Source organism: Hemicordylus capensis, chromosome 1 (assembly GCF_027244095.1).
Source record: "Hemicordylus capensis ecotype Gifberg chromosome 1, rHemCap1.1.pri, whole genome shotgun sequence".
NCBI lineage: Eukaryota > Metazoa > Chordata > Lepidosauria > Squamata > Cordylidae > Hemicordylus > Hemicordylus capensis.
The window spans coordinates 135,005,563-135,582,278 of NC_069657.1; the positions used below are offsets into that span (position 1 = coordinate 135,005,563).

The 576,716-nt window shown below is 43.7% G+C and overlaps 6 protein-coding genes, 1 long non-coding RNA gene and 1 other non-coding gene across 26 annotated transcripts; 5 read left to right on the forward strand and 3 right to left on the reverse strand.

Moving 5' to 3' along the window:
• The first annotated feature begins 407 nt into the window (after nt 1-407).
• HRAS (HRas proto-oncogene, GTPase) lies at nt 408-86,632 on the forward strand. Of its 5 annotated transcripts, none has more exons than XM_053285563.1 (6): nt 412-1,235; nt 57,380-57,534; nt 70,739-70,917; nt 75,466-75,625; nt 79,982-80,106; nt 84,914-86,632. In XM_053285563.1, the coding sequence occupies exons 2-5, from the start codon at nt 57,424-57,426 to the stop codon at nt 80,099-80,101; spliced, it is 570 nt and encodes a 189-aa protein (XP_053141538.1). In that variant the 5' UTR covers nt 412-1,235; nt 57,380-57,423; the 3' UTR covers nt 80,102-80,106; nt 84,914-86,632. The 5 variants fall into 5 exon arrangements, with proteins under 5 accessions (XP_053141543.1, XP_053141538.1, XP_053141542.1 ...); XM_053285567.1 differs by lacking the exon at nt 412-1,235 and adding an exon at nt 1,839-1,961; XM_053285564.1 differs by lacking the exon at nt 412-1,235 and adding an exon at nt 2,071-2,237.
• LOC128340459 (ubiquitin carboxyl-terminal hydrolase 6-like) lies at nt 52,095-258,292 on the reverse strand. 3 transcript variants are annotated; one of them, XR_008313730.1, is made up of 16 exons: nt 258,049-258,292; nt 153,853-154,162; nt 146,017-146,090; nt 144,189-144,274; nt 140,992-141,031; nt 140,557-140,637; nt 132,542-132,649; nt 127,044-127,153; nt 122,764-122,812; nt 121,090-121,210; nt 120,017-120,111; nt 119,361-119,426; nt 110,666-110,765; nt 107,877-108,029; nt 103,848-105,951; nt 52,095-54,175 (listed from the first exon to the last, which is right to left on the reverse strand). XR_008313730.1 is itself a non-coding variant. In XM_053285562.1 (15 exons), the coding sequence occupies exons 3-15, from the start codon at nt 146,080-146,082 to the stop codon at nt 104,255-104,257; spliced, it is 2,772 nt and encodes a 923-aa protein (XP_053141537.1). In that variant the 5' UTR covers nt 146,083-146,090; nt 153,853-154,162; nt 258,049-258,292; the 3' UTR covers nt 97,387-104,254. The 3 variants fall into 3 exon arrangements, 1 of the variants encoding a protein (XP_053141537.1); XR_008313731.1 differs by lacking the exon at nt 52,095-54,175 and adding an exon at nt 94,184-97,309; XM_053285562.1 differs by lacking the exon at nt 52,095-54,175 and having other exon boundaries at nt 97,387-105,951.
• Nucleotides 258,293-258,556: 264 nt separating this feature from the next.
• TRNAA-AGC (transfer RNA alanine (anticodon AGC)) lies at nt 258,557-258,629 on the forward strand. Its single transcript has one exon. It is a non-coding gene; the product is annotated as a tRNA-Ala (tRNA).
• Nucleotides 258,630-267,833: 9,204 nt separating this feature from the next.
• LOC128339684 (ribonuclease inhibitor-like) lies at nt 267,834-297,195 on the forward strand. Of its 4 annotated transcripts, none has more exons than XM_053283990.1 (10): nt 267,834-267,873; nt 285,983-286,082; nt 286,918-287,088; nt 288,458-288,628; nt 289,069-289,239; nt 290,446-290,616; nt 291,632-291,802; nt 292,428-292,598; nt 292,954-293,124; nt 293,803-297,195. In XM_053283990.1, the coding sequence occupies exons 2-10, from the start codon at nt 285,997-285,999 to the stop codon at nt 293,888-293,890; spliced, it is 1,371 nt and encodes a 456-aa protein (XP_053139965.1). In that variant the 5' UTR covers nt 267,834-267,873; nt 285,983-285,996; the 3' UTR covers nt 293,891-297,195. The 4 variants fall into 4 exon arrangements, with proteins under 4 accessions (XP_053139965.1, XP_053139964.1, XP_053139962.1 ...); XM_053283989.1 differs by lacking the exon at nt 267,834-267,873 and adding an exon at nt 270,047-270,090; XM_053283987.1 differs by lacking the exon at nt 267,834-267,873 and adding an exon at nt 277,568-277,733.
• A 10,188-nt stretch (nt 297,196-307,383) lies between these two features.
• LOC128324660 (synaptotagmin-1-like) lies at nt 307,384-321,140 on the forward strand. Its single transcript, XM_053249489.1, has 7 exons — nt 307,384-307,555; nt 309,349-309,371; nt 310,365-310,436; nt 312,380-312,772; nt 315,787-315,906; nt 318,745-318,856; nt 320,839-321,140. The coding sequence occupies exons 1-7, from the start codon at nt 307,384-307,386 to the stop codon at nt 321,138-321,140; spliced, it is 1,194 nt and encodes a 397-aa protein (XP_053105464.1).
• A 36,552-nt stretch (nt 321,141-357,692) lies between these two features.
• CHKA (choline kinase alpha) lies at nt 357,693-397,514 on the reverse strand. Of its 2 annotated transcripts, XM_053309028.1 has the most exons (12): nt 396,883-397,503; nt 389,603-389,714; nt 380,533-380,586; nt 374,263-374,376; nt 372,701-372,834; nt 372,337-372,441; nt 371,394-371,452; nt 367,684-367,771; nt 361,811-361,919; nt 361,151-361,257; nt 360,233-360,314; nt 357,693-358,838 (listed from the first exon to the last, which is right to left on the reverse strand). In XM_053309028.1, exons 1-12 carry the CDS (start codon nt 397,236-397,238, stop codon nt 358,779-358,781), a joined length of 1,380 nt encoding a protein of 459 aa, XP_053165003.1. In that variant the 5' UTR covers nt 397,239-397,503; the 3' UTR covers nt 357,693-358,778. The 2 variants fall into 2 exon arrangements, 1 of the variants encoding a protein (XP_053165003.1); XR_008319361.1 differs by lacking the exon at nt 357,693-358,838 and having other exon boundaries at nt 361,151-361,240; nt 396,883-397,514.
• An 83,967-nt stretch (nt 397,515-481,481) lies between these two features.
• On the reverse strand, nt 481,482-549,885 carry KMT5B (lysine methyltransferase 5B). Of its 9 annotated transcripts, none has more exons than XM_053275815.1 (11): nt 549,741-549,808; nt 526,327-526,497; nt 520,890-521,125; nt 517,531-517,678; nt 510,756-510,921; nt 507,987-508,096; nt 493,227-493,393; nt 492,899-492,918; nt 492,650-492,786; nt 488,366-488,562; nt 481,482-486,319 (listed from the first exon to the last, which is right to left on the reverse strand). In XM_053275815.1, exons 3-11 carry the CDS (start codon nt 521,047-521,049, stop codon nt 484,836-484,838), a joined length of 2,589 nt encoding a protein of 862 aa, XP_053131790.1. In that variant the 5' UTR covers nt 521,050-521,125; nt 526,327-526,497; nt 549,741-549,808; the 3' UTR covers nt 481,482-484,835. The 9 variants fall into 9 exon arrangements, with proteins under 9 accessions (XP_053131790.1, XP_053131798.1, XP_053131763.1 ...); XM_053275823.1 differs by lacking the exons at nt 526,327-526,497; nt 549,741-549,808 and adding exons at nt 547,741-548,126; nt 548,725-548,829; XM_053275788.1 differs by lacking the exon at nt 526,327-526,497 and having other exon boundaries at nt 549,741-549,885.
• Nucleotides 549,653-552,606, forward strand: LOC128336376 (uncharacterized). Its single transcript, XR_008311939.1, has 2 exons — nt 549,653-550,229; nt 550,320-552,606. It is a non-coding gene; the product is annotated as an uncharacterized LOC128336376 (long non-coding RNA).
• Nucleotides 552,607-576,716: the final 24,110 nt, after the last annotated feature.

A 576,716-nucleotide genomic window follows, 5' to 3' on the forward strand; every position in this document is an offset into this window, starting at 1 on the left:
TAATCTGTATTTGTGAAGGAGAAACCTTGGTTTTAAATTTATTAATAGACGGAGGGAAGGCAAGATAATGCAAATTAGCGAACGATTCTCTAGTTTAATTCCTTTGTGTGATTTCTCTGTCCTTTCCAATGGGGCGGGTGTGGTCTTCTCACACCCTGTTCATCTCACAGCCCAGCACTTCACATCATGCCTCTCTCTGCACAGGAAGCAGCAGGAGCACAGACGACAGTGCACAGAGAGAACAGGCCCAATGGAAGCAGCAGCAGCAGCAGCAGGATTGAGAAACAGAGAAAAGGCGGGGAGAGTCGAGAACAGACACGACAACAGAGCAGCCAGGCCACGTACATAAAAGGGTGGTTTAAAAAAAACACACGCGCACACGCAGAGGAAGGAAACGGGGAGGCTTGAGTGAAGACTTGCAATGCTTAGACGGAAAAAGAAGCAGGGGAAAAGGGAAACGTTTGCCTAAAAGGAGAGGCGGGGAGAGGGAGGATCTTCGCGCAGCAGAAAGGGAGGAGAGGCTTTATTTGACTGCAGGAACCAGCGAGCTCTAAAAATAAGCGTTGAGAGAGGCAATTCCCCTTCTCGCTACGCCCTTTCCTCCCTCCTTCTCTCGCCCCCATAGACCTCCCAGACCAGTGCCCAGGCCAACGCAAAGACAGCAGGCGGGGCCAGGGCAAAGGGAGCTCTGGGCGTGATTGACAGGTCCCGCAGCCCACCACGAGGTTGGAGTGGCGGGGGAGCTGCGGTCGGGCGCCCGAGGGTTGAGCTGAAGCGCCTATCAGCTGCTCTGGGAGGTTGTGAGTGACTAGTGGGCGGTGAGCGGAGTTTGGGCGTGTGCTGCTCGTTCGCTGGCTGGGGCTTGCCTTGCACTGCACACACATACATTGTCCAAGCCGCCGCTACCACAGCAAGAGCCGCCGCGCGAGTGAGCGTCCTGGTGTTTGGTGCCAATGCGGGGAGGGCGCTACAAGCAGGGGGCTCCGCCGCCGCCTAGGTGGAAAGTTCACCATTGCATCGAGCCAACAGATAATTGACTAAGAGCAACCAGCTTCCCCCAAGCAAAGAGACTTAGGCTCTGTGGATCTATCCAGGGGGATCTCCCCCCTACAAACTTTGCATTCTCTTCCACGCTTCTTTTAACCCGCCCGCCCCTCTCCCTACTCCCCTGAGAAGGTGCAGCGTTGTTCTACTGCCCTGCAAAGGAAAGCAATCTGCTAGGGGACAGACAGTTGGTAAGTAACACCTCCCCCCCCCTTTGCTAATGTTCTAGGTGGGAGTGCGTTCTCAGACAGTTGATCCCCCCACCCCCGCTGCAAAGTAATCTGTAGCAGCAGCAGCAAGAGAGCGGAGAAGGGAGGGATGAAGTGGATGTAGATCTGTGGGCGTCCCTCCCCTGTCCCTTCGCACACTCTGCTGGGAATATTCAGGGCGGCGGGTGTAGCAGCAGGAGGCACTGCAGTGGCTCAGGCAGCGTGTCCCAGGGAGCATGTGTGGACGGTGGGAACGGCCGGCTGGCTGGCTGCAGCCGGGCATTGCAGAGCTTGGCTTTCCTGAGTAGAGAAAAAGGCGGGCTGCTTTGATGGTCTCTCTCTCCCTGGAGCTCAACTGAGGCTGCCGCAGCTGTAATCTGAGTCTCCAAAGTGAGCTGTGAAGGCCAAACGTACCTCCAGCTGTAACCAGAAGCCCTTTTATTTCCACGTACTAGAGTGTCAGGCAGGGTCAGGATGAGTAGAGAGTACGGGTAGACCTGCCTACGGGTAGACAGTGCAAGCAGGCGGCACGTCCTTTGCAAAGAAGAATCTTCAAGGAAGTGCGGGGGGAGCTCCCACAATATGCTCTGGGGACATGGTGGTGGTGGTAGCAGCACAGTGAGAGAGATGGAGAATAAGGGAATTGGTGTATAGCGGATCGAGGTGACAGCCTTGGATGGTGCGGGAGTAGCCACTCCTATTCTCCAGGCATGTGGGTTTGTTTCATTCGGAGGTTTGTGGCTCCTCCCCTTTGTTGTTAGCCTTCTTCCTTCATTTGTAAAATCTGAATTTATTTTTACCAAGTGTGATTTGCCGGGGGGTGGAGACGCTTATGCCAACTCCGCAGAGGTACAGCTGCGTTTGTGCAGATTATGTGGCAGCAAGCAAGTGTGTGTGTGTATTTTCCTTGTGTGTCCCAGTCCATTAGCCACTTTGTCGCAGGCTCTAATGACTGTGGACCTCGACATCTTGTTTAATGAGGAGGTAAGCTCACAGGAGTAGCAATTTTTCTGCACGGTGTGCAGAAAATGTACTCAGATTTTATCCATAATTTGACAGTTTGGGGGAAAGGGAGGGGCAGGGGGTGAATGAAGGGTTAAGAATCACCTGCTGGCCTGTCTCTCTGCTTGGGTTTACAATGACTCTGCTTTCTGTAAACACTTCCTGTCTGCCTCGAGAATAGGAGGAGTGGGAATGGGAGGGGCTCGGCATCCTCCAGAAGAAACCTACAGCCAGCTGTGACACTTCCTTTGCCTGTTTGTTTCCTCCTTCCACAGTCTTCTCCCCCACCCTCGTTTTTGCCAGGTGTCTGGGTGTCTCTGCCTTTATTTGCATTGCAATAGCCATCTGCAGTTCAGGGAGTGGTCTGAGATGATAGTGAAGTAAGTTTGTTCACAGCTGCAGATCAGGGTGGTTGCTGCTGTTTGGGCCTGTGCTAGTAAGGACACTGTCCCTGACCTCCCTTTTAATAGAGGTTCTAGGGAGAAAGGCCAAAACGGCAATGTTGTTTTAATGAATTGTGTTGAGGCCAGCATCACATGCCCCTTAGGGATTCTTTTTTGTTTGTTTAAATTTTGAGGTGTGTTTGGGCCCTTCAGGATTCATCATAATCCTTTGATCCTGTGTTTCTTTCCAGCCTGTAGTAGCCTTTTAATATCACTGTGCTCGGACTGAAGAGGCATTAACATGGCTTCCTTCCTTGCAAGTTGGTGCCACTCCCAATGCTGCAAGTTCTTGCTTGAGAATAATTTATGGGTGGCTCTTCTTATCTATGTCTGGACTAATGGTGGGGAAAATCCCAGGTGTCTGGTTGCCCAGGATCTTAGAAATTTGATGCTAGGTGCCCAGGAATGTGATTTCTCCTCGCTCTGCTTTATGTATGCTTGAGAGCTAAACATTTGTTATTGGACCTTTAAACAGGTTTCCATCTGTACTTGAACTATGCCTGTAGTAAGCCAAGGATAGGAATATTCCCTCTAGAAGCAGTGTGGGAGAGGCTCACATCCTGTTGCTAAAGACAAAAGTCATTCCAGGCAGTAGGATCTGGACAGTGACTAAGTGTGTAGTAGCTCCCAGTGGAACTCTATCCATTTAGAATCCACCTGTGAGCCCCGCCCAGCTATGCGGAAGTCACTGCTTTAGGGTCCCTTATGCCACATTATTCATTTGAATAACTTGGCTACTGGCAGCAGGGGCGTAACTACTATTAGGCAAGGGGAGGCAGCTGCCTGGGGCCCCCCCACACCTCGAGGCCCCCCCCCCCAGAGGCAAGTCTATATATTGTAAGACTATATATATTGCAAGACTATATATTGTGAAGTGTGTGTGTATCAGTGAGGGGTCAATTTTAAAATTTTGTCTCTTGGCCCACTCCAGCCTTGTTATGCCCCTGACTGGCAGCCCATCAACCCGGTGAGCCTCTTGTTGGGGCTTAACATAATATTTGGGAATTGGTGGTTTAGAAAATAAACATTGAATTGATAGACTAAATATATCTGATTAATAAGGATCAGAAAATGCTTAACTTCACATTAATTGCTCAAATGCAAGTGCATATTGGTGCAGTTTTTAACTGGAGCTAGCAAAAGATGGATCAGGGCTCAATCCTGTGTGCTTACTTGGGAACATGTCCCATTGAACTGAGTGGGATTTGCTTCTGAGCTAACGCACATAGAATTATGCTGTAAATCTGATATAGAGACTCTATTTACTTGCAAAATTGTTTTGCCCATTCATGCCAGTCAGCATGGAGGTCACTTTCTCTTGAAAATAACTGACAGGTTAATTGCCAGAATCAACAGTCTAAATTTCCATAAATGATTTCTGCTTGCTGACTGAAATAAGTTAAACCGTTTGCTTAAATCAATAATTCTTGATACTATCTGTAACTGTTGTCAAACTTCTCAGCATCATGAAGAAAGAGCCTAGCCTAGGCACAGTAGTTTTATTTTTAAAGGTAAGTGCCAAGTCTTGCCCAGAGTTGGAATCTACATCCCCTGTCCTGGAGTCCTTCCTGTTAATCCCAGAGTTGTGAAGAATGGCTGCAGTTTCTGAATAGAAAAAGTTGTTCTGTGCGTGCTGAGGTATACTCTTTACTGGTTTTTAGGGATGTGCATGCACAGTATCGGCACTCCCTTTCTGGAGTGCTGAACCTGTTCAAGCCAGTTCAATGGCCGGTGGAGGGTGCCTTTAAAAATAAAACAGGTAAGGTGCCAGCGAGCACATGGCCGGGGCACACGCACACTGCCCATTTCTGTGGTCAGCATACCATGCAAATGGCCGGCATGCATGCGCCCTGGCCATGTGTGTGCCGATGTCGATGAGGGCTGCAGGAAGCAGCGCTGCAGCCCCATGCATCTTCTTCAAAATCAGGCACCAGCTGAGGGGGAGTGAAGCATTACCTGCTTGCTTAAAGTCACGCCCTTGCACCGCCCCAGGGAGTGCAGAAATTGTTCGTGCACATCCCTACAAGTTGTTCACATATTGTGGGACTAATTATTGCAGGCGGTATAGAAATAGAATAAATAAATAAAAATAAATAAAATAAGAAATCCTGGCATTGAAAAAAAGCAGGTTTTAGGCTGTTAAGCCTGGCCTAGGCAGTAAAGTTCTCCCTTTCTCTAGTTAGGGCTGTGACATACTGGTACTTTTATGAAAAAAAATTAAAAATTTGACTGGGGAAACACTTTTTTCTCTTCTAACTGTATGGATGGATGTTAGTATGGGGGCTTTCTTTCCTCTTCCTAACATAAATATGGAGAGGTCATCCGGGGATTTGGACTGAGTTGTCAGCAATATGCGGATGACACTCAGCTCTATCTCTCCTTGTCATCTGATCCTAGGGAGGTGGTGGATATCCTGAATTGGGGGCTGGAGGCCGTGATGGGGTGGATGTGGGCTAACAAACTGAAATTGAATCCGGATAAGATGGAGGTACTGTTGGTCAGTAGGAGAGCCAATCGGGATGAGGAGATTTTACCGGTTCTGGATGGGGTTGCACTCCCCTTGAAGGAGCAAGTATGCAGCTTGGGGGTACTACTGGACCCGGCTCTGCTTTTGGAAGCTCAGGTGGAGGCGGTGGCCGGGGTGCCTTTGCACGGCTTCGGCTGGTGCGCCAGCTGCGTCCCTTTCTCGAGAAGGCAGATCTGGCCACGGTTACCCACGCCTTAGTCACGTCACGGTTGGATTACTGTAACGCGCTCTACGTGGGGCTGCCCTTGAAGAATATCCGGAAACTGCAGCTAGTGCAAAACGCGACAGCGAGGGTGTTATCTGGAGCTGCCCGTTGGGAACATATCACCCCCATTTTGAAAGAGCTGCACTGGCTGCCAGTTTGTTTCCGGGTCCAATTCAAGGTGCTGGTTTTGACCTTTAAAGCCCTAAACGGTTTGGGCCCGGGGTATTTGAGGGACCGCCTGCTCCCAAGGGTTGCTGCCCGCTTGACAAGGACATCTGAGGGGGCCCTGCTCCGGGTGCCGACAATGAGGGAGGCCCGGCTTTCGTGCACTCGGGACAGGGCCTTCTTTGTTGCTGCCCCTAGACTCTGGAATGCTCTCCTGGTGGCCATTCGTTCCTCAGACTCCATCACGGCTTTTAGAAAGCTTTTAAAGACTTGGCTTTTTACCCAGGCTTTTACATGATCGTTTTTACTGTGGCTTCTCTGTGTTTTTATCTGTTATCTGTTGTCATGTTTTTATGCTTGTTTATATGTTTTTAGCTTGATGTTTTTATTGCTTGATGTTTTTACTGCTTTTATTGTATGTTTTAATTTCTATAAACTGCCTTGGGGTTTTCTTTTAATGAAAGGCGGTATAGAAATGTAAAAATAAAATAAAATAAAATAAATAAATAAATAAATAAATAAATAAATATGGCATTAAAAATACAGGTATGTGCACTTGTGTTTCAAGATGGAAGGAGCATGGATTTGCTATGCTTCTGTTGGCAGCGAAGAGGTTTGTGTTTAGGACTTACAGAAGTTTCTTCATGTCAGTTTGCTTAACCATCTATGAATAGTGTGACTTTAGTTGAATATATGAGTAGTTTGTAACAAGATCCAAAGTTTTTAATAGGGAAATACTATTTTGGAAGGTTGTCCTTTTTAATTTCAGTGATGAAGGGAAGGAGAGAGGGAAGGCTAGATAATTAAATGGGGATGAAGAAAACCTGCATGATTGTTTCAAACTTTTAATAAATCATTTATTGACATGTGAGATTAGAATATTTAAGAAGAGTTGGGCGTTTTTTTAAAACAACAGCATTGTTTTGGCAGCCTCCTTGCAATGCCTTAGGGTTTCCTGAAATATATGAGATGTCAGTGTCTGACTGGATACATAATGCATTTTCCCTCATTCTTTTGCTCATTTATGCTCTTTTTGTTCATTGGAATTATGGAGCTGCATTTATGAAATTGGGCAGGGACTGGGGGGAATAGGAGTATTCTCCTTTATATTATTTATTGAATAAATGTATTAGTTGACTTGCACTAAAATTATTAAAGCATTTTAATAACAAAGCCATTTATTCATACTCTGTGTCCTGCACTCAAGAATACTGCTGTGACTGCATACATACAATTAGGGCTATGAATATGTATGTGGTGGTACCTTTTGTACAAGTTTAATAGAAATAAACATTAGTGGGGAGGAGCCAAGATGAGTTAATAGGTTCAATACACATCTCTTCCACTAGCATTTCTAGAATTTCTGCCTGGCTTAAATTTATTGATCTTTAAAAAACTTTTATCTAAATTTCTAGAAACTTTTAACTGTTGGGCTTTTATTGGGATGCCTTTTTGCTCTTATCTGGAGTGTTGATTCTGGTATTTGGTAAACAAGCTGACAAAGTTACCCGTGTGGGAGGAGGCATTTTGATGATAATTCTATTTATTTATCAAATTTATACCCCGCCCAAACTTATGTCTCTGGGCGGCCACCAACAATTAAAATACACATAAAAGTTAAAACAGTTCAACATATAACACGTATAAAGTTAAAACAATACAAAAATTTAAAAACCATAAAATTAAACAGTATTTTTTATTTAAAAACCTGAGAAAGCTTGGGTTAAAAAAAAGGGAGTTTCAAATGTTTTTTAAAAATAGCTAGAGATGGGGAGGATCGTAACTCATCAGGGAGCACATTCCACAATCTCGGGTCAGCAACCAAGAAGGCCCATCTCTGTGTGACCACCCAACAATTTGGCAGTAGCTGGAGACAGACCTCCTCAGACGACCTCAATGGGCGGTGGGGTTCATAGCGAAGAAGACACTCTCAAATACCTGGAACCTAAGCTGTTTAGGGCATTATAAGTTATAACTAGCACTTTGTATTTTGCCCAGAAACCTATCGGCAGCCAGTGTAATTCCATCAACAAAGGAGTAATGTGGTGTCTCCGAGATGAGAGAGCAGAGAATTATCTGCTGGAGCCTGCTGAAATCTGGATTAACCTTAATTGGAGAGGATGAGAATTTTTTTTTAAAAATGGCAATGATCTCCAGAATCACTGAATTCCCTCAAAGCTGTGAAGCAGTTACAAGATAGATCAGTTTTTACAACGCAAAGAGTCTGAGTTTATTCTTGTCCCACTGTGAACAGATATGGAGCTAAAGAGACTTTCTGTTATAGAGGCTTCACCTGTTATCACTGGGTGGGGGCTTAGGAGTGAGGAGTTGCCATCAAGTTGAACATTCTTGGCTAAAAGTTGGATCAGTTAAAAGAGTTGTTTGAGGCATATGTGCAAAGATTTGTAAATAATATGTTAGCTTCAGCAGAGCACCAGAGATCTGTACTGTGTAATAAGAGGAAATGTGGGCCAAGTATAAAGACATATGACATAAACCTGGTGCTGTAGTGATCACACACTAAGAGGGCTGATAACACTTGTGCTACACAGACCTTACAAATGACGCAGATTATGCTACAAATAGCTATGAACCATGTACACAGAGAGCTTTGGAATAGCATGCGGACAGTGAGCTGACTGCTATGATGTCATATTGACCTGTCCGCTCTGGAATGGCTTCTGGGTTGGGCATCACAAAAAAGAGTTTTGCTCACATTGAAGCAACCAGTGACCCCACTTATGCTATTTAGAACAAAAGCTCTCTTGGCCAGCTCTCAAATAGTTCCAGTCTGTGTGTTTCATTATGTTCAATTATGACTGCTGCTACCTCAAAGGGTTAACTCAACAGTGTCTAGTATTGCCTTGAGCAACTTTCCCCCACCAGATAAGCAAAAGACAACATTGGCTCCAAAAGCTGCAGTTGCCAACCAAAGGCCAATTAACCAAGCTTGCCTGAAAGAGGCCAATACTCCCCGATACTCAGTTGGCAGATGAGCAAGTTATTTTGGCAACACCAATGGAGAGACTCGAGCACTCCCTAGCATCTCTTCCTGAGGCTGCTGAGCCTCTGGTGGAATATTTCTGCCAAAAAGCTCTAAAGAGTGCATGCGGAATTCTTAAGTCAGGACAGCTAAGAAAGGCTGATGGTGTTTCTGAACCATTTTCTGACCCTATTCTGCTTAGTAATGACCAAGATTTTGAGACAAAGAATGGGAGAGAGGAAATGATACTGAAGAAGTACAACTGGCATCCCCTGAAAAGGCCTATGTTTGGTACAACTTGGTGAGCTAGAGGAAGCAGAAGCACACACATCACAAGTCCTGATTGATCTAAGCAAACACCTTTCATTGCATTTTGATAAGATATTGGAACTCCAAATTTTCCCATGGCTGATTCTAACGGGTTGACCCAGGAGGAGTCTGATTACCATTTAAACAATCCCCAATATCAGTGCAAGATTTGCAACAGGCAGCAGACTATCAAATTAATCATTGGTTCAAGAATTTTCATCTGAGCACCCCATGAGATTAGAGCTGCTGGAGACTCACTCTAGCATCAAGATCAGTGGTATCACTACACTAATTGATGATGATTTGCAGTTCATGCCTAGGGAAATTCTACCCACTGATTGACATAATATGAACCACCCCAAATGTTACTGTTTGTTATAAAAACAGCCCTGCTGGATCAGGCCCAAGGCCTATCTAGTCCAGCATCCTGTTTCACACAGTGGCCCACCAGATGCCTCTGAGAAGCCCACAGGCAATTGGTGAGGGCATACCCTCTCTCCTGCTGCTGCTCCCTTGCAGCCTGCATTTAGAGGCATCTTGCCTCTGAGGCTGGAGGTGGCACTAGCCTATAGTTACCAGACTGTTATTAATATTAATATTAATATTAATATTAATATTATTTTATTATTTCAATTTCTATACCACCCTTCCAAAAATGGCTCAGGGCGGTTTACACAGAGAAATAACAAATAAATAAGATGGCTCCCTGTCCCCAAAGGGCTCACATTCTAAAATGAAACATAAGATAGACACCAGCAACAGTCACTGGAAGTACTGTGCTGGGGGTGGATAGGGCCAGTTACTCTCTCCCTGCTAAATAAAGAGAATCACCACAGTAAAAGCTGCCTCTTTGCCCAGTTAGGGGGGCTACTAATAGCCATTGATAGACCTGTCCTCCATGAATTTATCCAAGCCCCTTTTAAAGCCATTCAAGCTAGTGACCATCACCCTATCCTGTGGCAGAGAATTATGTGCAGTGTGAAAAAATACTTACTTTCATTTATTTTTTATTATCTATTTATTACATTTATAAACCACCCCATCCAGAGGCTCTGGGAGGTATACAACTAGTTTAAAGACATAAAAACAAACATTTTAAACTCACTACTTAAAACAATATAGAAACAATTTTAACAAAATTTAAAACCAATTAAAATTGGCCTTCCAAAGTTTTTAAGAACTTTGGAAGGCCAGGCCAAACAAGCAAGTCTTTATGGCTCTTTTAAAGGCCAACACTGAGCCTAAACTGAGGATATCTGCTGGGAGTGCATTCCATTTGCCCAGAGCCGGACTAGGGGCACTGAGAGGGCGGTGGAATGTATGTGGGGAGGGCACCGGGTTTTGAGTAGAATGGGTACTTAAGGGTGGGAGTATTTACTGCTGCCGAGTGCGACGGGGCGCAGAGGTGCCCTGCAGGTGGGACACACTGGGAATATGCCCTGTTGCCCTGTGGGCCATTCCGAGCATGCATATGCCAGGAGCAGTTACAGAGAAGGCCTGCCTCTGAGTTGCCACCAGATGTACTGGTGGTAACTGGAGACGGACCTCTCCAAATGACCTCAATGTGCGATGGGGATTGTGCAGAAGAAGGCACTCTCTAAGGTAGCCTGGACCCAAGTCATTCAGGGCTTTAAAGGTAATAACCAGCACTTTGTATTTTGCTTGGAAACATTGGCAGCCATTGGACCTGTTTTAAAACAGGCATAATATGGCCTCTCCGGGTTGCCCCAGAGACCAATCTAACTGCTGCATTTTGAACTAACTGAAGTTTACGAAGGCAGACCCATGTAGAGTGCGTTGCAATAGTCAAGCTTGGAAGTTACCAGCTTCCACTGTTTTGAGATTGTTCTCTTCAAAGAATGGACGCAGTTGTCAAATCAGTCGAAGTTGATGGAAAGCACTCCTGGCCATAGCCTCCACCTGAGATACCAGAGTGAGGCCTGGATCTAAGAGCACTCCCAAACTGTGTACCTGTTCCTTCTGGGGGAGTGTAACCCCATCAAGCACAGGAAGATCTAACTCATCCCTCAGATTCCGATCCCCCACGATGAGCATCTCAGTCCCTCATCCAGCCCATTACTGCCCATGGGCAGGCATTTAGGACTCTTGTTGGTCCTAAATTCCCTGTTCTTCAGTTTCATGGGATGACCCCTGGTTCTAGTGTTGTGAGAGAGGGAGAAAAATTTCTCTGTACTCCATACATAACTCTATATACCTCCACCCTGTCTCCTCATAGTTGCCTCTTTTCCAAACTAAAAAGCCCCAGATACTGTCGCCATGTCTGGATGGAACATTGCCAACTGGAATTCAAAGAAAAGTAATGCTACCATTATTGATTAAATTTCAAAATGTGACATTCTTCTGTTACAAGAGATTTAGTAAACAGCAGATATAGAACTAGATAGTTTTGTCTCTTATGTGCTAAATGCTGTTGGACTAAAGAAATGGAGAGCAAAGGGGGGTCTTGGATTGTTTGTTTCTACCAGATTGTGAGCTGAGGCTGCTGACTTGGCAAAGAGGCACCTTTTAACGTGGCGATTCTCTTTATATTTCAGGGGGAGAGTAACTGGCCCTTTCTACCCCCAGCACAGTACCTCCAGTGACTGTTGCTGGTGTCAAGTTTCTTTTTAGATTGTGAGCCCTTTGGGGACAGGGTTCTATCTTATCTTATCTTATTTATTTATTATTTATCTGTGTAAACTGCCCTGAGCCATTTTTGGAAGGGTGGTATAGAAATCGAATGAATGAATGTTAAGCACAATTCTTATTTGCATCTTGTAGCAGCCTTGGCTGTTAAGTTTGATTGCTACAGCCTGTTAATTACTAATGTTTATCCCATTCCAAAGATGGTCTTGTATTAAAGAGCTTTTGGACAGGGTTTGAGGCTTATATTATCAAACTCCTAGCTGCCTTCCCTGAATCCCCTGTTACCATTGGTGGAAATTTTAATGCCAGGTTGGGCCCCAATGATGCCTTCCTGTATGCAGCCTACCAGAGCTGTCCTCCAGAGATGGGCTGTCCTGCTCCCTTGCAGACACGCTAGTCCAAAGATCATGTAGGTAGCTTTGCTATACAACAATGTATAGATTGGACCTCTTTATATTAAATGGAGCTGCTGAAGATGCTGCCAGTGGGTTGTTTACTCACTGGTTGGGGTGTGTGGGCAGGTGAGCATTATTGTCTATGTTATTGTGTCATGGAATTCATTTAATCTGGTTCACTAATTAAGGGTAGATTGTCGTTTGGATAGTAACCGCTTATCTGTGTGCTCTATTTGAAGCCATTTGTAAAAAAAACCTATATATGGAGGAGAGGTTTCAGTCAAAAACTTTGGCTGATTCTAGGTCTAGCAGACTTAAATGGTACCCATGGGTGGAGGAGATGATTAGAGAACTTCTCAACTCAGAGAAATTTCTCCAGCTCCGCGCCTCTATGTTGACAGTTGATTCACCCAATAGGATTCTTGAGTTGCTTCAAAGTACCACACAAATGATACAGTAGACCCTCACCCACAATGACCTGGGCAGAACCCATGTCCGCGCACACAGATCTAAATGCTGGTTGGACAGAGACTGTATTGCTACTAAAAACACTCTAGTAGATAACTATAACAAGTCACCTAATGGTGCAGTGGGGGCAATGGTAGACCCCTCCTGTATTCTTCCGAAGTCAACCACAGGGCTCTGTGGTTGCCAGGAGTCGACATCGACTCAACGGCACACTTTACTTTAGATAACTATAAACTCTTCAGGGCCAATAACATACTAATAACATCACCATCTATATTAATACAGAAAAGGCAATATAAGGTATTAAAGGGTGGTTTCAAGAGAAGCTTGGCTTTAAATGCTTTAAATTAAATGCAGCATTTAATTCTTCTAGGACCAATGATCTGTCTGCTTTTTGGAGAATTGTGTTGAATAATCTTCATGGCAATGTGCCTTGATTGGGTTGCTATATTTTTTGTGGAGGCTTGGGAGGTACATTTCTGAGCTTTGTATTCTGCAGACCAAGATTGTGTGTCCTCACCAATACCTAGTTTGGCCTCCCTTCCAGAATGGCCCCCTGTCACTACTATGGAGGTAATTAAGTTGGTAGCCCAACCTAAACCTGGAAAGGCCCCTGGAGGCAATTTCATACCTCCTGAATTGATAAAATCTAATATTGATTGATGAGTTCCTGTACTTGCAAAACCTTTCTCTTAGATCAAACTGCCCACATCCTGAAATAATGGGGTACAGGCATTGTTCTGATCTTTTTAAAAGGCAATCGCTCTATCAGCCAGCTGTGTATTATCAGCAAGCTATATGCTAGGCACCTTCATGGGAAACTAGTAGATTGGTTGGAGCAAGACAATATACTGAGGGAGAAATAAGCCGGATTTAGAGCAGGCCAACCCATTGGATCAGGGGCTGGTATTGCAGCACCTGGCTGAGAAATATTCAAGTAGTGCCAAGTCATCCCTTTATGCAGCTTTCATTGACTTTAAATCTGCATTTGATTTGATCTCTAAGGATCAGCTCTAGAGGAAGCTTGAGGCTTCCTCCATTGATTGGTGGCGACCACTGCTTATTCATTTGCTTCACGAGGACACCACATTAAGGGTAAGACATAACCCGCAAGGCCAGGTGTCTGATGCTGTAATAACATGGGGGTGTAGCAGGAGTGCATCATTGTTCCCCTTTTGTTTGATTTCTATATGAATTATCTGTTAAATTGCCTTGATAATCTGGATCTCCATCTCCCTAAACTAGCGAATAAACCCATATCAATTTTTCTGTACGCTGATGATGCAGTTATTATCTCATAAATGCACATTTGGATGAGGAGAGTCCTACAGGCCTTGGCCCACTGTGGCAAAGAAGATCTCTTGAACATAAATTTCCAGAAGACCAAGGTATTGATATCTGTGAAAAGGTATCTAATGTAATGTGTACTGCAATTAGAAGCAGGCCTGATTAAGGTAGAGGCCAGGGTCTGGCTGCTTCTTTTTAATTTCTGGTTAAAATTAATATCCTTCCCAGCTGGCCTGGTACCACTCAGATGGACAGTTTTCAATCTACTTGGAGCAGGGTTTTGCAGGATACATTTGGTACATATGGGTTTTCTCCTAATTTCTTAATTTCTGTGGGATAAGACAATGCTAAACAAATTCTTAAGCAATGTATCCGAGATAGTGAATAAGAAGGATTTAAGCTTGGCCACTAGTAGTAACAGACTTGGTGGGTTCTTGAACTATCTTAAGCCAGCCAGTTATCTCACTAGTCTGACAATCTTGAATGAGCGGAGAACATTTTTGATGGCATGCTTTAATGCGCTCCCATCTGCGGTTCTTGAGGGCAGATATCGGGAAAATGCCCATGTGGCACAGAGGAGATTGCAACTGTGATGTATGTGCTTTTATATTGTCCATCCTGTTGGGATATTGTCATCACTTTTCTTGCCCCCCTTTTACTGAATATGCCAGGCAGATCAGCTGAGTTTTATACCCCCTTTCTTCTTGCAGATTGGATTCCATCAATAACATTTAGTGTGGCCAAATTCTGTGCCACAGTCTGCAAGGTCAGGCAAGAGTTGATTCAAGATATTAATTATAACTAAAATTTTAAGAAGTACAGCATTTCTACTTAGATTAAATATTTTGATGATTAGTATGTAGTATATAGATTTTTAAGATGAGTAATGTGTGTGTATGTATATATGTATGTGTATATATTATATATGCACACTCACGCACACTCTACAGGTGTGTGTGTGTATGTATGTATGTACTGTCTTGTTAAAATGTTAATTTTGATGTTGATGGCTGTCTGCTTGTTGGTTCTGGTCAATAACCACAATAAAGTAATCTACATTCTAATGCATCCCCACCCCCACAACTGATTCTTTTACTCATTTATGGGTTTTTTTGTTTTTGTTCATTGGAGTTATGGAGCTGCATTTATGAAATTGGGCAGGGATTGAGGGGAATAGGAGTGTTCCTCTTTATTACATTATTTATTGAATACATTTATTAGTGGATTTGTGCTAAAATTATCGAAACATTTTTATAATAAAGTCATCTATTTATACTCAGTGGCCTGTACCACCGTGACTGCATACATACTATTAGGGCTATGAATATGTATGTGGTGGTGTTTTTTACAATTTTAATGGAGATAAACAATTATGAACAGATTTTTAAAATGGAAGAAAGGTTATACAAACAACTAATTTCTTAAAGAAGGATGGATGGACATCTTTCTGCTATGCATATTTGAGAAAAAGATGTATGCTACCTTCCCTGCACAACATTTTTACACATCTTAAAACCTGGGTGTGCATTACATGCCTGAGAATAAATAGCTTGAAGTGAAAAAAAATTATGAGGCCTTAGACATAGCTTTTTGCAATGCTATACAGTAAACTCTCTGAATATCAGTTGCTAGAGGACAAACAATGAGGGAGTGCTGCTGTTTTCATGCCGTGTTTCTGGAGTTTTGGAAAGAAAGATGCTGGATCCTTGGCGAGATCCAGTAGACTGGTCCTTATATTTAGTCACTTGTTGGTGTTATCAGCATAGTTTGGCAGCTTTGCATGTTGGCTAATAGCAATGTTCAAGACTGGCATTGTAAAAGTCTGGAAAAATCTCAACTACTTGTGTGCCGCCGAGGCATCTAGAAACGTGATGCAAACATTCCTCCCTTTTATTATACCCTTATTTCTGTTATCCTTGCCTCTGCTGCCTTTTCTGTCTAAACCAGTGTTCTTCACTGTAAGGTCCAGGAGCCAGTAGTGGCTCCCAGACTCCCTGACTAATTGTTTGTTGGACCTGTGAGAAGCTTTGGTCAAAGCTGACTATTCTGCACAGTCTGTCCCCCAGCACAATGCAGAGGTGATCATTCTCATCATGCAGTGCTGCACTTTGCTCAGAACCGGTGGTGCTCCTTTAAGGGAAACGGAGCCCTCTGGAGCACTTGCACCATCTTGGAAGGTGTGCACAGAATGCTGGGACATGTAGCCCTTCCCAGCATTTCCCCCATAGAGCTCTTAAAAGAGGGCTCTTTCTCTCTTAAGGGGCCCTCCCACACTGAGAAAAGTGCAGAGGTCAGCCTAGTGGAAATAGCTCTCAGGTTAAAGTTTTTTTTGCCAACTGGTCGTCACTTGAAAAATAGTGAAGATCATTGGTCTATACTGAAATTGTAAATTCTTTCAGGTAGAGATTGGTCCTTCGCTTATTTTGCTTTGTGAAGCACCATTAAAGTATTTTTCTGTTTCTGGTGTGATAGTGTGGTTCTCTGCTGAGCATTACCATTGTTGGATTTTATGATTTACGTCATACCACCCAAACCCGCATCTCTGTGCACTTTACAACAAATATAACACAAAATTAAAACAACAAATAAAATAGTTTAAAAACAAGTCCACAGTTCTACAAATCAAATGGTTGAATGAACAAATGTGTCTCAGGAGTCTTTTTTAAAGCTGTCAGATATGTGGAGGCTCTTCTTTTGGCAGGGAGTGCCTTTGAAGTCTCAGGCCAGCAACAGAAAAGGCCTATCCCTGAGTAGTCATCAGATGAGCCAGTGGCAGCTGCAGACGGACTTTCCCTGATGATTTCAATGGGCAGTGGAGCTCATAACGTAGAAGGTGTTCTCTGAAATACAGGAATGTATGAAGAATGAAACATGACTTTAATTTTGTTTTCCTGTATAATTCCCTAAATCAGTTGTTTATAATCATATGTAACCGTATTCCATAACCTAAAGGCAGGTTATATATTTAAGTGTCTTCTGTTTCAAGCAGATCCATCCTTTCATGCCAATCAATACCAATGCTGCCGCCACCAATCCCTTGTCCCAGCTCTCCCAGTCTTCCTTAAGCCTTAGTTACATATTTTGTAACAGAGATGCATTTTAAATATATCCCACACAAAGGGATATATTTCATTCTTTTCCATTCTGCTTTTTTTAGATCATCTCCCCAATGTACATATTCCCCTCCATGTTCCTAAACTCACTTTCATTGAGTTGTTGCCATTCCACATTTAATATCAGCCCTCCATAAGAGTTGATTCCTATGATGACTACCAAATGCTAGTTTTTTGCTGACAGATGCTTTAGCCTTAATGAACTTCTGTTGTAAGAATGTGGCACTGAGAAGGGGTGTCAAGTCTCTGCTGTGTGGAACTGTGATCCCTGTCCTGCTGTATTTACAATAGCTTGATGACAAGAGTTTTTCTCTGTCATCTCATCCCAACAGATGAAGGTGGTGGTGGTGTTCCTGAGGAAGAGATCAGGGAACATGGCAAGCATAACTCCTTGGAAATCCCAAACGCTTGGCTTCTAGGTTTCTAATGCATTTAGAAAATGCACATAATTTTCTAGAAACAATATTTCCTAATTACTGCAGGTGTAATGTCTGCAAATGTCTGTGGATGCAGTTGCATGAGGCTATCTTCATTTCAGTATCTGCTGTTGTATATTGAGAGAGATGACATCACACAGTAGAACTTTTTATTTGCAAGTTTAAGAAAGCATATTGTCATAGCAACATAGGTCTTTCCTGTGTCATCTTGAGAGTGATTTTGGGTGAGAGTACAGTGTTTGCCTTTTGCATATACTACAAATTATAGCCTTTCAGTGATAAAATAGTTTTGCTGTTGTGGCAATTAGCATGTAATGTGTGCCATGGGTTACCAGACACTGCACTAAGAATTCCAGGGAATGAAAGGCATAAAGTTCACTAATAAACAATTTATGTTTAGAGTGGCAGGAACATTGTTAATGTGAGAAGGGCAAACTTCTAGAACAAAGTGTTTTTATTATAAGCAAGGAGTTCTAACTTCTTTGAAGAGGACTGCTTCATACTTGGTGTGGTGAAAGAGAATCAGGCATAATATGGGATTTAGCCACCTTCATAATATGGGGTCTCAGTGGTTGGAAATTGATGTGTGTGCACTTGGAGATATCACATATCTTTTGTCCACTGGTCTCAATACAACTTGAAGAGTTGCATACTGATGATGGATACTGCTGTGGTATATATCCTGTATCTAATACTTCTCTGTATGTAAGTTTAATTAGATGGAAAGTGGAAGAAATTTGAATGCATTTAAATTTTGCTTGCTTTCATTAATACTGCAAATCCTTGTATCATGGAATGCTGATACACTTTTAGAGATTACTGAAAGTCAGCAAACAAACCTTTTGTAATCAAGTGAACTGACCTCTATACAATCAAGTAACACTGAATATGGTTTTACATTTTTGTCTTGCTTTGCTTCTGCACAACAAACTGGTGGATAATTGTGTTTCTCAGTGAGAACTTAATTGCCATGCTGAACATCATTGTCACTTAATATGTAATCTCTTTTTCTCCTTGTTCTTGTCATAACCCCTCTCTTCACCATTTTGTCCTTGCTCCTCTAATGTGCGTGCTCGCTCTCTCTGTTGTGGAAGCATCTTTCCTTTTTGTCTCTTGATTCCTTTCTCCTTATATATAGCTAGATCTTTTGGGGGGTAATATTATGCAACCAGAGAAATTGCCTATGTTATTTTTAGATTGATTTAAATTTTGGGCTAGACTCTAGCCGTGGTACAAGGATGTTGTTTAGTAGTGCCTCACCATCTCCTCCAGTCTTGCATACTGTACTGTATTATTGTGAGCAGAGGAGAGCTGGTCTTGTGGAAGCAAGCATGACTTGTCCTCTTAGCTAAGCAGGGTCCACCATGGTTGCATATGAATGAGAGACTAGAAGTGTGAGTACTGTAGGGTATTCCCCTCAGGGGATGGAGCTGCTCTGAGAAGAGCAGAAGGTTTCAAGTTCCCTCCCTGGCATTTCCAAGATAGGGCTGAGAGTGATTCCTGCCTGCAACCTTGGAGAAGCTGCTGCCAGTCTGTGAAGACAATACTAAGCTAGATAGACCAACAGTCTGACTCAGTATATGGTAGCTTCCTATGTTCCTATGCTTAGAGATTTCTTAGTAAGCTGAATGGAATCCATCAAATGGTTAATATTTCCCCAGATATTGCTGAAGCATGGCAGTTGATGCTGATAAAAAATCTTGTCTAGTGCATTTTATTCATTCATTCATTCATTCATTACATTTATATACCACCCAAACTTTCTTCTCTGGGCGTTTAACATAAAACGATTAAAACACATATAAAAAGTTAAAACAATTCAACAATTTAAAATCAATCACAAAATTAAAACCAACAAATTTTAAAAGGCTGAGAAAGCTTGATTAAAAAGATGGGTTTTTAGATGTTTTTTAAACATTGCCAGAAATGGGGAGGATCGTATCTTAGTGGGGAGTGCATTCCACAATCTCGGGGCAGCAACCTAGAAGGCCCGTCTCTGTGTAGCCACCAGACGAGTTGGCGGTAACTGGAGACAGACCTCCTCAGATGACCTCAATGGGCCGTGGGGCTCATAGTGAAGAAGACGCTCTCTTAAATACCCACGGCCTAAGTCGTTTAGGGCTTTATAAGTTATAACTAGCACTTTCTATTTTGCCCGGAAACCTATTGGCAGCCAGTGTAACTCCATCAGCAAAGGAGTAATATGGTCTCTCCAAGATGACCCAGAGACCAACCTGGCTGCCGCATTCTGAACCAACTGAAGTTTCTGGACTACGTACAAAGGCAGCCCCACGTAGAGCACATTACAAAAGTCAAGTCTGGAGGTTACCAACAGATGTACCACTGTTTTGAGGCCATTGATCTCAAGAAATGGATTTAGCTGGTGTATCAGCCAGAGCTGATAGAAAGCACCCCTAGCCACCACCTCAACCTGAGAAACCAGGGAGAGGTGTGGGTCCAGAAGTACTCCCAGACTGCGAACCTGTTCCTTTTGGGGAAGTGTGACCCCATCTAGAACAGGCAGATCAAAATCGTCTCTAGAGTTCTGACCCCGCACAATAAGTACCTCCATCTTATCTGAATTCAGCTTCAGTCTATTCTCCCTCATCCAGCCCATTACTGCTTCCAGGCAGGCATTTAGGGAGGATAGGCCAGCTCCTGAAGAAGTTGACATGGAGAAGTAGATCTGGGTGTCATCAGCATACTGGTAACACCTAGCTCCCAGGGATGATCTCTCCCAGCGGTTTCATGTAGATGTTAAAGAGCATTGGAGAGAGTATGGAGCCTTGAGGGACACCATACTTAAGCTCAGATTTCAAAGAGCAACAATCTCCAATCGACACCATCTGAAATCTGTCCGAGAGGTAGGAGTGGAACCACTGTAAAACAGTGCCTCCCACCCCCCAACGCCATCAGATGTTCCAGAAGGATACTGTGGTCAATAGTATCAAAAGCCACCAAGAGATCCAAAAGGACCAACAGAGTCACACTTCCTCTGTCAATTCCCAATTGGAGATCATCCATCAGGCCGACCAAGGCAGTCTCCACCCCATAGCCTGCCCGAAAGCCAGTTTGAAATGGGTCTAGATAATCAGTTTCCTCCAAGACCGCCTGGAGCTGAGAGGCCACCACCCTCTCAATTACCTTGCCCAGCCATGGGGGGTTGGAAACAGGCCTATAATTGCTCAACTCTAAGGGATCTAATGCAGGATTCTTTAGAAGAGGTCTAATAATTTCCTCCTTAAGACAAGGAGGCATCCTGCCCTCCCTCAGAAAAGCATTTATGATTTATACCAGGCCGCCTAAAATAGCCTTCCTGCTAGATAGAGCAAGCCATGTTGGACAAGGGTCAAGAGAACAAGTGGTAGGCCTCATCACTCCAAGCAGCTTGTCCGCATCCTCAGGTGTCACAAACTGAAATTGATCCAGTCGAATCGCATAAGAGGAGTTGTTGGACACCTCCAGTTCAGACATCAAATTAATTGTGAAGTCTCCATCTAAGTTGGCCTGAATCCAAGAGATTTTATCTGCAAAAAACTCGTTAAACACATCACAGCGGGTAACTGATGACTCCAAATTCTGGTTCAAGGGAGGAGGGGCAGATACTAGTCCCCTCACAACCCTGAATTCCGCTGGATGTGAACTCGCGGAGGCAATACGAGCAGAAAAGAACTGTTTCTTTGCCACACATATCGCCTGAGCATAAATGTGCTTTATGTTGTAATCTGTTGGATTTGAGTAGAGTCTTTCTCCACTTGTGCTCCAGTTGTCTACCTTGCCGCTTCAGCCCCCATAGATCTTCCATATACTAAGGGGCCAATTTTGAAGCGGGTCGGAGGGGATGCTTGAGAGCAATCGTGTCTACTGCCCTGGTGAGCAAGTTGTCTCAATTCTCAACCAGGGCATAACAGGATTACTTTCAAAGCCAACACTGAATCTCTCCAAGGCTTCTTGGAACTCTACTGGATCTAATAACCTCTTTGGGCGGACCATTCTAATAGGCCCCTCACCCCTGCAGAGGTGGGAAGTGGTTGTAAGTCCAACCTTAACCAGATGGTGGTCCGTCCATGACAATGGGGAAATCACAGGCGTCCGCACCCATGGAACACCACCCTGATCAGAGTAAAAGACCAAATCAAGCATGTGACCTGCAATATGCGTCAGTCCAGAGACCACTTGGGATAGGCCCATAGTTGTCATGGCTGCTATGAACTCCTGAGCTGCCCCGGACAAACCCGAAATGAACATTGAAGTTCTCCAGTACTAAAAGTCTGGGAGACTCCAACGCGAGTTCCGCGACCAAGTCCGTGAGCTCAATAAGGGATTCTGTTGGGCAGCGGGGCAATTGGTACACCAACAGAAGTCCCAATCTATCCCTGGTCCCCTAACTCAAGTACACACATTCAATATGGTCTGATACCCTGACAGGGACCCTGTTAAGGGAGATGTTATCCTTATAGACCACAGCCACTCCACCTCCCCGTCCACATCCCCTCACCCTCTCCTCTACAGGGTATTTCATGGGAGCAGTGACATCTTTCTACTTTATGCTTGGGGGTTGCTTAACAAATTCCATTAATCTCTGCTAACCGGACAAAGAGGCACCTTTTTACATTTGGTGGCTTTCTTATATTTAGCAGGGACATTGTAACAGCCCCTCTTTCATCCAGCTTAGCATTCCTTCCAATATCTGTTGCTGGTGAGTCCCTTGTATTTTTTTGTTAGATTATGAACCCATTTAGGACAAGAAACTGAAATGTAATTGGTGAAGTGTCCCTCAGTATCTAAATCGGATTAAGGTACAACTACTTTGGAAAATAAAAAAAATCTCTTGGGCAGAGGTTTGCTTTAAATGATTTTAAAAGGGAAATAAATTCAAGTATCGCTGTAGACTTCCTTTATCAGTACAACAGTTTGGCTCTTTCAGAATATTTTTTTGCTAAATTAGGCTGTCTAAATGCTTATCTTTAGAATACATAGATATTGTAGGTAGCCATGTTGGTCCATTAGAAAAAATCCCAAAGCCACAAAATATTCTAGTAACACCTTTGTCCCAGAGCTAGCTCACATGAGGGAAGGAGTGCTGACTCATCCCTGCAGAGCTTTCTTGTAAAGGCTACTCCTAAAACTCTTATTTACTGTTGGTAGTTTCAAAAATGGCTGTTGCCGCCGCCACCACCACCTACTTATTGATAAATCTTGACCGCCCGCCCCCCCCAGCTTGGGTGGGAATCCCAGGGAAAGCTCTCTTTATTTTGCTATTGGGAAAGTATACAAAAATCCTCCACATGCAAGCCAACATGTGGTGGGAAAACTAATAAAGGCTGAGCTCCTGAGGCGTGTTTTACACCAGAGAAAAAGCCCACTTTCAGCTCCCCCTTCTCCTGAGTTAAAAATCTGCTCAGAGAGGTTTGTAAAAAATAACAAAAAGAAAAACAAGTTTATTCAAATGCTACAGACTGCTTCCATTTGAGGCTTTCTCAGCTTTTAGTTGCAGGTAAAAATACTAAATGAGGTGATTCTCACAATTGCCCAAAAGTGGCCTAAGAGAGCCTAGCCCACTTTTGAGTGATCATGTTCTGCAATGGGAGCCATGCGGCTCCCGGCAGCTAGCTGCCCTAAATACCCCTCCCCTTAGCTGAGGTTAATGGAGTGAGTGCTCTGTTAACCTCGCTTTTTGCTCATGTGTTGCCGTGGTGTGCAGTGACACGTGAGTAGACCCCTGGGCTTGGGGGTCTCTCCAAGATACCCCATGTGCTCGTGTGGAACTTCCTGAAACTTCCAGGGGCCATGCAGCCCCTGATCCCCCCAGCCCCTGCCGGCTCCATGACGGAGCCGACAGTCGTGTGAGCGGCCAGTCCAGCCACCCAGGGCTGCCTTCTGATCATCTGCGGGGAGAGCGGGTTTAGCCCTCTCTCCCCGCAAACCCCCTTACTCCTCACAAAGCCTTTCCTCATGTGCTTCTCCCACCTCCAGCCTAGCTGGATCTAACAAAGGAACCTTCTCTTCCTCCCAGTGGCTCTCTAGGTCCCACCCACCTGGTGTTCTGATTGATTGAGCTCTGGAGTTCACTAGCCTGTCAGTCTGGACAGGATTCACTTCCAGTTAACTCTTTAGGAGAGGGGTGGCTGATCGCTACATACCTTTATTAAACCAACCAAAATGAGACACAGTCATGGAAAAACTCAAAACTTGCTAAAGGTTTTGTGTCGTTTTGGTTGGTCCCAATAAAAGTATTGTAGCTTTTGAATTTTTTTTAAATCTTTGAATGAGATTCATAGGCTGATCACATCATATGCAAAGATATTTCTTTTAAGCTGCAATCCCAAGTCCACCTAATAAGGGAAAAAGTCCTATTAGACTTATTCTAGATGTTGAAGATCAGCCTTTCTTGCAGTTCTTCATGGTTTTTGTAAAGCTCCTCATTGGTGGTGCTATTGGTGTTGCATGTGCCTATAAATGAAGAAGATTAAAGATATACATCTTAGTTGATATAGGTTTCTCATTCTCAGACTAACTTAAATAAAATTGCTAAAGCCTTGTGTGTAAATATCAATCCTCCTCTCTTTGTTCAGTTTACAGATTTTAAAAAAACACCAACTTTTTGGCTACTACTGTGAACTAGTAGTAGCCAAATAAATATGAAAATTTATATACCGTTTTTCAACAAAAGTTCTCAAAGTAGCTTACACAGAAAAATAAATAAGATGGTTTCCTGTCCCAAAAGGACTCACAATCTAAAAAGAAACATAAGGTAGACACCAGCAACAGCTGCTTTTTCATGGAAGTGACTCTTTGATGCTGTCTGTGTTCCCATAGGTGAGCAGTGGATGATTGATTCTTTCCACAAGTCCCTCCTGTTGTTCAGTTTTGTATTAATCAAAGCTCTCGGACTTTGCTTCTTGGGAGTGGCAAAGGGAATTTATGCTGCTTGATCTGTTGTGTTGCTGAGATTCTGAACATCTGAATGTGAGCCTCGAGTACTTTGCCAATATAGGTGTACATCAAGTACTATATTTCTTTTTCATTCCCTCCCCACTGCATGCAGAGATCTAAAATGACAGGGAATTCTTGATTCTTCCAGAATGAAGACCTACATGTGATTCTGCTCTATTCCTACTACTTGGAGCATGCCAACTACTAGAAGCATAGGAAGCTGCCTTGGTATAAGTCAGACCATTAGTCTATCTAGCTCAGTATTGTCTACACCAGGGTTTCTTAACTTTGGGTCCCCAGATGTTAGGCTACAACTCCCATCATCCCCAGCCATGGCCTTTGTGGCTGGGGATGATGGCAGTTGTTGTCCAACAACATCTGGGGACCCTGGTTAAGAAACCATGGTCTACACAGAGTGGTAGCAACGTCTCCAGAGCTGCAGGCAGAAATGGTTCTCAGCCTTTTCTTAGAGATGCCAGGGAAAGAACTTGGAACCGAGATCCTGCTTAGCAAAGGGTACAATTCATGCTTGTTTGCACAAGACCAGTTCTCCTCTTCCTCCTTTTGTAATGAAAAGAGATGGGTTTTTCTCTGAATGCTAACACTGGCTTGCAGGTGGCACTGTAAAAATCACACAAGGTCTCTGCTTGGCATGCGACCCAATAATATGATTGTGCTAGGAAGGAGCATGGAGGCCTGTGCAAGAATGTGGACTGCAACACAGCATTAGAAACTTGTGTGGAAGCTTACAAGTTTCCACACTTTACTGTTTTTTACTGAAAAGCTCTGAGTCTGTCACGCAAGCTAAGATTTACTTCTTAATGTTGCAAACTTGGAATTTTCTACAGGTAGTAGGCATACTACATTGAAAAGTGGTAAATACATAATCTTAATATTGATTAGTAATAATAACATGATGCAAGTGATACACACATACGCTTGATTCACATGATAGTTGCTTGCATCACATGCTACGCTGTATATGCAGTGGGTGGTAGGGAGTGTATCTCCCTACCCAGTATATGCAGAAAATTCCCTGTTCAGCAAGTGTGTTTATAAATCAGCCCTTGAGCTCCATGATTGTTGTCCAAACTGATTTGAAGTGTAAACGGTCCCAATATTTTTAGCCCAGTATTGTTCAGCAGGTACTGATGAGTACTGTCAACTCATACAACAGCTTATGCTGCCCAGGCCTTCTGAGTCAGCGGCCTGCCCATTGTCTTCTCTTTGGCCTTGTCAGCTGGAAGGCATGTGTGGCCTGTTTGCAGCCGCTTGGTACGTCTTGAGCTCCTTTGTCTGGGCTTGATTATGGCCAGCCGTAGAAGTAACTTATTCAGTACTGGAATTATTCTATAAACTAAATAGAACCTAGTCACCAGAAGTATTCAGTTTTGGGATAATAGCATTGAACCATGTAGAATGCATCCCCTTTATTGGCTGGGAATTTGCCTGGATTGTCAGTTTCCTAAGAGGACCCTGTAGCTCTGCCTTCTGCATTAATGGTTTGATCTGTCAATGATAACATTCTCTTCATGCTGTGTAAAGCTTCGCCTGCTGCTTTTTGCACATTGGACTGCTGTTCAAGGCATTAGAGCAAGCAAGCTGGGCTATGTTGCTTTGTCCACACACACCCTTGCCCCCAGCTTCTGGTCACTTGAAAACTAGTAGAAGCAGAAGCAGAGAGACCTGTTTTATTTACTTCAGTGCAATGACAAACTTTGGGAATGGCTCCATTATATCTGGTGATTCTGTTCTTTAAATCCATGTGATTCATCTGCACTCAAATAGACTATCCCTTTAGACACATTGATGGGGTTGTAAAGGCATGGAGGGATACTTTTGGAAAGAACTGTGTTGGTACCAGAGCTGTCCCTAGGGGGGTGTGGGGCTGGGGGCAAATCAGCATCTGCAGGGGGCCCCTTAACATTTCAGATAAATAATATACATTTTATGTAAAACCAAGACACAAATATACAGAGCTTAACACATTTGCATTCCAGAATTCAAGCTGGAAAGCACCATACCATCATCCATCCAAATTATTCACAGAATGCCCATTGCTCCTCCATTTCAAAGGAAGAAAATAATCAATCAAGTTAAACATTATCCTACACACAAGAATGTAATTGTATAAAACAAGTATATTTATGCAAATATCCATTAGCAGAATCGTTTCAACACTCAACAGATTCCCATCCCACATATTTCTTTACCCACTCCCCTTTCTGTCTCTAAAGGATTCAATATTTAAGAGACTGAATTTGCAAGAATGTAAAGGTGTTAAAAAACAACAACAAAACCGAGGCAGTCTGTGTGTGGGGAGATATTGCAATTTTTTGTTGCTTTTTAATGCAACTTGGGGGCTGGGTGGGAAAGAGGACCCACCATTCAGAAAAGCAGGCAAAAAGTTGGAGCTGCTTTACTTTTCTCTTGCAGTGTTGCAATAAGTGGGAATGAACAAAAGTTTACTCCCCTGCACAGCTAAGTGCTTGGATGGAAGGCATCCTCCCCCCCCCCCCCCCGCTGCCAAGCTTCCCTCATGCTTTTGCTTTTTTGCAGAGTTCAGGAGTTTTGCAAGCGCGGAGCAGTCACTCTGATATAAAACATAGAGAGACCTGGGTTCCACGAGGGTGCTCCCACCCACACACACACACAACTCTTCCCCCCTTCCCCTTTGCCTATGGGGAAAGAGAGATGGTTTGCAAGCAGTGTGTCCAGCGCCATGCTTTTGAAAGTGCGCCCCCCCACCTGACTCCTCAATTACTCTCAGTAGCGACCCAGGTAGGCACATCACCCGCTACCTACACACACCTCGACACAGTATTTAACATGTGGGTTCTTGGGGGCAACTGAACCTGCAAGAAAGCAAATATTCAACCTTCTGTTCAACCCCCCACCCCATCCTTTCGTACTACTAAAATATTGTTAGCTTCGGTTTTTTTATTTATTTTAAAGACAACAATTGTCTGACTTTCACGATTACTGACAGTATCTAAGAAGACCAGTCTCGGTGTCTGCAGCCGCAATCCAGTGGGCCACATACCGTGTTTCCCCGAAAATAAGACAGTGTCTTATATTAATTTTAGCCCCAAAAAATGCACTAGGGCAATTAGTGGTACATCAGAAATTACTGCTAGGTCTTACTTTCGGGGTAGGTCTTACTTTCAGGGAAACAGGGTACATAGGCGAAAACCCCATAGAGCTCAGCATTCCCTCTGCTCTCATTCTCTCAGACTAACATCGCGAACGATGTCCTGAATGTAGGACACACAAAGTAAACTACATACTACAGGTTAAGTATAGAACTGAACCGCTGACTCATGGTTTTCTAAGTCTGCATTTTAAGCTTACTTGGTCCAGTGAAAATCTGGGGTTTTGTGCGCGACCAGTGGGTTTCCTAGTTATGTTTCATGTTGCTGCATACTTATACCAAATACAACACATCTGTTGGGTTACGTGTGTGTGTGTGTGTGTGTGTGTGGTCTCGGTTTGCCATCACTATGAGAGGAGGGGCAGCGGCTCACAACCCTCCCCCACTCCTGTCCTGAATCACCCTTTAGAAGAGGCGGAGAGTGCGGAAGTGGGGGCAGAATTTTGAGGGTGGCAGCAGCCAGATGAGGAGGACTCTGCATACCTGCCTCAGGGTTTCCTCCTTCCCCCCTCCCTTCTGTCGCAGATGCCTGCTGTGGGTTCTGGCTGGACATAGCAACACAATACTCACCTGTCAGATGCAGGAGGCAGCAGTAACTTCCTTCATCGCAGACAGTTCACTAGTCGTAAGACCCTCGCGCCTTCTGGCCCAACTCTCTTTTCATCTCCCAAGTGGTCTCCAGAATCTCTGCCCCAACACCTCTCCAAAGTGTTGCCTTGCTTCCTCTTATCTCCTCTCCCCCCCCCCCCAGGCAATTTTCAGAGCGGGTTAGGGGCGGCAGGACGGGGCTGGTGGGGCTTCCTTCCCCGACTCTGCTCGGCGAATCCTTGAGGCTCATGCTTGTCATAGACAGGGCAGAGGGAGCCGAGCCAGCTTTGGGAGTTGCAGCGGGGAACGCCAGGACGCACGGGCCTCCACTGGCAACAGCTTTGAATGGCATGCTGATTCATCTCAGCCAATCGGCGTCGGGACACGAGAAGGCCTGCAAGGCAGCATGGGACTTCTTCTTCTTCTTTTTTTGCGTGCACACGCCGCAGAGGCCCCCACCCCCCAAGCAGACATGGCTGCCATGCTGGCCCTGGGAGCTGAGGCGGGCACAAGGCTGGCAAGCAGCGAGGCAGGCTGCTTGCTGCTCACTCCATGTGTGCTGCTGCCGCCGCTGCCACCATGGAGCCCGTCCAGGCCCGGGGCCCGGTGTGATTGCTCCGCCCTAAGGACAGGCCTGGTTGGTACTTCGCTCTTGGACAAAAGCATTTTCATAATACTTTAAAGACTTATCTAATCTAAGAAATATCAATACCCTTGTGTATGGCCAGTTGGGGTATTTCAGTGTTGCTGTGATGAGAATGCAGGCAACCTACATCCAGGGAAATTTTGTTTGTCCCCATCCATGTTTTAAAACACTTTCATACAACATGAGCTGACTTTGGATTAATACAGTTGGATTTGTGTGTCTTTAGGCTGGCTTCTTAAATTATTTTGGTAATCACAGTGGCAAAGTGTGGGTGATCACTTATCTATGGCCTGGTTCATGCAATCATTTGACCTAGGTTTACTGCAGGTTACTGACGTTAGCATGATAGTGTGAACCCAGGCCATGGTGGGTATACCAGATCAATCTCTGGTTATAAACTTCTCTGGCCTAGGTTCACACAGTCATGCAAATGTCAGTAACTGGCATTAAACCTAGAGTTAAATGATGGTGTAAACCATAGTTAAACTCTCAAGTTACCAAATCTGCCCTCAAGCTGATCTCTGTGTATAAAATTGTCCATAGATTTCTTGGCTAGTATCTTAGGGCTAAATTGGACATTGCCAATCATGTCGTTTAGCGCTGTGAGAGTGTGAGTGAGTGTAAATAGCAGCCATGGGAAGCGGGGCTTGATTCAAATTGTGACCATGATATGGGAAGAGGGGACTTTAACCTTTTGCCATTGCTGTTCCCAGTCTGGATCAGAGGTCCCTACAGCTGTGATTTGCATTAAACAAAAATACATGTGCGCACACATGGCCTAGTGACATGATTAGTGTCACATCTGTTTTGTCTCTTAATTCAGGTTGTTGTGAAAGAGAAACTCAAGTATGTAGTACACCGCTCTGGGCTCTTTGGAGGAAGAGCGGGATATAAATGTAAAAAAAATCAAAAAATCTATAGGATATAGTCTTATGTACACTTATTAGCAGGTTAGTGTGACCCAAGAGTAAAGAGGTATAGAACTGCGTTGTAAAGATAGAGTCCCCACCCCCCTAAGAAGTATGTGTTGGCTTGTATGAGTTCATATGGAAGTGATGAGTGTATAGCATTTCACTGTAAAGAGAGAACACCAGCTTGGGATTAATTTGAATGGCCTGGGTAAGTAAATGGAATACATTGCTAGAAGGTAGTTACTGACTCTGGATAATCCTGCCATTCCTCTTCCTCAACTCCCACTGTTGGCTAATGGGTTGTAGAAGAAGAACAGCAGTATCTGAAGCCTTTGTGAAGCATGATGAATTGGAGACTTCAGCATACACCCGGGCTGACAGCCAGCATCTTTCCCCAGCACAATCTTGCCCCCATAGCTTTGCACTTCACTTCTTCTCTTCACTATAGTTGGACACAGAGACAATTTCTACTTGCTGTGCTAGGTAGAGGAGGGGTGGAGTGAATTCGTGAGAAAGCAGTTTTGAAGTGGAAAGTAGGACAAGCTGCTTTCCAGAAAGGGCTGCTAATATTTGTATGTAGGCTTATTAACCAAATGCAGAGAGTGAAAGGAGGAAAAAAGAATGAGAAGAAAATTGGTGTCGATGTTTCCACTCCATGCCTATTTAAAACCCTCAAAGGGAGGATGCACATTTAATTCTCCCCAATACTTAACCACAGTTACATTCCCTCCCTTCTGGGTTGTGAATTCTGCCTGCCTTATCCATGGTGAAGTGTTACGTCAGAACTGACATTAACATTAAAGCTAATCAGTGCTCCCTCTCCCCATCTGTAAAATGGTGCAAGCTGTTCTTGGTGGGATGGAACAGGGAGTCCCAGTTAGAACTCTGCCCAGGGGCCTGCATGTATAATTTGTGGTTGGGTGAGATGGGTGGCCATGCCAACTTTTGGTAGTAGTTTCTACCCTCAGTGATTCTTTGGCTGTAGGTTTTCCCCTGGGTTCTTTTTAGTGATGTCCTCCACTCCAATTTCCAAACAGATGTCTTCCTTTCTTTTTCACTTTGTTCCTGTTCTCTGGAAGCCTAAACAAGAAATACATATTTTCAGTCATCATGTCTCAGTGTCGCATCCTGAGGTTCTACTGTGAGGCTGTATTTCTCCCCAAAGCTTGCAACATTGTCAACTGTTGTTCCATCATCTTCATTTGGGTCTCAGCCATTATGATGCATCTTGGAAGGATGCAACAGCCAGAAGAAGCTGTGCCTTGCTTTTGGGACAAGTGCTGTTGGGCAGGTCTCCATTATGTGAGGAATTAGCTCCAGTACCAGAGTTCCAAAGTCATAAAATGGGTCACTGTGTGAAACAGGTTACTGCACTAGATGGGCCTTGAGCCTGATCCAGCAGGCCAGTTCTTATGTAAAAAGTGACTTCATTCATTCATTCGATTTCTATACCGCCTTTCCAAAAATGGCTCAGGGCAGTTTACACAGCGAAATAACAAATAAATAAGATGGATCCTTGCCCCCAAAGGGCTCACAATCTAAAAAGAAACACAAGATATACACCAGCAACAATCACTGGAGGTACTGTGCTGGGGGTGGATAGGGCCAGTTACTCTCCCCCTGCTAAATAAAGAGAATCACGATATTAAAAGGTGCCTCTTTGCCAAGTTAGCAGGGGTTGTTAACTTTGCCAAGTTAGCAGGAAATATATATTTTTCTGAGGCGTACTTGTTGCTAATGCCATGTGTGGCAGCTCTTGAGAGAGTTCGCGAGCAAGCTGCTGGCAGGGGAAGAGGAAAGCAGCAGTGCTGGAGGCGAGGTGGGAAACAAATCGTTAGGAGGCGGTGGCGGCAGCTGACAGAATGGTGGCTGGGTTTGGCAGGGGGGGGGAAACAGCAGTGGTAATGGCGGAAGGAAACGGTGGCAGCGGGTGGTAAGAAAATAGTGGCGAGAGGGCAGGTGGGGAAGAAAGTGTTGGAGGCAGGCTGGGAAAGACAAAATGGTAGCTGCGATGGGCAGGGGGAGAAAATGGCAGCAACTGCGGGTGGGGGAAGAAAACGGTGGTAGTGGGCAGGCAGACAAGAAAGAGGCAGGCAGTTGGGGGAAACTTGAGGCGCAGATGCTCTGTGCCTGGCCCAGCTTGTGTGTGTGTATAATTCCATAGTGTATTCCATAATGTCCCAACCAGAACCTAGGTGTGAGCTAGGCAAACCCTTGGTTCTCGTTGGTCCATTTGATACCTCAAGAATCATGAATAGTTCAGGCTGGTCTCTCCCCCTCCTTTGCTTGAAAAGACAAAGATGACCCCTAGAAAACTGCATCAGCTGCTTTGAATCGTTCTTTGTGAATGATTCTCAAATAAAATAGATTGATTAGTCTAATAGTATGTAACTGTGATGGTGTGGGTTTTTATAAGCCACTCTCCTTTGGATCCCTTAGTAAGTTCTCTGATAACACAACATAAATGGTATGATGGATTCTGTGCTGGGCTTGGACTGTGGAGACCCTGCTTGTCTTGTCGAGAGAGCGAGCAGTTTGCTCATATCAGACAGCTGTTTGTGAGGAACGGGATAATTCTAAATATGTGAGTAAGAGAAGTAATGAAGTTATGTCTTGAGGGAAGCATAGTTACCACTCCTTGACTGTTAGAAGCCCCTCCCAGCTGCCTCTTGGGTATGTATGTGTTAAACGTATTTATTTGAATATTTACTCAATGTGGTTTCAGGACATAGATGAGAGTTTGCAAGCTCCCCTTTAAAAAACATTCCAGAAGCTGGATGCCCTTAGCCATGGCTATATGGATTTACTCTCTGGATCTGCCTGTAAATCATTAATACATAAGTGGAAGTTTAGGTTTACAATACAAAGTGTGACAGTTTAATTTATTATAGGAATGCACCATCTCATACTTTATGATATCTGGCCTATTTAGTTATAAGCTCTTTTGTAGCACACTTGACATATTTGCAAGTATGCCTCTATTAATTTGAGTTGCTTTTCTGGTTAATATGAATACAGTAAATAGTTTTTAAAATCCGAATGTTCCACACACAAACATGACAAAAGACCTACTTCTGGGTTGGTAATGTCTATGTTGAATATACTGAATAATGGAAGACTACACTTTGGTTTTTGTAGTTAGCTGATGTAGCCAAATTTTATTAATAGCAATGTATATAAATCTTAAAGTATTTTAACTGAAATAAGCTTAAAAAAACCCTTAAATGTACACCTGTGCAGTCCCAAACACAGAGAGAGCCAGAAGGAGAAGCAGAGCCTTGGTGAAAACAAAGCTGAGAAATACTAAAATGGCGAGAAGGGAAACTTCTTCCTCCCTAATGTATAATTACAAAAAGTGTCTGAAAACCCTTAGAGAACGCAAGCTGATGGAAGCTTAACATCACTAAAGATTTGTGTTTTTATTTTTATTTTTCAAAGGATCTCTTAACTACTTGTTAAATTCTTTTAAAATATAGAAGAGCAATACTGCTTGCAAGAAGGGAAAAATGCAACATGTTGCATCAGCTGGTCATGGGGAAGGTGGTCCTGATTGGAGTTTGATGGAGTAGCTTTTGAAGGCCCTAGAAGAGCATATGGAAAAGATCTCTTTGCATTCAAAGCAGCAAATCCTGGTGGTGCCTCTTCAGTTGGCACCTAGTATGTGAATAAACCTCAAAGAGGTACAAGTTCATATGTGCTCTTGTCTCCCTTCCCCTTCTTCTCTGAGTTTGTGTTGAAAACAGCAGGATTGTGTTGAAAATAACCCCCAGCAGTGTTCCCTCTGAGGCATGTGCGTGTGCTCATACGTTTTTTGATGTCCACTCAGTTAATTTTAGATCCCGTTCAGGTTGAATCGGGAAGGTCCCACTCTGAATGCATGTGCACACATGCTGCCTTGATACTGATGCCCAGAACAAAACTCATTCCACACACAGATGAAAAGAATGAGAGAGAACACTGACCCCCAGAATCTCAAACTCCTACAACAGAAAAATACAGCTATTTTTTCTGCAACAGACTTGCAACGTTGTAGCACTATAACACAAAGATAAAATCTGAAATAAGACATCAGAAATGTGGTTGGTTGTTTATTTACGATCTTAGATCAAACATCAATATACACAGAATATACACAGTAAACAGAGAAAACAATAATGGGAACAAAGTCTAAAATGTCATCAAATATATAAAATCAGGAATCTTTGACAGTAACCGATTGCTGTGCTCTAGCTTCTCTTAGTTTGGTCAATGTATAACAAAATTTAGCAACCGCCAGGGATATTGTTGGGTCCCTATCTTCTAATAAGCATATAAGAATTGTCTCCACTGAGTGGCTTTGGAGATCTTTCAGATACTGAGATAAAAATAAATCTCTTTCATCAGTATAAAGTGGACAATGTAACAGTGAATGCGACAATGTTTCGGGAGCAGCTCCGCAGAGGCATAGTCTCTCCTCATAGGGTTTTCTCTCAAATTTCCCTACTAGCATCGCTGAGGGTAAAACATTCAAGCGAGCTCTTGAAAACGCCCAGCGAAGCTTTGGTGAATAGATTGTGTGGAAATAAGAGGCTGTGACCCAATCTTTCTTGGTGCTTAGGAATTGTAGAGGTCTATTTATAGAGGCCCTTTCCTCCTGGAAATTTATGTCCCTAAGCCTTTGTTTAACTAGGGATCTTGCCGTTGACTTGCCCTGTTCTAACAATTGTGCTGGGCAGAAGCCCATCTTCCGGAGTCTTTCCTCAACCGTCATACACCAACGGGGTTGTGGGGTAGCGGCAAGGAGATGAGGTATAAGTCCTGCCGGGTAAAGATAAATCTTAATCCAATACAGGATAATAAGAAGCATAATGCCCTGGTCTCCAATTTCCATAGCCCAGTCTCCAGCTGTATTAAGGAGTTCGGGATGCATTTTGGTACCCCCAATAGTGATCTCAGAAAGCCCGATTGTACTTTTTCTAAAGCTTGTAAGTCTTTTGGCGGTCTAACCTGAATCCCATATAGCAGCTGAGGTATCACTTTAGCCTGAAAGGCTTTATTAGCTGCCAGAATATAGCCACCACCTTGTGCCCAGAAAAATTTCCTGATTGCCATGGAAGATCGTGTGGCATTCAATTTAGCGGCACTGATGTGCATAGAGGTACCAACATTAAACTGAAACACCGGTCCCCAGGTATCTGTAAGACTTCACCTGCTCTACTCTAGCACCACCTATGGACCATCTAAAAACCCGTTGTTTCTTTGCAAATCTCACGATTTTAGTTTTGGAGTAGTTGATTTCCAAAAATTCCTCATTGCAGAACAGACTCAAGCATTCTAAGGCTCTTTTTAGACCAACTCTGGTCTGTGACAATAATGCTGTGTCATCTGCATACATTAGGATAGGTAAACACCTGTCCCCTGTCTTTGGCGCGTGAGTTTCAGCTTGCTGTAGATGGGTGATTAGACCGTTTACATAGAAATTGAAAAGAGCTGGGGCTAGTATGCATCCCTGCCGGACCCCCCTTTCTACAGGGATCTCTCTGGATAATTGGCCATTGTGGTCGCATTTTACTCTCAGACTCGTGTTCTCGTAGAGTTTATATATTAGAGATAGCAATCTCTTGTCAATAGAAGAGTTTGCAAATTTCTCCCACAGAGCATCCCTGGATATTGAATCAAAGGCACTCTTAAAGTCTATAAAGGCGACATATAATGGCGCCTTTCTGCCCTCAACGTATTTCTCTATTAAACTCTGGAGGACCAAACAGTGATCCATCACAGATCTACCTTTTCTGAACCCCGCTTGTTCTTGTTCTAAAATGTTTTCTTTCTCCATCCAGTCCAACAATTTAGAGTTTAGGTGTTTAGCGTATAGCTTACCAATTACGCTTGATAGACTTATGGGTCTATAGTTCGACGGGTCATCAGACGGGCCTTTTTTGTGAATTGGAATAACAATTGCCTGTCCCCAGCCATTGGGCATATTTGTTGTTCGGTCTATATGAGTGAATATGGAAGCTAAGAGCGGTGCCCACCAGCTAGCATTGGCCCTTAAGAAATCGGGGGGAATGTAATCTTTACCTGGGGATTTGCCTCTCTTTAGCTGACCAATCAGATTCTCCACTTCTTCAGTGGTAACTGGAGGCCATACATACTGGAGGCCAATGTGAACGGCACCTTGCTGTCAGCGCAGGGACTGCAGTGTCGAAGTACAGAAGCACATGTAGCAGATCCGTAGTGACGCTGTTGTACGGTTTAATCTGGAAAGTGCCCTGAAGTACTTGGGGAATTGCAGTTTAATTAACTAGAGTTTGACTAAGCCAGGATCAAACCCATCTTAGTTTTTTACTCTAGTTAGGTAACAAGCTATAGTTTTCTGAGTTTGTGCATAATGCAGAGCCGTCCTTTATTTTTAAAGTGAAAGTTTGGATGATACTCCAGCTGGCCCACCCTAATTGTGTGGAGAAGAACATGAGCACACATGTCTTCCCCGGCCCCCAAGGATTTAAAATCTGTGCATTCAGATGACTTGCTCCCCCCCCCCCGCATTAGGCAGCTGGAGGGTGACACGCTGGGAGACAGGCTGACTCTTCTGCCATGCGATTTAGGATGGACCAGCAGGCATATCATCCCAGTACCAAGGGGAGGGGGAGCTGTGGCTTCTTCTTGTAGTAGGAAACCATATATATTTTTTGGTTAACACCTCAATCGGCCACAAGCTGCTCTAAGTCAAGAGGAATTGGTAGTGATGGCAGAGGACTAAAAAGAAAATGGTGCACAGATGTTGAGGCTCAGCATCTCTTTGCTAATGGTATGTTCTCTCTCTGAATCTATAGAGCAACAGATGTCTATATTAAGGCTGATTTTAATTCATTTGGTCAATATTCAGCAGGATCGTAAAAGAGTTAATGCTGAGTTTGTAACAAAGGTGATGTTTTAGGGGACAAAATTTTCTGTGGGATCAGACATGTCCACAGTGGCATAAAGGAGGTCTTGTTAGACCTGCATGTAAAATAAACAATTGACCCACAAACTACCTGTATTGCCTGGCCTTAGCTACAGTAAAAATAGTTGGGTTGAATAGGATCTATTGTCTGTCTGCCTTGTTCTTTGTCACAGAGCTGGTTTATACATTACAATTTCCAAACAAGCATCTCCTGAAGACTCCTGTGGCATAACTCCACACAGATACAGTAATGTACAAATGTTCCTGAGCCCTGTTTCATCCCAGACATATGCAGTGGATAGACTCCAGTGCCAGCATGTTCTAGGTAGAAGTGGTGCTGATGTGAATAGGCTCCTTATGACTGGATGATGCATAGGGTAAAAAAAAAAAAGCAACACTTTTAAATATTTATGACATGAAGTGCTCCTACAGGGAAGAGCTTCTTGGTGGTGGTAACATGTACAGTGAGGGAAATAAGTATTTGATCCCCTGCTGATTTTGTCCGTTTGCCCTCTGACACAGAAATGACCAGGCTATAATTGGAATGGTAGGTTTATTGGAGCTGTGAGAGACGGAATAACAACAAACAAACCCTCAAAAGCCCAGTGCCCAAAAGTCAGCGATGGATTTGCATTGTAGTGAGGGAAATAAGTATTCGATCCCCTATCAACCAGCAAGATTTCAGGCTCCCAGGTGTCTTTTCACTATATGCAGGTAACGAGCTGAGATGAGGAACACCCTCTGTAAGGGAGTGCTCCTAATCCCAGCTTGTTATGGTACCTGTATAAAAGACACCTGTCCATAGAAGCAAGCAATCACTCAGCTTCCAAACTCACCACCATGCCCAGGACCAAAGAGCTGTTGAAGGATGTCAGGGACAAGGTTGTAGACCTGCACAAGGCTGGACTGGGCTACAAGACTAGTGCCAAGCAGCTTGGTGAGAAGGTGACTACAGTTGGCATGATAACTCACAAATGGAAGAAACACAAAATAACTGTCAATCTCCCTCGGTCTGGGGCTCCATGCAAGATCTCACCTCGTGGAGTTGCAATGATCATGAGAACGGTGACAAAGCAGCCCAGAACTACACGGGGGGAACTTGTCAATGATCTCAGGGCAGCTGGAACCATAGTCACCAAGAAAACAATTGGTAATACACTACGCCGTGAAGGACTGAAATCTTGCAGTGCCCGCAAGGTCCCCCTGCTCAAGGCAGCACATGTACAGGCCCGTCTGCAGTTTGCCAATGTACATCTGAATGATCCAGAGGAGAATTGGGTGAAAGTGTTGTGGTCAGATGAGACCAAAATCGAGCTCTTTGGCATCAACTCAACTCGCCGTGTGTGGAGGAGGAGGAATGCTGCCTATGAGCCCAAGAACACCATCCCCACCGTCAAACATGGAGGTGGACACATTATGCTTTGGGGGTGTTTTTCTGCTAAGGGGACAGGACACCTTCACCGCATCGAAGGGACGATGGACGGGACCATGTACCGTCAGATCTTGGGTGAGCACCTCCTTGCCTCAGCCAGGGCATTGAGAATGGGTTGTGGATGGGTATTCCAGCATGACAATGACCCAAAACACACAGCCAAGGCAACAAAGGAGTGGCTCAAGAAGAAGCACATGAAGGTCCTGGATTGGCCCAGCCAGTCTCCAGACCTTAATCCCATAGAAAATCTGTGGAGGGAGCTGAAGGTTCGGGTTGCCAAACATCAGCCTCAAAACCTTTCTGACTTGGAGAGGATCTGCAAAGAGGAGTGGGACAACATCCCTCCTGGGTTGTGTGCAAACCTGGTGGCCAACTACAAGAAACGTCTGACCTCTGTGATTGCCAACAAGGGTTTTGCCACCAAGTACTAAGACATCTTTTGTGAAGGGGTCGAATACTTATTTCCCTCACTACAATGCAAATCCATCGCTGACTTTTGGGCACTGGGCTTTTGAGGGTTTGTTTGTTGTTATTCCGTCTCTCACAGCTACAATAAACCTACCATTCCAATTATAGCCTGGTCATTTCTGTGTCAGGGGGAAACGGACAAAATCAGCAGGGGATCAAATACTTATTTCCCTCACTGTAAAGCAGCCTTTAGAACCTTCTGTGGGTGTCACTGCATGAGGCTGTAGAACATTTCATTTCAAAGACCCATTTTGAATTATGTCTTTTTTTGCTGGGAATCCAGCGTTTGCTATAAAACCAAGCTCTTGGTTCCACTCTGCCACTGTCAGAAAATGTTGCCATGGTCGATGTAGGAAATTAAAAGAAAATGGAGAACATCTTTTTAAAAGGAAAGAAAAAAAATACTCTGGCTTTCAGGTTGCAAGTTGAGACATTGCTTAGCATATGTGGTATTTATAATAAAATACTTCATGCAGAGAGATACTGTACTGAAGGGAGTTACACTGCTCTGCTGGAGGACTTTGATATCAAGGTTGGCTGTTAACGATTCTGATACCCTGATCACTTCTTCCAGTGCTTGAAATTGTAGAAGCTTGCCACTGGAAAAATGCTCGAAGCATGATCTTCCCACCACGCAATAAAGGCAGTACTAAGCAAATATCTGTGACCTAACCTCTAATATATTTTGGCTGGTGAAGAGGAAGAATAGGAGAAAACTGCTGCTATCATCCTTTCCCTGCAGAGCACTAGCTCTTTTCTAATCAGGCTAAACAGAATTGGTGTTTTGGGCAGTTTGGTGCAAAATTCTGACACTAAAAACATCTGACCCCCAAATTTACAGACTTCGTCCAGATGTAATGCTCCTGATCCCTTAGCTAGCATTAAGACAGAGATTGGCAATGTAATGTCTCTGCTGGGCCATACAGCTGAAATTCCAACAACCAAGCTCCTTGTGAGCACCTGGATTTTTGTAATCAGGATGCCCGATTGTAAAAGTGTTAAATATCGCCAAATTTTGTGAACTTCAGGATTTCTTGCGTTAGAATGTAGTATAGCTTCCCAACAAATATAGGGGTGGAAGTAGAGAATGTGGATTAAAGAATGGAAGTAACAATGTTGTGTTCTAGAGTTTTGAGGAATGCAGTGACAGTATAATAATCCCAGGGCATGATGGTGTTACCCTCTGTGGAAGTAACCTTTTGGACAACAGAGAAATAAGCAACCAAAGAGGAGGAAAATGTCTTTGCTCATGACAGCATGTGCATTAAACTTGCCCTGAGGCACACATTGTCCTTTTGTCTGCGGGAATGACGTTGCATGTTAGTGCATGCATGCATGCACTGCTTTTTCATAAGGCAGAGATCAGTTTCAATCTGTTTTTGGAATGTATGTGGCACAGGTTTTAATTATGTGGTAATGTAACAGTATATCGTGTGAAGCATTTAAGGATTATCTGTGGTTTATCTGCCGGCATGTTGCCCTTCTTGGAAGCACAGATCTTTGTTTGTTTTAAGGTTTGAACTAGCTGTTGAAATATTACTCTCCAGTTCTACCATTACTTCCTTTTTTATGAGTGTGTGTGTGTGTGTGTGTGTGTGCGCACAGGCAGGAGTAGCAGGGCTTCATTTGGCAAACTAACATGGCTCATGACACACTAGAAACGTCAGACTGTTACATTAAAAATTCTCTGAGTCTTAATTTGAAGCAGAGGAGAAGATGATTTTCTTCACAAAACAGCAGTAGTTATCAAAAATTTCTGAATTTTCTTTGGAAACGGAGGCTTGCAATGTTAGTAGATTTATTTGAACTGTAGACTCCAGCTGGAAGCAGAAAGTATTTTACTTCAGTAATTTCCAAACTCTGTGTACAAGAGAACTACTAGTTTCTCTTATGCCAGGAGAAGCAAATGAAATAAAGGCTCCTGGGAAACCAGAACATCCAACTATAGAAGACATTGCCTGCTGCATCCAGAGGTGCACTTAGGTAACTTTGGAGCCTGGACCTAAAGGCTTTTGGAGGGCCCCTGTCCCACACAAATAGTATTTTAAAAACATTTTTAATGTGACCACATCGCCCGGGACAGGGGAAAAAGGATTTGGGGGCCTCCAGGGGGTGTGGAGGCCCTGGACTTTGGCCCCAAAGTCCAGGGGTAAGAGCACCTCTGGCTGCATCTCTGCTTGATTTACTGTTCTGCCCATGCTTCCTTCCAGTTAGCCTCTGCTAAGGCACATACTGCTCTGCATAAAGTGTGATTAGAATTTTAAATTGTTCTTGGTGCAAATTCAGTTCCTGCTGTGTGTGTGTGTACGCGCACAAATTACTGTTCTGTGTGCTGCGTGTATCTTTTGTTTTTTGGTATTTGACTTAAAAATGTAATATGTGAACAAAGTGTGAGAGAACAAGCATAAGAACAGCCCTACTGGGTCAGGCCCAAGGCCCATCTAGTTCAGCATCCTGTTCCACACAGTGGTCCACCAGATGCCTCTGGGGAGCCCACAGGCAAGAGGTATGTGCATTCCCTCTCTCCTGCTGTTGCTCCCCTGCAGCTGGTATTGAGAGGCATCATGCCTCTGAGGCTGGAACTGGCTCACAGCCATCAGACTAGTAGCCATTGATAGACCTGTCCACCATGAATCTGTCTAAGCCCCCTTTAAAGCCTTCCAAGCTGGTGGCCATCACCACATGCTATGGCAAGGAATTCCATAGATTATGCACTGCGTGAAAAAGTGCTTCCTCTTGTCAGTCCTAAATTTCCCAACCTTCAGTTTCATGGGGTTACCCTGGTTCTAGTGGTGTGAGAGAGGGAGAAAAATTTCTCTCTGTCTACCTTCCATGCATAATTTTATATACCTCAATCATGTCTCCCCCTAGTTGCCTCTTTTCCAAAGTAAAGAGCCCCAGATGCTGTAGCCTTGCCTCATAAGGAAGGTGTTCCAGGCCCCTGATCATCTTGGTTGCCCTCTTCTACACCTTTCCAGTTCTACGATATCCTTCTTAAGATACGGTGACCAAAGCACTAGGCAGCACTCTGGTTGTGGCCGCATCACAGATTTGCATAAGGGCATTATAATATTAGCATTTTTATTTTATTTTTTATTTTTAAGTTTTTATTTATTTAAAGAATAAGAAAAGGAAAGATAAGAGAATTACATCATCGTCACTTGAACTTCCAGAATCCAGGAGTTATATATGGCATATTACAAATAACAGTCCACTTCCACCTTCCCCCAACCTTTACCCCATAACAAGAATTGCAGACAAATATAGATAATATACAAGCCGACCTTCAATTTTAAGAAAAGCCAAACCTTGGATGTGGGAGCAGACCTTGTGCTATGTTAAAACTTATAAAAGGTTCCCAAGTTAACACAAATGTTTCTTCTGAGTTATTCCGCAAATAGGCTGTCACTTTAGCCATCGAAGCATATTCCCATAATTTTAATAGCCATTCGTTCAAGGTCGGGGTTACCTGTGACCACCAAATGGTGGTGTAAAGAATCTTAGCAGCATTAATCATGTATGAAAATAACTCTATGTATTTAGTGGGTATACTAGGTTTAGTCATATTTAACAGAAAAAGTTCAGGTGAATAAGGAAGGTTTATTTAAGATTTGCTGCATCTTAAGGTAGATTCCCCCCCCCCCGAATTGTTGTGCGTTACTGCAAGTCCACCACATGTGATAAAATGTCCCCGAATGGTGCTTGCATTTCCAACAATTTCCAGGTAACTGCTGTCCATCTTACTAATAGCTATAGGGGTAATATACCAACGAAAATACATTTTATACCAGTTTTCTCTTAGGAGACTATTTGCTGTAAACTTAATGTTCACCTTCCACTGATGCTCCCAGTTTTGAATATCAATTGTTCTATTTAGGTTTCGCATCCACTTGATCATACAATCTTTAATCTGTTCTGTTTCCATATCATATTTCAACAGCAACTTGTATATTAGTCCCAATAAATGATCAACATTTTTGGATATTAATGCTTCAAATTCTGTTAAATCTCTGAGCTTTCCACCTTGTTTTTGTATTTCTTTCTGCACTGTTGAGCTAATTTGTAAATATTGGAACCATGGAGGTTCCTCAGACCATTCTTGCGTAAGAATTTGAATTGATTTAGGTTTTACTTTCCCGATGGTCAGGTTTTGCAAACTATATGCTTTCTCTCTCCAGAGATCATACTTGTTAGGTTTTTCTTCTTCGTAAATAAAATAAAATAAAATTCAGAATAGATGCCAAAGGCGATATGTCCGGGACTGATCTTTTTCTTGTACTCATCCCAAACATTTAACAGGCTGTTTCTAATTGTATGGGATTTTATTTCTGGATTATTCCTTTTTATATTGGTCCATAAAAATTTATGTAACCGTTCGGCAGGTCTGATCCCTCCATGTCCATAAACGAGCCATATGGTACTCTAATCCAATCCAAAATCCATGTCAGGCAGCTAGCATAGTAATATAGTTTCAAGTTGGGAACAGCCAATCTTCCCCGTTCTCTTGCATCTTGCATAATCCTGAACTTAACTCTTGGTTTCTTATAGGCCCAGATAAAAGAATTTATGTCTCTGCCATATATTCAGCGTTTTATCTTTAATCTTAACTGGAATCATTTGAAATAGAAAATTCATTCTTGGTAAAGTGTTCATTTTAATTGATGCTATCTTTCCCAGCCAAGAAAGATTTAGTTTTTTCCACCTATCTAGGTCTGCTAGAATAAGTTTCCACACTGATAAATAATTGTTCTTGAACAAGTCTTTATTATTCCCTATTAAGTTAACTCCCAAATATTTAATAGGTTTTGTTGTCTGAAATCCAGTTTTATCTTGCAGGTAACGTAATTCCGTAGTTGACAAATTCCATTTAATAATCTGTGTTTTATTTATTATTTATCAAATTTGCTTTTATTAATCTTGTAACCTTATTGTATTTGTCAATATGCTCCATTAATGCCTCTAAGGAGTCATTTGGTTGAGTAATAGTAAAGACCACATCATCGGCGTACACTTTTATTTTGTGTTCTTGAGTTGCCATCTTAATTCCGTGAATTCTTTGCTCCTGCCAGATCTTCTTTGCCAAAGGCTCTACAGCCAGAATGAACAGCAATGGGCAAAGAGGGCATCCTTATCTAGTGCCCTTATTAAGAAGACATTTTTTTTGGAAAGGGTCCCATTTACCATTATCTTAGCCGATTGCTCCTGATAAATACTTTGAATCCAAGAGAGGAAATTTGATCCACAATTCATTCTTTCCAAAACATTAACAACAACAAAAGTTCCCAAAGCGGCTAACAAAGAGAAATAAAAATCAATAAAGATGCATCCCTGTCCCCAAAGGGCTCACAATCTAAAAAGAATCAAGAATGACCAATCCATTAAACAAGAAAGACCAATCCAAGTTGTTTTATTTTCAATTCCCTTCCTAATGATTCCTAGCATAGAATTAGCAATCTTCTCATGTTTACCACAAGTGTGTTTGGGCATGAATGCAGTGCTAGATGTGCAAACATCTAACTTTTTTTTTTTTTGCAACCTTGGATCTGTATGTTCACTTAAAAATGAAGCTCGTACCCTTGCTACTGAGAAAATTCTGAAAAGATAGCTGCATAGTTTATCTAAGCATGTACTTGCAGGCCTGAATTTCTCAGCTGAGCAGCTTGGATACTCCTTTTGAGGCTATATCGCATGGCTATGAGATATGTATGAATGAGGAAATCACAATGGGCAAGGAGGAGGGATCTGGATTGTATGGGTGGCAGGCTCTCTTCCGTCCCTCCGCTCCTGTCTTACCAAAACCCAGTGGCATCTGTTCTCACAGATCTGCTTCTCCTATACAACTTCCTCCTTTCAAGCATGACTGGAGCAGCAAGGATTGCAACCACAAGAAATGGAACCAATACTTATTGGGCAATGAGCATTGTGTTTCAAGGCCAGAAGTTGTGTTGCTAAGAGGGATGGTTAAGTTTTCCAAACTGCTGGTGGGATAAGGGACAAAGCAGAGATTGAAAGGACTAATGGGCACGTGTAGGGAGCAAGATGAACATAAGAACAGCCCTGCTGGATCAGGCCCAAGGCCCATCTAGTCCAGCATCCTGTTTCACACAGTGGCCCACCAGATGCCTCCGGAAGCCTACAGGCAGGAGTTGAGGGCATGCCCTTTCTCCTGCTGTTACTCCCCTGCAACTGGTACTCAGAAGCATCCTGCCTTTTGAGGCTGGAGGTGGCCCACAGCCCTCCGACTAGTAGCCGTTGATAGACCTCTCCTCCATGAAGTTATCCAAACTCTTCTTAAAGCCATCCAGGTTGTTGGCTGTCACCACATCTTGTGGCAGTGAATTCCACAAGTGGATTATGTGTTGTGTGAAAAAGTACTTCCGTTTGTGGATCCTAGATTTCCCGCCAATCAATTTCATGGGATGACCCTTGGTTCTAGTGTTATGGGAGAGGGAGAAGAATTTCTCTCTATCCGCTTTCTCCACACCATGCATGATTTTATAGACCTCTATCATGTCTTCCCGCAGTTGTCTTTTCTAAACTAAAAAGCCCCAAGTGTTGTAGCCTTGCCTCATAAGAAAGGTGCTCTAGGCCCCTGATCATCTTGGTTGCCCTCTTCTGCACCTTTTCCAGTTCTACAATGTCCTTTTTTAGATGTGGTGACCAGAACTGTATGCAGATGGAAAGGAGTGTTGTCATCTGGGGTAATACAGGGCAGGCTCAGAGGCTGAAGGGCCAGGATTTGGAGAGAGAGGTTCTAGAATTGGGATGATTTTATAGCGAGAATTATCATAAGGCATGTTGGCACTCAAAAAATGGCTTTCTTGCAATCTGTTTGATGCAATGATCTAGCTGTAACACATTCCATTCCTGCCTCTGCTGTATACAAGTATTGCTTGTCTCTGCAGTGTTTCACAAATCGCTTGCTTAGTTTTTGACACAATCTGAATGTTGTAACAAAACAAAGCAAGGAAAATAGGCAAGCATATAGTACGTCTTTTGTCTGGAAGTAGGAGGAATTTGATACAGTTTTGCAGGAAACATTAAATTGAGACTATTGCTCTGGGTGGAAACAACATACAGGGATTATTTTTCTAAATAACTTTGGAAAACTCAAGTTGCAACTGTGTTAAATCCTCCCGTGAGCCGATCTCTGCTCTCCAGCCTTGAATTTATCCCATGGTGCCCAGGTTGCAAAGAGCAAGAGTGAGAGTGCACTTGTACATGGCTCATAAGGATTCAGATGAGTAAGCTCCTCAGATCAGTTTCCACTCAAATAAATTGTGTCGACTCATAGTCTTGCTGTAGCTGCAGTGAGATCCTGGATGCCCTGCTGTGCTCAGGGAGGACAGCTCAGGATGTAAACAAATGCAGTCAAGGAGTTGGGAGGCTGAATCCGAGATGGAACTACAGTGGCTCCAGTCCTGCTGCACAGACAAGCTACTGATGAATTTGAAGATCTAAGTACAGTTCTAAATACAGCATATCAAATTCTGCTTAATGTCTTGCCTGGTTGCCAGGCTGATAAGACTCTGGGTATGTCCATGCGGCAGAAAGGCAGGCATATACCTCCTTGGTATATTTGTGGAGTATTGTCATCTATATGCAGGTTTGTGTATTGATAGACACTCTGCTCTCTGAGCTACTGAGGCTGGACCTATAGAGTGACTGGGTGAGCCACTTCAGTCCCAGTACTGTCAAGGGTACCCAGGTTAAGCCTGTAGTTGCTGCCTCTTCTTGTTTGTTGATTTGGAGCTGCTGGCTCTAGCCAGGAAGAAGACAACGGTGGTGGCAGCTGAGATGTGGATCCCAGAGTCCTCTTGCCCTGGGCTCTTAAAAACAAAACAAAACAAAAACCCGTACCAATGCACGACAAATGTGTTCATGTGAGAGTAGGACTACATTAAATGATAAATTAAAAGCATGTTGGAAAGAATTGGGATTTCCATTGTCTTTTTGTTTTTCAGAAACGGATGTGCCCCCCACCCAAATCTGGATTGGGACTTGGAGGGGTATTAGTTCTCCACCATGCCCCCAGTACTAAACACTGTGGTATAGCTATTTGCTGCAAATAGCTTTGAGGCGGGATATTTAGCAAGAAAATGTTGAGGGTAAAGGTCAACCCCCTCCCCACTCCTATGATCCTGATCTGGCTTGGGAGAACTCCACAGCTGCTTTTCAAAAGAAAAAAAATGCAGGAAATCCCAAGCATGGGATACCTTCCAACACTCTTAATGTACTTTTTCATTTGACCTTAAGGGGGAGCTTATGAAATCCACTTTTATAGAGAGATGTCATGATGAGGTAACGAAACCATTTAATTCTTCTGCAGTTGCTCTCCCTCACCGCCCATTCATCCTGTGCAATAAAGTACACAGCCTTACACTGAAAACATTGCCTTTCCCATGCAACTAGATATAGGGTTTAATCAGAAGGGGGTGGTTTGGGGCTGGGAAGGGTTCTTACCCTATTAAAGACAGATGAGTACTTGGTGGGCCACTGTGTGAAACTGGTGGACTAGATAGGCCTTGGGCCTGACCCAGCAGAGCTACTCTTAGGTTCTTATGAGCAGAGCCTCCAGTCGGCTCTGCAAGCTCCACTCCCAGACAAGTACTGCAGCTGTGTTCTCCATTGCTATAGCCAGGAGCTAGAGAGAGAGAGAGAGAGCGCCTCCAAGCCCTGAGGGAGCCTCCCCAGTGTGTTCCACACTGACAAGAGAAGAGCAACATGATGTCATTGGCTTCCCTTTGGCCACAAAGGGAGATTTTTAGCAAGTGAACATAGAACATAAGAACAGGCCCATGGCCCATCTAGTCCACCATCCTGTTTTACACAGTGGCCTACCAGATACCGCTGGGAAGCCAACAAGCAGGAGCTGAGGGCATGCCCTCTCTCCTGCTCTTACTCCCCTGCAGCTGGTATTCAGAGGCATCCTGCCTCTGAGGCTGGAGGTGGCCTGTAGTCCTCTTACTAGAAGCTGTTGACAACCCTCTCCTCCATGAAGATAGTTCTGCTGTGCAGAGCGGCACATTCACAGATCACAGCCTCTGTAGCTATAGTGCTTTTTGATAAACATGGCAGCCCACTGCCGAAACCTGCAAAACCCATATCACATGAGCAGGGGTCACAAAACCCAGTCACATTGGTCACATGAGCAATTACCCAAGGTACCAGGGCTCCTACTCTGCACTAACCTGGTTTAAGAATGAGAGTTGGAAGTGGGATTACTCAGATTCAGACTACCAGGACCTGGGCGATTTGCTCTGCTTCACATGAACATAAGAACATAAGAACAGCCCTGCTGGATCAGGCCTCAGGCCCATCTAGTCCAGCATCCTGTATCGCACAGTGGCCCACCAGATGCCGCTGGAAGCTGCTTGGTTCACATAATCCTGCATTATCTGCCTCTAACCCAGGTTTCGATGCTTATGTGAAGAGGCTTATATCGTTTGTCATATGGGTGGTAGTGGTTCACTCAGGGCCGGCTGATGACATGCTAAGGCCCTAAGCTATGTCAGGCTTAATAGTCCCCATAGCATTAAAACTTTATTCTAACAAAAAGGACAAATAGAAATAAACCTTATTTTTATATATATACATTGCAAAGATGCAACTAAAAACTAATAATCTAACAAACAGTTATCTTGCAATAAACCTGTTTACATTAGAAATACCTTTAAATAAAAATATATGATTTCTTAGCATTTATGATGAAGACTTTTCATTTACAGAAACATTAGCAGTTACGCAGTTCACTATTACTAAATTGAAGAAGCAATACAATCTGCACTGTGTCTGCATATCACATAACATTTAAAACATTTTATTTCATGATTTTTGGAGAACAAAGTCGATATCAAATGACAGGTTACAGAGTTTATCGCTTTCTACACATACAGTGCTTAGTGCAGACAGCCCTTCTTGTAGCATTATTTCCTGGAGATGATGATCTTCTTGAACCATGCCCATGAACATTACCTTTCTTATGAGCAGTTTGTTACTATTAGACTTGAGAAAAGCTGATCTCGGGATCATGGGATCCCAGAATCAACTGCTCCTGGATCAGAAATCTCATCCTGGATCAGGCTTTCAAAAAACCAGGCCCTGGTCTAATGACATTCCTGTATAACTTAGTTATTTCTGCACAGATTTATAAACTCCATATGATAAATAATTGTGTAGCCATATGAATATTTTTTGCTTGATCAGAACAATAATGTCTGTCTGTCTTTTTTTTAATCCTCTATTTTTCAATGTATTGTGTAAAGTTTAGTCATCTTTTTAAATTTGGAAGTCCTTTGTAATGTGAGGCCCTAAGCTGTAGCAGCTCACTTACTGTAGCCTAAATCTGGCACTGGGTTAATGTATCAGAACAGTTGCAAAGGAATTATAAGGATTTTTCATTTTAATTGTGCAGCCAGGTATATTTCCATAAAAGAAGGTTCTGATAGGGGCAGAACAGATTCTTGGTTTGATGCTCTCTCCATTCCATCTGTTTATGGTCACGTGCTTCTTGTAAGCACAGTTGAGCTTTAGCTGCTGCTTGATGGGCACTTTCTCCTGCTGCAGTTGGGAGATGACACATCCCCAGTTGATGAGGCTACTAGGCTGTTTCGAGAGTTTCTTAGGTAGCTAGATGGTGATAGGCAAGTGTGCTGTGGGCACAGAAAGCATTGCAGAAAAGTCGTCTACTTACTGGCTGAGCCTGATCTGATCTGAATTCAGCTACCTGGGTCCAAGAAGCAGCAGTGCTGAAGAAGCTGTGCGAATAGAAGTATTTGTGCTGGTCTGTGATCGTAATGAATTGAATTGAATAGAAGTACTTGACATGAAAGAACACCAAATGTTCTCCTTCCATAGCTGCTTATATCTGTCAGTTGTTTTTCATTTTAGGGTAATAAGTAATTGTCAAAGGAATTTAAGAGACCAGCGTGGCTTGTTGACAGGGCTAGTCGCTCAAACTGCCACCTAGAATCAAATCTCCCATGTCTGGAGTTGGGGGCGGGGGGGAGGAGGAGGAGTATACAGACTCCTCTACTGCTATCCCAAACCCACTTCTGTAGTTGGCGAGGGAACAATAGACATTGGGGCTGTGTGAAACTTTGGGGGCCTACTCAGCTTTGGCCATGCAGCAATGTGAATGATTTTCAAATCAAGTCTAATCTCTCTCAGAATGGTTTTTCTTCTATAGCAGGGAAGTATTGCTCCATTGACTCTTGCAAACTGAAAAGTAATTCTATGCAACAAATTTTGTGTTTTTCAGAATATATGTTTAAAACCAGCTGCTTCTGGCCATGAACATTTAGGACCTGAAGAAGTTGCAGTTTGTCAGCAGGCTGGATATAGAATGGAACTGAAACAGCTTAAACAGAACATGTGCTTTTTGTATTGGGTACCGGACAGTTTCCATTGAGTGGTGTTAGGAACATAGGAAGCTGCCATATTCTGTGTCAGACCATTGGTCTATCTAGCTCAGTATTGTCTTCACAGACTGGCAGTGGCTTCTTCAAGGTTGCAGGCAGGAATCTCTCTCAGCCCTATCTTGGAGAAGCCCGAGAGGGAAATTGAAATCTTCTCCTCATCCCAGAGCAGCTCCATCCCCTGAGGGGAATATCTTGCAGTGCTCACATGTGGTCTCCCATTCAAATGCAACCAAGGCAGACCCTGCTTAGCTAAGGGGACAAGTCATTCTTGCTAACAGAAGATCAGCTTTACTGTCAGGCTGTGTTCTGTACCCTTTTTCAGTCTTAGAAGACAGTAGAGATGTGCACGGACTGCAAAGTTGCGGTCCAACGCTGGGTGTGTGTGTCGCTTTAAGGGCGGGGGGGTTGTATTTACTCCTCCCGCCGCTTTCCTCCCTGCCGCCCCAGCCCCCTTGTTGACTGCCAAACGCAGAAGTAACGTCTGCATGTGCGCGCCCCACTGATGTGCGCACGCCACACAGTGTGTGTGTGCGTGTGAGTGTTCGCGTCAGCGGCACGTGCATGCGTGGACGTTACTTCTGCGTTTGGCAGTCAACAAGGGGGCAGGGGCGGCAGGGAGGAATGCTGCCGCCCCGAAGATTTTACTTAAAAATGGAGTGCTGGAGGGGGAAAAGCGGTGGGAGGAGTAAATACACCCCCCCGCCCTTAAAGCGACCCCCCCCCCCGCATCGGACAGTCGGACTGGGCAGCATGCGAACCGGTTCGCAGGCCTCTAACATGGTCTGCGGTCCAGTTTGTGCACATCCCTAGAAAACAGTGGACCTGAGCATTCTTTGTGTCTGAAGTTTGATCTGATATAGTGGGATGATGGAGAATGGAAGCTGACCATCTGAAATGGATTTCTACCCTGCTATGTCCTAATATTTTCAGATACTAAAGAGTAGAAGCCTGTTTGATCTCTACTGGTGTGATGACCTTGTGCATTAAAGGCACAAGGGTCCTATTCAACCAGCACAGCACCCCTGCCATGACTGTTGCTAGAGTCTACCATGTTTCTTTTAGACTGTGAGCCTTTTGGGGGACAGGGAACCATCTTATTATTCTTTTTCTATGTAAACCACTTTGAGAACTGTTTTGTTGAAAAGCAGTATATAAATAATAGTAGTTGAGGGTCCACAAATATCAGGCTCGGCTTACTGGTCAAGCATTGATCAGAACCCCACTCTAAAACATGTGGACCAGTTAGCCACCCAGTGCCCCACGTAGACACTTTCTCTCTCAAGGAGCTTCCAAAGCATATTCCTCTTGGGCTCCACATCCCAGGAATTCAGTAGGCATCTTCAAGCTCTGGTTATACCTCTGTTGATTTTTCTCTTAATTTTCTCTAGCCAGACCCTTGGCTATAGTTTTTGATTTTTTAATTCTTTTTCATTGAATCTCCTATTTTGGATTTTATCTTTTGTATTGCTGAGACTGCTTTGCAGACTGATTCAGCAGGAGGCTGAGATGCCTACTGAATTACTTAACATGTTTAAACCTCTTAAGATTTGCTCCTTTAACCTATTTCTAATGTAACTCAAATAAAATGTTAATCTGATTGCTGGTGCGTGTGTGTTTCACTTTCTGGGCAGTGGGCAACAGCTGGTCAGGTCCCAGTAAACCCATAGCTAAATCTGGGTACTGGGGAAAATTAGGAATAAAAAATTCCAACAACAGGGTATGCCTTTTTTTTTTTTTAGCCTGAAATCCCTGCTAGCTCTAATTAGCAAAGATACGATAATTGGTTCCACCCTCAAAGCTCCTACAGAGTGGTCTGGTCAGTTTTCTGACTCTTTAGCAGTTATGCGAAAGATCTAAGCAAATAGTAAAATAAAGCCTGCCTGCTGCTTCATGTACTGTTTCTTCTACTCTGAGTGGAGAGGGGCAGTTGCCGGAACCAGACATCACATGGCGAGTAATTTTGAGACATGGCAAGTGATTTTGTGGAGTCCTTATTAAAGGCTTCAGCAGCTGGCTTCTGAATGTCTTATCTTAAGTTTTGGAATTCCCTTCTTACTGGTTTAAGGAATGCTAGGAAGAATTGTGTTACAGTAGGCAATGACCTTCTCCTCACCCAACCTGCTTCAGGGCTCATCCCCTCCTCTGTGAACTTTGTTCTCCTCTCCAGTGTGACAGCATGACCTTATCAAAATTATTTTGTTTAAAAGAGGGATGAACAGCAATCTGTATCTTTCTCTGTCCTCGCAGGAATGCTGACATACTTCCTTATCTGTTAAATGCACACCAGACAAGGACCCACAAATGTGGCCACTGGCTCATTAGCAGGAACCATACATCTTTCTGGTGATCATCTTTGCCCCCACCCCCCGCCCCACTATGCCAGGTTGGAGAAACAGATCCTCCTCTTCTGCCATGTTCTTGGGCCAAATAACTCAACAGAGGGAAAGGCTCAGTCTTCAAAGCCTGGGGCTATTAGAAACAACAAGAATCCTTTAACTGCTTTTGTTTGTTTCCAAAATATAATACAAAATGAGGGCCAAACCCCTCATCTCCCACAATATCTCTTTGTACAGGTGTGGGTGATCTCTGTGATGGGCGCAAATAAAGGCTGGCCATGGCCAGTCAAAATCCTCACACTGGAAATTGCACTTTTGTAACAAAACAATATTTTTAATTACATATTTCTGGAATATTGTTGAAGTACGAAATGTAGTGATGTCTTGTATCTTTGTCTATGTAGTGATGTCTTGTATTGTAATCCAACTTGCAGAGGTGTAGGTTTTCTGGAAAATTTTGAATCGGGGAAAATCCTATGTAAACTTCTCCTTGTTTGCATAACATTTGCGTTGATATTTGTCATGTTTGACCTAATCATAAAATAAAAATACCACCTTCACCAAATTAATTTATCCTCACTGTATCTCAAACGTGTTTCAAAAAGCCAAACAGAAATTTTAGAAATGGAAAATTTTCCATGGAAAAATAAAGTAAGGAAATTTTTTCTGGGAAATGTTTCATTTTGGAAACATTTCCACTCCACCTCTGCTAACGTATTGCTGTTTGAGTGCTAATTCCTGAGAAGGACAGACACTACACAATGTTTAGGTTAGTGGTGGTGTTTTCCAGCCATGTTGACATTGCGCATTGTTTGAATGTATCGAGTCTGTTTTAGTCTTTGATTACCTTAACTTGCAAATTAGTTTCTTCTGATTCACGTCTTTCCTCTTTATCTTTTCGCTGCTGCTTAGATATGCTGATCTTGCCTGCTTACTTGCAGTGTTCACCTCTGTTCCTTTTTGTGACAAGGTGGTGATTTGATTGGAATAATTGGAGAGCAAGGGCTTATTCTCGGAATGAGCATTGTGTCCCCACTCCTTCATTTCTTTCCTTCACTGCCAAGGGAAGCTTTGGCACTACAGGGAAGTTGTCAGTTTCAATGAGACTAAAACAAACTGTTTTCTGTGTGTGGGACCTTTTCATGGAGAGACGGCTGTGTGTACAGCATAGGCAAATGTTTAAAATGCCACTCAAAGAATTGAGGGTCCTGAAGTCTCTCTCTGGAACTGATATCCTTGAGGCCATCCATGCAACTCTTTCTTCAGCATCAAGGAGATGATTATGGGATTGTAGGCCCTGCTGTGCTACAAAGCTCTGACATTGACCAGTATGTACTCTGGTTGAGCTGAAATTAGAGTTGTTCTAAGTAAAATGAACAGATTGTGGCATGTGAGGTTCACAGCCACGGATTTTGATGAATTTTTTTTGGAGACACATATTGTGAAATGCGTCTGTAATCAAACATCTTTAAAAATTCTATTTCTGGGGGCTGGGGCTGGGCTACACTGCCCTTCCCATGTGACCAAGGATCCTTTTTCTGTAAAATGTGTGCTCAACCTTTTTGCCATAACATGGGATACTGTATACACAGCCTACAACAGTATTTAAGATCTTCTTATAAAGCTCAGGATCAGTGTTCTCTTTAACAGGGACTCCCAGATGTTGTTGACTACAACTCCCAGAATCCCCAGCTACAGTGGCTTTTGCTTGGGGATTATGGGAGTTGTAGTCAACAACATCTGTAAATCCCTGTTAGAGGGAACACTGCTCAGGATCTTTTCAAACAAGTTCCAACAGTCTTCAGAGAAACAGCAGTAATTGACAGTTGATCATTTTGCGGAGGGAGAGGAGATAAACTATTTAGATATTTCCCCATCTCATTTTATGGCAGAAAGAATAAGTGTTTTGCAGGGGGGAAATGACGCTGATCTCATTTTGGCAGGGAGTGTGTATTGTTCAGCCCCCAAAGAGTGTCTAGGAACATAGCAAGCTGCCTCCTACTGAGTCAGACAATTGGTCCATCTAGTTCAGTATTATCTACACAGACTGTCTGTGGCTTCTCCAAGGTTGTAGGCAGGAGTCTCTCTCACCCCTATCTGGAGATGCCAGGGAGGGAACTTTGAAACGCCTGTTTAAAAAACAAACAAAAAACTGGTGTTAGATACATTTCGACATATATAATGTCTGTTGTGTCCTTGTGACAAAATGGTTTTGCACTTTTATGCTAATGAGCTTAAAACCCTGGAGAGCTGTCAATCATAAGGGGCAGTTAGTGAGAGTTAGAAGTTTAGCTAGAGAGTGGGGATTTGGGTCTGGGTAGGAACAGTCTCGGAGGAGGAGTTCTGAGACTCAAAGGATAAGACAGTCTAAAAATAAAGGACTGGGTTATTAGGACAGTCTGTAATAAAGATGAGGTTGTGAAGTATAATTCTGGGAAGGAACTGGGTTCAAAGGTGAAAAGCCTTATATATTGTGTGTAAGGTAACAAAGTGTTGAGAGAAGTTCAAATTGTCAACTTCGTAACCAAGCAAGATTTCAGCGCAATTAATCAGTAGTGAAACAAACCTCAAATAACATCTTTAAATAAATATTCTCCTTGTTTTGTTTTAAAGTACATCTGACTGAATGTTTTCTGTAACAAACCCTCCTCACATCTGCAAAGCTATGTTATAGGGGTAAACAAACCAACAGTGTTATAATTGGTGGCAGTGGGAATATAAGTACACTTATATAAGCCAAAGTAACATCAAAGGTGAAACACAATTGAAAATAAACTTTACACATATCCCTGGCTCAGATCAAACACCACAGTCCCTTTTGGGGGGGGGGAACGTCTGAAGATGGCTGAATACTCTTTTAACAGTGTATGTGCAGAGGTCACTTCCTCGAGATCCAGGCCCTGAATGCATAGCAAGCTTGTGATTTCTAGATAGCAACTCTGCGTTGGAAGCATCCCAATGAACCTTGAACTTCCTGATTTCAAAAAGGCAAGCTAGCCTCTTCTGTTACGTCCCAAACATGGTGAAAAATTAAACTGAGAGAGAATCCAGGCCTAAGATTAATATGAGGTAATCCAGGATCAAAGTGCATGCAAGTCTGAATTACCTTGATGCCTATGTTGCCTGGCCAAGTTCCACGAGTTCCTTCCTTCCTTCCGCTGAGCCTTATTAAGGAAGGAAGCATGACTGACTCCTCCAGTGTCCGCATCAGCAGTTCCAACCAGAGAGAGGGAAATGAGGGATCTGGGGAACAGGCTTGGCAGCTGGTTGCTGCACGGTTGCACATGATCAGGATTTGACCCTTTGACATCTGGCAGTCAGAAGCCAGAGACAATGGCAGGGTGAATTTCTGTTTTAAATGCTCAGAGTTCTGTTCATTCATTTTGGTAGCCTACTCTTTGTCATATCTGCCAGTACTGCTGAGCCGAGTGCTACTTTTCCAGAGAAAATTGGGGGAAAGTGGGGATGCAGAGGGTGTTTGCATGATGAAATCTGATGGAAAATAGCAGAGCGGCCATGGGCAGCAGCATCTGATTCTCCCCATCCCACAACAATAAGGATTGTAAATGACCTGGGCCAGCATATTTTGTGTGGCTGTCACAGTCAGCTCCTTCTAGCTGGGCTCATAATCTTCCCCCTAAACATTGACTCTGGACTCTCTGGAGAATTGGGAGTAATCCCAAGAGGATTCATTAGTTCAGTGTGTGTGTGTCTGTGTAAAAGACTTAACCTGAGTCTGTGGAAGGAGGAATTGTTGCTCCCCTTTTGAAGCCTTCAGCTAGCCAGTGAAGCACTACAGAATCTTGCTCCCCCCTCCTCCTCTCTAGAGCAAGTTTTTGTCTGTTTTGTAATGCAGCCTAGAGAGTAGTGGCACTTAGGCACACAGCTGTGTTCTGGAGGGGAGATTCTTCCTAAGGCTAGGAAGACTCTTACTTTAAATGGACTTCTTGTTTCTGTGCTTGCTGTTCTGTTGTGCCTGTACTTTCAGTAAGTTGTGGTGTTAAATTATTAAGTTTTAATTGCTATTTTGTGAGATGTGACCACTTTAATTCTTGAAATTGTATAAGGCCCTAGTCAGCCAACCTACTTGGGGCCATATGGTGGGATATCAATATAATTAAAGAAAACTAGAGGAAAAAGCACTTGGCTGCTGGGTCCCCGTGGCTGATCTTAATGTCGCTAATTTTATTTTTCTTTAGTTACCCTGTATTGTGAATAATGTACAAGGCTCCATGTAGTTTTAACTTGGAATAAGAGAGTAACTCTTAAAAGTACCAAAGAGGACAGGAGAGGGTGAAGTGGCTATGAGGTAAGAACTAGTTAACATCAGCATGATTTGCTTTCTGGGAGCAGTCAGGATCAGCCTCCTGTACATGTTCCCATGGATGAATGTGACGTGAAATGGGTGGCCGGAGATGCCACCAGCACCAATTCCTGTGATTATGGCAGCACATCTTCTAGCCATTGTGGTTTGGGGAATTGCTACTGGCTATGTCCATTGTTTACTTGCCTCTCCTATCTAGGGGTTTACACAAATGCATGCTAGAAATGACTAGGAAGACTAACCTGTCTTACTAATGTACTTAGCAGTTGCAGGGGAGAAATAGCAGGAGAGGAGGCATGCCTTCATCTCCTGCTTGTGGGCTTCCCGGAAGTGTCTGGTGGGCCACTGTGGAAAAGAGGATGTTGGACAACAAGATAGGCCTTGGACCTCACTCAGCAAAGATCTTTTTATATCTGACAAAATGGGTGCTTCAGCATTACTAGTACTATGTTTTTTCCATATGTAAAGTGTTTATCTCATTTAACTTCACAACAGACAGATACAGTTCAATTTAGCTGAGAGAGCGAGAGCGCGCGCTTAACGACTGACCCGGAGTTTCAGTTCTGTCCTAACTAGGCACTCTATCCACTGTACTGTGTTGACAATATATTTTAAACTACCAAACACGGATTAACAGTGCCTGAATAATAAATAGTATTCACTCCTGGCTTTATGGCCATGTTTAACTTTGCCTGCTTGGTATTGTTTACACAATGCCTGAAGAGGGTTCTTCTCCCCTTTTAGGGCTTCTAGGTGTTGAGGGCTGTCCATGTAATGAAAACAGTGCACAACTGGCTAGGTCCTGTATCAGCAGGAGAACCTGAATATCAAAGCCCTGAACTCTGCCTTCCAGGTACCTTTGCTGCAGTTGGTCTTATTCCTGCTTTATCTCATTGGCTGTTGTGGTGCTGTTACTGTGTCATGATGGTGCCAAGTAGCATTACTGTCCAGTAGCAGAGACAAAGTTCTCTTAAACTGATGTTATTGATACACTTCTTTCTTCTTTCAGGTGGCTGTGTCGTGAGGGGACTCTGAGCTGGGCTTGGCTGGAAGATGACGGAGTACAAGCTGGTGGTGGTTGGAGCAGGTGGTGTAGGGAAAAGTGCTCTGACCATTCAACTTATCCAGAACCATTTTGTTGATGAGTATGATCCGACAATAGAGGTGAACAGCCTGCTTGTTTATATATACTTTGAAATATAAGGACACTCTTAATATTTGGCCCCTCTCTTTCCTGTTTGTTCTTAACTTTCATGGCCTCTGCGTCTAAGTCTGTCGAAACAGTTTTGGACTTTTCTGCTAAATGCAAAAACTTCAGATATGAATCTTAATAACTCTCCAACCCAACTTCAGAAGCTATTTATGAATGAGAGGCAAGGCAAAATTATTTGTTCCTTGCATAGTGACAGCAGGTACTCAAAAGAAATAACAAGCAGAACAGCTGCTGTGCTACAGAGTAGACACACAATCCATTTGAAAGCAGTCCTACATGAAAGTGGCTGCTATGAAGTGATATTGCTTATGACCCATAATCATAAGCAATACCATTTTGGGGACTAGCAGTGTCTGTCATCCCCATGGCTTCTGTTAGTAGACAAGATATCAGTCAAAGACTTTGGACATTTGAGTTCAGCTTTCCATGTGCTTTGTGTGTGAGGCTAAGTTTGGGCAAATCTTTAGATTGCTGTTAACACACCTTCAGTTGAATTTTATCGTAGGTCCTTCTGAAACTTTTACCTCTTCAGGCTGTAGGTGGGCACTTTGCATCTGGACACAGAACACACTCTCCAAGCATGCACATTCATGAGATGGCTGGGATTTTTCTCTCTGATGTGTCAGTTTGAGTTTGTTTTTTTTAATGTGGTGGACATTCAGAATGCACTTTTGCCCACCTGTAATCCAAAGTGGAACAGGTCAGGTGGATTCTCCCATGGGATTTTGCTAAATGTGCAGCTCAGCTCTTTGTTAGACTCAGCTTGTATTCATAAAAGTGGGACTATAATATTTGTCCATTGTTGAGGCTAAAATACACTCTGGTACAGTATTGGAACATGTAAGCTGAGCAGTCCTGAATGGCAGTGGCAGTTGGGTAAATTTTTAGTTTATGGAAATAAATGGTAGATAAATTTGGCTATCATTTTTAAAATGATGTCCTCTGTAGAGAGTCCTTAAAGCCCTTGGATGTTGATGCTAAAGACTCTAAGAAAAGAGGTTTTTTGCTGCCAGTTGGATAGGATGGTTTGCAGCCTGATCCTATGCATATTTATTTACAAATCCTTTGCAAATCCTATTGAGTTCAGCTGGGCCTGCTGCCAATTAAGTGTGCATAGGATTGTAGCCTTAGACTAAAAATGTGCCAAAAATGTGAAATGTATATTCACAGTGAGTCTTTGTTTCTAAAAATGTGGTGTGTGTGTGCGTGTACACAATTGCCTTAAACATGTGTGGCAGCGGAAGAGGGGAGTGTTGTCTATGTGCATAATGTTACTAATGATTTCAGCTTTTTTTGACTATTAAGAATGGATTGCCTGCTTTTGTAAAACATGTATAGTTTCAGCTTTAAGATATGGTAATGGTAGCAATCACTACAACATCTCCCACTAGTGTGAGAAAACATGCTGTATTTTGGAAGAAGAAAGAGTTGGCATAGCAATATATTGTTTTGGCACAGTTATAAGAGAGTTCTTGCCTGGGGGAAAATAGATATTAAGAAGGTATTAGAGGAATTAGTACATTATCCAGGGATTGCAGGTTCGGGGTGTTTCAGGCTTGATAAGAAGTACAGTTAAAGATGAGAGCAGGTACATAATTCTCAAATAAACCTCATCTGACTATCATTATCCTTCGCTGCTTTTTAAAGCAAAGCTATCCTGTCATGCTTTATCCTTGTACCATCTCTCATTCTTACCCTTCCTAATTGAGCAAAGAGGCACCTTTTAAAGTGGTGATTCTCTTAGATTTAGCAGGGAGAGAGCAACTGGCCCTATCCACCCCCAGCACAGCATCCCTCCCGTAGCTGTTGCTGGTGTTTGCCTTATTATTATTTTTTTAGATTGTGGGCCCTTTGGGGACAGGGGGCCATCTTATTGGTGTATTTTTCTATGTAAACTGCTTTGAGAATTTTAGATGAGGTACTCAAGCTGTTCCTGGACTGTGTACTTCAGGTGTGGGATTGTGTGGCTGAATGCTTTCCCATCTTCTTCTTCCAAAAATAACAAGTATGTAGCGTGGAAGGACTCATGGATCCAGTAACCCCAAGCGATGTACTTGTTCCTTTTGGGAGAAGAAAATATGCCTGGATTCAAAACTCACAGTGGTTTTTCAGGTTGAGGCAGTGGCCAGGAATGCTTTTTATCCGCTCTAGCTACTCCCATTTCTGGGAGGACTACATCTGGCTACATCAGTTACTGCCATTTCTAGAGGCAAATGACCTTAAAACAGTGGTACATGTGCTGGTAATCTCCAAGCTTGACTACTGTAATGCATTCTATGTGGGGCTGCCTTTATACATAGTCCAGACACTACAATTGGTACAGAATGCAGCAGCCAGTATGGTCTTTGAGACAACCTGAAGGGACCATATAACACCGATTTTAAAAGAACTGCACTGGCTGCTGCTATGTTTGAGAGAAATACAAACTTCTGGTTATTGCCTATAAAGCCCTAAACAGTACGTAAGAGAGTGCCTTCTTAGTCATGAACCCTGCTGCCTATTAAGATCATCTGGAGAGTTCCGGTTACAATTGCCACCAGCTCATGTGGTGACGACTTGGGACTAGGCCTTCTCTGTGGCTGCCCCAGGGCTTTGGAATACACTCCCTGTCAAAATAAGAGCTTCTTCATCTCTGATTGGTTTAAAAAAAAAAAAACAACCCTCAAGACATACTTGTTTTCTCAGGCTTTTAATTAAAACTAATTTTAAACGGTTTGACTGTTTTATTGTAAAATTGTTTTAATGTTTTTATTCTGTAAAAGATTCAGTTGTGTTTTGTTCTGTTTTTAGTCTACTTTCCAGTAGGCTTATGAGATCACCCGGCATTCTCTGTTTGTATTTGTGTCCGTGTGTACCCCGCTATCAACTTCGCAACGCCTGGACCAGTATGAACCAAATCGGGTACAGTTGTAGGAACACAAAGGGACACCTCAATGGTGTAGTTTGGGATGATGTCATCCACCCCAGTCCAAGATGGCAGATGCGTAAATGTTTGAGGCGCAAGTGGGCTAACTTGTGAACCACTTAACCGATTTGAACCAAATTTGCTACAGCTGTAGGGACACATTGGGACACCTCAACAGCGTAGATTGTGACAGTGTCATCCAACTCAATTCAAGATGGTGGACACATAAACTTTTGAGGTGCAAGTGCACTAATCTGTGGACAGTCTAACTGATTTGAACCACATTTGCTACAGCTGTATGGACACCTAGAGATGTCCCAATGGTGTAGATTGTGGTGATGTCATCCAGCTTGATCCAAGATGGTGGATTGTGAACATTTGAGGCACAAGTGCACTAATTTGAGGACTGTTTCACCCATTTGAACCAAATTTGATACAGTTGTAGTGAGTGACACACAGGGATGCCTCAATGGTATAGTTTGTAATAATGTCCTCCACCCTCATCCAAGATGGTGGATGCATGAACATTTGAAGTGCAAGAGATCTAACTTGTGAACCTTGATTTGAGCCAAATTTAGTCCAGTTGTAGAGACAATGAAAGGAAAGTAAGGTGATTAGTCCTTACTAAACAACTTGTTTATATTGTGTATTGGATTATGTAAGCTGCCTAGAGATACATATATCAGGTGGTATATAAATATGATAAATAAAATAAGATTAAGGGGAGATATGATAGCCAACTTCAAATATCTTAAGGCCTGCCACATAGAAAAAGGTATAGATTTGTTCTCTGTTGCTCCGGAGGACTACTAGAAACAATGGGTTGAAATTACAAGGAAGCAGATTTATTTATTTTCATCTCATTTTATTTGTAGACCACCCCAAGCTTCCATCTCTGGGCTGTTTACAGCAACATAAAACAAATTAAAATAGAAATCAAAACCTTAAAACAGTTTAAAACCGTGTGTGTGTGTGTGTGTGTGTGTTTATTTATACCCACCCTTCTAGTACACTACTGCTCAGGGCAGCTCGCAACATTAATAAAATAGATACAATATAAAATAAAAGATTAATAAAGTCAAACAAGTTAAAAGACCAGGCTAAAACCACATTTAAAATTACAGTTTTAAAAAAGATTTCAAATTAAAAGTTGTTAATAAATAGCCAAAAACTGAAAACTATAAAAACTGAACAGCCTACCAGATAAAACATTATAAAGCTCTAAAAATATGTGTTTAATTAAAAAAAAAAAAATACTGAGGAAGGGAATGTGATGAAGCTCTTTGGGGAGGGTGTTCCAAAGCTGAGGGCCCACACCGGAAAAGGCCCTCTCTGTAGTCCCTGCCAACCAGACTCTAGTCTCTGTTAGTGGCGGGCCATGAGCAAGACCTGAGATGCAGAGTGGAGACTCTGTGCAGATGCAGAGTGCCCATATGAACCTGGCAGGTTCATATGGGCAAATGTGGTCTGAGAGGTAGCCCAGCTCCAAGCTGTGTAGAGCTTTAAAGGTGAACGAGCACCTTGAATCTAGCCTGGAAGTGGACCAGTAACCAATGAAGCTGCCGCAGGATGGGCGTGACTCTCATGAAGTGACTTGCGCCCACGAGCATCCTTGTAGCAGCATTCTGGACCAGCGGAAGCTTTCAAAACATCTTCAAGGGCAGCCCTAGGTGGAGTGCATTGCAGTAGTCCAATCTGGATTTTATCAAAGCATGAATGACTGAGGGTAAGGTCTGACTTCTCCAAGTAGGGTTGCAGCTGGTGTACCAGCTGTAGCTGGTAAAAAGCACCTCTGCACACTGCTGCCACCTGTGCCTCCAAGGACAGCCTCCACGGTCCAGAAATGCCCACAAGCTGCAGACTTTGGTTTTCAGAGGGAGTGTGACCTCCATCCAAGACCAGATTTACTTCACTACTCAGATGATAAGTTTTACCAACCCAGAGCACTTCCATCTTATCTGGATTAAGTTTCATTTTGTCCCGTCCCCCCCATCCAGTCCAGAACAGCCTCTAAACCCTGGTTCAGGGCATCGACTGCCTTCCTGGTGTCTGCTGACTTAAAAGATAGGTATTGCTGGGTGTCATAAGCATATTGATGGCACCATAGCCCACACCCATGGATGATCTCTCCTAGAGGTTTCATGTAGATGTTTAAACAGCATTGGGGACAGAATAGATCCCTGTGGTACCCCTTAGGCCAAAGGCTAAGGGGTGGAGCAGGCATCCCCCAGCACCACGTTCTGAGTACGATCCTCCAAGTAGGATTAGAGCCACCATATAACTGCCTCCGTCACAACCCGGAAAGACGATGCAGAAGGATACCATGGTTGATGGTACCGAAAGGCGCTGAGAGGACCAAGAGAATCAACAGAGTCACACTCCCACTGTCTGTCTCCCAGCGTAGGTCATCCACCAGGGAGACAAAGCCAGTTTCCAACCTGTATCCAGCCCAGAAGCCAGACTGGAAAGGATCTAAGTAATCAGATTCATCCAGGGCTGACTGGTCCCTAGATTAATCTGAGAGAGAATGCACAGTTTCCGGACTACATACAAAAACAGCCCCATCTAGAGCGCATTGCAGTAGTCAAGTCTGGAGGTTACCAGGATATGTACCACTGTTGGGAGATCGTTTATCTCAAGAAATGTTTATCTCTATGAAGCAGCTGGCATATCAGCCAAAGTTGACAGAAAGCACCTCAGGCCTCCGCCTCAACCCGAGACACCAGGGAGATTGGCTAGACATTAGGAAGAACTTCTTAACTATAAGAGATGTTCAACAGAGGAACATCTGCCTAGTGCAGTGGTAGACTGTCCTTCAGAGGAGGTTTTCATCCAGAGGCTGGCTGGCCACCTGTCAGGGATGGTAGGACAATTCCCTGCACTGAGCAGGGGGTTACAATAGAAGGCCTCCAACTGCCTGTGCTTCTGTATCTCAGTGTAAAACCAGGTGTATTGGAATGTTAATGCCACAGTAGTTAGGCATAGCAAGTATCCTGATCTCTCATGGGGTGGAGGGTGGGGGTAACACACTCATTCTTTGCCAGTTAATTCCAAGCTTGGGATAAGATGTACACTTGGTTTAGTGGAAGATCTTAAATAATGGAAAACTTCATTTTAAAAAGATGGAGAGAATATGAACGTTGTCTATAGGAGGACGGTTGTTGGAATAGAGGTAAGGACAAGAAAAGGGCACAAAGATAAGACACAAAGGACTGCCAAACTTTGCTGGTACTTGAAAACTGGTGTATGTTATGTCATCTCACCCCGAACTTGGTAATGAGCCTTTCATCAGAGGGCAATTTCCCAAACACATGGCTCCTTTCTGAGGGGGTAAAATTGCCATGGAGGAGCTTTGTTGCTTTAAAACGTAGGATGTGAACAGGGCCTTTGACTGTTTTTATAAGGTAAAGGTTAACTCTTACTGTGATGGTGGCCACCCGCCTTGGCAAGCATGCCATCAGCCAAGTCCAAAATCTGAGACAGTGTCGTTCTAGTGCATGGTCCAGCCTGTGGTGCCTCTTCTCTGCTAAACTGGAAAGCAGGCAGCAGCATAGCATGAGAGAGGCAGACAGGAGTGTTGGAATGACTCTACTGTAATGAGGCCCACGTATTGGCCTGCTTCTGCTCAGGTTTGCCACAGATATCTGTTGTTTATGCCACAGGCTCTCCCCCATGTCCTGCTGCCTGAGGGAGGTTTCCTTGCTGTGTGCTTTTTCTTCATGCCTGTTTGTTGCCTTTGGGGCCTCTTTCAGCAGTCTTTTCCCCTATGGTGGCTCCTTCTAATTTTCCTCATGGAGGGAAAGTCTGAAAGATTGTTTTTGCATTATGCTGCAGCATTTCTCCCTCCTTAGCATTGTGGAGACAAAGGGTTAAAGAAACCAGTCTGAAAAGGGGCTGGCGAAGGACATGGCCGGGGAAGAACCACTTGGGTGTGTGCCGGGGCCTCTCCGCTTTCTAGCTGTAGCGTCTGGTTTTGTCATCTAAAGCCTAAAACAGGAGCTTGTATTGTGTTCCGTAAGCCCATTTGGGAGGGGTGGCAATAAAGTGAGGAGGAGATCTGGGAGTTAGGGCTCTTAGCAAAGAATTCTGTTCATGCAAAGATAAGTGAGAAAATGCAGCAAGGGCTGTAGCTGCTTTCTGTGCGGCAGGCCTCAAGCTATTCAGACCCCCACAGTAGCCCAGGCCAGCCCTCCAGCATCAAGGGAGAGCCCTGTAGGTCAGTGTTTCAGATTTGCTTAGTTCCCCATAGTTTAGTAGTTTGTGCAAGAGACTACATTTTCCTGTTACTTCAGGTTGAAGGGAGTAGTACGCATCCCGGCAGTTCCCTTCCTAGCCTGTGATGATTTACCTTGCTTATTGGGTACTTCGGTTTTTATGTGGGTCCCGTATTTGCCACTCCTTTAGTCAAGTGAGAAAATACGGTTCTGTAGGTAGGAAACCCTAATGAGGCCTTTAAAAAAGTTCTAATTATCCACTTAGTATTGATATCAATTTAAAGCAGCACTTCTATCACCCCCAATTATATTATGAAATATTTTGACCATTTGTATTTATAGAGCTGAGGAATGCAGATCTCTCTGTGAACATGTCATTAATAGTTTTCACTGTAAGCTCATCTGTCCTCACATATCTTGGCTCTTTTAGAGGTCACTCTGTTAGGAAGGGACTATATTTTTCTGCAAATCTCTGAACTTGAGGCCTACCACAGAGCTTGTACTCCAGGGCATAAATATTACATTGGTCTGTTTGGCTAAGAGAATTATTAATGATAGTTTCTTCAGTGAGGAGTTGGTTTTGTTTTCTGCTGTATCATCGTCATCTGCTTCTGCTGCTACTACTAAAGGTAAAGTGTGCCGTCAAGTTGATTTCGACTCCTGGCGACCACAGAGCCATGTCGTTTTCTTTGGTAGAATAAAGGCGGGGTTTACCATTGCCTCCTCCTGCACAGTATGAGATGATGCCTTTCAGCATCTTCCTATATTGCTGCTGCCCGATATAATACCAGCAGGGATTTGAACCGGCAACCTTCTGCTTGTTAGTCAAGCATTTCCCCGCTGCGCCACTTAAGCTAGTGCTACTACTCCTGATATTTATATGCCACACTTCAACCAAAGTTCTCAAAGCAGTTTACATAGAAAAATAAATAATCCATCAAATAAGATGGTCCCTTCTCCAAAGGGCTCACAATCTAAAAAAAAGAAACATCTATCTCAATTTAGCTTTCTGTGCTTATTTTGCTTTGCTTCTCCATTTGCAAAGTTTTCAGGATGATGAAAATTTGCCAATGCAAGCTAGCACTATCAGCTAGAAGAGAGGGGAGAACCAAAGGGGTCAAGGAGTAGGCATTGTGAATGAGCCATGCAGTTGTTGGAAGACATAGGGATCTTTCCTTCCTTGGGAATATCTTAAGTGGCCTGAGTGGAAGCTTATTCGTTGTTTTTTGTTTTAGAAGGGTTGCAGCATTGTTGTCCTACTTTCGAGTAATTTAATAATTGGTCATAGATCTAAGCCAGATTTGCCTATTATGTTGAATCCTAGATGTGTTTCAAAAGTATGATCAAGCAGTTTCTAGGTTATGAGCAGCTCTTTGGTGCTCTGTGCTGTAGGAAAAACTTAAAAAGCATAGTTAAGCATTAGTGATCATGATTAGTCTGTTAACAAAAAAACATAGTTATTGCTTACAACCGAAGGGAGACAGTTGCACGACTATATAAATGGCCGAAATGGGTATAATTTAATAATTACTTTGAAAATGTGTTAGTGCTCCCTGCCTAAAGACTAAGGCATGCATGTTGTGTCATTCAGTGAGTTAACCAATAGCTAAATGTGTGACATGCTTTAATTGAAAAATATTGTGTTTGGGGTGATATGGAAACTCTGTGTGGGGTAATCTAATCTATGATAGAAGTTCCATTTGCTCATCAACACGCAGATGTGAACTTGTCCATAGAAAGGCCTTAGGAAGGGTCTGTAAAGGTTTCCATTTTGTCGTCTAATTTTGAGATGATTTGTTCTGATTATAGGATTTTTGGTGTTATAGTTGAGAAGTTTCCTTTCTTTAATAGATGTGCAATGCTGAGGGGGAGAGTGTTTCCAAAGGCAGTTATTGCCTCTGCAGGAGGCAAATATAATTATATTACTTTAGAATAATTATCATTGATACTATGTGTCTTTCATATGGATGTTTTCAGAAGAGACCTATTACTAGTAGAGTATTCCAGACCTTTTCTGCACAAATATTAGCAGTTCTTACATGAAAGTTCATCACGCTTATCTCTCTTAAGAGAGTCCTTCCAAAAACACCTGCGTGTTGCAGGTGTGTCAGATGAAATCCCTCCGAACTATATGCCATCGAAAGGAAAGTCTCTCTCTCCATTAAACATATTTATTGTGTATTTAGCTGGTTTGTTGACATGGATTGTGATGAAGAGACTGAGAGTTTTGCCTTAATAGAATGAATGGTGCTCCGTGCTCAGCAGTGCAGAAGTTGCTGATCTATGAGAATCCTTGTTGTACATAGCGCAGTAGCAATGATCAGTTAGCCAAGCAGCTTGCCAGTAAAGGGGTACAAAAGTAGCATCATATTTAGATTGGGGGAGGAGGCAGAAAAGTAAAGCAGCTGATTTAAAAGGTCACTTTGAGGCAAGGAAGACTAGTGAAAGAATGAATTAATTTGTCCTTTGAAATTTTCTCTGTGGATGACAGCTTGATATCCCGGTGGGGTCACATGTGTTCCTGACAAACTGCAGAAAATCCTACTCAATTTTTGTTGTTGCATACTAACCTCCAAATTTGGATCTCTTTGCAGCTTTTAATCCATGCTATAAGGTGCTTTTGGCATTTGTTAGTGTTAAATTCAGGCTTTTATCCTGGCTAGAGATCCAAGAAGTATTTCTTGCTAGGAATTTTCTACTAGTTTTGTGAGTAAATTGGAGCTGAACTGGTTTGCCATTTTACTTTTCTGCTCCAGCAAGCTGCATTTGTATATAAAGAAAGGATGAAGTCCTGGAGGAACCAAAGAGGCCTTTTCCATCATGCTAGTGAAAAGCCATCTGGGAGGCTGCTGATACATTATTGATGGAAGTATATAAATGTATCTCTTTCGTGAAAGAGTGAGATGCCAGTCATCTTGAAAGCAGTTGGCATCTTGCCAAGCAATCACTCAGTGTCGTTGGGCTCTTCAGTTATTGTTCTGTCTCTTGGCTCCCCCTTTGGGAATTAATTACTAGGACAATCACCGTGAAGCATATCCGGACTAGTGCTGTCTTTAGCCCTGATAGTTTCTGGCATTTAGACTTTTTCACTTTGAAAAATGCACACTTCTTTGTACAACCAGTATACACTTGGCTGTACACACTTCTTTGTACAACTTGGGTACCCAGGCTTTTCAGGAGCCCTACCTTGCTGAAATTGACAAGTATCCACCCTCTGAAATCCATACTCTTTTAAGGTGTGTCAGGGTTTTGTTTTGTTTTTTGAAACACTTGCGGGTGGGGGGTGGCGGCAAAACTTTGCATTGTAAAAGCTTTCTTGGAACAATGGTGGAAGTGAGTTAATGTTGTTAAACTGAGACTGTAGGAAATCTGAGGATGAACTCTCAGAATCTGAGATGCATTGGGCCTTAAAAGAGACCCTTGGCCTGTGGGAACAGCAGGACGTTCTTCCAATTAGTATATTTATAGCCAGGCTGAATAAAATACTAGAATAGACCTCTTGGGCGTTTTCATAGGTTTACCCTGCTTTAATGTGCAGTGTTATGGATGAGCATATATAGGAGGTGCTTGTGCTGTGCATGAACTCCAGCCAGTTCCTGCCCACGTTATATTTGCTCATTGGCTTGTATGTGGTGTGGCCACAGGAGATGACTGAACCACTGTGGGCCTTCCCCTAAGCAAACTTTATTCTTAAATAAAGTTAAGAAAATAGCAGCCTTAGGGCTGGGTGGCTCTGGTGTCAAAGGCATGGCTTGTCTGTTGGGAGACAGCACAGCAAATTCTAAGAACAGGACCTGAACTGTCTTATTTGCTACCCTGGCACCTGAGGTGTCATTCTGTTTAGCCCTTCCTTCTGCTCCTCCCCTCCCTTTTTAAGAGACTGGCTTTAGCCAGCACGGAGTGGATTCAGAAGCCACTTGGACTAAGATGTCAATAAGTTTTCTGGCCTGTTGCACCTGCTGCTTTTTAAATTCAGAGAGAAATATTAGGCCTGTGCAGTGGGGTGGGGGTGGGTGGGTTTATGGATGCTCCAATATTCTTCATCCCACACAGCGCCAGACGCTCTTGGTGCAATCAGCACCAGGTAGCACTTGCTAGGTCCAGTGTAGGAGGTTACTTTTTATTTCAACCAGTACTTGTGCTGTGGAGGCCAGGAGGGTGCGTGAGGATGCTTGGGGACTGTGGTGCCTCCTAGAGCTGCCCCCCATGGGCCTCCCCTGCACAACATCCCTACACACTCCCAGCCTCCACAGTGCAGGTACTGGTACTGTGCTGGACCCAGCAAATACAACCTGGTGCTGATTGTACCAGAAGCATCTGCCTCCATGTGGTGCGGTGGTGGTGTGCAGTGTGTATTGGAGCATCCAATAACTCACCCTTGCCCCCGACCGCACAAGCCTAGTGAAAATTGTTTACTGCTAGATGGAACACAAACACATCTCTACCTCTCTCACTGCAATCGGATGTTTTGTTTTGTTTTGTTTTAAAAAACATTTCTATACCGCCCAAAACTTACGTCTCTGGGCAGTTTACAACAAATCGTTTAACAATCTTGGACTTAAAACAAGTCTTGACAATTTTTCTTTGAATTTAAGAGCCAGACAATGGGCACTTGACAGAATTACCAGGCTTAGGACAGGTTCACATAACCACTGGCTGATCTGGTAGTGGGGAAAATCTTGGGGATATGTTGGGATGCAAGAGTGGGTGCTCCCAGGGGATATGCTGCCTGAACCCACCTAAACTAGGTTCCTGCACTCTCCGCCTGACATTATCCTGAGATTCTCTGCCCGTCTTCCAGACCTTGGGAGAATGTCAGGTCCTGGGAACTAGGCTTGGGTGGATTCAGATGCCATGCCTGCCAGGAGCACATGCTCTTCTATTACCACATTTCCCCCACTTCCAGACCAGCCAGTGGTCATGTGAACCTGCTCTTAAGTGACAGATGTAATGGAGGAAGGGTAAATGGGCTTCTCTTCATCCCCATTTACAGGTAACTTACTTAGAACAGAAACAGGGAAGCCTGGGACAAATAAAGATTTTATTAAAGAACTCTGCCTCTGAATATCCTAGTCCAGACATCACAATTAAATGTCTAGGCATCATGGTTCCTGGAATTTGTCAAGCCCTCATTTAAAAGAAAAGCCCATTAGAGGAGGACAACCTGATGGCTTATACAATATGCTTATTTTGTTCTGAATTCCTCTCTTTCTGCTAATTTTTCTATTGTTTACCATATTATTCTCTGTGTGGCTGAAGCTACTGGATATGGCAGGCTAGTGGAATATGCCTCACTTTCCTTTGGTTCATTTGAGCATTTTTTCCACAGCCACTCAGAATTGCTACTTTGCATTTATGTAGCACACCTAACAGTGTGCTATGTGTATATAGAACTTGGAAATGACATTGTCCATGCCCAGAGGGCATTTTCATCTTCTTCTGAAATAGTAATTAGGCACAGTATGTGGTTGGCAGTAGGTAGCTTGCAGGGGAAGTCGTGGATGACATAGGAGGGTGCAGATGACAATGGGATAGCATGTGGAGGAGTGTAGGGAGGGAATGTGAGACTAGGGCAATTCAGAAGAGGACTGGGTAAAGAAATAGTTCTTGCAGAGGGTCCTGGAGGAGGAGACAGGAGTGACTCCTTGTCAGAGAAGGAGAGACTCTTGCAGGCGCGGAAAGCAACAAGGCAGAAGAAATGGAAGTGGGACTAGGAGGGGATAAAAAGCAGTGATGGTAATATAAGGGCTACAGGTTGGGAACATTGAAAAATAAGGACTAGCAATCTGCGTTGCAAAGTCTGTGACAGGGAGCAAGTGCAAAGATGTAAGGGGAGAGGAGCAATGCACTTTCAACAAGAGAAAATGACTTCAGGTATTATGAAATGGCTGGAAAGGAACAGGTATAGACAGAGGGAAGGCCAGCAGGGTGGGGTTTGTGGTAGTCAAGGTAAATAGCATGTGGACAAATGAGCAATGCCAGTGCCTATTTAGTCCTCTTCTAACACCTCTTTTTCCCCCTTGCCTGACCCTGCAGGACTCCTACAGAAAGCAAGTAGTCATTGATGGAGAGACCTGTTTGTTAGACATCTTGGACACAGCAGGCCAAGAGGAATACAGTGCCATGAGAGACCAGTACATGAGAACAGGAGAAGGTTTCCTTTGCGTCTTCGCCATTAACAACACCAAGTCCTTCGAAGACATTCATCAGTACAGGTCAGCAGTAAGCCTGGCAATTGGGATCATCCTAAAACTTTAAAGGGACCATGCAACGCCCATTTAAAATTAACCCATCCTCCAACCTTTTTCTTTCTTCTCAGCAAAAGCAATTGTCCCAGGAGCTTTTCCCCAAGGACTAAATTAAGCAGACAGCCAATATCAATGATTGTGATAAAACTCCATCTAGGGGGATTGCTGGCAGACCTGGGTGGGGGCTCGGTAATATAGCATTTTAGGGTTTATGATGACTAGAAGAAGAGGCAGCATATTCCATTTCCTCCCCTAATTAATGGAGCTGTACTCTTAGTGAAATGGATCTTGTGGTGCCTGCTGCGTGAGAAGGGCAGAGAGGGGGAGGGAGGGATAATGTGCTGTTCCAGTGAGAAGTGGCTAGGCTGCTTGAAGCTTTGCTATTTGTTCTGCTGAGGCAGCTCTAAGGACCACATTGACTTGAAAGCAGGGTTTTAGTGCATCTGATCTGCTCAGTGCTAGGCATTTGAGCCTGTGCCTGTCATCACGGTCAATGGGGTGACCATGTGGCCAGCACTGGCAGTGGCCTTCAGAAGTGTTGGCATTGGGGGATTTTCCCAGCAGCTGACAGCTGCTAAAGTGCTGTATTAGGCCTTGCTACACCCTTCTTCATCAGATGCACTATGGAAGTCCCCAACTTACAAACAGATTATGTTCCAAATGTTTGTCTGTAAGTCAGATGTTCATAACTTGGAATGCATACAGTTCCCAAGAGCAATGACTTGTTTGTATGTGCAGGTTGGCATTTGTAAATTGGGGACTTCCTTAATGTAGTATGTTTTATGGAATTGTTTGTATGGATGGATAGATGTTGGTAACTCGGGGAGTGCCTGTATACTATTATGACTGCAGTAACTTCCTGCTCTGCTTGCTGTTGTCATCTGGCCCACTTGCCACCGCCTTTGCTGCAGTTGGTTACAGTCCTGGTTCAGCAAAATGTTTAGATTCTTTGCATAAGTACCATTGAATGGATGGGTATTAAGAAAAGGAACAACTCACTGGAAACCGCTAGACAAGCCATACAAATAAATGGGAACTGTGCGAGTGTACTAAGTTAGGTTCTGGAGAGACAGACTTCATATATTTACAGAGTGATTTTGTGTGTGTGTGTGTGGTGCAGGAACCTCTCCCATTCAGCCCACCTACAGTGACATCTGTTGTGGGCCTGTATGCATGGCCCTCATTTGTGTGATTTCCCACCCCCTTTCAAGAATCCTGTAAATCGGGAGCCAGGTATACAGGCCGTTACGTGGAGTGCTTACATCATATGTCACTTTGGGGGTTTGGTAGAGGGGAGGGACTCCCATTCTGCTTCTGCCCCACATAAAACACATTCCTGTTGGGTAAACATCCGAACTAAAGCACAGAAGAAGTTAAGCACTTGTAGCTATGTGAATTTGCTGGGTTTGGCTTGGTCCAGGATTCGGGGTATGAACAGCTGGGCTGCACCACTCACAAAACAGAAATGAGGAGGGGCGGGGTCCCGAAGGTGCTGTGTGTAAAAATATTGATTGACAAATGAATCAAAATGAATACTTAGGAATACACTTCTGCATCTTTCTAATGGTAGGCAGGAACATAGGAAGCTGCCTTAGACTGAGCCAGACCACTGGTCCATCAGTATTGTCTACACTGTCTGGCAGCAGCTCTCTGAGGTTTCAAGCAGGAATCCTTTCCCAGACGTACTTGGAGAAGCCAGGAATTGAACCTTGGACCTTGTGCATGTAGAGCAGATGCTCTCCCAGTGAGTGATGGCCCCATCCAAAGATTCTTTAAACAACCAACCAAAACGTCAAATATTACTTGCATTTTTCTAATCTTAAATATTTAGAATTGTGCAAAGAGTTATGTATTTGTGTGCATGTGTTTATACACATTTGTGCTGGCTTTGCTAGGAAAGAGAGGCTCTGCAGAGTACTCACTGGGAATCCTTGAAGGCGGATGAAGAGAAATTTGATTTGGGAAAGGCATCCTGCCTCTCTTGGGTTAATGTCCTCCGTGTTTACATCTTCTTTCAAGCAGGGAGCTGAGCAGTCTTAAGTAAAGGAGGCCAGGCTCTTTCCCTGGGGACAGAAGGAAACATTTTGCACCTGGACAGCAGCCTGGTGGCTGGAGGATATGGCACCGAGCCTGGCTGTAGTTTGTTGTTGACAAAGGCTTGTGCTTACACCCTGCCCTGAGCTGTTCTTCCTGCCCAGCACAGTGGGGCCCTGTTCATCACTACAGGAGGAGTTCTTCTAGCGGGGGAGTTTCTTTAGATCAAGAAAGAAGGAACCCTTCTGAGCCTCCACAAATAGAAGTCAAGGGTACAAACAAGTATTGAGCTGGTTATGGGCAGGGCTGTTGGGATGCTGTGGAAGAGTAGGGTACCCCTCCTCCCAGCTGGGATTCAAAAACCATCTTTCTGGAAATTTTAACTATAATTAAAAAAAAAAAAGAAGTTTATAGTTCTTATGGTTCCACTGATATGCTTGCAAGTGTGTGGGCAATGCCTGCTGAAATCTTGGAAACTGAGAATATAGTTGAATAAAATTTCCAGTGGTTGGGAGAAGGGCTGCAGGGCCCTAATTCCCTGCTCCTCTCTGTGCCTGGTCAAAATCGTAGACTAAACGATGCATATTAAGGTCTTCATAATTTGAAAAAGAATGAATGCAGAATTTGAATTGTCTAGGCAGAATAGTTTAACTTTTTTTCATTAGCAGACCCTTGGGAATAGGTCAGATAACTGGAGAACCAATTATTGGCTGATATTCAGCACAGCCGAATGCCAGCCTTAGGGACCTGGTGGGGCAGCTGCGGAATGACTTAAAACTGATTTGGGGCAGTCACACAGCATGTATGTACTGGAAGTAGCACTGCATGACTGCCTGGAAGCAGTTTTAAGTCATTCCGCAGCTACCTTGTTGCACAACATCATTGGGGCTGCCTTTCAAGTTGCACAGCAGCCCCAGTGGGTCCTTAACACTGATGTTCTGCTGCTTGGCATGTTGGCCACAACCTCCAAGAAAGGGCCCCTTAGAGAAGCAAATGAAGTTTTTCAGAAAAGAGGTAAATCCTTTGCCCCCATCCCAGCATTATCAGTCAGGGAGACAGAAAACATGGATCAGTGCATGTACAATGGTGTGTGCAGTGGGAAACTCTCATTGCACAGGGTTCTTGACCACACTGAAAAGTCTATGCAGTGTGTATAGTGTGTACAAGTAGAGCTTTGTTCACACCTTCCATTGGATGTGCAGAGATTTGGCGGGGAGAGCAAAGGGCATACCCCTGTTCACTTTCCCATGCATTCAGTGAATGCATTCATATTGGCTTTGTATTCATTGTGTTAGGATATAAAGAGCTAGCCAGCCCATGTGGCTCAAATGGTCTATTCTGATTGTCAGCAGCTCTCCAGTGTTTCAGGCCTGGGCCTCAGGCCTGAAATCAGTTTGACTGGAGGTGCCAAGACTTGAACCTGAGAGCTTATAAGTCCAACACATTTGCTTTACCAGCAAGCTCTGTGTCGCCTCCCGCTCAGCCAAGCTTTTCAGCTATTTAGTGGTTTTTAGTAGTACATTCAGCTAATTGAAGTGGCAGGATTGTCCATGCAAAATCCATGCAGGGATTTTGGGAAGTATCCTATTCAGAATTTCTTCTAAAAATAAATTTTAAAAAGTTTCCAGCTTTCCCTGAGCATGTTCTGGTGTAAAATATGGTGCATTGCAGCTTACTTTGCAATGGCAGCAGTGGCGGGGGGCCAAAGGGCCTTTAGAGCCAGGCTCTACAATTACCCAGGTGCATCTCTTTGTGGAGGTACTATGATGGAATGACAAATGCAGTGTGGAATCTTGGTTCCCTGGAAGAGTTTCTGTTTCTTAAGTTTGCAAAGTAAAGTTTGAAATTGGGTTGGCTGTGTCATCTGAAAGCTCAGAAACCAAAGCTGGGGGTCTTGGGCAGTAGTTACAGGTGACTTCTGGCACATCTTCCTATTTGTGCCATGGCTGTTTCCTCATCACTGGACTGCCCTTCTTATTTGTTCTGTATCTCTTTCCTCCTTGTGTCAACCCTATGGTTGACTTGGGGTGAGCAGGTGAAGAATAGTCCTGCTAGATGGGGTTAGACTTGAGCATGCTTTTGGTCTCTCTGAGCTCTATAACTCTGCGAGTTGTCATCTTCTGCTAGTGTTTTTCAAAACTCCCTATGTTCTGCATAAACAAATATTATGCTAGACTACATTATGCAAGGTGTGTTTCCCTTGAGATGCCAAGCTCTAACAGTTGTAGCAAAATCAGCTTTTAACACTGATGACCTGCATGATGTATTCTAAGTAGGGAAACTGGGTTTCTTTGGCCTGTGACCTTTTGGGAGAGGAAGAGCATAGAGTGCAACTAATCCTCCTCACTAAATTAAGATATGCAGGGAACTTTCATAGCATTGTTCTATCATTCTTCAATCAGGCTTTTAAAAATACTAGCACTTGTATAGAAAATGACAGCCTTTCCTTAATTTCACTCACTTTTGTGTTTTCCTCTGCAGGGAGCAGATCAAGAGAGTAAAGGACTCTGATGACGTCCCCATGGTGTTGGTGGGGAACAAATGTGACCTTCCAGCCCGGACGGTGGAAACCCGGCAAGCCCAAGAACTGGCACGGAGCTACGGGATTCCCTACATAGAGACATCAGCCAAAACAAGACAAGTATGTGGGGGGAGGGGTGAATGGAAGTTGCCCCACAAGCACTTTTCCCCACCTTCAAAACTGAGAGAAGAATCCAGTTAGTACTCTGAAGAAGAATTCAGTTTTGGTAATCAGTGTTGTGGGTTTACTGGAAAATTGTCCAGTGCCCTAAATGGAAAGGGACTAGTGCTCTCTCTAATTTTGATACTTGATACTGGGTAGCAGTATCAAGGCAGTGTGTGTGCACATGCATGCAGAGTGGGGCCTGCCTGATTCAGCCTGAGCAGGATCTAAAATTAACTGAGCGGACATCAAAAAATGTGTGTGCACATGCACATGCCTTAGAGGGAACACTGATAGGGACCTCATTTAACATGTATGTTTAACGTATTTAGTAAGTAAAACATTATATCATGTTAACGTCACATACTGTGTATATGTCTCAACCGTTTTTCTGTCACCCAAAACATTTGAACTGAAATATTTGATTAGGAATAAATTCAGAAAAGCACCACACTTAATGTGGTTTACATGTAATATTCAAACATATTCAAAGCTTTACTTGGAATTGGACTTGACTACTGCAGTGCGCTCTATGTTGGGCTGCCTTTGTACGTAGTCCGGAAACGGCAGTTACTCCAGAATGCAGCAGCCAGGTTGGTCTCTGCGTCACCTTGGAGAGACCCTATAACTCCTGTCTTAAAAGATCTACACTGGCTGCCGATGGGTTTTCGGGCAAAGTACAAGGTTTTGGTTATAACCTATAAAGCCCTAAACAGCTTGGGCCCTGGGTATTTAAGAGAATGTCTTCTTGCTATGAACCACACTGCCCATTGAGATCATCTGGAGAGGTTCATCTGCAGTTGCCACCGGCTTGTCTGGCAGCTACTTGGGGACAGGCCTCCTCCGTTGTTGCCCCAAGGCTTTGGAATACACTTTCTGCTGAAATAAGAGCATCCTCATCTCGATTGATTAAGTGCTGTCAAGTCGATGTTGACTCTTAGCAACCACATCGATAGATTCTCAGGATGATCTGTCTTCAATTTGGCCTTTAAGGTCTCTCAGTGGCACATTCAATACTGTTATAATCGAGTCCATCCCACCTTGCTTCTGGTCGTCCTCTTCTTCTCTTCCTTAAACTTTCCCCAACATTATGGACTTCTCAAGGGAGCTGGACCTTCGCATAATAGCACTTACACTTACATTTATATACCGCTTTATAGCCGGAGCTCTCTAAGCAGTTTACAATGATTTAGCATATTGCCCCCAACATTCTGGGTACTCATTTTACCGACCTCGGAAGGATGGAAGGCTGAGTCAACCTTGAGCCCCTGGTCAGGATCGAACTTGTAACCTTCTGGTTACAGGGCGGCTGTTTTACCACTGCGCCACCAGGGGCTCATTATGTGTTGGAAGTATAATGTGTTGGAAGTATGATGTGTATATAATGTGTTGGAAGTATGATAATTTGAGCCTGGTCATTTGTGCCTCAATTGAAAATTCTGGATTGATTTGTTCTATGATCCATTTGTTTGTTTTCCTGGCTGTCCATGATATCCTCAAAAGTCTTCTCCAGCACCAAAGTTCAAAAGCATCAATGCTTTCTCTATCTTGCTTCTTCAAAGTCCAGCTTTCGCATCCATAGAGTGTCACAGAGAAAACCATTGTCTGAACGAGTCTAATCTTTGTAGGTGTAGACACATCATGGCATCTAAATATCCTTTCCAAGGCCTTCATTGCAACCCTAGCAAGTGCTAGTCTGTGGCATATTTCTTGACTGCTGGATCCTTTACTGTTGATGGTCAATCCTAAAAGGCAGAAGCTGTCCACCATTTCAGTGTCTTCATTGTCAGTTCTGAGATTGGTTGCTGTACCCGTTATCATTAGTTTAGTCTTTTTGACATTTAGTCATCCCATTTTTTCACTGTGCTCCTTGACTTTCATTACTAGAGCTTGCAGATCATCCACATTCTCAGCTATCAGAGTGGTGTCATCAGCGTAGCGCAGATTATTGATGTTTCTTCCTCCAACTTTAAAACCACACTCATCTTCTTCCAATCCAGCTTCTCTCAGTATATGTTCAGCATATAAATTGAATAAAGAGGGAGAAAGTACACAGCCTTGACTTACTCCTTTGCCCATCTGGAACCAGTCTGTTTTACCATGTTCCGTCTGGACTGTGGCTTCCTGTCCCCATCTCTTACAACTTTTAAAAAGGCAGTCAAGATGCATTTGTTCACCCAGGCTTATAATGATAGTGATAATTAATTAATTAATTAATTAATAATTAATTCAATTTCTGTACCGCCCTTCCAAAATGGCTCAGGGTGGTTTACACAAAGAAATAATAAATACATAGATAGATAGATAAGATAAATCCCTGTCCCCAAAGGGCTCACAATCTAAAAAGAAACATAAGATAGACACCAGCAACAGTCACTGGAGGTACTGTGCTGGGGGTGGATAGGGCCAGAACAATTAGATATTGTTTTAATAGTTTCAACATTTTAAATTTTAATTGTTGAAATGTTTTAATCTTTTGATTGTTTTGTTGTAAAGCACCCAGAGAACTTGCATTTTGGGCAGTATAAAAATGTGTTAAATAAACACATTCTTTTTAGAATACTGGTAAACATGTTGACATGACTGTTAATCCCTCACATTGTTTAAATCTAAAGGGGAAAAAGACACTGAAAACTGCCAACATACTAATTTCAGCACATCCAAAGACCTGTGCATTAGAGAAAGAGATATTTCATATGTATAGTCATCTGACAACACTTTGAAACTGCCACATTTGACTACTGTTGTATCCATTCATTATGTTAATTTTATGAACAAAGAATGTTTAGAAATGGGGCAATATAGTGGTGGAATTTTTTCTGCCCCACATTGATGTGTTGGGGTGTATGTCATACTCAAGTTCTCATGTGTGAGAATCGAGATGATTTGTAGATAAAACCTGAAGTTCCATGCTTATGAATCAGACAGGGATTCTTCCTGCCCCCTGCCACTTCACTGTTAGGGTGCAGAACAATGTTTTAGGACTAGATTAGTGCTAAACCCCAATCCACACAAGAAATGCGACTTCCAGAACTTAGACAGCAGTTTTTCAAGCCGTCTTTGGGGATGCTGTCTGTCCTTGCTGTGCCAGAGAAACTGTCTGAGGAGCTGTGTGATGGAGGAACATCTGTCTGACTCTCTTCATAGGAAGATTGGAGCTGCCTTATGCAGAGTCAGACTCTTGGTCCATCTAGCTCAGTACTCTCTATACTGACTAGCAGCAGCTCTCCAGGGTTTCAGGCAGGAGTCTTCCCCAGCCCTACCTGGAGATGCCGCCAGGGATTGCACCTGGGAACTTCTGCATGCCAAGCAGATGCTCTACACTGAACGACATCCTCATTCCTTCCTGGGTAGTCTCTTTATCCCTGTTTTGTATAAAAGGATGGCTGACCTTCCTCCTTTTGCATAGGTCTGACAGTTGTGAGGTGGCCACACATCCCTGTTGAGCAAGCAACATTGTCCATTTGCTGTCAGGCTATCAGTGCTTTAGCTGCCAGTTATGCAGCTGGTCGTATAGTCTTTGTTGATGATCTCTGAGTGCTGGGGAACGTGTGAATTTCATCAGGCTGCAGTTGAGAATTTTCTCCACCCCCACCCTTCTACAATAAAGTCATGTTGGAATAAAGCTGTCAGGAAGCCTGGCTTAGCAACTGGATGCAATCTTATAGAAGTAGTGGAGTCCAGGATTCAACCAGAGGTGCTTCTCCAGGGACTCGTGCTATTCTGTTTGAACAAGACAGTAATCCCCAGACCTACTGCAGGAGCTAGGACCAGTTTACGCTGTCAACAGCTTCATGGTGTGAGTAGCCATGGTCCAACTGCTTGTGCTCCTGTGGAGAGTTAATTGGAGGAATGAAGTGGGCTGTACACAGCTGTCATGGGCAGCGATTCCTGTGACTGCAGAAGATAAAACAAGTGCTCCTGTGATCACAGACATTGCTGCTGGCTGTATCCATGTACAGTCTAGCTTCCACTTTGCTTCCTCTGCATGATCACAGGCCTGCAGGTGGGGCTGTGGCTCCTCATGCAGAGAAGGGTATAACTTTGTGAACCGGCCCTTGGTTGTGCTTTGCCTTTTGGTAGCAGTTCACAGCAACAGGAGAGTGCGTGTCTGCCCGGTCTCTTAAATTCAGCACCCATCTTCCCAAGGGCTTATAATTGACAGCAAAAAGTTGTGTTACTGGGGTTGTAACACCAGTATCCCCAAGACGGCCCCCTGTCGATAGGTGAAAAGGCATTCTTAGTGACTGCTCTGAAAGAGCCTTTAGTACGCGAGGGAGAGATGTTCAAGACACTTTTGTTGCTCTCTTGTAGGGAGTTGAAGATGCCTTCTATACTTTAGTGCGGGAGATCCGGCAACACAAGCTACGCAAGTTGAATCCCCCAGATGAAAGTGGTCCAGGCTGCATGAATTGTAAATGTGTGATATCATGACCAAGGTGAGTCTGTGGGAAAGCAAGCAGTGCTTGTAGAGGAAATGCCCTTGGCATTCCAGGTTGCAAGCCAAATGCCTCTTATCTCCTGAATGGAACAAGACAAGAGGCAGTGAGAATTAAAAGCTCATTTCACCTGTCATTTTCTCAGTGGGTAGATGGATAATTTCCTTAGCCATTCATCTTGATGAATCTGATGTCCCACAAGCATTTTGGAAGGCAGGATGGGTCTTGCAATACACTGAATGCAAACTGCACAGTTATAAAACAATTACAGTGAATATGTTTTGACCATGATTCTCAGAGGAGATGCTTCAATCTAGACTTGAGTTACTGTCAATAATGAGTACGAATTGGCCATTCATCTTTATAAATGATGCTGATGAGAACCAGAGTTGCTGCGTGTATCTTTTGAGCTTATTTATAGGTGCTTATTTTTCTTTTGATTCCCACCCCCCCTCTGATTGGCAACCACTGAAGGATACTTCCTTTTTGTCTGTCTTGTTTTGCCTGCACTGCTGTCTTTCCATGCCTTAGACTCACTTAAATGTGCCTCTCCTGTGATGGTCTACATCAGGGATTCTCAAACTTGGGTCCTCAGGTGTTATTGGACTTCAACTCCCATAATCCCCAGCCTCAGTGGCCTTTGGTTGGGGATTATGGGAGTTGAAGTCCAATAACACCTGAGGACCCAAGTTTGAGAATCACTGGTCTACATGAAGTACAGCTGTGAATCAGTGAAGAGCCCAAGTTTGTCCAGTACTGAGGAGCAATTCAGTTCCATCCAAAAGTAGAGTAGAACAAATTTGGGTGGGGACAATGTAGTCAGTGGGATTTGGCTGTTTCGGAGATTGCATGGGGTAGAGTTAAAACTGGGCAGCAGTGAAAATCCATGCATTTGAAATTCATATTGTAATGCAGTGTACAACTTGTGTATCTCAAATACACATCGAAAATGTGTTGTAAATGTATGTTGTGTTTGGTATTTTTGTACTTTGTACAAAATATAAGAAATACCTTGGAGTACATAGGAAGCTGCCTTATACCGAGTTAGAACGTTGGTCCATCTAGCACAATATTGTTGTCTACACTGACAGGCAGTGGCTCTCCAAGATTTCAGGCAGGATTATTTCCCAGCCCTCACCTTAAGTGGTGCAGCAGGGAAATGCTTGACTAACAAGCAGAAGTTTGCTGTTCAAATCCCCGCTGGTATGTTTCCCAGGCTATGGGAAACACCTATATCAGGCAGCAATGATATAGGAAGATGCTGAAAGGCGTCATCTCATACTGCGTGGGAGGCAGCAATGGTAAACCCTTCCTGTATTCTACCAAAAGAAAACTACAGGGCTCTGTGGACACCAGGAGTTGAAATCGACTTGACGGCACACTTTACCTTTACTTGGAGATGCCAGGGATTGAACCTAGGACTTTCTACATGAACTCCAAGTTATTTCCCTTTAAGTGACCTAAAATCCTCATATCTAGATTTGTTTTATGGAACCTAATGTAAACAGCCAACCTGTTTATCTGCAAATGGGATTCTCTTCCTTCTCCACCTCACCCTGCTGCCATCTGGGTGACTAGAAATACAGCTAAGCAAGAAAAAATTTCATTGTGGGTGGCAACTTGAGTTCACTCAGTCTGATTATTTTAAACAGATGACCGTAAAGTGACTTTTAGTTTCTGCAGTGGAGAGAAACAGAGAAAATAATACACAGAGAAAATAATAGGAGCTACAGTATGGAATAGGAGTGAAGAAGGAAATTAGACCCTTGGTTGAACAGGTGTGTGGAGCAAGAGAGGCTTGGGTATTGGATTTGCCTCATTGTAAAGGCTGATGCTGCTGGGATCATGGGAGGCAAGCTCTCTATTGGTGTCCTGGGTGAATCTCTTCTTTAGTCAGAGGGTAAGCCTCCCAGTTCTGTGCATAAGACCCATAGGTAGCACAAATATCTTTCAGCTGTAGCTTATTTTGCCAGAGAAGGGCTAGCAGCTGAGCAGGAAGCAAAGCTCTTTCCTCTTAAGGAAACAGCATTCTGTGTGTTCCTTTTTATACAAATGGGAACTGCACTCAACTCAACTCCACCCAAAAAAATTACAACTGAGGAGTGAATGGATGTCAAATAAGTTCTCTCAGTGGGCCCAATTCTTGTGCTACACCTAGGACAGTTAATGTTGTTAAGGGAGGTTTCCAGATGTGCAGATAATCCAGATGTCTGAGAGTATTTCCTCTGGCCCGGAATCTAAGTTGTGTGTGTGGTTGTTTCCTGTTCTTTCTCTGCTGAAAGTACACAGATGAATCCCAAACACTCCTTAAACTGCCTGCCCTGAGAGAAATGCTACTGCCAAAGGCAAGGAGGAGAAGGCCTGGTGTTTGCCAAGTGTGTGTTCATTCCTGCATTGCCTGTGCTGCCCACTGTGTGTGTGTGTGTAACTTTGAGCTCTAGCCCTCCTGAACTCTGTTACTAGAACGCTGCCCAGCAGGGAGAGCATAACTTGGCGTGGTGCTTATAGGTGTGGCCTAGCTCCCTTTTTCTGGAGGAGTAAATGGGAGCCAGTTTTCCCTTAATTCAGCACAAGTGGGATTCAGCTTTCTTTTGGACAGCATTTTCTTACAAGTGAGCTGTCCCCATAGGGCTTTGGGGAACTGCATAACTGGAGGTAGCTAGCAGGAAGTGTAGCATGTTGTAGAGATAAATTGGGAGCAAGTGGAGTCATTCACAGAAACAGTTTTCCTTGCTGCTGCCTCTTTTATATAAGGCATTGCGAGATTTATCTGTGCGTTGAAGGTTCAGTCCACTTCTGTCAGTTCATGTTGCAAGCAGTCCATTTATGTCTGGTAATCTGCTGCCTTGTAGTGCTCCCACAATGGAATTGCACATGGTGCTTGGTTATGCTGGAACAATCTAGGGAGGCATGGCTACAGTTTTCGCCTCTCCATCCTATTGATGGCCAAGGCATCTGAGCTTGATGAATTTCTGCCAGTACACTTCTGAGAATGGAAATGCCTTGTGTCTACCGGTATCCTTGTCCTACACACATTCAAGGCACTACAGATTTAACACTCTAATAAACGTGCTACATCAAACCCATAAAGGTTCCCGTATGCTGTCAGTTTAGACAGGGCAGGTTAGATGCATGTTACAGTAGCCAGGCTTCTGTATTACTGTTCAACCTGGATTATTGTCACCAGCTGAGCATCTGGCTACGTGTGTGCTCATCTCACCATTATCCTAACCTAATCCAGGTATGTACAAAGGCAGGAGCCTTTGAGGCTCTAGGGAGAAAGCAGCCATATGTGGTCTCATCTCAGCATTGCCCACCATATAGCAGGCTCCCCTTTGCCTCGTGGTCTTCACAGGGCAGCAGCCATTCTCAAGTCCATGGTAGCAGTGAACAGCAGCAGGGTAGATGTGGCTGGTGTGGTGCATAATCAACAGGGAGAGGTGCAGGCGAGGTCCTGCACCTGCAGTTCCAGCCTCTGAAGTACATGAGGGATAGCACCACAGATTTTCTTGCCAGATGGTGGCGCAATAACAGCTCTGTTCAAATTGCCTACGTTGGGATCCTATGGCTAGTCCAATAAGTACATAAAAATTCTCTGGCTCTGTAGGCTGGGTAAATCCAAACACTGAGGCAGCGGGCGTGTGAATTGTAAGCACCATGATGTTAGTAAATAGTACTGCAGCATGTTTTCCTCCAAGGCATGAAATTCAGTGAGAAGTAATTTGCCCTGTATTAGAGGCTCTAGAATTGAAGACCACCCACATCTTCTCCCTTTGCCTTCTCCTCAAAAAGAAAACACTATGAGTTAATGGGTGTGGTTAGGTTTTTTTTAAGGCAAGGATTATATTTGTTTAAAGTTATAACGCAATGCTTTTCCTTAAAAGTGCAAATTAGTGATGCTCACTGTAGCTAGAGATTGTATAGCCATCACTACGTGACTAGAAATTGAGACAGGCCTAATTTTGTCTGTGGCCAGCTACTGCTAGGAGGATGGTTGAGAAAGGGTTCTTGCAACCGCATTAATTACTTGCTGACCCCAACCACAACCCATGACTTGAGGATGTGCAACAGCCCCCCCAAACCACAGGCAGAGTTTTCGAGCCATTTCCACAAATGTAGTCCTTTTCTCAGTGGAGACAGTCCACATGTTAATTTGCAAATCAATGAGTGGCAAAGCATTGAGTAGTGAATTGGGCCTTGAATTTGGATTAGAGAGACATTGGCAGACCTGCATAACATGGACCTCTTCTCACAGGAGGAGAAATGGAGCCAGCAGTGTGTTTAAAAAACAACAACAAAAAGCTTGGAATTTTAGTAGGTAATAAGTTCATTACCTCCAAACCAGTCCCTAAGTACATGGTGCTTGGCCGTTTACCCTTGCTGCATTAGCAGGTGGCTTTTGAATGGCTACATGACTCACTGCTCTGTGTAATGAAGATCTAGCAGTAACTGAGCATCCTCTCCTGTTCCAAGCAATAGTCTTGCTTGCTGCTGAATTGCTGCTGATGTGTACAGACTGCCTTTGTGTGGCTGCATGGTCCCCGAGGCACATTGCCACTCATGACAAATTCTTAAGCAAGAACAGATTGAAGAAAATCCTGATGCAGAGCTGCTTTCTGCTGAAGCAAACTGCCCCTCTGTAGATCACTGCCCTTCATATTGAGCAGAGTTGGGGTTAGTGCAGTATGGTAGGATCTCTTTCTTGAAGAATAGGTCTTCATTTAAAGCTTCTGAATTGACTATTTGTTAGAAAACTTTTTTCTAAAGGGAATGGTGGGCTGTGCTAATTGCTTCTTCTTGTTCCCAGCTGACCAGACTGTGACTCCGAGGGGTTTCCACTGTGTGTAGCACGAAGACAGAAGTGATGTGAAAGAAGAATCAAATGGATTCAAGGAAAGGGGACAGATGACAATGGTGTCTTCAGGCCCCAAGAGCTCCGCACAGACTGTCTCAAAACTTCACCAAGGCCTGCAATGAACCATTTCAAACAACAAAAAACCACCACTGCCCCTCCCCTCCTGGCAACTTGTACAACGCCACAGATTGAAATGCAGTAAATTATTCTATTAATGGTCTTGACACTGGTCTCTGCATCTCTGTCCCTATTCCAGAGGATTTGGTTGCCATTGCCTGTTCTTCTGGAACTGGTGCTGGTGGAGGGGAGGGCCATGCAGGGCAGGGATGTGGGTTGCTTCTTCAGTCTGTCTGAGCTCATCTTGGCAGATGACAGACTGGCTAGATCCACAGGTGAGCGTGGCCACTATGGCGTCAAGAGGCAATGGGGGGGGGAGCAGCTGTGTAACTGGTGGCCTGAATAGCTCCGCTATTCCACCTACATCTCAGAAGGAGGACTAGTTACTTGTAAAAGAGCAAGCCTCTTTAGAAGACTTTCTGAAGTTCCACCTGCCATTGTCTGTCAGCTGATAGTGATGGGGAAAGCTGGATGTGCATAAGTGGCCTGAACCATTTTCTGTGGCGGGGGCGGGTGGGGGGAGATCACAAAAAGATACCTCTTTAGATACTGGTTTCATGCTAATCTCAAATTACTCTCTCCAGAGCTTTGTCCCACTCACCCTGCCCCTGTTAGTTTACCCTGCTGTAAACATGGATTATTATTACACCTCTTTGTTCATGGCCAGTTACTCTCCTGTATGCTAGAATTACCCCTTGGGTTTTCTCTGCAGAGAGAAGTTCTCTCTGGCAAAAATTTCCCTGCAGGCCTGAATTGTCTCCTTGGAAGGGAGGGGTTGGGGGAAATGGTGTTCCTTCAATGTGTGATTTTTCTTCTTTTGTGGTGCTGGGAGGACTTGAGTAGGGATGTATGTGTGTGTAAATAGACAAACGACTCAAATTGTCAATGAAGAGTGAAGGATGTTTGATTCTAAAACATTAGTCTGTGTTTCGCTGAGCCCCATTTATATTTTAATTCCCAGGGTATGTGAGAGGAGGAATTAATCCCTTATTGTACCTTTTCGGGGGCACTGAGAGCTGTGCTATTTTTTGTTTTTCCAAGCCATTGTGTCTTATTGGGTGGGTGGGTGGTAGGGGCACCTAGTGGGCAAGAGACTGTCACCTGTTGGCTCTCATGTTTGTTGTACGCTTGGCCTTTTCTGAGCAAAGTTTTATGCTTGCCTGTGCTGGGGCTGATTTCATTGACGTGCTTGTTGCAAAACTTGTGTACTTCCTGGAGGTGGAACCGGTCTCAAGAGACAGAGGAGTTCATCTCCTTGTTCAGCTCCGACTGCCTCCCTGTGCCTACGCTACTGCATGCACAGCTCAACTCCTGCTCTTCAGGTGGCAGCTCCTCTTTATTACTGTGACTGTATCAATTATACTTGCTGTAATTACAAGTTTGTTCCAGTAAGATAGCAAAATCTGGAGCTCAGCAGTGGCTGAGTTAAGGAAAAGCAGCCCCTTCCAATAATTAGGTAAGAGATAGAAATTTGAAAGGGGATTGAGCCAATGTTGGGGGTGTAAGAGAACCCAAGCCTAGCCTTAAATGTCATTAAAGTGTTTTGTTCTCAAAGGTGTGTTTATTGTGGAGTTCCCTGTTCATGAGTTGCATCTTCCAGGCTTGATTGAACTGTACTGTATTTGAGACTGAAGTCAGATGTAATACTTAAAAGTGTGATGGAAGTGCTTTGGAAACACACATCCTGCCTCTGAATGCAGCTACTGCATGTCCAAACACTGAAATCACCACACAAGAGGCTTGGTCTTGACCCTCAGCTGGGCAACTCCTTGTGGTTGATCAACTTTTATGCTCTCCTTTTTGTGAGGGGGTTGAGTTACATTAATAATTGTTGCATGGTAGCAAATTGAGGTGGTTTCTAATCCCTTGCATGCACTATTGAAAAGTGATTATGCCTCCTTGTGAATCACTCCTATGCACTAGGAGGAAACTTCAATTAAACAGTTTCTGAGGCCATGAGACAGGTAAGACTAAGAAATGGAGAATAGGATCTGCTATGGGACTCGCTGAAGCTACTTGCGAAGTGGTCAATTCAGTACTCAAATGTTATGTTGGAAGCATTCTTAAATGAAGCTCATTCTAACACCATGATTCCAAGCATACACTCTCTTTCATGGGAACACTCATCTCTGTAGATGGAAGCATACATGTACACTCACTAGATTAACCAATGTGAATGGCAGGTGATTGAGATGTGCTTCTGAGGTGGCATTTTGAAGCCTATTATTATTATTGCTGCTGCTGCTGCTACTACAACAAATAAAGCAGCCCGTCTCCCAGCAGAGGTGGCTTCTGCCAGCTGTCAGGTTTGAGGCTGAAGGTTCACCAATAAACTATTCCTACTCCCAAAATGCTGTCAGCTTTCATAGGTCATGTGGTGGATGGGTGGGGCAAGGCCCAGAATTACAAAACAGATTACCAGTGGTGTCATAAGTTACCTTTTTCTCCCTAAGACAATGACTCTGAACTCCATGTTTTCCTCAAACACATGAAACTTTTGAGAAGTAACTTGTTCAAAGTATTAAAGGGCTGAGAATTAGAGAGCACCTACACCTTCCTTTTTATACAAAAAGTGTGTGTCTGTCTTCAAGACGAGGGTTTGCTTCTCTTAAAAGCTCAAAGCAGTGATGTTTTTTAAGTGATTAGGTAAGGTAAAGTGTGCCATCAAGTCGAATTCGACTTCTGGCGCCCACAGAGCCCTGTGGTTTTCTTTGATAGTTTACAGGAGGGGTATGAGATGATGCCTTTCAGCATCTTCCTATATCGCTGCTGCCCAGTATAGTGGCAGAGGGGATTCGAACCGGCAACCTTCTGCTTGTTAGACAAGAGATTAGATAGATGTGACTAAATGACTAGCAACCGAGACAGGCCTAATACGTTCTGTAGGTATTGGTTAGGTGCTGTTGCAGGATGGTTGATAGAAGGGTTCTTGCATTTGCTTTGAACACTTGCAACAGCAACCCATGACTTAAGGATGCTAATTGGGCAGAGAGAACACTTTTAAACATGGTGATTCTTTTTATTTAGCAAGAGAGCAACTGGCCTTATCCACCCCCCAGCAAAGTACCCTTCCAGTGACTGTTGCTGGTATCTATCTTATTTTTCTTTTTAGATTGTGAGCCCTTTGGGGATAGGGATCCATTTTATTTATCTATATATGTAAACTGCTTTGGAAACTTGTTGAAAAGCAGTATATAAATATTTGGTGGTGAAGGATGTGCAACAACCCCCAAAACCACAGGTAGAATTTTTGCACAACTTCTGCACTGGGAACATTTGAAACTAACTCCTAGAGCTGTCTGTTTTCCCACTGCATTCTAACTGGAAGCTAGCAAGGAAAGTGGCTGTAAGAGCAGAGGAGGCTGCTACAAAATTTTCACTCCTTTGTGAGGTGTAAGGAAGAGCCCATCAGCACTTGTTGCATTGATTAAACTAACCAGGAACTTGCATCAAGATAAACTACTTAGCCAAAAGGATTGCAGCTGAGATCGGGTAGGCTTAGATAACACCATCTTTATACTCAGAAGTTCTAGAAATTTGCTTTCAGACTTCTGCCAACATTCTCAGCATGCTCAATTCCCCATCCAACACTAAATTCTAGGCTTGTGTGGAACAGACACAGCATTTTCTCCTTGCTATAACCTTACTCATACTAGAGAAAGCCACTGATGTGGTGAGGTTTTCAAAACGAAACTACTCATTCTACACCATCTATGGAGGGAGAAAACAGAACCCACTGTTTTCCCTTTGTGTCCTGCTATTACATCTGAGGCACACAGAAATAGCGATAAGTGCAGCTTTTTGTCCCAAGTCCACTCCAAGATTCACTTAGCATCAATTATTTAGCATTAGCTCATTGATCTATTAGCCACACAAGCAACAAGATCACTGAGCTCCTGGGTAAAGGCAGGGTAGGAATAAGGAAAGTTGATTTTGCTGTAGCCAGGGACTAGAACAGAATCGTTTTGAACTGAAGCTGTCAGCACGAGAGAGGAAAAGGCTTAACAATGCATACATTCTCACCTCTAGGAGCGATCCTTACCATTGTTCCTTTTGTCTTCACTGGAACTAGTCTTCCTACTGCACCAGTAAGAATCTGAACTAGTCTAAGGGATAGCTGCTATGAAGTCTCTTCTTTTTAATACAACACAATTGGGAAAACCTTTGAAAAGGGGAATTTTCTGGTTTGAACCTTGTTTCCAAGAAGCATCTTCCATAATCTTTTATAAGTGATTACTCTTACTCCTTCCAATGGCCCTGTTTTGTTTTGAATCTTATGTGCAAATTTGAAGATAATAGTAAAATTGATAAAATTCATGGAGGGTAAGTCTATCAATGGTTACTAATCCTGATGGTTATAGGCTGTCTCTATGTTCAGAGGCAAGATGGCAGCAGCATGCCTTCATCTACTGCTAGTGTGGTTTCCCAAGGCATCTGGAGGCCACTGTGGGAAACAGGGTGCTGGACGGCAAAGGCCTTGGCCTGATTCCGCAGGGCTCTTCTTATGACACTAAACCCGGGGGTGGGGTGGGGTGATCTGGAGAAATCGCTTTGTAAGAAGTGGATTTGTTAAGCATGTCTGATTAGGCATGTTAACTGATGCAATTCAAAACAAACTAGATAGAAACGAGTGGAATGTTGTCCTGTTCAAACCTGCTTCTTCACCTCTGTAGTTTAGGAGTCTGCAGTCCAAGGTGGGCTAAAGGAGGGAGTATTTGGTTACATTTTCAGAAGGGCAGCATCTAGCAGATGCAGCTCAAAAAAAGCAAGAGTCCTGTAGCACGCTGAGGAAGAGAGAAAACACTTTCCCTCTATGGAACCTCAGTAAAATTTAACTAAGCTTTCTAAGTGAACAGTCTTGGCTTGTTTCTCATGCCCTTGGTAAGTGGCCTACCCCTCTGTTTTCACCTCCCATAAGGAGTCCTGTATGCAGTCCCAGGCTGCTTTGCCTGCTCCTGTCACCCACTTCCCAGCAAATGGTCTTGGTTACAAAGAGCACGGGCTGGCCTGGAACATGCATTGTGGCCTCTTTCCACCTGCTTTTGGAGCTCTCGGCTCCCTACAGAAGCCAAAGGAGCTGTTGAACTAATTATCTCATTCTTCAGTTGCAATCTCATACCAAAGACCAATAACCATTTCCTACTCCCTCCCACACTAGCAGTAAGCAATGCTATTGCCTGTTGGGGGAAGTGGAGAGAAATAATGGAAGAACAGAATTAACATTGAATCAGTGGCCTGGGCTCAGATGGCAGGAAAGGATAGGCCAAAGTGAGCAGGGCTAGTCTGCAGAAGAAAGGCAACCTGACAGTAAAGGTGGAAACAGACTGACAGGACCTCCAGAGCAGGGAGGTGGGGTGGGTGACGGGAGCAGGCAAAGCAGCCTGGGACTGCAGACTGGCCTCCTTATGGAAGATGGAAACAGAGGGGCAGGCCACTTACCAAGGGTACGAGAAATCACATGAACTGAACCGAGATTCTGTATGGTGTCTGAACTAGCCCTGAATGTACTGACAAAAAGAGGCTCCAATTCCGGAAAGCATTTTTAAAGGTGCCACAAGATGTTTCAGTTGCCACGTAAATTGCTGCATAACTGTTTGGAGCACGTTTAGCCAGGTGGGAGGAAGCTGAAGCTCTGACTTCAGTGAGAGAAACACCTTTATGGTTTACTATTTTCCACACAATGTTTGTGAGAGGAAGACTCAACTATGAGGGTAAAAACTGGCATTCTCGCTCTAGTAAACCAGGGGGATATTTCTTGCTCAAAACCAATGAACCGATTACAGGACTAGTACCTCTTAAACAGCTTTCATTAGTTTCAGGGGAGCTTGTGCAAGAGATGAATCTGGGCTAATGTACTTACTGAGAAGCAAGCTTTGTTGTTAACTGCCCAGAGATGTGAGTTGGGGCAGTGTACAGATATACTAAATAATAAATACATAGTTAATAGCGCTTTAAATCTATCACCACTAGGAGATGCTAATAGATTTGCTTAACACAAACACCTTCCTCTTAGTTCAGATGCTTGGTAATAATGAACCAAGAGAAATTGTTGCTAGCAATAGAATAATACTAATTATTTTCTAAAATACTTTTGCAAAACAAAATGCTGCAAGAAAACTAGACTGTAGATATTGTGTGTCATTTTCCTAGCAGCGTGTACACATATACTTTACAATAGGGGGCATTTTATGTAAGCTCCCTTCCCTGCACTCTGAAGTGGTACAGAAAGAATTACTTTCCCTCTCCCTGCCTGGCTTAGCCCTGATGAGTTGCTCCCCCCCGTGGCTGCTTTTGGCAGAAACAAATGGGTTAAAAGGTACACTTCTGCAGCATGCATTTGTACACAGGTCTAGCTTCTGTCTAAAGGAGAAATGTCATGCCTAAGCCATCCCTCTAACGGAGGCTTCCCTTTATGCATCTCCAAAGAAGAAAATCCCATATTGCTCCTTTGCCATGTAGATGTATTCTACATCAACATACAAGAAAAGGTCTGCGTACACATGTATGGTAAAGGCCCGCCTTTCATTTGTGAACCAGTGACAGAAATGAGATGTTTCCTCTTACCATTTCAGCCTAAGTTTAGCCTCCTGTGGTGCTTTAAAACCTTTGCAGCTTATCTGCTTAATGGGCAGGGAGAACAATAGTTCATTCTCTTCCAATTCTTTGATCAACACATCTCCTTAAACCGCTTTTCTTTAAGCTAAACATAGAAGACCAACCAAAAAGGCACCTTTGCCCAGCTAGATCCTTTATCATCCTCACTTCCTCCATGGGGCTTCTCTCCCACAGAGCAAGCCAGGTGGTGGTGGTGGAGAAACACCAATGTCGCTGCACTGCAGGGTTTTTCTCCATGTCCATAAAAGCTACTAACAAAAACATCTGAAAACCAACCACACTGGAAGGACAATCTACATTGGGAGCTGGTACACCAACAGTTCACTGCATGGGGCAGGTACCATGTGGGAGCAGTTTCATGGGACAACTATATTATATGAAATGGCACTATAAAAAGACAAGCTTATTCCAGAGTTCACCAAATGGTCCATCAGGCTCAAAGGAAAGGAATCAATCTCAGCACAATAACTGGCAGAGCTCTTTGAGCAACATTTTAGTTACTATTCACTATATTTCCATTCAGTTGAAGAGTTCTATGAAATTCAGAAAGCTAACATGCTAATGCAACTCAATTAACCAAATAAGATATCATTCAAGCCAATCTGCTTTTCTATCCTGCCTAGCAACTATTGTTTATGGAGTGTGGATAATATTAAGGGAATTCAGGTATCACGTCTATGATTTGTAGCAGGAAGCTGACAGGTTGTCGGGTTCCTATATAATAGGAGCCCGAATATCGGATAGAAGCTGGAGTTAGCTGCCTCTGCAGGGAACACAAAATCCAGTGAGACACAGATGGAGATTAACACTGTCCACTTGAGGATGATAGTATACGACCGTGAATACTTTGCAAATTATGGTCATTTTTGCCCAGTTCCACAAACTGCAGCACACTTGACTATTTCATGCTATTAGCATGAAGCACTGGGGTAGCAGAAAGCTAGCATTTGCCTTCCATCAGTGGAGGACAGGCATTAGTCACCCCAGGCTAGGAACTCATAGTGCTGACCACATGAATGAAAACCTTGTGGGGAGGGGGCACTCATTTGCTCTGCTCAGCCCTAGCTTACCTGAAACCATAGGAACTCGGCTACCAGACTGCCAGCAGGTTGTCTCTTCAAGGGAATAATGCAGAGTAGAATTAGATGCCTCTCTTAGCGTCAAGGAAGAAACTTAGTAGAGCACAGCTATAACTGTAAGCAGGGACAGTGAGCCAGCTAAGGACTTGCCTTTGGCATCTGGCTAATTCTCTCGCTGCCCCCAACTGGCTTTTCCTGTGGCTACATCCTGGAGAGATCCATGTTCTCCTGCTGCGAGATCCACAGGACCAACAGAGTCTGATCATTTCTGGGTCCACAACCATGAGGTGGCCATGGGAATTTGTGCTAAAGTTTAACTGTTGTTATTACAACCATATAAAACAGTATTTGAACACTATATACAACCCCTTTTGGAAAAGAATAAAAAAAGTTGATTTTTTTTTTTTGCTCTTTAGTCCTGTCCTCCCACAAGCATATACATTAAAAAATGGATGAAAGCATAATACAATACACAGAGTTACAAATGAAGCTCTCCAAGGTGAAAACAAAAATAGCAATTAAAATGGAAATGAACACAAATACAATGGGGGCAGAGCTATCAAAGTGCACCAAAGAGACTGACCTGGAGAGGCCACATTATACGTTTCAACAATGAGAGAGTTTCCAGACCCTCCCTGCTGTAATTCCTGCCACACAGCTGCCACGTTTCTGCTCACAGGGTTGGATCTGGCAGCACTCAGTTAATCAATGATTAATCAACGATTTAAAAATGAAATACATCTCAACTAAGCACACAGCATTTTGAGAGTGAGCAACAGAAATAATATTCTTGAGTTCCCAAAGAAATATTCCCATGTTCTTCGCAGAGCCACACATACAATTTGCTGCAGTGCCGTTGAAATTGCTGCCTTCACCTACAGGGGCTTTGTTTTCTTACACAGAAGATTCATTTAGAAGCACATTATTTCAAGGCAGATATTGTACTTTCCCTCTCTTGACTTAAATTAGCAACAATCATTTATCAAAAGACTGATAACTGAATGGGAAAACTAACCCCTACTCTAAGTTCATTATTGCTCATGTGCAAGTGGGTAAATGCATTGGTTGTCAAAATTAAGAAATATCTGCTGTGACAAAATGAACAATGGTTAATAGAAAAAGTGTATTTAAAAATAGTTTCTAAATTGTTAAAGAGGGTTTGGAAATCAAATCATATAGTTGATGGACAGGGAAGGGGCCCTGCACATAAGTAGGGAGAGCCTTACTGGAATGGGGTTGGCAGGGGGAGGAGGGAGGCAGTTGGACATTAGAGAAGTTTAGTTGGGTTGTGAAATGAAAATGATAAGTTGGGCAGGAAAGGAACAGGTATCCTACGGTTTGTGAAGATGGAAATTATAAAAAGAAAAGTTACAAACAGAACAACAACATGAAGGAAGAATTATAGGTGGACTAAGTATCACTTACTCTGTTTATTGTTGAATAGGAAGAATTAGCTATAACATTCTCAGATAAAGGCTGCAAAAAGTCAGTAGTAAGGTACTGGGCTGCTTCAACCTTCTGTCATCTTACCATAAGAGTGGTCTTAGAGTCGAGATGGCAAGGCTGCTTTGTGATACATGGTGGCACTAATAGACACTCTGGGGGGTGTAATGGCAGGTGTAAATATAGAGCTTTCAAAATTTTGGAGTAGGCGGGTTTTTGGGGGGAGGGCTTAAATGGCAACTAAGATTTTATTCACACAGATAAGCTTGCCTTAATTCAGTAGAGTCAGCAGAGGGTCAGCTCTCCACAGAAGGGAACGCTGGAATGGATATACTAGCATTATTATGAGGACGCCAAGATGGCAAAGTTCAAGCTAGTATTTCAGATTCCTTGTCAAATAAGTCCTGAGCAGAATGAGATGGATGGGGTCAAGTTAGAACAGGTGAAGCATCAAGAGCAGCAGATGAGCGGGGAGGAGATAAAACAGCAGGAGGCACAGTCAGTTTGGGAGGAAGAGAAGATGCAGGTGAGAGGAAAGAAAAGATGCAGTTGGAGCAGGAATCAATGCATCTAGAGCGACAGAAGAAAACCAGTGCAATATCAGTATGAGAAGGAACAGCTGAAGAACAGCCAAGCTGACTGTAACAGAATGGGCCTTTGTTCAGCTCAAAAATTCATTCAAGTTTCATATCAGAACTTCCCTCAATTCTAAAAGTCATTTTTGCCTGGCCTTGCTGTTCTTTTGTGGATTTCTTGTCTCGCACTGGCCTATTGTGAAAGAGGGGGTCTCAGTGTGTTTTTTGCTGTGCCAGGAAAGCCTCAAGCATCCAAACATAATGCAAATGGTTGCCCCTATTATTTGAAAACTTGCTACTACGAAGGGGGGAGATTATGTTTGCCTATCTCCCAGAACAATTTAATGGACACCTGACTGTACCTCTTTCCAAGCTAGAAGCTAATGGATGGGCCCAGCATCACTCCTGGTCCCCACCAGAAGGGAGGAGGACTGCTCCACTCCCCCTCCTCCAAGCCACCCTTTGGCCGCAATAAGCATTTTTTTAAAAAAAGTGGAGCTTTGGCGGGGTGGCTGCTGGAGGCCCCTGGCCCCAGACTTTGGAGGCCTCCATGGATCCTGGAGAACCAGACCAGGTCCCCAAGGTATGGGGGTTAGTGTGCCTCTGGGTGGTGGTCGATCACTGGAGGAGCTCTTGAGGTTGCCATTTTCAGAATGTCACTTTTCGGTTAGCTTAGCTTTGTTCACTGAGACCACGCTGCATGGCTCCCAGGAGCATGCAGGCCTCCTCATGATTTTTGTTTTCTGAACTGCAACTTACTGTAAGACCTAAGATCTACTGAGCCTCCTGCCTAACACCAGACAGGAAGAAAGGTACCTCCTGTGTGCATTTTTACCATTCTGCCTTGATTGCCTGTAAACTGTCCTGCTTTTTATATCTACTTAAAAGAGCATGTAGCCAGAGCAGGCATGTAGGGAGACAGAACAGAGCAGGTTATCAAAATCTAGTTTAAGAGGTTATAAGGCATTTGGGCTATATCTTGAGTTCACCCTGGTTCTAGATAGAACAGGGAAGGTTCTAAAGTTAGTTTTGTCTCTTAGGAGACTGGTGGCAGCTCTAGAAGATTTTTAACAAACTTGGAGGTGGTCCAGGTCGGGAAATCCACTCCCGGTTTGCCAAACTGACACCTAAAGGAAACACTTTAGGTGTCAGCTTGGCTGTTCTGTGACTCTTCTTTTTACTCCTTAGTCACCTGGCAAGGGCTCACAAGTCTTTCTGTCTACTTCTGAGAAGGCTGCACAGAAGCAGAATATACTAGACTTACTACATTAAATTCTCTCTCAGTCTGCTAAAGGGAGTTCTAGCAGAGGTCTATGACTAATGTCTACTGCAGTCTGACAATGTATAGAAAATGTTTAATGCAGCTGTATAGAAAACGTTTAAATAAAGGTCAGACTTCTTCAGCAAAAAGTTCCAGGTCTTAACACCCACATCAATTTTGGAGGGTGAATACAACTGAAGGAAGCCCAGGCGGGTGCAGTTGGAGGAGTCAGTCATGTGACTTGCCTCTGGGGCCCCCCCAAGGCAGTGGGCCCCCAGACAACTGTCTCCCCTTGCCCTATTATAGTTACGCCCCTGATTGTGTTGTTGAATGCCTGTGCCCCCAAGGATATGCTTGATGCTGCCAATCTCTTTATGTTCAATAGAGGGTTTAGACATAAGAGAGTCTAGATTTGGGGAAGTGGTCTCCTCAAGCAAGAAGAAAGCCTGCAGTTCCTCAGATTGTCTCTTTCTCAAATGACACTGAAAACCATAAAGTTGGTGGCAGAGTTCCAAGATGATTGGTTTGGAGTGCTATAATAGTGTGCAAATCGACCATTAAAAAACAAATAAAAAATCGTTACCCTGAATGGTCACAGTCACCCAAGTCTAAATATGTGCAGAAGCTGCTTTGGTGGAAAAGGTATGAGAAGTTAACATATGCTTTGTAGAACTTATCAAAGCACATAATGCCAACAAAGCATTTAGAGAGATTATATTAGTAAACGAGAATATTTAGTCAGGAAAGTTGGACACAGGAGCAAATGTATCCATTATCAGGTCAGATTTGGTATCTTCGATATACTCCCTGATAGGTCAATGTGGATCAAAGGAACTAAGTGTGGTCTTTATGAAGTAACTGTGGCTTGTACAGAGATTGAATGGCAGTAGGGAAAAAGGATTATATGATATTGCAATCAATGAGGGCCAATCCAAACCCATTTTCCTTGGTCTTGATGTAAAGGGAAAGGATGCCGAAATCTGTGTGGTCAGTAGGTGCCAGGGAGCCAAGTCAGAAGTGCCATCAGATGGCAATGCTCCAAGTGAAGAACCACAGGTCAGCACCAGTTCTATAGTTGTACCTGCAGAGATCAATGTTGGTTACTCTTGCTCCTGTGTTCTTTAAGATCATGCAACTCAGAATAGCAACTTGGAAGTAGAAGGGGAAAACATGCACCACATCAGACACACATTTCCAGATATACCTGACGTGGAAAATTGCACTGAAGAAAATGATCGATATTGTCCACCATAATGTGCTAAAAGCCCAGGATAAACAAAAGTAATGATATGATAAGTGGAAGATGTCATTTACAAAAGATCTTCCCAAACAGAAAACTTTCCCATTCTTTATTTTTTCTGTGAAAAGCTTTACATTTCTAAAAATGCATTGTTTCATAACAACAATGAATGGATGCCAATGCAATATTAGGCAAGCCTGGTAATATCAAAGTTGTGTTGTTCAGATGATCCCTAGGTGTGAGAGAGGACACATATGCTTTATTGATCTGTAAACAGAATACACTCTGCGTGATTTTGCAGGCGGAGACAGTGAAAATGGAGGTGCTGCAATGACCTCTGTGGAAGAAAATTAAACTCTAATGAAGTAGATGAGTGGACACTGATGGCATTCCATGCACAGTTCTTTGGGTGCAGCAAAATGGGTGTCAACAGCTTTCAGTCTCTTATTTTTCCCTTAGACAGAGAAGTACATGCTATTGTGTACTGCATTTGCATTTTACAAGTATGCCAATAAAGCTATGAATTTGTTTCAGTATATTTAAACCACAGTTGGTCTCTTTATTGATCCCTCCTGCCCACAGTCAAATATTTCAGTTCAGCTACTTGGCTACCTGAAATACTTTGTGATAGTGTGAGAAATTAGCATTATGATTTCTTGTTGTTGTTTTAACTAAATATATAAGTTATATAACATGCCAAATCAAATCACACTTTGTTTAGGACACTAGGAAAACTTGTATCATAAAAATTTGAGGGTGAAATATGGCAATTTCACGCAAATGAGGAAAAGCAACATGGGATTTTTTTCTGGAAGTTTTTTCAATTAAAAATTGGAGCCCACATCTCTGGGGTTTCAGAGTTTCTCAGGGCCAATAAATGAAAGGCTGCTTGGGAAGGTCCATACATTCTAAGAGACTGAGTGGATAAAATAAAACATGTTGTATCAAGGAACGAAGGCAAAGCTAAAGCAGTACACCTGAACACAAAGCCTCATTATGTACTGGTGCTACAGGTGCACTAAATGAACAGAACACTGTCCTGGATATACACTCTCCTGGGCTATTACTGAGAAGACAACTACTTTACCTATTGTGAATATTTGATACTATATTGATGGGAGACAATGAGAAAACTTCACAAGTATTCCATGAATAAGGGCATTTTTAGCAGCAAGCTGGAAAGAACCAATCTGATTGTCCATTATATTGATACAAATAACCAACCACCTTTAAGAACAGCCCCTTAGAAAGTGAATGGCAAGATTTTGAGGGATGTACAGGATTAGGTTAAAGATATGCTTGGAGATAGAGGTAATCACACTTTCCTTGGCATCGCCTAAATTACCCCTGTGAACTTGGCAAAGAGGCACCTTTTAACGTGGTGGTTCTTTTTATTTAGCAGGGGGAGAGTAACTGGCCCTATCCACCCCCAGCACAGTACCTCCAGTGACTGTTGCTGGTGTCTGTCTTATGTTTCTTTTTAGATTGTGAGCCCTTCAGGGACAGGGAGGGATCCATCTTATTTATTTATTTATTTCTCTATGTAAACCACTTTGAAAACTTTTGGTTAAAAGCGGTATATAAATATTTGTTGTTGTAAATCAGGTGGTACAATTCTATTCTGTGTAGACTACCAAAAATTCAACAAGCATCCTGATGCTTATCCTATGTTGAGAATGGACTAGGATCAAGGTTATCATGACAGCAGGTCTGTGCAAAGTATAAATATTTACTTTTAGTAAACATTTTAGCTGAAAATATGTTTTGCTAAAAATATGAAGTCAAAAACAACTTCATTTTAAGACTGGTAAATGGAATGGGTTCTTATGCAGTGGCATCCATAGAAGATATAGCAATTTTCATGGGAAATATGCAAGACCATGTGGGACATTTGCAAAACATTTTGAAAGCTGTAAGAGTGGAGGTTTGGTCATAAAACCTTCCAAGTGTCAGACTGGTATGAAGGAAGTTACTCATTTGCATCACTGTGTGGGCATTAGCAAAGTGATAATTCTGCTGGATAAAAGTGGAGGCCCTAAAGAACCAGGAACCTCCTACTAGCAAGAAGCAAATGAGAGCCTCTTTAGGGTTTATGGGACATTTAAACATATCTGCCTGACTTTGCCTCAATTGCTGTTCCAGTAACGGACCTTACTAAAAAGAGAGGTCTAGAGAGACTGAAAGATGGACTGAGATGAATAAAAAGGCTTCTGAAAGAACAGGCTCTGATGGGGACACCTGTTTTGATCCTTCAGACATTGGTTTAGGGGTAGTGCGTATGCAAAGGCACCAGCAAATGGAGGTAACTTCTTAAGAAGACTGCCATATCAAATAATACTTTTTGACTACATGAAGAAAAGAGACTTGTCTTTGAATCAAAGTGCCATAGCAAATCAAAGTACTGTAGCAATTAGAGCTTCCTTCGTCTTCGCTTAAAACTATATTTGGCCAACATTTCATCCAAGAAGAAATGGAAAGACTTAGATCTTTCCTGCATGATCAATGTATTGAGCAAAAAAAAAAAAGGGGGGGGGAGAGAGAAAGAAAACCAAGGATTGGGAATACGTCTTCTGAGAGCTGAACACCTGAAATTTGTCGGAAAAATGCAATTCTTCCACTAGCGACTGTAATTAGTGGCGACTGCATGGTATGTGGTAATTGTGAACATCACAGATACATGTTGTATATTAGCCCTAATCACACATTTAGACCTTTCACACAATCAGTGAGAAGGGCTGGGCAGTGGGGAAGTCAGCAGAAGCTCACCTTCCCTGCAGACGATCCAGCTGCCAGTTGGGATCCCATGAACCCAGACGCAGGTCCCCCATTTTGCAAGTCAGCATGGATCTGTGGGGGTTGGGATGCGTCATCCCACCCTGCGTGGTGCATTGTGGATATCCCAGCAGTGACCCGTCACTGCTACAGTGCCGGCTAAAAGCATCTTGCGCTGCAGACGATTGGGGAAACGGGGCTAAAGGATTGCTACAGAGGCAGACTCCGCAGGCAGGTTTGCCGCCGTGGTAACGTCAGCAGCTCCTCACTCCCCGCTGCTTCTCACATGCAATCAAGACCAGGCTTGCCTGCCTTAGCCTGATCTGGGCTGTATGTAAGAACAGCAACACACATACATTAGTACTCTTCCTATCTGTACCATTCTTACTATTCAATGATGTGAGACATACTTAATGATAGAACTGAGTCTCCAAATGGCAAACAGGTGGCAAGCAAGTGGCTAGTTTTGAACTATATTTGGTTCAGCACCTGCTCTATTATAATTCTCCATTTTTGATGTCTCCCTTGTTGTGCTGTTCTTTGGGAGTCTGCACTACTTATACCCAGAGAGCAGAGCAGGAAAAATAATGAACTAACAAAATTGATTTTGTTGCATAAGAGAAGGCATTTGCAAACCTACACAAAGGTAGTCACTGAAGTTTGCCGCTCAAAACAGCACACTGATAAAACATTTTGTTCACAAATAGGTATGGCAGGACATCTTGAAGGCTAGGGAAGAAGATGCTTCTGATATTTGTAGAGTAGGGCTGTTACCCAATTAAAGAAATCCTAGCTGATAGGATGTGTTTTAGTCAATAGGTTAGTTAAACCTGCACACAAGTTTGCATATGAGAAAAATACTTTGTAGAGGAAAAACATACTTTTTTGTTTTTGATGATGCACACTTGCAAGAGACAATCTTGAGAGAGATTTCCCTTCTTTTTCATAAAGAAGGGAATGTTTTTAATACCACACTTGCTGTGCCATTTTTAAAATAAGAACTTGCTTTAAAAATAATTTAAAATCTGCTTCCCAAGCAATCAGAGACATCTCTTAGTTGATGAAAATATTTGATTATCTTGCCAATTAAATGACTAAATTTTGTAGCCCAGCTGCAAAATCTGGCATACCTGAGGAATGCTACATGTGCAAGGGACACTGGAAAATGTTAGGTATTCACCTGCCAAACCCAAACCCCAAAGTCCAAGTCTTATTAGGGGGAAAGCCTGGGAACAAATGGTTCTGCAATACTGAGGCAAAATACTGCCTCACTACTGTAGCTCCTTGATTAGAGTCTTTAACAAAGAATATCAGCTTTAGAGAGATAGGGAAGGGAAGGGCTCCATTTTTTAAAGGCTAATTTGTGGGGGTTGGGGAAGAGGATGATAATCAGCATTTTCTAGAAAGTACTCTCTTTTTAAAGGGATATCCCCTAGGATTTTATATCCTACTTTTTTCACCACAATATGAGATCAGGACATCAGTAGATGTAGAGACTTCATCACCATGTGACAGAAATGCAGTCAAGTCATCATTCAAATGTCAACAAAATACATACTTCTACCCAATATGGAGATTAATGTCTACAGTCAGCTTTGCAAATACTGGGAACTAAATTCACCATGGCCATCCACTTCTGAAAGCCTTAGTTATAGTTCGGGAAGTAACATAATTCTATTTCTGAACCTGCCCTAGAAATCCAACAGCTGAATTCTGAGACCATCTGTACGATACGGTCGTAAACACATATTTGGGTGCATCTAGAACACTTTCTCCAGTATGCAATATTATGTGCTCCAAATAATGCACAATATTTTAAGCCAGAGATAGACTGGGTTTGTACAAGGGCAAGTGTGGCACTAGAACTAACACATAAAATAATCTAAGCATAAATCAGAGTCACAGTCCAGCTTGTCCAGTAACCCAAATCTGGTCAGAGCATAGCCTGTGTCCAGTAGAGGCAATTCTTCACTAACAGCAGAAATTTTAAAGCTATGCTGTGCTGTAAAGGCTCATCAGGTGCTTGGGATCTCTCTCCTCCTGTCTTAAGGTAATTTCATGGTTTACCTGCTATAATGACTGAGAGCAAACTCTCTCAAACAGCTGATCTTCTAGTGGGAAATGTGTATGATAGGTTCAAGGCATGTAGGTGTTTATTTGGATGTGCACTTGACAACTGTGAAATGTTTCTGGACAAATACCTTTAACAAGAATGTATTACATATGTTATAACCTAAATACCTCTGAACCTCTGATCTCACACGGTTAGATACAGGAGATACAAATATACAGAAATGAAAAGGTTAAAAAAAAATTAATAGGACTTGATGCCCTTGCCACTGTTAAAGCTTAGCTCCAACTAAAGCGAAACAGAAGTTGTGTGCGCTTTGAGGAAAACCAGCAGAGTTTTAATACTTCTCCTTGTGCTATAGAAGTCAATTAAGCAGACGGCTAGAAAGGAAGGCCACTGATCTTCACTCCTGAAATACTACCCTAGAAGAATTTATATACACAGGTGTATTACATCCCTGACTGCCGCACAACTGTTGAAAAATTCACACACAAGATCTCCACTCAGGCACAAGCTTGGTCTTTGTGGGAGTTTTGGACCACAGTTAAGCAGTGATTTTACCCTCCTCCTGCTCCTCGAAGGGCACTGAAAGAATCAAACTGCTCACACCACTGAGAGTTAGGATTAAGCAGGATTATCCCTACTTCATCAAGAGGAATGGTCAGGAAAGAAGTTGTGCAACTTCCCCAAGACCACAGATGACGCTAGAATGAGAAGTAGAACAGCAGTTTCTGGCTCCCAGCACTGAGCTCATGTAACTTCTCCCCGTGGATGATGAAAGGAGGCTCAAATTGCCTGCTGTAGGCAGCACTGAACTCTCTCACTTCTGACTGAAATAGTAAGTGGAAATCTTGCCATTTGACTCCAAATGAATCTTAACTGCATCCTGGATCTCAAATCATTCAGGTGTTAGGGAAGCATCACCTTTCTTGACAATAGAAGGAACTCACCAATCCATACAAAAATGGGAGCATGGCATGGCAGAATTACAGCTCTGTACGGCTTACTATAGCACCTGCACTCTGAGGCCTGGAAAGAAGCCTGAGCATTTTTTTTCCACACTAGACTGCAGTTGGGAAACTCCAACCACCATAAACTTACATTTGAAGAGATAGGCTTTGAATAATTTTCTTTATAAAGCAGGTTTTTAGGAATATCTGCATTTGTAAAGCATGTCTCAACTTTTTCAGAAAGGCTATCTTCTATACCTTCTAAACCTACCTTAGCCACTTGTGTGGACAGCATACACAAATTTATGAACAGCAGCATCAAGGCGCTAGGGAAGTGAAGACTTGGAAATAAACCCCACTGAACTCAGTGGGGCTTACACGAAATAAACATGTAAAAGATTGAGCTGCAGACATCTCTTTGATTCTCTCTACCATGCTTTCCATAAGGCATTGTAACTTTTAGGACTGTTGATGTCATGCCTTACTAACTACCACATGTTACCAGCCAGGGCAGTACTAGTGCCTGGGAACTAGGCATACTGTATTGCCTGATTTCATGGTAATCGGAGAGAGACCTGGGCTTTTCTTAACACACACACACCAACAATGTATGCTGGATATTGCATAGATGCCAAGTGAAATCTTGCTTTCCTGACATGAATAATCCATAGCCTCAACTTGCAGGACTGTATTGGCAGCTAGGCTTAAACAGGGAAAACACTCATCCACAAAACTATTGCTAGTGAAAAAATATGCTACTGACCCAAACCTGCAACTGAATGGTCATCTGCTCTCTCCAATCATTTTGTATGTCATTTCTGTTAATGTTCACCTTGACTTTTTTCACTATAGGGACTGGAAGGAAACAGCTCAAATATTTTGGCAAGTTAAATCCATTAGATGTCAACATGTGATACAAAAAAGCAGCTTCAAAAATATTTTGGGAGCTGTCTGAAGAGGATAACTCAAGTTTTTGTTTGTTTGTTTTGTTTTAAAAATGGAGGACCAGCCTGTATTTAAGTCCTACCCCAAATTCTTGGACGTAGCATGACTGGCAATGCAATTGCCTTCCTAGTCTTACACTGGGCTGTGCCTTTTCAGTTAAAACTATCCGTGCATACATCCTGTCGAACAGTAACTTCACAATTCCTTTCCACTTTCTCAGCTCATCTAGAATGTGATTGATTTTGATAGTTGCACCACCATGGGTGGGCAGCTTGGATAGAAATTGCTATCTGAATGAGTTTTGAAAACCTTGGGCAACACTTGTGGCTTTGGCCTTTGAGGGGCAGGCAAACCACTCAAAGCATTTGGTGACTTCTGAACACAGTCACTGGCAGCCCCAGCCACAGGCTCTAAAGCCAAAGGAATAAGTTTTTCACCATCAGCTGCATCATGTTGATCGGCCTCTGGCAAAGGTAGAGCCAACTGCTTTTTGCTCACAAAGTCTTGCTCTGTAGCATGAGCCACGTGAAGAGGAGTGGTGGTCTTTACTATTTGGAAAGGGCTGTGCTGCTCCTGTATCACTGGGGATGAGGTGGGCCGGGCACAGAATCCTTCTGACAGCAACAGCGCACCAGAGTCCAGCTCAGATAAGATTGGCACACTGCCCCCACCAGAGATCCTCTTCTCATGAGGCAGCAGGTTGAATGAGGTGGGCTGGCCAAGTCCTTTTGGCTGTTGCACCAAGTCTACTGTTCCCCAAGTCTGCAAATTTTCTATGTCCCCAACTGATGCAGACTTGGGCATTATACCCTTTACCACTGGAGTGTAAAGCTCCATCTGTGGAGTTGAAAGATCCAGTTCCTCAGAACTGGGTACCGGTATGGAAGATTTTGCTCCCTCACCTTCAGACAGGTTATCATACTGAGATGCATTAGAAGGCCGACGCTGGCCATCCAGGAATGGGAGAGGGGGAGCAGCAAGTGTTTTGACTATACATGATGGAGCTACTGTGCTTTCTGGCAAATGGCAAATTGTAGACAAATTATGTTCTGGTGCAAAGTAGGAGTTTGTCCTTGGAGGCTGGTACAGATGCTCTGGAAGCAGTGCAGCATCTTCAGATAATAAATCCTCAGAGGAGCAGGTGGTACTCCCATCTCGAAGAGCTGTTGCATTTTGCACAGGTGATTGTGAGTCTAAGGTCTTTTGCTCTTCAAGGGATGGAAGCAATGGCACTTGATTGGATGATTCTTGCCCCAATAAGGATGATGTACTAGTGTGGCCAATAGGCAGATCTACTTCTAGGGTCTGACTCTGTGACTTAGTCTCCCACTGAGAGTCATCCATTGACAAGCTACCTGTCTGAGCTTGTTCTAGCACCTGTGGGGCAACATGGTCCCTCACATCCATGGAAAGAGTCAAGCTATTTTCATGTAAATGACATCCCTCTGTGTGGCTGCTTTGGAATGACTCTGTATCCTCACTTGCAGGCACATCTGGACTTTCTCCGATAACCTGAATCTCATCCATCACTGTTGGAGAATCTTCTGATGGGATTTTATAGGCATTCTCTTTTGGCAATTCCACCCAGTTTTCTTCCACTTCTGGTTTCTCCTCTGTTTCAAACTTTTGGCCTAGCTGATGATTCTGGAATGAACTGTGTTGCATGTCAGCTGGTTCAGCCAGTGAGGGTGGTCCACTGGGCTGTGGAACGGAGGCTCTTCCATGTATTGCCATATTTGAATTACCAATAGTTTCGTGAGATAGACTTTTATCTGGAGAAGGTTGTGTTAGAGCATCTTTGTCAGGACTGAGGTCACCTATGACCTTTTTCTGGCCATTGGCTGCAATATTGGGCTTCAGTGGTACCAGATTTAGAGACAGCTCCACTCCCAGTGGTTTCTTGGGGAATTCTTCAGATTTTGCTAAAATAAAAGCCACACAAACAAATTAGCCTCACAATCACAAATGAATAATTTTCATTATTCATGATAGGCAACTGAAAGTAACCCAAATACTGCTTAGCTCAGTTTAAGAAGTGTCCAGGCAAGATGAGCATCTTAAAAAGGTTTCACAAGGATAAGAGAGAATTCTGTCTCCCTTTCAATATGGAAAAATGTCACTCAAACTAAAGCCTACACTAATCTCTAATAATTTGTTTCCAGCCCCTTTGCATCCATGCAGATACCCATTTTCCTTCAAATGCACACAACACTAAGTATTTTATGCAGTTCTCACTTATGTAATTCAAGAGTAAACACTACAGTGATGAAGACAGACAAACTAGCATGGCCTTCCCATGCTAGTTAGTCTGGGAATTATATTACTGTGATGGCACTATGAACTCTGTTAGAGATTCCTAGGCTCTTCGCAGAAACAGAGTCCCTAGGGTACCTTATGAGGAACCAGGTTTACCTACATAATTGTGTCTCATCCAAACACGGTGCAACACAAACCAAACTTCTGATATAGCAGATGATGTTTGCTGGCCTGTCACCAATGGATAAGGCCAAATACTGGGCTACCCCATCTAAATCATATCTCATATTTAAAATCAAAAGCTTGCTTCCTCTTTTACAAAGAGTAAGAGCTGCAGAGAACTGCAGTATAAATAAAAGATATACAGGAGGCAGCAAGGAGAGGCTGGCACTCCTGCAAATATGCTTTACAGAATGTGTCAACAGGCATCAATGGCGCTCTTACTCTTGGACTCTGGGACCAAAATCCAGGGCCTCCACACCCTGGGGGCCCCCAAATCCTCTTTAGTCTGTCCCGGGTGGTGTGGTGGTTGCTGGCTCACACTGTGCTGGGTGGCCAAGTGTGATTGTGATCTGTGCCAGGTGCTTTAGCGACAGAGGGGGGAGTGGGGAATGAAACCTGTAGGATGGGAATATGTTAAGTTGCATGTTGAAATGTTTCTGCTCATGCATAATTGCATAAATATACCTGTTTTATATTTTTACATTCTTGTAAGTTCAGTTGCTCTTTGTGCCCTCAAAAACCCAAATACTAAAAATACTGCATGTGTCATAGTGTGTGTGTGTGTGTGTGTGTGTGTGTGTGTGTGTGTGTGTGTGTAGGGGGATGATGCTTAACTTGCAGTGGGGAGGCCCTCCAAAGGCCTTTAGGTGACGATGCTTAACTTGCAGCAGGGGCGGCGGGGGGTGGGGGCTCCAGCTGGAGGGCCTCCAAAGGCTTTTAGGTCCAGACTCCAAAATTACCTAGGTGCACCTCTAACAGGCATGTGCAGAAATTCGAGTCTGCTGTTCACTGATGGGACAAGGCTTCAGGGCAACCTCCTAATGATTTTAGTCTGAAAGCTACATTCTACAGGCCTGAAGAACTATTGCATATGGACCTTTTGCTTCAATTCCCAAGCTTGTAAAGGCAGGATGCAGGTGAGGAGCCAACCGAACGGCAGCCTGGGTCTGGCCCTGCCTGGCGTCCCCTCTAGCGATGTCCCAAGCATGTGCCGACATGCACACGGGGCGTGGCTCGGGCTCCGGAAGAGCCCCAAGAGAACTGCCCCCACCCACGCCTGGGCTATGGAGAGCCCTGAGCAAGCACTCCCCTGTCCTTTTCAGGCAGCGCTTTCAAGCGCTTGCTGCCTGAACTGACAGGGGAGCACTCGCTCAAGGCTCTCCGGAGCTTGAGGCCACACCTCCATTGCGCGTGATATCACAAGGGGCACGCTAGGTAGTGCTCCTAGCTGGATCAAAGCAGAACATTAGTGTGAGAGAAACTAAACTGCATTCTGCGGAGCCAGAAAAGGGTTAAGGTTTTGCAGATAGCTTACAAAACACAAGAACAAGGGGGAAAAACCGCACACAGCTGATCTACTTCTGCTTACCTGGGGGTGGAAGGTCAAATTTCATTTTGCGCAATTCTGCCATGGATGCTTGTAATTGCTCAATTACAATATCATCTTCAAACTGCAACGAAGCAGCAATTTTTTCCTGCAGGAATTCCCTTAGATCTTCTAGGGTCATTTTCAACAAATGCTCTATCAAGCAGCAGAAAATTCAGCATAGTGAGATACCATGTGGATCCAAACAGAGTTTCTAGTGAATGCTGCCAAGAGCAATGAACTATCTGCTATCAGTGAGGAGAGTAGTATATAAAAAAGTAACATCTGAAATAAGTGAAGTCATAATTTTGTCCCCCTGTTTACATGCTTTCCTCCTGGTTCTTACAGCCCCTTTTCAAATTACCTCTTCAAATCCAGACTGATAAGAATGTACAGTGAATCATAACTTCATCACTGTGATATTTAATGTTAAGCAGAATCTTTTGCATGAATAAAGCACTGATGTTTGCAGTTATATGCAGAGCCGCTCTGGATGTGTGTTATACCTCTAGGGGGAGTCAAGCTGCACTCTCATCAGTTAACAGCAGAACCTGATGATGCAGCCACAGATCAATCTCTCACAATTTTGTTTGGTCAGGGAAATCCAAAGTCCTTCGGAATTAAATTCCATGGCTATGTATGCACAAAGACTCTTTATATAAAAGCATCCATTTTATTTACATTTTTAATCTCAGATACTTCATATGGGCAAATCTGTTACTTTTCATCCTGTCTTTGGAGGAAAACTTAAATGAAATTTGGAGTATATGCAGAGTTATATTTTGCTATACTTTACTATACTTTACTTTACTATACTTTACTGTAATAAAACTCAGAAATTCTAGATATAAGTACTGTCCACAATAAGGTACATAGCAAATTTATTCTGTTGATTCCCCTCACATTGTGCCCACATATCCTTGCCTTAAGAACTTGCTCTCTTTCCTGAAAAAAAATCTCATTCCTTATATGACCAAGTGAATGCCACTGATCAGAGCCTCAGAAAAGTATTGCAATAAATTTGTTAGTATTTAAGGTTTCAGAATACAATTTTTGTATTCTCTGTAATAGGCTAACATAGCTACTCATCCCGGGAGTTTGACAGAGAAGTATTTCTCTATTAACCTCCCCCTTTTCTCCTCCATTCCCTCTCTTGTGCTCATTCCCAGAATAGATAATACTTGCCGACCCCGCACAGAGCATCTGTGCACTCTTTGGGGCCGGTGGTTACCTCTCCCCCACCTTCTGCCCCAGTCTCTGCTTCCGGGCGCGGCCACCTCTCCTTCCCACTGCCACTTCTGCCCACCACTCCCACTTTCTTTCCCTCCTCCTGGGCCTCGCCTCCTCGGCCGGGCCCGCCACCTCTGTCCTCCATGGCCGGGCCGCAGCAGCCAATCCTCCTGGGTGCGCCTCAGCCAATCAGGCACGTCTGCCACCCAGTCAATCAGCTGGGCTCTGGGACGCACATTCCAAGGCACACCCAGGAGAATCAATATACCGTATTTTACGGACTATAAAACGCTACGGACTATAAGACGCACCTTAATTTAAATCCAGTTTTTCAGAGTTTTAACATATTAAACCAGGGATTCTCAAACTTGGGTCCTCAGGTGTTATTGGACTTCAACTCCCATAATCCCCAGCCTCAGTGGCCTTTGGTTGGGGATTATGGGAGTTGAAGTCCAATAACACCTGAGGACCCAAGTTTGAGAATCACTGTATTAAACTGTTAAAACATATAAGACGCACCTGAATTTTGGCGGATAATTTTCGATGAAAAAAGTGAGTCTTATAGTCCATAAAATACGGTAATAGAATCAGTCCTATCAAAGGGATAGTTTGAAACCAAATTATTACATTATGTGTAAGATTTCAGGAGGGACAGTTACTTTTTTAAGGCAACTTGCTGATAAGGTTTGGAAGGATTAAGTGGCAAGACTGCTAAACTTAGGCTGCATTTTGTGGGGTTCCTTTTTCTTCCACAAACTAGCTGCTGGTGGAGATCAACTGATAACCTTTGACTGTGTAGACCAGTCTTCCCTCTAACAGGGATTCCCAGATGTTGTTGACTACAACTCCCAGAATCCCCAGGTGCAAAGGCTTTTACTTGAGGATTATGGGAGTTGTAGTCAACAACATCCGGGAATCGCTGTTAGAGGGAACACTGGTGTAGATCCAAGTAAATTCTAACCCACATTCAGTCTGGGGAGTGGGGAGACAATGTCTTATGTTCCTGTGCAGCAGACAGAATGTCTTTGCTAGCAAATAATAATAATAATAATTATTATTATTATTACATTTATATCCCGCTCTTCCTCCAAGGAGCCCAGAGCAGTGTACTACATACTTGAGTTTCTCTTTCACAACAACCCTGTGAAGTAGGTTAGGTTGAGAGAGAAATGACTGGCCCAGAGTCACCCAGCTAGTTTCATGGCTGAATGGGGATTTGAACTCAGGTCTCCCTGGTCCTAGTCCAGCACTCTAACCACTACACCACGCTGGCTCTTGCATGAGTGGTGCCCACATACTGAAAATCCACAACCAAATAAAAGAATCATAGTACCCACTGGCTGTACACAAACTGCCCTACATGCATTTAAAGCATTCAAGTGAAAATAAAATGCAATATAAAATTTAAGAGTAGCTGTCCTATATTTGGGCTAATAAAAAAGAGATCAAAGTTTTTAGAGCAATGCTAGAAACATGTATTTTAAAATCACCTCTTTTCAATAATAAGTCTCAGTTCTCAGAATCTTATCATTCATGTTGGATGGTCAAGTCAAGTATCTTACTTTTATGTAACTTGAGGATAGTATAGGCCATGGCTGTCAGCACCCTCTCCCCTTCCAGGATGTAGATATCCCATAGCCGCAAGGTTAGAGTAAATGGAGTCTGTTCATAATATTTTTTAAAAATTAGACTTTGCACTAGCATAGTTGTATAGAAATCACAATGCATAATAAAGCAGTAAAATGTCCTATATCAAATCAATAAATATTTTCAAGACAGGTTGGAGATTACAGGAGACCCTCATTATCTGTAGTTTAGTGGACTGTCATTTCATGTATCTGCGGATGGGCCTTAGAGACCCAGTTTATTTATCCACGGCATGAAATGTCGTCATGTTCCGCTGGCTGCCTTCCAAGATTGCCTGGCACTCACCACCGGTCGCTTGGCTCGGGAGCTTCTCATGAGAGGAGGGGCCACTGAGCTTTTGGAGGCATAAATACCAAGAAGGCATGCCAGAGGCACAGCCGCCAAAGGACTCCGGCCTTTGGTGCCTGGCCTTCGGGCTGGGACTAAGGTCTGGGGAGAGGTTATATTAGGGTGGGCTGTGGGCCACCTCCAGCCTCAAAGGCAGGATGCTTCTGAGTTCCAGTTGCAGGGGAGTAACGGCAGGAGAGAGGGCACGCCCTCAACTCCTACCTGTGGCTTCCAGTGGCATCTGGTGGGCCACTGTGCGAAACAGGATGCTGGACTAGATGGGCTTTGGGCCTGATCCAGCAGGGCTGTTCTTCTGTTCTTCTGTTCTAGGGTGGGGCTGGAAGTTTGGGTTAGAGTTTGCTGATCGTTCATTTTTATTGGGCTGTGTCAGGCCTCTCTGTTTGGGCTCTCTTGAAAGAGATGGTGCCGGGGGTGCTTCTGGCCATTACAGGGGAAGGAGAATCAGTAATTTAGTAACTGTTTCCACTTTCAGCTGCCCTGTCAACTCTCAGGCCTCAGGGAGCAGTTCCAACTACCCACAGAGTCTAGCCTTGCTCCTCTGCAATGTCAGGTCAGTTCAGAATAAGACCGAAAATGTCTATGATTTGATCACGGATGAGGGAGCTGACCTGGCATGTATAACAGACCTGGTTGGGGAGGCAAGTGTTCCAGTGTGGGTCCAGCTTCTCCCACCAGGCTACTCTGCTGTGGAGCAGGCTAGGGGAAGTGAGCTGGGGTGTGGAGTGGCTATGGGCCATAAGAATACCATCACCCTTACCAGGGCCCCTGCGAGACAGCTGACTTATACTGAGTGTGTATTTTCAAGGCTGGGAACTAGGGATAGATTGGGGTTTCTGTTGGTGTACTGTCCATCCCGCTGCCCAACTGACTCCCTAACTGAGCTGATGAAGAGGGTTGCAGAGTTGGTCTTGGAGTCTCCCAGACTTTTGATGTTGAGGGGCTTCAATATCCATTTTGAGGTTGACTTGTCTCGTGAAGCTCAGGAGTTCATAGCGGCCATGACAACTATGGTCCTATCCCAATTAATCCAACCAACTCATATTGCCAGCCACACATCCAATTTGGTCTTTTGTTTGGATCAGGGGGATGTTCCATGGGTGTGGCATCCAGTGGTTTTCCCAACTGTCATGGACAGACCACTACCTGGTTAAAGTTGGTTTCACAGCCACAATCCACCTCTGCAGTGGTGGTGGACCTATTAGGATAGTCTGCCCAAGAAAGTCTGCTGGATCCTGTAGGATTCCAAAAGGCCTTGGAGGGTTTTAATGTTGGTGCTGCCAGTGATTCTGTTGATGCCCTGGTGGAAGCCTGAAATAGGGAACTCAACAGGGCAGCAGACACAATTGCTCCTAAGTGTCCCTTCTGACCTGCTTCAAAAATGGCCCCTTGGTATACAGAGGAGTTGCGGGGGCTGAAGCAGCAGGGTAGGCGACTGCAACACACGTGGAGCAGAACCCGGCTTGAACTAGACAGGATACAGTTTATGCGGTGGTGGGGGGGATGGTGTGGCAAAAAACCCGATTTTCGTCTGCACGCACTGCGACTGCAGGTTTGCATTAAGCAGAGCTATCCCAGGTTGTGAGGAGTTTAAATTCTGCTCCTTCTGTTTGAAATCAGTCTCCGCAAACTTTCATCTTCTGTGACATTTTTAATGGGTTCTTGGACTCCACTATTTCTGCAAAGTCTATGAAGTATTAGATTGGATCAGTTTCAATCTGTGATTCCCTAAGGATGTGGGCAAGCTGCTTGGGGCAGTGTGCCCTACCACTTGTTATCTGGATCCTTGCCTGACTTGGCTACTTCTGTCTAGCAGGGAGATTGATGGAGGTAGCCTAATTAATATAAATGCATCACTGAGGGAGGGTAGGGTTCCTCCTTGTTTGAAGGAGGCAATGGTTAGACCTCTTCTTAAGAAGCCTTCCCTGGACTCTTTAGCGCTGAATAGTTATAGGCTCCAATCTCCCATGGTTGGGCAAGGTGATTGAGAGGGTGGTGGCCGACCAGCTCCAGGCGGTTTTAGAGGAAACTGATTATCTAGACCCATTTCAAACTGGCTCGAGATCTGGCTATGGAGTTGAGACAGCCTTGGTCGGCCTAATGGATGACCTTTACCAGGGAATCGACAGAGGAAGTCTGACCCTGCTGGTTCTTTTGGATGTCTCGGCGGCGTTCAATACCATTGACCATGGTATCCTTCTGGATCACCTGGGGGAGTTAGGGATAGGTGGCACTGCTTTGCAGTGGTTCCACTCCTATCTCTCGGGTAGATTCTAGATAGTGGAATAAATGCCATTTCCTGATGATGAGGATGACAAGGAGAAGTAATTTGGGTGTCATCAGCACTTCTCCTTGTCATCCTCATCATCAGGAAATGGCATTCATTCCCTAAATGCCTGCTTATGGGCAGTAATGGGCTGGATGAGGGATAACAAACTGAATCCAAGCAAGATGGATGTGTTTGGATGGAGTGGCACATTAATTAATGACAGAAAGAAAGGCTATTTTCACCTATCCATGGTTCCAGAGTGGCTGGAAATGACTTCTGATGTCATTTCCGGCTGCCATTTTGAAGGACAGAGCCATCTTGTGGCTTTGCGGGGGGGCATTCCTGGAGACCAAGTTACTATGCTTTTCTACTCTTATTTCTGCTTCCGCCCTGCTTTTTAAGGGATTTTTTAAGCTCAAGGAACCTAATCCCCCATTCCCCAGAGGGCTAAGGTCTCTGTATTCATGGTTTTGTTATCCGTGGAAATTGGCAAGAACGGAACTCCCATGAATATCAAGGGCCACCTGTATATGCACTTTGGTATACATGTCTCATGTATCCAAACAAATTCACAGAGTTTCTTTTTTTGGTACTTTTTGACACTTCAATGCTAAAACACAAAAATCCATTCAATCAGTCCAAAGTATAATACAAATATTTGGTTATAAACCTTAGTTTACACTACTTAGAGCAGGGATGTCAAACTGTGGCCCTCCAGCTAATTGTTGGCCTACAACTCCCATCATCCCGTCACCATGGCCAGTAGCCAGGGATGATGGGAGTTGTAGGCCAGCAACATCTGGAGGGCCTCAGTTTGACACCCCTGACTTAAGAGGGTTCTTCGGCTTACTGGACCACACACATGCACAACACTGTGTCTGTGAAAAGCAGACACAGATGAGGAGGGAGCAAGCTTTTCTAAACATCTAGCCTTTCCCCCTTCAAACTAACTAACAGAAGGAGGGGAGATTTTCAGGGGCTAGTTTCTCTTTAAGGGGTAAGAGTGAGTGAGTGTGTGTGTGTGTGTGTGTGTGTGTGTTATTTGCCAGGGCTAGCAAACGCCAGTGTTTTACTTTGTCCCCGCCTGGAGGGAGTGGAGTCAACTAGGGCTGGGGGAGGCCCCACATTCCTTTGACATTCCTTTGACTCACATCCTGTGTCTCAGTTGGAAGACTACTCTCTACATAAGAGGTGAACACCCGAGAGCATAGCGAACAGAGCATAGCGGACAAGAATAGCAAATAGGACGAAGGAGTTTTGCAGGAAGTGTGTGGGGGAGCCTAGAACAAGCCCCTGTGATCACAAGGAGCCTGGTGGAGAAGAGAACGTAAGGACAAATCCCTCCCTCATATCACTAATATTCTTGGGAAAGGCTGTTTGGACAGTTAGATAGCTGACCATTACAGCTGAGACCTATCGTTCTAATAAACATTCTAATAAACATTCTAATAAACAGATAATAAACAGATAATAAACAGATAATAAACTATCCCTAAATACTGTAAACAGCCAACAAAAACAGTATGAAAATAGAAAGTCAGCAGGGGAAGGGGCACTTCCCAGTGTACTGCACAGAGTGCAACATGTATGACTATTTGCCCCATGGGCAGAAGTCATGGTTGTGTGCTCGGTGCAAAGAGCTCCTGGCTCTCAGGGAACAAATTCGTTCCCTTGAGACCAAGGTGCAGGATCTGGAGAAGCTCAGAGAGACAGAGAGGCAAGTGGACAAGACCTTCAGGGACGTGATAGAGGCATCCCACTCCATGGCTGGTAGCTCCTCTGCTGTCAGGGAGAATGAAGGTCTTGGGCAAGGAGGACATCAGTCTGAGGAAGAGGGAAATGCTCCTTTAGAAGGGATCCCTTCCATGGATGATGAGCCCATATCCTCTCGCACAGGGGATACTCCTCCGAGGGGTGGGGGCCTCCTTGTAGTGGGTGATTCAAACATTAGAGGTATAGAGAGATGGGTTTGTGACCCGCGTGTTGACCACACAGTGACTCGCCTGCCTGGTGCAAAGGTTGCAGACATCACGCAGCGTCTAGATAGGCTCTTAGGCTGTGCTGGGGAGGAGACAGCTGTTGTGTCGTCGGCACCAACGATGTGCAGAAATGTAGTCGGGAGGTCCTGGAAGCCAAATTTAGGCTGATAGGTAGTGTATTGAAGTCTAGGACCTCCAAGGTAGCAGTCTCAGAAATGCTACATGTTCCACGCGCAGGTACACTGAGACAGGCAGAGCTGAGGGGTTTCAATGCATGGATGAGACGCTGGGTGCTGGGAGGAGGGGTTTAGATTTGTTAGGCACTGGGATACACTTTGGGGAAAGCAAGGCCTGTACAAAAGGGGCGGGTTGCACTTGAACCAAGCTGGCTCTTAAAATCAAAAAGGCTGCAGAGCAGCTTTTAAAATGATGCCTGGGGAACAGCTGAAAGGTGCTGGGCAGTATCCAGTTCGGCAAAAGCCATCCTTTAAAGTGTGAGGCTGCAAAGAATTCAGATAAAACAGAAGGGGACAGAGCAGAACCGCATAAAGAGCAGACGGGAGCCTGTGCCAGCTGGTCAAAGAGTCAAAAGAAAGATAGAACACATCAGGTGAGAGATTCGGCGTATAGGTGCTTATATGCCAACACCAGAAGCCTCCGAGCCAAGATGGGTGAGCTGGAGTGCTTGGTTGCTAATGCAGAAATAGATATAGTGGGCATAAAAGAAACATGGTGCAACTACAAGAACCAGTGGAACACTGTTATCCCTGGATATAAACTCTATAGAAAGGACAGGGAAGGGCACCTTGGAGGTGGAGTAGCACTGTATGTTAAAGAAGGCATAGAATCTAACAAGCTAGAAAACCTGGGTGGACTGGAGTCCTCCACAGAAACCTTGTGGGTGACAATACAAGGCCTGAAAGGGAACGTGCTATCGCCCTCCGGATCAAAACGCTGACAGTGACTGGGAGTTGCAGCAGGAAATCAGGGAGGCGTCAAGGAGAGGCAGGGCTGTAATAATGGGTGACTTCAATTACCCACACACAGACTGGGTTAATTCACAGTCAGGTCATGACAAAGAGGTCAGATTTCTAGATACGCTAAATGACTCTGCCCTAGAACAGTTGGTCTTGGAACCAACCAGAGGCAACCTTGGACTTAATTCTGAGTGGCACCCAGGACCTGGTGCACAATGTCAGTGTCATCGACCCTTTAGGGAACAGTGTCCATAGTGCCATCACATTCAGCATAAATGCACGGAGAGAATCAACAAGGAAGTCTAACACAAACATTTTGAATTTTGAAAGAGGAAACTTCTCCAAAATGAGGAGTATGGTGAAAAGCAAGCTGAAAGGGAAAATCAGGAGAGTCACTTCGCTCCAGAGTGCATGGAGTTTACTCAAAGCCACAATACTAGAAGCCCAGTTAGATTGTATACCCAAAAGGAAGAAAGGTACCACTAAGTCTAGGAGGATGCCAGCATGGCTAACGGATACCATCAAGGAAGCCATAAAAGGGAAGAAGACTTCCTTCCGAAATTGGAAGGCCTGTCCAAATGAAGAGAACAGAAAGGAACACAAACTCTGGCTAAAGAAATGCAAGGTGACAATAAGGGAGGCAAAAAGAGAGTTTGAGGAACATTTAGTTAAAATTATCAAGGGGAATAACAAAAAATTATTTAAATACATCAGAAGCAGGAAACCTGCCAGGGAGGTGGTTGGACCATTAGACAATGAGGGAGTGAAAGGGATTATTAAGGAGGATATGGAGGTTGCAGAGAAGCTAAATGAGTTCTTTGCGTCCGTCTTCACGGCAGAGGATACTGAGCATATACCTGTTCCTGAACCAGGCTTTTTAGGGATGGAGGCTAAAGAACTGAGTCAGATAGAAGTGACAAGAGATGATGTTCTAAACTGTCTGGAAAAACTGAAACTAACAAATCACCAGGGCCTGATGGCATCCATCCAAGAGTCCTCAAAGAACCCAAATGTGAAATTGCCAACCTCCTTGCTAAAATATTTAACTTATCCCTGAAATCGGGCTCTGTACCAGAGGACTAGAGAGTAGCAAATGTAACACCAATTTTCAAAAAGGATCCAGGGGCGATCCAGGAAATTACAGGACGGTTAGCTTAACGTCCGTTCCAGGCAAATTGATGTAAAGCATCCTCATGGATAAAACAGTAAAGCACATAGAAGAACAGGCCCTGCTGGGAGAGAACCAGCATGGCTTCCGCAAAGGTAAATCTTGCCTCATCAACCTTTTGGAATTCTTTGAGAGTGTCAACAAGTGTGTGGATCAAGGTGATCCAGTTGACATAGTATACCTGGACTTCCAGAAAGTTTTTGACAAAGTTCCTCATCAAAGACTCCTGAGGAAACTTAGCAGTCATAGGATAAGGGGACAAGAACATATGTGGATTGCTAACTGGTTGAAAGACAAGAAACAGAGGGTAGGTATAAATGGAGAGTTTTCACAATGGAGAGAAGTAAGATGTGCGGTCCCCCAGGGATCTGTACTGGGACCAGTGCTTTTTAATTTATTCATAAATGATCTAGAAGCAGGGGTAAGCAGTGAGGTGGCAAAATTTGCAGATGATACCAAACTCTTTCAGGTAGTGAAATCCAAAAAGGACTGTGAGGAACTCCAAAAGGATCTCTCCAAACTGGGGGAGTGGGCGACAAAGTGGCAAATGCGGTTCAGTGTTGGCAAATGTAAAGTGATGCACATTGGGATGAAAAACCCCAACTTCAAGTATATACTGATGGGATCTGAGCTTTCGGTAACTGACCAGGAGAGGGATCTTGGCTTCGTGATGGACAGCTCGTTGAAAGTTTCGACTCAATGTGCGGCAGCTGTGAAAAAGGCCAATTCCATGCTAGGGATCATTAGGAAGGGGACTGAAAATAAAACAGCTAATATTATAATGCCCTTATACAAAACTATGGTGCAACCACACTTGGAGTACTGTGTACAATTCTGGTCACCACATCTAAAAAAAGGACATTGTTGAACTGGAAAAGGTGCAGAAGAGGGCAACCAAGATGTTCAGGGGCCTAGAGCACCTTTCTTATGAGGCAAGGCTACAACACCTGGGGCTTCTTAGTTTAGAAAAAAGACGACTTTAGGGAGACATGATAGAGATCTATAAAATCATGCATGGTGTGGAGAAAGTGGAGAGAGAGAAATTCTAGAACCAGGGGTCATCTAGAAAAACTAGAACCAGGGGTCATCTCATGAAATTGATTGCCGGGGAATCTAGGACCAACAAACGGAAGTAATTTTTCACACAACACATAATCCACTTGTGGAATTCTCTGCCACGAGATGTGGTGACAGCCAACAACCTGGATGGTTTTAAGAAGGGTTTGGATAACTTCATGGAGGAGAGGTCTATCAACGGCTACTAGTTGGAGGGCTGTGGGCCACCTCAAGCCTCAAGGCAGGATGCCTCTGAGTACCAGTAGCAGGGGAGAGGGCATGCCCTCAACTCCTGCCTATGCCTTCCAGTGGCATCTGATGGGCCACTGTGCGAAACAGGATGCTGGATTAGATGGGCCTTGGGCCTGATCCAACAGGGCTGTTCTTAAGACACACACAGAGCAAGGGTACAACACACTGAGCAGAATCCAGAGTAAATTAATCATGTCTAATTACCATTGAAACAATTGAGGTAAGTTAATCATGACTAACTTCCAATGGGAATAAGTTATGACTAAGTCTGGATCCTGCCCATTGCTTGTTTTGTGTGCTGTGCATATCTATGGTCCAGCAAACTGAAGAACCCTCTAGGGCAGTAAAAGTGTGTCATCCTTTCCTTTGCCTACACACATCACTTCATGCAAATGCTCACATGCAGAAGCAACACTATTTATTTTCAACAGCTACAAAATTATCTTTTGTTATTATTTTATCTGTTTTTTGTTATTGAATCAAAGAAACAACACTGATGCTGATATTAAGTAATGCAACTGAAGATACAATTTAGTGGAAGTTCTTGCTCCCCAAGATCCATACCCGATCAATGAAACACTGCAGGAACCACTTAGTTGTATAAATTCCTGTAGACATTTGTTCCTTGTCCTAAGAGAGAGAGAGCACAAAAAGAAAACAACATTCATTTCACTGGACAAACAAGTTGAAGGCTTCCATGGAAAAATCTTAGTACTAATGTATTTTAGGAACAATGAGACAGATAAGCCCTTTTAGGTCTATGCCTTTAGGCCTACTGCAGATATTATGGAAAAGTTAAAATTAAACAAACTGCATAGCATGTAAGAAAGCAAATCTTCAACTTAAATTTCCAGTTCCACTATTACTATCTATTCTGATGCTACAATTTGCATTTGCCCCATCAGTATCTAAACAAGATTCTCATGCTGCCTGGAAATATTTGCCAGGTTTTGGCTCAACAGAATTCACCAGGCTTTTAAAATGCTTCCCACGCTACTTTAGCCATCTCGTCACCCATAATTTGAGCAATAAATTGTTTAAGCAACACCACCTTCATTGACTAGACACAATGTTAATTTTAAGAAGTACACTGTGAAAGGTCATAATTGTACATCTGTTTATTAAACAAGGAACAAAACAAGATAAACTCTGAAGTTAATTGTACCACTTTAAAGTTAAGCAAATATTTACCATATCCATGTAACAATTGAAAAGATTACCATGTGCTTCTTCAGCTTTGGAAAAAGCTTGTTTAATATTGCTTCATGATGTGCTTGGAATCTCTGCAGCTTTGGGAATCCAGGAATGAAAAATCCTTGAAAAGGAAACAGACACAGAAGGAATTAGGGGGTGGGGGGAGACCAACAAGCACAGCATCTAATGTGTGCTGAAAAGGGGCTTGATTTTCCAAGACACACCAATCCCAGCAGCTCAGAACATGTACATATTACAATTTGGAATCTGCCTTTCCTTACTATTAGTTTTAGAGCTTTGTACTTGGACAGGATGGCAATATCTTGTGCTTAGCCAAGGCTGCTCATAGGACTAAATGATTTTTTTACATTATTTGGAAATGGCCTATGTCATCCCAATAAGGCTCTGCAAAGTACAACATTGCACACCCATGTCTTCAATCTAAGCAGCAGAGTGCTCACCACAATAGGGCAGCATGCACATCTACTACGGAAATACAGTCAATTCCTTTTAAGCCACAAGGATTTGTGGCTTTTGAAACCAGAGTCCAAGACAGTTCTTCCCCCTCACCCCACTTATAAGCCAGTACCGTACATATACAAAAGGATAAACAAGCAGCTCAAATTGGTTCATAATTTGAGCTTTCCTTCAAATATTCATCTCCTGTTAATCATAGGCTTACAGACTCCTGGAAAGAAAGAAAAGGGTGGTCTGTACAGAGAAGATCCTTTTCTATTCCTTCCAAAGCTCCAGTAGGATGAATGAAGCTTTTCATGTGGCCATGTTTTTAACAGACCACATTTTCTGGATGTGTCTGGACAGATGTATTAAGAATTGCATTCTGCTATATATTTAAGCAAAGCCCCAAGTGCAACATTTCAGAGTTACAAAATATACGTAAAAAAGTGCAAGGGACAAGCTGGGTTCCACCAAGAGATTTCTCTGCAGAGGATAAGCCTGACCTGGAGTTAAAACATGTACCAGGAATGAGAAAAATATAAGAGAAGGAAGAGAGGAGAACCCAATTCCCATGTTCAGCAACCCAGAATCATGCAAAGGTGGCACGAAAGGCTGAGAGTGTCTCTTCGCGAACCCTTACCATGCATTGCATGCCTCTGATTGGTAAGTAGCTGTGCCAGTGCCCAAAAGGCATCCTCTTCATTTAAATACATCAGCAGGATAGCTGCAATCTGACTCATTCCCTGGCAGTAGCTCACTTCCTGAAAGATCCAGACAGCAGATCAGCCCTACAACAGACTACATATCACACACAGAGCAACTTTTGCAAAAATCCACTGAATGGGACACAGTTTATTCTAACATTTTCAGGCAGGGAAGTGATTGTTGGCCCTCCAACTTCCGAACAGCCAGGGGTAGCGCAATGGTAGAAGTACTTCCTTCTGTAGGCAGAAGGGTCCACATTCAATGCCTGGCCTCTCCACTTGAAAGAATTCTAAGCACTGTTCAATCCCTGCCTTTCAAATGGACTCTTCAGCCTAGTTGTGCCTCTTGCCCATCAACATGGCCCTGAGGCTCATCAAACCTCAAGAGGCTCCCTTCTCCCTCTCCTCTTCAATCTCAACCACCACCACCTCCTCAGTAGTGTCCCTGGCCACTGTGTGAACCCCAAGGGAGGAATGGTCTCAAGGGGTCCCTGTTCAGCATCTACATGAGAAAAATGATGCTATGTTTAGAGACTGAGGAGTTTTGATCAATCAGATACAATTACTGTGAGCCAGAAGTTAAGCCAAGCCACCTCTTACTTTTGCATAGAGTGCATTCAATAATTCCACAGCAGTTTTATACATTTATTTCATTAAGTTGCAAAATGTCTAAGAGAAAAACTGCACAGATCCCACTAAGTTTTTGCTGTACAGCTAATTTAAGGAAGTCTAGCCGTCTCCTGTAATATATTGGTGAAATGTGTCTATGCCTGGAACATCTGGGTTAATCCTTCCCCTGCTGGCACATGGAAACAGCAAGTTCTGTAGCTAATTTAAGCATATTCTCTCCTCTATGCCCTTTGGCTGGAAATGAGTTAACTGACTGTAACAAATTGGAGTCTTCAGCCGTGAAGTTACCACTGAATACAGCAAAAGAGGTCATAAGGAAAATAGACCGAAATTCTCATTCAATGGTAGGCCAGAGTCACAGAGAAGACACTGAGAAGCAGGACTATTACTAGGCCCATTTATGTAGCTGTACTTCTCCTCATGTACTACTACTACAACAATATTTATATACCGCTTGTCAACCAAAATTCTCAAAGTGGTTTACATAGAAAAATAAATAATACATCAAGAAGATGGCCCCCTGTCCCCAAAGGGCTCACAATCTAAAAAGAAACATAAGGCAGTTACCAGCAACAGCCACTGGAGGGATGCTGTGCTAGGATTGGATAGGGTCAGTTGCTCTTCCGCTGCTAAATATAAAGAGAATCACCATTTTGAAAGATGCCTCTTTGCTTAGTTAGCACAGAACTTGCACAATATGGTTGCAATATGCTGAACTGTCATTTTTATGAGCACCTGGATATTGAATTCCGGATGGTCTTTTGCTCCAGCAGTATGGATTTTGCTCTCAGCAGTTGTGAGTGTAAGTGAATTTCTTAACAATAAAATGAAAACCAAAACATACTGCTTTTTCTGCATTTAATGACTGCAGCGGTACTGCACAGCTCTTTTGAAGGTATTTCCATGGCATTCTTCATTTTGCCAAATAAGAACTATATTTATGGTCTTTCAATTTCCAGCTGGATCCCTCAATTTCTTACCGTGTTGTAAACTGAGTAGGCAGACAGGACATGGAACAAAGCTTGTTGCCTGTACAAGGTGGAGGAAAAGGTTGAAAGAAAAAAGGTCAAAGAAAAGGGCCTCAAGGTCACATTTTCAGTAGGAATTTTCTAAGCCAGAAAGGTATTCTTTCTTTATAGTGTTTCAGTATAAGCACATCATGGCCTTATGAGCAAATGAGAAACAGCAGAAACCAGTTCTACCAGAGTAGTGCTCTGCAGAATGGGTTGCTAGATTCCAGTGATGGCACCACTCTGAGACCCTTAAGGGTCCTAGCAAGATGGGACCCACGTGTTCAGTCACAGATTGCCTCCCAAGCCTCACCCATCAAGCTGGAACTTGACTATCACTGTAAACTGAGGAAGAGGAGGAGCGGGTAAACTGCAGAAAGACTGTGATGGAACTGAAATGCAAAAAGCTGTTCATGGAACAGTGCCCTCCTGTCACTGAGGTCTAAAGAATAATAATAATCCATACCAGGTAAAGTATTTTTCCCATTTAGCTACAGAAGCAGGCGATCAGTTATGCACTTAGAATTAGGGGTGTAATGATGCTTCTTTGCTCACCTCATATTTACTAATAAAACAAATTCTTCCTGGGGGAAAAAAGTCAGCTAGGAATAGTTTCATCTTCCAAGCCAAAATGAGGCTCTCTGCATCACATATCCTCCAAATTCCTCCAAACTACACATTTTACTCACTGGTAGAGGCAGCACGGGTGGTGAGTGGCAAGTGGTGAGCTCTTCCTTCCTCCCAAGAAGATTTTTCTCTTTCCTCACTCCCACCCCTTTGTTGTTGAGAGTGACCCAAAAGACTGGGTTTCTCAGTGTAGTGGTTGCTGGGACTTGCAGTTTTTGCAGGGGCTACTGCAAGTGCAGCCATGTTGCTAACCTTCATTAGTAGATAAAAAGCTTTTGACAAAGTTCCTCAGCAAAGGCTCTTGAATAAACTTACCAGTCATGGGATAAAGGGACAGGTTCATGTGTGGATTGCTAACTGGTTGAAGGACAGGAAACGGAGTAGGAATAAATGGTCAGTTTTCACAATGGAGTCAAGTAAGTAGAGTGCCCCGGGGATCTGTGCTCTTTAACATGCTCATAAATGATCTAGAAGTTGGGATAATCAGTGAAGTGGCCAAATTTTCAGATGACACCCAACTATTTATGGTAGTGAAATCAAAAACAGATTGTGAGGAGCTCCAAAAGGATCTCTCCAAACTGGGGGAGTGGGTGGCAAAATGGCAAATGCAGCTCATTGTAAGCAAGTGTAAAGTGATGCATATTGGGGCAAAAAACTCCAGCTTCATACACACACTGATGTGGTCTGAGCTGTCAGTAACTGACCAGGAGACAGATCTTGGGGTCATAGCGGACAGCTCATTGAAAGTGTCAACTCAGTGTGTAGCAGCCATGAAAAAGGCAAATTCTATCCTAGAAACCATTAAGAAGGGGACTGAAAATAAAAATACTAATATTATAATGGCCTGCTACAAATCTATGGTGCGGCCGCATTTGGAGTACTGTGTACAGTTCTGTTCACCGTATCTTAAGGAGGACATTGTAGAACTGGGAAAAGGTGCAGAAGAGGGCAACCAAAATGAACAGGGGCCTGGAGCACCTTGAGGAAAGGCTACAGCATCTGGGACTTTTTAGTTTGGAGAAAGCTATGGGGAGACATGATAAATTATGCATATGGAGTAGAGAGAGTGGACACAGATAAATATTTCTCCCTCTCTCACAACAGTAGAACCAGGGGTCATCCCATGAAACTGATAGCCAGGAAATTTAGGACTGACAAAAGGAAGTACTTTTTCACACAGCACATATATAATCTATGGAATTATCTGCCACAGGATGTGGTGATGAAAAGGGGCTTGGGCAAATTCATGGAGGAGAGGTCTATCAATGGCTTCTAGTTTGGTGGCTATAGACCCCCTCTATCCTCTTAGGCAAGATGCTACCAAATACCAGTTGTAGCAGACCAACAGCAAGAGAGGGACATGCCCTCACCTCTTGCCTGCGGACTTCTCAGAGGAATCTGGTGGGTCACTGTGTGAAAGGTTGCTGAACTAGATATGCCTTAGGCCTGATCCAACAGGGCTGTTATCATCCTTCCCATCAGGTCACTCTCTACAGAGGGAAAGAGTGAGTAGGGGGAAATGGGGGGTCACTACTCACTGATTGCTGCTTGTTGTCCACTGCCACCAAAAGGGTGAGGAAAATGTGTATTTGGAGGGGTCTGAAGGGCTGGTGGGAAGGGTAGCAATTTCTCTGAGCCCTAATTTGAGCCTTGAATGCTATGAAGGTTTGCCATTCTTTGGGGAGGGGGGAGTTTCCAAGTCTCCAAAGTTCATATCTAAACAAGAGCTGGGAGAACTTTGCCAATATGTCTACTTACATTTCCTGAGATTCTTATTCCCAGGTATTGTATTACATTGCACTGCATATTTCTACTCAAACTCCCTTAAATAAATGTGAGCGTCTCACCTTAAGTGCAAAATATCGGGGATATGCGAATCGATTTGGGTACAAATAGATTTGTACCCAAATCTAACTGATTTGGGTGGTTTGAAGACAGAACAAATCACCCCTTTGGTCCATTGGCTAGATTTGGGTCCAAATCAAATTGCGCCAGATTCAATTCGAATTGATTCGAGATTCGGATCCCTCCTATTAATTCCCCCAGATTCCCAGCTTTCATTTTTTTAAAAAAAAAAGCTAAGCTCTAGCATTTGTAGAAGTGGAGTTACGGAGCAAAATGTGTGGTCACTATTTTTCATGTGTTTGGATTCTTTGGTGTATAATTTCCCCTCAATGAATCCGTATGAGGATTCATTACACACCTTCATTTCTTCTATTCATTGACTGTCTTTTCAACAGTGCCAACTGCCATGTGACAACTACACCCCTCTCCCACCTGCAAGGCAATGGGGTACTACTGAGTTTATGTTCTAGAAATTTTTTCAAGTGTTTAAACTCTTTGGTGACTAATAACCTTTCCTCACAATGAATCCTTATGAATATTCATTATACACCAAGGAGTCTAAACACCTCAAAAATTCCTAAAATACAAACTGAGTACCCAGTGGTACTACTCTAGAGCTTAGCTTTTTTTCAAAAAAAATTAAGCTGGGGATCCATGTTGGGGTTAGGATAGGGTGACTTCGAATCCCCATTGTTTCCTATGGCAGAAATGTTCAAAATCAGTAAACAAAAAAAAAAAATCATTAAAGTAAACCAAGTGTCCCACTGCCTTGAAATTTGGGTGGTAGGTGGCACCCATAGGGACCTACCCATCACCCAAATTTGGTGCCCCTAGGGCCTTGTCACGTGGTCCAATCCGGTCCTAATCTGAATAGAATAAAAAACAAATCAAATCTGGGGTGATTTGTGTGTGTGTGTGGGGGTAGATTTGGACACAAAACAGATCAGGGGTGATTTGGACACAAAAAAATCAGGCACAAATCAAATTTAAAAAAATCAATTTGTGCACATCTCTACAAAATATCCCCTCTGTTAATAGCTTTCCATTCCCAAGTCCAGTATTCTCAACAGACAGTGTGTGATGCATTACTTTAAGCCAACACCTGCTTAAGGATAAACCACCTGTTTACTTTGCAAGTTATCTGTGATCTAGTTCTCAATGCCAAACTACATATGACATGAAGTTTCATGTAACACACTCTATGTACACATGCATGCATTTTAAATGAAAAGTCAAAACCTAAAAGCAGCAACCAGGAGCAGGTGGAGAAAGAGGTGCTTAACCCGTCCCCTTCCAGTCATTTTTCCTCTCAAAATTCTCCCACACAAATTGTTTTTCCATGCACGGTGGCCATGAGCGCGCTGGCATCGTGCACAGGGGCAGCCGGGAGACGCCCCACTGGTGCGTGAAGGTACTCCGGAGAAGCGCCAAGATTACGTAAGTGGCAGCTAGTGGGAGGAGGAGCAGGTACGGAACTGCTCTTCTCAAAGGGGCTGTGGAAGCCCTCATTTTTAAAAGGGATTGTGTCAGCGATTCGGACGCCAAATGGATTTTAGCACATCCCTAACCTAGATCTAATCTGTTTACTTAAATAGTCATCTCTCTGCTAGTCCTACAGGCTTGCAGTAAGCTGCTCACTCTGTTTCATGCTCTTCCGGTATACTTTTCAGGCTTTTAAATTCAAAATGAAGAATTTGCAGCAGCTGGATGAAAGATCTGAGATAGAACATATTAAATATGAAGCACAGATATGCAAAATCCATGCACCAGAAATGTACCTCACTCCATAGCGATCCCGGAACATGATGTGATTTCGAAAGGTGCGGTTCACATCCAGGTCTATCTGCTTTATTTCAGATGAGAAACTCTTGGCTTGTTCTTTCATTTTCTTGAAGAAGCAAGAGGGGTCAAACCATTAAACATCTTTTACAATAACTTTAAAACAGTCAACTTTAGAAAAAGTGAAAGAGTCTCCCATTTGTTAAAGAATCAGAGCTCTTTATTTCATTCATTTCTCAGATATGTGCTCAGACAGAGCTCCCTCTCTCTGTTCTTGGTTCAAGTGAAGTTGCAATGAGGCCTGTTCCTTTCCTTTGCCAGTCCCTTTACTATTAAACCAGCCATGAAGTGGAAACAACAGCCAGGTAACTTCAGAGAGCAGTAAGTCAAATTATTATCTTGCACTAAGAAACAAATTTTTTTGGTATCAATGCCTTGCATACAAAAAGGCAATCCCTTGGGTCTGGGTGTTTTGGCAATATATACACAAATGGGCTAATTCATGTTGATGCTCTTAGAACACAATCTGATACATATATTTACTTAAATCCAAATCTGAGCAAGTGTGTTCAATGGATTTTACTCTCAAGTAATGTGTGTAGGATTGCAGCCTTAATTAGGTATAATCTAGTAATCTATGTGGTCGCTAAGAGTTGACACCGACTTGATGGCACTTAATCAAATCAATCAAGTAATCTAATTAGATGAAAATCAAATAAATAAAATCCACCACTATGACACACTCCCCTTGTACAAAGATTGTTTTCTGTTAGTCAGTCATTGCTAGGATATCAAGCTGTGGCAGACAAACACACTCTGAAGTATTTTATGGTCATCAATTAAGTTAATTGGCATATAGCCTACACAGATGCTTCCCACCTTTTGAATCACTTGATGTTTCAAGAATCTTTGAACCATCAGCTGTATGTTCATTATATGGGAACAAAATCATTCTTCAGACTCATTTTGCATGCTAAGTATTTTCACTCAAGGAAAAATGCCCCTAAATTCATACTTGGGGAAAGTGAGGCTATGTATACTTCCATCTGATTATCAAAAAAGTGCATGTAGACATTATAATTTTACTGACAGAAGAGACATGCAAGTGCTCTGTGCATGAAAATTCTAATGAAGAAAGAAGCTCCCAGTTTGCACATCAGATGGTTCATTCAGAATGAAGAGGACAGAAGAGGAAAGGGAGGAGCACTTTGGCCAAAGACATGAGCCCCAATTCGAAAGGCATGTGGGAAGACTTAGGAATGCAGAACGGCTTGCTGGATCAGAGCATGATGTTCTAGAAAAGAACCTATGGTGGCTGTTTAGCAACGTAACAGCGAATGCATGTTTATTATGATGAACATATCTCTGATTGCATTAGGAGACACTTATCTCCATTCTTTTTTCAGTACCTAGAAGCAATGCTCTCTGTACTCTTCCTTGGATTTGCTTCATGCATGCACTCTGTGGGCTAGTTCAGACAGTTCAAACTCAGCTCCATGTGATGTCTCCAAATCTCAGGAGCACATGCTCCCTGCCTCCCATGCCCTCACGAGTGTTACAATGAACCAAGATCGGTCATGATGTCCAAACCTATTGATCCTGGTTTATTATAACCTACTTACTTTAAATAAAAACGATCTGCAACAAACCAAGCCTTGGCCATGACTGAGCTTGGTTTATTTTAACTTAAATCAAAAGTAGACACTCATGTGGGCATGGGAGAGAGCGTGCACTCCCAAGGTTTGGGAATATCGCACAGAGCAGGCTTTAACAGAGGTTGTGCGTGAAGTCTGAACCAGCCCTATATCTTGGGAATAAAAACTGTACTATCAGAAAGCATCTCAAGATCAACACTAGTAGTTTTAGGAAAGTAAAGCAAAAGATGGGTCACTAAAAATCGATGATGCACTTAACTCTGTCTTCATGGAAGTTAGTGGGTAATCTGGCCAATATAAAGCCAACCAGCAAAGATGTTCTCTCCATCTCGTTTTGGATTCATGACCATATTTGAGGGGATATTATTCTGGGCTCACAGAGAAGGAAAAAGCTAACAAAACTCATTAATTTCCTTTTAAGTCTGGTGTTCAAAAAGACGTGTGTTCAAAAAGACGTGTGTTCAAAAAGACATGAAGCTGTGCAATAGTGAAATAATTTCAGTGTAATGATGATGTCTAACCCTGAAATTACTACGATATAATATGCAACCAATATAAACTGTATTTAACTATTTTACAATTTGTAATTTTATCTCTGCAAATTATTTTTTAAAAATAGAGAAATGAAACTGTTTGGTGGTAAGATGTTAAAACAATACTTAAAGCGACAAAATGTATAAAGGCCCTCTGACTTTCAATTAAACTTCTGCTCCTGTATCCAAGTTGCACATGAAAAACTTTGCTCTGGCTCCAAGCTTCTTCTAGATCTTGAGGAGTTAATTGCTGGCCTCAAGTGGCACAAAGATGAAGAAGATTACGAACAGCCGATTTCCGGGATTTATGTCCAAGTGAATCCTATTATATTGCAAGTCTCTTGTTTATTGCAGACCCCTCAGGAGCTTAGTTAAACTGTTTGTGACTTTTGTTTATTTTAATGGCTTGCTGTGTGGGCATGGCCAGGTGGGAACATCCTCTGATGAGTGTGGAAAAGATGGAGGACTGGGGTATTAAGAGAATTATGCCAAGAGGCAGCCTCTCAATTTATGCTACTGGTTAGCATTATCTATCCCATTTCCTTTAACTTCTCATCCTATTCTGAACTGACTTGACTTCACAACTAGTCAAACATGAATATTATTAATAATGAGTATTAACATCCTTCTTAATAGGAAAAGTGGTTTTTATAAGTTGGTGGGATATTGGGTGCCATTATTAACCTTGTTATGCACAGCTTTTAGAGTATCACCTATAGGCCCAAGGCTGGTCTTAATAGTTCTTTTGCTGAAAGTGGCACAAGGAAGCTTTAAACTCATGAGACTGGTAAAAGACAGATTAGCATTCAGGCACATCACAACAGGAAACTGACAAATTTGCACTGACCAATCCTTCTGCTCTCTATGTTCAGAGAAAAGAAAGTACCTGGATTTCCAAACAGTGTCCACCAAACAAAACTTTTATAGAAGGGATGTTGAAGGACGACAGCAGGTTTTTTGTTTGACACAGATTTCATTGTGAAACCTGTATCTGCTGATTGGCCATCTGGGCAAAGGCTAATTGTGTGTGGCTTCGAAGAGCACATGGTAACCACATACTCTTTAAAAGTATGGGACCGGTTCGCTTCTATATATGTTTAAATGAAAATGGCTCTGGTTATTACTGACTTCCATTTACCTTAATAAGCACTCCTCTCATTTAAGACACACAATTAGCTGTGGGAAGTGGTACCTCTGCATTGGAGAGAAGCATCTTTGTTGCTCATTATTAATACATTATGAGAGGCATGGGAGCTGAGAGGCTTTCAGAAGCCCAGAGTATCTTGTGCCACCTTGAAGACTAACACGTTTATTGAAGCATACACTTCAGTGGACTAAAGCCCACTTCATCAGATGCATTAAATTGCCAAAACAGATTAACATGGCTGCCCCTCTGAAGACAGGAAATTGAGTGATCTACCTGCCTCTGTGATATGCCTGGTTATCACAGAAAGTCTTGGAAGATGGCTTCCAGTCTAGACGGCCTAAGTGCCTTTATGACATGTTGGTCAAGCATGAGTTCTCCTACCAATTTTTAATGCCATTGGGACTTGATACTGCTAAAGAAGTTATAAAACACATAGCGGACATTGAAAAGAAGAGTGATTTGGGACAGACCTCTGCAAGAAATTTCCTTGGCAGTCTCGCAAATTACCCCAGACCAGACCATTATCTGATGAGACTAACTATTCTGTCTCATAGACGGGCCTTCTCTGTTGTATGATTTAATGCACTCCCATCTGCTGTTCTGGAGGGCAGGTACCAAAAAAAAACCCTTAACAGCCAGATATGCCCCTGTGGGCACGCCACTGAGTTTGTGACCCATATTCTTTTATATTGTTCATTTTATAGAGATACAGTATTCGTATTTCTCTTATTTCCCCCCTCTTATTAAACATGCCTTATAGAACGGATGACAAATACAGATCTTTCCTTTTAGCTGATTGCTATGCACTCAACAGTGTGTGTAAGCCAGATTCTGGGCATCTGCATGTAAGATCAGGTCTGAGCTGGTTTGAGTTATAGTTAGTGGTACTATGGAGACATATTTGTATTATTTGTACTACTTATCCTATGTTTTGTGCTGTACTTGTGGTGTTGGGTCAAAGGCCATAATAACATATTCATTCATTCACTCACAGAAAGTCTTCCAATTGTGGCAACTGTCAGGGTTCCATGCTGACAGCTCCACAGGATCTGCAGAATGCTGCTGATCAAGTATGTGATGCCCAAGTAAAACCTAGCCAAGTAAGACAGCTAATTAGAAAGCACAGGCAAAGCCACTCAAGGATGGCAGGTAGCCAAGGATATGTGATGGGGGAAGCAACATCTTCAGCAGGGAAGCACAGGAAGAACAGTTATTGCTCTAATGCCTCTATAAGTTCCACACTAAAAATGATGCTTTAAAAAAAAAAAGTCATATATGTGGAACAAACTAGTGTTTTGAGTTCAGCTTTGTTTTCATCAAGTTCCATGGATCCATGTGCTGCAAATTCAAGAAAGCAAACGCTTGATTTCAGCTCAGCTAATATGATTTCCTGTTTGTGCTCGGTTTTGAACTTATATTTCAGGCAAAAAATCCCCCGCAGAGAGGCAGGGATTTAACTGAGGAGGGGAGATAGAACCAAACAACTTCTGCTTGAAAGAAAATCCTGTACAGTACACTTTTGTTTAAAAGAGACTCTTTTTATGAAAGGAAGAAAGGCAAAGCAATCAGAGAAAACTAACTAAATAGCTCTTCAGCAGACAAATGGGTAGGTTTAGCGATGCTCTTTGTGAGAACCTCCTTATTATACTTAATAATCTTAGGGTTTTTCCTCACAGTAAGTACACATTTATTTTGCATTGCCTATGTGCAGTCAGTAAGTTTCCCCCTTAACTTGTACTTCTGTTGCACAGATAAGCATTCAATGCACATACAATACAATTCCTCCTCCAGATAAAAAATTCATTGCTATTTCAATTGTGGTTTGAAACGTGGTTGCAAAAGTGTCATGGTTACCTACCTCATATTTTTCGTCACATAACTAATGATGAATGCTTGTGATTTTTTAAAATTAATGTTTTGCTCATTCCTTTCTTTGGAGGCTATATGCTTCCCCACTGTACAGCTCAAGGATACAAAAGGCCACCTATCCCAGTGAACAACAAACAAATCATCCTGCTGACAGTGCAATGCCTTCCTTGACTTTTGAATTAATGTATGTGCTAACATCTGAAATAAAGCACCCACAAGGTGGGTTTAAAAAACAACAACAAAACTTACTATGCTTTGCACTTCCATGCTGTACACAACCAGAGATGCCTTACCTCATACTTTCCTTCATTCTCCATCTTGATTTTTTCAATGTCCAGCAGGAGTGACCAGACCTGGCCTCGCACTTGGAGGGGAATACCTTTATAAACTCTACGGAACATCTACAAAGTTTTAAACAAAAATGTATTAACACAATAATTCTTAGAGGTATGTGCATTTCTGAAGTGTAACAAATCCTTTAATAGTTTGACAGTCCATAAGTAAGAGATCAGTCATTCCAAAACTGATTTAACCATCTTAATCCCCCCCCATGTAAACTGCTTTGAGAACTTGTTTGTTGCAAAGTGCTATACAATAGTAGCTGCAGCCGCCATCCCATGTTAACATTCTTACTCTTAATACAGATTCCTTGAGTAGATGCAACTTAACATGGATAGTGGCAATAATACAGGTAGGAAAGAGAGTGTATTCTGCTTAGTTGAAGCACAGCATCAATAGTCTTTTTTACTGTCAACATTCTGATTAACAGCTTTGATGAAAAACTTGTACAGCAGTACCCTGCTACAGCGTCTGTGGTTTTGCGTATCCGTAGCCGGGGAACTGACACCCAACCTCGGCATATGTGGGGCAGGGGGATGAAAAAAGGGTTAAATCCGCATATCCCCAAGTCAGGGGATGGCTGGAAATGACCTCAGATGTCATTTCCAGCCACCATTTTGATGTTGTGGCTCTTTCAGTTTAAAAAAACCCATTTTTTCCCATGACAAATCGTATACAACTTGGCACTTAGGCAACACACAGACAGTATATTTAAGGGTGCTGTGGACATTGGGTAGTAGCTGGGTACTATGAAAGCATCTAGAGATGCAACAGTAAAGTCATTTTCCTCCCAAGGTTGAACTAACAATTCAAGCTGTTATTTGCTTCTAGAAATAGAAAATCATAACTGAAGTCATTATGTTCTCTTTTAAACTTTATTACTATTATATTTTTAAGTTGTGCTTCTAAGTTAGCCCTTCCCCTGGCAAATCAATATGAATTGTGACCCAATTAACACAGTCTGCATAGAGGCTACATGAGTACAACTAGGTAACCAGCCCAATATCCAAATAAGCAAAGACCCATTTTATTCTCACCCAAGATCCCTGCATAATTGTCTGCAATAGCAACACAACAATTTTTCCTTATTCCATATCACTTCACTGCCCTGCCCTCCCTCAGGTTCTCTGTGGAGCACCAAGAAGACGAAGGTTTTCAGTGCATCTTGATAAATGGGCTTATTTAGACAGTCTTGGTTACAGTATTACAGCCCATCAGTGGAGACGGTTTTGGGTTCTCTTAACAGAAGCAGCTAGATGCTACTATAGTTGGCAGCAGAGCGTAAAGATTAATTCATACTCTGTATAATCAAAGCTGTACATCCTTAGAAAGAAATGCTGTACCAACATAAGTCATGTTCTGCACCAGGAGAAGTTGGATTCACCTATTCAAGTTGGATTGACCTATTCAAATTAATAATGGATGCATGGTTTTCCTGGTTTTACTTTTTTTTTTTAAACTTCTGATTATCATGAGTAGATGCAAGGAACTATGTATATGGATAAATGGACTAATTAAATACTTAGGACGCCCTACAAACTGGCCACTGGAACTTGTCTTCCCCATCCGGGAAGCTTCTAAGGATTAATCAGCCCCTACCTACACACTTTTAAGCCTATCTATATAGTCATAAAAGTTAGAATGTTTTACCCAAAAAAGCTGAGATTTGTGAGATACTGAATTCTGTGCCCAAGTACAAAATTATGTGCTTGATCAGTGTGAACTCTGAATAATTCCTGGTGGGACTGAAAGGTTACCGATTCAATGAGGGGGAAAATACAGGTGGACCTCGTTATCCACAGATTATCTGTGGTCAAGAAAAAGGCACCTGACCTCGACATACACCGAAAGAAAGAAAGAAAGAAAGAAAGGAAGGAAGGAAGGAAGGCGACCTCGTGGAAGTCATTTCCAGCCATTTTCTTTGATGGAGTCACAAAATGGCTCCTATCTGTGGGAAAATTGGAGGGGGGGGAGATACGGATTTTAAGCCGATTTGGTGCCACAGCATGACTCAGGGGGAGCAGCAGAGCAAGGTAAGATGCTCTCCCCCCATCCGCTGTGAAATTCAGCCGATTTTTGTCCAACTGGGATCCTAACCCCTGCAATCCTATAGGTTCCCTTAACTCAATATTTGTGATTTCCATATCCGTGGGTGCAATCCGGAATGGAACCCCCACGAATATCGAGGTCCATCTATAAGGTGAAAACTATTCCATGAGAAAATGAGGAAAAATTAAGCTACAAAGTTTTCAGTCACCAAAGCAGACTTGCTCCAGTAGGACTCCATGATCTTAGAACAGGGCTGCACAACTTTGGCCCTCTAGCTGTTATTGGATGACAACTCCCATCATCCCCAGTGGCCACAATCAGGGATGATCAGAGTTGCAGTTCAACATCTGCAGGAGGATCAGACTTATGCAGCCCTGCTTTAGAACAAAGGAGATCACCCCAAGCTTTAGAGATCAATAGGGATGAAAACACTTTGAGGTTCAAGAAGTGTCTGCAGAGAAAGGAGCAGATTTTAGGTTTTTTTCTCTCTAATGAGAACATATTGAGCAGCATGTCAATAGCTTTCAGCGCTTCTCTGCCAAAATCTCATTTCAGAGTACTGAAGGGTGTTAAGTGTCCAATAAGACAAAATTATAATGAACAAACTGCCTCTAGTTTATTTATCTATCTGAAACTCTCCCTTATCCTTCCTCTCCTCAAAATGAAAGTAATAAAATGCCTCCGTGCCTGAGGAATAACTAATTATAGATGAACATCTACTTCCCTTCACAATAAACATTTTAAGAGAGAAAACAATAGCCCACACTAGGAGATAACAAGGTTTGTGTCAAGGGTGCAATCCACTCCTCCTCCTAGTGTTTTTACTCCTACTCTTGGCATGCTTTAGACATGGAAGCATTTTGAAAGGAAATTCAGCTGCTTTGCTGTAGATATTTGGGAGCTTAAGTAATAGAATTTGGCACTATAGAGACAGCTGCTCTCTTGACTTCTTACAAGAGTGAACTAAATTGTTTTTCTAATTTTAAGAGCATTTTTTTTTTTGAATGGGAATCCTATCTACACACAAACTATTAAAATTCTAGCGCAAGTAATGCTATGGCTGCATTCAGACAATTCTCCAAATCACGAAGGATAGCGAGTGATGAGGTTCAAGCGTTCCCTCCGCAACATCTTGGCATAATGCAAAACTTACTGATCTAATTAAACCATAGTTTGCCATTAGCTGGCAAACTTAACGAGCTCTCCAGATCACGTTGGCAATACATGGCTTGATCCTGGTTTGCAATCCTGGTTTGGAATGCTCACTTAGAACACACTTTGCCAACTTGGATAAAAAGGCAAAGAATCGTCAAAGCAGATTATGGAGTTATCCAATATGCTGAAAAATGGGGTATGTTTGAGCCAGTTGCTTGTCCATGATCCTCCAAATCATAGCTTGGAGGATAATCTGAATGCAGCTTGTAAACACAGTTTCCTGGCTGGACACTGCCATGCCAGTAATAATTGATCTTTCTTCAGAATTTATAATTCAATCAAAATCTTGTGCCAAGTGCAAATTACTATTTTTTAATGTTCAAGAGAGCACTGCACTAATATAGAAGAATTGCATGATACTGAAGCAAGAGCACTGCACAACCTTGACTAGGAGCACCATTTGGGCTGTCTTTTTTCAGTATCACGCAATTCTTCTATATCACCCAAACAACAGATTAAGTAAGTAAGTAAGTAAGTATGTATGTATGTATGTACGTATATCTCGCCCCTCCAGTACGCTACTGCTTGAGGCGGCTAACAATAAAATACAGTACACAATAAAATAGAATTAAAGAAATAGAGTAAACAAATTAAAAGATAGGTTAAAAACCACCATCAGTATTAAGTTCAAATTAGAAGTTATTTTAAAAGCTAAAAACTGAGAATTATAAAAACTAAAAACTAAAGAACCTACCAGATATAAGAAAAGATGGACGGAGCATTAAAATGCCTCCTTAAAAAGGTGTAAGTTGTTTTTTAAACACACTAAGGGAGGGCGTTCCAGAGCTGAGGGGCCACAACCCCAAAGGCCCTGTCTCTAGTCCCCGCCAACTGTATCTCTGTTATTGACGGGGCCATGAGCAGGGCCTGAGATGATGAACAGAGGGCCCTGGCAGTTTCATATGGGTGAATGCGGTCCGAAAGGTACTCTGGCCCCAAGTCGTGTAGAGCTTTAAAGGTCAAGACCAGCATCTTGAATCTAGCCCGGAAGTGGAATGGTAACCAATGAAGCTGCCGCAGGATGGGTGTAATACTCATGGAATGATTTGCACCCATGAGCATCCTTGCAGCAGCATTCTGAGCCAGCTGAAGCTTCCGAACATTCTTCAAGGGCAGCCCCACGTAGAGCGCATCGCAGTAGTCCAATCTGGATGTTACCAGCTCATGAGTGACGGAGATCAGATCCAACTTCTCCAAGTAGGGTCGCAGCTGGTATACCAGCCATAGTTGGTAACAGGCACTTCTGCATACCACCGCCACCTGCGCCTCCAAGGACAATGTCGGGTCCAGAAGCACCCCAAGCTGCGGACTTTATCTTTCAGAGGGAGTGTGACCCCATCCAAGACCAGATTTACCTCATGACTCGGATGATCAGTTCTACCAACCCAGGGCACTTCCATCTTATCTGGATTAAGTTTCAACTTGTTTGCCCCCATCCAGTCCAGAACAGCCTCCAAGCCCCAGTTCAGAGCATCCACTGCCTCCCTGGTGTCTGCTGACTTAAAAGATAGGTAGAGCTGGGTGTCATCAATATATTGATGGCAGAGCAACCCACACCCACGGATGACCTCTCCCAGGAGTTTCATGCAAATGTTAAACAGCATGGGGGACAACAGATCCCTGTGGCACCCCAAAGGCCAAAGGCCCAGGGGTGGAACAGGCATCCCCCAGCACCACCTTCTGAGTACAACCCTCCAGGTAGGAGCAGAGCCACCATATAATCATGCCTCCAAGTCCCAGCCTGGCGAGACATCCCAGAAGGATACCATTCTATTGAAAGCCGCTGAGAGGTCCAGGAGGCGCGTGAACATCTTTAGACCTCAGAAATAGCTGACTGAATGATTGGTTGGTTGGTTTGTTTTTACAGTGGAAAAGTTCTGGAACTAAGAGTTTGCAACTGCATTCCCTGGAAAGAGTGATGAATGAGCAGAGGTATGTATCCCCATTCTCTATTTGCTCTGCAGGGACTATTGTGCAGTGCACCTGTCTTGATTGCAGAACAAAATAGTCTAGTTTATGGAATCTAATCTAAAAGAATTAGACCACCCCATATCAGGTGAGATTAGATATCCCCCTTTGGTCATTTTCAGTTCTATGAATTAGATTTCCAGATGACATCAGCAGGTATCAAATTCAACCCGGCCATGAGGTAGACTAGGGAGCCATCTCAGATAATAGATTTTGAGTGCATTTAAGGGCAGCAGGGTGGGCAAGGCATAAGCCATGGGGAATAGTCCTTCAGAAACTTTCTCCCGAGCACTGTCTATTCAGATGAGTGGGAGCAGCACAGGAGTAGGCTGTTTGCCCCATGTTAGTAAATTATTTTTACTGTTTTTAATTGAAGTACAGTTCGATAAAACTGAATTTTCTACCTCAAGCACCAAAATCTTGTGGCTGAGGCCAGTTGGGGTTTTATACCAAGTACAGAAGATACAGATACAACTACAGATACAATTTATCTGGGTAGTTCCACCCTAAACAGAACCTGGAGATGACCCAAATTGCGGGTAGCGATTTAGGTGCAATGTACATGTAAATTACACTTCATTTGGATCCCTCACCAGCTCTTGAAATGCTCAGTGAAGCAGCAATGTTCTGCAGAGCAAACTGAATGTGGTGTGGAATTTAAGGACCACAAAAATCCACAAGTTATTTCTCAGCTTGTAGGCAATGAAGAATCCAATTTCTCATGTCAGCAAACCACAACCAAGCCAACGTCATGGTATACTGAGGGCTGGGTGCAGAACGAAGGCTGGATCAAGCAGGAAAAAGATCAGGCAAGTCAAAGAAAAATGAAGTTAGAGCTGTAGAATAGTCCATCAGCTCATTGATCAAGCTATCAACTGTCACTTTTGTTTCATAACCTGGGACATATGCAAAAAGAATTAATCTAATTACTACCCTCAACTGGTAGTGGCTGGTAGTCCCTGGCAGGGTGGCCAGAACCTAAGGGCTAGTGGGGCAGTGTGCACGACAGCTAGCTAATGGTATTGTGTGACTGGTTAAAGTTTGGCAACATCCAAATCAGAGCTTGGTTATTATCAACCATGGTATACTAATAATGTTATCATATTGCCGTGTGTCAACTGGAGCTATAACTCAACTGATTTACTCTTATGGAAGCAGTTTTTTGTTTTGTTTTTTAAGATTAAAAAGATTAAAAATTGTAAGTATTAAACACAAGGCCACAGTCAAAGTTCTGCACTCGCAAAGGGAGAAAAATGTTGACTTGCTTCACAGAAATACTATGGTAAAAGTGATAAAACATTACTTAAATAGGAAAAGATAGAGTATGCATAAACACACAAGCAAAGTTTCTGGACCTCGTGTATGCAGAGTAGAGTTTGGAAAATGATCACACTGGATGGCTACTCTAACGTGGTTGGGGTGGGGGATGGAAAACAAAAAATAAGTTTTGGTCTGATCCTATGCATGCTTACTCTAAAGCAAATCCTACTAAGTTCAGTGAGACTTACTTAAAAATAAGTATGCATAGGATTGCAGCCCTTCTATTCACATTGGTTTTTGACCCCCTGGTTGACGCCCTTGTTTCTAACTGAGCAAAGAGGCACCTTTCTAAAAGTGGTGATCCTCTTTATTGATTAGGGGGAGAGCAACTGGCCCTATCCATCCCCAGCACAGTGTCCCTCCAGTGGCCACTGCTGGTGTTATCTCATTTTTCTTTTTTAGACTGTGAGCCCTTTGGGAGCAGGGAGCCATTTACTTACTTACTATGTAAAATGCTTTAGGAACTCTTGTTGTAGACTGGGGCTGGTCCTGACCCAGCGGCCGCTATTTTTACAATTCAAGGAACATTACCAATAGCAAACTGCTTGTGAAAATATATTTTCAAGACCTCAACCAAACAGATGACCAAGACATGGGCTGCCCTTGATCTTTAGCATACACAAATCATCTTGGTTTAGCGTTTTCATACTTGTCCCAATATGTGCATGTACACATGCATTCAAAACAAAGGACATGGCAAGAGTGCAGCTTTCTCAGAAAACATCTGGGGCATTTTTAAAGACAGCCACAGATAAGACAATCTGTTTGCAAAATAGGTTTGAAAGGAGGAAAAGCAAGTAAATTCAGAAGTTAAGCAACCTACAATTGGGCATGTGAAAGCTGAAGGTACTAATCCAACTGTATAAGGCAAACAGATGGCATCTAAGGAGCTGATTGGTTGCAGCTCTTTGGGACTGCATGCGAGAAAGTTGATTTTCAATTTATTTTTTCATTCAATTCAATTTTTTCATTCAACTACAACATTTATATCCCGCTCTTCCCCACCTTTCTGGGAGATCATCAGTGAAGTGTAGTTTCCTTAGGAAGTCTGTGGAGTTCTACAGATAACTTGAGAAGTGCTAGTTGTACAGGGCCTGAGGCCATGTTATTCAGCAATTCCGAAATAATGTTACAGATTTTGGAAACTGTAGAGGGAAAGCTTGTGTCTATAAAGCACTGACAACAAGAAGACCAATCAACTGGGATCAAGAATCAGTGTAAATAGATGTCCACCTTCAAGGCTATGTTCTGGAAAGTCATTCAAATGTGTGTAGCTGAACTGGGCTAGAAGACAAACTTTAACTTGTGAAATTATAAACCAAAAAGCCTTCAACAGTACTTTTTGGTCTCCACTTTACAACAAATAAACCAAAAAGCATTGCAATGCCACTAAATGGGTCATGGTTCTTTTCCTCACCTTTTCACTGTTTCTGTATTTCCCCCATTTTCTCAACATTTTGAGCCATTTGTCCACTCGTTCAATCTCCTGAAGTTTTTGCTGGAAAAGTATATTGAAAGTGGATATTAGAGGGTTTCTTCTCAATGTATGTGAATATTAGGCAAGCTACTCATGAGATTCAATGGGTCATATAGGATGCAAATATAGTGGGGGCAAGACTATAGTTATTTATGAGTAAGCACCACTGAAATCAATGAGGAGTTAGTCATGATGTTTTATGTATCTAGAGATGAATGAAGAGGATTTTTAATGTACAGTTCAATCAGTCGCTGACGTTAGTAACTACAAAACCGTTCATTACTTGCTATTAAAAAGTAAGACCACCACCACCAGCCACCACCAGCCACCACCTCCCCCAGCTACTCCACAGAAAGCAAAGCTTCCAGCTCCTACCTTCTCCTCCAGAGCATTGCGGGTCGGTAGCTCATGCTCACTGAAAGAGGAAAAAATTCCAACTGAATCAATATGTAATAAAAGTGCACTAATAAAATGTACAGAAAAGAGATATGAACATAGGAAGTTGCCTTATACTGAGTCAGACCATTGGTCCATCTAGCTCAGTATTGTATACACAGACTGGCAGTGGCTTCACCAAACTTACAGGCAGGAGTCTCTCTCAGCCCTATCGTGGAGATGCCAGGAAGGGAACTTGGAACCTTCTGCATGCAACCATGCAGGTGCTCTTCCAAGAGTGGCCCCTTCTCCTGAAGGCAATATCTTATAGTGCTCACATGTAGTCTCCCATTCAAATGCAAACCAGGGCAGACCCTGCTTAGCAAAAGGGACAGTTTGCTCCCAATGGATGGGCAAAAATCAAACAGCCTCATTAGCCTTCTGTGTCAAAAAGTTTCCTATTTAACTGGGTCATTTGCTTCTTCCATATTTAATCAAATTTCAGCATGGTATCTTTACCCCCAGAATGTGTGGAAAGTTTCAGGAGGGAGATCTCTTTCTGGTCCCTGTACACAGATGGATGCATTCGCCTGCAGACTTAGTCTGAGTCTTAGCCAGACTAAGAGCTGAGCATGGGGAACACTGCCCTGCATGCACAAAGGGAGGTCTTTTATCCTCAAAGACAAAATTGTAAAGCACATAGAAGAACAGGCCCTCCTGGGAGTCAACAGCATGGCCTTCACAAAGTTAAATCTTGCCTCACAAACCTTTAGGAGTTCTTTGAGAGTGTCAACAAGTGTGTGGATCAAGGTGATCCAGTTGACATAGTAGACATGGACTTCCAAAAAGTTTTGACAAAGTTCCTCATCAAAGACTCCTGAGGAAACTTAGCAGTCATGGGATAAGGGGACAAGTACATGTGTGGATTGCTAACTGGTTGAAAGACAAGAAACAGAGGGTAGGTATAGATGGAGAGTTTTCACAATGGAGGGAAGTAAGATGTGCGGTCCCCCAGGGATCTGTACTGGGACCAGTGCTTTTTAATTTATTCATAAATGATCTAGAAGCAGGGGTAAGCAGTGAGGTGGCAAAATTTGCAGATGATACCAAACTCTTTCGGGTAGTGAAATCCAAAAAGGACTGTGAGGAACTCCAAAAGGATCTCTCCAAACTGGGGGAGTGGGCGACAAAGTGGCAAATGCGGTTCAGTGTTGGCAAATGTAAAGTGATGCACATTGGGATGAAAAACCCCAACTTCAAGTATACACTGATGGGATCTGAGCTTTCGGTAACTGACCAGGAGAGGGATCTTGGCTTCGTGATGGACAGCTCGTTGAAAATGTCGACTCAATGTGCAGCAGCTGTGAAAAAGGCCAATTCCATGCTAGGGATCATTAGGAAGGGGACTGAAAATAAAACGGCTAATATTATAATGCCCTTATACAAAACTATGGTGCGAACACTCTTGGAGTACTGCGTACAATTCTGGTCATCACATCTAAAAAAGGACATTGTAGAAATGGAAAAAGTGCAGAAGAGGGCAACCAAGATGATCAGGAGCCTAGAGCACCTTTCTTATGAGGCAAGGCTACAACACCTGGGGCTTCTCAGTTTAGAAAAAAGACGACTGCAGGGAGACATGATAGAGGTCTATAAAATCATGCATGGTGTGGAGAAAGTGGAGAGAGAGAAATTCTTCTCCCTGTCACACAACACTAGAACCAGGGGTCATCCCATGAAATTGATTGCCAGGAAATCTAGGACCAACAAACGGAAGTAATTTTTCACACAACACATAATCCACTTGTGGAATTCTCTGCCACGAGATGTGGTGACAGCCAACAACCTGGATGGCTTTAAGAGGAGTTTGAACAACTTCATGGAGGAGAGGTCTATCAATGGCTACTAGTCAGAGGGCTGTGGGCCACCTTGAGCCTCAAAGGCAGGATGCCTCTGAGTATCAGTTGCAGGGGAGTAACAGCAGGAGAGGGGGCATGCCCTCAACTCCTGCCTGTGGCTTCCAGCAGCATCTGATGGGCCACTGTGCGAAACAGGATGCTGGACTAGATGGGCCTTGGGCCTGATCCAGCAGGGCTGTTCTTATGAAGAGTGGTTCTCAGTGACCACCATACCCATCTCCTCAGACACCTGTGTCTCCCCAGAATTTGTTCCTGTGGGATCCAGGACCCTCATGAATGTAATTTCAGGAGGCTCAGGTGGCTGCAGAGGGAAAGGAGAGCAATGGAAAGGATGCCCCCTTCTGTGCATGCATGGATGCACAGCATCTCTTAGTATGGATGTAGGCCACTCCTTTTTTAAAAAAAATGAACCTATAAATTACCTCCAAATGAGACAGCAAAGCATTGGGCCCATGAATTTCCTCAGCATGGACTACCTGAATCCCTGTAAAGAGCAGCTGTAACAGCAGTTGAAGTTCTTTAAAAGGACTTTCATGTTCACAGGAATTCTGACTACATCAAAAGTTATCTGACACACTTGCACGAAGAGCTAATTTTTGAAGGCAAAGTGGTGACATACCTCACCTGGCATATCATGACAGTCACCTCTAATTCTTCAATTGCGTAAATAGACTGAGAGGATGGTAGGTATTAGGGTTGTGCACGAACCCGTCCGGAGGCCATGTAAGAGGCTTCCGGACCAGTCCGGCGGTCCGGCACCAAGGGGGGGTCTCCCTTTAAGGGCGGGGGGGTAGAACTTATCCCTCCCGCCGCTCTTCCCCCTCCGGCGCTGTAGCGTTAAGTGAAGTTTTTTTAGGCGGCAGCGTTCCTCGCTGCCGCCCCTACCCCCGTCGTCGTCAGTAAAGCCTTCGTAAGAGCACTCTTAGAGCAGCACGCATGCGGCAGCGCACGTCGCCGTCACGTAGGGGCGTGCGCACAGCGGTGACAGGCGCACGCGCGCTGCCGCACGCACATGCATGCTGCTCTAAGAGTGCTCTTACAAAGGCTTTACTGACGACGATGGGGGTAGGGGCGGCAGCGAGGAACGCTGCCGCCCCAAAAACTTCACTTAACGCTACAGCGCCGGAGGGGGAAGAGCGGCGGGAGGGGTAAGTTCTACCCCCCGCCCTTAAAGGGAGCCCCCCCCCTCGGTGCCGGTCCGGACCGTGCACATCACTAGTAGGTATTGGTGTAACCCTCAATACTACTTTCATCAAAAGAAAGAAAAGGGGGACTTACTGCAAAAACCCAAATCTGTCTGTGACTTTATAGAGAGTGAAGTCAGCATCTTCCCATGGATCAATCTGAGCCCCTTCATGTCTTCCCTGTAAATAAAGGGGCAAGGACATGATAAGCACAACACAGTGAAATGTAACATTTTTAATAACTTAAGAGACATGCATTAGTAATTTAAAAGTTTAAGATGACAGTGTTTATTCTTATGATATTTTTACTCTTGCACATTTAGCCTTGGGCTGATTTTTTTTGCTACACATCTGCTCAAAAGGCAAAATAAGCAAAGTGATGACTGAATATGAGCTATTAATCTCTATTGTTGTAGTGTGGCAGCCATTTAGCCATGATATAAATTATCCTTTCAGTTGTGTGCAAGTATCCCAGATCTACAGAAATTACATCAAACATGTCACCATTACAGGCTCTCAGTCTTCTTTTCCTCCTCTCTCTCCCCCACACCCCGCCCCGCAACACTATGCCTTGGCACCAAACTGGAAGAAACGCCTTCAGGAACTTTAGAGGCTACACAGTCCATGTAGGGAGGAACAAATACCAAAGACAGACATCTGTAATAAAAGACTCAGTATTTGTAAATTTACTATCATGTCTTAAGCCTGGAATTCTTTACTAAAGTTTCAGCCTAAGGAGTATGGAGATAATGGCTGTTTGCTAGCACAGCACAGAAAGTGCACACAGTCAAAGCAAGCACAGTTTGGGCAATTAACTCACTCTCCTGTTAAGATGCCACACAAGAAATCTATTCAAAAGGCAAATAATGAGAATGTCTGAGTGAAACAATGACATCTACCTAGGAAAAAGAGGAGGGTGAGCATGAATTCTCTCCACTACTTAACTATTTTCTTGAGATTGCTAATAGTTTTCACTAAGTAGACAATGGTATCTCAGACTGAAAGTTACCCTGATATCTTAAATCTGATCACACAAAGTCATTTCCCCCTAGATGGAGAGTATTGTAGAGCATCTTGACTTTGGTGACTCTCTAGGGGAAGCAAACTGCATAGGAACCATAGGTCCATCTAGCTTAGTATTGTCTACACAGACTGGCAGCGGCTCCTCCAAGGTCACAGAGAGGAGTCTCTCTCAGCCCTATCTTGGAGATGCCAGGGAAGGAACTTGGAACCTTCTGAATGCAAGCATGCAGAAGGAGCAGTCACGGTGAGCTGTTTAGCCCATCACATGGTCTTGATGCACCAATTGATCATTAAGGGGATGATCTGAACATATCTGGCTGTCTGGAGTTTACAATCCAAAAATCTTGCGCAACCAGGAAGGTACTGATCACATTAGCTCTGTCTGGAAAGTAACATCCAAACCCATAACTGATAGCAACATGTGATCTCAGAAAGTTACAGGAATCTTTTAAAAGCAATAGAAATAAAATCCATCTTTGACCAGGCTAGCAGCCACGAATTTGCACTTAGGGCCACTTCTCACAATATGGCTGCCATGTTAAAATGCCTGTATGTGGCAGCTGCTTCAAAATACAAGTCATTTGGAAAAACTGGCTTACTCTATAGTGCATCACCAAATTGCCACTAAACATTTCTGGCAGTAGTTTCTGATAACAGACAAGTCACACAGTGAAAGTGTGACAATTATGCACATCTGACTTACTACACAAAAGCAGCTGCCACAAGAAAAGAACTCCAAGCAACACCCACAGAGCAACTGTATGGTGAAATGCAGACCTCAGCTACTGGGGCAATATCTGAAAAGCCAGCTTAGTTGGCTGCTGGAGACAGAGGTTCCAGGCCAGCATAATATACATTGGGCTGGACAGCTTATTAATAGGCAAAAGCAAGGTCCTTACCTTCTCATATTTAGCAATGATTTCTGCTCTTTCCTCTGCGATTAAGGCATCTATATCTTTCTTCATGTCAAAAGCTGCAAGTAAGGGGGAAAAGGAACAATATGATCAGCAGATAGCTCACATAGCACAGGGAATATTTTCGGAAAGTGGTAAGAAAAAAGGCTTTATTGACAACTAAAAAAACCCAAATCTTATTCTAAAGCTAAAATTAGGCTGAAGCTGTGAAATCTGAAGAACATCTATATTCAGTTAATACCACAGAGTTTAAAACATTTCCCATAAGAACACAAGAAGAGTCCTGCTGGTTCAGACCCAAGGCCCATCTAGTCCAGCATCCTTTCACACAGTGGACCACCAGATGCCTCTGAGAAGTCCACATCAGTGGTGTAGGAAGGGTGGTGCACTCCCTACCTCTCTTAATGGCGGCAGCAGCCTTCCCCCCCAGCTGAATAAATCCAGCATGCTCCTACCAGCTGTGTGCCGTGCCACTGGAGGTGGGTAGGAAGCAGCAAGGGGCTACAGGGGTAGCCCCTGGCATTGGGGTACATGAGTGTCACTCGGGGATGCTGAGGGTGAGAAACTGTACTTTTAAAAAAGCTGCTCATCTTGCCGCTGTGGGCATCCAGAAGTCTCCGGGAAGCAAAGCAGCTGACCCAGCAGTCTGCAGGGAGGCCGCCTGACCATCATAGGAGCACAGAGGCCAGCTGAGTGGCAGGGGGAGGGCAGCTTCCCCATAGGCTGCTGGGTCAGCCACTGTGCTTCCCAGAGACTGCCGGGTGCCTGCAGTGGTGAGGTGAGCAGCTTTTCCAAAGGTACCGATTCCCACCCTCACTGTACCCCTCGAGCAGCGCTAGTGGGCTCCTAGCACAGCACACCATGCCATGGGAAGGAGAACGGGCAAGCAAGATGGCCCTGGAAGAAAGGCTGCATGGGTTCTTGGAACCCGAATACCCTATTACAGCTCCATTCCTAACCTGCATGCAAGAGATGAAGGTATGCCCTCTCTCCTGCTGTTACTGCCCTGCAACTAGTATTCAGAGCAATCCTGCCTCTGAACCTAGAGATAGCTTATTGATAGGCCTGATAGTAGCTGTTGACTAACCTGTTCTCCATGAATTTATCCAAGCCCCAAACTCTTAAGGATTGATGCATTTGCATGGAGCCCTTTGAAGTCTGGCTGAAGTCTGGTGTTTATATTATAATGTGAAAGAAACAATCAAGAAAGCCCACAAAAGAAGCCCATTGCTCTTGCTAGTTCACAGAGACTGTCTGGGTCAATTTACGTCCTAGGTGCTGATAATCCTTTACATGTGGACCTCTGCACACTCAGTCCCAACAATCACATTTTCACATATGTCAGGGGAATTGAGACCTGACAATAGCATACTGCATTCCTAGATGGCCGGAAATTATCTCAGAAGTCATTTCCAGCCAATGTTTTGAAGAAAGGAGTCATTTTGTGGTTCATTTGTGCTATGGAAGAATGGGCACAGTTTGGTGTTGGGGGGGCACTTTTGGACAGCTGGGCTCCCACAGAACGAAGTGTGGCACTTTCTTCCCCCAATTTCTGCCAGTTTTAGCCCTTTTAAAAGCACTTTTTGCCCTGCAGGAACCTGCATGCCAAGTTATCAGTGCTTTTGTTGCCCACAGAAATCAGTGGGAATGAACCACCCACCCCACCCCCCCACCCCCACATCAGATTAACCTGTAATTGTCAAAGGTAAGTAAAAAAACAAAAGACCATTGATTCTTCTGAATACCTAGCTGGCTCTCATCATGAATAGCTGTTGCTGGGGTCAGGTACTATCTAAGTTTCTTGTAAGAAGTCCTTTCCCCCCCATAACCTTCTTCTGCCAATGCCATATCAGATGTAAAAGCATTCAACATATTACTGTTAGACAAGTGAAATATGACCCCAGCAGCCCCTAGTCTGACAAAGGAGCAGTTCACAGCTGTTGTGGAGGGAGGAGGGAGCATAGAATGAAGCCCCAAGCATCATAATAAGTGAGGAGGTTTATTAATTTACTCACTCTTTATTTCCTCGATTTTTTCACATGGTGTAGTGGTTAAAGCAGGACTGCACAACTTTGGCCTTTTAGCTCTTTTTGGACTACATCTTCTATAATCCCCAGGCACAGTGGCCAATAGTATGGGATGATGTGAGTTGTAGCTCTCCTGCAGATGCTGGATTACATGCTGTAGTCCAACAACTGTAGGAAAGCTGAAGTTGTACTGCCTTGGGTTGAACTTGCCTGCCCTAGGACAGGGCAAATCCAAGTTCAAATCCCTATTCAGGCATAAAATTCATTGGGTGACTGTGGCAGTCACTTATCTCTAGCAGTGTGCCCGAACCGGTCCGGCGGCCATTCCAAAGAATGGCCGAACTGCCGGACCGGTCCGGCCCTGCCTGGTCCGGGTCCGGGTGGGGGGTATGCCTTTAAGGGCGGGAGGGCTTGCTTAGCCCTCCCGCCTCCTTGCCCCCGCCAGCGCCCGTATTGAACAGTATAGGGGCGCTGGAAACCAGCCGCCCCCCCCCGCCGCCGCCGCCGCCGCGGCGAAATAACCCCCAAAGCCAGCCAGCCCTCCCTCCCTCCCTCCCAGCTAGCTGCCCGCCCACCCACCCACCCACCCGCTCGCTCACCCGCTCGCTCACTGCATAAGAAATGAGAGGAGCTCCGGCACAGAGCTCCTCTCGTTCGGAAGGCCTCCTGCAGAATGGTGGCATGCGCGCGCCACAAAGCATGCCGTTCTCCGGGAAAGGGCCGGGTAGACCGGGCCTCCGATCGCTGGGTAGACCGGGCCTCCGGCGATCGGAGGCCCGGTCTACTCAGCGATCGGAGGCCCGGTCTACCCGGCCCTTTCCCGGCGGGTAGACCGGGCCTCCGGAGAACGGCGTGCTTTGCGGTGCGCGCATGCGCGCGCGCGCGCGCAAGCCGCCATTCTGCAGGAGGCCTTCCGAACGAGAGGAGCTCTGTGCCGGAGCTCCTCTCGTTTCTTATGCAGTGAGCGAGCGGGTGAGCGAGCGGGTGGGTGGGTGGGTGGGCGGGCAGCTAGCTGGGAGGGAGGGAGGGAGGGCTGGCTGGCTTTGGGGGTTATTTCGCCGCGGCCGCGGCAGCGGGGGGGGCGGCTGGTTTCCAGCACCCCTATACTGTTCAATACGGGTGCTGGCGGGGGCAAGGAGGCGGGAGGGCTAAGCAAGCCCTCCCCGCCCTAAAAACAAGGGCCCCCTTCGGTGCCGGTCCGGACTTCTCCGGACCGTGCACATCACTACTTATCTCTCAGGCCGGCTGAGACACAGCCCAACAGGGTGGTTGTTAGAATGAGCATAGCCATGTACAGCACTCTGGGCTCCTTGAAGGAAAAGCCTTGAGGTGTGTTTTTTAACAACCACCACCACCACGAATTTTGTTAGGAACTCCATAACAAACTGTTATTTGTGAAGCTCATAACACATTAAAACATTCAATAAACACACATACGTTTATTTTATTTATTTATTCAATTTCTATACCGCCCTTCCAAAATGCATCAAATCACCACACACACCACAATACAAAATAACTAAAGAACAATTTTAAAAGTAGTTTTAAAAAAATCAAATTTTAAAAGCCTGGTGAACAGAAAGGTCTTCACCTGGCATCTAAAAGAACAAAGTTATGGTGTCAGGTGAACCTCACTGGGGAAGCTATTCCATAAAAGGGGTGCAACCACCGAAAAGGCCCTCTCCCTAGTAGCCACACACCTCACCTCATTTGTCAGGGGAACTCAGAGCAGGGCCTCCGAAGAAGATCTTAAAGTCTGAACTGGGACATATGGGGCAAGTCACTGTCTCAGGTAACATTTAGGGCTTTAACAGTTAAAACCAGCACTTTGAATTGGGCCAAGAAATGGCCTGGGAGCCAGTGCAGCTGACAAAATACTGGCAAAAGACTATCAAAAAGTCCAGTCCCAGTTAATAATCTCGCAGCTCTATTTTGTACCAGCGGCAGTTTCCGGACCGTTTTCAAATACAGCCCCACGTACAATGCATTACAGTAATCTAAGCGAGAGGTTACAAAAACTTTGTGTGTTTTTTGAAAGAATTCACCTGTGACTCCTGTTTTTATTAGGCAGCATTGTCCAATCATGAAGGTTTGGGCTTTTGTTGGTATAATTTGAGATCCAATATCAATCAGTGGTTGAGTTCTAATCTACAGTTTAACATACATGACAAGAGAATTCCTAAAAGATTTCCAGTTTTTGCAAGTTGAAGTCTTTTATCATGTGCTGTGCAAGGTACTTTTATTTATTAATTTAACAATGATTTGTGTTGACATGAATTTGCCATTTCTGTTGACTTGGGTTAAAAGAAACTCAAGGTGTAAGGGTGGGAAAAGCCTAGTCTGGGCCTGAGACCTTAAGGGTATGGCTCCATCTCCCACTTGTGGTCTTCCCAGAGGTGGGAGTGGAGTGGAAGGAAGATATGAAGTGGGGGACCAGATTTTAGAGTGTGGACCATACTGTGTGAAGAGGGCATACGTTTTTCTGAGCAGGGGGGGGGAGTTGATACTTTTATATGCTTGCAATGGAATAAAACACCCACCTAATTTCACTCTTTGCAAAGAGTTGCAGACTACAAAACAAAAAATTAAACTTCTCCTCCGTATCATTGAAAATACATGGTTTTGTGATCTGATCTTCTACTTGTATCAAGGTAAGACGCAAAATGGATCATAGGGAATTGTTTTAAAACTGGATTCCCCCCCCCCCCATTGAAAAGCATCTGCATGCTTGCATGCAGAAGGTCTCAGGTTCACTCCCTGGCAGCATCTGCAGGATAGCATAGAGAATGTTTGTTTGAAAAACCCTAGAGAGTTGCTGCCAGTCAGAGTAGACACCTCCGAGCTAGATGCAGCTTCCTGTGTGGCTATGGGCTAAGGCTGTCAGGGTGAGTGTGGCTATGGGGGGCTGCCTGCTGTCCCTAATCATTGACACAATCCCACCCCAAGGGGGGGGTGCTGTAGAAAAGGACAACACCCCCTCCCCCCAAAAAAAACCTCAGCAGCACCTGTGGCTTTGCATAAATTTGAGGATGTCCCAAACTTCACTTTGCAGTAGGCCCCAAAATTCCTTTGTCCAACCCTGCCAATTCCCTTTTAAAGTTATCCAAGCTGGTGGCCATCACCATATCTAATGGTAGGAGAATTCTATAGATTAATTATGCACTGTGTGAAAACGTACTTCCTTTCCTCTGTCCTAAATTTCCTGGCAATCAGTGTCATGGGATGACACCTGGTTCTAGTGCTGTGAGAGGGAGAAAATTTTCTCTGTATCCACTCTCTCCACACCCTGCATCATTTGGTAGATCTCTACTATGTCTCCCCTTAGTTGTCTTAAACTAAAAAGCCCCAGATGTTGTGTAGCCTTGCCTCATAAGGAAGATGCTCTAGGCCCCTGATCATCTTTGCTGCCCTGTTCTGCACCTTCTTCAGTTCTACAACGTCCCTTTTGAGATATTGTGACCAGAACTATCCAGTACCATAGATTTGTATAAGAGCATTATAATATTAGCAGTTTTATTTTCAATCCTCTTTCTAATGATCTCTAGCATGGAATTGGTCTTTTTCACATCTGCCGAAGCTTTCAACAAGCTGTCCACCATATCCCCAAGATCATCTCCTGGTCAGTCACTGACAGCTCAGACCTCATTTGTATATATGTGAAGTTGGGGGTTTATACATCACTTTACACTTACTAACATTTAACCACATTTGCCATTTTGTTGCCCACTCCTGTAGTTTGGAGAAATCCTTTTCAGGCTCCTCACAATCCATTTTGAATTTCACCAGTTTAGTGTCATCTGCAAATCTGGCCACCTTGAAGCTTACCCCAACTTCTAGATCATTTATGAACAAATTAAAAAGCACTGGTCCCAGTACCGATCCCTGGGGGACCCCACTTCTTACTTCCCTCCATTGGAAAAACTGTCCATTTATTCCTGCCCTCTGTTTCCTGTCCTTCAACCAGTTGGTAATCCACCTAAAGATTACCAACCGCCCTGAGCCATTTTGGAAGGGCGGTATATAAATCAAATCAAATCAAATCAAATCAAGGGGAATTATCCCCTCACTATTTTCTGTTTCACCTTTCCTACAAGCAATGCACTTTGCAATAGCTTTAAGTTACTTTAACTAGGTAATTTAGATTATTTATTCTGATCCCGGAGGGATTAGGTGGGAGATAGTTCTATCTCCAAGTCTTTTCCTGTCAACAGTAGAATTTTAAAAATTCTTCTCAGCTCTACACATAAAATAAAGTTGGGGGGCCATATCTCAGTGGTAGAGCACAAGTTTTGCATACCCAAGGTCTCAAGTCCAGTACTTGGCACCTCCAGGTAGGGCATGGAAAGACCCTATCTGAAACTCTGGAGAGCATCCTTACAGTCAGTGTCAACAATACTGAGCTAGACATACCAATAGTTTTACTCAGAGTATAAGGCAGTAACAAGTTTAAAGGTTGACCTCCAGAATATTCAAATCTATTGAAAACACTTCTTTATTACTAAAGTTGCATTGTTTTGAAAAGCTCTTCTACATCCCAGTTAATATCCTGGGCCTTGGGCACATTTCTAGAAGGACTGACATGAACAGCTTCTTTAACCCTGGCTCACAATTAACGCATTGGCAAAATGCCTGTTCCTTGATGGGGAAAGCAAAACATCACCTCCACTGTTGTGACAGATGTACATGCTCTACAAGTCTCCATCTGCACATGTAGCTATTTAATAGCAGTGTCATGCACAGATTAATGAAAATATGCCATTTAAACTATTTCATGAAATACGTATATTGACTTAATACAGAACATTACAGATTGAAGCTGTGCTATGCATACCACATTTTTAAAAGAGCATATGAGAAGCATATAAGAGAGGCTTTTTAATGCTCTATCTTTGGTTATATCTGGTAGATTCTTTGTTTTTTATAATTCTCAATTTTTAACTTTTAAAATAGCTTTTAATTTGAAACTTAATTCTGATTGTGGTTTTAGACTGATTTAACTGGTTTAAGTTAAGAAATATGCCACAGATTAGCACTTGGTAGGGTTGCAATGAAGGCTTCAGAAAGGATATTTAGATGCCATGACATGTCTATACCTACAAATATTAGAATTGTTTGGACAATGGTTTTTCCCGTGACACTCTATGGATGCAAAAAAGTTTGATTCAAACTACATATTTTTTAAAAAATGAGGGGAAAGCGGCTGTGCCTTCAATTTGTTTATAGAAAAAATGTCAAAATTGAATTATTATTCAAGGGACTGTACTCGGATTATGAACAGAATGGTTCATATAAAAATACATTTTATTTGTATCATTTTGGTACAGAAAGTTCCAAAATTTTGTGCATCTTATTTCCCACTCCCAATGCTTTAGTTTCCTTTCATCTTTTATAAAGATGGTTGATAGTGATTAATTAGATTTTAATTAGAAATTATTTTAAAGGTGCAGATCCCCACAACATAAAAGCCCCCTCCCCACCAGGTTTGCATCAGTCAAGAGAAAAGCTGCAAAGCAGAATAGAACTGAAACGTCTTTGTGCTGAGGTTGTCCATACACTGAGGAAGTCCCAGGAGCAGCAAAGATTTCCATCTTTGGCTCAGGGAATGGTCATATGACTGGCAGAGTCCATTGAGTAAGTAGAGGAAAGCCACCTTTCTTCTTTAAACTGTACCAAATAGGTACATAAACTGGAAGCTCACAAGCAAAGTAATGGAATTCTCCTCAACATTAATTTTGTACTGTCAGAAGCATTCAGTTTACATAAGCACACCATAGAAAATGAAGGTGGGTCTTACCTGAGATCGTTATTACGTCTCACACTGCACCAGTTGAGGCTGTGATGGCCTCTCCCGACTTGATGCTACCCAACAGAAAACATTCCAAATGCACAAGGTGTGCCTTCGCAATGAGCTCTTCTGTTTACAGGTGATTCTTTCAGGCAATCCTTAGCCTGGCCATTCTCAGCTGCATCCATGCAATCCACACTGCAAACTTGTCCTTTTCTGATGTTTTCCTAGACAAGTAAATGTCATTTGCTTGTGCCGAAATAAACTCTGCGTCAGCAACTCTTTCTATGCAGATGATCTGCTTCTTCCATTGGTTTGACTGAAAAAATCCAAAACAGAAATTACTGTTTTTTAGCTGCAGACATTTTTTCAATGTTGTCACTTTCTTCACAAACTGCTTGTTATTACTTTGTCTTACATGGCATGCCAATGTAGAATCTAGAAGAGAAAAGGGATGTCTGCATGGCAGCTTCCATTTTAACCAGCCTGCCTGCCCACATGATGCCACAGTGGTAATCTGTAGCACAACAGGCTGAAAAAGAAGAGCCAACTTTCCTCTAGTTTACAAGTGCTGACCTGCACTATCTGGTCATCTAAAGAGGATTCTTATTGCCACAGGCAGCCAAGCAAGTGGCTATAAGTGATAAACTGGAAGCACATGAACAAGATGTATGGTAATAAGTTGCACAGTAAGGTGCAGAGAGAGACATGTGCACCTAGGTATAGTTGAAGGGTTATGTGCAGGGTTATGAAGACGGTCATTTAGAAAGCTCTTAGGTTCTATTTTTAGGTTACACCCATTCAGTAAGAGTGTCCCAAGGATCTGCTCAAGGTATGGCAGGTTACATGCTTCCCTGTCACTATATGAAAATATGGGTGGATGTATGGCAAACAATGAGGAGTCACCCATTAAAGAATTTCCAGCAGGGGCCAAACTCTCATTTACATTTGTCCAAGGCCACTATGTTCAAAGGCCATAAGTACAACACAAGAAAAGAGACTGTATACAAATTACTCCTCATAATATACCATGCTCTAATTTTAGGAAGGCTTCATTTATTCCATACTATCCATTGTGTCATTTGTGGCACCAGATATACTTCTGTCTGAAATCAAAAGGAAACTTTTTCTGCCCTGGTTTATACTAGTAAACAATTGTCACTTAAACTGGATTTTGTTTAGGGGTGGAATTTTACAGTCCCTTTATTAGACCCAGCTTCAGTTTTAAAAGAAAGAGAAAGAGAGAGAGACATGGGAGTTAGCGTTTCTATAGCACCATGATGTCATTTGTCTACAATTTGCTTATGTAAGGGAGTTCAACCCAAATGCAACATCTGATTTTCAACACAGTCTCACTTTCTGACATGGTTGATTGGTTCCAAAAGTCATGTGTACCCACAAAGAAATGCTATATATTCCCGTTAGTTTTCACATACTCCATTAAAAAAAACCCCTTCCCTCTCCCATGCCCTCAGCTTTGTCCGTATGAACAGTCACTAGGACATTAGCATTCTTTACAGAACCAAGTTTGTTTTCTAGCTTGTCGAGAATATACTTGAATTTCAGCAAATAATACACAGTGGTAACTACAACCCCATTCATTCTTTTTAACCAGTACTTTGATTAGGGTCACAAACACAGGGAGTAGAGGGAAGATGAAGTTGTGTTAGTACAACCTAAGTACACTAGATGGTGGCAGACCTATGACTTTCAAATAAAGTCTACCCTTTTATTTGTAAAGTTGGGAGGTGGGATGCAATTTAAAGCACAAAGGAACACACAGAAGGTGCTGAATGTGTCATTTTCTCCCTAGCAGGCCATGCTCCAATATCCTTCCCATCCCACCCCACCCCCACAGTCAAGCTGATACCAAATGTAAAGCACAGCTGGTGTAATGAGGCTTCAACACTCCCTCTTTCATTAAAAGGGACTGCGTTCCACTTTAAATCATACCTCCACTAGCAAGATGGAGCCATGTCCTAGCCTCTACCCCAGCCTGCTGTAACACACATGATCACCAAGTTCTCACAGCAACTGGAGATTGTTCAGAGTAGCTCCCCCACTATTTGTTTGTTTGTTGGTAAGCAGGAGTCTGCTGACAGTTTGCCACCAAATGATTTCTAACTCCAACTGAGAAGAGGTCTATCAAAAGCCAACGTTCTACTCTTAGCATAAAAAATGTTTAGGAACAGTTCTGTTCCACTGATAACCCCATTCAAATCAAATGTGCTTTTGAACATACTATGTTAAGTAGTCATTGCAAGCATTCACTGGGTCTTAGTGACCTGACTGAGCATCATTCATTCACCCCTTGTAAAAATGCAGGATACGCAGCCAAACTCATTTGTGATTTGAAGCAAGCATGCACACACACCCACACACACGAAATTATGAGGTTCCCTGTGCCAAAGAAAAGAATACACAAGTTTCACATTGCTATTATTTCTTCTTATGCATTTTATGGAATTGAATTTGTTATGTAAGCCACCTAGAGAACAAAGAAGTTCAAAACAGTTTACATAATAAATAGAATGAAATAAAAGGAAAAGATTATTCAAAGGGCTCACAATTTAAAGGAAGACACCAGCAAACAAGTCACTGTGGAGATGCTGGGCTGAGTTGAAAAAGAGATTGTTGCTCTCCCCCTGCTAAAAAGCCACTTTGATAGGAACACAGGGCACTTATTTTGAGGGTTAGTCAGGTATCCTACCAGACTGATGATACCTATTAGTCACCAACATGAATCTTAGTCAATGTTGGTCAACAGGACAATATGCCTACTGTGTGATTAAGGTCTGCACACTTGATTTTTCAAATGTAGTTAGCAGCAGTGTGGGGTCCTATTCCGGAACAAGAGCACACTTTGTGGAGAGAGAAGAACTTTTTGCTTCCCCATAGTCTCAGTCTGAATCCCGCCACCTCCTCAGCTGCTAGGCTCCACACTGATGCCAGCGAGAGCTTCCCTACACCAAGGCAAAGAGCAGCTTCAGGGCCTGCTCCAGATCAGGGCTGTGAGGGAAGGCGAAGGGTTAAGAAACCCCTCTCTCACAGTGTGGTTGTGATCGAAATCAGTACCCCACACAGCTACTATTTACATTTGAAAAATCAAGCACAAAGTCCTCAATCATGTGATTGACATATCATCTAGTTTGGTCAAGCTTTTTAACTAGAATTGTGGTTTTAAACTGTAGTGAATGGCTCCAAGTCTACAGGAAAAGGTATGTGCCCTCTCCTACAGATTACAGGGGTAGATGGATTTAGTTTAAAATGAGGAAATAAGAAGTGCAGCTGTGATGCTGGGGAAGACAAACTACTGTCAACAGAAAGAAAGCTCTTCAGTGTTAACATTTCCTTCCAAGACTCCTACAGCAATTCTTCAGCAACTGCTATTTTTAGACCTTGCAGGGTATAATTAAGACAAACATTTGTTTTGTTTTAGCCTGAAATTCATCTGTTAGATGAACATTCAAGACATCTGTATTTCTTTCTCAGCCTCTGTCTGAATAGAACAAAAATGGTGGAAATCCTTTTAAGTGACCATATTAAGTTGTCCAAACCTACTTGGGGGGTGGGGTGGGGGGATTCAAGAAACATCTTTGAAGCACACAATAATTTCTTAAGTCCTTTCTTCATAAATTGTCCAAGTCAGTTCATCACTTATGTGATGAAAGTTCAGAACAGTGAAAAACGTGCCTTGGAAAGTTCACATACAAAACCAGACTGCTTCAAAGTTGTTAGTCACTTTCCCCTCCAATTTCAGGAGTGTGCCACTATACTTTATTAAATTAACTGCTATGGCAGGGGCGTAACTACTACTAGGCAAGGGGAGGCGGCTGCCTGGGGCCCCCCATGCCTCAAGGGGTCCCCCAGAGGCAAGTCACATGACTATATATTGTGAAGTGTGTGTGTGTATCAGCAAAGGGCCCATTTTAAAATTTTGTCTCTGGGCCCACTCCAGCCTTGTTACGCCCCTGTGCTATGGGCACCCTGAAATGAGATAAAGAAAAAAGCACTTGCCCTTTTCAAATAGCACTTCCCTCAAAAAAGTCTTCATAAGATCTTAATTATAGTTTGCTTAAAGTACAAAATGTAAAACACACTTAGATTTTTTTTAACCTTTAAAGAGGGGGGGTTGGATGCCCTTGATGAAGTGCAAGCCCATTTTCTTCTTGCTAATATCTTAGCATTTTGTTGCTTCTAAATTGTTCTCATGAAACTTGGCTAAAGATTATCTCTGGACACCATTTAAATACTAAGTAGCTACATTATATAACAGACTTGCTTTCAGGGCAAGAAAAATGGAACTGAATGCAGGCAATGTGCCATCTGGTCCTTTTAGCTTGGATACCTTTCAGACTGTTCAGCATGAGGATGCTGACAAACTGTTTGCAAGTGTGAGGTTGTCCAGCTGTACTCTTAACCCCTGTCTGTTCTGGCAATAAAAGCAGGCAGAGGGAATCTGGGTAAGTGGGTCTCAGAAGTGGTGAATGCTTGTTTGAGACAAGGAGCCAACTCCAAATAGTTCTGGATGAGACTGATCATTTAGATCCATTCCAGTCTGGCTTCAGGCCTGATTATGGGACAGAAACTTCCTTGGTTATTCTAGTGGATGACTTACGCTGGAAAACAGGGAGAGTACAACTCAGTGGCTTTCAATTAAAACCTCTGAAACTTTCTGAATCACATGGCTGGGTTAGGCCTAGGGAGCACATTTTTATGCTGGCTCTAACTGTTCCTGGAGGGTGACTCCCAGAAAGTGTTGCTGGAGAACTTTTGTGCTTTTTTGGGGCCTACAAATGCCCAACATTTAGCTCTATATTTGTTCACCATGTTATTTAACATCCACATGAAACCACTTTGTTGGCCATTTGGAGGTTTGGGCTGTAGTGTCACCAACATGCACATGATACCCAGGTCCACATCTCATTTCCATCATTCAGTCCCAAGGGGCAATGGAAACCATGAACTGATTCTCAGAGGCTGCTCTAATCTGGATGGGGACTAACAAATAGAAACATAATCCAGATAAGATGGAGGTGCCATTGGTTTGGCTTTTGCCAATCTGGCTTACTGGTGGTCAAACTATGCTAGACAGGGTTGCACTCCATCCCCAAAGAAAAATGTGCATAGTTTGGGGATACTGCTGGCTCAGATGTTCTCTGGATCTCCAGTGCATTTTCCAGACTACGAGATTTGCAATGGGTAAAGCATTGCAAAGTGTGACGGAACAGTGCAATGGTTTAAAACCGAGAGTAAAGCGTTATTCAATGCTTCGTTGTAGGCTGGTGGCCATTCATATTTTCCGTTCACTGCAATGTGTTTTCAAGGCAGGATTGTCCATATTCTCCTTGAAATGTGTTTATCTGCCTCTCCTCCTGTTCCATTTGGGCCAATGGAGTTGCAGGTGGGGGGCATTTGATGTAATTTTTTTAACTTCTTGCCTGCCTTGTGCAAATCCACCAGCAGGGGGAAGCACCATTCCAAAACAAAAATCTTACTTTGTCTTGCATCATTCCAGTTTTGTGCAAGAAATTGGGGGGGGGGGGAATTAAAAAAAAGAAAAGGAGGGAATGAGGTGCATGAGGAGATCCTTTGGAGTGACAAAACAAGGGAACTTCTTATGGGGGTGGCGAGAGGGAATCCTGTGGTGAGCCAGGAAGGGGCAAAGACAGGAATTGGCACACCTCCAGAGAATGAATTTAATTAATTAATTAATTAAATTGGAGATAAGACGCGGAGGGGAGATGAGCACTCCTCCAAGTGAGGGCTGTGGGATTGCACAGAAGTAAATGAATTGTGAGTCAGTTCGATGGGCTTCCTTTTAAGTAGGGACTGTTCTCCTTGCCTGCCCTTTGCCTTGTAGTAAGCAAGTGAGATTGCACAGAAGTAAATGATTTAGTTCAATGGGCTTCCTCTTCAGTAAAAAGTGCACAAGAAAGGGTTGGATTCAAAAATCTGCTCAGCTTTTATCTCCTCCCCTTCTGTGTTGACAAGCTCAAATTATATTGGAAGCAAGCAGAGGAGGATGTAGGAGTGGGATCTGGGATCTGTGGGGAGGAAAGAAGGGGAAAGCCAAGATTTCTCCCTGCCTGTTTCCCTGCAGTGAGGGGGTGGAAGAAGCAAGCACGGGCGGGGGAGAACTGTCCATACTGCAACATGCTACAATGCATCACACTACAAGGCTCCCTACAATGGAAAAATAAAGCTACTTTCCTGCAGCACATTTATATTGTAGGGCAAAAACGCAAAATTAAAATCTGAATCAAGGCGTGAGAAATATGAATGGCATCCTGTTGACAACGCAGCGACACCAATGTGGAAACACGGGCAATACGGAGGGGCACTTAGCAGACACGTTGTGAGTACGTTTTAGTGTGTAATCTGGAAAATGCCCTGGTGACAGCAATGGCCAGAAGAGGCTTTTATTAATTTCATCTGATTTGCCAACTTTAGCCTTTTTGCTTAAGCAACAACTAAGGAGCAGAGGAGCTCTACAGGGGGAAAAATCTGTCATTTTGTTTTAACTAGTCAACCAGGTTTAGAGGTAATATATTTATGGATACCAGATGCTAGAGTCGCAGGCTGTTTTCCCAGGGACATCTGGCAGGCTACAGCTGGAGACAGAGTACTGGATGGATTGGACCCATTGCCTGAGTCAGCAAGGCAGTTCTTAAGTTCCTTGCAACATAGGTTATATTGCGAAGTCCTAACCTTTTGTTCACAGCCATATGTAATACATTTGAACCAGAAAGAGAAGCATCAAACGAGTATCCAAAATTCCTCTCTCATGATAGGAATAGAGCTGATCACTCGTGTCCCAATCCCTTCAGCTGCACTTCCATGAACTTTAGGGCTACAAATATCTGCAATGAACTGTGTAACTGAAGCTCCTGCACAGATCATGGCTTACATTCACTCTACATATTGCTCCAGAAAGGTATCAATAAGTATTTTCCAGTTGGAAAGAGTTCTGATGCTTCACAACACAGACAACTCAGAGTGAACACCAGCAACTAAATTGGTAGATGGAAGTGATTGCTTCATTCTCTCTCTCTCTCTCTTTTTTTAAAGGCAACATGCAATGGGGAAAAGGTAATCTCCACTTGCAGGATATCAATTATTCAATAATAGTATTTAAATAAAGGACTGTGGAGTAATGAGGTTTTGGGACTGTCTGAAGTGAAACCCAGGGGAATAGCAGCCCAGACGAGTCCTTGAGCTGTCCTTCACAAGCAGGAGGCACTGAGAAAATTAGCTTTTATTTTGCACAGCTGTGTAACAAACGTGCTCCGACTGAACATCCGTATTGCATGAGGTTTGTTGGTCTGCTGCTCTTCTAATGACACCCTTTCTGCTTGGTCTGTCTTTATCCAAGAAGCACATGACTTGATTGTTCTTTCTTACCATAACTCAAGGACTGGGGACAGGTTACAATATTTCATCCCCCCAACCACCCTATAAAGTAGATTATACAGAGACTGCTGACGAAGACAGAAACAGGATAGAGTTTTTCAAAACTTCCACAGTGAGCTTTACCACTAAACAGGACTTTGGCCCTTCACTTATCCAAACCTGGCTCTATTCACTTCATCATATATACATGAAATTGGCCAGTAAGTGATCTGGTCTACAATTCTGGCCTTTCTACCAAACATCCTCTTGTACCCCTTGCAGAGTGTGGGAGGGATGTGAGAATGAGACAGCATTTCACCTCTCTCTGTAAGGTCAAGTAGTCAACAAGCAGTTGAAACAAGGAAGAAATCTCTTAACTATGGACATCTTACTTCAGAATGAAAAGGCAACTTGTTAATGCCACCCATTTCCTCCTAAAGTAACAGTTTTTCCAAGCACTTTTAAAGCAATGCTTTGCACCTGGGAAGATGCCCACACAGACACCCACTGCTACTCCAGTTGTTGTACAGAATGTGACCAGCATCAGCTCAAAGAGAAACCAGCATGCAAAGCTGCCAGTACTTGGATACATGCTTCCAAGCAGTGGATGTGTTGCAGTTTGGAAACAGTGCTAGCACACCACACAGCAAGGGGAATAGGGCAGTGCCTTGGTCAGCAAGGGACACAAGGGGCAGTGCTGGGGTGGGGGAAAGCACAGAGGAGAAGTGGCGGCAGCAGGGGCAGCACAAGGTGCCTGCAATCGTCATCTAAGGCCGTCTCATGTGGCCTCGTAGCAGAGCTGTCCCTGGTGATTGAGTGTGTCATGGACAACTGAACAGTGATTACAAAATAGGCTCAGATTATAACAGTTTAGTACTGGGTTTGTAAGTCACCTTAATTGGGAAAATGCTTGACTAACAAGCAGAAGGTTGCCAGTTTGAATCCCTGCTGATACTATATCGGGCAGCAATGATATAGGAAGATGCTGAATGGCATCATCTCATACTGTGAGGAAAGAGGCAATGGCAAACCCCTCCTGTATTCTACCAAAGAAAACCACAGGGCTCTGTGGGCACCAGCAGTCGAAATCAACTTGACAGAACACTTCACCTTACTGGGTTTGTACAACAGAATTTCTTTGTTAGCTGCAGATCATCTAACAATCACAAAATGGCATGAGTTAAAAAAGAGTGCTGTGCCATTCGTTAGTGATAATGGCACAACTTTCTCTCACCACATCCACACATATTCTCCTAGACAAACCCAGCTTTAAACATTTAATCAGAGCCTGTTTTCTCCCTGAAAAATGTTGGCGAATAAAACTAGTGGGCAAAAAAAGAAAAGAAGAGAAAAGAAAAGAAAAGAAAAGAAGAGAAAAGAAAAAGAAAAAGAGTAGTAAAACCTGCCTCTGTTTCATGGAAGTGGGATTTTGTCCATTGGCTTACAGGACTATCACATTAAGGATAAAATATGGTTGTGGCCTCCTTTATTGGTCGGAAGGAACCAAACAGCTTAAACAATGCAGATATAATATGGTTGAGGGCTCCAAATAAGTAACAAGGAGGAGCCAATATGATTGGGAGGAACTGGAAGTCTAATTTCAATATTTTTTGTTCTAATCTCTTCTGGCATCACTAGACACATATTCATAAGAACAGGGTAAGACTCAAATCTGCTGGGACCAGAAGCAAATTCAGCTACATACAACAAGCAGCACTTATTCAAACAAACAGCACTATTCATAGAGGTACTGTGAAAGATTCTATGGAACGGGTGGGAGAAGACAAGAAATCTTTTATGGATAACGAACACATTTCCTCTCAGCTTTTGATCGAATGAGTCACATACACAAAGAGAAAAAGTCAGGCACTAGAGATGAGAGATAGAAAAGTGTGCTTCTAAACCAGGCTAATGATGAGTATGGAACCAAGAGCAGTCATTACTGCAAACTAAATCTGGAGCAAAAAGGATTGCTTTTATGTTCCTAAGGAGGTTGTAACATACTCCGTATAGTTCATACAGAGTCCAGTATTCTATAGTTTCCAAGTTACAGAAAATCTAGATTTTGCAGTGTATTATATAAACAGTATTCACCTTTTTTTTTAGTAGCTAGGCCATCTATAATTGATTAGTAATGTCAAAACTTATGGAGCACATAAACCCTTCATCCCTTTATTCATTATAAATAGAATATAATGAACTCAGCTCTGTAATTAGCAAGACATAACCTTAGAGACCAATGCCCCGAGTGAGCAATGGCACTCACTTGAGGGGGAGGGGTATGCAACCCCACACAAATATTTAAATGTAGGTATCACTGTAGATTATATGCAGCATGCTAAAAAAGGGGCTCTCAACAGCACACACTATGCAATCCAAAGCATGACCATATCTTTATTTATTTATTAATTAAACATTTACTATGGCATAATCTTATTAAAACCAGTAGCACTCCTCTGAAGCTAAGCAGCTTGAGAATTTCAGCCTTATGAACCACTCAAGACTCTGCTAACTTCACAACTTTCAAGTGTATTTATCTTCCTTGATGTACCAATTCCACCCACCCACACCCCTTTATATAAAGCAAAGAACAGAAAAACTTGCTGGAGAACACAGGAAAGTCCCCGGCAGAGTAACAAATTTGAATAAGAGGTCTCCTAAAACTCAATTTATTATTTTTTTTAAAGGAGAGATCTCAAAAGGTGTGAAGAAAGCATATGACTTTGGTCAGCGACTCCAACGGGATAGACTCGGCTGTCCTTGAAGAAGTGTTCGACTCAAAAGGTCTCAAAAGCTGCATTGTTTCTTGTACACTTTGGAGGCTGCCCCTTCTCCTGTTTGGTATCTCACTCCCTTTTTTGTTTCTCTAAGCCATCATAATCACTAGAACACTAGTCAAGTTCTATTGCTACAGATGCTTCCAAATCTACCTTGAAACAAACATTGGGCAGGTTCAGACTTCATGCAGAACCAAAGTTAAATCTTGGTTCTGTGCAACATTTTTGAACCTCAAGAGCATGCACACCTTCCACTTCAGCCTGTGTGCAAGTTGAAAAAATTCCACTTCCAATTGTGTTTAGAAACAAATCAAGATTGGTCATGACATCTCAATAAACCCATTGTTGGGTTTATTCTAACCAAATTGTTTCAAATACTGTTAAGCAGAAATTAAAGGAGAGATGGCTGCCTACAGCAACAAAATTCCCTGCAGCAGCAGGGAGGATGGGATTTTATTTTATTTTTTAAAGATGCCACTGCGCAGCGGCAGCAGTAACTGCAGGGAGGGGTGAGGAAGGGAGAGCTGAGTTCCATTTTACCTAAGTTTTCCCCTTGGCCTGGGGAGGGTGGGGAGGGCACGGCAGTGGTGGCGGCTACAGGGAAGGTGGGGGAGGCGAGAGTGCCCCTTTTTACCGGGATTGGGGGGGCAGTGAGCTCTCCTCTCCCCTCTCCCCCCTCCTACCAAGTGACTGCACAGGGATCTGTGCTGTGCAGCCTGTTTCTGGCTTTCCTCCATGTGGAGGCTGGAATCCTTATACTGGTGCTGTATTTTTCAATTTTGGTTAAAACTGAGTTTTGGACAGGCGGGTTTAGCCTCTTTGGCTATGAATGATAGTTATAATTCGAGCTGGAAACGAGCTGTGTTGAGTAAATTTTCTCTTTTTTTGCCTCTCTGTAGAGGATTTGCAAACTGTAGGAATTGAGCAAGCCAAGAAGTTAGTTAAGCAACGTGTCCTGGATATAGAAGTTCAACAAGAAGGTGCAAGGATTAAGCAGGGTTTATACTTAGGGAGTCAAGCTATTAATCTTAAACCAGCTAAGTACTTTGATGTGGTGCTTGTCCCTAAATTTAGACGAGCCCTCACTTTAGCGCGTTTAAATGTTCTTACTACAGCAGTATTGGATGGCAGGTTTAAGGGAGTTCCGCTATTTTAATGACTTTGCCCATGTGGCAAAGGGGTTATATAATCCACCTCGCATGTTATTCTTTATTGTGATTTTTATAGTGAACTCCATTTAAGACTTATATCTCCTATGTTAGATAATTTGCCTGGCCGGTCTGATGAATTTTATTTAAATTATCTTTTAACTAATGTGGACACTGATATTATCTCTGTTATGGCCAGGTTTTGTTACATTATTTGTAAAATACATACTGGTTTATGGTAAATGTTTGCTGGTCAATGACCGAATAAACTTATATCTATCTCTGCCAAGAATAGGGATACCACTAGAAACAATATAAAATTCTGCTGTAGAGCTACATGAGCCAAAAGTTACATTTACAAGTAAGCATCCCTTCACTGGAATGTGTTTTTTCAAGTAACATACCAACTGTAATTTAGGTTTAATAAGTGGTACATTCCCAAAATACTGAAAACATACTGATTCTGGTAATATACACACTGCTGATCCAGTATCCAACATCAATTCCATAACTTTTTATATCCCCACAGCTGCAACCAAAACATTAATACTGCAGATACTTTTCTCTGCTGGGGGAGCAAAACTAATATTGTCCACATTCAAAATAGTCACATCCAGAACTGTAACTACATGTAAGTTTCTTGGCGATCTGGTATGCCAGGGAGATGGTGTGGACCACCCATCTGGATATACTCTGTGCAAAGGCCTGTTTGCCTTTGTCAGGGCCAGAGGGGAGCACAAAGAGAGAATTGGAAGTCCGAAAGGTAGAGGTGCAGTCGACGTAGAAGGCGAGTGCCCTTCAGACATCGAAAGTGTGGAGGCAGCGTTCAGCTGCCGTAGTCGGCTCAGCAAAGAATGCAGGTAAGGAAATAGGTTGGGAATGGTGGAACAAAGTGACTACTTTCGGAAGAAAGGCAATTTCCAGCCACAGAATGGCCTTTTCCTTGTGGAAGGTGAGATAAGGAGGATCAACTCTAAGAGCTCTGAGTTCACTGACCCGTCTGGCCGAGGTGATAGCCGTGAGGAAGGCCACCTTACAGGAAAGGAGGTCGAGAGAAATTGTAGCCATGGGTTCGAAGGGAGCGTACATCAGCGAAGAGAGGACCAAGGTCAGGTCCCAGGCCGGGGCCATGACCGGAGGATCTGGATAAAGGTGAGTAAGACCTTTGAGGAATCACTTAGCAATGAGATGCTGGAACCAAGAGGGTATGGAGGTGGGAGAGTTAGCCACTATGGCTGCCAGGTGGACCCGCAAGGACGGCATCTTCATTCCGGCCTGCTTGAGGGATAGCTAGTAGGCACAAATATGTTCTACAGAAACAGAGTGTAGGAGAATTTCTCTGTTGTTTAGACAGGTTTGAAAACGGGTCCACTTGTGGGAGTAAGAGGAGACCGTGGAGGGTTTGCACGAGGCCTGGACTATTCGTAGCAGGTCCGCCGGGACTATGTGCCAGGCTGTGAGGTGAAGACATTGTAGGTACAGACGGAGAAGGCGACCGTTCTGCATGGAGAGGTAGTGAGGGACGTTCGGGAAGCAGTGGTATTGATGGTTGGATAAACAAAGGAGTTGGGGAAACCAGGGCCGCCTGGGCCACCACGGGGCGATGAGGATGCAGTGCAGGAGGTCCTGGGAGAGCTTCTAAAGGACTTGAGGAGACAGAGGGATTGGAGGGAAGGCATAGACAAAGCGGTTCGTCCAAGGCAGAGTAAACGCGTCTCCCAGGGAGTTGGGCCTGATCCCAGACCGGGAACAAAACTGGTGGCATTGTGCATTTGCTTCTGATGTGAAGAGGTCTATTTCTGGGAGGAACCAATGGAGGAAGAGGGAGCGGAGTGTGGGGGGATGTAACTGTTACACGTGAGATGCTGTTGGGGTCCTGCTCAGCCTGTCCGCCATGACACTGTCCTGTCCTTGTATGTGAATCGCCAGAGGTGCGATATTGTGGTGAATGCACCAAAGCCATAGGTCCATGGACAGGAACAGGGGGGTGGAAGAGGTGCCACCATGCCTGTTCAGGTAAGCTTCGGCAGTAGTATTGTCCGTCTGGACGAGGACATGGGAGCCCAGAATGAGGGGAAGGAAGGCCTTCAAGGCTTTGAATATCGCAAAGAGTTCGAGATAATTGATATGATGGGAGGCTTCTGCCGGGGTCCAGATGCCGTGGATGTTATGATTGCTGGCATGGGCACCCCAACCGACCAGGGATGCATCCGTGGTGAGTAGGAGGGCTGGACAGGGAGGATGAAAGGGGGAGCCAATGATGAGGTTGGCCGTGTCCATCCACCATAGGAGGGAGCGCAGAACCAGAGGTGGAAGCGTCGGTTTGACGGCGAGGGAGTCCTCGTGGGGAGAGAATACAGAGAGAAACCAGTGCTGGAGAAGTCTGGCTGTAGCCTGGCGTGAGGAAGGACATGGGTGGTGGAGGCCATATGTCCTAGCAGGCACTGCACCGTGCGAGCTAATTGGGTAGGGTGGCAGAGTAGGTGGGCCAATAAGTCCAGGATGGCCTGGGTTCTGCGTTGGGGAAGGAAGATCTTGGATTGCACGGAGTCGAAGAGGATCCCCAGGAATTCTATGGTTTTGGAGGATGTGAGCTTCAACTTGTCGTAGTTCACCTGCAGGCCCAAATTGGAGAGAAGGGTGATGACCGTGTGAAGGTCTCTGAGGAGGGACTGTGGGTCATGAGCCACCACGAGCCAATCGTCGAGGAACAGAAAAATTTGAATATTTTGTCGTTGCAGGGCTGCCACCATCAGAGGTGTATCTAGAGAAAATAGCGCCTAGGGCAAGCACTGAAATTGCGCCCCCTGTCCAAGCATCTGACACCCATCTTTCAGATAACTTTACCATAATATCAGCTCAAAAATACAAGTCAGGCTCGTTAATCTTTTAATATTTCAAAAACTATTTAGCAGTGGTCTTAGCCAGACCAAAAAATGCTGGAAAACTACAAATTTCAGTATGCTGCGGCTCATGGAATATCCAAATACTATGTGGAGGTGTACTTGGAAAACTAAACAGAAGTCCCTGTCTAATTCTCTACTATGCATTGTAGCATCACCATTACATACGTTTTAAAAATAAATGGAGAATTTGACTTTCCCCAGATACTCTGAAAATAATTAAAGGATATGCAGAGTAAACTGTGTCACTGCTTGGAATATATTCTAGTCTTTCAGAAAGACAGTTAAAATGAGAGAAAGAGAGCAAGAAACTCCCAGTGGGCCTTAATATTAAGGATTTCACACTGATTCAAAGACAAACTCACCATTAATAGCCATATTATTAACACATCCCATTTAACTCACTTATCACAAGAAGCAAAGTAAGAGCAAATGAATACAATCCTAGCTCATAAGCATCAGCTCAGTATTCACAAGCCCTGATTCTCTGTACATAGTGCCAATCTGAATATGTGTACAGTGTCTTATATTATAATTTTTTATTTATTTTTTATCCTGGAGCCCCTTTGGGGGGCTTCCTAAAGGCTGGGTGTTGGTTTTTTTGCAAAGTTTCCCCCTCACCCCGCTGGCCTCTAGGGACTCGCAGGGACCATTTGAGCATGTGCGGTGGCCATTTTTAAAAATAATCTTTTTTTTTTTTAAAGGCCACTGAAAACAAAATGGCCACCGTGCATGCTCAAATGGCCTCTAGAAGGCCTGGCATGACCTAGGGCCTCACAGAGGCCATTTGAGCATGCACGGTGGCCATTTTGTTTTTGGCAGCCATTTATTTATTATTTTATTTTACAAAATGGCGCCCCCTTCAAGTGGCGCCCGGGGCACATGCCCTGCCTGCCCTACCCTAGATACGCCCCTGGCCACCACCGGGGCCATGCATTTGGTGAACACCTGGGGCGCAGATGCCAGTCCGAAAGGAAGTGCATGAAATTGGTACGTGTTGTGTGCTATTTGAAATTGGAGGAAACGACGATGCTGAGGTCTGATAGTGATGTGATAATATGCATCCTTGAGATTGATGGAAACGAACCACTGGTTCTCTTGCAGAAGGGAGATGATTGTAGGGATCATGACCATACGGAACCTGCGGTAGGTGATGTAAGAGTTGAGTTCCTGGAAATCCAGAATGGGGCGAAAGGAGCCGTCCGGCTTGGGAACAGTGAAGTACCAGGAATGGAATCCCAGGGTTTGTGGATTGTGAACCAGTTCTATTGAAAATTTGGAAAGTACAGAGTTGACCTGCTGCAGGAGAGCTGGGGTGGGTGGAGTGGACAATGGAGGGTTGTATGGAGGGGTTGATGCAAACTCTATAGCATAACCCATCCTTACTATGGTCAAGGCCCAGGAGTCCGCGGTGATGTTCTCCCAAGCGGCAATGAAGGGGGAGAGCCTGGTTCCCCAGTGGGGTAGAGGGTGTAAGTCATTGTCCCTTGGCTGGGGGTTGAGAACTAATGGACTGGAGCTGCATTTTGGATCCGGTGAAGTTGGAGCGCTTTCTGTAAGGTTGATATCTGTTGGAGCGAAAGGACTTGTCCTGGGTTGATAGTACTGTTTAGAGCAGTATGATTGGTGTTGCCATCTTTGAGATTTATCGTGGTGGGTTGAGGAATGTTGAAGGCCCATGGAACGGGCTGTATTACGCAGTTTCTGTACTTTCTGAAGAGTATCATCCATTTTCTCTCCAAATAGGGAGGAACCACCGAAGGGCAGATCCTCTACTCTGGACCTGGCATCGGGTGTGAGACCCAAAGATCTAAGCCAAACACGGCGGCGGAGGGCAGCGGAAGTTGCCATTACTTTGGCGGCCCCCTCCATGGAGTGGCGAATTGCATGCAGTTCTTGTTTAGAGACCTGCGTGGCCTCCCGAAGGAAGACCTTAGCCAGGGCCCGTTGTTCTTCCAGAAGGTGGTCTAAGAAAGGAGCAACATGAAAGAATGGACTGATACATGTCATAGTATGCCTGGTAGTTTGTGATTCTAGTCAATAAAGAAGCAATTCAGTATAATCGTCTTCCAAACCCGTCTAATTTCTTTCCCTCCTTGTCGGGTGGGGTGGAAGAGGTATAGCCCCTAAATTTGGAAAGGGAGGATTCAACCACAATCGAATTCATAGAAGGATGCTGTTTTAAGAAGGAATCATCCTGTTCCGTGGAGGCATGAACCTTGTAAAAAGAGTCTAGCCGTTTAGAAGTCTGTGGGAGAGAGGACGGTTGATCCAACAGGTTTTGGCCACTTTGAGAATGGATGGGTTCAATGGTAACGATACCAACGGGCGGGCGTCCTCCTCGATTAATTGAAAAAGAGGGTCTGGCTCAGATTTGTCTCCCTGAGCCAGTTGGACTCCAAGAGAAGCTGGCATACGTGAGACAAAGTCTGTATAAACACGGAAGTCCTCCAACGGGGAGCTGGGTCTCGGGTCCAGCAATAAAGAAGGGGCGAAGATCCCAGAGATATCCGATCAGATAAGGAGGATTCCGGGCCCTCTTCGTCCGAAGAAGAGTCCGACAAGTCGGTCGATACCAGAGGCTGAAGGGGTCGAATCCAGAGCAGTTGTGTTGGCCTGGAGTCGGGGGCAATAGTAGCCATGGCTGTCTGCACCGGCGAGTTTCTGGGTGGAACCCGTGGAGGCAGAAGAGATGTGGTCCGGGGAGGGGGAGGAGGAGGAGGCAAAGTTGTCAATCCCGAAGGTGGGTTTGGGAGCGGAGCCAAGGCCGAGTAGGCCGGTATAGAAGAGCGAGGGGAGGCAGAAAGTCGATGGGGCGGCTCCGCAGCCGTGGAGGCCCGATGGCGTTGGCGAACCTCTTGATGAGCGTAGAAGTAGTCAGCCTCTTCCTCAGCTTGTCTGGCATAGCGCTTGTCGAGAGCAGCTTCCAACTCCTGGCTGGTCCAGCGGCATGGTTGTTTGGGAGGGAGCTCCTCAGGCTGAGAGTCGTGGTTGGACTCATACACTGGATTCTGTGGGCTGGAGTCATAAGTGACCTCGGTATCTAGGACAGTTTCAGTGTGTAGAGTTCGGGATCAATGTTCAGTATCGTGCATCGACCTGTGCTTTTTTGCTGGAGGTTCAGAAGGGGTGCAACGGTCCTTCTTCCTCTTCTTGGATGGCTGAGCGGAACATGGTTCAATCAAGGCCGCCGTCGAGATCAACACTGCCACCAAACTCTGCGGTATCGATGTCGAAGCCTGAACCACAGGATCGATGGGCACATTCACCTCAGGGGTAGTCGCCGAGATTCCTGGAGGAACTGAAATGGGCTGTAAGCCCCGGGCTGCAGGAGAGGTACTGGACGAAACCTGCATGGTGCACAGTTTGTCCGAGCCCGTAGACTGGAACGACTCTTCTCAAAGCCAAGAACGAAGTTGAGAGGCCCGATTCTTGCACGCCTGTTTGGTAAAGGCCAAGCAGTGTATGCAAGAGCCAACTTTATGGGACTCGCCAAGGCAAAAAAGGCAGAGTTTGTGGCCATCAGTCGAAGGGATCTTGGATTTGCAGCGACCACACTGCTTAAATTTTGAGTCTTTGCCATAGGACAAAGAAAGGAAATGAAGAGAAGCGGAGGCGAAGAATCCGCAAGACACCAGGCCCAAAGGCCACGACGAGGTGGAAAAATGAAACTAAGAGTTATCCGATGGGGGGGGGAACCGGGGGTGAAATAAAAACGCTAAAGAAGGGAAGTACTGAACTAAAATGAGGAGAAAAGAGGGAAGGAGAATACAGTACTTGCGAAGCGTCTAGCAGGGAAGAGCTCAACAATGTGTCTTCGATCGCGGACAAAGAAAGACTGGAGAGGAAAGACTGGAGAGGGAAGCCCATGCAGCCGCCTACATACTGAGGGGGCGGGGTTACCGCCAAAAAGCAGAACTCTAGCTTGGAAGCTCCAATGTGGTCTCTGCACAGACGCAAAGCCCATTCGTGTAAAGCACAGAGACCACGTCGAAGAACATCTTACAGCAATGCAACCTCCTCCCATTTCAGGGGACTTGCTACACGTGCTTTGTTCCCCAAGAGGAGGAGGCAGGAGCAACAGAGCAGCCCATACCTGTGGACAGGAATCTGCAAATCCACTTGCCAGCTCGCCAGTGGCAAGTGCTCCCAGACCTCTGGCAAGCAGGACACGCAGCACCACACAGATCTCCATACCAGAGGTCTTATATCCACTGCCATTTTTGAGAAGTTAAGAAACAGCAGGAATCCTTTCTTAGCAGGAGGAGGAAACTTTCACAATTTTACCATCTCCATACTTGCAGTGCAAATGACAGAAGATCTCTGTCTGTGTGCCAAAAAAGGATGTGAGGGAAGAGGGGATTGGTAGCGTCAGACCACAAACAGTGACTGGCTAGTGAACTAAGTCCAGATTTGTGGATCTCTGTCTGCGGCATACCAGTGCTAGACTGACTGGTATATTATAGACACATGTATATTAAAAAGAGCTAGAAGTGCAGAAGCCCTTTTGAATGGGCATTGGTCTTGGCTGACATATTGTTACTGATGTGCTGTAAACATTGTTAATTCAGAATCGAAAGCAGCATTTTAAGACACAATCTAGATTCTAGCCAATGCAGTTTATGTTTCAGTTACAAAAAAAAAAAAAAATGTAATGTATTATTTATGGATACAACTATCCATCCAAAACCAAAACAAGAAGTTTTAATCAAAGAAGTCAAGTTTTAGTCAAAGTACTTTTTAATAAGATAGAGCACACACTGGCCTATTTCTCTCCAATTCTGCAACTTTGGGCAGAGGCATTTATTTCTTGTTAGGACTTTTGGATCATAGCCCAGAGGTTTGTGCACAACCTTAAAATTCTCTGTTGTATTTGGGAGACCAAACAACTGCAGTTTCTCTTGCCTTTTTGTTCCCTGGTCCTGTCAACTGCCCCCACCCGGCCTTGTGTGTGGTGTACTTAGAATCTGGCATTTTAAAAGGGGGGGAGAGAGAGCACCTTACCTAAGTTAGTAAGCTTGCAGTTTTCTGTTTGATGTACAATTATTTCCCGTCAAAACAAACAACATAAGATTAGGGCTCACAACGTTTAAAAACATAATAGTACCTTTTTTGAGTAAAAGCACACAGCATCAAGTTCATAATACAGGCAATGGCTAGGATCCAAAGAACAATTTAGGATCACACAAGAGACTTCTGCTATCCCAGTGGATTCTTCTGAATTTCTCTCTGCTTTGAATAGCTGGCCTCTCCTCCAAGCCTTATTGCCAACTTACTTAGACTCCTCTAAACTGGAAGCACAGTTTGTCATGTGGCATGCACATTGAGGCTGGCAAGGTTCAACACCCAACAAGTAACAGGTTGTTCAGACAGAGGAGCAAGACCACAGAGGAGCAATATGACCACTAGATCCCACTGGCTCCTTGGGTCTTCTCATCTCTTTGTATTTGGAAGGTGCAGTAGCTCTCCAGCAACTTTTATGCACAGCAGGTTTTACTGCGAGTTTACAGGGAGGCTTTACTGCGAACTCGAAGTTGGCCCCCAAACCTGCCGCAAATAGTGGATTTTTTTTACCCCAGATATAAGTCAGGCTACACTCCAACACACAATGAATAACCTGAATTGTGTATAAACTGCTCCCCAATAACTGGTCTGGCAGGGACTTTGGGATAAATCTAGCCAATATGTGAACGCACCCCCTCCACTCTAGAGGAGATGCGAGTTAAAGGGCTTCAAAAGCCCCGTGTGAAAAGCTTCCAGGTATATCAACAGCAATAATGCTGCAGCACAGCAGATACATTGCTTTCCCTTTGCTGCCCTGAGAATGCAAGGGGTAAGGTGCCACTCAAGTCCCAAATTTGAGACCCTCCAGTATTTTACAAGTGGGTGCTGGTTTCAAGAACATAAAAAATCTGAGGATTCCTTTGGCTTACGCACCTAGTTTCACAGTTGTTTGAATTCCAGCCATGGACTTGCAGTTCTTGTGAAGTTTTACCACAAACACTGCTCCCCCACAAGAGGGGTCAACAAACCCACTATATACACACACAACACCTCACAACAAATACACCTCTAATATTTAAAATTCTGCTGCCTTGGCTAAAAGAAGTCACCTTCTCTTAATGGATTCTGTCTATTTTACACACATAATGCATTCTTCTTACTAATCTGGCTGTATGTCATATTGGATTAAGTCACTATTTGACTGGAGACACTCTGACCAATTTCCACTTAGCTTCAACTAGAATGTTTGCAGTTAACATATTCCCAAGTAATTGATAGTCACACAGGCTTCATCTTTAAAATGATCAAGTAGAAAAATGTCTGGATTCACTAGAATAATACTGTCTGGTAAGTTGTTGATATATCAAACATCTCATCCAATTTTAGGGCAGTTCCACCAAATCTGCATCAAGTCAGCTTTTCTAGGAAAATTAATCTGACGCTGAAGATACAACTGAAGGAAGCATAGAAGCCCTTTACCAGAAACTTAACAGCACACCAATAGTATAATGCATAAGTATTTATGTTTATCCTTACAACAACCTGTTTGGTAGCTTAGGCTGAGAGACAAGTGACTGGCCAAGAGTCACCCAGTGAGTATGTTTAAAAATAGAAATGCTTATACCTTAAGAACTAAGTTTATGGTGTACTTTTCTGTTTGAAGTACAACTATTTCCTGTTCAACAACCACAAACGGATGAGCATGTCAGTTCACGCACTGATAGCAAAAGGCTTAAGAATAAAAGTAGAAACAATTGTAGTGGGGGTGGAGGGGCAGGTCCCTATCATATGAATGCAGTCGGAGATCACAACTTGGTTCATTCACTATACTGACTTCGATTTTTCAATTGCTTAAGATATTTTGGCACCCAAATCAGCTCTTACCATTTATAGAGTATTCCTAAAAATGAAACAGGCAGGCACAGTAACTTAAGAAAGATAAAGTAATTAGAGTTAAGCTACACATGCATCTAATGCATTGTTATGAGGCATATGACCAACCAGAAACACCTATTTTTCCACCAATATGCGGTACCTGCTCCTGACTGGGATTGTACAGTGTAGGGCAGGGAAGCACAACTCTCTCTCTCCTCACACTGTTTTCCCACCACAGATTAGCCCTCATCCTGAAGCTGCTATTTGCTGCAAACAGCATATTTGAGCGGTAACAACTGGGGGTGGGGGCAATATCTTTAGTGGGGGGAAACTCTGGGGAAAGAGTTAAACTTCCCCCTTCCCATGGTTCTGAACAGCCTCTCCTTTCATCCCAGGCACAAAGCCAGCCCAAGGGGCTGTGGTCTGGGCTGCTGAGAGCCCGAACGAGCTCTCCCTTCATCATTTCAGGCAGCGTCAGCTGCCTGATAGGACGTTTTCCCCTTTCTCTCCCTCCAGAGAGGGAGAGGAAGGGGAAAATGTTCTATTGGGCAGTCGGAGCTGCCTGAAATAATTGGCGAAGAGTTTGCCCAGGCTCTCGGCGGCCCGGGCATGGGAGGAGGGAGTTAGCTCTGGGCTCCTATAGAGCCCGAGCCACAGGGCTCGGCGGCCTTTTCCCATTGGCGGCCTGGGTTCTTTGAACACGTTCGCCCAATGGTGGCTCCACCCCTGTTCCATCCTCCACCCTGCTGTTTGTTGAAGATTTTAAGAAAGGATACTTCCAGATGGAAGGAAGTGTGTTAACAATACATTTAGGTTCACATCTTGTAGGATTCTAAGATGCCGTATACAGGAACCTCTTTTCTATTCATCTCAGCAAACCATCCATTTAGAAACCAAGGTTTCCATCTACAATGGTTTGCAGAGCAGAAATTACTGAAAAGTCTGCTACACGCCACTCCACAACAACAATCAAGAGGCATATTCTGAAGCTTCCATACCATTCAAAGAGGGGAATACAAGGAAGTGGAAAAGATGCTGGGTGGGAAAATTAAGAAAACAAGTGAACACACTGTGTGTACATTCATTTATGTATCATATTTCTATACCACCAGATATGTAAATTAATACATTTGGAACAGCTGATGCCTCAAGCAGATCAAATCTGTTAATAAATTAACCTGTGGGCCTTGGAGCTCCAGAACACACAACCTGATATTTGGAAAGGTGCGCTCTTGTACACTTTCATCAGCAGAAACTCACTGTATCAACTGCTTGGCTGCTGCAGAACCGTCTCATTCCCTACGACCAGTAAGATAACACTGTTGTATATAATCTAGTTCAGTGCCTCCTGCAACACATAAGCAATAAATGTCAGGAGATAAATTTTCTCTTTGGGGCATGCAAGTTTGTCTAGCTCCTCTCTCATTTTAAAACTTGGACATTTTATTTTAATTGTATTCTTATAATAGTTGCATGGTTTTTGTTACTTCAAGCTACTTCAAGAGCCTTTGAGCCAAGGAACGGCCTATATATGTAAATGATAGAGAAATCAAATGAATTCTCAATTAAAGTCAATGGCCAGATATCCCACTAGAGACAAGAAACTCTTAGACATACCAGTGCTAATCCAAGTACATTTGTTTGCATGCTAATATGAAAGCAAAGTTTCATCATTTGTCCACACTTTTTTGCTGCCCGCTTATAAAACCAAGCATGCAAGATCTGTGCAGTAGTTCTGGTGTACTCCTAGAAGCCAAGTCTGCTCACCCGCTTCCTTTTAGATGCCTAGCCCACATCAGGAGCTATTATTTGATATGAATGTGAATGCTGGCAAGAATAAAATTATGAACTAGTTCTATATCTTAAGCGAAGATATCTTGGAGCTGCACCCAGGTGGAAACAGTCTCATGACAGACGTGCCTATAATTTCAATTACATCTTGGATAATATAAAAGGAATTTGGGGCAGTGCTATAAATAAAGCCAACAACTTTTGTGAAATATTCCTTTTTGAGAAAGAACACTGCTGTGCTTTTGCTGATTAGAGTAATCCTTTCCCCAAAGAAAATGCTCTGTACGACCGCCTGTTCCTGTTCCATCTCTATGCCTACCTGCTTACATCTGCCAGTCTGCATCTGCCTGCACCCCTGGGCCATCCCTTTCCACCTGTTTGTGTTCCTATCCCATCCCTGTCTGTCATTTTAGTCTCTGTCACTGTATCTTCTGTATCTGTCACATCCTTGCCTGCCTGCCTATGTCTGCTTGTGTCTGGACAGATGACCCCATCCATCATTCTGTGCCACTGGATTAGGATTCACTTGAACCAATACTAATTACAAGTTGTTCTAGTAAGAACTAATCTGCCTACTTTCCTTTCACCATCCCTACAACTGGATTAAATTTGGTTCAGATCAGTTAGGTGGTCCATAAATTAGACCTCTTGCGCCTCAAACGTTCATTGAGTGGATGACATCACAACACCACTGAGATATCCCTGTGTGTCACTCATCACAACTGTAGCAAATTTGGTTCAAATCAGTTAGGCGGTTCACAAGTTAGCCCACTTGTGCCTCAAAAGTTTATGCATCTGCCATCTTGAATTGGGGTGCATGACATCATCACAAACTACACCATTAAGGTGTCCCTACAACTGTACCCTGGTTTTTACTAAAGCTAGGAAACTTTACAAGTGGGTAGTAAACAAGGAAAATATTGAGCAGGTTTATAAATTTAAATATCTTGGTATACATTTTTAATATAACCTGAACTGGAAATCGCAAAGATTGTATTCTATCTCCATTGCATGTAAAACCCTCAATGCTCACTTTCCATTTTACTATTCCAAAGGTGGCCAGTATATACCTATGGCTCTCCAGGTTTTTCGAGCAAAGACTGTAGCTTAATTATTTTATGGAGTTCCACTCTGGATTCAGGGAGTAACATCTGAGATGGAAAGGATTCAATCAATTTTCCTTAGGGCTATTTTTGGGGTACCCAGATGTGTACTTTATTCAGCGATATGTTTAGAGTCTGGATCCCTTACTATTTCCTCTAAAGCATGGGAGCTTACCTTTATTAAATGGATCAAACTTTGCTTGGAATATTGCGAGCCCTCCTACTTTTGGTTCTTATGGAGGGACTCTTTCCCTAGCCCTTGGCTGTCATACGTCAACAATAAAATACTGCAAATGGGTCTAGCTCCTTCTGATATTCTACTTATGGGAATTGAGAAGGCAAAGGATATACTCTTACAACGTCTCCATGACACTGAGCACCAGAATCTTGTGGACCTGTTCTCCTTTATTTTTTGGGATCATTGACCCCTTTGGGGAACAGAGCTGCCAGTTATCTAGCTCCCCTACACTTTTTAAAGTTTAGGATAGCATTTACTAGGGCCTGTATGAATGTGCTGCCCTCAGCCCTTTTGGAAAAAAGATTTGATAAGGGATTGCCAGACTCTGGCTTATGCCCTTGTGGTGCAGGCCTCCCTGAAACGGTTTTACATGTGTTGTTATATTGCTCTCTTTACTGTGATACCAGGAAAGAACTTCTATCCCCTTTGCTAGAGCAATTTCCAGGAAGAGCCAACCCCTTTTACTTGAACTTCTGCCTTGAGGACCAAAATAATGAGGTTACTAAAGTGGTGGCGAAATTCTTCTATGTTGCTATTAGATTAAGATCTTGTTTAAAGTCAAATTTATACGAGCCTACTGTTTTATTCTGTTTACTATGTATAATGTTTTGTTTTAATGCTTTTTAATGTCTTTTGTATGGCCTATGGCTGTAATAAAGTTGGAAAGTATATACAGCTGTACCCGATTTGGTTCATATTGGTCCAGGTGTTATGAAGTCTATAGGAGGACACACATACACATGGAATGCCGGGTGATCTCACAAGCCTACTGGAAAGTAGGCTAAAAATGGTTGCAGGGAGATTTTTCAAGCATAATATCCAAAAAGAAGTGGTCATATGGGAAGATCTTTTTAATGTTTTCATTCAGTAGATATTTCAGTTGCTCCCTTCCAGTTATTTACATGAACTGTGGCCAAGAAAGTTGTTCCTCCTCCTCCTCCTCCTTCTGAGAATGGGTGTAGAAATAAAATAGAACACACACCATCATTTGAAGCCAGGGCTTATCAAAGTCTTTTAAGCACCCTATGACCACTGACTGAATGGTTCCTCTTTTTCACTTTCCTCCCACATTAGCCAATTCTTACAGACATGGTTAACGGGACATCCACTTCCAGCAGCCAAGTGAATCATGCCGCAGTAATGTGGGTGGGAAAAATCCCATGCCCAATTTCTAAGGACACAGCCTTTTATGGTATTTTTAGAGTAGAAGCTGATCAAGTCACTTGTAGTACTTTGCTGCTTAGCATATCAGTATTCAAGAAATCCGAACAGTTGTCTCAGAATATAAAGCATTACTGAACAACTTGGGTGAGCAACACAATGCATTTCACAGTTTATCCTAGGAAGGAGCATAATGGACTGTAAATACTAGGATATGCTCAATAGAGTAATACTTTTTCTAATGTCTCTGGAAAATAAGCCCCCTGGAATTCTAATCCTGAATACACTGCACAGAATTAAATGCCACTGAAATTAAACAGGATTTATACCCTAATCGTAATCACCTTTGGGAGTCGGAGCCAAACTACACACAAGGTGTCCTCCACAAATCAGGACCATGGCAGGGAAGGGTTCCAGCACCTCTGACCCCACCACAGTCCCAGACTGGCTATTGATTAAAGAAAAATGTCACGTGTTGTTTGGTCACCCTTTTAGCAAAAGACAGCATCAGATTAACTGGGTTAAACTATTAGTATATTTAGAGCTTTAAACAGCAATACAGATGCTTCTCCACTGATTACTCCCTGATTTTCTATATGCAGCAGACAGGACTCTGGGATAAAGAAATCCCACAGAAACACAATGAGGTTTATATAGAATTTTCAAAGAGACAGAGTTGCAGAGTAAATATAGTCCTGACTGTATTTGCTGAGGTAATGCAAGACTGTGGGGTCACACAGAAGCTCTAGTGTGCTAATGAAATCCAGGCCTCACTGCCATCTTTCTACTTCTGTCTTAGTAGTAATGATTTAGGGCAGAGCTACAAAGATTTGGCCCTCTAGGTGGTGTTGGACTACAACTCCCATCATTCCTGACTATTGGCCACTATGGCTGGGGATGCTGGGAGTTGTAGTCCAACACCACCTAAAGGGCCAAAGTTGTGCAGCCGATTTAGGGAGCAGCCCACCCTCCTCAAAGCTTTTATCCTGTGCTACTAAGCATGGCACTGAACATGGCCAGATTCTCTCTCCACCCACTGGGCCCCAGCCCTCTGTAGGAAGCACAGAATAGTTCACACAGGGTTTGGATTCTCTCTCACAAACATACATTCACACACTGACTTGGAGCAGCAAAGAAGCAGACAGAAAAAAGTACATCTGCATGCACACACAATGCATCACCACTGTTTTACATCACTCCTTCCCAAAGCTGCTTGGGGTGGGGGGCGGGATCAAGGGTAAGCTGAATGCATTTATATTTAATGTTTCATTCAGCTCTGGGGGAAAAAGATCAGAGCTATATGTATTCCACACTCTATTCAAATGAAGAGAAGTGTGACATTTGATACTGGGAGCATCATTCAGCACCTTGAGCTTGAGAGATTCTTTTTTTGAAAAAGCAAGTTTCTAATCCTTTAGAAGTAAGGACAGGCTTGAAAGTACAAGGGCAATGTCTTGTGAAATCGCCAAAGCCAGGAGGAGGATTTCCAGTGATCAGGGGTAGGGCTTCAGGACTTTACAAAGGTCCCTGCCTCTCCCCATGACTGGCAAAAACATAAAAACATGTGGAAATAAGCAAATATGTACATTTTATAAAGGCTACAACATTTGGTTTACAACCTGACTTCTTAACAGAGTACACCCAGCTCTTATCGTGATGAGCCAAGTCATACCATGTATGGCAGACAAATACTTGGCATGACGTATGATGCACCATTCCAAAATCAGAACAAACAATTGAGTGGACAAGTGAGTGTGCTTTTTTGTGTGCGTTCACCCTTATCTAGCATTGGATTAATCCAAATATGAATTTTAAGTTGCAAGCATATCAAAAGACCAAACAAACAACAGATTGCATGTACTTATTGCCAGACATGGGAACACTATATTTTGTGCAAAGTTGCTTCTTGATCCAGTAAAAGGGCAAAATGAAGCTTAATTAACCAATGGAGTATATTACAGGGAAGTGGGAAGAGAATCAGGCTTAGGAATCTGTATGTATAGAACTCCTCGCATTGTTGTGATTTTTCAGTAGCCACAATGTTGCTAGTTTTCATAGTCACCATTTGATTTCCCACACGACATAGTCATCACATGATTATGAAAGTAATCCTAGGTTTTGGTCTCTAGGCTGCACGTTTCAAGCATCTTTCTCAGGGGCAATTCCTCTTCAGAAAATAAGCCTATTCCTCTTTGAAAGACAACCCAGTGCCCTGGGATGCACGTTTTCTTTCTTTTTTTACCTTAATACATTACCAAGCAATTTCTAATTAAAAAAAACTGTGAATGCCAACATAATCATATTGAATTTAAGCCAATGCTCATTATTTGCATTATTTCAAAGCTCAAGGTGACATGTACATATACAGCCAACCCCAGAACACTTCCTGATCTAATGGAAACAAACACTTGTCATGTACATTAAGGGGACTATGAAGATCAATGTTAATTTTCAATGTGCTAGACAATTAAGGAAATATACAACGTAACAGTCAGTTCAACAGTCCCCTACTGTCTATCTGACAGTTAACTAATGGGCAACATTTGGAGTTCACATTACCAATACCTTTAAATCACAAATGACAAGGAAAACTTCAGAATACCTGCTAAATGGTGGAATTTCCTTTGGTCCTAGATTTCCACAGCTTCACTTTCGATTTAACTATATTATCTTGAACCATTGTATAGTATAGTATCTAAATATAGTACATTTCTCAGGCACACCAAATAGCTATACAAGCGAGTACAAACTTCAGGTAACAGGAAAAAAACACGATCACACTATTTTTTAAAGGTATGTAGAGCCAATTTAGTAGCTACATATTATTGTCACTATGTTCTAAAAGCTACAAGAAGAAGATGCCTGTCTGGGCAAGGGTGACAGATGACTTGACATGAGTAATTAGACTTGATGACCTTTCAGTCCTTTCTGTAATCTGCAACATAGGAAGTAGCTGAACAAACTTCCTGTTGCCTTACAAGGAAAACAATAAGAATGGGAAAGCCACAGTGGAAGCTAATGAACTATTATTACCTTTAGCATTTCTGTACAAGGCTGCTGCTCTAGGCTATCAGAGCGTGTCACTTTTGGCATAATAGCTGGATTGGCGCCTTGGCATCTGGAGGGAGACTGTGTTGATCCCCAGAAGCAATGTATTTCTATAATTAATTATGGAGCAGCGGGGAGGGGGAGAGGCACTGACAATCTGCATAGCGACAGTAGAAGGCATTCAATGCAGATAGCTCATTTGAGACATGAATGCACTGTTGGCATTTCAGAGGAAGAAATGGTTTTACTTGTCACCAAACGTGCCTGACACAGACTAATCTAATTTAAATGCCCCTGTAGTCAGAGTTGCACAGTCAAATAACCCTTTGCTTTGCACTGTTAGAGATCCTTCCAATTAGCAACTGCAGTGTAGATTTTCATATAGCTAGATAAGTACAAGTGGAATGAAGCATGAATCAGCCAGCTCTGGCTGTAAGTACTTGCACAGCTGAAGAGCACATCTGTCATGGCAAAGAGAGACTAAAAGTGTACCCCTAAACAAGTAGTCTTGACTATAAGCAGCCAGTACAGAACAGAGAAATCTTTAAAAGACATTAAACTGATTGTTTTAACATATTGATGGTTAGCTGCCTTGGACTTTCTTGCAAAATAAAATCAGGAAATATTTTTTTTTAATTAAAAGACCAACAAGAGCCAAAATACCTAAGAATTCTGATTATTAGTGGTGGTGGAGGATTCCACACTCATCAACTTTATACAGCTGCCTTTGTCACCTGTTAACATTGTGCCATCCTTACTGAGCAGCAGACCTACCGTTTCTTAACTTAGGACATAGCCCTCTTTGTTGTGCCTATAATACCTCTATAGCCTCAGCTCATTTTGAACTTTTCCTAGCACTTTCTCTACAGGTCTTGGCTATTTATCTGCATTCATTCTTGGTTACCTGTCCATCCTTCATTTATTACACATGTTAAATTTTTTAATTTGTAAACCACCCCAAGGGCGGTCAGTTGTGTGTTATACAAATTTAATAAATAAATGCAAATAAAATGAATACAATAACTGTAGGAAATGCTTTTTGTATAATGTCACATTATAATTCTGGAAGGCATCCATACCGAGTGTTGCACATGGCATCTGAGTTTCATGCAGCAAAATATTCAGTTCCAATCCAAGGATGTCCTCCTTAAAATACACAACTGTCCTACTGATTCAATGTCCATTCTGTCCCGCATCCTACAGTATGTTCACTAATGGATATATCTGGACACTTAAACGAGGTCATCTGAGGGCTCTGCTCCATGTGCCAACAATGAGAGAGGCTCAGCTGTCATGCACACGGGACATGACAGTTATTGTTCTCAGTTATTGCCCCCAGACTTTGGAATGCTCTCCTGGGGGGCATCCACTCCTCAGTCTCAATCACAGTTTTTAGAAAGCAAGTGAAAACTTGGCTTTTTACCCAGGCTTTCGGAGGAGTGTTTTTTGTTGCTGTTTTGTATTTTAAGGTTATATTGTGTGTTTTTATTATTATTATTATTATTATCATTATTACTACATTTATATCCCGCTCTTCCTCCAAGGAGCCCAGAGCGGTGTACTACATACTTAAGTTTCTCTTTCACAACAACCCTGTGAAGTAGGCTAGGCTGAGAGAGAAGTGACTGGCCCAGAGTCACCCAGCTAGTAGTTTTAGGGCTAAATGGGGATTTGAACTCGGGTCTCCCCGGTCCTAGTCCAGCACTCTAACCACTACACCATGCTGGCTCTCCATTTTAATATTTTTGTGTGATTTTTATAGTCTTTTATTGTGTTAAATGTTTGCAAACTGCTCTGGGATTTTTTTAAACGAAAGGCAGTATATAAATTAAATAGATAAGTACATTCCAGCATTTTCCTTTCATCTTCCACATTAATCTATTGGATAAACCCTTTTAAAAAGTCAGTACACTGCATTCTACCTCCTGTATTATTCTCTCTCTCTTTCCTAATCATTCTCCAACATATATTTGCTGTTTGGTGTGATGCATCACATTAAGTGGTTGTTTTCAGGGAGTCATCCACAATGTCTGCAAGATCTCTCTGAAGTGGTAATACCCAATTCTGAATGATAGATATCAGCAAGAACAAAGCACAGTCATATGCTTGAGTCATTAGCTGTACAGTCTGAATAATACATGTCATTTTCAGGAGTTGTGAAAACTTGCTTTAGTGTACATTCAAATAAACAAACACTCAGGCCCAGCAGCAGCTGAATTCAAACACAATAAAGTTTAGTCAGAATGGAGTTTGGTACATATTGTATGTACAGTATATAGAGAAAAGTGGCAAGGAAAAAATGAATACTATCAAAGCTGGGAAGCAGGTGCAGTTGAACTTTGCTTTAAGTCAACAAACCAAAACAAGGAACATTGTCTCACTGACCTTATCATAGATGTAACACGACAAGAGGGAAATGGTAGTGTAGCTTTGAATTATGAATGACTATTCAATATGACAGGTTCCGATATAAAATAGCACAGCAAAATAATTTTATATTTTAAAAACCTGGTTACCATTGTACCACTGGAGACAATATCAGCACAAGGCTAACTCATTTTGAAAGGGACTCACCTCCTTCGCAGAGGAATTATTATATTTCAGAAGCACAGACTTTACCTGTCTCTGCAGTGCTTCACAACAGTCCTGCTAACACTTGGCCGGGGTGGGGGCAAAGACGTTATACAACAAGATTGTAATATATATGGTGAAGAAAGTTTTGGGCTAAGTATTTATGCTTACTGTTAGTCAAGCCTTCTCTAGTTTCCTGTGGGAACTTCAGTTCTGAGTAACAGTGGCTGGATTTTCCACTATGTCATCATTTTGTCTAATATTCCAAACCATAAAAAGCTAATCACAGCCTTCATAAGGCAGATAACCATACTTAGCAGCTAAGTCCCTCGGACTACTGATCTGGTAGTTAAGGATTGTGTAGATGATGTTCACAAGAATAGTTATAATTTTTATGAAACAGTTAACAAAATTCAAAATGTCTTTCTAGAAAATGCAAGGGAGCCTTGAACAGCATGAATGAAGGACATCATGTCCATCTCAAAATCTTAAATAAATTCTATCAGTTAAGAATAAGGGGAAAACAGGATTTTACATCCAAGCACTAGTTTGACAAGCTGACTAACACAGTGATTCTTTTTATTTATTTTTTTAAGTTTAGCTAATTAAATGGAGCAGCTCTATTATATGGGAAAGTTTGCACAATCTTAAAAACTATAGCAGGGTTAATCACAACAAAAAGGTGTACTGATAAGAAACACTTGAGGAGAAAACTGTATTTTAAAAAATACATGCAATATTTTGCAATATTATGCAATATTTTGTTTTTCAGAATGATGAGCAAAACATGAAGTAATATTTTACAATAATTGTTACAGCACTGCAGAATTCCTAGATCCAACATTTAAAGGTTGCAGTGTAAGTGATAACTTTGCATCTTTCTTCACGGCAGAATATACCGTGTGGGATGTGTGAATCAATTTGTGGCCGTATTGATTCAAATCTGGTCAGTTTGAGTGATTTAACCTTGAATCAAATCACCCTTGAGGTCAGATTTGAGGTCAAATTGACTCACCCTAGATTTGAGTTCAAATTGATTTGGCAATTTGAGCCTTCATTTTGTTCTGTCTGTAATTTTTATAATTATTTCTGTAATATCTGCCACAGATAATAATGGGGATTCAAAAGGAAAAAGGAAACATTGTGCCGTCAAGTTGGTGTTGACTCTTGGTGACCACAGAGCCATGTGACTTTCTTGGTAGAATACAGGAGTGGTTTACCATTGCCTTTTCCCCGGTACAATATGAGATGATGCCTTTGCTGTTGTCACTGGAGTGAGCATCCGCCTCCAGCACCTCCCTTTATCGCTGCTGCCTGATATAGGTGACTACAAATATATATTTGCTAGGCACAGTCTGGGAAGTACACTGGCGGGGATTCAAACTAACAGCCTCTTGCTCCCTAGGAAAGTTACTTCCCCGCTGCACCACCACAGCTGATTCAAAGCAGTCCATAATTCCCCATGGGTACTGCCTAGCAACACTAAAATGGGTTGAGTGGTAGGGCCCATGGGCGCCAACTACCACCCAACACCCAAAGGAATCAGGCATAGGGATGAATTTTTAGGAATTTTTATGTGTTGTGATATAGCAGCAATATAGGAAAGTGCTGGAGGCGGATGATCACTTCCGTGACAACGACATCAGCATCATTTCATACTGCGTGGGAGAAGGCAATGGTAAACCACTCCTGAATTTTACCAAGAAAACCACATGGATAAACAAAATGGAATGATTGTTGATGTAGTGCCGGATGATGGGCCCCTCAGGTCGGATGGTACTCAACATGCTACTGAGGAAGTGCTAAGGATCTCTCAGAGTACCGATGGTGTTTACGATGCAGTTAGACTAAAGCCTTTAGGACCTCTAGCAACTGATGTTGCCGTGCAGGAAAAGAAAATCCAAAGCTGCAAAGACAGAATTACAATGGGAACATGGAACCATTGAAGCATGAATATGGGAAAGCTCAACACAGTGAGCTTTCAGGAAGGATATGGCAATGACAGTACTTGGGTACAATGCGGTCAGTGACCGCCTAATCTCAATTCGATTTTGTGGACAACCCTTTAACACAACAGTTCTTCAAGTCTATACCCCAACGACTAATGCAGAAGAAGAGAAAGCTGATAAGTTTTATGCTCCAGTTCAGCCTGAAATTGACAGAACATGCAAGCAAGATGTGATGCTGGTGGTTGGAAACTGGAATACCAAAGTTGATAGCTTCTGCCTTTTAGGATCAACCATCAACAGTAAAGGATCCAGCAGTCAAGAAATATGCCACAGACTAGCACTTGGTAGGGTTGCAATGAAGCCCTTGGAAAGGATATTTAGATGCCGTGACACGTCTATACCTACAAAGATTAGAATCGTTCGGACCACGTTTTTTCCTGTGACACTCTATGGATGTGAAAGCTGGACTTTGAAGAAGCAAGACAGAAAAAGCATAGACACTTTTGAACTTTGGTGCTGGAGAAGACTTTTGAGGATACCATGGACAGCCAGTGGGCGGGGGGAAACAAATGGATCATAGAACAAATCAATCCAGAGTTTTCACTCGATGCACAAATGACCAAGCTCAAACTATGATACTTCGGACACATTACGAGAAGATCCAGATCCCTTGAGAAGTCCATAATGCTGGGAAAAGTTGAAGGAAAGAGAAGTAAAGAACGACCAGCAGCAAGGTGGAGGGACTCAATTACAACAGCAATGAATGCACCACTGAGAGACTTTAAAGGCCAAGTTGAAGACAGATCATCCTGGAGAGAATCTATCTATCTAGAAGTTAGCATGCAAAGAATGTAGGATAGATGACGGAGGTCCTAAGATATTAATCAAAATAGAAACAGAGGTTGTTCCAAAGGTTAGTGTCAGACTAATTAGTCCCAACGGTTGGCTTAGAGAGGCACAGCCTGACACAAAGCTAGTCCCTGATCCACGGGTGGGCTGCGTGGCCTCCTACTTCAGAGGAGAAAGAACCCTTCACGTTAAGTCCAATGTTTTTTTCTCCCTTGAAGTAGGAAGTCACGGCTCACAAAGGGACCTACCAGAGTATTTACAGATTTCCAGGGGTGAGGAGAAGTGGATCAGTTCTGTACCACCTGGAGTACCGTCCACCAGAAGGCCACCTGCGCTGAGACAAGTGAGTCAATTCTGTAATACTTGAGAAAGGGAGAAATGGAGGACCATGTGGCTGTGCGGCAGATCTCCCCCAATGGCGCCTGTGCTGCGAAAGCTGCCGAGGTCGCTGCACTGTGGTTAGTGTGTGCTGTGATGCCCTGTGGAACTTGGAGTAAGAGGGCTAGGTAGGCTGTGGCGATACATAGGAACATAGGAAGCTGCCATATACTGAGTCAGACCATTGGTCTATCTAGCTCAGTATTGTCTTCACAGACTGGCAGCAGCTTCTCCAAGGCTGCAGGCAGGAATCTCTCTCAGCCCTATCTTGGAGAAGCCAGGGAGGGAACTTGGAACTTTCTGCTCTTCCCAGAGCGGCTCCATACTGAGGGGAAGATCTTCCAGTGCTCACACTTCTAGTCTCCCATCCATATGCAACCAGGGCGGGCCCTGCTTAGCTAAGGGGACCAGTCTTGCTTGCTACCACAAGATCAGCTCTCCTCTCCTGAGCCAACAAACTAGGGTCACCTTAAAGGCCCTAACACCCAGGGAAGTAGTGTAGAAGGACACAAAGAGGGCCTTTGACCGCCCTTGGTCCTTAGTCCTTCGAATGTAGGTGCGTAGGGCTCTGCGTACATGCAGGGGATGCCAACTAAGTTCTAGTGGATGTTTGGGCTTGCGACAAATGGAAGGCAAGACTAATGTCTGCAAGTTTATTTTTGGAACAAGGTAGGATTAGCTTTAAGAACCACCGCATCGGGCTGGAAGATGCAGAGCTCCTTTTGAACTGAGAGTGCCCCCAGAATCCGACAGCCTGTGTGCCAAAGAGATCGCCTCTAGAATAGGACCTTGTAAGATTGATGCTTTAGTGGGATGGATGAGATTGGTTCAAAGGGAGCCTGTGAGAGGGCATTCAGGACTTTATTGAGGTTCCATGGAGGAAAACGATGAATTGGCGGAGGAGCGATATCGGGAGCTCCTCGCCAGAACGAGAGAGATGGGGGTGGAGTGAGGTCCTCTCGGCCCTTCTTAGCTTCAGGACCAAAGCTAGGGCAGAGGCCTTTCATTTCAGAGTATTGGGCCTCAGACCCTGGTCCAGGCCTGCCTGTAGGAAGGCCGGTACCTGGGGAACGTAGGTCAAACATGGCTCCCCCCCCCCGCCTTTCTTTTTCTGCTTTTTTCTTTTTCTTTTTTCTGCCTTGCCCATCTGAGGAAGGCGGCCCAAGTAGTCCGGTAAATCTTATTGGTGCTTTGGCACCTAGCAGCCAGGATTGTGTCTTGCACCGTCCTGGAGTAGCCCTTTTTAGCTAACTGCATGCACTCAAAGTCCAGGCATGAAGTTGGAGCCACACTGGTGAAGCAACAGCCTTTGGGGCCCCTAGGATGATCTGTGCCCTTCTCTGTCCAAATCGTGTTACCAGCCATGGAATAAAGCCTACCAGGAGGAAGGCATACAGGAGACCCTGCAGCTAAGGAGAGTTGAGTGCGTGAAGAGGCGGGGAAGCTTGTTGTTTGTAGGGGACGAAAACCGATGCACCTGGGGATCCCCAGGCAGTGCTGTATGTGATTGAACACCTTGGGGTGGAGGGCCCACTCCGACTGGTCCACTATCTAGCAAGTGAGCAAGTCTACCTGGACATTGGATGCACCGCTCATGTGTTCTGCTCTGATCAAAGCTAGATACCCTTCTGCCTACTGGCAAAGGGGCATTGGTCTCCATCAGGAATCTGGATTCTCACCAACACATGCCTCCCCTGTAAGCGGACTGAGAAGTGGGCTAGAGCCAACCTGATGGCTCTTAGTTCTAGCCAATTGATGCTGTGTAGCCACCCCACCCCACCCCCAGGGACCAGAGGTCCTGCGCCGGCTGCTCCTCACAATGTGCCCCCCAGCCGGTCAGGCTGGGGTCTTTTGTGACAGTGACCCTGTCGGGTTCCCTCAGGTTTCCTCTTGTCCCCACTGGGGAAAGTCACCAGAGGTGGGCTTGCCACACTAGCAGCAGCAGCAGGACCTTCCAACTGATGCAGCTGGTGATTTTGTTCTGGAATGGCAGCAGTGCCCACTGCAGTGGGCGCGCATGCCACCTTGCCCATGGCAGGCATTCTAGGCATGCAATCATGGACCCCAGAAGCTGAGCCAGTGTCCTGACCTCAAAGCGACCGACGCAGGAGCAGCTGGCTGCAGATCTTTTCCCTCCTGTTCGGGGGGAGGGATATGGTTGCTGCTCTGGTGTCAAACCAGGCCCCCAGGTGCAGTAATACATTGGATGGTCAGAGCTGGCTCTTAGTCTCGTTCACCAGACAACTGTGTGACTGGAGGATGAAGCATGGGAAGCATGGACCTGGAGTTCCATGCTGTAGCCAAAGCAAACGTAGCGATGCCACCCCCACATGACATAGTCCGGGCTGGATAAGCCTGCCGTTCAGAGTAGAATCAGGCACAAGGCCATAGATTTGGCCAACTGATTTGATGGAGTTTGAGGATGGAGCTAGTGCTAACAGTCTAATCATAGTGGCCCAGGCTGCAGGTTTTAAGGTAAGAGGAGGTCACACTGACAATCCTCTGCGGACCTGGGTGGAGCTTGGGGCCCTGTGGTTGTCTATGGTAGAATACAGGAGGGGTTTACCATTGCCTTCTCCTGCACAGTATGAGATGATGCCTTCAGCATCGTCCTGTATCGCTGCTGCCCAATACAGAAGCAGCGAGGATTCAAACTGGCAACCTTCTGCTTGTTATTCAAGCGCTTCCCCGCTGTGCTACTTAAGGCATCTTAAGGTGTACATCCTTCTTAGTGACCACTCTTAGGTAGACCGAGACTGGACTACAGGGGGGTCCACAGGAGTAACAACCAGAGGGAGGGAACAAGCCCCACTGGCTGGAGGAAGCAGGGACGGGCCATTCAACCATCATGACCTCCCAGAAGAGAGCAGGGAGAGGAGCAGTTACCCTGTGTGAGGCCCTGGAAGGGGAAATCACTATGAATAAAAAAACATATGTAAGGGAGCCACATAGTAGATTGTGGCTTTAGCCTTAGAGAACATAATCTTGAGTGCCAACAGTGACCTTATACTGAGTCAAGCAATGGGTCTGTCTCGCTCAGTATTGTCTACGCTGACTGACAGCAGCTCTCTGGAGTTTCAGGCAGGAGCCTTTCTCCATCCTGCCAGGAGATGCTGTCAGGGACTGAACCTGGGACATTCTGCATGGAAGCAGATGTTCTTTCAGTCAGCTACAGTCCTTCCACTGTATGCAAGGCAGAGGCTCTGGCAGTAATCTACTGCTCCTTTAGAGGAGAAAAAGGAGTTGGCCAAGGCAAACCAGGGCAAATTCTGCTCGGCAAAAGGAAAGATTCACCTTTGCTACCAGAAGACAAGCTCCACTCCCCAGCATACTTAGCTGAGAACACGTCCTCTCCTGCTTAGAACTGCATCCTGGTCAGAGGCAGTACCTGAGACCTAAAGGATTAGCAAAGCCACAGGGGAGGGGGTTGCGGCAGGAAGCTCAAGATAAGAGGCCCTTTGAAGAGGATGGGGAAAACTAGTCTCCCCCCCCCCCCACCCAGTGTAAACTTGGAGATGTAGGAAAAAACACAACCCCTTCATTGAGCGGCTGCTGCTGTGGAATAGTGGCTGGAGAGAATGATTAGGCTTTAGAGGAAGGGCGAGACTGGAACAGAAACCGTTTCACTAGCTGCGGTATCAGGCGGGAGGAAACCTCGCTGGGAGGAAGGCATTTTAGAGGGAGCAATCAGGACCATCAGATTTGAGGGCTGAACAGACTTCAAAGGCACTAGTTGCCGGTCATGGAGCATAAGGGCGCTCTGTGGAGGACTGCTGAATAAACGCATCGCTCACCTCTGAAGGAGGTTCCAGCGCGGGAACAGGCAGCTCAGCATTACTGGGCTCCCTATGGGAGCTGAAATCACAATCACCTCCACAAAGTGGCTGGTGGAGGGAGGCTGCTGGAGTAGACTGTCCTACTCTACTCCTGCCGTTGGAAGAGCTCAGCATCAATGGGCTCCATTGTGGGAGCTGAATCACGATCACCTCCACAAGATGGCTGGTGGAGAGATCGGAGGCTGTTGGACTAGATGGATCTCCGCACGCACCACTCACTGGTGACAATCCGGGATTACCGCCTCGTGCTATTGCCCCTGTCCTGTAGCCTCTGTGGTCCATATGGCACATGGGTCCACATCTACGGTCTCCAGGGGTTCCTGTAGTTGGCGCAGTCTGGCCACCTGCTCATCGGTAGCTGGGCATGGTAGCGCATGTGGACACTCACTGAGCAGACGCCAGGATAACGCTGCCATTTGCTGGGCCTCCTCATGGATATTTTATGTGCCAGGTCACCTGTGGTGTGGATGAGGGGCCCAGAGGCTTCTCTCAAATGCCAGTTCCCTCTGTTTGGGGAGGGGGTCACCAACCCCAGATCGAGGCCACTAGGGTCCTCCAACGATGGGGTCGCCAACCCCAGTTCGAGGCCACTTGGATCCTCCAATAATGGTGCCGTGCCCAGTGTCTGCTTTGTTGGCAGAGAATCGAGGGCTGGCTGTAAGGCGAGCCCATCCCCCGAGCTGGGCTACCTGCCCATATTTCAGGGGTTGGGTCCACAATGATGGTGGGGCGAAGCAGCAGCGGTGGCGTGAGAGGCGGAGGCGTGAGAGGCGGCGGTGCATAGCCCCGCTGGCTGCCATGGCCGGCGCCGCCAAAAGGAGAGGTGCAGGGCTTACTCCCTGCGCTGGCACAGTGGCGTTGGGTTGCGAAGGAGCCTGGCTCCAGTCGCTGTTGCCGTTGCTGCCATGCCCGGGAGAGGCAAGGCAGCTAGCCCCACTGAGCTAACTTTAGTGCTTTCACAGGACAGGATCCCGTGGTCAGGGGTAGTGGTGGTCTAGGGGAGGAACCTGCAAAGTCCCTTTCCTCCTTGTGGCCCAGCATCGTAGAGTTGGGAGGAATCGTGGGGGCAAGGGGTAGTGGCGCCCTGCCCCTCCCTGCTGGCCAGCCAGCCACATGTATCTCCTGACCCCCAGGCTGCTGAAGTGATTCACTGCAAGCAGCCTGTATTAAAATTATCTCGCTTTGTCGCTGAGCAGGGGCCAGGGACCCATGTTTCTGCTTCCCACCCTTTTCTTTGGGGGACTTCTTATTCTTCCCTGTGCCATATGGGTCAGAGGGCTCATGGCGCCGCCGCTTAGCGGGCTCTTTTGTCCACCCTACTTTGTCGCCCCTCTTTTGTCCACCCTAGCATGAGCTTCCCTCTCCAGCCTTATACCGTGAGGGCAGAGTTACCGCCAAAAGTCTGGTATCTAGCTTGGGAAGCTCCGCCAAGGTCTCTGCACAGGCGCAAAGCCCAAGACCACGCCGAAGAACTGGCTGAAGCTCTAGGGAAGCAACAGAGTGACTGTTCTTCATAGCAAGCTGCTCTACCAAGAGCCACGACCGGTATTCCTAGTGGAATACCACTAGGGTGCTTTCCAAACTAGCTGCGGGATCAGCAGCAAAATGCCTCTGTTTGAGCAAGTTGCATTCGAAATGTAAACAGAAGGGGAGCAGTCTCGCAACAACTAACAACCTGAAAAAACAGCAACTTTTCCACGCCAGATGTACGATGCCCTTGCTCTATATCTCAGCGACTAAATTCGCAACAAGGCATTGGAACTGTGAACGGCACTGTGCTGTCCCTGTATGGACTGCAGTGTCACGACGCAGGAAGTGTGGAAGCACACTTCCAAGATATGTCCTGACCCCGTTGTAGGGTCCAGTCTGGAAAGCGCCTAGGTGAGAGCTGCATGAGCTAAAAGCATGACACACAACAACAGTTTGTGCAGCCTCAGTTTAGGCACTAGGAGTTGCTTCTCACTTTAAAAAAAAAAGCTGCATCCAACTGACATCCCTGATATAACTGAAAGTAACTTCTGCTGTAGGCCCCAGACCAGGAAAACACACTCATTATTTCCACTTGATACCTATGTCTACAAAGGCAGTCCAGTATAATAGGAAAGTCAAAACCCCTTGATTCATTTCCACTGGCCTGGTTTCTGTGACTCAACCAAGCAGCAAAGGGCTAGAGGAAAATACAGGCTTGAGCCTGGGAAATGGTCCTAGCCTCCAATACCCAAGGCAAGCAAAGAAATGGCAAACATTCACATAAATGCCTAACCAGAACACAAATGTCTTTCAAAAGTTTAGAAGAAATGGGGAGTCAATAAACTGAGTTCCCTCCAACATTAGGAGTTTTCTCCAACTACTGTAAAGGTCCAATATGAAATGGAGCTTACGCTTTAGGACAAATCTCACATCTGAAATTGTTAAAGCCAGGAAACCCTGTCAAAGGGGTCTGTTTTTTCACGGTCTTTGAACTGTGTGAAAATCAGAGCTGACAAAGCCAATACAATAGTCTGTGCTGTACATTAGGACTCCATATGCTGACACTACATAATGTTGGCAGACGAAACAAACTTCTGTGTATAAGTAGCACTCAATATTTTGGCACAGATTTAACCACTTGTGTTTTTCTCCATTTCCCATATTCTACAGCCAATGAAGAGAAACCAATAGAAAATATTTTTTTTGTTGTTAGTCTAATTTAGTATGTCATACTGAATCTGCTGTTCATGAATAGTATGTCATCTGGTGTTGTTCTTTGCTTTTACCATTGAAAACTCAAGTCTCTCACAAAGTCAATCCCCTAGATTCTTGAATATTTAATCCAGAATATAAAACACCTATGTTTTGCAATCACCACCTTTCCCATTCCAGATTGATCCCAAGGTTAGCCTGGGTGGGTGAAGCCAAATGTTTCAAGCTGCAGTTCCAACAGCACGCCACAAGAGGCAGCCTCTCCTAGCATCCAAGGCTCTCAGCTTCAGCTCAGGTGGTTCCTGCCACTAATTTTGCACACCTCAATTCTCATCTGAACATCTTATAAGGCCCCCATGGGTGTACAACTGACCAAGGTAAATTGAAAACATTTCTTCTTCAAAACCAACTTGTCCTCTCGAGGTCTCCGTTGAGAAAAGCATCTGTACAAGTTACTGATAGAAGGTTAATGCCAACATCAGTCTTACTTGGTCTCCACTGAAAGACACATCCACCCTACATGTTGTGCAGAATTGTCCATGCACAAGCATAAAGAATGTGTTGTCCAACAATAGCAATTGCTTCAGGTCTCCCTTTCTCTATCAGCCCAAGCTGACAAAAATATAGTACATTTGCAATTATATATACAGATGGTTCAACTGATTGCACACTTATCTGAGATACGCAGAATAAAATTAGAGGTAAGCCATGTAGGACCACAGTGTGCTTTTAACTAATTGCAAGTGGGACCCCAGGGAAGGAAAAGATCAATAAGAAATAAAAGATCGTCCTGCAGGTCTTTAGTATAGTCAGTTAATTTTATGTCAGCGATCACACTGTCTAAACACACGTTCTAATTATGCAGAGGTGGGAGTATCTGTGCATTTGCTCTTGGCCCCATCACATTAGGGAAGGATCAAGAAGGTACTTGCACCACTGCTAGCAATCACCTGTGCCTCATGCTTTGGAAAAGTTCAGTTGCCTACATAAGGTATCACAGGGTGCAGCTGAAAGATTTGCCAAGATCACAGCAGTCCCATGCAGTAACTTTCTCCAGCTTTCATGTCCCACTCAGTGGTGCTTTAAATATGAGGAGAAATGGAGGAAGCCTTTAATCAAATCCACAAGCCACACGATATTACTCCCTTCCCAATTTTAGCCAAACCATGCCCACCAGTTGCTTTCTAAACACAGTAACTAAGGGGTGGACACCCTCTGCCCCTTGCAATTTAAGTCCCATCCTCATCCCTACTGCCTTCTAAAAAAAGATGCGGCAAGCATTGTGGCCCTCCATCACCCACCTTTCAGTACATTTTCTCTGAAAACTCATAAGTAAATTCCTCATGACGACGGCACCTCCACCACTCTTCCCCTTGTACTTTACACAAGCAACATTATAAAACTGGCTAGTGTCTGTAAGACTCTGGCATAGCAGCAGGTAATTGGACATTTACAACCCTTGGCAAACTTTGGTTATTTTCTGCCCCAGTAAACAGGATCTGCATAGCAAAGGTTTCCATTTTTGTTTTTATAGTAGGCCTCAACAAATTTTCTTGAGTCTAGGAGTCAGTGCAAACATTAGGAGGCAGGCTACCCTCTGTTCCATGGGGTGTGGCAGACCTGCCGCTTTGCTTGCTCACTCCTCCTGGTCACATCTGTCTGGCTCAGGCCCCCACATGCTTGCTCACTCCTCCTGCTCATATCAGTACATCACGCAACTCAGGTACCATGCTTCAATTTCCAAGTGCTATGGTGAGCTGGTGCTTGGGAAAGGCCAAGTCCTGCTTTTTGGATTTTCAGTACTGTGAGCAAGCCACTAGACACTTTGTTCCTAATTTACAATAATGTCTGGCAGATGGTTCTGTTAACAGTGGGATACTTCTATAACAGTCACCGGAGATGCAGCAAAATATAACCTCTCTTTGGATTCAAACTGATGCTTCAAATGAAGGTTCTTTGTGGAGTGAATCCTGCAATTATTTCAGGATTCATTGTACCATTCTTTAGAAGGCATACTGCAACCACATCAGAGCAGAACTAGAAGCTCTGTCTTCAGTAAGTTACTTGGCCTCAGGAAAGATCTTTATTCCAATTATTCGTACATATCAGAACATCCCAAGTACTTCCCACAACAGACACCAGGAAGGAAGAACCTTAGTCTGGTGGCCAAATGTAATTCCTTCTTTTTCTCATCTCGTCCCCCCCACTCCCTTGACCAATTTCCTATTGATTTGGTCACAACATGCTTCTGCGCCTGGCCTATATCTGCCAGCCAGAAAGGGAAATGTATTGTGATAGAACTTAGAAGCTGCTTTAGTGAACAGTGAATGCATTTTTGGCAAGCAGACATTGCAACTCTCTTAAGCATCTTCTGCTTGATCAAATCTCAGATAGGTTGGCTAAATCAAATGCTAAAAATGAGGGTCTTTGGTGAGTGGTATCACTGATATTTAGGGGCATCAGTGTGGAATGCCATAAACTATTAAACTGAGCAGTGCTTCTCCAAAATAAGGGTAATCTTGCAATTGTGCCTCAGCAGAAGAGAGAGATGACTACAGGTTGGCGGAAGTAATGTAGGAAAAGGTACATCTCACCCCTACCTAATAGGGTCTCCAACCTCCCAATATATGCAAACAAACAGTATAATCTTGCACATGAGCAAGTTATTGTCCAGCTGCAACGTAAACGTGAATTGACTGCTATTTACTTCCTCTGAAGTAATTACAAGCAATGATTTGTGTTAGAAATCTAACTGAACTATAGGTCTAATTATGGCTTAACAATACATGGTGGATCTCTGTTAGTTACACTATTCTGCTACATGTGCCTGCAACATAATGAATGGGACAATCAAATTCTTTATAAAAATTAGAGTGTCATTGACAGTACTGGGGAACACTGTTTTGATAAATGCCTATTCTGTAAACCAGGACCAACAAAACTCCAGATTCGGCCACAGAAAGAAGTCTAAAGTGTGTAAAGAGCAGATTTAACAGCAACATGCCATTTAATGGTGAGTGAGTATTTCAAACTCTCTTTAGTGGTATGTAGTCGTGCTCTTCTGCAATCATCTGGCTGTGGAATTAGAGCTGTGGCTTCACACCACACTGAACATTACACTATTTTCCCCATTAACATCTCACAAAGTCTTTCCTCACTACACATGCAGAAGCGGGCAGCACAGTACTTGTGTGCAAATACAGAGCATTGCAAGAGGGCAGTAAGGGGCAGCATCCCTCATCTCTGTGTTTTTCCCCCTTACCTTTGAAGACTTGTGCAAAAATGCCACTGTGAAACTGCACCTAAATATATTAATAACGTTTGTTTTGTCAAGCTGTTGCACATCTTTTTTTTTCTTTTTTCTTTTTTCTGTTTAAAGGCAAACAAGTCACTGAAGGGGTAAAAGTAGGAGGGACCATATTTCAGAAGAGGTAATCGCAGAGGTGCAGAGGGGTAATACAAACTGCCCAGAGATGGAAGTTTGGGGCAGTATACAAGTTTGAATGAATGAATGAATGAATGCATGCAAGCAAAAAAAATGCACAAGCCTTGGAAAGGTACCCCCAAGTACCCCTGTGGCATCCACGCAGGCGCATGTGTATGCAGGCACTGAGCATTGCTCCAACAGGAAGCTTCATGGGGTGGCGGGGAGCAGGTAAGAACCTGCTCTCCTCTTTCTTAAAGCTCCCACTCCCTGGTTCAGTGCCGATTCCAAACCAGAGCTCAAACCACAGTCCATGCATACCCCTAAACCAAACTGCGTATCAGGAAATCTCATTCCATCTAGAAAATTGCAATATTTTTTGTAATGCTGTTTGAGATTTTGATTTCTTAAAGTGTGTGCCTATCATAATTCTAACATTAGGTATTCTCATAGATACTTAAACCATGTAACTTTTAAAGAGCACAAAGATAAGGCCGTTTCTACTAAAACAGACCTAAAAGTGGAGCGCCCTATACAGGAAGGACTTTGAACTTGCAAACCAGTTCCAGAAAATTGTAAGCTCAAGTCACAGTGCACCTCTCACACAACAAGCATACCTCACCCTTTTACTCTCTGTACCACTACCACAAATGCTCTTGTAGTACTCCTGTTACAATCAAGGGCACCAATAAAGTGTGTGAGGGCGGTTGGGGGGGGGGGGGAGAATCAAAGTGAAATAGCTGTTTGGGGGAAACAAAGAAAATCCACCCATCTTGCTTCAGCTAAACAACCAGCTGGTTCAACAGATGGGCTAAGACTAGATAACCAGCAATGTCCATCTAAATCCTTCAAAAGTCTGCTTTCAATTATTCCTGTAGCTGCGACCAAATGTCACTTAAGGCAAACCAAACACTGCTTTTTGGTAAATGTGAATCAGTTCAGATGTTATCCCAGGGGTCTAGTTGCTGCCAGGAACCCAAACTGTATGGGCACCTAACAACTGGGTAACCAGTTGTGTGAAGTGGTACTTATGTGGCTTTGGTGATTTTTCAACCATGTCTGGAATATCCTTTGTGTGCCATCCCTCCCACCTATGATCAAAAGCCACTTGTGCCATGTGGGTAGCACTTCACACAAATTCACACAGGATATTCCACACAGTTAGCCACATACACAGTTGAAACTGAGCATCCAGCAGCAGCTGCTAGGGTAACATCTCAACAGACTCTTAAGTTCTAGACCTCAAAGCCTACACAGGCCCTGTATGTTATAACACAGCTTGTATGCAGAGTACTTAAAATAATGTGTGCCTTCTTAAGTGCTTGTCTACCTTATCGTGGAGCATCACACCAAAACCATCACCATTTATCTGACTTCAGATTCCTATACAAAAGGGTAAACTGAAGATTGATATTCATTCATTCATTCAATTTATATACTGCCCTTCCCAAAGTGGCTCAGGGCAGTTTATCTATTATATTAATTCTCTTAGCCAGTGCGTGTCCTCCTGGATTTGGCGGCGGAACTCTCACGAGAGTGCCTAGCATTGGGCGAGAGTTGGGGCAAAGAAAAAATGGCGGCCGCCGAGAGGCGGCAGCGGGACAACCTGGCCAGGCCACCCAGGGTAAGGGGGGAAGGTGGAGGCGGCGGCAGCAGCAGCAAAAAAGCCCGGCCTGTCCGCGGGAGGCAGTGGCGGGATGACCGTCCCGGCTGTCTCAGGTAAGGGGAAGGCAGCGGGGACGGCGGCAAAGCCCAGTTTGCCGGCGGGAGGCAGCGGCAGGACAGCCGTCCCAGGTAAGGGGGAGGCAGCAGCGGAAGCGGCAAAGCCTGGCCTGCCCACGAGAGGCGGGACAGTCATCCCAGCAGTATAAGGCAAAGGGGAGGTGGCAGCAGTGGCGGTGAAGCCCGGCCTGGCCGCTGGGGGGGGGGAGGTGGCATGCCAGGCCGGTGAGACAAGAAAGCGGCAGGGAAGCAGCAGAGAGACTACAAAGGGGGTGAGAGGGAGAGTGCAGCGTGCGGCAGGAGGGAGGGGGGCAAGAGAGAGTGGAGAAGGAGGGAGGGGGAGGGGGCAGGAGGGAGGAAGCAAGAGAGTGGAGCAGGAGGGGGGGGAACAGCCAGCCCCAAATAGCACACAGATACTCTGTGCGGGTAGGCTAGTATTAAAATAAAACACAAGTAATAAAACAGTTTAAAAACATTTAAAAGGACAAAAACTGCCCAATAATGAATGACTTTTCCCTTGATTTAAGCTATCTCAGCATTTACAGACCTTCTTGTAAGCAACAGTTGTACATTTCCACAACAGACAGACTGAGGATTGCCTTTGAGGGGCACACATATGCTCTGTCAAAACTCAGAGGGTAGCATCCAGACTAGCAGTCGCACAAGCAGAACTCTTCTGCTCATGCGAGGAGAGGAGCAATTTTTGCTGATCCTCCTCTTCCCTCTGTAGCCCCTTGTACTCCCCCCACCCAATAAATGCTCCTGAGAGTTGAGGGGCATCACCTTGAGTTCCAACTCCTGGAAAAAAGGTAGTATATAAATCCAATAAATAAATAAAATATATGATGCCTTAAAATATGATGCAACAGACTCTGTAAAAACATACTCAGTGTGGTAAATTGCAACCCCAAATTAAACAAAATCTTCTATAACTCCCTCCAATGGTTGTTAATTTAAAACCAGCACTTTTGCTAAACAGACTGTGTTTACTTGTGTTCCTGTTCCATGGTTCTCAGGCTCCTGTTCCCAGAAACAACGTACAAGAGCAAATTAGTGCCATTACCTACCAGTTAAGTTTGCTTTCTCTTTGTTCCCTATAAATATTCTTAACAGCTAGATCACGTTAGAAGGCTCACATGGATATACACACATATCTGTATCTGTTTAGTCTACTTCTCTGTGTTGCTTCTTCACTGTTGACTCAGCCTCCCTAATTTTTCTGTCCATTTTTGCTGCTGCACACTTATTAGGGTGCCATATATGAACTAGTTCCTTTCAATTTCAAAGGCTTAACAGAACAGGTGCTGTTAGTGCAACAAAACTACCAGTATTATCTTATAACGGCTAGTGTGCAGTGCTTTTATTTACAGATGAACATGGTAGTTACACAAACAGTTGCAAAAGCCATAGGGCATAGGTAGAGGGATAATGAGGATTTCAAGGCTAAGCGTTGTACATGGCAATTGTGAAAACAGGTTTTTCAATATCAGCCCTTTCCATATTATCACTACCTCAAGAAGCCAGGGGTAATATTATTCCCACTTAGCATTTATATAGCACTTTTGAGTGTTCAAAGCACCTCATATACATTCTCAGGAATCCTTATAACCACCATGCGGGCTTATTACCCCAACACTGCAAATAGAGGCTGAAGTTGAGGGCGGGGGGTGTTGGAGAGTGGGGACTAAGATCACTTAGCAAATTCAGAGGCAAACTTTGAACCAGATACACTGCAATCTCAGTCCATCTCAAATGGTTTATATGAGCTGTTTTGGTCAGAAAAGAAGGTAGGGCACCAACACATAAACAACAAGGGAAGCAGCCTCAAACATGCTCTGAAACTGTTGTTTAAACGAACACATGTCAAGTTACTTCTTCAGAGGCACTCTTCCGTACTATCCCCAGGGCTCAGGAAATCTACTAGTCTACTTGTCTGTGACAAGGAAAAAGGATCATGATGAGTAATGTATCAACATAGTTTGATTAGTAAAAATATTTTGTCTGGCTGGTGAACAAAGGAAACATTTCTTGACCCCTAACTATCACCAAGTTCCACCCAAAATTATTAAGTATAAATACATGAAGACTGAACATCTGACCACTAGTTGTTTTGTGCAAAACAGAGATACTAAGACACTACTAACAGACTTTAGGAACTGAAGTGGCTTCACTGTTTGAGTATTAAAAATAAATAAATCACAAAGCCTCCTTCTGAAAGCCCTCATTATGCCATCAATTGCGACTGACTTTTGGAAAAGTCTGATGGTGATAAAGTTTCAGAAAAGAGGTTTTAATTCTGATGAAAAGCACTTGCAGCTAAAATGAAAGAGGTGGTTTGTAAAAAGCCTTGCTTTCATGTGGTTTCATTTTAAGAAGCAGCCTTCTTTGCCCCATGAAAACAAAAACGAAAATATAATTTGTTCAATGTGTGGTTTTGCTCTTAAACAGTATCATAAAAATGTTTCTTCCTGTAAGCATTTAAGAACTTTTAAAACTTGTTTTGACTGAGAAAGCCAACACTAATATTTCACATGGATTCTTGAAATGTTGAAGTAATCTGTAGAGGGCTTTGAAAAGGAAGAAAAGATAGAATTCATTTTATGGGAGCAGACACTTTCAAACATTGTCGATTTCTTGGCACTGTGTCTATAGAAATCCCCTGTATAAAAGTCTACAGGGATATCAAAACACCACATATACAACAGATTTCCTTTTTCTCAAACACAGCATTTTGGAAAACATGCACAGTAGGAACACTTTTTGCTTTTTCTATTTAAAGCGCCACTATTATGAATTTTGGCCTGTTCAGCATACACAAAAAAGAAGTTAGCCATTAAAGTTCCAGCTGCCATGCCAGTAACTATGGAGAACATGCCTCAGTTTACGACCTCATCTTCTTGGCTACAGTAAAGGGAAATCTTTCGCCTTTATTAGAAGGGCCCGCTTCAGGAGGACATCAATACTGATGCACTCTAGCTTTCATCAGAAGTTACGAGTTTTTCTTTTCAAGAAACATATTTTAATTTATTCATTCATTCACTGAATTTATATACCGCCTAATACTGAGATCTCTAGGCAATGTACAGAATTGACATAATATAAAATAACACATTTAAAATTAATAAAAATAGAAAAATCATAATAGATAAAAACACATTAAAATTTAAAAATTTGTTCTCAGTTTAAGGGAAAATAGGTCCTCCTAAAAACAAAAAAAGAAGGAGATGCTCTTATTCCAACTTCTTATTTCATTATACGTGCATACACGACCACAGAGTCTGCATGCAACACAATATAAATATCTTACATGGAAGCTATCTTATGGTTGACGTTCAGATTAACATTGCATTAGTGAAGAGCCTTTTCTGCTGCACACAGGGGCAACAGGGATTTTTGCCAGCAAAAAGCAAATACACCATCCTTCTGCAGCCACATCTACTTTCCAAAAATATGTCCCCAGAGCTTGGGGGGACCTCAGACATATTTTCGAAAGACAGAGGTGGTTGCAAATGATGACAAAAGTCACATACCCCATGCATGACAGAAAATGCTTTTCTACCACTGAAACTGGATGTTCAGCCACTGTGTTTCTCTGGACATACAAGTGGCACATGGAAGTAAATAGCATATCGTCCCATGCCTCACCCAACCCACTCCACTCTAACCCTGCTCCAATCCCAGATGAGATTATGCAAAACTACATTTCAGGCACCTAGCTCCACTGCTTGAAGATTATCCTAGTACATACAGTGAACAGTTACAAAGACAAGATGTTCAGGAACAGTAATAATTGCTCACTTCCAGCCAGTAACTAACTACCCAGTTCTTTCTAGTCATCTGCTCCCAAGAGTGTGTGGCTTTGACAATCTCATTTGCCATACAAGAACATAATTCTCCTTCTCATCAGTTCCAAGTATCGCAATGACTTCCCTGCATGTATGCTGAAATTGATGTCGGAAAGGGTACTCGGTGAACCAGCTAGGTGGGCAAATGCCTGTCCTAGATGGAGTCATCCTTCCTTAAAGGGCTGTTTTACAGCTTTTGGCAGGGGGTATTTTTTCAGCTTTGGTCCTGGATTATGAAGTAGCTTCTGTGGCCCAGGTTGCCTTTTACCAACTCTGGTAGATGTCTACCCCACACTAATGAGGTGGGGAAACAAACCACTGTCATCCATGCCTTGGTAATCTCTCATTAGGATTACTACAATGCACTCTGCATGGGGCTATTCTTGAAAATGGAAATTTTAGCAGGTGCAGAACACAGCAGCCCAATTATTAATATTCTTAAGAATAAATGAGAATGCAACATTAAGCCTGCACTGATTATTAGTTTCTGTGTACAATTCAAGATTTGGGAATTGACAGAGGGAATGAGACTCTGTTGGTCCTTTTCGATCTCTCGGTGGCTTTCGATACTATTGACCATAGCATCCTTCTGGAACATCTGAGGGGATTGGCGGGGGGGGGGGGCACTGCTTTGCAGTGGTTCTGCTCCTACCTCACGGGCAGATTCCAGATGGTGTCTCTTGGAGATTGTTCTTTAAAATCTGAACTTTTGTATGGTGTCCCTCAGGGGTCCATATTGTCTCTGATGTTTAACATCTACATAAAACTGCTTGTAGAGATCATCAGGGGATTTGGTGCAGGGTTTTATCAGTATGCTGATGACACCCAAATCTATTTCTCCATGTCAACATCATCGGGAGAAGGCATAACCTCCCTAAACGCCTGCCTGGAGGCAGTAATGGGCTGGATGAGGAATAACAAACTGAGGCTGAATCCAGATAAGACATAGGTAGATACTGTGCAGGGTCGAAACTCAGGAGACAATTTTGATCTACCGGTTCTGGGTGAGGTCACGCTCCCCGAGAAGGAACAGGTTTTATCAGTCTGGGGGTGCTTCTGGATCTGAACCTCTCCCTGGTGTCCCAGATTCAGGCAGTGGCCAGAGGTGCTTTTTATCAGCTTTAGCTGATATGCAGCCGCGTCAGTTTCTTGAGATAAACGGCCTCAAAACAGTGGTACATCTGCTGGTAACCTCTAAGCTGGATTACTGCAATGCACTCTACGTGGGGCTGCCTTTGTACATAGTCTGGAAACTGCAGTTGGTTCAGAATGCAGCAGCCAGATTGGTCTCTGGGTCATCTAGGAGAGATCATATTACTCCCATGTTGAAGGAATTGCATTGGCTGCCAATACATTTCCGGGCAAAATACAAGGTGTTGGTCATTGCCTATAAAGCCCTATACAGCTTAGGCCCTGGATATTTAAAAGAATGTCTTCTTCGCCATGAGCCCCACCGCCTGCTAAGATTATCTGGAGAGGTTCACCTGCGGCTGCCGCCAACTCGTCTGGCAGCTACTTGGGAATGGGCCTTCTCCATTGTGGCCCCTGGACTTTGGAATGCATTCCCCATTAAATAAGAGTCTCCCCATCTCTGGCAACTTTTAAAAAGGCACTGAAGACACATTTATTCACCCAGGCTTTTAATTAGATTCATAGTTTTAAATAATTTTAATACTGGGTTTTAAATGTTTTAAATCTTTTAAATTATTTTAATTGTTAATTGATTTAATGTTTTAAATTATTTTAATTGTAAACTGCTCAGAGACGCAAGTTTTGGGTGGTATAGAAATATTTTAAATAAAAAATAAATTAAGTAAAATAAGGTGATGGCTTCAATAGTCAGACCATCAGTAACAACCTTTTTTATGACTAACAGAAGCAGAACTGGAAGGGGGTAGGGAGAGATGCATGCAGATTTGCTTAATTTTCATATTTCATGCATCACAGAATCCAGGTTACCTTGGCACAAAATACTGAATGACATCCAAATTTCATTTCTGCCCCCAAAATCAGTGTTCTCACTGCTAAAAATCAAGATTCTATCAAGATTATTCTAAGCAAAGTGGCAAGAATATACACTGTGGGACAAGATACCAAAACATAATAGTTTAGCTAAATCATTCCATCCAGGTTTGTTTAGCTACCTTTTCTGCAAGCTGACTCCATCCAATTTTGGCCAAATCAACCCCCCACTGAAGCTTTCTGAGAACAGTAGCTAAGAGGGCCAGTACAAAAGTGAAGAGGCCAGCTCCCCTCTGGCAGAAACAGTTTCAAAATGCTGGACCTAAAACCACTCAATTCTGGGATTGCAAATGATCCTTTCACATCAACAACCGTGACAAATCAGGATTTCTAATATCTTGCAGAAATCACATTACTCGCTAGTGACATAATAACTTTGTTCCTTGTTTCATTTCCTAGAAAGCCGGTCTCCCCACTTCACTCACATCAACATTACACTACAATGTACACATTCTCACACTGTCATGGGGAGCATGATTTTATTGTTTTTTTCATATTGACAACTGAAAATAAAACTATCAGATTACAAAGATGTAGACAGACTCCAGATGTGGGTGCTTGTCATTTAACAGTGATGCCAGAAGCACCACAGCAAGAGCCACACAGGAAAGTTATTATACCTCTTTGCTAGATTAACACGCGTGTGTGTGCACGCACACGGCTTTATTGGAGAAATTTAATAACTGAGAAAATGCAGTTCATTCCTTCATGTATAATGCAACATTTCCCACACATTGCAAAGATATCACTCCACTGGGGGGCAGGTAGGAAGAGGTGCATCTGTACCTAAACTCTTGTGGTGGCTTGAAGATAAGTCACTGCAGAAAATCTACAGAAAACACACATTCATTTTGGTTGCCTATAACAAATATGGATTATTGCTTCACCAAAAGACCTGTCAAGTGCAATTTCTCTAGAATTTAGGCAATAGGTAGAATCTTATTTTAGGAGGCTTTTAGTGTATGAGTAATTAGTATAATTGATATTTAAGTGTTTATTTTTATTATTTGAATGTCACCTGCAGCACGACTTTGTACTAGGAAGGCTAATATGAGGTTTTTTATAAACAGACACAGCTTCTCTAGCTTCATGATTTCTCATCTGTAGTTCCTTGAGAATGTTTCCCCCTCTCCATCCTTTCCCAAAAATATTCTACTTGAAAATATCACTTTATTATTACACTTTGATGGATTGATATAGCAGAAGTTGGTGCTTAGAAACTGCTGTTCTGCTCCGTAGCCTTTGGCTTGTGGAATTCCAGATGGTCTTCTATGCTCTAACATGTACATGAAACCACTGCAGAAGGTCATCTGCAGATTTGGTGTGGGGTCTCAGTAACATGTGATGATACTCAACTATCTCTGCTTTCCATTAGATCTGGAGGAGGTAGTAGAAGTCCTGAATCAGTGCCAGGTGGTCAGTGAAGGACTGGATGGCAGCAGCAAAAACAAGATTCAATTCAGACATACTGGAAGTTAGTTGGCAAAGAAGCCATTTAAGTTTAAGAGTTCAATATGTTTTGAATGGGGTTTCACTTCCCTTTAGGCACCAGGTTTGAAGTTCAAGAGTGCCTTTGGATCTGGCACTTCTCCTGGATGTTCAGATAGCAGTGGTGGCCAGAAATGCCTTTCCCCAGCTTCAGCTGGTATGTTAGTTGCACTCTTTCCTGGAGAGATCCAATTCAGCCACACTTACACATACTTTGGTGATATCCAGACTGGATTACTGTTAACATGATCTTCCTAGGGTGTCTTTGAAGACTCATGAACTTCTGAAGTGCAACAGAGTAGGTCCTTACTGGGACGTTATAGCTCCAGTACTTTAGTTTTGATTTACAATTAGTTTCCAGGCCTGTTTCAAAGTGCTATATACCATCACCCTCTGATGTGGGGTGGGTGGCCCCAGGCTATTTTTGGACTTTAGAAGTCAGCAGTAGCACCTTGAAACATATTATATTATATTATATTATATTATATTATATTATATTATATTTATATCCCACTCTTCCTCCAAGGAGCCCAGAGCAGTGTACTTAGGTTTCTCCTCACAACAACCCTGTGAAGTAGGTTAGGCTGAGAGAGAAGTGACTGGCCCAGAATCACCCAGCAAGTACATGGCTGAATGGGGATTTGAACTCGGGTCTCCCCGGTCCTAGTCCAGTACCCTAACCACCACACCACGCTGGCTTGACAGAAAGGTGGGCTAGACATACTTTTAACTAGGGGTGTGCAGAACTGGCTTGAATTTGAACTGCACTGGCCTAAAAAAAGGCAGCTGGTCTGAGTTCAAACCAGACCGGGTCCGGTCCTATATGGACCAGTTGTGTTGAGGCCATTTGCATGACGTCTGCGGATGTGCAGAGGCCATTTGCAGACCGGGCCACTGGTTCAGTTTTGAACCAAACCACCTGAAGCGGTTCCATGCACACCCCTACTTTTAACAACAAACTTCCTATTTTAGAGAAAAGATACATATAGCTGGAGATGGAAGCTGCCCTGGCCAGCAGGTATCTAGATGCATGCAGTATAGTCCCAATGTTCTGTTTTAACGAGATCTTTGTACACATGGAAGACACTACTGAGGGTGAGCCTATATTTCTTCTAATGTAACATGAGAAGCTAATAAAAGCCACATACGTAAGCAAAAAATAATATCCAAGCAATGCACCCCACCCCCCGCCCCCAGAAGCAGATGTTCAGCTAGAAATCCGTAATGAAATAAGTATTTTGATTTTTAATTCAGGAAATGGCCTCAGCTTTTAGTCTAAGCAGAACATTAAGTTTGTCTGGATGCTTTATTGCTCCTTTGAACAATGTTTTGCTCATGAAATTAATATCGCATAGCAAGGTAAGAAAGGAACATTAGGTCCTACCTTGTGAAGGGTCCCTTTTCCCTCATCTGGAGATCATCAGTATGGGATCAGGCACTGGGCATGCTCAAGACAAGACCGGATATTGAACTTGTAGATCCTCCCACCGTCTGGAGGCTTCCCCAGTTCCGGGATTGTAGCGAAAGGTGAAGAGGACCTGAAATGCTCTGCAACGGAGTAAGTGAAATATATACAAAGAACAGAAAAGCAACTATGCCAGTAGAAAACAAAAACAAAAAAGGCCAGAGAATAAACCAAAGGAAACAGAAGTGGAGAGAGAAACAGTCCAACTAAATCCCTGGAGAGCTGCCTCCACCCCAAAATGGAGAAACCCCTCGATAACAGACATCCGGGAGGGCCTGATGATCTCCAGACGAGGGGAAAAGGACCCTTCACAAGGCAGGACCCAATGTTCCTTTTTCCCCTGTCTGGAGATCATCAGTATGGAACATGCCCAAGCCGGAAAAGACAATGTCCCTGGGAGGGAAGGATGTCATACCACCTGCTGTAAGACCCTGCGGCCGAAGGCCGCTTGAGACTCCAAAAAAGAAGGAATCTTGTAGTGACGAATAAAGGGGGAAACCGAACTCCAGGTTGCTGCCCTACAGATATCCACCAGAGGGGTACTGGCAGAGAAGGCTGCAGACACTGCCGCACTGCGGGTAAAGTGAGCTGTAATGCCTGAAGGGGGAGAGAGTCCAAGGCTCTCATATGCTAGTTTGATACAAGCCCTAATCCAGGCTGCTAAGGATGCCTTAGAAGACTGCTGCCCTAGGTTGTGGGGGGGAAAGGACACGAACAGCACGTCTGACTTCCTAATGTCCCTGGTATGTCTCACGTAGAAGCACAGGGCACGTCTCACAGCCAATTTGTGCCAACGCTGTTCAGAAGGGTGCGAAGGATTGGGGCAAAAGGAAGGTAGGATGATCTCCTGAGCTCGGTAAAAAATCGAATTGACTTTGGGCAGGAAGGTAGGATCGAGAGTGAGGCGAACTTCATCTTGAAGAAACATAGAACTCCTTTCTAGCAGAAAGAGCTCCCAACTCTGAAACTCTTCTAGCTGAAGTAATTGCTACGAAGAACAGAGTCTTATATGATAGCAGTTTCAACGGAATGGAACTCAGAGGCTCGAAGGGAGGAGCAGTCAGAGCGTTCAGTACCTTGTTGAGATTCCACGATGGAAAACGTGGAACCGGAGGAGGAGCCAGGTTAGAAGCTCCCTTGAGGAAGCGAGAAATGTGAGGGTGGAGGGACTGAGTATCAGGGTCAGAAATTTTTAAAACTGAAGCCAAGGCGGAAACTTGCCTCCGTAAGGTGGAAGGTTTGAGCTGCAGCGACAATCCGGCTTGTAAGAAATCCAAGACTTCTGGAACGCCTGCCGAGAGGGGGTCAAGGTGCTCCTTGCGGGCCCAACCAGAGAAGGCTGTCCACGTAGTCTGTAGATGCACTGAGTGGATGGGCGTCTGGATACCAAGATAGTATTCAGAACTTGAGAAGAGTAGCCCTGAGACTCTAGGAAGCTGCGTTCAATCTCCACGCGCATAGCTGAAGCCAGTCGGGGTCCGGATGAAGGATATGCCCCTGGCGCAGTAGGTCTCGGCAGTGAGGAAGATGCCACGGAGGTGCCGTGCTGATGCTGACTAGCTCGTCGAACCATGTTCGACGAGGCCAGTACAGTGCGATCAGAATCACTTCCACCTGTTCTGATCAGACTTTTCTGACCACCTGATTGAGAATCGGGATAGGAGGGAAGGCATACAGAAGGGCTTTTGGCCATGGAAGGGCGAGGGCATTTGTGCCCATGGCGGAGGGAGAGAGGAACCTCGAGAAGAAGTTGGGCAGTTGAGTGTTGAGGTGTGATGCAAACAGGTCAATGAAAGGAGTGCCGAAGCGTTGTGTGATCTGAAGAAAGACACGAGGATGGAGACTCCATTCGGATGGATCAACCGACCGTCTGCTTAGCCAGTCTGCTACTGTGTTGTTTACCCCGCTTAGGTGTTCTGCTCTGATAGAGAGGATGCTATTCTCTGCCCATTCGAATAGGAGGTTCTCCTCTGACATTAGATTCCTGGAGCGAGTGCCCCCCTGCCAGTTTGTGTGTGCCTTGGTGGTGGTGTTGTTGGTCCTGAGTAAGACATGGCCTCCCCGAATGAGGTCCTGAAAGGCTAGGAGGGCCAGTCTCGCGGCGCGAAGTTCCAGACGATTGATGCTCCAGGCTTTCTCTTCTGAGCCCCAGAGGCCTTGTGCCGGACGACCCAGGCAAACTGCCCCCCAGCCGGACCGGCTGGCATCCGAGGTGATCAGAATCCTGTCTGGTTCCGTGAAGTGAAGGCCTGTCTGTAGAGCCGGAGAGATCCACCATAGGAAGGACCGACGCACCTCGGTGGAGAGAGGCACCTCTACATGAGAGCCTGAGGAAATTAGGTCCTGGTGGGGCAGAAGGAGCCACTGAAGCGGTGGGGAGTGCCACCTGGCCCAAGGTACACATTCCATGGCCGCCATCATCATACCGAGGATTTGGGCCAACAGAATGACATCCGCCTTGCCGGAGTGTAGGAGGGGATGGAGGATATCTACCAGTTTGGTCCGTCTGTCTTCTAGAAGAGTCACCAGGGCTGGGATGGTATGAAACACAACCCCCAGGTGCTGGAGGGATTGTGAGGGAATGAGGTGGCTCTTGTCCCGATTCACTACAAAGCAATGGTCCCTGAGGCAGAGTAGAGTGGACTGCAGGTGCTGAGAGGCCATCTCGAACGATGGTGCTCTCATGAGCAAGTCGTCGAGGTACGGATGGATCCGAATGCCCTGGAGGCGCAGGTGAGCAGACATTGCTGCCATGAGCTTCGTGAACACCCGAGGAGCCGTCGAGAGTCTGAACGGGAGAGCACGATATTGGAAGTGATGGTTGTCGAAGAAGAACCTGAGCTACTTCCTGTGAGACGGATGAATGCGCACATGCAGGTATGCTTCCGAAAGATCTATGGATGCAAGGAATTCGTTGGGTAGGATGGACTGTTTGATGGAGCGCACTGATTCCATGCGGAACTTCTGTTTCTGTACATAGCGATTGAGATGTCGGAGGTTCAGGACCGCCCGACTGGACCCATCCTTCTTTGGCACCAAGAAGAGAAGCGAGTAGACGCCTAAACATTCTTCGGTGGAGGGAACCATCTCTATCGCCCGAATGTCGAGAAGATGCTGAATCGCCGCCCGCATCAGATGACGCTTCTCGGGTTTCCGGGATAGAGGAGTGACTAGAAAGAAGTCTGGTGGAGCATGAGTAAACTTTATGGTATAGCCCTGAGTCACGGTGTCCAGGACCCACAAATCTTGAGTGGTGGACTGCCAAGTAAGGGCGAACAGTTGAAGTCTGCCCCCGATGGGCGGATAGTCATTGATGCTTGCCGAATTGGGTAGTCGGATTAGCGGGCTTAACACCTTGGTGTCTGAAGGAGCCTCTGCCCCTAGATCTCCACTGTGGTCTGAAGAAGCCTCTGAAAGGGGGCTGATGGGTGTCTGATCTGGAAGAGGAATGAAGCTGAGATTGTCTGTAACCACGAAAGGAATAGTTCTGACCAGCGAGCCCTTGCGAAAGTCCCGCCTGCCCGAGGGCATAACCCTCTTTTTGTCTTTGGAATCCACCAGCACTGACTCGAGAGGGGGCCCGAATAGGTTATTGCCCGAGTAAGGAGTGGCCTGGAGAGCCATTTTAGACTTTGAATCTACTTGCCACCCCTTAAGCCACAAGGACCTACAGAGGGCAACCCCAGAGGCTAATGCCCGTGACGCATACTGCACACAATCAAGGCTAGAATCCGCCATAAGGGTGGAAGCTTTTGCCAACTTATTTAAACCTTGACGAAGTTGTGTATGGCCCGGGGGAACCAGGTTCATAAGCTGTTTGATCCATAAAATGGAAGCCCGGGCAAAAATAGAATTAGTGGTAGCCATCTCAATAACCGTGGCTGTAGCCTCATGGGACTTCTTTAATATAGAGTCATTCTTTTTGTCCTCTGTGGATTTGAGTTGTTCTTGGCCCTCCATATTCAAAAGGGATCCCGAAACCATTTGAACGACCGGAGGATCCACCTTGGGAGTGGCCAAGAGAGCTGAAACCTCATTAGAAAGATTATAGTGTTTCTTAGGAAGAGTACCTATAGGCCTGCAGGATGCAGGGTTTTGCCATTCTGCCAACATAACTTGTTTAAAAAGAGTAGGAAATGGCACAGAGGCCAAAGCCCCTGAGGTGGAAGGGAAGACCTCCTGGTCAAATTCTGAAGGGGGGACCACATCAGCTGAGGAGACATCTTTAATAGCCCTCTTAGCCTTAGACAAAATAACCTCAAAATCTTGTGAGGAGAACAGGCGTGGAGATACTGAAGGAATAGGGGCTGCCTCTTCCTCAGACAATTCCCCCTCCTCCCTATCAGGGTTCCCATCTGGATTATAAGGAAGTTCCCCTTCAGAGGGAGGTAGAGCTGGTAACACGGGGAGGGAGGGAAGGACGGGGTTAGATTCAGAGGGGGGGTCACCAGGAATGAAGGGGGGTCCAGAAGGGGCTATAGGTTGGCGGTTCCTGCCCTTTCTAGGGAGTTTGGGTAGAGGGCGGTCAGATACCGAGGTAGAAGAGGTGGAAGAAAGCCTGCGCCTTTTACGTTTAGTTAAGCATGCAGCAGCGAAACAGCCCCGTTCGAAGAGGGTAATAGCGTTCCTGCGGGGGCTGGATACAGCCGAGGAGGACGAGAGGCGTCTGCGGGGTCTGGGAGAACGCAAAATAGGCGCCGGAACAGCCGATGGCGGTGCGGCGGGGGCAGGCAGTGAACCGCCTTGAAGCGAAGCCGGCTGGCCAGGCAGTAGCGGGAGACACTCCCTAAGGAAATAGCCGGCTAGCTACATCGGGGGGTAGCTGAGGGATGTGAGTACCCGTGCTGGAAGCTGCAGAGCCCGGGGCCGGAGCAGGGAAGGCAGGCAGCGAATCCGTGACACCCTTAGCGGGGACGGGCGGAAGGATATCGGGAGAGTTTTGAGCTGGCACGGCCGAGAGAAGCGGCAGAACAGGCACGCCGCTGGTGGAAGGAAGCACCGGAGAGGTGCTGGGGGAGATAGACTCACCAGAAGGAGTGGCGTCTCCCTTGCCCTTTTTGTTCTTTTGGTCCCACTGGCGGCGGGAGCGTTTGCATACCGCCTGAAGAAGCAGGCGTTCACTGAGTCTGACAGCCCCCGAGAGCTTTTTTGCCATTTTTGCTTTCTCCCTGCTCTCTTTGTTAGTCTTCTTCTTGGCTTTCCGTGGAGAGAGCGGTTGGGGTGGGGGAGGGGCCGCCGCCAAAGCAGGGTAGGCCGTCCCCGAGGCAGAGGGATTGCCCAGATCGGGCTGAGGGTTAGAAACTGGCCCATCCGGTGCCATAGTGCCCTCGGATAAAGAGCCCTGAAGGAGCTCTTCTGCATGTGCTGGCTCCATGTTGCCCAGAGGAAATACCACCAAACAAACAAACAGCAAAACCGAAAGTGAAAATCCAATTGGCCAGATTATAAAGAAAAAAGAAATTTAGTAATTTGGTAAAACAAACAGAAAACTAAGCAGTCTCCTTCCCACCTTGCACAGAGAGGGAAATAAAGAAAAGTAAGAAATGCTTGCAGAGCAGTTTCTATGCGACCAAGCCTTGAGCAGACAAGACCGGAACTGGGGAAGCCTCCAGACGGTGGGAGGATCTACAACTTCAATATCCGGTCTTGTCTTGAGCATGCTCAGTGCCTGATCCCATACTGATGATCTCCAGACAGGGGGAAAAGGCAGTTACTGCACAGGTGATGTAATACAAGTCATTTATACACACACACCCCCATGGTACTAACACATGCTACAGTCCATTCTTACCTGTCAATACCTCGAACAGATAAACCCAGCAGCCCTCACATCAGATTCAGACTGTCAAGTTTAAGAATTCAATGCTAGTTCAATCTCTTTGTGCACATACACTTATTTCTTCTCTGACAGCTACCTGAGCCAGCTGTGTAGTTAAATTCTATTTCCAAGTCCGTCAAAATCAATATAGTTAAGAAAAATGGTTTGAATGCCAAACAAAGAAATATTCTAGCCCACTATTTCAGATGTAACTAGTAAGCGATCAAATACAGGCATGCAGATACTACTGTTTTGCAAGGGCTGTAAACTTTTCATCATTCCAATTTGTCAACTAAATCTTTAGTGTCAGAAGAAAACCTCTCTGCCCCTACTCCTCCACCAATCAGTGGAGGTGACAACAAGTAATGATTCTGGGACTCTTAAAAGCTCCTGCCACCATGCAGGCCATATCCATGCACTAGATTCAAAATGCATGCACAGTATTTTATGAGAACACAAAGATGATTCTCTTTTCCTGTTCGTATCCCAATTAGGCACAAAGATCTTCTTTCAGGATGACGCTACTATGGTTTTCCTTTGAACAGTAAGAACACCAATATCAGAGGCAGCATGCTCAGTTAAAATTAACATTAGTGTGATTTTATGCATGGACCTTCCCTAACTGACTTTGCGCTCGCTTACACTTTTAATATGTAGAGTTTAATTTGTTTTACAAATTATGACCATGGTCTGCCCAAACAATGAAACTAGTTCCATATGCCATGGTGATTATATGCTTGTGTTTCTCTAACAGCAGCCCCATATAGCAAACTGCCTTTGAAACCTTTTTCCAATCTTTAAAAAAAAAAATTAAAATTTAAATCTGGATTTTAAAAATTTAAGTCACATTTTTTAAAAATTTAAATTGATTTAAAAAACTATTTGTGAAGAACCTAGGTCAAAGATATCATCATGAATATTAATCATAACTTCTAATTATATCCTATGAACATGTTCACAGCAGTATATTCAGAGATAATATTTTGAGATAACAGACCTGATCAGTCCTATTCTGCAGCATGCACACAGGCGTGCGCACGCATGCACACACACACACACACACACACACAGTCAAGCCCATGGCTCCTCCCCTCAAAAGTACAAAGACAAAGAAGGTCAATGTATGAATAAAGGATTTGCAGGGATGGAGTCAATTTGACCAAGGAGGAGTCTTTATGTAAATACACAGGATGTGGAGGGGTGGGTACAGAAAGTGAAACCAAAAGTGAAAAGAACATATTTATGCAGTCCTGAGGAAACCTTTTCCAAGTGTATCCTCCATTGTTCAAGGGAAACACCTATCATGGCAGCAGGCCGTAAAAGAGATCCCACTTGGGAATATTTTAATGAAATTCCTGTACCTGTAGGTAAGAAAGGCATGTGCACACAGCAAACAGTGTAACGATGAAATGCAAGGAATGGTTGCCCAATTGAAACAGCATTATGCATAACTGTTATGGTGTATACCTACCTTCTAAAAATGAAACCTACATCTATTTCTAAATATGTATTAAGGTTATGTTAGATAAGAATGTACTTTTATAGAAAATGATGATTAAATAGAATCTTCTTGAGTAATAATTTAAATCATGATTTAAATAATTAAAATTGAGTACTTACGTGAAACGATTTAAATAGATTTGATTTAAATCAAATCAACCCTGAAAAAACCCCCAAAATCTTATATCTACAAGGAAAACAAAGAATAACCAAGCTCGTTTACAAATTATTCTAAGGTTAAAACCAGCACTGTGGAGGGTCTTGCTCATGAACTTGGGAACTGTAGAAACTACACAACTGTGTGATACAACAACTAAATCCAACAACTAAAGGTTTGCTGACTACTCAAGATCTCAAGTTTGTCAAGTACTAAGTATTGCTCTGCTTTGGATTTTTTGAAAATAGGCACCTTTCAGAGCTTAGAAGAACTGCAAATTTAAATTCTAAGCAGAAACACACCACACCAGGAAAACTAACAAGTAAAGGGATAGTCTAAGCAAATGAATGAGTCTTTAAATACATCTTTAAGATGATTTGGATGGAGTTAATTGAACGGGCTAGGGTGAGGGTGTGGCAATTCAATTAAAAGGGCTGGTTAAGGAATATATACAGTTAGAAGATGAAGGTGAAATTTGACAGAAGCAGACAAAATGGTAGAATGAAGGAAACAGAAGAACCTGATAGGTGGGGAAATGTGATAACAGAAAACATTTTTAAAAGGTAAATATAAGTTTGAACTCATCAATAAGCTAGAGCAAGCCAGTAAAGAAGGAGATAACAACAGAGTGATCATGGGACTCAACCCTTAAAGAAAGTACACAAGATGTCTATGTGGAATAAAAGGTTTTGGTAGATACTTTTGGACCATCAGCCCAATGTCCTACTCAAACAACAATGGAGCATCTTATTTTACCACCTTGCTGTCCAGTGTGAAATGTACAGGCTAACACTCTAGATGTTCACTAAATACAATGTGTTTTATGTTTTTGCTAAGAAGTAGGTTCCATACTGAAGCTTTTCAACAGCTGTAATAACCAACAGACACTCTGTGGAATGTGTATATATTGACAGTATTCATGGTTTTTTTGCTGGCCCAGCCTCCTCCTAGACAGAGACACACAAGAGCAAAGTAGCTTGATTGGCACCACATTTTAATGCTGTCTCTGCTTAGTACCAAATGAGACTGAAAAAACAGGGACATGAATGAATGTCTGCTTGCCAAGAGTGGAGGAGAGTCCTCTTTTCTTGGCTGTGCTGACGGTATTTCACAATACTTCCCTCAGCAATATGACACTACACTTGTGCCAATAAAAATGGTAAGCAAGTTGGTATCTTAAAGCACAAAGTGAAAGACTGTGTGTAAATTACAAAAGTATGGGAAACTTCTTCCAAGAAATAAGGAAGAGTGGAGCTTTTACTACCGATTACTTCAGAGACTGGGGTTTCAGTTCTTCAGCCAGTTATACGTCATGCTGCTGTATGCACTTAAGAGTCACTCATCCAGAATTTCTAATTAACTTAAGTAGTTCAATGTGTCCCAGAACCTGCATTACTTTTCATTCTTTAATAAATGCCCAAGAATTCCATAGGGATTGGAGGATTATGAGATGGTGAAGGGGAAAATTTAGCAACTGATGCTTCCAATGTTCAGCTCTACTAGTCTCTGTATCTGAGATATCAATGCCTTTAAATGCAAAGTAGTATCTTTCCTCTTTTCTTAAACAGATATTGGGGATTAGTTAACCCAGTTTGGAGAGTGTAGGAAGAGCCAATCAATTTTTATTATTTGCATTAGTGCAATGGCCAAGTCATGATAAAAGTTAGAATGGTGCATTTTGTGCTAAAAGCATTAAACTTGGTATATAAAGCAGGGGCGTCAAACTCAAATGGTGATGGGCCAGATTAGATTCCACTGCACCTCTGCGGGCCCCGCACATAGCCTCTGGCCACCTACTGTCACCTCGCATCTACTTTCTGTCTTCCTCCTCCCCATACCTCTCTCTCTCTCTCTCTCCTTCCCCTTCTCTTGCCCTGCCACTTAAATTAGCTGATTGCACTACTTTTACACTGGAATATGCTCAGGGAAAATTTAAACCATGTTTTGGGAAGAAATTCTGAATATCATACTTTCCAATGATGAGGGGTGGGGGTGCTTGACAAGAGGAAAAGAGAGCAAGAGAAAGCGAAAGGGGGTGGGATAGGATTGACAAGAGAGGGAGTGCGGGGAAAGGGGATGGAAGAGGGGGAGAGAAAGGAACATTGGGTCCTACCTTGTGAAGGGTCCTTTTTCCCTCGTCTGGAGATCATCAGTAAGGGCTCAGGCACTGAGCATGCTCAAGACAAGACCGGATATTGAACTTGTGTATCCTCCCACCGACTGGAGGCTTCCCCAGTTCCGGGATTGTAACGAGAGGTGAAGAGGACCTGAAATGCTCTGCAAACAAATCTAGTGAAACATACACAAACAACAGGAAGATAACTTCAACAGGAGAACTGACCAAGACACATCACAGCGAGGAGAATAGGAAAGGTACAGTTCAACTAAATCCCTGGAGAGCTGCCTCCACCCAAAAGCGAGCGAAACCCCCCAGACAAAACCAGGAAGACATCCGGGCAGGCCTGATGATCTCCAGACGAGGGAAAAAGGACCCTTCACAAGGTAGGACCCAATGTTCCTTTTTCCCCTGTCTGGAGATCATCAGTAAGGGACATGCCCAAGCCGAAAATAGACGATGTTCCTGGGGGGGGGGGGGAAAGGATGTCAGACTACCTGCTGCAAGATTCTGCGGCCAGAGGCCGCTTGAGACTCTAAGAACAACGGAATCTTGTAGTGGCGAATAAAGGGAGAGACCGAACTCCAGGTTGCTGCCCTACATATTTCAACCAGGGGTGCGTTGGAAGAGAAGGCTGTAGAGACTGCGGCACTGCGGGAGGAGTGAGCTGTAATGCCTAATGGCGGGATGTGACCGTAGGCCATTTTAATGCAAGCTCTAATCCAAGCTACTAATGATGACTTAGAAGGCCGTTGACCTAAGTTATGGGAAGAAAATGAAACAAACAATGTGTCTGACTTCCTAATGTCCTTGGTGCGTCTTACGTAGAACCGCAAGGCACGCCTCACATCCAATTTATGCCAACGCTGTTCAGAAGGATGCGAAGGATTGGGACAGAAGGAAGGGAGGATGACTTCCTGAGCTCTATGAAAAATTGAGTTGACCTTGGGAAGAAAAGTGGGGTCCAAGGTTAGGCGGACTTCGTCCTGAAGGAAAACGCAAAATTCCTTTCTAGCAGAAAGAGCTCCCAACTCAGAGACTCTCCTAGCTGACGTGATTGCCACGAGGAACAGAGTCTTGTATGATAGCAGCTTTAACAGAATGGAGCTCAGAGGTTCAAAGGGGGGAGCTGTCAGGGCGTTCAGCACCTTGTTAAGATTCCAAGATGGAAAACGGGGAACCAGGGGAGGAGCCAGGTTAGAAGCCCCCTTGAGAAAGCGGGAAATGTGAGGATGGAGCGAATGAGTGCCAGGGTCTGAAATCTTCAGAACTGATGCCAAGGCGGAGACTTGTCTCCGCAAGGTGGATGGCTTGAGGTGAGGCGTCAATCTGGCTTAAAGGAAGTCCAAAACTTCAGGAACGCCTTCCGAAAGGGGTTCAAGATGCTTCTTGCGAGCCCAACCGGAAAATGCTGCCCATGTAGTCTGGTAAATGTGTTGAGTTGATGGGCGTCTGGATGCCAAGATGATACTAAGAACTTGAGGTGAGTAACCCTGAGACTCTAGGTGGCTGCGTTCAATTTCCACGCGCAGAGCTGAAGCCAGTCTGGATCCGGGTGGAGGATAGGACCCTGATGCAGGAGGTCCCGACAGCGGGGCAGATGCCACGGAGGGGCTGTGCTGATGCTGACTAGGTCTGCAAACCATGCCCGCCGAGGCCAATGAGGGGCAATCAGAATTATTTCCGCCTGTTCCGACCGGATTTTCCTGACCACCTGATTGAGAATCGGAATAGGAGGGAAGGCGTAAAGAAGGGTCTTTGGCCATGGAAGTGCGAGGGCATCTGTGCCCATGGCGGCGGGTGTGAGGAACCTCGAGAAGAAGTTGGGCAGTTGGGAGTTGCGGGGAGATGCAAACAGGTCGATGAAGGGAGTGCCGAACCGTTGAGTGATATGGGCGAAAACTCGAGGATGGAGGCTCCATTCGGAGGGATCGACCGACCGTCTGCTTAGCCAGTCCGCTACTGTGTTGTCTACCCCGCTTAGGTGCTCCGCCCTGATGGAGAGAATATGATTCTCCGCCCATTCGAATAGGAGGTTCGATTCCGATATCAGGCTCTTGGAGCGGGTGCCCCCTTGCTGATTTATGTGTGCCTTGGTGGTGGTGTTGTCGGTCCTGAGTAGGACATGGGCACCCTGAATGAGGTCCTGGAAAACTAGTAGGGCCAACCTCGCGGCTCGAAGCTCTAGACGATTGATGCTCCAGGTTTTTTCCTCTGAGCACCAGAGTCCCTGCGCCGGTTGCCCCTGGCAGATTGGCCCCCAGCCAGAACGGATGGCATCCGAGGTGATCAGAATCCTGTCTGGTTCCGTAAAGGGGAGACCGGTCTGGAGAGCCGGGGAGATCCACCACAGGAAGGACCGGCGAACTTTGGTTGGAAGGGGCACGGCCGTGTGAGAGCCCGAGGATATTAGATCCTGGTGGGGCAGTAGGAGCCACTGAAGCGGTCGGGAGTACCACCTGGCCCAAGGTACACATTCCATGGCAGCCGTCATCATCCCCAGGATCTGTGTCAGCAGCATAACGTCCGCTTTGTCGGCGTGTAGGAGGGGGTCGAAGGATGTCCACCAGTTTGGTCCGTCTGTCCTCTGGAAGTGTGACCAGGGCTGGGACTGTGTGAAACACCACCCCCAGATGTTGGAGGGACTGAGAGGGGCGAAGGTGACTTTTGTCCCGATTCACCACGAAGCCATGATCCCTGAGGCAGTCCAGGGTTGACTGCAGGTCGTGTGAAGCCGTCTCGAACGATGGCGCTCTCAGAAGCAGGTCATCGAGATACGGATGGATCCGAATGCCCTGGAGGCGCAAATGTGCGGCCATCGCTGCCATGAGCTTCGTGAAAACCCGTGGCGCCATGGAGAGGCCGAATGGGAGGGCACGATATTGAAGGTGGAGGCCGTCGTAGAAGAACCTGAGATACTTCCTGTGAGTCGGGTGAATAGGCACATGAAGATAAGCCTCGGAGAGATCGATGGAAGCTAGGAATTCGTTGGGTAGAATGGACTGCTTGATGGAGCGTACCGATTCCATGCGGAACTTCTGTTTCTTCACATAACGATTGAGATGCCTGAGGTTCAGGACCGCCCGACTGGACCCATCTTTCTTTGGTACCAGAAAGAGAAGCAAGTAGACGCCTAAACATTCTTCTGTGGAGGGGACCATCTCGATCGCACGTATGTCGAGAAGATGCTGAATCGCTGTTCGCATCCGATGACGCTTCTCGGGTTTCCGGGACAGAGGGGTGACGAGGAAGAAGTCCGGAGGGGCGTGAGAGAACTGTATAATGTAGCCCTGTGTCACGGTGTCTAGAACCCACGAATCGTGCGTGGTAGACTGCCAAGTGAGGGCGAACAGCTGTAGCCTGCCCCCTATGGGTGGGTAATCATTGACGTTTGCCGAAATGTGAGGTGGGGTTGGCGGGCTTAGCGCCTTGGTGTCTGAAGGAGCCTCTACCCCTGGATCTCCACTGCGATCTGTAAAAAGCCCTGAATGGAGCCTGCCTGGTATCACCTGGTCTGGTGGAGGAGTGAAACTGAGATCGTCTATAGCCACAAAATGAATAGTTCTGGCCGCGCGTGTCCCTGCGGAAGTCCCGTCTCCCCGTGGGCATGACCCTCTTTTTTTCTTTTGAGTCCACCAGTACGGACTCCAAGGGAGGCCCAAAGAGATTATTGCCTGAATAAGGGGAGGCCTGAAGGGCCATCTTTGACTTGGAATCCACTTGCCACCCTCTGAGCCACAGAGACCTACACAGAGCAACCCCTGAGGCTAGTGCATGTGAGGCATATTGAACACAATCAAGGCTGGAATCCGCCATGAGGGCGGAGGCCTTAGCTAACGGTGAAGTTGTGTATGGCCCGGGGGAACCAGGGTCATAAGCTGTTTGATCCACAAAATGGAAGCCCTAGCAAAAATAGAATTAGTGGTAGCCATCTTAATAACCATGGCTGAAGCCTCATGTGACTTCTTTAAAATAGAGTCATTCTTTTCGTCCTCTGTCGATTTGAGTTGTTCCTGACCCTTCATATTCAAGAGAGATCCTGAGACCATCTGAACGACAGGGGGGTCCACCGTAGGGGTGGCTAGGAGGGCTGACACCTCGTTAGAGAGATTATAGTGTTTCTTGGGAAGGGTGCCTAGTGGCCTACAGGAGGCAGGGCTTTGCCATTGTGCCAGCATAACTTGCTTGAATAAAGTGGGGAATGGAACAGACATCGAGGCCCCCGAAGCAGATGGAAAGACCTCCTGGTCAAATTCTGAAGGGGGAACCACATCAGCCGATGAGACATCTTTGATAGCCCGCTTAGCCTTAGATAGAATCACCTCAAAGTCTTAAGAGGAAAACAGACGGGGAGATACAGAAGGGGCAGGAGTAGCCTCTTCCTCAGATAATTCCCCTTCTTCCCTGTCAGGATTCCCCTCTGGAATGTTAGGAAGCTCCCCCTCAGAGGGTGGATGGGAAGGTAAAACGGGAAGGGTGGGTAGGATAGGATTAGGCTGAGGGGGGTGGGTGGGGAGAACGTGTAATGGACCGCCAGGGGCTGGAGGGAGCCGATCTCCTTCTCTCCAGGGCAGCTTAGGTAGGGGGAGTTCAGGTTCTGAGAGAGAGGAGGAGGACAGCCTGCGCCTATGGCACTTAGTCAAGCAAATCGGCGCGAAACGGCCCCTCTCAAAGGGGGCAATGGCGTCTCTGCGGGGGCTAGAAGCAGGAGACGACGAGGAGAAGCGCCTACGTGTCCTGGGAGCGCGCGCAATAGGCGCTGGGGCAGAAGCTGGTGGCGCGGCGGGAACAGGAAGCGGACCACCCAACGGCAAGGTTGGCTGACCAGGCAGCAGCGGGAGGCATTCTTTGAGAAAAAAGTCTTTTAGCCAACCCGCAACGTCGGGGGGTATCTGGGAAGTGGAGGCCCCCACGTTGGAAAGAGCCGCGAGCGATGCCGGAGCAAGCGAGGAAGGCTGGGGAGCCGAATCGCCCGAGAGAAGGGCGGGCGGCTGCAAATCGGGCGGTAATGGGGCTGGAGCGGGCGGGAGGAGCGGAGGAGCATTCACACCGCTGCCCGAGGGAAGTGCCGGCGAAGTGCCGGGGGAGACTGACTCACCGGAAGGAATAGCCTCTCCTTTACTCTTTTTGCCCTTGTTGTCCCGCTGGCACCAGGAACACCTGCATACCGCCTGCAGCAAGAGGCGTTCACTAAGCCTAACGGCTCCAGTAATCTTTTTTGCCTTCTTCGACTTCTCTCTGTTGTCCCTTAAGGTTTTCTTTTTGGCTTTCCTTGGGAAAAGCGTCTGGGGTGGGGGATGGGCCGCCGCCGGAGCAGGGTAGGCCGTCCCTGAGGTAGATGGATCGCCCAGGGTGGGCAGAGGGTTAGTAACTGGCCCATCCGGAGCCATTGTGCCCTCAGATAAAGAGCCCTGAAGGAGCTCTTCGGCATGTGCTACCTCCATAATGCCCTTACAAATAACCGCCAAACAAACCAACAGTCAAAAACGAAAGTGAAAATACCAATCAGCCGAATTTATGAAAGAAAAAAGGATTTTGTAATCTGGAAAAGAAAAATAATAACTAAGGCAGTCTCCTTCCCACCTTGTACACGGAAAGGAGAAAGAACAAGAAAAATCCTGCAGAGCAATTTCCTAAACGACCAAGCCTTGAGCAGACAAGACCGGAACTGGGGAAGCCTCCAGTCGGTGGCAGGATCTACAAGTTCAATATCCGGTCTTGTCTTGAGCATGCTCAGTGCCTGATCCCTTACTGATGATCTCCAGACAGGGGGAAAATACCAGTGGCAGCATAGGGGAAGAAGGAAGCTGCCTGGCACTTTGGCATGGCCTGGGGTGAGGGGAAACGGAGGAGTGGCTCAAGGGGAAGAAGGAAGCCAGTCGACACTTTGGATGCCACTACTTCGATGAAGGCAGGGGAAGAAAGGAGCAACACAATGTGTGGAGGCAGGAGGAAACCGCTGATGCTTTAGCACTTGGCAGGGGGAGGGGAAAGGAAAGAACGTGGGGGGGGGAGGTGAGGTCAGAGGGCAGGAGGAAGGAGCTGTGTGGGCCTAAACTAGCCTGTGGGCCGAGGATTTAACAGCCCAGGTATGCTTACCTGGGCATTCTGAACTCAGTGAGACTTATTTCAAAACATTGTATAAATGCTTTCCTACCTGAATTTGACCTTCACATTGGTGTAACTTGAGTATAACAACAACTTATATCAAGCACGTAAGCACTTTTTATCACAAAGTGCATCGTTTTTGTGCGACTCACACTTACAATTTTAGCAGTAAATCTTTCTAGGATTACTTCAAAGCAAAAGAATACTTCTAAAAATACTACACAAGATTTTCTGCAACCATATGTGTTCACCATTATTTCACCAAATTATTATTCTGTATTTGTACTTTGTACGCTTCCACTGTACATTAGAAATACGCCTGCATGCACACCACTTCTGTTTTTACGCTGACCGGGGCAGCATGAGGGTATACAGTCACCCCGCACCAGCATTTTTTGAAGCAGCGCTAAAGGGGGAAGTGCAGTATGGGAGATAAGGACATCCTCCCCACGCACTGAAGCTACTCCCGCATTCAAATCAGTTCAAATAAGGGGTTTCCAAAATGGTCCAGTGTTCTAGGAATAACATGCCAAACTGGTTCATGCACATCCCAACTTCACATATACGCTGATGGGATCTGACTGACTAGGAGAGAGATCTTGGGGTAGTGATGGACAGCACATTGCAAGTGTCTGCTCAGTTCACGGCAGCTGTGAAAAAGGCAAGTGCAAACCCAGGCCCAAATAATGACAGGACATGCGTAGTTGGGAAAAACTAGGGCCACTTTACTGAATATTTACAAAACCTACAACAAGGAATCTTAACTAAAGTGCGGGTATCCCCTATGTGGGTCAACCTCATAGGAGGTATGCCAACAAGAGGGCAAAGGACCGGGCTTTGATTTGGCTCAGTACCCAGTCTGAACTTCTTTTCTACCATGAGGTTACCCCTACCATGAGGGATATGGGATAAGTGGGTGGCAGGGTTGTGGGCCTGGCCCTGGAGAGAGGCATGCGGGCTGCCATTTTAGTTGGGGGTTTTTGCACCAATATGCATCACTATACACTTGCTTACACTGAAACACATTTTCTTGCCCACTCCCCTAGTTTGGCAAGATCTTCTTGGTAGGGATTTGCACGAACCGGTTTGGCGTGTAAATAAAAATGCTAGTGTTATAATGCCCTTACATAAATCTATAGTACGGCCACATTTGGAGTACTGTGTTCATTTATGGTTACCATATCTTAAGGAGGATATTGTAGAACTGCTAAAGGTGCAGAAGAGAGCAACAAAGATGATCAGGGGCCTGGAGCACCTTCCTTATGAGGCAAGGCTATAGCTTCTGGGGCTCTTTAATTTGGAAAAGTGGCAACTATTGGGAGACATGATAGAGGTGTATAAAATTAAGCATGGAGTAGAGAGAGAGTGGAAAGAGAATTTTTTCTCCCTCTCTCACGACACTAGAACCAGTGGAAATCCCATGAAACTGAAGGTTGGGAAATTTAGGACCAACAAACGGAATTACTTCTTGATACAGTGGGTGATCGAGAGGGTGGTGGCCGACCAGCTCCAGGCAGTTTTGGAGGAAACTGATTATCTAGACCCATTTCAAAATGGCTTTAGAGCGGGATATGGAGTTGAGACAGCCTTAGTCGGCCTGATAGATGACCTATACCAGGGAATCGACAGAGGGAGTGTGACTCTGTTGGTTCTCTTGGATCTCTCGGTGGTGTTCGATATCATCGAGCATGGTATCCTTCTGGGTCGCCTGGCGGAGTTGGGGAAAGGAGGCACTGCTCTGCAGCGGTTCTGCTCCTATCTCTCGGGCAGATCCCAGATGATAGAGCTTGGTGACAGTTGCTCTTCTCAACGAGAGCTGTTATAAGGAGGCCCTCAGGGCTCCATTCTGTCACCAATGCTTTTCAATATTTACATGAAACTGCTGGGTGAGGTCATCAGGAGATTTGGTGCTGGGTGTTATCAGTATGCTGATGACACCCAAATCTACTTCTCTCTTTCATCTGCTTCATCAAGAAATTGCATCCATTCCCTAAATACCTGCCTACAGGCAGTAATGGGCTGGATGAGGGGTAACAAATTGAAGCTGAATCCAAGCAAGACAGAGGTGCTCATTGTAGGGGCTCAGAATCTGAGGGATGAGTTAGATCTCCCTGTGCTGGATGGGGTTACACTCCTCCAGAAGGAGCAGGTATGCAGCTTGGGGGTACTCCTGGATCCAGGCCTCACTCTGGTACCTCAGGTGGAGGCTGTGGCCAGGAGTGCTTTTTATCAGCTTCGGCTGATTCGACAGCTGCGTCCATTTCTAGAGGAGGATGACCTCAGAACAGTGGTGCACCAGCTGGTAACCGCCAGGCCTGAATACTGTAATGCGCTCTACGTGGGACTGCCTTTGTACGTAGTTCGGAAATTTCAGTTAGTTCAAAATGCGGCAGCAAGGCTGGTCTCCGGGGCAACCCGGAGAGACCATATTATGCCTGTTTTGAAACAGCTGCACTGGTTGCCTATATGTTTCCAAGCAAAATACAAAGTGCTGGTTATTACCTTTAAAGCCCTGAACGGCTTAGGTCCAGGTTACCTTAGAGAGCGCTTTCTTCGGTCTGATCCCCACCGCATGCTAAGATCATCTGAGGAGGTCCGGCTCCAGTTGCCACCAGCTCGTCTGGTGGCGACCCAGAGGCGGGCCTTCTCTGTAGCCACTCCTGGACTGTGGAATGTGCTCCCTGCAGACATCCGTAATTTGAATTCTTTATTGGAATTTAGGAGAGTCCTAAAGACCTACCAGTTCGGCCTGGCCTTCCAGTGCTCTTAAATTGTTTTAAAGGGTCTTTGATGTTTGTGAACCACCCTGAGCTATTTTGTAAGGGCGGTCTAAAAATCGAACAAATAAATAAATAATAAATAAATAACCTATGGAATTATCTGCCACTGGAAGTGGTGATGGGCACCAGCTTGGGTGGCTGGTGTTTAGTCCAAAGTCATGTAGGAGAGGTCTATCAACGGCTACTAGTCTGCTGGCTATAGGCCACCTCCAGCCTCAGAGGCAAGATGCCACTAAATACCAGTTGTACGGCTTCTTGGAGCTATCTAGTTGGCTACTGTGGGAAACAGAATGCTCAACTAGCTAGGCTTTGAGCCTGATCCAGCAGGGCTGTTCTTACAGCATCCAGCACAGCAGGCAGGGTGAAGGAGCAGCAGAGGACGAGTCTGGCTGAGGGGGACTGCCACTGACCCCCATCCCCACACCTTCCTAGTTCAAGGGATAAGGGAAGAGGCTTCTGAATAAATTTGCCCAGAGGAAGAACATTGTCACAGTCGTGCTTTCCCCATGATGCCTCTCACTACCAGAGGGATGGCTGCCTCCTCTCAGTTGTTCTTCTCCCCGTGTCTCTTTCTCTCCCCTGCAGTCCCCAGGAGAAAAGCAGGTTGCGGTGAAAGAGGAAAAATTGCCATAGGGAAAGGATTAATCACCACCACCTCTTCATCCATCCACTCCTGACTGCAGCTTCCAACAGCTGCTTTTCATTAGCAAGACAAGCGAAAGTTAGGGCGAACTCTGCATAATGTCTAATTCAGCCTGAGGCAGGGAGGAGGAGAGGGAGCGCATGCGCGCGCGCACACACACACACACACACACCCCAGAAGCAAGGCACTCAATGCTAAACTCCTAGTGAAGTATTTCATGTTCTTCTCATCAAGGGAATGCAAAACGATAAGAATTCCTGCTTTAAGGACCTCTCAGCCCTTTCTCTAGGTGCCTATGTCAAAATAAGTTGATTACTATAAACCAGAATGGAATTGGGGGGTGGGGGGAATCAGGGGACTATTATTATTATTATTATTATTATTACATTTATATCCCGCTCTTCCTCCAAGGAGCCCAGAGCGGTGTACTACATACTTGAGTTTCTCCTCACAACAACCCTGTGAAGTAGGTTAGGCTGAGAGAGAAGTGACTGGCCCAGAGTCACCCAGCTAGTACCATGGTTGAATGGGGATTTGAACTCGGGTCTCTCCGGTCCTAGTCCAGCACTCTAACCACTACACCACGCTGACTACACTGAATATGATTTTTTTGGAGGGTTAGAGGAACAGTTTGCAGTCTTATACCAAATGTGTCAGAAAGTATAGTAATAAGGCATTTACTATTCACTTTTTCCAACTGGTTGCCTTTGTTACAGTGCATGCAGCTTCAACCCAAGCTATTTCTTAAGATATAATGATAAAGACCTTTTTAGGCTAATTGGGTAATTCCATGGAGTTAGCATTTAAGCTAACTGGATCCTAACCATACTGATACCTCCACAAGCAAACATGACACATTTTACAAAGCATATGTAGAACAAAGCATGCTTGATTCACTTAGCACTTCAGCTGTGCAAGGCTGAGATGTTAAATCCTGGTGACTTAAACACAGCAGTAACCAAACTTCAGCCAGTCACTTTGTATTTGTTCACATGTGGTTTTGAAGCCGTATCCATTACTTGACTGGTTAACAGCCATCTTAATTACCTGCTCCATCCTGAATCATGATGTGCATCATTATTTTCAACATGCTCTGTCATTGAAAGGCATCATTATTTTTCAAGTGTCGTGAACGGAACTATAGGAAAGAACTGGAATCCCTCCCTCCACTCAGTCTTGGCAGCAACTAACGTTGGTGGTTGTTTGCTGATCTGTCTGACTGGTATACTTTGAAGAATGTATCATAAACATGTAGCCATCCTAACAGATCTGCACAGCTTGAATTACAAGTGTATTACAAAAGAAAATCTGTAAGCACTATTACCATCTATCCTAAAACGAGAAAGAAAGTAACCAGAATTCAGACACACCTACTTGGAAGGAAATATCACTGAATTCTGTAGACTTGTCCCCATGTTTTTTTCTTCTCCCTTACTATTCCTGACAGATTTTGCTGCCCTCAAAACTTTCTTTAGAAATGGCAGAACAGGGATAGAAAAACTACTGCAACTTACTGATTGGAATAAGGCGGCGATATTCTGGGCACATCCTTAAAATGGCAAGTTTGGGGCTCAAAACTTGCATCACATCTGCCTGCAATGGCATTAGAGAACGTGAACAATGGGGGTGGAGCCAGCTACTGACTAAGGGGGTGCAGCAGTATGGATCTTTCTCCAATCTTCATGAATCCCCTTCCTTCCCTAAGAAGTGATGGTGAATATTTTATGTATTTAGTACATTTATATACCGCCCCATCAAAAAAGGTCCCTGGGCGGTTCACAATATAAATATGCCTTGTTTGTATGTGTAAACAAGGCAGTGAGTGAGTGGGTCTCTCTTGTTTTTCTGTGAAAGGGAGCTAAGGCTGCAATCCTATGCACACCTGCTTGAGAGTACTGGAAGACTCAGTGAACTCAATGGGACCTGCTTTTGAGTAAACATGTATAGACTTGTGCTCCAACAGTGGAGGGGAGTTTGTGTTTTTGAGTTCTTAGCCATGGATCCATATGGACTCACCTGCTGTTATCCCTGGCTCCACCCTCCATTAGCTGCCCTGCCATCTCTGTCCCACCAGCCCCAAAGGGCACCAGCTACCATTAGATAAGTGATGCTCAGCGAAAGCCTCTGATGCCAAAGAACCGAATTGCTTCTTCCCTCAAGCCTACCACCTTGTTTGCTCTGTCAAAGTGAAATATGCCTGCTTTTCAAGAGCTATTGTACATATTACATGTTTCCAGCATCTGCTTCAGGCTAGTTACCATCTGTCCCATAGGATGCAGTGATTCGCTGGTACACTCTAGTGAATTTCCTCTAAGCACTTTAGAGGTCAGCTTGCAGAAACTACTAAAGGATAACAATGAACATGGGACAAACTGAATAACCAAGAAATAAGATACAAAATGTGCAGTTTTAATACTTTGCAGGACCCATTGTGGATATAGCTACTGTATATTTAAGTTGCGAGCGGCTATATTTTAAAACCTTGGTTTGTTATTCCTACTGGTACTGGAGCTGGCACTATAGTTAAATAAACTGTGCTTTATAGTTTAAGAAAGATATTAAAGGAATGAACATAATTCAGACAAATTTAAGTTGAGGCTATTAACACTTGCACAAAATATGCAATATCTGCATTAAATATTTACTTCCGTCTTGACCTTCCTTCATTACTGCTGTTCCCTTAAATTCAGTTTCAAGAACTTCTCACAAATTCAGAGTTCCCCCACTCATCCAGCCTCATGCATCTAGAAGTGCTGGGTTAATATTCATGCTGTTTTTAGATCTCAACACAAGCCCAGGTTGGATGCATCCAGACTAACAGAGAATAAAGAACCGCATTCTGAATTGTGAGAACAGCCACACCCTGCTCACACTCATATGAAATTGCAACAAAACAAACCTCAATACCCTACACCATTTCTAGCCAAACCAGGCTGACAAGAATTATTGCTTCATTTAATCATCTTCTAGCTTTAGGGAACACTAATACAGCATTAGAATAATCCCACGCTGCATGGGATTCTTTTCCACACAACATTAAAACAGAGAAGCTGAATATGTTGGAACTGATGAGAACCTCTCTTCCCCTTTCCCAGCTGCATGAATCAATTCGTTTTAAATACTGAAAATGTGAACGATGGAATGGGTGCTCTGAATTGCACAAGATCACTGTGACAAGCACCCCTGCTCATTAGGAAATCAAAAGTTATTTGAATACTGAAAATGAAGTAGTCCTATAGCAAACATAACTACAAATGGCAATTAGTTGTATTTCCTTTTGGAAGTAAATCCACAAGTTGAGTTTATTGTGTAGATCTCTCCATTGTTTCCAGACACCCCACCACTAGGACACCCATCTGTCAAGCTTTCCAGTCTGTCACCTAGGAGGAGAGGGCATCTACCATCAAGCCCTAAAGCCTTAAAACTAATATGATACAAACAGCTATGCCTATATGTTCATTTTTTTGAACCAAATGCATATCAAGCATCTTCTACTTTGATAATAAGATATTTATTAATAAATAAATAAATAAATAAATAAATAAAAAAGTCAAAATGTTAAACCTTGAAGGCAAGTACACAGAGCTTGTTTGAGCAGACCAAGACACAGCAGAATGTCAGCCCTCGTAGCTATATACAGGCCATGACTTTACAAACTGAAGAGCAATATGGCTAGTGCTCCAGTCATTACGCAGGAAGCAGATCATGCATTTCTGATCCTGAATTGTGGCCAAAGTATTGCTAAGGCTAGAATATGCTTGGGGCTCACTTTTTTTTTTTTTTAATCAAACAGAGACTAAGTAAAGTAACATTTGTTCAAGATGACCCAAGACAATTTCATATCTGTTCTTATTAAGCTGTTCCTCCAGTATGTTCTATTTATGGGCACTTCTATGCTTTATCTGATGCTGCATCAGTTCTGTGGCTACATCCTGTTCAAAAATTGTGAAACCACAGAAGCATGACCAGAAGGTTAAGAACCAAACAAAAGCCTCTTTCTGTGCATGTTAGAAGAGACTTCACAAATGTGACATAAAGAGACACTCCAAAGTGCTACACTGTGTCGAGCAACTGATGTTGCAAGCTGGTCCAAGCAGGAGATTGTGAATCAGTTTCAGAGGGAAAGTCAGAACTATTTCAGACATTTCATGCAGCAATCCAGTGCTCAAGCTTCAATGCACATTTACTACTGCATGTACAACATAACATAGGGACTTGATGTATGTATCTTGATGCCCATGCATACACTTTTTCCTGTTCATCCATCCATTTCTGAGATGCCTCATGTTACACTGTACATGCAGCTGAGGGGATGCATGTGTGGCCTCACCACACATACATGACTGGCTGATTTCAAGTGTCCAAATCAGCCTGGGTATCCTGGTTTAAAGTGTTCGAATTTTCCACATTTGCTTTATCTCATGTTAAGCTACCTAAGGATCCATTCAAAAATAAACCAATTTCAGGGGAGTTTTGCAGCTCTCACAAGTAATCAAAAGCAACAACAACAAAATAAAGCAGGTGTGCAAGTGTACTCACATGCACTCATTGCATGCCATAGCACACATACCCAGTTGAGGCAGCAGGGATCAAGAATGAGCTACCTTCAACAAATTTGCCTCCAAATGCAACTGTGCTCATGCTGTGAAAGCCCCAGTTACAACAGCCACTTTATTCAACAGTGTGGTCACAATGCTTGCAACTATCATGTGATACACACATCTGTGCAAGCTTTCTGAGCAATGTTACTTTAGAATGATATGGGGCTTCCATGCAGAAAAGGCTAGATGCATACACTCCCAACTCCAGCAACCTCTCGTCAAACTGCTTTGATTTTTATTTGCAATTCTTCCCCACCAACTGAACAAAGAAAGTTTAGGTTCTTGTACTGTTAAGAAAAAAATGACCTCCCCATTTAAGTGCCTAACACACATTGTTCTCTCAGGTTAGAACAAGGCTGCAAAACTTCAGCCCTCCTGTAGATGTTGGACTACAACTCCCATAATCCCTGACTATTGGTCATTCTGGCTGGGGATGATGGAAATTGTAGTCCAACAACAGTGGGAAAGTTGAAGTTGTGCCGCTGCTCTGAATTAGAAAGCATGCAGCAAGCCACAAGCAACTGCATGAAAGACTCATGTGCAAACTTTTCACTATAATTTGCAGTCTTTCCTCTTTCTGCTTTAAATTGCTACCCTCACTAAAAAGGGAAAGAATTAGATTTGCAGAAGCAGTTTTAAAATGATCATCTCATTTTTTCCCTATTAAAGTCATGACTACAAATTCTGAAGTGAGGATTATAACTCTACAGAGAGTCTCTCTCAGAGCAAGAGAGAGCATGAAAATAGGACAAAACTAGTGTGGTCACTCATCTACTTCAGTGGCAAATTATTTATTGCTTTACAGAAAACCAATTTTCCTCTGCTTCAGTGAAATGTATATCTCTATTTTCTATGGCTCAGGTTTGAAGGCAGAAACATTTGTTTCTAATTTTGGAAATGTGAGATTCAAAGCAATACATTGTCTAAAATTAAGATCTTCTAACCATACAGTACAGTGTATTTTTCTCCTTTACTCTGAACATGAGACCAGATGCCTAAATACATATACAGTGAGAATTACCAACAGAAGAGGTTTCTTCTGCCTCCCATGTACTTCAGCCAATGGCTTTAATTATATTACCTTCAACAGTTGACTATTCTACAGTTGATTATTGCCAAAGCTGAAACTCCCTCTGAACAACAAGTTTAGCTGAGTTCAGCTGCTTGGAGTTTCCTTTTCCACTGCTAGCAAACTTGAAAACAAGACACCCCATACATGGAATGGTCTGGATGGTATCATACACCCTTCTCTAATAGTAGTTCACCTTTAACAGAAAGCTTAAAGGCAGTTTAGTTAAAATTCCAAATAGCAGTATGTTCACTGAATTCTCAGGGCTCTGTCAAAGCTATAGGTTAGCACCCCTCTAGGACTTGATGTCAAGAGCAGTGCCCCAGCAAGTCTTTAACAGGCATCCCTAATGTTCTGGGAAATGTCTTCTTTGGCAGCATCTGCACTAAGAGCCAGAAATCCATCCTGCTGATACAGCACTAAGAAAAGTTAAGGACGAGTTGTGGAGTTGATAGTTACTACAAGTCACAGTGCCTCTCCAATGTTCTGCCCACTTGAACTGAAAGCTGGAAGTACAGATATGACCTTTGCCCCCTACCACTGCATGAGAGGAGTAAGAGGCCTAGGGCTGTGGTGTTGTCCTCCACCTCTCAAACTATGCAACTGGAAGGGATTGAAATGAAACGCCTCTTCGTAAGGAACAGCATACATCCTCCAATTCTCAACAGATTAGCCAATGCAATCCAGATATGTGCCACAAATCAGTAAGCAGTAGGGATGTGCATGGAACCGGTTCAATCAGCGGGCGGTTCCGCCAGTTCAACGGTGGTGGGGTGCATCTTTAAGGGTGGGGGAGGGTGCACTTACCCCACCGCTGCATTTTCCCCTCCGGCGCTCCGTTTTGTACCTCCCTGCCGCCCCATTGCCATGTCTCCCAGAAGTAACCAGAAGTATCAGACGTACCTGCGCATGCCAAAGCTGTTAATATTGTAGATTAACAATAAATTTTAAATTAGCAATATCCTAGTATCCTGCATTAGAGTACTTAATATCTGTTGTACAATGTTTAAACTTTAAAGCCACCTAGATTTGGAACAATCCTCCATCAATTCTGTTTTCTTAAACAAAGACTTTCCCCTTCATATTAACATTCCAGTTACCTTACTGTACCTTTTGTACTCCTTTTAGATGTATTTTGTTGAAACTATGGCAAGACTCAGTAGAAGCTATTTATAATTTGATTTTAGATGGCTTTATATTTTAAACATTGTACAACACATGTTTAATACTGGAAGGGTGGAAAACTATTCATTCACTTAATTTCATACAGGACACCACTATTTTACATTTTACATTTATAGTTCATCTAATATTGTTTTGTTCACCTCCTTGGACTAATTTTAAGGAGGAATAGAAAATATATATCTAAATTGTAAAAGTGTGAAACACAAATGCCCTAGAACCTCCCTTAAGAATGTTTTAGGAAGTGATTGGTATATTGGAAACAGAGTAAACATTTTTGTCCTATCATTAGATGAACCAGTACAACTGCTGCAAAGGAAAAGGCTCCCATTACAAGGATTCAGAAAGGAATACATGTAAATAAAAAGTTATATCATAGAAAATAGGCTGAAGGAACAGTAGCTACTTGCCATGACAATCAGAAGCCCAACATCAAAGAACCAGTTGTGAAATATTACAGGTGAAATCTTGTTGAGATGGTTCGCCTTGAAGGAGCATTAGTCTATTCTAATCAAAGGGTTGTTTTTTGTTGTGAGCACACATGTGCTTTTTCAACATTATGTTAACTATTTACCTTCCAACAAGCCTTCTAATGTCAGTCATTGAACACTCTGGACCCTGCTTAAACCATTAGCTAACTTTCTACCTTTTAAGAAACTGTATACAAACAATCCCTCAGATATGAATGTGAACTCTTTTAATCCTCCATTTACAGAAGTACTTATGACTTCAAATACACATATTACTTTTTAAACCTTCACAACAGGTTGTAGCCTAACCCTAGCACATGTGGAAGCAATCCCAAACTGAAATTTCCCTGTCTCCTCTTCTACACAGAAGCTTTCCATGGTCCCCAAAAATTCACTCCTGAGGGTCAGGGGACCTTACAGAATGCAGCACAGGGGATGGCAGAGGGAGGGAGGATTGGCAAAACATCCCCTCCTTTTGTGTGAACAGAAGTGTCTTCTGTTTGCACAAAATGCCCTTAGGATACAACCCAATGACTGGAAACAGAAAGCGTTCCATATTCCATATTAACAGCATAACATATCAACACCGAGCAATTATCAGATTATTGTAGCCCTGGGAGAGACCTGAACACACACACACACACACACACGTTAAAATTGCTGGCAAAAAATTGTTGTCAGCGGGTGGGGGAAATGACAGGATAGTTGTGTTATGTTCCTTACTATTGCGACATCAACCCATTTCAGCCTCTGTCTTCAAACCATTTGAGCACTGGAATATATGAAACAGAATTTTCCTAAGGGCTCTTTTGAAACAAGTCAAATGATGTCCATATTGAAATGTTTTAAAATGTGTTTTGCAAGGGTGTAACTATTACAATCAAGTATCTTTTCAAAAATAAAATCCTTCAACAACAAAAAAGATGCACAAAGAGTTTATTTTAAATGGCTAACACTGCACACCTCCAGTCATAAAGAAAACTGAGACAGTATATGTATACTTTTAGATCACCATGAAGGACAATGATGCTGCAGTACATTTTTGTTACTTCTTCCAATTCTTAAAGAGGAAAACTTGGAATTTCACTCGTGAGAAGCTGATGTCATGACTTGAGTGTCTCTTACTCTGGAAAAATGTCACCATTATTTTAGTATATATCCATTTCCAGACTACTTGCAACCCTCATCTGCAGTCAATCCAAACAGGTTTTCTCTATCCTCCCCTGCTCAGAGATAGTTTACTTTTGGAAGTATTCACATAGGGAAACTGAAGGCTTCAACCTAACTCACTTTTTCCTCCACTGCTATTAATGATAAGACACTGGTGCATACCCATCCCCGATGTCTTCATTTGTATGCATTCCTCTGTGTGTGAACAGTATAAGAATGAACCACTTAAGCTTGGATCATTTCTGTAAGAGCACTTAATGTGCTTTGCCAACATTTTCTGCAAAAGCAGCCTAGGAATTACTTTGCCACATGATTAAGCACTTCAGGTATTTGTACATTTATATTAGCTAGACCTAAGTACTGTACTTTGTAATCCATAATCGTGGTAGCAGTTTTGACTGTTCTTTGGCATCATGTACAGAAAATTCCACAACCCTTCCCTCCACCTCCACAGATGTGGAATCACTTAGAAACAAGGGGCCATGGCAACAGTTTATGCTGCCAAATATATAGTACTTTCCTAATTTCTACACAAAGCGCTTCAAAAGTAACCCAGCAACATATTACCATACCAGTCATCTTCTCAGACAAGGATTGCCTCTGCACACTTAGACCTACTCCATGTGGCTAGCAGAGCCAGTATGGTCAAGTGGCTAGAATACTGGGCAACGGACGACACACACACAGTTTAGGGAAACAAAAGTTCAAAACCCTGCTCAGTCACAAAACTAACTGGATTATCTTAGGCCAATGACATGCCATTAGCCTAATTTATCTCACAGCATTACTGTGAGAATAAAAACGAAGAGGCGGGAGAAGACATATCTCTACCCTGATCTCAAAGTGTAGAAAGATCAGCTACTTTCGAAGTACGCTGGTTCTATTGACTTTTTGGACATGAATATTTTCTGTTTTGCATACCTCTATGTGAGTTCCTTGGACTTTTTTCCCTTCTTTGGTTTACTGTTCTGCATTATATGCAAAAGAAAAACATTCAATAAAAATTATAATTTAACTGTAGTAACAGATAAGGGAAAATGGGGGCCTTTATTTGCCTGCACTAATAGACTATTGCAATGCATCAAGTCAATTTCAGAAATCAAAACAGGCTTATATTTTTAAAAATTTGCAAAGGCGCCTCTCTTTTAAGGCAGGCCATGACAAAATTTATTTGGACTGCCGAATCAACTCAAAAGTTCAGGCAATGGACACTTGACAAAATTACCAGACTTAGAGTTGCACATTGCAGAGGGGGAGGATAAATGGGCTTCTCTTTATCCCCTTCACAAGTAACATACTTAGAACAGGAAAAGGGCAAATAAAGATTTTATTAAATAACTCTCCCTCTGAATATCTAGGCGTCACAGTTCCCCTGTGCCTGGGATTTGTCAAGCCTGGTTTTAAGGAATTTAAAGCTCTGCTGCAAGAAACCAAAACAAAAAAACCAATTCTTTCTGTACAAGCAGCCATGCCCAGGAGAACCAGTATGATCTTCGTAAAAGCTAGGTCTTCACACAAATAGCATGCAAGATGATGTTTGACTCCAGCTATCCTTCAAATACCACTAAAGCAATCTTGCAATGTGCCACTAGCTTACAGATAATCAAAGACTGAGATTTGTGGGCAATTCAACAGGCAGTATTGACTTCAATCCTGAATTTCTGAGTTTTGAACAGATTCAGAGTGTTCCATATCACATTACTTGAACATGAGATTCTGTACTTTAACCCTATTGCTCTGTCAAACAGTCTCCTTTCATTTTAAAGTTTCAGAAGAGACACTCTTGTATGGAAATAGTTAAATGCCTCAAGACAAGACACTAAAACAAGAAGAAATGGGGAACTATCTACAGAGAAGTTAAATAAATAATCCAAAACTGCAGCTTATACAGCTGCAACACGACTAGCAACTATTTTTATCAGTTATGTTCACTTCCTAGATCAACTTGCAATATGAGTAAGGTAGACCTCCTGCTCATTTTAATGTGACTATATATTCATACATGTTAACCAAGACCCTTCAAGTCCTCCAATCATCTATCCAATATTTCAAGCCTTTTCAAGAGAAAAACAGAATTCATGTCAACAACCATTTTCCCCTTCCCTGAGTGATCCCAGCCAATTAGGGACCCACATAATGAACAGGATGTTGTTATAACCACAGCTCAGCTATATGGCATGACAGAGCCAGTTCAGAGTAAGGGCAATGCTTCCTTCCCTCACTCTAAATAGATGAACTTTCTCCCCTTTATATAGTCACCCAAATTGCTTAGGAAGGTACATTTTGTGACAATTGCAAGCTTTTGGCCCCATCTTAAGAGAGTATATCTTCACTGTAAATGTGACAGACCCCAGCTTGGGTTTGACTTGGAATGACATACATATATTTGAAAGAATTGCAATTAAACAAGTTGCAGTTGCAGTCATTCACCCTCACTTTGCTAAAGCATTACAATAAAAATGCAGGTCTCTCTGGCTCATGGTCTACTAATCCGAGAGCACTGGAGCACTACAGGCATGTGGGAGCAAATGAGCAGCAGGCTAAATGTTCTGCATTACTATCTGTACTCTACACATACCATCATAGTTTAGCGATCCATAGTTCATGACCTCCAGAGTCTGAACCAAGGATTTACAATGTAGACAGTCAAAAGGACAATGTTATTAGCCTCTAATCACTCAACATTCAACAACAAATAGGAATTGTGGGGCAAGCAAACAGACCATATCTATTTCTTAAATATTTCCCCGATTCCCAGTGACAGCAGTTATCTTACACAAGTAGCAAGGCTTCTTGTTTAAGAAATTAGCATCATCCTCAGATTCAAGAAAGAATGTGTATCTGTTCTTTGCTATTTTGTCCTTGCAACATGCACTACCAAATCAATTTAGGTCCTACAAGGGGATATATAGTACTTCAAATCCTTTTCATCTGAAAAAGACTGACAAAGTCTATGGATCAAACAACCAGGTAATTGAAAAATTTAGTTTTTCCTTGGGGATGGATGGGTAGATGAATATCCCAAAGTATTCTTATCCAATATCTTTTGAGACTATGAATATCGTTGTACTTGCCTACATAAAAACATGAATTAAAAAATTGTGGTTGGACACTGAAGCTTTACCTTTTGTTAAATTTTCTTGTAAAGGAACCCCACTGGAGTTTGAACAGTTTCATTCACTCACCTCTGCTCCAGTGCAATGTCCCATAGTCACTGCCACCAAGATAGAACTCTTCTAGGTCTGAACCAACATTTGGAGGATCCCCTGTTTCCACAGAGTGGGGGCCTGGCTTAGTTCACCCCTTCAGGTAAGTTGCCCTTTAAGTAGCTCAACCAAACAGTCAGCTTGTGGGGAACTACAACACCAGAGTCTCTGAGCAACGCACACGAGCAGAAAGACCATTCTCTCTCTAAAATATTACTTTATTAATCTACAGGAACAAAGGTGAGTAGGAGAGCAAGTAGGCATTAGGGAAATAAAGCAAAAATCATTTCTAACTCCTAACACATTATAAAGTCTAAAGCAAAGCACTTACATATCTTGGTGAAAAATGGTCCAGCAAGAAGATGGAAAATAACTGACATTTAACAAAAGCAACACACAACTTTTAAAAGGTTTCTTAGGCAAAGCACCCAGAAGGGCGGTGAGCCCCTTGCACCAATCAGAGGTAGGCTGCAAGGACTCTGGTTGACAGCTCCTCAGCCAATGAAGAAGTGAGATGCCCCAGTGGGTAGAGGCAACTGTGGGACTGGCACCTGTCTGCAGTTCAAAGAGTTTTCAGTTACCATCCTCACCAGGTAGGTGGGGTGCAAAGTGTCCATTTCTCCTATGTTACAGGATTAGGGGATTGGTGAATGGCAGGTCCAGTAGATGCTGTGGACGTGATACTCTCACTCCAAAATTGAGTTTAACTCCAATCATGTATGTGGTTCCTTGACACCAGCCTTCCTGCCTTGAAGCAGGGGGGTTGGTTTTCCCAAAAAGAAACAAAACACCTTGCCACCCCAGAATCAGCAATGTCCTCTAAAGACTGTCTCTTGGCATGGACCAACTAAGCCTACTTACAGGGTCTAAAAATTCTAGTTCATACAGTGAAGACTTGCGGTTAACTAGGAAGAATCAGTTACATTGGTTAAGGATTCTAATGCATATAGTAAGCCTCAGGGAAAGCACAGAGAAACAGTAAGAATTCCCAAGCTGGTGGCTCAGCTTCCCCCCTTCCTGTTTCCAGTGAGAGGCTCATGTCCCAGTCACTCTCGGAAGAGGGCATCTGCTACCACATTCTCCTTCCCTTTAATGTTCCCCTACAATATCATAGTCCTTCCTGGTGGGCTAAGCTCCAGTGCATAAATTTGTGATTCTTCATTTTGGCACTTTGTAGCCAGCAGAGGGGTCAGTGATCCATTCTCCAGGTGAATTTCCCTCCCCATAGATATAAGGTAAAGTGTGCCATTGAGTCAATTTAGACTCCTGGTGCCCACAGAGACCTGTGGTTTTCTTTGGGGCGGGGGTACCATTGCCTCCTCCCGGGCAGTATGAGATGATGCCTTTCAGCATCTTCCTATATCACTGCTGCCTGATATAGGTGTTCCCCATAGTCTGGGAAACATACCAGTGGGGATTCGAACCGGCAACCTTCTGCTTGTTAGTCATTCGAACCGGCAACCTTCGAACCAGCAACCTTCTGCTTGTTTCCCCACTGCACCAGTTAAGGTGACTCCAAAGCCCAGGCAATAGCAAGGCATTCTTTTTCCACAGTAGCCAGGTGTTCCTCACTGGAGAGCAACATTTTGCTGAAAAAGGCCACAGTAGACTTCTTTAATAGTAGCCCCTCTTAGGTCAAGACAGCTCCCAAGCCTCTGTCTGAATATTTATTTACATTTATATTCTGCTCTTCCTCCAAGCAACCAGAGCAGTGTACATAGTTAAGTTTCTCCTCACAACCCTGTGAAGTAGGTTAAGCTGAGAGAGAAGTGACTGGCCCAGACTCACCCAGCCAGTATCATGGCTGAATGGAGATTTGAACTCGGGTCTCCCTGGTTCTAATCCAGCACTCTAACCACTACACCACATTGGCTCCATGTACAATGCAAAAGCCTTGTTGAAATAGGTGCTTGTAAGACAGGGTAAGAAACAAGTTGGGTCTTAAGGGCATCAAAGGCTTTCTGGCATTCATTGGTCCAGACTACCTTGTATAGTAGGCATTTTCTACACAGATCCATGAGGGGTGCAGCCAGCTGGCTGAACTGGGCAATAAAGCACTGGTAATCTATCGATCTATATCTATCTATCTATCTATCTAATTTATTTATTTATTTATTATCAAATTTGTACACCGCCCCAAACTTTTATCTCTGGGCAGTTAACAATTCTCTCAGACATATCTGTGGCTAATCCTGTGTGTGGCAGTTCTCGCAAGAGTTCACAAGCAGAAGCACCATGGTGATTGGGCAGTGGAGATTCCATATGCAGATAGGAAGGAGTAGCCTGTGGCACCATGGTGATTGGGCAGTGGGGATTCCATATGCAGATAGGGAGGAGCCTGTGGCACCATGGTGATTGGGCAGTGGGGATTCCATATGCAGATAGGGAGGAGATGCCTTGGAGAGCAGAAGCATCATGGTGATTGGGCAGTGGGGATTCCATATGCAGATAGGGAGGAGGAGCCTGTGATGGTTAAGGTCAGTTGGAATGCAACTGTTTCTGGTCGGAATTTATTCTTGATTGTAGAGGAGAGGAATCTATATGTATTAAAGGATAGTGGGCAGGGGTCTGCAAAGAGGGGTCATGAGGGAGGAAAAAGTCCCTTCAGGAGAAGGAGGCTGCCGTTGTGTGAATTAGATGAGGAAACAAGATGATCAAAGTCTGTTAATTCAGGAAGGGAGAGAGAAAAAGAAAGAAGAAAGGAGAGGAAGAAAAACGGGAAGAGCAAGTAGAGAAAAGAGAAAGAGAAAAAGAAGGGAGGGAAGAGAGAAGAAGGAATGGTGAGGGACAGGCCCAAGCCTGTCAGCGGTCTGAGGGGAATGAGCGGCCATGGCGGTGCCTACTGGCAGCAAGGAAGGGCCCAGTCAACCACTGCTGCTGTTTGGGGCTACTGAGGCCATTGGCGGAGGTAGGGAAGTAGGCAAGGGTGGGCTTGGGGAATGAGTGGCCATGGCAGTGGTGGCAGCAAAGAAGGGCCCGGTCAACCGCTGCTGCTGCTCCTGTGGGGAGGACTGGGACTCGGGTGAGGGTGGGGAGATCTCTGGGGATGGGGGCTGCAGCTTGGCCAATAGGCACCAGCAATGTTGCAGCCGCAACCAAGATGGGAGAGGGGGGTGGAGTAAAGGGATGGAGGACTGACTAAGAGGGGAAAGGGGGATGGAAGCAACCAAATGGAGGAGGAGGAACAGGAGTGTGGCCCAGGTGATGGTGGAGAGGTCTCTGAGGTGAGGGGGGCTGTGGCAGGGAATGAGGGGAGCAATCCAGTACTAGCGCGCAGATACTCTGCATGGGTTAAGCTAGTAGTTAATAAGTCACATACACTCCGGGACTCATTTCTTGGTTTTGGGCAGGTCCCAGTTTACAAAGGCTTCAATCTTGGAGGCTACAGGCTTGATGTTCCCTTGTACCACCCAATGGGCCAAGTAAACACTTGGTTGCCTTGATACACCACTTTGATAAACCAGTAAACCACTTTGGAAACTTTGGTTGAAAAGCAGTATATAAATATTTGTTGTTGTTGATAGTTAAGCCTGCAATACCTTTTGTACATGCTCCAAGTGATCCAGCCAGGAATAGCTGAAAACTGCCACATCATCTAACTAAGTAAACGCAAAGTAACTTAATCCATTTAATAGGTTATTAATCAAAGGTTGGAAAGTCGTGGGCTATTCCATAGACCAAATGGGAGGACCCTAAATTGAAATAATCCAAGGCTGATTTAACTTGTGCATCTGGGTCCAATTCTACCTGCCAGTATCCTTTTGTAAGATCCATCACTGTCAGATACAGGTGAAACTCGGAAAATTAGAATATCATGCAAAAGTCCATTAATTTCAGTAATGCAAATTAAAAGGTGAAACTGATATATGAGACAGACGCATTACATGCAAAGCGAGATAAGTCAAGCCTTAATTTGTTATAATTGTGATTATCATGGCGTACAGCTCATGAAAACCCCAAATCCACAATCCCAGAAAATTAGAATATTACATGGAACCAGGAAGACAAGGATTGTAGAATAGAACAATATCGGACCTCTGAAAAGTATAAGCATGCATATGTATTCAGTACTTGGTTTGGGCCCCTTTTGCAGCAATTACTGCCTCAATGCGGCGTGGCATGGATGCTATCAGCCTGTGGCACTGCTGAGGTGTTATGGAAGACCAGGATGCTTCATTAGCGGCCTTCAGCTCTTCTGCATTGTTTGGTCTCAGGTCTCTCATCCTTCTCTTGGCAATGCCCCATAGATTCTCTATGGGGTCAGGTCGGGCGAGTTTGCTGGCCAGTCAAGCACAGTACACTGTATACTTTTCAGAGGTCCGATATTGTTCTATTCTACAATCCTTGTCTTCTTGGTTCCATGTAATATTCTAATTTTCTGAGATTGTGGATTTGGGGTTTTCATGAGCTGTACGCCATGATCATCACAATTATAACAAATTAAGGCTTGACTTATCTCGCTTTGCATGTAATGCGTCTGTCTCATATATCAGTTTCACCTTTTAATTTGCATTACTGAAATTAATGGACTTTTGCACGATATTCTAATTTTCCGAGTTTCACCTGTATTTGGCTGAGGCCAATTTGTCCACTCGTTCGTCTGTTCTGGGCATAGGGTACACAGCTGATTTTGTTAAGAAGTCTAATCTACACAGAAGCAGAGACTTTTGTCTGGTTTGGGGACCAGCAGCCCAGGGACTTGTAGAAGGTTCTATAACTCCCATGTCCAGCATGTATTCAGTTTCTCGAGTTATATCCTCTGCTTGCTTCCCCGTAGCCCTTGCATAGGGGACAGCAGAGAAAAGTTTGTGGTCCCCAGGGTCTATGGAGTGAATAGCCAGGTTGGTTCTTCCTCGTCTGTTACTAAAACAGTCTTCATAGTTCATGAGTAATTTCTGTATCTTGGTTGCCTGCTCTTCTGGAAGGGAAAGGTTAATATTCTCTTGGTGGACTCCTCCTATTTGGATTTCCAGATAGAGGTCTGGTGCCTCTTGGGTGAGGAGATTCCCCTCTCCTGTCAATTGTAAGACAACCCCTACCTTGTCAAAATATGGTTTCAACATGTTTATGTGATGGAGTTCAGGTTTTAGCTCCAAATCAGGGAAATCTATCAGATAATTTACATTCCCAACCCGCTTCCTTACCAGATACAGTTCCTCCCAGGTATTGCCCGGTTTGTGACTCTTAAAGGGTTTGAGCACGACTTTGTCCTCTTCTTGGAAAACATGCTCTTTAATGTGCTGATCATACCACACCTTCTGCTGATTCTGTGCATCCTTAACATTGTCCATTAACTCCCTCAGAGCGTTCTGGAGGTTTGGGACATATTCCACAATGGACGGGGGTTCAGTATGCACAAGCACCTCCCTTGCCAGGCAGACAACACTCAGGGGATTATAGGGGTCCCTGCCATACATCAAATAGAAGGGACTAAATCTAGTGGACTGTTGGGGAACTTCTCAGTATGCAAACAGTAGGTATGGTAACTTTTTATCCCAGTCGCGTGGATTTTTGTGCACATAAGTGTGCAAAAGAGGTTTCAGAGTATCTTGAAAATGTTCAGTGACACCATCAGTTGGGAGTGGTGGGCAACACTCCTGAGGTGACTGGTCCCCCATATTTCCCATAGCTTCTGTGTAAGTCCAGATAGGAACACAATCCCTAGGCCGGACAAAGTTTCCTCTGAAAAGCCATATATTGAGAAGAGAGAGGCCAGAGCTTCAACAACTGTTTATGCATCTACCTACTTCAGCAGAACAGCATCCACCCACCTGGATACAAAGCAAATTAAAGTTAAAACATAACAATTTCCTTTGGAGGAGGGGTAGATCTGGCCCACCTGATCTACACCGACTCTTTGAAAAGCTGTGCCAATAGCAAGGAGGGACTGCAGGGGCATCGTGATATCCTGTGCCTTCCCCACTCGTCACATGATTTACAAAAGTCCTTCACATTCTGGAGCAAGTTCAGCCAATAAAAGCTCCAAGATAAGTCTCTCCTTACTGTGGATGATCCCAAGATGGCCACTAAAAGTGGTCTCAAGAAGCAGCCACAAAAGGTCCTTTCCGAGTTTGTTTGTTTGTTTGTTTGTGAACAACCAGATGGCTCCTCACTTCCAAGCAAACCCCTTCCAGTTCTTTGGAAAGCTATTCTCTATGTAACAACCCCTCCTTCCATAAAAAACAGGTTTTCTGAGTTTTTGATAGTTCTGGAGGTGGGGTGCCAGCCTCATCTCTGATAGCAGCTAGGGAGGAGCCATCCCATTGGCTTTGGCTTTACTTGAATTCTGCTGTGGCTGGGCTCCCCAGCATTACAAGTGAAAGCTCCTCTTCCTCCCCCTCCCTTCCTGAAGATTCTTCACATTTGGGAGAAGGCATGAGGGACAGTGTATTTTGAGTAGCAGGGGAGGGCTGAGGGCCCGTTGGTTTACCTCTGCTTGGGCTACTCCTTTCCCCACATCTCCTGGTTGGGGCATCATGTCTTTGTCATTGAAGGGGCGGGGTGTCATGGGAGAAGTCCCCACCACCACTCTGATGAGTCTGCCTGACTCCGAGTCAGAGTCCACAATTTGTCCAGGAAGTCTGACCCTAACAGGATTGGCGTTTTGGTGTGGAAATGGATACCAACCTCCCAGTTCCCTTTCCACCCATTGTATTCAAGGGAGACCCTCGCTTTTGGGATCACAAACGTGGGCATTCAAAGGGAGTGATGGACATATTTTGTCGCTTTAATATATTTCCCTCTTCTATATAGTTCTAGTGCACAGAGATGACATCTGTGCCAGGATCAAGGAGCCCCTGTACTTCCTTGCCATTTATGTTTCTCTGGATCTGGCGGTGTCGGGAAAGGGATGCTGGAGTCTCACCTCCTGTCTGGGTTGGTTCTGCCTCCACTGCTCTCTCCACCACACTATTTGTGCCGTCTCTGCTGCAGCTCCCTCATTGGTCAGGGTGTGGGCTTCCATGCTGGGGTTACAGTTCTCATTTGAATATTCCCAGGCAACATTTAAATGCTTTACAAATTGATTTAATTTGCAACATCAAACATATTTACAATTTATTTATTTATCTCTGGGTGGAAATAAATTCATAGCATTAAAATATTTGCATACCACACCACAGGGCTCTGTGGGCACCAGGAGTCAAAATCAACTTGACAGCACACTTTACCTTTACCACTTTAAAAAGGTGCCTCTTTGCCTAAGTTAGCTGCGGTTAGTTGAGCCGCAGCTTTAATGTTTTATACTTTATATTTAAGAATTAATCAAAGCACACAACATATTCTTCAGTCCAAATATTATTAACAACAATCATTATATACTGCTTTTGAACAACAACAAAATCTCTAAGCTGTTTACAAGAAAAAAAGGAATTAGATGGTTCCTTGACCAAAAAGGTGCACCATCTAGAAGGAAACATGAAGTAGACACCAGAACAGCCACTGCAAAAATGCTGAGTTACATAGGAACATAGGAAGCTGCCTTACACCAAGTCAGACCATTGGTCCATTTAGCTCAGTATTGTCTACAGTGTACACAGACTGGCAGAAGCTTCTCCAAGGTCTCTCTCCAGGGGCGTAACTATAATAGGGCAAGGGGAGACAGTTGTCTGGGGGCCCACTGCCTTGGGGGCCCCCCAGAGGCAAGTCACATGACTGACTCCCCCAGCTGCACACCCTCCCGGGCTTGCTTCAGTTGTATTCATCCTCCGAAATTGATGTGAGTGTTAAGACCTGGAGCTACCAGAACTGCATGTCTTTCTCTAGTACCATTAAATTACTTGCATCGTCCACAATTTACAAAACCTTTAAAAAAATAATTTAGGGTGATGTTCTATTGTAGCACATAGGATATATATATTACTATGCTTTTTGTTGCCACTGTTCAGCCTCATTTAAGATTTCTTTACTTCATGAGCTGAGCTTCAGTGAGTGGGGGCCAATTTTAAAATCTTGTCTCTGGGCCCACTCCAACCTTGCTACGCCCCTGTCTCTCTCAGCCCTGTCTTGGAGATGCCAGGGAGGGAACTTGGAACCTTCCGCATGCAAATATGTAGATGATCTTCCCAAAGTGGCCCCATCCCCAAGGGGAATATCTTAAAGTGCTCACACATGTCCCCATTCAAATGTGAACCAGGGCAGATCCTGCTTTACAAAGGGGACAATTCATGCACAAGACCAGCTCAGGGACCGAATAGGGGCAATCAAATATTTAGCACCCCCTGTTAAATACAAGGGAGTCACCACATTAAAAGGCATCTTTCAGTGTGTATTTATCAAAAAGCAGGGATAAAGTCTTGAAAACTATTAAAATAGTTTATTTACAAATACTATGGTTTCAAGGAAATATGACATTGCATGCCTTCAAAAAGTTAAACTGTGCACATTATTATTCAACTGAAAAGCACAAAACGAAGTCAGATTAAACCAAGCTTTACACCCAGCCATGGCCACCAGTTGCCAGCTTAAACACAGATCTTCCAAAGATTCTTAGGCTCTAGCTTGGGATGCCAATAGGAAGGGAGTTTGTTAATTGTGAGCCACTGAGAATGCCTCTCTTGGTGACCCACACAGACAGAACAATAAAGGGATAGTTTTGGTTGATCAGAGAGGGATTTATTTATTTATTTATTTTTATACCACCCAAAACTTACGTCTCTTGAATTATTAGAATAATAATTCTATTTCCATTGAACAAATGGGGGTCTGAAGTTCTATGAATGATATTTGTATAACAAGCTCTAATGCTATGATGGTAATAGTCTGCTTTTAAGCTGCACTTTAGAACTGCAAGAGTCCAAGAACTCCCATATGTCAATTTCTAATTAAAACGCCCTACTACATCAGACTATGGCTGCAGAATTTCAGCCATTCTGCAGATGTGGGACTACAACTTCCATCATCGCTGATTATTGGCCACTGTGGCTGGGGATGATGGGAATGTCCAAAAACAGCGGAGGGGCCAAAGTTGTACAGCTCTGATTTAAACCCAATGGGAGAGCTTCAGCATCTGGAAAGTAGTGCAGATGCTCCCAGTAGTCAGCAGAAATGCATGTCAAGATAGTCACTTTTGTCTCTCCTATCCCTTGATTGTCTAATTAATCACTTCTCAATGTTAAAGAGAAAAGGCAAGGGGAAACCAGGAGTATTCCTTCCTGAAGGACTGGAGGGTACAAACAGTACAAGAGTGAGCCAGTTGGTGCAAAAGATTCTATAGCAGTCGATTCAGCAGCAGCTAGAATAAGGAGGTGATGTGAAGATGAAGAACTGGCCCCAGAAGAATGGGGTTAAGTTCTGTCTATCCAGAACCACAAAAAACAACTGTATCCACAAAATTTCTGCAAAGTACTTGATAATGCAAAGAGAGAGAATAATTCCATCTGGGATTTTATATATGTCCTCTGGGCCTCTTGTGATGGATACCACATTTCTCAAGGACATTTTCCCTGACTTGAAGCCAAACAACTTCCAAAACAGGGAAAGTCTGTACAGCACTAACGGGATAAGAGGAGTGCTTCATCTGCTCAACAATGAAGGATTCTGTTGCTGCATGTTTGCTCATACTTGTCAAGACCCATGTACTTGCTTTGAATGAAGGATTTATAGCAATGTTTCTGAAGGGCTAGAATTCACATTCCCAAAAATTTATCCATGAAGAGAAGGATGCTTCCACCAAGTTGTACACTGAGTCAGAGCTTTTTGATTCAGTATTTCCTTACTCCTGCAATAAGTAAAACTGTCTTAAAATATTAGAAGTTAGTACAAAAGCAGGGAGGAAGGATGTGTAATTGTCATATGTGTCACTCTCTTTCTCTCGTTTCTTATGAATACAATCCAGCCCAAATTAGGTACATACAAGTCCCATTGATTTAATGTGCTTAATCCCATCCCACTGTAATAGGTATGATGAAATGCTGACCTTCATCTTAGCTCAGGATTGCCTAATATTTCCTGAGTGCTCTGCATGGGAGACATTCCTCCCTTTTGTTACTAAATGGGGATAGTTTCTTACTTTTGTTATTCAAGGGACGGGGCCATCTAACTAACTACAGGTCTAAGCCCTTTTTCACAACAGGTAACCAGTTCAAACTGGACTCACCTGTAGACATGTAAGTTCAGATCCATTAACAAGGAGGAGCCCCCAATTTGGAAGGAAAACCTCAACCCTGGATTATCCCAAGACCAGTGTTACATCAGGGATGTGTTGACACTTTCCATTGGATCCCAGAGCTGTCCATCACTGGAAGAGTGGGAAAGCCTTCCCCCTCTTTAATCACTATAAGATACGGGACAAGAACTCTACCATTTCATCACCAGAACAGTCATGAGTTGCCAGCAACTAGGCACCATGTTACCAGCTGTTACTAGTGTCCAGAAAAGAAGAAGCTGTAGACATTAATGCTCCCTCAGCCAAGGACCTGTCTACTGCTAGACTAAGGTAGAACTCAGAGCTAGTCAGTCAGTCAGTCAATGTTTTTGTATTTTCTTTTGAATTCCATTGTGCCTTTATTTACTTTCAGTTTCCCCTATTTTCCCTAATTCCTTATTCTGTGTGCAACCCTTATTTTATAATAAGTTTCATATAAGAAGTGGCTTCAGTCTGATTTACAAGGTTCTGGAGGGTTACTTGCAAATCATTTCCCCAAGTGCCTTGTAAGATCATTCACTACTGTTGAGTTGTTTTCAGAATATATAACTAGTTGGCCCTGGTGCAGAGCATCTGCGCCCCTAGTTTGGGCCAGCGGTCAGCCACCTCCGGCCAGCTGGCCTCCTCCTCCTCCAGGGCCAGTGTGGCTCCGTCAGCCAGCCTCCTCCTCCCGCCGGCTTGTTTTGTCCCACTCACCCACATCTTTGTCCAGTCGGCTGGCGCAGCTCTGCCGACCAGCTGCCTCCTCCCGCCTGCACGGCTCCGCCACCGGCCTCCTCCTCCCACCAGCCGCCTCCACCAGCTGGCCTCCTCCTCTGCCTGCTGGTGTGACTCCAACCATCTGTGCCCATCAGCCGCCTCCATCTGCCAGTGTGGCTCCACTGGCCGCCATTATTATTTATTTTCTGTCCTACTCGTGAATTCTCACGAGATTTCCGCCACGCATTTTTTCTGGCACATCTATGAGAATTAAATATATAGATTTGTCTAGAGCTGGGTTGTGTGGACTCCGGCTGTACAGTGCCTGTAAGTTCCAAGCCAGACAGTTCTAGGTTGCTGGAGCCCTGTCTAAGCCTGATCAGTGGTTTTAGATCAGTCTTCAACTGGTGGCAGCCTACCTTGAAGGAGTGGTGTCGCTCCTAGATAGGGATCAGAGCTATCTCTCTACTGAGAGTAGATCTCAGGAAAGCATAGAATAACCCCCATTTCATCACATAGGGCTTAAAGCATTTTACATTTGCTGGATCATATCCTATGTATTTTATGTGCGCGCTCTCTCTCTCTCTCACGCACACACACACACACACACACACACACACAGTAATATGTCCAACACAGTTACTCTCTCTGTGGCTATTTTATTTAAGCAATTTATCTTAAGCATGTGCTAGACATTAGTGCAAAATCTTATGTTTGTTATTTTCTAGAATCCAAAACATGCATGTTTACCTTACTAAGTACTGTTAGTGAAAGAACTGCAAATTCTAAAAAAGTATTCTACTTAATATTAAATCCATTGCAAATATCTCATACTAACATTTATTCCAAAACTCAGGTTTAGGCAAATTCTGTTTGCAGAAAAGAATTATCCTCTCTTAACATCAGAGCATAAACAGGTAATCATCTCTGTTTGAGTCCTAGTGTTAATTTCACTCTGAGAAGCATGTTATATTATCAGACTAGGCTCCCATTAATAGAATTAGCAAGCACTTTTAAAATTATTTTTAAGATTTAGCACTTCATACTGATGACTCGAGGAACAGTGTCACCATGCCACTGCACTCATCACCCCCGATTCTTCTGGGTAGTTTCTAATCCAAGCTCTAAAATCAGAGCAGCAGCAGCAGCAAAGGAAACAAATAAACAAGCTGTCCAAATCAGTCAGTACAGTTTTACAAACACATACCATTTCTTGCCAATTACCTGCTAGTCCAATTTAGTGCCTGTGCAGAGAAAAAAATCATTGTAAGCCACAGAAAAGTCACAAAAATGAGCATGCAACCTTTACTGACAGATTTAAAACCCTTTAAAACAGTTCTAAACTTGTACTGGAGACTGAACTTGTTTGTCACCAGTAATACCAGAGCCATTACATGACAGTAGCACAACATTCATTGATATACACTTCAGTTCAGTAGCGTTGGTTGCATTTCCAAGATGCTACAAAACTCCTAAAAGAAGTTGCCAGTGGTGATGAGCAAGAAGCAGCTACCTAGATGATACAATTAATGGTTCTATATAAGATAGTGTGTAGTGTGTGTGTGTGGAGTGTGGGGAGATACAGCTAGTTTATGTGCACCAAAAGGTGAAGAAGCTAAGCAAGGCAACCCCCAGAAGGCGGAAGGAATTTGCTGGAACACAATTCTGCAAAGGGTCACCACTTCAAGAACACCAGCACTCTCACTATGCACAGAGCGCCCAATAAGGTCAAAGGCAGCACGAGAGAGTTCTTGGTTCCATGTTCTGCCTTTCCCAGGCTAAAAAGTCCCACAGCAGGTACCTTGCTCAAGGATCACAATAATCTTGGAGATGGCACTGAAACCAAGCAGTAAACATAACTCTGACCAAAACACTCACCAAGCTTCAAAAAGAACAAAAGCCAATGCCTTTTTATTAGAATAATGTTTGGTAGTAAGAAGTGACATGCTTTCACCAAAAGATGAAGAGTATCCAATAAGGTACTCCACCATCATGACAACTTTGCATGTCTCATTCTCTGGGACCAGAAACATTACACCAACTATTTTAACAATCTTTTTAAAAACAAAACTAATGATTTTCAGAGGCCTCATTCATTTATTTTTAACATCTGAGGTTAGCAAGAGCAGAACATTTTGTCGTCACAGCTGGGACCACATCCAGGACAATCCATGCTCTTGCTGGTGTGTGTTATAAAAACCTTTTTCTTTTCTTTTTTACACAAACAACCAGCTTGCTTTGCAGAGTAAAACCCACTAGGTCATTGGTACACCTGGAATTTATTGCCAATATACCTTTGCTGAATTAGGAGTTTCATAAGCTGAAGAAGGCAGTGTTAAACTCACTAGTCTGAATTACCATCCAAGCCATTTGTACTTGCTGTGAAGCAATAGTAGCCATTCTGATAATTCCAATCAGTTCATATATGTGATCTGGCAACTTTTTTCCTCCTTGCCATTACTGATGGGTATGGAATCAAATCGAAAAACCTCAACTTGAAATGGGTTCTACTGTACACTGAAACAGGCCACAACTTTTTACACTGTTTGGGGCATTTTTGCAGTGCTACAAGTTTTATAACAAATGACAAAAATAAATTTAATTAGGGAATGGAGCCATAGCTTTGTAGACCATGTGCTTTGTACACAGAAGGTCCTAGGTTCAAGCCCTGGTGTCTCAAGATATAGATGGAAAAGACCTCTGCCTCAAACTCTGGAGAATCAGCAGAGACCACACTAAACTAAATGGACCAACTGAGTCAGTTTTAGGCAGCTTCATAAGTTCCATTACAAAAAACAGCTTCAACTAGTTGTTTCTGCATTTTCACTGGAAGTTTTTCTATGCAATCTCATGCACTCAGCTGATTTCCATGTGTGAACTTCCCTTCAGTTGTACTCTCCTAAGTTTAACTAGGATTAGTCAGGGCTCCACTGAGGAATAGTTGTTGCCAATGACATTATTTAACAGGACTGATTCTTATCTGTGAAGGTATTTGCAATACTCTGAGCTTAGGAACAGTGATGAGAAGTACAGGACAAGGACAGGAGAGCTGTTCTTGTGGTAGCAAACATGACTTGACCCCTTAGCTAAGCAGGGTGCACCCTGGTTGCATATGAATGGGAGATCAGAAGTGTGAACACTGTAAGGTATTCCCCTCAGGGGATGGAGCCGCTCTGGGAAGAGCATCTAAGTTCCAAGTTCCCTCCCTGGCATCTCCAAGATAGGGCTGAGAGAGCTTCCTGACTGCAACCTTGTAAAAGCCGCTGCCAGTCTGTGTAGACAATACTGAGCTAGATGGACCTATGGTCTGACTCAGTATATGGCAGCTTCCTATGTTCCTACAGTGTATGTTTTTCTCAAATTGCCCATGTCACACTGGTACTTTAAGGACAACAAGTGAAGCATTTTGTGAACTCCCATGATTTGCTAGTTCTCTGTTCTTGCCTATTTTCACCACTGAATATAAAGCCAATGTGTTCACAAATCAAACTTGCAACAGAGAGGGAGAACCATTCACTCTAAAACAGCTACAGTGAGAAGATGGTTGTCATATTGGTTCCAGAAAATATAGAATGGCTGAGGACCCCCCTCCCCTGCTTTATTATTTGACCAAATGTGTGTTGGCTGGGCGGGGGGGATACAATCTTGCATGATTACTTTGCCCCTTTGAAGAGTTCCAGCCTATACTCCAATGTATTTATTTTTTAGCATTTATTCTATTGACAGACCACACACACAAAAAACACATTACTACACTGGAGGAGACAAACTAACATCATCACTAGGTATATGCTAAAATCATACCGACATTTACATATGTGAAACCTCTTACAGAAAGCAGCATTTCCCTATAAACCAAGTATGCATCAAGATGCATAAGGTTGCATCAAGAGGTACTGCAAGTCTAAAGACAATGGGTTGACATCTATGCTCTTCAAAGGCAACAGCAGGAGTTGATGAGAGTAAGATAATCCCCTTAAAGTCCCCTGCCATATTTACACTTCATCACTTACCATTATTCATATAACTGGTTTGGACTTCAGCCAAGCTCCCAGTGAAACATGCAGTGGATGCACTAATTAGTTTAAAGCACCTTAATCTAATGTTGTCCAAGCAAAATGCATCCAAAGTATCCATGATTGCTTAGAGCTCCAAGATTTGTGCATAATGCCTAGCCCATCAAAAGAAAAAGGGCTGTGGATAAGGAAAATGTTTTTTAAAGGGATGAAAAGATTGCATGGAAGCTGAAACATTATGCAAGCTTTAATTCCTCAAAGAAAAATTGGGCAAGAATATTTCAAGAGGTTAGACTCTGTAGTTAGTGGAGAAGATAGATTAAGTACAGGATGCCCCAGGGATCAGTAATGGGCAAAAGAGCAAAGGGCAAGGCAACGAAACCAACAAAACAAAAAGAATGAGCAAGATGTAGACTTGTGGCTTGTCCGCTTCATGAGATAATAAACTTTTTAAAATATTTTCCCCAAAAAATATTTGTGATTTAAATTTCAAAAGAAAATATTGTAGAGTGTGAAACATGTCTGGCCTGAAATGCATCCACACATTTTTGATAATGTTCATCTTGGAAGACAACAGCCTTGAGGGAAGCCATTCACATTGGATAACTAACAATCAATCTCTTCTAGGTGGGTAGCCTGCCAGAACCACTGCAGAAAACAACACCCAGTTATGTACTGGGCAGGCAACCTGTTTTTTGTTTGTTTAACTGCAAGGCTAGAATGCAGTGAACAACACTGAATACACTAACCCAGAAATTATTGGAAAGGCTGAAAAATCCTTATGAGAAATGCATGAATAAGGCTAGCAACACATACTAAAGCAGCTTTCAGGCTTTATGGTATTTGGTATATAATGAATACCAGCTAGGGTATTTCTGTAGATTCTGTGGTCCACCAAGCCAACTGCAATCCATCACATATGTATATGGCCTTTCCAGGTGCCTGACAACCTCGTGGAATATTTTTGCAGTCCCAGGTAGGCATCAAAAGCAAGTTTATGTTGAGAACCTGGTGCATGGAGGCTGCTTGGTGATTGGTGGCTGCTTGCAGATTTATGGATTACCTATTATTATTAACAATAACAACAACAAAAAGCAGCTTTACTGGGAACAGCCTATATTCTGCGACGATATCTATAACAACTGACAATAAAATTCAGCCATCCCAGGTCCTTGGGAAGGACTCAATGTCTGGATAAAACAAACCAGTCAATAACACCTGTCTGACTGGGTAAACAAGAAATAATAAATTCAATTTCTATACTGCCCTTCCAAAAATGGCTCAGGGTGCTTTATACAGAGAAATAACAAATAAATAAGATGGATCCCTGTCCCCAAAGGGCTCACAATCTAAAAAGGAACATGAGATACACACCAGCAACAGTCACTGGAGGTACTGTGCTGGGGGTGGATAGGGCCAGTTACTCTCCCCCTGCTAAATAAAGAGAATCACCATGTTAAAAGGTGCCTCTTTGCCAAGTTAGCAGGGGTCACAGGGCTTAGCAGGAGTCAGGATTGTTTCTTGTCATTAAAAAAAAAGCCTGCTGTACAATCATTATAGAAATGTTGGGGTTATCACTTTACTACTTTGGTGTATTATCATTTTATATCACATAAGTGGAACACGTTCAATTAGCTAATAGAAATGTGAAGTAAATGTACTTCTTCAAAGAAACTACTGCAATAAGTGCAGTCTCACCAATGGTGGAAATATTTACATGGGGGTAAATGTATGATCATCCCCAAAACAATGTAGTTAAATCTAACAACCTCACAAAAAAGGTGTGTAGAAGCACACACAGCTAAGTGTGTCTATTTCATGTATTGGAAAATATAAAGGTCCCAATCCAAAGGAAGTTACTCACAAGTAGGGATGTGCACAAACCGGCACTCAGCTCGTTCGGCAGTGGGGGGGGGGTATCTTTAAGGAGCAGGGATAGTGCTCACACACCCCCACTGTGTTTCTCCCACCACCACTGTCTTCAAAACTGCTGGCGTGGGGCAACAGTGTACCTCCTTGCCGCCCCAGTCAGCGTCAGACTAGAAGTGGCTGGGGGTGTGTACGTGATGTGTGCACGTGCACCAGCCACTTCTGGTCCGACACTGACCAGGGCAGCAAGGAGATACACTTGCCCCATGCCAGAGGTTTTGTAGATGGGGGGAGAAACAAGAGGGGGAGATGAAGGAAATTCCTAGAAGTTGTCCCTCCTCCTCCTGTAACAGGAAACTCTGATGTATTGCTTGATGGTAAGTCTGGATGTGAGCCAGTATTTATTAGTCTTCATGCTGGAAGCACTACCATGTAAAACAGACTTAAGTCACAATGAACTTAAAGTGAGCTCACTGTTTTCTGACTTATAAGTTTTGCCCATCTTGCTTTATACAATTCTAACTGTTTAACATGCAATGCAGCAGTTAATGTAAAAAAGAATAGTGGGATGAATCACAATAGATGTCCTACTATTTCAGTTTAGTTTTTCTATATAACTATTCTGACCATTTAAAAAATGCTATTATGCAAATGCATCTACTCCCATTCTAAATTATGTTTGCTTCAACTGCAGTAAATCCCACTAGTATGTGAACAGATGATGACACGTTTTAAAGTTTCCACTGTGGCAGTGTATGTATTCATACTGGTACTGAATTTTCTGGCACTGAGACAAGCACCTGGGCCAAACCCTTTGACACAGCAGGGGGCTTTGATTACCTAGCACTGTTTGCAGGGCTCTGTGAAAAGTGTAGAGCAAGTAGCAGATTTAATTCATCCACAGCTATCACAGCATGCTTTACTTAGAACCACAAACTTTTTGCATGTTGATGGAAGTTACCATTATATTACATCCTGGGTATTAGAAATAAGATGTAGCTTTCTCTTTGCTGAAGTTGTCGTATTCTTAAGAAGAGTCATAACCTCTCTCAAGGATAAAATTAACACTTTATGATGGTCTGAGTTGGGGGTGGGAGGGGCTTTATTCCCAAATGATTGCAGTGGTAGAAATTTAACAACATTGATACAACCCCCATATGTTATCTTATTATTCTTTCTTCTCAGTGTGTCAATTACAGCATCGAAAACGGAAACAGAACTGGTGTGTTCATCAAGGTCCTTCTAGCTTCATCCTCTCTCATACTGTATATCGTGACTTACATACATAAGTAAAAAGCTAACATACCCCTGTACATCATCCGCCTCCATTACACTGACCCAGACTCAGATGTGCAATGCACTTATACTCCTGTTAGTAGCGTTACCACTATCCCCATTTATTCTCCCTTATGCCTTCCGCTCTTCTCGGCCCAAGCCAGATGAGACACAAACACGCACGGAGGGTCTCATAACCAGCGCTTCCCATGCACAATAGCACCACACACACCCCTCTTCCCCAAGTGCGCCAACATCCAGCGAACACAGACTCCGTAGTTCCACCACTACTACTCCTAGGCGCCCACCCTCGCAGACACACGATCCCGTCCAGACGCGCTCCCCTTCGCCTGCTGCCAACAAGACACAGCGAGAGTCTTGCACGGCTCCTTCAGCTCCGCCGCCGCCGCGATCCCCACAGACTTCTCTCCGCAGTTTGTGAACCGCGCAAGCGAGAGCGCCTTGCCCGCGTGGTCTTTCCCCGCATCGACACGCACGTTACACCGCAGACACGACACGCGCGCGCCGCCCAGCAGCTACACACACACACACACACACAGCCAAGCCCGCCCTTTCTAACAGTCACCTCCTAACCCCACACACCCTTCGCCCCCACCCCCAGCCCGCCTGCTGCGCCCCTTTGTGGGAGAAGAGGAACCAAGAGCCACACTGCTCCGCCGCCCCCCGCGTAGCCGGCTCTCCGCGTCCTACCTCAGAGCAGCGCGATGGAGGCGCGTCGGACCGGCTGGAAGCTCCGCTCGGCTTCCTCCTCGTCCACGCTCTTCATTCTCTTCTGGATGCTGCAGGGAGGGGAGGGGAGGGGAGGGGGGAGGAGGAGCAACGGCACAAATAGTCCCCGCCTCCCACAGGGCGGACGAAGCAGCCCCCACGCTAAAAGAGCCCGCCGTCGACAGTGCCTCGAGACTTCCTCCCTCCGCTATCCCAAACGCGCGCGGAGAAGAAGGCGACCCCTGGTACGCAGGCGCGCTCCAGAGCATCATGGGAAATGTAGTCCCCGCAGCCCCCCCTCCCCCGCTTTCTTGGTGGCGTGACTGACACAAGGAGGAGGGTGACTCTTCGTAACCCACAGCTTCCCAGTTCTGTTCTTGCTGGGTTTTGCCTCGCCCGAGGTTGGAGAAGGAATGACGTCGATGTTAGACAATCAACGGGTCAAAGTTGATTCAGAAATAGCGGCGGAGACAAAAGGCAAAAGTAGGAAGGGGAATTAGCTCAAATGGTAGAGCGCTCGCTTAGCATGCGAGAGGTAGCGGGATCGATGCCCGCATTCTCCAAAATAGCTTTTTTTCGTCTCAAACGTAAAAGTGTTTGCATTCGTCTTTTAAGCGACCCCAAGTTAATAGACAAATGCACTACAGGAGGCAGAAACCTATTTTTTAGTAGCTGGGGTATTGTTTGTTATTGTTAGTTCTTTATAATTTACTTCCCCGGTTTGGGGTGGGGGGAGGCGGGAGGAGGACCAGACTTTTCCGAAGTCTGATGAAAGTCAATGGAAAAAACAGCAATGGTCCATAACGAAAAAGCCTGCTTGCTTCCTTTAAAATCACACAGTATATAAATAAATACATTCTAAGACTTCCCCTGTAACTACCCATACATAAACTGCTGCTGTATTCTTTGTAGTTTTGTTTTCTTTTAATGTGTGTGTGTGTTTTGAACTACTGCTATTAACCACTACTGTTAGGAAGCTTTACACTTAATATTCCACTGGATTAAGCAGAAATGTTTAAATTAATATTAATACCATTATTTTAAAAGAAAGTTAAAACATATTCCAAAATGGGCATACATTCTTTTAAGTTTGAGATTTTATACCTCTTCCATTACATATAATGTTTCAACTTTCTACTGCTAGTATGAAATTTCTTATTCCTCAAACAAATTCAAATTTAACCAATCGCATGGTTTTGGTCGGTCTACCAAGCAGATTCAGTTCAGTCTTTATATTGATCAGATGTGCCCTGGCGCCCTCTACTGGCTAACAAAGCAACATTTATCTAGACAAGCAGCACGGATCTTGGCCTGTAGGACATACTTGCACCATCTGCAGTTGTGGAACCATGCAGCCAACAATAGGTGCATGAGAAGCCCTCTTAAACGCGAATTATGTGGTGTAGGAAACCAATGTTGTTCTTTTAAAAATTCAGAGAGCTCCCGCTATGCTTGCTAATTTCTGAACTCCAAGCGAATGCTGTATCTGCATCGACAGTGCAAATTGTGTTTGTGTGTATATTCCAACTGGATGAATATCTAGTGGACATTCAGTCTCTGAGTTTATATTTGCGTAGACATTCTCTGAGGAGAAAGCATCATTCATTACCCTGGCCTGAAAATACCCAAGTGTCCTTGACAATTTCTCAGAAACCCCAGGAACCTATCCTCTTTTTTGTTCTTTCTCACCAGAGTTCCACAGTCAGAATTTCTCCACCTAGTTTGTAATGAAAACACACAAGACTCAGGTCAGAGTCACACCTTAACAGAGACTCACTTAAAAATAATTTGCACACATTTGTCATAAACTGTTCTCCTGAGGAGACAGCCAATCACTGTATGGACACTCCAGGACACCGGAAATTGCAACAACCTCCATGGCCGTATTCTCTTCTAGTGTTTCCAGAAGTAATTCATAGTCCAAACAAGGGCCTTTCCATGCTTCCAAAACTGCAGTACAAAGCCAAGCTGCTCCAGAGTTTCCAGTAATACAGAATTTTTCTGCATCCTACCGCCTTAATGGTCCCTCATAGATCGAGTGCACTGTAAGATATTCCCCTCAGGGGATGGAGCTACTCTGGGAAGAGCAGAAGGTTTCAAGTTCCCTCCCTGGCTTCTCCAAGATAGGGCTGAGAGAGATTCCTGCCTGCAACCTTGGAGAAGCCACTGTCAATCTGTGAAGACAATACTGAGCTACATAGACCAATGGTCTGACTCAGTATATGGCAGCTTCCTATGTTCCTATGTATGTGTCATGTAATCTACAGATGAAAGATTATCCTTAGGCCACACATAGTACCTAATTTCTAAAATGAGGGGTAGATAATTCCAACCTGCCTAGAAGTTTAGAAGCCACATAGTCTGCTCCCAGATATATGGGGATAACTCTGGTTACTCTGTGCTGACAAAAATGCATTCTGCATATGCCCAGAGATTCTCTTCCCCTTACTCCACATATTTCTTACAATTAAAATAGCTTATTGAACTGGCAAACCTTAGCTCATATGAAATCCTGGACAATAGGAGTTTGTCCACAGCTGACTGTGCTTTGTCTTTCCTCTTCTTTCACTACCATAGGTGGTGAGAATCATTGCACACAAGGTAAGTGGATCCAAGGGCCTCTGGGTTAATTTTGTCGTGGGCTGCTGGATACTTCTTGGACACCTCCTGCACAGTCCAGGTACTGTTTGGAATATTGTGGTTTTTCCTGGGCTTCATGTTCAACTGGCAACCTGGCCTAGTTGGCCACATATGCTGTCACATAGCAGAACTGTCCAGAGAAATGTGGGGTAACAGCTGGGATGGAGAAAGACCCATAGTTAGGAAATGCACACAGAATAACACCAGGAACTTTCCCAGACAGCAGGCTTTACCATGAGTTTTCTGCAAGGCTTTACTGCAAGTTCAAAGTTGCCCCAAAAAACTGACACACAAAGGGGATTTTTTTCCTCGGATATAAATCAGGCCACACTCTAACACACAATGAAAAACCCAAATTGTGTGTGAAGTGCTCCCTGATAGCTTGCAGGGACTTCAGGATAAATTTGGCCGATATGTGAACACATCCTTCCATTCCAGAGGAGATGTGAACGCGGAGCCAGCCAAATGGCAGCCTGGGTCTGGCCCCACTCAGAGGCGCCCCCCCTCCAGATACACCTGTGTGTGTGATGTCACATGCAGGGGTGTGTGGCTTGGGCTCAAGAGGAACCCAGAGCGAACTCCCTCCTCCCACCCGGGCTGCCAAGAGCCCAAGTGAGCCCTCAGCTTGTTATTTCAGGCAGCGCCGGCTGCCCACTAGGACGTTTTCCCCTTTATCTCCCTCTCGATAGGACATTTCCCCCCTTCCCTCCTTCTCTGGAGGGAGGGAAAGGGGGAAATGTCCTATCAGGCAGCCAGTGCTGCCTGAAATAACCAACAGAGAGTTTGCCCAGGCTCTTGGTAGCCCAGGTGTGCGTGGGGGGGGGAGTTCACTCTGGGCTCCTCTGGGGCTCGAGCCACGGGGCTTCGGCGGCCCTTTTCATTGGCAGCCCAGGTTCTTTTAATCCACTGGCACAACGGTGGCTACACCCCTGAATGTGAACTAAAAGCCAGGTGTGAAAAACTTCCAGGGGATATAACTGGTTTCCTAGCAATGGTGCCCCTAACCTGTCCCAATCTCTCTGTCCAGCCCTATGCCAGGAACAACTTTCTATGTGGTTTTCTCTCCCTTCCCCCGCCCCCAACAGACAGCCCTGACATCCAGGCTGGTTTCCAGAGTACTCCTATAGTTTTTGTTAAGTTCTGTGCGGTCTGGGGTTCAAGGTAGTGAAATAACCTGTGAAACTCTTGCTCACAACCAGTCATTTGTCCTCAGTCATGCTTCAAACTCAATCCATACATGTTGACATTTTGAGAAGGAAGCAGTGCAGCTGTTGTGTGCACTGCAGTGCGATATTCTGTTAGTGAATGCCTTGTAGTCTTTAGCCACTTTTTGAAAGACAGTAAGAAGCCTTTGAACAATCATAAAGAGTTGTAAATTGTTTAGGGGTTTGGCTTTTGTTTTGTTTTCCATACCTGAAGCAAACATGCTTTCTGGTGAGATTTTCCCAAAGGTTTCTGCTTTGCACTCAACTACACATGCTCTTTGTGCATCCACAGCCATTCAAAGCACTCTGTTTCTGCAGGAGCATTTCACAACACAGATAATACAGGACCCTTGAGGAATCTTTAGAAATGCTAGCACAGGAAAATATCATCCACTTAATTAAGATGATCCTAATTATGTTCAAAACCAATGTAGATCAATAATAGGTAGAACACAGTTTGCTGAAACAGTGGAGCAGAATTTCAAAAGTGATATACTGTTGGCAATATTAAAGCCATGCTCACCAAGCAATAGCCATGAAAATGTATGAACAAATAGATGTGCACTAATACTTTTCAATAATGGTGAGAACCAATATGGAGAACCAGGGTTTAAAAACAAAGTATGCATTTATTTATTTATTTATTTGTCATATTTTATACCATCTGATATGCACATCCATTTAATTTTTATTTTTCATCAAGCGTCTCCAAAATGATGTTTAGGCTTTTTGATACTCACAGCCTGAACTCATGTATGTATATCCATGTATGTATATCCAGAAGTAAGTACAACAGGACATAAGAACATAAGAACAGCCCTGCTGGATCAGGCCCAAGGCTCATCTAGTCCAGCAGCCTGTTATGCACAGTGGCCCACCAGATGCCACTGGAAGCCACAGGCAGGAGTTGAGGGCGTGCCCTCTCTCCTGCTGTTACTCCCCTGCAACTGGTACTCAGAGGCATCCTGCCTTTGAGGCTGGAGGTGGCCTTTAGCCCTCCAACTAGTAGCCAATGATAGACCTCTCCTCCATATAGTTATCTAAACCCCTCTAAAAGCCATCCAGGTTGTTGGCTGTCACCACATCTCGTAGCAGAGAATTCCACAAGTTGATTATGTGTTGTGTGAAAAAATACTTCCGTTTGTTGGTCGTAGATTTCCCGGCAATCAATTTCATGAGATGACCCCTGGTTCTAGTGTTATGGGAGAGGGAGAAGAATTTCTCTCTGTCCACTTTCTCCATACCATGCATAATTGTATAGACCTCTATCGTGTCTCCTCGCAGTTGTCTTTTTTTCTAAACTAAATATCCCCAGGTGTTGTAGTCTTGCCTCATAAGAAAGGTGCTCTAGGCCCCTGATCATCTTGGTTGCCCTCTTCTGCACCTTTTCCAATTCTACAATGTCCTTTTTTAGATGTGGTGACCAGAACTGTATGCAGTACTCCAGGTGTGGCCGCACCATAGTTTTGTATAAGGACATTATAAGATTAGCATTTTTATTTTCAATCCCCTTCCTAATGATCCCCAGCATGGAATTGGCCTTTGTCACAGCTGCTGCACATTGAGTTGACACTTTCAACTAACTGTCCACCACAACCCCAAGATCCCTCTCCTGGTCAGTCACTGACAGCTCAGATCCCATCAACATATACTTGAAGTTGGGGTTCTTCGTCCCAATTTGCATCACTTTACATTTGCCAACACTGAACTGCATTTGCCATTTTGTCGCCCACTCACCCAGTTTGGAGAGATCCTTTTGGAGCTCCTCTCCATCCGTTTTTGGTTTCACTACCCAAAAGAGTTTGGTATCATCTGAAAATTTGGCCACCATGCTGCTTACCCTAACTTCTAGATCATTTATGAATCAATTAAAAAGCACCGGTCCCAGCACAGATCCTTGGGGGACCCCACTTCTTACTTTCCTCCATTGTGAAAACTCTCCATTTTTACCTACCCTCTGTTTCCTGTCTTTTAACCAGTTAGCAATCTACACATGTACTTGTCCCCTTATCTCACTTAGTCCCACATACATGTACTTAGTCCCACATACATGTTCACAGGATTGCAGCCTTAGAGTGACACAGAAGTCATTGTAAAGAGGTGCAGACCAGAATGGTATCACTTAATGATTTAATCCTCCCCTTCCTGCATGCAGAAAAAGTCTCCTATGGTGTATTAATGTTTCTGACCCCTCTTCATGTTATCAGTTCAGCAATGCATCTTTCAGTTAATCAACAGAACAACTTAGAAAACACAGCAGGCCCAATCCTTGGGGGCTGGGCAGGATAGGTCAGCAAAAACACAAAGCAGGGACCAAAAAGTGACACCCCACCCCCACGCCTATCCTTGGCAATCCTATTAAAAGCAGTATAAATCCGCTGGATGCCAGTGCTTATTTGGGTGCACTTCTGGAAAGGTGACATTCCTTGTTTTGTGTAATGTTTCATAGTGTGAGTAAAACTCACACAAGAGACAGGGGTTTGGTGGTGCATATTATGTACACTCAGTCCAAGGAGACAACGGCTCACTATCCACTCCTGAATCCTGCATAAGTTGCCTATCATGACCTTAAAAACTCGCCCTAGGGGTCTGGTCCCTGCTTGTCTCTCTGTGCTCATATTCCTTCCAACACATCCCTGCCTGTGACGTTTGCTCATCCAGCTCCACTGCCCTCAGCCACCCAAAGGTGCTCTGCTTCCTCAGATGACTCTGCCCTTCCTCCTTGCTGTCCCTTATGCAGTAGCTGAGCCAGGCCAGCGGAGGCCCATGTCTGGTTGCCGCAGCCTCGCTCACGCTGCACCCTACATCTGATGTCAGATGCGGGTTAGCCACGCCCCTGCATCTGACATCAGACGTTTGGGGCGTGGTCTGGCTCCCAAACGGGGCCCCATGGCCCCATTCGGGAGCTACATCTAGGCCAGCACTGCGTTGGCAGCGCGGCCAGGAGAGGCTCTCCCTAGCAGGGAGAGCTGCTCCTGGCCATGCTGCAAATGCAGCACTGGCCATTTTTAACTCCCGAATGGGGCCGTGGGGCCAAGATGTCAGACATGGGGGGGGCGGGTGTCAGGGCCGCAGCACAAGTTTTTTGAACCTGGTTGCCTAGTGGTGGTTACGCCCTTGCCCTCATGCCTGAAACCACTTCCTGGAATGCCTCTCTGATGCCACTCCTCTTATTTCCTTGAAATCCCTCCCAAAAACCCACCTTTTCTACAAAGCCCTTGGCCTAACCTTCTAGTTTCCTGATTGATTGATTGATTGATTGATTGATTGATTAAGTGCCATGAAGTCGGTGTCGACTCTTAGCGATCACATAGATAAGATTCTCTCCAGGATGATCTGTCTTCAATGGGGCCTTTAAGGTCTCTCAGTGGTGCATTCATTGCTGTCGTAATCAAGTCCATCCACCTTGCTGCTGGGTGTCCTCTTCTTCTCCTCTTTCCTTCAACTTTTCCAGCATTATGGATTTCTCAAGGGAGCTGGATCCTCACACAATGTGTCTGAAGTATGATAGTTTGAGCTTGGTCATTTGAGCCTCAAGTGAAAATTCTGGGTTGATTTGTTCTATGATCCATTTGTTTGTTTTCCTGGCTGTCCATGGTATCCTCAAAAGTCTTCTCCAGCACCAAAGTTCAAAAGCATCAATACTTTTTCTGTCTTGCTTCTTCAAAGTCCAGCTTTCACATCCATAGAGTGTCAAGAACGATGGTCCGAACGATTCTAATCTTTGTGGGTGTAGACACGTCACAGCATCTAAATATCGTTTCCAAGGCTTTCATTGCAACTCTACCAAGTGCTAGTCTGCAGCGTATTTCTTGACTGCTGGATCCTTTACTGTTGACGGTCAATCCTAAAAGGCAGAAGCTGTCCACCATTTCAATATCTTCATTACCAATTCTGAGGCTGATTGCTATATCCATTGTCATTAGTTTAATCGTCTTGACATTTAGTCGTAGTCCAATTTTTTCACTGTGCTCTTTGACTTCCATTACTAGAGCTTGCAGATAATCCGTATTCTCAGCTATCAGAGTGGTGTCATCAGCGTAGTGCAGATTATTGATGTTTCTTCCTCCAACTTTAAAGCCACGCTCATCTTCTTCCAATCCAGCTTCTCTCAGTATATGTTCAGCATATAAATTCAATAAAGAGGGAGAAAGTATAGAGCTTTGTCTTACTCCTTTGCCGATCTGGAACCAGTCTGTTTCACCATGTTCCGTCTGGACTGTGGCTTCCTGTCCTGTGTGTAGGTTTCTCATGAGAAAAATGAGATGTTTTGGGACTCCCTTTTTCCCAATAATATTCCACAACTTGACAGTGTTGATGCAAGTGAAGGCTTTTCCATAGTCAATAAAGCACATATTGACTACTTTCTGGTATTCTTTGGCTTTCTCAGTTATCCAGTGTACATCAGCAATGATATCTCTTGTTCCTTGGCCTTTTCTGGAACCAGCTTGAACATCCGGCATTTCCCTTTCCACTTAGGGCTCTCATCTGCGTTGGATGATCCTGAGCATTATTTTACTAGCATGTGAAATTAGGATATTGTGTGATGGTTTGCACAATCTGTTAAGTCTCCTTTCTTTGCTATGGGTATGTAGACTGACCTCTTCCAATCTGCTGGCCACTGTGTCGTTCTCCAAATTTGCAGTTCTCCAAATGTATATGTTCCTACTGTACTGTAATGTTAACTAAGTATGTGTACATGCTATAATTGCACATTCTTCCGCTGCTTCTACTTCTCTGCTCTTCGCCTGCTTGCTTCCTTGCTCCTTTTTAGATTGTGAGCCCTTTGAGAAAGAAACCTCTCTTCTCACCATGATCGTTTCATGTACACAGAGAGTACAATATCCTCATCATGCCTACAATTGCTATGTTGTACAAAAATTTAAAGATAACATAAGCCCTATCTACACTTTTATACTATGAAGATTTTTGTGTGTTTGTTTGCCTTGTCCCTTTAATATCGCTGGGTGATAACCCAACATTTACAGAGATAATATGCAGATTCCGCTTTGACTGTTTGCGAGCAGTGGAACCCTATTCTCCAACGACTGCAGCAGAATGGGAAGGTGACGGAGTTTTGAAGAAACAGCTGTGGGCAAAGGATACTGGCAGCTCACTCGAGAGATCAGGGATGGAGGAATTATAGCCTCCACACAGACACACAGCGTTCTTCCCACACTTAGAAGCAGCCAATCACTTTTTGCAGCGCCGTCTTTGTAGCCAATCAGAGTTTTGGTGGGGCTGTATCTAAGCCCTTCGTTCGTTGTAAACCGCGGCGGAAAGTGGGGATGGATCCGATTGTTGAGCCAAGCAAGGGAGGGGTTGCCGATGACTTCATACCGCCACCTTGAGGCAATTTTGAGAACTCGTTTTCGAAACTTGCTCCAGCAAGGCGTATGGACTGGACTAGCCTGTGGGCGGATTGTGAATACTGTAGAGGCAGCGTAGAAATCAATGTTCAATGTTGTTGGCTGGCTTGGAATTAGGGAGACACGGAGCGCATGGATTGTCGTGTTGCTGTGCATGTGCCCTAGTTCGACAGAGCCATCACTTGTCCTATTTGTTTTTTCCTGCATTTTATGAAATAACCCCCCCCCCTTTTTAAAGCAATACAGTTGGTCATTGGCACCCCACTCCCTACGTAAGTTCTTCTATTGATTTATTCTTAAGCACCACTGAAATCAATGATTCAAGTTAGTCATGACTAACTTCAGTGCCATTGATTCAAATGGATCTTAGTCAGGACTAAGTTCGGATCCTGCCCAGTGTGCTTAGCATCGGGCTGCAAACTGGCTACAGGCCAGGTTCTCAGTGCAGGAGGCACCTGGATCTAGCCACTTAAGCTTTGTTTGAACTCAGCCGAGGCATAGTGGGTCGCGTGGATACGCGGCAGTAGGAAGTAGTTCGCTGACCTTCCGTAGCAGCTTCCTTAAAAAAAAAAAAATTAAAAAATTCGTGCGCAGTGAGTATGTCAAGCGCGCGTTACTGAACTTGTCGTTTTAAGGGAGGGGTGGGAGGGTGGAGAGAGAGGATGTGGAATCGGAATAGCCTGCGGAAGAAGTCGAACATATAATTAATTTCTCGGTGGAGAGCCCCACCGCTGTAATTGGAGGCAGAAAGGAGCCCCTTCTTCTGGTAGTGGGGAGTCAAAAGCCAGGCGGCGGCAGGCGAGATGGTTACGCCTGTATTCGGCAGGCTCCAGCGCCGCCGCGTAGAAAGCATTTTGAGCCCGCGTGGCAAACCCTGGGCCTCCCGAGTTCGGCGTTCTCTGCATTCCCGTCGTTCTTGGAGTTTTGTCGAGGGATGTAAGTGACAATGCAAGCGACAGAGAGAGATGACGCACTCGTTGTTATGCCTGCCAACTCGCGAGGCGATTTGGGAGGAGTCATTAGACACGAGCCCGTTTGCACTCTCTGCGTTTCTTTGTCCAGCTTAGGGGTGCTTTGGAGTGGGCTCTTGAAAGGAAAACGCTTCTCCCGCAAATAATGGCCATAGTGACACAGGGCAGAAAATATTTGCCTCAATACCGGAAAAATGTTAGTCGTCCTGAAGAACCATTAACATCAGGGAAAGAAAAAGTCCCCATACCCCTATACCTCTGTTCTAAACATATTTATTTGAGAACGTGCCCTCTTGATTTCAGTGCTCTGTGTATTTATTTTAAAATAAATGATTTAGGTTTTCATCCATGCAGCCCAAATCTATGGATGTTTTCTCAGAAATGAATTTAGGAGGACTTATTCCGAAATCGGTTTGCAGCATTAGATATTGGGCTATATTATTCAACAACAAATATTTATATACTACTTTTCAACAAAAGTTCCCAAAGCAGTTTAAATAAATGAATGAATAAGAAAGATGGATTCCTGTCCCCAAAGGGCTCACATTCTAAAAAGAAACACAAGGCAGATACAAGCAACAGCCATTGGAGGAATGCTGTGCTGGGGATGGATAGGGCCAGTTACTTTCCCCATCATCGGGGTGGGGGGGTGTCTCGCTTTAAGAGCGGGGGAAGCTTACATTTACCCCTCCCGCCGCTTTTCCCCTGCTGGCGTCTGTTTTTGTGAAAGCTTGTCGAGGGCAGCGTACCTCCCTGCCTCCCCGTTGCCCAGATATAACCAGAAGTCCCCGATGTGATGTGCGTACACCTGTCTGGGACTTGCAGTTATATCTGGGCAGTAGGGAGGTATGCTGCTGCCCCAATGAACTTTTAGGAAAATGGACGCTGGCAGGGGAAAAGCGGCTGGAGGGGTAAGTGCACCCTCCCCTGCTCTTAAAGCGAGACACCCCCTGCCACGGAACTGGCGGAACCGCTGGTTCTTTGGACCAGTTCGGAGGCCCATAAAGGAACCGAACCGGTTCCGTGCACATCCCTAACTGCTTGCCCTCACCACCACTTGCCTAAGAAGACAGCTGTTTCCCTACTCCCTGCCACAGCCCAATGATCCACTTCCCTTTTCCTCCATGTCAGCCTTATTTGGCTTCAGACCTGTGGTGAAAGAGAAGGGGCGGGGCAAATTTCTTACACTACTGGCTGATGTGCTAAGTGCAGTTGTCTTTTAATTTTGGTTTTTCTCCACACTACTTAAATAATAGGAACTTCCAGACACAACAACTACAACAAAATATTTATATACCGCTTTTCAGCGAAGGTTTCCAAAGCGGTTTTATACAGAGAAATAATAAATAAATAAATAAATAAATAAATAAATAAGAAAGATGGCTCCCTGTCCCCAAAGGGCTCACATTCTAAAAAGAAACTTAAGATAGACACCAGCAACAGTCACTGGAGGTACTGTGCTGGGGGTGAATAGGGCCAGTTACTCTCCTCCTGCTAAATAAAGAGAATCATCACTTTTAAAAGATGCCTTTTTGCCCAGTTAGCAGGGATACACCACGTGTATCCCACCAGCTGCAGTTTAACTGCTTCGCACACTGGCTGACATAGATGCTGAGGAAAATTAAAAGAACGTGTTAGGTAATGCCTAACTTGTCCTTTCAATTTCAATGGACTTCTTTGAGTAATTTTCCTCAGTGTGTCAGCCACAGATCCTACCTTACTTAAAAGGAAATTCTTGTTGGGTCAGTTCACACGTGTATGTACATAACTTAATGTCTCATTACTTGATTCACAGGTGAATGTGTGAAGTGCTTTCATGAAGGAGCCGTTGTAGTTGAGGTAATGTCAAGTGGTAGAATTACAGGATGTTGGAGTTGGAAGGAACCTCGGAGGCATTTTAGTCCAGTCCCCTGATCAGTGCAGAAATCTGCTACAGCTGTCCTGAGAGATGGCTGTCAGGTTGGAAAACCTCCTGTGAAGGAGAGCCCATTGCTTTGTGAGAGAGACTGCTCCACCGATGAACAGCTCTTACAATTAGGAAATGCCTTCTAATGTCTAGCCTAAATTTTCTTCCTTGATTTCAATCCATTGGTTCTAGTCCCGCCTTCACAAGTTTTGTGGTGCTCATCAATCCAGCACTGTCACTAGAGGCTCAAAGCACCTTTTATCAGCTTTGGCTGATACGCCAACTGCAACCTTGCTCGGTTGGCCACAGTTACTTATGCTCTGGTAACCGCTCGCTTAGATTACTGCAATGTGTTGTACGTGGGGCTGCTTTTTAAAACTGCCCAGAAACTGTAGGTGGTACAAAATAGGGCTGCAAGATTATTAACTGGGACTGGATTTTTAATCATAATACGACAGTGCTTCGTCAGCTTCACTGGCTCCCAATCTGTTTCCGGGCCAAATTCAGAGTGCCGGTTTTAACCTTTAAATCCCCAAATGGCTTGGGGCCGGGTTACCTGAGAGAGCACCTTGCCCCATATGTCCCTCTCTGAACTTTAAGATCTTCTTTGGAGGTCCTCCTCCAGGTGCCCCTGCCAAGCGAGGTGAGGCGGGTCGCTGCCAGGGAGAGGGCCTTTTTGGTAGTTGCACCCCATTTATGGAATAGCCTCCCCAGTGAGGTTTGCCTGGCTTCATCACTTTGTTTTTTTAGACGTCAGGTAAAGACTTTTTTGTTCACCCAGGCCTTTTAAATTCTGGTTTTCAGATTTGATCTGATTTTTTAACTAATTTTACAATGAATTTTTAAGCTGCTTTGTATTATATTTTATATTTTCACCTTTTTTTGCCTGTTATGGTTTAATGTGTTTTTATTGTATGTTTTAATTCTGTTGTGAGCTGCCCAGAGAACAATTTGTTATGGAGCAGCTAACAAATAAAATTTATTATTGTTGTTCACAATCAACAGAGAACAAGAGTTCACAGTCCTTCAGCTATTTGATGACTGCTGGCATTAAAAATAAGGGAAAGATGAGGGATGTTTTCTGATTGAATATTCTACCTGGGCTATTCTGTTCACACATGCACTTACTTAGGCTAACTGATTTCAGTGAGATATACCTCTAAGGAAGCATAGTGTATATATCAGACTGCCTGTTTACAGTCTGGTCCTGTGCAAAAGGGGAAAAATCCATAGCTAAAAAAAGACTGGAAAGGGTGCAGATCCGAGAGCAGTGAGGGGCTTTCCCCTTAGCAGCTGCACTGTCTCTTTCCTAAACAATATCAGAATCCTATTACAAGATGAAAGAATAGCACTCTGCTCCTTCCTTCCCTTCTTTCCAGAACAGGCAAGTGTGGGGAGAACTAGAGATCTTGTGACATGAAAGCACAAAAAGCTTTAGAAATCCTCTTTTTCTAATCAGAAGAGGAGGTTCTTGGATTTCCTTCACAGTTATCATCATCATTCATTTTATGGTCCATGACCAGCCAGCAATTACAATAATCAACAGTTACAGGCAACATAACTTAAAATACTCCGATACTAAATAATAATGAATACTGCTGAATAATATTAAACTACCATCCCACCACCAGAATAGCAGGTGTATCTTACATAACATAAGGGTTAGCCACTTGTTTCCTGACGGTAGGTAATCTCGGCATCAGAACCAGAAAGGAGAAAATTTACATAAAAGTTGTCTGGCCTGTCTGGATAATGTAACAAAATTGGACCAATAAGAAGATAACATATATCTCTATAAAATACACAATAAAGTAGTACATGCTGCACTGACCCGAACATGCCTGAGTGTCAGGGGGCCTCACAGTTATGTCAAAGATCACTGGGTCATTCAGCAATGTTATGAAGGTCACCAGGATGCTAGGAGTGGCTCTTTGGGGACAGTCCATGGCCGAGGCTGCAGGAAAATGCTTCAGAACAGGATGTAGGATTGATAGAAGACAACAAATATATTCTACTGGAGGATCTCCCTAGTAAAAACTCTGGATACCACTACATCCAGGAGCTTCAAAAGCAAGGCATAATGTAATGTGATTGACTGAGGAATTTGAAAGAGGCTTATATAACTTCATGATTTTTATTTATATTTTTTAAGCTAGGTCTGACCAGCTTGGATTTGATAAGATTATTTATTTATTTATTTATTTATTTATTTATTTATTTATTTAGCATATTTCTATACCGCCCAAAACTCACGTCTTTGGGCGGTATACAACAAGCAAACAAACAAAAAGTTAAAACATTAGTTAAAACAAATAAAAACAGAACACTTAAAACAGTAGTTAAAACAAAATAAATGATATAGTAAAAGTTAAAACATTACAACAATTTAAATTTCAAAACAACATTTAAAATCTATGTTAAAACTGTTAAAAACAATATTTAATTAAAAGCCTGGGTGAATAGGTGCATCTTTAAAGACTTTTTAAAAGTTGTCAGAGATGGGGAGGCTCTTATTTCAGCAGGGAGCACGTTCCAAAGCTTTGGGGCAGCAGCGGAGAAATCCTGTCTGCAAGTAGCCACTAGACGAACTGTTGGCAACTGCAGACGGACCTCTCCTGTTGATCTCAATGGGCAGTAGGGTTCCCCTTGAGAGGGGTAGAGGGATGAAAGAATAAAGAAAAGACCAGGGTTCCAGTGCATGTTTTAGCTTTTTATAATTTTCCGAACAAACACAAAATGCTGATTTTGACCTACAATGCCAAGCTGTTTGACCCATGCATATTAAGAAACTCCACTAAAGCCAATGAGATTTATTCCAAGGTAAATGTGGATTGGGCTGCTGTGCTGTCTTAAATGACTTAGGATGTAAGGTACAATCTAAAGGGCACTAACTAAATAGCAAGACAACAGATATTCAAGTGGTTCTAAACTAAACTGAGCACAAATTATGCATGTTTACTTGGAAATAAGGTCCACTATGTTTGATAGAACATAGAGGAAAGGAAAGGTTGTGCCGTCGAGTCGGTGTTGATGCCTGGTGACCACAGAGTCACGTGGTTGTCTTTGGTAGAATACAGGAGTGGTTTACCATTGCCTTCTCCCATGCAGTATGAGATGATGCCTTCAGCACCTTCCTATATCGCTGCTGCCCGATATAGTGTTTCTCATAGTCTGGGAAACACACCAGTGGGGATCCGAACCAACAGCCTCTTGCTCTCTAGGCAGGTTACTTCCCCGTTGCACACAGGACATACTCCTAAATAAATGTGTTCAGGATTGTAGCCTGCTTTCTTCCTTATGTCCACAGTTGTGTTATATCTAATTGTGCTTTTCTGAAGTGCTCTTGGAAATTGCCCCATAGCTATTTATTCATGGAAATGAATATATTATTATTATATATTTAGAATGATTAAAAATATATATGAAGCCCCACACTTGCCTGCTGTACATCTCCTGCAAGAATATCCACTTACTTTCACCTTTTTTAAAAAAAGGCTATCTCCTCACAGCAATCATCTGCATATTGTGAACTATTTGCTTGAGCTGTATTTTTTATTTATTAACATGCTTTGTCTACCAAGCTCTCCCCTGCTGTACTATTCCTCTGTGGAAACATACATGTGCAGCAGCCCAAAACTGAGCATGCTTACTCACAAGTAAATTTCACTGAATTCAATGGGGCTTACTCTCAATTAAGCTTGAGCAGGATTTCATCCCTAGTTAAAAGTAATAGTAGTAAAAATAAATAAATAAATAAATAAATAAATAAATAAATAAATAAATAACTTTATTTATATAACTGTCCCATCACAATTGTTCTCTGGGTAACTCATTGCCAAGCCAGTTTTTTCCTCTTTAATTTATTTGTATATTTATATCCCACTCTTCCTCCAAGGAGCCCAGAGGTTACGTTTATCCTCACAAGAACCCTGTGAGGTAGGTTAAGCTGAAAGACACATGACTGGCCCAGAATCACCCAGTGAGCTTCATGGCTGAATGGGGATTTGAACTCCAGTCTTCCTAGTCCTATTCGAACACTCTTAACCACTATGCCATGGTGGCTCTCTTTTTAAAGATGTGAACAGCAGTACAACTAACCCTTCCCACCATGCAGTAAAACTGTCTTCCCATATACAGACAAAATATTGTATTATTGTCACTGAAAAGTCACTTGTGGGAGTTACACAGTGGGTAAAATATTCTCGTGGCTTGGTTTCAGCAACTGTGCAGAAAGGCAACGACTGAGTTGTGAAATCTGCCCTCCATTGCTGACTGGGGAAGGGGCAACTTTTTAAATGGTGGTTCTCTTATGATTTATTTATTTGATTTATATACCACATTTCCTAAAGTGGTTCAGGGTAGTTTTACATTAAAATAAAATAAAAACCCCGCAATAAAACAAAATAAAGAAAGTTTAAACCAAATTAAAATTAAAATTATATATCATTAAAAGCCAGGCTAAAAAATGGGTCTTTAAGGCTCTCTTGAAGGCTTCCAAGGAAGATAATCCTCTCATGTCCACCAGGCAGCAACTGAGAAAACCCGATCCCAGATCACCACCAGATGAACTGGTAGCACCTGAATATGGACCCCTCCCGATGTTCTTAGCAAGCCGTGGGGATGTTGTAGAGAAATGCGCTTTCTTAGGCAACCCGAACCTAAGCCATTCGGGGCTTTAAAGGCAATCAGTATTTTGTATGTTGCCAGGAAACATATCAGTAACCAATGCAACTATTTAAGATAGAACAGGCATAATGTGTATAGCAGGGGGATGGTAACTGTTAGGGGTGTGCACGGAACTACTCCAGACAGTACGAGTTTGAATTGAACTGCCTGGTCTGTGAGCCAGTTCATTAGAACTGGCTGTCGGTTTGATATGTGCCTAGAACTGGGTCGATCCAGTTTGACCCACTTCTAGTGCTTGCAAAGGGGAATCTGGTAAGGATTCCAGGTGGAATCCACAGGGGACTATGCTGGGGTGGGGGAGTGCCAGCTTGGCCTAGAGCTACCAGCGACCCACCACTGCCAAGGAGCTACAGTGTGTATGGTAGCCCCATACCATGACTGGGTGACTCTGGGCCAGTCACTTCTCTCTCAGCCTAACCTACTTCACAGGGTTGTTGTGAAAGAGAAACTCAAGTATGTAGTACACCGCTCTGGGCTCATTGGAGGAAGAGCGAGATAAGAACATAAGAACAGCCCTGCTGGATCAGGCCCAAGCCCCATCTAATCCACCATCCTGTTTCTCACAGTGGCCCACCAGATGCTGCTGGAAGCCACAGGCAGGAGTTGAGGGCGTGCCCTCTCTCCTGCCATTACTCCCATGCAACTGGTTCTCAGAGCCATCCTGCCTTTTGAGACTGGAGGTGGCCCACAGCCCACCGACTAGTAGCCGTCGTAGACCTCTCCTCCATTAAGCTATCCAAACCCCTCTTAAAGCCATCCAGGTTGTTGGCTGTCACCACATCCTGTGGCAGAGAGTTCCACAAGTGGATCACGTTGTGTGAAAAAGTGCTTCCGTTTGTTGGTCCTAGACCTCCTGGTCATGGAGTGACCCCTGGTTCTAGTGTTGTGTGAGAGGGAAAAGAATTTATCCCTCTCCAAATTCTCCAAACCATGCATGATTTTATAGACCTCTATCAGGTCTCCCCGCAGTTGTCTTTTTTCTAAGCTAAAAAGCCCCAGGTGTTGGAGTCTTGCCTCATAAGAAAGGTGCTCTAGGCCCCTGATCATCTTGGTTGCCCTCTTCTGCACCTTTTCCAGTTCTACAATGTCCTTTTTAAGATGTGGTGACCAGAGTTGTACGCAGTACTCCAAGTGTGGTTGCACCATTGTTTTGTATAAGGGTATTATAATAGTAGTTGTTTTATTTTCAATCCCCTTTCTAATTATCCCTAGCATTGAATTTGCCTTTTTCACAGCTGCTGCACATTGAGTCGACACTTTCAACGAGCTGTCCACCACGACCCCAAGATCCCTCTCCTGGTCAGTCACCGACAGCTCGGATCCCATCAGCATATACTTGAATTTGGGGTTTTTCGTCCCAATGTGCATCACTTTACACTTGCTAACATTGAACTGCATTTGCCATTTTGTCACCCACTCCTCCAGTTTGGAGAGATCCTTTTGGAGCTGCTCACAATCTGTTTTGGATTTCACTACCTGGAAGAGTTTGGTATCATCTACGAATTTGGCCACCTCACTACTTACCCCTACTTCTAGATCATTTATGAATAAATTAAAAAGCACCGGTCCCAGTACAGATCCCTGGGGGACCCCACTTCTTACTTTCCTCCATTGTGAAAACTCTCCATTTATACCTACCCTCTGTTTCCTGTCTTTCAGCCAGTTAGCAATCCACACATGTACTTGTCCCCTTATCCCATGACTGCTAAGGGATATAAATGTAAAAATAAATCATCATCATCATCATCTTCACTTTTTGTCCCCACTTGAATCTTGCCTCACGCCTGCTCCCTTGTGTTCCTCTTTAGCCTGGGAGCCTCTTTGGGGCAGAGAACAATTTTCTCATTCCCTTTTGCTATGTAAGCTGCTCTGGGAATGATGTTGTTGAAGTAGTATACATATTCTAATTCATGCTTTCATCCAGTACCAGGTTCTTCAGATAAAAGAAGCCATTATTTATTTGGACCTTTAAAAATAGTTTATGATACTCCTAAAATGATCATCTTAAGAAAATCATTTGCCTGAGTTGAGTTGTGATGTGAACTTTGACAAGTTGGATTTACCATAGAATATCCCAGGGGTCCAGCAGAGGCAGGGAAAGCTCGAGGAGGAGCAACTCCCCAATTTTGAGGGAGGGGAGGAAACGCATTTTTGGGGAGGGGAGATATGGATAATTTGGTTTGGTGGGGCGACCCCAGTAAAATGAGAGGGGGACTCGTCAAATGCCTGGGGACGTTGGTGGGATTTGCACCCATAGGGTAGCCACTTTATCCTCTGGCATGGCTTCTGCGTTTTAAACAGCTGCCCGGTACGCAGTTGTTTTGTAGATACTGCAAAGATACACTGGTAGAAAAAAGCTGTGCTAGTATCAGGTTGCTATTAAAGGCACGTAGCATTCCAGAGGTGAGGAGAGAAACTGAATGAGAACTAGGCAACAGAGCAAAGAAGAGGCGATTTTAGGGAGTAACACACGCGATTAAGTACATCGTTCTCAAGCAAAGGGAATAAATCCCTCCGGTTGTGCCTCTAAAAAGTGTGCCACCCTGCCCCGATGGGAGACCGATGCGTCACTGTTTCAAAATGGAGCAAGCGACGCCGTTTCTGGGAAAACCCCGCTTGGCCATTTGGGACAAGCTTGAACAGACCAACCACACCTAGGTTGGGAAAGCGGAGACAGTTTCTGCTGATCTCTTGAGCCAGGCCAGCCTTCTCGTCACCGCCCACGGGAAGGACGTGGCTATGCAGATCTTGCTTCCTCTCCCCCAATTAGGTGTGAGAGGGCTGGGGAGGTTGGGGCGGGGAGGAGTATTTATTGCATGCAAGGAGGTACGGCTGCTTTCAGTGAGTCAAACGACGCGTAGGTTTCCTCTCGTCCCAGGCCGAAGATCCGGTAAGACGAGCTTTGGTTTTTGAAGCCATTGATATTGCTGGTGCTTAACATGGTGTGGTTCGGGTTTTTTTCTAGGTGTGTGCCTGAGACCCCGGCGAGCTCGATTGCTGCCTTAGGAGGGGCTTAGAAAGTGAGGCGGGGTCTTTTCAGACCAGCTCCAGGGCTGCGGTCTAAAGAACCAATTTCTGCGTGTTTGTTTCATTAGAAAAAGGGGTAAGGGAGGGACTCCATTTTCTTCCACGGTTTCTGTGAAGAATGGCAAGGGAGACGCAAAAGTTACTGATCAGGACGGAAAACTTGCTCCCGTGTTCTGACTTCTACTTTTGAGGAACTACATCTTGTTCTCGAAAGCCAATGGAAAAAAACGTCTTTCACGCCTCCCCGCTACGCTGTAGTAACCTAATAATCCACCCCCACCAAATGCCTCCTCTCTGCAATAGGAGAAAGACCTTAGTGACGCGTATCTTCCTACACCATCCTTCGCTTTCCCCAGTGCTGGGGAAATTCTGGGTGTGAACGCAGTTGCCACCTCCTTTAAACAGGGCAGCGGCGGCCTTTAATTGACAGCAACCTAATTGACATGAAGAACTCAATGGGTGGCATTTTGTCCCCACTCCTTTCCACGTTGTGCCAGAAGAAGTTCCGCCCCTCGATCTCTGCCAGTTGGATAGCTGTCATGACAACCTTTGCCGCTAAATCTAGGCAAGATTTGTGTCGATGAAAACCCTTTACTTTCCCTTCCATTACTCTGAGGTTGTGCCGGGGTAAGGTGGGTGAAAGAGGCTCTAATGCAAAGATTCTTAACCTTCTTGCACCTATAGGCTCTACAGATTCTTAAGTATTCCCCATGTCTAACCTTTATATATAACATTTTTATAAGGCTCTAGTTAAAAAAAAAAAAAAGTACCTGAGATAGTCACTTTTAAGATCTCTATCCTGACTCATCAGGAAGCAAAATTAAATTCAGTGCAGCAAATATTTTCAATGGACCGCCTGATTAACAACTGCTCTAATGCACTGTGCTAGTAAACCTATGTATTATAGTTTGTTAGTATTATTCTGGTGAAAGGCCTTTTATTCTGTTTTGTGTCTGAGTATTTTGTTCTAAAAGCTTTGATTGGGCACTTTTCATTGCCTATTGTCAGTTTTTGCCCCTTTTCTAAAACAGGGAGTCAAACCACCTCAGTTCACTCTATATAGATAAAAATTCACAACTAAACTCCCCAAAACTGATTTGGTGGTAAGCACTTCACTTACTAAGTTAGGAGATAAAGTATTGGCCATCTTCCTTCCTAGATCTAGGCTGCAGAAACATAACTATGTTGCCCACATGGTTAAGAGCACAAATCTTACATTGTATTACAGTCCCAGTGGAGTTGCATGGTAGTTGCAAAATATAACAGCCCTTTGCCTAAAGAGCTTCGACTGTAACTTTAACTGTGGCCATGACTGAATATTAATGTTAAATATGATGGCTATGATCAGTATATCTAGCCGTGTTGAAATCAAAAGTATAATACTGTAGTACTAAGTCCAATTGGAAATCAATTTCAAAATCGGCAGATGAATGAACTACTGAGTATTATTAGTTGAATGAGTACCCATTTTTGTTCCTGGGATTTTATTTTTCCTTTCTCTTTGGCAGTGGGGTGGTGGTCGTGGTCAACCTCTTATGTGGATTACATTGGACTGAAATAAATAGAATAGTTTATCAACAGAAGTTAATCCCTCTTTTGTTTTGAAATGAGGGTGTGAAGGTTGAGGAGGCAAACAAATGTTGCCCTGCATGGCTTAATTGCGCCTTTGTGCATCCATGATTTAATTTTTTCATAGGCTATATGTATTGTCATCTCTTCTGCAAGCTGAGACCTTACCTAGACACATCACTCCAAGTCACTGGAGAAGAGATCAGTCATTCTGATTGGGTGTTCCTGGTGCCTCCAGATTAGTGGGATTGTAAAGGACTAGAAAATACCACTATGGGAAAATAGCACTGCCCCTGGGCATGCACAGAGCCCCTCAGAATAGATGAAGCTCTTTCACCCATTAGATGGGGATCGAGCCTCTTTCTCTTAAGGAGCAAATACCTGAGGAGCCAAGGATGGCAAGGTCAACTCTCCTCCCACACTGAAACCTAGAGTTAATCAATGTGAGCCATGCTGGGAACTTTATTTATTAAATTTATATACCACCTTTCATTAAAAACAATCCCAAGGCGGTTCACAAAAGTTAAAAACATACAATAAAAATGAACAATTAAAAATATCAAGCTAAAAATATGAAGCAAATCTGATTTAAAATATATAAAATACAAACATACAAAACTATATGTGCGTAAAAACCCACAGAAGCAGCAATAGAAACAATCGTGTAAAGGCTGGGATAAAAAGCCAAGATTTAACAAGCTTTCTAAAAACTGTGATGGAGTCCGAGGAGTGAATGGCTCCAGATAGAACCCTAGCTGCCACATTTTGCACTAGCTGCAAAATGGATATTCTTCAAGGGCAGCCCCAGTTAGAGCGTGTTACAGTAATCCAGCCATGACGTGACTAAGGCATGGGTAACTGTGGCCAGATCTGCCTTCTCGAGAAAAGGATGCAGCTGGTGCACTAGCCGAAGCCGTGCAAAGGCACCCCTGGCCACCACCACCACCTGAGCTTCCAAAAGCAGAGCCGGGTCCAGTAATACCCCCAAGCTGCGTACTTCCTCCTTCAAGGGGAGTGCAACCCCATCCAGAACCGGTAAAATCTCCTCATCCCGATTGGCTCTCCTGCTGACCAACATTACCTCCATCTTGTCCTGATTCAGTCTCAGTTTATTAGCCCACATCCAACCCATCACGGCCTCGAGGCCCCGATTCAGGACATCCACTGATCTACTCCCTAGGATCAGGTGACAAGGAGAGATAGAACTGAGTGTCATCTTCATATTGCTGACAGCTCAGTCCAAGTCTCTGGATGACCGCTCCCAGATGCTTCATGTAGATGTTAAACAGCATGGCGGACAAGACTGAACCCTGTAGGACCCCATAGGCCAATGGCCACGGAGCTGAGCAACAGTCCCCCAGCACCACCTTCTGGACCCTCCCCCCAAGAAAGGATCAGAGCCACTCCAACGCAGTACCTCCAATTCCCATATTCGAGAGGCAGTCCAGAAGGATACCATGGTCGATGGTATCGAACGCCACTAAGAGGTCCAGCAGAACCAACAGGGACACACTCCCCCTGTCTAGTTCCCGGCAAAAGTCATCCACTAGAACGACCAAGGCAGTTTCAGTCCCATATTCAGGGCGGAAGCCAGATTGAAAAGGGTCCAGATAATCTGTATCATCCAAGACCCTCTGCAGCTGGGACGCTACCAAGCTCGATCACCTTGCCCCAAAAGGGCAGGTTGGAGACAGGTCTATAGTTATTCAGGTTGGAGGGATCAAGGGAGGGTTTCTTTAATAATGGTCTTACCATCGCCTCCTTGAGGCATGATGGCATCCCGCCCTCCCTTAATGAAGCATTAATGATCACCTCCAACCATTTGCCTGTACCCTCCCTGGCAGATTTTATTAGCCATAATGGACAAGGGTCGAGCGCACAATGTCACCTGCACACTGCGCAGGATCTTGTCCACATCCTCAGGCTGCACCAACTGTATACAGAACAATGGGTGTACCCTGAATCATGCCCACAGGCCACTTGGCAGTTATTCAATTCTTTCTTTCCCCTTTGCTTGTGGAGTGCACATGATTTGGAACAAGCATCAATTGTTGGTGGTTTTGCTGTTGCCCCCTTCCCGAAGACATCTCACTCTGTACGTGCACATAGAAAACTGGCCTTTGCACAGTGTGCTCTGGTTTTTTGCTCCCCTTCCCCCTGGGAGTGCCTCTCTGTGGAGACAGAGCTTGCCCCATGGCCTGTCTCCACTTAGCTCCCCACAACAAAAGGTACAACTTTCTACTAAGGAAGCCTGCATTTGCAGCTCTTGAAACCCAATCCTCAACCTAGGAGAGGTAGTTAGAATAGAATAGGTCCATGTCTGTCCTTACTCTTTCTTGTCTTTCCTGAACTCCATCCCGTATCCCTCAGTGCTAACTCTTGAATGTTTACTGGAGGCAATTCAGTACCATTCTTCAAGCATTAACCTCTTAAATTGCGGACAACTCTAATGAAGCACTAACTACTATTTTTAACTTGTACATCTTCAGTAAAACTTGGATTTGCTTTCAAAAAAAATTTCTCTACTCTACGATTGCCTCCTGATATTGGGGTACCCTCCTCATGATCATCTTACATGGTATCTTAGAATACAGTTTGGCTGTTGCAGGTTTGCACCAAAAATGAATTAATTTCCCCAAATTAAGCCAAAACAATAGGCCCATTTACACATTATGTTCAACACTTGTACAAGTGTACACAAGTATGTTATGCTGAATGCATGTACAAAAGTACATTTCGTATCTGTACCACGCATTGGAAGGGCCTGTATCGAGGTTCACTTTTAAAATGAACACAGGTACAGTCATTCACACAAACATGTGTATGAGTGTACAGACATTGCTCAGACTCTGGAGTTGCATCTCCCCATGAGCTGACCACTTGATTGAGCTACTTAAAGGGAAACTTAACTGAAGGAGTGAACTATGCCCAGCTCCTGCTCAGTGTTTTCTCTGATTTTTTTTTCATCTGTGTACAGAATGAGTTTTGTTCTGGGCGGCAGTATCCAGACAGTGCGTGCACACACATAATCAGTGGGACCTTCCCAATTCAATCTGAGCAGGATCTAAAATTAACTGAGCAGACATAAAAAAAAACTTGTGTGCGAGCACACGTGTGCATGCCTTAGAGGGAACACTGCTCATGCTCTGTTGAGACGAAGGGCATCCTCCAAAGGTTGGTTCAGACCCAAATTTGAGTGTTTTCTGCAAACAGAGAGTGGTGGCAGAGATTACTGAACATCACACTGGAAGAGGGGTGAGTGAGTTAAACTGCCCAAACTCCAGTGGGTTTTTCCACACCAATATTACACACATCAATATTTCCTAATATGCATCTTTTGACCACTCAGATGAACCATTATGTAACCAAATTATCTTTCTCCAGACTAGAAATTAAACCATGCTTCCACATCCCACAATACCTGAGCAGGTCCCTCACTTCCACACCTTTGCATGCATACAGATGTGCACGGGAGGAATCAATGCCCTGATCATCGCTGCTGCAGCTTTTCCCCCAAATCCCAGACTTGCTCATGCTGGTTTCAGATAGTGGCAGTCTTTGATAGTGCTGCTCTGGGCCCCTTTCCCCTTCACTATATGCCTTCTAAGTTCTAATATTTCTTCTTCGCCCCAAGGTTAAACATTCTTCTTTTTCTTCTTTTCTCTGTCATCTTTGCAGGGCTAATGTCAGCACATGGTTCTCTCAGGGAATGAAACTTTGGTTGAAAAGCGGTATATAAATAGTAATGAATGAACCTAGCCAACAACGGTCTGCTATCTTTGACAGCAGCTGGTGGGGAGCAGATGTGGGGTTTCATTTTCCTTGCTGGAGGTGGGCCAGCAGTAATGGTAGCTTTCTAGCCACCACCAGCTGACTGCCACCAGCCTTGTTTTTGTGCCCAGTGCCCTGTGTGTAGTGCCTTGTGATGCTGTGTGGAGCATTGAGTGGGGGGAAGATGGTGAGTAGCAGCCAGCTAGAGTGCTGTTGCTGCTGGCTCAAGGAAACTCACCTCCACCTCCACACCTACTTCCAAGATAACAAGTAGGGTAGCCCATATGCAGAGCTACACAACTTCAACTGTTATTGGACTCCCATAATGCCCGACTATTGGTCACTGTGACTGGGGATGATGGGAGTTCTCGTCCAAGAGTTGGAGGGCCGAAGTTGTGCAGCCATGCCCGGATAGGAGGGGGCTTACCTTGCTGAGGGCCTCCTCAAGCCTGGAGCTTTTCCTGGCTTGTTGTATATAGTCAAGGATTTCCCTGCTGTGCCACTTAAGGTGGTCTTGGCTCCTTGGTAATTAGCAGCTCTCAACAGCCTGCTACTCCCAGCTTTTGCCACGCAGCTGACCACTTTCAGTATGATATTCACTACAATTAGACTGGGCCACCCGTGACTCCATGACTGCTTAACCTGAAATGCAATCATATGCTTCAGCTCTTTATTGGTGTAATCAAAGAAGGATATGCTGCCCTGATGAAAAATAGCTATCCAAAGTTTTACTTGCTTAATGTCTGATAGTTTCGCCTGTTGATGCCCTGAAGTTGGCTAGTATTATGGAACTATTAGTATCTTGTGTATACCAAGATAGAGCTGATAGACTGACACAGGGGAAAGAATTGCAGCCCAGAGTAAGGGTGGAAAGATCCCAGCTCCCAAGTATCTCGAAGTGAATATTCAGCTTTACGTGACTAAAGCCTAGAAGCTGGCAATCTCTCCCAGACCTGGACAATAGTGGGTGGGAAAATGGAGCTAGTTCCATTTTTGTATATTATTGAGTCATCCACTTGTTCACTTGGTTATATGGTGCTATGGCAAAGTTAGGACTATTGCTTAGCATCGGGGAGGATTAACCTCTTTGCCACCTAGAGGCAAAGAGGATTTTGCTGCCATGGGAAGGGGGGAGGGGGAGTGTGAGGGGACCCCCCCCCTTTGCCTATAAAAATTGCCGCTGCTGCGGTGGGATGGGGCACAGTGTTGGTGGCTGACTACAGGGGAGGGTGGAGGGGGGCGAGAATACCCCACATTTTTACCTTTTAAAAGTGCCATAATGATAACTCCTCTGCAGTGGTGGAGTTAACCCTAACCCTTCTCGTCCCCTCCACCCTGCCTGCTGCCCAGCCACCAACACTGATTTTTATAGGCAAGAGGGGATTCTCCCCCCACCCGCCCCCAGAGAGGCACAGCAAAATTTGAGGAGCAGCAAGCTGCTGCTCAAATCTTGCCACCGTAGGCAGACGCCTCCACTGCCTATGCCTTAATCCGCCTATGCTTAGCATAGTGGTCAAGAGCAGACACTGGGAATGCTAATCTGCAGTTTTCATTGGGAAAAGCACAGACTAGAGAGGAGGCCTATGAATAACCTAGCAATTGATGGCTTACTATGATTAACCCTTCAACAGTCATGGGCATAGAATATAAGCTTTTCGTAGAAAAAGTTTGTTTCCATTTTTAACTCTAGGAAACCTTGCTATAAAGCAACATTGTGTATGCCTGTAACTAGGCAGGAAAAACATTCTGGGTTGAGCTCATTGCAGTTGATGACTTGCGCTTTCTCTGCCAGCTCATCTGCTGTGAATCAGCTTTAGGAAATACCTCTTTGTAGTTCACTTTTTCCCAAATAACTACGCTTACCCCATGAAGTTAAACTTGCACATTCCTTCAGAAGGCCTTTAGGAACTGAGTGGATTTCTACAAAACTAAATGCCCATAGTTCATAGGGATTGCTTTTAACAGCATTAGTCTAGTGTGCTTCCAGAAATGGGGCATCACAATTCTTGCTGGATTGTGTAAACATATCCTATTACAATATGTACCCCCTGGAGAGGCTGATATTGTTGCTAGAACACTTTGCGAGTAACGTAGGGAACCCTGGGGGAGGAATAGCCCTGGGACCAAATCAGACCCAAAAAGAGAGAGCATGATTGGATCTTGCAACTTTTCTTTAACTCTAAAACAGGCACAGGGGGTTCTGCATTTGACTGAAGCTGCAGCAGCACTAGGAAAGCGAGTTTTAAACCCTTTCCCCATTCTAAACCACATATTGCTGAAGTTGTTGCCAACTGTAGCAACCCTCTGGGTTGCGGGGTGATAGAAGTACAGATGCTGTACATGTATTCCTGGCCCCACAGGACTCTGTATACTTGCTTCATGCATGTATGCAGTGCCGGTCACATGAATATAGCCGCTTTCAGAATGGGGCCATTGCTTCAAATTACTAAGATAATTCACTACTCTAATAAATACAGGAAGGCAGTTGTTTGTGGATAACCAAAGATTTTGCATGCATGTGCCATAGAACTGTTGCAATGGCTCCTGATAGGGAGGGTCCCCTTTGGGTTAAAGTATAAGTGACTTTCTGCTTGCCACAAACAGTATCTTTCAGCATGAGGCTTTTGAGCAAAGAGCAACTGCCTGTTGAGAAATCTTGCCTTGCAGCAAAGGCGGCTGTAAATGCTACACACACTTATTAGTAGATTTGAAGGGAAACAATGGGCTCTTTAGCTGGTTGTGGGGAAATAATGCTGTGCTTTCTCATTCCAGTTGTCGACTCAGAAATGGATCTTGATATCCAGTGTCAAGAGTTTAGTGGATCAAAATGGAAAGAACTTGTTCCTTCCCTGAGACAGTACAAAACTATTAGGTAAGTGGTGTTCCACTAAAGTCTGTGCTTCTAGTCTGGGGGAATGTAGAATTTGACTACAAATACTTCATTCTGGTAGAACTTCTGCTGATTTAAATCTGGAGGGAAGCACAACACCTACCTGGGTTGAAACACCTAGAGATGCTTCTCAAACAGGGGAGACATTGCATATCCTTCAGCAAGATATTTTCTTCTTCTTCTCTTCCCTTACAAACTTACAAAGAGAAGCAATAGGTTTGCTTCTCCTCCCTATGTGTTGTGTTGCATCTTGAGTGTTAATCCTGCAAATCTGCTTTCACTGATGAGGTGCAGGTGGTAACTTGTGGTTGAATAACTGCTGCAGCTTTTGTCAGTCCGTAGGAAATGGCCATTCTTTGTATCTAAACTGCTATACTGGCATACTTTCCTTTCTTGAGGGATATGCCAAAGATGGCACTTCTGCTCTGATGGGTGGAGATCAGTCCTGGCTCTTGGCTGATTCCCACAACTAGCAATCTGTCAGCTGCCTGGTACCAATACATATTTTTGTATGTACTGTATAAGATTAATTTTCTGTCTTAAGCACCACAGTCCTTAAGAGGAACAACAACAGAACTATCCCTTTTAAAAACCTGGTTTGACATTTGGCATTGTGTGCCTTCCCCCACTTTGAGTTAACATTATAAATAAGAATGCTATTTATTTAAAACTTGGTTGTTATTCAGATATGCTGGAAACCTTCTAATATGCAGCCAATGGGGGGAGAAGAGTACTATGACTGATAAATGTTTCACACAGCTGGAATGCAAGAACTAACTTCTAGTTCCCCTCCCCACTTTCTCTCTCTCTCTCTCAGGATGGATGACTGCGGACTCTTACATAGTAACTGTGCCGATATCGCCTCTGTTTTGAGTACAAACAAGGCCCTGACTGAACTTACACTGAATAACAATGAACTGGGAGATTCTGGTGTGGGTGTGCTGTGCAAAGGATTGATGGATCCAAGTTCTACCCTTCAGAAGCTCTGGTAAATTCTACACAATGGACCTCTTTTACCTAGGTGGCTTTTACCTAGGTGGCACTAGATAAGTTCCCCACAGGCAAAAATTGCACAGTATATTGTCTTCAGTGGCACTCTTCTCTGAAGTTGACTTAGCAAGTGCCTCAGGATTTCTCCCAGAGCTGGGAGATGATCCTTCATCTGAATGATCTTTTCACAATTCTGGTCTTATTTCTGCCACCAGTTATCTCCTAAATATCTTCTTCTGGAACAGCTGGACTGGGTGAACTCTGCTAACTTATAATCAAATGTTTTGCTGAGACTTACTTGCAAGGTGATGGAGAGATCCATATGACTTGCCCAGTTGTGCCCTGAAGTAGTGATTCTACTTTTGCACACCAAGGCACCCATAGTAGTAGGTCACTCCCCTTCACAACAGCCCTGTAGGGTTGATTACAAGCCTTGAGATGAGAGCAGCACCGAGGCTGTTTAAAACCTATGGAAGAAGTGAAGTTCTCTTAGCTCTTGCATCTTAGCAAGGTCACATGTGCTTTATACAATATGTGGCAAGGAGGGTACCTGTACAACTGTTGCTAAGTTGGGGAAGATGGGAATTGTGCACCTAGGGATATGAAACTGGCAAGTGAAAGTGTGTCTAAATACCAAGGAGTTCATACATTCATTAGCGTATCTGGCAATTCAAACAGCATGTTCCAGTTCCAGCACTAGTGTACCAAAGATTAATTTGGAAAGCAGCTTCTTGAAGACTTGACCAGAATCACCAGTCTTATAATAATTTATTGGCTTCTGACTAGAGTGCTGCTAATCAGTCTAAACTGCACTAGTGATGTTCAGTTTACTAGCAATTCTCTCTTGCTGTAGCAGACAGCTTTAACTCTATGGCAACAACAGCTTGGGTACATTGGGAGTTAAATCTCCATGTCAAGGACTTCTGGATCCAAATCGCAAATATCACTGGAGGGCACTCAGTCTCTAGCTATGTGACTGAGTACATAGTGTTGTTTTTGTTCTTCCTGCTTGGCATACCTTGAACATTCTACATAGAGGTGTGACTTGTTCACTAGCACTTTTCTAGACCTTGTTGAACTATGTTACTCAAGAGTATATACAGGATGGGACCCTTTCTGCTGCAGCTCACCCACATTGTAGCTGTAGGATTTCTTGTGTTTTATCTAATGAAAGAACCTGACACTTCTGGACTAGTTTTGCCAATCCATTGTCTAGCAGGTAGAAGTCAACAGGTAAAGCCTTCAGCATGACATAGCTGTGATGGAGGCAGTTAGGCATAGGTATCACTATATTCCTGCAAGCATAGAATATAGCTGAAAATAGAGGTTTCTAGAAAGGATCACTTTCCTCTGAAATTTTCTTCCAGGCTGAAAAACTGCAATCTAACTAAAGCCTGCTGTGAGAATCTCCGTTCCGTGCTTAGAGCAAAACCATCTCTGATAGAGCTACATTTGGGAGACAACAACTTGGGCCCATCAGGACTTAAAGTTCTGTGCGAAGGACTTCTGGATCCCAACTGCCAGCTGCAGACACTTCAGTAAGTGACTACTAGACTTGTAGCCAATAGGTCTTTGTAGAAAAGATTTCTCCAGCTGGAAAATGTCTCTTTTTAAAGCTCTGATTCTGCTATTGTGGTCATGGATCTTCATGGAATCTAAGTGGGGGAAAGCCTGCATTACAGTTTAGACTGGTAATGAGCAAAAAATTTGTTCAGGAAATTCTCAATCAAGTGGCTTGTACTATACTGTGTAATATTTGTATAGTGCTTTCAGATGTTCATAGGATTCCTGAGAATGTTAAACCATGATATACACGGTGATCAGACCTGGTATGGATGTAGCTAAATAAACCATTTTAGAGTCTAGATGTATGTTGAGAAGGAAGAAGAATAAACCATGTGCCTGAATACTGTTAAAAGCCTAATTCTTACTTAGTGGAGATATTACCTCTCTTTCTCTCTCCCCCCCGCCACCACAGTCTGGAGTATTGTGAACTCTCTGAAGAAGTCGCAGAGGCTCTCAGCTCTGCACTGCGCACCAAGTCATGCCTGAAGGAACTCAACCTGAGCCACAACTCGCTAGGGGATGCAGCAGTGAAACACCTGTGCCAGGCTTTGCAGGATGCTAACTGTAAACTGCAGTCGCTACAGTAAGTTGTCCTTATTCTCCGCTTGTGAATCCTGTTTTGGGGCTGCATCACTTAGCATTTGCATTGCCAGTGCTTCAGACAGTTTTCTGTAGGGAAGACTTCTGACTTTCGCGAATGCTACATGAACTGTAGGTGCCAAATGCTGCCGTACCACATGACCCTGGTGGAGACCAGCTGCCTTCAGAGCAGAAAGGCAAGACTTGACAATGGCAAGGGGAAAAGGAAGTTTGTAAGCAACACAAGAAGAGAAGAGGCTGCTGGCAAACTTTTCCAGGAGCGTGAGGGTGAACTTGCAAAGTTCACAGGGATCAGATAAGTCCTGAAGAGCTGCTCTGGTGGTGGTGGTGGTGGTGGCGGCAGCAAGGGGCCTCCCACTGCCCTCCTGGCGCCCCAATAATCTGCTGCCTGAGGCAACTGCCTCACTTGCCTCATGGAAGGGCCAATCCCTGCTGCTGCTTCTACTACAAATATTAATATATTGCTTCTAAGCAAAAGTTCTCAAAGCAGGTTACATAGAAAGATAAATAAGATGGTTCCCTGTCCCAAAAAGGCTTACAGTCTAAAAAGAAATGGAAGTAGACACCAGTAGCAGCCAGTGGAGGTATGCTTGGCTGGGGTTGGAGAACTTCTATAGGTACTTGACTGGCTAAGTAACTTTATATTTGTATATACTGTATGCTACCAAAGGCTTACTGCCTCCCAAGTAGTCTTGGTTGCCTATTCATAGGTACAGATGCCATAAACTAAACTTGGAGCCAGCAAAATGCCATGGTCAGCCATATGCAGTTTTCCTCTTGCCTACCATAACACTGTTTGTGACTGCTAGCTGCAACCTCTCTAAATGTGGCTGTTAAAGCAAAAGTCCAGCAGTACACGTAACTTCTCAAACGGCTGTATATAAAGCACCACACGGTTTCTGTTTAGAATATAATGAATTGGGGTGGCTTTTCTCCCTAAATCTCCTCACCCAAAAGTGGGCATCTCCTGATGCTTGACATCCGCCAAGTGACAGGGCAAAGCCTTCCCCTTCTAAGGGGAACTTCGTTGGCCACAAAACTACAAACTTGGTAATGACCAAGTAAGTAATATGCCTCTTCTCTGGGGGTAAATGGCATCTATGGGCAGGGCTGCTGAACCAGACAAACCCCTCTTCAGACCACCTTCCACCAAGATACAGTGTTGTCCTTGACTTCTGTTTTCCTACAGGTTGGACAACTGCGACTTCACAGTTGCGAGCTGCGGGGACCTCAGTGCTGTCCTTAGTGCAAATTCCTCCTTGACAGAACTTTGCCTGGGCGAGAACAAGATTGGTGATGCAGGTGTAGCACTCCTGTGTCAAGGCCTGCTGAATCCAAATTGCAAAATACAGAAGCTGACGTAAGTGGGACTAAAGCAGTGGCTTGTCAAGGCAGGCTGCCAAAGAGCAGAGTCTTAACTCATGCCCAAGTTCCTCAGTTGGCAGACGCAAGGAACTTCCAGGTAGTGGACTTTGGCAGGGACTCAAGTTGCCAGAATGGGATGTTGCGAGCAATGGCATAGTTAAGCCAGGAGCCAGGTCAGTCTGTTGAAGCCTGAGAACTTTGATTACTATTGATGGGGTTGTGTGTGTGTGTGTTTTTTAATGTATGATTTCAGCTTTACTTTCTTGTACACTTCCCTACAAATGCATTTTTATAGTGAAAGCAAGAGTTACTGATAAAGGCTGCATAAATTTGGTTCCATCTGTAAAGCTTGTTTTACAGATGTGTATTTCAGTCTTTATCACTCATTCTTGCTTTCTCTATAAATGTGCACTTTCCAGGAAAACATACAGGTTTGTACCAGTAAGGCTTGTAAATCTTAGCTGTGTGCATTTCCCCCTCTGTGTAAACAGTAACCAAACCCTCCAGGCTCACAGAGAAAATTGGACCTGGCTTCTGGTCTGTGGGGTTAAATGGGTTTCCAGTTCTTCAGTCTCTTAACTGGCTTGAAAACAACTGTGTTTGCTTCATACAAATGAGTGGTTCTCTCTCCATGGGAAACATTGTCCATCATCACTTGAGCATTTTGAGAATATATAAAGCTGCCTCTACACGGAGTCAGACCTCTGATCTTCTAGGTCAGTATTGTCTGCACCGACTGGCTGGCTGTACTTCAGATTTTCAGACAGAGGCATTTCTCTGCTGTGTCTGGAGACGCCCAAGATTAAACTTGGGACCTTCTGCATGCAAAGCATGTGCTCTGCCTCGCGACTCTGCCCCCTCCTTTGACTGGTCTTAATACTCTGCCAACCTAATGTATAATATTGGAGCCTCACCCACATAATTAACACTACTTAGAGATGGGATATAGGGACTAATGCTTTTTCAGAGCTTGCCATCCCATTCAAACTCAAACCCATTACTCTTGTCAGGTTATGGGAATGTGACATCACAGCTGCTGGCTGCAAGGACCTTTCCAATGTCATTAGTACCAAAGAGACCCTCAGAGAACTGAATCTCATTGGAAACAACATTGGAGATCAAGGAATGGACTTCCTCTGTCAAGGACTGAAGGATCCAAACGCTAAACTCCAATCACTGTGGTAAGTAGCTGGTGGTGTCCTTCACTGCCACTTATTTGGTGTATAGGTTACTAAATGGAACTAGCAGCACTCCTTAATGGGATGGATCTATAATGGAGAATAGGCAGCTACGAGGCTTGGTCTAGCTCCGTGGACATCCTGTGTGACCCTTCCACAGTTGCTTCTGATTCCAAGAATCTCCTTATGTACCTGAACAACCTTTCTCTCACAGAAGTCAGGTTGAACACAAACGACTTTCCAATTCTCTTGCCCTTAGTATAAATAGCAAAAAATCTCTGTATGCACCTTTGCTAATCATGCATAGGGGCATGCTAAGTCCTAGGCCAAACAACCATAACTGACGTAAAAAGGAGGGTGCAGTAAAAGTCTCTATTGCAGTTCAAACCAGGGAAGGGGAGATAAGAGAGCCCTTTCTGTGTCTTGGCTCATGTGGGAGTGCATAGGTGTTGCTGGTGCTTGGACATCTTGCTCAATTCAAAGCTCGGCACTGCTGAAAAGTAGCTGCTGACCAAGGTGATTGACTTCAGGGAAAGCAAAACTACGGTAATCCTTGATTCTGGATGAAGACCTGTTGTACTACACACTTGTCAGGATTGTCAGAGAATCTCTTGTGTGTCTACTGCAGGCTGCGAGAATGTGGTCTGACTACAGCCTGCTGTAAGAGCATTAGCTCTGTTCTCTGCACAAACAGTATCCTGAAAGAGCTGCATATTGCAAGCAATCCACTTAAAGATGCAGGAGTGATTGAGCTCTGTGAAGGATTGATGAGCCCCAGCTGCAACCTACAGTGCCTCTGGTAAGTGACCTGGAGATCATCTTTTGCTTTCTGGACACTGTAGATAAGAGGAATGTTCGCCTTTCCAGTTTAGAGCTCCTGATTGTGGTCTCTCTTGAAATCCGTTCCACATACGTGACCATCATCTTTGCATTTTGCATTGTGTGTATTAAAGGTTTTTGAACTTCCTTGGGTTGAGTGCCTCCAGCCAAAGTGCAGTTTTATAGAGCTTTGTTTTACACAACAGCCTTAAGGGTGGAGATGTGAAGTGGGCTTGTGTGTGTGGATTCACCATGCCTCAAGTTCTGAGGAGACCTCTTCAGGGATATGGCTTTGCTTTGGCCCATGTTTTATCCTTATTCTGACCTCTCCTTAGGTTGGGCAATTCAGTACTCACACCTGCTTGCTGCGAGAAACTTGCCACCCTCATAGCTGCAAAGCCATGCCTGGAGGAGCTGGACCTGAGCTATAATGAGCTACGGAATGAAGGTGTGCTTAAGCTTTGTGAAGCAGTGAGAAACCCAAACTGTCACCTGAAGCTCTTAATGTAAGTAAGCCCTTCATGAGCTGCTGGCAAGAACCAGCTCCTGAGGTGTCAGACAGAAACATATGCAAAGTCCTAATCGAGCTTGCTGGGAATACAATGTCTCATTGTTGCATCTTGATATTCCTGAACTGAAAGCCCCAAAAGAGCCAACTTGGTGCAGTAGTTAGTGTTAGTCTAAGGGTGGGAGGGAGAGACCTACATTCAAATTCCCACTCAGTCACATCCACTTGAGTCATCCAGGGGTAGTTGCTATCTCTCGACTTAATCTCCCCCCCCCGCCTGCCCAAAGCGGTTGTGAAAATAAAATGGAGGACGAGTGAACTTCTACACAGTCCTTAGCCCTTTGGAGGAAGGACAGGTAGAAATATTAATTTATAATAATAAAAACATGGACCTTGAGATCCTTCTTACAAAATATGGGATGGTTTGTCTGAAAAAGTAATGTCTAGACTTTTTTGGCATTGGGGAAACACTTTCTGGAATTGTGGAGGCCAGTCTGTTGCAAAGGGAGTTACCTGCTGGAGGTGTACTCACTCAGGCCTTTCACTGCGGCAAAGGGGATCTTAGTTTTTGACTTTCTTCCAGAGAAGTGCATTGCCTGCTTTGGATGACTTAAGCTTTGTTTGATTCTCATCTGTAGGCTACAATAATACTAACTTGAGCTGAATTCTGTTGCAGCTTATATGACATCTTCTGGTCTACTGCTGTGGATAAGGAACTGAAGGCCCTGGAAGAATCAAAACCTGGATTTAAAGTGGTTACATGAGCGATGTGACCTAGATAAGGCCACTCCTGCTGCCTTTGCTTCTGTCAGGATCCCTTTTTAATCCAAGCTGGCTGACCATATAACAATAATGGACATCTTATGATTCCAAATTCATTGACTTGGCAAATCTGTGTCTAGAAATCACATTCAAACCAGGGTTGTATTGTGCAGCTTTGGAAAACGCTTCTGGGATATATCTTAGGTCCAGAACATATAAGATAATCAAGCAATGTTGGTGGGTCTTCCACTCTTATCTTCTGCTTGGGAAATAAGATCAGCACTAAGCAGAATACATCTCTTGCCAGGTTTCACAAGGCAGTAATAGTTCTATGCCAGTAATGTAAACTCAAAGGGAGAATTGTATTGGAGACTTTTTAGAAAGAATAAATTGGGGAATAGCACTCTTTTAATTGTCATAGTTGTTATGTATTCCCTCTCCTAAATATGTCTGAATTCATATTTCTGCAGCAAGTGAACTTATTTTTGTAGAAACACAAAGTTCGCTTGCAAGAACATTATACTTGTCATCTTGTCTGAGTCTATTTGGAGCAAAAGCTTACATGAAGTTCTCTTGAGTATTGAAGCGGAGACCTCTAATTTTATTTCAGGAATACCTTGGAGCCTCTGGAGTCAGGTGGTATATGAATTTAAATAAATAAATACACTGCAGCTTATATTTAAAAAAAAACAACCTTGTGCTATATGAGTCAGTGAATCACTAGTAGTGTACTTTTCTTTTATTTTCTTGTCTGGTTGCAGTTAACTATGACTTGTCACTGGTGTAACCAGACTCCTTGTGCAAATATTACCTGTGCTAAATAACAGTGTTAAGAAATAACTGCAAGAGAGGTGTGGGGGAAGAGAACAGGAGAAGCTACAGTAGAATCAATCTCCATTACAACCCTTTATCCCTGACCCCCCAAAATATGGCAAAAGATCAGAGCAATATTGACTTAGTATTGTGCATATGACATTTTATTTATTTTATTTTATTTAACACATTTTTATACCGCCCAAAACCCATGTCTCTGGGTGGTTTACAACAAAAAGAAAAAGTAAAATCATTAGTAAAAACAAATAAATGACAAAATAAAACATTGGTTAAAATAAATGACAACAAAAAGTTAAAACATAAGAATTCAAAACCTTAAAACAATATTTTAAAATGAAGCTAAAACTATTAAAACTGTATTCAATTAAAAGCCTGGGTGAACAAATGTGTCTTTAAAAAAAAAAAAATTGTCGGGGATGGGGAAGCTCTTATTTCAGCAGGGAGTGCGTTCCAAAGCATCGAGGCAGCAACTAAGAAGGCCCGTCCCCAAGTAGCCACCAGACGAGCTGGTGGCAGCTGCAGACAGACCTCTCCTGATGATCTCAATAGGCGGTAGGGTTCTTGTCGAAGAAGATGTTCTCTTAAATACCCAGGGCCCAAGCCTTTTAAGGCTTTGTAGGTTATAACCAGCACCTTGTATTTTACCTGGAAACTTATTGGCAGCCAGTGTAGCTCTTTCAACACAGGAGTAATATGGTCTCTCCGAGATGACCCAGAGACCAACCTGGCTGCTGCATTCTGAACCAGCTGTACTTTCCAGACTACATACAAAAGCAGCCCCACATAGAGCACATTGCAGTAGTCCAGTCTGGAGGTTACCAGCATATATACCACTGTCCTGAGGTCATTCTTCTCAAGAAACGGACGCAGCTGGCATATCAGCCGAAGCTGATAAAAGGCACCTCTGACCACCGTCTCAACCTGGGAAACCAGGGAGAAGCCTGGATTCAGAAGCACCCCCAGACTGTGCACCTGTTCCTTCTGTGGAAGTGTGACCCCATCCAGAACAGGCAGATCAAACTCATCTCCTGAGCTTCAACCCCACACAATAAGTACCTCCATCTTATCTGGATTCAGTCTCAGTTTGTTATCCCTCATCCAGCCCATCACCACCTCCAGGCAGGCATTTAGGGAGGTTATGCCTTCTCCTGATGAAGTTAACATGGAGAAATAGATTTGGGTGTCATCAGCATACTGATAGCACCCTGCACCAAATCTCCTGATGATCTCTCCCAGCGGTTTCATGTAAATATTAAACAACATCAGAGACAATACAGAGCCCTGAGGGACACTATACGAAAGTTCAGATTTTGAAGAACAGTCCCCAAGGGACACCATCTGGAATCCGCCTGAAAGATAGGAGCAGAACCACTGCAGAGCAGTGCCCCCCCGCCCAGACGCTCCAGAAGGATACTATAGTCAATAGTATTAAAAGCTGCCGAGAGATCCAAGAGGACCAACAGAGTCACACTTCCTCTGTCAATTCCCAGTTGGAGATCATTTATCAGGCCGACCAAGGCAGTCTCCACCCCATAGCCCTCCCAAAAGCCAGTTTGAAACAGGTCTAAATAATCAGTTTCCTCCAAGACTATCTGGAGCTGGGAAGCCACGACCCTCTCAATTGCCTTGCCCAGCCACGGAAGGTTGGAGAGAGGCCTATAGTTACTCAGCTCTGAGGGATCCAAGGAAGGCTTCTTTAGAAGTGGTCCAGTAATTGCCTCCTTAAGACAAATTATGTTTAAATGCTGGGTGACACACTGGGCTTTTCCCTTAATCACTCTCACTGTCCTGAGATTATAAAATGATTTACCAGTAGCAACTCTTAAACCTGATTAAACAATGAATGTGTCTTGATGCCGATGCCTGTTTTGGAAGGAACTGGGAATCCAATGATCAAGGCAGCAGCAATCTCAGGTTTAATATAAGAGTATGTAGATATTCAGAGTATGCTTTGTATTGTGGATGAGCCACTTTGTTCCATATTAACATGGTATTTTGGATCACTAGGCCTCTTCTTAGAGGTCACAGAAACCACTAGGTGTCAGTATGGCACATAGGAAACTGCCATACACTGAGTCAGACCATTGGTCTATCTAGCTCAGTATTGTCTTCACAGACTGGCAGTGGCTTCTCCAAGGTTGCAGGCAGGAATCTCTCTCAGGCCTATCTTGGAGAAGCCAGGGAGGGAACTTGGAACTTAGATGCTCTTCCCAGAGCGGCTCCATCCTCTAAGAGGAATATCTTACAGTGCTCACACTTCTAGCTATATGCCTTAAAAGCTATATTCCATTGCTAAAAAGAACTGGCTGTTGTGCTTATGGTGCAATTAACTATTCTTGATCACCTTGCTTTCTTAAATGCTGCTTAATATTATTGTGTAAACTTTTAGTTAAAGCCTGTTGTGCTTCTACAATGTAATGCAGACTCTAGTGTTAAAAATGCACAAATCCAAATAAAACTGAGTTAAAATCTTGCCCCTGTCCATAAGACACTTCTGTCTCAGCTTCAAATAGTTTGCAACACTTACAAAATTGATCTTGGATTTGGCAAGTCTCTGGGGTGAGAGAATGTCATAGCAGCAGAATAGTCATGGCAAATGCTTCTCTTGTGATCTGAAGTTTGCAACTAATGGAAGAATCAAATGGATACGTCTTCGAAACATGAAGAGGCTAGATGCAATCTAGGATGGGATAACTTACATCTTGATCACTTTCTTCCTCTGCAAAAGTAAGCATAGACTTGGATGTACATAAATGCTACACTTAGGATTACAGAATATTAAGCATTAGAATCCTTGGAATTAGAATATACTAGCTGGGCCAGGCACAGAGCATCTGCACCTCTAGTTCTCCCCCACTGCCCGCCACCATCCCTCTGCTGCCAGCCAGCTGGCTGGCACCGTTTCCCCCACCCACCCACCAGCTGCTGCCGTCATTCTCTCTGCCCGCTGCCACTGCTGCCTTCTCCCCGCCCATCTGCTTGTCCAGCGCTGCCGCTTTCCTCTTCCCCTGCCAGTAGCTTGCTCACGAACTTTCGTGAGAGCTGCCACACATGGGATAGATTGGAGGTATACAGTAGGGCTCTGTAGAAAAGTGTTAGCAGTTCCAAGGCATTATAGAAACGGATGTTGATTACAGGGCATGCAGTAAATGGGGAAAGGATAAAAATTGGTTGAAGCAAAGTGTCCAGTTATTTCCTGATTATCACACTGTAAATACTCTTATGCTGCCATAGACAAAGTAAGGGGGCATGCACTAGCTCTTTCTGTACAGATTGGCTACCATTTCTTAGAATCGATGATGCGGGGATGCTGTGTTCAAACACACTAGCTTTTCTGTCCCTTGGAAGCAGAGGCGTATCTAGGGAAAATAGCGCCTAGGGCAAGCACTGAAATTGCGCCCCCTGTCCAAACATCTGACACCCATCTTTCAGATAACTTTACTATAATATCAGCTGAAAAATATAAGTCAAGCTCATTAATCTTTTAAAATTTCAAAAACTGTTTAGCAGTAGACGTAGCCAGACCAAAAAATGCTGGAAAACTACAAATTTCAGTATGCTGGGGCTCATGAAATACCCAAATACTATGTGGAGGTGTACTTGGAAAACTAAACAGAAGTCCCTGTCTAATTCTCTACTATGCATCTACTAGCATCACTATTACATAAGTTTTAAAAATAAATGGAGAATTTGACTTTTCCCAGATACTCTGAAAATGATTAAAGGATATGCAGAGTAAACTGTGTCACTGCTTGGAATATATTCTAGTCTTTCAGAAAGACAGTTAAAATGAGAGAAAGAGAGCAAGAAACTCCCAGTGGGCCTTAATACTAAGGATTTCACACTGATTCAAAGACAAACTCACCATTAATAACAATATTTTTAAGACACCACATTTAACTCACTTATCATAAGAAGCAAAGTAAGACAAATGAATACAATCCTAGCTCATAAGCTTCAGCTCAGTATTCACAAGCCCTGATTCTCTGTACATAGTGCCAAACTGAATATGTGTACAGTGACTTATATTATATTAAATTATTATTTTTTTAACCTGTAGCCCCTTCGGGGTGCTTCCTATAGGCTGGGGGGGGGTCTGCAAAGGTTACCCCTCCCACTGCTGGCCTCTAGGGCCTCGCAGAGACCATTTGAGCATGTGCAGTGGCCATTTTAAAAAATAATTGTGGTTTTTTAAAATGGCAGCTGAAAACAAAATGGCCACCACGCATGCTCAAATGGCCTCTGCAAGGCCTGGCATAGCCTAGGGCCTCACAGAGGCCATTTGAGCATGTGCAGTGGCCATTTTGTTTTTGGTGGCCATTTTTTTAAAAAAAATAATTTTAAGAATTTGTGCCCCCCCTCAAGTGGAGCCCAGGGCACGTGCCCTGCCTACCCAACCCTAGATATGCCCCTGCTTGGAAGCAAACCTTCCCTCTTTGCCATTTCTGGCAAGGATTCTCTTATGCTTGGTGTATGCTCTGGAAGGTGGCCAGCCTGAAGGAATAAGAGCTTTGTGTTCAGTGGAGCAGAATAACCCAAAGGTCAGCTTGCTCTCTACTCCTAGCAGCAATTGATAATGGGGAAAGCATCTCACTAGGTCTACTGCAGAATAGTGGTGGTGCTGGTTGACGTAGCTGACTATACATATGTACAATCTCATGGCATAAGACTTAAGGTAGATTGAATCCTTAAGTTATATTCGCCATTGGAATAAGGTATGAATTCTCCCTTAGGTGGATGAAGTGTGGAATCTAACTTGGATTAATGCCTGGCCTTAGGTTTGATTTAACTTCTGGCATTTTTGTATGTATCGAAACCAACAGTGCTAGCTATCAAAGAGGTATACACACAAAAAAAATCTTCAAAATTAAGAGCTTTATTCTATTGTCTACTTAGTAAATTTCATAGGTAAATATTTTCAAGACCAGTAAAATACTTCACCACTTACATTAAAACTATTCTGTAGCATATATGTATGCTAGAAGTTTGTTTATGTTCCTTGCACATTCATTTATTTTTAAATTTTTCTGCATAAAAGGATACACCATTATATACAGAAGTGCCATTCCCCACAGACCTTGGGGCACAAGCCCATGTGCTCTTCCACTGTCCTGGAGGGCCCCACCAGTGCCAGGAATCTCCTTTTCTGTGCCAACAGGGCATGGGCGCCAATGTGGAGATTTCTCCCTGGCATGCTGCCTCCTGCTCCAGCAGCCTAGGGAGGCTCTCCAAGGCCTGGAGGTGGACTAATGTCCCGACACACACACATACTTGATGATCAGCCGTTTGGCGGGTTAGCAGGGTTTATGGAGGTGGAGTGCTGTGCTGGAGACATAGAGGCCTGTGCTGCTGCCCAGTGCTTACCCTCTGCCCTGCTGCCACCTCCTGGGTGGTCTGTCCCTGCTGGAAGAAGAGCTTGGAAGTCCTGAAGAAAGTGAGTGTGTGGGACTATGGGGCTTGTGTGGGCTATTTCCCACCCCCCTTTATGTATTTCCAGGATGGTTTGGCATAGGGGTTTGAAATAGGACACAGATATAGCGCAGGGTGGCAGGATGTGATGTGTTAGGTTTGAAGTGGCTGTGTCAATCTGTTGATTTTTAATGATTTTTTTGAATTTTAAAAAAGCACTTCCAAAAAGTCCTATAACCAGCTTGTTTCATGGCAGAAAATTACAAAAGCTTCTGGAACTGAAGCCCTCCCCCTTAGAACATCCTTCCACCCCCATAAAAATTGTGAAGAAACCTGCTCTTTGCTTTCATAGAAAAGGATAAAGGACTGGATTTTCTGCCCCCACCTCTAGATCGCCTGGAAAGGCTGGACCTAGGGCCTTGAAATTGGGCACAGATGTCAGACAGGATGGCAGGACTCTTGTGTTTATATCAAAGAAACCAGCAAATCTTGTGGCTTTTTATTGAATTCCACACCACCACCACCCTGCTGCAGTAAAGCTTCCAGAAAGAGTTATCTCTATAGAGTACTTCACACCTAGCAAACATGGAATTGTTAACATCCAAATAAACTGTAGTGATTTGAGGGAGGACCAGGCTTCACTTAGAGAAACTGCTGGAAGGGTGGGCCTTTCCTAATAAGGGGGAAAGCCGGGGAAAATCAAAACAAAAGGACCAATCCTGAGGACTGGGTGGGAGCTACACACAGACACCAGCAGCAGAAGAGAAAGTTTTGCTTTAGGAACATAAGCTGCTGCCATATACGGAGTTAGACCATTGTTCCATCTAGCTCAATATTGGCTACCCAGACTGGCAGTGACTTCTCCAAGTTGCAGGCAGGAGTCTCTCTCTCTCTCCCTCTCTCTCTCTCTCTCTCAGCCCTATCTTGGAGATGCCAGGGAGGGAACTTGGAACTGGAGATGCTCTTCTCAGAGCAGTCTCATCACCTGAGGAGAATATCTTAGTGTACACAAAGGTGGTCTCCCATTCAAATACCTGCTAACTTGGCAAAGAGGCACCTTTCAATGTGGTGATTCTCTTTATTTAGCAGGGGGAGAATAACTGGCCCTATCCACCCCCAGCACAGTACCTCCAGTGACTGTTGCTGGCGTCTGTCTTACGTTTCTTTTTAGATTGTGAGCCCTTTGGAGACAGGGATCCATTTTGTTTATCTTTTGTGTGAACCTCCCTGAGCCATTTTTGGAAGGACAGTATAGAAATCGAATGAATACAAACAAACAAACAAAGGCAGAGCCTGCTTAGCAAAGGGGACAATTCATGCTTGCTACCACAAGACCAGCTCTCCTCCCTTTGTTGTTTGTTCTTCTGTGTCAGGAGTGCTTTGAGGAAGCAGCTGGTTGAGAAGCTGCTGGGAAATGGGAGGCCACAGCCAGAGAGACTGGAGGAAGCAGAAAGATCCTTGCCTGTGATACCTGCCTTTGTCAGGGTGGTCCAAGGTGTTCTGATAGCTGAGACAAGGTGCCAAATTCTGACATGCCCCCAAATCCTGCCAGGGGCCAACACCTTTCAAAACTGACCCTACCCAGCTTTGAAAATGGTGTGGGGGCAGGGAAGGCTACCTGCAGTCTCCATTAGAGGCGTATCTAGGGAAAATAGCGCCTAGGGCAAGCACGGAAATTGTGCCCCCTGTCCAAACATCTGACGACCACAAGACCAGCTCTCCTCTGTAAACACTTGGGAGAACACCTTCCCTGCTTCTAGCCTTGAACAAAGATCCACCATACACATTCTTTAATAATCTGTCTGGGGAAAAGGATACACTAGGAGCTTAATCTCTGAGTGAATAAGGAGAAGAGTATTCCTGGGATGAATTAATGTCTGCCAGAGTTGGTTTTACCATTCTGAAGGCTTAAATGGGAAGGGGTGTAGCTCAGTTGGTAAAGCACCTAATTTGCTTGCAGAAAGTCCTAAGTTCATTTCCAGAACGTCAGCAGAACTTCCTCCTGGTATCTCCAGATAGACAAGGGTCTTTCCCTGCCCTCAACGCTTGCGGAGTTGCAGCAAGCAACACGGAAGACAAGCTAGAGAGACCAGGGCTCCAGTTCAGTTCGAAACAGCTTCCTATGTTCACAACACTTCCCTCCGCCAATTTATTTATTTATTATTTAATATATTTATATACCACCCACTACCAAAGTGTCTAGGCAGTTTACAATAACAAAAACAAAATTAAAACATATATAAAAAGTAACAGGTAAAACAATCAATAAAATTCAAATAAAAATATCAATTAAAAGGTCTGGCATCTCTTCAGTTGTTTACTAAAAGCCATCAGGGATGGAGCAGCTCTAATCTCAACAGGAAGTATGTTCCACAGCCCTGGGGCAACTATAGAGAAGGCTTGCCTTTGAATCGCCATGAGACAAGCCAGTGGCACCCTCAGACAAACCTCCCCTGATGATGATCTTAATAGGTGGCGGGGTTCATAATGAAATAAGGCATTCTCTTCATGGCTCATCTCTCCTTCCCTAATACTCAAGTTTTTCACATTAGGCCTGATATACGTAACAGTAGATCTGACAACCTCTCTCTTGCTGTAGCCAATGTATAATTCAACGGTCCTGCCTCTGTTTAGACATCTCAATCCAGCAGAAAGTGTTGATTTGAATCGGGGATCACTGTTCCATCATGAACTGGGTAGGCTATGTCAGTCTATGCTTCAGAAATCTAACTATAGTAGTAATTATATTCTAAAGGTATTACATGGCACTTTGAGTTTTCAGACCCCGTTAGTCCCTATTATACACTCCTAGTTGGATTTCCAAAGGCTTCTAAATCTCTAATCAGCATTCTGGATGATCAGTTGCTTTCAGGAACACACAGTCAGCCCATTTTAGCTACCCCTGTCCGGAACATTATGACCAACTGTACTAGTTTCATGGTATCTGAACACTCCTGCTACAATGCACAATAGTTACACACAGCCCTAGGAAGTTATTTCAGTGTTGATCAAGTAAAGAATGCTTTGAGGCTGCATACAATTGGGGCAAAAATATTTCATGTTTGGTAAGAGGGAGCTAATAGACTTGATGTCATTGAAAATTAGCCCTAGTTGCTGATTTAGAGCCTTAATGGAGAGTTGGGCACTTTGAAGCAGCTAGACTCATGCCTCTTGCTCCAGGAAGAGTAGATAAAGATCTGTTTATTCAGCTCTGAAAAATGGATCTGAATTAGTTATATCCCTGCTTTCTAGCTGTGTGAAGCAGAACTTGTTTTTCTGGTGCTGTGTGTGCCAGTCCATACTGCATCAAAGTTTTGCACTGCTTTTTGCTGAGAGCTCCCAGGGCTCCTCTTTCAAGAAAGCATCTGAAAAGGTATGGTTCGAAATAAGTAGTGGGGCTTTTGAGGGGGAGAAGGGTGGGGGGGTGCTTGTAGTGTGCTGGGAGCTTGAGACACCTGTGGTCAGATGCTAGGCAATGTTTTGTCCAAGAGCTTGCATCTCATAGGCATCACCTCTTTGGATTGTTAATATGAGTGGAGAAATTTCAACACACACCTTTAAGTGCTTCAGAGGACAATCAGAATGATGGGGAAGAGTCTTTGCACACACAAAAAGGACAATGTGATGTGTGAATGGACATCACATCTCCTAATTCCTGTACCCTATGAGGGCTGAAGAAGTGTGAAGTTGCCTGTATTTGGCATGTTTATGGGAGGGCAGGCATCCACACAGGCTAAGATCCACATCCACATGAGGCTTCTGGGATTTAGGTGCACTCAATAAGCACCCCCAAGACCCCTCTAGCCCAATTTAGAAAAAAAAGCCAGGTGACCATGCCCTTAGAGGGCTTCTGAGCTCTTGAGCCTTCATTTTTTTCCTTTCAGTAGATCCTGTAATGGGTGCCCACCACTGTTCCCTCTGTGCGCATGTGCGTGCGCTCACAAGGTTTTTGATGTCCGCTCAGTTAATTTTAGATCCCGCTCAGGTCGAATCAGGAAGTCTCCATTCTGAATGCATGTGCACACATGCTGCCTTGATACTGCCACCCAGAACAAAACTCATTCCGCACAGAGATGGGGAAAATTAGAGGGGCCACTGGTGCCCACTTTGTTTGCTGATACCATCACAGCCCTTGGTGGACATGAACAACAGGGCATGGCCACCTAGTTTTTCTTTTTAATTGGCCGGGGAATGGATCTTAGGTGTGGTGCTGTAGTATTGCAGAATATTGGCATTTATTTGTGCACAGAACACTCATTAATATTCTGTACCTATTCCACATAGAACAATTGCTTAGTCACCTTCTCCCTCCCAGCGTCTCTGGCTAGTGTACAGCATGCTTCAATTGAGCAAGAAAGAAAACATCATGTTATGGCGGAAGCCAAACTCCACTTCTTCTCCAAGTGGTGAGAAGCTTCAGAGGTGCAGCACAACTTAGGACCTGATTTCCCTTGGAGGAGAGATCACTGAAGGCTTATGGTGTTTTTATAATATTTGGTTTATTTACAAACATACAAGTTAAGCATTAGGTGAAGTTAAAATAGCAGAACAGTCCTTCAAGCAACAGCAGGTCCCCAGAGGACGAGCCCTGCACCCTAAGGTAAGTTCAGTTCTCCTGCTAGGCCCTTCCACTTCAACCACTCCCCAAACCCCATCTGTGCTTCTCTCTGTCTAACACCTAGCTTTTGACTGCTGCTGCTTTACAGTAACAAAACACTCAACTGGGACTGAGGAGGTGGGGAGAAAGAAGAGGGGTCAGTCACATCACACTCTCAAATCATCCCCTCCCATCAAATGTAGGATATGCGACTTATGTGACTGCCTTCTCCAGAATGATTCAGAGCCATTAATTATACACTGGCTCACCAGCCACTGAATAACCTAACAAGGAGATGGCCAGCTAGCTTTTACAATACAAATCCAGGGCCAACCCTAGGGTGTTTGGTGCCCTAGGGAGTTATTCACACATGGCTTCATGCCTCGGGGTATCTGAAGAGCGAATCTGTTTAAGTTGGGGGATTGAATTGACAGTTCACATAGCCGCTGGCTCCTCCTGGCAGATCTTTTTCCTGTGCGTTCCCACCTACTTGCTCCAGGTTCTTCACCCACTCCAACCACTCACAAACCAAACCACAGAGGAAGAGGCGAGAGGGCTTTTAAAACATAGTTTGACAGCTAAGAGCAGAAGACCAGCAGGACTAGTTACCAAACAGCTAGTGATGTTTGACTTTGGCATCTCCCCAGCCAAGAAGTACGGGTCCCAGTTTTAACGAGCTGTGCAGGCTCATCATTCACTGGGTCAAATGACCAGCCCACACAGACGAACAGCAAATGAGCAGCCCATGAAGGTTTGTGGACACCATGGGAGATTGTTTTCAGTCCATTCTGGGGGCAAAACTCTTAACACTTCAGAGATGAACAGATACTGTGGCTGTTAAGAGGGAATGCAGTCTGAGACCATTTCTTTTTGGAAATGAATGCTGAAGCAGGCGTTTCATACTCAAAAGAGGAAGTGCAGCTTATGAGACTAGCTGTTTCTTGGGGGCTGAGCTGCAATGAGCAAAGAAGACTTTCTTTAGGAGTGCAGAATGTACAGACCCTTTGGGGAACAGGGTGCAGGATTACATATTGTATTCTTACACCACTGTGCAGTACTTCAGAGGTGCAATAAAAGAGGAGAGAACGAATAACTGGCAGTGCTATCTTCTGGCCCTGTTTATGTGTCCCCAAGAAATGGTGTCCTAGGCGATCACTTAGGTCTGCCTAGTGGATGGGCCAGCACTGGACACACCTAAAGGCATCTGTTAGCTTGCAGCAAATCAGCCCCTAATCTTGAGTCAACTCATGGAGCCGTCTTTTTCTTACTTGCTTTCATCTTGTAGCTGCTGTTATAGGGTTAATTCCCGCTTCTTTTTAATCCTGTTTCAATGCTGGGTTTGTATATGTTACATGCCCTTACACTGGCCTGAGGAATTGTACTCATTAACAGTTCACTTCCATAAACAACAAACAAACAAACAAGCAAACAAACAAAAAACCCCAGTACTAGACAGATGCCCCCTACTTGCTTTAACCATTCATTCTTTATGGTGATGCAAGATGACTATCAGCATCATTGAATGAACCAGAATGGTCTTCCAAACAAAACATTGAGAAGAGAATTCAAGAGCAGCAAAGAAATAGAAATGTTTTTCAGGAACTGTTGAAGTCTGTGTCAAACAAGGAAACAAAGAGCCCTGGAATCAGCATTTACATACACCTACCTGTCTGTGTAGAAATCCCCACAGTATCGTGGCCCAGAATGTCCCTGTGGGCTCCAGCCTGGAACTGGAGACACATACATAACGGTGTTGCATGTGCACCTTCACACTAAGACTTCATCAGCACAGCAACTTCCTGTGCCTTTGGTTCAGTGCTTGAGCATTCAACTGGAAATGTGGGAAACATCGAGGAAAGAGGCTTGGATGGATGTGCTACACTGACCCTCAGTTGTTCAGGTCCTGTCCCACAAGGTCCTATCTGCCATTTGTCTAGGTAATGAAGGCTAAAACCTTCACGTTGCTTATGTTGGGAGGACATTAAGGTTAGATGTGCATTAGATGCACATCTGAAACTCTTCTGAATTGCCACATACCCTGTTTCCCCGAAAGTAAGACCTACCCCGAAAGTAAGACCTAGCAGTAATTTCTGATGTACCACTAATATGCCCTAGTGCATTTTGGGGGGCTAAAATTAATATAAGACACTGTCTTATTTTCGGGGAAACACGGTAGATACACAAGACCACAAGGAATAGCTGGAAAGAACAGAGAAGATGACTCAGTTCTCCTTCTGATGGAAGGAGCCCATGGCCTGAGACACAGAGTTCCTTAGAATCCTGGGTCCTGGTCATCTCTGTAGCTCAAATCAAGTGGTAAGGAAGCACCTATCTAAGGTCACATACCAGCCATAGAGATCTGCAAATCTGACATCCGCACATTCACCAACAAAATAATTCTAGCTGTTCTTCCTTCTCTATTATGTTCTGAATTCCTGCTGTGCCTTAAAAAAGCCCTGTTATGTCACAAAGCTTGCTCAAGTTATGATAGCAAAGGAATTGCTTACATTATTTTTCTCATTAGAACAATCCATTTTCCATTCCATGTGGTTTCATTCAGTCGTACAGATCTAACACACAGTGGGTGCCCAGAATCTGCTCGACTGCTGCTAGAGACGTTGATGTCATCTTTCTGTTTCCAGCAGGGTGAAAGATATGACACAAATGAGGTCCAGTCTGTTTTCCCTGCAAAGTCCTCATCTGCCCTTTTCTGATATCTGGAAATACGGGATGTTAGCGCTATCCATTCTCCTGTTGTTGTTGGCATTAATCATTTTGGCCTGTCAACTGTGTAGATGTCAGAAACCCAACAACACATTTGGGAATGGTAAGTTTCAGCAAACATCATAGGTGAGCATGTGCTCCTTTGGTTTTACAGTTATATTAAAGACTAAGCCCTGTTGTGCAGACATTACTCTGCCTATCTTAAAGAGCCAGTACTTGTTACACCATTAATGGAATCCCTTTTGTTCTCCCTCGTTCCCTGCCTTTGTTCTCAGAGCAGTCAGATACACTTCCAGGTATAAACTCAGAACAGAGTTTGGGATTTGACAGAGAGTCACAGGAAAGTTAGTGCCCTCCATGTTTTCACCTCTAATGGTATCCTAAAGATGTGGCCAAATGATAGGGCTGGCCCTCAGAATAGAGCTATTTTTTCACTGACCTGGTGAATGTGCATGTTTTATTCAGTCTGCACATACATAACATTCTAACTAGGAACTGCTTAATGGGCAACCCTTTTTACCAGTCTACTTAATATCTGAAGGTCTTCCTCTTTCCATTGATCAGCTCTAAAGAGGATGTGAGGCCTGGGGCCTCTTTACTGACACTGATGCTCTGACTCCACTCTGACCTCCCATTCACCCTGCTTACACAACATCTTCCTTCCTTTGACCTTCCACATGATAATGCACCAAAAAAATGCAGAGGGTACTTTTCTCTCTTGACTTTGTGGTGATTTGATAAAGAGAGTATGAGAGTGATTAGGTTTGGTTTTTATCTATAAAATATATTTTGCAAGACTTGCCACATGGCATCTGCCAGTTTGGAGTCATGGCCCACCTAGATAAACACTGCAGCTATGATAAAGGAAGGAAACCGCCTTTCCTTACTAATGTGGTGTGGTAGAAGAAATGGAGATAGCAAATGCACGCCCTCAAGCTTTACAGAAAACCACAATACATATGTTTTTGTTTATGGTTGTTGGTAGTGATTCCAGATACTACTAATTTTAACAGGATTTCTATCATTCTTTCGAGTTCAAAATTTTTATTAACTTTTAACAATAATAATTACCATAACAATCATGATAAACACAATTACAAGTTGACTTCCCGCGCACCTCTCTTCGTGATACCAACTATAAGTTTTACCCTTATTTCCATAATTCTTGTGTGTGGGTGTGTGTGGGGGGGGTGGGTGTGGGTGTTATCATTTAAAAAATAAGCAATGAAGAAAAATATTTTTACTAGTTTTTGAATACAGAAGACTTGCAGAGATGGCATATTATAGGCAGGCATCAGGTCAGGCTGCATTCCATAATCTCTGCTGAAAAAATAAGCTTGTTTAAACCTGGTTGAGGGATTTGTTACAGGAGAGGCAGGGGCGACTGACTTGTGTCTGTCTCACACATTTTCTTGTAACATCTAGCTGAACATAATGTGTGTTTATAATATTGTGCTATGTATTGCCTGCCCCACTTCATTTATGGGTGCTTGACCACAGATGGGGAGGGCAATGTGCAGTATGGTGAAGTCACATGATGTACTGACTGTCTCTACCCAGATGTTTTGAGGAAGAGGAAACTGTGCTGTATTTCTCATAAAGTCCAGTGAAATCTTTAGTTTCATGGCTTCCCCTCAACAAACTTGGATATCCGTAATTCTATGAGAAGTCTGGGAACCTCAACATAGCATTATCAGTACCCCCAGAAACCAGTTCCCAAAGTTTCTTGGGGACCTCTGACTTACCAGATGACCCTTTACATGTGTGGAGTCCATCCTGAAGTAGATGGTCAAAACCCACATTCATCCCCTCCCTCCTTACCTGACTGTTCCTGCTACTCTTTGCTGGTGGGTTGGCAGTAAGCAAATGCACTACTGTGGCCAGCAGCTATGGAAGAGGGCAAGGAAGCAGACGAAGAGGCAGGGACAGGAGGAGAGATTTCTACCCATAGAACTGGGCTAGGACAGTGCTGCTCACAAAGTTAGGCTGGGTAGAGTGGTGCCAGCAGCTCTGTGGTGCTGCCACCTGCAGAAAAGGTGAGTGGGGGCGGGAGCATGGCTCCAAATCTGCCTTTCCCCCAAGTGTATATCATGAAACAACTTGTTTCACCATGCTGCATCATAGGGCCAGCCCTGTATGAGTGTAGTTTTTACCTTTGAGGGGGATGCATTCCTCTTTCCTGAAGATAGTACTTCCCTTGCAAAGATATTACATGTTCTCAGCTCTCAAACCGCACTCTTCATATGTGGTTTCCAGCTACCACTTCCACTGTGATAATGAATGCTGTGTGGAACGTGGCTGTACGTGTGGCATGGGTATCTCTTGGACAGCGTCACATCACACTTTTCACTTTCACCTTCTTTACTGACAACCTTCTCCAAATGTGAGTGTCAGATTTGCCCCCTCAACACACACACACACACACACAGAGGCTGCCTTGTTCATTTCAGTGGAGGGGCAGCTCAGCTCTGCAAGAACATCTCTTTGCACGTGAGTAGTGACTCCCTCCAGAGGGTGAATGGAGTAGCCTGCAAACACGGATGCTGTGTGGGTAGATGAAAGTGCAACAAAGATTCTGGATGAGGGTGCATTATTATACAAATGTACAGTTTGGTGGGTGGGTACATGCATAATGCCCATCCCTGCACTAGAGACTAGATACTTTATTGAATAATTGTTTGGTCTAAAACCTGTAGAAGTGTTGCATGTCATTATATCCTCATTACCCTGTACACAACAGGCACCTAATGGCCCTCCAAACAATCAGAATGTATAAAAATATGTTCTGAAATTTTTAACTCCTATCTTTGTGTTTATGGATGATCCCCATATCTGAAGATGCACACTCAGCTATTTTTGTTTTTGCAGAAAGAAAATATGCCAGTGAAACTTGGAATGGAATAACAAAGGAGACTAGCTTCCAGGAGAAACGATTGCGGACATCTCTTCTTGGCATTGCTCAACAGCCCTATCATGTTGTCCAGGCAAGTACACTAATCCTAAGGTACATATAGAGGTACATTTATTTTGAGTGACTGAGCCCCATGGAAATGCACTCAACTTGTTCTATAAAGATGTACCATTCCTTGTCCAGTGTGGAGCTTAGGGGGAACTGGCAGTGCCGGTTTAGAGCAGAAACCAGCTGTGCCCAGCACTGATTGGCTAGCACAGACAACATCAGAACTGCCCCTATCCTTAAAGGGGTTTGCTGCTCTTTTAAAATGGCTTTTCTTTAAGAAAAATTATGTGATCAACAAATGTTTAAGAGAATTAATATTCATGTGGTATTTTAATAAATATGTCACCTTAAGCGGCACAGTGGGGAAATGCTTGACTAACAAGCAGAAGGTTGCCAGTTTGAATCCCCGCTGGTCCTATATCGGGCAGCAGCGATATAGGAAGATGCTGAAAGGCATCATCTCATACTGCGCAGGAGGAGGCCATGGTAAACCACTCCTGTATTCTACCAAAAGAAAACCACAGGGCTCTGTGGGTGCTAGGAGTCGAAATTGACTTGACGGCACACTTTACTTTAATAAATAAAAAAGTTGGATAGCTTGCCTGAAGATTGATTGGAGGGGCAATTCAGATGTCTGAGAGAAATACTCAGATAATTGGTACCAACTTCTCTGAACATATTGTGAAGGTAAGGGGAAGTAAGGGGAATCCATGAAGAAGAAGAAATGCACTGGGCCCTGCTTAAAGGAATACGAATACAAATGCAACAAATATTTATATACCACTTTTCAACAAATATTCCCAAAGCGGTTTGCATAGATAGAAATCAATGAATCCATCAAATGGTCTCCTATCCCCAAAGGGTTCACAGTCTTAAAAAGGAACATAACAGAATTCCATAGATGAATTATGCGCTGTGTGAAAAAGTACTTCCTCTTGTCAGCCCTAAACTTCCTGGCCTCCCATTTCATGAGATAAACCCTGTTTCTAGTGTTTCTAGAGAGGGAGAAATTTTTCTCTCTGAACACTTTCTCTACTCCATGCATAATGTTATCCACCTCTATAAAGTCTCCTTGAAGCTGCCCCTTTTCCAAACTAAAAAGCCCCAGATGCTGCAGCCTTGCCTCATGAGGAAGATGCTCCAGGCCCCTAGTCACCTTGCCCATGTTGATCTAAGCTGAGCTTAGACCAACATGCAGAAAGTTTCAGGTGGCCAGACTTGCTTAACTTCCCAGTATTGGCCTTGGAATGCTTTCCCTATGCTGATTCTAGCCCTTCCCCTACATGGCCAGCTTCATAACTTTTGAGGAGCAGGGTAGGAGCTTTCCTACAGCCTGGAAAGGGACTTACTTTTTAACTGGGATGAGGGAAGGAACCTGGTCACTCCAGGCCCTTTTTAAGGGGAGAAGAGCAATGGGAGCAATCCTCACCCAGCCTTCCACATGGAGAGGGCCACATGTGTACACTCCAACTGAGAAGAGGCACAAATCAACATTCAGCCCCTGGGCCTGAGTCTTTTAAAAAGGCCCTGATACACTCATCTAAAACAACAACAACAAGGAAGAGGAGGATGATGAGGAGGAGGAGAGGAGTGCACTCAGGTAAAGGGAGGCTGCATGTTCTTCAAATAATAACAGATAAAACATGGCAAATGGTTATTATGGGGTCCTTGACACTATTTTTTTTCTTTATATAGGACTACAGAAGTCCTTATGTGTGGTATAATAGATAATAGCTCACTCTTATTGTAGCCAGGGGCTCATGTATTGCTATATTAATTTTTTAAAACACTTCTAAAAACAGTTCTGAAACTGTGCTGGACATTTGATTTATAATGCTTCTTTTTTTCCCTGCGGAGTGAATAAAAGAAGTCTTCTATTCACCCTGAAGGAATAAAAGAACCATTATGCAGGGCAAGAGTTTTGGGTGGCAAGTCTGTTTAAGAGCACCTCCCTCTTGTTTTCCTCAGATCCCCAAAATCCAAAAGGAGCTTAGGAAACTCGGAATCTACTTTTCACCATCCTCTGCCAGCAGATATGATGTGGACAAGTTTGGGAGTGATGCAGATGTTCCTGACCGATCTCAGGGCAAACTGAAGTTCTCGCTTCTCTATGACAGAAAATACCTTGAGTTGCTCTTGACAGTCACGGGAGTGCTGGGGCTTCCCAGCCGAAGGTGCACCAATACTTTTATTCAGGTCAGGCTGCTAAGGTCTGCATCCTCCCAGTCTCCTGATTTCCAGCATGTTGTCCATGACTGGCAGACGCAGGTGGTGAAGAACTGTACCAATCCTATCTTTGGAGACCAGTTTGTTTGCACCCTTCAGGAGGCTGAACTGGCAAAGACCAGCATCAAGTTAGAGGTGAGGGGCAATCCCTGATTGGTTTTCAAATCATGGTGCAAGTGAGTGAGTGATCTGTTGGGTGAAATTGTTATTTTACAGAACAATACAATAGGAGTTTTACATAGGAGTTTCTCACATTCAGGGTTCCAGGTTTTAGTGCTAGAATTGTGCCCCCCTCAAAAAAGAAAAGAAGAAAGAACATAAGGGTAGACAACACAAGACAATCTCATAATATCTCTCAGAGGTGGTAATGGAAGCTGTGTTGCCCTTACTAGCTCTGATTGCCCCCATTTGCCATGCGAACAGGCAGGGGCCAACGTGGCCCAAAACACAAATGCCATGTGGCTCACACATTGGATACACACTGGAAGAATGCTGCTCCTCCATGGCCCATACAAATACACCACCCAAGGCCTCGCTCCTTCCCATTGTCTTTTTGAAGCTCAAGCTAGATGTCTCTTAAGACAGAGAAGTGCAGTGATATCAGAAAGCAGGAAATGGTGTGCATAACACTTCTGCCTGCCTGCTGTTTTCCTCCTGTAAATATCCTCCTAACAGCCAGTCATTAAATTTTTTCCCCACCTGTATCCACAAAATGGAAGGGAACCCAGCTGGGAGAATGATGGTCTTAGGGACATTTTCAGGGAGAAATCAGCAGCAGGAGGAGGGGTTGCATATTCCTTCTGAGCACCAGCTGATTGTCCCCTGTATCACCCACTGCCCATTCATTCCCTGTTGGCTTGGCAGTCATGGGGATGGGGTCATCCCGGCCATGTATTTGGAGCTCAGAGGCAAGAGAGCATCCTCCTCTCTCTCAAAGTCAGTATCATTGAATTAAATTGTGTGGTGGGTCAGTTGCCGCAAGGGGCCCGCAAGTTCAGACTGAGATGAGGAAGGAAAAGAAAAGTGAAGCACCCTTTCAAAGTGCATAAGAATACAGTTTTAAACTGCACTGTCTGTTACTAAGAGGCAGCGTGTTAATAGTGCTCATGGTGGCAGAGTTGCAGTGTGCACTAGATGGCACCAGGAGATTGGAAGTAACCAGTCACATGACTTGACAGCACACTTTAGCTTTATGGCCCTGCTTGAAGTTTTGAATTTTTCAGCAGCTTATGGAGCAATGGCTCCATCCGGTGGAGATTTGGATTTGAGGTAAGTACCGATCTCCTTCCTTGTGAATGAGCAGCCTGTACTGACACCTCTTGCCTCTCCCCATTCCCTTTTGTTTGGTTTGACACTGAATGGCCCTTTCCTGCTATGTGTGCATTTCCTGTCAGCACATGCTTCTTCTTTTCAGGACATGGGGCTGTTTGTTTCTTAAGCTGGAAAAGAATGAGGGCTTCAAAGATAACCCTGAACTTGTGCATAGGCTGCTGTGCATGCTTACATGCACATTTCAGGGTGTCTGTGAGGGAACATGTATCCCTCTGGCGTTTGGAAACACTGTAAGCAAAGAAAGAAAGGAATGAAGTGTCTGTTGGTGAGATGACTGAATAAGGCAGTGTAAGGAGTGAATGAAAAATCAATTGCTTCTTGGGGTGTAAACTGCACTGGAGACAGTGGCTGACACATGCTGACAAAGGAAGCAGATGCGCTTGGATTGGAAGGCTGCAAAGACATCATGCCAGGAGCCCCCGTGCAATCCCCCCAGGTCCTCTGCATGCAATGCTGTTACACCAGAGCCCCCTTAGAGTTCAGAGCGTTCACCGCTCCCGTGCTCCAAAAGGGCTCTGCATCGTTTACAGGGAGCACTCCAAAGTGGTCTTGTGCTAGCAAGCCTGAATTGTCCCCTTTGCTAAGCAGGGTCTGCCCTGGTTTGAATGGGAGACGACATGTGTGAGCACTGTGAGATATTCCCCTTAGGGGATGGGGCTGCTCTGGGAAGAGCACCTGCATGCATGCCGGGGTGTAGCTATAATTGAGCGGATGAACCCGGGGGCCCCAGCTCCAGCCCTCCCTATTTCCTTCATTATCACTCCTCACTCCAAGGGGCCTCTGGGGAGAGGAGCGAACGCAGGCCCCCTTTCCTCTAGCTGCACCCCTGATGCTTGCATGCAGAAGGTTCCAAGTTCCCTCTCCGGCATCTCCAAGATGGGGCTGAGAGAGACTCCTGCCTGTAACCTTGGGGAAGCTGCTGCCAGTCTGTGTAGACAATACTGAGCTAGATGGACCAATGGTCTGACTCAGTATATGGCAACTTCCTATGTTCTTCCTAAGTACTCTGGCGCAACAGTGCACACAGAGGGAGTCTGGGGTGAGGGTTGTGTTTTTTTGCATGAGGGCTCCCAGCATGTCCCTTCAGTCCCTTGAACTCTCTTGCTTCATTAATCAGGATGCCAGGAAGTGGGTAAACATGCATAGCATTTAACTGCAAGTAAATATGTACATAGTATTTAACAACCACTATTATTTCCCCAACATAACAGTGTGACAGGGGAGCCCCTCTGATGGTGGGGGAGAAATAGTATGGTGGTTGTGAAATTTCTGTCCAAATAACCAAATGATTAATCATCACATAACGGCTAGTACCCATTTAATAATGTGCCAACTATCACATTACTTGTCCTGCCAAATGCTAATCAGGAAAGGGCACCATCCAAGATATAGTCTGCAGAAATTATACAGATTACATTCAGGTAGAAACTGTATGAATAATAAGATCCGTATAAGGATAAAGTGTGCTGTCGAGTCGGTGTCGACTCCTGACGACCACAGAGCCCTGTGGTTGTCTTTGGCAGGATTGTATTTGGTAGGATACAGGAGTGGTTTACCATTGCCTTCTCCTGCACAGTATGAGATGATGCCTTTCAGCATCTTCCTATATCGCTGCTGCCCGACATAGGTGTTTCCCACATTGCGGGAAACATACCAGTGGGGATTTGAACTGGCAACCTCTGGTTTGCTAGTCAAGTCAATTTCCCGCTGTGCCATTAGGTGGCAAGCACTCTATATAAAGCCAAATTATATATTTTATTTATTTATTTATTATTAATTTAATAATGATAATAATACTTCTATTTATTTCTCTATAGGTTAAACACTTTGATAAATATTCCCGGCACATTCCTCTGGGAGAAGTGAGGGTAGTCTTGAATATACTAAAGACTTCCCAAAGCACGGAATTCTGTGAAGAATTACAGAAGGTGACAAAGGTAACAATAGTTTCCTTGTGCGGTCAGGAAGAGTTCTCAAAATCCTGTGATGATAAATGTATTTTATTCTAGATTATTAAGATGGAGAGTTCTCTCAGTCACTAATGATTCTGTCCTGTCATCTCTATTGTGCTGTTTTATGACTGTCATTATTTTTCTGGTTTTTATAATTGGCTTTTTGATTGATGATTGATTGATTGAGATATTTTATTTGCTCTGTTAGTTTGCTTTTAATAATCTTGTTATCCAGCTTGAACAAATACTTTTATTATAAAAATTTATATAAATGAAACAAAATAAAGACCCAATTGATACATGACCAGAGTGGCAATGCTGCCGCTTAGCTGAGGCTGGATTTCCACGCTCCACTGATGAAGTTTAAATAACAAAATCAAATTGAGATGCCAGGAGCATGTGGGTTTATTACTTCTCACAACAGTGTTCCCCTTCCTTGTGGGCACGGATGCTGACATGTATAGTAAACTGCATGACCTGGTGACTCCCATAATTCCATCATTTGCATATTATCAGTGAGGGATGGGATCCAGCCACAGGGATGTGAGAACCGCACTATTTCCATCATATAAACCAGGCCCTAGGCAGTGAGAATCAATATGCTCCATCCCTTAAATATTACCATCTTGACAGTTAAAAGTATAACCAGTTTGAATACCTCCTTTAGTCCAGGCAGCATAATAATTCCAGGGACCTGTTTTCCTGCTGTTAACATTCAAGTTCCCAGATGACAGAAATCTAAAACCATGATCCAGCTTCCATTCTCCCATGAGTATTATGTGGTATCTTGAACTCTGACTACTGAATCCAGGTTTCATACAGGTATTGGAAACACAGCTGCTTTATTAAGAGGGCTATATACAGCTTTCCAGCAAGGTCCTTAACACACACCTGCAGCCGAATTTCTTGTAGGCAAAGAGAAGATAGGAAGGGACAAGTATGGAGATGGAGCTAAGATGACACTGCCTAATTACATTATTGTGCTTGCATGCAGCATAGAAGTATACAATGCCCACAGGAAATGAGAAAAGAAATGTGGTATAACTGTCACTTTGGATCCCTAGCAAATTGAAGACCACATCCTGAAACTCACAGGCACAACCAGTTCTGCTACATCTTTAAGATGTTTCACAATGAAGGAAGAAGAAGCTGCATTATACCGAGTCAGAATTAGACCTTGGTCCCTCTAGCACAGTATCATCTACATTGACTGGCAGCAGCTCTCCGAGGTTTCAGGCAGGAGTCTCTCCCAGCCTTACCTGGAGATGCCAGGGAGTGAACCTGGGTCCTTCCGCATATAAAACAGATGCTCTGCTACTGAGCTACTGCCTCATCCCATATCCTGGAAGGGTGGAAGGTAATCCCACAATGCGAATACATAATGGTACAGATGAAAACAGGGGCATATGTGTGTACTTGTAATACCCTTATGCTGACAGACATGGCCACTGCTTGGCTGACACACTTCACTGGAAGAAGTTCTCCACTTGCTCCTCACTTACTCTGCAATAGCTTGTCCCATACTAGCTTCTGAATCAGCTGTGTTAGTTACTGATCATAACAGGGCGTTCCTTTAAAAAAACACCTGTGTTTATTATTTACTTATTTATTATATTTTGATTTTCAGACTTTTAAGGATTTAAGTCTTCTTAACAGAATGTTTAATCTTACATGGGTTTGGTAGTACTTAGAGTAATACCTGGTAGTAATTAGAGGATATTAGCTACAATTTAAATATCTCAGGGAACATTTATTCTTTGAATGGGCAGTTAGGTGGAAAAGGAATGGAAAAGAAGTGGGTGCACTTCCTGAAGATACCCAAAAGGACAAATAGGGACAAAACAGGAGTGTTGACTTAGTAGGAACAGGTACTGGAAAATAGGGACCATCCCTGATAAATAAGAACCTTTCGAATGTGTGTAAATATAAAAAATAAAATGCTAGAGGTGAATACAGAGAAGTTTTGTTGCTTCTGAAATAGAGATGAACTTCTTTAAAAAAAACAAAAACTGGTGATGATAAAAATCCATATGTAGAGCCACAGGGGAATGTTCTAGAATGTACTTTCAGTTCATGTGAGGTGATGGTGAAAGTGAACTGGCTTTGAGCTCCAGAACACTGGGGAAGACCTATAGCTCAGGGTAAGGCCATCTGCTTTGTATGCAGAAAGTCCCAGAGAGAATACCTGGCCTCTCCAGGTAGGGTTGGGAAATGTCCCTCTGAAACGCTGAAGGACCTCTGCCAGTCAGTGTGGACCATAGTGAACTAGATGGACCAATGGTCTGACTCAGTATATGGCAGCTTCCTGTGTGACATGTTTCAAAATGCACTGCAATGAACAAGAATTTCATGCCAGATGCACAGGGAGTTCTCTACACAGCAGGCTTTACTGCGAGTTTTCTGCAAGGCTTTACTGCAAACTCAAAGTTATCAAAAAAACCCGACACAAAAAGTGCATCTTTTTATCCTGGATACAAATTGGGCTGCATTCTAACGCATGGTGAAATACCCAAATTGTGTGGGAAGTGTTCCCTGATAGTTTGCAGGGACTTCGGGGTGAATCTGGCCGATATGTGAACGCACCCACCCGCTCCATTCTGGAGGAGATGCGAACTAAAGGGCTTTAAAAGCCCTGTGTGAAAAACTTCCTGGAGTTTTCCCTCAGCAGATGAAAGAGAGTGGGGTTTCCTGAGGGAAGAAAGCTTGAAAGCCACCCATGTAGAGAAACCAGAGAGAGAAGCTTCTGAGGAACAAGCAGAGTGCATGCTGTCATGGAACCACTTCCACTATTTGCATCCTCATGACACACATCTCCTTACACAGGACACTGTTGGAGAAGTGCTCGTGTCACTGAAGCGTCTCCCTATCTCCCAGAGGATAGAAGTTGGGCTACTGAAAGTGAAAATGGCCTCCTTCTATAGTAATCCAGAGAAACGTAAATATAGCTGTTTTCTTGGTTTTACTTCATATTTGGGCATGCCCTTCTTCTACCTGCAAGTCTTTCTGTGCCTGCAAGTGATTTACCATAAACAAACTGCACAGTGAATAAAGGATTGGGTTGGTTCTTGTGTGCATGTTTCCCTCTATAGCAGCCATAGGACTGTCTTGCGTCTAAGAATAGTCAAATTCTTCCCTCCCATGAGCAAAACAACAACAACAAACAAAAGAATGATTTTCATACAGTATCAATTCTTTATACTATTCTGAGGAACAGTAGTTGTAGGAGTTGCTGTGGTTGCTAATGGCTGACATACATACAAGGGCAGAGCTTTGATTGTGTGCACGGGTTCCAACAAGGATGTGTGCACAGCAGCTGCCACCAGGCTGCTGTGCTTGCCGCGACCAGCAGGTGGCGCCCACGTGGCTTTTCTCTCCCGCCCTGTGTGTGAGGCTTCCCTTTTCTCCCCAGCGGCTGCAGCCCTAACAGAGCAGCCTGGGGTAGTAGGCTATCCAGCCCCCGCCGCTCAGCTGGCCAGCTGAGTGGTTGGCATGTCTGGGCTGCTGTGCCAACCACTAAAATGACTGCCGTGTATGAACGGCGGCCAGCTGAGTGGCGGGGCGGGGCAGTCTACCTCTGGCTGCTCTGTCAGGGAGGCTACTGCCACTGCCACGTGCATAGCGGAGAGAGAAGGGGCCACCACTGCTGGTGGGGGGGGGCAGGCGGCCCAAACATGAGCCATCTATGCCCTCCCTATGCCACTGCATATATACTACTGTTGCACTAGTGCAAGGGTTTCCAAGCTTGGGTTGCTAGATGCTGTTGGACTACAACTCCCATAATCCCCAGGCAAACTACTGTGGTTGGGGATGATGTAGCTGCAAACGGGCCATTTTGAGTGTTTCAAGCTCTAAACGGGCCATTTTGAGTGTTTCAAGCTCTAAAACAAGAGCCCCTGGTGGCGCAGTGGTAAAACTGCCGCCCTGTAACCAGAAGGTTGCAAGTTTGATCCTGATCAAGGGGCTCAAGGTTGACTCAGCCTTCCATCCTTCCAAGGTCAGTAAAATGAGTACCCAGAATGTTGGGGGCAATATGCTAAATCATTGTAAACCGCTTAGAGAGCTCTGGCTATAGAGAGCGGTATATAAATGTAAGTGCTATTGCTAGTGCTAAACAGAACACCCTTTAAATGAAGGGTCTGTTTTGAGCTCAGAGTGGAATGACCCTGTTTCTAGTCGCAACATTTTGAGTGTTCCAAGTGCCATTTTGGATGCCTGTTTCCCCCTTGCTGACTTGTTTTGGTTATGGCTTCCGATTGGCTTGTGATCTCCTTGCTTCTTGGTTGGCTTGTTATCATACAAATCAACTACAAATTCAAAATGTTCTGAGCTCGTTCCATCGGAACAACCGGCTCAACCATTTTTCCTGACAGAATATTCTGGGCATTTGTGTTCCTTGCCAAACTCAGAATGGAACACCAATCCCGTTCTGTGAACATCCCTAGTTATGCAACCTGTCAGGATCTTCTGCTAATGCCAGCACTAGTCTGAAACAGACTTTCCTTTCTTTGTGCAACTTTCGGGTGCTATGTTCTTGCACTGGTCCAACAGCATTATGACAGTGGCCTGGATGGAGGCCATTATAAACATTTCTATACTGCCTTTTAAAAAAAAGTCCAAAAAGCGGTTTATGCAGCAAAAAGAATGATAAGAGTTCCCAAAGGGACTCACAATCGAAAAAGAAGCACAAGGGAGACATCAGCCACAGCCACTGGGTGGGGTGCTATGCTGAGCTGAATAGGGACAGTTGCTCTTCCCCTGTCCAATATAAGAGAACCACCTACTGGAAAGGGACCTCTTTGCCCAGTTAGCAGGGGTTAAGTTGCGATAATGAAAGCAAGGAATAGTGCAGTCTTGGAACAGTAATTCCAAGTGATTTGGAGACTCGTCATCTCTCCCAATGCATTTTCCCCCCCCCAGATATATATGCAAGGATTGATGTCTTCTACAACCTCCATAAGCAAAAGCACCAGAAATCCAAACCTAAGGCTCTTGCAGGAATGACTGTTTTCAACGAGACTTTCCTCTTCCATCTTCCTGAGCCCATAGTGTGGGACTGTGCTGTCCTCATCTCCATTCATGAAATGCATCCCAGCAGCAGGCAGCTGGTTGGACAGGCTGCGCTGGGAAGAAGAGGACCCGACAATATGAATGATCACTGGGATCGCATGATGCAGTCCATCCAGCAGCCTGTAGCTAAGTGGCATCCTTTGCTCATTTAAAGGGAAGCTTTTTCAGTGATGCGGAGCTGGTTAGACTGACTTCCCTCCCTCATCCCAGGAGCTGCTGCAGCATTTACAGCGAATGTTTTTCACTCAAGCAGAAATGAAGAATGGTCAGTCAGAATGCCTAATGTGCTTGCTCAGAGCAGCTGGCAAAGCCACGCAGCTTATGAAAAACCAAAGCTTCTGATCAAGTCACTGCTTTCCTTCTCACAGGCTTTCCCACTGAGGAACGCTGATCCTATTTCCGTCTTTTCGTTATGATATTGTGGCACTATGATGTTGTTTAATGATATTATAAGCCTAGTATCACAAGAGGCCCACAGAGTTACACACACACACACACACACACACACACACACACACACACACACACACACACTGCTACCTACCTGCCATGGGAAAATGGCTATTTAAATCATTAATACATCATTTTTTAAAATTAGAGACTGAAGAGCACAGGAATTGAGTACTAGGGTTCCACAGGGAATTTGCTTTCATTCTCTGATTTGAACCCAAATCACACCCAAGTAGCCTTGCCTTCTTTTCTGCTCCCTGGCCTTTTGCTGGGAAGGGGCCGTAGGTCAGTGCTAGGACACATGTTCTGCATACTGGAGGTCCCAGCTACAGTCTCTGGCATTGCCAGTTAGATGGATCTCAGGTCGAAGGGCTGGGCAAGACCTCCTCCTGAGTCCTTGAAGAACTGCTGCCAGTTGGAGCAGACAGTACTGAGCTAGCTAAGGCCGCTTTTATTATGTGGAAATACTGCTATTTGAGCATGAAAAGCAAAGATGCAGGCACCTCTGCATCTTGGAGTGAAGGCATCCTGGCTTAGTACCACTGTGTCCCTCCTACCTCCCTTCAGCCCCATTTTCAGCTGATGCTAACATCCTTGATCAGCCATGAATTCACTGGTTTGAGACACTGTCTGGAGTCACTGGATTAGTAATGATCTATTTTACAGGGTAGGGTCTTACATAGCAGCCTTATTGCTCCATTTTTAAGACATCTTCCAGGACGTTCAGAGAAAAAAATAACTGTTTCCTTTCTTTTAGTAGACAAGAAGGCAGATATCACCTACCATGTTGCCAAGTTTTGTGCAGTGGCAATTAGTGTCCGCCAAGAGATTGTAAAGGGTGTTAAGCTGGAATGTATTTATTGACTATCAAAACATGTGAGAGTTCTCTGGTTCAATATCTGAAAGGTAAATGTGTTTCTTTGGTTGTATGTATGTGTTTATTATGGTTTTATGTAGTTCTGATTTGGTCATGGGCTTTAATAAACTTGAAATTTCACAGGGTTACTTTGAAAGCAAATCTGAAACTAAAATAGCAGGACCATTGTTAAATGACCATCACTGTTTAGAACTGCTTTGTGGGAGTGCAGAAATCTAGACAAGTTAGTGCCTCAGATGTAGGGAACCAATTTACTGGCCTGGATGTACATTACTTCTCCAACCTCCAAGGCACTAGCCGGCCATCATCATGGCAGCCAAAGACTCTAAAGCATTTCACTTCAGTGAACCTGATTTTCTAGTTGGGCTCTTGGGCCACAAGGCACTCTGGCTTCCATCTCCCTGATGTCATTTGTCATAATCTGGCCATCCACAGTGGGTCACACAATGTCCTTTGTGTCAAGAGTCATTGTTGTGAACATACTTATGCTGAAGGTCCTTACGTGCGAGTGTCGCCAATGGCAGCTTTCTACTGCAGTGGCACTTCCCCCCCCCCCGAGCAGCCCGCACACAGTGGCGGCACAGTTCCATCTCTCACCTGGCCTCCGCGCATGCACATGCGGAAATGACCACACAAATGGCCTCTGTGCATGCACAGTGGCCCAGTGAGTCACGGAGCTGCACCGCTACTGCACATGGGCTGCTGGGGGGAGTGCCACCTCAACAGGATGCTGCCTGGAGTGGTGGTCATGCTGGTAAGGACCCGCAGCTTTACTTTTAAAGATGCTGCTTGCCTACACACACACACACACACACACACACACACACACACACACCACCAGGCCAGCCCCAGCACCACCTCAACAAATTTGATGTTTGGCCAAACTAGATCACTGGACCGCAGACTAGTCTGAATTGGTCTGCCCTCTTGAAGATGCCGGCATGCACATGGCCTCTGCGCATGTGCAGAGGCCACGTGCAGAGGCCACGTGCGTGCCAATGTCATGCAAGGGCATCTGGGGGAAGCAACACCAGCGTGCGATGATAGCTGGGGGCTAGTGCTGCCAATACAGGAAGTGGAGGCAAGCGGCTGATGAGCAGGTATGCCCCTGCTCTCCTCCATCTTAAAGGCGTCGGGGATGTGCTGTGAATTGTGCTTCCAATCACAATTAATGCACATACCTACAGCAAATGAAACCTCTCCCTACAGCATATGCTAACTGGGCAAAGAGGCACCTTTTAAAAGTGGTAGTTTTCTTTATTTAGCAGGGGGAGAGCAACTGGCCCTATCCACCCCCAGCACAGAACCTCCAGTGACTGTTGCTGGTGTCTATCTTGTGTTTCATTTTAGATTGTGAGCCTTTTTGAGGACAGGGATCCATCTTATTAATTGATTAATTAAATTTCTATGTAAACTGCTTTGGAAACTTTTGTTGAAAAGCAGTATTTAAATATTTGTTGTAGTTGTAGTTCTGGCCACCTGGAATAGTAATACACCATCACCATCAAATCTTTCTTTTTTGGGTTGGTTATCAAAGACCCCATTATACCCAGAGCAAGTTTTTCCCAGGGACCACTGGGATACTCTGCTGGAGTCAAGGCTGTATAAAAGTCTTCTGTGATTTGTCACATAGCACAAGCCATACAGTGGCAGCCTGATCACATTTTCAATGTGTTTGTCCATACCTGGCCACCAGAAGCTTTCTTTGATTCACCTTTTAGTCAAGCTCATGCCCAGGTGACTTTGGGGGGCATTTTTGAACACTTTTCTTGTAAGGAGGTTAGAACAATCAGTCCTCAGCACCAGCTCATTGAGAAACAACAGCTCACTTGCTACGTGCACAAATGGTTGAAGCTGTTCAGATTTTGCATGGCCATTCATTGGTTATGTAAAGTTTAAGTTCAGTAAGCACTTGATCAGCACTGAGGGCCACTTTCCATTCAGAAGATGTGATCACTCCATGAATAGATCCCTCATCCTCTTTTTTGGTGATCTCCTCTTCGCCTGGATGTGGAAGTTGAGATAAACCATCTGCACTTGTATTCCAAATACCTGGAAGATATTCCATCTGGAAATCAAAGTTCATAAGTCTAGTGATCCATCTGGCTATTCTTGGGGTTGTTCAACTTGATCCCCAAGTAGTAAATAAAGCAGATAGGGGTTTATGGTCTGGCCGTAAAGTGAATTTTCTGCCCCACAAGTAAGTCCTGAAGTACCTTCACTGCCCAGAAACATCCTAGAGCTGATTTTTCAATTACAGAGTACATCTTCTCTGATGCAGTAAGCACTCTGGAAGCAAAGGCAAATTGTAATTTCTCTGTCCCCTTTTTGATCAGTCAAGACAGCACCCAAACCATATTCAGAAGCATCAGTGGTTACAACTGTGTGCCTGCTGGTGTTAAAAGAAGTGAGAGCAGGGCCAGCAAATCTGCATCAGCAATGGCCAATTTAAAAGTATAAAAACTAGCCTTGCAGGATGCATCCCAGTTAAATGCTACATTCCTTTTGAAAAGGAGATGCAATGGAGCAACTTTTGAGGCAAATTGTCTCACACATTTAGAGTAATACAGGGTCCTAAAAATTATTGGAGTGCATCTTTGTGCTTCCCGAATAGCTTTCACTGTCCGTTTTGGGATGTACTGTACACCACTCTGAGATAGTGTGTGTCCCAAGTACGTCACTGAGTGTGTGCAAAGCGGACATTTTTCTGCAGGGCTGGTAAGTCTGTGTTGTCGGAGTTTTCTTAAGACTTCTATCAGTTTAGCATCATGCTCCTCAATTGTTTTGCCATACATTAAAATGTCACCCAGAAAGTAAGTGATGCCATCTGTAGTCCTATAAATTGCATGCACTACTCTTTGAAATATAGAAGCAGCAGAGGCTAATCCAAAGGGCAGACTTTTGTTTTGAAAAAGGCCATCTGAAGTACTGAAGGCTGTGTATTTGTGAAAACTTTTGAGCAGAGGAATTTGATGATAGGCCGAAGACAAGTTCAAAGTTGTGAACACTGAGGCCTCTTTCAGAGTAAGCAGCATTTCATTGATATTGGGTAATGGATGACAATCCACTACCCTGATGGAACTCACATCTCTTAAATCTACGCTCATTCCAATGTACGGTTTGATTTCCTCACAAGAACAATGGGAGAGGCCCATTCTGATGAATCAACAGGCTCCATGATGCAAGCATGATGTAGTCTTAAGAGCTCATCTTTAAGTGGTTCGCACAAGGCTATGGGTGCATTCCTCACTTTGTGTTGTAGAGGTATTGCACTTGCCTTCATCTGGATTTTATGTTTGAAGTGTATGGTAGTGCCAGACATTTTATCAGCAAAAATGTCTGAGAAGTCAGCAATCATGTTAGCATACAGGTGCTCTATTATCTAATACGGGTTTCATGCTATTTGGGTCTAACACTATCTGTAGATCGTTCTGATGGTTCCAGTCCAATTTTGTGAAACATACATTTTCTCTTCTGCATATGTTCTTTGTATTCCAGAACAGCAGTGAAGTATCCGTTTATGGTAATAGGTAAACCTCCATATCCCCATGGGTGGATGGTCTGAAGGCTGCAGGTGCAAATCTGATGTAAAGAGTTTCTTGTAAAGCAAATGTGAAATGATAGTGTACAGAGAACCTGAATCAGCCATCATCTGCATTTCAAGGCCATTAAATCTTACTTGACTATGTGGAGAAGCAGGCCCTGTCTCACACTTAAAATGCTGTCAGGAAGTGGTTCTTCTGCCCAGGGGCGTAGCTAGCCCATTTGTGGCCGCCCCAATAGCCCTGCTCCCAGTGTCTGACATCAGATGCAGGGGATAGCCACGCCCCCGCATCTGACGTCAGACCCGGGGGGCGTGGTCTGGCTCCCGAACGGAGCCTTGAGGCTCCATTCGGGATCAGAAGCTGCAGCAGCTTAACTGTGCGGCACCTTCGGCAGTTAGAAGAAGGCTGGTGCTGCGTTCGCAACGCAGCCCAGAAGCGGCTCTTAGGGAAGAGCCACTTCTGGGCTGCGCTGCAAACGCAGCACTAGTCTTAGCTCCTGAAGGGGCTGCGCGGCCCCTTCAGGAGCTAGTTAGGCTGGCGCTGCGAAGCCAGGAGCGACTCTTCCCTGCCTTTGCAGGAAAGAGCCACTCCTGGCTGGCGCTGCGAATGCAGCGCCAGCCTTTGTTTAGCTCCTGAAGGGGCTGCGCGGCCCCTGCTCGGGAGCTAAACTACCGCCCCCGCGTCTTGACATCAGATGTGGGGGGCATGTCAGAGCTGCAAATGGTGGCTCCTGATTGGGCACAGCCCGGGTTCTTTGAACCCATTCGCCCAATGATAGCTCCGCCCCTGCTTCTGCCTCATCCTTAGTGAATCAGTAATGGACAGCAGATTTGCAAACTTTACCAAAGGGTCCCGTTTTCCTGCACCTGTTGCAAGTGACCTTCTGTGCAAGACAGTGAGCAAAATTGGCTTTGTGGGCAGAGTCTCCTCAATGGTAACAGTGGTAGCTCTTCCTTTTCTGTGCTGCCACTTTCCGGAACAGGGACATATGAGAAGAATGGGTTTGGGAGGTTTTATACCTGGATATCAGGAGGCTGGTTTTAGGGTACCAAAGAGAGCAATTTGGCACAGTGAAGAGCATTTTCAACCCTCCTAGCTATGTCCAAGTTAAGTGGCACACAGTTTGTGTTTGTAGCAATCTGATCTTTGATAATTTCATCAGTAAGGTTGGCAAACTCACAGGTTACACTTAAGGGGTGCAATACTGTGACATATTGATCGACAGATTCACCAGGCAGCTGGGATCTAGAATAGAACGTGTAATGTTCAGCAATCATATTCAAAGTAGGGTTGGAATGATCATCTAAGGCTTGAAGAGCAGCTTCATAAGGGTTGGCACCCCTTTCCAAGTTGGTAGGAAAGGGGAAATGGATATATATATTATTGGCCTTCAGGACAAAGGCAGTGAAGCAATATGGAGTATTGCTGGAGTAAAATCAGGGGTCTGTATAGTGAGGAAGTAATTGCAGAAATAGCACCTCCATTGCTTCCAGAGAAGAGCAGATTTTCCTGGGGTGGGCAAGAAAAAAATGTGGTGGTGGGATCTGAGTCATGTTGCAGTGGACAACAGAGTCCTGGACTGATAAGGAAAAAGGAGGTGTGCAGGTCAGGAAGCTGGGGAAAAAACCACCAGCAGCAATAACAGAAAGCAGTTCAGAAATGTAGGCCCACTAACACAATGGAATAAGGATACAGGAACATTCACAAGCTTTTCAGGCTCACACACGTAGCTGGCTCAAAATCTCATTGCCAAATGTTTTAGAACTGCTTCCCTTGTAAACACAAAACAATCTTATGTGGATCTAAGTAAGACTTTTATTGCAGAAAAAAACTCAGTTTTCTCCTTCTCCTTTCCCTCCCTTTTCCTTCTGACTCCATCCCATACACTCTCTACAGGATCCCCACTGGGACAACTTCTCAACAACAAAAATAATAAAATATTATTATTAATATCTAAATATTAATATGTTGTATTCTATCTAGTAATATCTAAAATATCTAATTACTAAAATATCTAAAATATTACTAGATAGAATACAGCAGCAACCTTGAGCTCAAGTGCAAAATTAATAGGCAGTATTTGCATTTGGATCTCTCTGACCTGGTATAAGCTAAATGTGGAAGCTCAGCCTATGTAAATAAGAGAGGAACAGACTGAGCAGGGTGAACTCCTTGCCCTGCCTACCACATTGCCAGAGGCTGACATTCTTGGCTAGATAAGGAGAATGGGCTAGCTGAGTTGACCCCCTCGCAAATGGATAAGCATGCCAGCTAACTTCTAGACTCCTGAATTGCTTTTAATATCAAGTCAATTAACATATATAAATACCTCTTTCTTTTGTGGGGACATACTACCAGTTCTGTCCCAAATGTGATACAGTATCGTGGAGGGGAAAATGGCCACTCTCACCAGACTTTTCTACGTTTTTGTGCATGGTGTTTTCTCTTATCGAATAGGCGACAGCTCACTTGTTTGCATCATTTGAAGCTAACTGATTAATTGCCATATTGGTATGGTCCAACTCCAAAATTGCAACACATTGTGGATAGATTTACTGTATATCGGGAGTCTGATATGATGAGCATTCTGCACTAGGGCTTTATTTGTGACTGGACCTGGAAGGCCTTTGTGTCCTTCTGAGCCTATAATCTTCTCTCTATATAATTCTCTTAGACTTACCCATCACTAATTCCATGTGTGGCAGCTCTCACGAGAGTTCGTGAGGGAGGGGAGGGGAGGGGGAGAGGAAAGCAATGGAGGTGGGGAACATAAGGCCAATGGACAGGCCAGTGAATGGGCAGGCGGGCGGGCAGAGAAAGTGGCAGTGGTGGCTGGGGGGAAAGTGAAAGTGGCAGCGGGGGGAGAGAAAGGGGCAGCGGGGGAGAGAAAGCGGTGGTAGCAGCTGGCGGGGGGAGGGAGAAAGCAGTCGGCCAGAAAAAGCGACTGGTCAGGCGGCTGTCCAGAGAGAAAAAACAATGGAAGGGGGAGGAGGAAGAGGGAAGCGGGTGGGGCTGAGAGCAAGGGGCTGAGAGTGAGGGAGTGGGGCCAAGAATGAGGGAGAACTAGAGGCGTAGATTCTCTGTGCCCGAGCCAGGTAATTTAATATAATGAGCATGTGGTCTGTGTGGTGGTAATCATACCTTACTGGGACAATGGATATATATTGAATGCTAAACAGTAACTGGGATAAAATGTGCAGATCGAACTGGGATTTCACATCAGTTTACTCTTCCTGCATCGGCTACAGCAATGCAGTAAATTTCTATTTACTTTCACTTTGGTGAGGTCAGAACAGGATACAAGATCAAATTAATTAACACTTAGTTATCGTACTATATCTTTAATTTATGTCTCAGCTGGTCATAATTGTATGTACCATGGTGTCCGGTAATTGTATACGCAATGGTCTCCCAGCTGGGGCCAATCCCCTACTGCGATCTGGAAAGAGAAAATAAGATGAGCATTGCACATAAATTATACAGCTGGCAAAAATGGCAATCCTATGATGTAGCACAGGACAACGATCATTAGCCTTCGTCGTATTATGGACAACTAAAATACTTATTTGGTCTGGTTGTTCCAGAATAAGAATTTTCTGACTGACAAACAACATGAACATGTACAAATTTAACAATACCTATCCACTACCTAAATGCTTAGCCTTTTTCTTCACCATGTGCATTCACTACAGGTGCATTGGAGTACCAAGAGGGACACAGTTTTAACTTTGTGTTCAGTACTTCTTGCTCAAGAAAGTATTTGGAGTTGTAATTTTTATCGCCCAGTTAACTAACAGAGCACTAAAGAAGCTACCAACTCCAGTTACAGAGTAGAATGCAGAGTTTAGTTGTTGCAGCTATTTAGAGGAGACACATGGAGATTCTTGTAGAATAAAATACTAAGTAGATTTATTGGTGAAGTACACTTTGGTTGTACTTCATCCAGAGTACTTCTGCTTCTTGGTCTTTGGCTTAACAAAGGCAGGTTCTTTAGCTTCTTTAGCTTTTTATAATTTTCAGTTTTAATTTGAACCTAATACTTGTGGTTTTTAATCTGACTTCTTCTTCTTCTTCTTCTTCTTCTTCTGTTAATTATATTACTTTTATTATATCTGTGTCTATCTTATTGTTGTGAGCCGCCCAGAGCAGTAGTGCACTGGAGGGGTGGGGTATAAATATTTTAAATAATATATTAATAAGAGCAGTACTACGACGACATATGTAAAGACCTTGAGGATAGAAATAGACACGGAAAAACAAGGAAAGTTTTCCAAAATATCTCTGAACTCAGAAGGATGTTCCACAGAGGCGTATCTAGGGAAAATAGCGCCTAGGGCAAACACTGAAATTGCACCCCCTGTCCAAGCATCTGACACCCATCTTTCAGATAACTTTACCATAATATCAGCTGAAAAATACAAGTCAAGCTCGTTAATCTTTTAATATTTCAAAAACTATTTTAGCAGTGGACTTAGCCAGACCAAAAAATGCTGGAAAACTACAAATTTCAGTATGTAGGGGCTCATGAAATACCCAAATACTATGTGGAGATGTACTTGGAAAACTAAACAGAAGTGCCTGTCTAATTCTCTACTATGCATTGTAGCATCACCATTACATAAGTTTTACAAATAAATGGAGAATTTGCCTTTTCCCAGATACTCTGTAAATAATTAAAGGATATGCAGAGTAAACTGTGTCACTGCTTGGAATATATTCTAGTCTTTCAGAAAGACAGTTAAAATGAGAGAAAGAGAGCAAGAAACTCCCAGTGGGCCTTAATATTAAGGATTTCACACTGATTCAAAGACAAATTCACCATTAATAGCCATATTAGCAAGACATCACATTTAACTCACTTATCACAAGAAGCAAAGTAAGAGCAAATGAATACAATCCTAGCTCATAAGCATCAGCTCAGTATTCACAAGCCCTGATTCTCTGTACATAGTGCCAATCTGAATATGTGTACAGTGACTTATATTATATATTATTATTTTACCTGTAGCCCCTTCGGGGGGCTTCCTAAAGGCTGAGGGGTTTGCAAAGGTTCCTCCTCCCCCCACTGGCCTCTAGGGCCTCGCAGGGACCATTTGAGCATGTGCAGTGGCCATTTTTTAAAATCTTTTTTTTAATGGCCACTGAAAACAAAATGGCCACCGTGCATGCTCAAATGGCCCCTGCAAGGCCTGGCATGACCTAGGGCCTCACAGAGGCCATTTGAGCATGCACGGTGGCCATTTTGTTTTTGGCAGCCATTTTTTTTAAAAAAATTAATTTTACAAAATGGCGCCCCCTTCAAGTGGCGCCCAGGGCACGTGCCCTGCCTGCCCTACCCCTAGATACGCCCCTGATGTTCCAACCTCGAATTGGTATGTTAAGGGATGCCAAAGGACAGATAGTAAATGATTCAGAGAAGATCAAACAGAGATGGAAGTGGTATACTGAAAATCTGTACAGCAGAGATGTCAACATCCAAGATACTCTAGAAGATATTCCCTACTTTACTTACTTACTTACACAGTCAAACAGGTGTTATTGACTGGTTTGTTTTATCCAGACATCAAGTCCTTCCCAAGGACCTGGGATGCCAGAATTTTATTGTCAATGTTGTTGCTGTTGTTATAGATTTCGTCGCAGAATATAGGCTGTTCCCAGTAAAGCTGCTTTTTGTAATTGGCTGATGGTGATTTCTATGGCCCCTATGGTGTTGAGGTGCTCTTCAAGGTCTTTTGGAACTGCACCCAGGGCGCCAATTACCACTGGGATTATTTGGGTCTTCTTCTGCCACAGCCTTTCAATTTCAATTTGTAGATCTTTGTATTTGGTGATTTTTTCTATTTCTTTTTCTTCTATTCTGCTATCCCCTGGTATTGCTATGTCGATTATTTTAACTTGTTTTTCTTTCTTCTTGACTACAGTGATATCTGGTGTATTGTGTGGCAGATGTATGTCTGTTTGTAGTCGGAAGTCCCATAATATTTTTACATCTTCATTTTCTTCAACTTTTTCAATTTTATGGTCCCACCAATGTTTGGCTACAGGTAGCTTGTATTTTTTGCAGATGTTCCAGTGTATCATCCCTGCTACCTTGTCATGCCTTTGTTTGTAGTCAGTCTGTGCAATCTTTTTACAACAGCTGATTAGGTGGTCCACTGTTTCATCTGCTTCTTTACAAAGGTGGCACTAGCTGTTTGTTGTTGATTTTTTGCCTTTTGCTCTTATTGCATTTGTTCTTAGTGCCTGTTCTTGTGCAGCCAGTATTAAACCCTCTGTTTCTTTCTTCAAGTTGCCATTCTTAAGCCATTGCAAGGTCTTGGTGATGTCTGATTTTCCAGTGATACTGTGCAAATATTGACCATGCAGTGGCTTATTTCTCCATTTTTCTGCTCGGTTCTTGACTTGTTCTTTCTTGTAGGCCTGCTTTCTTTCATCGGTGTTGAATATTTTCTCATTATTGACCATGTGAAGTGCATCTTCTTCACTGTCCTTTATATATTCTTCAAGGCCTTTTTTCTCCTCCTCTACTGTTTGATGGACTTGCAGCCAGGGTTGCCAGAACCTAAGGGGTATACTCGTGAGTCAAATGGGCCGTCAGCCAGAATTCGGCTTTTTTAAAAGCCAAATCTGGCCACCTAGCTTTCAGCATTCCTCTTCCACCTGAGCTGCGAGGGAAGTATAACCTATCTACATCACTGAGGGGGTGCAGAGCATGATTGATGGTCATGATTTTCCTGGTCTTACGATCTAGCGTCTCGCAGAATATTATTATAAAATAATAATAATAATTCAATTTCTATACCGCCCTTCCAAAAATGGCTCAGGGCAGTTTACACAGAGAAATAACAAACAAATAAGATGGAACCCTGTCCCCAAAGGGCTCACATTCTTGCAAGAACCTCTAGTATGGGAAGATGAAGTTAGATCAGCATTCCTGTCATTACCAAGTCAGAAGGCTATAGGAATTGATGGAATAGCTACAGAAATATTTTATTCATTTATTCATTCGTTCGTTCATTCATTCATTCATTTGAAGCATTTAATAAACTGCCCACTTCAAAGACTCTGGGCGGTGTACAATGACATGCAAATAAGGTAAAAGAAGAGGAATCCGTCAAGGCTCTAACCAAACTATGCCAACAAATTTGGAGAATAACACAGTGGCCAACAGACTGGAAGAGGTCAGTCTACATACACATACCAAAGAAAGGAGACCTAACAGATTGCACAAACTATTACACAATGTCCTTAATTTCACATTCTAGCAAAATAATGCTCAGCATCATCCAGTGCAGATGAGAGCCCTACGTGGAAAGGGAAATGCCAGATGTTCAAGCTGGTTTCAGAAAAGGCCAAGGAACAAGAGACATCATTGCTGATGCATGCTGGATAATTGAGAAAGCCAAAGAATACCAGAAAGAAGTCAATATGTGCTTTATTGACTATGGAAAAGCCTTCAATTACATCGACCATGTCAAGTTATAGAATGTCCTTAGGAAAATGGGTGTCCAAGAACATCTCATTGTTCTCATGAGAAACCTACACACAGGACAGGAAGCCACAGTCTAGCCAGAACATGGTGAAACAGACTGGTTCCAGATTGGCACAAGAGTAAGACAAGGCTGTATACTTTCTCCTTTATTCAATTTCTATGCTGAACATACTGAGAAAAGCTGGATTGGAAGAAGGTGAGCATGGTTTTAAAGTTGGAGGAAGAAACATCAATAACCTATACTGCACTGACGACACCACTCTGACAGCTGAGAAATTTGTGGATGATCTGCAAGCTCTAGTAATGGAAGTCAAGGAGCAAAGTAAAAAAAAAAAAAGGGACAACAACTAAATGTAAAGAAGACTAAACTAATAACAAGTGGTACAGCAACCAGCCTCAGAATTGATAATGAAGACATTGAAGAGGTGGATAGCTTCTGTCTTTTAGGATCAACCATCAACAGTAAAGGATCCAGCAATCAAGAAATATGCTGCAAACTAGCACTTGGTAGGGTTGCAATGAAGGCCTTGGAAAGGATATTTAGATGCCGTGACTTGTCTATACCCTACAAAGATTAGAATCGTTCGGACAATGGTTTTCCCCAGTGACACTCTATGGATGTGAAAGCTGGACTTTGAAGAAGCAAGACAGGAAAAGTATTGATGCTTTTGAACTCTGGTGCTGGAGAAGACTTTTGAGTATACCATGGACAGCCATGAAAACAAACAAATGGATCATAGAACAAATCAATCCAGAATTTTCACTCAAGGCACAAATGACCAGGCTCAAACTATCATACTTCAGACACATTGTGTGAGGACCCAACTCCCTTGAGAAGTCCATAATGCTGAGAAACGTTGAAGGAAAGAGAAGGGGAGGATGACCAGCAGCAAGGTGGGTGGACTTGATTACGACAGCAATGAATGCACCACTGAGAGACCTTAAAGGCCAAGTTGAAGACAGATACTCCTGGAGATAATCTATGTGGTCGCTATGAGTTGATACCGACTCGACGGCACTGAATCAATCAATCAATCAATCAATCAATCAATCAATCAATCACACTTTGGATAGAAAAGACCTAATCCTTATCTATAGAACTACATAATGAATAGGTAGGGAGAGAGAGAGATGTTTCCATCTGTTCTCTAAGAGGAAAGGAAGGGATTCTGACTCAGCACAGGAAATACCTGAAGAGTCATATCAGGGGTCATAGAGTAGAAACAGGTAGAACAGCTAGGGAGACCCTTACTCACTATCTCTACTCCCAATGCCCCTAGTGGTCATTAGGATGGTTGGCGCAAAAGGTCAATGCACTCGAACTCCAACAGAAAGGGCTGTCAGCTTCTCCGTGATTTTTATTCCATTATTGTGGGTCACCTGAAAGAACACAGCAGATGACAGCTGGTAATCCACCTTGGGCATTTTTAGAGTCACTGGTCTAGAAGATCCCCTGTGTCTTATAGAGAATCTGCTTTGGAATGCTCATCACTAATTCATCTTCACGTTGTATTTAGGGCAAATAGGAAATTTTACACCTTGTAAAATGTGTGTGGTGTGTGTCTGTGGAAGTATCCAGAATTGTCCTGAGTAAGTGGCTCTCTTGTTTGTAGTTTAAAATACCCATTGGCTGTGCCTACTCAGAGAGTCACTTCTATTTCACTGGGACTGGAGATGGGGTCAGTAATGAAGAGAATATCATACTCTTACTACTGGCTTGGCTCAGATGTTACTGAAAGACATGGAGAGCTGAGCCAGAGAAGCTTCAAGACTAAGGAAGGCCACTTATGAAGAAAGGCCACTATCAGAACCGGGAGCATTTGATCAACTGAACTAAGGTTCTTGAAACTGTTCAGTCAACAATAGTAAAAGATTTTGACTTCTCTTCTCAGCAACCAGCCCCACAAAGCAGCCTGTGCTCTGGCGGCAAATACACAAGTGCCACCAAGAACCATGTTTTAATTTCCCATATGTATCAATCAATCAATCAATCAATCAATCAATCAATCAGTCAGCCAGTCAAGTCAGTCAGTCAGTCAGTCAGTCAGTCATCTTTATTATGACCCCAAACCAGCATAAGATAGAACAGCAGAGCATGGTTCAAGAACAAATTATGGAACAGTAAAAACGTTATTTTAAAATTACTACTCTAAGATTATGAAGCTATATTATAATGCTATAAAGCTGCTACCCGTAGAAAAGAGGGTAGCTATAAGATTATTAAGCAGCTGTATTAAAAATAAAAATAAAAATTTCTGAGCAATTTGATACTGTGATAATACTGTAAAACTACTATACCTTGAAACTGAGAGAACAGATAAAAACAAGACTGTAAAATCAATAAGATTATAACCATAATTGTAAGCAACTATATTTAAAAGGATAAAAACACAGAACATAAGGTAAAATAAAAAAGTGGAGAGAAATGTAAAATAAAGTGGCTAAAACAAGATATGTAAAGTAGGTCAGCTAAACAGGAGGACTGAGTGGACAAGTAAAATAGTCATAGTTAAAAGCAATAGAAGGGTGATAGATGGTTATGGAGCAGAAGTCAGGGCCTGGCGGATCTTATATGCTGCCGTGCAGAACTTGGCAGTGTTATACGTTAAGGCCCAGTCTTCGTCTGATAGCAACATCCAGGTGTAGGCTTGGCTTGGGCAACCAGGGTACTCGAGGAGTAGCGGAAGTATAAGCTTGGCACAACTGGCTCTATAAAAGGGGCAAAAGAGGAGTATGTGTGCTCAGTGGTTTCTACCTCCCCTGTGCCACAGGGACAAAGTTTCTCTGTGACTGGGATCTTTCTGTATTTGCCTTCCAGTACAGCAGAGGGAAGGGCATGACAACAGGGGATGGCAAAAGCCCTTCTGTGGCTTGGGATTTCTAGCTGAGACAGGTATGTGGCAAAATAACTGAGCCTTTATGAGGACAGGAAGGATCAGGGGCGCAGCAAGGTTGGAGTGGGCCCAGAGACGATTTTAAAATGCCCCCCCCCAAGCGTAAATTGTGGACTATGCAAGTCATTTAATGGTACTAGAGAAAGACAGGCTGTTCTGGTAGCTCCAGGTCTTAACACTTGCATCAATTTCGGAGGATGAATACAACTGAAGGAAGCCCGGGCGGGTGTGTGGCTGGGGGAGTCGGTCATGTGACTTCCCTCTGGGGGGCCCCCCAAGGCAGTGGGCCCCCAGACAACTGTCTCCCCTTGCCCTATTATAGTTAAGCCCCTGTGAAGGATGGAACCCTGCCTAGGTCAGCCTGGCGCTCAGTGTCCATTATCCTCTGTTTGATGACTGCTTTCGCCTGGTCATGGCCCATAGCAGTTGGGGGGGCGGGGTAAAGCCCGGGAGTGACAATTTAGTCCACACGGCCCTTTTCCAGGAAGACTGAAAATTGTCCAATTGGACAATTGGAGAGCGGCCAAGTCCTGAGGGTTGACAGAGGCTTGACAGCCAGAGGTTGACAGCTGCACTCTGGCCTCAATCCAGAGTGCACCTGTCACGCACACAGGGGTGTGGCTCAGGCTCCAGAGAGTCCTGAGCGAGCTCTCCCCATCTCATTTCAGACAGTGCTTGCTGCCTGACAGCATTTATTTCCCTTCCTCTCCCTCCAGTGAATGCATGTGTGTGCAGAGGCCTGAAATGGGGTGAAAATGGCCCAGCCTGTCATTTGGGTGGCAAGCTGGCCCACGGAAGGAGCTCTTGCCGCTGCCTCCACCTCCCCCACCTTGTTCTCCCCTCACTGCCACCAGCGCCACTGGAACACTGCCCCTTGCTGCCCACCCCCTGTCTTCACCCCCATCCCCGCCATCCCCACGGGTGGTTGAAAGAGGTCTAAAAAAGATTTAACTTGCCCCCAGCCTCCCCAAGCCCTTGAGTCAGGGCGGCAAAGCTTTTTTGCCTACAGGAGACAAAAAGATTAATCTGCCCCTGGTTCAAATTGAACTGGCTTGGTGCTGTACTGGTAAAGGGAAATCTGTGAGAATTCTCCTTTACCAGTAAAGGGGCAGCGGGGTTTCCCTAAGTCTAGAGGCGGTGACAGGGCAGTCAATAACTGCTTACAAGTACTATTTGTTGTGGCGGCGGCCACAGGGGTGGTGGTGACTCTCCCCCCACCCCCGCCAGCCTCCACCAGAGTAGTCAAGGCTGTCTGGTTTGTGCCTTCTCTGACCCGATTCTGGTCTCTGCACATGCGTAGAGGCCATTTTAGTGACCATGCGTGGTCATGCAAATTGCCTCTGCGCATGCGCTGAGGTAACTCAAATGGCCTCCACGTATGAGCAGAGGCCAGAACTGGGCCAGAGAAGGCCCAAAGACCACCTGTGGCCCTGGCTACTCTGCGGGAAGCCGGCGGGGGTTGGTGAAAACCGCTGCCACACCGCCACTACAACAAATAATACTTATAAGTAGTTACTGACTCCCCTCTCACCCCCTCTAGACTTAGGGAAGCCACCCTGAACCTTTACTGGAAAGGTTTTACTAGGAGAGCACTGAACCAATTCAAAATGGTCTGGCAGTCAAACGGGTCCAGTACGACTGATACCAAAAACTGAACTGGGCTGGGTTGGTTCAAATCTGGTTTGGATTTGAACTGAGCTGGCAAAACTGGATTTGTCCACATCTCTAACCTATAGCCATCAGGATTAGTAGTCACTGATAGGGATGTGCACGAACTGGTTCGGCAGTCTATTCACAGACTGCCAAACTGGTTCAAAGACTGGCGTTTGAGTCGGTTTGGAGGTGGGGAGGGGTTGCTTTAAGGTGCAGGGAGGGTCTCCTTACCTCCCTCGCTACATTTCCCCCACTGTTGCTACTGATGTCACGGGCTTGTGACTATCTATTCCAACTGCACAGGTGCTCTGGGGCACCTTGCAGTTTTCAAGGGCTATTGGGACGGATGGACAGGCCCAGCAGCCACTCCACCCGCCACCGCCGCTATGTGGGGGAGGCCTTCTTGGGTCACTCTCTACCCATGACCATGGTGGCTAAAATTACAGAAAAGTGGCAGTTTGGCGCAGCGAGGCCTCGCGTTGGGGCAGATGCAGGGTGGCAGCAGGAGGGCCGCCCTGGTCATTTGGAGCCACCACGGACCTTGGAGGCCACTGACTGGGACCCCAAGGTCTGGGGATAAGAACACTTCTGGGGCTGATGATGGCAATGTGGTGTGATGTAAATTATTGCTCAGCAAACTAGCTATCTGGAGCATTTCCAGACGGGGCATTTAGCTTGCTTTTCCTCCAGAATGGAGGGTGTGCAGTCACATATTGACCAGATTTACTCCCAAGTCCCTGAGAGCTACTGGGGAGCACTCCATACATGGTTTGGGTTTTTCATTAGAGATTGGAACATAGCCCAATTATGTCTGGGGTAAAAAAAATCCAATTTTTGTATCTTTTTGAGGAGCAAATTCAAACTCGCAGTAAAGCCTTGCAGTAAACCCATGGTAAAGCCTGCTGTCTGGAAATGCTCCTGGATGCTTTCCAGATTACACATTATAATGGTTTCGCTACGTATCTGCTAAGTGTGCATCTGTACTAACTGTGTTTTGACACCGTCATGGGCACGATGACAGCAAGGTGTTGTTCACACATGGGGAGCCTTCTCCTGGGTTATATCTTTATGGTTTAGTGTTATGTTGCATGTGTGTTCCAAAGAAATAGCTGTATTTTCCTGTTTTAGGCGGGCTGTCCAGCTGTTTCCACTGTGCAATGTAGTATAATGTGGAGGGTTCATTCTGCAATTTGATGTTTCAATATCTTAATCTCTTCTCAGCTTTTGAAATGATCCTTTTAAAAAAAATCCTGGGTGCTCTTGTGCAAAGCTACATCTGTGCAATTTCCTTTTTATTTGTGTTTCCCTCCTCGGTTAATGTTAAACTCATTGTGATAATATTTCTTTTTATATTTCTGTGATTATGTGTTCTCTCAGCTTTTAAAATGATCCTTTCATTCCCCCCACCCCTGGGTGCGGTTGTGCAGGCGAGCTGGTCCCGTGGTAGCAGCCTGACTTGTCCCCTTAGCTAAGCAGGGTCACCTCTGGTTGCATACGAAAGGGAGACTAGAAGTGTGAGCACTGTAAGAGATTCCCCACAGGGGATGGAGCCACTCTGGGAAGAGCAGAAGGTTTCAAGCTCCCTCCCTGGCTTCTCCAACATAGGGCTGAGAGAGATTCCTGCCTGCAACCTTGGAGAAGCCACTGCCAGTCGGTGCACTGTTGTACATATGTTCCGATGTGCAACAGTGCAATGCTGCAATTTCCTTTTTATTTGCTTTCCGTTCCTCTCACGCCTCTAATATTAGACCTATTCTGATGATACTTCTTATAGCTCTGTGATTATGTTTTTTCTGTTCTTCCTTTCCTCTTTCGGCTTCTGCCAGTGAGTTTTTAAAATTAGTTTAAAGAACTAATTGTCAGCCATGGCAAGCAATAGTTACATATGCACAAACTAGAAAAGACTGCTCCCCCTGCAGGTAGCTTTGTGCAAGAAAAAAGTTTTTTCTAAACCCCACATCACGTCATCGTCCCCCACCTCCTTTGCGACCCCATTAGCTCAAAATGGGGCAGTAAGAGGGTACATCTTACAAACAATATGAACAGCCCCTGCTGGGAAAAGATGTCATTCTGAGTGGAAATACGAATGGCCACAGCTTTATTAATTATTATTATCTTGTTTACACAGTCAGACAGGTGTTATTGACTGGTTTGTTTTATCCAGACATCGAGTCCTTCCCAAGGACCTGGGATGCCAGAATTTTATTGTCAATTGTTATAGATATCGTCGCAGAATATAGGCTGTTCCCAGTAAAGCTGCTTTTTGTAACTGGCTGATGGTGATTTCTGTGGCCCCTATGGTGTTGAGGTGCTCTTCAAGGTCTTTGGAACTGCACCCAGGGCGCCAATGACCACTGGAATTATTTTGGTCTTTTTCTGCCACAGCCTTTCAATTCCAATTTGTAGATCTTTGTATTTTGTGATTTTTTCTATTTCTTTTTCTTCTATTCTGCTAACCCCTGGTATTGCTACGTTGATTATTTAAACTTGTTTTTCTTTCTTCTTGACTACAGTGATATCTGGTGTATTGTGTGGCAGATTTTTGTCTGTTTGTAGTCGGAAGTCCCATAATATTTTTACATCTTCATTTTCTACAACTTTTTCAGTTTTATGGTCCCACCAATTTTTGGCTACAGGTAGCTTGTATTTTTTGCAGATGATTTTTCGACTTTTGCTTTTATTGTGTTTATTCTTAGTGCCTGTTCTTGTGCAGCCAGTATTAAACCCTCTGTTTCTTTCTTCAAGTTGCCATTCTTAAGCCATTGCCAGGTCTTGCTGATGTCTGATTTTCCACTTATATTGTGCAAATATTGACCATTCAGGGGCTTATTTCTCCATTTTTCTGCTCGGTTCTTGACTTGTTCTTTCTTGTAGGCCTGCTTTGTTTCATTGGTGTTGAATAGTTTCTCGTTATTGACCATTTGAAGTGCATCTTCTTCACTGTCCTTGCTATAATCTTCAAGGCCTCTTTTCTCCTCCTCGACTGTTTGATGGACTTGCAGCATTCCTCTTCCACCTGAGCTGCGAGGGAGGTATAGCCTATTGACATCACTGCGGTGGTGCAGACCATGACTGATAGTCATTATTTTCCTGGTCTTACGATCTAGCGTCTCTAGCTCTGCCTGGGTCCAGTCTATTATTCCTGTAGTGTATCTGATAACAGGTATAGCCCAGGTGTTTATGGCTTGTATGGTGTTCCTGCCATTGAGTTTGGACTTGAGGATTTTTCTAACTCTCCTGACGTATTCACTTCCAATTAGAGATGTGCGAAACGTTTTGGATACAAAACGTTTTGTACCCAAAACAGCCCGTTTCGGGTGTTTTGTAGATAAAACACAACACCCATTTTCCAGATCCAAAAGTTTTGTATACAAAACGTCCCTGTTTCGGCTACAAAACGTTTTGTTGTTTTGGACCTCCATTTAGTGGTGATCTCTGAGTCAGTCTCCATTTTGTGTTTGACATCTCTTTGAATTTCCCACCCTTCCAGCCTTCTGATCGGTGACCTAAATCATGGGCTGACCTGCTGACAATTCCCTCCTTGTTCCACATTGGCTCTTTTTCTTCTTCCCACTCTTTACTGACCCCACATTGGCCAGGGGAAGGGTTGCTAACCCATGGGGTGCTGGGTTCTGTTGATTCTGTGGTGTTCTAAGTGTAGATTTTCTGGTAGCATATGAGAGTGGATTCTTGTTTTTCACTGAAAATCTCATATGCTACCAGAGAATCTACAATGAACACCTCAGAAACAACAAAACCCAGTACCCCACAGGCTTGTGGGTATGGGGGTGGTTGGCACCCTATGTGCACAACACAACCCCTCACTCTGGGCAACCCCAGTGCCCCCCAAGTGGAATTATGGGGCTGCTGAAACCTAAACCTCCATTATTCCCTATGGGAGAAATCTTAGACACGTAAACTTCATCAAATCACAAAAGATCAGCCCTTTGCCCAATTTCTTTGAAATAATTCTGGAAGTTTCCTTGCCCCCATTGGGCACTACCACCCACCACACTCCGCTCTGGGTCATCCCTTTCCCCTTGATTTGAAGCGATACATTTGCTGGAATCTCCATTATTCCCTATGGGAAAATTCTTAAAGATGTGTAAACTTAAAAAATTCACAAAAAATCAGCCCTTTGCCTAATTCCTTTGAAGTTTGGCTGCTAGCTTCCACCCATTGGACGCTACTACCACCACCCACTCTTTTTGCCCTGGGACCCTTTTTAAAAATCCAAATAGATTCGGATTTGGAAAATTCGGCTACAAAACAAAACAGGGCTGATTCGGATTCAGAAAATTCGGGTACAAAACAAAATGGGGGTGTTTTGATTCGGATACAAATTGAAACAAGAAAATTCCAAAATGCACACCCCTACTTCCAATTTTTCTTTTAACTTCAGTGTGTGCAATGTTATCAGCCTGGAGAATGCCCAAGTATTTGTAATGTTCCTTCTCTTCCAGGTTCCTGATGTTGCTTCCATTGGGCAGTTCTATTCCTTCTGTTTTTCTTATTTTCCCTCTGTTCATTATTAAAGCAGCACACTTGTCTAGTCCAAACTCCATTGCTATATCGTTACTGAATATACGGACAGTATTTAGCAGTGATTTGATTTCTGACTGGGACTTTCCATACAACTTCAGATCGTCCATGTACAGAAGATGGTTGATTTTACTTGATGTTTTAGAGGTTTGGTATCTGAGGCCTGTTTTGTTTAGTATTTGTGAAAGTGGGGTCATGGCGATTACAAACAACAGAGGGGATAGTGAGTCCCCTTGGAAAATGCCTCTTCTAATGCTAACCTGTCCAAGTGTCTCGCCATTGATTGTTAACTGTGTACTCCACATGCTCATTGCTTTTTTATAAATATCTTAATGTTTTTGCTGACACCAGTTGTTCCTAAACATTTTAGTATCCATGTGTGAGGCAATGAATCGAAGGCTTTCTTGTAGTCAATCCATGCAACACTTAGATTGGTTTTTCTTCTCTTACAATTTTCTAAAATCATTTTGTCAATCAGCAGCTGGTCTTTTGTGCCTCTTGTGTTCGGGCAATTTCCTTTCTGTTCAACTGGAAGCTGTTTGTTAGTTAATAAGTGTTGCATCACTTAATCTGCTATTATTCCAGTTAATAATCTGAACATGGTTGGCAGGCAGGTTATCGGTCTATAATTACTTGGAACTGTACCTTTTGCTGGGTCTTTCATGATGAGATGAGTTTTCCCAGTTGTTAGCCATTGTACAATATCACCTCCTTGCAAAATGTGATTGAACTATTTTGATAGTTGTTTATGAAGGCTTGTTAGGTGTTTAAGCCAAAAGCCATGCAGTTCATCGTCACCTGGTGCAGTCCAATTTTTAATTTTCTTTTCTCTTTCATGTATTAATTCTGGTGTTATTATTAGGTCTTGCATTTGTTGGTTACATTTTTTGACCTCTTTCATCCAGCCTGTTTTTTAATTATAATCTATTGGATTGTCCCTTATTATTATTATTATTACATTTTAAATCCTGCTCTTTTTTTTACATTTATATCCCACTCTTCCTCCGATGAGCCCAGAGTGGTGTACTACATACTTAAGTTTCTCTTCACAACAACCCTGTGAAGTAGGTTAGGCTGAGAGAGAAGTGACTGGCCCAGAGTCACCCAGCAAGTCTTATGACTGAATGGGGATTTGAACTCTGGTCTCCCCCTGTCCTAGCCCAGCACTCTAACCACTACACCACGCTGGCTCCCACCTTCCTCCAAGGAGCCCAGAGCGGTGTACTGCATACTTAAGTTGATCTTCACAAGAACCCTGTGAAGTAGGTTAGGCTGAGAGAGAAGTGACTGGCCCAGAGTCACGCAGCAAGTATCTGGCTGAATGGAGATTTGAACTTGGGTCTCCCTGGTCCTAGTCCAGCACTATAACTATGCATCAAACACCTTCCCTCCTTTTTTTTTTTACATTTTGAATATGACCCTGACAAGCCGAAGCATTTTACACCACCTCTAACTGCTGTAGAGTTCACCGTTAGGAAAGTGCTTTGGAAAATGTAAAACCCAAACAAGCTTGTATCCATTCATGTTGCTGTCAAAGACTAGATTCCTTTTGGGGTTGATTTCAATGTGTTTTCAAACTCCTTTGTCGATGAACTTTCAGCCATTAATTCCTTGCTAACACTACCCTAACTTCTCTTTGCTCTGCCTGTATGCCCTCTGTATTACTATCCCACATAGAGATCGTATGAGTTATGAGTAAGAACACGGCCTAAATAATTCTGTGAATTATTCTGTGAAGCCTGGCAAGGCCTATGGAGTTTACTTTGTGCAGTATTTTTAGGCTCTGCTGGCCAGCGTTGTGACACTGGAGATAATCTCTTCAGCTTCTGGGGGAATTTAAACTCTTTATGGCCTACTCAGGCCTTGGTCACATGCCCTTTTGGATTCAGGCATTCATATTGCAGCCTGAAGCCTGTGTTTATTTCTTACACTCAGCACGTGCTGTTCTAGAGCTGGGACACAGTGCAGAGAGGATGCTTCTCTGCACGTCTTGTACAACATGAGCCCAGGGCTTCTCCTTACACGTCTGGCAAAGATTGCATAACTATTGTGGGCTCAAAACTCAGGGCTCACAACTGCCCTTCTCCCTTGCAGCTGTCCCAGCAGGATAGTGCCGCCTCCCCCCACCCACACACACACAATTGTGGGGGGAAAGTTCACCGTAACTCTTTCTAGGCCTGCTGTCAAGAAGACCGATGAAATAGCTTCTCCCTCGGTGCCAGCCTCCCATATTCCCATATTCATATCCATATTGGAGCCAGCGTGGTGTAGTGGTTAGAGTGCTGGACTAGGACCGGGGAGACCCGAGTTCAAATCCCCATTCAGCCATGAAACTAGCTGAGTGACTCTGGGCCAGTCACTTCTCTCTCAGCCTAACCTACTTCACAGGCTTGTTGTGAAAGAGAAACTCAAGTATGTAGTACACCGCTCTGGGCTCCTTGGAGGAAGAACGGGATATAAATGTAATAATAATAATAATAATATTCACCTCCTCCCCTTGTTTGCACTTTGTGAACAAGTGTCTGAAGGGCTTCTTCAGCCCTGTGACTGCAATAAGCAAAATGTTTCAGGCAGTTTGGGGCTAAAGCAATGAGCTTGGTAGCCCGTTATACCAGAGAAAGATAGGCTGAGGCAAAGAGCAATGGGCAAAAAGCACAGCTCCACATCAGGAGCAATTTTACACTGGTGCTCAGAGGAGCTCAGAGTGTGAGCAGACTCTGTATCCACTGGCATCACCAAGGATGTCAGATTTGATTGTGCCTCTCTCAGTCATGGTCACTTGCACATTTGGTTAGTGATTAAGCCAGGGTGGGCGGGAGACTCTGAATTAATATGTGCATGGTTAGCTTACATGTTGTTCACTTTTGTCCCTTTCCACTGTGCCCTCCTGTTTAAGAGGAACTGGATGTTTCTTTGCTCAGGTCCCAATCCAGCCAGCCTCAGGCGCAGCTGCTGCACAGTTCTGCTTACATAGGCCAGATTCAGCACCCTGTAAGACACCCCTGAGTAGTGCAAGAAGTCTGCCTCCCGACCCAAATTCAGTCATTGGTTCTGTAATTATCGATGCATTTGCTCATGCTTTGATTCTCCCTGTATGATGAGAATGAACCAATGGAAGAGAGACAGCTCGCCTAACACTAGAACCAGGGGTCATTCCATGAAACTGATTGCTAAAAGGTTAAGGACCAACAAAAGGAAGTATTTGTCCTCACAGAGCATAATTAATCTATGGAATTCTCTGCCACGGAATGTGGTGATAGTCACTAGCATGGATGGCTTTAAAAGGAGCTTGGACAAATTCACAGTGGACAGAGTCTATTAATGGCTACTAGTCTAGGGACTATAGGCCACCTCCAGCCTCAGAGGCAAGATGCCTCTAAATACCAGTGGCAGGGGAGTAACAGCAGGAGAGAGGGCATTCCCTGTGGGCTTCTCAGAGGTATCTGGTGGACCACTGTGTGAAACAGGATGCTGGACTAGATGGGCCTTGGGCCTGATCCAGCAGGGCTGTTGTTATGTACAGAACAGAATGCACTCTAGCTTCACAGAACTCCTTCAGTGTGCTCAAATGTTGTTCTAACTGTACAGACCTGTAGGCCAGCTATGCACTGCAGTTGCTAGTGGCTTGACATATGTTTTCAATCTCCATTGGGCCTGAAACCAAGGGGTCTCTCAAACACCTGGCCATCATAGTGCATGGCTGGGATGAAAATTGTTGAGAATGAAAACAAACAAAAAATAATAATCTAGCATTTGCGGTCCTGTAGGCCACAGGGGAAGAGCCCAGATTTTTTCCCCTTCCCCCTGTCCTGGGGGCAGAGCCCAGTTTTTTTTGGTGGGCCCAGAAGTCAGGAATTTTTTTGAGGATGTGGGTTGAGTGCTCTCTGACTTTTGGCAGGTCTGGGGGCCAAGAGTCTGGTGCAAAAGTGGACTATTTGCCTCAGGTTTGTAGCTAAAGCAAAAATGGCTTTGGCCCTTGCTTTTCTGGCACTTGGCCTGAATGACTAAGCCAGTTTAACAGGCCTGAGAGGAAGCTCTACATCAGTTATAAACACAAAACCCAGTGGTTGGCCTTTCACTGATCAGACTTCCTTTCCCGATTCCCCAGTTCCTGGTTTGGAGCTCAGTGTTTGGCAGCGAAGAGCCATCTAAAAGAGGCTGGCCCCAAGCCATTGCTCCCAAGACTATATTCACAAGAAAGTGCAAGATGCACATCCTGACTGAATGCAGTACAATTGCCAGAAATGAGCAGGGAGCCAATCTCTACCTAATGATAGCAGGTAGAAGCCCAATTTTGGGAAGGAAAGAAAGCAAACATTTGGAGGGGTGCTGGCAGTCAAATTTGTCTGCCTGTCTGCTTGTGGTTTTCTCTGGTAGAGGGTTGGTTTCCTCTACCTGCCAGACTTTGGCTGCAGTGCTCTCCATCTTGCTGTGTTTCAGGATGGGCCAGGACAGATTCTCCCCCCGCCCTGACCTTCCTTAGCACATATAGCAATCAGTTATGCTGTGCAAGTCCCAGCTCTGCAGACAGAGCTCCCTAGCTGGAAGCAGAAGCAGTAGACAAAGGTACTAGCCCCAAGTATGTGTCATGCATCCCGATTCAAGCCCCTCGGCACACATTCCCACGCTCCCTGTGCTGTTGTCAATGCTGATTGCACTTTGGCAAGCAGCAGTGTGAGTGGATTCCATTTTGAATAGCCAGGCTAGTGTGCTACAGACTCTGAGGCAGGCTGTGCCGTCTCTGTGCCTGTGACAAAACAGTTGGCATTGTGTGTAGAGTGGAAGTACTGCAGCCTGGCAGTGCTTGCCAAAGACTACTAGAAAGAAGTCTGTCTCACTTCTTCTCTGTCCTTCTTATACACAGACTTGGAGCCACTGCCTCAAACAACTGTAATTATATTGGGGGTGGGGGGCGGGGGCGGCATTCAGACACTCCCAGCTTTTAAAAGGGAGTACTTTGTATGGAAGGCAAATATGGAAGATGTGGCTGGATTGGACAGAGGACACTACTGACTGCTGCCACCTGTTATCTCCACTTTAAAATGGCTGCCTTGGCTGGATGAGGGTAGCCATCCATACGTGGCTCAGAAGAATATATATCCTTGTTTATAGACAAATGCATTTGTGTTAGTTCAAAGATTGTCCAAATAACTTCAGAGCTTCTATTGATAAAGTTCCTTCCACGTGGAGGGGAGAACTTTTGGGGTGGCAATGGTGCTCTTCAATTTGAAGTTTCTGTGGGCGGGTGTGTGTGGGAGTGGAGTTGGCAATTATTACAGGAAGTAATATCCATAGTTGATGTGCGCTTGGATTCCCACAAGCAGAAAGTGGAGCTGCTGATTAGGACTCAGCTGGCATAGTTCAATACTACTACTGTGATCTGAAAGAGCCAACATGTGTGTGCTGTGATTATGAATGCTGGCTAGCCTCCTCTTATGTTAGCAAGAGCCCTGGCTAATGAGCCAAAATGTCAGAGGCTCGCTCTTTCTTCTTCTTCTTCCTCCTCCTCCTCCTCCTCCTCCTCCAGGTTAGCTATCACTAAGGCTATTCTTAACCCTAACCGGCTCTTTCTGAATGGGGCATTAATGGTGCTGAAGTAGAATCTATCAAGAATCTTGTAAGATTGGTCCAGTCCGACACTTCCATCTGATGGGAGGGGATGATGCAAGATTGTAAGGTGACTCATCCTCCTCCTCCCCTTGCCCCCAGAAGCAGACTGAACTTTGGAGAGGATGGAATGAAGAAGGTGGGCAGAGAGGTGCAGCACCTTCAGATGCAGCGTTTGCTCTTCTGGGCATCTGACACTGTTGCTTTGTAGGACTGCCCTGCCATTTCAGCTCCATTTAATGCTCAAAGCATATAATTGTAAATAAATCAAATATTTCAGACATAACAAGCTTCTAGTGATCTCTCCTCCAAAGGGAGCCAGGAAGTACAGTACTGCACCTCATCTCACTGTTTTGGGAGATGTGGAGAGAGGGGTTGCCCAACAGCATCCAGCACTTAGCAAGTTACAGCCAGAGCTTTGCTGGCATTCAAATGCATGTTTCATTCTGAGTGGGAGAGAATCTCATACTTGTTAGGAACAGTCTACTCTGTGACATATTCTAAGAGAGCCTGAAATCCAGCACCAGGAACTTGGAAGCCCCTGAGCACTGCTTGCTGTTAAATACTTTCTGGCTCTGAGACAAGTTCAGGGAGTTCAGGTGGCAGGTGCTTTGTGGTTTATGGTAAAGAGGAGGAGGTGGAATCCTGCTATCCATGAAATACAAAACTCACAAGGCCCTCTGCTCTGAGGAAGTGAAAGAAACAGGATTATTTTCTGTGGGCATGATAATCTGACATGAACGATGAACTGTGATGGTGGTGGAGGGAGTAAAATAGTAAACAGAAGGCTGGTGGATTATGATGGTGAGAAGGGACTGGAATTGGAAGGGAGGAACAACTGTGAAAGTTGAAGCTGATCATTTGACTGTAGTAGACAATAGATTGTGCTTGCTACTCCAGATAAATGCCAAACCGAGCTGCTTCTGAGCTTGGATCTGAAGCCCTACAGCAGCTTGAGGCGTAGATTCAGGTGGCTTGATATGTTCTCCAAAAGGGAAATGAGTGCTGAGAAGCAACATTTTTTATTTGCAGCTGAAAGTTGGGCTATCCCTTCTGCTGAGTGTGGTTCCATCTTGTTTGAGCTAAACTGATGAATGAACTATCTCTAGCAGGAGTTTGCAGGGTAGTTCCTAATAAGCTATCTGCTGCAGGGAAAAACAATTGGTGACTTAAATCTGTGTTTGCTGGATAGATAAGAAGGGATTCTGGGGAACACTTAGTCACAAAATTGGGGTTAACAAGTGAAGAACTAGGTTAAGATGCAACTGAGCAGGGGTCTGGGTGCTACTTGTGTGGTATGTTAAACATGCCCATGAAGGAACCAGGTAGGTGGGAGATTTCAGATATTCTTCTAGAGGTGTGGGGGCATTAATGGAGGTAATAGCAACCATGCTGTTAGAGTTACACGTAAAAGGAATCTTTAGGTGAAGCTAGATGGGACATGGAAAATCCAAGATTCAGATCTTCTCTGTATTTTTAAGTAATTTAAATGGGAAGAATGATGTGGGGAAGTGCTAAACCCCACCTCACCCAGTGTTGTTACCCCAACCTGACACCTCTCCCCATCTTCAAATACATCCCCAGATGTGCTCAATTCTGTTGAAACCAAAGTGTTTCACTCAAGAGTAGAGATGTTCCTGGACAGTAATTGGGAGCAGTGGACATCATGGAAAAGGTGCCACAGGAACAATTAGAACAGATGGGACAGAGAGGCTGTAGGAAAAAGTAATACCGTGTTTGTTGCCAATATAAGGTCTTGCACTGGTGTAGTAACATTGAAGTCAAGGTTCCAGTAGTCAGTGGAGAGTCAATTGTCACCCTTCAGCACCTAATGTTACTGAGGTTATGCTGAAGTGTCAGCAAACATAAGTTATTTTTTACTGAACTCCCAATCCCTCTCTGGAAATCCATTTCTGAGGGCTGGGGGTATGCTTTGGAACAAGAAAGCATGTGGCAGAGGGGCTGCAGCTACAGCAGATTCTTTGCCATAGTCTTCAACAACCACGCAATTGCAGCCCACAACTTCATGAGTTTTCCTTCTCTATTTTGCAGAGATCTACCATTTCTTGTTATCAGCCTTGATCAGGTTGATCTGGTGTTCAGCACAAAGCACTTGAACCAGCTTGACGTACATGGGTTCATCACAATTGGACACCAGAACACGAAGGTGGGGAGAGCAGTGATAACAGCCCCTTTAATTTACTTCTTTGCACAACATTAGGATATAACCCCTTGAGCTGAAACCAGATATTTTAAGGTTAAAACTAATGAGATGTGGGAGACCTATTATCAGGCTCTCCTGGTTTGTTTGTTTTGGTTAAAAGTAGTCACAGACAGACGAAGGCTTTATTACCTTAGCTCTTCTAACAGCTGCATTGCTAATTTAATAGAGTGCCTTTCTCATGAACCCCACCACCACACCTCACCCAGTGCTATGGCCCCAACCTGACACCTCTCCCCATCTTCAAGAACCCCACCACCTATTAAGATAATCAGGGGAGGTGCAGTTGACACCAGCTTGCTTGGTGGTGACCCAAAACTGGGCCTTCTCTAGAGTTGCCCCAAAGATCTGGAACACACTCCCAAATGAAATCAGAATCTCCCCATTTCTGGTTGTTTTTCAATGACTGTTGAAAACACACCTATTTCATCAGGCTTTTAGTTATGATGTTTTAAAGTTTGATTTATGGTAATTTTAATCTGTTTATATGACTTTTAGGTTTTGATGGTTGTTTGACTGGATTGTATACTGCCCTGAGATTTTATATAAGGTGATATATAAATGTGACAAATAAATTATCTCACCAAGGTAAGCTTCTCCTAGGACCACTGACTCACACAGGTGTTTACTTAACCACACCTAGGCAATACCTATGGGCAACCAAATGCCATTTTGCTTTTGAACAAACCTTTTCCCAATGTGGAATTGCTGTGGATTTCCACTACACTTCCGAAGACAAAATGTTCTGTTCTTTTTCACACAGGAATAATTATTCAGAGTCTTTCCTCTTCCTTGCTGGGCTCGCTAATTACTACAGACTGCTTGTGATTAGAAAAGAAGTGTCTCATTCCACAAGCAATCCCCTTCTACCACTGTATACCTGTTGCATCTGGGGCATTATGTGGTTAGATTGCCTGCTGACAACAGATTCATTTGGCAGCTCATGTGGAAGAACTGAAGCAAGAAAACTACACCCACGTGGCATCTGGTTCAGGGCAATTACCTAATGTTTGTAAGGAGCCAACTCAAAATGTAGGCAATGTTAACTCTCTTTGATTCAAAGCCATTGCACTCAAGACAGAATAAGAGATAGTGGCATTCTAAACAACCACTGAAGTTGGGGGGGGATTGTCATATAGCAGAATGCTCTCCTAAGAATGTAGCTTGCCCAAGAATGTCTCACATCAGGGTGAGAGCTATACTAAACCTTTTTCTGATACACTGATTTCCTACATGCAAGGGGTTTTTTGTGGTTTTTTTAAAGCTTGGGAGGATTCATTCATTAAATATGACTCCAACCTACAGTTTCAATGCAGTCCTCAGGAATATATTTGTGGGTTACACACAAGCACTTTGGGGGGGAAGGGGAGATTGGTGAAGATTGGCCCCTGTGCATTACTACCACACTGCTGAAGTAGGAGTGCAGCATTAGTTATACCAGCCAGTATAAAATAGATCAATGAAGGGCTACAGCTTGTGTGGAGAGAGAAAGACACAATGTGACCGGACACAGGAATGCAGAGATGCAAGCCCTGGCAAAGAGAGTGCTCTCCATCTTCATTCTGAACTACATTGTGGAGCTGGTCAGAATAAGGCTGATCTGGTCTGACTTCGGCTGTCCTCTCTCAAGACTACACACACTGAGAGGACCTGAAGGTCCACCTGTACCTCTCTTTGCAAGCTCAGTTTCTCCCTAGGAAGACTCGCTTCACACTTCGTGAACTACTGATCGAGCACAGTGGTTTCCAGCTTGGGGGCCACCAGGTGTTGCTGAACTATAACTCCCATCATTCCCCGTTACAATAAATTTCTAACAACTACTAGTTAATGATTGGGAAAGCTAGAGATGAAGGATCATCAGCTCTGTGAGAACACAGTCTAAATCCATAACCTGTGCCTCCAGCTGGATAAACCAGATGCCTACACTTTTCTATCAGGCACCCAGTGCACACCACTGCAGACACAGCCTGAGAAAGAGCACCTCCACTTTGTCCCAGCACCTCCTTTCTGTTGCAACAAGTGACTTCAGTCAGGTGCCGGCAGTCAATTCAGTACAGTACCACAAACACTCTTGCCTCAATTACCCCATCCCACTTGAAAAGCACAAGCATCAGGGTCCTGGACACACACCAGAAGACTCTCTTCCTCACCCCAAACCTTGTGAATCTTTGTCAACTTCTGGCAAAGAGTATTGTGAAATAATAGATGTGTGGGGCCCAGAATCTGAAGCAACACATGACTGGAGATCAACACAGCATGAGAAAATCTCTTACATACGATCACATGTAACACTGAAGAAGTCAGCCAAGCCAACCCCTCTCACCCACTAGCATCTTTCCAATATGACCTTTCAATTTGATATGCGGCTGCAGAGGAGAGAGGAAGTGAAGACATGTCCATGTTAAAGATGCTGTAGAGCATTCTGGACACATCACCACCACCACACCCGAGATTACATTCTGCCCCTATACTATTCTGCAAAATATCTCCAACAGGCAGTTATTTGGCAGATAGTGGCCTATATAAAGCACTGGCATTTTGGTAGTTAATTTGGGGCTAATTATTTCTGTTGGAAATAGGAGCGTATAGTAGAGACTATACAGTAGAAAAAAGTTCAGGTGAATCCAGTAGATGCAATTTAGAAGCAAAAGCGGGGGGGGGGATTTATCACATGCTGCTGCTTCCCCCAAGAGCTCTTTGCAGTTTAAATTCTTGTCTCCTTGGTGGGCAGGGGAGTGGGAGAAGAGGGGATACATTTTTGAAACCTTACCAAATAGAGACAAGAGCTAGGCAATATGACCGATACATAGACATTAAATCCCTTTAATCACATTTCTGATAAAATTGCACTTTAGTTTCTTCAGTCCCTAAGCCCTCTGTACACAAAAATAAAATCTAAAAATTACTGGTTGACACCCAGGCTAATGTTGTGCTAGAACCACAAAATAAGCTGCACACATTTAAGTTTACAAAGCTGCATGAAGTAGTGGTGGTCTATAATGTACAACAGTTAGTGGAAAACCATTGACTGGACATATATAGGCTTGCTCTAAAAAGTTGTGCAACTTGTTAACATCTGCTAGTGCAAGGCTTAGCCTGGGACAGACATGCCTTTCTTTGTGCAATATCTTTGCACTACAGCACACCACTAAATCTGGATGCAAACCACTGTAACCTGCTTTAACAATGCAGGAGTTAGGAGACAGCAAGCTATGTATCTAATAAATTAAACTAGTTCTGTCACATAAAAAATAGCTTTATTATGTAAAGAAAGGTGCTTGTGTTTAGGAAGGGCAAGGTGACTGCCCACATCACCTTTCATGTATTTAAATCCCAGTTTGTCTGCTTAGCACAGAATATAGCAGAGTAAATTTCTGAATTTAGTTCCAACTCAGAATCCCTTCAGCTAACTTTGATCCACCTCTCAATTCTTTTTTGGTTGCTTTATGTGGCTTTGGCCTGGAATGACTCCTGATCTTGTTTATAGATTGTACTCAGAAGTACCTGGCTCTGTGCTGCAGCCTTGTTATAAAGAGCCTCATTGTGTCTACTAAGGGAAAACAAGTGGCACCCTTTCCTTATTTCTAGGCGAAGGGAGCAAAAGAAGCAAATACATAACTCTGCTAAGTCCATCAAATCACAGGGAGCCAGATTTATCACCACTTTTTACAAATAGCTCTTTTGTGGAAGAAAAACAGTTCAGGAGATAATAAGAAAGGAGGATTAAATAAATCCACATTTAAAGAGCTCATTCCTGATGATTCATCTATAAAGAATAAACCCTTACAAATCTTTGCTGCCCCACCCACCACTGCACTGAGCACCCCTAAAACAAGCTAGATAGTTGTGGCACAAGTACTATTGTTTTCAAGGTAGTTTACACTAATTTAAGGCCAAACCAAAGACAAGGGAAATTACTGGATTTCTCATTTTCTTCATGTTTAGTTGAACAGCAGCCACAGCAGGTTCCAAATTTGAAGGGAGTAGCAGAAGTAGAGGATGTTTCTAGCCCTGTGCCACTTCTCTAGTCAAAACCATTCCAAAGCACCATGGTGGAAATTTACTGTCAAGGGCAAGTATTAACACTTACCTAGCCCAGTAGTGTCTCTCTAATCAAAGCTGGAACAGCTCTGCCAGTTTCACTGGATTGAAGCACAAATCTCTTCACGCTCCATTTTTGAAATGTGTGCTGTCGTCATGGACTCAGCATTTTGAAGCTAACATCTATACTAACAAGGTTTACCACCTTGTGATCTCACCATCTAGTCTCAGAACATCTTGAAATTGAAATAGTTGAACAATTATTTGCTGTTGAAATTTGAGTTTTCCCTCTTCCTGCATGCAAAGGGCTAGATCACTTCACAAGATGCCCACAATAGCATTAGCTAGCAAGTTATTCTGTTTCTACCACCTAAAAAAGGATTTTAAACCCATTATGTTTAGAACTGTAGCTCAATCATTTACACAGCACGTCCTTTAGCAACACATTCTTCAGGAGAGCACATATAGTACTGAGATGACCAATCAAAGAGTACTACCTATTTCCCACCAAAGCAGGTGCTGCAAATCAGATGGGTTGGGAGGGGGTAAGACGACCATGGCCCAGCATAACGTAAGATCATGGGATGCAGTGTATCAGACATTTAAACTGTCCATTACATTTTGTGGCATTTTAACAATGGCTGGGGTAAAGCGCTTTGACTGATGGAACTTAAGTATTGATAAGTACCAATTAACACTACATTAAGACATTTGTGAAGATAGCACTTTCCTCCCAATTACTCATAAACCCACCACTATTCTTCAAATCATTACTTTTACATCCTTCCCTTAGGACAGAAGAAGCTTTTAAAATAAAATAAAAAGATGCAGGAACCTCTATGTCAATTTTAAAATTTACATTTATATTCTGTTTTTCTTCCAAGGAGCTCAGGGCAGTGTACATGGTTATTTTTGCACACTTACAGAACAGTTCCTTGCAAGTTCATTTAATTCCACAGATTTCAATCTTACTCCCCATTAAATGTTCATAGGATTGCAGCCTTCAGCACCTAAGTATTTAGTGCAAACCTTACAATGAAGCTTCTACAGACTGACAAAGGTTCTATATGTTTAAAGCTAAAGTGTGCCGTCAAGTCGATTTCGGCTCCTGGCGCCCACAGAGCCCTGTGGTTTTCTTTGGTTGAGTACAGGAGGAATTTGCATAGGCGGAACTTGGAGGGGGGGGCGCAGGCAGGGCACGTGCCCTAGGCACCACTGAGGTGGGGGCGCCACGCCAGTTCCTGCCACCCCCACCCCATTGCCCACCTGCCCAGCGCCAGGGCCCCTCAGCCACTTGCCTCCAGCTCCGGCCTAGGATCAGAGCAGCCTGCAAACTGCAGAGCTCTTCTCTCCCCGCCTCTCAGCTGATCGGTGGGTGGGCGGGGCTTCCAGAGGGGCCTCCGAGTAGGCCTCCCTGAAGCCTGAACTCAGCAGGCCCCAGCAAGCCAGGAAGGAGGCTGGCAGAGCTCCCTGCAGCAGACCAGAAGCACAGCAGACCAAAAGCACAGCTTTTGAAAGGTAGGCTGTGAATTCCTTTTTGTGGTTACCCCCGTATATAGGGATCTGCTTGCCATAGTGCTTTGATATGGGTGGTGGGGCAAGACTGAGAAGTCTCTGAATATTTAATTTAAAACAGACTGGAAAATGTGCTGGCTTTAAAAACAAAAACTATCTAAGGCCTATAAGTGGCTTGTTTCATGTCAGAAAATTACAAAAACTTTTGGAACAAATATTTATTTATTCATTCATTCATAAATGCACTTATGTTCAAGTTGTTTTGCAACCCAGAAGGTCTGAGTGAGAACTGTGAAGCATGTGTTGTGCTTTTATTTTATTTTTCTTGTGTGTGAACTGCTCTCCAATAACTTGCAAGGACTTCAGGGTAAATCTGGCCAACATGTGAATGCAGCAACTCTATTCCAGAGGAGATGTGTGCTAAAGGGCTTTAAAAGCCTTGTGTGAAAAACCTCCTGGAATCAAACTTTACTTAATTTGTTCTGAATTCTGAGAAAACAAACATAGGCTCACCCTGCATGGTTGAAAGTCTCCTTTGCTAATCTGCAGCAAGGGGGCCATTTTCATAATTAGCGTTGCTAGTGTGTCCTAGGCATTAAAAGCAGCACAAATATATAGTACTCAATGTATATCACTATATACTGTGAAGTGTGCATGTGTGTATTCGGTGAAATGTATTTACAGGCAGCATACTTATTTTGGAATATCAGACTTAAATCCTTGGGGGCCTGGGGTGTGCGGAGGCCCTGGACTTTGAGGGGCTGGGGGCCCATTTTAAAATCTCATCTTGGCCCATTCCAACCTTGCTATGCCCCTAGCGGTCACTACACATGGGTTTCTGCACAACACCTGCACAGAAGAAACTTCCATGTAGAAAATGTGTCTCTTGTAAATTGACCCTGAATTTTCCATCCATGACTGGGATATTTGAGAATTAGAGTCAATAATAAAAGAATAGCACACTGCTTGTGACAGGAAGGGGCAAATTACAATGATTTCTTAGTCTGGCAGGGGCTGGTTTTGGCCCTGGCAGAACTTGGCTGTCTGCTCCTGTTGCAAATGCCTCTGTCTAGTGTGGCAAACTAATGTATCCTCCTCCCTCTTGGTGTTTATGAGTGTCGCTGGAATCACTGTCCAGATCCAATGTTTCCATTGAACCAAGGAGCCACAATGAGGTCTGAACGCTAAGGTGGTCAAGCAGAAACTGACAGAGAGATGCCCAACTGCTGATTATAACGAACTAAGGAGGCATGAACTGGCGGATTAGGCATCGTGAGGAGCTACTTAGTCCGCCTGTGAGGTTCTTGCGCAGGTGCAGAACCCATTTCCTCATGATCACAACGGATCACGATCCAGATCTAAAGGTCTCACCACAAGGGAGAAACCTGCTTGGCAGAGTGTATTTGAGGTATGTGAACAACACTTGGGATTTGAACTCAGGTCTCCCCGGTCTTAGTCCAGCACTCTAACCACGACAACACACCACACTGGTTCTATAAGTTACTGCTCTATTTTTTGGAATTCAGTAATTGATAGATAGTATCTAACTGATTCAAACTATAATGGATAAGCGAACAGCTGTATGAACCCCCCAAATCAACATGGATACTTAATTTCACAAAATGCATTTGAGAAACACAAAAGTATATTAAAAGTGTACTATGAAAGTCACATTGAAATCTTAATTCTTTTCTAAACATCTGACAATCTGTGTTATAACTACTAGGACTATCTAAATAGAACTCTTAAGGCTTACTTCAATTTTGTTTCTGAAATGCTGTAAATCCATGTTTATTATTGCTTTAATTAAAACACTTGAAATGTTAAAATGGTGACTTGTGCCACATACTGAGAATCAGATATGGTAAAAGGTAAAGACTTAAAAAATTTATTTGTACAATACATGTTAGCAGAAAGCACAATTCAAATAAGGATGGTCAAAGAGAACACACACTTACTGTAGAGTTCACATATGAATTTCAATGTATTTTCTGTACAAGACTCATTCTCTCATCTGGTGGAACAAGCTGCAAGTCAGGAGTTTAAGTGAGGAGCACTGTGCTCCCCCACAAGGCACCACCATGCCATTATTGGTCAAACATTCTTCATTTGCTCCCCATTTAGTTTGGCCCTCTCTTCCTCCTAGTAAGAGAGGAGCAGCTGGAGGAATTCAAGGCACTCATCCCAGTGCTGCCAGCCCAGGAAACCCTGTACATGAACAATGCAATACTGCAGGACTATTTCTGGGCAGCCAATGAACACCAATGTACACTCTTGGTCAAATGTATGGTATGAGCTATTAGGGAAATGCAACTTGTAGGCATTCCCGGTTTGAGATTTATCTGTGTTACCTTGTTCTACTGAGATACCAGAATGTGAAAGCAAACAGAATCTGCATTGAAACAGAAGGCAGACTGTGAGAGTTTCCTTGCTTTTTAGCTATTAGTGTATGTCTACCAGTAGTTATTTGGAGATGAATGACTTGGTGTAACCCATGAGAACCACTCATGAACCGGTTTTCAGCCAAGATTCACAGTATAACAGTGTTCCCTAGATAGAACTGGAATTTTCCCAGTAATTGGTGCAACGTATGATGCATTAATTCACTAAAAATAGCTTAGTTAAAAAATAAGTAATCAGAGTTAACACTGTTTGCTCTTGAAGTATGGGATGGTTCACATTAAAACTTAAAGCTTCCCTCATAATACCTTCTAGATTAAAAAGCTTGATATTGCACTGTTATATTATACTTCAAGCTGTCAATTCTCATTCCAAAGACTTATGAAACTTTAAAAGAGTAAACATAACCATTTTGTGCAGTCTTCAGCATTGCATCCGAGTAGTTGGAATTTGCAAAACCTTCATTACAACTACAGTAGCCTAAGCACAGTGGAATTTCTGCCCAGCTGCCTTCCTTATACAGTACAGAAACAGATTGTCTAGTCTTTGACCTTCACACTTTGAGCTTCCTCTTCTGTTCAAAGTAGGCATCAAATCTTGAGAGTGCATAGTCCTAAGTGAGATAAAATAGTGTAGTTTATTTATTTAATGTTCAATGTATATGCCGCTTTTAATTAAAACCTCAAAGTGGTTTACAATATAATTAAACACAAAGGTACAGATTATATCAAAAATTAAAATACATAATACAAAAGTACAGATGATATAAATGTTAAAACAATTTCTATATAAAAATTTAATAACCCATAAATTAATAATACATGACAGAAATCAGTATGAGCAGCAGGAGCAAAAAATTTACTCTCATTCAAAAGCCTGGGTGAAGAGCCATGTCTTTACTTTTCCCCTAAAAACTTTCATGGAGACTGAGGAGCAGATTTCAGCCAGGAGAGCATTCCAAAGCCTGAGGGCAATGACAGAGAAGGCCCTGTTCCACGTTCCTCAACAACAAAGTCAGCACAAGGAGCAAAGCCCCACTCTGATCTGGTCAAGTGGGCAGAAACCCTTGGGAGCAGGCAGTCCTTGAGTTGAAGGTATGGAACCATTCCATCTGCTGCCCCAATCCCAGTGCACTTAAGAAATGTGTGTAGCACACATTTCACCTAGGAAGCGTTCAAGATGGCCACCAATAGCCCCAACTCTACTTTTTTGTGACCAGAAGCCTGCTTTGAATGCAGCTGTGGTACATATATTAAGACCTACTCAACCTCAATTGCTGCCAACATGGATAAAGAGGATAGTGAAATTTGCATTTCCACTTTGCCATTAATATTATATATACATACATATACACACATGCATGCAAGTAGTACTGGTACCATTACAAGTTCACTGCTACTCTCGATATAAATAAAGAAAAGTATCAGGTGATGCCAATAAATAGCTCTTTTAAGTGTCCAAGACCAGCATTCATTAAGGTTTGGGTAAAATACTGAAGCCCAGTTGCTTGCCAAAAATTTCAGGACTGACTGGTAATTAAAGTGAATGCTATAAAAATACATGCTTGTATTTTATGGTATTTGTGTCAGATCCCCGGCAATTTTCATATTGTACTGCACTACTGCTATTTGTAAAAAGAAGTGGTTTTGCTGTTTACAGCTTAATGAAAAAGTGGATTAAAAAACAATCACACACATACAGGCTTTTGAGAGAGATCAAATCCTGTGGAGGGGAACCCCTTCCCTGGATATAGTAGTCGACATCTAGACTAACCTGCTCACCAACACACCAGGATTTTTGTCATGCACAGGAGTATGAAATTTTCAGCTGTTTCCTTTCTCCTCTGCAGCTACTGGTGTTCTCCCAAAACCATGTCCCCCTATGCCCCACCTCATGCATAACAGAAAAAAATCCTGGAGCAGGGTTAGTCTGGATGTTGGCCAGTAATTACACTGAATATGCCAACCTTCAAGTCAAGTGTTAAGATAGCATTTTCAAGAGACATACCATGTATCCAAACTCAATAGCTGATATCTTTGCTTGTATAATGGACCACAGACCCCAGAGGAAATGTGACGCAAGGGCAAACCTGTCAAGAAGATACACAATGTAATACTTACTAATGTTTCAGTATCTAATGTAAATTCACTCTTATTTTGGACAGAATTTAATCACTTATTTTGGGGGGTAGCATGAAGCAGAAGAGTGGGACGGGGGGGGGGGCAATTTTAGTTGGTCCTGCCTTCCCTCTGCAGTCCCATGCCTGTTGAAAATATGTCCAAAGGTTGGAGGACCCTCAGGGGCATATTTTGGTAGGCACAAGAAGCTACAGTGGGAACTGGTTAAAAATTGCCTCTTCTCCACCTTGCCTGAGCTTAACTCTTCTGCTCAGTGTTAGTCTGATGTTAGTCTGGATGCTACCCATTGTAAGTAGACTGTCAATTTCTGGAGTTCAGAATTGCATATTTCAATTTTCATCCATATCAAGTACAGAATACAAGAAAACTAAACTACAACTTCTTCAGGAATGGAAACTCAGGATGCATTCATACTCTGCTTCTAAAGTGTTTAGAGCTGAAAATGCTCTTAAGTGAATGCTAGATGTGCCCTTAACCACTGGCTGCCTCCTCTGGAATGCTTTAGTGCTAGTAGACCAGATGTTCTCATAGCAGGCCAAAAACAAGTTCAACCAGCCAGAAGAAACTCATGGCTAAGTAGTCCATTTGGTCTCTACTCATTTTCTTAGAGGTACAAGATAGCTTCCCGAGACACTTAACGTGGAAAAATGTTTTAGAGTTGAGGTCTGAGGCCTGGCTAAATACTAATTAGATCTACTTTAAGATGTATATACAACCAGCATCTTAATTGAAAAGTCAAGATTCAAATGCAGGAATACAATACATTCAGAATGAAGGTAGAGGTTACCTGTTAACTTCAATCAACATTTCTTCTTCTATTTTCGACTTATCTTCATTGCTCAGATTTTCAAATCCGCTTTGAGATGCAGCTAGATAACTGGAGATGAAATGGAGCTAAAAGGCACAGTACAGTTCCTTAGCCATACCAGCATAGAAGATACTAAAACAATACTGATGCATTGAACACAGTTTCATTTATTAAAGCTTTAGTATAATTCCAGAGCAGTTTCAATATGGCATGCAAGCTGCAGACACAGTATTGGTTTTCAGTTTAATAATCAACCTAGTAAGTAGAATTTTGTACTTCAGCTACTAATCTCTGATCTAAAATTGTGCTGGGAAGAATTTCGGTTATCCATGCATAAACCGAACATCTGTATTGATGTTAAGAACCATCCTCCACAGTTTAATAAAAGAATTTTCTATTGAATGGTTGCAGCTACTCTGGATTACTGCTACTGGAGTTGAAACAACAATGTAGTACAGTACATTGACCATACACTATGAAAAGTTACAAGATGGGCAATTAAGAAGCCATTTTGAAATGTTGTGAAGTTGAAGCAGAAGATATTAACTAAGTGTCTGAAATATGAAGTTTTCCACATTTGGCTAGATTTAGATGTTAGGGTGAATTTTAAATTAGAGACAATTCTATTTTATTGCTTACCTGTTGCTTCTTTGAGGGATAATTAAGAAAGTTTGCTTTGAAGAATGGGTATTTTTCATACACGTAGTCATACATCCATTCACAGAAATGATTTCCGATGTCAAACCCTCTGGAATGAGAATGTTCAATATGAAAGCAAGTTTAAAAAAAAAACCCTATTCCACATTCTTTTCATACTTATTCATCCATACTTATTTCAAAGAATCAGTTGAAAAGTTAAGTATAAGAAACTTATACATAGTCAAATGATTGGTTATCAAGTACTGTCTTTCCTGCCTGGCAGTAACTCTTATGTGACTTTTTCTAGAAATGTCAAAGACTGAACCTGGGACCTTATACATGCAAAGCATGTGCTCTAAGTAACTAAGCTATGGCTGACTTCAGAAGGAGTTGCCTCATACAAAGTCAAACCTATATTCTCTCTAACCCAATACTGGCTAGTTGGCAGGCATGTTCAGCATTTCTCAGCTTACTATACAAGGTCTGATTTAAAAGGGCAAAAAACCAGGTTGCTTACCTGTAACATGATCTGGATGGGATCTGTTGTAGCCATAAGGATTGGGTTCTGCGCTTGCGCAGGGACCTTGTGAGCTGATTGAGTAGCTCCTCTTGACGCCCTGCCCGCCTGCACATGCAGTGCTGAGTCTGTTGAGAGTGGCGGTTGGGGCATCTCTCCTTCAGTTTCTCGCAGACAGCCCAATGTGACGACCGCAAGATGAATTGTCTCCCTCCAATTAATACTGCAGCGGGGATGTCTCGGGAGGGTCTTATGGCTAGAATGGATCCCATCCAGATCATAAGTTACAGGTAAGCAACCAGTTTATCTGGACTGGGATCTGTTGTAACCATAAGGACTAGGTGATTAGCAAGCTTTCCCCCTTCGGAGGCGGGTGCAGTTGACCTGTAGCTTAAGCTAACCCCCTTTTTAAAACAGTTCTTCTGAAATTTGCCTCCCTCGCCATCCTCAAATCAATAGCATAATGTTTGATGAATGGTTGTTGAGAGGACCACGTGGCCACCATGTAGATTTCTGACATTTTGATGCCTGACAGATGGGCCGCTGACGCCACATAAGCTCTAGTGGAGTGTGCACGCACTGTCCAGGGCGGCGCAACCCCTTGACATTTATATGCCTGGAAAATTAGCTCTACTATCCAATGAGCAAGGCATTGGCGTGATATCGGACGCCCTTTACGTTTCCCCTTGTATGAAATAAAGAGTTTCCTGCTCTTTCTGAAGTTATGTGTTTTTTCTAGTTAATACAGAAGGGCTCTCTGCACAATCAACGGGTGGAGTGACCTTTCCAAAGCCGTCTCTGTGTCTTGCAAGAAGGTAGGTAGGATTATTTCTTGATCTAAATGAAAGTCAGTCATCACTTTCATACGGAAGCGTGGATCTAGCCACATAACTTTATGGGGGTAGAACTGAGTGTAAGACTTATCCATACGAAGAGCAGTCAGCTCACTTACACGCTTTGCCGATGTGACTGACACTAGGAAAGCAGTCTTTAGCATGAGAAGTCTAATGGGTGTAGTTTCTAGAGATTCGAATGGTTGTTCTGTAATTGCTGACAATGCCAAAGACAAGCTCCACTGCTCCATTGGTTGACGTATAGATGGGTACAAACTGTTGAGGCCCTTCAGGAAACGTTTGCATTCTGGATAGGAAAACACAGTTGACCCATCCCAACCCTTATGTTTTGCCGAAATAGCAGCCAAATACAGCTTGATAGAAACATTGGCCAAACCCTTCAACTTTAGTTATGTTAGGTACAGTAAAACCTCCTTTGGAGTGGCGTGCAAGGGCTTGATCGCTCTTTCCTTCATATAAGCCCTATAATGTTTCCATTTGCAAGCGTAATTTCGCCTTGTGGTTTCACACCTACTGTTCAGTAGGATATCCTTCATAACCTGATTCTCCAGGCTGTCATTCTTAAGGCCTGAACCTCGGGATGTAAGACTTTCCCCTGTTCCCTCTGTAACAAGTCCGGTGTTCATGGAAATCTGTGGAACGTGCCCCATGATAACTGCAGAAGAGGCGCAAACCACGGTTGGCGCAGCCACCCTGGGGCCATCAGAATGAAGTTCTCTCTGTCCCAAATGACCTGCGCTAATGCTCCTGTAAGTGGCAACGGAGAAAACAGATACAGTAGTCCTACACTCCAGGTGTGTTGGAACGCATCCCCTAGGGATCCCTGTCCTATGCCCACACAAGAACAGTAGTTGGCACATTTTTTGCTGGCACAACTCGCAAACAAGTCTCCTGAGGTGACTCCCCACATCTCAAATACTACCTGGAGATACATGCTCTTTATCTCCCACTCATGCCTCTGGCTGTAATCGGTGACCTTGCTGAGGTTGTTGGCTAAGCAACTGTCCACCCCTTTTATGTGGAGTGCTATTGCATATACAGAGTGTTGTACGCACCAATTCCATATTTTTTGGGCGAGCAGACACAGTGACAGAGAGACTGTTCCCCCCGGTGGTTGATGTAAGCAATCACTGTTGTATTGTCCATCTGCACTTGCACAGCTGCCCTAAGCAGTGGTTCGAATGCCCTCAGGGCCAGGAATACTGCCATCAGCTCTAAGTAATTGATATGCTGTAGAGTTTGGGGTTGTGCCCATGTGCCCTGGATGCAATGGTCCACGCAATGCGCCCCCCAACCCGTCAATGAGGCATCTGTCATCACCCAGCAGGTGAGGGCTAATGGCGCAAACAAAACACCTTTTGTCAAATTGCACTCTTCCATCCACCAGTGTAAACTGTTTAAAACTACCTGTGGCATGGTCAAGCACGTTTTGACTGTCCACATCCGGATGAAGGTTGTGGAGGTACCACTGTTGCAGCGTGCGCATGTGTAGTAGAGTATGCTGTACAGTCACTGTACAGGAGGCCATTAGGCCTAGCAACTTCTGTACCCGTAATGCAGGCTGTCGTGCAGTGTCCATAAATTGTTGAATGAGCGAGTGTATCTGGCGAATGCATTCTAGTGGCAAACACGCTCATTTTCCCTCGAAGTCTAGCACCGCACCAATGAAGTTCATTCGCTTCATTGGAGTGAGATGTGACTTTTTCCAGTTGATGTTGATCCCCAGGTCTCCTAACAGGTGGACGACCCGTTGAATCTGCTGTACCAAGAGTTCCTTGCTGTGACTGACCAGGAGCCAGTTGTCTAAGTACGGATAGACCATCATCCCGTGTCCTCAGGTAAGCTACTACCACCGCTACAACCTTGGTAAATACCCTTGGCGCTGTTGATAGGCTGAACGGGAGAACCATGTATTGGTATGTTTGACCTCCCACTGTGAATCTGAGATATTTGTGATGGTTCTCCTGGATGCCTACAAGGAAGTAGGCATCCTTTAGATCTAATGTTGCCGCCCATGTCCCCTGGACCGAGAAGGGCAGGATCAACTTTAGCATTGTCATTCTGAATTTTCTGGTTAATATGTAACAGTTGAGACCCCTTAAGTCCATAATAGGCCAGATTCTGCCATCTCTCTTTGGAATCTGGAAATATTGGGAGTAATAACCCAATAGTCTGTCCGCCCACTGCACTGGAGCAATTGCTTGTTTTTCCAGGAGCACTTTGACTTCCTCCTGCAGTATTTTCGTGGTGGCCATGAACTTCAGTCCCGAAAATGGAGACTTGGTCTCGAATTCCAACACATCCCGTTTGCACTATACGTAGGACCCACCAATCTGATGTTATGTTGTGCCATACTTAGGCATGGCTTGCCAGTTTGATGGTATTTCTGGCAACTACAGGACCAATGGTAGGGGTCCCGGATAGATTGGTTGCTAAGGGTGGTCTCAGGCCAAAGTTGTGGGTGAATGGATGAACAAGCGTGTGCAGTGGACTAACAGTCCTGTCAAAAGCTTTTTTTTAGGAGTGTCTTTATTTTGACGTGCTGTATTTTCCTTTTGTTTTTTTGGTTATACCCTCTAGACTGCTGATAGGGTCGTTACTGCCTCTTGAATTCCTTCCTCTCCTGGAACCTGTTGGTCCTCTGTTGAGAATAAGAGCGGCTCTTTGACGTAGTACCGGCCATACCTGAGGATGTCATAAAGGTATGAGCCATAAACTTTGATTTTTCAATGTTTCCATCGAAGTATCAGTATGCTCATGGAAAAGCCCCTTTCCATCAAACGATGGAGATTCCACCCTGTCTCTCATATCTTGCTGGAGTGAGGTGGAACGGAGCCAGGCATGTCTGCGCATGCTTACTGCCGTTACCATTGTGCGAGATTCTGTCTCCGCTAAATGCTTAAAGGCGCTCGATTGCTGCCTTGTCACTGCCATTGTTTTCTCATAGGTCTCATTGAATTTCTACAGGAAATCCTCCGGCAACATAGATGTTTAGTCCTGCAAAAGGGCATCCCATAACAAGTGATTATACCGGGCTATGCAAGCTGCATAGTTAGCAATCCGAATTGTGAGACTAGCAGTACTGTAAATCTTCCTTCCCATGACATCTATCTTCCGCCCCTCCTTATCTGCAGGTGTTGTATGGCATCTACCACCTTTGGACATTGAGGCGCAGTCCACAACTAATGAGTTTGGTACAGGATGGAATCGTAATCCAGTTCAAATCCAAATGTATTTTTCCAAATCCGAGGAGCTACAGCTAAGAGGTGTGATTGCTAAGGTGGTCAAAGAGAAACTGTAGGAGAGATGCCCCAACCGCCACTCTCAATGGACTCAGCACTGCATGTGCAGGCGGGCGGGGCGTCAAGAGGAGCTACTCAATCAGCCCGTAAGGTCTCTGCGCAGGCGCAGAACCCAATCCTTACAGTTACAACGGATCCCAGTCCAGATATGAAGCTTCCCCATGCAGGTTTCCATGCAGCTAGTATCACATTTAAAACTGATCAGAGACCCCTACATGTAGTGCTAGCAGAGCAGAGATCTGTGGTCTGGATACATGCTGGCCGGCATGCTCTCTGCAAATACAGGAAGCAAGCAAGCAACCTGGCATAAATGTTACACTACCTGTGTGGAAAGTTTTAATACAAGTCCAATGTCACATTTAAACTAGTTAATTAAAGATAGATGGGGCCTACACATGCAGAATAGAAGTTTTATTGGAGATATTAATCAGATATTTATTATAAGTGTTGAGCAGCACTTATATACAAGCAGGGAGTAATTCCTTCCACTGCAGTATTGAGTGCTGTTACAATGGAGTTGCCACAAAAGGCCATTACTGCAGTCTTGTGCCAGCATCAAGATTTAGATTCCAATCCTGAGATGAGCTAAACAGGGGACAGGATCAGATTGTCAAGTAAAAAACTCACTGTCACCTAAGGCTCTGTACTTCCTAAAGGAACCAAACTCTTCAGGCACTGCAGATAGTCAGGCGGGATATAAATTAAATAATAATGAAAATAATAATTTGTCCGCTGACAGGTTCCTGTGCAATTTAACTCTATTTCAAGAAAAAACAAAACAAAAAACCCAAAGGAAAAACCCCCCAGCCATATACTGTTGAAAGAACAGGTTAAAGGAAAAATAAAGATTTTTCTATAACTAGATTATCACCACATATTTCACTAGTAACACCTAAATAGAAGGCTATATAGTTTAATGCTTTTTTGCATCAATTCATTCATAATACAAAAGAACAGGTCACATCATAAAGCTTTAGTCACACTTCTGATATCTAGCAAAGTATCTTCAAACATTAGATGTAGATGCAAAAAATTGGCCTTCTGTTTTATCGGATTTGGACAAACACTGGCAAACGAGTCAAAAGCAAACAAAAAACCTATGTAATGAAATGCATCTCACACAAACAAATTAAGCATTTGCTAACCCTGCATTTTTTTTGTATCAGAAGCCAACAGAAAGATCCAGCCAAATGCACGTACCTATAATTGTAGCTGCTGTATTCAAAGTCAATAAGCATCAGTTTTTGCTTCTCAGAATCTTCTCTGCCTTCAAGCAGCAAGATATTTCCTGGGGAACGAGATACATAAAGTAATAAGCAATTTGAAGCATCTCTGACATGAGTTCACTACATACACACATGCAAGATCATTACTCCAAGTAGAACTTCTAAATATTACATCAAGAACCACAAAGTGTTTCATTATTAACAAGATAATCATTACAGTGGGCTAAGTGTGTGTACGAAGGGCAAATTAATGTATTATAAATATCTTCGAGAGATACAACCAACAGTGGGATCCCTTTCAGTGAGTGCTGGGTCAGGAAGTGCAGTGTTTTACTTTTCCCTGTAGTTGTGAACAGCAACCATTTTAATAAGCAAAAGGAATGCACCCAAAGACACTTCTGGGGTAGGTGCTAAACAAGCCAACTAGAATAAAACCTCATCCTTTCTGCATAGACCTATCCTGTACGTGCACAGCCCAATCCTAGGTTCTGCTTCTTGATAAGAACATAAGAACAACCCTGCTAGATTAGGCCCAAGTCCCATCTATTCCTGTGGCCCACCAGGTTCAGCTGGGAAGCCCACAGGCAAGAGCTGAGGACATGTCCTCTCCTGCAACTGGTATTCAGAGACATCCTCCCTCTGAAGATGGAGGTGGCCTATAGCCCTCAGACAAGCAGCCATTGATAGACCTGTCTTCCATGAATGTATCCAAACCCCTCTTAAAGCCATCTAGGTTGTTGGCTGTCACCACATCTTGTGGCAGAGAATTCCACAAGTTGTGTAAAAAGGTACATGAAAACCTTGATAATCGCAGGCGTTTGGTTCTGTTCTACAACCATGGATATGGAATCCTCAAATATCAATCCGTTGGGGCAATGGGGATTGGGGGGGGCTAGGTTCCCAGAGGCAGCCACAGCGGTGGGAATAGTGGTGGAGGCAGCAGCGGGGACTCTTTCTCCACCCATTCTGCCGCCATCTCCACTGCTGCAGCCACCTTCACAGCCATCCCCGCTGCACAGTGGCGGTTCTAATAAGGCACTGCTGCCTCTGTCATTCCGGCCGCATAACAGCGGTTTTAAAGTTACCACCTCTGCTGCCTTCCTGATACGCGAGTTCTAAGGGGTCCCCCTCCTCCCACACATGCCGAGGTGAGGTGCCTATTCCCCGGCTGCAGATATGCAAAACTGCAAGTGTTGAACCAGCGGATAATGAGGTTTGCCTGTACTTCTTTTTGTCTATCCTAAATTTCTTGGCAATCAGTTTCATGGGATGATCCCTGGTTCTAGTGTTATGCAACAGGGAGAACAAATTCTCTATCAACTTTCTCCACAGCATGCATGATTGTATAGTCTATCATGTCTCTCCTCAGTAGTCTTTTTTCTAAAGTAAAAAACCTCTTGGCTCATAAGGAAGGTGCTCTAGGCCCCTGATCATCTTGGTTGCCCTCATCTGTACCTTTTCCAGGTCCCGATCATTATAAAGAGGACAAAAAATGCTGACAACTACAGTGGGTATAGGAAAGAATCACCCCCTTTGATAGACCTTAAATTCTGGTTCCCTTACATCCTGAAATGAAAACACAAAGAAAATTCCCTTCACCAGCTGTACTTATCCAATGCAACCTATAACATCCAACTGAAAAACATCACAATTACAGTCCAGAAAAAGTGTCAGAAATAAAAAACAAGAATTACTGAGATTGAAAAAGGATCACCCCCCCAATGACAATATTTTGTTGAACCACCTTTTGCTTTAATAACAGCCTTGAGTCTGTTGGGATACTTCTCTATCAACCTTGCACATCTAGACAGAGCAATATTTGCCCACTCCTCCATACAGAACTGTTCAAGTTCGGTCACATTGGATGGTAGGTGTTGGTGGACTGCTATCTTCAAATCTCTCCACAGATTTTCTATGGGATTTAGGTCTGGGCTCTGACTGGGCCACATAAGGACGTTCACTTTTTTCTCCTTCAGCCACTGTGTGGTCAATTTTGCTGTGTGCTTCGGATCGTTGTCATGTTGAAAGGTGAATCTTCTGCCCATCCTCAACTGTCTGGTAGAGGGTAGCAGGTTTTCTTCCAGAATCTGACGGTATTTGGCCCCATCCATTTTTCCTTCTACCCTAACAAGAGCCCCAGTCCCTGAGGCAGAGAAACACCCCCACAACAGGATGCTGCCACCTCCATGCTTCACTGTAGGTATGGTGTGTTGTGGATGGTGAGCTGCGTTGGATTTACGCCAGGTGTACTGTTTGGTGTTGAGGCCAAATAGTTCAATCTTGGTCTCATCTGACCATAAGACCTTTTTTTATTTGGCATCAGAATCTTCAAGGTGCCTTCTGGCAAAGCTCAAACGAGCTTTAATGTGGCCTTTCTTGAGAAGTGGCTTTCTCCTTGCGACCCTCCCGAACAAGCCACACCTGTGGAGGGCTCGTGAAATTGTTGTCACATGCACAGAACAACCACTCTTTGCCATGAAATCCTTTAACTCCTTCAGAGTGGCCATTGGCCTCTTGGTAACCTCTCTTACCAGTTTCCTCCTTGCTCTTCCATCCAGTTTGGAGGGCCGACCGGATCCAGGGAGGATAGCAGTCCACCAGCACCTACCATCCAATGTGACCGAACTTGAACAGTTCTGTATGGAGGAGTGGGCAAATATTGCTCCGTCTAGATGTGCAAGGTTGATAGAGAAGTATCCCAACAGACTCAAGGCTGTTATTAAAGCAAAAGGTGGTTCAACAAAATATTGACATTGGGGGGGGTGATCCTTTTTCAATCTCAGTAATTCTTGTTTTTTATTTCTGACACTTTTTCTGGACTGTAATTGTGATGTTTTTCAGTTGGATGTTATAGGTTGCTTTGGATAAGTACAGCTGGTGAAGGGAATTTTCTTTGTGTTTTCATTTCAGGATGTAAGGGAACCAGAATTTAAGGTCTATCAAAGGGGGTGATTCTTTCCTATACCCACTGTAGCTTTGCATGTAAGGTAAAGTATATATATATATATATATATACAGGCACACCTGAGTTACAAACATCTGTACACACAAAGTTCCATAAGATATTACATTAAGGAAGTCCCCAACTTACAGATGCCAACCTGCACATACAAACAAGATATCACCCTTGGGAACTACATGCATTCTGAGTTTTAAACATCTGACTTACAAATGGACTTTTAGAACATAACCTATTTCTAAGTCGGGGACTTCCTGCACATCCTCAAGAGTCCACTATATAATTAGCACTGCAGCCTTGTAGTGATATAACATATGATAATATGTTATCATATTACATAACATGAGGAGGGCCTGCTGAACAAAGCTGGTGTGGTGATGGAGAAGTGACTATAATAATATAGTCTCAGTTACACTTCACCTAATACTGTTCTTCAGCATGAATGAAAACTGGGCACAGTTGTAGTGGGATCCCCAGCCCTCTCCCTGGAAACCCCCAGCCCTAGTAGTTTCCCCCACAACCCCTCATTCCTCTTACTCCAGAAGGCCCATCATACACTAAGAACAATGGACCTAGATTCTAAGTTGAATACTGCCTCAACTATGAGATGCCATTTACAAAGTAAAAATCACTAGTTAAGGTAACAGTCTACTTTTATCATTTTCTTGTAATGCATTAGAGGAGAGCATATTAGTTACAAAACGGTGGCAAAATTGTCATGGTACCTTCTTGGCAGTCATTATGGCAAAACACAACTGGAGATGATGTAGCTTCAAGCAAGGACCTGGAAAGGAAAGGGTAAGTGTTAGGCAGCTCTTTCATTATCAACTTTTTTTTTTTCATACAAGGGGAAACCAGGAATAAGTTACAGCAGGTTGAAAGGGCAAGACAAAAATGTTCTCCCTCCCTGCCACACACACTCACTCATTCTCTCTCTTTCTCTCATCAAACCCTTTGCCACCTGTCTTCACACAAGACATTTAGAGGGAGCTGTTGCTGCAACAAACCCTTTCAACCAAGCAATCTCCATGCTGTAACTTTGTTGCACAGCAGATCTCCTCTGTTTCTACCTGTACTCTGAGAAGGCAAGGCACAGGGACCAATGGTACTTTACCTAAGCACTCACAGACTCCCTTCATTCTAAAATGCTCATAGAGAAGAGATTGTCTGCCTGATGGCCTTAGAGCAGGTGTGCATAACTTCAGCCCTCCAAAGTTGCTATTGGACTAACAACTCCCATCTTCCCCAACCACAGTGGCACCAATATTCCAGGATGGGAGTTGTAATCCAACAACAGCTGGAGGGCTGAAGTTGTGCATCTCTGTCTTAGGGAATCTCATCTGTTTAAGCCATCGTCTCATTCCCCAAGTCAGTTTCTTACACAATCATATTGTAGACATTGGGGAGGAGGATTAATGAGGAAGTGGAAGCATTGTCTCCTTCCAAGTTACTTTTCAGCAAGCCCATCACAGATGCTGTAAGAGCTTCCTTGGCTTTCTACACACAGACTCCTGTGTGTAGCATACATTTTTTGATTGAAGCTTCATGTTAAAAAAAGTCTTAAGGAATATTCTTCAATTGTGGTATCGATGAAAAGATTTACATTCATCACATAACTGAACTAGTCAAACAAAACTAGTAAACCAAAGAGAAGAGCTAGAAGACTACCGTAAGCTTTTCATTTCTTGAGGCAGGTTGTAACCAAGGATCTTGTTCAGTTTTCTAACACGTGACTCTCTGGTAAACTTGATTCTCATCACTTGGTTTAAGTACCTGTATAAGGAGTTTGTTGTAAAGTTAGTAATTCTAAGCCAGAGGGCCCACATCTCTCTCCAGGCACTCCAGAGAAAAAACCAGCTAGACACACATCCATGGTAAAGGAGTGTCTTGCCACCCCTGCTTAGCCCCCCAAAAGATGGCTCCTTCACCATAAAAGCAGCAGGGCTCCAATAAAACGGCACCCTTGTGTTTAAATAAGAGCCATCTAGACTTAGCTGTCACAAACAAAAAGATAAGAATTATGGTTACTTACTTCTCCATGGTTCCGAAGAGCCACTTAGGTTCTTTATTAAATGGCATTTTCATACCATGAAACCTAGCCATTTTCTCAGCAATTTCTGCTGATATATCAGGGAAGCCAAGTTCCTCTGTGTCCAACTTTCTACTCTGAAACACACAGTGGAAATGAATTGTGAGGATAAGTTTCTTTGAAATGTCAGTCATTTGCTAAATAAAATGTGTTGCCATAACCATTGTCTAATATCAGAGAGCAAATATTAGGAGAGTGGGAGGTGAGGGGCACATTCCTGATTTGTTTGCTGCTATACGTTGGCAGTGACCTTTCACCCTTAAAGGCCAGGTTCTCTGCTGTTCTAGTGGAGAACAACAATGAGAGTATAGGGATGTGCACGGAACCAGCCAGCTCGGTTCAAATCCAAACTGGATTCCAATTGTCTCCAGGTGGCTTGGTTCAGGCTCAAATGAGCCCTGACCTGGTACAGTCCCAGCCATCAAGCCTGCTCGATGGTCATACTTTCCACTTTACAAGTAGGGCTGCGGGGGGAGGTGAGGGGAAAGTTCCCCCTTTAATCTTTTTAAAAAACACCACTGCATGGCTGGATGGGGCAGAGGCGGCCACTAAGGGGAGGGTGGGGCAAGGGATGTGGCGGGGGGGAAGGGAAGCTTCCCTTTAACCTCTTAAAGCTGTGGGATGGGGGTGGCAATGGCTGCGGTCAGTGAGAGCTCCTTCCAGGCAGCTGGCCTCCTGCCTCCCAAGTGGAGCGTGGGCCAGTCTGCAGCCTGTTTGGGGCCTTTCTGCATACACTTGTGCATGCAGAAAGGCCCCAAGATGGGCTGCAGACTGGCTCATGCTCTACTTGGGAGCAGTGTTCTCTCTAATTTTTTTCATCTGTGTGCAGAATGAGTTTTGTTCTGGGCAGCAGTATCAAGGCAGTGTGTGTGCACATGGATTCAGAGTGGGGCCCTCCTGATTCAACCTGAGCAGGATATAAAATTAACTGAGCAGACATCAACAAACTTGTGAGCACACACGTGCACCTTAGAGGGAACACTGCTTGGGAGGCAGGAGGCCAAGTGGAAGGAGCTCTCTCACTACTGCCTCTGCTGTCCTCAGGACTTTAAAAAAAAGATTAAAGGGGGAACTTCCCCTCCCCACCACAGTGCTTTACTTGCAAAGAGGAATCCTTGCTGGATTCCCTTTTACATGGCCCTTGAGCCGGCTCGCAAGTGGGGGAGGGGAGGTTGGGCTTGGCGACAGACCTAGCTGCCCAACTCCCCATTCGCCTTCAAGCCCATCTGGCTCGCCCATCTGGCTCGCCCATCCCTACATGCTATATTTTGTTCCATTTACTTAGGTACAGCAATGATTCAAACCCAGGAAATCTGAGACAATAGCTTCCCCTCTCCATTTAAGCAGTGCCAAATCTAATTATAGCATAAAATTACAGAAACTATTGGTACAAGCTTGCAGATTCTTTATTCCCACATCCCTATCTTTGTAAGAAATTCAGAGATGACCTGGTTAACATTCAGTTACAATTAAGAGCCTATTGATTAATCATAACTGGCACTCACAGGAATGAATTCCTCCAGCCGTCCTTGCGGAAAAATTCCATAGAGCTTTGGTCCAAGCGATCTCTCTGCAAGAATGGCAAACATAACGCTCTCCAGAACCACAGCTTCTGCACCCTAAAGAAAACAAAAACTGAAACTGGCACACAAATAATCCCCCAATGAGAATCAGAACAAAGTTTACATTTCGGAACAGAATATAAGTTGAGTTTATGCACAATTATCAATTAGTTTAGTACACACCATGCATCTGAATCTCAGAATACTGTAGCACTCTCCTCTCAAAAGATTGTTCTATCTCTTATCAAAAGATGCAGCCTAAAGAAAGCTAAGAATGTTTATGCACACATGCAATTAAGTACACTACCTTCTTTTAGACTATACCCACAACCTTTATTAGTTTTTAGGAAAGCATGGCTTTAAGGCTACCAAATCAGGTCGTTTATAATGGAAGCTAACATTCTGTGAATATGAGCAAGTGAGTCTTTCAAAGAAATACAATAAGGGTTTACATATGGGCACAATCACCATTAACTTATATCAGGGGATACTAATTCCTAGCATTTAGCACTCCCCTTTCTAAGTTTACAAAATAGATAATGATTGAAGTTTAATGAAATGGGTAATGATCACTGATAGATAACTGTACAAAGGAATTCATAAGCTAAAACATGTGCGACGATTTCAAATGCTCTAGCATTTGATTAGGAAACTGATAAAACACACTACAGTGGTCCCTCGACTTACGAACTACTCGACATAAGTATTTTTCGAGTTACAAACAGCAGTTTTAGATCCGGTTTTAGATGGGGTTTCCTCGACTTACGAATTTTACATGCGGTTTCCTTGACTTGCCTGCCTGTTTACTGCCTGTTTATTCTTGAAAAGAAATGTTCCTGTGCAGTTTGCAAGCCTTACTGGGGGTCTGGGTCTTTTTTCTAGGCTCCGGAACACATTAATCCGTTCCCAATGCATTCCTATGGGAAACCGCTTTTCGACTTACGAACTTTTCGACTTACAAATGTGCATTCGGAACGGATTAATTTCGTAAGTAGAGGGACCACTGTATGTTCATTCTGTAGACTTGATTGTTTCCAAAAACAAGACACATACATTTAACATCCTATGATTTTAACAAGCTGAAGCAGAGATGCACCAAGGCAAATTATGCCTAAAAATTAAGCTTAAGATAGGACTCACCATTCGAAGCAGTCAACTATCTGCTTACTTTAGGTCCGATCTGCACTGTAACCCTTGTTATTAATGTAGGTTTAATTATGTCAGTCAAGCTGAATACAGAACAGGAAATGTACAACGTGATTCATAGCAGATGGAGCACAGAGACTATATACATTTAAGTCAAGTCACTGGACAAATATGTGAACTTGGGGAGTCTTGCCAAGCTAGTTGTGGTTAAATTGCAGAACCGTGCTCTAAATATACTGGCTGAAGATCTCTTGCTGCTTTCATTAATCTTGGTGATTAAAAGTCCACTGCTTGCTCAAACAGACTCATGCAGACTTAACAGAAAACAAGGTTCTTTATTTTCTGAAGAAACATGAGCTTATTAAGTCCATAAATCAGGTATGCAGAGACAATTTTTCTGTTCACTGAAAATATAATTTCTGTATTCATTTTCCTTAACTTAGCTTTCACATATCTGTACATTTGTCATTACCTTGTGTGTGCACACATACGAGGTAATGACAAATGTACAGATATGTGAAAGCTAAGTTAAGGAAAATGAATACAGAAATTATATTTGTAATACTACCTGATTGCGTAGCGGGTGAATGACTTGACTAGCAAGCCAGAGGTTGCCGGTTCAAATCCCCACCGGTACCTATACTGGGCAGCAGTGATGCAGGAAGATGCTGAAAGGCATCATCTCATACTGCATGGGAGATGGCAATGGTAAACCCCTCCTGCATTCTACCAAAGACAACCACAGGGCTCTGTGGTTGCCAGGAGTCGACACCAACTCAACGGCACACTTTAATATTACTCTTCAGAACTTTATATAGCCTTGGAATTTAATGTTAGATTTATTTTGAACACTGAATACAAAGATAAAATACAACCATTTCAGATATAAAGTTGCTTAAAAGGTATTTCCGTTTGCCTAAATATTTATTATTCTGAACCAAAAGAGGAGGAATGTTAACTTGGAATTCCATATAATCCCAGTTTAGCACCATTAACAGCACTTTTAAGCAAAGCAAGCTCAGAAGCAACACATTCAAACTCTTCTATGTACTTTTTAAAAAGCAAACAGCTGATGTTATTTTCTCTATCCATAATGTAAAAATTGGACTATTGATGAATTAGCCTGTGTTGCTAGTTTAAAGAGGCGTACTGAAAAACCTGTCATGTACTTTGGATTCAATATCTAATTTTGATTTATTTCTACTGATGCATTCCTGAAAATATTAGTTTCAATTCAGATCTGTCCGAAAAATTATGAATTGGCTCCTTCAGAAACCAAGGCTGTTATAATGGCTAATAATTTACCCAAAGACCTTTGGAAAATGGTTTGAGAAAAAGCTTTATAAGCAATCTCTGTCAATGTTTAACTTCAAAGTTCTCAGCCTAAGTCACATGGAGGTTTCAAGGTTATTCCTTAAATTTCTGTTGCAAATCTATGTAACTGCAAAGGTTCAGAGATAGGATCTACTTGAAGATGTAGTTTAGTATATTAGAGCCTTCCTCCCCATGAGTAGACCTGCTAGCAAAGTAGCAAAAAAAGCAGGCTGTGAGTTATTTTTGCAAGTGGATCTGCTGAATTATGCTGAAGGAGGTTACAGTCTAACTTCTAGCAGATTGGATTGTAAAGAACTGCTGCACCCTGGTGTTTCAGTCATACATAATGATAAACAAAATAACTGTTGTAGTATGGTTATATGAGAGAATAGAAGGGCAATACCCTAGAATTATGTTTCTAACAGAAGTATTGTCAAGACTATAGCAGGTCATTTCAATGTGTTTGAATGTACAAACTGTCAACAATCCTTTTAATTAAGGACTTAACCAAAAGATATTGCACCTTAATCAGTTTACAAATTGTAACACCAGTCATGTAGTTTATCTGCCTGCCATTGTAACTTTATGTATGGAAAATGAGTTGTCCTCTCTGAACTAGAAGTCTCTAAAACAGGGCTGCACAACTTCTGCCCTCCTGCAGATGTTGGCCTAAAACTCCTACCCCATCCTCACTATTAGCCATGGTGGCTAGAGATAATGGGAGTTATAGTCCAACAACAAGTGGAGAGCCATGGTTGTGCAATCTAAACAATGCATGAAGCACTGATGGTGCAATACTGACAAGATTGGGGGGGGGGTGTTGCCAAGAGAGAAAGTAAAAATCTGATACAACAGAATAGACTTGGAAACAATTACTATAACTGGAAGCCTTCTGGATAGATACTCCAATATCATAGACCCTCATAGTCCAAACAGCAATGTGGTTGCTTATAGTGGGAGAGAGATACTGTGTTGTATGTTCTTGCAGGAGTATGTTTTTTGTGCAATGTTCAGTATCCCTTCAAGTAGCATAACCATTAGAAAATATTAAAGGTCAATAACTTCTATGTTTCTCACTTTTACTACTTTTATTAAGTGACTCTTAAGTGAACATCTACCTGATGCTGCTCAGTAAGGAAAAATCTGGAGCACCTGGTAGGCATTTCAGCCCAATGCACTATTTTAAACAGGAATGTTTTTGGATTTACACAGACCACCATGATGAGTGCTTTTAATGCATCAACTGTCATCTACTGAAATTATCCGGGGTCCTGGCCTGCCCCTGCCCCAAAAGCTTTTTAATCAGTTCCCTCTCATCTTATGGGAGTAGCCAAGATAGAAGTTATCTTATACTTAAATATTTAAAATTATGTAACTATAGATTTTCCTCTAAAAATAAGCTGCTTATTAGTCACAAATTTATAACCCTGACAAGATGACCTATTGTCACAAACACGCAAGATGAAAGCAAAATGCTGAAATAAGCTACCAGACAAGTTACCTATTGAGCAGTTCGCATATCAGACAATTCCAGGACATTATCCTGCAGTACATTTATTGCTTGGTCATGTGGTATAATCCTATTGCAACGACATTTTGATTAAATGTCACTATGCAATAAATGATACATTTATCACATGCTTATATAAATAAACTGTTAATTGCAATTATTTCTCTCTAGGCAATTTTCAATGTCAGGTTGTTGGGATAAAACAGCCTCTGCTGTTTTGTGTAAAAACAGCAGGCTGCCATTAGACCTGACCATGAATAATTAATGTGATACCCTTTCTATGTGTGGGCTTGAATACAGAAACAGTGCTAGAACAAAAGGAGAAGAAAAGCAATTCAAGAAAAACTAAGTCTTGAAATAAGGAACCACAACTAGAAAATACCAGAGTAATCACAATGTGGTAGGTTTATTCATCACAATTTTTTTGTTAAAGATTTCAAAGCACAAAAATTTGCTGCAGTATAATTATAACATGGGGTTTTCTTATCTGCTATATCCTGCTAACAGAGCAAAGAGGCACTTTTATAGTGGTGACTTATTTTAGAAGTGGAAAGCAACTGTTCCTACACAACTCCAGCACATCATTCCCCCAGTGACTGTTGCTGGTGCTATATTATTATTATTATTATTATTATTAATTCAGTTTCTATACTGTCCTTCCAAAAATGGCTCAGGGCAGTTTACAAAGAGAAATAAAACAAATAAGATGGCTCCCTGTCCCCAAAGGGCTCACATTCTAAAAAGAAACATAGGACACACACCAGCAACAGTCACTGGACGTACTGTGCTGGGGGTGGATAGGGCCAGTTACTCTCCCCCTGCTAAATAAAGAGAATTGCCATGGTAAAAGGTGCCTCTTTGCCCAGTTAGCATTTTGTGTTTCTTTTTAGATTGATTGTGAAGTCTTAGGGACAGGGAACCATTTCATTTCCTTTTTCTATGTAAACACACAGCCAGACTAGTTATCCCAGCATATGGTGGGAGAAAATGCATTAGCAAGGTGCAAAAGAGAAAGCTTACAATATCTGTTTCCTGCTGAAGCTAATTTAAAGAAAGGCAAGTAGCAGAAACTAGAATGTCTGCAAGAAATGCTTATGTAATCATGACATGAGCATAGTAGATGGCAGCCTAATTTACATTTTGCCCAAACTTATAAACTTATTAGGCTAGATGACAACACAAACATCCTGTTCAGATAGTAAATACAGCCATTTGTCCTGAAGTCTTCTCTTAACCAAGAGCTCAAGTTCAAGAAAATATTTCAGCACAAATGACTATTTAGTAGGATTTCATCTACTCTAAACCAAATAGAAATTACATGGTGGGGTGGAGGGGGGAGGCTACAACACACACACACACAAATACCTCCAGAGAGCATGGCAAGAGTCAGAGCAGAGAGAAAATCTTTCCTAATTTACCCTTCCCTCTCCCACTTGCCACCCACACTTCCCAACTACATGCAAAGCTGACATCTCAGCTACCCCTGTGCTCTAGCCAGGAAGAATCCGATCAAACAGAGTGGGGACTGCAGTGGCTGGAGCAGACCCTCTGTCCAAGCTAGGCACTCTCCAGCAGAAGGTCTGTGCATGTGCTTCCCTATCCTCCATCCCAAAGCCACTGCAAGGACTTGTAATGGGTTTCAAGCTACAAGTGCTTGAACATCCCCAATGACATAGCGCCAGAAGGGAGAGTTTGGTCATTCTCCTTTTGCCCCTGAAATCATTGTGCAAGCTTATGACAGCCAGGCTCAAGGATCAGGAAAAGTTCACGTTTACCCTGCTCCACTCCTAAGCAGCAAGGGGCAATTCCCCCTTTTAGCTTAAACAACCCAAAGGGTGAGAGAATTCAACCAAGATCAGGTACCCTAAGAAGCATATTCCCTTAACCAGCCTTTGGCTACTTAGTTCCTATCAGCCCAGCTGCCAGCAGCTGGCCAAAATCATACCTGTGTATGTGTACACACGTACACACATACGTCAAATGGCCATGAAATGCAAGATGTATAGCCTATGACAACTTTATGTAAAGCATAAACTTACATAGGATAAACACACTGACAAGTATACAAGGAGACTTAAATAGAAACAAGCACACTATTAAACTGTTGCCATTATTTAATAGGAGGAGCCCTAAACCAAAGACAAGATCCTCCTGTCAGTTTTGTAACTAGCTATAAAGGTTGTCTGGGATCAAGTATATTGACCTTTATCAGTCAGATATAGGAAATAAGAGGAGCCACTTACTTGTAAATCATTTTCCTTCTGAGCCTGTCCAGATCCTCCTTTATTACAGGACCTCTATGAATGAGAAAAGCCAACATTTACAGTGAGACTTTGAAGGTCAACATGAGCAATAACTTGCAGCCACCACAACAAGGGGAGTTAGGAAACTATACTTAGAGCTATTTACCTGCCATTGATCTGACAAAATACCAAAGATCTGAACACAACTCTTTTCTCATTCCAAAAGAGACAACACTTCAAAAAGAATGTGCCACAGAAATCCAATATATCAACCATATACAAAATACGGAGTTAATTTTTATATGGTATTAACTAAGTATATGCTTGTATACAGCGTATCTGCTCAATTCTCTCCTGCTCCTAAGGGTTCTCCATCTCTCAGGAGTCAGTATTGGCTACAGTAGGGAGGAGCGTCTTTCGCAGAGTTTCTTCCACTCATGCTTCTTTGGATATGATCCAGTTTAAGCAAGCAAAATATTAATCAGATCCAGACCTAGTGAACTATAGCGTAATATTCAGTATAAATCATTTTCCAAGATTCCAATCTAGGAGTTAGCTTCTGGACTCAATGGCACATGCTTTTACTACAGCTGCACATTTAAAAGTGAGTAGGAATGCAAGCTTTGTACTTCATCTAGGTTTTCAAAGCTATGGAAACAAGCCTACTGCATTTCCCAGTTCCATTCAGTAGAAGCTTACCTACAGCTACTATGATGCTGCAATTCTTTAATAACTCAGCTTAAAACCAACTTACATTTAGAGGCTCCTGAAGGAAGCCTTTGCCTAGAATTATGAATATTAAATAAAGATAATGGAACTGAGCATATCTTTTCTGCTCTAGCATTCCTTTTATTAAGTACAAACTGAACAGATAACCAACACCAGTTTCCCACCCCGCCCTTTAGGTACCACCTAAGCTATACAATCTTAGTAGCCTACTTCCTTCAGCTTGGAATAAACCATTTCACAAAATATAGCAATTCTTTCAATTAAAAAAATAATGCACAGTAGTTAGCAAGAATATGTAAGTGTTACTGTAAATCTACACTCCTCTCTTAGACATCATATGTTCTCTCAAATATTCACAAGAGCAAAGTTTACAGCAGTATGTTAAATATTAATGTTACACAAATAATGTTATGTCACTGACACTAATTTTCTTTCACTGACTACTCCTTGAATAGCAGTCAAAGTTGTACATCACCCAGGAGAATTTCCCACCGGATGCTCTCCTATAATGGTACAATCCATCAGAAGCAAAGTGGATTAGAAAGGTTCTTCCTAGGACCTTGCTATTATTCCCCATTAATTTACTTGTATCAAAATAAGTAAGAAAGGGTGGCCACTAGTTTCGTACTAGTACTTTTCAAAAATAAATGCAAGAAATGTAACTGTCCCAAATGAATTTTAATTTGAAGAGGAAACAGAGATGCAGGTGAAAAATTTTCTACAAATAAATTTCCCATTTTGTAAAAATCTATTGGCTTACATCCAGACTAGCACTGCAAATTTGAGACCACCACTGCGTTGTTGCTTGGCAAAAATCATGCCCTTCCCTGCTCAAACTACAGCACAGCGGTTCATCTCAAACTCACACTGCTGCACATGGGTAAAACCAGTCAGGATGCCCAGCATTGTTTCATGAAATTCATTGGTAACAATGAATGGATGCCGGATGCCAATGCAATTTAGGCAGATTCAGCCATTTCAAAGTTCTAGTTAATGTTTTTCAAGTGATTATCCCTAGGAGGTATGAGACTGCATACGTTTTATTGATGCAAGTACTCAAATAAAAATTTCTTTCCATGTAAATCTCTGAATGTCAATAATATTTAAATCATACTGTTTTTATTGATTCCACCCCTTCGCCCCCAAATAATTCAGTTCAACTATTTGGCTACTGGAAAAGCTTTTGAGATGTAGTGCTGGAAATTAATATGTTGTGGGGGTTTTACACTATATAAACGTCAAACATGTTAGATCAGATCACAATCTACTCAGTGAAGGCATCAGGAAAATCTGCATACTAATTTTTTTCAAGGAAAAAATGCTTTAAATTTTTCCAAAATACTCATATCTCTGAAAGAAAAGAAGGGAATGTATAAGATAGCCAAAGGGGAATTCCAGAGCTGTTCTCTTAGCCCCTAATACTTTTCAAGAGGTAGCACTGGAACCTAGGCAACACAGAAGGAATTAAGATCCAGCTTATTCAAGATGCCTCTGTCCAATTTCCAAGGATTCCCCTTTGCACTGCTGCCCTGTTTCACGCCGTTCAAGGGCCCTTTAACTCTCAGGAAAGGCACAGATGAGAGAACATGAGAGGCTGCCATGGGAAGGAGGGGATGGATAAGTTCCCTTGCAAGAACTTTTGCACTTGCTTCTTCAGATCCAACTCACAGTATTTAAATCAGCAGGACTTGTTTTTAAGTAATTGCTTTTAGGATTGAAATATGTGAAAGCACCCATTAGTTTGAGGAGCCGACTTTAAGCACTGAAAAATAGTTGAGCAGAATGGAGGACTTATTGCATAAGTAATGGCGGGAGCTCTCAAGACTACACTCAATATACAGAAATTTAGAACTATTAAAGTCAAGTCTTTTCTTTTAAGTATGTCCTTCAAGCATTCTGAAACAAAAGTCAGACCAGTATGTCACCATTCCAGTTATCTGCTTAGGTAGCAACCACTGCTTTCTTAAAACAGGGCTCTTATTGTTTCTTATCCTATCAAAAATGGCTAATTTCCAAGGAGATTATAGGAAAGCTATTGTACAGTTCCTACCAAAAATAAACTAACTTTGGGTGTGTGTTGCAGGAAGAGACTGTGGCAATAGGATGCCACACCATAGCCTGGAGAAGAGGCCAGGAATGAGCAGGCATCATATATGCCAGCACCTATGTGAACTGACTATGTCACATTCTGTCCTGCTTCCAAAGCTGTACAATAAGAACAAATCCAATGTAGGCAACATATTCTCTTTAAGCAAATGAAATTACCACCATCTCTGTCTTGTTTGTCAAAACAGGTGGTGCAAGGCCATTGCTGACTGGTGAAACAAAAGAACCACGAAATTCGGTCTATGCATTTCATTGGTAGCAAATTATGAAACAAATTATTGTGCAACAATTATATATGGAAAATTTAAATTCAGTTTTTGAGATTCAGGAAATGCCATTTCTGCTGTTATGGGACAAAATATTTTAGGTTGCACATTATTTCTGCAGTGAAAACAAAGTATAAGGATAATTCAACAGCCAAAGTGAACTTGTAACATTGATTACCTTACTGCACTTCAGGCTGAGCAACTTATATTCTATTTTTCTTAATTTCTATTTATATAGAGCAGACATGAGACAATGTCATTCAACTTAAATTACATCTGCTGTGGGGAGTAGACAGGATATCCAAAATATGAAGGTGGCTGCATTTGTAATATGTTGTCATATAGTACTCAAGTCCTGAAATCCATGCTCAGTAGATAAGCAACAAATCCGTAAACTGTCCTGTAGGGATGTGCACAAAATGATTTGTGCACATCCCAGTGGGTGGGGAGCAGTACCTTTAAAAGGAGGCAGGCAGGTCCAATCTGCTCCTCCGGTGAACTGCCACCAATCCCCGACCTCACGGTGCTGTCGTGCTTAAAACTCAATTTAAAAGCAGCCGCTGCACTGCTGTCCTCTTTAAAATGTTGGACTGATGGGATGCTGCTCTCAGCAGCCTTCATGCGGCGCTGGTATGCAAATGGCATCAATCCATGCATCAATGCATTTGTGCGCTGACACTGCATGAGAGCAGCATCCCATCAGTGTGGTGTTTTAAGGAGGACAGCAGAGCGGCGGCTGCTTTAAGTTTTACAGGGAGACAAATGGGGTGCACGCACAACTGGTGAAAAAACCAAAAAGAAACCGTGCACAATGGAAGACAGGGAAAACCTCAAGAAAAACTGAAGCAGCACAAGCTGGACTGTACCTGGGGACCTGTGTGATAAAATGTACAAAGATGCACCTAGACAAAATGCATGTGCCAGATCTCTTGTGACCAAGGGTACTACATTGAGAACAGTAGTATAAACAAATAGCAAACTACTGTTCTCAATATAGTACCCTTGGTCACAAGAGATTTGGCACATGCATTTTGTCTAGAGGCATCTTTGTACATTTCATCACACAGGTCCCCAGCTACAATCCAGCTCGTGCTGCTTCAGTTTTTCTTGAGGTTTTCCCTGTCTACCATTGTGCACGGTTTCTTTTCGAGTTTTTTGGCTTTTAAGTTTTAAGCACAGTACTGCGATGGGACAGCAATCAGTGGCGGCTCAGCAGAGCAGGTAGGACCGGGCTGCCTCCTTTTAAAGGTATTCCACAGTGAAATGTTTCAGCTGCAAGGAGCCAAATCTCTCCCAAGATGCACCAAAATGATTCGGGCACATTCCTACTGTCCTGTAGACTGTGAATCTAGGGCTTTAGTACTATAATTTATATAATGATGTATTAAGACCCATTACAAATTCTATGGATAAACTGAGAGGCAATTTGTTTATTGGAAAAACTCAGATGAGCTTGGCAAATGCATCATATAAAGCTCCCAAAGCAGCTCTCCAAGACACAGGCAGGTTCAGATCCAATCTTCATAACAAGATGAAGATAACTCTGGCAGCTTTGTACTCAATTCTGTATTCTAGTCTTAAAATGCAGGTACAGAAGTTGTAATGCTGTGACCAATTATATGGGGAGGCTTTTGAAGTGTGAGAAACATGAGGCAGGTGCCTTCTATTTTTAACCACCCTTCCAGAGGCTTTGAATTTTGAATACCACATCAACAAGGGGACAATTAGAGGTGTTAATACAGGCCCTACAAAAACCAAGCTCACTAATCCTTTTTACTTCTGATCAAGTTACCATTTTTTAAGAGAGCAGGTGTTTAATGAAATATGTTAACATTCATAGCTCCTGTTTTACTGTTTGTGTATTATAAAAATGCTTAGAAGGCAAGTATTTTCATCATAATTTGACACCCTGAGCCATAAAGAAATGAACCCCGTAGAGAATGCTCCAACTTCAGAGATCTCATACTATACCGTGAATCGTGTCTGTCACCTGGAAACCAGAGTGCTCTAGGCACGATCGCATGGACAAGCCTGCAGCAGAGAACACATGCACATACAACTAAAATGGTACATTACCCCCAGAAGACCCTTAATGCCACCCAACACCAGATGCCCTCTTAACAGGAGTTCAGCTATCAAACTATCTGCCAGTAACAGGCATTTGAGGTTATTCCTTGCTACAAGTCATTAAGAACGCAAGAATCACATCCGTAATGGAGTATTACAATTACAGCATTCCAAGTGTATTCAGTTTCAAGCAGTAAAAAAGCAAAGTATGCAATACCACAGAATTGCATAATACTCCTGAATCTATTCACTTTATGAATGAAATGACAGAGATGACAGTAACATTAAGTAGTCTTAATGTTTCCTATTTTATACAATGTTTTAAGCTGGCTGTTAGTAACAGCAAAACAAAGGTTTGCACTGGGGACATCAAAAATAGGAAATACACTACTATGCCCTGATCTCCTCTTTTAGGAGATAAGGGAGACTTAGGACTTTTACTACAAATTAAGTTTTACTTGAATAAAAACAGCAGTTCTCTATATTTTAGCTTTTACAAGCAGGAAGACACTCTACTTATTTCATCCCCAAATTAAAAAGGTTTGCTAGATAACTGCCTTTAGTATTTATAGACCAATATTAATTTATTGAATGCAAGAAAATAACTCTTCCTCTAAACGAAACACTTGGGCCCAGAGGAACTCAAGTGATCTAAGTACAACAGGACTTAACTGCTGTTATGAAGATAAGTCCTGCTAGTTTTCTGGAGTGAAGGAAGACAAGCTTTAAATGTCATGTGCATTTGCCTTTCAAGTACACTTTTGTTTAGTTGCAACTTTGTTTAGTTGCAACTCTTCACAAGCAAATATTACACATTCTTAAAAGAGCAGCTCAACTATGTGATCAAGGGTTCTTGATTTATACCAATCTCAGACAGTTATATATAAGATCAACCCATATCTGCTAACATCTGAGCCCGTATAATACATGCACAAACAGTGGCTCAAAATAAGAAGTATTATGATTGAGGAAAGCCTCATGCCCTTTCTGTGTGATAGCTTTAGCCAACTTAAACAATTTATACTCAACAGTATGTACTGACATTTGTGTCTTCCAGAATGTATGACAAGCAAACTGAATTCATGTTTGGCATGTGAGTAATTGTGTGTGGGGGTGTGCATGTGTGTGTTTCTGTTGAAAATTGCAGGGCTGGTACCCTTCAATCAGTATTTCTGAATTTTGAACAAAGGAGATTAAATTTTGGTCCTGAGAGTACATTTTGAATTTAGATCAAGAATGATCATCCCTTCTGCACGCAGCTATCAACAACTAGTTCTAATTGTGAAGTAATCTGTTTAAACCAACCACGTTCTATGTTATGCTTCATTAATCCTAAACCATACAAATGGCAATATGTTAAAAGTCAGTTATGCTTATATGAGCCCATAATTAAAACATCCCAGTGACATTTCAAAATATCAATAGCTCTAGAAGATTTTTCTTCAATTTTATTCCTATTTATACCCAAGACCATAAATGGGTTTGCCACTGGGAAGTTCCTTGAGGTCTTGGATAGAAGCTCTAAATAAAGAAAAATCAGTTTGCTTATGCATTGAAGACTGATCTGGAATAAACAAATGTCTATACTGAGACCCTCAATATAATCTGAAAGTTTTACCTTGGGACTGTCTCTGCTTACCTAACCCTTAGTGAACTGCACCAACAAGAGCAGTCATTTCACTGCCACTATGGAAATAAAGGAAGTTAGATATCTCAAAAGATCTTATATACCAAGAAAAAAAAAGGTTAGGCTGTTAACACTCAAAAAGATTGGCCAAACTAGACTGAAAATTCAGGTCTTGCGTTATTTTCTTCATGAAAGGACACAGAAGGCATGTTAAAAAGGTGGACACTAAGGAAAAGCAGCATATGTTTATGTTCTGATTTATGATTTTCCAAGCCTGCATGTTATAATCACATTTTTTCTGCAGAATGCAATTGCAAAAGATGTGCTAGAAAATCTACAGGCATTTCCCATGGAAATTTCCTAATAATGAGATCCTGAAAACGCTGCCTGATTTTTCCAAGGGAAAAATTAGCAAATCACAGCAATGTATCAGCTTCTACAATTTATTCTGTAGGTAGACTTATGATGTATTTTAAAATAAATGATGACCTTTATATTTTGAAGATTTAATAAAACCACCGGTGTGGCTTAAATCATTTCTTAATTTAAATATAATACTCAGTGTTATTGTTGCTGTGCCTGTCAGTTTAGCTAATAGCCCTTGTACTGGTATCAGGTCACAATTTCACCGCAACACCTTGTGAAGACAGTCAAGAAAATTATGTTTCAGCAATGACTTCAAGATTTCCAAATCCAAGTTCTTTGTATACTGCAACAAAGAATCAAAGATTTATATATGTAACCAACACTGGTGCCCTTGATATACCCTCACTGTGCACAATAATTCTGTGAAGGCTTGTAGCACACTTTACTTGGATACAGAGGAAATGGAGAGGCCCCGTAGGAGACAGAGTATAAGAAACCAGATATCCCATATAGACTAACAGCCCATTTACAAAGGAGTTTCATGGAAAGGGAAACACTAGTCCAATTCCAAAAGCAATTGGATGTTTAAATATATTCTCTATTCCTTATCTGCTATATTATTGTTGGTCAGTGTTAATATGGGGCTCATCTTCTCATCCTTTAGAAGACAAGAATGCAAGCGGATAGTCTTCCTTTCAGTTGTAACATTACTTATAACCTTAAGGAAGCAAACTCGACCTTTCCAACAAGATCACGTTCACTGCCATAATGTACTATTTTAATGTATCACTGAGATGCATTGTAGCATTGACACACTATTGGCAATTCTAGATATTTGAAAGAGCTGCACACATGACTCAAGACCTTTTAGATAAGAGTTAAGCAATTAAAATTAATGCTAAGTTCTTGTGTATAGTACACAGGAATGACAACCTTCTGGGCTTTAAATTAATGCTAAATTCTTGTGTACAGTACACATGAATGACGACAACCTTCTGGGCTTGTCTGTTAATTATACAACTGGAAGTTCAGGACTGTGTCAGTATCAACATAAGCAATTTTAACAATCATAAATCACACAAAACAACTTCATATTATATGCATGAGAACTGAAGAAAATTTCCTGGATTTATTCAGAGTCAAGTCCAACTGAGTTCAATGGGATTTTCTGCTAAGCAAACGTGAAAGGAACTGCACCCTAAGTTCTGTGTTTCAGCACAAACATCATATAAAAACATGACATGATCCAGTCCACTGCATGTGCAGTACTGGGCGTGTAGGATTCCCATAGGCCTGAAAGAGAGTCTTTATAGGTGGAACAGAATTAAACTGAGACTATGGGAATCGTCTGGGCATGGGTGCTATGCCTGCAATAAATGAATCATGCCCTTGCTTTTGTATTTTCATTTGCGTTAATATATGCATGACAGAATGGGAAGCTTTGCAGGAAAACAAAATGGGCACTTGAACCAAATGCTGTGCTAGATTTCTTTGCAAGCAGTAAAGGCCTGGTACACATTTCCTGGAAGTGGAGTTTTGGAAAAAAAGCTACTGTATCCTCAAGGTGAATGATTTGAATTAAATTCCAGACAGTTCACATATTTACTACAAATGCTATTTTTCAACAAGTCTGCAAAATGCAGAGTGACAAAACTTTTATTAAAACTCTAGTAACACCAGCATGCACTATAAACAAAGCCAAAAGCACACCACAGTATAGCTAAAAACTCCATTTGAGATTCTGTATAGGAAACAATGCAGATTGTAAACAGACAATGAACAAAATGTAGACTGAAGAGCATTCACTACATATGGAATGTATATGCAGCAAGTTCTCACTTTAGTATTTTCAAGGCTATTATAATTACAAGTTACTTCAACATCTGCCCACTCCCCCTAAAACACTCACCATTTGTAGAATTGCACCATATAAACGAAGAAGAATTGTGCGCGGTTCATCTGCAACAGTCTCTAGGGTATCAGGCAATGAGCACTGGAATAGCATGTTGCTGAGGCCTCCTCTATGAAAGGAAAGGTAATGTTTATGTACTCTTATTATATGAAAGCTTATTCTACTCACTGCAACATAGCAGTTCATATTCCAATATCCTGAACTGGTCAACTGAGTACAAAAGAGCTATTCTATACAGACCAACTTTTCTATTTTGTATAACTTACATGCTATATGCTATCTAAAATATACAGCTTGTGCTTAAATGTAATATTAAATGTTTTAATTAACATCCATATTTAAATCTAGTTTAGTAGAATTAGAAATGTGTTTGTACTATTGTACCACTTTTAACTTCTCCAAAGCCACTGCTTAAAGTAGAACAGCTTGATTTGGACAAATGGAAGAACCGTAACATATATAGTGCATGACCAGATTCAAAGCATGCTTGAGATGAAACTGGGTCCTGCTTATGAATTCATGCGATAAGATCAGCTTTCCATAACTAGGAAAGAGACAGGGCCTCAGTTTTACCTACTATTCAACCATAATAAAGTTCAACACTATTGACAAGAGTATTACTTATGCCTACTAATAATAATAATTCTAACCACATTGTATCTGGACTTTTCTTCAAGCAACTTGGGGTAACATATAGAAGGTTATCTTATTTTATCCTAATAGCCCTGTGAGGTAGGGATGTTCTATTTTATCCTAATAGCCCTGTGAGGCAGGGATGTACACGAACCAGCGCTCGGCCAGTTTGGCGGCGGGCTGGTGGTTTATTTTTCTAAGGAGCAGGGAGGGTGCTCATCCCCGCGCGTTACGTTCCCCCCGCCAGCGCTGTCTCAAAAACGGCTGGCGTGGGGCAGCAGCATACCTCCATTGCTGCCCCAGTCAGTGTCGGACTGGAAGTGGCCGGTGTGCGTGCACACGTCACGCACATGCACTGGTCATTGAGACAGCACCAGCAGGGGAAACATGGTGGAGGGGATGAGCACCCTTCCTGCTCCTTAAAAGTAACCCCCCCGCCACCAAACCAGCTTGAACTCCAGACCTCCAAACTGGTTTGTATACGTCCCTACTGTGAGGTGCCAGATTGAGACAGTGCATTAGTTGAAAGGAATATGAATTAACCCAAGCATTCTTCACTTCCTGCTCATAATAAGATTTTTTCCTTGAATTTTAACATATGTTGCGATACTTGATAGTCACATTAGCTATGAAGGAATGTACCTTGAATGCATTGTCTATACTTCCTCACTGCTACTCAAAGACATATTGGGATGAGGACTGCACCCAACTCTGAAACTTATTTTGGAAAGGAAAGAAGAGAAGCAATGTATCAGAGTGGCATTGCCTCCAAGGAAGATAGTATAGAGATGCATTGCCCCCCCTCCTCCTCCCATTCAGCAGGGAGTTGGTGGGAGAGTCATCTGGGTGTTGAGGTCTGTTCAGCCTAGAGTGCTGCTCTAGGCTGAACACAACTGGAAATGTCACAAGGCTGTGCTCCAAGAGGCTGCCAGTAAACTGGCAGGGCACATCATTACTCTCATCAGGCATACTGAGAGCAGTGCTGAGGGGGCAATATGGAAGCATTGAAGGCAAAGGTACTGATGCAGGCAGCAGCAAGAGGAATGCAAAATGAGAAGAGGGTCACCCACCAAAAATCTTCTGCCCGATTTCACAGGCAATGATCTCATAAAGCAATGAAACTGTCCCTATATTCAGTACAAATTTTGCATTTTAAATTCATAAACTGGCCCAATATAGCCAGAAGGAATTATTTATGTGGGAATCTTTTCTACAGTGTCAGCAATGTTGTTCATGTGTCGAATTAGAGTTCAAAAGGTTGGGGGAGGGTGCTTTGAGGAATAAAGATAAAGTGCTCTGGGTTTTCAAAGTTAAGAGTGAATACCTTTCACCTCTCTAACAGGGTGGAAGGGGGGAAATCGAATCTGCAGTTACTTGCTAGAACAAATTTAAGTCATTGCATTCCTGTGCAATCTACTGTCTAACTATCTGAGCAGGACATGCTCTTACTAAGTTCAATTAAGCACATCCCACTTTTCAGAGGTGTCATCCCTCTTATCTGCAGTCACTTGTCTGTGGGGAGACAGAGTGCATCCTCCACCTAAGGTTAGTCTCTGCTAACTGAGCAAAAAGGCATCTTTTTAAAGTGGTGATGTTCTTTATTGAGCAAAGGGAGAGCAACTGCCCCATCCCACCCCAGCACAGCATCCCTCCAGTGGCTGTTGCTGATGTCTATCTTATGTTTATTTTTAGATTAAAGTCCTTTGGGGGCAGGGAGCCATCTTTATTTTTATCTCTCTATGTAAACCGCTTTGGGAACTTTTGTTGAAAATCAGTATATAAATATTTGTAGTAGTAAGGCACAAGGAGAACACCCAAAGAACTTGACAATTTTTTGTGCTACTGCAGAAGTAATGGAACAGCACACGATGAATTCAGTTTTGCTGCATACACAGAATTCACAGTACAGAGACAAAAGCACCCCTCAACAGTTACTTGATGGTGCGGGGAGACAGCGCATGCACTAAAATGAAAGCTTTGGCTAGTTTAAATACCTTTGAGAGGAGGATGAAAGTCAGATTTAAAATACTAAAGCACAAGGAGCTATATTTAATGTGTATCAAGTTGCAAAAAGATATCACAACACAAGTAAGTACATACAAGCACCTCAATGGTGACCAGAATGCTCAGGTGCTCTGAACCTTAGATGGAAAAACCAGAAAGGGGCACCTAGTAATATAGGAAGCTGCCTTACCATTGGTCGATCTAGCCCAGTATTGTCTATGCCAGGCATTCTAAACCTTGGGTCCCCAGATGTGGTTGGACTACAACTCCCAACATCCCCAACCACAATAATCAGCTGAGGATGATGAGAGTTGCAGTCCAACCACATCTGGGAATCCAAGGTTGAGAATCTACACTGAGTGGCAGCAGTTCTCCAAGGTCTTAGAAAGGCGTATTTCCCAGCCCTACCTGGAGACACCAGGGACTGAACCGGACATCTTCTGCAGGCAAAGCAGACTCTCCAACACTCAGCTATGGCCTCATCTCCTAAGGAACAGTGCTCATATATAACCACCCATCCAAATGCAAACCAAGGCAAACTATGCTTTTCAAAGGGAACCAATTCATGCTCACTCCTGCAAGACTGGCCATAGCTTAACTGGAAAACTCACAAGTAACTACCCGAATGTCAGCCAGTATTATTTAACACTTTTTAAACAGAAGTTCAAAGCAGTCTACACAGCAAAAAGAATAAGAAAATGGTTCCTGTTCCAAAGGGAAACTCATTCTTAAAGAAACACTGGCCCACATGTTTCACAGTGTAACACAGGCAGTTCCGAGCTTCCTGTGCTGCTGTGGGCATCTGAGAAATCGTAGAGATCTTCTGCTTTTTGTGTGTACAAGAGTGCAAATACTTGTAGTGCGCCCACACTCTGTGAGCTCTATTAAGTATTTGCAGGCTTCTTCAAAAAAGTTACAAGACCTCCAGCAGTTTCTTACATGCCCAAAGCAGCATGGGTGGCTCAGAACTGCCTGCGTTGCACAGCAAAACATGTGGGCCACTAAATCCCACAGTTCTTGAGTCACTCCAAAGCAAAATAAGCATTTTTTCACTCTAGACATGCAAACATATAGGTGAACCCCATTATATGTGGGTGTTCCATTCTCCACTACAACTGTGGATAAGGGAACAGCAGATAACTGGGCACTGGAGACTGGAAAATGGGCAAAAAAGAGTGGGGGGAAATGAAAGTGCTCTACCATGCTCCATGGATCTCTAGCTGTCCAGGAATGCCCCTCACCCCAGTCCCAAATCCACCATTTCCCCCAAAAAACACCATGGGAAGAAATGCTTTTAAAAACCAAATGAGCCACAAAATGGCTCTTCTTCACAAAATGGTGGCCGGAAATCATCTCTATCATTTCCGGCCATCACAAAACTGCAGATACATGGGTTTTAATCCTTTTGTATCCATGGATAATAAGGTTGGGTGGCAATCAGACAACCACAAATACACGGTACTATGAACAGCGGTACCACAATTAATGAGGTTGATCTGTACATTAAAAGCCTCCCGGTATGAGTCCAAAAACATTCTCAGTTTAAACCAAAGTGTACTTACTTGGAAGTGAGCCCTGTTTCAATGTACATACACATGCTGAGAAGCATGGCTTTAAAAAGATGGGTGTCTATTATTGATCTTAGTGCAACATCGCCTAAGATAGGTAATCAGATGGAATTCAGTGAGCTCAGTCTTTGGTCAGACTAAAATATGCTAACCAGAGGCAATTATTTTTGGCACAACTTCATTGCCAGATCTTACCTTAGGTCAAAATTACCTGCTGCTCATATACAAGGTATTCTGGGAGTCAATTTCTAGTTTACTATCACAGGACAGAATCATCACCAGCTTCCCTACCACTTTCACACATCATGTTAATAAGATGAACAAATGAGTAAGGTCCCATAGCTTACAATGCAGCTGCAAGTTAATTAGCAATATATTTAAACAGTTTCACTGCATTCAAAACTCTTCATTTTCAGAGGCCCTTTCCAGGATGTTGTTAACACATTAAAATAAACCCCATTTCAGAGCTCCTCATTTATAGGAGAAAACATGCATTCAGCAAGCAGTGAAAAGTAACTCTAAGAATACTAATGCAATGCTGCTGAAAGAATTAATGTTCAGCAAGAGCTTGTTTTATATAAAAAAGCTTTTCAAATTTTACAGGAATCGTAAGATACATTTATAGCACCATCCATACATATGGCACTTTACAAAGAATGAGAGGACATGGAGATATTTGCAATTAAGCTTTCTCTATGTATCTTGAAAAATGTCTTCTAGAGCTCAACTTTACTCTGTTTAATCCTGAATATACTCTGTTACCATCCAAAAAAATGTTAGAGAAAGGCATAAAGTACAATACTTTTGTTATGAGCCAACACCTTGGACTTTCCAAAAAAAGTTGCTTAACAAGCAACTTTTCAAAACACAAACTCCATGACAGCTGGCTAGTGCAGGAACTTCAACCAGTTATACACTATATACAAGCCCATTATCTACTCTAGATATTGCTGGCATTATGAGTTGGAGTAAGGCTCCTGATACTTCAAGAACCTGTTGCCAAGAGATGACTCATATTGCTACAGTTTCATTCAAGAGATCTCAGAATAGAAGCCATACACTAATTTTTGTTGTTCAGAAATCACATGATAAGTAATATTTGGCCCAAGTGTCATGATTGCCTCAAATTTTGTGCACATTTCTAAAGCATTTTGAACAGTAGGTTCCTGAAATATCTGCTAAATAATGACAACAGCATGAAACTCCACTTAGCAGTGAGCTTCAGGAGTTTTAGCAACAGAAGGCTAATCTTTTTGATGCTGGGCTAATGCAAGGCTCTCCAGTACAGTCACCAGCTAATATTATTTCAAACAGCAAGGTTTGCTACATAAAAACAATATCTGTATTGCATATATAGTTCAAACGTGCACAAGCATGTTTGTCACACATGGCAAGAATATAATGTCTATTTTTGCCACATATACATATGACAAGAGGCAAACATTTCTCACATACATTACAGCTGGGATTTACACCACTTCCTTCACAGAAGTGATTTCTGTGTTGTGCAAAGCAGCTCAGGTTGAAAGCAGAATAGTTTCTTTCAGGATTGAAACTTGCATGAATATGGCACCGCTGCCCATGGTATATATTGTACTCATCCCACTCTCTAAACAAGTTTTCATAGTGTTTCAAATGCCTGTTTGACCAACCTACTAGTGGTCAAAAGAAACATGTGCACTCACAAAGACTAACAATACTTTCAACGTATTATTTTATCTCAAAAGCTATATTCTGTCCCCAACACAGTCCCCAGCTGAGGCCCTGTAGAGAAAACACTGACTCAGACACCACACTAAGCCATGGTTTAAAAGGCTTGTATATGGTTTAATGCAACGGAATTATAAGCCAGAAAGTCAAAATCAGAAGCCATGATCTGAAGTGGGTTTGTCAACAATGGTGTGTGGCATCAATGTCTGATTCAACAAATGGTGGTTATGACCAGAATGTTTCACCTCCAAAACCCCTTGTCACTTTGGAGATGATGGCCACTGATGCAATCCACTAATTTATCTCTGGTGTCGTCAAATATCTTGAGACACAAAACATTACATTATCTTGACTATATGCAAAAACACAGGACCTCTAAATACTCAGAAACAGTGAGCCTGCCTTCTCCCCCAACATAACCTTCCATCAATTCTGGGACATTCTTTTAACATTCTACTTGGAAGTGACTACCATTTGGACACTTCACTGTGCAAAGATTCACTGCTTAAAGCAGACCTGATACCAGGGGCGTAATGAGGCTGGAGTGGGCCCAGAGACAAAATTTTAAAATGGGCCCCTCGCTGATACACACACACTCACTTCACATGCGACTTGCCTCTGGGGGGGCCCCTCGAGGCGTGGGGGCCCCCAGGCAGCCACCTCCCCTTGCCTAATGGTAGTTACACCCCTGCCTGATACAAGGTGGTGTAAAGGACCCACCATGGACACAGTGTAAGGACTAATTCTTGGACAAAAAGTGCCAGGTACAAGAGAGCTCAAGGGTGTGGCTATAACTGAAGAAGGGAGACAACTGTCCCTGGGTCCATGAGGGATGGGGTCCCAACAACTGGAAAACAGCCCACGCTCCCCTTCTGCCTCAGTGACAAGCTGCTGGCTACTCTGGAGTGTGGAGAACGTGTGATTAATTTTTATTTTATTTTTCATACAAGCAAGCTAAAAAGCATACCAAGAATGTTTTGTTTTTCAACATGTCCCTTTAGTTCTTATACAATAAGGAAGGAGGATGTGGAGAGAAGGCGGCAGGGGTCCATCTCCACTTCTTGTTCCAGGGCACACTTCAACCTTGCTACGCCCTGACAGAGCCAATTGCCCCACCCACGTTTCCCCCAGTTATCAACTTTAAAAAAGGAAAGCCAACGGTTGCTAGCCTGCCTTCCTGGAAGCCTAGTCTCTTCATGCCAACTAGATGAACCAACAATGGTTACTCAGTGGCGTACTCAAAAAGCGTACTCTGCATATACTCAGAACCGCCACCGTGCTGGGACGTCCCATATCCCCCCCCCACCCCCGCCGGCTCTCAGGGGAATGAAGCCCCCTCCCCCCCGCCCGAAAGGTGCTAACCTGATGGGGGTGATGCGCAGCTGCTCCTCCCGCAGTCCTCGCCACGCCCCCGGCAAGAACTCTTTACACCACAGATACGCCTTGCGGCGGGTGCGGGGGTCGGACTGCTCTTCCAGCGGCGGGGAGGGCGGGGTCGGGGAGGGCGGCGGCAGGGCGAGAAGCAGGGGCTGCTGTTGCTGCTCCCGCCCCCGGAGCCCCAGCTCCTTCGCTTCGGCCTCGGCGTGAGGGGAAGGTGGCGACGCCGGAGACGAGGGCGTCTGGGTGAGGGCGGGCAGGACCGGGCCCGAGCTGCATCCCAGCAGGAGCCCCAGCGGGGAAGGGTCGGCCTCACCCCCGTTACAGAACTTGGTCTTCATGATGACTCCGAGAGAACGCGAACGAAAGCGCGCGGCAGGTGGCAGGAAACGGCGGCGGCGGCGGCAGCAGCACCCCCCAGAAAAATCCTGAAACAGTTGCTGCGCGCGACACCAGCCTCAACTCCCGCAAACCGTCTGCTCTGTCTGCAGCAGCGCGCGCCGGCTTCAAGGTTCTTATAGCCTCTCGGCACGCGGCCCCCCATTCACCTCACACTCAGCCCTTCCAGCCGCTCCCCCGCCTTCCCGCCTCTGTCGATTGGCTCTGGGCTCCAGCCAACTGCAAGGTTGCGGCCGCGCCGCTCCCTGATTGGTCGAGAAGGAAGAAGAGGCGCTGGAAGGCAATTGGCTGCTTGTGCCGTTGCTCTGGTTATCCGTGCGGCCAGGCTTGAGCGTTTCCCAGTGATGTGCACAGAGGGGGAGCGGGAGCGACGTGGATGTCTCTCCACCTCTCATAGAATAAGGAGAGACGCCTTCTTTGCTCAGATTTCGTATCCCGCCCCCACCCCTTTGAGACTCGCTCCAGCTGTTCCTCCTCGTTTCTCCTGCGGTGGTGCTCTGTACGCACGCCCCAGGTCTCCAGCAGCGGTGTATTCTTTTCCTTCCTTGCTCTCCTCTCCCTTGTTTGTACTGTAGACTCCATTTTCTTGGTCCACTAATTCTTGGTCCATTAACCTTCTCCCTTCCCCTTGGTACGTTCAGCACTCACATCTCAGACAGAACAGGCAGGAGGGAGGGGGAAGAAAATGGAAAGAGCTAATCGGAGATGGAGAGAGGAGCAATGATGTGAAAAGAAACCACACTTGGAGGCAGGAACTACTAGTTGTGTGCTGACTAAATGGAGAGTCAGACCGCGAGAGGGGTGTTCATTTTTGATGCTTTGGATCAAGATGCTAACCTCTCTGAGACTGCAAATAATACATTATTATGCAGCATTCAATACATAATTGATGCGGGATTATTTATCACGAGGTTGACGGAGGCAAAAGCCGTCTTTCAGGGCGATAGTAATACCACCGGCTCTCTGTGGCAAGCAGTCGGCAATGCAGGGCGCGCTCTTGAAGCATTTTTGGCTACTGCAGGCTATGCACCAAAAGCCGATTGCTTGCTGCGCTGCCTACTTTTCTTTCATCAGACTGACGGAAAATTACAGGTTTTGAAAAGTCCCAAGTGCTGACTCGTGGATAGGTCATGAATAATTGGACCTATTGTCACATCAGTACTTGGGGTAAAGAAGAGAGGGTGGGCGGGAGGCTAAAGATTTACGACGACGCGCGCAGCTCCGCATTTTGTTTGTTATTGGTTTAATTCAACTCCGTTCTACTACGTGAGAAAGGCAAAATACTTTGGCTTGTGGTCTCACTTTGTTTCTCCTAGAATTGGCAATGTGTTTAGGTGGTGACATCATAATCATGTGGTTCCTGTGTGGAAGTTTTCCATGCCGGGAGGGAGGGAATATTGCTTAATTATGGCCTTTTTTGTTATAAAGGTCTGGAGAGTGAACGTACAAGACCAGTTTTTCAAAGCCAGGGAGGGATTCCAAAGCGCCTCCAAGATCCTGAATCCGTATCGCTTCTGCATTAAGCCGAAAAAGGAGCTATCTTGATTTCCTACAACTGACTTGAAAAGCATTTCAGTATCCAGAAATCGCTACAACCCAACATCCCCACCAACATCCCCCACCAACATCCATGATGTGATCTTGTTAACACTGCAGCCCTCTTTCCTCACCATACAAAAGACAAGAGAGTTGTTATTAATCAGACAGAAATGGAGGGTTATGACATATACTTGCGGAAGAGGTCTGACTAATTTGGGGTGGTAGTTCTTTCATTAAAATATGTCCTAATTTAATGTTTCAGTAATGGTCAGTTGGAATTGGAAAATTCTTACTCTTATTCTTTCCCCTTCCCTCCTCCTTCAAACGTTCACAGGCATGATTCCTGTACAGTATAGGAAAAATAAAAAGTCAGGGTTTGCTTTCACATACAATAGATTTAAATCTTTATTTATTTTTATTTATTTATTTTACATTTATATTCTGCTCTTCCTCCATGGAGCCCAGAGCAGTGTACATAGTTAAGTTTCTCCTCACAACAACCCTGTAAAGTAGGTTATAGGGATGTGCACGGAACCGTGCCTCTGCGTGAAGTAGGTTACAGGGATGTACACTTCCGGCCGAGGATGGGGAATGGGCGGCAGGGAAGAACCCTGCCGCCCCAAAGATTGTTACAGGGAAGAAGCGCCAGCAGAGGGAAAGCTGCGGGAGACTTGAGTGCACCCTCCCCCGCCTTTAAAGCGCTACCCCCCCGCCATCTTCGAACTTTGAACCAGCCCTGGGGTTCGAACCTGTTTGGAGACCCGTAAAAGGGCCTCTGAACAGGTTTGTGCACATTCCTAGTAGATTAGACTGAGAAAGAAGTGACTGGCCCAGAGTCACCCAACAAGTATCATGGCTGAATGGGGATTTGAACTCAGGTCTCCCCAGTCCTCATCCAGCACTCTAACCACTATACCACACTGGCTTATAAATAATCCAGAAACATTTGTCAGCTGCACTGGCTCCCAGTCCATTTCCAGACCCACTTCAAAGTGCTGTTTTTAACCTTTCAAGTCCTATATGGCTTTATCTGAGAGAGCACCTTGCCCCATATGTCCTGACTCAGACCTTAAGATCTTCAGGGGGCCTGGTCTGAGTGCCTCTGCCAAATGAGGTGAGGCAGGTGGCTACTAGGGAGAGAGCCTTTTCAGTGGTTGCACCCCATTTATGGAACAGCCTCCCCAGTGAGGTTCACTTGGCATCATCACTTTGTTCTTTTAGACACAAGGTAAAGAGCTTTCTGTTCATTCTGGCTTCTTACATTTGTTTTTTAAATTTGATTTTTAAAACAATTAAAAAATTGTTCTGAACTCAATTTTGTATTAGTGTGTTGTGATTTCAAGTGTTTTGTGGCTAACAAAGTTAATTGTTATTGTTTTGCAGATATACCCTTTTACAGAGGGGGGGGGTTTGTAAATAGTATCTGTGCACTTTCAAGAGATCAGAAGTGTCACTCCTGCTGCTTTGGAGATGTCAGCAGGTAATGGAGATATCTCTTCTCACATTGTGTGAATTCTCTGCTCAATTGTGAGTAAATCTGAGATTAAGGATTCTAACAAAAGCACATGGGTTCTATAGAATAGTATTTTAGCAACAAGTTGTGCAGTCAGTGCAGGAGCAAGGAAACAGAGGAACTCCTGACAGCCCTTAAGGGACCTGATTCTAAAGATGTTTAAGTTTTCCTAGATTTTTGAAACAGTGTAGTACACTTAGGCCCACCCAACAAAAATGTGTAAATTCTCTTTCCATAAATATAATCTATAGAAAGAGGATAAGAGAGTGGTTAAAATACAGGAATGAAGATATGGGCTACCTTCTCATTTCTTTACTCATCACACTCAATACCTCTTTTATTACCTTTCCATTGTACCTCTCATAATTCTGTGAAATCGGTGGCAAGTCAGTTATTCAATGCATTGCTTTGCTCTATTCTGTGAGCAGATTTCTTTTAGCAAAGGTGCTCTCTGTTTCTCTTCACTCCCAATCTCTGGTCCAGCTGCATTCCTATGGAGGGAATGGTATTAATACTAGAGGAGAACCTAATGCTGCACATTCAGCTGAGGGTTGGAAAGTAGGGTGGAGTCACCCTGTCTAGGCAGGAGGTGAGCTGTTGAGCTGGCAGAGGGTGAGAAGAAAGTAACTGTTTGTTTAGGCAGATAGATTTAGATAAATAGTGGGTCTGGCTGCTCCAAGGAAAGGAACAAAACAGGTTTTACTTCCTCTAGATCTTTTTGGTGGACTACTGTTTATGATCCCCTGCCTTGCACTCCAGCTCTCTTACCCAGTGTCCAGGCAGGAGGAAGACAGGGAGAGACAGAGATCTTCAGCTGCTACTGCACACCTGTTAGTCTGCCTCAAGGCAATGGAGAGGAGAGGAGGAAGGTAATTAATGGGCTGTATATATTGATGAAATCTGTAGGTCAAACAAGACAATAGGAGCAGATCCCTCCACTGAAGTCAGTAGCTCAGTAAACAGAGCACAGGACAAACTCAAAAGTACTGAAATTATTCCTAGTCCATGGATTATATTTTTCCTGTAGGGAGGCTGTTGCTCAGTGGCAGTAAGTGGTGCACAACAGAACCCCAAATAAAAATCTTAATATACAAATTTTAAATCATGAAATATCTCATTTAATCAAACTTCCATAATTATAACCCTTCATTGAGTCCTATGCATTGATCCCACTGATAGCCCACAATAATTGACACTATTAAAACCCTTACAAATAATCATAGATAAAAATAATCTCTCATTAAAAGTGTATAAAATCAGTCCTATAATAATAATATTTAGAAGTCCAAATGAATATTTCTTCCAAGATTTCCAGTCAGTGTGAAACAAGGTCGATATGATGTCCTTAATGAAACTCCATGGATATTTCTTTAAAATCTATGAGCTGATATGAATTGTTTCAGAAAGATGTCTTCACAATATGCCAGGTGTATTTCAGCTGTTTCTCAGACTTCTTCAGTGACGTTAATTCACCTAACAGTGCTTACACTTCTAGTCTCCCATTTATATGCAACCAGGGCAGACCCTGCTTAGCTAAGGGGACAAGTCATGCTTGCTACCACAAGACCAGCTCTCTTCTCCAAGCATCATCCAAGGGGGGATGATGCTTATCTTGTGGGGTGGGAGCAAAAAGCCATTAGGTCCAGGCCTCAAAATTACCTAGCTGTTCCCCTGTAAGTACCCACGTACTGTGCCAGCAAATACACAGCATCCACACATGCATGGATGCCATGTGTGTGCTGGTGGCATGCATGGGTACTTGGGAGAAGCACCACCACATCAGGAAGCTGCCTGGAGAGCGGAGAGTAGGGATGTGCACAGGCATGGAGCCAGCCAAACGGCGGCCTGGATCCAGCCCTGCTCGGCGTCCCCCTCCACATACGCCCTTGTGCGTGACCAGTTCAAACTCCCTCCTTCCACTCTGGCTACCGAGAGCCTGAACAAATGTGGTGCCCCAAGAACTCTGCATTCTCCTTCAGCGAAGGAGAACTCCTTCCTCTCACGCCCTCCCAGCAAACTCCCCCCTTCCATTCCCAGGCTGCCGAGAGCCCGGGCAAACTCTCCGCCAATTATTTCAGGCAGTGCCAGCTGCCCAATAGGATGTTTTCTCCTTTCTCTCTCTGAGGGAGAGAAAGGGGGAAACGTCCTATCAGGCAGCCAACGCTGCCTGAAATGATGAGCTGAGAGCTCGCTTGGGCTCTCAGCAGTCCCTTTGCATGTGATGTCACATGTAAAAGGGGCATGGCCTGGGCTGCCAAGAGCCCGAGCGAGCTCTCAGGTAGTCATTTCCGGCAGCGTCGGCTTCCTGATAGGACGTTTTCCTATCAGGACGAGGGAGAGAAAAGGGAAAATGTCCTATCGGGCAGTCAGCACTGCCTGAAATAACTGGCGGAGAGTTCATCCGGGCTCTCGGCAGCCTGGGTGTGGGAGGGGGGAATTTGCTCTGGGCTATTCTGGAGCCCAAGCCACAGGGCTTTGGTGGCCTTTTTCATTGGTGGCCCAGGTTCTTTGAACCCATTCGCGCAATGGTGGCTATGCCCCTGGATGTGCACAAACTTGTTCAGAGACACTTTTATGGGCCTCTAAACAGGTTCAAACACTGGCCAGTTCAAACGTTTGGCAGTGGAGGGGGTAGGACCTTAAGGGCAGGGGAGGGTGTACTTACCCCTCCCCCCACTTTCCCCTCACCAGAACTAGATTCCTATAAAAGCTTTTGGGGAAGCAGCATACCTCCCTGTTGCCCCTTCCCCTCTTTGGCCAGAAGTGACCGGAAGTACCCGGTGTGCGTGCGCACGCATGCTCGGTACTTCCGGCCACTTCCGGCTGAAGAGGGGAAGGGGTGGCAGGGAGGTATGCTGCCTCCCCGAAAGCTTTTACAGGAATCTAGCACTGGCCGGGGGGGAGTGGGGGAGGGGTAAGTGCACCCTCCCCTGCCCTTAAAGTCCTACCCTCTACCCCTTCGAACCACCCCCGCCCGGTTCCGTGCACATCCCTAGCACTGCAGAGAGCAGGTAAGGACCTGCTCTCTCTTTTTTAGAAGACCCTGCTCTGGTTCCAACAGCATTGAATCGGTTCGGACTGTGTCTGAACTGGTTCAGCACCAAATCAGTACACAAACCTCGGTTCATGCACATCCCTACTCACCCCATGGTAACTATTATAAATAAAGATACAAATTCAACATATGGATCTCTAATATTATATATATTTCTCTTTTACTTGAAATCCCATACCTCACACATATAACCCAATTCTTACTCACTGTGCCAATACAGTGTTCTGGTATTGGGGCTCAAAATAAAGACATCCTCTCCTCTTGCCATCTTGTCCCTGTTGACTCCCAACATTTAAATACTGTTGTATCAGGCAGTTTCCGTTAGAGTAATCACATAAGAACAGCCCTGCTGGATCAGGCCCAAAGCCTATCTAGTCCAGCATTGTTTCACACAGTGGCCCACCAGAGGCCTCTGAGAAGCCTGCAGGCAAGAGCTGAGGGCATGCCCTCTCTCCTGCTGTTGCTCCCCTGCAACTGGTATTTAAAACCTCTTGCCTTTGAGGCTGGAGGTGGTCTATAGCCACCAGACTACTTGCCATTAATAGACCTGTTCTCTATGAATTTGTTGAAGCCCCTTTAAAGCCATCCAAGCTAGTGGCCATCACCATATCCCATGGCAGAGGATTCCATAGATTATGTGCTGTGTGAAAAAGTACTTCTTTTTGTCAGACCTAAATTTCCCAGCCTTGAGTTTCATGGGATGGCCTCTGGTTCTAGTGTTGTGAGAGAGGGAGAATGTCTCTCTGTCCACTCTCTCTACTCCATGCATAATATTATACCCCTCTATCATGTCTACCCATAGTCCCCTCTTTTCCAAACTATAAAGCCCCAGATGCTGTAGCCTTGCCCCATTAGGAAGGTGCTCCAGCTCCTGATCATCTTGGTTGCCCTCTTCTGCACCTTTTCCAGTTCTACAATATCCTTCTTAAGATACAGTGACTGGAACTGTATGCAGTACTCCAAATGAGGCTGCACCATGGATTTGTATAAGTGCATTATAATACTAGCATTCTTATTTTCAGTCCCCTTCCTAATAATCCCTAACATGGAATTTGACTTTTTTCACTGCTGCCGTGCACTGAGTTGACACTTTTAACAAGCTGTCCACCATGACCCCAAGATCTCTCTCCTGGTTAGTCACTGACAGCTTAGATCTCATCAGTGTATATGATGAGCCCCTGGTGGCGCAGTGGTAAAACTGCCACCCTGTAACCAGAAGGTTACAAGTTCGATCCTGACCAGGGGCTCAAGGTTGACTCAGCCTTCCATCCTTCTGAGGTCGGTAAAATGAGTACCCAGAATGTTGGGGGCAATATGCTAAATCATTGTAAACGGCTTAGAGAGCTTCCTGCTATAGAGCGGTATATAAAATGTAAGTGCTAAGTGCTATATGTGAAGTTGGGGTTTTTTGCCCCGATATGCATCACTTTACACTTGCTTACATTATATTCATTTATTGTCATAATATGGGTGCCTGTGGGTATTTGTTATTACATGTTTAATTTGGTCACTTCCTGCGTTGTGCCTCGTTTATCATGCCTTTGTCCTTGTTCATGGGTTTTGTGATAGTTTTTGCCTCTATTACCCATGTTCCCCCAGTTTTTTTCTTTTTCTGATATATTTAAAGAAGTTTTTGTTATCCCCCCTGACACTTCTAGCTATATGCTACTCAAATTCCCTTTTTGCATCCCTTACTGACTCCTTGCATTTCTTTTGTCAGAGTTTCCGTTCCTTTCTGTTCTCTTCATTTGGGCAGCGGACTTCCATTTTCTGAAGGAAGTCTTATTCCTTTTTATAGCTTCCTTGACTCTACTTGTTAGCCACACTAGCATCCTCCTGAACTTCGTGGTACCTTTCCTCCTTCTTGGTATACATTCCAACTGAACTTCTATTATTGTGGTTTTAAAAAAGTCCCATGCTTTCTGGAGTGATTTGACCCTCCTGACTTTCCCTTTCAGCTTCCTTTTTATTAGTTCCCTCATTTTAGAGAAGTTTCCTCTTCTGAAGTCCAACACATCAGTTTTGGACTTCCTTGGCAATGCTCCACTCACATATAAGCTGAATTGGATCACACTGTGGTTACTGTTCCCCAGTGGGTCTGCAACTCTGACATCTCGCACCAGATCCTGGGCACCACTCAGGAAGGATTCCAAGGTTGCCATCTCTCTGGTTGGTACCTTGACTAACTGTTCTAAGTCACAGTCATTTAGCATGTCTAGAAATTTGGCCTCTCTTTCGCTACCTGAATGTAAATTTACCCAGTCTATGTGTGGGTAATTGAAGTCGCCCATTATTACTGCTCTGTCCCTTTTTGACACCTCTCTTATTTGCTTCTCCAACTCCAGGTCACTCTCAGTGTTTTGATCTGGAGGGCGATAGCATGTCCCTAATAAGACATTTCCTTTCAGTCCTCATGTTGTCACCCATAATTATTCTGTAGAGGACTCTGGGCCTCCGAGGTTTTCTAGTTTGTTGGATTCTATCCCTTCTTTAATATTCAGTGCTACTCCACCCACAATCCTCCCCTCCCTGACCCTTCTGTAGAGTTTATATCTAACAGCTGTAAATCATAAACTATAATTCCATTGTACATACTAATTCTGAAACTACTAACCTTAAGGTTAAAAAACAAATGTTTCACTTTTCAACTATTATATCTGTGTGTGTCATCTTAAAACCTCAATAGGGATCAATGATATAATACAATATAAAAATTCATAATCCAGTTATCCAAATTATATACCCCTTAATAAAATACAATACAGGTGGACCTCGGCACATGTAGTCCCAGCAATTGTGTTTTCATGTGTCCATGGTCGGGCAATTGACACCTGACCTTGGTATATGCAAGAGAGAGGGTTAATTTTTGCATATCCAGTTTTGGGGTGGTCAGAAATGACCTTCAAGGTTATTTCTGGCCACCATTTTGAAGAAAGGAGCCATTTTGTGGCCTGTGTGACCCCCCCCCCGGTGATTTTTCATTGAAAAATAGGCAAAACTGGCATTTGGGGGCATTTCTGGACAGCTGGGAACCCATAGAGCATGGTAGGGCACCACCACCTCTGATTTCTGCCAGGTTTTGCCCTTAAAGCTTTTTTTGCCCTGCAGGAACCTAACTCCACCCCCACCCCCATCACCATAGACCTAATGTTCTCTTATCTGCCATTTTGTTACCCACAGAAATCGGCTGGAATAGAACCCCCACAGATAATAGGGTCCACCTGTTGTATCTTTGCCAATTAACAGTAACATTGGCCAGACAAATAAATCAGCATCCAACAGGCCAGTTCACCTCATTCAACCCACATGGGGTCCATATTTTGAGTGTGTGGATCCAAAAGCATTTTGAGTGTGCTAATACATTGTTAATATTGCCATTGCTGTGCCTAATCTTTTCCACACACCAAAATCTTAGATCCTCCACTTTATGGTTCAATTCAACAAAATGTTTAACCAAAGGCACCTGCATCTTTCTTCTTTTAATAAATCTTTTATGTTCAATTATACTTGTTTTTATATTTCTAGTTGTCATCCCCACATATAACAGTGCACATGGGCACCGGGTGACATAAATCACTCCCTTCGTATTGCAATTGAAGAAGTCCCCTATGTGATATTCCTGGTGATTCAGAGGAGTCCTAATTTTTTAAAGTTTCTCACAATTGTGGCATACTGTATAATGACCACAAGGAAATTGTCCCACAGGTGATGACTCATCTAACATATTTCGTCTGACCTTCTGTACATCTCTCATATTACTATGCACTGACAAATCTCTTAGGTTGAGACCCCGCTTATGCGTAAACGCATCCTGGGATACCCTGTAACAAATGCCAATGTTTCCTGATTATCTGTTCAACACCGTACAAATGAGTGTCATAGGTTATAGGAATGATCATCCTTTTTGTAGTACTGTATTCTTTTTAGTACTTGGACTCAGCAACATCCCTGTTTCCTTAGCTTTGGCTTTGTAAAACAACTCCCTTGATTATACAGTCTGGATATCTTTTCTCTAAGAGATGTATTTTGAGAGTATTACCTTGCCTATGAGCCACCTAATGGTGCAGTGGGAAATGACTTCACTAGCAAGCCAGAGTTGCCGGTTCAAATCCCCGCTGGTATGTTTTCAAGACTATGGGAAACCTATCAGGCAGCAGCGATATAGGAAGATGCTGAAAGGCACCATCTCACACTGCACGGGAGGAGGCAATGGTAAACCCTTCCTGTATTCTACCAAAGAAAACCACAGGGCTCTGTGGGCACCAGGAGTCAACACTGACTCAACGGCACACTTTACCTTTACCTTGCCTGCAAAAGGAAGTTAAATCACTTCAATTTCTTCAAAGTCTTAGCATTTGAGAGTAAGGAAGATTCTTTTTCAAAGGTCCAGGGTGATAATTGTCTTATTTTAATAATGAATTGACATCTGAAGATTTTCTGTACAAATCCGTATCTAAGGTTCCACCCATATTCCTAATTTCCACATCCAAAAAATTAATAAGATACCTGAAATTTAATAGTTGGATGGATATTGTTTTAAAATTCTAAAAAAATGTAAACTAAAAAGTTTTAAAATTGCATACTTCTTCCTCTGAATCTGACCATATAATTAAAATACCATCAACATCTCTTATAAGCTCCAATAAACTTATAAGATTAGAGAGCTCCTTCTTCTGCATGATCCTCACTGCATGTTAAGGTCATCTGAGGAGGTCCGTCTCCAGCTACCACTGGTGCATCTGGTGGCAACTCAGAGGCGGGCCTTCTCTGTAGCTGGTCCTGGGCTGTGGAATGTACTCCCTGCAGAAATCTGTAATCTGAATTCTTTATTGGCTTTCAGGAGAGCAGTCAAAACCTATCTGTTTGGCCTGGCCTTCCAGAGTTTTTAAATTGTTGTAAATGGTTTTAGTGTTGTAACCTGATTTTTAAACTGTTTTGAATGTTTTAACTGTTATTGGTTTATGGTGTTTTACAACCTCTGTTTTTAACTGCTAATTGATTTTGATTGTTTTGTTTTAATGTAAACCACCCTGAGCCATTTTGGAAGAGTGCTATAGAAACCGAATGAATGAATGAATTTTTTTTTAATTGTTAAATTTATATACTGCCTTACATTAAAAACAATCCCAAGGCGGTGAATGAATGAATGAATAATATGCTTCACAAAGTTGTTATCCTTTAAAATATATAGTTGTTCCAAATTATCCATGAAAAGGTTGGCCAATTCCAGGGCAAATTTGCACCCCATGGCTACCCCAGAGATCTGCCAATAATATTATTTAGAAGCTTGGGGTGGGTGTGGAATTAGTCAGAGCTATTTCCGCTAAATCCTCGAGGAATGAAGTAGGAGGTGCAAGGCCTCATCTTTGCATGCTTTCAGTCTGGTTCATTCCCTGACATCTCTTGACAGAGTTGGGAAACACTCCCATCTGACACCCTGGAGAGCCACTTCCAGTTATTGTATACTGAAGCAGATGGATCAATGCTCTGGTTAAGTACAAGACAAATTCATATATTTCTAATAGCAGTGGCTCCAGGTTCTTAATATTGCGTACATATCCTTTACAGGTCCTCCTGTGAATCTACCGCACAATTTGGGAACCAAGGCACTAAAAGACTATTTGTTTTCATGCTTTATTTTATAATTAATCTTGTGTAAATGTTTAAAGGATTTCCCCAGTGACTTTAAATATATCTGAAATGACAGGATTTTATGGAATGATGTCATTCTCTGCCAAAAGTACAGCATGGCTACTCTCTTTAGTGTTGATTTCAGATAATAGGACAAAGTGCAAAGGACTACATCTGTCCAAGCTGCAGCCAGTCATGAGATAGATGGCACCAGTCCCAGAAAGCTGCATTCACTGGAGACACACGTCACGTGCCATGACCCTGGTTATGTAAGAACTGTCTCAGTACAGTTCATGAAAGCATATCAGTTTCTGTCACCCGTACGGATTTCCTGGCTGATGAAGAAGGATCTTCTGCAAGTCTCTGATGTTCTTTGCCATTTAATTCGAGTATGAAAAATTTACTTCCTGCTACCCCTATTGCAAAATTCGCTAAGATTTTATTTTAATCTTGGCAGTGAATAGAACAAAAATTGTTCCAGTGCTGTTGGAGCTGTTGATGTGTAGAAAGGTACAGGCAAAATAAAGTTTGTTTTCCTACCTCAAGAGTCAGCAGCATTGCTGAAATTCAGCTGTACTGGAAGTGTTTGGGTTGTACTCCCTCCCTGGTTTATTCCCTCACATTTCAGTATTGTTCAAGAGTTCTGAATTTCACCAATCACAGGACTCCATGCAGTCAACTGGTTTGAAGCTCCATTGCTCCATAGAAAGAGCTTTCTGTGCGGAGCATCCTAGAGCAGGGCAGGAGAAGACCCATGTCCAATTTATGGAACACTGTTTAGTGATGAATATCACTAAACATGAATATCACTAAACATGATATTTACTAAATTATGCAGTCCCTTCAGTAAGCAGTACATGTCTTTGGTTTCTCTCTTTTCACGAGACCTTCCATTTCATAGTCCTCACCTTCTTTCCATTTCTCTTCTTACTTTCCCCCATATCCTGGTTATTGTTTGTGCTCTTTTGTTTTCCTCTGTTTCCAGGCCTTCCTCAGGATCTTATCTATGGGCAAAGTTGGCGGCACTCACCTTAAATTTCTCAGTCAGCCATGTTGTCCCAGCCTCCATTTTTTGTGCCTATTGCCTCCTTCTGTTCCCTGTTGCTCATGCCTGCAGCCTGCTGCTGCCTTGTGAGGGTGGGCAACAATATCACAGAACAAATGAAAAGCCCCAGATCCATTGGCATAGTGATGCTGGCAGCGGCCCCAATTCAGCTCACCGCCAGTGAGCTCACCACCCTAGCCACACACCCTGCATCTGACGCCTGATGCAGGGGCTGTAGTGTCACTTACAAATGGGGCTGTGTGCCCCGTTTGCAAGCAAATTCTGGCCAGCACTGCATTTGCAGCACGACCAGGAGTGGCTTTCCCTGCTTTAAAAGGCAGGGAGACATGTTCCCAGCCAGGCCAGGAAGCTCCTGAAAAACAGAGCCGGGCAGCTTAGACAACTTAGAAGCTTAGTTAGGACTGGCTTCCCAGCCTGGCCGGGAACACTTCTGCCTGCCTTTTAAAGAAGGGAGAGCCTCTCCTGGCCGCTCTGCAAACACGGCGCTGACCAGAATTTACTTGCAAATGGGGTGCATGGCCCCACTTGTGAGTGAAACCACACCCCCTGATGTCAGATGCAGGGGGTGTGGCTGGGGCACCAGACGTGACCCCTGAACACAGCGGCCTGGGTTCTTTGAACCACCACCCCCGCATAATGGTGGCTTTATCCCTGCCCAGATTTTTTAAAATATTAATAAAGCAGGAGCCAATAAGCATGCTCACTTTTGTTTTTGAAAAGTTGGTGGTCCTAGGACTGCCCTATAAAACAATCAGAGAAGTACTAGGCTGATTGACACCTCAGGCAGCCAATCAGAGTGCCCAGAGAATGGGGAAGCTTCTTTTTTTTTAAAGCTATTCAGAATAATCCAATCATTTTTGTTAAGAGAGCAGGCAGGCTGGCTGGCTGTTGGTAGGTCTGAACTTTTGCTGATTTCTTTGTCTGTGTTTGTTTGGAGGGGAGGAATATGACCTCTGCTTTGTCTCCTTGCTCTCTGATCTGTTCTGTATGCGAAGGATTATGACCCATTCCCAAAATGTCATGCCATAAAACACTGGAAGGACCAGAAAACTGTAAGACTGAACTAATTAGATTAGAAACTGGCATAAGAAGCTAGAAAGTTCTTTTAGGGCAATGTGAATTCGCAGTAGAACAGCCATTTAAATAAATGGCAAACAGGGAATCACGCTCGTGAAAGGACTACAAAATACAGTAAAAAGTAGGGGGGGTCCCCTCAAATCACCAGGAGTGAGTAAGAGGAGTGAAGGGGACCCCCCAAATGACCCCCTGATCCCCCAAAATCTCACATACTCCAGGTGAAAAAAAATCTCACCAAACCGCATATATACTCAGGTTGTGGCTGGCGAGACCGATCACAGTTTCCTGGTCGCAGATACTCAAATCTGTGATTGGGGAACCCGCAGTTGGTGAGGGATGACTGTAATTGCAGGTGTGGCTTTCCATGTGGGAGTGTGTATGTAGAGAAGCCATGGCTTCTGTTGGAAGGAAAATACTTCTAAAAATGTGCTAGGCAGAGAGCGAACCAGGTTTTTCTCTAGATTGTAGCCAAGTTATTGATTGATTGATTGATTGATTGTTGAATTTCTATAGCGCCTTTCATTAAAAACAACCCCAAGGCGGTTTACAAAAGTTAAAAACATACAATTAAAATGACAATTAAAATATTAAGCTAAAAATATAAAACAAATATAATTAAAAAACTATAAAATACAAGCATAAAAACTATAAATGAGTAAAAACGCATAGAAGCAGCATAGAAACAGTCATGTAAAAGCCTGGGTAAAAAGCCAAGATTTAAGAAGCTTTCTAAAAACTGTGATGGAGTCTGAGGAGCGAATGGCCACTGGGAGAGCATACCAAACTCTGTGGGCAGCAACAGAGAAGGCCCTGTCCCGAGTTCACGACAGACGAGCCTCCTTCATTGTAGGAACTCAGAGCAGAGCCCCCTCAGATGACTTTGTCAAGCGGGCAGCAACCCTAGGGAGCAGGCGGTCCCTCAGATACCCCGGGCCCAAACTGTTAAGGGCTTTAAAAGGTCAAAACCAGCACCTTGAATTGGACCCGGAAACAAACTGGCAGCCAGTGCAGATCTTTCAGGATGGGTGTGATGTGCTCCCACCAGGCAGCTCTGGACAAAACCTTAGCTGCCGTGTTTTGCACTAGCTGTGGTTTCCAGATACTATTCAAGGGCAGCCCCACGTAGAGCACGTTACAGTAATCCAGCCTTGATGTGACTAAGGCATGGGTAACCGTGGCCATATCTGCCTTCTCAAGAAAGGGACGCAGCTGGTACACTAGCCGAAGCCGTGCAAAGGCACCCCTGGCCACCGTCTCCACCTGAGCTTCCAAAAGCAGAGCTGGGTCCAGTAATACCCCCAAGCTGCGTACTTGCTCCTTCAAGGGGAGTGCAACCCTATCCAGAACTGGTAAAATCTCCTCATCCCGATTGGCTCTCCTACTGACCAACAGTACCTCCGTCTTGTCCGGATTCAATATAAGTTTATTAGCCCACATCCAACCCATAACGGCCTCCAGCCCCCGATTCAGGACATCCACTGCCTCCCTAGGATCAGGTGACAAGGAGAGATAGAGCTGAGTGTCATCTGCATATTGCTGACAACTCAGTCCAAGTCCCTGGTCTCAGTCCAAGTCCCTGGTGATCTCTCCCAGCAGTTTCATGTAGATGTTAAACAGCATGGGGGACAAGACCGAACCCTGCGGGAACGCACAGGCCAGTGGTCATGGAGCCAAGCAGTAGTCCCCCAGCACCACCTTCTGGACCCTCCCCCCAAGAAAGGACCGGAACCACTGCAACACAGTACGTCCGATTCCCATACTCGAGAGGCGGCCCAGAAGGATACCATGGTCAATGGTATCGAAAGCCGCCGAGAGGTCCAGCAGAACCAACAGGGATGCACTCCCCCTGTCTAGTTCCCAGCGTAGGTCATCCACTAGAGCGACCAAGGCAGTCTCAGTCCCATACCCGGGGCGGAAGCCAGATTGAAAAGGGTCCAGATAATCTGTATCATCTAAGACCCTCTGAAGTTAGGATGCCACCACACGCTCTATCACCTTGCCCAAGAAGGGCAGGTTAGAGACCGGTCTATAGTTGTCCAGGTTGGAGGAATCAAGGGAGGGCTTTTTTAGTAGTGGTCTTACCACCGCCTCCTTGAGGCATGGTGGCATCCTGCCCTCCCTTAATGAGGCATTAATAGTCACCTCCAACCATCTACCTGTTCCCTCCCTGGCAGCTTTTATTAGCCATGAAGGGCAAGGGTCAAGAGCACACGATGTTGCCTGCACACTGCCCAAGATCTTGTCCACATCCTCAGGCCGCACCAACTGAAAAGAATCCAACACAATGGGACCAGATGGTACCAGAGGCACGTCTGCTAGAACTGCCAAAATTCTGGAGTCCAAATCAGCATGGATGCGAGCGACATTATCTGCAAAGTAACAAGCAAACTGATCACAGCGAGCTGTGGATGATTCCTCCCCCATTACCTGGGGGGATGTGTGGAGCAGTGTTTTTACCACACGAAACAGCTCTGTTTGTCTGCACAGAGCAGATGCAATGGAGGCGGAGAAAAAATGTTTCTTCGCCACCCCCACCGCCACAGCATAGTCCCTAAAATGGGTTCTAGCCCGTGTTCGGTCGGATTTGTCACGACTCTTCCTCCAGCGTCATTCCAGCCACCATCCGAGTTGTTCCATAGCCCTAAACTCCGAGGAAAACCAAGGAGCAGATCAGGCTCCACGAAGCCGGAGAGGGCGTTTAGGAGCAACTGTGTCAACAGCCCGGGCTGTCTCTCCATTCCAAAGATCGACCAGGGCCTCAACAGGGTCACCAGCTCTGGACACTGGAAACTCCCCGAGGGCCGTCTGGAATCCAAGCGGATGTCACGCCCTCGATCTCAGACAGCGAGGAGGAAGGGGAAGCTGTCAACTTTCCAGGCAATGCAGGAGTGTCTAGGCGTGTGCATCAGTCCGGATCCATCCGGACTGGCAAGGGGGGGTCTATCTTTAAGGGCGGGGGGTAGAACTTACCCCTCCCGCCACTCTTCCCCCTCCGGTGCTGCGGTAAAATTTCAAGTTTTCGGGGCGGCAGCGTTCTTCCCTGCTACCCCGGCCCCCGTCGTTGCCCAGAAGAAGCCTTCATATCAAACACACATGTGTGCGTCGTGGCGCGCACACGCCGCGACGCGCACATGCGTGTTTGATATGAAGGCTTCTTCCGGGCAACGACAGGGGCTGGGGCGGCAGGGAAGAACGCTGCCGCCCCGAAAACTTGAAATTTTACCGCAGCGCCGGAGGGGGAAGAGCGGCGGGAGGGGTACGTTCTACCCACCCGCCCTTAAAGATAGACCCCCCCTGCCGGACCGGTCTGTTTCCGAACCGGTTCGGAGGCCTCCAACATGGCCTCCGGACCGGTTCGTGCACACCACTAGGAGTGTCTGAGGGGCAGAGCCCGGCTGTCAGTGTTCATGAAACAGCTATGGCTAATGATTCAGAGCAGGCACAACAACCTGAGGAAGCAGAAATCGTGAAGGACCAATCCGAAGAGGAGCTATGCAACCAACCCCCGCTGACTCCACAACAGCGGCGTGTCATGAGACGCAGGGCTCAATTGGAGACTATTAGGAGAAGCAAACGCCTCTTGCAGAGGGCTGATAAGCTTTGAATTCCTGCCAGCTGGGAGCTCTCGGCTTGCACTATAAATCACGTCACCAGCCTTCTACTCACTGCTGAAAAGCAACATTCGTCAACCTCCGTGTCGACAGCGTGCAGCCAAGTCCGGTCAAGACGAACTTCCCGAGTCGTATCCAGTTTCAGCAGCTCCGTTTTGTCTCGTGATCTTCCCTGGCAGTTGGCCAGACCCTGACAGTTTGCTTTTCAGCCACATTTGCAGCGGGAGATTGAGAAATGGCAGAGCAACTTCAGAGCCAGGTAGACCTACTCACCGCTGCCGTCACAGCCCTGCAGGCACAGTTGGGCAACCAAGGACAAACTGGCAGACGTAAGTGTCCAGTAGCCATGCCTGATAAATTTGATGGGTCTCCTGAAAAATGCCAGACCTTTCTGGCACAATGTGAACTGTTTATGCTCCTTTGAGCCGAGGATTTCCCCAGTGAAAGGCACAGGGTGAGGTTTGTGCTCAGCCTCCTGACTGGAACAGCTGCCAGGTAGGCTACTCCTTTCCTGTGCCAGGGGGCACCCCTCTTGCAGAACTATGCAGCATTCGTAGCTGAGTTTAGGGCTGCCTTTGCAGACCTCTTAAAGCCAGAGACAGCTAACTGAGAGATTCGTCGTCTGGCCCAGGGGAAGGATTCTGTAACAGCTTATGCTACAGCTTTTCGGCTGCTGAGTCAAGACCTGGCCTGGAATGAGGCAGCCCTGATGGACCAGTTCCAGGAGGGGCTATCAGATGAGGTCTTGGATGAACTTGCAAGGGTGGAATGCCCCCCTACTCTGAAAGGCCTGATTGAACTTTGTACCCGAATTGATGGCCACTTGGAGAGCCGTCGGCGTAACCACCATGCTACAGGGGTACGGAGAGAGGTTCGACAGCTACCCCGTGGTGTTCCTTCTGATTCCCTGACGCTGATGGAACCGCCGGTGGAAGAACCCATGCAACTAGGCAGGGCCCGGCCCCGCTTGACTACGGAAGAAAAGAACCGCCGCAGACAGGCTGGCTTGTGCCTCTACTGTGGACAGGCCGATCATTACGCAGCAGCTTGCCCTGCAAAGCGGTCCCGTCCCGTGGCTGCAGGAAACGACCAAGCCCGGACTTAGTAGGGATCCTACGCCCAGGCAGTGAAGGACGAGAAAAAGGACTCCTGAGAACCCCTCCTTCTGCACTCCAAGTTCCAGTCACCCTCAGTAGTCCAGGGAGACGGCCAGTCCAAGCCATGGCCATGATCGACTCGGGAGCCACAAACTGTTTCATCGATCTAGACTTTGCAAACGCACACCAGATACAATGGAAACACCTTGATGTACCAGTGACAGTAGAAACTATTGATGGTTGGCCACTGGTTATGGGACCTGTAACCCAGCAGACAGAGCCACTCCAGCTGGATATCCAAGGTCATGTTGAGACGCTGCACTTCTTGGGAACCAAGGTGGGGCCTTACCCCATGGTTTTGGGGCTAAGTTGGTTAGCCCTCCATGATCCTAATATCATGTGGTCTCAAGGTGAGGTGGTCTTTACTTCGGACTATTGTCAGACGCATTGCTGGCCGGTTGCTGCCAGGGCAGGGGTGGAGGTCAAACCTTCTGCCAGTATTGCAGAACTTCCTGAGAAGTATCGGGACTTCGCTGACATCTTTGACAAAAAGGAAGCGGACCAGCTACCCCCACATCAGCCCTATGACTGTGCCATCGACTTGGTACCCGGGGCTCCCTTGCTGGTAGGGCGAATCTACTCCCTCTCTAAACCAGAGTTGGCCGCTCTGCTGGAGTTCCTGAAGAAAAATCTACAGAGGGGTTTCATATGACCCTCTTCTTCCCCGGTGGCCGCCCCTGTGTTATTTGTAAAGAAGAAATGCGGGGAACTGCGGCTCTGCAATGATTATCGGGCCTTGAACAAAATCACCATCCGAAACCAGTACCCGCTGCTGCTCATTCCGGAACTCTTGGAGAGGCTTCAAGGAGCTACTATCTATACCAAACTGGACTTATGGGGGGCATACAACTTAGTGCGTATTTGTAAGGGGGATGAATGGAAGACGGCTTTTCGAACTCGATATGGACACTTTGAGTACCAGGTAATGCCTTTTGGCTTGTGCAATGCCCCAGCCATGTTTCAGCATCTGATGAACGATATTTTCCGGGACTACCTCGACCGTTTCCTGATCATTTACTTAGATGACATCCTGGTTTATTCCCCAGACCCCCAAACCCATTATATCCATGTCCGGGCAGTGTTACAATGGCTACGAGAGTATCGACTCTATGCCAAACTTGAGAAATGTGCCTTCAATCTCCCCATGGTGGACTTCCTGGGACATCGAGTTTCACACAGGGGGATCGAGATGGATCCAGTGAAGGTCGAGGCTGTGGTGTCATGGCAACCTCCCCAAAACGTGAAACACATACAACGCTTCCTGGGATTCGCCAATTACTATCGGAAATTCATCCCCGGTTTTGCCCATCTTACTGCTCCTATCACGGATCTGCTCAAGAAAAAGACAACGTTCCATTGGGGACCTGAGGTGCAAAGAACTTTCAGCCAGTTGAAACACCTTTTTGTTTCCAAACCAATCTTACAGCATCCTGACCCATGCACCCCCTTTGTTGTGGAGACAGACGCGTCCAGTGTAGCCATCAGGGCAGTTCTCTTGCAACCCCGCCTCCCCGAGGGTACTCTACTACTGTGTGCGTACTTCTCCAGAAAACTGAACTCCTCAGAAAAAAACTACACCATCTGGGACAAGGAACTGCTGGCGATCAAGGCAGCATTTGAATTCTGGAGGCATTTGCTAGAGGGGGCACAACATCCTGTGGAGGTGAGAACCGATCACCGTAACCTAGAATACCTACAGACGGCCCGTAAACTGAATCAGCGACAAATTCGCTGGTCCCAGTTCTTTGCCCACTTCGATTTCAAAGTAACGTACATTCCTAGCACCCACAATAAACAAGCGGACACCTTCTCCCGGAAACCGGAATATGCCATAGAACCTGTAACGGAACAGAAAGCCACTGTAATATGAACCGAGAATTTCGCTGCAACAATCCAGAGTCCCATGACCAAAGACCTATTGCAAGCTCAACAAACACAGGACCCCTTTGCGCAAAACCGTATCCGAGAGTTGAACCAAGCCAGACCGAACGATACATCGGACTTTTCACTCCAACATGGTCTATTGTGCTATCAGGATCAATTGTATATACCAACAGAAGACCTCCGAGCCCAGGTCCTGAAACAATGTCATGACAGCCGCCTAGCAGGTCATTTCGGCCTCTACAAGACCCTACACCTGGTTGCCCAGGAATTTTGGTGGCCCAAAGTATGCTGAGATGTAGAGAATTACGTACGAACGTGCCCCATGTGCTGGCGAACCACAGATCAGTGTGGGAAGCCCACAGGACTACTCCACCCCCTGCCGACCCCTGGAGGCCCATGGAAAACGATCTCCCTAGATTTCATTGTTGATTTGCCAACCTCTCAAGGCCACAACACCATATCGGTGGTTGTGGACCTGTTGTCGAAAATGGCTCATTTTATCCCGTGCTCGGGAACCCCCTCAGCCCAAGAGACGGCCAAACTGATCATCCAGCAGGTTGTCCGGTTCCACGGTTTGCCTGAAGAGATCATCTCCGACCACGGACCCCAGTTCGTCGCCCGTTTCTGGCAGGTTCTGTTCTGTCTCCTTGATGTGCGAATACACCTCTCCTCGGCATACCATCCGCAATCTGATGGTCAGACCGAACGGACAAATGCCACGCTGGAACAGTACCTACAGTGCTATGTAAATTACCAACAAACAGATTGGGTGGACTTGTTACCTCTTGCAGAATTCGCCTACAATAATACCCCACATGCATCCACCCGACAGACACCCTTCTATGCGAACTATGGGTACCATCCCAGCTACTTCCCAAACACCTGCACTTCGGTCTCCTCTGTCCCTGCAGTGGACCAGTTCCTTGAGGAACTTTGGGCCGTACAAGACATCCTAAAAGAACAACTGGATCGCTCAAAGAATGCATACAAACATGCCGCGGATGCCAAAAGACAAGCAGGTCCAGTCCTGAACGTGGGGGATCGGGTCTGGCTGTCGACCTAATACTTCAAGACACATAGACCATGCAGAAAACTGGACGCCCGCTTCATGAGGCCTTACCCGATTGTTGCCCAAATCAACCCCGTCGCCTACTGTCTTCGCCTACCCCCCGGCCTGCGCGTTCACCCAGTCTTCCATCGGTCCTTGCTAGTCCCAGCGGGCCCTACCCATCCCTGGCATGGGCAAGAAGTACCTCCACCTCCGGTGTTGGTGGACGGAGAGGAGGAATTCAAAGTCAAAGAGATCCTGGATTCGCGGCTGCGGCGTGGACACCTACAATACCTAATCGACTGGTCAGGGTACGGGCCTGCAGAACGTTCATGGGAAAATGCCAGTGATGTTCATGCACCTGAGCTCGTGCGCCAGTTTCACCGGTCTCATCCCGCCAAACCCAGACCCCCGGCCCTGGAGGGGGAGCACCCTGGGGAGTGGTGTAGTGTCACGCCCTCGATCTCAGACAGACAGGAGGAAGGGGAAGCTGTCAACTTTCCAGGCGATGCAGGAGTGTCTGAGGGGCAGAGCCCGGCTGTCAGTGTTCATGAAACAGCTATGGCTAATGATTCAGAGCAGGCACAACAACCTGAGGCAGCAGAAATCGTGAAGGACCAATCCGAAGAGGAGCTATGCAACCAACCCCCGCTGACTCCACAACAGCGGCGTGTCACGAGACGCAGGGCTCAATTGGAGACTATTAGGAGAAGCAAACGTCCCTTGCAGAGGGCTGATAAGCCTTGAATTCCTGCCAGCTGGGAGCTCTCGGCTTGCACTATAAATCACGTCACCAGCCTTCTACTCACTGCTGAAAAGCAACATTCGTCAACCTCCGTGTCGACAGCGTGCAGCCAAGTCCGGTCAAGACGAACTTCCCAAGCCGTATCCAGTTTCAGCAGCTCCATTTTGTCTCGTGATCTTCCTTGGCAGTTGGCCAGACCCTGACAGTGGATCCATAAGCCTCCGGGGGCAGACCATCCTAATCAGTCCACCACCTCTGCAGATGGCAGACGGAGCAGTCAAACTAAACCCCACCAGATGATGATCTGTCCATGACAAGGGAGTCGTCTCAAATTTCCCCACCTCCAGATCATTTATTTCCCAGTCGGCAAAAACCAGATCCAGAGTATGTCCTGCCATGTGGGTAGGGCCTGATACCAACTGAGACAGGCCCATGGTTGCCATGGAGCCCATGAAATCCTGAGCTGCAAACACTAGGGGGGCCTCAGCATGGACATTGAAATCCCCCAAAACAATAAGCCTGGGGGAACCCAAGGCCGCCTCCAAGACCACCCCCGCCAGCTCAGGTAGGGAGACTGATGTGCAGCGGGGTGGTCGGTACACCAGCAGAATCCCCAGCCTATCTTGTAGGCCCATCCTCAAGGACAAGCACTCAAAATTCTGAGATTGCCTGACCGGGCATCTGGAAACGGGGAGGATCTCTCGATAGATGACTGCAACGCCCCCTCCCCGACCCTCGAGGTGGGGCTGTTGTGCGATCTGGAAACCTGGAGGACAGAGCTGACAGAGACCAACCCCGCCCAGCTCATCCTACCAGGTCTCCGTCACACATACTAGGACAGCATGCTCAGATTGTGGATGAGAGATGTTTTAGCATTAACTGACCTGGCATTCAGCAGCAGCACCCTAATCCTCGAGGGAGTATTCTCAGAGCTCCCTGGGGTCAGAGGGTTGGGAGAAGAGCTGGAGAAAGGAACAGGCCTCAATTGCCTGGACCGTTTCCCCCTGTAACGGCCTGCCCAACTCCCACCGCCATACCTCCCTCTGCCCGCTACCCGTGATATTGCTGCCCCCACTCCATCCCCATTTTTCCGCTCTCCCAGACACATCTCCTCAGACTAACAACCACAGCTCCTTGGCTTAATAAAAAACCAAATCCAGACTCAACTCTTGCTGACTTCTTGGTAACGGGAAGGAAGGAAGGTCTTCCGGGCCCCCAGCAACTCACCCCATGGCTGAGAGCCACAAGGACGAGAGCCCTTGTGCTCTCACCCTTCGGTTCACACCAAGAGGCTCGCACCCTTGGGCCAGCCTGCCCTATATCGGAACAGAGCCCCAGCAACAGCAGCAGCCCAGAGGAGATCCAACACACCTGGAGGAAAGGTGGGGCAGAGGCAAACACAGCACAGTCAGTGCCCCACCCAAGCTGTTCCCTTCTTCCTTCCTTCCTTTGTAACATTACTGTGTTTACTAGGGGTTTTTGTTCATTCGGCAAGGATTAAGGAAGTGATCTGTGTTTTTAAAAAATTGCTTCTTGCTAGGATGGACACCCCGGCTGAGTGGTGGGCACCCAAGTAGGGTAGAAAGTGGCACCCAGCTGTTCAGTAGGATGGAGTAGGCAGAGGGTGTCCCCATGCCTCTTTGCTTCCCATGGCATCCTCTAAGTTACAGGAGATGGTTCATAGCTGCAGCAAGAATAGTTGGAAAAACCTGTGATGTTTCTTTCATTTATGTATGCATTTTTTGAATAGGCAGAGCTGCTCTTGTAACTTCAGAATACATTTGTTCTCCACTTTTGTAGTTGGCCTTTGCTTTACCTGTGGCTTATATAGATTTACTTACACTTACATGTATAGCTTCTGCTCTTCCAAGAAGCCCTGAGTGGTGCACATGATTACATTTATCCTCCCAACAGCCCTTTGAGAAAGGTTATACTGAGAGATAAGTGACTGTCCCAGAGTCACCCAGTGAGTTTCGTGGCTGAATGAGGATTTGAACTTGGATTCTCCAAGTCTAGTCCAGCACACTAACCACTATACCACTCTGGCTCAGAGTTCTTCCTTTTTCTTGTTATTAGTAGTATTCATTCGTTTTTTAAACAATCCGGAAGACAGAGCTGCCCTGGTGACTTCAGAATGCATTTACTCTCCCCAGAAGCAGCCTTTTGTAGCTGGTCTGTGCTTTATTTGTGACTTTTCCTATTCTTTTCCTGTGTCCATGTGCTTGTGCTTTGATCCTGCCATGTTAGATCCAAATCTACACACTACTTAGTCCTGTTAAGCACTATAAAGCAATTGATGTTTTCCATATTTCTCTATATCTCTGCTGATGAGCAATTGAGATTTGTGTGATTTATTTATTTATTTATTTATTTATTTATTTAGCATATTTTACTACTGCCCCAAACTTACTCTCTGGGCGGTTTACAAGATAAAAACAACATTAAAACATTAGTTAAAAACAAAAAACACAAGATATTCAAAACACAACACTTTTAAAACAACATTAAAAACAATTGTGTGTGTGTTTGTATTTTGATCCCACTCATTAGCTACAAATCTGCGCTTTGCCCGTTATTGCTAAGGCACCTGCCTAGTCCTGGATCCACCTCTGTAGCTGCCCACTGTTGACTCTGCCTCTCACTACCTGTGGCTCCACCCATCACCTGCCCTGCCTAGTGCCCCCCCCCCCCCGTCCCAGGATCCACCAGCTGCCACTGCAGTGGGGGAATATTAAACATGATGAAGTCACGTCATGCACCTCCTTTCAGTAGATCTAACTGGGTGATGGAGGAGTTGTGGGTCAAATTGGCAGGCAGCTTTGTTGGGCCTGAGAACATACAAACCTTTGAAAATAGCTTGTAGGAATTGTCTGGAAGAAGTATGAATGTTCCTTGTTACCCATTTTCTATCTTTGTTTCTAAAAAAGATGTCTTTCTATCACAAGCATCAAAAATATGTGCTGGCAGGGGTGTCATGATATCTGTGGCATACTTCTTTGTAGTGTCTGTACTACAGTGGCAAATTATGACAAGGGGAGAAAGGCTCTCAAAGGTTTTGTTTTTTAAGTGTAACATACTTTTCAGGTAATCTCATTGAGTATTTAATGTTGCAGCTCTCCAACTGCTAACCGAAATGTAATTGACCAATTATGTTTTGCAAGTTAAAGGCCTGGTTAATTTTATATGATGTATTTACTGAGTTTTTCTTGATACTTTGCCAAAACAGGAGCTTTTGCAGATTAAACAAGATATGTGAAAAGAAAAAAATGTCAAGCTCAACAGTTATTTTATTCCTTGGCAACTCCAAGGAGTAGGATATTGCTTCTTCTTTTCAGTAGATAAGCCTAGCACAGATACACTTGAATTGATATATGGCACTTGATACCAGAGCCAGCATCAGGTTGCACTGGACCCTGGGGCAGGATTGAACCATTGCCTACCTTGCCCCTCAAAAGTACCCTGGCACCCTCACTAAGATAGGCAGATGATCATAGTAGCAGTGGTGGCAGCTCAACTTCTTCTCCCCCTCTTTTGGTGGTGTCTTCCCACCCACACCACAGAATAAACAAGGGATTTGAAAACCTAGGTGTGGCAAAAGCCAATAGAGCCAGGGAAGAATAGGTAAAGGGGAATGAATCAGATGCTCAGTGATCATGTTCAAAGCAGCCAGTAGCAAACTGAAAGAGGAAGAAGAGAATGGTGAAAGAACTGTTCTCTGAAGGCCTGGTTCCAAGAGTTGCTGAATAGCCTTCTCCTTTATATAGATATACCCGACATGGGGCCAGAGTTCTACTAGGGAAAGTCTTTAAGCTGTAACTCTTCTTATGTAGCAACTTTTAAAACCCTTGGACTAGGTTAAAGTACTACCCACATAATAAAAGCCCTGCTGGATCAGAACAAAAGTCCAGCATAAAGTCCCCAAGTCCAGCTTCCCACAGTGACCAATCAGATGCTTCTCAGAAGCGTACAACCAGTGTTACTCTTGTCCCTGATATCCAACTGATATTCAGTGGCATACAGCCTCTGAACCTAATATAACTATTAACCACCATGTCTAGAAAACATTGATATACTTATCCTCCATTAATTTGTCTAATCCCCTTTTAAAGGCATTTAAGCTAGTGGCTATCATCCCATCTTGTGGCAGCAAATTCCATACATTAATTATGCATTGTATGAACAAGTACTTTCTTTTCTCTGTCCTGAATCTCTTGGCAATCAGTTTCATTAGATGACTCCAAGTTCTCTTGTTCTGAGAAAAGGAGAAACTTTTCCCTTCGGAGAGGATGCTTAGGAGCAATTGTGTCTACTGCCAATTATTTTGGTTGCCCTTTTCTGCACCTTTCCCACTTCCATATCGTATCCTTTCCGAGATGATGTGACTAGACTCTACACAGTATTCCAAGTCTGATCAAACCAAATACTTGAATAGGAACATTATAATATTAATTTTTCTCTTCAGTCTCTTTCCTAATAATCTGTAGCATGGAATTTGGCCTTTTCACAACCAATGCTGATCCATACTGGGTTGACATTTTCATTCAACCATTCACAATGCAGAAACCTTTGGTGGGATTTTGTCAAAATCTAAGTATCCAATGTCCCATGGGTTGGACCATGGTGGAGGTAAAAGATTAAAGCACCCCCCTCCCACTTTGCTGTCCTGAATTTAATTAACCTGTTAATTAATTACCCTGAATCAGATCACCCCCACATTGTTATTTACTGAATAAAAACCAGCCCAAATAACAGGCTAGTTTGGCCTTTTGATTCGAGTTCTGTACAGGAGTTGTTAACCTAACAGATTATTTAAACAGGATTATATACAGCTCCCTACTGGCAGGGCTCTAAAAACAAGACCTACAGCAACATTTCTCCATTCCAGGAGGTGGGGGCAACCCTTCACAGGGGACCCACAGGAACATGTGTGGTCCCCCTGGGGGATTGCCTATCTCCTCCCACCCCTACCCTGATTTTCATACAGACAACCTATCAAAACCAGCTCTTCTGCCACTTCAGAGAGGATTTTTAAATGGCCTGCTCCAGACTTTGCAACTGAGCAGCTATGAGTAGACCATTTAAAAATTAAAGGGCCATACGATTCTCAGCTGAGAGTCTGCATGTGCTGGCCCTTTAATTTTTAAATGATGCCTTTCAGAATTCTGATAGGCATATTAGAAAGGAATAGAATTCCAAAACAATGGGAGGAAATTTAGTTGGAGTTCCGACTGTTGGGGCTCCCTCCTGTCGTTTGTGGAATTAATTCCAACTAGCTTAACCTGCACAGAGCATCTGTACGCTAGTATTTGATCGCTCCCCTCACCACCTACCACAGCCTTCCTCAACCCAGAGATCTCTCCACCCTCACCTGAGCCGTACTCCTGCTCCTCCTCCATCCAGTTGTTTCCATCCCCATCACCCCTCTTGGTTGCAGCTGCAGCATTGGTGGCACCTATTTGCCACGCTCCTGCTCCTCCTTACAGGGGCGTATCTAGGGTAGGGCAGGCAGGGCATGTGCCCTGGGTGCCACTTGAAGGGGGCGCCATTTTGTAAAATTAAAAAAAATGGCTGCCAAAAACAAAATGGCCACCGTGCATGCTCAAATGGCCTCTGTGAGGCCCTAGGTCATGCCAGGCCTTCCAGAGGCCGTTTGATCATGCACGATGGCCATTTTGTTTTCAGTGGCCTTTAAAAAAAAGAGTATTTTTAAAAATGGCCACCGCACATGCTCAAATGGTCCCTGCGAGGCCCTAGAGGCCAGCGGGGTGAGGGGGAAACTTTGCAAAAAAACCAAAAACCCCAGCCTTTATGAAGCCCCCCAAAGGGGCTCCAGGTTAAAAAAAATAAAAAAATAATATAATATAAGACACTGTACACATATTCAGATTGGCACTATGTACAGAGAATCAGGGCTTGTGAATACTGAGCTGATGCTTATGAGCTAGGCTATTAACAGTGAGTTTGTCTTTGAATCAGTGTGAAATCCTTAATATTAAGGCCCACTGGGAGTTTCTTGCTCTCTTTCTCTCATTTTAACTGTCTTTCTGAAAGACTAGAATATATTCCAAGCAGTGACACAGTTTACTCTGCATATCCTTTAATTATTTACAGAGTATCTGGGAAAAGTCAAATTCTCCATTTATTTTTAAAACGTATGTAATGGTGATGCTACAATGCATAGTAGAGAATTAGACAGGGACTTCTGTTTAGTTTTCCAAGTACACCTCCACATAGTATTTGGATATTCCATGAGCCGCAGCATACTGAAATTTGTAGTTTTCCAGCATTTGTTTGGTCTGGCTACGTCCACTGCTAAATAGTTTTTGAAATATTAAAAGATTAACAAGCCTGACTTGTATTTTTGAGCTGATATTATGGTAAAGTTATCTGAAAGATGGGTGTCAGATGCTTGGACAGGGGGCGCAATTTCAGTGCTTGCCCTAGGTGCTATTTTCCCTAGATACGCCTCTGCCTCCTCACAGGAGCAGCAGCAACAGTTGACCGGGCCTTTCCTTGCTGCTGCCACAGCCATGGAGTAACGATTTCACTATTACTCCAATTTGCTGGAGTAACAATTTCACTATTAAGGTAGACTTGAAAGTGTTCTCTGTTTGATTTGTGTCATAAAAGGGTGGATACCACAATTTGTTTCAGAACTATTTATCTTTGTCTAGCTTTCTGAGCGCCAAGCTTATCCTGTAATTAAAGTCAACTATGGACAAATATTTGGACCAGCTTCAAATATATCCAGTCCAGTTTGTTCAACTCTAATAACAGCCAGGGGTGGAGGGTGCTAAAGAATGCATTGAAGCTATACATTGAGAAACATCTTCAACAGACAATGAGATCATCCCAAGAAGAGTTTTCTAAGTGGAGGTCACAAAGTCCCAAAATGCTTAAGGTGGTCATGGCAGTTGAGGGCTACACAGCAGAAGACTGAGAATAAGTTGAAATATTTTCTAGAAACACTTGCTGGTGAATTTTTGTTTAAAATAAAACAGCTTTCTGGCATACCTCACCCTTCTTTGAGCAGGCAGCACAGACCTATACGTTGGCTTTAGGGAGCTGCAGCACATGTAATGTAGCTCTACAACACAACATTGCAACAACTAAAATGGCATCCTAGCCCTGGCAAGTGGTTAAAAGATGGTTTGAGTTGCTGTCCCTGGCACTCACGTTCTGACTTAATAGGGTTTACTTATGCCTACTCCATTCTGCACCTCCCCAGATCTCCTGCTGGGGTCAACAACACTGACTGAGGCCATTCCTGGATAGTTTATCCCAATTTTTCTCCCAATACTTTTCAAACCTCTCCAGGGTTGCTTTCAAATGTTTCCTGGAGATTGATGCTGATTTCTGGACACTTCTGGTCAATCCCGGAGGACAGGAAACAGTACCTCCTGCACTCCGTTTCCTATGTCTAGGCCCTCTACTAATATCCCTTTGAGAATTGTCCTTGCCACTGCCCTCCTCTCCATTCCTTTTCCATCTGTACATTGATAAATATTTCAACTATGACACCATTTGTTGCCAGTGTTCTTGTGTCCAAAGCAATCTGCCCTGCAAAGCCTGTCTTGAACATACTTTCACTTGAGAAAGGGAGAATAAACTATATCTCTTTTTAAACACACCACTTTTTCACCTCCAGAATGTGCTGTCCAATCTTTTTCAATGAAGAGTCATCAAGAAGGAAGTAATGAAATAGTGCTGAAGGCACATAGCATGTCCAACCTTCTTGTGCTGCTCATGGCCAGATATGTTTGGGTCATGACTGATGACCCTTCACAGCGCCCTCTGCTGCAGTGGAGGCCATTAACAGACAGGCAGAGTTACAGAATGAGCCATGTTGGCCCCTTGTTGTTTATTGCAGCAGAAATCTCATATTTTTAAAATTAGCAAGATATGGAATTCTAAATTATTAAGCATTACAATTAAGCATTACAATAGTCTATGTTAAAAAGGGGCACAATAGCGATATTGCATATGAGACCAACTTCCCCCACAACACAATTTTAAAAAAACCCAAACCTTAAGCAAATCTTGATTATCTCAAACTTTTTGTTGTTCATATCACCCTTACCATTTGCCTGTTCTCATGCCAATGGAACTCTATGTTCTGGATGTCCCCAGGACAATTCCATAAATTAGATTGCATTTTACAGAGCTTATTTATAGTCATTTGTAATTTAATAGTCAAATTCTGCTTTGATTGCATATTGCTCTGTAGTAAAATGTAATTGTTGTTCTTGCTACTGAAAAACATGACTGAGCAAAGAAAGACTGACTTAATATTCCTTCAGCCACCACAACAAAACATTCCACATTCCTCCTCTTAATTAAAAATGAGCCTCAAGGTAAGTTTGTTTTCAGATTCGCTCTCTGATGGACAATTTATGTGGCCGTGGCAGGTATATTTGCCATAGGAGCACTAACGTTTGCAATGATAAAGTAGAGTGTAATGGGAAGAGACCTAGCTGGACACATGCTGAGGTGCTGTGATTGGCTTGGACATTCTGGCATAAGTCCACTTCTTGCTTATTTACAAACAAGTGTCTCTGCTTCACACTTTACTGTGTCTACCATTACAAACACTAATGTGTATGTTGCCAACATACTTGTCTTGTAAAGCATGATTCGAACCTAAAGATACATAATATCAGCATGTGAGTAACTAAATCAATTTTTTAAAAAAAATATATATAATGCTACAATAATCAAATCAAAAGGAGGAATTCTCACCACTGTAGTTTGGCAATGTTTTGAACCAGATGAACTTACCAATCTGTCCTATCATTCATTAACTAGGTATTTGGGAATCTAAATGAGTAACCTGGGAGTTGTTGCAACATCATGACTCCCATATCAATCACCATTAGGTCTTGAGTAAATATTAGTTTAGGCTCAAGACACTCTTGAAGAGGTCGCAGATTCAATGCAAACTGCCTTACAGATCACCTCTCCCTTTATGCATGAGCAAAGTCAACAGCAACATTCTTGCTGCCAGTCCCTCAGGCTGTACTCATGGGCACTGAATGTGCTTGGGGAAAGGTTGCCATTACAGAAACTTGTTGATTAGAGTGATGGTTGATTTATTTGACAATCCCAAAATAACAATCCCTAGATTAATGTTCCCAAAGCAAGACAGATCATTTGGCATCAGGTACTGGTGAGGGCAAATTCTTCTGCACTGAACATGGAAGGCTATGTGCATAATTGCTTTTCTTTCTCCCCTCATCCCCAATGTAATGTGGCTTTATATGCAGTGATGATGGTCACACTAAACTGGAGTTGATTTTGTATTTAAAATGCCACCCCCCACACACCATGGTTCAATAAGTACAAAATCCACTTCGATGATTTAAGTCTGCATGTGCAAGAAATGCATAGATGTATTCAGGACTTTCCCATTAACCTTTCCAGACAATAATTGGGTCTGGATTATTCACATAATTCCTGAGACTACGCGGACCTGAAACATAAGAGCTGTTTGCTAGCTGCAGTGGGAGCCACCGGGTAGTTCTGTAGTGAACTGTTAATTATATACGCTATATGGATTGTTTAGTGGTTTTCAAATGGTCTGTTTTTAAGGAACCTTCCTTCTCCACATTGACTTGTCTCTGAAGAATGACTACATATCTGCCATGGAACACTTGTAGATAGTGGAAGATTTGGGGGAGTGTCCCGTCTGCAGCAGGGGTGGGGGCGGCGGCACACATTCGGATCACAGGGGTCACCAGTCAAGCATTTTAGGTCTCACCATTGCAGTGCTTGATCCAGGGGTGTTCCTGGTTTGGAGAAACCCAACACTTCCCTGAAGCGGCACATTGCAACCCATCTTTCAGGCAAGCCTGTCTGTTCTGTGGAACTTTTTGTAGCAGAACCACTTATAAGCTTCTGAGGAGACACCTAGAACATGCGTTGAAAGCCACTGTTGCAGTTTATATGGCTGTTTATCTATTGATTGGTTCATGGAACAGTCCTTTGGTTATAATTTTTTCAAATCTAATACCGCCATCATGTGGATTTTAGATCACTCATGATGAACCCTGATTGTATTGTAATGATTCTATTAGCTACAAGCTTTGGGCTTAAAAGTGACATGAATATTGTTTCATCCTTCCCTAAGTGGTGAGAAGCTTGGGGTAAATTTTTATAGGATGAGTTTCCTTTGAAGGAACAAGCACTAGAGACCTGTGGCACCTTTGTAATAATCTGTTTATTTAAAAATGGAAAGGCTGAACAGGCCACAGTAGGTGCAGAAGCAAACACACAGGCAGGTATTGTCAAGGCAACATCAGTTCAGGACTCTACATCCTTAACAAGCTCAAGAAAGAAAGAAAGAAAATAAAGAATGAAAAGACTGCTTTCCACTCTCTTTGCGAACCAGTTCCCTAGTGAAGCTTTATTTCATAGCTGTTCTTTCACCCTGCAGGTGAGTCTGACTCAAGGTATATTCTAATGTACCTTTAGACAAAGAACCACTTAATAGGTCATTAGCCTCCATTGTTCCCTATTTGGCTACACCAAACCTAAAAGGAGATCCAAGTTTCACAATGGGACAGCATGACTTACAACACCACCTAGGAGGAGGAGGAGGAGGAGATGATACTTCATACTCATTTGACAGAACAGGGAATACAATAAAACACAACCATGGCAGAACTGGGCTGAGAACTATGTAAGTTATGTATATCAGTCTCCAGACCAAGTCTTATCCCAAACAAGAGATAGAAGTATTTTTTAGGCTTGAGCCCGAAACGGCTCAGCCATGTTTCAGTGGCAGCGGGGGTGGCTCCTTAAGGGCAGGAGAGGGTGCACTTACCCCTCCCACCACTTTTTACCCACCGGTGCTCCATTGGTACCGAAATCCATGGGGCAGCAATGTACCTCCCTGCCACCCCATCCCCCTTTTGTCGCCAAAAGTCGCCGGAAGTAATGGCTGTGCGTGCGCCCATCACGCGCACATGCACATGACGGGCGCACATGCAGCTGGTACTTCCAGTGACTTTTGGTGACAAAGGGGGGAAGGGGCAGCAGGCAGGTCCGCTGCCGCCCCATGGATTTCAGTACAAACAGAGCATCGATGGGGGGGAAGCGGCAGGAGGAGTAAGGGTACCCTCCCTCACCCTTAAAGAACACCCCCCCCGCCAGTGACGAAATGGCCCTGGAGCCGAAACATTTTGGAGGCTTCTATAATGGCCTCCAAAACGTTTCAGGCTCAAGCCTAGTATTTATTACTCTCTTGGGGAATAATAAGTGAGACAAATGTGCCTGCTTGCAAATAGGTTTCATGATCAGGGGTTTAACTATAATAGGGGAGACAGTTGTCTGGGGGCCCACTGCCTTGGGGGGCCCACCAGAGGCAAGTCACATGACTGACTCCCCCAGCCACGCACCTGCCTGAGCTTCCTTCAGTTGTATTTATCCTCCAAAACTGATGTGAGTGTTAAGATCTGGAGCTACCAGAACAGCCTGTCTTTCTCTAGTATCATTCAATGACTTATATCGTCCACGATTTACAAAATCTGTAAAAAAATAATTTAGGATGATGTTCTGTTGTGGCACCTAGGTAGGTATATATAAAATCTTACTGTGCTTTTTGTTACCACTATTCAGCCTCATTTAAGATTTCTTTACTTCATGAGCTGAGTTTCAGTGAGGGGTGGCCCATTTTAAAATCTTGTCTCTGGGCCCACTCCAAGCTTGCTATGTCTCTGTTGATGATTATACCACTAGAGGCAAATTGTTAGAAACCAGGAGGCTTTACAGACAGGGCTGTTACCCTGAATCTCCTTCAGAAGAGAATGTGTGCGTTCACACACCAGCCAAATTTACCCCAAAGTACCCACTCCACACACAAATTGGACTTTGTCTTGTGAATTCTAGCTTATCTTGGTGTATTTCCAGGTTTTAAAAATGCTGATTTTAAGCTACTTTTTCTGAAAACACTGGAGCAAATAGGGAGGGGCACTGAGGTAGAATCATTAGCATGATAAGAGGGATACTCTCTTTAGAAATGCAGATATGGCTCTTTAGAAAGCTCCCCACCCCCCACTCCCCACCATTGGCTAGAAGGAAAATACAGAGGCATGCCATGTGAACTTGCATCAAAACAAAACCCAAAAGCAGAGGGGAGGGGCTGCTTCCCTGAATGTCACGAGTGTGATTTGAAGTGGCTTCACTCAACATTTACCCTGCAGCATGAAGCCATGTGTGAATGACTCCTAGGGAATGTTTTTTCTAGGAGAGAAGAGAAATCAAGCTTACTTGTTGTACGCAGGAGACCATGCATCTGTCTCATAGGAAAAAGGTAATGGAAGCTGATGTTAAAATGTTCCAAGTAGACACTACAAAGTTTTGTGGCATCTCCACCCTTCGACCTCAGATCCAGGAAAAGGGGCAGAATTATGTTTTGGCTATTGGAGATGGATAACAAGTACAATAAAACTGTATGTCTTCTATTGCATACAGTTCTCACCACCTAGAGATATACATATCAGGCAGTATAAATAAATAAATATAATTACTGAACAAATGTCACAACCCACCTCAATTTTACGCCTAGATACAGCACTGCATTTCCCAATGGTGACAGTGTAAAGCAGAGCCAACAATGGTCCCCATGATGCTTGAAGCAGCAGTAAGACTGCTTTATACAGGACCTGGACCAATGGCCTTTTGGGAGGCAGTGGCCCCTAGTAGGTGTTCCTGTCTGTCCCCTCTCTTTGATACACCTAGGTGAAAGCACATGGAGTTCAGCAAATGTGTGCTGCATTGTCACCAATTATGAACAAATATTTAGAAAACTTGGACTGTTTGAAAACAATACAACAAAGAAACAAACTTTGAGAATCTCCATTAACCACATCAGGAGCCTTCTGTGTCAGCTCCTTGTGATGCCAATCAAAAATTAATGCTGGATTGAGGTTCTAATTGATATTCAAAGATTTTCACAGAGTGTGGTGGTATTGAAGTAGGCTCTGATGCACTGGTTCAGCACACACCATCCAGACAAGCTATGCAGCACTAGGGAGGTGGGGAAAGTGTCTGATTATCTTTTGAATGTCACTTTGGAGAAATTTCAGTTCCCACCTTTGTAGCACCCATGCACCTCATGTGCTAAATCCCCCAATTCTGTGCCTAGCAGACCAGAAGATCTACAAGGCAAATGCGAAAGCAGCACAAGTGAAGGAGTCCACAAAAGGGAAGGAGACGCAACATCTAGTGCAAAACAATGCTTTCTGTTTCTTTTTTATTCCTAGTGTTCTGTATAGGACTGAGTTGAAACAATGTCATTTGGGTTTCATTCATTATAAATAATACCAAATAACCACTTCTGCTTCTGGATTTCTTTGCCACAATACCTTCAGCATTTTAACTCCCTCTCCAATTGTCTGTGTGGGTGCGCGCGCGCGCACGCACACACACCTGCTCACAGGGACTGCTAAGGAGTGTATCCTCACTACTATTCCCATTGGGTTATCCTCTCTGATCCTTCCCAGATCAGTATTTGTCCTGTTATTGGGACAGGGAACAGAATGCTAGAGTGCTGAACCTGCTCATCTCTACATAGTTTGATAGAACTCTGTTTTCCTTGCACTGATTGACACTGCTTAAGAAAAGTAAGTCATCTCTTTATCTGCTGCAGGATTTTTGTTTCTCTGAGTTCCTTCCACAGAAAAGCAATCCATGATGGATCCGTGTGGCCCTGCTCCATCCCTTTTTTGGTCTCCACTTTGCTTCTGGTGAGCAAAAGTGCTGCCAGCTAAGCCATTTGCCTAAATTATATTAGATAAATGATTTTTAAAAAATCAATCAGCAGCAAAGGACACAAAGTCAACAAGAGAAAATTATGGCAGCCATACTTCTCCAGTGTTCTGATCAGGTTGCAATCCATTTATGGGTCAGCCCTCACCAGTTGAAAAGTAATGGTCTATGCAATAATTAAAGCTATAATGAGGGTGCCCTCCTCCTCAACTAGTGCTTCTCCAAAACAGAGAAAAGATGTTTTTCTTAGGAACATTTTCTGTGACAAAGAATGACAAGAACTCCAAGGCCCAGGTTAGACATCACATATTTATTCATATAGGTCTGCTCTATTCATATACGAAGCAGGGTGTTTGTGTTTTTCCAACAAAAGTAGTTCATGGATGGGGAGAACTCTCCCACCTTACCTCCAGCTTGTCTTCTCCCATCCTGATACTGAAAGTAACAGACTATGAATATTTATATATCACTTTTCAACAAAATTTCTCACAGTGGTTTTCATAGAAAAATAAATATGATTCCCTGTCCACAAAGGGCTCACAATCTAATAAGAAACGTAAGGCACCAGCAATAGCCAGTGGTGGGATGCTGTGCTGGGGTTGGATAGGGACAGTTGCTCTTCTCTTCTAAATTTAAGGGAATCACCACTTTAAAATGTGTCTCTTTACTCACTTAGCAGGAAGAAAATTGCCTCAGATGATGAATGGAGGGAGGTAAGGGGAAGTGGAGAAGGTAAGATGCCTCCCTTACACATGCACACCTTTTGTTGTAAAAATTAGAACCCCACCCCCAATACACCCTTTCACACAAATGGGGAACCAACTGGAGAAAAAACATGACTGCCATCATCACATCTTGTTTGGCATCATGTCTGGTTACAGAGTCTGAAATGCAGATGGCCTCGTCAGAAAAGAGCTGAGGCTTATAAGTACACACTGCTGCTAATGTGGTCAGTTGCAAACCAAGAAAATGTTAGAAGTGGCAGGCTTTTATAAGATCTAATGGCTAGAAGCTCTGCCCAGCTGGGAGCTATTCACACATGACTTCATGCCACGGGATATCTGAAGAGTGAATCTGCTTCACAGCAGATTCGCAAGATGTTTAATTTGGGGGATTAAATAGACTGTTCACATAGCCAATGGCTCCTCCCCGTACTCCCTGGCAGATCTTTTTCCTGTGTGTTCCCACCTACTTGCTCCAGGTTTTTCCTCCAACCAATCATAAATCACACCACAGAGTAAGAGGCAAGGAAGTGTTGTTGTTGTTTAGTTTGACAGCTAAGAGCAGAAGGACGGCCTGACGAGTTGCCAGCTGGATCAAACAGTGGAACGCTTAACCCTTGCCTTTGTGAGTGACTGCCTTCTTCACCTCATGCCCAACCCCACACACAAACTTAATAGAATCAGCTCAGACAAAAAAGGGCTCAGGTTACATCCATTCTGCATATCTAAAGCATATGTAAAACATAGGTAAACACACATTTTGCAGTTTGTGTTTGTATTTAACTCAGGAATTTTTTCCCTCCCCCTCCCTTTCTGGACTCTCTCAACAGAGTATCGCCAATCTGCAACACACAGACACCCGCCACCAGCTCTTGCAGTTGCAAATCACTTAGAGCAGACAATACCCCAAACAGCTGACAAACTCCCCTTCATTGAGTTTTGAAAAACACCGATTTACTGGCATGACCACCCTACACACAACAGAGAAACTGTGGGGCAAAACAGATACCCCGGCCTTTTTTCCAAAAGCCTCTGAGACTAGAGGATTTTTAAAAGCCGGACATACTTTGGCCTAAGCCAGAATGGCAATCTCCATTCGGGGGAAAACAAAGTCCTGTCTATCCTGGTCCTTGATAGCCCGCAGGGACTTCGGGGTAAATCCAGCTAATATGTGGACTGGCACACTCCAATCCAGAGTGGATTTGAAATAAAAGCCCTGTCTGTAAAGCCTCCTGGCATTTCTAAATCTCCTGGTCATGGTTTCAAGATGCAAACCATAATTGTGAAGGCTATAAACTTCGACTGTCTCATATTAAAGCTGCAATTCCCAGCATTCTGTCAAGCTAAGGAGTGGCTGGCTTATTGAATGCTATAGCTATTCTGAAGCTTGCTAAGGTTAACTTTCACCCAAACTGTCTGGGGGGAAATAGTAGGGAGAGGATAATGGACTCAGGAGTTTGAAATATTAATTCAACCACATAATGAATGTGTGTGTGTGTGTGTGTGTGTGTGTGTGATTAAGTATAAGTATAGCATGTACCCAGTGAAAAGCAAATCAAAGGGTGAGCATCTAGATCCTAATGAGAGGAGAAAGAATGTGTGTCCATTGCTGTCATCATTCAATAACTAGTAAATCAAATGAATTTGATTTATCTAATGCAACGTTTCCACTGAGGGGTGGAAGTGATGTGCTGTTGCCAGAATGTGCAGCGTTTTCAGTAAACTTTCTTCACCACCCCCTCACTAGGCACGAGGAGGCCACTGGACTAGCATGCCACTTCAGATGCTGTTTGTTTTAGCAGCTCTTACTCAAAGCCTTTATCTTGGGTTTTTGTTTGTGCAGCTTGTTCAGAGCCAAGGCTTGGAAAACCCCCTCAATGTCAATTTCCCCAAATTAGTTTAGCTCATCTGAGTGCTGGCTATTGGGTGATTTACAAGCTTGCTGCTCAGGGGCCAGCTCTCTATCAGAACTGGTTGTTTTTGGAGGCCATGTAAATAAAGAGTCTAACAAGTACTGCAAGGATTTCAGGGGGTGCATTTCCAGCCCAAATGGAAATGGTCTCCCAGTGGTCTCCCATTTTTCAAATTCAGAACCTGGCTTTAACCCCAGTCTTTAATGCAAGACCCACTTTTGCTTTGTTTTTTAAAAACCATTCTTCTATTTTTCTCTCTTTCCCCCTCTGTGTCCAGCAATCTGCAGCTTCCCTCCTTATATTACTACTACTAGGAATATTTATATACCTCTTTTCAACAAATGTACTCAAAGCAGTTTACATAGAATAAAGTTGTATTATTATTCTCTCTTGTTTACACAGTCAGACAGGTGTTATTGACTGGTTTGTTTTATCCAGACATCGAGTCCTTCCCAAGGACCTGGGATGCCAGAATTTTATCATCAATACTGTTGGTTATTATAGATATCGTCGCAGAATATAGGCTGTTCCCAGTAAAGCTGCTTTTTGTAATTGGCTGATGGTGATTTCTGTGGCCCCTATGGTGTTGAGGTGCTCTTCAAGGTCTTTTGGAACTGCACCCAGGGCGCCAATTACCACTGGGATTATTTTGGTCTTTTTCTGCCACAGCCTTTCAATTTCCATTTGTAGATCTTTGTATTTGGTGATTTTTTCTATTTCTTTTTCTTCTATTCTGCTATCCCCTGGTATTGCTATGTCGATTATTTTGACTTGTTTTTCTTTCTTCTCGACTACAGTGATATCTGGTGTATTGTGTGGCAGATGTTTGTCTGTTTGTAGTCGGAAGTATTATTATTATTATTATTTTATTAATATTAATATTGTTTATATTAGTAGAAAAACAATAAATGAATGAATAAGATGGTCTCTTTTCATTACTTTCTCCACTCTTTGCACCTCTACTTCCTCCCTGACAATCAGCAACAAAGAATGAAACAAAGAGGAGAGAAAGAGAAAATGGAACAAGCATTATTAGGTCATGTTGCAAACCATTTGGGCATCAGGAGGCTTTACACACAGGGCTTTTACTTTGAATCTCCTCCAGAATGGAGTGTGCCAGTCCACATATTAGCTGCATTTACCCCAAAGTAGCTGCAGGCTCTCAGGGACCAGACCAGTACAGACAGGACTCTGTTTTCCCCCAAATCAAGGCTGCGTATTCTGGTTTAGCCTGAAGTATATCTGGCTTTTAAAAATCCTGTAGTTTCAGCCGCTTTTGAAAAAAATAATCCAAGGCTTCTGTTATGCCCCACCGCTTTTCCCCATTATGTGTGGAGTGGCTATGCCAGTAATTCGGCTTTTCAAAACTCAATGAAGGGGAGTTTATATAGGCTTTAGATATGCAGAATGGATGTAAACTGAGCCTTTTTGTCTGAGCTGATTCAATTAACCTGCAATTTTCTTCATGGCAAAGAGAAAGCTCTGGTTTTTGCTTTAAACTTCCCTGCCTCTTAAATTGTCTGGTGTGTGTGTGTGTGCATGTGCGGAAAGGCACTCTTACCCCTGGACTTTGGGGCCAAAGTCCAGGGCCTCCACAGCCCCTGGGGGCCCCCAAATCATTTTTAATCCATCCCGGTGGTGTGGTTGCCTGGCTGAGCATGATGATGCTTAATTTGTGTGTGTGGTGGTGGTGGTGCTCCCAAGACCTTTAGGTCCAGGCTCCAAAATTACTTAAGTGCACCTCTGTGTGTGTGTGGGGGGGGATGAGATGATGAAGGCAGTCACTCACAAAGGCAAGGGTTAAGCATTCTGCTGTTTGATCCAGCTTTTGGCAATTTGTCATGCTGGTCTTCCGTTTCTCCGTAGCTCAAACTAACAACAACAACAAAACTCTCTTCCCGCCTCCTCTCTGTGATGTGATTTGTGATTGGTTGGAGGAAAACCCTGGAGCAAGCCAGTGGAAATACACATGAAAAAGATCTGCCAGGGATTGTGGAGAGGAGCCGACCCTATGTGAATTGTCCATTTAATCCCCCGAATTAAACATCTTGTGAATCTGCTGCAAAGCAGATTCACTCTTCAGATACCCTGTGGCATGAAGGCATGTGTGAATAACTACCAGGTTCCATCAATTGAAGACCAACAATGTTTACAACAATGAAAACCTTTACAAAGTTGGCATCTACTCTCTGCTAAAAAAAATCCAAACTTTGGAAAATCCAAGATTTCCTAAATATTGCACCAAGAAAAGCAGAATGTTGCAACCTGAATCAGTTGTGCTGACTACATATTGCACACATTTGTTCATTATGTATAATTTATGCAACTTATAAGAATTCTGCTACTTCTTGTTGGAAGTTAAGGACTTTGCGCTGTCTCTTGTCTCAAAAGACAGTGGAGGACAGACTAGTGAGTCAGAGGGCTAGAGGGTCAAGACATTGGTCATCCCTTCTCTACTGCTCTGACACTATCCCTTTGGGAATGTAGATTTCTAATCTCAGGGTGACTTCCTTCCTCTCTCTCTTCTCTTCCTGTTCCTACTACCTTGCAACATGGCAAGCTCCTCTCCCTGTACCATGTGTGCAGAGAAGATGCAGAATCCATCTGCATCCAGCTAGTTAGCTAGATTAGAGATCCTAACTCCTCACTTTCCTATCTAGAATGGAGTTTTCTAATAAATACCTTATATATTGATTTGAAACTATGAATTGGCTCCAAGTTACTTTACTCTCAGCATACACGCATGCCTAAGTAAATTCCGCTGTGTTGTGCCTCTGTACACTCTGCTATAATGAAAAAGGGATTCTCTCACCACAGAGAATTCCCAACACTTCTGACCACAGGGAAGGTCAGCACAGAGGCCTAGTGACTCTGACTAATGAAGGCACAGATACTAAGGAGTTGTCAGAAGAATTATTCTCACTAACAAACTAGCTATCACCTGAGGTTGGGTAAAATAGAAAGACATCAGGAAGAACATAAGTGTAAGAATTGTTTGACAGAGCAGGTCTTGTGCTAGCAAGCATGAATTTGTCCCATTTGCTAAGCATGCTCTGCCCTGTTTTGTATTTGAATGGGAGACTATATGTGAGCACTGTAAGATATTCCCCTTAGGTGATGGGGCTGCTCTGGGAAGAACACCTGTATACTTTTATGCAGAAAGGTCCAAATTCCCTCTCTGGCATCTCCAAGATAGGAATGAGAGAGACTCCTGCCTGGAACCTTGGAGAAGCTGCTGCCAGTCTGTGTAGACAATACTGAGCTAGATGGACCAATGGTATAAGGCAGCTTCCTATGTTTCTAACAGTTTACCGCATGCAGTGATAGGCTCACCTTCATTGGAGCTTTTCAAACAGATGCTGAACATCTGTGAGGGATGCTGTAGCAATTTCCTGCATGGAGCAGGGGTTAGATTAGAAAGTTCCCAATATCCCTTATGACTCTAACATTCTGATTCTATGATTCTATGCGTCATTTGGAATAATGTGATCTTAAGCAGATTTTGAGATTAGGAAATGTTTTGACCCAGGCTGAAAACTGTTCCCGATCGACTTAATCCTCCATGAATGAATTTGACCTTAAAACATGCAAATAGACACAACAAGGTCTTAGACATGTTGGAAAGAAGATACCAGCTTCCCAATAACAGATCTGTACTTGGGTAAACAAACATTGATGAACTGGGAGAGCCAGTTGTGGCATAGCAGTTAGATGTTGATCTTGGCTACAATTACACAGCCTTGGCCCCACTTTTCCACCGCAAAGAAACCAGGGAGAAGAGCAGAGAAAAGTTGTAGCCAGGAGGAGGGGTGCTCAGCCCCTTTTCCTACCTGCCATTTCCCCTCTACAATATTTCCCCCAGCTGGGATTCCAGACATGAGCTTCTATTGCAACATGTACCCCTCCTCTCACCCACTACCTCTGGCCTGTAAATTGCCCCCTCCCAATTCCACTCTAAAGTGAAGTAGTGGTTGGGGTTTAGACACATGATTTGGTTGTGTTAATGTGTCATTCTTGCCTCAGCCATGAAGCATGCTGGGTGCTTTCCAGACTAGACTCTACAAAGGGGTCAGGACAAATCTCAGAAGTGTGCTTCCACACCTCCTGTGTCGTGACAACGCGGTCCCTACATGGACAGCAGGGTGCTGTTCACATCTCCAATGCCTTGTTGCGAATTTAATCACTGCAATACAGAGCAAGGACATCGTATATCCAGCGTGAAAAAGTTGCTGTTTTTTCAGGTTTTTGGTAGCTGCAAGACTGCTCCTCCTGTACTTTCTGAATGTGACTTGCTCGAATGGAGGCATTTTGCTGCTGCTGAGCAGCTAGTCTGGAAAGCACCCTGGATAACCTTGATCCGGTCACTAACTCTCAGCCTAACCCTCCACACTGGTTTTGTGACATTAGAATGTGGGGGAGATGTCATGTATGCTTCCCTGAATTCCTTGGAGGAAAGATGGTACATAAATATTGAGATAATGTATGTGAAACACTTCTGAATATCCAGAAGGGCTGCATAAATGCTAGTGATGTTTTTAATTACCTGGTTCAGAGTACAAATTTATCCTCCTCATAATATCTGGGTGCATTACAAATTGAGTGACATTTCCCCAAGCAATCTTTTCTGACTCAAAATGTTAACCAGCCCTCTCAGGATGTGAAAGTCAGCAAGGAGCCCTGGGACATGCAGTTTTCCGGGACACCTGAGAGTGCTCCGTAGGAATGGCAGATGCCTTAGAAACAGGCCCCAATGCTCTTACAGAGAGGCTTTGCCACCAAAGCAAAGGCAAAGAGTCAGAGCTTAGAGAGTCATGTAGGGATAGGGACTCATGAGAGGGGCTTGGAGAGCATTCAGACCAAGTTGCACTTGGTACCATGTCACCAGAAATACAATGCAATTTCTGAACGAGCTCCAAATTTCTCTTACATATTTTGGAATATTGCTCATGTTAGTCAGCCCATTGCTAATCAGGCTCAGTGGAGTTTGCTTGCCATTAATAAATGCTATTATGATGTCAGGCATAATCATTGCACCGATCAGGTTTGCAGTAGGGGGAATACTGGATCTGTTCTCTGCTGTCCAACCAAATTGTATGGCAGTGCTCTAATATTGCGGAGACTTTGACATGGCTATACGTGTGCAGCCTGACTGAGGGGCTGGACTGGGGAATTACCCATGCAGAACTCATTTGCACCCATGATCCCTTGCCAAGCTGGTATTACATGCATGGGAAACTGCTTTTGCTCACTTGTGGCCCCTGGCTGAACTGAGAGTGCATATATTGGCCATCTTGCATATCTGTCAGCAGTCATTATGATAGTGTTCCATGTTGGTGGACTGAATTGCTTGATGTTTCCTCATTTACTGGGGAGGGGCCATAGCCCAGTGGTAGAGTGTCCCCTTCTTCAATCCCTGGCATCTCCAGTTAAAGAGTCAGATAGTAGGCGATGAGAGAGACAAATATATGGGACCCTAAAAAGTTGCTGCCAGTCAGAGTACTGGGCTAGGAGTATCAAAAGTCTGACTCAGGACAAGGCAGTTTCATATATTAATATGATTTTAATTGAGATTTATTAATGTGAAGAGTATACTGAATAGTGATTATCTCCATATTGAATAGATATCTGACTTCCGTTAAAGGAAGATTTTTTCTTTAAAGGATGTGTATTTTTGAAAATGTTGTGTGATTTGATATAACACCACAAAGGACCACTTATGAGGTGTATTTTGCAGTGTTCCGAAGACTGTACTTTCTACCCCCTCACAGCAGGGCATATGGTCCTTCTGGGCATGTTACTCCTATCTCTCCTGCCAGCAGTTTACTATATTTCTACACACAAACATCAGAATGATTCAAAGTTCACCTCAGAGAATTCTGCTCCCTTCCAATGCTGTTTCTGGGCTTTTTTTATGCATCATGGTCAGAGGTAATGCCAGAACAGCATGGTGTAATTGGACCATGGACTTAGCTCAGTGAGAATACTTCCTTCTGTCTACATTGATCAAGTGACTAGTTATTTCCATTCATGTCACAACTGTGAAGTCTCTTCAGCATCCTGGAAGTTGTCATAGGCTCCCAGGGCTAGAACCAGGAACTCTTGGTTCATCATAGGTTGCCCCATGTAGAGGTTGTTCACACGAGCAGCCCTGGGTAGGGCTGCTTGTGTGAAGTGCCAGGATTGAGGCCGATCCTGGCACTGCCTTCCCAGGTGGCCTGGGATTTTTACCCAGCCTCTTACCCAGGTCCCCAGTCGTGTGTCTGCTTGGGATGCTTGCAAGACGGGTGGCAAGCTCTGGCTACTCCGGGTCCATTGACTTTGGGGAAGGGGTTCATGGGGACTGGGAGTATTGGCTAGGTGGTCCTCCTCCTCCTCCTCCTCCTCCTCCAGGGTCTCCTTATTATTAGAGCCTAGGTGGGCCCAGGCAGTCCACTGCATATAGAGAGTGCTCTTTGAACATGACTGATTCAGCTGTGGCCTATTGAGGTTCATGTAAGTCATAAGTCATTTCACTGGTTTCAATTTGAGCCTGTCTCAGGACACAAGTGGCTGAAAATGACCCAAAGAGAGCGCTCAAAGGAAGAGAAGAGCACTGCTGGTCACACACACACACACACACACACACACACACACACACACACACACACACTTACTTTGTTGTGTGTGTATGTGAGAGATTGGAAGAGAGGAAAGGGTCCTAGAGGGTCATAAAGCAATGAGTACAGCCTCCCTCCCCCCATTAAGCAATCTCTCTAGACTGTGGTCTTATCTGACAGTGGCCTCCATTCTGTGCAGCCTTTGGAAAGAGTACCAGCCACATTCTGGTTGTGCAAAGTTTGGCTCTGGTGTGGAGCAGCACTTTGGGAACCTCTGCGTGTCCTGGGTTGTTAGGGAAGGGCGACTTGGAATCGTTTTTTTCTGATGACCAGGAAGGTCAGTGATTACAGCTGTGCCTCAACATACACAGTGCTGCAGTTTGTGGCTGGGTGTGTTTTAAGAGCAAAATGACCCTGGTAGTCTTAGTGTGGTGGAGTGGTTAAAACATTGAACTGCTAATTCTTCCCAAATCGTTGAACAAATTCACATGTTAGGGTTTGGAGTGCCACGATCAGTGGAGGATTATATCCCTTGTTTTGTGAGAAAGCAGCTGTCTGGATCTGGTAGTATCGTCTCCCCACCCCCCACCCCCCGCTTCCTTAATGTTTAGTCTCCCTTTCCCAAGGTCTCCTGTTGTGCCATCAGCTCCTTATCTTCCTCCTCCTGTTTTGCTTCTTTCTGTCCTTGCGCTCCTTGCATCCGTTCTGCTACCACCTTCCCTGGCATCTTCCTACCCCAGGTGCTGTCACATTCCTCCCTCTGTTCCTCCCTTCTTTGTTGCCAAGCCTGCCAGTCCTTTGACAGACACGTGCCAAGAAATCTTACGAAAGCGAGCGGGTGATACTAAATGGAAACCTCTTGTGGTGGGATCAAGGACACTGATAGTGAGGAGACTCGAGAGTTGCTCCCACCACTGCAGGCAAACAACTTGCTGAAGGCCAAGCCAGGGCCAGGCACACAGAACTGTGGCCCAGGTGCATTTCTTTCACAGATCGGCTCGGCTACTGCATCTTTGGAGAGAGCCAGCCAGTTTCCCTCTCTTGAGCTGTGTCTTCCTGCTTCAAGCAATGGGACATGTGGTAATGGAACTACCTTAGGGCCATGTGCTGTGGGCCAGCCCCTCCCCACACCTTCCCAGGAGTACTGAGAGACCAGTGTGCCCTGAGAGGAAGGCAAGAAAGAGGCGCCCAGGCCAGGGAGCTGCTCTCGTTCTCAGCTCCTGAAGAGACTAACAGTCTGAGACAACTTTTTTTTAGTCTTCTGCAATTTGCGTCTCTTAATATTGTGAACTGCTTTGCGTGCCTTTGTCAGGGCAGAAAGGCGATATAAAAATGTTGTAAGTAAATAAATAATGTGCACTCACACACAAAAATTAGTTTTGTGCCAAGAAAAACTGAATTCTGAAGGGACAAACTGCACATTATATTAAAGGTGCTGCCATGCTTGGGTGTGTGTGTGTGTGTAAAACAGCAGATGTGAAGACGGGGAAATTCGGAGTACTACTGTCACATGAGAGAAGGGGGCTTAACTCTTTGTCCCTACCATGACTCCCATCTGGACAGTCCAAGTGGGACTGCCCAACCCGCCGACAGCTATTTACACTGGGAAGAAAGCTTCCATTGGTGCTGGTGGCCTTGGGAGTTTCTCCCCCACAATAAATAGCAGCTGCAGATAGCCCAGATCTGGACTGGGACTCTTTGGAGGCAAAGGGCTAAAGCCCCTCTCCCCATGCCCCAATCCTGATCTGGATCAAGCCACCACTCCTGGTTGCTATTTAGCAAAAGAAAAACAAAAGACCACAGCAGAATAAATTTCCTATTTAACATTGTGTGTAGTTTGGCCCTGCAACCTGCATAAATTATTGCTACACTGCCTCGGTTGCCCTAATTCCCTAAGTGGTGAGAAGTTGCAGGGATTTGCAGCACACCTCTGGTTTGACTTGAAAGGAGAGTCACTGCAGCGGTCTGGCATCTATGTAATATTGACACAAATATGCAGGCTGAGCATTGGATGAAGATGAAATATAGCAGTTCATTCTTAACAGTCAGCGACAAATGGCATCCATTTCCCATAGAGTGCCCCTTGCACCCTAAGATGCTGTAGCCCTCACTGACTATTTCCATTCCTGCCTAGTGTATCTGGTCTCTCTCCCACAGCAGCTTGCTTTCTCATATTACAAACAAACAAACAAACAAACAAACAAACAAACAAACATTTCCCCCTTCCAGAAAACACTCTTCAAGCAAGCAAGCAGGTCCCTTGTCCCCAATGGGCTCACAGTCTTAGAAAGGAACAGAAGGTAGACACCAGCAACCACCACTGGAGGATGCTGCACTGGGGTTGGATGGGGCCAGTTGCTCTCCTCATGTCTAAATATAAGAGAATCACCACTTTAAAAAGGTGCCTCCTTACTGGTAGCAGCTGATATCCAAAAGAAGCAGTGTTTAGACTTGTTCTCTGTGAGAACGTATTTGGGTCACAAATATGAAGAGCAAGACACAAGAATACCACTGGGAGATGATCCCATGGACTCCATGCGCACTGAATCTCTGAACAAGATTGAGTCCCTCAAACTTCTGGGTTCACTGCAGGAGCTTTTATTTAGTATGGGGCTACATTTGGGGGCATTCACGGAGTGTCCTCACAGAGACTTTATCATATGTCAAAGGGGTACCTGTCGGACAGCATTCGCCCATATGAATCTGCCAGGGCCCTCTGCTCATCATCTGCTCATCAGGACCTGCTCAGAGCAGGGAAGGAAGGAAGGAAGGGTTGGTCCCTTGTCTTCAATGGGCTCACAGTCTTAGAACTAACTGAGATCCTGTTGGAGGGGACTAGAGACAGGGCCTTTTCGGTTGTAGCCCCTCGGCTTTGGAACGCTCTCCCTGAAGAGCTTTGCCATGCTCCCTCCCTCATTGTTTTAAAAAACCAACTTAAAACGCACCTTTTAAAGGAAGCTTTTTAATGGTCCATTTTTTGGGTTATATCTGGTAGGTTCTTTAGCTTTTTATAATTTTCAGTTTTTAGCTTTTAAAATAACATTTAATTTGAACCTAATAACAATTGTGGTTTTTTAATCTGACAACTTTTTTGTTTAATTTAGTTACTTTTATTACTTTCATTGTATCTTGGGTCTATCTTATTGTTGTGAGCCGCCCCGAGCAGTAGCGCACTAGAGAGATAGGGTATAAATATTTCAAATAAACAAACAAATAAATAAATAACATCAGCAAAACTCTGCAAGAGAGAATTCTACTCCCTACGTCACTGTCCAATCTTCCTAACTGCCCGACTGCCACTGCTACACTTTCCAATGGAGATGTCACCAGTGGTGCCGCCTTCCAATGTATACAGTTGATAGATCATTTTGCTTCAATCAACATCAATTCCGTAACATAAGAACATAAAGAGAGTCCAGTTAGGTCAGACCAAAGGCCTGACCAACATTCTCATTTCCATAGTAGCCAAGCAGATGCCTCTAGGTAGCCCACAAACAGGACATGAGCTCCATCATCAGCATCACCATCATCTTTTGCTGTTACTCCCGATTTGACAACCGGCATTCAGAGGCATCCTGCATGAGGATGCAGCCATGGCCCAGTGGTAGAGCATCTGCTTTGCATGCAGAAGGTGGCAGGTTCAATCCTTGGCATCTTCAGATCATATGGTAGAGAGAAAGACTCCTTGCCTGAAACCTTGGAGAGCCACAGCCACCAGTTAGTGTAGACAATACTGGGCTAGATGGACCCATGGTCTGGCTGGGTATAAGGCAGCTTCCCACTTTCCTATGTATTAAACCATCACAGACTCCCATGCTGTTGTGTAAGACAAATGAACATCAACAAAGACATGCACATACATTTCCTGTGAGAAAACCGGCTAAATTATTCCAAGCATAAATATTATATATTATTATCTTAAAGCACAATATAAACCCACAGACGCAGAGCAAGTTATCTGAGTAAGTTTTGCTGGGATGTAGTGAAGTTCCAGTCATGCCATTTTTAATGGCTACCTAATTCAGCAGCTGCAAGATGGCTTCTGCGGTGTTCTTCCAGGGCTGCGAAGGATCAGAGTCTAAGGTTAGCCTGCCATAAAAGAGATCAGTCTCAGCTGGCTTCATGTTGCCCTTTGAATGGACACATCTACAGCTTGGCAGAACTCCAGCTCTAATTCCCCCCCCCTCCCTTTTTATCCATGAGAACTGGAAGCAGACATGACAACTCAGCTTGGCTGTGGCGAACTTTGGCTGCAGTGTGAACTGTTTGCTTTGGTCAACGGGAAGCTCAGTCTCTAAAATCAACACCTTGCTTCATCGAACCCAGTGACCTGGCAGGTTAAGAAAATGTTCTCTAACAAAGGCACACACACACATATAACCCAGCACAGAGTTATCTGCTACCTAGCTATGAGTTTGAAAGAGGCCCTTTGAAATACAAAGACGGTTCACATGACCAGCCCTACCTGGGCTTGCATAGCCCTACCGTGGCAGGGCTGGTTGTGTGGAGTGCCAGGATTGGTCCCAATCCCGGCACTCTGCAACTGGGCAGCCTGGGTTTTTTTACATGGACTAAAAGAGAGGTAGAAGGGGTTGTGCACCCTTCTACACCCACCCCTCCCAGTCATGTGGACGCTTGGGCTGCCTTCAGCCCGAGCATCTATAGAGCCAGGTGGCAGGAGTGCCCAGCAGTGAGGAATTCCCCCAGTGCACCACGCTCCTTGTGTGGTGCATTGTGGGATGCGGGAGGCCACAGCCTGCTTTCCCCCTGCCCCTTCACCACTTGTGGATCACTCACACATACAATCCCAGAGTAGCAAGGATTGCATGGGGGAAGATAGGTTTGTCCTGCCTCCCCCCACCCTCCCCAGCCCTACCTGAAACAGTCGTGTGAATGACCTTACAGTGTAACAATGGAAACATACAGTGCTTTCAAGGTTGGGGGGCTGCGTATATAGAAAAAGTTTTAGTGCAGAGTTCTATACTACAAGTAATGTAGCAAGTAAATCTAGATTCTACATTCAGAATAAATTGTGCTGATTGACGGGTTTTATCATTTTGACAGCAAAATGTACAAAATATGCACTTTTACAACAGCTCTGTGATGTACCATGGTATCCTTCTGGACCACCTGTGGGATTGAGTGGCACTGTTTTACAGTGAGTCCATCCCTGTCTCTCTGGTAGATTCCAGATGTTGTCGCTTGGAGACTATTGTTCTGCAAAGTGAGAACTAAAGTGTGGAGTTTGACAAGGCACCATACTGTCTCCATGAAACCGCTGGGAGAGATTTGCTGCAGGCTGTTATCAATATGCTGATGACACTCAGATCTACTTCTCCATGTTGACCTCATCGGGAAATGGTATATCTTCCCTAAATGCCTGCCTGGAGGCAGGAATGGGCTGGATGAGGGATAACAAACTGATGCTGAACCCGAGTAAGACGAAGGTACTGACTGTGGGGGGTTGGGACCCGAGAGATGGTTTAGATCTGCCTGTTTAGGCAGTGGGCTCATGTTTAGACCTACCTCCTTCCTGCCTTGACAAAGGCACCTAAAGTGGTTTACAATATTAAAACAAGGAAATTACATAAGATTAATAAAACGTTGTCTCAGGCTGTTGGTCTTTTTAGGAGCTGAGGACAAGAGCTCGCTCGCCTGGGTGCCTGCTTTCTTGGGTTATATACAAATATACATATTGAGCATTAGATGGAGGCAAACAGCAAATCACTCCTACACATCAGATCCCCAGAGCAACACTCCTATAAATGCTGCTTCCTACCGCCATACCTGCACAATGAGGCAGTGTGCAGGGTTTTGCGACAGTCACCTGAAGCAGGCATGGGTGCTGCCATCTTTGTTCCCCCTCCACATGGCCGCGTCCGGCCAATCAGGGGAGGGAGGCGGGCCGATTGAGCCCGGCTGCCTCCATTCCGATCAGTCGCCCCGCAGTCTGGCACCCACCCATCCACCCAGTACTCAGTGAAGGATAGCCCGTTGCCTTTAGGGGCCAAGTAGGAATTTTTTTGAGTCGCACTGGATTGGCACTAGGCATGGCCTTTTCCCTCCTACTCCTCACTTGGAGTACTTTGGGTTGGGTCATGGGTTGGCACTGTAGGCAACTGGTCACTTGGCAGGAGAGTGCAGGTGTTGGGTAGGTAGATGTTGGGTGTTCGGCTGGAGGGCCATGTGGGTGGGTGGGGGGGGCAAGGGACAGCCCTTCAGGGTTTTTGCAGCCCAGAGGGCTGGGAATGGCCCCCGCTTGGGGTGTGTGGCTCGACGCACCAACTCAGAGTTTTGGCAGCTTTGGTTGGGGGTGGGTCGGGCCATTCCCACCCACCCCCAGTGGGGGAAAGCCTCATAGTGAAAGGGGGAGGTCAGGGCATGACCAAATCAGTACCTGGCCCTTCGCTCTGGTGTGGGACAGCCATTCCTAGGAGGCGGTCCCACACGGGAGGAGTATCCGCACTCTGGTTAGTTAGGTACCTCGTTGCAAGTCCTATGCCGTTGTATTTTAATAAAGTGGCCCTATTTTACTCCAACTAAGCATGTCCTGTCTTCATTGGAGTCTGGGGGTGCAAAGGCACCTTGCATGCACTTTTGGCTCTGCCTGTTTCAGAAAAAATTGCCCATCTTTCCCCAAACTATTGCTGTTGTACTTATACACTCATACCCACAGCCATGGCAGCTGTGGGTGGTGGGAAGACGAGTAATCTTTTTGGCTCCACATCCCCACTCATCACAGAATACTGTCATAGCCAGCATTAACTCCCCATTCAGGACACTAGAGCCAGCAATACCCCATTCAGAGGCAGCTACTGGCTTCCTAAACTACCAGCCAGTAACAAAATAAATAAGTGGGGAGCCATAATTGTAATCCCAAACTTGTTACAATATAGTTGTAGGGAGAATTCAATTCAGTTCCTAGACAGAAGGGTCACTGCAATTTGGAGGGCTGTGGTTGTGTGAGGTTTTATTAGATAATGTATGTGACATTGCTGAGGAAGAGCAAAACCACATCTTCTCCCTTCTCTGCCAGTGCATGTGATCTTGATGCCAGTGTTTGGCCGGCACAAAGAGGACTCACACAGGAGCTGACGTGGACTAGTCTCAAGGCAAAGTGTATGAAGACCTTCCCCTGTATCACCCAGCAATAAATATTTAAGGCTGCCTTGAGAGTTCAGCAGGACAGGCTGCCAAGGTCAACACTGGCTGACATGCAGAACACGCATGCACCAGTACAACCTAACAGAACTTTCCAACGGACTGCAGCAGGGAAGCAGCAATTTTTGATGCCCGTCCCTTCCCCAGGATGCCCTCCCCATATCTCCAAGGGCTGCACAATCCTCAGGGACATATTTTCAGGTGGCACAGAGGGCTTCTTGGAGAAGGTGAGGCTGTCAAAAATTCCCTTCGACACTGAGGCAGTTATTCGGGAAGTTCTGTTGGGCTGCTCTCTCACCACACCAGTGTATCCTTGTTCTGTATGTCAGCCAATGAGAGAAGGATCCTCCAGACTTTGCCCAGAAACAAAAACTGGCGACAATAGTAGTCACCTCTTCAATAGACTGCAGCTGGGGATGATGAAAGTTGCAGTCCAACAACAGTTGGAGAGCCACTGCTTTGCCTTCCCTGCATTTCATCCAGCTTTTTTTTTTTTAGTGGGGGGTGGAAGCAGCCAAACAGCTTGCCCTTCCCTCACAGCTAGGCTGGCCCTTCCTCACTCTATCTAGAGTATGTAGAATGGAGAACAGATAGGATATGGCTTCTCAGTCATAAACTATGAGCTATGTTGAGGCATGTTTTGAATGTGGCTCTGGATAAGTCATGAGATCTGTGACGTTGAATGCATCACTAGTTCTGATATACTTCAGTCTTCTTTGGTAAATAGTAGTCAGATTAGAGCCACAGTGCTGTCCAGATTCAGATCCCTCACCAATGGCTGCTACATGCTAAGGAAAATCATAGCTTGCCCTTCTGCCCATCAAAACAGTCAGGGTGGCATACAATAAAGCACTGCCAAAAAGTAGAACAAGCAAAGGGTATGCATTTGCATCCGTATGTCAGATTGTGTCAGAAAGAAAACAAAATCTAGGCAGACTGCCTCCTTGGCCTTTGCCTGCTGTCACTCTATCACCCTCATTCATCCATCACCCCTGCTAACTGGGCAAAGAGGCACCTTTTAACGTGGTGATTCTCTTTATATAGCAGGAGGAGAGTAACTGGCCCTATTCACCTCCAGCACAGTACTTCCAGGGACTGTTGCTGGTGTCTATCTTATGTTTCTCTTTAGAATGTGAGCCCTTTGGGGACAGGGATCCATCTTATTTATTTGTTATTTCTCTGTGTAAACTGCCCTGAGCCATTTTTTGAAGGTGGTATAGAAATTGAAGTAATAATAATAATAATAACAACAACAACAACAACAATAATAGCCTATATTCTGCGACGATATCTATAACAACAGCAACAACACTGATAATAAAATTCAGCCATCCCAGGTCCTTGGGAAGGACTCGATGTCTGGATAAAACAAACCAGTCAATAACACCTGTCTGACTGTGTAAACAAGAAATAATAATAATAGGCTATACCTCCCTCGCAGCTAAGGTGGAAGAGGAATGCTGCAAGTCCATCAAACAGTAGAGGAGGAGAAAAGAGGCCTTGAAGATTATAGCAAGGACAGTGAAGAAGATGCACTTCAAATGGTCGATAAGGAGAAACTATTCAACACCAATGAAACCAAGCAGGCCTACAAGAAAGAACAAGTCAAGAACCGAGCAGAAAAATGGAAAAATAAGCCCCTGCATGGTCAATATTTGCACAATATAAGTGGAAAATCAGACATCACCAAGACCTGGCAATGGCTTAAGAATGGCAACTTGAAGAAAGAAACAGAGGGTTTAATGCTGGCTGCACAAGAACAGGCACTAAGAACAAATGCAATAGGAGCAAAAGTAGAAAAATCAACAACAAACAGCAGGTGCCGCCTTTGTAAAGAAGCAGATAAAACAGTGCACCACCTAATCAGCTGTTGTAAAAAGATCGCACAGACTGACTACAAACAAAGGCATGACAAGGTAGCAGGGATGATACACTGGAACATCTGCAAAAAATACAAGCTGCCTGTAGCCAAAGACTGGTGGGATGATAAAATTGAAAAAGTTGAAGAAAATGAAGATGTAAAAATATTATGGGACTTCCAACTACAAACAGACAAACATCTGCCACACAATACACCAGATATAACTGTAGTTGAGAAGAAAGAAAAACAAGTGAAAATAATCGACATAGCAATACCAGGGGATAGCAGAATAGAAGAAAAAGAAATAGAAAAAATCACCAAATACAAAGATCTACAAATTGAAATTGAAAGGCTGTGGCAGAAAAAGACCAAAATAATCCCAGTGGTAATTGGCGCCCTGGGTGCAGTTCCAAAAGACCTTGAAGAGCACCTCAACACCATAGGGGCCACAGAAATCACCATCAGCCAATTACAAAAAGCAGCTTTACTGGGAACAGCCTATATTCTGCGACGATATCTATAACAATTGACAATAAAATTCAGCCATCCCAGGTCCTTGGGAAGGACTCGATGTCTGGATAAAACAAACCAGTCAATAACACCTGTCTGACTGTGTGAACAAGAAATAATAATAATTCACCCCTGCATCCCCTTTCAGGAAGCACCACTGGATTAGTGTTGGTTTCTTCTCTCTTTTAGGGACTTGCGTTCTCTGTTCTTCCATTACAGACGCTGGGAAATGAAGGGAGAACTATGCTTAGAACTTCACCACCAGATTATAAATCAGATGCCATGCTATATGCTTTCGTTTTAGGGCAACTGCAGGGGGATGGAATGAGCTGGCTCTTCAACACCCTTCAAGGTCAGTGAATCTCCTCCGGACTGGCCAGCTGCCTTGAACCAAGTTAAACATTCTGGCCTTGCAAGCAACTTCTGACTTGCCTCATCCAGACTTGCATCTTTTTCTATCAAGCTCTTGCCCAGTGGGCTGGGGCTACGCTACCTGTCTACAGTCATCACAGTCACTGAGCTTTTGCTTCTCAGATTTAATGCTTTAAGACCGTAACTAATTATAAGAAGCCTAAGGCCACCTTTGCAGCCCATCTGGAGGTGAGGTTTAGCTCTGAAAGAGGGAGGGGAGGCAGAGGCTGCTCTTGGCCTTGCTTATCACCTTCATCTGCAGCGGGGGATCCAGAGGCTCTCATGCCATTTTGGCTTCGGCATAGAGTGAAACCTGCACGGACTCTGCTGCAGTCCCTTTCTGTCAACAGGAGCTAGGCACATGACTTGCATGAGAACTAAACACCAGTCCCTGAAAAAAGCCTGGAGGGGATGTGCCCAAACATGAACTAAGACTCCATCTAGAGGTGCAGATAATTACCATGTGAAAAGATTAAACCACCAATGAAAGAAAGATTGTGCTGAATCCTGGTGACCACAGAGCCTTGTGGTTTTCTTGGTAGAATACAAGAGGAGTTTACCATTTCATCCTCCCACACAGTATGAGATGATGCCTTTCAGCACCTCCTATAGCACTGCTGCCAGATATAGGTGTTTCCCATAGTCTGGGAAACATACCAGCAGAGATTCAAACTAACAGCTTCTTGCTCCCTTGGCAAGTTGCTTCCCCGCTGCACCATTAGGTGGCCACCAAACCACCAATACTGCCCCAAATTAAAAAAAATTGTCTTGTTTCTTGGATCACATCACAGTCGCACATGAGATCACTGGCTAGCTTACCTCAAAAAGGTGGACAGAACCAGACCTAATGCTGTCTTAGTGACATCATTGCATTGCATTTGAATCCACATCTGGTGCCATATATGGGTATAGATCTATACATTATTGCAGGTCTCCCTCTGCCCCCATTTGTCCATTACATCAACAGAAGCAGCAGCAGCAGCAGCTTGAGTGGAGTGGTACTGAAACCATCTTCCTTTGAATGGGCGTAGTTCTAATAACTAAGATGAGTGAGAGTTCATTTCTAAGTATGAATCATCCTATTGCTGACTTTTATTTTGAAACCTACTAAGCCGTGCAAAGTTACAATTGCAAGACAGCTATCCTAAATACCCTCAAAATGGTGGAACCACCCATTAGAGGCAACAACCTTGCTCCCTTATCTCTCCACCCACATTTTCCTATATATTCCTTCCTATGACCTTTGTTCCTCCAGCCTCAGTTGTCCAAATGATCCTGCCATCCTTTCTCCTTGCTTCTCTCTTCTTCCTGGAACACCTTCCCAGAACATTCATGCAATTCCACCTCCCTCTTTTTCTTCAGCCCCCCCTCCTCAAAACCTACCTCTTTTATGATGCCTTTGCTTAACCCCTGCTGAAATTGAGTATACATAACTGAGCTTGCACATATTGTCCTCAACTTCACCTTTTCTCCCTTCTTCCTCCACTCCCTCAGTTGGTTCTTCCATGTCCAAATGTAAGTGGAAGACATTTGAGGCAAGAACTTGTTGCTTTTAATTATTTAATTTGGAAAGCACCATGCACACTGATGATGTAATGTAAACAACACCAAAATAAATAATCACGTACTTGGCTTTGGGTATATTGTGCTTAACCTTTAGTCTGTGCTGACTTTAGACCAGAATACACTTCTGGCCTTGAAGAATATACTCAGGTGCAGTTTGAAGTCAAAAGAATCAGGACCGCAGAGTGAAGGTAGAGAGTATATAAGTCTATGGCCACATTTGCATGTAACGTGGAACTGTGGATCCAATGGACCCACTGTGCACTCCCCACCCTCCACTCACCTGTCCGAATTCAGACATAATGGAGAGCAAGCTCTCTGCAGTCAGGGAGACTGCAGAGAGGAGAGGGAACGGGCTGTGAGTGCTTCATTCTTACATGAAGGACAGCCCACAAAGCCAATCACAGCCAGAGAGAGGGAGGAGCTTCCTCCTTAAACTCCAGTTCCAGACAGCTGAGTCAGCCCTTCCGCATTCGTGCCTAACACAGGCTGTGGCAAACATTGGGTTGGAGCAGCGAAACTCACTACAACCCAAGGATTCAAATTGGAGTTTGGAGAGTGAAACCTCAGATTGTTCTCTGTGCGGAACCGGAGCTTTACCAGGGTGTCCTGCATTAAGACATACAGTTTTGGCAACTTTTGGCCCCTTAAACTCTGGTTTTGTGTTACATGTGCATCAGCCTATATTTCCATGCCATTCTCCCACTGAAAATCTCCCTTAGGCTGCTCTGGGCCCCTAAGACAATGCCATTGCATTTGATGCAATGATATATAAGGAGACCTATTTGGAGGGGTTTTTCAGCAGGAAAATGGTGTAGAAGAAAGGGATTAAATACCTCCTACTGCACTCCACATTGGGTCCCTTTGCAGCTGCTGCTTTTACTTGGAAATAAATCCCAGGCTTGACAATGACCCATTTAGTATCTCATCTGGTCTGGCCCAAGAATGGTAGCACAGCCAAGCTAATGAATGTTTTGCTGCACTAAACATAAGCAACACCAACCCTGCTTTTAGTAGGAATATTTAAAGCTTTTGTGTCATCATTAGATGTTACAAACATAAGAGCTTTAGTCTTCATTGGTAAGCTGAAAGGAAGATTCTAGATGGTGTTTTCCAAAAAAGTTGTGAAAATATTGCTTCTATTCTAGCAGCTCAGGTACAAAAAAAGATCGACAATCTTGTTTGTTTAAGGCAACTGTTTGGTTTTTTAATACAACAAACACTATTATTAACATCGTTGAAGCTGGTAGTGTAATATTAGCAGAGGCTAAGCTGATCATTTCCTTTTGATACCCAAATTAAATATTTACATATCCACCCAATCCCAGCTGAAGTGTTCGCTGTGCATCCTGGTGGTTTCTTCTGTTTTTAAGGTTGAGTTTAAACCAACAGCCTAAACTTGGGGAAGCAATGGGGAGTAAAGCACTATAGGGGTTCAATGCAGGGGGCTCTGGCAGCAGGGCCCAGGCACCTTACTCCATGAACCCCTCTCCGGCAGAAAGAACCATTGGATGCTCTGCAGTGTGTTATCTGGGAATTGACCAGAAAGCTGTTCTGCAGTGGCTGTAGCTGCGTGGTAGTGCTGTGTCTGATGTCAGATACGGGGGGGGGGCATGCCTGGGGTGCAAGGTGTGGCCCCTGATCAGTGGCAGTCCAGGTTCTTTGAACCCGTTTGCCCAATGGTGGCTCCACCCTTGCATGGCACTGGGAAGTTTGCCCCGCTCTTCATTCGAATAATGAGAGAGGCGAGTGAATTTCTCAGTGCCACAGGTGCTGGATACTAAATGAGAGGTGTGTGTGTGTGCCCTGATGCCTAATCAGGGTGCATGCGTGCCGCTCATTTAGTATCCAACTCTTGCAGCACTGGGCAGTTTACTCACGTTGTTTGAACGAGGAGGGAGGCAATGGACCTCCTTAGTACTGTCCATCCGACTTGGCTGATCTGATTGGCAGCAGCTCTACAAGATCTCAGGCAAAGGTCTTTCTGAATCCTTATGCATGCATGCAAAGCATGTGCTCAACCACTGATCTATGGTCATTCCAAAATAATAAAATCTGGTAGCCTTGTATGCTCTTGGTGATTGTTACATAGAGATTAAAGCAAATATATGGAAAGGACTACCTGCTGAGGGGGTGAGGCTGGAAGTAAAAGTCTAGATCCGCTTTATATCACAGCATTCTTGCATTATCTTGAGTAACTCCTTAAGCCTTGTTATGCTTAGTTTTCCTGCAAAAAGCCACCCTTTTCTACCCTGCACAAGGTCTCATGGGATCAAATATACATCACACATTGCTGTGAGGGGTTATAAAAACAGAGCCATGGAGGGCAGGTATTTTTCTTAGGGGAGGGAGGTTAATTTGCAATGTGTACTAGAAACTGGTGGAACTATTCCAGTAGCACCTGAACCACCCAAGATCAGGTCCTGGACAAAGTATTTTGAATTCTGAAGTGGGAAATCCAAAAAGTGCCCTGCACTACATCACAGAAGGCACTTCCAGAAATCTTTCAAGACATAAATGAGACGGAAAGGAGCAAAGTACTCTCCCATATCAGTAGAGGCAGAGGTTAGGACGTGGACAAGAGAGAAGATGGACAGCAAGGGCTCTGTGGTGGTGACCTGCAAAAAAACTTGTGGAGGGTGGGGCTTTCTGGGGCACTCCTGTAGGCATTGCAACAGCATACACAGTTACATAATGCCTGGAGATGGTCCAAACACACATGCAAGTCATCATTTGAGATATCGCAGTCATTCAGTAAAGGACACGCCTGTGTGAAGAACCAACCCTCAGTCCCAAAGCTATAAAGCTATATTTCAATATTTGCCTCCATAGTACATTCCAAAATTAGTACATTCCTAAACTGCTCAATTAAAAATAATTGGTGAAGGGGGATTAATAGACTCTTGCAAGCAGTTTTCGCTGGTCTTTGTATGAGCTGTACATTCCAAAAGCTGCCTCTAAGATCTAGTGGTAGAACCAGTTTCTGCTAGCATGGCAAGTGAGGAAAGGATGGAGCTAGTGACAGCAGAATTGTGTTTAAAAACCATGCCTGAGTTTTAACCAAAGGTATTTTTGCCCCCACAAACATATTCCATTCCCTTTGCTGTTTTTCCACAATAACAGTGTTGTGGCTATGATGCCGTGGATTGCTTATCTTGGGGCATTCATAAGGATATCAGTAGGAGGAATTCTACATTATACTGGAGATTTACACAGCAAAATAATAGGACTAGTTCAAGAAAGAAGCTCCTTCTTGGACTGGAGAGTGTGTGTGTTGGGGTTTTCTAATATTCTAAAGGGCACTGAACTGGACATGTTGGGTCCCAATCTTTCTGATGCACTTGCTAACTCTCTCTTAGCTACTGTATTTTGCCAGAGCTTTATTGCTTTTTAACCTGACACCAAATTGCTCTTAGAAAGTCTTGGTTTCAGTCTGTCATCTAGTGTAGCATGTGAAAGTACCCTATCAGCACAGAATTCCCATTTGCTTTCATAAGAAAGCCAGTGTGCAGCCCCACAGCTGATGGAGCACTTGGGGACTGGGCTAATAAAGTCCATATGAAAACAAGTCAGGAGGTTAAATGTGCAGAATGAAGTTGTACTGTCAGATTATTTCTCACCATTCATGTTGCCATTATCTTCAATATATATAATTCTCTAAGGCGTAACTGTGACTAATCCCATGTGTGGCAGCTCTTGCGAGAGTTCGCAAGCAGCTGCCGGGAGTTGTGAGATCTGGCAAGGAGGGAGGGAGGGAGACTGAGGAGGAGGAGGTGCCACCGCCGCCATTGCGAGCCGCTGAGGATGGCTGAGCAAGTGGCAAAAATGAGGCTGCTGGCCTCCTCACAAGGACGAGAGCTGGTGGGGGGAGGGAGGCGGCAGGAGGTCGAGGAGAAGGTGCCGCTGCCACTGTGAGTGGCTGAGTGGCCAAAAAAATGGGCTGCCAGCTCCTTGCAAGGAGGGAGACTTGCTGAAGGGATGGGTCAGAGAACTGTCTGAGCCCTGCAATGGAGGGGGAGGAAGGGAGAACAAGGGGCACAGATGCTCTGTGTCTGGGTCAGCTAGTTTTTATTTATTTGTCTTGAAAATATATAGACTGTTCTACAGTACTCTTCGAACACTCAAATGAAGATGTGAAGAGGAGGGGAAGGAAGCTTGTCAGCAAGCCACACACCCTGGCCCCAGTGCACACCCAGGGCAGGGCCCCCCATTTTCCCCACCTTCAGCACTTGTCTGCAGAAGACAGGAAAACTACTTCCTGTGATTGAGAACCCTGAGAGACCTTCATCAGTGTGGGAAGATTTCTCCCCAGTGCAGGGTGGTGGCGGCGGCGGCCATGGCATGCATTGGCACAGGGAGGGGGAGAGTTATGTTAGCCAACATGCTCCCATTTGCCTCCTTCTTACATTTGCCATTCATGGAGGCAAAGGACTTGCTCAAGACTACAAACAGGATCTAAGACAGAGGTAGGGCTCAAATATTAAACTGCTTATTTGAAGTCATGGTTGATGCATGACATCTATTTTATTGAAGGCAAACAAATGTGGCTAGGAGAGATTGAAGTGACTTGCCAAAGGCCTCAAATGAAGTAATCTCAAAGCAGAAGTGAGGTCTGAGCTTCAGACATCAACCTCTCCTCTCATTCTCTTTAGTTCTTTCTGGCACATTTACTTATGCTCTAGACCTCCCCTCAGGGACGTAACTATAATAGGACAAGGGGAGACAGTTGTCTGGGGACCCACTGCCTTGTGGGGGGGGGTTGGCCCAGAGGCAAGCCACATGACTGACTCCCCCAGCCGCGCACCTGCCCGGGCTTCCTTCAGTTGTATTCATTCTCCAAAACTGATGTGAGTGTTAAGACCTGGAGATACCAGAACAGCATGGCTTTCTCTAGTACCATTAGATGTCTTGCATCATCCACAATTTACTATATATATATAAATAACAGTTTTGTAAATCTTTTTACAAAGTCCCCAACCCTTTCCTCACAGCCCCCCCCCCCAAGAAAATCCCTGCACTCTTCCTCTCTTAGCCCAAACCACCCACATTCTCCAATGCTACTAGGTCCAACCTGCTTTTCCTTTCTTCAGCTACTCACCAGAGCTGAGGTGTGTCCATCTGCTTCTGCCACCCCTGTTCCACTGGGCCACCTACCACTGTCATGGCCCAGACAGCACTCAATGCTAACTCTTTTGATGTCAGCCTTTGCTAGGGCTAGGCTGAATGTACTACCTTCGGCCTTGCTTCAAAGAAGGTTCTCTAAAGAACCTCCTCTTTCGGGGTTATGTCCATGTGGGGAGGGTAGTTTGGAAACAGTCACTCATACTCTTCTATACTACTCCGTTTATCGTGATTCTAGGAGTGAATTACTGTATCCATTACTAGAGCAATTCCCTGGTAGGCCTGATTCCTTGTATCTTAACTACTGCTTGGCTGATACTAACGATGAAGTCACCAAAGTGGTAGCCAAATTTATTTATGGGGCGATGAGACAGACATCCCACCATGGCCTTTTATAGGTTTGATTTTATGGTAGTTTTAGTTTGTTATATTTATTCTATTTACTGTAATTCCGAATGGTTGTGTTATTGTCACTTTTGTTTCTGTTTGGCCTACGGCTGCAATAAAAAAACTAACTGTTAACTCTTTTGGCAAACCTGCCTAACCGACCCCAAACCCCCCAAATTCTGAAGAAAATGAAAAACTGCAAGCAATTGTGCCAAGATGCATGATAATAGAAAATAAAAGGTGGGCTGGTTGAAGTCATGCTTGTCCATTGATTTGTCATTATTAATTAATTTGTCCTTTTTCAGAATGTGGAATTTGTGCCCTGAATAAGGAGGCATGACCTTAGGCAATCATTAACAGCCTAGAAATTACCCTGATGGGTGCAGCAGGAAAGGCAAAACAGTCATTGGCATACTGATGACATCATATCCAAAATAGCAATCATTTTTATTCTTTGGATTCCTTCCTTTGCTCACACAGTTCAGGTGGCCTCTTTATAAGTCTTGCCCCACTATTCTACAATTACGTTGCTACTAGGGCAGAAAGAGAACTGCCCAATGGATCAACTGCTCTTTTCAACCAGAAATTCTAGTTTCAGAGCTTAATTTGTTCCAGGTTATCAGGGCTGATCTCTGGAAGCTGTTTCCAAGTTCTGGAATATCTCCTGGCATCAGTAAAGGAAATGGGCCCTCCCTCTGTTCAGAGTGCACTCACTGCTGCTGGACGAGCACAAGGGTGAGGGAGCAGGGCTCCACAGGCAGGTGGCACAGTTCCCAGGCAAACCTGACCCTTGCCAGTCCTCTCTTTTGAAGTTGAGACTCTCTAAACATACCACAGCTCTGAAAAAGGGAAGAAGACTGGGTCATTGATGCAGGCATTAGAGTGTTAGCACCACCTGCTGGAGAAGAAAATTGACAAATGCTACCACTTGGTGCTATCTATTCACGCTTGTTTTCCCTACTATCGTAATCTGAATTTAGTGGGTGATGATGGGGAACATTTACGTCATCGCTTCTGAAGTGTGGTACAAGTGATTACTTTGCTATCCACGCATAGGGTTGAGCAGTCCTTCCCACTTCTCACATGGTCTAAAATTGCATCCAGTTGTTCATTAGTGGCTTTTCTCCAGACATTAGCAATGGTGGAGCCCCTTATTCTTCGAGGAAGTGAGACAGAGCTACTAAAAAGCTCTTCAGAAGTGGCGGGGGAGAGACACAGCAAGAGATGTGCCAATTCACATGAACATTGTAGGACTATAGGAAGTTGCCTTATCCCACTGGCAGAGCAAGAGCAGCGGTGGGGGGGGGTCGTCTGTGTTCAGACAGCTGCCCCCACCCCAGCAGCAGTGCTACTCCCAAGGCCGGGGCATAACTACAATAGGGCAAGGGGAGACAGCTGTCTGGGGGCCCACTGCCTTGCGGGGGGGGCCCAGAGGAAAGTCACATGACTGACTCCCCCAGCCACGCACCCACCCAGGCTTCCTTCAGTTGTATTCATTCTCTGAAACTGATGTGAGTGTTAAGACCTGGAGCTACCAGAACAGCCTGTCTTTCTCTAGTACCATTCAATGACTAGCATCGCCCACAATTTACAAAACCTTTAAAAAAAGAATTTAGGATGATGTTCTATTGTGGCACATTTTACTATGCTTTTGGTTACCACTATTCAGCCTCATTTAAGATTTCTCTACTTCATGAGCTGAGCTTCAGTGAGAGGGTGGCATTTTAAAACCTTTTCTCTGGGCCCACTCCAACCTTGCTATGCCCCCTGCCCAAGGTGCCACCCCCATTCACCATTGGCAGCGCCCTTGCTGCCCTCCACCACTCCTGCCACCCTTGCCATCCAGGGTGCATGCACACCCTCCATGCCCAGCCAGGTCTCAGGCTGCTCAGAAGCAGAAAAGCCCATGAGGCCTTTCCACTTCTGAGCAGCTTGAGAGTGGGCTGGCAAGCAACAGTGAGGGTGGCAGGTGTGGGCAAGAGGAGAGGCAAGTGAGTGAGGTAGCCCCCAGATTCCCAGGTGGTTCGTGTTTTTGGGATGCAGCGATAGCTCTGCCCCAGCTTAAACTGAGACAGGCCCTTGGTCTGTCTAGTGCAGGATGGTTGACTGACTGGCAGCATCTCTCTAGGGTCAGCCCTACACAGTGATGCCTGGGATTAAAACTGGGACCTGCTACATACAAAGCACTGAGACTGAGCCACAGCCCATCTCCTCCTTTTGATAAAGGATCATGAAATCATGGCAAGCTATATTTGGCATAGCATGGTCTTATGACTTATCTGATACACAGAAAGATTGCAGCTTGTCAAACTTTGGCTCAACCAATATTGGTGAAGCTTTTTCTGGAGGTGGTGAGGTGTGATCTCTATATAACCAGAGTATCCACAAGGCCACCAAAAAAAAAAAAAAAAAAAAAAAAATTGGTGGAAGGGATGGTGGGCTTCACCATCCCAACAGCATATCAGGATGTTCATGTAAGTTCAAGAAACAGAGAAGTGAGATGGGAAACAAATGCTTATTGAGTACATGCAGTATCTTGTGCACATGGATAGGTATGTGGGCCAACAGACACAAAATGCATAGAGAAGCATTGCTCCTGGGTTATGTGAACAGCCTCTCAATGGGAGGATCTTCTTAACACAGTCCAAAGCTTCCCTGTTGCAGCGACACCTGCACACACACGGGAGGGAAACAGTTTTCAACGATCTTCCCTTCCAGAAGTCCTCTGTGTCTTCTAAAAATATGTCCGTAAGGGCTGAGAGATCCTCAGGGATATATTTTCAGAAGGAACTAGACACTTCTGGAAGCAAAGAAATTGCTTCTCCATCCCCATGCACATTTGCACAGCAAGTGGGGAAGCTCTCCGCAGCATGGATGGCAACGCATCTTCCTAGCATGTTCACTCTGCCTTAGTCAAGATACCAGCCATCGTTCTTCATTTCAACATTTGCTAACAGGCTATAAGAAATGACTGCTTTCTGAATCTGACCGTCAGATCATTGGTACATCTAGCCCAGAATTATTTAAGAGCAGAGGCAACAGGTCTCCAAGGAAAGCCGCTCAAGGAAAGAGGTAGGTACTAATTCCAAACCTACCTGAGATTCTTTGGACAGAGCTCTCTGGAACAGAACTTGGCACCTAACTACAGATCTATGTCTCTCTCCCTCTCTTAAGCAGCATAGTCACACAAGTTTCCTCTAGATGTGACTGACAGTAGTGCTTGCATCAGCATTATGTTTGCATGTAGCCTGTTTTATTAAGAACAGAAACTCATGTATTTAATGTAGTGGAATACATACACAGTGGTCTATTTTTCAATAGACATGAGGGTTGCTGGCCTTCCAAAATTGCCATGCCTTCAGTCAGTGTGGCTGGGGGTGATGGGTACTGTAGTCCAACAACATCTGGGGACCCTGTGCTAGACAAGAGCTGGTGTGCCACTATATGTTCAAAATCTTATCCTGCTCTTCTGCATAGCAACTAGTAGGCCTGTCTGGCTCAGAAACGGTGCAAAATAAACCTTCTTTATAGCTGAATCAGGGCTGAGAGAGCAGTAAGGCAAGCATTTCCAGGCATGTAAGGCTTAAGCCAGCTCCACCCAGCTGTTTTCCTAGGATAGTACTAATACTTAAGTGCAGCAATGCAACTTACAGACTGCCTCTGCTACAGTAGTAAAACTAGTCATAAGTTTAGGATGCCTACAAAATAATTTATTGAAGCTCTCCAGTGCTGTTACAATATTTAAGTTCATATTCCTATTGCACATTAAGGGTTTTTGCTGGTGCATATTTATAAGCAGGTTGCAATGCACAGAATGGCCAACATCCAGATTAACTACTTGTGCATAGAAGTTAACATGTGCAATGGGGAAAGGGCAACTTCTGCTGATCCTTCCTTCTGTAGCTCTCCGTGCCTCCCAAAAATATGTCTCTGAGGGTTGTAGGACCCTCAGGTATCTATGTGGGGGGGGGCGGCACATACAGCTGCAGAGGTGAAAGCGTGATCAGTTAAATTTGCCCCTCCTCACTGCACACACAAAATAGTATTCTGTGCATGCATTGTTAGCTTGGATGTTGGACAGTGTATGAGAAGTGCCCCTGCTTGGTGGTTGTGACTTGTTTCTCTAACAGTTAATGGAAAGCAGCCATTTATCAACAAAGATTATTAACTGACACTCTAGACCAGGGATTCTCAACGGGTGAGTCCCCAGATGTAATTGGACATCAACTCCCATAATTCTCAATCAAAGGCCACTGGGGCTGGGGATTATGGGAGTTGAAGTCCGATAACATCTTGGGACATACACATTGAGAAACCCTGCTCTAGACCCTCCCAGACCTAGCAATTTATTATTATTATTAAAATATTGACTAGTCAAGTAATGTGCTCTCCCACTGATTCAGGGTCATTCTTCAGCATTTTCCATTGAATGCTATTAATATTATGAAAGTGTTTTATTTGCTGTATCCTTAGTATGTGCATGTAACCCTGGTGTGTATGTAGTCCCTTAAGGTAAAAAGGAAGGAGCATTTCAGAGCTGTACTACTCTGTGAGTGACTTGCATACTGTCCAGCCACCCACTGATGGAAGCAGGTGGTTTGCACGTTGCCTCCATCGATCCTAAACTGCCTTGGTGCTGTTTGTGGTGGTGGTGTGGGAGGATCTGTGCAAACGTTCCCACTGGGAATTGGGATCTGTTCTGTCACAGCGTGCCATTTGGATAGAGCCTCCCATTCTATTGCCAGGCACAACAACATGATTTCAGGATGGCTGGAGGCAGTGCACACATCACCCACTCCCATTGGTAGGTGGCTACACAGCATGTATTATTATTTATTATTATTATTTCTTTTTTACACAGTCAGGCAGGTGTTATTGACTGGCTTGTTTTATCCAGACATCGAGTCCTTCCCAAGGACCTGGGATGCCAGAATTTTATTGTCAATTATTATAGATATCGTCGCAGAATATAGGCTGTTCCCAGTAAAGCTGCTTTTTGTAATTGGCTGATGGTGATTTCTGTGGCCCCTATGGTGTTGAGGTGCTCTTCAAGGTCTTTTGGAACTGCACCCAGGGCGCCAATGACCACTGGGATGATTTTGGTCTTTTTCTGCCACAGCCTTTCAATTTCAATTTGTAGATCTTTGTATTTGGTGATTTTTTCTATTTCGTTTTTTTCTATTCTGGTATCCCCTTGTTGTTCTTTCTTCTCAACTACAGTTATATCTGGTGTATTGTGTGGCAGATGTTTGTCTGTTTGTAGTCGGAAGTCCCATAATATTTTTACGTCTTCATTTTCTTCAATTTTTTCAATTTTATGGTCCCACCAATTTTTGGCTACAGGTAACTTGTATTTTTTGCAGATGTTCAAGTGTATCATCCCTGCTACCTTGTCATGCCTTTGTCATGCCTTTGTTTCTAGTCAGTCTTTGGGATCTTTTTACAACAGCTGATTAGGTGGTCCACTGTTTCATCTGCTTCTTTACAAAGGCGGCACTTGCTGTTGTTGATTTTTCAACTTCTGCTCTTATTGCATTTGTTCTTAGTGCCTGTTCTTGTGCAGCCAGTATTAAACCCTCTGTTTGTTTCTTCAAGTAACCATTCATAAACCATTGCCAGGTCTTGGTGATGTCTGATTTTCCACTTATATTGTGCAAATATTGACCATGCAGGGGCTTATTTTTCCATTTTTCTGCTCGGTTCTTGACTTGTTCTTTCTTGTAGGCTTGCTTGCTTTCATTGGTGTTGAATAGTTTCTCGTTCTTGACCATTTTAAGTGCATCTTCTTCACTGTCCTTGATATATTCTTCAAGGCCTCTTTTCTCCTCCTCTACTGTTTGATGGACTTGCAGTATTCCTCTTCCACCTGAGCTGCGAGGGAGGTATAGCCTATCTACATCACTGCGGGGGTGCAGAGCATGATTGATGGTCATGATTTTCCTGGTCTTACGATCCAGCGTCTCTAGCTCTGCCTGGGTCCAGTCTATTATTCCTGCAGTGTATCTGATAACAGGTATAGCCCAGGTGTTTATGGCTTGTATGGTGTTCCCGCCATTGAGTTTGAACTTGAGGATTTTTCTAACTCTCCAGATGTATTCACTTCCAATTTTTCTTTTAACTTCAGTGTGTGCAATGTTATCAGCCTGGAGAATGCCCAAGTATTTGTAAGGTTCTTTCTCTTCCAGGTTCTATTCCTTCTGTTTTTGTTGTTTTTCCTCTGTTCATTATTAATGCAGCACACTTGTCTAGTCCAAACTCCATTGCTATATCGCTACTGAATATACAGACAGTGTTTAGCAGTGATTCAATTTCTGACTGGGACTTTCCATACAACTTCCGATCGTCCATGTACAACAGATGGTTGATTTTACTTGATGTTTTAGATGTTTGGTATCCGAGGCCTGTTTTGTTTAGTATTTGTGAAGGTGGGGTCATGGCGATTACAAACAACAGAGGGGATAGTGAGTCTCCTTGGAAAATACCTCTTCTAATGCTAACCTGTCCAAGTGTCTCGCCATTGATTGTTAACTGTGTACTCCACATGCTCATTGCTTTTTTAAATAAATATCTGGATGTTTTTGCTGACACCAGTTGTTTCTAAACATTTTAGTATCCATGTGTGAGGCAATGAATCGAAGGCTTTCTTGTAGTCAATCCATGCAACACTTAGATTTGTTTTTATTCTCTTGCAATTTTCTAAAATCATTTTGTCAATCAGCAGCAGGTCTTTTGTGCCTCTGGTGTTCGGACAATTTCCTTTCTGTTCAACTGGAAGCTGTTTGTTAGTTAATAAGTGTTGCATCACTTCATCTGCTATTATTTGAGTTAATAATTTGAACATGGTTGGCAGGCAGCTTATTGGTCTATAATTACTTGGAACTGCACCTTTTGCTGGGTCTTTCATTATGAGATGAGTTTTCCCAGTTGTTAGCCATTGTTCAATATCACCTCCTTGCAAAATGTGATTGAACTGTTTTGATAGTTGTTTATGAAGGCTTGTTAGGTGTTTAAGCCAAAAGCCATGCAGTTCATCGTCGCCTGGAGCTATCGAATTTTTAATTTTCTTTGCTCCTTCACTTATTAATACTGGTGTTATTATTAGATCTTGCATTTGTTGGTTACATTTTTTGACCTCTTTCATCCAGCCTGCTTTTTTATTATCATCTATTGGATTGTCCCATAATTTCTCCCAGAATTGCACTGTTTCTTCTTTATTTGGTGTTTCTAGGTTTCTTGCAGTTTCTCCTTCTATGCTTTGGTAGAAACGTCTCTGCTTCGACTGGAATTGGAGATTCTGCCTGTGTTGTGTAATTCTGGCTCTCATTCTGCTAATCTTCATTGACACTGCTGTTATTTGCTGCTTTATTATTTCCAGGACTTCTCTAATTTTCCTTGAATCTAGGTGGTATTTTTGGATCAGATACTGTTTGGTGTTTTCATTCTTCAGCTCCTTGTCTTTCATATCTTATTATTATTATTATTTCTTGTTTACACAGTCAGACAGGTGTTATTGACTGGTTTGTTTTATCCAGACATTGAGTCCTTCCCAAGGACCTGGGATGGCTGAATTTTATTGTCAGTTGTTATAGATATTGTCGTAGAATATAGGCTGTTCCCAGTAAAGCTGCTTTTTGTAATTGGCTGATGGTGATTTCTGTGGCCCCTATGGTGTTGAGGTGCTCTTCAAGGTCTTTTGGAACTGCACCCAGGGCGCCTATTACCACCGGAATGATTTGGGTCTTTTTCTGCCACAGCCTTTCAATTTCAATTTGTAGATCTTCGTATTTGGTGATTTTTTTTCTATTTCTTTTTCTTCTATTCTGCTATCCCCTGGTATTGCTATGTCGATTATTTTCACTTGTTTTTCTTTCTTCTCAACTACAGTGATATCTGGTGTATTGTGTGGCAGATGTTTGTCTGTTTGTAGTCGGAAGTCCCATAATATTTTTACGTCTTCATTTTCTACCACTTTTTCAATTTTATGGTCCCACCAATTTTTGGCTACAGGTAGCTTGTATTTTTTGCAGATGTTCCAGTGTATCATCCCTGCTACCTTGTCATGCCTTTGTTTGTAGTCAGTCTGTGCGATATTTTTACAACAGCTGATTAGGTGGTCCACTGTTTCATCTGCTTCTTTACAAAGGCGGCACTTGCTGTTTGTTGTTGACTTTTTTACTTTTGCTCTTATTGTATTTGTTCTTAGTGCCTGTTCTTGTGCAGCCAGTATTAAACCCTCTGTTTGTTTCTTCAAGTTGCCATTCTTAAGCCATTGCCAGGTCTTGCTGATGTCTGATTTTCCACTTATATTGTGCAAATATTGACCATGCAGGGGCTTATTTTTCCATTTTTCTGCTCGGTTCTTGACTTGTTCTTTCTTGTAGGCCTGCTTTGTTTCATTGGTGTTGAATAGTTTCTCGTTCTTGACCATTTTAAGTGCATCTTCTTCACTGTCCTTGATATATTCTTCAAGGCCTCTTTTCTCCTCCTCTACTGTTTGATGGACTTGCAGCATTCCTCTTCCACCTAAGCTGCGAGGGAGGTATAGCCTATCTACATCACCGTGGGGATGCAGAGCATGATTGATGGTCATGATTTTCCTGGTCTTACGATCCAGCGTCTCTAGCTCTGCCTGGGTCCAGTCTATTATTCCTGCAGTGTATCTGATAACAGGTATAGCCCAGGTGTTTATGGCTTGTATGGTGTTCCCGCCATTGACTTTGGACTTGAGGATTTTTCTAACTCTCCTGATGTATTCACTTCCAATTTTTCTTTTAACTTCAGTGTGTGCAATGTTATCAGCTTATTATTATTATTATTATTATTATTATTATTATTATTATTATTATTATTATTTTACATTTATATCCTGCTTTTCATCCAAGGAGCCCAGAGTGGTGTACTACATACTTGAGTTTCTCTTTCACAACAACTCTGTGAAGTAGGTTAGGCTGAGAGAGTAGTGACTGGCCCAGAGTCACCCAGCTAGTTTCATGGCTGAATGGGGATTTGAACTCGGGTCTCCCCAGTCCTAGTCCAGCACTCTAACCACTACACCATGCTGGCTCTCTTATTGTTCTTGTTGTTATTATAGATATCGTCGCAGAATATAGGCTATTCTCAGTAATGTTGCTTTTTGTAATTGGCTGATGGTGATTTCTGTGGCCCCTATGGTGTTGAGGTGCTCTTCAAGGTCTTTTGGAACTGCACCCAGGGCGCCAATGACCACTGGGATTATTTTGGTCTTCTGCCACAGCCTTTCAATTTCAATTTGTATATCTTTGTATTTTGTGATTTTTTTCTATTTCTTTTTCTTCTATTCTGCTATCCCCTGGTATTGCTATGTCAGTTATTTTGAATTGTTTTTCTTTCTTCTTGACTACTGTTATATCTGTTGTCCCTCAGGGCTCCATTCTGTCACCAATGCTTTTCAATATCTACATGAAACCACTGGGTGAAGTCATCAGGAGATTTGGTGCTGGGTGTTATCAGTATGCCGATGACACCCAAATCTACTTCTCCTTTTCATCTTCAGGAAATGGCACTCACTCTTTAAATGCCTGTCTACAGGCAGTAATGGGCTGGATGAGGGAGAACAAATTGAGGCTGAATCCAAGCAAGATGGAGGTGCTCATTGTGGGGGCTCAGAATCTGAGGAGTGAGCTAGTTCTCCCTGTGCTGGATGGGGTTACACTCCCCCGGAAGGAGCAGGTGCGCAGCTTGGGAGTACTCCTGGACCCAGGCCTCACCCTGGTCTCTCAGGTGGAGGCCATGGCCAGGAGTGCTTTCTATCAGCGTCGGCTGATTCAACAGCTGCGTCCATTCCTTGAGGAGGATGACCTCAAAACAGTGGTGCACCAGTTGGTAACCTCCCGGCTTGACTATTGCATTGTGCTCTACGTGGGGCTGCCTTTGTACGTAGTTCGGAAACTTCAATTAGTTCAGAATGCGGCAGCCAGATTGGTCTCTGGGGTAACCTGGAGAGACCATATTACACCTATTTTGAAACAATTACACTAGCTGCCAATATGTTTCCGGGCAAAATACAAAGTGCTGGTGATTACCTTTAAAGCCCTGAACGGCTTCGGTCCAAGTTACCTTAGAGAGCGCCTTCTTCTGCACGATTCCCACTGCACATTAAGGTCATCTGGGGAGGTTCGTCTCCAGTTGCCACCGGCTCGTCTGGTGGCGACTTGGAGGCGGGCCTTCTCTATGGCTGCTCCGGAGCTGTGGAATGTGCTCCCTGCGGAAATCCGTAATTCGAGTTCTCTGTTGGCCTTCAGGAGGGCCCTTAAAACATATTTGTTTGGCCTGGCCTTTCAGGGCTTTAAAAAAAAATTTAATTTTTAATTTGATTTAGGGTTTTTAATTACTTAACAACCCCCCCCGGCCTTGTGCAGAGGGGAGGGAGTTTGTCCCAGCCTGTCCTGCACGAAGCCCAAGAAGGGTTCCGTTTGACCCTTTTGGTCAAGGGGCGGGGTTTCGGCCAGGATCGACCGATCCCCGCCCCATTCTCCATTCTCTCTTCAGTTGGGGCCAGGCAGTCACAGGAGAAGGAGCTCTCCCCTCCCTCCCTCCCCGGTACAGAGCGGGTCTAGCGACTGGCCGCCTGAAGGGGCCAAGTAGGAATCTTTTGCTTCCAACGCATTGGCCACTGTTGGGTTTTTTTCCGCCTACTCCGTTCTGTGTCCTGGGTGCGTAGTTAGAGTTAGGTCGGCCACAATGGCAGGAACAGTGCGGGGTGTGTGTGTGGTAATTTGAGGGTTAGAACATCGGTGAGCACCCTTGGATATGTAAAAGGGGTGATTGGTTAATCGCTCCTTTGTAGCCTGTGCGGCATGGGGAGAATGATTGCCATGAACCCTGCTTCAGGACTTCTCCAACCTTTGGGCTGTGCGGTCTGGGGTGGACGAATGCCTAGAAGTATCCAGATCCTCTCTTACAGAAGGGGGGGTTGGCTTTGAAGGAATTGGGTGGGGTGTACCTGCCCATTCCCGAGCCAGGGTGTGTCGCCCAGTAGGGTGCTGGGTAGGACTTCAGAGTTCTGACCTGCTTATATTGGCCCGCACTGTTCTCTAAGGATGATTAATCACCTGGTGTTCCAGTCTGCCATGCCTTGTGTAATAGTTAACAAAGTTGTGGCCCTTTTCTTCCATACTAAGTCTACGTGTCTTCTTGAGCTGGGGTCTGGGGACAATGTTTAATTTTTGTTTTAAAATGTTTTTAAATTGTTAGTTGTTGTGTTATTGTTTTTAATTTGTTTTAGCTTTTCATTGTTTTATAAGTTTGTTTTAATTGTAAACCGCCCTGAGCCATTTTGGAAGGGTGGTATATCAATCAATCAATCAATCAACCAACCAACCAATCAATCAAACAAACGTGTGGCAGATGTTTGTCTGTTTGTAGTCAAAAGTCCCATAATATTTTTGCATCTTCATTTTCGACAACTTTTTCAATTTTATGGTCCCACCAATCTTTGGCTACAGGCAGCTTGTAATTTTTGCAGATGTTCCAGTGTATCATCCCTGCTACCTTGTCATGCCTTTGTTTGTAGTCAGTCTGTGCGATCTTTTTACAACAGCTGATTAGGTGGTGCACTGTTTTATCTGCTTCTTTACAAAGGCGGCACTTGCTGTTTGTTGTTGACTTTTCTATGTTTGCTCTTATTGCATTTGTTCTTAGTGCCTGTTCTTGTGCAGCCAGTATTAAACCCTCTGTTTCTTTCTTCAAGTTGCCATTTTTATGCCATTGCCAGGTCTTGATGATGTCTGATTTTCCAGTTATTGTGCAAGTATTGACCATGCAGTGGTTTATTTTTCCATTTTTATGCTCGGTTCTTGACTTGTTCTTTCTTGTAGGCCTGCTTTGTTTCATTGGTGTTTAATACAGGGTTGTTGTGAAAGAGAAACTCAAGTATGTAGTACACCACTCTGGGCTCCTTGGAGGAAGAGCGGGATATAAATGTAAATAAAATAAAATAAATTAAAATAAATAATAATAATAATTATTATTATTATTAATAATTATTATTATTATTACTCATTCTTGACGATTTTAAGTGCATCTTCTTCACTGTCCTTGATATATTCTTCAAGGCCTCTTTTCTCCTCCTCTACTGTTTGATGGACTTGCAGCATTCCTCTTCCACCTGAGCTGCGAGGGAGGTATAGCCTATCTACATCACTGCGGGGGTGCAGAGCATGATTGATGGTCATTATTTTCCTGGTCTTACGATCCAGCGTCTCTAGCTCTGCCTGGGTCCAGTCTATTATTCCTGCAGTGTATCTGATAACAGGTATAGCCCAGGTGTTTATGGCTTGTATGGTGTTCCCGCCATTGACTTTGCACTTGAGGATTTTTCTAACTCTCCTGATGTATTCACTTCCAATTTTTCTTTTAACTTCAGTGTGTGCAATGTTATCAGCCTGGAGAAAGCCCAGGCATTTGTAATGTTCTTTCTCTTCCAGGTTCTTGATCTTGCTTCCATTGGGCAGTTCTATTCCTTCTGTTTTTCTTATTTTCCTCTGTTCATTATTAATGCAGCACACTTGTCTAGTCCAAACTCCATTGCTATATCGCTACTAAATATACGGACAGTGTTTAGCAGTGATTCAATTTCTGACTGGGACTTTCCATACAACTTCAGACCGTCCATGTACAGCAGATGGTTTATTTTACTTGATGTTTTAGATGTTTGGAATCCGTGGACTGTTTTGTCTAGTATTTCTGAAAGTGGAGTCATGGCGATTACAAACAACAGAGGGGATAGTTTGTCCCCTTGGAAAATACCTCTTCTAATGTTAACCTGTTCAAGTGTCTCACCATTGATTGTTAACTGTGTACTCCATATGCTCATTGCTTTTTAAATAAATACCTGGATGTTTTTGCTGACACCAGTTGTTTCTAAACATTTTACTATCCATGTGTGAGGCAATGAATCGAAGGCTTTCTTGTAGTCAATCCATGCAACACTTAGATTTGTTTTTATTCTCTTGCAATTTTCTAAAATCATTTTGTCAATCAGCAGCAGGTCTTTTGTGCCTCTGGTGTTCGGACAATTTCCTTTCTGTTCAACTGGAAGCTGTTTGTTAGTTAATAAGTGTTGCATCACTTCATCTGCTATTATTTGAGTTAATAATTTGAACATGGTTGGCAGGCAGCTTATTGGTCTATAATTACTTGGAACTGCACCTTTTGCTGGGTCTTTCATTATGAGATGAGTTTTCCCAGTTGTTAGCCATTGTTCAATATCACCTCCTTGCAAAATGTGATTGAACTGTTTTGATAGTTGTTTATGAAGGCTTGTTAGGTGTTTAAGCCAAAAGCCATGCAGTTCATCGTCGCCTGGAGCTATCGAATTTTTAATTTTCTTTGCTCCTTCACTTATTAATACTGGTGTTATTATTAGATCTTGCATTTGTTGGTTACATTTTTTGACCTCTTTCATCCAGCCTGCTTTTTTATTATCATCTATTGGATTGTCCCATAATTTCTCCCAGAATTGCACTGTTTCTTCTTTATTTGGTGTTTCTAGGTTTCTTGCAGTTTCTCCTTCTATGCTTTGGTAGAAACGTCTCTGCTTCGACTGGAATTGGAGATTCTGCCTGTGTTGTGTAATTCTGGCTCTCATTCTGCTAATCTTCATTGACACTGCTGTTATTTGCTGCTTTATTATTTCCAGGACTTCTCTAATTTTCCTTGAATCTAGGTGGTATTTTTGGATCAGATACTGTTTGGTGTTTTCATTCTTCAGCTCCTTGTCTTTCATATCTTATTATTATTATTTCTTGTTTACACAGTCAGACAGGTGTTATTGACTGGTTTGTTTTATCCAGACATTGAGTCCTTCCCAAGGACCTGGGATGGCTGAATTTTATTGTCAGTTGTTATAGATATTGTCGTAGAATATAGGCTGTTCCCAGTAAAGCTGCTTTTTGTAATTGGCTGATGGTGATTTCTGTGGCCCCTATGGTGTTGAGGTGCTCTTCAAGGTCTTTTGGAACTGCACCCAGGGCGCCTATTACCACCGGAATGATTTGGGTCTTTTTCTGCCACAGCCTTTCAATTTCAATTTGTAGATCTTCGTATTTGGTGATTTTTTTTCTATTTCTTTTTCTTCTATTCTGCTATCCCCTGGTATTGCTATGTCGATTATTTTCACTTGTTTTTCTTTCTTCTCAACTACAGTGATATCTGGTGTATTGTGTGGCAGATGTTTGTCTGTTTGTAGTCGGAAGTCCCATAATATTTTTACGTCTTCATTTTCTACCACTTTTTCAATTTTATGGTCCCACCAATTTTTGGCTACAGGTAGCTTGTAATTTTTGCAGATGTTCCAGTGTATCATCCCTGCTACCTTGTCATGCCTTTGTTTGTAGTCAGTCTGTGCGATCTTTTTACAACAGCTGATTAGGTGGTGCACTGTTTCATCTGCTTCTTTACAAAGGCGGCACTTGCTGTTTGTTGTTGACTTTTTTACTTTTGCTCTTATTGCATTTGTTCTTAGTGCCTGTTCTTGTGCAGCCAGTATTAAACCCTCTGTTTCTTTCTTCAAGTTGCCATTTTTATGCCATTGCCAGGTCTTGATGATGTCTGATTTTCCAGTTATTGTGCAAGTATTGACCATGCAGTGGTTTATTTTTCCATTTTTATGCTCGGTTCTTGACTTGTTCTTTCTTGTAGGCCTGCTTTGTTTCATTGGTGTTTAATACAGGGTTGTTGTGAAAGAGAAACTCAAGTATGTAGTACACCACTCTGGGCTCCTTGGAGGAAGAGCGGGATATAAATGTAAATAAAATAAAATAAATTAAAATAAATAATAATAATAATAATTATTATTATTAATAATTATTATTATTATTACTCATTCTTGACGATTTTAAGTGCATCTTCTTCACTGTCCTTGATATATTCTTCAAGGCCTCTTTTCTCCTCCTCTACTGTTTGATGGACTTGCAGCATTCCTCTTCCACCTGAGCTGCGAGGGAGGTATAGCCTATCTACATCACTGCGGGGGTGCAGAGCATGATTGATGGTCATTATTTTCCTGGTCTTACGATCCAGCGTCTCTAGCTCTGCCTGGGTCCAGTCTATTATTCCTGCAGTGTATCTGATAACAGGTATAGCCCAGGTGTTTATGGCTTGTATGGTGTTCCCGCCATTGACTTTGCACTTGAGGATTTTTCTAACTCTCCTGATGTATTCACTTCCAATTTTTCTTTTAACTTCAGTGTGTGCAATGTTATCAGCCTGGAGAAAGCCCAGGCATTTGTAATGTTCTTTCTCTTCCAGGTTCTTGATCTTGCTTCCATTGGGCAGTTCTATTCCTTCTGTTTTTCTTATTTTCCTCTGTTCATTATTAATGCAGCACACTTGTCTAGTCCAAACTCCATTGCTATATCGCTACTAAATATACGGACAGTGTTTAGCAGTGATTCAATTTCTGACTGGGACTTTCCATACAACTTCAGACCGTCCATGTACAGCAGATGGTTTATTTTACTTGATGTTTTAGATGTTTGGAATCCGTGGACTGTTTTGTCTAGTATTTCTGAAAGTGGAGTCATGGCGATTACAAACAACAGAGGGGATAGTTTGTCCCCTTGGAAAATACCTCTTCTAATGTTAACCTGTTCAAGTGTCTCACCATTGATTGTTAACTGTGTACTCCATATGCTCATTGCTTTTTAAATAAATACCTGGATGTTTTTGCTGACACCAGTTGTTTCTAAACATTTTACTATCCACGTGTGAGGCAATGAGTGGAAGGCTTTCTTGTAGTCAATCCATGCAACACTTAGATTTGTTTTTATTCTCTTGCAATTTTCTAAAATCATTTTGTCAATCAGCAGCTGGTCTTTTGTGCCTCTGGTGTTCGGACAATTTCCTTTCTGTTCAACTGGAAGCTGTTTGTTAGTTAATAAGTGTTGGATTACTTCATCTGCTATTATTCCAGTTAATAATTTGAACATGGTTGGCAGGCAGGTTATTGGTCTATAATTACTTGGAATTGCACCTTTTGCTGGGTCTTTCATTATGAGATGTGTTTTCCCAGTTGTTAGCCATTGTTCGATATCACCTCCTTGCAAAATGTGATTGAACTGTTTTGATAGTTGTTTATGAAGGCTTGTTAGGTGTTTAAGCCAAAAGCCATGCAGTTCATCGTCGCCTGGAGCAGTCCAATTTTTAATTTTCTTTGCTCCTTCACTTATTAATACTGGTGTTATTATTAGATCTTGCATTTGTTGGTTACATTTTTTGACCTCTTTCATCCAGCCTGCTTTTTTATTATCATCTATTGGATTGTCCCATAATTTCTCCCAGAATTGCACTGTTTCTTCTTTATTTGGTGTTTCTAGGTTTCTTGCAGTTTCTCCTTCTATGCTTTGGTAGAAACGTCTCTGCTTCGACTGGAATTGGAGATTCTGCCTGTGTTGTGTAATTCTGGCTCTCATTCTGCTAATCTTCATTGACACTGCTGTTATTTGCTGCTTTATTATTTCCAGGACTTCTCTAATTTTCCTTGAATCTAGGTGGTATTTTTGGATCAGATACTGTTTGGTGTTTTCATTCTTCAGCTTCTTGTCTTTCATATCTTTCAGTTTACTAGCATCTGATCTAAACCTTGTGATTTTATTTTCTAATCTTCCATTTAGGTGATGTACTACTTTCTTTTTTTACAGGTCCACTGATCTTATATCCGAACTCTTGTGGTGTTATTGTTGCTGCACTGTACATTAGTTGGTTTGTTTCTTGCAAATTATTGGTTGTTATTTCTGCAAGTGCAGCACTGACATCTTTTAATGCCTGAGCAAGTTGTTTTTTGGCAACTGTTTTTAGAGCTGGAAGTCGAACCCTGGTGGTTGTTTGGTTCATGTGCTCAGTTATTTTTTGCTTTAGTTCTTGTTGCTTTTCTGTTAAACGGCATTTGGGTTTTTGAGGTGAAGGCAAAGGGGAGGTTGCCTGGTTTTGATTTTGAAACTGTTCAGCAACAGTGGCATCCTCTATTTCCAACTACACCTGTGCCTGAGCAACTTCTTCAGTTGGTGGTAATTCTTCTTCCATATCTTGAGCCTGTGTTGCTCTTTGCAGTTCTTCCAGATCAACTTCTGTGAATACTTTATTTCTTATTATGAATCTTCTCTGGTCTGCTAGCCTTTGTTCTGTTATTTCTGTATCTGGATGCTTTTCTTTCCAAATTTGGTACATTCTTTTAAAATAACCTCTTCTAGTTGGACTAGACTTGTAATAGCAGATCATTATTTCCTTGCTGGTGTTTTTCGTATATTTTTTTCAGTTAAGCGACTTTACTTCCAGTAACCTTGAAGTCTCCAGCCCTGGTTGCTCAACTGAAAATCCTGAGTCCTGTTGCCCACTTGCCACCAGATGTCCAGGGACTCCAGCACCTGGCGCGGTCCTTATATACCCGGGTGACGACCGATCCGGTATAGATTTATTAAAGTTATGTCTCACCATATTGTTGATGGGAGAGGCACTCTTTGTCTGGCTCCTCTGGTGAGACCTGTCCAGTATGGTTGGACCTCTGGCATAGCTCTCACCTTCCTCAGAGCACGCAAGCCCCACAACCACGCCAAGGTAGTGCCTCACTGGGGGTTATTATTAATTATTATTATTAATTCAATTTCTATATGGCCTTTCCAAAAATGGCTCAGGGCGGTTTACACAGAGAAATAATATATAAATAAGATGGATTCCTGTCCCCAAAGGGCTCACAATCTAAAAAGAAACATAAGACAGACACCAGCAACAGTCACTGGAGGTACTGTGCTGGGGTGGATAAGGCCAGTTACTCTCCCCCTTCTAAACAAAGAGGATCACCTACATGTACACCAGTATTTGAAAAGCTTTCTGATTTACTTTAATCTGTGGAGTTGCTGTGTGGTGGTGTAAATCTCAGGAATGTTGTAATCCCATTTGGAGGGATTACATGAGTAGCAGGTAGTTTTATGCCCAGGAAAGCTTGGCACTGGGGAGTTGGGGGAATAACGTATTTCCCTGTGCATATTGAGTAAGCACATCTTAGCAAATATTTTTCTTTTCATTGTTCAGTTATCTTCTACCCCTTGTGTACACCATTCCCTTAAGGAAGGCAGTGAACTGGCTTTTTGATCTCCATTATGCCAACAGTGCATTCATGGACACTTGTGGTGTCATTCAACTAACAACATGGTGATGACATGGTATGTTTCACCCAGTAAAACATCAAAATACATATAATCTAGTGTTGTGGAAATATTTTCTATATGTGGCAGAAATGTCACTTAGTAAAAATATACTTGAAATATATTTGAAAAGCTATAAACAGAATTATAGGGTTAACTCTAAGTTCTGAACCTTTATGTCTATGACATGTAGACTTCTTTTGTTTCTTGCAAGATCCCCATTCTAGGGATCAACAATGGAATGAATTTCAAGGCAAATCAAGAAAAAAATATTTACATAAAATTATTTTAACCTCAAATTATTTCCCCCAAACACCCCTATACACAAGCATACCATATACACACATGCACACACAGAACACAAAACACAATTCCCTCAAACACCAAGTCCCAGTACTGCAACATGTTTCTACTTTACATGCTGCGCAACAATGCCACAGGTGTTCTTTGCTCACAGGTTCATTCCCAGTCAAGGGATGATCATGTCCCTTTAATTTAAATGGGACTACTCATGGGTCTGGATATCAGCCCCCACCTCCAATGTACAATCAATACAAAACAGACAACAGTAGGGAGAGAAGTGGAGGCAGGGATAAGTTGGGACAGTATGTGTCATTGATTCATTTACATATACTTAAGCTTAGTTCCATCACCAAGTCATTCTGGGAAGCAACTGCAGGCATAAGGGATGTGACTGGAAAGGGCAGAGCTGATTGAACGAGTAGGATACCTTCAGACAACTGAGGGAGCTGGAGGAGCAAATGTATTGTCGATTATAACCATTCTCCCTCACATTTGTATACAGGGGCCCACGTGCTCCACAGCAGTAGGTTGACAGGATATGGACTCATGTTTGCAGTAAAGCCTTCAGAATCCCAGTGACAAAGACATTTGTGTAGCTGAGCTGGCACAGAGTGGGAGGGGAGAGATTTTCACTTCTCTCCCCTGGAAAAGGCTTTTCTGCTTCCAGAAATATGCCCTTAAGTAGGGAAGGCGGCGGCTAGGATAGAGGTATAGTGGCTGCTGAGCTTCAGTCAGGCTGAGGAAGAGGTGGACTTCGCCTGAGCACCTGGTCAGCCAGCCAAAATAAACGGAGGGAGGATGGGTGAGGCCATTCGGCTGCTTTGGAGCTCAAGTCTTGAGGCTCCAGAACATGGAGAAATCCACTGGAATATAGCTGTGGATGGCAATCCCGCCCCACCAGTTCAGGTCAGATTCACTTGGCTTGCATTTTCTTGCCAACAACATTGGCAAGATATACTTGGGGGCAGGAAGTCTCAGTTCTTGGCTGCTACATATTAAGGACATAGGGGGTGAGGGTTGGGGAAGGAGAGGCAAGCAGAGGGGCCCATCTTCACTTGTCCTAGGTGAAGTGTGCCGTCGAGTCGGTGTCGACTCCTGGCGACCACAGAGCCCTGTGGTTGTCTTTGGTAGAATACGGGAAGGGTTTACCATTGCCATCTCTGCACCATATGAGATCCCTTTTAGCATCTTCCTGTATTACTGCTGTCTAATATAGGTGTTTCCCATAGTCTGGGGAACATACCAGCAGGGATTTGAACTGGCAACCTCTGGCTTGCTTGTCAAGTCATTTCCCTGCTGCACCATTAGGTGGACTCACCCAAAAACTGCTATGCTCCTTGGGCTGAGGTACATAATATTACTCTAAGTACCTGAATCCAAGACTAGGTTTTTTCCATTTCATGTTAGAAATTGGAGGATTGTCTTAAATTCAGAGTCCTCTCCCTTTCAGGTAAATACAGGTATAACCTATACTTAACCTTAAAAAAAAAAATCACATTATGCATCATATGTTGATTTTTCTAGGCAACCTCAGTCCCAAGCTGAAGGAAAATTATCTTACATTCAGCATATCAAGGCCTGAGATCATCTGACCTATGGCAAAAGCCAATTTGATTTCTCTCCATTCCCCCAGCACACTCTTGCAGTTACACTAAATTGGGATCTCTGAGGATGTGAATAAGATCCTTAGTAGTGTGAGAGGAACTATGTACTCTTCATTTTTGCCCTTTTTGGCCAATAAAAGTTGCCAAAAGGGGAATGACCTGCTGATTGGCGGGGATTATGAGTGTTTCGTTTGAGAGGGGGGAATTTGCATCTGTGCTCAAGGAGGCAGTTGTGAAGTTCTTTTGAAAAAGCCCTCTCAACCCCTCCAGTTCAGACTACAGGTCAGTTCCCAATCTTCCCTTTATGAACAAGGTGATAGAGCAGGTGATGGTATACCAGCTACAGAAGCTCTTGGATAATAAAGATCTTAACCCTTTTCAATCTGACTTCTGTTCTGCGTTTGGAACTAAAACTGCCTTGGTCAACCTGGCAGAAGAACTTTGTTGGGAACTGGGAAGGGTGTCTCCCTCTTTTAGTTTTGTAGGATCTTTCAAGTGGTGTTTAGTACCATCAATCATGGTACCCTTCTTGGCCAGCTCTTCAGATTGGAAGGACAGTCTTCAAATGGTTTTTATCCTACAGTGCGTGGGTGTGGGTGTGCGCGCACACACACAGAGAGACATGAGCGCACAGGGAAGTACTGCATTTGGATTACTGCAATGAGCCCTACATGGGGCTGCCCTTGAAAAGTATTTGGAAACGTCAGCTCATGCCAAACATGGTTGCTACATGAGTATTTGACTCAAGTGATTCTTATCACCTCAATACTGTATTAACTGCACGAGCTGCCAATTCATTTCCGGTTTCAATCCAAAGTACTGTTTTTGGACTCTTAAAGCCATAAACAACTTGGGTCCTAGATTGAAGGACTGCTTCCTCCCAAGTGAATCTACTTATCTTACATGATCTTGTAGGGGTTCTGTTCCATGTGAGGTCTCTAGCAAAGGCCCAGCAATATGCATGTAGGACAGGTCCTCCATGGTTGTTGCCCCTAGTCAATGGAACTCCATCCTCACAAAGACCTGCTTTCTAATGAAGATATTTAGGCAGAAGGGACACCCTGGAATTCTACTGTGAGAATGTGCATTATCTTATTATTATTGGGCATGATCCAGATTAAGTTAGTCATGACTGTCCCCTTGAAATTTATGAGACTTAAGTTAGTAATTGACTTTAATGGTGCTTAGTTATGATGACCTCGATAATGGATGGGAAGCAGACTATTTTAGATCTGTTCTTCCTGGAAGGAGCTCAAAACAGCATTTCCCCCTTACAACTACAATTAGGGATTTGTTTACTAAGTTGTGCAGTGCCAGATCTGCTTATCTACATTTGTACTTTCCCCTATTTTATGCAACTGTGCTCTTCAGTAGTTAAAAGTACCAAATGGGAAGCAATAAAAGGAAACTACAGTAGAGCTCTCATTATCCAAACCCTGGGCTTGATCCAAGTTTGTGGTGGCCCAACACACAACCCATCTCACAATATCCCTCCATAAATAGTATTATCATTTACTTCAAATTATCTAGCCCATGTTTGACATCTTGGCCATTCAGGTAAAGGAGAAAGTGGTATGCTGTTTAGATGCTTCTACCAGCAATGCTGCACTTAACAGGGTTATTTCCACAAGGATCAAATGTGCAAAGGTTTGGAAAACAAAAACTGGCAAGCGTACAGTTACACAGAGTACGACACACAGTCTCCACATCTTTCAATCACATTTCACAAAGATGAGGCATAATAAATAGAAAAGATTAAAGCAGGTGAAAAAAAGCTTGTTCAGAGCCAGCTCAGTATTTAATGAGTTTAAAATTCCAAATTTCCCCTTTGGTCCCATTTATTTCAAATTAATTTTGGCACAAATGAAAATTGATTACTATGTACACTAATTCACTTGAAACACATTTTGAAGTTTCCATTTTATATACTGGATACAGCTCGGAGCAAGGGTTAGAGCTATTTAATACCAATAGCTTAATGTCAAAGCTGAAGACAATCCTTTTAACATCATCAATATCAAAAGAGATCTACCCGTCATCAATATTACAAATATCTAATTCAATTATTATTGCATTTGAAAGATGCCTGTGACAGCATAAGAAAAAAAAGTGCCAGAAACTAATTTCAGTACCATAATCCTATTTTTACTAGAACTGAGACACATTTGATAGAAGATAACTGAAGTGTGGACAACTTGAAATAAAATTTCAACAAAAACCCAGCCCTGTCACCCCAACTCAAGGGACACAATCCTCTGTTTTCAAGCCAAAACCCAAACTTTGCTATTACAATATTGACAGTTTTGTGTGAGCTGTAAGTTCCCAACATCATCAAACCAGCTTCACCCCCAATACAAAGAGCTGCTGCTGGGACAACCAAAAACAATTCATCTTTCAATTCATCTAGGACAGTAGCTGTGCTCAGTTTGTGCCTAAGCTCATTTAAGTAAACTCACATACTTTTGGATGGCACAAAATTGGCCAAGGGCAGTTCCTTATTTAGAAAAGGGTGCTACTGGTATGTTTTTGATATCTGGAAAGAAAGATGCTCTTAAGGTATAGCTCTTCTTTACAGTTAGCAATTGTGCTTCACAAGAACATATTGTATAGCTTCAGTACTTTTCTGCAGAAAAGGCTCAGGCAGACCCTCTAAGTTTGTATAACTACTTGCATCTCTCAGAGCACTCAACCAATAACGTCTTTTGAAATCTCCATCCAGAGTAGGTTCTCACATTAGCTCAGCAGCATGGGAGCTAGAGAAATGCTGCTCCTTTCCACACTGGGGTTTCTTGTGTTAACCCAGCAAACTATGGAGGAAAGCCCATGTGTAGCTCCTCTTCACAACATGGTCTCCTCAGCATAATCCTGGGTTTCTGATGTTACCCAAGTGGTACAGGAAACAGTGGCACTGCTGTTGCTCTCATAACACCAAGGTAACATAAAAATCTAGTCACAGCTGATTACAAAACTGTGTTAGAATTAAAAAAAAGAATTCAAGAAGTTTCTCAGGGAAAAAAGACTATACCCCAATTGCATCCTAAATATGCATGTAAAAGTCCAAAATTTATAATGTTGACACTATTTTAGATACTTGGGTTTGATTTTGACATTTTGGGCAAGAAGTAGTACAATAGGTAATAAATGGGAATTAGAGACAGACTTGTAGCTGGAGGGGCTATGGCAGGCCTGCCCCACCCCAATTTCTCTGCTCCCTTAAACTTTGTACAAACAATTTTTTAAATAATTGAATGTTGTTTGCACTTAGGACTGATGGGGGCCAAATAAACGGACCCCTCCTTTTTTTCTCAGCCTCTCCCAAAAGATTTAGGCTGACTACAAGTCTGATTTGAGATGTATAGAAAAGGGACCATGATTGGAAGCAATGAGAGGAGAACAGGTAGCCATGCATGGAAACTCTGGTCACTATTTATTACAGCCTTCTACAGACTCTTGTTCCAATTCACTAACTTCTTGTGGTCATGGAAGGTCCAATGTGTGGATCTAATTGCCCTGTTCCCAACAGCTCAATGGAGGTGCCAATCTGTATATGTCAATGCACACAGATCTTTTAATTAGAGAAACCTACCTGTAAACATATATCCACAGGGATGTGGACTAAACACTTGTAGAAAGCAGGCTAAACTTCTCAAGAATTCTGTGTCTTATAAGATTCTGCTGAAATTCTGTGCACAAAATTGCATACAGATTAGCAGCTCAGATTATATCAATTTCTGCTAACTTTGAAATGTTGTTCAAATTAATGGTTAATTTCATAGCCTTAGAAAACCTACTTCTTCACCAATTTTTTTCATTCTAGCTCTAAAAATATGAAGCTTCTTTTTAAAAGTGCATACAGAAAGAAATTCCTGAAATCTCAAAATGCAAACTAAATCCAAAAAGAAAAGGTGGGGGGGGGAGTCAACTGATCAGAGTTTAAAACTAGGTTTATAGTTTCCTATTTATTGGCATGAATGTATTTCTAAACTTAAAAACCCTTCTGGTAAGTTATCAATTTTTTTATGACAAAATTTCGCACAACACACAAATATTTACAACATATACATTTTTTTTCAGTCTTTTTACACTGGATCTCAAAAGACAAACATTTTTATAGATTACCACAGAACAAAAGCTGTGACTTAGATTTTTCTTTTAAGTTTCATAAAACTATCATAAGTTAAAGTGAATAAGTTTCTTTAAATTCCTTGTAGCATTTTACAAGTGCAACAGAAAACTATGAGGATCCAATTAGGATAGCTGCAGTTCATTGGATAAATGTTGCCTGTTGTAATCACATTGTTTCACAGCAAGTTCTTGAAAAAATAAGCACCAATCATTCTTGCAAAGAACAATTTTATCTAAAAGTATTGAAAAAGTGTTAAATACAAGGTGTTTTAATTTACATAACAAGAAATAAATACACCATATCCAAACTTGTATTCTGCATACTGCTACCCTTGTACATATAATGTACTAAAAGTCAGCAAACTGTCAACACCCTTTTTGTTTGTTTGTTAAAGAAATCAATTTGACTTCTAACCAACGGTTTGCTATTATAACAAAGGCCACAAACAGTACGTCTGGGGACAGCATACAGTGTTAAAACTGACAAACTCCAAGGGGGAAAACATCTAGCAAATAAACTGAAAAGCTGTAGTTCATTGCTGGTGATATTAACATACTATAAACCTTAATATGTTGCTACTATGATTTATTTATTTTTTTAGATTATTGTTTAGTCAGATACAAGAGCAAAGTAATGCTCTCACAGATTAAAAATAATTGTGTAGTCACATTATTGTGATTTTAATTATCCTGCATGGAAAAATTTGATGGCATTCTGTAATTTTGCTTGAGCCTTTATTTTACAATAGAGCATTTTCTCTAACTCAGAATTGCACATAAGAAGGCTATTAAAAAGTACAATAAAAATCTGCACAAATGACTTAAGGAGTCAGTATGCTGTACACTTTCTACAATATTATGTTGATATAAGTGAATAAACAATAAAGAAGTGCTTCCACTAACATTTTCAGAAAGTTCATCAGTTGAGGAATAATTGACTGGAATTTTGCTTAAAAAATGGACTTCCTGTTCAGTTTAAGACCTGTAAGCTTATGCATTGAGCCTTAAAGACTGATCTTCTCTCCTCCTGGAAGAAATGTCAATGTCTATTGAATCCTTTCCAACTATAAGCCTTAATCGCTTAGCTGGAGGCAGAGGAATAAAGTCATCTTCAAAATCATCCTCATATTCCTCCTCTTCCTCTTCCTCTTCCTCCTCCTCCTCATCTGCAGATGAAGATTCATCTACAGTTTCTTCTTCATATTGACTATAATCATCCACTTCCATTTGTGACTCTAACAAAGAAAGAGGATCGCTACAACAAACCCCATTCTCATGGAGGTCATCTGAGTATGTCCCCCTATTTTCTTCTTCTCGTTTTAGCTGTATTTTTAATTTTGTCGAGCTATTACTTGATCCTGAGTTAAACCCATTATTAAGCTTTGCTACATATAAGTTATTATCTTTCTCATGGTCTTTACTTAGTTTGATGCTTATTTTTGAAGAATTCATTCCATCATTTTCTTGGTCATTTGTCTTGCTACTGCTATCATGCCTCCTCCGCAGAGTCAGTTTGGGAATCCCAGAGCTGTTTTCAAGAATTAGTTGTGCATCATACCTTGTGATTCGCCTTTTCTTTTTACTTTTTGCAGTTCTAAAGCGGTCTTTTGCTTTGAAAGTGTCCGAAGTCACAATGGAGCAGCCACCAGATGCAGGAATACAGTCTTGATATCCAATGGCTGACTCCACTACGTTGTTCATCTCCCCTAAATCAGAATGCGAACTGATCAAATCTGGCACTTTGTCTTTGTCAGGCAAGTTATGTGCAGGATCAGTTTCCTCCATTTTTGCAGATGGCTTCATAAGTCTTCCTTGTCGAGATTTCTTTTTGGCCATAACCCTGTCATTCTTCCGACACCTACCCTCTTCCTTATGTGTCACAAGAGCCTGTTCACTCTCGTGCATCACATGAGATTGCTGCTCCAAGCTATTGGTTCGCATGCTAGTCAAGTTGTTTTTATAGCTATTCAGCATATTTGGTTCAAGCTTTAAGTCAGAGGTCTCCGGCAGATTCATCCTCGTTCTCATTGACCTCCTTGTGATATATGTACAGGGTGATACTTCCCCAGGTTCATGAGCACCTTTCACAGAATTGAGTTTGCATTCTCGTGCTGCATGCCTTGTTAAGCAGCCACTAGAAACTGCAACTTTCAATGGTCCCTCAGTTTCTTTTTCCTTCTTAATGGATAAGTTTTTATACAAGACTATTTTGGGCTCTTTGAGAACCAAGTTTCCCATTTCGAGTTTTCTCGATGCATTTTTCTGCTCTGGCCTTTTGCACTGATTTCGCAACTTTATCTTTGAAAGTAAAGGCTTTGCAGGCTTTTTCAGTCTCTTTGGTACCCTGGAATTATTCAGATGAGTTAGTTTGGATGAGGTAGAATTTGATGAAGCTGGAATTCTTGAAATAGACTGCCTTGTTAATGTTCTATTCTTGCTGTTCTTTTTTATACCAATTGAAGATTTGCGGTTAGCTGAAATGTAAAAGAAAATTAAGTCAAAAATTAAGTCAAATATAATATAGATTATTTTTATTTCCTAATGATCACCAAATACTAGTAACATTCGTGTATAAGCAGGGTTTTTGTTTTTTGCAGTGAGATATACACAGCATAAAGCGTTTGCCTACTCAATCCTTAAATAATATGGTTGATAGTGATTTTAAAATCACTAAGAACAGCTTCAGTGTATGCCTTCTGCCTGCTATTCCAAAGCCAGTTTTTTGTAATTAATTATCCTAAACAAAGTTGTAATTGTAATTAATTATCCTAAACAAAGTTGTAATTGTAATTAATTATCCTAAACAAATCACATACAATGGTATAGTCCTATTGACTACAGAAAGTAATATACCATTATATACACTTATGGACTAACCCGCTGCAATTTTCCTTAATCAATGAAAAGGGAGAATCTCTACCCTATGCATTTCAGCAAAAAATACTTTTTTTAGTGCATTATTATTTCTTGGAAGTTTCATATTGGGTAGATTTTCTATGTGAATTAAAAACAAGATATTATTTGCCCAAGAAAAATTGGCATTTAAAAATATACATACACTACAGAACAAGTTGGTAGGCTTATTTACATGCAGTGGGTTGGATCCAAACATGCAAGTGGAATGAGGATCCTGCAAAGCTATTTCCCCATCCTCTCTTCACTACAGCAGCATGAGCTCAAGTGACACTTGGAGAGGGCTCAGGGGAAAGGAGAAATCCCCAATAATCAAGGACAGGCCTCTGCCCAGTTTCCAGGAATTATCCCCTCCCTGTATCCTATTCCATTTTTTTCTGGAAAGTCCCCAAACCCTCAAGAAAGGCTTTTTGGAGAGTACACAGCTATGTGGAAGAAGAGACAGAAAAGATCTCTTGAGCTTTATTCCATTTACATAAATTGGGATCCGACTGAACTCAACACCTTTCGTAACTATGCTGCCTTTAATTTCATACGTGAAAAGGTTAAATGTTGCTCTTACGTTATAGTGGTAGGAGCTACATACAATCCAAATGCTTCAGCAATTCTAATTGCCTCTTAATCAAGTCAATGTTGATTCTCTATAAGAACTCAAACAGTTCAGAGCAGCCAAGATGACACCAAATAAAAATCTGAATCTATATGCACATTATAATTTATTCCCAGACAATAGAACTAAACTGACTGCTCATCTAAATTACCAGAGCAAAGAGTACAAACACCCTAAACCATAAAGGTGATAGCTAACATCCTAACAAAGTACCAGTGCTCTGTGATATGTGTCAGAGCTGCAGATGAGTTCCTAACAGAGCACCGGCACAAGGCCGGTGGGAATGGGTGTGTGTGTGTGTATATGTGTGGGGATTTTGACAACTGTACCTTCCCCCAGAAGTCTTTTGTGTCACCTTAAAATATGTCCCCGAGTCATGCATGACCCTCAGGGATATATTTTTGGGTGATGACATAGAAGATTCCTAGGGGGGAGGGGAAGTTGTCAAAATTTGTCTCCAAGTGTTAGTGCTGCGTCAGTTGGGAATTCATCCACAGCACCAGCACATCTTATGGAGAACCAGCACCACTGACAGTTCTTAGAAGGGAAATGGTTCTTTGCTACACAGCTTACTAGCTTTAAAATGTTTTTCAAATCTATTTGGCCTATGCCCTTTTGCTTCTTTCATTTGACTTCTAGACACAAACTTGGCTTTTAAAATTACATTGGAGTATTCTGAAACTGAGAATATAAATACAACCATAGCGAAACCACTCTTAGTCAAAGTATTCATCATTCTGTTAGATTTAAAAAGTCTCAGTTATATACCTGAGCCACCTGGACTAAGCACTTTTATTGGTCCTGCCACCACAGTGTCGGCAATCTTTGTTTCTATTTTCAGGGCCTTAAAGACAAATGAATACATCCCAACCCTCAACAACGGGATGAAAAAAGGTCTAATGAAAAGCCCAAATTCTGCGTCGTCTTTAAAGACAGCAAGCATACTGTTGAGAGTTCTTAAAGAAAAGAACTTTAAAAAATTCTTCCCCTTACTTACTTGCATTAGCTTTTTCCTGAGTGGTATCTGCATCAGTGTTAGAGCTGACAGACTGGCTGTCTGAATTTTTGCTGCTGTCACCCAACTTTTTAAGCCTATTCAAACGTTTATCTGTTTCTCTGAGTCCGTATTTGCTATTGATCACCGGAGTAGGTGCAGGCAGTCCCACTCTTGATTTAAAAGCACCAGTTCCACGTCTAAAAGAGAGAATAATACATATTAATAGGTTAGGGCTGCTAGTGACAAAGAACAGATACCCTTCTTATTGTGACTATCCTTGCAACCTACATCTAGCCTAAATAAATGTAATGTGTCCCTCCATTATGTCATACAATTCTTATTTGCAATTAATTTAAAAAGAGTCATTAGATGCTAGTTTCCCTCTCTAGTTCTCACAAATACCAACTCTCTCCTTAAAAAGGAGGAAGATCCCTTCTATGCTACCAACTTAGTTTTCCATAAATGAACCTGTAATACAGACATCTGAAAGTCTACATCTGCATGCCAGAGATAAATACAAGAATGAAATGTTTCTAACATCAACAGGCATTTGCCAAAGTAAATGCTTTAATTGTTGCCGTTTTAAGAAATCAATGCATAAAAGACAATTCAGAACGTGTAATCAAAATACTTTTCATACAAATATTCATAAGTCACTACTTTCTATCCATGAGAGCCTACATATCCTTGAAAGGTTATGTGTTACAGGAATGAGGCCTCCACCAGAAAGTATACCTAAAGTTGTACTAGTGTTCCTTCTTAATGGCACGTTCAACAAAATCATTCAACCTGATTTTAATATCATATTCCTCATTTCTCCGTGCTTGTCTTACATGCACACATATACTCAATGACTATGGGGACATGCAGACAGAGTTAGTTCCAATTCTCACTATGTGTCACATTACAGAAACCACCAAAACAGCAATATTCATTTCAACATATGAGAGACATTCTTGAGTTACTTATTTTTAACCATATCATAGAATACATGCAGTGGGGACAAGGACCAATTGCTTCTTCACAGTTCACAAAATTGAGGGATTTTGCGTTCCATTCGGAGATTGGAATGGAATGCAAAACATGTTTCATGTGCATCCCTAGTATACATGTATGTACCTAACCTTTCCTGTAGCATATGAAGTGGCTGTGAAAAGTAACAGTATACTATATAGCTCAGAAATGCTAAGTTGGTTATACAACAAAAATCGTACAGCAAATGCACTAGAACATTGTTGTTTATTTAATTTGAATATTCCTATGCTAACCTGCTACAGTGACAAAAAATGGTAGTTACCAAAGCTAGTACTAAAATCACCACAGTGGAAATAGGATCTCAGAATAATTTTCAAGCAGTAGTTATTTTACTTCTGAAGGAACCAAAAGATCTTCTATCAGTTTTGCAGTTAACACAAATAAGTCAGCATGAACTGTACAGTATAATTGATGTATCTGGTTGTCCTAAACAATACTGAACGTTATACAGTAATGAAAAAGATTACATCAGGAAAGATTACATCAAGTGGGGGGACGGAGAGACACGTGCAAAATATTCAGATAGCTGAACCATCTAAGGACCAAAGTTACAAAACCATACAAACCATACAAATCCAACACCACATAGAAAAGATGTAGAGCCATGAAGCTAGTTTCAATTGTTTTATAGAGAGCACTAGTATGTGTAAGCCCGTTGTAATAACGGGCTCTAGTGGGGGGGGGGGTTCCCGCTGTCGCCTCACCTGCCTCGGGCGCACTCCTTGGGCCGACACCTCCGCCGCCGCCTCGGGCGCTCTCTCCGCCCGCCGTTTCTTGTGGCGGCGGCCGCCGCCATCGGAGCCAGTCGCCCCGCCACGGCCACCGCCTCCTTGGCCCGCACTCCTTTGGCCGAGGCTGCGGCTCCGCCGCCGCCTCGGCCGCACTCTCCGCCCGCCGCTTCTGCTCCTTCTGGTCTCCCGTGGCGGCGGCCGCCGCCATCGGGGCCAGTCGCCCACCGGCGGCCGGGTCCAACATGGCCGCCCATCTCCGCGCATGCTCAGAACGGGCGAAAAAGACACGGGCGGCACAGACGCACGCCCAAGGCTTTTATGGGTAAGGATGTGATATCCAGTAGCACACAGGAAACCCAGTTTGAACTTCATGAGCTCCATCAATTGGTGGTAGAGCTACAATCTTCCTAAACTGGGACCGTGGACCATTCATTGCATTTGAGTTATAAGCAAAATGCAGAGATTATGGAACAGAATTTAAAGCAGTGTGGGATGACTTCCATGAAATCATCAAGGATTTAGACTTGTTTTCCCCCCGTCCCCTGTGCCACAGGGCAAATTGCTTTTGAATCTGATGGGAGTTTTAAAAGCAGTGTGTGATGTAGCATAGGGGTCTATAGTTCTATGTGAAAACAAGGAGGATACACGGACCAAGGAACAAAACATATACTAGAAAGTATATATACCGTGTAGAGAGTCTATTCCCACACACACAAAGGATAAATAAACATATGTTATGAAGCACACAATTACAAAGAAATAGCCTATGTTCTAGATCCCAAAAAGTGTAGCTGAAGGTCACTTGTGTCCACAGTCCTTATACATGTGGATATATAGTTCTTCCAGATCTTTACTTTTCTTAGGTTGGTTCTTGTTCCGGTTGTAACTCCACAAGTTACTCAAAAATCTTCCTTTTTTTAAAGTTATTACTCACATTTATTTCTTCTGAAGTGACACTGCACTTGCCAGTGGTTTCTGAATTAGAAATCCTACTGAGTACCAAGTTGTACTGGCTTCAAATGGTACAGATAACGCTTAATATATCCTACAGCCTCTGCCAAAAGTTTTCACTCCCCTTTGATCAAAAGGGATGTGCTTCATTATCCAATCTCATCTAAATGACCAATTATATTCATGTGCATGTGTGAGGAAACAACAATGCTAAGCTTCCAAAAAAGTCATGGACCTTTTGTCCCTTTTAAATTCCCAATTATACAAATACAATGTGGAACCAAAACATAGCTTAAGTAAATACTTATCAAAGATAAATAAATAGTCCCATTCTCCAACAGGAGAGACTCATAGTCCTTCCAGTCTCTTTCCCATTTGTGTTCTTTGAACCCATTCCACATCCAAATCTTTAAGTAGGGCCAGGATCAAAAATAGCAAATTATGCCTATAGATAACTGGAAAGGTCATTGACCTGATTTAGACCAAAAGGTTCCAAAGTCCGGAGCTGATGTATATAAAATGCCTCCCTTTAAAAGGGACAAAAGGTCCACGACTTTTTTGGAAGCTTAGCATTGTTGTTTCCTCACACATGCACATGAATATAATTGGTCATTTAGATGAGATTGGATAATGAAGCACATCCCTTTTGATCAAAGGGGAGTGAAAACATTTGGCAGACGCTGTAGGATATATTAAGCGTTATCTGTACCATTTGAAGCCAATACAACTTGGTACTCAGTAGGATTTCTAATTCAGAAACCACTGGCAAGTGCAGTGTCACTTCAGAAGAAATAAATGTGAGTAATAACTTTAAAAAAAGGAAGATTTTTGAGTAACTTGTGGAGTTACAACCGGAACAAGAACCAACCTAAGAAAAGTAAAGATCTGGAAGAACTATATATCCACATGTATAAGGACTGTGGACACAAGTGACCTTCAGCTACACTTTTTGGGATCTAGAACATAGGCTATTTCTTTGTAATTGTGTGCTTCATAACAAATGTTTATTTATCCTTTGTGTGTGTGGGAATAGACTCTCTACACGGTATATATACTTTCTAGTATATGTTTTGTCTATAGTTCTATGTCAAACTCCACTGGACCAGCACAAGCAGCAGCTGGGATCCCAGTCATGATCACCTCCGCACAGGCTCACAATAGGGTAGACATCACACCTTGCACCCTTGCCCTTAGAGCAGAAATGGAGAGCAATGGAGGAGAATCACTCATACAGAAATAACTGAGTCTTTTAAAAATCATTTTGACAGGGACCACAGAGTTTCTGAAACTCAGGCTGCAACTCAGATCCCAACTACTCACCACAGCATACCTTTCACACACATTTGTCTGATATGTTTTTTCAGCTGTTCTTCTGATGACATCAGAAAAGGCCCCCCAAAGACAAGAGGTATCTATCGGGTTCTCTTATCTTATGCAAGAGGAATTACCATTGACTAATCAAACTGCTGCTAGCAGCTATGTACCCACAATTCCTAACCACAGGCAGAGCTCAACTGTACACTTATACTATTTTCTTTTAGAAAGCACACATATGGCCAGCACATACCTTTCACACGTGTAGCATTCACAGAATTCATTATTTTCTCCAAAAAACCCATCCCCATAGTAACAAGATATTTCTTCTCCAGGTTCAATATCTCGCAGAGCTTTCACACATGCTGTATCCCGGCCAGTTGACACAAACTATATAGGAAAAACACAAACATTTTTAATTATTTAATTAACAGGCAAAAATCATTTTGAAATATTCATATGCTGAAAAGTGTTTGGATGGTTTTAAATTTTAAGTGCTTACCTTACAATTGGGTCTGCAATCTGAAAAAGGTCCAAAAAATAAAGTCAATTAACTGTTGATAAGACCTGAAACATGAATAGTTACAGATATCTAAAGTAAAGTTTCATATTGCTTATATTACCCATAACAAAACTCAACTGAACAATGGGGCATAACACTGAGTTGTTAAAAATGCAATATGTTCTCCATTAGCCTAAGCTCTAGTTCAAAAATGCCAGTGCTATTTTAGTTCATTCTGATTCAGTTTAAAACTAAACAGATGTCCGAGTCAATAAATATATATATGAAAGCAGCCAGTCACACTGCATTTACTTTACTTGTTGCTTACCATGGTTGATGAATGCAGCTGGACCAAGCCACAGCTGAGCACAGTTTTTCCGTGTTGAGTACATGACACTAAAGTCATTCTCTCCATGTCTGAGCAGCATGTTTTCTTCTAGTTCAGAGAGTTCAGCAATACAACCCACCAGTAATTCTATTTTGTCATTTCGTTTCCTAATAAACACAAGACAAAACTATTTAGTTCAAGAGCAACCAAAACTAGGGTTGCAAAGTTTAATCAGTTACATTAATTGAAAATCTTCTGAAGGGCTAGAAAGATGCCCCCAACTAATAAAGTGTTGTTGTTTTTTTAAGTATTTTCAAGGACTGACATCCTGACCAACAAAGTGCTTGTGGAGGGTGTTGCACTAGATACTTGTACCAAGTCTGGAGCTTGTGTTCCAGACTTCCAGACTAGTGTTGTGCAACCACAAGCATTATATTAATTTAATTTAATTTAATTTATTTATTTATTTTTACATTTCTATACCACCTTTCGTTAAAAGAAAACCCCAAGGCGGTTTACAAAAATTAAAACATACAATAAAAAGCAATAAAAACATCAAGCTAAAAACATATAAAACAAGCATAAAAACAAGACAACAGATAAAAACACACAGAAGCAGCAGTAAAAACGATTATGTAAAAGCCTGGGTAAAAAGCCAAGTCTTTAAAAGCTTCCTAAAAGCCGTGATGGAGTCTGAGGAACGAATGGCCACTGGGAGAGCATTCCAGAGTCTAGGAGCAGCAACAGAAAAGGCCCTGTCCCGAGTGCACGACAGCCGGGCCTCCCTCATTGTCAGCACCCGGAGCAGGGCGCCCTCAGATGTCCTCGTCAAGCGGGCAGCAACCCTTGGGAGCAGGCGGTCCCTCAAATACCCCAGGCCTAAACCGTTTAGGGCTTTAAAGGTCAAAACCAGCACCTTGAATTGGACCCGGAAACGAACCGGCAGCCAGTACAGCTCTTTCAAGATAGGGGTGATGTGTTCCCAACGGGCAGCTCCGGATAAAACCCTCGCTGCCGCGTTTTGCACTAGCTGCAGTTTCCAGATATTCTTCAAGGGCAGCCCCACGTAGAGCGCGTTACAGTAATCCAGCCGCGACGTGACTAAGGCGTGGGTAACCGTGGCCAGATCTGCCTTCTCGAGAAAGGGATGCAGCTGGCGCACCAGCCGAAGCCGTGCAAAGGCACCCCTGGCCACCGCCTCTACCTGAGCTTCCAAAAGCAGAGCCGGGTCCAGTAGTACCCCCAAGCTGCGTACTTGTGCAACTTGTGTCAAGTCACATTTACTTTAAAGGGAACTTTTCTGCAAAAGCACAATTCCACGAATCTCCATGTTTTAGCATAACAATGAGATCATCACATGGCTTGGGCCCAGGAGGGTCCAAGAGAGATTTAAGAGAGCATCACCTTCTTCATGAATGCTGCTGCCTATTAAGATCATTGGGGGAGGTCTGGTTGCAGTTGCCACTGGCTCACTTGGTGGTGATCCACAACCAGGCCTTCTCTAGAGTTACCCCAAGGCTCTGGAACACACTCCCAAATGAAATCAGAATCTCCCCATCTCTGGTTTTTAAACGACTTTTGAAAATACATCTGTTGCATCAGGCTTTTAGTTTATGATATTTTAAAGTTTTATATGATTTTTAGGTTTTAGTTGTTTGTTTAAATTGTAAACCACCCTGAGATTAATATAGGGTGGTATATAAATGTGTTAAACCAACCAACTAACCGATGAGATCATCTTGCACTACCACAAACTTTGCTTGTTATGCAAGCACTCTGCTAGTCAGAATGTTGGCCAATTCGAAAATCCACATGTAGCAGACACTTCCTTAGAAGAGTCTTTCCTGCTCTTCTCACATGAGGGAATGCCTTTCCTAAGACCATTTCTACTGTAACATAATCATATGCATAATCAAAAACCAAAAACATAATCATATGCATAATCGAAAACCAAAAATACAAAAATACTTTCCCCCTTCAATTTTATTCATGTACAATCCATGCAGATTTGAATCAATTAAAATTCATGTGCTGATCCATTAAGATTTCTTTAAGTACGTGACAGCCCTAACTAAAACTGTACACAACATGGGAGCTCTTCCACTGCTGAAATCAGGAAATGCAGGATTCATGAATACTCCCAAGTGTTTATGAAGCTCTGCTCTCCTGTACCTGGCAGTTGAAATTATGCGAACTTAGGGCCTTTGAGATCACATTCAGCACTGAAAAAATAAAATAGCGTAACCATCACCCAAACAAAAAGTGCACATTGCTAATCTGGTGGAGGGATTGAATATATTCCAGATAAGTAATAGAACTAACAACCTGGGTGGGTTGTTTTGAGCAGGACACCAGCAGCAAAGAGTGAATAGTTCATTAAACATCTCCCTTTGACAGTACAGGAACAACACAGCAGCAAAAATAATGGAATCAATAGCAGCAGTTTTTTTGGTGCATTCAAAAATTAAACAGGTGCATATTAAATTTCAGTTTCACATTCAATATAACAGGGGTTAAAAATGACCCCAAAGTATACATTACAATTTACAAAAAGGTTACAAGGGCTGGGGGCATGGAAAAACTGACCACATCAAGATGGAGCATATATGCAGTTACAGGAGACTGGCTGGCATGATGCACAGTGTACAGCAGGCGGTTTTGCACTGCCCGTTCTGTGCAGGTGGCTAAATGCTGGCAGTATTGTGTAAGAGTGCTCTTGCACTAATATGTAAAATTGTGGAACCGAGCATGCACGATGCTATAGTCACTGGAAATTATGGCTGTAGCATCGCTCAAGCACAAATTCACAATTTTACATATCTGTGCAAGAGTACTCTTGTGCAACAGCACCACCATGGTTTTAGTTGCCCACAGCTTCAGCCGTGCAGAACTACCTACAGTCCACTGTACATCTTGTCAGCCACAGAAATAAAGGATCTCTCCTCCCACCAATTCTCTGAATCAATTTGACCATTAATAGCACCACTATTCAGGTGCAGGTTAACAAAAATCTACAAATCTATCCATTTTTAAAGTTACAATTTCTGCATATTGTGCTCTTACCTTTTTTGTTACATTCCATCCCACTTTTCTTTTTGGAAAACACATATATTCTTAACTATAAGAATGTATTCTAAATTTAAAACTTTTTGATGGACGAGGAACAGAGGCCAGTGAAATATCATTCCTCAATTTTAACACTACAGAATGGGGAAACATGGTTTGTTCCTTTCATTTGTTCTCTTATTCCATTGAACAGAAAAATAATTTTCACAGCATGTATACTTTCCTGACTATTTAATAAGGTCTTGACTTTCAAAGTAAGGCAGTCCAATTGATCAGCAATCCATTGCAATTTTTATTTCCATAACAGGTCCAACTTATCAGCTATTCAATTTACAAAAGACCCAGAGTCACTTCTGCAGATAAGTAAAGGCTACTAATGCCCAAACAACCAAATCCTATGGCATTTATGTTCAATTTAACTTTCATGTTCATCAGTCATAATTTTATTCTCCCACTTGTAGCTGGAAAGTTGCCATTTTGTTCAGCTTTCATTAAAGCCAGACAACATAGGATATGATCCAAAAGCTAGGGTTTGACTTTTTAAAATGTTTTTATTTATTTTATTTTTTAACATTTTATATCCCGCTCTTCCTCCAAGGAGCCCAGAGCGGTGTACTACATACTTGAGTTTCTTTTTCACAACAACCCTGTGAAGTAGGTTAGGCTGAGAGAGGAGTGACTGGCCCAGAGTCACCCAGCTAGTTTCATGGCTGAATGGGGATTTGAACTTGGGTCTCCTCAGTCCTAATCCAGCACTCTAGCCACTACACCACGCTGGCTATCTTTATACTATACCATAAACTGGTTTGAGAGGTGATCAAGAGAGCAGAAATCATGCACCATTGGGTACATGAAACCAGTAGTACAATTTTTTGGCTCAGTGGAGCCAAACCAGGGGGAATGAGTTTCACCAACACTTTCAATTTCCTCCTCCATCTATTTTCAGAGATGGCAGAACACACGCTCAAGAGGAAAAACATTTGGGGTGGGGAGGGAGTTGCCCATTTTGCTATACTGAGTTGGCACAGTATGTGTGCCATGTGTTGGCACAGTATTATGTGTGCCATGTGTTGGCACAGTATTATTGGCACATGTGTTGGCACAGTATAATAATAATAATAATAATACTGTGTTGTGTAAAAAACAACAACCCAGATTGCTTACCTGTAACAAGTGATCTTGGGGTGATCCATGATCATTTACAACATGAGTACTGTGCCTGCGCAGTAGCCTTTGCAGAAGGATTTTACAGCTCCCCAAAGCACTCTGTAGCCCTTCCCTTCGTGTGCAAGGTGTGCTCAGTATTTTCGGTGACAGAGCACCATTTGCTCAGTTCCTGAACAACTGCTGAAAAGTTGAGATCTTCCAGTAGAAATATTGAGTTAAGTCAACCTGAAGAGTAACATCCAAGTAGCAGGGAGGTCGGGAGGGTATTGTGAAGGATACTGGATCACCCAAAGATCACTTTACAGGTAAACAACCTGTTTATCTTTGTGGTGATCCAGTATCCTTCACAACATGGGTAGTTAGCAAGCTCACCGATGAAAAAGGTGGTGGGTACAAGGATGTTACTCAAAGCACCTTCTTTAGAATTGCCCACCCAAAGTTAGCATCAGTCACTGACTGGCTGTATATAGCATAATATTTTATAAATGGCAGGTTCAGGGACCAGATGGCTGCTTTGCAAATATCACCAGTACGAATTCCAGATATATGTGCTGTGGAAGCTGCCATGGCCCTGGCAGAATGGGCTTTGATGGTAGTTGGACTCTCTGTTGTTTAAAGCAAAGGAAGATCAATTCCAGCAGCCAATTTGAGAGTCTTTGCCTGCAGATAGGTCCTCCCTTGTTCTTGTCTTTAAAAGCAACAAAGCGCATAATTAATCTATGGAATTCTTGGCCATGGGTTGTGGTGATGGCCTCAAGCTTGGATGGCTTTAAAAGGGGCTTAGACAAATTCATGGAGAACAGGTTTATCAATGGCTACTAGTCTGGTGGCTGTGGGCCACCACCAGCCTCAGAGGAATGATGCCTCTCAATACTAGTAGCAGGGGAGCAACAGCAAGAGAGAGGGCATGCACATACCTCTTGCCTGTGGGCTCCCCAGAGGCATCTGGTAATAAAACAGATTGCTGGGCTAGATAGACCTTGGGCCTGATCCAGAAGGGCTGTTCTTATGTTCTTAAAAGGTCTATGAGATTTCTGAAAGGTCTTCGTTCTGTCCATGTAAAACAAAAGAGCTCTTCTGACATTCATGGAGTGGAGAGTACATTCCAGAGGCACTGAGGGGTTCATGAAGAAAGAAGGGAGAAAGAGATCCTGGTTGATATGAAATCTGACACTACTTTTGGAGTAAAGGAAGGGTCTGTTCTCAAGACCACCTTATCTGGGGAAAATCTCATATAAGGGGTGTCTATTAGTTCGCTGATCCTTCCAGCCAAAGTGATGGCCACCAAAAAGGCAGTTTTCAGCATAAGTATTTTCAGAGTCATGAATGCTAATAGCTCAAATTGTGATTTTGTTAAAGTAGAGAGAGAACCAGGGAGATACTATACAGTTCTATAGATTTCCAGAGGGGTGGCACTGAGAAAGTCAAAGATGGTTGCCGCACGACAGTCGGAGAAGAAGAGGAAACCACGGATGCCTGAACCACCATGGCGTGAGTAAGATGCAAGTTGTTTTGTCGTGTAGTACCTTGCTCACGACTCTTGATAACAGCAGGAATTGAGGAGAAAAAGTAGAATGTGTGACCCTTCAAGGGAATCTGAAAAGCATCTCCTAGCGACTTGTATCCCACCCCTGACCAGGAGCAATAGAGTTCACGTTTCTTGTTGGTCGGAGTCATTAAAAGAGTGTTGCTAAGGTGTTGTCCATCCCTTTTATGCGAAGTGCTAAAGGGAGGTCTCTGAAGTATGCACCAGTCCCACAGTTGTATGGCTATATTGCAAAGGGACTTGGATACTGTTCCTCCTTGATTATTTATATAGGCAATTGCCATAGTGTTGTCTAGGAGGAGTTGAATGTTCCAATTCTTTATCAGTGGCAGAAAGGATTTGAGTACCAGGAAAACTGCAAGCAACTCCAAGTAGTTTATATGGAGAACAGAATGATGAAAATTCCACAGATTCTGTGCATGGAAACCTGTGCAAGGGGCTCCTCAACCCCTAAGAGATGCACCTGTCATCACCATTATCATGGGCGAGGGAGACCCCTTGAAAAGGAACCCGTTCAAAGAGGTTCTCCAGGAAAGTCCACCAATTTGAACACTGACATAAACCATGTTTCAAGGCGCCTCATCAGAGACAGACATACCTCACTGTGGCTGTACAGAATGCCATTAAACCTAAGCATCTTTGTATTGTCTTTGCTCTTTGCCTTGGATGGAGATCAAGTATATAATAAACAGGCACCTTTCTTCTGGAAGGTAAGCTGTTTTTAGCTGCATGTCTAGCAGAACTCCTATGTAAAGTATCCTTCTCTGAGGATGACTTCCAGTTGATCTGGAGACCCAGGTCTTGAAGTAAAGCCAAGATGTAATGTGTTGAGGTACACAAGGAGTTTTTGTCTGTGGAGGTCACTATCCAGTTGTCCAAGTAACTGAAGATAGAGATCCTCTGTGCTCTTAAGGTCAAGTGTGCCGTCAAGTCGATTTTGACTCCTGGCACCCAGAGTCCTGTGGTTCTATTTGGTAGAATACAGGAGGGGTTTACCATTGCCTCCTCCTGTGCAGTATGAGATTATGCCTTTCAGCATCTACCTATATTGCTGCTCCCCGATACAGTATCAGCAGGGATTCAAACCGGCAACCTTCTGCTTGTTAGTCAAGCATTTCCCTGCTGCGCCACTTAAGGTGGTCCTCTGTGCTCTTAGATGGGCTATTATTGCACTCATGCACTTGATGAAGACTTGGGGGGCAGTCAAGAGAACAAATGGGAGCACAGAGTATTGGTGAGCCTGATTTCCTAGAGTGAAATGAAGGAATTTCCTATGCCTTGGTTGTATCCGATATGAAAATAGGCATCCTTGAAGTCTGTGAGCCATTCCTCCTCTGCTAAGAGAGACAGAGGATGCCCTGCAAAGTAATCATCCAAAACATTTTTGGATGGATGAATCTGTTTAGATGATGTAGGTCCAGAATGGTGTGGAGGCCTCAATCCCTTTTCAGGACTTGAAAATACCTGGAATAGAAACCCTTCCTTAGGCTTTTCAATGGCATGGGTTCTATCACCCCTTTTCCCAGGAGATCCTTCACTTGTTTCCTATGTAGGAGTTCAGTGGGTGTATTTTACCCTTTGAAATAAAGGGGTGGTGGTAAATTCAATTGCGTATCCGGTGGAGATGATACTTAAAACCCAGGTATCAGCACCAAGCTGGGGAGAAAGGGGTGAGTCCAATGGTCGAAGGGTATCCTGAAAAAGACAGCTGATGAACAGAGTGATCAAAGGTGCTGTTTTGGTTGTTCCTGGCCCTTCCATTTTTGATGTTACCTCTGCTTTGGAAAGTAGGATCTCTTTTGTCCTTGTTGTGCTGGGGCATGGTTCTTTTCTTGGGTTTGAGATGAAGAGGCACACACAGGCGGAAGGTGAATAGATGTCATTTTATTTATTTATTTATTCATTCATTCTTACATTTTATATCCCGCTCTTCCTCCAAGGAGCCCAGAACAGTGTACTACATACTTAGGTTTCTCCTCACAACAACCCTGTGAAGTAGGTTAGGCTGAGAGAGAAGTGACTGGCCCAGAGTCACCCAGCTAGTTTCATGGCTGAATGGGGATTTGAACTCGGGTCTCCCCGGTCCTAGTCCAGCACTCTAGCCACTACACCATGGGGGTAAAAGGTTTAACATCTCTCGAAACACACACTACTAGGGACCCCATTGCATTAGGGGATGTGGTTCTCTGGTGTTGGTCCGAGGCATTTGCATGGTAGTCCATTGGTGAGATCTAATTAGCACTCTCAAGGGGCTACCTTTTTTAGTTGATTACAAATAAGCTTCACTTGCTGGCAAATAGACATGCATGAGCAAAGCAAGGCAAACAAAGGTTCACAGAGAGACAGTAGCAAGGTTCTCACACAATACTGATAAGGCAATGCAGCTAATTATATCACTAACCCAAACAAGGAGCTCAACAGAGATGAGAGGGAGAAGGAATGCTTTATGAAAGCCACTAATTCACAAGCAAGATGGCTATCCTGAGCCTTTTACACAGGGAATGGCACGTGCATTACCCTACAATTCATGGCTGATATCCTGACACAGACACAAAGTTTTCCTCCTCGAGATACAATATTCTTGTGCAAGGGGATCTGTCTCTATCACTACAGTCATATTGGGACTGTTGACTGTAGTCTCTGCAGTCTGACTTCTTGTATTGGAATCTTTGTATCACAATTTTTTAAAACCCTTGAGTGTAGGGTTGTGAGAAAGAAGAAGTTGTGAACATTTTTTCATCTTTTCCATTGTGTAAGGCCATCCCCCTCAAAAGAGCAGGCCTCCTATATTCTCTCTCATATCCACTTGGAGTGATGTGGAGCGAAGCCAAGCACAGTGTCTTAGGGAGATAGCCACTGTGAGCGATCGAGATTCAGTTTCAGTTAGATATTTAGCCATGCTGATGTCTTGGCAGGTGACATCAGCTGATCTAGAGAGAACTAGGGATGTGCAAAATATTTTGACATCAAATTTATAATTTTTCTATGTAAACTGCTTTGGAACCTTTTGTTGAAAAGTGGTATATAAATTGTTGTTGTTGTTGAAACATTTCAACTTGAAATGGGCTCTTTTGAGTGAGTAAACCAACCCACGCTTTCTGCACCCACTGCAGGGCACAGGTCAGCAGGGGGAAGGACCTTAAGTGTCTTGGGACATAGGGTATGCTGAAACACCTGCAACAGTGTCACCGAGGACCTCTGCTCCTGCTGGCAGCAATAGGCCTGGTGTGCTCTCGATTAGTGGCAAGCTCCTGCTCCCAAACAGGGGATGTTACTTGCATGATAAGAGCCCCTGGTGGCGCAGTGGTAAAACTGGTGGCGTAAGAGCCCCTGGTGGCGCAGTGGTAAAACTGCCGCCCTGTAACCAGAAGGTTACAAGTTCAATCCTGACCAGGGGCTCAAGGTTGACTCAGCCTTCCATCCTTCTGAGGTCGGTAAAATGAGTACCCAGAATGTTGGGGGCAATATGCTAAATCATTGTAAACCGCTTAGAGAGCTTCGGCTATAGAGCAGTATATAAATGTAAGTGCTATTGCTATTGCTATGATGGGTGCAGTTGATGGACAAGTGGTCTGATAGCCCAAATCCTCATCTCATCACTCGGACCACTGCCAAGATGACTGCTTTGGACGACCAGCCATTCCAGGTGGTGGTGAACACTGTCTTACACTGGCTTCTCCTACTGCTTGTCCCCGACTAAAAAATCCCCTCACACACCACCTTCAGTAGATGGGTAGTGCCCTCCCTGTACCAGGCGTGCAGGGAGGCTGTGTCAGGGCTGCTGCATGCAGCAATACTCAACACAAACGTACACTTCACTGCTGATCTGTGGACCAGCACACTGGTGGGGGCAGGAATATGAGGGGACATCTACAGCTGGTGGCGTGGCCAGCCCCTCCCAAGCAGCAAAGCACAGGTGGGCCATGCTGCATGTAGAGGTGCTGGACACTAACCACACGGCAGAGGAGCTGTTGGTGGCCATGAATTGCCAGGTGGAGGGATGACTGTCCCTCGCCAGAGGGTTCTTGGTGACCGACAATGCCACCAACACAACCAAGGCAGCTGAGAAGCTTCATTTTGTGTCCATCCATTGTGTGGCTGGTTCGTGAGGAACCTAGTTGAACCTTGTGAACCTGGTTGTGCAGAACGTGCATGGCATTTCTGGGGCTAAAGCCAGACAAGACATCCCTGCTGAGGGTGCTGAGCACTAGTCTGCTGCTGCCATAGCTGCCCTTATAGACAGGTGCCGCAGGATAACAGCTTACTTCCACCAGAGCAAAAAGAGTAGGCAGATATACCCAATCTCTCAGGATGTTCCAACCTGATGGAATTCCACATTTCTCTTGCTCCAGCACCTGCAGGAGCAAGAGCCAGTCATCTACAATCTGACCAAGGAGGCTTGGAATTGTGCTCATTTCCAAGGTTGCATTGACAATCAAGCTGTTCTTTGTTGTCACAGACAGCTTATGTGCTGAGACAGCAACACGGAGCCAGGCTTTGCCCACTGCTCTTCTCCTCAAGACAGATGGGTCAGCTCCAGTCCACACTGAACACTGAGGAAGCAACTGCCTTGGCAGGTCGGCGGAGAAGTAGAGTGGTGGATCAGCAGAGCATGTTTTGTCCTGCCTATGTGACCAAGGATGAAGGGCAAAGCTGTCAACCCTGCCCAGCTGCAGGGCCCGCCTGGTTGAAGAGACTAGGCAAGTCCAGGAGAGGAGGGTGCTGGAGCGCCTACTGCTAGTCTGCAGTCCACCTCTAGCAACAGCATCATCACTGCTTCCCAGTCCAGCAGCATGGTGTCCCTGGAAGGCCCAAGGGAGCTGGTAGTTCTGCCTCAGGATTCCACCCAGTGATTCACAAAGGGCTTCCTTGGTGCCTTGCCAGGGGTATGGGAGGAGTCCATGGATCCCGGCAGCAGTACCAAGCAGTGTGTTCTGCAGTACTTGCAGGAGCTGGTGGCAGGCCAGGAGATGGAACCAATCCAGTTTTGGGCAATGCATCGCCAAGTCTGGCCAGACTTAGTGATGGTTGCTGGACAGTTCTTCTCATGCCCAAGAAGCATCCAGAGTGAGAGGGTGTGGTTAGAGCGCTGGCATGAGGGCCAACACTCATGCTTAGAGAATGAATTGGTGGAGCAGCTGGTCTTCCTGAAGGCCAACCTCCCCCTGCCAGGCTGGCCATGGAGGATGAGTTACTCATGGTCACCCCCACACACTGCAATGCCACTGGCAGCTCACGTCACCATTGCCAACCCCCAACCAGATGTGTCACAGACTGCCTGTTAGTCCTGCTGACACACAGAGACAAGCATGCATGCCACTGCCATGACCGATAGACTGATGCCCTGACAAAGCCCATTTGTCAGGCTGTCAGCCCGGGCCAAGCACCAATCCGAGGCTATAGTAATATCCAAATACAGGCAGGCAGTGTCGTGGGAAATACGCTGGAGAAGAGAAGAAAGTAGAGTTCTTCTCATGGTAGGAGTCTAGAAGCTTTGTTTCTTGTCAGACCACTGGTCCATCCAGCTCAGTATTGTCAACAGTGCACGGAGTCAGACTTCTCCCAGGTTACAGGCAGGAGTTTTTCCCTGAGCCCTATATCTGGAGATGTCAGGGAGGGAACCTGGAAACGTCTGTATGCACGCAAGCATCCAGATGCTCTTCCCAGAGCAGCCCCATCCTCCAGGAGGAATATCTTAAGAGTGTTGCTAGTGCTCACATTTCTTCAATCCCGTTCAGAGTCTTCAGCTGTCTAGGCCATGACTACTGTCTGTGGCAGGGAAGATGGAAGGAAGGTTTGATTTTGTGGTTTTCTGAGCAATGAGTATAATATGCTGTGCTATTGCTGCTCTAACCATCTGGTTTTGTTGGATCTCAGACTGACAAAGGCAGAACGTGGGTGCCTTCCTTCCTTGAGTTTTGTTTTAAAAGACAGTGTTGTGGTGAGAAATGGACAGCGGCAGGGGACTGTGGGTTGCCAGAACCTAAGGGGTATACTCGTGGGTCAAATGGGCCATAACCCAGAATTTGGCTTTAAAAAAAACAAATCTGGCAACCTGTGTGTGTGTGTGTGTGTGTGTGTAATATTTCTTGGTGATTGCTGCGAAAGGCTCCATGTCTGGCCTTGAGACTAACTTGTGCTTTATTCACTGCTCTGCAATCTGCACTACAAAGTGTACTCAGTCAAAATGTAGCTGAAGTTGCTCTAATTGAGCTAATGGCTATGCTTGCTGCTGTGGCAGCTGCTGCAATGCTAAGAAGTAAGGAATCATAAATGTGTGAGAGAGCAACTTGTGCCAATGATGTTATTGCAGTACAGACATTGTGGCTGGCAGTAGATTCTGGGTCAGTGGGGTTTTTTTTTGGCCATTTTTGGACTGTGTCTGAAATGTGTGTTCTGTGTTGGGAGGGAGAGATTCCCTTCTACTGTGTGCTTGCAGTGTTGATCATGGATTGAAAATTGCAATGCAAAACTTGTGTGCAGTGCACTCTTATGAGTGCAGATTGTTCTGGCCATATGGAACAATGGGAAACTCAAAACATCCCATTGTTGCCCATGGGTAGCTTCTAGGGACAAAGGGGGTTGTGTAGTAAGGTGTGATGGGTGCTAACTTTTCACCCAACCCACAAAATAAATGGGCAAATGGGCAATTTTAAACAGATTTTTAACCTTTCTCCAAAAGATGCTATGGGGGTTTGGGGAAATGGTTAAAATTTACGAAAAACAACCTGTTTGCCCATTTATTTTGTAATTGGCTATTTTGAAAGGCAAAGAGCTGAGAATCTGCGTCGGCCATGGTGTCCAATTCTGTTCCCTCCTTTCCCACTGGAGGTGAAAGTTTCCTTCCACCCTTACCTCCCATGGTGCAGTTTAATATCAAGGAGCTTGGAGGTGGGGGGCTTGTAAAGGAAGGGGCAATCTTCTTCCTGTACCCTACAGAAGTTTTCTAGACATTTAGATGTGGAAGAGGAAACTGTAGGGGCTTCCCAAGCAGACTTTGTTGAATTGATGAGAACTAGGAGCATTGGTAGTGCTGCAAGCTGAGACACAGAGGAAGATGACTAATTCATACACTGGATCTTTGACTTCGGGAGTTGGTGACTTTAATTCCAATCCATGAACTTCAGCTATTTCTGTAACTTGCACGAAGTAAGATTTAATCTCAAAAGTGGGAGTTGAAACATTTTTGTCCGGTGATGGGATTCCTCATTAGGTAGAGTCTCCACTGGAATCAGAAGATGAAGTATACTCATCATCTGCATCACCCTTGTGAGCAGCCAGAGATTTATCCTGTCCAGTTGGGGTGGAGATGACCTGTACATCAGGAGATACAGGGGAAGTATGCACATCCATGTTGGAACTGGGAATCGATCTGAAGAAGGTTGTGGGGGTAGATCTTGTGGCCTTTTAAAAGAGGAGTCACATCCTTTCCCTAGATTCTGATCCTGGGGAACAGAGTTGGATCTCAGTTTTTTTAGTTTCCATAAGTGGTACTTATAATTGTAGGGCAAGCCTGGGGGGGCGGGGCGGTGTAAAGTAGGGATTTCTGGTCCTCCCAAGTCTACAGATATATCCATGGTCTAAGGTTCCAGGGGAGCTCCAGTAATCCATATATTTTCTCAGTGAGTAGTAAGCAGGATCTGAGAAGTGGTATCACTGATGTATGGTATGTAAGGTGGAGGAGATGTTGGAGAAACCCTCACAGGGGAAACTGAAGGTGTTTTGGGAAAGGGAATGAGACCAGACGCCATGTTTTCTTCAGCATCCACACAACATCATGAGAAACCTTTAAAAGTTGACCCAGATGGAGTAGTATGAGAAGAACCCAGAATAGATTCTATGTCTTGCAGAAAGGGTAGCTCACCTGAAGTTGACGGCACAGTAGAGAAACTGATCTCAAGGTCAACTGCCACAACAGGGCTCTGTGTCATAGCCCTATTGTAAAGGCAAGAGTTGTGGGCACTGTCATTGATACTGGTGTGGATGGAATTTTTAAAAGGTACTGGCGTAGGGAGAGTCAAATTTGAGAGTTGGTTCAAAGTTCAGTCACCATCAGTGTCAAAGTCACAGTCGAAGCAGGCAATGGTATGGATACCCAAGGCAGTGTTGGTATCGGCATCAGGGTCAGTGTTGGCATTGGTAACTGTATCAAGGGTGATGTCAAAACCAATGGATGTTCCTGGGTAATTACAATCACCTCCAGTGAGAAAAACGATGTGTTTCTGTCTCTATTGGTGTTTCTGGTGCCCACCCTTACAGAGATCATGCAGCTTCTCAAATACCTCCTTAGAGCACACCAATTCATTATGTTTGGAAGGGGAGGCTCTTTCTGGCAATCACTTAGATCCTGACATCGACTTTGAATGTCAATGGTTGGACAAGACTGAAGGAGTCACCAGAAATGGGGAATGCGGCACACAAGTAGGAAGGTGCAATGCACTTTTGTACAGGGCAGCCCTAAGTTGCAATTCCCTACTCTTTCGGGACTGCTTAGAGGACGCAAAGCAGATCTTACAAGTACGACCCTTGTGGTCCTCTCCTAAGCACAGTAGACAGCATTCATGTTTATCGGGAGATGGAAGAGTACCGTCACAAGCAGTATACTTCTTGAAGGTTTTCAAAGTTTCCATTAAGAAGATAAACAATGAAGAAACCTTAAAAACAATCCATGTCAAAAACCCAATATATCCAAACAAAATTTCCTTTCTTGTAGGAACCGAGCTCAAATGAGGAGAGAATCTTCAGCAAGGCGCACGCATCGCTGGTCAAGAAGGAACTGAGCAAATGGCTCTCTGCCGCTGAAAATACCAAGCATACCTTGCATGTGCAGGGTGGAGCTACAGAGTGCTTTGGGGAGCAGTAAAATCCTTCCATGAAGGCTACTGTGCAGGTGTAGTACCCATGTTGTGAAGGATCCTGGATCACGCCAAAAATCTTCTGCACCACAAAATTTGATACACTATTTATATTACAATACTCACCACTCTTTTGTTGCAACAATTTTGGCTCCATTTTGCTCTGATGAATAGCGGTTGCATGGCAATATTTCAAATCCACTGTCAGTTGCAAACATTCGTAGATAAATAAATACCTGCAACAGGGGGAAAAGGAATCAAGTAGTAGTGCCACATTAAGAGAAAAATGTTTTTTCAAACTTCCTCCAAATTGTTCTAAATGAAACCACATACATAACATCCATGCTCAAAAGTGAGTGGTTCCTGTGCCAAATCTGCTGCACAAAACTTTGTGGTACATTATATAGGTGAAATATATGTTTTATAAAGAACAATTCCTTTAGCTTTTAAAGCTGCTACATCATTCGTATGTTAAGAGGGGAAAGGATTAAATCTTTTTTATAACACTCTTTTAAAAAGGGCCTGTTTTGAGCCCAGAGCAGAAAAAACCCATTTCAATTTAAACATTACGATGATCTGAGCACCATTTTGGATGCCTGTTTTTCCCTTGCTGATTCATTTTCTGGCACTGGCTTCCAACTGGCTTTCAATTTCCTTGCTTCTTGGCTGGCTTGTTAACATCCAGATCAAGTGCTGTCATGGGCAACTGTAACCCCATTAGCTGGGGGGAGGGGGGACCCAAAAGCAGGGAGTTTCAAAATGTATTTAAGGAGCCTGGGAGATAGAGAGAGCCCTTGTACTGTGCCTCTCTTGAAAAGGATACATCAGAGGAAGCATCAGAGAGAGACTGCAGCAGCAGAGAGCAGACAGGTGGGATCACCTGGCCCACCTGACCCAGGAGAGGGGGGGCATTGCCTAATGGTTTATCTGTCTCCCTCCCCCCACTTATTTTGTAGTGCCAACTGACTGTTCTTTTTTGTTGAACCAGCAGCTCCAGTGGCTTTAACTGGGTGCTGCTGTGGATTTTCATCTTCTTGTAGCCAGAACATAGTGGCTTTAATAACTGGGGTGCTGTGCTGTGTTTGTTTTTTCTTTTACAGCCCCAAGCTGCACCTTTGCTGCTGCTGTGTGCCTGGACTGGAATTCATGTTTTGTTTTTGTAGGCTGATGTGTTCTGTGATTTCTGTCTGATGCCCAGAGCAGAGGAATAAGTGACGCAAAAGGTGGTGCATGAGGAGATCTTATAGTTGGGGGCAAGCAGTAGGAGCAGCCAGTGGAAGCTCTCCACCACCTGGAATGGTTGGTCATCCAAAGCAATCATCTCGGCAATAGCCCTGGTGACTAGATGAGTCTTGCCCGTTTATTTGTGGGTTGCATGGTATTATGCATTACTACCCAACCCAGATCGGTGTCCGCAGAAGCTACCCATGGGGAACAATGGGGTGTTTTGAGTTTCCCCATTGTCTCCCATGTCTGAAACATCCAAAACGTTTTGAATTTGTTCTTTTGAAACAGCTGGGTCAGCCACTGTTTCGATGAAACATTTCAACCATCTGCGTTTCGTTTCAAGCTTGAAACAAAATGAAAAATCCATTTCGTGCACATCCCAACATCTGGGACCAGGCAATCCATTTTGTATTACTGGGAAAATATTTCAAATGCCTAGACACAAACTTTAAATTTCAAGGCATCAAAGCAGCTAGCTTTGAGGTGTTTCTAGCCTTGCTTGACTTATTTTTTTTTTTAACAAATGTATCCCTCATTCTTTAACTGTTTACAATTCTCCTAGAAAGGTCACAGATCAAAATATAAGTAACTGCTTTGATTTGATTTCAAAATCCTATACAAAAAACCAAAGTATTCTTTAAAAGATCAAATATCTAATTTTTCACAAGTATAGCCTCTCAGTTTCCAAGGTTCTGCCTACTCTAGAGTAAATTTATTTTCTCAAGAGGTTGTAGACTACCTCCTCAAAGAAAATAGGAAATAGAAATGCCTCATAAATACCAAATCCCTATTATCTATTCAACATATTAAGTTCTATGCATCCTAAAAAAGACTTGAATATTATTCATTTACTAGCTGAACCCACACAGAACATCTGTTCACTTCCAAAATGGCTCAGGGCAGTTCACAGCATGATAAAGACAATTAAAACAAATTAACAATTACCAAACTATATATTTCTGAAATACTTTTAGAGTTCCCTGTTTCCTTCCTCAGCTTCAGTCTCCAAGCCTTATAATGGAAAGATTCCCACCTCCTCACTTTCTACATAAATTGCTTGGTGATAAGATAAAGTTTTAACTTTATTTTAATGCACAGATTTAATGTATATCTAGATCAGGCCTGCTCAACTTTGGCCCTCCTGCAGATGTTGGCCTACAACTCCCATAATCCCTGGCTATTGGCCACTGTGGCTGGGGATTATGGGAGTTGTAGTCCAAAAACAGCTGGGGGGCCTAAGTTGAGCAGGCCTGATCTAGATGAAATGTTTGACATTAACATGGCATCACTGCAGACATCACTGTCAACTGGTTAAGCAACTGGTAGAACTATGTTTGTACCAACCAATAACATGAGCAGAAGTTTGCCACAGAAGGGCAAAGTACCATATGTCTCTCAATTCCCTTTGCAGCTTTCTCCCACACCTTTATGCCTGCCCCTAGGTTGCTCGAGCCTGGAACAGCTTTTGTCTTATTTATCTTTTTCCATTAATTTATATCAAACTAATTAATCAACAACATATAAATACTACAAATTTAGTATGCTAAATCTTAAGAGCAAAGTAAGACAAGTTAATAAATTTAAACTCCTAAGAAAGCTTAACATCCACAAACGCCTGTAAACCACACATCAACAATCTGAACTTGGATTAAGTATAAATATACCTACATGTTCCTTGAACAACCTTTCCTGCATTTTGTTCTTGTTAAGAAAATAGTGCCGGGCCCAGTCACCTGACGTCAAAGACTTAAAGGCTTTTTCCAAGTGCTCATCTTTTTTAAAACGCTCAATGACTTCTTTCAGTTCTTCTTGCCTCCCTTTTATTGGTCTAAACCTAAAAAGGACACAACAGAAAAAGTCAGTTCAATCAACGAGGTCATATGTTATTTACTCATTTAATGTGTCTACAGTAACTCAATTTCTGAGACAGAGCTATGAAAATAAATATTGCTGTCAGCAGGTTCTGCATAACTTAGATTAAAGAAAATGAATACAACAGAATTACGGCTATTAGATTATTTACTGAGTTGTGAATATGCATGTGTATGCGCGTATGTGCGTGCACACATGTCTGTATACTGAATTCTAAGCAGCAAATTGGGGACTGTTAACAACTGGAAATGTCCCATTGACTGAAACAATTTAAGCCTCTTCCTTTCAGACAGCCTACACTTATTGTAGCCAGCCAGATGTATGGGTGTAAAACCTGATCTGGTTCTTGTCAACTATGTTGGCTAGCAGGGAAGCACCATGGACTGAAGCACTCCATACATCCGGATTACATGGACCAGAGGCACTGAAAACAGTACATCTGACCCTTAAAATGACAACTTTATGCACATGCCCTTCAATACACTTACATGTAGGATAAGAGAATTCAATAAATGCCTCTTCCCACACCACATTATGTAAGTAATTACATTTCAAATCTACTACATCATGATGTAAAATGCACATGGATTTCTGTTATTATCTGTGACCATAATAGACATAATAACCCTGTAATATGGAAATAGCTTTCTAGACCAGTAGGCAATTTTTTTATTTTTTTACAGGAAGTCAGGCACTCCTCTTGTTTCCTTGTTGACATCAGCAGGGGAAAGCGGACTTTTGTGCAGCTTATTTGGTGTTAAAGGTACTTTTTTTAAAAAGTCATAGGAACATAGGAAGCTGCCATATACTGAGTCAGACCATTGGTCTGTCTAGCTCAGTATTGTCTTCACAGACTGGCAGCGGCTTCTCCAAGGTTGCAGGTAGGAATCTCTCTCAGCCCTATCTTGGAGAAGCCAGGGAGGGAACTTGAAACCTTCTGCTCTTCCCATAGCTGCTTCATCCCCTGAGGGGAATATCTTGCAGTGCTCACACATCAAGTCTCCCATTCAGATGCAACCAGGGCAGACCCTGCTTAGCTATGGGGACAAGTCATGCTTGCTACCACAAGACCAGCTCTCCTCACATTTCTAACATTTGTCATCTATTCCAGGAAGAATCCCAGATTTATTCTCATTGCTTAGAAAGGGCATTTCAAAATGTAGCCATAGTTTTTTCTTTTTTTAAAGGCAAATATTCAAGCTGGGGAGAAGTTACATTAATTCCTCAGAGCCCAATATTAGAATCTACTTTATCCAACAGTTTTGACAGTGAATACAAGTAGAAATATGTTGATACAATTTCTGGACATCACTATATTAAGAAGTGCTGATCTTGGTCAAGATAGTGATTTGATCACAAGTAACCAATGTGATGAGACTATAAGTGAAAGCAGTTACTACTGCTAGTAGTCTATTAAAGATAGCAATTAAGTACATGTGTTTGTTAGAATATAGTCATAATAAAGTAATAGGAATGGGGAAATAATTGTACTGTTATGCAAGACACTAGGGAAGCTACTATATATAGCTTTTCCATATTTGTTCAAGAACAATTTCAGATCTCAGCTGCAAAGGAAAGTAGCTAGAATGACTAGACAATGCATTTTATCAGCACAATTAAAGAGCCTAGACTATTTAGATTAGGATTAGATTAAAATGAGATTAAGGATAGTACTTTTGAAGTAACTGTAGGCACAAAGCATTTAATTAGGTTCAAACCACATTTTGAATTGCTGGAGAATGTCTTCTAATTTTTTATTCAGTTGCCACGGTGTAGTCTACTGTAGTTTTAAGGCAACCATAACTTCATGTCACAGAGATGCTGAATTTCCTCAAAAGTATCAATGGGAAGACTTAGTAGATGGCTTTTGCTCATGCTCAGACATCACCAGCAGTATGATAATTTGCTTTAGCCATAGGCTTGCAAAACAGTATACAAAATTTAACTGTTTGTGAGTCAGAGGCTACTGGCTCTGGTCTAGTCAACGTCAACGCCACTTCCGCAGTCTTTGACTTCACTGCAATCCTCTATGTCGAATGGCTTTGATCTCGAGCCTTTGTGCGATGCCCTTCCTTTGGTGCCATAGCCAAGGGCTTTGCTTCGAAGCCATGCAATCTCGGTCCCGGGGTGTCGATGGAGACTGATAAGGCATCGATGCCAGGGACAAAGAGATAGCCTGGTGCTGAGGAGGCTCAAAAGATTGGAGGTCTGATGGCGAGGGAGTGCAGTCCAAACTGCGGCCATGGTGCTCTTTGTGCTTGGATTTCTTTGCTGGCGGCTCCAGCATCTGAGCCCTCCTCTTCCTCTTGGGGCTAGACTGAGGGCCTGTAGGCTTTTTGAACACCCGTGTCCTTTGATGTCAAGGGGGCCGATGCTGAGGGGGCCGAAGTCGAGGCTCTCGATGCCGAGGTGGGCATCACCTCCACCATTCGAGGCTGTAACTTTAAGGCGGGTCCTGGCAATCGTAATGCCGAGGAAGCCTTTTTCGGCAATAGCACCTCCTCCATTAAGTACACTTCAAGCCTGGCCTCGTGGTTTTTTAGGGTCTGCTTATTAAAGGTCACACAGACCGAGCAATGTGAGGTATCATGCACTTCCCCCAAACAAAATAAACAGCGGTTGTGGCCGTCAGTTGAGGGGAGTTTACAGCGGCAGTTGGAGCATCGCTTAAATGTAGTCTTCTCCTTACCCGACCTCTGTTCAGTACTCATTTGTAGCGCTCTGGGGAGAAGCGACGCCAGTACATCCGGTCTGGTCCTTAGTCAAAAAGCGGGGAGGCCGAGATTGATGCCAAATCAGAAGGAAAACGAAAGTAGAATAGTCGTCCATTCCGGTCAAAAGAGAGTGTTCAAGATTTTGTCAAATTTGAAGGGATATCCAAGAGAAGAGTCAAGAGTCTGTTCCAGTAGTCAATTCTGAGTAAGAATTAAGTTCCGAGGAGCAAAAATTTTTAGAGATGGAAGGGAACTTGCAGTTCTTCTAATACAACCTCCACTGCTCAGAGCAGGAAACTACTTCAGTTTATACACACATATGCACACCTAGTGAATAATCAACCCTATTCATTAGCCTATTAAAATATTTACAAATATGAGTATACATCATCTAATCACACATGCTAGCACAATTAATTTGCTTTTGTTTGCTTTTACAAATTGTTCCCCTTTGTTGGTAGTTAACTTAAGCAAATGATGTTACTACCAAGTGCATTTTACACAATTGCAAGCCTTGTAGTTATTTGAATTTTGAGTGGAGAAATCATGATCCTATTTTTAAAAATGGCAACAGTAGATAATGTATCATCTCATAATATGAACATTCAGGCATTAAATAGTGTAGACATACTACTAAAACCCAATACACAGAAGCAAACATAAGATTCACTGCAGGTTCTTGTATACCTCCCTTCCGAGTGTATTATGAATATGATTTGAATTCAAGACTATTTTTTTTAATTTTATGTACCTTAAATTACAGTGAAAAGAAATTGAAGAGGGATTAACATTTGCTACAGTATATTTCATGTATTTTAAATCTCCACCTTTCAATTAAACACAGCCCACATGGCTCTAGTTCCATTACAGAATGACTATAAAATGGAAGCAAACTTATAACAAGTAGAACTTTAACATAATTTAGTTTTTTTCAAGTTGTACCTCTTAACAAAATAATGACAAATCCAAAACCTGTATAAGTGTTCAGTAATTAATAAATGCATTTTGTGCTTTAGATGGAGTGGCACAGTCCTCTACTTCTGTTCTAAACTGGTATACTATTCTGGAGACTTAAAAAGGATTTCAGATCATCTCTAGCTCTTTAGGATATACACTTAATACATGCATTTGTTCATGGACTTGAAGACTCAACATGTGGAAATAATGATATATTCTAGCAACATAGGGAAAAAATGCTTTGATCGAAATAATATGAAAAGTTAAATTCAACTTATTTTGCATTAGGCACCAACAGTTCCCCTGCTGGCACTAGCTAGTAATCAATCTGTACTGCATGCGCCTTTCTGTGGAAGCATGTGGCTTGGCTCACCTGCTTGAATCATCTGGAGCTCTTTGCTGCACAGGCACCATACTGCAATGCACTCCTCTGTGCTTGTGGCATACATTGGTTTGGTTTACAATGATCTGTAGAAGGGGATGGTGAGTGACTGGTCATGCCTTATGGCAAAGGGTTGGATTATACACCTTTTTGGTCCCTTCCATCTCTATGTTTTTAAGATGGTTACAACTATGTTGATGTAAGATGAAATCCCACAAATGAAATTTGTGATAATTTACATTGCAGAAGCCTGAATCCACAGAGCATGAAATACATCATGCCTGAGAATTGACATTATATCCCATCTAGAAAATATATTCTATGTAAGGCACTAGAGATTATTGTGATTTACGTCGGGAGGGCGGAACTGACTTAAACAGCATATTATTTAGATACTTTCTAAATAAAAGTGCATAGTAATTAGTAGTTATAACCATAAAAACAGAATGGATGGCATCCAGACCTTTGGCATAGCAATGCAACATTGTCAGAAGCTCCTTCCAATTCCTCAAACCAGAAACAAGTTTAAATGTATGTGCAGTTAGGCTGAGGATCAAGAAGTTGCCTTCTGCGGCAAAAAATTGTATTAATTCTAAAATGTGTGATGAAATTGCAAGTGTAGTAATCTGAAAATATCATCTCAAATTTATCATAGACCAGTGGTTCCCAACCAGGGTTCCTCCAAATGTTGCTGTACTACAACTCACATCATCTCCAGCTACATTTATTGTGGCCGGGGATGCTGGGAGTTGTAGTTCAGCAACTTCTGAAGGAACCCTGGTTGGGAACCACTGTCATAGACCAGTGAATAACCTATTCTGTCTCCCTGGTGACCCTTCTATGTCATGAACCATTACTGACCCAAACTCAGCACAAAGATTTGCACCATAGGATGAGGAACAGGACCTGGACAGAATCATTAATTAATATAGGACTATATAGAAAGAAACTTTTTATCTCGGAAAATAAAGACGTGGTTAGATACAGCTTCTAAACAGTTATCTGCAGGTATCTAAAACACGTTATTCAGGATATCTCGATCATTTTCATGCAAATGATGATACAACTTTCTGGAATTTTCAAAGCATATCATCATGGACCATGTTTTTGTAGAGCATTATCTCCAAGCATGCTTGTTTATTTTAAAGATACAACATTTTAGAGCTAGGGAGTTCCCCATACTAAATCATGATGCTGGAAGACCCACAGCTAAAATATGTAAGAAATGTTCTGCTTGCAGGCTTGGGGGGGGGGGGTCGGGGGTCTGAAGAGCCCATGACTATTAATTTCAGCCTGTAAATAGCTCCACTAATGCCCGAGACTGGTATAATTTGACAGATGAAAAATTATGTTAACCTAATATGGTATGCCTAAGCACTGTCAAGTTGCTTCTTGGAATTTTTCTTCCAAAAAACCCAAAACCAAAACCAAACACACCCCTCCAAGATATAGTTAACCATCAGTGAGAGGCTTTAGAACTTGGTTATTAAAGTGTCAATTAGCTATTTTTTTCTCCAAACCATTGTGCTAGGTTCCAAAAAGTACACAGAAATGGCATTCACCTACATGAAGTAAGTATTGTGTTCTGAAGATAATTGCTACTAAAAAAATACAATTTCTAAGACCAAGTTCACATGTTCAGTCTGACTGATTCATTCATTACGCAGCACTATCTCCTATTATCTCAAGTAAGTCACATGTATTGAAGTCATTCAGTGATAAGAAAGTAATCTATATATTTAATTAGTTTGGGACATGCGTGCCCAGGATTTGGCAGCGGAACTCTCGCGACACGCTGCGAGGGTTCCGAAGTGAGGCGGACTAAGGAGCAGAGAGGGAAAAGAAAATGCTGGTGGTGGCCAGCCGGCAGGCGGCGGAGGGAGGAGAGAAAGGCGGTGGCGGGCAGCGGGTGGGGGGAGAGAAAGGCGGTGGCGGCAGGCGGATGGGAGAAAAAACCCTTCTTGGCCACCTGCTGCGGCTCTGTGTGTGGGGAGGAACGGGAGGGAAGGAGGGCTGGAGAGTGCGGGGCCGGAGGGAAGAGGAAGAGAGGAGAGACCGGGGCAGGAGGAAGCGGGAGGGGGAAACAGCCGGCCCCAAAGTGCCGCACAGATGGTCTGTGCGAGGTCGGCTAGTTTGTCATTAAATGACGACAGTTTTAAAAATGTAAATAAATGAAACATCTAAATCACCACATGAATAGTGAGATGTGGTAACACTTAGGAGGTCAAGATTTTGGTAGCTCTGTGCTACGCTTCTATAATGCTGTGTATGATATAGCACAAGGTCAGACTTGGAACACAGGTAAAAGGGATTAAAAGGAGTTTGAATTAGAAGAATCAAACTCTACTTAGCCAAAACATCCTGAGCTGAAAGGAGGACTTGAAGTTGGATTCCCAAATTCTTCATTACTCTTTAATAACATTTTTACAATTGACAGTTGTCAGCTCTACATTTATTCTTTGCTACCAAAATGAATAAAGTGTTGCATTTTCTAGGCAGATAAATCAAAGCAAATTACCTAGTGTTCATTTTATGTGTTTGAAACCCTAAATATGGATCAAGAACCAAACTAGTTGCTAGGTCATCATTCTCACAGAGCTCCTTGGCAGACATTCCAGAAGAAGGCACATAGCGACTTTGGCCCTCAAATCCTGAACCACCACTACCTGCATAAATAAAAAGAAATGTCAGTATTAGCTAAAATAGACCAATAAGTATTATGGACCATCCCCCTTTAAGAGGCAATCCCATGAGAAACAACAGCAGGAGCTGAGACCAACTTAGTTAACCCTATATATGTGACAATCCAAGGAAGATGAAAGAGAGGGTCCTCTTTGGTCAGATTCAACTGCATGCTTTGTGAGCAGCCCCCACTTTTGGATTCATCCAGTTTCCACTGTGAGTAACAAAGGTTTAAAGTGCAATTGAACTGAGACCCGAGGCTGCAGCTCATACCAATTACAAGAAGTGAAGTAACAACTATAAAGTTCACTGACACTGAGTCTGTAATAATAGCAATAGCAATAGCACTTACATTTATATACCGCTCTATAGCCGGAGCTCTCTAAGCGGTTTACAATGATTTAGCATATTGCCCCCAACATTCTGGGTACTCATTTTACCGACCTCGGAAGGATGGAAGGCTGAGTCAACCTTGAGCCCCTGGTCAGGATTGAACTTGTAACCTTCTGGTTACAGGGCGGCAGTTTTACCACTGCGCCACCAGGGGCTCTGGTGGCGCAATGAACTGGTTAGGGATGTGCGCGAACCTGTTCGGAGGCCCTTTACGGGCCTTCGAAAGGGTTCGAACACTGGGCGGCTCAAAGGGTTTGAAGGTGAGTGAGGGATAACTTTAAGAATGGGGGAGGGTATACTTACCCCCCCCCCCACCCCCATATTTCTCCTGCTGGTGCTCGTTTAAAAACCAGTCCAGTGGGGTGGCAGCATACCTCCCTGCCATTCCAGCTGCTCCTCAGACAGGAAGTGATCAGAAGTAGCGGGTGTGCACGCTTGTGCATTGTGAGGGGAAACGTACGTGTGTGTGTGTGTGTGTGTGTGTGTGTGTGTGTGTGTGTGTGTAAAGTGAACCCTCCCCCGCCCTTAAAGCTATCCTCACCACTTTTGAACTTGCCCCCGCTGGTTCCATGCACATCCCTAGAACTGACCAGTGACATCAACTTTTTGTTTTGGTGCCTGTATTTACTATACCTAACTAAAAATACAAATTGAGAATGGCAAACTGGCAGCAGAACAGCCAACTTGAGAAGAAGCTAATCCTCTTGTCATTTATTTGCATGTAGCCAACTGACTGATAGTGTCAAACATAACCTTCGTGGCGCCAGTGTGGTGTAGTGGTTAGAGTGCTGGACTAGGACTGGGAAGACCCGAGTTCAAATCCCCATTCAGCCGAGACACTAGCTGGGTGACTCTGGGCCAGTCACTTCTTTCTCAGCCTAACCTACTGCACAGGGTAGTTGTGAGGAGAAAAACAAGTATGTAGTACACCGCTCTGGGCTCCTTCAAGGAAGAGCAGGATATAAATGCAGTAGTAATAATAATAATAATAATAATAACTCTTTTTCAGTGAAAGGTAAAGTTACCTTGCAAAGAAGCATGCCATGCTTAATTTTATATTTGGCTTGCCTTCATTCACTTAACCTGAAAACCAAATGCTCATTTGGTCCATAACCACAGTGGAAGAATTATGGACTCTCTTTTTACACATTCAGAATTATAGAAAATGCTGTATGTTTATTTTATTTGCATGATATTTTCATCTGATATCAACACTTGGTTTTTTAAAAATTGGCAATGTTTTCATAAGAACAGCAATCTGAAAAAGCAAGGAAGGAGAGAAGACATGAGCAATGGGGGTGCTTCAGGAAGAGCCAGGAGGAAGAGACACAAAAGCTCCTTAACTTGTCAAGTGGAAAGCTAAACAAAATTCTCACTGGTGAGTGAGTGTTCAACAGATACTGTTCAGATATTTTTATAACACAGTTTTCCCAGAATTCTTACAATCAGTCACCTACCTGGCAAGTTGCAACATACAAAAATTCTTTCCCAGCAAATCCTTTTTGCTCCAAGGACAGAACCACCTTTGTCTCATTCTCCATTCTAATAATAAAAGTTGTACCAATTCCTTTTTACATTTATAAGTAATATACAGAAAACAGAACATAACGCTTCTATAAGGCAGCCCTGCCTGACTCAGAGCACTCTTGGAGTTGGGCCCAATACTATGCTGGTGGCTGACTAAAGAAAAACAGAAACAACCCTGCTCACACAACTGGTCTGTTCATGTGAACTCTGTTCACGTGAACAGTCTCATATGGATTGTAGTGTCTGATCTATAAAGATAAAAATCACATTAGACCATTTTTCTGAACAGGCTTTTTTCTTTTGGCTGGGTGGGTGTTTGTTTATTTGAGAACTTCAGGAAGCTGAATTTTGTTCAGGCTAAGTTTGTAGTGCTTCGTGGAATACAACAATTTTACTATAAATCTAAATTGCAAAAAAATCTTTCTACCAACATAAAGAAGCAGATAATTTCCCTACACTGTTCACTTACATCTGAAGGTGGCAAGATATTTTTACTCGATGCTCCTTAATGCATAATGAATATCAGTGGCATAGATCACCATATGATCAAGCAACCAATAAAAACCTTTAATACGGGACAAAATGTGTTAGGAGCACAATGTATAGGCCACTTCCGCATCCCCAACCACTGTTGGATAATGGCAAGGGTTATGGATGCGATATTGCAAGTTGGAGAAAGTAAAACAGCAAATACTGAACTAAGCAAAACGAAGCAGAAGAGACAGGCATGTGTTCAGAACAGGTGCCACTGTAAACTTGAAGTTGCTCCATATCCCAAATTAGTCAAGTTTTTAAAACCCCATTTCCCCCAATATCTTTAAGTAAAATAAGAATTTAAGGAAATAAGAAAGAGATTCCTACAACTGCTTCCATGAATACCAAGACTGCAATCCACACCCCACTGAAGTTAACAGTAAACCTCTCACTGAGTTTCATGGTTATGGATTACACCATAATCACTTATTTTTCTAGGACACATCATAAATATTTAGAAAGTGTTCTCCAATAGCTATTAAGCATTAGACACAATTTTGACATAATTCATACAGAAGAACATTAAACAATCCACATTTAAGCTTTCAATGAGTCTTAGGTTTATTTCAGAAAAAAGAATCCATTACTTTACTACACTTATCTGTAATGAAATAAAAATGCATTGCTCAAAAACAACATTTACAAGTACAATCCTCATGAAATTAAACATTTATATAGATAAATCATAAGAAAATCAGAAATTTCACAGCGAGAGTTTCTATCACATTAGCATATACATACATCTGCTTGATCGTCTCTCAACTCCATTTTTGCCAGTCTTTGGATTCTCCTTTCCAGGGTGCAGTAATTTGGACTGGTTCTGATGGTGATCATTAGATAACCTGCTTCCGTTTCTCCGGACATTCACCACCATGTTCTTGGATTCTCCCAACCACTTCATTCCCACAGGCAATCTGCCCCCGTTGCATTTAGTCCTTCTTCTAAAGACTTTAAGAAGTCCGTTTTAATTCAGCGTTCTATTGGAAACAGAATGCACAAATGGAAAAAAAATATTCAAAAACCGAAGTTAAGGGAAGAGTTATATAAAAATAAAAAAATGTTAAATGCTCTATAAAGTTGATCATGTGCGCTAATATCCTAGTAATACTTTTGAAAAACAAAGTTTGTTTTTATATTTATACACAGGCAAGTTTCCCCCATTGAAGCAAGGATTTTAACCTGAAGTTTGCCTGTTGTAATTGCTTAATACAAACAAAGGGCCGCTTCATACAAAGTTTCATCTATACAGACACAGAATAATAATCACAGAATCATATGCGTGACCACAGGTGGAGTTCATGCACATCCTTTTGCTACGCACATTTATGTAACCTTCTAGTCCTCCCCAGTCTGATAAGATAACAGTATGGCTGGGGAAGAAACTAAGCAACTCAGCGGTTGCTCCCTTACCAGGAGCTGCAACATAAACGTACGTAGTCAGCTGCTTAACATCTATAGCCTCAATTCCACAACTGCAACGGTGTTTGAGTAAGACCTCTTGTTTAAGAACATAAATGTACTGCTGGATCAAGTTAAGATTCACAGTTGCAAGTATCTCAGTTTCCAGCAGGGATTAAGGATCTACCAGAAACTGGCCAGTGGTCCACTGTCTCCTTTGTCCATTCCTGGTTTCTAATATGTAGAGGAAATATAAGCCTTCAAAAAGTCAAGGAACATAAAAGAGTGTTTTGGGGAAGGCAAAAGTAGCTGCTGAAGGGAAGCTAGGGTTAGGTCTGTGGAGCACTAACTACATGATAAATGTTACTTTATCAATCATTATTGTTCAGTTATTCTAGACTTTGTGGTTTAGTCTTTATTTATTTACACAAATTCCCAGATATGGCACCAATATAATTAAAACTATAATAAACAACGCTAGCAACGTTAAAAGTTTTTTTTGAAAGATTCTTATGCAGGAAGTTCCTGCAGAGCTGAAGAGTGTGTGTGCGCATGCACAAAGTATGTACATTATACTGTTTGTAGAAGGAACAAAAAAATTTCACTGTTATTGAGCCCCTGTGAGTGGCTCGGATTTTAGAGTTCTGGATAACCCAGAAGAGAAGAGATGAGAGGCAGGAATATGAGGCAGCTCTGGTCAGGAAAGCATAACTTTTGCCTCAAGGACAGTAGCAGACAGAACACTGGACAACATACAGTGAGAGAGATCCAATAGTGGCAGGAAACTTGACCTCTCTAACAGGTTTTGAAGGTCAAGGGGCAGGGAGATACCCTTGCCTCTAAGTGTGCCATAAGTTATAGTTCTATCACAGTAAATCTCAGCTTTTAAATAATAAGAAAGCAAAAGCTTTTGTCAGTGTAACTCAAATAACTGCATTCATTTTCTTCAAATATGAAGTTATGAACTATCATTAAAATGGCCACTGGTTTTAGTACTAAGAATAATAATATGATACAGCCCAATATTACTCAGTTCATAATAGAGGATTTATAATTACTTGAAGAATTTAATCTAAAATTTAAAAATGTTAAACAGACATTGAATTAATTTTGGTAAGATATTTTTTCTATAACTGTAGCCAAAGCTTCAACAATCTAAAAAAAGAACTGAAAGCTTCAGGAAATCTGTAGCTGCACAATCTCCCTCTAGTGGAGACACACAGCTACAGAAAAGCTTGTATGTGGGAAATTTTGTTTATATTCAAGTTGGGGGTGAGGAAGTTGTGCCGATACCTACACAAACTTTAATCTGAATAAAGGTATGAATAAAGTTAAGCCAGGACATATAAAGACCATTAAAGATACTGAGATTCTGAGAAACAAATTATCATCTAATCAAAAGTAAAACATTTTACTTTCTTCTTATGTGGAAGTCTCTCAGTAACCACATGACACAAATGGCACTATATAAATAATATTCAAATATTTATATATGGAATTCCACAAGATAATTAAATATGTTTATTATCAACACTGGGAGATTAAATATGTTTATTATCAACACTGGGAGATAGCAGGCCAAATTGAAAGGGTATATCAAAACATTGCCCAAAGACTCCATAACAATGACCCATATGCATGGAACCTCAACGCACTAAAATTCCTGTGAGGCATTACATTCCACAGTACAGCCATTTTAGTGCATTGCCACTACATCTACCTAGCATTTCTTCCTGGAACACTCAAATTCCTTCTGCACGTAAGGGAAGGAAGGGAAAAGCCATCACCTCTATGTTTGTGTGTTCAGTCTGCAGACAGTGAATAACAACCCAACCCTAACTATGTTTACAGGACTTAAATATTGATTTCAACAGGACTTATTTCCAAATAAATATGTACAAAATGGCAGCCTAAGACTCCAATCGTACACACATAGTAAGAGTAAGCTCTGCTGAACATAGCAAAACTATTTTCAAGTCAGCCTTGAATTTGACCACTCTCCTTGTTGCCACTGACAACCTGGAATTTATTTGGGGGCATATTATAATGGAAGGATTAATTTACTACTACTACTACTACTACTACATCTACTACTACGGTCATGCCTGTGCAAAGAGCACCAGGTTCAGCAGCACGGGAAGCACTGATAATGATCCCACTACCTAGCTCATGCTGATCACCATTTCCCCACCTCTAGATGTGGAAGAATTTAATTTCCAATGCAATAAAATAAAAATTGTATGCAAAAAACTTTTCATGTGTTTATATGCATTTTTCTGGGGAGGGAATGCATAGCTTTCATCAGATTCTCAAAGGCGCAGTGACCCCCCAAAAAGTTAAGAACCACTGCTCTAGAAGGTGCCAGGAAATAACTATGACATGGGGTCATTTCCACTCTAGGAGGAGGAAATACAACAACAGTGACCAGCATGAACTAGCTGCCAGGAACATTACCAGCACTTCAAGTGCTGTTGAACCCAGCACTGCCCACAAAGGTATAGCTAAACAACATTTAAAAGATAGTTGACTCTCTCCCATGCCCCTCATGCAATTGAATCAGAAAATTTTGTTACATATGGGGGCAGGGCTTCAACTACAAGGCTTTTAGTAAGCATGCATAGGACTGGCCAGTAAGTGTGCAATCAGTAAGTGCAGCTCCATGAATTGGGGACTAGAACTCCAGCACCCAATGCCAGAAATACCATTTGTAAAATGCTAAAGCAGGAGTTCCCAACCTTTTTAAACAAACACATTGCTGAGGACTCATTGGCTTCAGGATGATGATCCTCAAATGGGGAACTAAGAATTTTGTGACAATTTAAAAAGAGCCCATGTTGCTGAACTGAGCAAGCTTTAAGTAGCTCTACAATCCATTTGTAAGTATTGAAAAATATAAGATTGTTTATTATATTTCTTTATATACATCTCATGTTATATACATCATCATATGAATGTCTCTCTCCACTATCCCATAAAGTGTCATATTTTTACCTTTATTTCAACCATTTATCAAGTGGGGGAAAACAAGGCAAGAGAATTCTAAACAGGAAAACAATAAAAATGAAACTCAGCTGATATCACAGAAGCTCTGGATTCCCAACAATAAGTAGGAGGAAGGAGACTCCCATTTTGTAGGCAATTTGGGTTACATTTTGTATGGCTAATGTAACCCAAAGTGACCCAGAGACTCCTCTGAGAACTAAGCCACAACTCTTTTTGTCCTGGTAGCCTAGATCTATATTTATATTATATTATATTATATTATATTATATTATATTATATTATATTATATTATATTATATTCAGATACCTAATGGTGACAGACTCCAAGTACTTCCTGATACAGAAGAGTTCCTGGGATACTCTTTATGAAAAAGCTTCCAAGACTATAATAGGACATCTGTTTCTGGGGTGCTTCCAGCTAGGGGTGTGCACAGAAATGCCGAACTGCGGTCCGGCATTGGGGTGGGGCGTTGCTTTAAAAGCGGGGGGAGGGTTTACTTACCCCTCCCGCCGCTTTCCTCCTCCATCGCCCATAGGCTTTCTAGTAATTGGGGCAGCAGGATACCTCCCTGCTGCCCCTTCCCCCATTTCGCTGCAATAGGCAACCAGAAGTCTTCTGCGCGCATGCACATCGTGCGCGCGCTTCACGTCTCCGTAACATGTGCGTGCGCACAGAAGACTTCTGGTTGCCTTTTGCAGCGAAACGGGGGAAGGAGCAGCAGGGAGGTATCCTGCCGCTCCAATTACTAGAAAAAATACGGGCGACGGAGGGGGAAAGCGGCAGGAGGGGTAAGTAAACCCTCCCCCCGCTCTTAAAGCAACCCCCCACCCGAAACGCCTGAACCCCGAGCTGCCCAGGTCCGGACCATTCTGGAGGCCTTTAGATGGCCTCCAGACTGGTCAGGGCACATCACTACTTCCAGCCAGTGTTCTCTCTAGTTTTTTCCATCATTGTGTGGAATGAGTTTTGTTCTGGGCGGCAGTATCAAAGCAGTGTTTGCACACATGCATTCAGAGTGGGGTCTTCCTGATTCAACCTGAACAGGATGTAAAATTAATTGAGCGGACATCAAAAAACTTGTGAGCGTGCACACATACACATGCCTGAGAGGGAACACTGCTTCCAGCCAAACAAAAGAGTTTTGTTTTTATCCTAATTGTAAACTAGTACTAGCCCTGTGCAGTAGTGAGTGTGCATAATTAGTCCCCAAGCAAAGGAATGGCAACTGTCTCCAGCCCAAGTTTCTGCTTTGAGGGTAAGGGTCCTCCCCTCCTCAAAAGGGCATGTGTGCATAGAGCACAGCATAATATTTTAAAGTTTAAATTCTTGTAATTATCACCCTTGCCTCCTTCCCCGTTCTTCCTCTCCCCTTCAATATATTAAGCACTTTTCCTCCACAATCACTTTTCTCCCCATTACCAGAAGGCCAACCATGGTAGTGGCTAGAGATGTTTCACCAGCTGCTGCTATTGCTCCAAGGAGGGTCATTTTTGGTTTATAAAGGGCACATGCAGTGCCAGCGGCAGAGGGGCAGTTAATGCCCAGGGGTCAAGAAATGTTGGCTCTGTTCACCGGCCAGACGAAAGGTGTTTTTTTTTTACTTATTGAGCTGTGTTGGTACATTACTCATCAGGATCTTTTTCGCTCGTTGGGCATAATTTTTCCCACGTCACAGAAGTAGACTAGTGGATATCCTGAGCCCTGGTAATGTCTTTTCTAGGGTTGTCCCGGGGCTTTGGAACGTGCGCTCTGAAAAAGAAACATTGGTAGACTTACCGTGAAGGGTTCTTTTTCTGGTATGGGGAGGGCATCCATTTTTCTGGTATGGGGAGGGCAGGCTCCGCATGCTCCGAAACATGGCCAATCAAAACTTTGCACATCCTCTACCCGCTCTGCTCCGCCTTGTCTGACCCAGTTCTGGTCTTGAAGAGCGTAGTAGGGACATATCTGGGAACACAAACAACTCAGCATGGAAAATATAGAAAAAAGGGAACAGTCAGAACCAAAGGAAGTGAGATAAGTGACAGGAGGAACTAACACACCCTAGGAGTTGCCCGCCTCCCAAAGCGTAGCCCCTCCTTCTCCCATCCGTGGGAAGGATGGATGCCCTCCCCATACCAGAAAAAGAACCCTTCACAGTAAGTCTACCAATGTTTCTTTTTCCAAGGTATGGGGAGGGCATCCATCATGTGATGGGACATACCCAAGCTTCTGAAGAAACAGGGAGGGCAGCGGATAGTTACACCACCTTCTGCAACACCATGCGACCAACCGCCGCCTATGCCTCATAAAAAGATGGAATTTTGTAATGTTTTATAAACGGGGACACAGACAACCAAGTGGCCGCCCTACAGATTTCCTCAAGAGGCGCTCTCGCTGAAAACGCCGCTGAAGCTGTGGCGCTTCTTGTCAAGTGCGCTGGGCTAGGCACAGGCAGTTGTAATACTTCATAAGCCAACGCTATTGTAGCCCTAATCCATCTGGCCAGTGAAGCCGTAGAAGCTCTAGAGCCCAGACTTGTAGGCTGAAAGGAAACAAAGAGAGCATCAGATTTTCGCAACCTTTTAGTACGCTTTATGTAAATACGGAGAGCCCTCCGCGCATCTAACGTATGCCAAATCTTTTCTTTAGAATGCTGAGGATTAGGGCAGAAGGACGGCAGGACTATTACCTGACTTCTAAGAAAAACCGAATTAACTTTTGGTAGAAAAGTGGGGTCCAGCTTCATAACCACTGACTCCTTCTGAAAAATACACAGCTCATCCCTAATCGAAAGAGCTGCCAACTCTGATACTCTTCTAGTCGAAGTCACAGCAACCAGAAAAAGAACCTTAAAAGACAAAATTCTTAGGGAAACCGAACGTAGTGGTTCAAAAGGACCCCTCGTAAGAGCATTTAAAACAGGGTGGATTTGATTTAAATCAAACTGATTTAAATCACGATTTAAATCACGATTTAAATCACTAGCAGGGTGGATAAAAATAAAAAAAAATCCGATTTAAATTAAAAAAAATCCGATTTAAATTAAAAAAATCCTTTTTTTTATTTAAATCGGATTTTTTTTATTTTTATCCACCCTGCTAGTGATTTAAATCATGATTTAAATCGTGATTTAAATCAAATCCACCCTGATTTAAAACCTTATTTAAGTCCCACGATGGGAATCTATGTACGGGGGGGGGGCAAGTTCATGGCCCCCTTCAAAAAACGTCGAATGTCTGAGTGTAAAGAACGCGAGTCCTCGCTAGAAATGGATAACACCGAAGCTAAAGCCGAGGTTTGATGCCTCAACGTACTGGGTCGAAGACCTTTTTCGACCCCCGCCTGAAGAAAACTAAGTACCGCTAGCACCCCGGCCTTCATCGGCTCTACTCCATAGTTCTTAGCCCAGGCACAGAATGCTGCCCAAGTAACCTGGTATATGCGGACCGTGGACGGTCGCCTAGACGCTATAATTGTGTCCTGCACCTTCTTCAAATACCCCCGGCCCTCTAACGTCTGCCGCTCAATCTCCAAGCATGAAGTTGCAACCACGCCGGGTCTGGATGACAAATGGGGCCTTGCGTTAAGAGGTCTTCCCTGTACAGAAGGGGCCATGGGTGCCAAATCGAGAGAACCATGAGGTCCGAAAAGCAAGGTCTCCTCGGCCAGAACAGTGCCACCAATATCAGCTCTGCCCATTCGAGATATACCTTCCGGGTGACCAAACCCAGAATTGGCAACGGGGGGAAGGCATACAGCAGTCCTAGAGGCCACCTGGAGACCAACATGTCCACCTGTTCCGCCTGTGGGTACTGATGTCTGGAATAGAATCTTGATAGTTTTGAGTTCTGATGCGAAGCGAACATGTCCACTGAGGGCCGGCCCAATCTCTGCACTATGGCCTCAAACACCTCCGGATGGAGAGACCACTCCGCTGGATCCAGAGATTGACGACTTAGCCAATCCGCCTGTAGGTTCTCTACCCCCGACAGATGTTCCGCCGATATCGACTCCAGATGTGTCTCTGCCCACCGAAATAGTAGGTTCGATTCTTGCATCAATGCTCTTGAGCGTGTTCCTCCTTGATGGTTTACATGCGCCTTTGCTGTAATGTTGTCCGTCCGCACCAGGACATGTCGGCCCTCTAAGATGTCCTGGAAGGCTAATAGTGCCACTCTGATTGCTTTTAGCTCTAGCCAGTTTATGTTGTGTTGGAGGTCTTCCTGTTCCCATTTCCCTTGAGCCTGGCAATTGGAACAATGAGCCCCCCAACCGAACAGGCTTGCATCTGTCGTAACAATTAACTTTTCTGGAATTGAAAGAAGCAAGCCCGTCCTTGTGGCAGATGACCTCCACCAGAGGAAGGAACGTCTGACCTTTTTGGTGGTCTTGACCCACAAACTTTTTCTCTCCATGATCGCCTCCTGATAAGGCAGTAGCAGCCACTGGAGTGGTCTGGAATGCCACCTGGCCCATCGTACACACTCCAAATACGCAATCATCAGACCCAAGATACGAGCTAGATGCATGAGGGAAGCTTTCTTCTTGTGGATATACGGGCCTATGGCCGCAACGACCTTTTCCCTTCGTTCTTTTGGAAGGCTCACTGTCGCCGTCTCTGTATTGAACAGGACTCCCAGATGTAACAGGGTCTGCGATGGAATCTGGTGACTTTTGACCTTGTTGATCATGAAGCCATGAGTTTCCATGATCTGGACCGTGAACCTCACATCCTTCTCTGCCTGCTGGGCCAAACTTGATCGGATTAAAACGTCATCCAGATACGGGTAGGAGTGGACACCCTCCTGCCTGACCCGGGCTATGACTGCCACCATCAGCTTCGTGAACACGCGAGGTGCCGAGGTCAAACCGAAAGGGAGAGCTCTGTACTGATAGCACCTCTGGTCGTAGCTGAACTTCAGGAACCGTCTACAAGAAGTGTGGATAGGCACATAAAGATAAGCTTCGGACAAGTCTAGGGAGGAAAGCCAATCCCCTGGCAGAATCGCAGCCTTGATCGATCTGAGTGACTCCATTCTGAACCTCTGTTTTCACACGTACTGATTCAACCGTTTGAAGTCCAGCACTGCTCTCCATGAATCGTCCTTTTTTGGGACCAAAAATAGTAGCAAGAAAACCCCTTCTGGAATCTCCACCGCAGTGACCATCTCTATGGCCCGGATCTCTATTAAGTGATGTATGGCAATTTGCATCAGCTTCCTCTTGGATTTGCATCTGGACACCAGTGTCTCGAAGAAGAAGTCGGGGGGGATTGCCCAAAAATCTATGCGGTACCCCTGTGAAATAGTCTGATGTATCCAACAGTCCAAGGTCAATGACCCCATTTTCGGTCGAAGGCCTGTAACCTGCCACCCACCGGAATGTAGTCACTGCTTACGGTTGTTCCTGGGCTGGTTCGCTGGAAACGCTCCAGCTCTGCCTCTGCCTGCACCTCTGTTCTTGGTATTCCAGGACTGACGCCAAACTCAATCTGTACTGATTCCCTCAGAATTCTCGGTCTCTGAACCCATCCCAAAAGTCGGATAGCTTGAACAATTGAAGGACCTGTAAGGACGAAAGGAGTTTTGAAACTTGCCACCTCCTCGAAAGGGCCTCCTCGTATCTGCTCGTCCAACTGGCATAGCCTTTTTCTTATCAAGAGTCTCCACCAAAACCGGCTCCAATGACTCCCCAAAAAGTTTTGTGCCCCTGAATGGAGTGGCTGCCAGAGCCGCCTTTGACTTGGAGTCCACCTTCCAATGTCGTAACCACAGACCCCTACGCACTGCCACCCCAGCGGCCATTGATCTGGCTGCATGTTGCAGGCAGTCTAAACTTGAGTCCGCCATAAGGGCGGAAGCCCTGGCAATTTTATTCAAACCTTGTCTCAGTTTTATGTTATCAGGGGGGACCAACTTCGCCAACTCCTTGGTCCACAGGATCGTAGCCCTTGCGAAAGTGGAATTAATCGACGCCGCTCTTATCACCATAGCTGAAGCCTCATGACCTTTACGCAGGAGGTGGTCCGTTTTCTTCTCCTCAGGAGATTTTAGGAACTCCTCTTCTTCTTTATTCACCAACGCTCCTGTAACCAATTGGGCCACAGGTGCATCTACAATGGGGACAGCTAACATTGACATCACATCAGGAGGTAATGTATACAACTTCTTAGGGAAATGGATAGCCGGTTTTGTCGCCCCTGGTACTCCCCATTCTGTCATCATGACCTCCTTAAATAATGACGGGAATGGAACCGTGGCTGGGGAGGCCGATGTAGACGGAAAAACCTCCTGATCGAGACCGGACACTGGCTGTTCACCTCTTTCCTTAGGAACATCTTTTATAGCCCTCTTAGCCTTGGCCAGCAGTATCTCAAACTCAGCTGCTGAGAACAGCCTGAACGAAGAAGGCTTTTCATTTGGAGCCTGCTCATCAGAGAGCTCCCCCTCCTCTTTTTCTGACTCTGAAGAAACATAACTTCACTCCCTTGAGGAACGAAGCGCTTGCACGGGAGGCAAAACCCCCATTGAAACAGATGCAGTTACGTGACTAGTTTGAGACGCCACATGCTGCGGGGCCACTTGTACATCTGTGGCTGCAACAGGAGCTGTAACATAATTTTTCTCAGAAATACGTATTCTCCCATGTCCGCAGGCACCTTCATCAGAAGCAGGGGACAGGGCAGAACCCCTCCTGAGGTTTCTCTTTCTAGATAGTCTAGCCAAGTAAACACGTTCCCCTACAGGGATATGCTGTCTGGCTGGGCTAGAATCTAGGGACGATGAAAAAGATGGCCGCCACGGCCTGCGTTTAGGGGGAATAGTGAAGGACATAACAGTCGCCACCTCTACTTTACCGGGGACGTAACGCCCTGGCACCGCACCGCTCAACACCTGGCCAGCCTGTTCCAAAAGAGGTGAAACTACAGCCAGACACTGTTTTTTAAAGAAATTACCCAGCCACTGAAGTTCCTTTACCGAAATAAGTTCCCCATTCGGCCCCACCATACCTGCCGGTGCAGAACCCGCAGCTGTCCCGGCATCCGCCCCGATATCCATCGGAGACCAAGCCACCGATCTATGAGCTCCTTGCAGAGCGGGGGCAGGCATACCCGTGCCCATAGGCTCCAAGGAGACAGAGTCTGTAAGCTGCGCAGGTGGGGACTGAGAACTAGCGGCCGTGGTTAGTGCAGCGGCCGACAAAATGGCGGGCGCGGTTTTGGCGGGAGGCTCCGTCTGCGGTCTTTCGGGCTGTTGAGCCCTAACCGTCTGCATCTGCAGCTGTTCACTCAGTGGAGCTGTACCTGAGGGGAGTTTCTTCTTTTTCTTGGTCTTCGCGCCATCCTTCTCCTTCAAATGCTTTGCTTTTTTGAGCGCTTTAGAATGCACCTTCAGCAAAGGCACTTTCCACCTTTTCCCCTACCAGGGGAGTTACCGAGCTTCCTGCTCCTTCCCCGTCTCTGGTAACAACTGGCGCTGAAGCTCCTAATTTTTCTCTATCCTCCGCCCCCGAAAGGACCATTGGGGCGTCTGAAAGAGGGCCCTCCGAAAGGGAACCTCTTAACATGTTGCCAGTGTGCGCGACTTCCATTGTTAACCGCCCGTCAAACGTAGCAGCCAAAGAGACTGACGAAGAAACTGACGGGGGAGAGGGGGTGTGCAAGAAAGAACAATCAACCCGCAACTCCTTTCCCCCCCTTGCACACATAAGAGTAAATGAAGGTAGAAAAGGCTGAGATCTCACGAAAAAACAGTACTGTCTCGGAGCGAAACAGGACCAGAACTGGGTCAGACAAGACAGAGCAGAGGGGGTAGAGGATGTGCAAAGTGTTGATTGGCCCTGTTTCGGAGCATGCGGAGCCCGACAACCTATTACGTGATGGATGCCCTCCCCATACCTTGGAAAAAATTGGAACCTCCACTTCTCTGGATGTTCTTACGAAAAATCTGAAAACATACCTGTTTTATCATAGCTTTTAAGTTTTTAGAGTTTTTTTTTAAATTGTTCTAATGGTTTTAACATTTTAATTATTGTTGTTTTAATTTGTAAAACTCTAGGGGATTTGTATATGGGTCGGTATAGAAGTGTGCCTAAATAAATAAAATGCAGAAAATCAGAGTTACAAACCATCATTAATCATGATGGTTTACAGAGTTTACAAACCATCATTTCATTTTTTAAATTTATTGTTAGATTTATATACCGCCTTTCATTAAAAAAAAAAAAAAACAATCCCAAGGCAATCATTAACCACAAACAATCAACAATCATTAACCACAAAACATCATTAGCCACTACTATTCGTGGCGAATAGTAGACATGATCGCTCCTAAGCGTCCTCTCCGACACACTTCAAAATTGGCCCCTTGGTATACAGAAGAACTACGGGGGCTGATACAGCAAGGTAGACGACTGGAGCTCAGGTGGGGAAAGATTCGGCTTGAATCCGATAGATTGCAACATAGAGCTCATTTAAAGATCTATGCTCAGACAATATGTGCAGCAAAGAAGCGATTCTTTTCTGCCCGTATTGCATCCGTAAGTTCACATCCGGCGAAGTTGTTCAGGGTTGTGAGAGGGCTAGTATGTGCCCCTCCTCCCTTAAATCAGAATCTGGAACCATCAATTACCCACAGGGTGGATTTGATTTAAATCAAACTGATTTAAATCACGATTTAAATCACTAGCAGGGTGGATAAAAATAAAAAAAATCCAATTTAAAAAAAATCTGATTTAACTCAAAAAAATCAATTTTTTAAATTTAAATCGGATTTTTTTGATTTAAATCGGATTTTTTTGATTTAAATCGGATTTTTTTGATTTAAATCGGATTTTTTTGATTTTTATCCACCCTGCTAGTGATTTAAATCATGATTTAAATCAAATCCACCCTGATTACCCACTATGATGTGTTTAATGAATTCTTTGTGAGGAAAATCTCTCGTATTCGGGCCGACTTAGATTCCGTCTCCACAATTACTTCAGTGTCTGATTTGGAGGTGTCCAGCAACTCCTCTTGTATGGTTAGGTTGGATCAGTTCCAGTTTGTGACTCCTGAGGATGTGGACAAGCTGACTGGAATGATGCAGCCCACCACCTGTCATCTTTACTCTTGCCCGACATGTCTTATACTATCTCGCAGAGGGGTTGTTGGCAGAGATTATAAATGTGACTCTGAGGGAAGGTAGGATGCCTCCTAGTCTTAAGGAGGCAATTATTAGACTGCTTCTAAAGAAGCCTACCTTGTATCCCTCAGAGCTGAGTAACTACAGGCCTGTCTCCAACCTTCCGTGGCTGGGCAAGGTAACTGAGAGGATGGTGGCCTCCCAGCTCCAGACAGTTTTGGAGGAAACTGATTATCTAGACCCATTTCAAACTGGTTTTCGGGCGGGCTGTGGTTGGCCTGTTGGATGATCTCCACCTGGATTGACAGAGGAAGTGTGACTCTGTTGGTCCTTTGGGACCTCTTGGTGGCTTTCGATACTATCGACCATAGTATCCTTCTGGAGCGTCTGAGGGGTTTGGGGGTGGGAGGCAGTGCTTTGCATTGGTTCCACTACTACCTCTCGGGCAGGTTCCAGATGGTGTCCCTTGGAGACTGTTGTTCTTCAAAATCTGAACTTCTGTATGGTGTCCCTCAGGGCTCCGTATTGTCTCCAATGTTGATTAACATCTACATGAAACCGCTGGGAGAGATCATCAGGAGATTTGGTGCAGGGTGTTATTAGTATGCTTATGACCCAAATCTATTTCTCCATGTCAGTATCATCGGGAGAGGGCATAACCTCCCTAAATGCCTGCCTGGAGTTGGTAATGGGCTGGATGAGGGATAACAAACTGAGACTGAATCCAGATAAGATTGAGGTACTCATTGTGTGAGGTCAAAACACGGGAGACGATTTTGATCTGCCTGTTCTGGATGGGGTCACACTTCCCCAGAAGGAACAGGTACGCAGTCTGGGGGTGCTTCTGGATCCAAGTCTCTCCCTGGTGTCCCAGGTTGAGGCAGTGGCCAGAGGTGCCTTCTATCAGCTTCAGCTGATACGCCAGCTGCGTCCGTTTCTTGAGATAGATGATCTCAAAACAGTGGTACATCTGCTGGTAACCTCCAGACTGGATTACTATAATGCGCTCTATGTGGGGCTGCCCTTGTATGTAGTCCGGAAACTACAGCTGGTTCAGAATGCAGCAGCCAGGCGGGTCTCTGGGGCATCTAGGAGAGACCATATTACTCCCGTATTGAAGGAGTCACACTGGCTGCCGATATGTTTCCGGGCAAAATACAAGGTGTTGGTCATAACCTATAAAGCGCTAAACAGCTTGGGCCCTGGGTATTTAAGAGAACGTCTTCTTCGGTATGAACCCCACCGTCCATGGAGATCATCAGGAGAGGTTCGTCTGCATTTGCCACCGGCTCGTCTGGTGGCTACTCAGGGACGGGCTTCTCTGTTGCTGCTCCGAGGCTTTGGAATGCGCTTCCTAGTGAAATAAGAGCCTCCCCATCTCTGACAATTTTTAAAAAGTCTTTAAAGAGGCACCTGTTCACTAGGCTTTTAACTGATACTGTTTTGATTGATTTTAATGTTGTTTTAGAATATTGTTTTAAAATTTTTAAATTGTAATTTTTTGTTTTTAACTAATTTTTTAATGTTGTTTTTATTTTGTTGTAAACTGCCCAGAGACATAAGTTTTGTGTGGTATAAAAATATGTAATAAATAAATAAATATTAACCATCAACAATCATTAACCACAAACCATTATTAGCCACTACTCTGCAACAACTGAAACAATATTACAATTCACACTTGAAAGCTCTGTACTGCTATCTAATATGTCACAAGCCAGCACCTTAAGAACGGGACAAAAAATCGGGGACTTATGGAGTGCAACGGTTTAGGAGGAAAATCAGAATTCTCAAGAACAAGCAAATAAAAGAGAAGCAAATCCTGGATAAAAAGCTACTGAGAAAGCACCTCCTGTCCCAATAATAACCAAAAACAGAAGAATAAGAGCAAGAGTTGCATAATTCAAAGCTGAAACTGGAAGTTCCTGGTTCAAATGTCAGCACTGCCATGCATTCACTAGACACCAAGTCAGTCATGACTCACTTCCCATTAATTGCAATGGGACTACTCAAGAGTAACTTAGTCTGGATGACAGTCAGTAATTCTGGCCGACCTTACAGAGCTGATTTTACATTACACACATAGCTTGACAAATCCCAGATGCCAAAGAGCCATGGCACCTGGAAATTTAACTGTGGTGCCTAGGCGAGGACATTCAAAACATAAAGTAAAATCATGCCGTCAAGTCAGTGTCGACTCCTGGAGACCACAGAGCCCTGTGATTTTCTTTGGTAGAATACAGGGAGAGTTTACCATTGCCTCCACCTGCACAGTCTGAGATGATGCCTTTCAGCAACTTCCTATATCGCTACTACCCAATATAGGTGTTTCCCATAGTCTGGGATACATACCAGCGGGGATTCGAACTGGCAACCTCTTGCTCCCTAGGCAAGTTATTTTCGCGCTGCACCATTAGGTAGACTATTTAAAGGAAGAGTTATTTAATAAAGTCTTTATTTCTCCCAGGCAATTATGTTTCTGTTCTAAGTCTGCAACTTGTAAATGGGATAAAGAGAACTTCGTTTATCCCCCCATCACTCCACAATGTCCATCATGAAGTCTGGTAAGTCAAGTGTCCATTGTCCGGATTCTAAATGTTTGGGTGGATAAAATAGGTAAACTGTGAGTATAATATTCATTTGTGCTATTTTAAGCTCAATATATTGTGACAAACATCAGTACTTTGGACAACTGATAGGGAATGCCTATTAATGTACAACAAACTTTAAAAGTTAATCCTGCAGAATACATTGCTTAAGGTTTCACTGCTCAATCCTGCAGAATACATTGCTTTCCCACAGCTCTCGAACTGTTCCAAGCCAAGCCAATTAGCTCAACTACTCTATGGTGCTCAACTGGGTCCTTTCCTCAATATTGTGATCCTGGAACATGTACAATCCAAGTTCTTGAGGGCAGCGCTACGTGTACCAAGATGTGTCTCCAATGCCACCCTACGCCTGGAAATCAAGCCTGAGGCTAGGATGTGGGTGCCCACTCTCTCCTATTGGCTCAGACTATCCATTTGCCCAACTGGTCTTGCCCCTCTAACCCTTCATGATGATCATCAATCTAATTGGGCTCAGGCAATTGAGGTGAAATTAGCTACTCTGGGCCTCTCTCCACTGTCCCTGCTCAACATGGGCTACAATCAGGCAAAAGCAATTATTAAGCAGTGCATTGCAGACATTGAGCACCAAATGGACCTCAGTAGTGTCTCAAAATTTTATATCAGTGAGGAGCTTAGATATACTCCTCTCTTGCAGCATATCTCACTCAACTGGAGGTCCCAAACCACAGAAAGGTATTCACTTTGGCTCACTGCCATGGTCTCCCCTCAGCAGTGCTACAGGGCCATTACAGAAAGATCCCATTTGCAGAGCGATTATGTCCCTGTGGCTCAGAACAGATCGAAACTACTGAGCATGTCCTTCTATACTGCCTGTTTTATAGAGACATTTGTGCCGCCCTCATTCTCCCATTGCTAAGCAAGTTCCCGGGACGTTCGAGACAATTCTACAGTTTTCTGTTGCTCTCTGACTCTAACCCTGCCATAACACATAGCATTGCCAAGTTCTGTGCGGCTGCAATTGGCATACGTCGAAGGATGATAGGTTGTGAGCCCCCTTAATCTGATTCCTGATTGCTCTAGATTGACCTCGTACTTGCCCATGCCTCCATACCCATTGTTTTATTGCATTGTACTGCATTTTATTGTATTTTACTGCATTTTATTGTCCTATTGCTTTTTATCATTTTAAATCTGGACTTTTACAATTTTATATTCTCCTTTTCATCGTTTCTGTGCATTTTTATAACAGAAACTGTATTATTATATTTTATCTCTTTTAGCATTAGTAAATTTGGGGTTTTAGCTTTTTTAGCATTAATGTGTACATTCTATCTATTTTACCTTGTAAGCTGCAATCATTCTTAGTTTTAGCCTTTTGATGATATATACTAATATGTATTTTAACTTGCCTTTTTAGAATTGCAATCATCCTTAATTTTAGCCTGACCATGATATGTACCATCATATCATCATAACATCATCATATAACATGTAATTTTTAACCTGTATTAATTTTATGCTGTTCTCTGACCATAATAAAGGATTGAAATTGAAATTGCTTAAGGTACAATTATATGCATTTTATTACATTCACATATCAAAAAATCATTTTTTAAGGTTGAGTTCAGACATCATGTTAAACCATGTCTGAAGAGTGGTTTGTTTGTTTGTTAATTATTTATTAAAACTTTTATACCACTCTTCCAAAAGGCTTGGAGCGGTTTACATTAAAACACCATTAAAATCAGTTAATAATTAAAAGAAAAATTATAAAAGCATAAAACAATGATTAACAATTAAAAACATCATAAAACAACAATTAAATAGTCAGAACAATTTAAAAACAAGTTTTAAAAGGCTGAGAAAGCCTGGTCGAAGAGATGTGTTTTCAGAAGTTTTTAAAAAACTGCCAGAGATGGGGAGGCTTGTATCCCAGCAGGGAGCGCATTCCACAATCTCGGGGCAGCAGCCGAGAAGGCCCGTCTCTGTGTAGCCACCAAATGAGTTGGCGGCAACTGGAGATGGACCTCCTCAAGTGACCTCAATGGGCGGTGGGGCTCATAGCAAAGAAGACACTCTCTTAAATACCCAGGGCCTAAGCCATTTAGGGCTTTATAAGTTATTAACTAGCACTTTGTATTTTACCTGGAAACTTATTGGCAGCCAGTGTAGCTCCATCAGCAGGGGAGTAATGCAGTCTCTCCAAGATGACCCAGAGATCAACCTGGCTGCCACATTCTGAACCACCTGAAGTTTCCGGACTACATACAAAGGCAGCCCCACGTAGAACAGAAGTCCAGTCTGGAGGTTACCAACAAATGTACCACTGTTTTGAGGTCACTGATCTCAAGAAACGGGCGCAGCTGGCGTACCAGCCGAAACTGATAGAAAGCACCCCGGCCACTGCCTCAATCTGAGAAACCAAGAAGAGACATTGATCCAGAAGTACTCCCAGACTGCGAACCTGTTCCTTTTGGGGAAGTGTGACCCCATCTAGAACAGGCAGATCAAAATTGTCTCTAGAGTTCTGACCCCTCACAATAAGTACCTCCGTCTTATCTGGATTCAGCTTCAGTTTATTCTCCCTCATCCAGCCCATTACTGCTTCCAGGCAGGCATTTAGGGAGGATATGCCAACTCCTGAAGAAGTTGACATGGAGAAGTAGATCTGGGTGTCATCAGCATACTGATAACACCCAGCTCCAAATCCCCTGATGATCTCTCCCAGCAGTTTCATGTAGATGTTAAAAAGCATTGGAGAAAGTATGGAGCCTTGAGGGACACCATACTTAAGCTCAGATTTTGAAGAGCAACAATCTCCAATCGACACCATCTGGAATCTGTCCTAGAGGTCGGAGCGGAACCACTGTAAAACAGTGCCCCCAACCCCCAGCACCCTCAGACATTCCAGAAGGATACTATGGTCGATAGTATCGAAAGCCACCGAGAGATCCAAGAGGACCAACAAGGTCACACTTCCTCTGTCAATTCCCAATTGGAGATCATCCACCAGGCCAACCAAGGCAGTCTCCACCCCATAGCCCACCCGAAAACCAGTCTGAAATGGGTTTAGATAATCAGTTTCATCCAAGACATACTGGAGCTGACCGCTTGGACCACCCTCTCAATTACCTTGCCCAGCCATGGGAGATTGGAAACTGGCCTATAATTGCTCAACTCTGTTTAGCAGTACTATTATGAATTTAGGGTTAATGCATTCCCCAGTCCACTTTGCACATGAGATAAGGAACGTTGCAACGTCTGTTCCTTGTTCTGTTCCCATGTTCTCAAACTTGAGAAATATTGACCCTCAGCAGTTTGATATCCTGGCTTGTTCAAACAGAACTACCCAGAACTTACTAAGTTCCTTCCAGTACAACAAATCCCAGTTTATTTTAAACTAGGAAGAGAGCCTACAAACTTCCTCTCCTCATGTGCAAGGGGAGGGGAAATGTGTATGAGCCCAAGAATTGTGATAGTAACACTAAATCACAGTTTAGCATGATGTTTGAATTTGTCCAGTGGTATCCAGAGGCATCAAATAAACGCAAGCAGTGTAATACTAAACAAAAGGGCTGTGAGACTGGAATGATTGGAAGCCCAACATTGGAATTCCCTTTCCCCACCATGGGGAGGCAGCCAATTGTGGGCAATTGTCCCAGGTAGTATGGTGAAGAAGTGGAGCGGGTGTTCTTTGAATCCAACCCCACCCCTGGTCGAGGAAGGCTGGGCAGTTCGGGAGAATGCTGGGAACGAACACGGGGAGGGAGGAGAGTTGTACAAGGGACAATGGGAACGAGAATAGGGCAGCTGAGAAAAGGCACAGGGTGCCTGCTGGCTGTTGTTCCTTCCAAGCTTAAAAGCTGTAAACTAAACAACTGTAGAAAATCAAATAAAGTTCTGTTGTAGCACCATGCAAGTGATCATCTGAGTATCAGAGTAGCCCTGATTGTTGGACAGTATTCTACTGTCAAATATAGCGAAACACCAACAACTTTCCCTCATCACTGAAACATTCCAGTGTTCTCAGACTCTACTAGTGAGCCTATATATTCAAACCTTACTCAGAATGAAACTGATAGCACCTGTCTCAGGTCTGGAGAAAGGAAAGAGAACAAACAGGACCATATAATTCCACGAAAGTAATCTATACTGAAACAAGAATCCCATTAAAAAAGGAAGGGTATTCCATCAATCTCTAGCACCAGACACAAATGAAGAAACAGGCAAGTATTGCCTGTGGCTCCTCTGTGATACATAAAAACTCATTTGGAGAGGCATCAGAGAGGAAACAATTTGTCTTTAAGAAAGTTGGCCTCATACTTTGAGCAAGACAAAAGACTATTCTACACTAAAACGGAACCCAAAATACAAGAATAATTCTAAGGAACTTGGTTTACAATACCTACATAAGTGGGAAACCCTGTAGTCATATATATAGCTCAGAAAATTCAATACCAAGAAACAGCTTTCAAGAACATCTATTCTCTTCTGCTAACCACATTTACTCTGACATTTACTTTCTATTTCTTGCCCTGGAACACTTCCAGGAATTACACTTAGTTTCTAACAATATGTTTTCTTATGCGTATTTCAAAAAACATATTTAACTTTGGACATGACCCTTAGACAGCAACATCCCCATCCAGCAAATGAGATCTACGTCCAAGTTTCCAAACACATATCACTTAGTGAGGCAAGGTTAAGTAGCAAGAAGGTTGCTGCAGTCTATTTCACCTGGGTTCCAGAATGAAGCTGTGCACTGCTCTGTGCTGCCCTGTGGCGTGAGCATGCGCCCCAACTTTTAGGGGGTGGGGCCACTCTGGGAAGAATATCTTCATGCTTGCATGCAGAAAGTTCCACGTTTCCTCCCTGGCATTTCCAAGACAGGGCTGGGAGAGACTCCTGCCTGTAACCTTGGGGAAGCTGCTGCCAGTCTGTGGAGACAATACTAAGCTAGATGGACCAATGATTTGACTCTGTTAGTGCTCCTGCGCTAATATTTATCACTAAGCAATCACATTTCCACGATTTTCCAGTGAACGTAATGTTGCAGAACTGCGATTGCACAATGCTAAGTATTAGCACAAGAGCATTCCTGCATGACACCACAGGTGTTTTAGATGCCCACAGCAGTGCAACTGCCCACTTTGCATTGTGTAGAATGTTAGCCATAGAAGCAAGTTCCACTGATTTTTTTTTAATATCATCCCAATTCTGTAAGCTGCTGTCCTGACAGATATGATTTCTGTTGAATCCTTATGCATGCATGCCTATTCTACCTCCTTCCCAGTAAGTTCCAGGATTGACTTCTATGAAGCAGAAAACAATATTCGTTGATTTGACCTAATCTGAATCAGATGGACTTGACCCAGACCCAATATTAAAATAGTTAGATTTAACCAAGGTGTTCTCTAGTTCATGTAGGTCCACCTTGCAACTTGTTGGGAAAGTAGTAGAGTTAACAGGATGCACAAGACGGTTGCACTGACACAAAATTGTAACTAGAGGATTATACCAGCACTAGTAATTTTTAGCCCGTTGTAATAACGGGCGCTAGCCTTAAGGGGAGCTACTGCCACCTCTTGCTGAGGCCGCGGCCGCCATCGGGGCTAGTCGCCCCGCCACCGCCTCACCCGCACTCTCGGTGGCGTCGCAGCCGCCGCCAACGGGGCCAGTCGCCCCACCGCGGCCACAACTACCTTTGGCCGAGGCCGCGGCTCCGCCGCCGCCTCGGCCACACTCTCCTCCTGCCGTTGGCGGCGGCCGCTTCTCCTTGGCCCGCCGCTTCTGCTCCTCCCGGCCCTCTCGCCGTAACGGCGGCGGCCGCCATCGGAGCCAGTCGCTCCGCCGCGGCCACCGCCTGGTCCAACATGGCCGCCCGTCTCTGGGCGGCCGTATCTTTTTCGCCCGATCTGGGCATGCGCTCCGCGCATGCCCAGATCGGGCGAAAAAGACACGGGCGGCACGGACGCACGCCCAAGGCTTTTATGGGTAAGGATTAGATCAGCAAAGAATACTGCACTGGCACAGAAGCATGACTTGATGCTACAGCAGAGGCAAGGCAAAAGAAATTACAAGGCAAAGAAAAGGATGGAGAGGAGACAAGGGATAAAATGACCTGTATGCTGCAAGCCTTTCTGTCACAATGGGGTCACCTACATCAGTGCAACCCTATACACTTGAACAACAGTTTTAATGGGACTGCAATTAACACGAAAGATAGCACATTGGATTTTCCCCAACCTGCTTTGCACTGAATGCAGCAGTGCTCTCTTGGCATGTCAAACTCTGTTACCACAGTTTTGCACACTGCAAGATCAGTATGTCTACTTGCTTAACATAACAAATTGAACATTGAACATAATAACCCAGGAACAAAAATTAAGTAACTGCCTATGCTGGATGGTAGGGATGTGCACGATAAATTTTCGGCACGGCGGGGGTAGAGCTTTAAGGGCGGGGGAGAGTGTATTCACATACACCCCGCCGCGTTTCCCCCGCCGGCGCTCTCCACCCGTCGTGCACACGCGCTCGGGACTTCCAGCCACTTCCGGCCGACGGGGGGAACGGGGCAGCAGGGAGGAACGCTGCCGCCCCGAGGGGCTTAAAATTCGGAGAGCGCTGGTGGGGGAAACACAGCGGGGGGGGGTGAGTACACTCTCCCCCGCCCTTAAAGCTCTACCCCCGCCGGCGCCGAATCGCCGAATCAGCCCCCACACCCGAAACGTTTCGGAGGCCTTTACAATGGCCTCCGAAACGTTTCGGGCACAAGCTTACTGGATGGTCACAGACAGGAACCAAGCTAAATTATAAACACCTACCTATGTATAAATTAGATGTCAAAACAAGAGAGAGCCATTTCCCTTTCTCACGGCTTTTCTAAAGGTAAAGTGTGCCATCAAGTTGATTTCGACTCCTCATGCCCACAGAGCCCTGTGATTTTCTTTGGTAGAATACAAGAGGGGTTTACAATTGCCTCCTCCCGTGCAGTACGAGATGATGCCTTTCAGCATCTTCCTATATCACTGCTGCCCAATATAGGTGTTTCCCATAGTCTGGGAAACCTACCAGCGGGGATTCGAACCTGCAACCTTCTGCTTGTTAGTCAAGCATTTCCCCACTGCGTTACTTAAGGTGGCTCATGGTTTTTCTTAGAGGTCGTCAAAGCCAGTCCAAGTCAAGAGCCAGAGAGTACGTCACACGTTCCGAGTCAAAAAACCAGAGAAGGAAGTCAGCCAGTCCGAGTCAAAATCCAGGAAAAATTAGTAAAAAGGTTTGGATGAACTAACAAGAAGAGGAACTTTCCAACTACAGAGGCAGACCGTAGGTCCAAACGCAGAGGTGGTCGGAAAAGAACTGAGGGACTTCGTGCCTCAGCCACGCCTTAAATAGCACTCTGCAGCGTGGGGGTGTGGCTTGGGCGCTTCGACTAGCTCAGGCATGGCTACCGCTCGGTTCCTGCGCAGGCACAGAACCCATTCTTATGGGCATTGACGGATCTCGAACCAGATCATAAATAAAACCCCATTAGCTTGGCAAAGAGGCACCTTTTAACATGGTGATTCTCTTTATTTAGCAAGGGGAGAGTAACTGGCCCTCTCCATCCCCAGCACAGCACCCCTCCAGTGGCTGTAGCTGGTGTCTATCTTATGTTTCTTTTTAGATTGTGAGCCCTTTGGGGACAGGGATCCATCTTATTTATTATTTATTTATCTGTGTAAACTGCCCTGAGCCATTTTTGGAAGGGCGGTATAGAAATCAAATACATAAATAAAAATAAAATAAATATTGCAATAATCTGTCCTACGGAATTTTAAAATAAAGTTCAGAGAATAGTGAACACGGCTGTCATTGCACAGCTCTGAAAAACTGCAACTGAAGCTATAATCCTATGCAGTTACATTATTTTTATTTACTACACTTCCATTCCGCCCTATCCAAAGGCGCTTTGGAACTGGGTTTTAGTACTTTTTGTGCTTAACTAGAACCTCATGAGGTTTTTATCTTCTGTATAACTGGTACACAATTCAAGCATCATTCATCTCAAGAAGACACTCTCACAACTCACTAAAAAACAGTAAGTTGGATCCTAAGAATGATTTGGGTGAACTAAAGTTCCATGGTACAAGGATGGGTGAGTGTGTAAGTGAAGTGATTTTTACCAATCTTTTGGTTAAAAAGTGATTTTTACCCTAGACCTGTGTGCTTCCCCACCACTAAAAAAAAAAAAAGTGATCCTGAGTAGGGATGTGCCAGCCACCAGCTGAGCACAGCTCCCTTAAAAAGCAGGAGCTCCTTACCTGCTTGTCATTGTCCCAGCGCTTTCCCAGCCACAGCACCAACTCTCCAAAAGCCCGCGCATGGCTGTGGCACTGGTCCCTACAGCCTCCGTGTGACATCAACATGAACATGGGTAAATGTGTGATGGCTGTGTGCACGCTGACACCGTGCAGAGGCTGCAGGGAACAGCACCACAGCCACGCATGGCCTTTTGGAAAGTGGGCACTGCTACCAGAAAAGTGGTGGGGTGGTGACAAACAGATAAGGAGCTCCTTACCTGCTTTTTAAGCGAACTATTCCCTGCCCCACCAAACCAGTTTGAATGTCGGTGCCCGAGAAACTTTAGCACTTCCCAGAGGAGACGCTGAACCAGATCGTGCACATCCCTACTCCTGAGAATTGGTGGCTTTTTGTGGAGGACACGCTAATGTGCTCATGCGTGCAGGGTACTTCTGCTCACTTCCGGACCGAGGAGGGAATAGGGCAGCAGGGAGGTACGCTGCCGCCCCGATGGACAAGTTTTTAAGAGAGAATCAGCGAGGGAAATATGTGTGTGGGGGGGTAAGCGTACCCTCCCCTGTCCTTAAAGATATCCCTCACAAACACCCCATTCAAACTGGCAAGTGCCGGTTCTTTGCACACCTCTAGGGTTCAGTAGTATTGTGAGGGGCATCACAAAACTTTGATGAATTGTTTGGGTGGGCATAGTTTATCACTGTCCGCCTGGCACCCCACAATAAAAAATGCTAATTTTCTGTGGGTAGCTATGTTAATGTTTTTTCCTGGTGAGCAGCTCCTGCTAGGGATGTGCGATGTGCATGAACCTGTTTAGAGGCCCTTTTATGGGCTTCACCTCTCTACCATCCCATCTGCTCCTTGAACCGGAAGTGGTGCGTGCATGTGCCGAGCACACGTGCTACTTACGGTCCGAGGAGCGGACAGGGTGGCAGGGCAGACGCTGCTGCTCTACCAGACCAGTTTTTACACAAGCACTGGTGGGGGAAACGCGGCGCGAGGGAGTGCACCCTACCCCCCCTTAAAGTTAACCCCACCTCCTTCGAACGAGTCCCTGCCACTTCCGTGCACAGCCCTAGCTCCTGCCAGACACTATTCCCCCCACCATCCCAATTTCACATTTCCTGGTGCAAGGTGTCAAGAGCCAGACCAGGAAAAGCAGCATCACCTGAAGCACTGTTTCCATCGCCACCCACAGAAATGCAGCACTAATTGTTGGGGAAAAATTATTTATTTTTAAATAGAGAAAAGTTGTTCCTTACCCCAAAACAATTCAAAGATTAAAGGGCACCACATGAAGCTACACGGTTTTATCCCATTCCCAAACTACCTCCAGCACCCATCCAAAATGCCAAAATTCTATCTGGTAAATATATTTGGGCAACACTACTTCTAATGGATTAGTATTTTAAAAAATACAAAAAATAATTACATTTTGATACTCCAGAAGCGAACAAGATATTTACAACAACATGTGTGTGTGCATAATGTATAGATCTATATAAGAAACCAAAATCTAGAAGGTAAAAGGATTAAATATCTGAAATCCAAATAAGGGTGAACTACATACACTTAACTACTGAGCCACTTAATGGTGCAGTGGTGAACCAACCTGTCTAGAGAGCAGGAGGCTGTTGGTTCGAATCCCTGCTGGAGTGTTTCCCAGAATATGGGAAACTCCTATATCAGGCAGCAGTGATATAGGAAGGTGCTGAAAAGCATGGGAGAAGGCAATGGTAAACCACTCCTGTATTCTATCAGGAAAACTACATGGCTCTGTGCTGTGGTCGCCAGGAATTGACACCGACTCGACAGCACAACCTAACCTTTCCTTTCCTACAGACAAGCAGTGCCTCAAATTTGTAGCAGGTTACTTTAATTAAACAAATACTTTCCGAATTCTGCATAGCTCAAAAAAAACTGCACACACCTCTAACAAAACATTTCACCTTCCTTGTTTTGCATCTCTTGGGTTTTGTTCTCACAAACACAAATGAAGTTGTAAAGTTGTACCTGGGTTGTATTACTTCAGACTACAGATCAAAGCCCACGTAACTGAATACTCATCCATACAAACAACTCCCTGCACACAGAAAACATGCATGTGAGGGGAAGGAATTCTAGACCTAGCTTATATATTCTATATGTAGGATTTTTCTTCTATTTGGGAGCACTAGAATAGGGATGTGCACGGTTCCGCCAGTTTGAATGTGGCAGGGGTCTCTCTTGGGGGAGGGTGCACTTATCTCTCCTGCCACTTTCCCCCCACCGGCGTCTGTGTTTTGCAAAGCTGATCGGGGCAGCAGCATACCTCCCTGCTGCCCCCTTGCCCTCACCTTGCAGATATGACTGGATGTCGCCAATGCGCCTGCGCACGCCAGCACCAGCACACACTGCCGCCCCGATTGGCTTTTCAAAACACGGACGCCGGCGGGGGGAGGGCGGCCGGCGGGGGGAGGGCATCCTCCCCCACTCTTGAATAGAGACCCCCGCCACCTTCAAGCCTCCCTGCCGTGGTTCAATGCACATCCCTACATTAGAGTAGTATGATCCTGTCACATGTTTACTGCCTCATTAGAGAGGAGCTTGGGGGACTTGGACCTTACCAATGGTCTTCAAACTTTGCTACCTTCCGGGAACAATATGTACACTGACTTACATACCTGCCAACATGTCCCTATTTTCCCACTCATGTGAATGGGAAAACAGGAATGCGTTGGCAGGTATGGACTTACATTCAACTGACTTACACTGCAAACTATTCTCTACATATTAAACTATTCTGGGTGATTTATCTAGAGCACATACACAGTTTTCACAGGGTACTGGCTAGGCCCATTGGGCCACACCACTGATAGTGAATCCTAAACCTGCAGCTGTGCACTACAGTTGAACATCAGCAATGGTTGGGCAGCCATTAGTCATTTTTTTCATTGAAAGACCCTGATACGCTTTTGAGGAACTCCAGGATTCTCCTGAAAACAGTAAGAAAACAACTAGTATATACCCCTACACCACTTAGTGCTCAGAATTTGTCTGTTTCTCTCACACAACAGTCCTGCTCAACCGTTTTCAACTTCGAATCAAAACACCAGACAACACATTTCCTCTCTCAGTAACCATATCAATCTTTTGCTGATATTTCCATCATTTTTGCCAGTAAAAACAATGGTCTTCGTAACTAACATTTTTGGAGATGAAAAAAAGACTATTACCATAGTATGCATTTGTAACAGTGGCTAATGAAAAGGCTCTGTGTGTGTGTGTGCGCGCATCTCCATAGAAGAGTTACAGATTTCTCAGCTGAATAAAGTTTCAGTCCACCACTTCGAAAGTACCTCTTGCAAAGGAAAGCTGGTACTTAAATCCTGACAGCTGACAGGATAAGAGCAAACTTGCTCCGCTGGCTCAGAGAGAGAAGTCTTTTATTTTCCGAGGGTTTCCTGAATCTGCGCCGCCCCCTAGAGGTCGTCTTTCGTCTTTTTCAGAGGCTGGGAGCAAGGAGCTCGCCAGTTCCTCCACGCGAGGCGGCCCTACCCGATCCCTGTCGCAGCTGCCTCCGGCCGGCGTCGAGTACCGCTCCCCAAACCCATCACATTCACTGGCAAAACGAGAAATACCCGAAATGAAAGCCTATTGTCTCCAACAGAATCTGGTCCCAGCCCAAAGTCTTGTAAAATTCACCCCCCCACACACACACACACCACCACCCACCAAATGCCAAAGAACCGCAGGAAGATGCCAGCTGTCACAGCCACCAACCCGGAGACGGGTGTGCGTATGTCATCGTCACGAGTGGCTCGGCGCCACTCTCCTCGGGCCCTTTAAAACTCACTGCAGCCTCCTGGCCCGCTACCACCGCCGCCGCCGCCCCCGTACACCCTCGCAGGTGGGACGCACTGCACCACCACCACCACCACCCCCGGTCCCAAAGAGAGACCTGAAGGCTGTGCCATCTCGGGAGCTAGCCAGAGAGGCCTAGGCCTGGAGCGGAAGACGTCCCTTAGGGACCCGTCGGAGTCCGCCGCTCCGAGTACCCAGGAGATGCGCAACTAGGACAGGCATACAAAGAAGCAGAGGCAGCCCCGCCTCGGGTCCCACCGAGGGGATGCTAAGCGAAGGGCACCCAGTCCTGGGCTCGCTGCCTGCCTCCTCCCCCCAGCGCTCTCCCCTCGCCCCGCAGTCAGTCAGCATCTCACCGACTCTGCCTCGGGGCAGTGACGCGTCCAAACAAGGGCTGCTTCGGCTGGTCTCTTCCTAACCACCGCCGAGCCTCCCACTCCCCGGTCCCTAAGCGGGTTCTTCTTCTTCTCCCAGCGGCGGCGTCCCCTTCCCTCTCCCCCCGCCCCTTCAGCCCCCGAAAGCCCCACAGCGTTGCCCTCGTTCTCCGAGAAGGGCGGCGGTGGGGACATCCTGAGGTCCAGTAGAGGACAGAGTCTCCCCCACATTTTCGCCCCCGAAGAACCCCGTTCCCCTCTCAGCCGCGAGCAAGAGCCCCCCACCCGGGCTCTCTCTCCCCTGGGGCCTTGCCCGACCTGAGGGGCCTCGCTTCTCTCCCGCCCCCTCCCCGGAAGGAGCGGGGCCCTCGCCACGGTGCCAATTCCACGTCCCCCCCCGCTTGTCACACACACATACACACACTCGCTCTCTCTCACACACACACACACACACACTTCTCCCCCTCCTCCCCGACAACTCACCTCCTGGTTGCCCCGGGCACCGAAGTCCTCTTTGCCCCCCACGACCCCGAAGGTCCAAACCCACCACCGCTGTTGTCCAGATTCCCGGCCAAGGACGAAAAAAATTAATCATAAAAAAAAAATAATAATAATTCCAAGGGGAAAAATGGCGGATTAAAATCCAAGATGGCGGCAGCAAAGGACGAACGATATCGGGAAAGCTACCTAGAAATCCATCCGCCGGGACTCGCGAGAAAGAGTCCCCGAGTTCCTCCACAACAATCCTGCGGAGCAACAACACAACCCTAAACACGTTCCGATCGCCTGCGGATAGTGCCCATCACCCCAGACGGACGTACAGTGGCATATCCTCACTGTGTGCTGAAGTCTTTTGTCGCTTTCAGACCTACTATCTTCCTCGCACAGCCAGAAGAAGCACCTCCTGCTTGTGTGCTCCAAGACGGCGGAAGGACACAGTAGGCTCAGTAAAGGTCCCTTTGAAAGAGCGGAGGAATACGCTACCAATAGATTCTTACCTTAGTGTTTTAACTCCACAGGCCGAAGTGAGGTATAGCAAGCCATCCCGTTCGCCTCTGCAGTCTGTATACCTCTCTCGGCGGCGGAGGAACATCATGGAGGACGTTCCATGCAAGATTCGATGCGGAGGGATACATATATAAATAAGAGCTGTTAGTATAGTTTGAGAATCCAAAAGAAATCCGTTTTTTAAAAATCAATCCGCTTCTACATCCAGCCCTTTAAATAAACTGAAGTCGCCGCGGTGGAGGGACTGTTAGGCTACTTTGAGTTGGGTGGTTGGTATTGGCCGCGTACGCCTCAGTTATTGTAAGCTCCCACAAGTTGTAACCAGTCAAACCCAACTCAGCTGGCTAACCATGGCATCCACCAAGGCGCCATAAAGCTCCTATTTTTGCTGCTTTTAGGGGAGAGGTGTTTTTTAAAAAAAATTAATAAGGGGCATTTCAAGCACTTAGATTAGCCACACAAAGAACATGGCTGATAAGGTATTTTCTGCTTTGTGGGTTGCAAGTTGTGCAGGCCTATATTAGCATATACTAAAATGGCCCCGCTTTTTTCTCCTTTCTACTACACAGGGCTACTACACGCCGCAACCTTGCTTGGGCGAGGCAAAGTTCTGGCGACGCTTTAATGCTTCTACGAATTCTCTTTTCCTCAGACTCAAGGATAGTGTTCTGCTTCATGGGTGTTTTTTCCTTCCTTTAAATTGATCGAGAAAAGAGGTGAAGCACGCTAGAAAAGTGTCACCTTTGTAAGCAAAACATCTGTTTAAGTCCTGCTTCTGGTGAGAAAACGATGCTCACCAATTTGGGTGTCAAGAGTGCCGTGCTTTCCGTGAAGGGGAAGGCCCTTGACAGTGTCCTGCCAGCTCAAAATATGCTATTTGGTGCCACTAAACGTCATTAAAGTCCTTCAATGTGCCCTGAGAATGACACTTATCTTCAGTCTTGGGCTTGGCGTGTGTTGATTCGAATAAGAAGTTCAACATTCTTTAACCATTAATCAAATTTACGTATGAAAAGCGGAGGGCAGCTAATGTTTCTGTCTCCTTTCACTTCCACACCTATGAATATCTAGTTGTGTGCACCTCCCCTTTCTTGTTTTGCAAACTTTACAGACATTCTGAGCTGCTGCAGGTGCTTAATTCTAATAAAAGTCTTTTGTTTGCCTTTGCAAACTAACATCTGAAGAAGCAATGCACCCCACAGAAAGAAAGAAAACATATTGCAACTTTTCTAAACGCATCTGCACCAAAGATCATCCTTGCTGCCTCCTTGCTAAACTCAGAGCCAGCAGCATCTCCCTCCTTCACTTTTTCAGTTATTGTAATCTAAGAAAAATTGGAGTTGCTATAATGTTTTTCACTACTTAATATTAACATGGAAATCAAGCCAGATAAAGGGTGGGGAGCTTGACAAAAATTAAGAAGGTATAGGAAGAGTTAAGTTCCCCCTCCCCCCAAAAATGTTCCCAAGGTCATTACTACTATAGAGCAATTTTAGAAATCTCTTGGTCCCCCAGGTTTAAACATTTTAAAAACTGGTTTTATGACAACTGTTTCTTTCAGTAAAATCCTAGCAAAAGGTTGCCAGCTTTTTACTGGCTTTGCTTCTGTGCCTTTAAACAGCAGGCACAGTATGATGTATGATGAAATGTGTTGGGTAAAGCTTTTCCCTGCAAGACAGAATTATATGGAGAAAGCATTATTTGAAACATTTAAAGGTACAAAAGCAGGGCCAGAAAAAAGTTAGCAACCCTAGGTCAAAACACTGAATGGTATCTGAAGGTCATGTGATTCAGCGTTACCATTTTGAGTTGCTGCATCTTGTCCACCCAGAATGTAAATAGACACCAACCTAATCATCGCTATTTTGTTTATGACAGGCAGGCTGCCTAAACAGATGTGCTTTAACAGTAGCAGTCAATATGGATTCAGAATTGTGTGTGTTTAATGTCTTTAAATGCAATTTTAGCATTGTATTCCTGTGAATTAGGATGGATTCCTGTTGCACACATAGTGCAGCAGTCCTTGCAATTGCTCTTGATCATAACTATGCCACACATGAGGCTCATCAGCTCAGCCTGCCCAGAGCTTGTGTGAGAAGGGGCATAAATGCTTGTGAACAATAATGCCTGTAAAGCAGACTTTTCAAACTGTCTAGCTTCAGGGATCCCTTTCCATATAATCTTGTCTGCTATCACTCTGTGGGTGTCAGGAGTCAAAATCGATTTGATGGCACACTTTACCTTTATCACTCCAGAGAGCTGGACCAATAGGAAATGCTGCACTAGCAACTGTTTTTGTGGTATTGACAAGCCTTATAGTATGGCAATCACATACTTGCTGTGACTCTGCCTATTCAAAAGCTAAGGCTCTAAGCCTACTGCACCTCATTAGCACTCCCACCACTGTGTCTTTCAAGCTATCACACCTCAAAGCCAAACAAGTGTTCTCTTCCTTTTGAGATTTTTTCATTTGGTCTTTGATGCTCTCTCATAATGAGGTTGGATCCTAGTGGGCATCTGGCTATAGAAAATGGGATCTTAGGGTTCCCCTCTTACTGCTGCTGAGCTGAGGACTCTGCAGAGGAATCCCATCTCTGCAGGGAGTTCATTTGGCTCTCCATCCTCTATTGAGTCTGCCCACTCTGGGAGTTGGTTCTTTGGTGACAGGAACTTCCTAGTCTGCTGTTTCAGAGGCAAGGTCTCTCCCATCCTTTGAGGCGTTGACAGAGGTCCTGCTGTCTCAAGAATAGGAAAGACTATTATTAGAAAGACTAGGAACCATTTTCCTTTGTGATGAAAAAGTTTCTTTTCATTGACATGTGCACACAGAAACTATGAATAAAACTAAAGACTCTTGTTACTGAAATGTAATACATTTATTTTAAAAACACAGTGCCAAAGTTAACAGATGGTCAATACTAAATGATAGATGGCCTCTTCTTATAAATAAATGGCTGTAATTCATTTAAGAGCTCTGCTGATGTCATAAATTGCCAATGTGCAGCTTGAGTGATTTATTAACAGCTGCAGCCGTCCTTTGGTGAATTACACCACTGTATGCTGGCATCAGGTACCGCAATGTGGTCTTTGTAAAATATGGAAATTCATATTTTTCACCTTAACATTTTTAATATGTGGTTTTAGTGGCTATCCTCTATCTTCAAACAGGGAAAGCGAAAGCAACCAGAGTACATTTCCATACACCCCAATAGATGTCTGTTTTTCTTTTTTCAGAGTGCTTAAGAACATAAGAACAGCCCTGCTGGATCAGGCTCAAGGCCCATCTAGTCCAGCATCCTGTTTCACACAGTGGCCCACCAGATGCCGCTGGAAGCCACAGGCAGGAGTTGAGGGCGTGCCCTCTCTCCTGCCATTGCTCCCCTGCAACTGGTACTCAGAGGCACACCCTTGAGGCTGGAGGTGGCCCACAGCCCTCTGACTAGTAGCCATTGATAGACCTCTCCTCCATGAAGTCATCCAAACCCCTCTTAAAGCCATCCAGGTTGTTGGCCGTCACCACATCCTGTGGCAGAGAGTTCCACAAGTGGATCACGCATTGTGTGAAAAAGTACTTCCGTTCGTTGGTCCTAGACCTCCTGGCAATCAATTTCATGGAGTGACCCCTGGTTCTAGTGTTGTGTGAAAGGGAAAATAATTTCTCTCTCTCCACTTTCTCCACACCATGGACCATTTTATAGACCTCTATCATGTCTCCCCACAGTTGTCTTTTTTCTAAACTAAAAAGCCCCAGGTGTTGTCTTGCCTCATAAGAAAGGTGCTCTAGGCCCCTGATCATCTTGGTTGCCCTCTTCTGTACCTTCTCCAGTTCAACAATGTCCTTTTTAAGATGTGGTGACCAGAATTGTACGCAGTACTCCAAGTGTGGTCGCACCATAGTTTTGTATAAGGGCATTATAATGTTAGCCGTTTTATTTTCAGTCCCCTTCCTAATGATCCCTAGCATGGAATTTGCCTTTTTCACAGCTGCCGCACATTGAATAGACACTTTCAACGAGCTGTCAACCGCAACCCTAAGATCCATTTCCTGGTCCGTCACTGACAGCTCAGATCCCATCAGCATATATTTGAAGGTGGGGTTTTTCGTCCCAATGTGCATCACTTTACACTTGCTAACATTGAACCGCATTTGCCATTTTGTCGCCCACTCCCCCAGTTTGGAGAGATCCTTTTGGAGCTGCTCACAATCCGTTTTGGATTTCACTACCCGGAAGAGTTTGGTATCATCTGCAAATTTGGCCACATCGCTGCTTACCCCTGCTTCTAGATCATTTATGAATAAATTAAAAAGCACCGGTCCCAGTACAGATCCCTGGGGGACCCCACTTCTTACTTCCCTCCATTGTGAAAACTCTCCATTTATACCTACCCTCTGTTTTCTGTCTTTCAACCAGTTAGCAATCCACACATGTACTTGTCCCTTTATTCCATGACAGCTAAGTTTCCTCAGGAGTCTTTGATGAGGAACTTTGTCAAAAGCTTTTTGGAAGTCCAGGTAGACTATGTCAACTGGATCACCTTTATCCACATACTTGTTGACACTCTCAAAGAAGTCCAAAAGGTTGGTGAGGCAAGATTTACCTTTGCTGAAGCCATGCTGGCTCACTCCCAGCAGGGCCTGTTCTTCTAGGTGCTTTACAATTTTATCCTTGAGGATGCTTTCCATCAATTTGCCTGGAATGGATGTTAGGCTAACTGGCCTGTAATTTCCCGGATCGCCCCTGGATCCCTTTTTGAAAATTGGTGTTACATTTGCTACTCTCCAGTTCTCTGGTACAGAGCCCGATTTCAGGGATAAGTTAAATATTTTAGCAAGGAGGTCGGCAATTTCACATTTGAGTTCTTTGAGGACTCTTGGATGGATGCCATCTGGCCCTGGTGATTTGTTAGCTTTCAGTTTTTTCAGACAGTTTAGAACATCATCCCTTGTCACTTCTAGCAGACTCAGCTCTCTAGCCTCCATCCCTAAAAAGCCTGGTTCAGGAACAGGTATATGCTCAGTATCCTCTGCCATGAAGACAGACGCAAAGAACTCATTCAGTTTCTCTGCAACCTCCATATCCTCCTTAATAATCCCTTTCACTCCCTCATTGTCTAATGGCCCAACCGCCTCCCTGGCAGATTTCCTGCTTCTGATGTACTTAAAGAAGTTTTTGTTATTCCCCTTGATACTTTTGGCTAAATGTTCCTCAAACTCTCTTTTTGCCTCCCTTATTGTCACCTTGCATTTCTTTTGCCAGAGTTTGTGTTCCTTTCTGTTCTTTTCGTTTGGACAGGCCTTCCAATTTCGGAAGGAAGTCTTCTTCCCTTTTATGGCTTCCTTGACGGTACCCGTTAGCCATGCTTCCACAAGATATGCAGCTGTTAAACAGATAGATATAATGGTTTTCTATGCAAAAATGGTGATTGGTCAAGTCTGTCATAAAATTATATATGGGAATGAGGAAATCATTCACCATTAATTAAACAGCCAGATTTCTAGGAATTATTTCAATTAAAAATGGCTGTTGATACATACTGCCTTAAAATTGTAAATAAGATTGCAATCCTGTGCACCGTTATTTAGGATTACTAAACCCAGCATAGCAGTCTTCCAGTGGCTGTTGCTGGTGTCTATCTTATGTTTCTTTTTTAGATTGTGAGCCCTTTGGCGGCAGGATCCATCTTTATTTATTATATCTATGCAAACTGCTTTGGGAACTTTCGTTGAAAAGCAGTATATAAATATTTGGCGTATTCATATTAGGAATAAGCCACATTGAATACTGTGGTCCTGCTTCTGAATAAACATGCATAGGGTGCAACACACAAAATAAAGCTAGAAACAAGAATGTATCTCTCAGGAAAAGAGTCAGAGAGTGTTTAAGATAAGTCCATCACGTCTAATTTCCAAAGTCTATCACTTCTAATTTCTTTTTCAACTCTGGATAATCAATAGGAAAGAAACAAAGTTGTAATCCTCAGGGGTTTGGTTGTTACTACATGGTCAATAACTTAAAGAGAAGATTCAAAATTAGCTCTGCATTTCTAATAATCTTTTATAGATGCTATTATAAGATGATTCCCCCCTTCTAATATGGGTCCATCTCATGATACTTGCAAAAGCTATTCATGCGCTTCAAACCTCAGATGTTTGAAGAGGTGTTTGTTTCAGGGTGAACTCAACAGTTAGCCAAGCTTTTGAATTGCCACTTCCCTCTCTTTCATAAATAGATATATATGGAATCTTCAAATGATATACTTCCGCTGATTTTTAAAGCCCTATTCACACATTCTGTTCAACACATGTACAATCTGTGCACAGTATATGCATGTACAGTTATTCTGAACACACATACAGTTACTCAGACATTATGTTCAATGCACATCCAGTAGTAAACTTCCTATCTGAACCCTGCATCTGAGAGGATATATACGTAGGTTCACTTTTAAAATGAAACCATGTATAATCATTCGCACAAAATGTGTGGGACAGTCTGCCTGCTGAAATGTGGTGTAAATTAAAAGTTTCATCCAAAGCAAGCTCTTCATCATTCGAAGCTACTGTTCTTGCATCATAACACACTGGCTGTGTGACAGTTATCTTCAGTAGTAACTCTGATGTTTCCTTTTCTCCAAACAATTCTTGTTCCTTTTACTCAAACCAGTTCTTGCTCTTCTTTCACCTTTTTCTTAATGGCCAAAGTGTCTTTTGGAAATTCCACATAGTGAGAACTGAAGCTGAATGTGCTGGGGGAGAGGGACGAATTTGATATCTCTTCATCATATTGCTCTTTCTGCAGCTTCCTCCATTTCTTCTCTCTGGATCATACAGCATTCTGTCACTTCCTAGAAGTGACATTTATCCCAAGGTGATACAGCCACCACAAAGGAAATGTTATGTCTTGCATTTATTGTCATTGATTCTACCACCACTTTTCTTTCAATGTGCAATTCAGAAATATAGTCCCCATGTAACCACCTTATTTTCTGTTTGACATCTGTAACATAACCATAGCCAGTGATTTTATCTCTTGGTACAAGGTACAATTCTCATTCCTGTCCCCTTAAATTAAACCATCCTGGTTTGTAAACCAACAAGTTGGCTAATCGGTCTAGAAAGCTATCAAAGAAACAGCCACATTTAAATCACATTGATTTGGGATTAATGTACTGCTCTGTTGTCATGAGGTGTGTCATATCTGGAAGCAGCTACTGCAAATTCTTGAGAAAAAATTAAGTCAATTATACAATATACTGTCCTCTAAAACCCCTGTTTGTTTTATTATATTGTTCCCTTCCACTGGCATGTTCAAAGCAGCTAATAAAAATCAAGGTTTCTTAAAGCAGTGGCTGGCAACACAACATATCAATCTGCAAAAGCAGTCAAAGACATGGTTTGTATGTAGAATATTCCATGACCAGTCCCTGGCATTACCACAGTAGATGACAGACCTCTGCCTGAGACTTTGAAAAACTAGTACTACCAGAGAAGACATTACTGTGCTTCATTGACCAATGGTCTGACTCGGTATAAGTCAGTTTCATATATTCAGTGATGACCAATTGATGGGGTGGGGGTGGGGGTAGAAGGATAGTTGGCTATGGCTGTTCCTCAGCTACATTTAAAAATGCTGAAAAGGTCAAATCAAATTAATCTTTATTATAAAATCCAGTCTCTGAATCAAGAGAATCTCTGTGTAACAACTAAAGCAAATTGGAAGCAGTGAGAGAGTAACACAGAATTATATTTTTTTGAGACCAAGATATTTTGGAATGGCTTCTCTTCTATCTGTTGAACTGACACATTCATCTGTTCAAGAAGAGCTCTGATCTGCAAGTCTCACAACTTTTAAAAAATAATGTGTATAAATGTACTTATAGGACCTAAAGAATTAAATGGTGTTGAAGTAACACTGGACTCTGAAGTTACTTCAGCACTGTGCGAAATGGGATGCTGGACTAGATGGGCCTTGGGCCTGATCCAGCAGGGCTATTCTTATGTTCTTATGTTCTTCCTAGCAGAGGCTGTTCAGATTAGGCTGCAGGGTGCTTTCCAGACTAGACCCTGCAATGGGGTCAGGATGCATCTCGGAAGCGTGCTTCCACACTTCCTGCGTCCTGACACTACAGTCCCTACGCTGACAGCAGGGTGCCGTTCACATTTCCAATGCCTTGTTTCAAATTTAATCACTGAGAAATGGAGCTACGACATTGTATATCTGGCATGGATATACAATGTTTTGTCAGGTTATTAGTTGCTGCGAGACTGCTTCCCCTGCTGTTTCCGTTCCGAATGCGACTTGCCTGAACAGAGGCATTTTGTTGCTAATGAGCAGCTAGTCTGGAAAGCACACAGGTGAAAGCAGCCAGAATCGAGCCCAATCCCAGCAGTCCAGTGCCACCTAGCCCGGCTTTTTAGATCTGCTGCTAATTGAGGTTAAGAGAGTGAGCACTCCCTTAACCTGGGCTACTTGCTCATGTGCAGGCTGGGCTGCTTCCAGCCCAGCTGCACACAGAGATGGGCACCTAGAGGGCCCATCTCTTGGGGGAATCCCTCAATGCATTGCTTGTATTGCATGGTGCCTTGTGGGATCTCCAGAGGCCGGGACAATGAGTCCCTGCCTCTGTTTACCACGCTGCTGGCAGCAGTGTGGAGATTCACCCATGCTGCTCCCGGCAACGTGGGTTGTGTTGGCATGTGGCTTGAGTGCCTTTGGGGCTGCTATCAGTTGTCTGGAGGAAGGTAGGTTGAACCCTGCCTTCCCCCCACCTACCTGCCTGGTTGTGTGAACAGCCCCGCTGTTTTCTCTGAAGAAGACATCATTGATCATTTTGTTTTTACAGAGAATCCAGATGAAGTTGCTACCATACTGCTACAATCTAGTGTTTTTCATGTTGCCCTGCCATTAACAATTAATTAATTAAAATGTCATTGCAGCTTCAGCCTGTCCAGTATGGACTGGCAAGTCCTGACTGAGATTTCTCTTGGCTACAGGCCCTTTAGTTAGTTAGTTTCCTTCCTTCCTTCCTTCCTTCCTTCCTTCCTTCCTTCCTTCCTTCCTGTCTTTCTTTCTTTCTTTCTTTCTTTCTTTCTTTTTTTCCCTTTATTTTAAAGTGGCTTTTGTGAGATGGTTAATATGATTTTCCTCCTCACATGTGTCAATTAAAAAAATCGCTAAATGTTAAAATTACTCCAGCTGATTTGAGTACTAAGGACAGTGAATGGAGATATCAAGGAATTCAGATCCCATCAGTGTCATCTGGGAAGGGAAAAGATGTGAGCAGGAACAAACTCAAAACTCTAACACAAGTTGGACATATCTAAAAAGTGATAATGTCACAACCTTTGTGACATTGATAAAAGTGATAATGTCACAACCCTATCTAAAAAGTGATAATGTCCTTTTAACACTTTCTGTTGGGAGAAAATGCAAAGGGTCCTATCTGAACTGGCCCACAGATGGGACTTTAAAAAGTGGGATTATAATTTGCTCCATCTTTTTGTTAAATAGAGTTTTATTGCTGTTGCAGTAACTGAAATAGTACAACTGGAATTAACTAAGAGAATTTCTGGTCATTTAGCTTTATTGATTCAAATGATATCATTAACAAGCAGGTTTCAAGGAGGAAAATAATTGAGAGCAAAAAAGTCAAGATTCAGCAAGTTAATGGAGAATTTCAAAGGTCGATAATGTATTTTTTAAATGGTCAAAATTTTAAAAAGACTTTATTTTTTGAAAAGGGTTCAGGAACAATGTCATGTGAGGTAAGTACCGAATCAGAAAGCAACACACAAAGTTGCAGAGAGCATGGCTCATTATGTTAAAGAGAAGGATCCTTAACTCATCTTGAGGGAGCCAATTGTGGCAAAGAGTAAGGGAGGAGAACTAGCTATTGAGAATTTGGCACCTGTGCCAGAAGAAACCTAAAGGAGATGGAAGACTGAAGGACACCTCTTAGGACAATGGGTGGATTACAGTTTAGAGGACTTACCTGTCTTAGACCCATGAAAAGGATAGGAATTGTTCCATGGCACAATAGGAGTTGTCTTGAACCAGACTGGAACTTCTAGATTTTAATAACTAGCCATTTGCAAGCAAAATATTCACGTTGATTTTCAGCAGTCTTGAAAACAGGCCCACAAATAACTATTCTAAGTACTTTCTGGAATCATCTTAGTTTTTTTATAAACTACTCTCATAGACTTCAGGTGCTCTGTATCAACTCATTTTCTTTTCCTCTTTTTACTTCTCAAGCAGAGGCCATACTCTGACAGATTTCTTGATTTATTTGCAGATGAAGTGGAAACAAAGCAGCCTTTTCCTGCCAAATGAGGAAAAACAATCTGAAGAGAACTGCATGCTTTTTCAAACAATTGCAATCTCTTTCTTAAAATTTAAACAGAGTGATGGGTTGGAAGCACTATACTAGATGCTGTCTTTCTTTTTCTTTTTCTAAATGGCAGGGTAACATGGAAAACACTAGATTGCAGCAGTATGGTAGTAACATCATTTGGATTTTCTGTAAAAACAAAATGATCAATTATGTCCTCTTCAGAGAAAACTGCTAGTGTTGAAGTAACCCCAGATTCAGGTGTATATGCCAGGGAAATTCTAGAACAACTAGATTGGGGGAGCAAAAGGATGGCAAAAGATGTTATTAGGGGAGTGAGGATTTTGCTAATAGACATTAGATATTTACAGAGGTAAGGTATCTAATGCTGTTAGTTTATTTATTGTATTAATGAAGTTTGACATTTTCAAACTTATTCAGAAAATGGGACAGATTTGTCTTAGAAAATACTGTTCTTTTGGATTAGGTCAGACCTTCCAGTCTGCTTTCTAAGCTAGTTTTCTCTCCCTGTCCAAGAACATGTAGTAGAAAAGTCTATACAGAGGCACTCTTACCCCCTGGACTTTGGGGCTGAAATCCAGGGCCTCCACACCCCCTGGGGGCTCTCAAATCCTCTTTAGTCTGTCCTGGGTGGTGTGGTTTGTGCCCTCAATAACCTATGTGTTAAAAAATGATGCTTAACTTGCAGGAGGGGGGCTTCGAAAGGCCTTTAGGTCCAGGCTCCAAAATTACCTTGGTGCACCTCTGAGCCTAGAGGTCAGTACCTGCGCAGCAGAAATCTGTGCAAGAAATTACCCTACACACCTAGTTTCACCCAACCCTGTTCCTGGTCAGGAAGAAGCAAATGGTTTGGCCTGGCTCCTGGGAAGCTGGAGAAGTCTCTTACCTGGCTGCTCTGCTTTCTGCTGCTTGTTCTGGACTAGAGGAGTGAGTTAATGGGGCTTCTTTACACAATGGAGTCATTTAAAAATAATTAATTCAAGCTATAAGACCATAATATAGTATGGCTGCATTGTCTGACACTTTGCTGTAAAGTTGTATTCTGATGGATGGGGCAGGGAAAGGGGGAGCCTTAAATATTTGGGGGAAATGCTTGCTACCCCTTGCTATGCCTTGGAGTCATCCCAGCACTGTAAGATATTCCCTTTATGGGGTAGGGCCACTCTTGGAAGAGCAGCTGCATGCAGAAAGTTCCATGTTCTCTCCCTGTCATTTCCAGTACAGTGCTGAGAGAGATTCCTGCCTGAAACCTTGGAGAAGCTGCCCATTGCCAGTCTGTGTAGACAATAGTGAGCTAGATGGACCAATGGTCTGGCTAAGTATAAGACAGCTTCCTATGTGTGTTGAGCGGCAACCCCACTCATCCACCCTGACATTGCCCATGAGGCGGGTCTGTACCAAAACTAGAGAGGTTATCAACTTATAAATATGCAAACCAATATTATGATGAATATTTTCCAATCTCTTCTTCCCTTTATCTAACTTTCACTGCCACCACCAAGCTCTTCCTGCCTTGGTTTTTACTCTGTAATATCCCAATAGTGTGGCTGAGGCCATGTGAGAAGAAAGTATAATGTACTGAACACAGAATGAACTTTAACATAAAACAAAATCAAGTTTATTTAAATAAAAGCAGCTGAATGATTTCTTTCTGTCAGAGCAGGGCTTCACACTTGTAATGGTTTCTTAACAACCATGGCAAGGCTTGGCTAAAGGGTATATAATGAGTGATGTAAAGTTGTGACACAGAGACTTCAACCACTGGCAAAGGTTCTACGCAGTGTATTGGGCCAGACAATTATATAAACAATAAACAATATGACTGAGGTAACCACAGTTGGATCGTCTAACACCTATAGACTCAGATTCTGTCCTACCCAGTCCCTCCCTGACTGGATAGGACAGGATCTGGAACCCCTATAGTCTCAGTGCAGACCCTATCTGAAGATCAGTTTTTACAGTTAGTTGTTTATAACAGCACCTTTCCACTCCATTCCAAAGCTCCTCCCTTTGGAAACTCTCCTGGAGGGCAATTCCTTGGGCTTCAAAAGATGGCTGGCAGCTCTGGTGCTGCTGCCAACCATCACACTATGTTCCTACCACTCTGATAGATTCCAGATGGCGTTGCTTGGAGACTGCTGCTCTGCAAAGTGAGAACTAAAGCATGGAGTTCCATAAGGCTCCGTACTGTCTCTAAAGCTCTTTAACATCTACATGAAACCTCTGGGAGAGATCATCAGGAGGTTTGGTGCTGGGTGTTATCAATATGCCGATGACACCCAGATCTTCATCAGGATCAGCGCCTAACCTAAGTATGTAGTACACCACTCTGGGCTTGTTGGAGGAAGAGTGGGATATTAATGTAAAATAAATAAATAAATAAATAAATTTAGAAAATGGCATAACTTCCCTAAATTCCTGCCTGGAGGTGTTAATAATGGGCTGGATGAGGGATAACAAACTGAAATTGAATCCAAATAAAATGGAAGTACTGACTGTGGGGGGTTGGAACCTGAGAGATGGTTTAGATCTGCTTGTTCTGGATGGGGTTACACTCCCCCTGAAAGATCAGGTATGTAGCTTGGGAGTGCTCCTGGATCCAAAACTCTCTCTGGTTTCTCAGAATGAGGCAATGACAAGAAGTGCTTTTTATCTGCTTCGGCTGATACATCAGCTACACCCATTTCTGGGGGTAAATGACTTTAAAACAGTGGTGCATACACTGGTAACCTCCAGGCTCAACTGTTGTAATGCACTCTATGTTGGGCTGCCTTTTATGTAGTCTGGAAACTACAATCGGTACAGAATGCAGCAGCCAGACTGGTCTCTGGGACAACCCATAGGGACCATATAACACCAATTTTAAAAGAACTGTACTGGTTACTGATAAATTTCCAAATGAAATATAAAGTGCTGCTTATCACTGATAAAGCCCTCAGAGGCTTGGGTCCAGGGTACTTAAGAGAGTGCCTTCTTTGTTGTTTTGCCACCTATTAAGATAATCCAATTATGGTTGCCACCAGCTCATTCGGTGGTGACTCAGGACCGCGCCTTCTCTGTGGCAGCCCCGGGGCTTTGGAATATGCTCCTTGACAAAATAAGAGCATCTACATCTCTGACTGTTTTTAGGAAGACCTTCAATATACACCTGTTTTCTCAGCTTTTAACTGAAATTTATTTTAAACTGTTTGTTTTTATCCCATTAATTTGTTTTAACTTTTTTATTTTGTGAAATTGTTTTAATTGTTCTTACTCTGTTTTATATTTGTTGTGTTTTAAATTATACTAGTGGGCCCGGGCGCAGAACATCTGCGTCTCTAGTTGAGAGTGCCCCCGCCGCCGCGGCCGGGCCCGCCGCCGCGGCCGGGCCCGCCGCCTTGCCTCCGCAGCTGCCCAGCCAGGCCATTCTCCTGGGTGCACCAGGACCAATCAGGCGCCCCCGCAGCCCAGCCAATCAGCTGGGCTGCCGGGACGCACGTGCTAAAGGCACACCCAGGAAAATTATATATATAGATACACTGCCTAGAGAAACACATATGACCCTGAGCCATTTTTGGAAGGGCTGTACAGTATTTGAATATTATTATTATTATTATTATTATTATTATTATTATTATTAATAATAATATAATATGCCATAAACACCTGGGCTATACCTATTATCAGATACAGTGCAGGAATAATAGACTGGACCCAGGCAGAGCTAGAGACACTAGATCGTAAGACTAGGAAAATAATGACCATCAATCATGCTCTGCACCCCTGCAGTGATATAGATAGGCTATACCTCCCTCGCAGCTCAGGTGGAAGAGGAATGCTGCAAGTCCATCAAACAGTCGAGGAGGAGAAAAGAGGCCTTGAAGAATATATAAAGCACAGTGAAGAAGATGCACTTCAAATGGTCAAGAATGAGAAACTATTCAACACCAATGAAAGAAAACAGGCCTACAAGAAAGAACAAGTCAAGAACCGAGCAGAAAAATGGAGAAATAAGCCACTGCATGGTCAATATTTGCACAATATAAGTGGAAAATCAGATATCACTAAGACCTGGCAATGGCTTAAGAATGGCAACTTGAAGAAAGAAACAGAGGGTTTAATACTGGCTGCACAAGAACAGGCACTAAGAACAAATGCTATAAGAGCAAAAGTCGAAAAATAAACAACAAACAGCAAGCGCTGCCTTTGTAAAGAAGCAGATGAAACCATGGACCACCTAATCAGCTGTTGTAAAAAGATCGCACAGACTGACTACAAACAAAGGCATGACAAGGTAGCACTTTTATGCTCTTTATAATGATGCTCAACCCACACAGCTTTCTGCGTCACCTCCATTTGAGGTGTTACCTTTATGGCCTCCGGTTGGGTCAGATGAAATAGTAGATTTGCTTAGCTGTCTCAAAACTGGTAAAGCCCCAGGTCCTGACGCTATTCTTCCTGAGGTTTTGCTAGCCAATGTGGAATGGTGGGCCCCCGTTTTAGCTAATCTGTTTACTTCAATAAACAGTACCGGTATCTTCCCTTCTAAGTGGAGAATAGCAATAGTGGTTCCGATCTTTAAACGGGGTTCTCACCTTGACCCATTTAACTACAGACCCATTAGCCTGCTTTTGGTAGTGGGCAAAGTATATGCCCTCTACCTGTTATCCAAACTTGAAACATGGATTTCTGACCGGCAGATCCTAGGGATCGAACAGGCAGGCTTCAGAGCTGGTCGTTCCACACTTGACCACTGCATGATTTTGAACCATCTCGCATGTAAATATTCTAGTGCTCCCAAGGGTAGACTTTTTGCAGCTTTCATGGATTTAAAAGCTGCTTTTGACCTTATTTCTAGGGAATTATTATGGTCTAAGCTTGGGAAGTCCTCGATGGACAAAAGACTGTTGTTTTTGATTATGCAGCTTCATGTCGATTCCTCTATCTGAGTCAGATATGCTCCTAATGGGGCATTAACTGATCCAATTTCCGTCACTCGCGGGGTCAGGCAGGGTTGTGTTCTGGCCCCTACCTTGTTTAATCTTTTTATCAATGATTTAGCGCAGTGCCTAGAAAAGATAAATTCACGCGCCCCCAAATTGGCTGACATTCGTGTGCCAGTGTTGCTGTACGCGGATGATGCGTTGCTATTGTCCCAGACTCGACTCGGTCTGCTTAGATTGCTGACAGCTTTTGCCCAATACTGCAGCAATAACAATTTATCTATTAACTTTGAGAAATCTAAGGTCCTGGTCTTTACTAAAGCTAGGAAACTTTACAAGTGGGCGATAAATAAGGAAAATATCGAGCAGGTTTACAAATTTAAATATCTTGGTATATATTTCCAACATAATCTAAACTGGAAATCCCAAAGATTGTATTCTATCTCTATTGCCCGTAAAACCCTTAATGCTTTTTTGCAATTTTACTATTCTAAAGGAGGCCAGTATGTGCCTATGGCCCTCCAAGTTTTCCGAGCAAAGATTGTAGCCCAATTACTCTATGGTGTCCCACTTTGGATCCAGGGAGTAACACCAGAGATGGAAACGGTTCAGTCACTATTTCTTAGGGCTATCTTTGGGGTACCCAGGTGTGTTTCCTACTCTGCATTATGTTTGGAATCTGGACTTTTTACTATTCTCTCTAAAGCATGGGAACTTACTTTTACCAGATGGATCAAACTCTGCTTGGATATTCAGGAGCCCTCCTATTTTCTGTATCTATGGAGAGACTCCTTTCCCAGTCCTTAGCTGTCATGTTTTAACAACAAAATAATGCAAATGGGTTTATTTCCCTCTGAAATCCTACTCATGGGAAATGAGAAGGCGAAGGTTACACTCATACAACGCCTTCATGACATTGAGCACCAGAATCTAGTTTCTAGGGGAAATAGGATCTGTTCCCCCTTATTTTTTGGTATCATGCCCCCTTTGGGGAATAGCGGTGCTAAATATTTAGCTCTCCTACACTTCCCAAAGTTTAGGATAGCTTTTACTAGGGCTCGCATGAATGTTTTGCCTTCAGCCCTTCTGGAAAAAAAATTTAACAAGGGATCGTCAGATTATGGCCTATGCCCCTGTGGTGCAGGCCTCCCTGAAACAGTTCTGCACGTGCTGCTTTATTGTTCCCTGTACTCTGACACCAGGAAAGAGCTCATATTCCCCCTATTAGAGCATCTTCCAGGAAGAGCTGACCCCTTTTATCTGAATTTCTGTCTCAAGAATCGAGATGATAAGATTACTAAGGTGGTAGCTAAATTCTTCTCTGTTGCTATTAGATTAAGATCCTGCTTAAGATCCAAATTTTAGGAGCCACTGTTTACTACTATGTACTATACTATTGTTGGTATGTTTTGTTTTTAATCTTTCTTATTTTGTATGTTTTCTGTATGGCCTACGACTGCAATAAATTGAATTGAAGTACTATAAATTACATCACCAGTTTTCTATTCACTGCTGGAAAGCAACGTTTGTCAACTTTTGTGTTGACAGCTTGCAGCCAAGCCCGATAAAGAAGAACTGTTCAGAGCCGTATCTTGTTTCTGCAGCTCCGTTTGGTATTGTGAACTTCCCTGCCAGGTGGCCAGATACTGACACCTGTAGCCAAAAATTGGTGGGACCATAAAATTGAAAAAGTTGTCGAAAATGAAGATGCAAAAATATTATGGGACTTCCAACTACAAACAAACATCTGCCACATAATACACCAGATATAACTGTAGTCGAGAAAAAAGAAAAACAAGTTAAAATAATTGACATAGCAATACCAGGGGATAGAAGAATAGAAGAAAAAGAAATAGAAAAAATCACCAAATACAAAGATCTACAAATTGAAATTGAAAGGCTGTGGCAAGAAGGACTCGGTGTCTGGATAAAACAAACCAGTCAATAACACCTGTCTGACTGTGTAAATAAATAATAATAATAATAATAATTGCAAGTTTCAAATCCCAAGACAAATTCAGCTGTTCTTTAGAATGCACTTTGGCATTGAAAATAAAGATTTGCTTGTCTGGAGTGAATCCAAAGTTTCCTATTTCAGCTGGCTAGAAAATAAATGATTCAGAGTCAAGATCCAAAGTGTGCTTGGGGATGCGCAATTTCTTTGCATGTAGGCTTTCTTCATTGTTGTTTTTGAATGTGCAGTTGCTTTGCATGTAAGCTTTCCTCACAGTGGCTGTTTTCAACCACAGCTTTGCACACTACGTTGAAAGCCATTCCCAAAATTTCCTTTAGAGTGGTTTGTCAGATGAACTGACAATACGAAAGATGCTCAGAAGCTTTGCTGCGCCTTGGGAAGGTCCCCAAGTCCCTTGGAATCTCAGCCATAGACTGGATGCAAGCATTTCCTCTTCTTTCTAACTCTTTGGCAGGAAACTCTGAGCCTGGTTCTTCAGCATGAACAAACGACCCCCATCTCCCTTTGACTACACAGCACAGAAGGTTGCTGGAATGTGCTGGAAGGAGAGAAGGTGCCTATACTTAGGGTTAAAAAGAATCTCATAGATATGTCTTTAGTTAACTGAGCTACAGAAAACACATGGCTTCTTAATATTCAATAGGAACTCATATTTCCTTTCAGCACAGGTATGCAGATGATAGTCAATACAAGTGCGGATTCCCAGTAAATTGTGTGTATTATTTATTTGTATAAAAGCTATATCTTGTCTTTCCTTTTCATACTGAAGTGCTTAAGGCAGAACAGGAAATAATTTTTCTTTTGTAATCTATTGTCAGAACTAGAGAAAAATGAAGAATGACATTTGGCGGCTCAGTGAGACAGGAAGTGAAATCTCACCAAAAACATGAACTTCATGCAAACATTAAAATTACATTACTACTATGGTGGAAGGAAAATATCTGGTGGCTTTAGCCTCTTTACCTGATACATCTTATACCTGCAGACCTTGCTAGGCATGATATAGCACAAATTCTCCCCTTGTCTCTTGTTCTGGCTGCATCTACACAATCCTTTTGAAGATTTTGAAAATTCTGAAATCTAGACAATTACTGATCTTTTCTTACAATATTAATCAAACAATAACTGTCAATGTATCAGTTTCCAAGTAAACTTGCAAGACTAACCTACAGAGAAGATATGATAGGTTTATAAAATTGTGCATGGTTTCGAGAGAGTGGAGAGAGAGAGAGACATTTCTCCCTCGCTCACATGGGTCATCCCATGGAATGGATTGCTAGGAAATTTAGGACCAACAAGGAAAGCACTTTTTCCACATGGTGCATAATTAATCAATGGAATTCTCTGCCGAGGGATGTGGTGATGGCCACTAGCTTGGATCACTTTAAAAGTGGCTTAGACAAATTCATAGAGGAGAGGTCTATCAATGGCTACTAGTCTTGATGGCTATAGACCAGGGATTCTCAATGTTGGACCCCCAGATGTTATTGGACTTCAACTCCCATAATCCCCAGCCCTAGTGGCCTTTGATTGGGGATTATGAGAGCTGAAGTCCAATAACATCTGGGGGCCCAACACTGAGAATCCCTGCTATATACTATCCGCAAGCTCAGAGACAGGATGACTCTGAGGCTATTCTCATGCGCAGTGGAAACCAGGCTAAGAGAGCCCAGACAGGTTTCCACTGTGCGTGTGAACCGGCGGGAGCCACAAGGCTCCCAGTGGCAAGCCCGCTTAACCCCGACCCCATAAACTAGGTTAATAGAGTGAGCGCTCCACTAGCCCCATTATCCTGGCTGTGTGTTGCCGCAGCACAACTCCACGCCAACTCTCGAGTAGACCCCCAACCAGGAGGCTACAACAAGCCTCCCAGCCTTGGGAGCTCCCCAGAATGTCCCACACACTTGCATGGGGCATTCTGGTACTCCTGGGAGCCGAGAGGCCCCCGAACTCCACTACCCCAACCGGCTCCATGATAGAGCTGGTAATCTTGTGGGCAACCAATCTGGAAACCCAGGGCAGGCTGCCTGCTTGTGTGAAGTGCCTCTCTGAATACCAGTTGCAGGGGGATAACAGCAGGAGAGAGGACATGTTTTCCTCTCTTGCCTGTGGGCTTCCCAGAAGCATCTGGTGGGCCACTGCAGGAAGCAGAAGTTGGTCTGGATAGGCCTTGGGCCTATCATATGTACAGAAAATGGCAGATATATTTGATATATCCCATCCATCTAGTTTGGGTCAAACATTCATCTAGTTTGGTGCAGCTTGGGAGTACTCCTGAACCCAGGCCTCACCCTGGTATCTCAGGTGGAGGCCATGGCCAGGAGTGCTTTCTATCAGCTTTGGCTGATTCGACAGCTGCACCCATTCGTTGAAGAGGATGACCTCAAAAGAGTGGTGCATCAGCTGGTAACCTCCGGGCTTGACTACTGCAATGCACTCTACATGGGGCTGCCTTTGTATTTAGTTTGGAAACTTCAGTTATTTCAAAATGTGGCAGCCAGATTGGTCTCTGGGGCAACCCGGAGAGACCATATTATGCCTGTTTTGAAAACAGTTACACTGGCTGCCAATACGTTTCCAGGCTGTTTATTACTTTTAAAGCCCTGAACAGCTTAGGTCCGAATTTTCTTAGAAAGCGCCTTCTTCTGCATGATCCCCACCGCGCGTTGTCATCTGAGGAGGTCCATCTCCAGTTACCACTGGTTCGTCTGGTGGCGACTCAGAGGTGGGCCTTCTCTGTAGCTGCTCCTGGGCTATGGAATGCACCCCTGGCAGAAATCCACAATTTGAGTTCATTATTGTCTTTCAGGACAGCCCTTAAAACCTATCTATTTGGCCTAGCCGTCCAGGGTTTTTAAACTGTTGTAAATTGTTGTAAATTGTATTAAATGTTTGCCCTGGTTTTCCATGGTTTTAAACTGTTTGAATGTTTAATTGGTTTTATTCTGTTTTTATAGTTTTGATTTTAATAGTTTTGTTTTTATTTTGTTGTAAACCGCCCTGAGCCATTTTTGGAAGGGCGGTATATAAATCAAATGAACAAATAAATAAATAAACCCATCTGACCTGGAACCAAAACTGGATCAATGAGATTTACTGAATGCAGCTTCTACTTCCCACAAGTCAGCCCTGTGGTTTACTGCAGAAGTCACATCGCTAGCAGATATAATTGAACCTGAGCAGAATTTCTAAACTTGTTTAATGAGTTTAGGCTGTATGTAGTTCTTCATACATGAAGCTGGTAAATTTCCAGTGCATCTGGACTGGTTTTAGTATGGCAAGAAATTTCCTTTGGCTTCTGCTTCTCTTTTTCTGCTTTTATAGACTCTGTTGTTATGACTGTGTTCTTTGTTCAGTTCTGCAAAAATGGCAGGTGCAAGGGACTGCACAGGCTGTGCGCATTTTTTAATGTGCATGCCTGATGTCATTAGTGACAGAGGCACTAAAAGCAGGAGATAATCATGTTTCAGCCTTTCCATCTTGGTTCCCTCGGTGTAGCATAGAGAAATCTCTCTTTTGGGGGAGAACAGAGACTCTTCTTCCCTCTTTTGTAATTATAACAACCTGCAAACAGCTGTAGAAAGGGTGAGGGGAAATGGCACAATCACTCTGAGAGAGAATGTGTTGCAGGGCTTTGAGCAAGACAGGGAAGAAGGATTTCTGATTTTCTTCCTTGCTCAATGAGTGGACGCTTGGTGCATAATTTCACATTTTACTAGATATCCCCAGAACACCAAAGCCTTTCATTTTGGATTAAATCATGGTCATTTCATAAAACACTCCCTTGAGCCAACGAGATGAGATTGGTGGCAACCCCCGAAGAATCCTGGAGAGAGAGAGAGAGAGAGAGAGAGAGAGAGAGAGAGAGAGAGAGAGAAAATATGAAACCCATTCTTGATTCCACGGTAGGTGATTGGTTGTCACTGTGATATGGCACCAAATTCCCTATTCTCTGACAAAGATCTTGTTTTCTGCCAATCCTTTCTGCTAATAGCACTAGCTCCAAGGAGACCAGCAGCAGACTAGCAGCAGACTAGCAGCAAAGAGATTATTAAACCTTATTAAATTGTGGGGAAACTGCCACATAAGGATCTAGAAAACTATGCACCTCAGAACAACCCTTCTAGACAGCCTTTCTACATAACACACACAAACCATCAACCTCAAGCTTTTGTATGCAGTCTTGGGTCCCACCAATTTTGTTCAATATCTTTCAGGAAATTGTGACTCCCTGAGTTTTTGAAATTGCAATGACCTCTGATCCCTTTGCAAAAAGCTGCAGTGCTGTGGACCTGCCAAAAACAATGAGCCTCATCTCCAAATTAATCCCCAAAGCAGCTTTGCAGATAAGGTGACAGGACTATGTAGGTGTGGCAAACAGGCAGACTCTCTCAAAGGGCAAGTTGGCTGTCTTTGGCTATTGCTAGGTTGCAGATTCCAGTGGCTACATAAGTAGAAAGGTGGCAATCCTTCATTCCCCCTGCCCTGTTCATTTGCCCCCCACATCAGGGGAACTTCTTCCTTATAATTCTGTTAAGCGGAATCTTAATAAGGACAAACATTTTCTCCAGTTAGAGACTGTAGTAGCAGCTGTCCTAGTACAATAATTCTCTCTTCCAACCCAGTATTTTGCGTGGATCATTTCTCTTCCACTTTGGATACTCTGCTTTTGCTTGAAGGACTGGGATGTTCATTTCAGGCAGCACATCCTACATTTCCATAGAAACCTGGAATGCTTCTCATGGCAGCTTTCTTTTCCCAATCCCTTCATTTTGGAGATGAAATGTTTGTTGACAGCTTGCCGAGTACATCTTTGTCACCTGAAGTTTAAAAGAAATCACTGCACAAATAGAACCATATCTTAAAAGAAGCCTACAGTAGACTTTCCTGACTATTCAAGTGTTATCATCCTTTATCTAAACTGAGAAGGAGAGGAAGAATCTTCTGCTAATGTTTTTATTTCCCCATAGGATTGAATTTCCAGCTTCTTAGTTCAGGGAGGATAAAATATAAAGAACTCTTGAGGGTGTCAGGAGTTTCCACCTTGCTTTTGGTAGTTATGAGCAACTGACTAAATGCCAGCCTATCCCACATGACTTCCCCTGTTATTACAGAATGGCCACATTCACACATAACGGTAAACCACAGGTAGACAAACCTGAGGTTAATCTTTGTAACCATGAATTGCATAGCAGACATTCATCTTAGGGATGTGCTCAAAATGCAATTCAGCATCCAAATTGCAGCACAATCTCTTTAAAAACCAAGGGCTTACACAGCCTCTTTAAAACATAGGAGAGCAGGCCCATACTTGCTCCTCCTCTGCTTGCTGGTAATCATTTGCTACTGTAATCATGGCACTCACACCAGCTATGATTGCATACTGGTGGGGCATCTCCCAGATGTCCCTGCATGATGCTGGCATGCAATGGCTGCCACACATGCATGGAGGCCACATTCATGCCAGTGTTGCGCAGTGTGCAAACATAGCGGGTGAGTGCCAAGATTACGGAAGTGGCAGCAAGCGGAGGAGGAGCAGGTATGGACCTACTCTCCTCCGTGATAAAGGAGCTGTGTAAGACCTTGGTTTTTAAAGGTGCTGTGATTCAGATGCCAAATCACATTTCAAGCACATCCCTAGTTTGTCCAACTGTAGCCCAGCAACCTCCAGTTTCAGGGCAAGGGAGCCACTCCCTCTTCCTGGTCCACCAAGGCCGCATCTCAGCAAGCTCCATAGTGCTCATTTCATCAGACTGTGGGCAAGGCGTCAGAACGTCTGCAGGGTGGCAGCCATTGACCATGATCTTCAAGGGAGTGTGTCAAGTGCAATCATGCCTTTTGGGAACGGATCAACCTGCCCTTGGCAGGGAAAGGGCATTTAAATCCCTTTAAATGGCATTGAAGCCCTTCTCCTGAAAGCAATTGCACTGCCATCCTCATAAGAGCCCTGGACCAAAACAGTCTTGCATAAGCACAATCGTTGGCATCGGTGGTGGTGGTGGGGAGATGCAGAGGGGCACTATTTTTCTGTTACTCCAGGAAGGGATGATTTCCTAGGAGGGAATATGTATATGAGGGAGGGCAAAGGATCCTGGGGTCTTGTTCACTGTGACTAAGGATGCTCTTGTGATGGCAGACCCCGGCAAAGCAGTCCAGGAACATCCAAGTGCATACCAAGTGCATATCCCCATGTTGTCTCATGAGAGGGCCAGTCCACTGGGGAGGACCAGAGGCTCTGAGACCTTCAGTCCTCCATTGGACTGTGCTTTCATGAGTTAGGCCATCCAAATAAAGGGACCCCTACTTGTGTGGGGCCCCTGTTCTCTCTGGTAAAGACTATAACTTGTACACCATGACTCCCCTCCTCTCCAGGCAACCCTTTAATTCTCCCAACCCTTTAATTCTCCTTTAATTCTAGTGGCTGCTCCATGTGTCCGGGTGGTACATGGAGAAAACCTGGGACCAAGGATAGATCTTTACTCTCATTCAAATTTCCCAGGTGGGGACTAATGTTACGGCGTATGCAGATCAGTTGCTGCAGGAAATCGTGGGAGATGGGAGCACTGATTATCAGTGATCCCAGGAAAGTTGGGAGGCCATGCTGGGCAAAAGCAACCATGGATATATGCCAATGGATGACCAGACTGGCAGAGTCTGGCAATAAGCTTGGACTGCTTATTTGCCGCTCTTGCCAAAACATGGAAAGGTGTTGTTGGGGTACCTGTCCCCATGGCTTGCTTGTGTCAAATAACTAGCCTGGGTTGCAGCTTCCCCAACTTCATTGTACCAAAAAATAGAGTGGAGCCATTCAAGAGTTCCTGGGCAGCACTGCCTTTTAAACCCAACCCCTGCCATATGTTTTCTTTGCAGCAATCTAATCAAGTTGCCCAGTTTATGGTGCCACCATGACTGCATGTGCTTGTGAACATACTTCTTTATCGGTTCATTTTTGGAGACCAAAACACATAATGCCTGTTTTGCCATCCCGTCCCCTTTCTCTTCTGATTGCCAGAAGGTGGAAACAAAAGACACAGTGGAAAGCGGGCATCCCACATTATGACTTTTCACTTTGACAGGCTGAGGAGCTTGGGATGGGACAATGCGGCATCCCTGTTAGCAGGCAACAGCTTGAGGAACGCACAGACAGGGGAGCAAGTGCTCGGAGAGGCAGCCAGTGAGAAGCGCAGCAGGCATGGTACAAGTGCACTCCTGGGCAGCTCTGGGCCATCCTCTCTATGATTTCAATTCCAGAAACAGCACAAAACCATAGTTATGGTGGTGTCTGCATTCGGATGCTGCCACCATCAAACCTCAGATTGGAGCAACAAAACTCACTACAAACGGAAGGTTTAAGCTGGAGTTTGGTGAGGGAAACCACAGGTCACTTCTGCTGCAAAACCACAGTTTCACACATTCAGATGTACACCAATTCCAACCTCTGCCCCATTCAACTCCATTTGGTGTAATTATGTGCAAATGGGGCCCATATGTTGGATTCTGGTCAAAATATTCCACTGTAGTTCCATACAACTATCCTTGTTTCTTCTTTAGATATGTATATTCATCCTATACTATTTAGTACAATTTAATGAACTCCATTTGCTTCAGTCTTGCACCCAAATAAGCATGTTTAAATTCAACTCCATTAATTTACGCATGTGTAACTGGGTGCACACTAATCAATCATTTTGATTCAGTAGCTTCTGATTCAGTAACTTTTGATTCAATAACTTTGATTCAGTAACTTCAGTAACAGCCCCTCCAAGTCCTGCTATGCTGCCTCATTGTGGCGGGGGGTGTTGTGTTCCTGGGAGGGATGAGTGAAGTACGCCAGGAGGTATACTTCCAGTAGGGTCACCCAAAGCGCGAAGGTCATTCCAGCTGCCCAGCTAAAGCAAGCAGGCATTTATATTGGGCAGCAGCAGTATAGGAAGGTGCTGGAGGCAGATGATCACTTCAGTGACAATGACAAAGGCATAATTTCATACTGTGCAGGAGAGGGCAATGGTAAACCACTTCTATATTTTACCAAGAAAACCACATGGATAGACAAAATGGAATGATTGTCAATGTAGAGCCAGATGATGGGCTCCTCAGGTCAGGTGGTACTCAACATGCTACTGAGGAACAGCTAAGGATCTCTCAGAGTACCAATGGTGTTTATGATGCGGTTAGACTAAAGCCTTTTGGACGTCTAGCAGCTTATGTCACTCTGTGGGGAAAGACAATTCAAAGCTGCAAATACAGAATTACAATGGGAACATGGAATGTAAGAAGCATGAATATGGGAAAGCTCGACACAGTGAAAGATGAAATGAATCGACTATAGATTGATATCTTGGGCATCAGTGAATTGAAATGAACTGGAATGGGACACTTTCAGGCAGAAAACCATACCATTTACTACTCAGGACACGAAAACCAAAGAAGGAACAGTGTTGCTTTCATAGTTAGGAAGGATATAGCAATGACAATACTTGGATACAATGCAGTCAGTGACCGACTAATATCAATTAGATTTTGTGGAAAACCCTTTAACATGACAGTTCTTCAAGTCTATGCCCCAACAACTGATGCAGAGAAAGAGGAAGTTTATGAGTTTTATGCTCAAGTCCAGTCTGAAATTGACAGAACATGCAAGCAAGATGTGATGCTGGTGGTTGGAGACTGGAATGCCAAAGTTGGAAAAGGTAAGGAGGAAAACAGTTGGCCTATATGGCCTAGGAAACAGAAGCAAATTAGGAGAATGACTTCTTAGTTTCTGTCAAGCCAGTGATTTCTTCATTGCTAACACATTCTTCAAAGCGGCGCCTATGCACATGGATATGATGTCCATGTGTCATCATGATGTCCAGTACATCACCAGATGGAGTACATAAAAATCAAATTGATTACATTACTGGTGCAACGAGGTGGAAGAGCTCAGTTATAACAGCAAAGACATGGCCGGGGCCGATTGTGGAATAGATCACGAACTGCTCATGTGCAAGTTGCAAGTCAAGCTAAAGCAGAAAAACAAAGCTATCCAGCTCCCACAATATGATCTTGAGACTGTACCCACCGTTTTCAAGGAGAACTTCAGAAACCGCTTTGAAGTTCTGAACCTCATTGATAGGGGACCAGAGTAATTGTGGAATGAAATCAAAGAAGTTGTTAAGAATGAATGTGAAAAGAGACTGCCAAAGGCTAAGAAACAGAAGAAAGCAAAATGGATGTCAGAACAGACGTTGGAAATTTCCAAGAAGAGGAGAGAAGCCAAAGTCAAGAAAGATAAAGACCTCAGGAAGGAACTTAATAGGGAATTTCAGAAAGCTGTTAGAAGAGACAAGGAGCAGTTCTACAATGACATCTGTAAAGACTTTGAAGATGAAAATATATATGGAAAAACAAGGCAAGTTTTCCAAAAGATTTCTCAACTCAGAGGGAGGTTCCAACCTCGAATTGGTATGTTAAGGGATGCCAAAGGACAGGTAGTAACTGATTAAGAGAAGATCAAACAGAGATGGAAGGAGTATACTGAAAATCTGTACAGCAGGGATGTCAACATCCAAGATACTCTAGAATATATTCCCTACTTGCAAGAACCTCTAGTATGGGAAGATGAAGTTAGATTAGCACTCCAGTCATTACCAAGTTGGAAGGCTACAGGAATGGATGGAATAGCTACAGAAATATGGCAGGCAACAGAAGAAGAATCAGTCAAGGCTCTAACCAAA

Excerpts from the sequence above, each read along its gene's own strand:
- HRAS (XM_053285563.1), top strand. The coding sequence starts at position 57,424 with ATGACGGAGTACAAGCTGGTGGTGGTTGGAGCAGGTGGTGTAGGGAAA. Across the intron at positions 57,535-70,738 it reads AGTATGATCCGACAATAGAG|GACTCCTACAGAAAGCAAGT; the intron begins GTGAACAGCCTG and ends CTGACCCTGCAG. Across the intron at positions 75,626-79,981 it reads CATCAGCCAAAACAAGACAA|GGAGTTGAAGATGCCTTCTA; the intron begins GTATGTGGGGGG and ends GCTCTCTTGTAG.
- LOC128340459 (XM_053285562.1), bottom strand. The coding sequence starts at position 146,082 with ATGAAGAAAGATATAGATGCCTTAATCGCAGAGGAAAGAGCAGAAATC. Across the intron at positions 119,427-120,016 it reads CAAAGCTGAAGAAGCACATG|GACAAGGAACAAATGTCTAC; the intron begins GTAATCTTTTCA and ends TCTCTCTCTTAG. Across the intron at positions 108,030-110,665 it reads TATCCTCAAGTTACATAAAA|AGCATTTGTTGAAAATGACC; the intron begins GTAAGATACTTG and ends GCTGCTTGATAG.
- LOC128339684 (XM_053283987.1), top strand. The coding sequence starts at position 277,583 with ATGCAGATCTTGCTTCCTCTCCCCCAATTAGGTGTGAGAGGGCTGGGG. Across the intron at positions 291,803-292,427 it reads GCTAAACTCCAATCACTGTG|GCTGCGAGAATGTGGTCTGA; the intron begins GTAAGTAGCTGG and ends TGTCTACTGCAG. Across the intron at positions 292,599-292,953 it reads TGCAACCTACAGTGCCTCTG|GTTGGGCAATTCAGTACTCA; the intron begins GTAAGTGACCTG and ends ACCTCTCCTTAG.
- LOC128324660 (XM_053249489.1), top strand. The coding sequence starts at position 307,384 with ATGACACAAATGAGGTCCAGTCTGTTTTCCCTGCAAAGTCCTCATCTG. Across the intron at positions 310,437-312,379 it reads AGCCCTATCATGTTGTCCAG|ATCCCCAAAATCCAAAAGGA; the intron begins GCAAGTACACTA and ends TGTTTTCCTCAG. Across the intron at positions 318,857-320,838 it reads CTATAGTAATCCAGAGAAAC|ATATATATGCAAGGATTGAT; the intron begins GTAAATATAGCT and ends TCCCCCCCCCAG.
- CHKA (XM_053309028.1), bottom strand. The coding sequence starts at position 397,238 with ATGAAGACCAAGTTCTGTAACGGGGGTGAGGCCGACCCTTCCCCGCTG. Across the intron at positions 380,587-389,602 it reads ATGGTGCAATTCTACAAATG|AGGTCCTGTAATAAAGGAGG; the intron begins GTGAGTGTTTTA and ends TCTCATTCATAG. Across the intron at positions 371,453-372,336 it reads CAAGAAATGAAAAGCTTACG|GTCCTTGCTTGAAGCTACAT; the intron begins GTAGTCTTCTAG and ends TTTCCTTTCCAG.
- KMT5B (XM_053275788.1), bottom strand. The coding sequence starts at position 521,049 with ATGAAGTGGTTGGGAGAATCCAAGAACATGGTGGTGAATGTCCGGAGA. Across the intron at positions 492,919-493,226 it reads AGCTGCATTCATCAACCATG|ATTGCAGACCCAATTGTAAG; the intron begins GTAAGCAACAAG and ends GACCTTTTTCAG. Across the intron at positions 492,787-492,898 it reads ATTGCAGACCCAATTGTAAG|TTTGTGTCAACTGGCCGGGA; the intron begins GTAAGCACTTAA and ends TTTCCTATATAG.